This window comes from Centruroides vittatus, unplaced genomic scaffold (assembly GCF_030686945.1).
Source record: "Centruroides vittatus isolate TY-2023 unplaced genomic scaffold, ASM3068694v2 contig_459, whole genome shotgun sequence".
NCBI lineage: Eukaryota > Metazoa > Arthropoda > Arachnida > Scorpiones > Buthidae > Centruroides > Centruroides vittatus.
The window spans coordinates 2089568-2583114 of NW_027122255.1; the positions used below are offsets into that span (position 1 = coordinate 2089568).

The 493547-nt window shown below is 30.2% G+C and overlaps 7 protein-coding genes and 2 long non-coding RNA genes across 18 annotated transcripts; 5 read left to right on the plus strand and 4 right to left on the minus strand.

The window, feature by feature from the left end:
* The first annotated feature begins 8320 nt into the window (after positions 1-8320).
* Positions 8321-76505, plus strand: LOC136977455 (cyclin-D-binding Myb-like transcription factor 1). 3 transcript variants are annotated; one of them, XM_067272946.1, is made up of 16 exons: positions 8321-8477; positions 30215-30516; positions 34650-34790; positions 41595-41671; positions 41745-41835; positions 46874-46965; positions 48756-48946; positions 49030-49139; positions 54750-54978; positions 60156-60224; positions 61892-61974; positions 69601-69810; positions 70857-71101; positions 73785-74045; positions 76094-76199; positions 76282-76505. In XM_067272946.1, exons 2-16 carry the CDS (start codon positions 30237-30239, stop codon positions 76386-76388), a joined length of 2292 nt encoding a protein of 763 aa, XP_067129047.1. In that variant the 5' UTR covers positions 8321-8477; positions 30215-30236; the 3' UTR covers positions 76389-76505. The 3 variants fall into 3 exon arrangements, with proteins under 3 accessions (XP_067129047.1, XP_067129048.1, XP_067129049.1); XM_067272947.1 differs by having other exon boundaries at positions 46889-46965; XM_067272948.1 differs by having other exon boundaries at positions 30215-30474.
* A 7013-nt stretch (positions 76506-83518) lies between these two features.
* On the minus strand, positions 83519-139043 carry LOC136977454 (protein prickle-like). Of its 4 annotated transcripts, none has more exons than XM_067272942.1 (7): positions 138746-139043; positions 132218-132306; positions 100140-100344; positions 87597-87851; positions 85883-86086; positions 85478-85814; positions 83519-85252 (listed from the first exon to the last, which is right to left on the minus strand). In XM_067272942.1, the coding sequence occupies exons 1-7, from the start codon at positions 138845-138847 to the stop codon at positions 84345-84347; spliced, it is 2100 nt and encodes a 699-aa protein (XP_067129043.1). In that variant the 5' UTR covers positions 138848-139043; the 3' UTR covers positions 83519-84344. The 4 variants fall into 4 exon arrangements, with proteins under 4 accessions (XP_067129043.1, XP_067129045.1, XP_067129044.1 ...); XM_067272944.1 differs by lacking the exon at positions 138746-139043 and adding an exon at positions 137198-137513; XM_067272943.1 differs by lacking the exons at positions 132218-132306; positions 138746-139043 and adding an exon at positions 124886-124995.
* A 17313-nt stretch (positions 139044-156356) lies between these two features.
* LOC136977457 (PX domain-containing protein kinase-like protein) lies at positions 156357-204030 on the plus strand. Of its 2 annotated transcripts, XR_010881093.1 has the most exons (16): positions 156357-156472; positions 163713-163901; positions 164070-164166; positions 168228-168305; positions 172177-172250; positions 174568-174642; positions 176441-176545; positions 181701-181839; positions 186086-186210; positions 189362-189479; positions 189561-189639; positions 190062-190182; positions 190404-190490; positions 196578-196644; positions 200102-200181; positions 202363-202458. XR_010881093.1 is itself a non-coding variant. In XM_067272949.1 (15 exons), the coding sequence occupies exons 1-15, from the start codon at positions 156371-156373 to the stop codon at positions 202710-202712; spliced, it is 1806 nt and encodes a 601-aa protein (XP_067129050.1). In that variant the 5' UTR covers positions 156357-156370; the 3' UTR covers positions 202713-204030. The 2 variants fall into 2 exon arrangements, 1 of the variants encoding a protein (XP_067129050.1); XM_067272949.1 differs by lacking the exon at positions 200102-200181 and having other exon boundaries at positions 202363-204030.
* A 17000-nt stretch (positions 204031-221030) lies between these two features.
* On the plus strand, positions 221031-223421 carry Gk1 (Glycerol kinase 1). 2 transcript variants are annotated; one of them, XM_067272965.1, is made up of 2 exons: positions 221031-221114; positions 221460-223421. In XM_067272965.1, the coding sequence occupies exon 2, from the start codon at positions 221464-221466 to the stop codon at positions 223111-223113; it is 1650 nt and encodes a 549-aa protein (XP_067129066.1). In that variant the 5' UTR covers positions 221031-221114; positions 221460-221463; the 3' UTR covers positions 223114-223421. The 2 variants fall into 2 exon arrangements, with proteins under 2 accessions (XP_067129066.1, XP_067129065.1); XM_067272964.1 differs by having other exon boundaries at positions 221063-221130.
* Positions 223422-232596: 9175 nt separating this feature from the next.
* On the minus strand, positions 232597-273715 carry LOC136977471 (prion-like-(Q/N-rich) domain-bearing protein 25). Its single transcript, XM_067272966.1, has 9 exons — positions 273108-273715; positions 258922-259041; positions 249271-249411; positions 248824-248994; positions 244203-244349; positions 239824-239961; positions 237305-237413; positions 235204-235354; positions 232597-233307 (listed from the first exon to the last, which is right to left on the minus strand). Exons 1-9 carry the CDS (start codon positions 273421-273423, stop codon positions 232987-232989), a joined length of 1614 nt encoding a protein of 537 aa, XP_067129067.1. The 5' UTR covers positions 273424-273715; the 3' UTR covers positions 232597-232986.
* A 2964-nt stretch (positions 273716-276679) lies between these two features.
* Positions 276680-289191, plus strand: LOC136977474 (uncharacterized). The gene is made up of 2 exons (XR_010881096.1): positions 276680-276766; positions 288977-289191. It is a non-coding gene; the product is annotated as an uncharacterized lncRNA (long non-coding RNA).
* Positions 289192-291935: 2744 nt separating this feature from the next.
* On the minus strand, positions 291936-334450 carry LOC136977458 (uncharacterized). Of its 3 annotated transcripts, none has more exons than XM_067272951.1 (7): positions 334150-334450; positions 326521-326691; positions 320959-321105; positions 303089-303206; positions 299531-299681; positions 294713-295059; positions 291936-292165 (listed from the first exon to the last, which is right to left on the minus strand). In XM_067272951.1, exons 1-6 carry the CDS (start codon positions 334439-334441, stop codon positions 294715-294717), a joined length of 1224 nt encoding a protein of 407 aa, XP_067129052.1. In that variant the 5' UTR covers positions 334442-334450; the 3' UTR covers positions 291936-292165; positions 294713-294714. The 3 variants fall into 3 exon arrangements, with proteins under 3 accessions (XP_067129052.1, XP_067129051.1, XP_067129053.1); XM_067272950.1 differs by having other exon boundaries at positions 294694-295059; XM_067272952.1 differs by lacking the exon at positions 326521-326691 and having other exon boundaries at positions 294694-295059.
* An 11398-nt stretch (positions 334451-345848) lies between these two features.
* On the plus strand, positions 345849-372916 carry LOC136977473 (uncharacterized). Its single transcript, XR_010881095.1, has 3 exons — positions 345849-345919; positions 366317-366415; positions 372830-372916. It is a non-coding gene; the product is annotated as an uncharacterized lncRNA (long non-coding RNA).
* Positions 357610-445362, minus strand: LOC136977469 (sodium- and chloride-dependent GABA transporter 2-like). Its single transcript, XM_067272963.1, has 13 exons — positions 444998-445362; positions 413201-413332; positions 412720-412993; positions 398335-398467; positions 395370-395504; positions 394742-394845; positions 380184-380308; positions 365398-365510; positions 363816-363953; positions 360026-360128; positions 359224-359324; positions 358983-359153; positions 357610-358820 (listed from the first exon to the last, which is right to left on the minus strand). The coding sequence occupies exons 1-13, from the start codon at positions 445221-445223 to the stop codon at positions 358692-358694; spliced, it is 1884 nt and encodes a 627-aa protein (XP_067129064.1). The 5' UTR covers positions 445224-445362; the 3' UTR covers positions 357610-358691.
* Positions 445363-493547: the final 48185 nt, after the last annotated feature.

Here is a 493547-nt window from a genome sequence, read left to right on the forward strand (position 1 = left end):
AATAGATATAGGGAAAAAAGAGACAGCTATCGGTCTTACCTAAGTTACATTGAGTCGAGTGAAAAAATAACTGACTCAGTATTTTTAAAGAGTTACGATAAAGATCGTTACGAGTCAATCTGTAAGTCCAAGGTCCGTAGTGATAGGCAGAATTTCGTGAAACGTTGGCATAGCAATTAATTAGTGGCTTATTCTGACCTTATATTTGTACCTTTAAATGATCCAATAGAAATCAAATATATTATTGAGAACGAATGATTCTTTGTTTCTTTTTCCCTCATAATCTAGAAAATAAAGGTGTGAGCAGCTTCGTTCCGACTACACGCTGATATAGCATTACTTAACTAGTTTAATTTAAAATATATGTTCTTCATCTCAAATTAGTAGTGGCTTTCCGCTGTACAGTACTGTACATCATACTTTTTCTTTGACAATAGAGTCGTGCCGGTAATCTACACCTTTAAGAGGAAAATTTTTTAATTGAAATAACATGACTACCGGTTTGCATTGGAAGTTCTTATATAGAATCGGGGGATCTCCTGTCCTTAAGATTTCCATACCTGGTCTTGTCTTTTATTATCTAAGCCTGTTCTCGAGATTAAGGAAAGACAGACAGACGGACGACAGTAGGAATTTAAAGGTCTACAATTTTTTTCAAATTACAGCCCAATAAGATAAAATATTGAAATCGTGTCAAATTTGATCCTCCGAGTTTTTGCAAATATCCACGTTTTGAGGTCTCCTGAAAACTCACAAGGGGTTCAACAGTTCATCTCTGTACCTTCTTACTGTGAGGCCGGATGGCCGAGCGGTCAAGGTGGCAGCCTACCGCTCTGGGGGACCCGGGATCGAATCCGAGCGGGTCGAAAATTCCCCAGGAATTTTTCGGGGGGTGGTCCGTTCGGATATGTCGGGCCCCGTCCCTCACCACCCGGTCGCCCCATTGTGGGCCTGGCCGAACCCATAATGGGCCTACTAAAAGAGGCCCTCTTAGTGCCCACATGGCGGAAAGAGTTAAAAAAAAAAAACCTTCTTACTGTAATGATACCCTTAGAAAAACGTAGAGCTCAAAACAGATGATCATTATTTACCCGGCTGTTACATATAACAGAAGGAAAGTATGGCGAAGAAAAAATGCTGGAGATCAAAAAACGATTTCCAGATTTCTACATTTTTGCACTCGGACCATGAAACATTGAGAAATTCAAAAATAGGGGTTTTTTTTCTGAATGCTTGCATGTTTGTGTGTGGCACGATTTTGTTCACTCACGTTGGAGCTTAATAACTTGTGCCTTTTGTCGAAAATTTTTGATTTTGCAGGGAGGTTTGTGTATTAGGAAATTTATGTTTTTAAATTTTTGTGGTTAAAGGTTACGGGAGTGGGATGACATGTCATATCTCGAATGAGATCGGACTATTTATTTTGTTCATTATTAACATTTACAATTTTTCTGAAAATCAAGCTTTTTGCCATTTTATAATAATTATTAATATGAAAAGTTTTTTTTAAACAAAACAAAATAACAGATGACGCCACACACAATTTTAAATTGTTTTGCCTGGAAATTACACAACGCTACTGAATTTTTTTTTATTGTCAGGATAGTTTGGGATAGAGGATCTTAACGTTCTCAACAGACCTTCTATCTAACGTTAACATCACATCATAACAGAAGACTGGTAGGCAGCTCTCTGCAGAGATGCCCTCACCGGTGTTAGTTTTACGACAAACTGTTTACAAGAGACTTCAAAGAAATGTTCTTTTTGTCGGATGCCCAATATTTTGGATTGCATTGCACAAAACCATTTAAGATAATGTCAAAAAATCGACATTGAATGGATGGGGTAATGTTCTGTTCACTGACGATTCCGGGTACAGTCTACAGCAATCATGAGCAACCCGTGTTTCCTGGTCCGCAAGCGGTCCCCGGGGCTTTGGCAACGTAATTTATTGTCATTTACATTTTTTATTGTATTATTTATTCATTTATTGTTATTACAATTAACAATAGCAAAGTCAACCCTTTTTAGAGACTGTTCTCCGTCCATAAGCATGCAAATCGTCTAAACATTTTCATGCTTATGATGGAGAAGTCTTTAAAGAAAGATGACTCAGTCAGTTATATTCCGACGTTTGTGAATGGACGAATAGAAAAACCTTCCTTTTTTATATTGTTTAGTCTTTAAACTTTAAATTTTATAATATTTTTATACATATTGTTAGTTTGCTTATCATTAAAAATATGGTATATTGTTTTAGTACCTAGTACAATGATATCTACACTGGTACCCTGCAGCGCCGTAAAAACAAATTTACAGGGTCTGTCGAAAGTTTACGAAGACCCTAAATATAAACCGTAACATTTTGAGCGCCAAAAGTCAAGTGACTTGTACTTTGACGCTTTAATTCACATAAATTCAACTTCAAAATACAGCCACTTTCACTTCCTTGAGGCCTGCATGCAGAAGAGATTGCTCATCACCAGAGGCTGATCTACATAGGGACTAATAGGGCTTAAGCCCAAGTGTCAAAGGCCCATAAAAATTGAATTATCATCATAAATTTTTAATATTTTTTCATTAACAATAAACAAGAGGTTACTTTTTGGCTTGGATGTTGGAGAGATTAGACGTGTTGTGAAGACCTCCAGGTTGTTCTGGCATCGACTGGAGAACAAAGGAGAGGACAAGCCTAAGCTAGCATTCGAGAGGAATCCGAAATATATCCCGATATAGGAACCTCGAGAAGCTTATTGAGAGAATCGGATAGATGTCTACAATCAACAATTTTTACAATTCGGAAAGTTAATAATCTAGCAAGCACCACCATCACCCCAAGATCGTCGACACTTTGGGTACCCATTCTTTTCTATCATCATATATCCAATTATCCTAGGGTGCATATACTTTTCGTTTTGTATGGATCGATCTGTAAAATCGGATCAGTCCTTGTCACGTGATATAGATAGCTTCTGTCATGGCAGAAAGTATACAAGTAGGATCGAAGATGGCGGCAAACATTTGTTAGTTAATAATAGTCTCTGCTTGTTAGTTAACATATACTGAATTTTAAAAAATATACGTATAATATCATTGAAATTCTGTAATTGTTAACTAACAAGGATCAATTAATTGAATTAAAATAATCCATTTTATCCCTCGATATTAAAACCGAAGTTAGTACTAAACGACATAAGCTGTTATGAATTATCGTTTATTTGACAAAATTGTTTGCGCTCATCCATACGAATTTTTAAATCGTATTACTCTGTGAATAAAATTGTTTTCCACAAAATAAAATTTAAATAAAAATTTCACAAAATTAAAAAATAAAACTTGCAGAAATGATGAAAGTGCACGCTATACATTCTTGCTGTACAATCTAGCAAAATTGTCTCTAAATACTTATTTTTTCATCTCAGTTTATCGGATATTTTAATAATGATGTTTTTACTTGTCATTTATAAGTTTTAAACAAGTTTCCTTGTCAACAATTAAACGTGTTTCTTCGTTATTGACTTTAAGCTTAACTTCAACCATGGAAACCGCCATCTTTAATTTCTTTTATCCGATCCAAACGATCCTACCCTCCGCTCGGATTAGTTTGATCGCGATCCAGTTGATCTTAGATGGCGTTTGTATACGCAAATAGAGATTGATCGGATCGCAGTAGTTCCTTTGTATACACGATTTGAACGATCGAAGTGTTCTTGGATCAGTTTGATTCCAAAAGTATATGCACCCCTATTGTCTATTTTTTCTTCTCTCTTTTTTATTTGTATAAGTAGTTTTAAGTATTTAGTCGTAGTTCCTTATTTTTGTACCGCGGTGAATATTTTTTTGTCGGGAGGTTGCTCAACGATTCTATTCGAGTATCTGCAGGAATTATATGTAAAAAAGTTAATATGGGAAGAACGAGGAGTGTCGAAATTAGGGTTTCTCATTTCCCGGTCTTTTGCTTGTCCCGGGATTCTGGGATAAAAGTGAACTGTTTCCCGGGATCCCGGGAAATCCTGGGACAAAATTACAGTAGAGCATCGATTATCCGACCCCCGATTAACCGACTTATCTGTTAACCGACTGCGTTCTAGTCGGCAAATTCAAATGTCCGCTAGTGATGTGGCGCTACAATATTTGGTTATGTCTTGGCTACTTCAGTGGCGTGCCGTCATTGGAAGCGGTGGAAGCGCCGCATCCACCTTCCAATGACCTTCCCTTGTATTTTCTAAAATATAAATTTTCATATTTTAACGTACTTTGAATTAATTAAAATTAATATTTCATTATAACTGCATTATGTATCTTATTATAAATTTTTTTTACTATATGTGAAAAAAACGATAAGATTGCTATTGTATATTCGAATGTCTGTGGCGGAATGGAAGCGCTTCCAAGACAGCTTTCAAGGCGAGGATAACTGAATGGTGTAGAGCGGCCAGAGGGCATTGGCGCATGCGCTTTACAGAGCACCAACCTCAGCCGGTTTAGCTGGTGGAAACTACACACGTGTAACGCTTCCAACGATTCTATCCCTTAGCCACTTGGTAGGGAGCTATCTGACTAAGTGAATTGTTTAAGATTTAAAAAATAAAGAGTATTCAATGTTATTTTTATGTACATTTTTGTACATTTGTACATTATGTACGTTTTATTGCAAAGTTATATTTAATTACAGTATAATTAAAAGAAAATTATAATTATATTGACAGATTTTCAGACAAAATCTTTAGAATTTTTATCACTTTTAGATGTTTTTCATAATATTAAAATTATTAACAATTTTTCCGAGCGTGTTTTAATTCTTTAAATTAAGTAAATTTTATGGGAAATTTTTTGATTTATCTAAATTACGTAGCGAATCGCAGTATTTATATTCGTGTCCGGACTATATCGACAAGTAACTCTTAAACATAAAACATATTATAATTAATGTCGATCCGAACAAAGACGTACTAAAAGAATTATATGATTTAATATCATTAATATTTACGGTACCATTTACCGGTGGGTCTGCTGAGCGCAGTTTTTCGACCACGAAGCAAATTCATACATTGGCCAGGAACACTCGGTCGGAGGAAAAATTGTCGTCGCTAGCGTTGCTTTCGATAGAAAGAGAGCTTTCAAATGCGTTGATGGAGTCGACGACCAGCGACTTTTATGATAAAGTAATTAACGACTTTGCGGAAAAAATCGCCGAATAAAGTTAGTTTATAAAAAATTTTAAAAAGTTTTTCTATCATTGTTTGTATCGTATCAATTTGTATTATGTAGGCCTATGTATTATTTGTATTTTACAACTAAAATACATAAATTGTTTATTTTTGTAATTTCCAGTATTTGTTTAAAACTTTTATGGAAATGTCATGTACCGGACAGGTCTGACCCGTCACGAAAGACGCGAAAAAACGGTTAATTTAGAGAAAAATTTATTAGTTTAAAAAAACATAAAAAGTCGCTTGTAGTCGGACACCCATTGTTTATATCAAACTGCCAGGCAGAAACCATAAATCGCGGAAGGAATCGTTCTATGATCGGTGGAAGATCGAATTTATCTTCGATTTTGACTTTTCTCACTCTCCAGGTAAGAGTCTCGTTACGTTTAGTAACCATGGACCCACCACTAGGGAAGCGTGATTGAGGGAGAACGACCAATCAAAATGGATGAAAGAAAGAACGGAGATTGATATAATCTCCGACAATCGAGGACACCTGGCACTCGGTTAACGTTCCGAATAACCAAAACGCCGTGTGTCAACGCGCAAAAAAAAAAAAAAAAAAATTTCTCGTCTATTGTGCCAACCTGTAACCTGTGCCACTTCGGACTTAGACCGTGTCCCCGACTCCAACGGACAAAGTCTCCCCGTGCCTTACGGACTCGTCAACGCCACTGTCCCGGAGCCACCTTCGATCGACCATCAAAGAACCACATCGACGCTCAGGACGTCCGAACGGCCGATTGTCCTAAAGCAAACTATTTTGTACATAGTGTATGTTTATTTTATGTTAAAATAAACGGTTTTTGTCAGATACTTGTCATCTTTGTCTCTACAGCCACCACCTATGTACGAATGGACCCTAGATTATTACTGACGCGCAATTAACTGATTGCCCCTGGAAGTCGGCTTCTTACAGAAACACAGCTTCCCTATCATCAAATGTCACGGCACGCCACTGGGCTACTTTAATATTATTTTTGTTAAATTTTTGCATGTTTTAGCTGGCAGCACTGGCTCGACCGTGAAAGGGAGGCTAGTATTTAAACCAGGCCTAATACACTATACTAATAATGTATTTTTTCATACTTTTTGGTTATCCGACTTTTCAGTTATCCGACCAACCCCTGTCCCCAATTGAGTCGGATAATCGATGCTCTACTGTAATTATTTTTAACATATACAAATTATCATGAAATCAAATGATATAATTATTTTTCGTCGTTTAAAGTATTTTAAGACGCTCCGCAACCTCCAGAATCATATTAATAACGCTGTTAAGATATATATTAAAAATTTCCTTTGAACTACTAGAAATTTTCACAAATAGAAAAAATTTATTACAGTTTGCTGGAAACTGCATACAACAACAACAACAAAATGCTTTGAATTGAGTTTTAAAAAAATGAACTCAGATCAAACTTCTAACTTAGAAGGCAATTTTCGTTTTTAAATAAAATATAATACAAAATATTGTAAATTTTTATAAGATTTTAAAAAGCAAAGATGGTCAATACTCCGATCACTCAATCTAATTCTTATTTTAGTAATGAAAAGTCTTGCTACCGAGAGTGCCTTTACCGATTCGATTGATGTGATTGGAATCGTGTTTAATGCATTTAAGAGAAGACAAATATTATGTGTTTTCATCTGTATCCTGAAAGATTTCTAATTCGTTTTCGAGATTGTAGTATTTCTTTTGTTCTCTAGTATTCTTGATTTGTCTACCTCGGATGCATTAATAGAAAGATCATAGCCCAATAATTCGGCAGTTCGTTTGTCTTTAATAATCAGGTTATGAAGAAAAACTTCATACTTGCAGACTTTGTTCGTATCCTGGCCCAATTTGCACAACTTGGCGTTACGCAGTTATTGAAGCTACTGGGCATGGTTAAAAATTAAGACAACATGAACACAATTATTATAGATATTACTGGTAAAGAATTTTGAGAGTCCTGCCACAAATAAGCAACGTATTGATTATTGACCATTTGTGAAGTGCCATAACGAGTAAAAATTAAAAAAAAAAAACTAATAAGTAGGTTTAAAATTAATAAATACAAATGTATTCTGACAGTTTATGAGTTAATTATACTTTCTATTTGCAAAATTTCCCCAACATTAACACAAAATAAGAACAAAGTGAATTTTTAAGAAATTTGCGGGATTTCTCGGGATAAGAAAAGTTTTCCGGGATATTTCCCGGGTTAAAAAAACAACCGGGATCCCGTGATCCCGTTTGAGAAACCCTAGTCGGAATTATAAAAGAATCCTGTAAAGAAAATAAACACGGGTGACGAGAACATATATGTGTGTTATATTCTCTTGTTGAATCACTCACCATCTGCGTATCTTACAGCTGGTTCCCTGTGACAGATTCTGCACCTGAGGCGTATGCTCCATTTCGTCTCTGTTTTCAGAAACAAGTAGATGATTTATGAAAAAGAGACGCAATTAAATCTAAATATTTCAAATTGATATTAAAAAATTTACATACAATTCTTTACTTTCTAAACTTTTATTTTATGATAATTTTTTATGTTTTAGAGGTAGTTAGAAATCACTTTATTCATATTTATTATAGTATATTCACACATTTCTAAACAGAAGAAATATGTCTGCACAGTTTAGTATAGGATCAGGTCCTATAAAAGGTTTGAGTTACGCCGCTGGCCTTGCACATTGGGATTTTAGATTTAACATCTCCAATTTGAGAAGAATTAAAAAAATAAATAAAATAAAACAGCATATTGTATATAACACAATTTGTTTCCGTTTATTCCTTACTCCATTGTACCGTACTATGTTAGAGTGCGACTATGCAGACGGGAATTTAGTAGCGAGGGATATAGTTCTCGCAGAGAAAAATATGCACAAGCGAAAAGCGAGAAATCTCGCTGGCGTGAGCGAATTTCTGGTTCTCGCACATATCTGACAGGGTTTATATTTATCGCGTCTCTCCTCTTTCCGCCACATACTCTCGCTCGCTCGCGTCTGCATAGTCGCATCCTTACGTCTTGGAAGATGTTAGTTCAAAAAGTTTCAGCAAGGGGCGCTGGAAACAATAAAAAAAAAACATTTTAACAATCAATCTGTTCTAGTTGTAGGATGCTATTTTTAACACAAAGACATGGTCGTATTGGCAACACTGTACTCGAACTTTCTTGGTCGTAGATAGTGCTGGACGTGCGTATTGGCTTAAGCTAGAACTTCGTCTCCATCCTGGTTCTTCATCAAGCGCCCGGACGACAACAAACCGGCAAAGTATGAATTGAGAATAGACATATTTAGGATTTTGTAGCTTGTCCGTCATGATTTCGTCTTTAAACTTTATAAGTATAAATATAAACTTCGATAAAAGTATAAATCGGTTTATTTGGGTGGTGCTTAGCGCAGTCATGGCGACATTGCTAGATATATTATTTTCCCTAACAAAATATTTGGTATTAATTTAAAGAAATTTAAAATTATATACATATATATATATATATATATCAATGTAAGTCAACGTGGTATATTTAAAAGAAATTCAAGATGTCGAAATATATGATAAAAAAAATATACGCCATATAAAATCATTAAACATTGATTGATTTTTTTAAGATCAAAGCCAAGAGAAATATCTTAAGATTGAGAACATTTATAAGAACTCTTTTTGCTGCAAAATTTATAATTACTATTTTATTATAACTGAGATTCTTATTGTATAAGTTGTATAAATTCAATTTATTTTTTAAAAAGTTTTATTGAATTCTCAATATATATTAAATGATTATATAATCAATTAATATTATTGATTTTTAGAATAAATGTATTAAGCAATTTAGTAAGTTTTTATATGTGGAAAATATATAAAATATTGAATTTATTTTTAATGTTTAAAACAATATTATCTTTATAATATGCGTGATACTTGCTTAATATAATATACACTATACTTCTTTTATCTGTATTGTAAAGTAAGACAATATGAATAATATTGTCTTCAAGAAATCAAGAACATTAATAATATAATTAAACTATTTTTTGTAATATTAATTTGTTAAAAGTTTGTTTTTGATTTCTTGAAGATAAGCTGATGTTATCTTGTTTTAGAAATTTACAGTTATACAGCTTCAGAAATTACACAATATTTTGTTTAAATAATGACTTGGGTTCTGCCTTATACTTTTTGCCTGTGGGCACTAAGAGCCTTTAAACAAGTCTGTTGTTTGTTTGGTTGGACCCACGATGGGTGACCGGCTAGTGAGAGATGCCCCGCATTTCTTTATGCAGCGCTCGAGAAGTGCTTTACAGCAAACACACTGAAACTGGTTTCTAATTGGCCGACACTGCTTGTGACATGATTTCGCTACACTCGCTGCATAAAGAAATGCAGCCATGGAATCTGATGTATCCAAGATGGACCATTCCTGAAAAATTCCTGGGATTTTAACCTGTCCAGAATTATTGCTGGGTTACCCAGAGTGATAAATTGATAACAACTCAGCTGTTCGGTTGTCAACTTATGTAGGTTTATAATAATACTATTATTATTTTTATTTTAGCTTTGATATTTATATAATATGCAACTTTTATAATGAATGTTGAATTAAAAATCTTTTAATTTAAAGTAAATTAAAAATATCTTTAATTTAGAATAAAATAGCTGATCTAATTGTGTGTGTGTGTGTGTGTGCGCGCGCGCACGCACACGTATTTCTGAATATAAATTATTCACTATATTAAGAGTTTACTATATCTTAATACATATAATTATATATAAATCTTAAGTACTATATTGAATTTCATTTAAAAAGAATTGAGTTAATTCATAATTTACTTTTGTGAATATTGTAATTTATTTAATTAACAGCAACCAGTATTTGATAAGTTGTTTATTTTTTTATGCTTGGTGATAAATTTATATTTATTTGAAACAGTATATTATTTAGAAAAATTTAATTATGTTGCATACTTGTAATATTAAAGTTTTTGTTATAATAATATATAATAATAATTAAAAATTTTATATTTTTAACTAAATTTGTGTAATAAATAATACATTTTAATTTATATTATTTTCCTTATAGAATTCTACAACCAATAAAAACTTATTAAGTTAAAAAATGAAAATTTGATAGGAAATAACTAAATTAAGGTGATAAAGAACCATATTTAAAATAGTAATAATGATGATTATTGTTTTAGCAATATTCATCTTTAAATAAAATTTTAATAATTTATTGAAATTACACTGAGTTATTGGCTACTAAGTTATGTAACAAAATCCAATTTAATATTATTAACTTATTAAATAATTTAATAGCCAATGACCCATTATAATTTTAACAAAGTATTAAATTTTATTTATTAAATAATTGGATTATTAATGAAATCATATATACATTTAACCTTCTTTAATATCTATGTACTCATGACAAATAAAAATGAATAACGAACCTACTGGAACTGGTATAATAAAGAGAAAACAACACCTTTCTTAAATTCCAGCAAAAGTTTAACTATATAAGAACGTTTTCAACTGATTTCATCAGTCTTCTTCAGTTACTCGAACAAAAAAACAAAAAGAAGAAAGAACCAAATTCAAATTTACAAAACTTTAGTTAAACTTTTGCTTGGAATTTGCTTGGAAAAAGTTTAACTAAACGGAAACTTTTGCTGGAATTTAAGAAAGGTGTTGTTTTCTCTTTATCTATGTACTCATTTTAATTCTGTTTGAATAGATGTAATTTGGAAAAATAGTTTTAAAAATTAACTTACTCTTCACTATATGATGACTGCATTAAAGTACAGTGTGGCCACTGGCATGTACTGTACTTCCCAATAGCAGACAAACTTCTCAGTCTTGATGATGTCCACTATTTGGAGGTTACACTGTATTATGATTTTTATAAAGATACTGCAACAGTCTTTCTTGGTTAGACCACTGTTGCAGTCTTTCTTTGTTTGCACATAAAAAAGCGAATAAAGTTACCTGAATAAATGTTTGACTTTATGTATATGATGAAACATTATTTAATCATTACAGGTGTTGTACATGTTTTAGTATATTGGTTTAATTATTACACATATTGTACATAGTCAAAAATGCCAGAGAGGTCTTCATCATTTACTTTATTTTCTGTCTGACTTTCCTCAGTGCTATTTTGAGAAATAAGACTGAATGGTGAATGAGTGATTAATGAATAGTGAAAGAGGGGTATGTATTTCAAATGGTCATTAATATCCATAATTTTATTTGAATTTATAAATCTTGATTTAGAATATTTTGGGATGAGACTAACATTTTTTAGATCATATGTATATTTATCCATTCTCTTTTGTCCTTTAACAAGATTTACATAATTATTTGATTCAAAATCTGAATAAGAATATTTAACACAATATTTCCATGGATGTTCAACAGATAGCTTCAATACTGTAATGCAAATGAAAGCAACAAGCCTCTTATCCTCAGTGACTTATAATTAGTTATTTTGTCAAAAAAGGCTGTGCACTTACAAATATGGCTCATTTTTTATATTTTTGAGACTCAAAAGTTAACTATTACAATTAATGTTAGCCATCTTCGTTGTTATATGTGATCTTAGTACTATTTCTCTTGGGGTTTGGAGCAATGTTGCACTGTAGCAAAAGGGAAAAGATTACTGGTTCCAGAATAAAGTGTGGAAGGTGAATTGGTCTAACCCAGGCCTGGCCAACCCAAATTGTTTCGCAGGCCACTTTGATCACGTGTAACATTATGGTGGGCCACAATTTACGCAAACATGCTTTTAAAAAAGTAAAACAAATGCAAAATGAATAAGATTTTATTGTTATACCAAGAGTTCATACTCGTACTTGTGCATTATAGTGATGACACATGCAAATTTTCATTTATTTAATTGTTTTGATATACACATAACAGGAAACAAAAGTTTTAATAGATATATAATATCGCTTAGGGGGCCACACAATTTAACATGACGGGTTGCAGGTTGGCCAGGCCTCGTCTAACCCATTTCATAGGAAGATAGTTCAAATCAAAAGTAAAAGAACAGTATCAATATCTATATTTGCAAGTTGAAGAGGGTTAGATCACTGTTGCACTGACCCCCCCCTTAACTGTTCTAATCACAACTGTTAATTTTAAGTTCTATTTTTAATTTTGTTCTGTATAAATATTTAAATGTAAATTATTTTAAACTTAACTGTCATTTAAATTTTGCTCTATTCTGTAAATTGTTCTAAGTTTTTTGTTAAGAGCTGATGATGGACCAAATCAATCTGAAAATGTTAATTTGAAATAATCTATTGGTTTTCTCAACTTAGCAGTGTGTATTGAATTTTAAATAATTATTTTATTTAGAAGTGTTTCATTTAAAATTCTGATCACATTTAATAATTTGAATGTATTTTAACATTTTGAATTGGCAATAAAAATCAGTTTTCATTCTACGTAAAAACAAAATACTATATTTTTGAGTTTTGATAAAGTTTACTCATTATATATACATAAACAAGATTCCAGAAATACAAATGAATTTATTTGTATCCATAGTATATATCTTGTTTATTGTAATTACTTTTATAGATAATTTAAACAAGTCAGTGTTAAACTTTAGAAAATATATACATTGAAGAATACTAAAACATCACACATCTGACCAATTACCAGGAACTAAATGATCTTGCTTCACAGAGACAACCTTTTATTAGAGGCTATTCCTCTGCAAAATTATGCAAATACAATTTTTATAAATGCTCATTGGTGATAAGCCAATAATTAAAAAATATATATTGTTTTAATTGAAAATGACAGACTTTATTATACACTATAAAAAATATCTACAGTAAAACCTTATTATTTGAAACTAAAGGGACCAAAAAACTTGACTTCAGATTATTCAAACCAATATAATTGGAACTTTTTCAAATTAATTTTTTTTTATAATTCTCAAATAAAATTATGACATTATCTTATATAATTTCACCTGTTTGGTTACAAATACATTGATATTTTTTGAATCGTTACTCAATAATTTAAACTATTTTGAAAAAACCATCAGTTGGTGTGTAATGAATGTAAACAATGAAAATGTAATAAAACTATATACAAGACCTGAAATAATGTATGAAAGAAGCTTAAGTGCTTCAATAAGAATTACCTGCAAATTTCATCTAGAGGACCAATGACTAGTTCTATGAAGAATTCATCATCTTGTATTCAGATTACAAAAATCATGTGATCTGATAAAAACCAGCTCTATTAACAGTTACAGCTATGCACACATTTTATTGTGAATATGCATGTGTATTTTAATTAACTTTGGAATTATCAAAACAATAGCTTTTTGCAAAAAATGTCCAAAATAATTAAATGCCAAACAGATTTCTCCTACAAAAATAAAAAAATTCTCTTTTCATTGACAATGTGTACAATGTCTGAGTGACCTTGAAAGGAGGTTCAATAAATCCATGTGTAATTGGTAAAACCAAAAATGAAACTGCCACTTGGGCATGGAAATTTTCCTTATGAACACATATGATAGAAGATTTTAAATTAAATGGTATTTTTTGCGAGTCATTGGACCAGATAATGACTTCAAATTTCATTGTTTGCATATTTCAAATTATCTGAACTAAAATATATGCAAAATTCTATTCTCTTGGCTGGGGACTAGACTTGACTTTGAATTACATGATACTACGAATTATTCGATATTGAAATAAAGAGGTTTTACTGTACATTGAAGAATACTAAAACATCTTCATACATCCATCTTGTCCAAAACAAATATGTGAAGATATTTTAGTATTCTTTAATGTATATATTTTTTAAAGAGTATAATATTGTCTGCCATTTTAAATTGAAACTCAGTTTTAAATATATCATGATGACAAAACAAAAGTAATTTGTTTTCTAATTCTTAATACATTTTAGATATAATCACATAGAAATAGTTTTTCTTTTACATAACAAATGCAAGTCATTAAAATATAAGACTTGTGCAAAGAAAAAAATGTGGCACAGATTAAAAGATTACCTATTAAAAGATTATTACATGTAATAATAGTTCTAAGAAATAAAGTATAGTTTTATACATACACAAAAAATTTTGATGTAAATAGATAAACAGAAAAACAGCAATATTACCATTTATATTACATGCAAATATAATTATTAAAAGTGTTGTTCTACTACTTAAATATTGAGTACTTGTTTTGAAAAATTTTGTGGGAAAAGCCTCGTAAGATTTTATCATTTCCTAATGTTCTCGATTCAATTTTATAATCAAAAACAATTGTACTAAGTATAGAATACTAGAATTTTAGATAGAGGACAAAACTAATTAAAAATAAATTATCGTTATTATATATTTTCCTTATAAATATTTTTCAGATTTATTATTAATTTTAAATGTTATCTTTAATAAAAAAAATCAGAGTTAAATAATTAAGAGCAACAGTCTCTAACCTACAGCCTTGGGCCAAATGTGACTCCTGAAGCATATCTAGCCCACAGTTTGTTTTCATTGACTTGTTTATCATCAACATTTGAACTAGTTCAAAGTATATAAACTTTTGAAAAGTTGACTAGAATTAGTAGACTTTGCTGCAAATGATTTTTATAAAATTCTATTTAAAGAGAGAAGTTTGTTAAATTTTTACAAATCTCTGCCATAAGAGAATTTTAAATCTTCAGAGGTTTTCATATGGGATATTTTCATTGTTTTCTTCTACATACAGTATCTTTACAAACAAACCTTTTTGAAAATGAAATATATAAAATCAAAATATCAAAAATCACTGTTTAATATCTAAAAGAGATTTTAATATTGTTGCCACAAAATTTATTTCCATTTTGACAACGTTCTTTTGAAAATAGCAGTTGTAAATGTCACATTGAGTTATGTCTGTTATTCAGAAATAAAAAATCTTAATGTTTGACTACATCTTTCATATCTGGCCACCAGGTAAGTTTGCCACCTACCTGGCATTGGGCTGACTTGACCAGCAATTTTAAATCAAGGCTAGTAGTTGGCAGATAGTTGAAAATACAAACAAAATTATATTTGAATTGAAAAAAGCATTATATAAAATTATTTTTAAATATTCAGTAAGTTTAATAATTAAAAAGTCACTTTTTAATTATGAACGTCTTTGTTATAATTCATAAATGTTACAATGTATGTTAAGTTTTCAAACACGATTTTCATGATTCTAAGTAAAAACACGTGTTATCACTAAATCAGCTACTGTTTTGAGTTTTAAAAATTGCTTTATCTCAATTAGAAGGATCAACAATTGTTGAGAAATGGTCAACAATTTTCAATAAAGTGATGTTCTAATTTTAAAAATGTTCTAAAATTTTTGCTATTCCTTGTAGCAATGCATTTGTTGAATGGGTCTTTTGTATGATACACAATTTGTGGTCTAATGAATAAAGCTGTTTATCTTCAAATGGTTAAAGCAAAATTATACACAAAAATTAATTTAAATCTTAAATGCAGTGTGTTTTATGAAATCATAAAAAAAATATTGATGCTATTAAATCAAATACTAAATATGATTTTAAAGTCACTTGAAAAAATCTCTAAAATGTCAAATTGAATATGATTAGTTCTTCATTAAATTTTTGATCAAATTTTAAATTTTATTCTTCTCATCTATCACCCCTTTCCAATGATCATATCAGCTGGCAAAACCAGTTTCTAAAGATTGCAACCCTACCTCCAAACTTGTATTTTATATTAAATAATTATTCCAAATAACTAATTGGTAGAGATATATGAGGCTTATCAAACTGTTTTCATGGTCCTTTTTAGAAAAAGAGTGGCGATCCTTGCTTAACACTACTGGTCAATTTGACCAGAACAAGACTTTATAAACTTGTCAAATTTTAAACCTTCTTTACATGTAATTCTGTCTTTGTGACTTTTAGACCTAGAATGGATGTCTAAAACATTTTGACCAAATTCTTAATAATTAACAAGTATTATACATGTTTACTCAAAAGTGCCAATTATGATCATAATGACCAATATCAAAAATAATTTATTTTATAGCTATGATAGGGATTGAACAACCTTTGATATATGTGTCAATATTGATAAAGTTGAGTTTTGAAATAGTATAATGAGAATGACAAATAAAAAATGAACAACTTTTTCAGAATTAATATTTACAATTATTGCAAGATATTGATAAAGGGGAATTTAATGGTGAAGGAGGAGAAAATTTTCAGCAAGGAAGAAACGAATTAGTGAATTTCTCTAGTTTAATTTCAGATAACAACAGATCAATTTACCATCTCCTTGTCCTTCTCTGAGCTCGAGTTTTGACTATTTCTAATTAACTCTTTTAACATATAAACTTGGCGTTATAATTTATAGAGACAAAAAAAAATGGAGCTCAAATGAATAGTGGAAATTGCTAGGATGCACGTCTACATTAAAAACTTAATATATAAAATTGCATGTAGACGAAGAAACTAAGTTAGGGACCAGGGGAATAAAACTCCAATGAGGAACATTCTCCAGCACAACACCTCTCTCCATCATAAGGTTATAAACACAAATGCTGTATGCACTGTTTGTATCAGGAGATACCATCATATGTTGATGCAAAAATTGCATATAGGCATAAACACCATACATTCCAGCTACTTCAGAACAAGAAAGACCAAGCAGATATGGAAAGAGCACTGAGCATCTGAGCACTAAGGATAACAGATTTGGTATACATCAGGTCTACAAAGAGATATTTCAAACAGCACATCCTGGAACAGACTGATATAGAAGAGGCAAATTACTGCCCTTGCTATATATGCAAGTGATAATGAGATTAAACCAGAACTCCAACAATCTGCTCCAATATGAAAAACATACCATACAAATTAGCTCAGAAATTTAGAGTCACTAGAAATATTTAAGGCAGACCTCCAGGGCCTATCCATCAATTTTAAAGAAGAAAAACAGGTCTCAAGAGCATGGCAGGCAATATTCAACCAATCATTGTAAAAGGAAATGAATAAACTGTGAATAGATGCACCCTATTGGATATTTAGAAAAAATTTAAAGAGAAAATTGAATCTGAATTCCTAGGAGATTCTTCTACACATTATAATCCAGAGCACTATACCAGAAAGATTGAATTTTGAAAAAATCTACCTGAAGAAGGTCTTAGATATAAACCGAAAATGTTAGTAACAGATTTCTCACTTATTTGAATGACTACATAATGTTGGTAAATTTTATTTTGATTTGTCCCTACTTTAAATTTGGAAAAGATTTCATAAATTTTTGTTTTCTGTTCTGTTCAGAGCCAGTTATGCCATTAATAGTTTGTTCAGGGTGATCAGCTTCATTGTTTTTATTGATCATAGTTACTATGATCAATAAAATAATATACTTTAAATTTTTGAAATTTGATAGTGTCCTTCTGTTAAATGTATAAACTGTATTATATTTAAAATGAAAACAACAATAATCATAAATTCTACTGTTGAACTAATGATTATCCAATTTTAAGTTTTTGTAACATTCTACACATTTCAAGTTTGTATATGATGATCCTTTATTCTGTGTTTTTTAGATGGTTGGAGTTTTCACTTTAGCCTGAGGATGAATTTTTAATAAGGTTGAAAATATTTGCAATAAACAAAGTTTGTTGGAATTTAAGATATTTTTTTTATTAGTTATTTAATGCTCTAATTGATTGTTGTTTTAAGTTATTTTAATGTCGGATATGTTTGTTTTCTTGAAATTGAGTTAAAATTTGAAAGTGCTTGAATTTAAGTGTTTTGTTAATGTAATTCATGAAAACATGATTTTTAAAATTTTTACTTCATTCATCAAACATCACAAACATCTTGAGCAGATGGAAATATATAAGGCCACCTGCAAAAAAATGCTATTAATTTTTGTGATGTTGACTCCTTCCCTTCCCCACAGTTTGAAAGTATTTCTTTGAACTATAAATCTTACTATCCTCTTTCTCCTTTCTCTCATTTCACATCACCCTCCCTTCTGCACAAGTGTTTGGTTTGGCAATCCCCTATTTGTTTCAGCATTTGGTGATTAGTTTGCCTGGTGATGCCCATTCAGTTCAACAGGGGCAAGAACATTTGCAGTTGTTATAAATTTGCTGGTTTATAGGTTTAGTGTTTTTAATTAATTCTTTAAATTTTAAAAATGCTTGTTGACATAATATTTTAATTTTTATTATAAAAAAAAAAAATAGTGAGACCAACTAGATAAGAAAACATGTGTATTTTATTTTTAGGCTTCTGCTAAAATTAAATATAAATAGTAAATTGTTTTAGTCCAGAATTACAAGATACAGGATCATTACAAGATTATATCCAAAAATAAAAGATTATATTTATATGTTTGTGGAAGTTATCTTGATTTAATATCTGTGATTAGTTTCATTAAATAAAGTTTTGTTATTTTTTTTCTGTTAAAATATTATCATATTCTCCTAGCATATATGAGTCTAAAATCTAATAGATGTTCTTTGAGTGTAATTTAAAAAATTACAATGCTCAGTTTCAATAAGTGATATAATTTAGCAGATTTTAATTATTTATAAAACAAATAGGATTATTTAAATTGGTTCAACTATAATGGAATTGCAATGATAAGCAGTAGCTATTCTGACCTCATTTCACAGTATAAAGGAAACATGCTTTGAAGTGAAATTAAATATCACTTGAACTGTGATGACAAACAATAAGTAAAAAAAAAAATAATCAACAGATAGTGAGATTGTCATTCACTTGAAGAATCAGTTTAAAGTAAGTGATAACCTAAATCTGCTGAATTGGAGCTTTGGCTCAAAATGCTGAAATGTAATCGCATACAGGATTACATTACATTATAGATGGTGTTTTACCAAGTGAGATTCACTTTCCTTGATATAACATGTCTTAGTTCACAAGAAAGTCCAAAGTGGACAAAGATATAATATATATAAGCAATTAAGGACAGGAAGCATGTATTTAAATGTTCCTTCTATTATTTGAAAAAATAAGAGCAATATTTTTAACTTTCTTCAATACATAAAATGTTAATATGTTTAATGTTTTTGTTGATTTAGGTATGTGACATGATTAATTATAAAATAATAGTGTGCTGTTCTATGTTTGCAAAATTTTACTGACTTATAAAACAGTGTATTGTAACATATCTTTGTTCACTCATATTACTTATCTGGAAAATATAAATTACTCATATAATATAGAATTAATTTAAACTTGTTTTTGATAGTAACCATATTCATATATTCATTTGTCTTATAATTATGGAAATGATAATTTAATGTATTCTTGATATACTTAATTCTTGGGTAAGAATTTATGGGTATTATGAAAAAGTCAAACTTCCTTTAAAATGAACAACTTTTGGAATAATTATAGATCATAATTGAAAAGTTTTTAGATTCAAAGTTTCATAAACTGATATTTTTAATCTTACATTGAAAATAATTGAATGGTTTTATAGAAATAGAAAATATTACAGCTGTTTAAATATCATTCATTAAAAATTTAATTTATTCGTTTTAAGTTTAAAAAGTAATGTGAAATGGCAAGAACCTCTCTCCAGTTAACAAAGGCCCTGGATAGCATTACATCTGTAAAATATTAAACAAAATATAATAATAATTAGAAGAAAATATGTACAAAATATATAAATATAAAAATAGTATGACAATACAAGGTAAAAATACATTATTGAAGTGATTAATTTATTTTTCCATTTATTACAGGAAGTTAATTTTGTATTTATATTATTATGTCACACACACCTTATATCTCTGAGACCAATATTTATTGCTGTTTTTCATCGTTTGAATATAGAACCACCATAAAAACGTTCCAGAGAATTGAAAATACCTGACGATCTGTTGATCATGTTGAAAACGTTTGTTAAAGCAATAAATATTGGTCTCGGAGATATAAGGTGTGTGTTACATAGTATTAGTATATACACTAGTATATACATTTAGATTCTTTTTACATAGTTAAAAGAATCTGAATGTATATTGAAATTTATATTATCATTTTAAATATTATAATAATCTCTACTGATATTTCTATGTAAAATATAATATATAATAAAAATAATAACTAGTTAGATTAAATCATAGTTTGATGCTAAGAATCAATAATTACTAACAACTTTTAGAATTGGAATTTCTTCAATGCAGCTTTCAAATAAGAAGGGAAAATGTTCAAATAATTATTATTGGTGATAAGAATCATTTGAAAATATTTTTTAAAAGAATTTAATATGGATTTTTGAATTTGTTATGAAGAATATCAAACTTGTATTATCTATTAGATTACTGCTTAAATATAAAGGAAAAGTACAAAACTTTTAAATTCAATACGAAAGAAAATTATAAATTTTATTTATTTCTTCTTATTAGTATTATTATTATGCTATAAATTATGATAATAATTACTTATATTTTACAAGATTATTATTTATGTAGTCTAGTTATCAGATTTTGTCTACTTAGTACCAGATTGATAGTTATTTACTGTATTACTTCAAATTTAAGCCATAGTAGAAATTTAAAATTGAAAAAAAAAAAAAATGATTTTGTATATATGATTTACATCAATTGCAGGGTCTTTCTTTTTAGGCCCTGAGAATGATTTTCTGTCTTTTTTACACTGAAATAACTTTTCCTTCATTGCTCTTCAATAATGCACATTCTTTTCATCAATTGTAAATCTTTTACTGGCTCACAATTTCCAATTTTTTCAGCGCACAGTATAATTTTTCTTTTGAATTCAGCATCATATGTAGACCGTTTTTCCATTATTAGTGAGTATGGGTAATAAAAAAATTTTAAATTTGATTCTACACAGCTTATATCAAACAGCAACTGGATTAAATCAGAATGGTTAACCACTGAATAAACTGCTATCAATGATCATAATACTATATGATGTGTAGAGCATAAGGCAAAGACCCAATTGTTGGGGAGTGGGAGAATGGCAAAAATAAGAAGTTAAAATATTTGCTTCGAATTTAAGCTGCATCCTAATTTTGTCTTAAAAATTGGAATAAAAAATGTGGCTTAAATTCAAAGTAATAAGGTATTACTTAGATTAAATAATATGAAGAATATTGTCAATGCCAGAATTATAGTGCTAATAATTACTGGGGATAATAAAACAGCATTTAGGCCAGCTTTTGGGTTCTTTATTGTACTGCTAAGTCATGTCCATTAATCTTCATATCGATAATAGTCTAAGCTGGAACTACACAGTAAACAGAGACACTTAAAACACCTTATATACTTTTCCAGCAGTTAATTTTTAATAAAACTAATGTTTTCAACTTGATTAATAAGCCATCAGGTTTTGAAGTCTTTGTATTTTGAAGTTATGCTTTAACATGGATATCTGTGGCAGGGAGTTGCAGATCCCTCCCACAAGTAGCATAGTTTTCTACATAGATCATTTTCAATGAGTATGTCAAGCAACCAGATACTAACCTAAGATCACCTATGTGATTTCAAGTGACCATTATACAAGGTATTAGGTCAATTGGAAAGTCATTGCTATACCAAACAAAGTGGAAAAAATAAGAGAGCAAAATGAAGTAATAGATTGCTGAAATCAAAGAATGGATGAAGATAATTTGAAATTGTAAGCTTCTTAAAGATTGTTGGCTGGAATATTAAAAAAAGAACAGTGACAATAAAAAAATTTATTTCTCTTTGAAGTTTAAAACTATCATAAAAAACTATAGTATTTGCAAAAATTCTTGTATGCAGTGATAGGGTAAGAATTTAGGAAATAATTTTTTTAAATAGCTCAAAACATCAACTTTTATAAGTGTAATAAAACTGTGTTCCGAGTCTGTGTAAATTTCAAAATGTTCATAAAAATATCAGTTAAAATCAATGAAAAAAGATTAATAGTCTTGAGTTTTTAAGTCAGTAAATTGTTGAAAATGTGGCAAAAGTTTATGGTGACAATGGATCATCTGTGTGTACTGTCAGAAATTGATTTACTCAATTCCTGTCTGGAGGCTACAGTGTTAAAGATAAGCCACACTGGATTAAAGATGATGTGATGTTTTATAAGAAATGTTTTCAATACATTGAAGACATGTCTTATAAAACATCACAACTTCTTTAAGAAATAAAAAAATTTCTGCATTGTTTAATATTGTATTAAATAAGTATTGTGTTTGTAAAGGTAGCATTTGTAATGATGTTTGTGTTTGTGTAAGGTAATAAAAGATTTTTTATTTTACTTACTCTGCTCCTTTTTCATTGTAAATAGTTGGTCTCCTTTAAATTAAGGCTGATTGTAACCTCTTCAGATATATGTGTAATCTCCAGTAGATGACATTAAAAATTTAATGCTTTTTATATGGAAAAATCCTTTTCCAAAAATTATTGAAAATGGAACAGATAGAACCAAGCAGTTTTCTTTTCTTTTTGTTTTTGCATTAGAATCCTATTTTATTCTTCTATTATGTATAGTTTAGAATTTGAAAATTAAGGAATTTGATTTTCAAAATTCTAAACCATATATGTTAACAGAAGAGTTAAATAGGATTCTAACGTTAAAAACATCTATTTGGTTTTAATTTTATTCCATGTTTGAGAATTTTTTTTTAAGGATTTTCCCATAGAAAAACCCATAGATGGCATTAAAAATGTAATGCCATCTGCAGGAGATTATAATCTTTTTGATTATGCCTGCAGCCTTATAAGATGCTTTTTTGGAGTTTCATGTGCTTTTTAGCCTGTCAGTTAAAACTCCTGAGTTTTTATTTATATTTTAAGTTACTAAGGATACTTTTAATTTTAAATTTTAATATTTTGATTCTGGAAAACAATTTTTCTATAATTATTAATAATATTTATAAATAAAAAATTTAGAAATAGTTGTCTATTAATAATTTAGAAAATAATTTGAATGTTGACTCATTTTACAGTGATATTGGATTTAACAACTCCTCATGATATAATGATCAACAGAGGTCTTGATTATTCCCCCACAAGCATAATACTATTTTATTATCAATATAATCACTTTGTAAATGGTCATACTTTCATTATAGAAACCTTTCAGAAACATGAATCAATAATCTTTTGAGAAAAGAAATGAATCACTGACAGATATTCTGTTGATCTTTTTTAAGCCTAAATTTTGGCTTTTTTTTAGTAACTTACATTACATAAGTTACTGAGAAGGAACTTTTATTAATATAGACTTTATTACTGGATGTGGATATGCATTTCAGGTCTTAATGACCCTCTTCAGTCCTTATACAGATTTTATTACAATATATAATAGTTTTAAATTACATCACACATACGTGTTTACTGAGAATATTTACAAAAAATTTTTTACTTACATTGGTCGATTATTGAATACAAATTGATATTAAGGTTGTGCAATTAATTGGATATATTATTAAAACCTTTATAAAATAAAATTAAAGTAGATAAATAAAAATAAATTACACTTTACGCCAACTTTTGAATAATATATAATAACTACACGTAAGTGTTGTGGCGTTACCAATATCAACTTTTAGAGTATGAGAATGTTCGCTAGTACTTTCAGTAGCATAAAGTTACTATCATCAAGTGAATATTGAATACTACTGCTGTCGAATTTTAAGTTTTCGAACAATATTTGAAATTAAATATAGTACTTGGATGGAATATGAAATAAATTTAAATTAAAACGATGTACTAAAAATATAAATTGTTTTATAACTTTATGCTACTGAAAGTACTACCGAACATTCTCATACTCTAAAAGTTGATATTGGTAACGCCACAACACTTAAGTGTAGTTATTATATATACAAGAAAATATATTATATTTTGTTGCTAACTGTAGTTAGCAACAGAATATAATCTATTTTCTTGTCTTTTGTTAGATATTCTCATTGTAGTCAATTAAGACTGCTTTGTTCTAGTTCCAAAACATGACTGGATACGCTGATCTTTGAACTTTTCTAATAGGGAACAGATAATTGATCCTGTTTATATGTAGTTAGCAATGTGTGTTGGGAATGGCAGGTGGTAAGAACTCATTCAGTGAGACTATTTGTTGAATGAGTATTATCATGTGACATCTGCAAAAATTACAGTATGTGAATATGAATAATTGTTACATTTTCTTCCAAGACATGACAATAGATAGATTCCAATAATAATACTAATATATTATTATTTTTATGTATCCTATATGGCCTAAATATAGTACCTAGTACTCTGCTAGACCAAAATAAAGGTATGACTACAAAATGAAATTTTTATTTATGTGCTGTTTATTTTGTACTGTAAGACCCCTGCTTAACACTGATTTAAATTATTGAGGCATTTCATTGATTTGTATATAGTATGATTATTCATGAATACGAACCAATCAGAAGAAGATGGCAAAAAGATGTACTTTCTTTAAATCTATGTTTGTTTTGTGCAATTTTGGAAAAAATATAACATCATAGATGCCATAGGCAATATCGACTTCGCTTGACAAGAATTAACTGATAAATGCGTGAATGGACTGTGGAAGAAGTTATGGCTGAAGGTATTCAAGAATTCTCAATGAGAAGAGCCTATCACTGTATCGTTAGGTTGACCAAACTCAACCTAATCAATACAGCAGTATTAGGAGATGTAGACGAGCAGAATATTGAGGAGTTACTGCAGGTTTCTGGTGAAAGCCTTATCAACAACGACCTTCAAGAACTGGCAGAACAAGGAATTCATGTAGAACTGGAAAATAGAAATTCTGAAAATGAAGAACCCAAAAAAATTTCTGTACAGATTTCCTTAGTAAAAGTTTGGTAACGATAACTGAAATCATTGATCAAATTGTAGCAAATGATTCAGATTTTAAAAGGAGTGGAAAAGCAAAAGAGGCATTTTGGATGCGATCTTCTGCTACTGACATTTGCTTACGGAAAAAAGAAAGTGACAAATGAAACTTCAAGACTTTATTGCAAAAAAACAAGAATTTCAGAAAAGTCAGGACCTTCATCACAAAAAATGAACTTTACATTTCTGTGTGCATATGTTTACGTGTTATTTAACATATATTATTATACAAATTAATATAAAAATAACTTAAAATTAAAATAAAATTTGTTTATTTTTGGTTGCGTGTTTCCCTATCTCTATTTACTCTAGGTTAAAATGACCTTGTTTAACACTTTGTCGTGTAGGAACGCATCCCCCGCATTAAGCGGGGTCTTACTGTATTTATATTTAAGAATTTTCTGACTGTGTGACTTCCACTGGAGACAAACAAGTCATTTGTTCCCACTGCATCAGACTTCTAAGAGTGGACAAGTTGGAAATTTATGTTATCTGTCTCATTCAGTAGTACATGAAAGCCAAGGGATAGTGTAATTTTAAACAATAATCATTTTAGTGGGAGTATATCCCATTTCCTCCATTTGGAAAAGTTTCAGCAGATGTTTTTGTATGTGACATGTGTTTAGTAGGGTAGCTTGTATAGTGTGATAATATTTCTAGACTTTTGTATTTTATATGATACGATTCCTGGCATGATAACTATGCTATTCATCCTCCACAGTTACTTTATTTTGTGAAGGAGTTACTAATTTTTTTAGTGTATGAACTTTGTATATTGTGGAAATTTGGTATAACTATGTCTACAATGTATGTGATTTTGTTTTGTTTGTCAGTGAATGAGATGTCTGGTTTGTCTGTGATTATAGCATATTTTGTGTGTGTTGTTTTCTATGACTGTCTGAAGTGTGTATTTGTAGTATGGTTTCTGGATGTATAGTAGTTTTTGTTTGTGTGCAAGTTTTTGATGTATTACATTTGCTATTTGGTTATGTCGATGAAAGTAGTCTATACTAAAAGCTTGCACACAATATGGCATTTTCTTTAAGTGTCATCTGTGAGCGTTGTTTTTAAAATGTAATTTTGATATTTTTGTATTCATAACCTAGTCTTGGCAGTTATCTGTCCTTTTTGTCTCTGCAAAGAGCTATCCATAAGTGATGATAAACTGATCTTTTATATGTTTCAAGCAGTGACAGCATTGTACACAAAAATGCAAACATTTTCAGCCTTGTTCAGAGGCTAACATCAGGCTTCTGTAGAAGACTTTCTTCTTTTCTAGCTGAACTTTTTTGGAATTTGGAATGTTTTCTAAAACAAGATTTGAGATCAAAATTTTAAAACAAACTATTCATTTTTCATATATACTGTATTTTACGGACTATAAGACGCACTTTAATTTTTAAGCATTTTTTTTTTTTTTTTAAATACCTATAAGATGCTACGGACTATAAGACGAACCTGAATTTTAGAGGCAATTTTTCGAAGAAAAAAATGCGTCTTATAGTCCGTAAAATATGGTATATGTCACCAACCAATGTCACAATTATTAAATTGTTTTAAAAAGTTTTTAACACCTCACAATACTTTTGTAGAAAACATAAATTATAGCTAGGGCTGCCATACGTCCCATATATACGAGACTTACCATATTTCACTAATCAGTCCCGTATTACTTTTTGTCCCATATTACTTTTTGTCCCATTTTTGCTCTAAACTGTACATGAGGTGGCTGGCGAGTGGCAGTGCCTCGGAAATAGAACATACTATTGCAATTTCTTATTCTTTTGTCCCTGGGATTCTGGGAATCCCGGAATATAATTAATTATTTTTAAGATATAAAATAAATCTTAAAATCGAATGATAAATTTATTTTTCATTTTTAAGTAACTTAATATGTCCTGCAACCTTCAAAATAACAACATTAATAATACTGTATAAAAATTACTTTTGAATTATGTAGAAATTTTCACAAACAGAAAAAATTTATTACAGTCTGTTGGAAACTGCTTACAACAAAAATGCCTTTGAATTGAGTTGAAAATAAAGAAAAAAATGAACTTAGATCGAACTTCTAGGTTAGAAAGTAATTTTTGTTATTTAAATAAAACATAATACAAAATATTATTGTAAATTTTTATAATAAGATTTTAAAAAGCAAAGATGGTCAGTACTCCGATCACTCAATTTGATTCTTATTTTACTAAAGAAAAGTCCCGCTATCAAGAATGCTCTTTTTTATTCAATTGAGGTGGGTGAAATTGTCTTTAATGCATTTAAGAGAAGACAGAGGTTACTTGTTTTTTCATCTATAGTTTGGAAGATTTCTGCTTCGTTTTCAAGATGCGTTATAGTATTCCTGATTTGTCTACCTCGGCTGCTTTAATAGCTGCATCGAGCTTACAGCCTGATAATTTGGCAGTTCATTTGGCTTTAACAATCAGGTTTATAAAGAAAAACTTCACACTTGCATACTTTGTACTCATTTGTATCCTTGCTCAATTTGCACAACTTTGCATAATGCAGTTATTCAAGCTACTGGGCAAGGTTAAAAATTAAGACAGCATAAGCACAACTATTCCAGATATTACAGGTTCAGGCATGTAAAAAATTTTCAGAGTTCTGTTACAAATAGGCTACATATTGATTATTGACAATCTGTGATGTGCCATAATAAGCAAAAATTTAAAAAACGAATAAGCAGGCTTAAAATTAATAAATACAAATGTATTCTGACAGTTTGAGTTAATTATACTTTCTATTTACAAAATTTTCTCAACCTTAACACAAAATAAGAAAAAAGTAAACTTTTTAGAAATTTGCAGAATTTCCCAGGATGAGAAGAATTTCCTGGGTTAAAAAACAGCTGGGATCCCATTGGAGAAACCCTACATATTTACAAGTAAGAAACATCGATATTGGCAACACAGAGATTCTATTCAACCAGTTGGTATGTCTAAAGTCTATTTAGAGAAAAATAATATCATCCAAAACTATGAAGCAACTATGAAATTGAGTATGGAAGAGAAATAGCTGAAGTTTTTTTGCAGATACAAAGCATATTGATCAGAAGTCATCTAAATATATAAAATTACATGGACTGACTGACTGAGTGAATGATTCATCATCACCCAGAGCAAGCCACTGAACCTAATGAGGTGAAATTTGGTACACAGTTAAGGTATGTCATGAAAATGCACACTAAGAAGGGTTTTTTAAAAATTTCCCCGCAAGGGGAGATGGAGAGGATTAAGGCTTAACCTGAAGAATGGCTTCTACTGTACTATTTTAGATGCGATTCTTTGTTTTTAATTACGTTTAGTCTTCATTGAGTTTTGTATTTATTGAGTACTTAGGTGTATTAAATTAATAACATTTTTAGACATTGTTATAAATATTTTTATCTATTTTGATTTTTTAACTAAATGTTCAAACTGTTTTAAATTTGAATTTGTTATTGCATATTGGTTCGATTATAGAACGATTGTAAATGTTTGAAGCAGTAAAATGATTCTCAGTAATAAGGGGTATGTGTTATATAACAATTACTATGGTTGTTGAAGATTACTGTTGATAGTAAAAACTTAATTTCCAAATGTACAAATCATCCAAATCGTTTGCCCAAGCAATGCCAGGCTCATTTGCTAGTCTCTAATAAAGCTATGCGAATACGTATTTGCCATTCCAACCCACAATGCAGATGTGGAGAGAATATTTTCCCTAATGTCAACTCAATAGTCAGATGAAAGAAACGGGTTGTCAGTGGAGACAATTGAAGCAATTATGATTTGTCATTATAATTTTATAATGACAAATATAAAAAATATTTATAATTTATAATGACTTGTACCCAATTTTATAATTATGTGAAAGAAGAAAATCATATAATTAAGAAAGTAAAATCAATTTTAAAATATGACTGAGCTGAAAAGGATTAGCCTTGCATCTTTTTTATTATTCTACGTGTTCATTTTATTAGATTGCTTAAACTTTATTGATTTTTTATCAGAGTAAAATAAACCATTACTTTCCCACTTTTCATATTTTATTTATTTAGCACTTAAATAAACATATTGTATCAATGCTTGGCAATTATGGCAACCCTAATTATAGCTTAAAATAATAGAGTATTGTCTAGCATACAAATGGTTGTGTAACTATGATATTAAATTGTATCTTCATATGCTGGATTGAGTATTTTTGCTATTAATACTGATGATTTGCTATTACAGATCTGATGATGGCCCTTGAATGTGGCCAAAAATGTTTACATTTTCATTTACAATGCTGTCACTGTTGAAAACCTATGAAAGATCAGTTTGTCATCACTTATATAGTAACTCCAGCTTTAAGAATAATTTTATAAGATATCCATGAGTCAGCCAGCAGTTTGATATAATTCTGTTAACATGATCATGTTAGAGATTGTTACGGTGTCTACTATGGAGTGCCTTTTGAGCCCAAGACTGTCTGATCAAGTTTGTGCAATTTGCGATTAAGTCAGTGTTAAATAAGTTTAATGGTTGAAAAACTTTTATGTTGTCTATGTTCGTTGTGAAGATTTATGATGTCTGTAGCCTTGTCCTTTGTCCTTATCAGGAAGAGTCAGCCTTTCTATAGAAGCATTACGATTGTGTTTTGTTTTGATAATGTTGTTTTAGTTTTGTGAGTGTTTAATGTTTTTAGCTCTAAGTGAATATATTAATACTGGAATGACATACATGTTGATTGCTTTAAATGTGTGATTTGCATTAAGTTTTATCATTAGTATTCAATTTAATCTGCTGTTCTGTTCTTTTGTTGTCTTTATTTTTATTTGTGCATGCTCTTTGAGTTTGGTCTGTAGGGATCCAAAATATTTGTACATTTCACCTTCATCCATGTTATTATTATTATTATTAACAAATGCAGGACACTTGACATAGAAAAAGGAATCTTGAAGAAAAATGATTTTGTACTCAAATGTAGATGTCATTGAATTCAAGGATGAGTGCAAAGATCAACAAAAATGTTTTATTAAAGGTGTTATGAATTAATAAATAAATATATTTTTTATAAATGAATTAATTTTAGAAATGATAAAATAATAATTATTGATAGTAATTTTTGGATAAAAAATATAAATTGAACATTTTTGTCTTATTTAGGTTTGTGGGTGGACATAACTTTATGGATTTACCTGACGATGGTGTGGCAGTGCAAACAGATCTTCCTGTGGATAGTGAAGTTCCTGGATTAACTGATAGTGAAGATCCTATTGGACTAAATCTTTCTGAAGAAGAAATAAATTGTTCTAGAAATGAGAACAGCATCACTAATATACACTCTGATGAAGGGCTTTCAAATGACCCAGATGATCAATTGGACATGGGCATTTCCAAGAGAAAAAATATTCATGTATCAACAGGTATTCAAGTTCCATCTGAAATTGTTGTGATTGCAGGTGAAGGTAAAAAATATTTTGAATTGGGATGTTGTTTCTTAAATTTATATTATTTGAAAAACAATTTTTAAAATATTATTTGCCAAAATATCAGTTTCCAAATTATTCTTTAGAAAAAAACATTTTTGAATCATCTAGAACCAATACAATCATTCAAAAATAAATATTTAATATACATTAGTAAATTAGCTGCATTTTTCTGCCAATAATATTTAAATATGTGGAATTCTTTATTGACTATTTAATTAATTAAATTACTGCAGTACAATGAAACATCACTTACATTTAGTGAAAAATTGTATAATAATTAATTAAAATTGTGAAATTTTGACTTATGAATTTAAAATGACTTTAAAATGACTTATGAATTCCTAACAATTTAGTTTGGATCATTTAATAATAAAATTATTAATTTGATTTAAAATGGACTGGTTTTCTTAAAACTGATAGCAACACTCAAAATAGACTGTAAAATATACAGCTACTGTTTGCTATGTTATTTAATGGACCTTTCAACGAATTACTTGCATTTTAATACAAAATATACAAATTCTTATCTGAAAAATAATTAAATTATTAAAAAGTGTTTTTAGAACTTGTGTCTTATTTATTTAAAATATTCAAAGTAACATTATTCTATACTTAGAATACATTTGATCATGTAACTTCTAGAACAGAGTTATAAAGAATAAATAAATAATTATCAATGGGTTGATTTTCATGTCAAATACTGTATAGTAAAACAGAGAAAACAAAGATTGGCATTGTGTATGTTAAAAAAAAGTACATATAATGTCAATCTCAGTGATTTCTCCATTTTATTAAATAAATAATTTTTAAGCATTCTAAAATTTCACTCTTTTTTCATTAAAAATTCTTAAATGTAATACAGATTAACAACTTGTGTACAAACTTTTAAAATTAAATGGATTATAGGTTTAAAAATATTAAAACACTTAAATTATTAAAAATTTTCTTTGTAGGTCTATATTAAAATTTTGGATAAAGTTCAAATCTACATCTGGGTTTTATCCAAAACAAAATTTTTAAATAAAAAAGTTTTTACTTAATTTGAAACATATACATTTATTTTTTTCATTATCAGTCTAATTTGTGGTTTCATTTTAATGAAAGAAAGATGGTGATTGTAAGTCATATGTTAGTAATAATAATAGAGTATTTTAAAATTGTCTACAAAGGAGCCTGCTAATGAAAACAATGTGTTTCTAATCAATAAGAATTTTTATTAATAAATTCCAATTTTAGTAAAAATCTAGAGCTATGGATTTGGACTTGATTCAAATTCTTAACTTAGAGAAAATTTTTAAATTACTGGTTTAAAAATATTAAAACAAATTATTATCTAATTAGTAATAATAGTAATGTAAAATTTTATATACAAGGTAACTGTTAATCTTCATTATATTTTAAAAACTTTTTAAACATATGTCATTGAATTAAGTTAAAAAAATCTTAATTTAAAAAATAGATTTTTTTTTTAGTTTAATTCTAGAAGTTGAAAAAATCAAATATAATTTGAACATGAAGCCAAGTTTCTTCAAAACTGTCAAATGAAATAAAATTATAAATTTATTAAAGACTGTCTTTTGTTACTTTTATTTCAATTTTTTTACTGATGATTTGAATTTATTGATGAAATGAAAATTTAAATGGCTTTTATTTTATGGAAAAGAGATAAATAGTAAACTTATCTGTTTAACTCTTTCATGTTTAATTATCTGTTTGGATTAATTCAGTTTATCGAGTTATTTTTATTGCATGTGCTGAAAAAATATACTCCTATATAATCAAGTATTGCATGATATAAAATTTTAGAAAACTAAAGTGCCTGATAGTGGCCAAGTGGATAAAAACACTACTAGTTAGTCATGGGTTTGTGCCTCACCACCAAATTAGTCATGTGACATTTTCCATGTTTTCTTCACATGTCTAACACCTAAATATGGGCCAGTTTCCCATAGAAAGTCCCAAGAGGCACTCCCCTTTGACAGATGCCCAGATGTTGCATTGCCTTATCCAATCAATCTTACAATCCCCAAAAAACTTAAGCCTAAACAATAAAATGAAAATTTACTAACAAGTAGAATACTTTATTAATAATCATCATTAAATAATTAACTGCGCAACACATCGGGATGAATATAACAAGTGCTACTCACATGAACCAATTAACTGGTGCGAATACAATTAACATTTGATTGACAAATGTTTTCGTAACCCCTTCTGAGCTCTTTTTCAGGCTTCTTTTTAAATCAAAACAGGCTGGCAGAAATACTGAGAGATAAATAGGAAGAGGATAAGGAGAGGATTCCTCTCACTTTTAACCCCTATTTAAAATCGTTGTACACCACAATTGCCAAGAGATGTCAGGTCAATGTTACCTATAGGAGATGCCCCTCCATTTTCAACATATTATGTAATGGAAAAGACTCCGCTAACCCCAACAGACTTCTTGGCATTTATAGCATCCCTATCAGAGACAACAGATGGGATAGGGAAATGGTGTATGTTGTCTCCACTAAACGTTCAATAGGGTCAGGATATGGGAACGTAAATCTGATATACAACATAGGAGTACCACCACACTTTTCACCTACTGACGAACCTTTATATTACGGCAGACTTCCCCAGAGCTCAAATTATCCTTACCACCATGCACCCGGAACACCTCAAATGGTTGGAGGCGATCAAAATTTTTAAGGCTTGCTGCAGAACCACTTGCATTAATTTTAGGGATGAGATGTATCTTTTGAGAGCATGGCAGGCTTTACTAGACAATGATATTTAATTTTTAATCATATTTAAAGGGGAATGCATGTGAATATGGTATTTGAAATCACTTAACATTCAAATATAAAATCAAATTGTAATTGCCAGCCTGTTTTGAATTAAAAAGAAGCCTGAAGAAGAGCCCAGAAGGGATTATGAAAATGTTTGTCAATCAAATGTTAATTGTATTTGCACCAGTTGCAAGTTATTTTTATTCATTCAATACTTTAAGCAATTAGAGATCTTGTTTTTCTTTTAATCTATTGAAACAGATTAATTCTGCAGAAGTATTTGAAAATATTAATTAAAATACTTGTAAACAATACAGTAAATAATTAATAAGTAATTAGCATTCTGTAGTAGACAGTAACAGTGAAAAAACCTTTTATACTATGATGTATCATGTTTAAAATATTTAAGATTTAACATAGAATTGTCTCAAAAACACTTTAGTTTAATTTATGAATCATTTCCAAAACTTATAAATTCTATAAATTTAATAGAATGCATGTGCAGAATGTTCCAAGAAGAACAGAATTTTTGAATTTAAAACAGGCATCCGGTAATTCCGTTAGGAACGTGCAAAAAGATTTGACGTGTTCAAATTCTTAAATCTACAGTGCGAGCGGCGCATGCTTGGAATTGACACCGCGATGGCGATTCCATAAATTTATTTACGTAACATAAACATTAGAAACTAACAAGGAGACAGCCAGACATTTGGATCTCCAATATGAATGAAAGTTGATGAGCATGGAGCTCTAAACACAAATTTGTCATTGTTTAAAGCCAGAATAAAAATTTTCTTTAATGACATGCAAGAGTTAAATCTCAGAAACTTTGTTTTTGCTAAACAGATGTCATGATTTTTAATCTCATTTTATAAGCTTTTAAATGTGAGGAATAAGAATAGTAATAATAATGCTAATGATACAGCAAAATAATAAAATAACTATGTTACCTATTTTAAAAAAAACTAAAGTCATGAAGGATCAAATCCATACTTTGTTGGTCCAGCATCCTTATCTACTTGTCTACTGCCATTCTGAAGATAGAACTTCTAGACTTACAAGCTAACCACTCAGTTTTCAGAGGTCTGTTTTTTGGAAACACTTGAGAAGTGGGTCCTATTATTTGGGCAAGGAATTATTTGTGTTTGGGGCTAAATGCTCACCAATTTTCCTTCGAATTGGAGACTCAATTGTCTTCTTGTAAGACAAAAACTTTCAAAAATATAAATGTTAAACTAGATTTTGATAGATTTTAAATTATTTTAACACTTGTGACAGCTAAGATTTAATTTTTAATTTTCTAACATTTTTAAAAATAAATTAATGTATTTGTTCTAGGTACAATATCTTCTGAAGTAGTACATTTAGAAAATGATTCCAAGGTAGCAATGTCAGCAATAAATTCAGATACAGATGAACCACTTTCAAAACATCTTCATTTAGAGCAAGATGGTCCTACATTTATTTTAACTTTACCAGGTTTGTAATTTTTTTTTATCATGATGCTATTTTTTTAAAATAAAGAACTGTGCAATAAATTTTTAAATATTATTTCTGTTATACAGAGTATAAAAATTAATTATAATTTAAACTTATCTCATCTACTAGTACTTTATCAATCAACAGGACTTATTATACTGGATTTATGGATGCAGCAATTCGGTCTTACAGATCAGAAATGATATTGTTTATTTAAATCACCTGAACATACACTTTAATGTTGTTTCGGACCTGTTTGTCCCTCATCGGTAGACATTTAAAAGACATTTTCTATAATTAAAATAAATTTTGTTACAATCATAAATAAACATAAAATTCCCAACAATAAAACAATAAAATTCTTACAAATTCTGGGTTTTTAAACACATTCCTAATTCCAAGCATATTCAAAATCAATATTAATTAAATAATTCCATACATATTCCTGTTTTTTTAAAAACATAAATAATTAAATTAAATAAATTTTTTGGTTTAAAACTTACACCGAAACTTACATCATTGATTGTTCACATTCACTTAAACTTCACCGCAATCCGTTCCAATCCTTTTTTTTTACATCTCTCCCTCTCTTCTGTCAATGCTTCTTCTCCATGATTGGTGTATCTCTCTTCTGGTATTGTTATTTATTCTATCCGTTTGTTTAATTATATTGATGTGTTCATATAATTGTCTTTTATAATTATTTTCCTCTTTTTTCCTTATTTTCACGGTATTCTAAACAATTTTACAACCTTCTGAATTACAGTGTTCAGCCACCACTGAATTTGCATATTTTCCCCTAATTGCTCGAATATGTTCACTTAATCTTATTTTTAATTTTCATTTTGTTTCACCAATATACAAGTACAATTAAATGAATATACCCCACCTTTTTCTTCTGTTATGTCATATTTTTTTTCGTTTCTACAACATACTTTTTAGTTGAATTTATTTTTTCCAGTATTAAATTAATTCTGCTTCTTACTATTTTAATTCTTTCAAATAACTTTGGAACATACCTTAATTTAACAAGTTTTTTCTGAAGAAGAAGAAATAATTAAAATGTTTATTTTAAATGATTATCCAAAATACTTACTGAATAAATGGATAGGAAAATTAGAAAATGATAAACAATTAAAATTAATGGATAAAGAGAAAAAATTTGTTAAATTAAGGTATGTTTCAAAGTTATTTGAAATAATTAAAAAAATAGTAAGAAGCAGAATTAATTTAATAACTGATTATATATTAATAAGTGTTATGATTTTTATTTTTACACTGATTCCAAGAAAAAAAAGAGACATTTTTAATTTGAATTTAGAAGAATCAGAGGAGAATGCAATAGAAGAGAGAATGTTAGAGAGAAAAATAAAAACAGAAAGAAATGTTCTAATTTTATTTTGTGTTTAATAAATAGCTTACAATAATAAACCAAATAACATCTAAAGTATAAATTTTAGATACATGTTTTGTATATTTGCAAAAAAATTTCAAACAAAAAAAAAGTATTAGTTTTTAGATTTGGAGCTGAATTAGTAGTCTTTGGCATATTCGTCATTTGATGTAAAAAAATTATTTAAAATAGCTTGATCTGTTATCAAGATTATTTCAATCACATTACTTCAATATTATTTCTTGATAAAGTATGATGATGCATATAGACATATATGGTATTATCCAATATTAGATCAATAATGAAAACATTTTCAGGATCTTGAAAATTTTTAATGACTAATGAAATTTTAATTTTTACAATTATTATATTATAATCTGTGAAATTTAGTGTTGAGGTTCAAAGCTCGTTGTTTCCAGGTGGTGCTGTACAATCCCTTTGTTTAGACCTCTCTCTTTTCCCTTTCGGTTACACTAAGGACAGTGGTAGATTCAACTGTTTCATGTACATCTTATGCCTTTGTTTATAGTCTATATAATGGAGAAATTCCTTTTATGATATGGTATAGAAAACAAATGACTGTTTTGTACTTTAGACCTTTTGGATATAGGGCATACACTATGAATAAAATGATGAACAAAAGTAAATTTGAGCCTAAATCACAACCCTGTGTGCTAGTTGGTTACTCAATGGAAAATAAAGCTTATAGAGTGTGGCTTACCAAAGAAAGTACGTGTCACTCACAATATAAAATTCATAAATGAAGCCAAATTGAAAGGTTTTGAGAGTAATAAAGACACTGACCATGACAAGCCAGACATAAGAACATTAGAATATATCCTATCTGATGAGAATCAAAGAATGAACATTCAACTGAAGAAATGGAGCATATAGAGGCTGACAGCCAGAAATAGGAAGAAGTAACATGGCAACACACAATCAGAGATAGAGGAAGGCTAAAAATAATCAGATCAGGCAATAGAGAAAGACTGTGTAAAGAATATAATACGATGTCTGACCATTTGAAGGAAGAGCAATGTGAAATAGCTCCTATGCAAGAGGACAATATCATGGGAAGCACGAAAACAGCACACTATCACTCTCAAATGTAGAAGCTGAATATATGGCATTAATGGAATGGTCAAAAGAAGCTATATATAAATCTAGCGGTATAGCATCTTGCCAGAATTCTTTCCACAACCATGACTTATCAGTATTAGTTCTGTCATCCTTCATTGTTTTTGGAAATGTATCCATTGCTTATAATATGAATAAGTAAAAATGCTTTGTTTAATTTATAAAGGAATGAATAAGATGCCTGCAAGCGGCAGATTTCCTGTTTTCTCTTATTACGCCCTCTTGTGTTAATAAGAGAAAACAGGAAATCTGCCGCTTGCAGGCATCTTATTCATTCCTTTATAAATTAAACGAAGCTATATGCTTCTTAAGGATCTTTCATGAAATAGGGAAGGCATTATTGACTTCAATAACCCTAAATTGTGGTAGCCAGAGAGCACAATGTCTGGCAAAAAAAACCCTATACACAGACCAAACACATCAATGTAAGGCATCATTTTATTTGTCATATACTCGAAGTATGACCATTCAATACCTATCAACAAGTGAAATGTTGGCTGATATCTTTATGAAGACTTTGACCAGAGAAAAAGCACTGTTTTTATTGTCATGAAATTGGACTTTGTTTTTCAGGAATGACTATTTCAATTTGAGAGGAGGTGTTGAGATTCAAACCTTGTCATTGCCTGGTGATTCTGTACAACCCCTTTGTTTACACATATGTATGAGACCCCTTTTAGACCTACTCTTCTTTCTTCTTGGGTTACTCTAATGACAGTAATAGATCCAACTGTGTTTTATGTACCTCTTGTACCTTTGTTTGTAGTCTATATACCTTGAGCTAATAAAACATTTAGTTATATTATTATTCAAATTTTCAATAATTATTTTCAGTGATAAGTAATAAATAATAGCTTATTAATTTTTTTCACTTAATTTTATTTAATAATATATTGTTATCATATCTTAAAGTATTTAGCACAAAATATTAATATTATGCACTCTGTTTATGTGAGGATCTGGGTGCAATTTTACGTAAAATTAAGAAAAATCTTAAGCCTATTTCTCTGTTGCAATTGTAAGGAAAACATCACACAGGAAATGGATTGAATATTACCCGTACCATCAACAACTGGCTGAGAAATATAACATCTGAGTCTAAATGATATTTAACCCTTTCCCTGCCGTTTGCCACGCCCCCTTATTTTGTAAAACGGCCAAGGTCAAAATAGGTAAATCAGGCAATATTATTTTAAAAATTCACCAAAAATTAAATTATTATTTGATTCATATGAAAAAAATCACATATATTTATCAATATAGTTAGTTTTAAATACGACATTTTTCAATAAAGTTTGTTTGAAAAATTTATGAGAAAAAAAAAATAATATATGATAATTGACATTCAAACTTGAAAATTTGTTACTTTTTGTCAAAATTAACATTGTCTGGTTACTTTATTCTTATTGTCACTGAGCCAGAATGACGTAGAATATTGTTCTGTACAATTTGATATTACATTTATGCACGTACGTATGTTCGTTGTGAAATTATCGCACATTATATCAAACATTTGTTTGAAATCTGAACTTTATTCTGCTTTCATCTAATATAATTAACTAATATACTTCATTCATTTCATATCAAACAAGACTATATATTTTTGTAATAAACATATGATTACCAATACCAATAGATGTAACATTTGCTAATATTTTAGATTTAAAAAAAAATTAAAAATTAAAAATTAAAAAAAATATATAAAATATCAGAACTGAAGGTCATAACTTAAATATTTACGATATATTAACATATTATAGCTGAATAAACTTATTATAGCATAAATAAACTTATTATAGTAATATTATTGCATGAATATGCTAAAAATAAAATAAAAAATTATCAGAAAATGAAAAATTAAGAAAAAATAACTGACAATTAAAATTTTTTAAGTCGACAAAACACCACCTGGACAAAAATATGTAGAATGAACGATAAACAAGACGATGCCGTCAAGTGCTGACATCTGTTGTCGATAAATTTTATAAAAATCGATTGTTAACAGGGTAACGATCAATCGGTACCCTGGCCGTTTTGCTAAACGAATAGGGTAACGATAGATCGGTACCCTGGCCGGGAAAGGGTTAACACAGTGTTAAAGGAGGAGAAAGCCTATTGTTGACGTCTAAATAGACAGAAGCGTACCAAATACAGACATGACAGCAGCAACAGTAATCCTTCACCTCATACCTGCAGATTCGTCATCCAAACAGTCAATCACCTGACTATTTTTCTCAAGCTAAAGTGATAAAAGGGAGGTGAGAACTCAAGTCAAGGTTGGCTACATCTGGAGCCATATACTGGCGAATACCTCCAGCCACCCTGTTCCCAACGGACCTTCTAGGATGGCAATTACAATTCATGGAAGACAACAGCTTAAATTGCCTTATAAGAACAGAAAACTTTGTCCCTGGCTCAACCTCTACAAAAAAAAAAAAAAAAAAAAAAAACAGAGAACTTCATCTCTCTCTGAGGTATTTTTGTAAACTTTCTCTCAAGCACATAGCGGTTAGAATGCAAACGGAATGCATAAATATTTTGTCATGTCACCTTATATGTAAATTCCATATTTCTGCAGATGTATACCCCATATTTTTGTGTATTCTTAGATTTAGAAGTTTTTATTCGTTAACCTGTCTACCTGTCTTTGTTAAACCATGGACACCTAACGACGTGCTCATTGACTTTCCCACTTGAAAAATAGCCCTCCTACTCAACTTCGTTTACTATCTGCAAGTTAGGATGCAATTAACTTGATCCTGACATTGGCTGGATCTTGCAATCCCACCAACAATTTATCCTTAAAGCCATCCAGCGACCCAGAGATCGGGTATAGCCTACCCATGCAGTAGCCTCATGTTGTCATATTATTTTCTAATACCTTTTTTTACATAAACAGTACTACAGGTTATCACATGACTTTATTGAATAGTTGGATAAATTTTGTTTTAATGCTGGAAAAATAGTAATGGTATAATTCAGTTTTTTTTAAATGATCGCCCCAATGGCCCTGGCTTATCTCACATTTATATACAACTCCAGATATTATTATTATTATTTTTATATCAAATTGAAATTGATGCATGACATAATACGGTGGTACCTTGGAACTCTAATGCTCTAAAAGTCAAACAACTTGGAAACTAAACAGTTACTTCAATAAAATTTTGTTCCAAAAGTAGAACACAAACAAGGACAGCCATACTATACAATATGTGATATCTATACAGGTTGCATTGCAGCATTGTGCCAGATTGAGTTAATTTTATTTTTGGGTTACAAATGAAACAATGAATATCTTTTACTTTTCTAAATCCATTGATATGAGTTTGGGATACACATTGAATGAGTTCAACTGTGATACAGTTCATTATTATTATTATTATTTTCATCATTTTATGCATTAATTAGGACATTTATTTTGTGTTATTTTAGCTTAAATTATGGTTTTTTTTAGAATTAAAATGGGCATTTTTGGGGTTTGGGAACAGATTAATTTTACTTTATTCTTATGAGAAAAATTGCTTTGGAACTCAAATGCCCTCTAAAAAGAAATTGAATTCAAGTTATGAGTTAACACCATACTAAAGTTTTAAGATGCTTAGTCCAAATATACTGTACTTAAAACAATACATTTTCCTCGCCTCATGTTGTCATATTATTTTCTAATACTTTTTTTTACATAAACAGTACTACAGGTTATCAGATGACTTTATTGAATAGTTGGATAAATTTTGTTTTAATACTGGAAAAATAGTTGTGGTATAATTCAGTTTTTTTTAAATGAATAATTCATCATTATTATTAATCAGTTTGTTGATCTTTGCTATCTGCTATTTCTTTAACATTACCATTGTCATTTAGATGGTTGAGCATGATTTTTAATTTATCATTTAATATGATTACACATTTTACATATGTTTCAGACATTCAAGACGTTTTAAAAATAATCTAAAATGAGGATTTATTATTAAAATGTGGTGATAAAAGTTGGTATGGTTAATGTTTCCAGTTAGTTTTTGCAGAAAAATTTTTTCAGATGTATTTGAATTATCTAAAATTTACTTACTCCTATCATTTTTAGTTGATGGATGTTTTAATAATTAACAGTTACATGATAAAAATTAATGCAAAGGTTGCAGATATTAAAGAGAAAATTTAATGATTTTATGATTTAAAAGAATTTTAACACCTTTGGTTAAAAATTTTTCTTATATTCACTATATTACTAAATAGTAGTATAAAATTTATTATAATTGTATTTTAAATTTTAGAAGGAGTAGAAGGTTTGACAGCTGGAGTAGTAGAATTAGGCCAGAGAGCACTTTCTTCCAATTTGATGCCTACAGAGGTATATATTAATAATTTAGTATAAAGAAGTGCCATTATTTACTAAATATAATAAAAATTTAACTTTATTCTAGGTTTTTAATGGAGAAAATTCAATGAATGCTGGAGATATTAATCAAGCATGGTTTACAAGCCGTGAAGATAAAAATAGTCTTCATAATAGAGGTAAGCAGAATGTAGAAATTCAGAAATTAAAATTTTATTAAAATAAATTACATTTTCTGATTTATTTTTATTACTTAATTTTAAAATTAATTCATTTATCAAAAATTATTTAAAACACAAAAAGTGATAAGTGAAAATATCTTCATGTCATTATTCATTTTTTGCATGATGATGATCATATATTGATTTAATTATGGATTATATTAGATTTTGTATATTTTTTATTTTAACTGAGTTATTTGTTTGAATTTTATTATAACATTAGGTCTGGATTTATGAAAGTATCATATCACAACCTAGGATGAATGTTTGTCATAAGTTGCGTTATGACAAAATTTGGTATTCACAAAACTTGTTATGACCAAAATTGTAAATAGGCAGTGTTATATGGACTGTTTATTTTGAAAGTGGTGCAAGTCCATTTTTTCTTCTTTCGAGTTTAAACATTTGCATTTTAGTTGATTCAAAAATATAAATAAAGTGTACTAAGTTTGACAATGTTTCTATGACTTCAGAAATATGTAAGTTAATTGCATAAAGACTTCTATGTGAATTTAACTAAACTAATATACTCTTTCTGGGCCATAAATGGACTTACACCACTTTCATAATTATTGAACTGTAAAATTCATTAAATTTCTATTATGTAAAACTCAATTTCACTTGAAACACATTGTGTTTTATTCTGATTTTGTTTTTATATAATAACAAGAAATAAACTAGTGTTGTTTATTATGAATATTAAAAATATTTACTTATCGTTAAACTATTTTATAAGTTTATCATTATTATGAGCTTACCATTAGACACTGCTTTTCATTTATTTTCATTACATAGATTTTTTTGCATTCCATCAAATTGTACATTTGTTGGTAAAATTCATAGTTTTATTCTTCTGTTGTAAAGGGCTGTCCATAAATGATGTCCACACTGGAAGCGACTTGTCTTAAGAGAGGGTTAAACACTCCCTTAAGACAAGTCAGACAAGGGGGTTGAGCATTAGTGGACATCCATTTATTTCATTAAATTTTATACAGTTTATGCATTTTATTATATTTATTTCAAAGTTTCTTGTATGTTTCATTTCCGCTTATGGTATCTATCATTCATAAAGTGATGAACGTTTTAATGGGGGTTGCGTTATGTTGGACATCCAAACAGGGGAAGGGTTACAAAAACTTGGACAAACTGGGACAAGAGGGGGGAGTAAAAGCTCAAAGAAAATGCAGATGTAATTTATGGACAGCCCAAGTGCTTAATTACACTGCAGAAAATGGACTTACACCACTTTCATAATCTATGATTATGCAATGTCATTTACCAATGAATTTTTAATTGATCAATGCATATGGTTATTTTAAAATGCTAAGTGTGAATTGTTCATAAATAAACAAAACAATTTAGTTTACACTAAATTGTGTGTATATTATGTAATTTTTCAATTTTTTCCAAAACTAGACTTACACCACTTTCAAAATAAATGGTCCATATATGACAAAGGGTGGGTTGTCGTAAGTCAAAACAACTGAAGCTGATCACTGAATTATTAGCTTTCTCGATTGACTAATTACTCAGTTCATCAAAAAGTTATTGTTTACCATGTCTGTCACTCAAAGACATTTTGATACTATCATATGTAGAGGGAAATGATTTTTAGTTTAATTGAGGAACTGAAATCTCATTTGGAAAGATGTACACATCATGTATAGCATGCTATTCTCTTAATCATGTTAAAATTATAAATAGAATTCTTATAATCAATTGTATAGAAATTTTACTAGCCTTTTCTTTTTTTAAATGCTTTTGTAATCGTTCTTCATTTATGTCAAATTTCATCTAAGCACCTACATACATTAATAACACTATTCACTTCTTTGAAAATTAGGCCTAATCTCTAACAATTACCTTTTCTGTGAGAAGTAACAGTTGAATCTATTATCCTTTCTATTATTATTATTTTATTTATTTTTTTTAATGCCATCTATCAATGCCTGTATATTGGAAGTAGTGAAATGATGCTTTTTTTTTTCCTCTCTTTCATTTTACTGCTGAAACTCATGTCAGAGACAACTTGCACCATTTGAAAGTTTCCACACTACATTTCTATTGGATGAAACAGTATACTCTTGAAATCAGATCACTGATATTTTGTCATGAATAGTAAATCAGATTATGATTAGCTTCAGGATTTGCAGATACAAAATGTAATAAATTTGTCATATTTAACAATGTCATGAAGATATGACATAACTAACAAAACTTTTGTGAATCTGTCTACATTTCTAGTAATTGATTCTACCTGCACATTTTTACAATCTGATTCAATATACTTCCTGTTGAAGAATACTGTTAATCTGAACAACAATTTTATATATATGTATAATTTAACCATTTCTTGTATTTGTTATTACTTTCATTTCTGTTTCTCAATATATTTTTTCAAGATGTTATTTCCATTTTTATGAATACTTATGAAAACTTTGATTTATTGGAAAAATTTACATATCAATCATATTGATAGAATACTTTATCTAGGATATTAAATGCTGCTTTAAATGGATGATACAAAATTTTACTGTATAATTCAATAAAATTGCAAATTATACTAGTGTTTAAATGAAATTTTCGAAAAATTTAAAATTTTTAATAAAATAAGCTTAGAAATTCTTTTCATATTCAAATATTATGTTTCATTAGAATATTTTAAAATTATATTTGCATGTATAAATAAATGAATATTCAGAATTATTTTTTACATTGATATGGAGAAAATAATAATGGTTTAAAAAAATATATTAGATGTTTTCTAAAATGAAACAAGAAACATTTGCAAGCAGAACTGTGAATGCCATATGATTTTATCTTCTTCTTGTTTAAGTCCAAAATACTGCTTTATCAACTCATGCTTTAGAAAATTTATTTTAAAATTTTGTTGGATCTGTTATATTAACTTAAAAGAAATAAATTGACGAATAATGCTGGCAAATCTATCTTTTTCCTTGATATCCGATCTTTGCCTTTTTTACTTACCCAACTGTTATAACAGATGGAAAGTATGGAAATTCAGCAACAAACAACCCTCCAGATTTTTACATTTTTGGACTTAGGACACCTTAGAACATTGAGAAATGCAAAAAAATTTCGGGATAATTTTTGTATGTATGGATTTCTGAAATTTTGTTGAGAGGTTTGTTTATTAGGGGGATTGATGTTATTAAATTTTGGTAGTTAAAGGTCGATGGGGTGGGGAGATAATTGGGGTCGTGTGGATCGGACTTAATGGCAATTTTACTTGTTATTAGCATTTACAATTTTTTTTTATAAAACTCATTCCTACCCTTAAAATTAAGATTTTTGCTGTTTTATAATAGTTAAAAATATAAAGTATTTTAATAAAATATGATAACAGATATTTAATATTAATATAAAATATATAATCAGGAAGACTTCTGAATTTTCTAAACTTATGGTATATGTATGGAATGAGCAAATTCATTGAAGTAATTACTGAATACTGGATATCAAGCAAATGAAAAACAAAAGGAAGAATCATTCTGATGTGATTATATAAATTTGATTTAGTTAACTTGTGCATTGCTATTGGCTATTTTTTCCATTTAGTAAATATACAGTTACATTTTGTGAATCTATTTTAAGCATAAAACATTTTTTATATTGTCTTTTATAAAATTATACCAGAAATAGCATTTTAAAAATATCAATATAGAGACCATTTTGATAGAGGCTCCCTCTTAGCTTTTTAGCTTAAAAGCTATCTCTGTATGGGAATCTGTAATTATTTACTCTTCATTAGCAAGAAAAATATCCACAAATATAAATCAGCACACTACAAGTAGCTTTTAACAAATCTAATATGCTGACAATATACTGCACAGTAGCTTGTTCTTTATTTTTATGTCTTGTTCTTATATTTATCTTTTTACTGATGTCTGATGCAATTTAATCTAATAGTTGTTTTTTGACACAAAATTCTATCTATTCTTATATACATTTCATATATTTTTTATGATCATATTTGTTCAAAATGTTTAAATTTTCAAAGTACTTGGAAATACTGTTGTCTTTTAGACAACTTTCAAAAATTTTTTAATGGATTAATTGTAAAATAAAATAATAAATATTAAATATAAATGATAAATATTAGTCATAGCTATTAGTATTATAAAATTGTATACATATAAAAATGAATGTTGGTTTTATAAAACAAAATTTTTAAACAAGTTACACATACTATACATTTAATAAATTAAAAAAATAATTTAGATAATAAAAAATTGATTTGCTTTTAATAATTAACTTTGTATGATCTAGTTCAGGAATGGTGAACCTTTTTGAGTCTGCATGCACAGAATAATGCATACTTATCTTTAAAAATGTTTGTGTGATGATGTTTTAGATTTCAGATAACGAGTTTTTAAATAAATGAAAGGTTATGCTTTAATTACAGTAAATGTAAAGAACCCGACTAAAAAAAAGAATGATTAGGTAATAAACTGAAAGAACGATTGAAAAAATAGGTGATAAACTGAAATTGTATGATATGTCGTGCACCAGATCACATTTCTCAACATGTCACTAGTTTGCTACCCCTGATCTAGTTGATATTTATGTTGGAATGCAAAACATTAAATATCTATTAATTGATATTATTTTCTATATATGTTTATTTTATTATTTGAATAGATATAATATTTTTAAATTTTTGTTTAAATATTTTAGAATTTATGAAATATTGTTTTTCAAAATGTTCAAAAATAATTTTGAGTAAAAATATTCTGCATTTTATTTTAAATAATAAGAATTAAGATTTCTTAACAAATAATAATATATCTTTTATTAGAGTTAATAATTAATTCAATTACCTAATAGGAATACTTTAAGATATAAATTATTTAAGTTTTTAAGTATTTTTTTTAGTACTAAAACAAAGTAGATGTAGCCATTTTTGAGCCTTTATAATATACTACATCTTGAAGGTTTTATAACATTAGCATTGTTCTGTGTCTAATGTACCCAGAACCTTCCAATACAGGTCATATGTGGAAACAAGGAATGTGGTCCAAAGATGAAATAGAAGTACTGGAGAATAATATTAGACATTATTGTGAGGTTAGTCATAATATTTTTTTTATATAAATTTGTATGCTAATTGAATTTATATAAAATTGACTTATTTGATGTAGTCAATCATTTCTTCTATTCAGAGTTCACTTCAGTCATCTTGCAAATATTTCTTTACCAGTAATACCAAGTTTTGAAGTGATGCTTTTAATGATATATGTTCGCAAAAGCAATTGATAATATAAAGATTTGAATAAAATTTCATTCAATTGTTTAAAACTTAATTTTGTAATTAACTACAGAGTAATTATTAATAACATGTAATAAATTTTCCCATTTAAATTACATTAAGTATATAAATGAACTAAAGTAGGACTACGTTAAAGAGCAATCTGGTTTTTGTCTAATATTCAATTGAGTACTTCTTTCTTGTCTTTTGCTAGTAAATCAAAGCTAGAATAGAACTCTGTCAATATATTAAATATCTGTGTTCAAAGAGCTTTATAATGCAATAAAAATTTAAGTAATTTCATTGTTATGAATAATCTTTCTTATATAAAGACTCATTAATGACAGAAAGATCATCGTATTATATATTTTCTTATAGTGTGATGTTAGATCTAACACAAATATTGCATCACAGATCTATGAGCTAAAAGCTTTTAAGTTTTTAATACTTAACAGATTGTGTACTAATTAATTTAATCATTGTGTATCATTATTGTAATATCAAATATTTCTAAAATGAAACATTTTACTATTCAAATTGATAATTTGATTATAAACAAAATATGTAAACCTTTAGTAGTTTGATTAATATAAACAATATATTTAACTAATTCTTTGAAGATCAAGAATTTACTAAATTAGCATGTATATAATTTATGATAAATGGAAAGGGAATAAATTAGCATACAATGGAATTGCAATTATCCAACTAAACAGGTCTGACAGATAGTCAAATTAGCAAAAATGATAGTATTTCTGCTAATCTGACCACCTGTCCTATATAGAATTTTAATATCGAGATGAATAAAAGAAAATTTGAAACAAATTTTAAATTTAACGGAAGTCTGGTTTAAATGTGAAATTCAATTTTGTTAATAATTATTTAATTAAAAGAACTTTTTTCCACTTTGTTACTGAAATAAAATTTATAATAAAAGGAATAATTTGTTATATAGTATGTACTGTAATTATTAGTTTATTTTTTTCAATCATATTTTCTATGATTGGAAAAATAAACTAATAATTACTGTACATACTATATAACAAATCACTTTTGCAGTTGAGCAAACTTGAAATTATAACAGTGATGGTATACTGATATATAAAGTAACAGTGGAAATGAACAAAATAGTGTACATGCTCACAAAGCTCAATATAAAATATGCTATGTTGGATAAAGTAGAATTTTGGATTCCAAAAGTTTGGATAATTGAGACACTATTGTAATTGTTTCATTTTAAATATATGAAATAGAAAATATCAATAACTATTTAATGAGTTAAATATATTTTGTTAACAGATTTCAAAATAAGGTGGTGAATTTTATTAGATATTTGTTAAAAATAAATTTTTATTTAGTTATGTATTCTTAAAATAATTAAAACAAATTATTCACAATATTTTTAAAATATTTTGAAAATTATAATGATGAAGAAATCAGACAAATATGTAGGCAGTCTACATCATTTATTGATTAGTTTCAGAATTAATATTGAAATGTTAAATTGAAGAATTAAAAGTTTGTGGTTAAAACTTTTATTTATAGTTATAAATTTTAATATTACAATATAATTTTTAAAATAATAATATTATTTACCAATATTTTTTAGAAACATAATATTACTGATCCTGCTACAATAATTTTTGAAATGACAAAGGATGAGAGGAAAGACTTTTATCGATCAGTAGCTAAGGATTTAAATAGACCATTATTTTCTGTTTATCGTCGTGTGATAAGGATGTACGACAAAAAGAACCACGTTGGAAAATATACTCCAGAAGATTTAGAAAGATTAAAAAAGTATGTTCTATGAAACTTTATAAGTTTTGTAATGAAAACAGTATACTAAAAGCATCAGATTTGTAAATTTTATGCATAATTAGATTAAGATCAGTTTATGGAAATGATTGGCAAGCTATTGGAGCAGTTATGGGAAGAAGTGCTTCTTCTATTAAAGATCGTTGCCGATTGATGAAAGAAAATTGTAATCAAGGCAAGTCTGTTTTAAAATTTATAACTTTGTAAAATATTGAAATTATCTTGTTTAGTATTATTTAATTATAAGCATTATTGATATAATTTGGAAACATAATTGAATATAATTTTTTATTATACAGTAAGACCCTGCTTAACGCGGGGGATGCTTTCCTAGACAACAAAGCACTAAACGAGGTCATTTTAACATAGAGTAAATAGAGAAAGAGGAACATATGACCAAAAATAAACAAATTTTACTTTCATTTTAAGTTATTTTTATATTAATTTGTATAATAATATTTGTTAAATAACACATAAACACATGCACACAAAAATGTAAAGTTCATTTTTTGTGATGAAGGTCCTTACTTTTCTGAAATTCTTGTTTTTTTGCAATAAAGTCGTGAAGTTTCATTTGTCGCTTTTTTTTTCCGTAAGCAAATGTCAGTAGCAGAAAATCGCATCCAAAACGCCTCGTCTTGCTTTTCCACTCCTTTCAAAATCTGGATCATTCACTACAATTTAATCAATGATTTCGGTTATCGTTACCAAACTTTTACTAAGGAAATCTGTACAGAAATTTTTTTGGGTTCTTCATTTTCAGAATCTCTGTTTTCCAGTTCTACATAAATTCCTTGTTCTGCCAATTCTTGAAGGTCGTTGGTAAGGCTTTCACCAGAAACCTGCAGTAACTCCTCAGTATTCTGCTTGTCTACACCTCTTTGTATTGCTGTATCGATTAGGTTGGGTTTGGCCAACCTAATCATACAGAGATAGGCTATTCTTGTTGAGAATTCTTGAATACCTTCAGCCATAACTTCTTCCACACTCCATTCATGCATTTATCAGTTAATTCTTGTCAAACAAAGTCAATATTGCTCATGGCATCCATGATGATATATCTTTTCAAAAATTGCACCAAACAAACATAGATTTAAAGAAAGTACACCTTTTTGCCACCTTTTTCTGATTGGTTTGTGTTTGTAAATAATCGTGTTATATACCAATTAATGAAATGTCACAATAATTTAAATCAGTGTAAATTTTGAGCTTTTGTTAGGCTTGGAGCAGATCACATTATATCAGCGTTAAGTGAGGTAGCGTTAAGCACGGTCTTACTGTATTAAGCAATATCATTGCATAGAAAATTTGAATTAAATGAGTATATAGATAAAATGGGAAAATTTATAATTTATATTTTTGTATTTAAAGAAAGAAATATGGTTTTTCATTATACAGTTTTTAGAAAACAGCAACAAATTAAATTTGGTTGTTAGTTTTAGTTAATTTTGAAGAGAAATTATGAAATTGACTTAACCAGATTGTTTATGATACATGTGATAAAGCAAGCAAAAATATTTACAACTAAATAATAGATTTTTTTTAAATTTTAAAAAAATTCAAGAAAACAATACTGGGGTTGTAATTACATTTAAACATAATATATCCTAATAATTTGAATGCATTGTTTTGAAAATGTAGTTACAATTGTTTTATGATTAAATATCCAATAATATAGGAGCCTAATAAATATAATATGATGAAACCAGGGTTCCTACACATCTGGAAAGTCGGGGTTTTTCATTTGTGTTCGAAAAAAGTCATGAAAAGTCAGGAAGTTTGTTTCCTTGGCTGCCTTGTTGATTTTTTGCTCACAGTATGGTTGACCAAGTGTAGCTGTCTGTAGGCAACAAGAAGTAATGTGGTGCAATGCAACTTACAAAAAGGGGTGCAGAATATTTTCAGGCTGAAATTTTCTAAAAAAATACACACAATTTTCCCAAAAATTATTGCACACAAAGTAAACCATAATTTATGAATCAATTAATAATTATTATCATATAGTTTGAAAAATTCAAATTAAATAATACGTGTAATTAAATATGCCTACTATATAATTTGTCATGCAACACTAAACCCATAAGTTAACATAAAAATATTTCAGCATAAAAGAGTGTTTTAATTTAAGCACATATCTTTGTCATCGTCATCATAGGATAGCACAATTATAAACTTGATGGAATATGTTGATTAATAGAAATAAAATTGAAGTCAGTGCTGTGAATGATTATTTTCATTTATTAGCACAGACAAAATTAATGAACCTTTTGACATCTGAAAATGCAAAATTTATTTATGACAATGACTTCAGAATAAATTTTTATAAAGCTTACACTGGTAGTTGGTCTCAGGTTTGCATCCCACCAACAGGCTGGCCATATGGAGTTTTTCAGATTTTCTTCATAGATTTAACACCTAAATTGTGTCAGTTTCTTATTTAGATGTTAAATCTGGTGTTAGCACACAGTTTTCAGCTTTTTTCAAAGCCTAAGTGGCAATGTGATAGCCACACTCTAATACCAGGAGAGTGTTTTTTTTACTTTAACATTAGACACAACAGTTACAACATTAATGCTATCATTATTGTTAGCAATGCAATATATATTATACTAATAATGTTCACTTCAACTCACAAAAATAACACTTTCTCTTATAGTTGGCACTTGTACTCTGTGACAATGCCGAACAATAGATAAGACAGTTAACATATGCATTGAAAATTGAAAGTTAATAGGACTAGGAAATTTTTGATTAAAATCTAATTTTATGAAATAGTTCTTGCTTTTTATTTTCTTTAATAACAGAAATAATGAAACAGTTGAATTACAATATTAAATATTGTAATTACTTTGTAATTTTAAAATTAAAAACAAACTGTTTTTATTGAAATCCAAGCAAATAAATTTTTTAAAGTTTTAAAGTTTTTGCATATTCTACTCTTGGATTTGATTTGGCATCTAGGATTAGGCTGTTATATCCAGTTATTTTAATCATCATTCCAGTAATTCTACTCAATGTCAAATAACAAGCATTGGATCTTTCTTCAAGCCATTTTATCTCAATAAAGTGTATATTTGGAGCAACATAAAATTGTATTTTGTTTATTAATTTTTAAACATATCCAAACAAATTAAAACACAGTGAAATAACTAGGAGAAAATTTGGCTTTTGCTTTTGGATGGTATGACCATTAATTTTCTTTTTTTTGGTAAAGTTTGCTTAATACAAACTTCACTATCACCCGATCACCATCATTCCAATTATAACTAAAACAATTGAAAAGGCTTTTTATAAAAGATTTTCTAATTTTATAAATAAACATAATGTTGTAAATGGTAACCAGTATGGCTTTAAACAAGGTTTTCCTACAGTTGATGCACTAACACATCTCAAACAACATATTATTGATGGATTTGATAATTTAGATATAGTGGCAACAGTGTTCATTGACTTATCAAAAGCTTTTGACAGTAGGCATGAAAAACAAAAATTATATAAAGTTGGATTAAGAGGAGTGCCATTGGAATGGTTAACTTCTTATCTATTTAATCAAAACTACTATGTCAAAGTAAATAACTCAATATCTAAATCCTTCCAAACTAACAAAGGAGTTCTACAAGGATCTATATTAAGCCCTTTACTTTTTAACATTTATATAAATGACATGTTAAAGATTATCCCTGGAAACATCATAACATCATATTGTATGCAGATGACATCGTAATAACCTATGCAGACCAGAATCCCCAAGCAATTGAAGAGAACTTAAACTTAATATTAGTTAAACTAAGTATCTATGTGGAAAATCATAACTTAAGTATAAATGAGAACAAAACAAAATACATCTGCCTGGTAAATAGAAATAAACTAGTAAATTTAGACCAAATACAAGAATTAATAACAAGTTAATCAAAGGTGAATAGCATAAAATATCTAAGTATCTAAATAGATGACAATCTCTGGTGGCACAATTATATAAATACTATTGCATTGGGCCTATCTAAGTTTACTGGAATACTTTAAAAAAATAATGAGATACCTAAACTTTAAGACTGTATTATATCGTATATGTATGGAACCTAAATTAAGATACAGCATTTCTATATGGGGTACAGCTTCAGAATTTCTTTTGAACCAGCTTCAAGTCACACAGAACAATCACATCAGAGCATTACATAAACTACCTTATAATTCTATCATCACTTTATATTAAAACTAGGATAACATTGACAAAGTATGTGTATTATATAAAAAACAAGTTCTTCTAGATAGTTTTAAATTAATTAAACTGCAAGAAAGAATCTTTTATTAGTAACCAGCTACCAACCTTCTAAATACAACTACAGATGGAAAAATAACCTGCTACTGCCAATATCCAAACACTGTTTCAGCTGAACCATGCCAATCTACCAAATGATATACAATTGGAATGCTCTAAAAGAAGAATACAAACATTTGAAAATCCATAAGCAATTTAAAGATGCTATCAACAGCTGCAATTCTGTTCAATTTTGTATGTTGATTGTTTTATTATTATTATTATTTTTTTCTTGTATGTTTTTATGGTGTAGTTGTATTTTGTTTTGGAAAAAAAAGGCTTATGGCCACAATGTCTTAAATAAATAAATAATAATAATAACATAACTGGTAATTTACTTACCCAGCTAACAGACATTATTAAATTATTGATTACAACTTTTAAATTAATAAATAAATTCTGTACAAGACAATGCTACCGACTGACATTAATATCAATTTTCATAACAGTTTAATTGAATTTAATTTAAAATGGCCTATAAATAATTTCATTGCTTTATTTATTATTGTGAGAAGCCAAGGTTTGAGGCTATTGCTCTGAACTTGTTGATCGGTGTCAGCCTGGTAAAGGCCTCTCAAGAGTCACTAGATGGCTAATTTGCTAGGAGGGCTATTTGTCGAGTGGGGAGGTTGCGGGTAAGTTGACAGGGTGTTTGGTTCTCCGAATAAAGACAGGTACACAGGTTAACAAAACAACACATTTAATATAAAAACAAAGTGGATTACAATATACAGCTAAGTACTTATATGCTAATAAACCGAGAGAGAGAGAGTTTACATAAAATTTACTGAATACCTCCTAAACAGTTCACTGTCAACAGGTCCGGCTTATACAAAGGTTGGGAAAACGATCATGGATCTTCGCAGCAGAAACATGGGAGTTAATATTGGTGATGTAGGTATTGGAGGGTGGAATGTTGTCAAAATATGTCCATGTCAACACTCGAGTTAGTCCTTTTTATTGTTTCCAAGCGTGGGAGTCAAATCAGGTGATTTTGATTTAGGTGGTTTAAGGTTAGGATATGTCATTGCATCGGCCAGAACCAGCCATATTGTTGATACTTTCTTGCCAGGTGTTCTAACTCTTTTTACCATATAAGGCAACAAATTTGAAGTTCTTAGACGTCACCATCGAGATGTTGTGACTCTTCTTTCCTCATAATTTAATCAATTTGACATTTTTCTCATTAATAACCATATGTTTAGAATTGTTCTCGACACTTATTCAAAACATTGTTAAAAATTGTCGATTTGTAGTTATTTGATTGTCTTTATCTATCGGTTGGAGGTCAATGGAAAGGCCAGCTGGTGTGAAAAGAAAGTGGTTTTTTTTCCACTTCCTAAATTAACTGCATATTAATTTTTAATTTAATTAATTTAACTAATTAATTGCACTTGGGATCTCACATTATGTATAATTGAGTTATAGTTTATTTTCTATTTTTTATTAATTATAATACAATTTTAGGTAAATGGCTTCCTGCTGAGGAGAGGAGATTAGCAGAAGCTGTGTATGAATTAGCCAGTGCGATACCAGGTGAAAGAATTACATCTGGTCTCTCTTGGGCTGCCGTTGCTGAGCGAGTAGGTACTAGATCTGAGAAACAATGTCGAACAAAATGGCTTAACTATTTAAATTGGAAGGAAGCTGGTGGAACAGAATGGACTCGAGAAGATTACATTTCTTTAATTTGTAGGTATGTAAATATCACTCATTGTAAGCCATTTCAGTTTTCAAAGAAACATCTTTTTGACAGATCTGATTGAAATATATTTTTCATGAAATTATGTTTCACAAAAGTGAATGTTACATATGTAATATTTATAACAAAATGTCTTCCTCAATTTTTTTTGTCCTACAGGCACACTAGAAGAGCCATGTTGGTTTGGCCCACAACTGGCTGGTGAGGGACTAGGAATAAGCTCACTCCTTGCTTTTTTTTTTTTTTTTTTACTTATATTCAAGTTTGGGTTTCCCAGAGTGGTAGGCTGATGCCATAATTGCCTCAGCCATTTGGCCAACAACAAAATGACTTCAAAACTTGTATTTTTAAGATTCTTATTAAAGTTGTTTTTATTATTGATAGAACATTTTCATGTACTGAATATGAAATTTGTAAAACTGAAAAATTTGAAATATTTTTCAAAAAAGTCATAAATTGAGTATAAACCAAACACTAATAGATCTTTAAAGATCTTGTGATTTCATATATTTTATATTTATAATTTATAAAATCTACAGAATTATTATCCAAAAATTCTGGCTGTGTTTGGCTTATATTTAGATATACTTTTATCATTGTTTATTTTATATAAGGTTCTAAATTAAGTATAGGACTCCCAATTTATTAATGTTATTTAAATTCATAACATTTCTTAAAGATGTCAGATAATTTCTTTTAAAACTGACTATAAATGAATGAATTATGAATGTTTTTTACTATATATGTTTTTCAATAATTAGGTCTTTTAACCACTGAATAGAACACACTATCAGGAGTTAATGAGTGAGAAAATATTAATGTAATTATAAAATGTCTTATATCTTTAATCTGTATCCTCTTTGATGTAAATATTGATTTAAGTTGGGCTAAATTTATATTTTTGAAGAATTCATCTGTAGTAATAATAATCCTTAATTCTTAAATTATCTAAAAGGTATTTTTCCTTTTGAAACAATCTACTATTTAAATTTTAAAATAAATTTATTAATATGACAGATTTTTGAAATAATTTAGAATAAAATATCTTTTTAATATTAAAAAAATATAGATTATATTAGGATTTGTATTTTATTAATAAGTAGAAAAAACAATATTTTATAATTTGCTTGATCTAAGTAACTGTCAACATTCTATTCCAATTTCTTTTACATTACGTACAGGTAACCCCCGTATAACACGGCACTTCTATAGCACGGATTCACTCTAACACATTTTGAGAATTGGGTAAAACTCTCGTACAACATGAAATGTAATAAAAACTATTAAAAGTGAACTTTATCTAATTTGAAAATAGGGAAATCCCTGTACAACAGTTCAATAAATGTGATAAAGCTTTTAAGTGCGAAAGATACCTCATTTTGACATTTTTCATTCGAGCATGTACGTACTATCAGATTTTCCTGCATAATTTTTGTGAACTATTAGTACTTAAGCACAGTATGTAAATTTTCTTTTTCCACCTTCTGTCCATACACATGGTCTTTCTCGAAACTTGTTTCTGTATTGCCAGATCTCGACACTTCTGCTTTTGATGTTGCCAGATGTTTTTCCCTTATTCCATACTTGCTTTATTCAGTCACTGGTTTTTAGGCATTGAACCACGCCTCTGACCATTGGGACAATCCACACCTTTACAAGTATACTTTAAGACTTTAATTGTGTCTCATTTTTGGCTATGTAGATTAAAAATTTTCAGTTAATAGTGCTTAGTGATGATGAAGAAAACATTATTTAATTTATATTAATATGTATCACTTCTTAAGAAAATTTTAATAAAGATATTTATCTTATTTATGAAAATATAATAGCATGTTTTTTAATTTTTGGAACCTAACTTCCCTTTTTGTACTAGTTCTTTGTTTTGTATAACATGGATTTGCATAACACAGCAATTTTTTGGAACATAATTCCCGTGTTATATGGGGGTTACCTGTATCATATTTTCGGGATTATAGGCTGCACAGAAAAACCAAATACTTATAAAACATTTTGTTTGATAATTGCATGGAAGTTAGGCCACAGTGAAAATGTTTAAAGTAATCCTAAACTTCCAATAGATGAATAATAATAGTGAGCTTTGTACTACTGAAAAAGGTTTTATTTAGTATCATTATATGGAAAACAAATATAATGTAATGTACACACAGCATGGTTTATTGTCAAATGAAGTGGCTGGATTTTTTTGTTAGTCAACCCAGAATTATAAGTAGGGAAGTTTTCATTTCATCACAGGTCTTCATGGAATCCATGATCAGTACTGACTTTAGGGTAAAAAATGTATGCATGCTGTACTTTTGGTACAGTTTATTCAGCTACTGAAGCATTATGCCTTTCAACATCCAGCCTTTCTTATTCAAAGCAACCATTACACCCATAGCCATTTTTTCCTTCATAAGGAAAAAAATGGCTATGGATGTAATGGTGGAGTTTTTCTTTTCAGTATTATCATTGGCCTCAGTTTTCCTCCCATTACATTACATTATGAAAGATTACGGCCATATACAAAGTGTTTATTTGGGGAAGAAAGGCGAGATGAGGGGAAGGGAAGAAGGAGGGTGAAAAGAAAGGAAGGATCTCTCTGAGCAGTGTATGTCAGTTACTGCTCCTTTATGTTTAATGTTGGTATGCAGTTTCTAGGCTGCAAATCTGCCCTTGAAGTGTCTAAAAGAAAACTTGAGTTGTAGAATACACCAATATGTAGTGCAGCTACATAAATGCTAGACAGAGAAAAGTGAATGCCAAGTGGCTATTAATGAAGATTTAAAACTAATACATTATGAGTCATAGCTAGCAAGCTCTAAGAGACAAAATAAGCTAACTAATTGGATGAAGAAAGAAACAATGAGCAAACAGTTAACTTAAATCTATCTCATAACCAGCTTAAAACTAACTTAACACCATCTATTATTAACTTATAACTAACTTATTACTAACTTATTACAAATGAATACAGGCAAGATCAACTTAGACAGACTAGAGCAGACAATGATAAAAGACTGTCAGTGTAATTTCTAAACATGGGGTGATTCTTTGGATCTTCAAAGTAAATATCAAGGGCAAGCTGCATACAGGGGTAGTAGTCTTAAATGGGAAAGATTCTTTTATCTATATCAAATTTCCTTGTGTTGGCAAGCAGAGCTAGACTAAGGGGAATCTTACCTTCCTTAATAATTTTGGCAACATCTGAGTTGCTATAATCTCACCAGGGCAAGTTGATGAGGTTCTTTTTCCAAATGATTTTCTTAATTTCTAAATCTGTCAGGATCAAATTTGACTTTACCAATAAAACATTCATGGGTGCAGTCCTATATACCTTGAAGATGTGAAGAGCAGCAACAGCAACTCTGGACAGTAAAACTTGTTTTCATGTAGACAGAATCTCTGCTTTCATCATTACAGTTCAGTTTTGTGGCATGTTAAATGTCAAAGCACTTTGTTCATATTAAAAATTTGATTTTCCTTTACTCTACTTTTTCATTTGTTATTTGGAGAAATGCATGAAAGCTTTTCACTTTTTCTTTCTGCCATCCTGGCAACTGTTGTCCAATGGTGGTCCTTGAACAAATGGAAAATTTGTGATGTCTCACAAAACTTGAATACCAGGATGGTCCTCCCATGAAATCTGCAATATTCATGTCTTTTGCCATGTGTGATGCTTGCATCCTGATCAAAACAGTGGAAACTGGCAATCCATCCTCAAATCAAGCTTTTATCCAGTTAGCAAAATCTGTTATCCAGTTAGCTATTCTAAAGCTGGCAATTTTGCTGGATAGACATGAAGAGTTTTCTTTTATAAAGGTATCTTTTATATTCAGCTTTTATTTTAACTCACCAGCAAACATTTTTTTCATTTGCATTAAATTTCCATGTGGCTGGTCAAAAACCTATAGTCTCTGCATGAAAAATAACTTTTCTCTTGAACTCTGCCATGTAGTTAAATTGCCAATTTTTTTTTTTTTTTTTTTTGTGAAATTGCTTTGTAGAGTGGCATCTATTAAAGACCAGACATTATTCAGACGAGAAAAGAAGTGACCAATAAGAATTGGGTTAGATGTCAAGGTGAATAGGGCTTTAGCCCACCTGACTTCCCTGAAATTTGAGTTGTATCTAATTTTGACGTGTACAAACTTTGTGACCTGAGAATTGAAGGAACATTGGAAAACTCTAGAACAGTTGCTAATTAAATTCATTAGGTCCAGATGATGTAACTGACATATATTTGATGTCTTTCTCTCCCTCTTTCACGACCAGTAGTCATGGGGGGAGTAATTTACATGATTGTCTTAAAAGCTAAAAACTGTATTTCTCACACATGGGCCACAGTTTTACAAAGGAGTTTGCAGACTAATACATGAAATTGAACCCAAACTCAAATGCAGCCCAGGTGGCATGATTGACTTTAAGGCAATCAACAGCACTTAAATGTTTTATTGTTTGTTAGGCCACATTTATCTTATAACTTTGAAATTTGCAATTGGATTGCAATTTGAAAAGATTTTAAAGATTATAGACTTATAAATTTCCACTGTTGTCCATTTGTCTATTGGTCTGTCTTTCCTTAATCTTGAGAACAAAGTTAGGTAGATGAAAGACAAGCTCAGATAGGGAAACCTTAAAGGCAGGAGGCCCGATTAACTATATACAAACTTCCAATGCAAACCAGAAGCTATGTTATTTCAGTTTAAAGTAAAATGTTTTTTAATGTCATATTGTCGATTTTTAATGAAAAACTGTTTCTATCTTCATGTTGTGACTAAACTGACTCAAAATTATTTGTATGATCATGCTTATTTGAATAAGAATTTTTAGTTCTTATTTGAATAAGAAAAGTATGATGTACAGGGGCAAGTCACTAATTTGAGATGGAGAACATATATTTTAAATTAAAAATATGAATAAATTTTTGCAGCCCAGCATTGTGATGCTGTCACAATAAATAAATGTTCATTTTTCTTTGATAAGCCATGGCTTAATCTCCTGAAAATACTGTACTCATAATAATCTGATGATGATGATAATGTAATCATTTTTTATTTATCTAGTTTAAAATTTATAGAACATGTTATATTATTTAAAATTATTAGTTTTAAACATACAATATGAAATTATAAGCTAATATAAATATTTTAAATGTCAAACAATGTTTTCAGAGTATATGGATTAAATGTAAATGATGAGAATATGATTGATTGGGCTGAATTAGCTAAAGGATGGGCAAGGTATAAATTATATTTATTAAAATTGCATTCTTTTAATTTAAGATTTTAAATATAAATTTTTTAAATTAAAATATTTATAAATTATATATAGTTATTATATACAGTTTGGTCATAATTAAAGTTGTCCTATTCAGAGGAATCTGTAACTCCAACCATTTTGCACCAATGTTTCACTGACAACCAGGTGATTAGTTGTCAGTTTCTGACTATTTGGCCATACATTCTCTGGATCTGAATACATGTGATTTCTGGTTGTGGAGCCATTTAAAGAATATGTTTTATCATGGTAATGTTGCAGCATTGACAGACAAAGGACAGTACTGCATTACAGTGTGAAGCATTGTAGGGAAACAGTTGCAGTCAGCCATTGAACATACTGTGCATTATCTTCAAATTTTACACCTAAATAATTTGGAATACATTAAACAACATTACTGCATTGCTAAGCAATTTGTACAGCACATACTGATATGATCCCATATGAATGAATAAAGGCTTTTTCATTGTGTTCCTGTTGTTTTGTTTTTCAGCACCATTTAACCTGTAGTGAACAATTTTGGAACTAAAATTTTTTTGCAGAATCCTTTCCTGAGTTCTTTGAATTCTGCGTACACAAATTTTGGTATCAGTTGGCTTATTGGTTGGAGCTGGAGAGTCCTCTGAATACGACAACTTTAATTATGATTATCTAGTACTTTAAAAAATATATAAAATTAATATTTAATTAATGTTTATCTAATTGTTTATTTTAAAAATGTATCCAGTAATATATAAAAATAAATTCTTCTCTTTCTGAAAGTGAAAAATTAATTTTTATATTAATTCTATTATTGCATAAATTTTTTATGCTTGGATAAAAAATTTATCAAATCAAATTCAGCTTCCAAAATTTAATCTTTAATTTAATTTCATGAGTGACTTAAAACTATGAAAGTGAATTTTTAGTTGAATTTAACATTTGAACTCTGAAGCATTTGAAGTTAGAGTCGTTTGAAGTATGAGATACCACTGTAGTTCAAACTGTTTCTTCTTGTAATTTCAGTTTATGTACTGAACCTATGAGAAGTAAAACAGCACATTAATGAATTTTCAAGAACAGATTGGAAAAAACTATTATCTTGTAGCTAGTTATGATATGATCAGAATTGTGAGGAAATATATATATCCATTCAATATGTTTTTAGGACTATTCTAATCAGCCTGCTATATATACAAATTATAAATTTAATTTTTTATTTATAGATCAAAATAGTGATATTGAGTGTAGCTTTTCTAATGAACTTTTTCAGTTGAAATATTCTAAAAGAAATAAGATTCTTTCTAATCAATTTATTCTGCCAAATGGTTGAAAACAGAAAACATACTTTATTTTTTTGAAAGTAATTGTTATAATTTGTACCTTTGACAGTCATATATTTCTACTTGTTTGCTATATGTAATCAGTAAATATCTTTTTATTAGAAATAAATAATGAAACTCTTTTCTTTAAGAATGTGCATGTAAAAAATTTTATTTGGAAATATTAGAACTATTTTAGATTTATGGAAAAGTAGATTTTAGATTTTTTGAAATAGTAGAAATTCTCTGAATGAGAGAGATTTTATTTTAGAGAGTTTTTTTTTTTTTAAGTTTCTTTGATATACTAATATAATAAAATTTTATAACAGTGTTCGATCACCACAGTGGCTGAGAGGGAAATGGTGGAGTTTGAAACGACATGTACCCAATGCCATTACTCTCCCTTTCCGTGGTAAATATTTTTTATTCTTTTTATATTTTAATAAATAAATAAAAAATTATCACAATGGATTTATATATAAATCTGTTTTGTAAAGTATTCATATCACAAAACAAATGTTTATTCTGATACCTACATTTTGTTAATTTTATATTATTATTTATTTAACCCTTTCCATGCGGTTATACGCCTTTACGTGTATGTCATGTGACTTGCCGTTAATTCGTGATGCAGCATATGCCTTTCGGCGTAATTAATCAAAAAATTCAATTATTTTGCGTTATATTCGATTTTCCAGCGATCTTAGCTTTGATTCGCTATTCTGTAGGTCGATTGACTTTGTTTAAGCCAAAAAGTGTTTTGTGACCACCCCTGGGCCATAAATATTTCAGTAAAATAGACCCTCTCCCTGCCAAGTAATTAGAGACATAGTGTAAATAATGGCAATAACTTCTCCCCCGCTCTAGCTACAGAGCTGTGGTTTCTTTTATTTAAAAGAAGACAGATGAATCTAACTAACAAATGTACAAGTTTAGCAATTTTCTGTAAATTAATTATTTTTTTCTTTTGTTCGGAAGCTTCAAATTTTAATATTAGTTTAAATTTCTATTAAACTAAAAATTAAACAATCGTAAACTGTAATATGTTCTTAATCAAATGCAAAAAACAGATTAAACATAGCGCGATTTTAAAGCGAAATATCGCAATTTAAAAATTATCCAAAAACTGCAAAAAATGCGCCGCATGACGAATTCCACTCAATTATTTGCTGTAGATCGCCAGCATGGAAAGGGTTAAATTTGTTTTCATAAATAAAAAATTTAAAAATACAAGTTATTTTTTTTTAATAATAATAATTTATTTGACATATAATTAAATACAATATCAAAGGGGGAAAGAAGAAAACAGAAAATTCTTTTTAACTCAAACCATCTACTTTTTTTAACATCTTATTAAATTTTAACAAATCCAAAATATTGGAGTTAGAACTACCATGTAACATTCTTAAGTATTCCCCATCCATATCATTTTCACAATTGCTAAACATATGGAAGCACCAGTCACTATAACTACAGATCTTGTTGCAGATTATACACACCAAAGCACTTCTTGACATAAAACAATTTAACTGCAGTCTTGCAATCTGTTTTTCATCGCAATAGAGATTCCAACATCCCTTAAATAACCTGCCATGCCAAAATCAGGCTTAATCACATGAAATTAATGTAATAATCCAGAACTATTCAACACATTCTTCATCTCCTGTAGTTCCAGTTCTATACATCTCAATACTATGGACAGTATTCGTTCTTTCCATCTATCAATTTGTTTCTCGGTAACCCTATCGCCAAATCCCAGCCGCTCCAGACAGTTTTTGAAATCCAGCCACCATGAGTTACTCTCCACTTTTATCCATATTCTTTCCATACTGATTCTAGGTAGCCTATCCCTATGTAGTTCCAATATTCTTACATAATATTTCAGAACTGCTTTTATAAAAAAGATTTTCAGTGGTATCTGTCTAGTTTCCCATAAAACAGCCACATTCGATGCATGAAATCTGAGGCCCAACTTTTTCTTCAAAAATTCTCTATGAATTAACTCATATTGACATTAGCCAAACCCCAGACCTGAGCACCATAGGACATAATGGATTTAACTGTTGAATTAAATAACCTGAAATGTGGAGAATACGAGGTCAGCCCTGGGATATTAACAATTTTACATAATTTCACCAAAGTACCTTCAGCTTTCCTTGCAGTAATCTCAAAGTGGTCTTTCATATTAAGATTATATTTTAGCCAAAGGCCCAGGTACTTATATTTTTCAACTATTTCAATCTCTTGTTTATCCAAAAACCAATTAAACTTACTTGATCTTTTACTATCATTTTGAAAAACCATTATCTTAGTTTTTTTAATATTAATCTGCAAGTCCATCTCAGTTAAGAAACTCAGAAGACCATCAATTGTCAACTGTAATTCAAACAGGCTGTCAGCCACAATCACCACATCATCTGCATACAACAGACAGAATCTTGATATAAGTATTATTTTCTAACCATAAGCCATTAAATCTTGAAATCTCATTCAATCTATTTACCAAACAATCAATATATAAAGTAAACAGTAATGGACTCAGTGGGCTAACCCTGCCATACTCCTTTGTTACAGTAGAAGGATTCAGAAGAAGTACCATTAACCAGCAGAAATGCTGATGTATTCATGTACATCGATCTTAATAAATTCAATATTTTATAGCTTAACCTCAAAATAGCAAGCCTCCTCCATAATTTCAGATGATTCACTGAGTCAAATGCAGCCCAGAAATCCACAAAACAAGTATATACTTTTTGGTGGTTTTTGACTAGCCTTTTTTTTAATAAATTCCACAAAACAAAAATATGGTCGCTGTGGAATAACCTTGACAGAAACCTGCTTGCATCTCTGACAGAATAAGCTCACTCTGTCCAAAACAATAACATAGGATTGTTGAAAAGATTTTGCTATCAGTGTTTAACAATACGATTCCTCTGTAATTGCTTGTATTGTTTACATCTCCTGATTTAAAAATGGGAAATATTCTCTCCATTTTCCAGCTGTCAGGGTAAATTCCAGTTACCAGGACTTCATTAAAAATATCCAACAGCTTCTGTTGCAATTGCTTGTCTACCAGTTTCCAACATTCTGTCAGAATACCATCTGGGCCAGCTGCTTTACCTGACCTTGCCTCACTCAGAGCAATATCTAGTTCTTTGAGAGAAATATGCTTGTCAAGATAACTTACAAATATCATCTCCAAACAAATAATTTTCTTATTTAGGTTATCACTAGACAATAAACTTTTAAAGTGCATAAGCAATTCAGTTTTAATTTCCTCTTGAATACAGAATTTACTTATACCTTCTAATTTACGAATACATTCCCAAAGCATTTGACTTGACATACACTTTGAAAGCAGTTGATAAAACTGGTCAAATATTCCTGTTTCTTACTTTTACAAAGCACTCTGAAATTTTGCTTTGATAATAAATATTCTTCCAATATCCAATACTCTCCAAGTCTCCTCCATTTCCTGAGCTTATTTTTCACATTAACCTTTTGTTCTAAGCACTCATCATCGAACCACTCTGAATTATACCTGGAGAAGCATTTAACTCCTTTTTCTCTGTGTCTAAATTTCTCCATTATACCAAACACCATGACAATAAGTTCATTTAATTTGCTCATCCTATCATCGAATTGCCTGTCCCAACAAATACCCTTGTGTTTCACTGACAAATGCCTCCTGCCATTCATTCTTCCATCGTCTATTAAACTGGACCGGTTGTCTATGATAGCGCTTTTTTTCAACCCTTTGGCAGAAACTTTATGCAGCATCATATGATCAGATTCAATACAGTCATCTATACTCAAATACAATAATTTCTAGTGATGCCACGAATAATGATTTTGCCGAATACTGAATATTTGGCTATGCTCTCGGCTGAAGCACTGAATATTCGATAGCTGAATGTTCGGCAAAGTATGTGTACATTTTGCGGGTGACAAGTTACAACCTGTCTCATTGCGGTGCGACGCCGCGGGCGCATTTGTTTTATTTGCAAGTAGATTGTGTCACAACATGCATTATGTTCATTATTACATCAAATTGTGTTACTAATAATCCTTATGACTATTAGTAACACAATTTGAGCTTGCAACGCAAGTTGAGCTTGAAACATGGTTCAACTTTAATGAGAATGACAAATATCTGGTTGCCACTTTTCTTGATCTGCGTTTCAAAGCCAGTTTCCTGGATTAGTTCAAACGCAAAGAGCAAAACAAAAAGTTCTTTTAGAAGCTCTGAAAATTAGTTGTGATGAGTCTACTAGTACCGATGAGGATTCTTCTCCACTTCGTAAGAAAAGAAATAGCAGTGAAAATGATAAAATCATTGAAATACACGACAGTTTCTGGAACTGTTTTGAGGAAGTCGCTACAGAAAATATGCAAAATGATGAGGATGTGGAGAAGAAAAGTGCTATTGCAAATGAGATTGATTTTTATATGAAAACTGTTCACCTAGATCGGACGTCTCAGACCTTTACAAGTGGTGGTCAGCAAATGCAAAACAGTATCCAAGCCTGACAGAATTTGGTAAGATTTATCTATTGTCTCCCGGCAGTAGTGTATATAGTGAGAGGCTATTTTCAGAAGCAGGTATAGTTTATGAGGAAAAGTACAATCGTTTGCTATCAACAAATGCTGAAAAAATTGTTTTCATTCATCACAACTTACCACTGATAGATTTTAAGTATTAAATGTAATAATTTGTGATTAAAATAAATACATTTTTGAGTAATATGTGCATTTTTTTCCCATAATTTGGTATTCGGTATTCAGCCGAATGTTGCGTATTATTCGGCCGAATACCGAATATTAAAAAATAGCCAAATAGGCCAAATACTGAATAGTAGCCGAATATTCATGGCATCACTAGTTTATACACAAATAATCAATGTGAGATAAAAGTATATTTTTTTACCCAATTTTACCCATACAATTTTACCCAAATGTGAGATAAAAGTATATTTTTTCTGTACATCCTCCTTAACTTGACCATTCACAATCATCAAACCTTTTGCTTGACATACTTCCACTAACTTCATACCTATCTTATTGATACATTTGTCTTCTGAGCTCTGATAAACACTATAATCCAACAAGGGGAAAACACTACCTCCCCACTCCATTTCATTCAAAGTTCCAATTCTTCCATTAAAATCACTCAATAAATATATTTCTTCATTATGAAAAGAATCAAACAATGACTCAAGTAACTTATAACATTTAACGTAAACTTCTATTCTAATATAAACAAAAATAAACTTTATATTTTTCCAATGTACTTCAAGTAACCAATCTTTAAAGGGACAAACCACCACATCTTTCAATTCTTTATCAATCATTAGTACCAACCCCCCCTCTTTTTTGCTCTTTGTCAGATATACAAGTAGCATTAATCTTATAAAATTCATATGCATTACTTACATCTGTCGGAGGCTTTCTCAAATCCAATTCACTTAACCAGGTTTTCATTCAACAATAGATATGAAACTCTCTCACAATGTTCCAGTACTCCATTTCATATTCCTTCTTCCATCCGTTCATGTTCCAACTGAGAACTTTTAGTGAATCTTGCTTACTCCTAAAAAAGAATTACTGACACATCCATCCTCATCTTTATCCCTGCCAACCTTACGAGAGTTTTCATTTATCACCAATTTATCACCTTTGAAATATGCAATTTTCTCCTCCTTTTTGGCCTGTCTTAAATTGCCCATCTGTTCTTTTCTCTTCTCTCTACATTCAACAGAAAGGTCCTCCCTTATGCATACTGCCTTCCTCCAATCAGAAACATCCAATTTGGTACAATTATTCTTCCAACTACTCAATATTTCTCTTTTTGCTTCCATGGAAATGCAGGTAACCAAAACCATTGCATTATTTTCGGTATTTTTTGTAAGTCTAACACAGTCAAGAAGGACATTCGATAAACTGACAACTTCCCGAATTAACCTTGATACTGTATCTAAAAGATTTTCCCTGTTATTCCTTTCCACATTAAACAATACCAAATTTCTTTTCCTTAAATTACTTTCAAGTGTGTTAACTCTTTTGTTTAGAGTAGTGATAATTTGCATATTGTTAGTCATTTCCGCAGTCTTCAACGAATTCTAATTTATTAATTTTCTCCGTCAATATATTAATCTTATCGTTCATTTCCACAAAATTGTCTTTTACTAAACGCACTTCCGTCTCTATTTTTAATTCTATAGCATCCTTCATTTCACTCAACATACCTCTTATCTCTTCTAAAAATAATTCTTGATCCAAATTCTTTCTAGTGTCTCTCACTTTAACAGCACTTCCAGTGGTACAGGATCACAAACATTTACCTGGTGGTATTCTTGATAACAGCACTCTTCTTAAAAGCTACTTCTTTTTCTTTGGCACTATCCCGATTCACACCTACAACAGTTATTATTATTCTGCATTTTTATTTATTTGTTTTCCTTATTATTTTGAGTCTTATCAAAATAAATGTTAATTGCACATGTTTTTTAGACATTCTTCAATTGCTATAAATGTATTTAAAACAATAAATAATTGCAATTTTTAATAATATTTTGGATCAACTTCAGTTATGTTTCATAGAAATATTCACATTAAAAGGAATTAGTTAACATTTTGAATATATTTATTATGGAATCATATCATCTAGAAATCTTTGTGTATATAGAAATGTGATTTATCTATAAACTAAAGAATGAAATCAAAATTATATATGCAAAAGATGATAATATATGTACCTTTCTTCAAATAAAAATTTAAATATTTAATAGAACTTTTTAGTGTTGATGCCATAACATGATAGACTAACGTGTGACAGTTTCAAGTAATGTATATGGTATAACAACATTGAAGCTATTTTGCTTTATTATTTATATTTTAACAATTTCAAAGTACATAATATCAGTGAGTGAAAAAATGGAGTAATTTATCAACATCAATAACTACCATTCTTTTTGTTATTCTTGAAATAATACTTTCTAATAAAAATGTTATGGTTTAAAAGTTGGAACACAAACTTAGTATTTAAAAATAACATGCACTTTATATATCAAAATATTTAAGTAATCTCTTTTATAATTCATATATACTTCAAACATCATATTGATAAAGTAATAAAATCTCTCACAATATGCCGAGGAATCCTTCGGAGATTCTGTAAAACTATATCACATAAACTCATATTACACTCAGTTTTCTTTTCTAATTTTCAATAGTTGATTACTGTCTTCCAATCTGGTCTATGGCTGCTCCATCTCTGATTTCCAAACTTTTGCACAAACTTGATAAATCATATTTATTTTTAAATAAATTATGTAACTTTTCACAAACTCGTAATCCCACTGTTGCCCATATATGCATTAATCTTCCCAAATGTAAAGTTTTGGAAGATTGATGCATATACGGGGAACATATAAAATATTTTGAGTGTATCCTTTTGTTTTATAAATATTTTAATGGTTTATTAAGCCCTCACTTGTTTTATCTAAAAATACCTGTGATTCTTCTTGTGATTTTCCTCATCTGCATTTAACAATATCACACATCTATTTTTTATTGTATTACTGAAATTATAAAACCAGTAAAACATTTACTGCATGAAAGTCTCGTCCATTTTAAAAGAAAATGTAAAAATATTTTATATTTAAATTTTATTTTATTTTAAGTCTTTGCTAAAAGTACATACTAAATGTAGTATGTTCTTAACTATGTTATAAGATCTTTTTTTTTATTTTTTTTTAATCCTTTTATTATAATGTTGGTATGTAGTATTTGCTTGATCTTTACTGTCTTTATATATATATTGGATTATTATGTTTTTAATTTTATTGTCTTTGCTATATTTTTTTAATAAATTTTTAAAATTTTTCATACATTAATGCATTAACATATATTGCATTATTTCGTAAATCATGTTTTTTATTCTTTGTTAATTTGAGGAATATCTTTTGTTTGCTGACAGTTCCTAATTATATATTAAATAATTAAATAAATAAATATTCAAAGGTTTGTTTTCTTTCAGATATATGTGATTATTTGTATCAGCATTATGTTCAAAAAATTAGGTTAAAAGATGAATCCACTTCAACGTCGGAAAATGTTTCCAGTCTGCATTCTCATCCTCAGGCTCATTTAACAGGTCATACACCTACATCTATCTTATGCAGTCCAACAGATTCTATATCTAGTCCTTTAGAAATGGAAGGAGCTATTTCAACTGCTGCTATACGAGGTAAGATCATAAAATTTGATATAATAATTTTGATACAGGAATAAAAATTTGTTTGGGTTTTGCTAAAACAAATAATTACATTTCGAAACCAATATATATATATATTGTTTTTGAATTGTAATTATTAAATTATAATTTTGTAATGATGACAGAATTCATTATATATATATATATATATATATTATATATATATATTGGATGAAATGAACAAGGTTGTTCAAGGTTTTCATTTTTTTATCCATTATTTGATTAAAAAAAATCAAAACATGTTAGAATGTAAAGAAATTTATTTAATATTTTCAAATAATCACTCTGAACGTCATTCCATTTTCTTCAATGATTTGAATTCACAAAACACTTAGAAGCTGATTTTTCCAAGTTCTGTTTATTCAAAATCATTTTCCTTTTAAAGTTGTTTTCAACTTGGGTAAAGAAAAATTTAAGATGAATTAGTTTAGGAAAATGGATGATTGTGGAAGAATGAGTGTTCAAACTCTTGTTCTTCCACAATCATCCATTCATCCACAACCATAATGTCCACAATCTTCCACATTCATCCATTCATCCACAATCATAATGTTCAGTCAATAGAATTCATATTGTTTAAGACAAATGGTAAATAAATTTTGTTATCCTGGAAAAAAATTTGTTTTTCTAAATGTTTCTTGAAATGGTTGGAGAAAGTGTATCAAAGTTTGAGGTGATTATTTTGAAATATAAAATATAAAGAAATTTATTAAATAAGATGTTTTGATTTTTGATCTATCCTGGAACTCTCTGAACATACATTGTATTTTGTATTCTTAATTTTGATTTTATAGTTAATAGTAAGTCTGTTACAAAATTTTAGCAATTATGTAAAAGTTAATTTGAATAAATATTTCATTTACAGTTGAAAAATTTACTTTTACAGCTATTATATAGCATATTTTAAAAGTGAATAATTTGTTTTTAAATTTATTCTATGATTTTCATTGTACATTATTTTTATCATCATTTTAAATCCTGAATATTGATGATTTCATATAAACTTTTATTTTTTATAGAGTTAAACCATTCAAGTGTTACAACAAATTTAGTAACAACTACGGTTGTGGAAACTATTAATTCTCCAGCTACAACAATTTCATCAGTAGGAATGTCTCCCATGTTACAGACTCTGGAAGTATTGCCGCAAGGAATTCAACTAACACCAGCTAATCCACAAACCTTCCTACTCACTCATCCAACTCAGTCCATACCATTAACAGCTTCAATTTCACCAAATCAAATAATTATTCAAGCTGTTACAGTAAGTTATATGAAATATTTTAGATTAACAGCATACAATCATTTTCAAAAAAATTTTTTTTCCATTTACATCAAAAATATAAAGCCTTCAAAACACATTATTAAATGTACATGATAGCCAAGATGATAGAGGTAATTACTGTACAACACTGGAGCACTTATGTTTTTAATTCAGATTTTGTAGGATGGTATTACTGTGATATGTTGGATTTCATCTCTCAACACACATCTACTTCTATTATGAGATTGGCATGAAAAAGATGTTAATGTCCCAGGAAAGATTTTAAAAATAAATAAATTGTGCATAAAATATCTTTAATACTTATAGTTTTGTGAAATATGTGTTTTAGGATCAAAGATTAAAAATATTCAATGAGTGGAAAAAAATTACCATAATATTGTTGTGGCTTTACAGAAATAGCCATACCAAGAAATTTCTCATTCTGGCTGCTTATAAAGAGCCATGATGCATTCTGGCATATTAAAAAATGCATCGATTGATACAAAATTCATATTGTGACTGTTAAAAAGTGACCACAGTACATTCCACCATTATCAACATACCACAGTCATTTCCTGTTTATTCTGTAGTAACAAATAGAGTTCAGGATATATGGCTAAATAATTGTAATAATCAAGAACAACTGCCAAGCTAAGTTATTTTTCAAGAACTGTTAGAACAACAATTAAAATTACCATTGATATTTTTTGAATAATATTTGCACTTTCTGTTGATACAATACCTCTCACAATACAGCTTACAAGGCACTACTTGCTTTCAGATATTTTATTTGAGACTGACCAAAAAGATAGTGAACTTGAGGGTGCATCATGTATCTTAACGAGAAGTTGTCAGCAGTTGTTCATTCATTGCCAGCATAGAATCATTTGAATAGGTCTTCTTTGATGTCCAGACATGTTTGCTGATGTAACATCAAATCAAAACTGACAAATGACCAAGTTTACCTTGAATTGGCTCTTCCTTACTGGGTTAAGATGGCATGTGTAATAAAAATTCCTCATATTGCTTCTACAGCAATGCATTGTGGTACGTTAATAATGCTGGAAAACATTGTGATAATTTTTTTTAATAGCCCAAAAAACAAATTTTGCATCATGGCATTTTAAAAAATGCTAGAATGTGTCATGGCTCTTTATAAGCAGCTATAATGCACAATTTCTTGTTTCTGTAAAACAGCAATACATTATGATACTTTTTTAGCTCATTGAGCATTGTTGATCTTTGAACCTAATGTGAGAATAAGAGGGCACAAGGTCAGTATCCTAATTGCCACTTACACATCAAGTTGGTAAAATTCGTCCACTTTGTCTTTTGGATGGGTTTAAATTGAGTGGCGAGGGGGTTGAGCAAGTCGGCAGGTGTCCGGTTCCAGAGTGACAGGAGACAAGTTTAACGAAATAACAAAGCATTTATTGAATAACTAATTTTAGATTATAGGAGGCTATATAAGTTCTAAGGTTAAATGCGATTATGATCTATATTATTTACACAAAATTGGCGACTAATCTGTAAGCTATGTTGCGTTCTTAATCTATCAGAGAGAGAGTTTACAAAGTGCAGCTCCAAAATACCTCTAAGGATGAATATGAAGAGCAGTATGCGACGATCGGATGTGCATGAAAGCTGTAGGATTCCTCGATGTCTTCTCTTAGGACTGAACCTGGTCTGTAGTATGGAGGTCTGGGAGTCGAGGTGGCACTATCGTAAAATATAACTTCTAAATGTGATCGCCCCGAGCTTCCGGTAGCTCTTGCTTTTATATCATTGTTGTGGGAAAGGGGTCACGTGATCATCTGTTGTGGACGATGATGGTGCATTCTCGACAGCTAAGTGTCAACTTTCCCACTGACTTGTTATCACAATTGGTGACCTCCGATCTGATTCTCCGTTTTTTTTCTATTGAAGATGTTTACATGTCGAAAAAATGATTAATGTTAATTTTTACAATCCCTTTAAAAATTTGCAGTTTCACACTAACATAGGTATTAATGTTAAATAAAATATTTCATGAACAATTGTTACTATTTAGAGTTTAAAAAAATACTTTTAGAAATAAAGTTGTTACTATATGAATAGAATTTATCGAATATTTAATGCTGTAAAAGTAAATTCTGTTCAGTTTAATTTTGTTGGCATTAAATGCATCAGCTTTAAGAGAGAAATTTTAAAAAATAATATGATATAAGTGATGATAGTGGATTTTGGAAGTATGAAAATGATATCTGCACAGTTGTCTGTCAATACTGTTCTTTTTTAGATACTCATTTCCAATAAGAATATAAACTATAATTTAAAAAAATTATTTAAAAAATTTTTATAATAGTTTATTAAACATAATTTTCTTTTTACATAGATATGAAGTGTAATGATCTTTATGAATGTTTTAATTTTCCTATTGAAATATATTTTGACAAATATTACTAATACAGATAAAATAAATATTGTATTTTAAATTAATAATTATGAAAATTTATAGCTTTTGCAACTTATTGATTACAATATAAGAATAATATTACTTATTTTTAATTTAGGATTAAAATTATTTTCAAGCTTCTGTTAAGATACAATAAAATATTAAATATAGTGCAGATTTCCTCATTTGTAAAATCTGTTGGTCATAAAAAATATTAATGTTATAATTATTAATATATGATTGTTTCAGACTGAGAGTCTTCAAGGCAGAGATAATATGGCCATACAGATGAGTTCTCAGCCACAAATAATAATAAGTGCCACAGGGGGTGCTACAGCTCTAACATCACTTGCTCCAAATACAATTGCTGCAACTCATTCTGGTGTTTCTGGTGTTCTTACTCTAAATTCAGATCAAATGAGATCTGATGCGTCCACTCCTACAGTTAATAGTGGAGATTTTGGTGGAGATGACCAGGAATCTTTGATTGAAGAGACATTTCAAAATCAGGTAATCAAATGTTGATGCAAAATATTTATTATGGCACAATAACTTTCATTAATTTGAATTTTAAGAATTCAAATTAATGAAAATTTACCATGGGTATTTTATATTATTGTGTACTCTATTTTCATGGAATGACCTGCATGCTAAAACCCTGGGGTTACCAGCATGCTGGTTAAACTGTGACTAAAATATAAAATCATATTTAAATGAAACTAGTCCTTAATTAAATGTTACAGAAAACATTCTTCCCAGTACAATAAAATAATAAAATTGTAATTTGACCAACTTAAAATCAGGAAGTGTTTTCATTTACAAGACAGTAAACACAATTAATGACTTATTGACATTAATAGTAGTAGTAAGTTAATGTGGGCTACACTGATCATCTACCCTGACCTTAAAAATAATACCTTTCTGTCAAATTTCACACCAAGGTGATGTTAATCAGTGTAAGCTGAGATAGTTTACAGAGAGTTTCTTAAATTTAAAATGTTTATTTTTGTGTTTTTGAATCAAATGACAATAAAATACATGAAAAAAAGCACTTTTGGAGTTCCAAGAGTATTTTATGTTGTTAGAAAGTAGACAAAATAAAGAAATTAAGCATATAATCATAGTTTTTGATGTAATGCTGGCAGTTTTGCTGTTTTAGAATAAAAGCTTGTTTGTTTTTATGCACCCTTTAGAGAGGGATGCATATAATTTCACTTAAACTGGCATGCCGGCATTCCCCTCAGGATAAACCAGCATGCTGGTTTTTACCATACAGAAAAATCTGATTTCATAGTCTCTCCCAGAATGACCAGCATGCTGGTCATTTTGCAAAAATATGGTGTGTGTGTGTGTGTGTATATATGTACAAAGTCATTTGTAACTGATTTTATTTCTATAATATATCATTTGAAAGATTGTAATCACAATGTTTTTAATGTACTACGGATGTTTGATGTGTGTTACTTTTGTGATGCTGAAAACATCAAAGTGATAATTTCTCTCAGACTATATCCAGTTTAGACTGTTGGTACCAATTGTAGCTGTGGTAATTCTTGTGCATGATTCTGGTAAATCGTCTGGTGCAAAGACACACAATCTTTGAATGTATTCCACAAGGAAAATTTATCTTTGCAAACTTAAGCAATAGGATGACTTCTCAGGCCTTGTTGCCATTTTCAGATATCTGCTTTGTCTGTTGGACTTTGTGGAACTAAGTCTGTACTTCTTGTCTGTACCTGGTTGTACACAGTTTGAAAACATGTGGTAACTACTTTTTAAACAGTGTATTGTTGTTGGCTGTATTTCTAATCATTGTTTTGTATTTCATGAACAGGTCCTATCCCTTTTGTTGTTTTGTAATTGTATGACAAAATTAAGTTTGCAATACCTAAATGCATGTATTATTTAGTTTTGATAGATAAAAAATCAGATTTATGGTGTAAATCTTGAATGTGCAATAATAATCTAAGTATTAAATCCATCTCAGTTGAAATGCAGCACTGGTTCACATAGCTTAAAATATAAGATAATTACTAATATAAAAGTTGTCGTCTGTGTGTGAATTCCTTATAACGCCTGCAATTTTTGTCCAATTCAGATGAAATTTTGGTTATATTCATTAATTATCTTATAAACAAAATTATAAATCTAATTATGGAAAAAATAAAAAAGCAAATATGTCACTATTGATTGTGAATACCTTGAACACTTGTACATCTGCAGTGAAATATAATACATCTTGTTATGACAGAGGAATATAGATAAATTTTAATGTGACTTTATTCTTTATCTTTCACAAGAGTATAGCAGATAAGTGTCAATTTTCTCTTGTCAAAACAGTCTAAATCATTTCCAATTATGTCTAATCACAATCAGAATTTATCTTACAGCCATAAAAGGTTTGAATCAAAGCAAATTCAGTCTAATTTTTCATTTGTTCATCTCTGTGTATGAGTGATTTACAAATATTCGACAAAAAATTGTCTTTAGTCAAATATTTGGACAATTAATTTATTATAATAAATATTGACTGAATTGTTGTATTATTTGTTTTATAGAATATGGATGATTCAGAGGGTTTAGATGAAGGAGTTGAAGACTTAGGATCTGAGCAAATTTCTGATGACTGTAAACAGACAGTTTCTGCCCACTTAATCCTCTCAGGTACGAAAAATCAAATATGTATATCACGTAAATCTTAATTTTTATTTAATGTTGTAATTCATAAGTATTTCTATTATTATAGATCCAATGTTGCCTGCTAGCAATAGTCCAGATTTAATTGTTGTTGATATACAGAAATCTCAATCAGGAGATGATTGTTTAGAATCAGTATCAGGAAGTGATAATTAATGTTTTGTTGACAATTATGTACAGAAATTTCATCTCTATTCTTTCTATTAAAATATATTAAAATGGTTACCAGTTAAACAAGTAGTATTTTCAATAAATTATTTATATTACCCTAAATATTTAGTTTATGTAATTTCATGTTTTATTTATTTTATACAAAAATGAAATAGATTTCAGAACTAAAAAATATATATAAAATTATAGTACAAAGTTTTACAACAGTCTTTTTATTCAATATTAAAATGATCGTTTTTTTTTAAGGTGTTAACATATCCAAATTTTCGAGAGTTTAGATTTTATATATGTTGAAGGTTGGCATGGAATTTGAATCTGTATTAAATAATGCCGCAAAGAAAATAAGGATATGAACAGAAAAAAAAATAATAATAATAATTTAAAGCATAACTTGCTCAATGATGATAAAGGAAGAGATCAATGAATTATCTTAGACATTATAGTCATTCATATTTGCAGTTCTTTTAAATTGTACAATTGTCAATGCCATATTTATAGTCTTATTTATGTTCTGTAGTATAGATAAAAAACAAAAGATTACATGTTTTTAAGGACTATGTCTGAACAGTCATTTTAATTTATGGTACAAGTTTGTTTCATACACACAAAAGTCCATGAAAATATTTTGGTTCCCATTTTTGTATTGATATCTGAATAATATATGGAGAGTTTGTATTAAATTTAGTAATTACACAATGGTATAATAAATTAAATTTTCATTTATCAATAATTTAATTCTAATATAGTTAAAATATATTCAAATAACAGAAGTAAAGGATATAATAGTTTTTTAGAATGAGTTTTTGAAACTACAATCTAAAAACTATTAATTTCGTGGTTTATAAATTCAAATTCTGTAGGTAAATATTTAGGAACAATTTAGTTTTAAATCATTGGTTATGTCAAGTAAATAATTCTATTTAAACGAAAATTTTTTATCAAATGGATACATAAATTATATTAAAAAAAGAGCATTATTATACGGTATAAAAAATGATCTAAAATTTTGATAATCCAAAAATTCATTTTAAAAAATTATTATTGGACTCAGAATTAAAAAATAAACACAAATTAACTAGTATTTGATTTCTCATCCGTTCTGAATTGAAAGTATTCAAGAAAGGCTGAAGAGTTCATTTCTCTGAATTTGCATTTTGTGACACGTTGACGTGTTTTTGATATTTCTCTTGAAGTAAGAGGTCTGAAAGCACTTAAGAACTTGCATTTGTTTTTCCATTTTGGATCCAATAAAACAGTTCTTGGATTTTAAATAAATTTTATCTCTAATGGCTATTTTGGTAACTAGAACGGTTATCCTAATTCCATTTTAATTTTAAAAGCAAACATTTAAGGTAACACGTTACTGTCACAATTGAGAACGTGTCTTTTAGTCAGGACAATTTCAATTAACTGAACCGACTCTGTCATTTGAATTTTTAGTTTGTTTTCGTCGTATTTTATACGCATTTTTCACCGAATGCTCGCCTTCTGGTGTTCAAAAACAAAACTATTTTATCTGGTCGTTTCAATTATTCTTGTGTATTGTCAACAGTAAGGATGAATAGCAATAGAAACAGCAAAGCTCTATCTGTTGCGTTCCAAATTGCAATTTCAAAGCCATAAGGGAGCCCAATATAAGTTTTCGTCTATTTCCACATGAAAAACATGATTATTCGGAAATCAGAATTCGGAGAAGCTCATAAATATAAGAGAGTGGATTCGACTGTTAAGAATTGGCAAAAAAGTTTCCCGATTGTTTAGCTTTATATGAACAAGTTATGCTTTCAATTTTAAAGGATTTTTCTTTAAAAGTTTAAAATACCAGTAATTTTGTGTGGGACACAGAGCCGGATTTAAGAATTTCGAGGCTCTAAGCCAAACTGTGTGAGACCCCTTACCAACCCTTCACATTTTTAGAAGTCAATAATAATAAGAAAAGAATTAACATAAACATATAACTACTATTTATTTTGTGTATTATTTAAGATATATTTTGTTGGTTTGTAAAAAAAAATTTTATTACAAAATTTTACTTCAATTTTCTTTTGTAGAAATTTTTGAGGCTCTTGAAACTCGAGGTTATAACCAAAAAGGTAACATAGCTTAGTTGTAAATACGGCCCTGATGGGACAGATGTCAAAGCTAATGTTTTTTTTTTTTTTAACTCGGCGCACCAATGTATAGAACGATCTCGCTTATTTGTTTCTATAACACCACATGTAATGACATGTCTCACTAGCAATAATTGTTCTCCTATAAAATTTCTCAATAAACAACTACAAGCAGCAAGTCATTATATCGGACGGTAATATATGATTAATTTTACGTTGACTAGTTACAAGCGACCCAGATTAAGTAGCTATTTTGTAAAAAAATGCATCTTATAGTTCATGAAAAACACGAATGTTGTTCGTTCTTGTATTACAGGAAATTTGTGACCATCTTTTCCTCTGTATTGAGATATTAGAATGATAAAAAGGTATTATAAAAGTGCAGTTGACCTCACTGATAAGAGATGCTGGAGTGAATGTTTACTTAGAAAAAAATAATCTAAATGTTTATTTCCCGGAAGAACGACTCCAATAAGATACCGAAATCTCAAAAAATTAATATATTAATTTTTCTTTTAAGACACTTCAAAATTTAATTTGGACGTCTAAACGACGCGCGAACGAAATATTTTAAGCTAACTTGAATATTTTTGAAAAGTAATTTACTCGCGTTGTTTCAAAATCCATTTTCTTTTATCTTAATGTGAATTATTTTTTATATAAATCTTTTAAATACCTGTATAAATAAATTAAATAACCGAAAATAATTATATAATAAATTAAAAAATGTGTGTTACTGCAAGACAATACTGGAGTCGGATGGCCAAAGGCGGTCCAGGGCTCGATTCTTAGTAACAAGTTTATTCAATATTGAATCATCTAGATCAGTGATGGACAAAGTTTTCTGGGTGCAAGCCGCGAATGAACTTCGTAGGCTTTCGACGGGCTGCATACACTTTTTCTTATGCAAGCTTTTTTTCTTTACCTATTCTCCCTATGGGATTAGTGGGCTTCTGCAAAGCCAGTCGCGGATTCGGCCAGGTTCACAATGAAGCGGCCTAATGGCGAGGAACAGAGCACCATAAATTCCTGGGTTTTTTGGTCCTTCGGATTCGTTCTCGGATCCCCAGAGCGTTACCAATATATTTCATAACTACCAGTACAGTACACACTAAAATAATATATACTAGTGATACGCAAACAAACCAGTAATACGGCATAAAACTTCTCATCTTTTTACACTGGTTATTACGTTCAGTTTGAATGTTCTTTGTCACCTGTATCAGCCTAATTACGGTTGTGTAATGGCACGAGGCATAAAACAGGAAAATAAACACCCGAGACCGCAAATTAGGACCTAGCGTGCAGCGATTACATCATGACTGCTCTAGGATGAACCTTTAAAACTATATAAATTTTGAGCTATATTTTTAGAATATCTCGAAGAGTTCGCAAAAGATACAAATAGATTCTAGAAGCTTCACTTATTTTGTTCATTGTACAATATCTGTGACGTGGAATTTCACTTGTTTAGGAATCCGCTTAAGAAGAGGAAACGCCGTGTGATTTTAGTATATGGAATAGTTGTCCTAACATGTCGATAGAAAGATTTTGAAATCTTAGCGATCTTTTGACAAACACTTTCAAAATTACCATAGAACAATGAAAAATATCAAAATATACGAATTTTCCCCTTCTCTCTTTCGATACTACTGTCGACAATACTTAACGTCGTCTGTCAGTAAATTAAAAATAGAATTTTTGAAACAAAATTCGTTATTATAAAAAGCATCGTGATAATTCGTAACAATTTTCTATTTATTTTGTAAAATATTTATTAATTATTCATCTCGTTGATTCTTACGCAATATTTAAAATGCTTTTTCGTAGTTTTAAAAAGATGTTTGGTAACAAAATTGATATCATTTTTTAAATGATATAAAATTAACGGTTTAAATGCCTACACCGCGTTCCCATGAATTCTTTAAAAGTTTTTAAGGAGGAAGCGATTGCTTGCTCGGGATTAAAAAATTCATACGAAGATTGCACTTTTTGTTTTCAAAAACGACCCCCCAAAAAATGCATTAATTTCGAACGTTGAAAAACAACCGCATCATTTTCTTGGTATGAAAAGATGATACCGCGTCACGCGAACAATAAGCCGAAATAGAAGAAAGTTGCGTGGCCGACACGTCACTTTTTACTCGACCAATAACAGTTATTAACGTTGATAAATAATAATAATAACGGGAATTAATAACGAGGTGTACACAGTTACCGTTTAAGATACAATAAAAATGTGTGTCATCCAACAAAATGCGATTACCTCCCGTCTAGTCCCAGTTAAAATGGGGTGTGTTGGCACTGTTTCTTTAATAATAATTTTTTATTGTAAATTCAATCTTGCGGGTTTTCATAGATATGATGGATGACGAAATTTTACGTCAAGATGGCGTGAAAGACTCGTTTAATTACACGTTTTTCGGTCTTAAAGGCAGAATGGCGAATTTTTTATAATTTTTTTTTAATTTTAAGTTTATAACGTATTCGGCCAGGATAATATGTTAGTGAGAGACGAAAACAGGACGTATTTCAGTATATCACAAAAATTCCTGCTGATTCGACTCCTGAAAAATTGAAGTAGAAAATCCTTAAGAACGGCAAGGAGAAGAATCGATTCTTATTCAGTGAAAATCTGTTCTTAAATGGCGATAGGAAAGAATATGAATTATATAAAACACCTGCAAAGATTGAAATGCATAAGGTAAACACCAAGCCTTTCCAAACCAGGCCAAGAAGAATAATCGAACTTCGGTTTTCCGCAAATGGTCGCTTCTCGAATCTTGCCACGCTATCGTATTTGTTTTTGTCTTTATTTTTTAGCAAAAATATAAAGATCTAATAAAATTATAAAATTTATGATGGCGATAAAAATTTTGCAAATTATTTTTGTGACGAACGACATTTTGAATCTTCATATTGGCCACTGTTTATATTTAAATTAAGAAAACGTTACATTTTTATTAAATTCCTCTTTCTCGTGAAATGAATTTCATTTTTTTTTTTCTTTTAATATAATAAGGTACGGAGCCCGATATATCCAGTTCGATCCCCTCGTGAAAATTTCCGAGCAGAACCCGTTTCCCCCGCTGAAAAAGGCCGGTATTTTAACAATTCGGGCATCCGGCCGTCAGGAAGATAATGGGGAGAAATGGAGTTTTTGGCTCTCCATTATATTGTGAGTTCGGCAAGCACCACAGCGACTGGGGAGATCGGGAACGAGGTCCAAAGTATCCGGAATGTCTGCCTAAGCAAAATTTCAAGGTTTGCTCATCCGGATTCGATCTTGGAGTCCTAGAACGGTAGGTTGACGCCTTAAGGCTTGTTCGTGCTATAAGTATTTAGCACGTTGCCACAGTAACGAGTGTTTTCGGCCAGCCAATTTATGTGCCGGAAAGTATTGCCACAAAATCTATTTTTGCCGTGCTAAAGAGTATCGTAATCCAGCAACCAATAGAATAACAATGGAGAACGTTACCAGCACTACAACCAACGAGACGCGCTTATTGCAAATAGACAATTAATCTCCCAACAAATCGGAAACTTCGTTGTAGAGATGAGATTGTTAAAGAAAATGAAAGCCTCTATAATCGAAAACTATAGAAACATTGCGATAAAACAGTATGCAAGCAATGTTTCAGAAAATACTGTATAACAAAAGAAATGAAAATCGATGGTATTAATACTTTAAATAGAATTTTTCATTTTCTTTCGTATTTCTTTATTGTCTATACTATTTAAGTGCCCGACAGTTTATTAGAGTGTTGTAGGCAGCTAAATATTTCACTATCCAGGAACTTGTTCTGGGAAAATACGTATAGGGTGAATCAGTCTTTAATCGCTTCGACCGTCCGGGCGTCAAGGGGATGTTGATGACGAAGTTTGCGTAGCAGTTCGTTAGTTTCTAACGCGTAACGCAGCACAATAAGGCCGTGTGATCCGTCTCAATTTAGTCCGGCAGGAGAACTTGATCCTCGGCCAACACGACTGAAAGATCAGAAACGGTGTCCCGACTCATGATATGATAAATTACGTAATTTATCACGTAAAGTCTAAACAGCGATTGAAGTCGAACAATGACGCCGGATGTAGGATTATGTGTTCGTATTCGAAACAATTTCTGAATCCTTTTTCTCTGTAGGCACTAAATGGACTTTTCCATACCATAAGTTTGGCTAGATCCACTGGGGGAGCGACCGGGTGATGAGAGATGGGAACTAACTTGTCCGGAGCAGACCATCCGTGAAAAATTCTCGAGTTGCTTGCTTGAATTCGATCCCGGGTCCCCCAGAGCGGTAGGCTGACGTCTTTATCACTTCGGCCATCCGCTCAATAATTTTTGTCTTTTCATTAATTAGTTGTAATAATTGATTTTGTTTCACGAGAAATTCGCAAAATGAAGCAATTACATTAAGTTCTTGATTATTTCGTATGAAAATCATTGTTAAAAATTAGGCTATTATTGTTCTCTAAGTATAGAAAACATTTGATAAGACTTTTTTTAAAAAAAGTTGGAGGAAGATTTTTAATATTTTAACTAAACCTCTATGTATTATTAAACTTATCACTTAAATTATATCTGAACCCACGATCTTTGGTTATACTACAAACTTTCTAATCACTTGTCTTTAAACGGTGTTTTTAACTTTAACAAACAGTTAAGTACGTCGGGTGTTCACTTATTAATTTTAATAATAATTAACACTCTGTTGTGCATTAACTTCTCATTAGCTGACAATACACAAAGAAGAAAAATCCAGTAAAAAATGTTTTAGATTCAAGATTTTAGAATCCCAAATAAAACTAGTTACTTCTGATCACACATTGTTTATGCTGGGTGGGCCAAGACTCGAGTAACTGTGTTTAATTTCGCGTTCCTTAGATACTCGTGAATACGAATCTTAGAATGAATTTATAAAAGCTCTGTAATCTGTGTGAAGTTTCCAACTGGCTCTTGAGCCACGGGTGCCGCGTTAACTTTTTAATCAAGAGAAAAAGTCTAAATTCAGCATTTTAATCTCTTTTAATCATGCATTAGAAACATTTTTGTACAAAAAAAGAAAGAAAGTAACCAAGCTTGACAACTGTACAAATAAAAATCTATGAACAAATTTATAAACATTTTGTACAACATTGATTTTGTACAACAAAATTTTCACATTTTACCGTGAAAATCGGAGTAATAATAATATTATTAACTTGTACATTTAATCGTTATTTATTTTGCTTCACGTAAATCAAACTAGAGTCTTCTATACAAATCTTGTTCAATGTTGTAACAAGTGGGAATCAAATTATTAAAGATATATTTTATATATATATATATATATACAATATAATATGAAATATATATATATCAAAGTATATATAAAATATTTAAAATTTTACATCTCGTAAGAAATTCATAAGAAACTATGTCATTTAATAAATTAGTTTCAATTGAAAAACTATGGATGCATAGAGTAATGGACATTTCTTTTTTGAAATTCATTGGTAACAATAAATTTTGCAGCAAACTTCCTGCTGAATTTCATCAAAATTCCTTGGAATTTTGACTAAAATAGGAACAAATATTTTTTCATTTTGTATAAGATCAATATAAAGATTTCTTTCTGTACATACCGTTTCAAAAAATTATATTTGTATATATACTGCTCTTTCTTATAAACCATTTAAGCTCATGTTTTTGATTGATGGAATCAAAAATGCTAACAAAAATTAAAGACTTTGATTGATGACGATGACGATGGGAAGACGTTATCTGAAATAATAAAATGATTGGCAATCGATTCGATGACTTTTTGCAAGATTTTGTTTCATATTGCATAGTTTAAGAGATGATGCAATTTTTGTTGTGGTGTTTCTTGCGATGTCTTCCTGTTCCCAAACATGCTGGCATCGTTCGGGTTCTCTGTTTCGCTACTGCTAGGGCGTCGTTGCTGACGTATGATATTCTCACCCCTCCGTAAGCTCTTCGTGGTGGAAGCTGGTAAGGATAATCGTCGGAACTTGAGCTAGAACACGTGCTACATCGATCTTCATCAACTAGTCTACTTCCTTGATTCTTCAAGAACTTATCTACAACGGCATTTTCTAGTGCCGAGTCTCTCTCCGATGTTATCTCGTTTTCGGGTATGGTCGGTTGTCCACCGTAACTACGAGATCGTGGCAACCCCTGTTGGATACTTTGGTTCTTCTGTACACAGTTATTCGGGCTAGAATCTAGCGGAAGAGTGCCATCGCTCGGCGTACTCGAGGTGGTATCGCTATGTTCCGCTCTGCAACTGGTATGGCGCGATCTAGCACCGTTTACGTTCGGATGTCTGTACGCCTCGGATGAAGTCGGTGGTAATAATTCGCTTCCACCACGTGACGAGGGCGGCGTGGGTGGTGGGGTGCCGTTGGTCGAAGCTTCACGAGTCAGATCTGGCATGGAAAAGTGGGCACCGGACATTCGATGTTGGAGTTTCTGTTGACGATGCTGTATCTCTTGCACAACTTCCACGAATACTTGAGAATTGGCAATCAAGGTATCTAGAGTTAGATCGGAAAATGCGATTGGATCACGACTACGTCCAGACATCAAGACGGTCGTTTCTCCTGCTGTAGAATCGCGCGATCTATCCGATATACAGTCGGGATGAGGGAGAGAGGGAGTAGTTCTGTGACTCGATAGGGGACTCGGCGTTTCTGTCGTCTGAATGGCCGAATTTTGTTTACACGCATTCTTCTGTTCTCCTGAAAAGAGTTTAATATCCGATTTAACTCGTGTATTTACAGATTCTAAAATTACAAAAGCACCCTTCATTTGTGTTATATCTTTTTTGAATTAAAAAAAAATTAATGTTTTTGTAAAAATATTGTTAAAATAATTTTAACGATTAAATTAAATAAAACAAAAATTTAAATTTAAAATCTGCAAAACGGGAAAAAGAAACATTTTCTACCACCAGATGGCCGTACCTTTACTACATTGTAGAGAACAATAGATGAGACCGCGTCGAGGCAGGAAGGGACAACCTAATAGAGACACATGACACGAATGACATCGAAAACAGGATTCGGTCGCGTGCCAGTGTTGTCCTTCGTGGGTCATCTGTCCCTGATCGACACCGATCGGTTCTCCGCACGTGTCACAATATTCAGCGAACATGGCATCGAAGCAATGCAGACAGTAGGGACGACCTTCTTTCATAATGTATCTCTGTCCCCCTAACTGTCGATCGCACTCGAAACAACAGAAGTGCTTCATGTGCCACGCTCTCCCTTCCGCTTCGGTGCATTCGTCGGCAAAAATGATCTGCAACAAAAATTCCGATTAAGAATGTGAACACGTAAGCAATACCCCGTCAAAATTTTAATAAATACCTCGTCGCACGCTGCACATCTGGGTTTTAGACTTTCGGCGTGATGTCGGCCGCAATACAATTTCCCATTTTTGTAGAAATATATGAGATCGACGAGTAACTCTCCACACACGCAACAAACGAAGCATGCCGGGTGCCAAAAAGTATTCGGTCCCGATCTGGAGGCGAACACTCCAATGTCACCGGGTGCGCAACTCTCCCTACACTGAAACAATAACCAAGTTAGTGTTATTTGTAGCATCGGAATCTCCTATCGAATTATACAAGAGGGGAGTCACCGATCACCGACAACGAGTACCCTCCACCACTCCAACGGGTAACGGCTCTGTTGTCGACGTTAAAGGATGGTGGGGTCAACAGTACCCTAATGGCACTAAACATTGATTGTCTCTTGGGGTCATTGGAACGTGAAATTGGTCGACGCTTCCATCCACATCTTTGATGTAACCGGAGTTGTCCTCCTATCGGTTACTTTTATTTGCTCAATTAGATGGCAACCATACTTTTTACTCGGATGCGATATGTATAGAACTCAAGAAAAGTGAATTCGACCCTCGTAACATTCGACTTTTATCAAATGTAATTCATTATTTTCAAAAGTTTATCAATAGAAATGGAACATGAATCATTATTGGTGGGTTCTTGGCGAGTCGGGCGTCGACACGGCGCATTATATTTTTTTATGTATTTTTTTCTTGTTGTGAGATCGATATTAAATTAATTGAATCTAAGGATGCTAAATAACTATTTAAATTACTCCCGGGATAATTAAATATCCCGCTAAGGCAAAGGGTTGAGAAATAAAATACATTCCACTCCCTTTCGGATGATGCTTTCCATTACCCCTCTTTTTTTTACATATTCCGGTACCGAAATGGTGGCTGGCGATAGATAAAATGCAAATTCGACTAGAGAGGAAGAAAAAAAAAGTGGTTCCTAACGGCACGATTCCCATAACGTCATGTAACTGAATTAATGAGCGGGAACAACAGTTTGGGATTCAAACACCGACCACTTCCTCCGCTAATGAACTTGAATAAATAAAGTAAGGCCCGCCTCTGGTGGCCAGTAAAGAAAACACAAAACTCGAATGGAGGTAATTACCTAAGATGGAAAAGGCAAAGAAAATATCCCGAGCGAGTATTTATAGTGAAGAATTATATCCAATTGTCTCGAAAGAAAATAAATATGACGCATAAGGGCACCGTCGAGAAAATTTTATGCATAAAAATTGATTATTATTATTTTTTTGTTTAGTTTTTTCTTCCAGGAGTCGATATTTATCATTTACATTCGGCTTCATTACGTACAGCATATAAATAAGAGGGCATTTTTTAACTTTATCGATTTTGTGAGCTAGGAAAAAAAATTGTGGGCTTTTCGCCACATCGTTATTAACTCTGACAAATAAACTAAACACGTTTGTCATCGATACACGATTAATTCCAGCGAGGAAAACCTTATTTATTCATTTATATCGGTGGCCGAGTCGTATACTCCCGCTCTTCCTCGACATAAAGCTAACAGCGGCACTCATAATTGTAAAGATTAATAATATTGGCGAAAAGACGTAAAATTAAGCATCACCGCTATCACAACGCGTCAATAACAGCCGAAAATTATTAATGGATAGCTCATTCAAGGCTGGCAACATCATAAAAATGACAAATGGCAACACTTTTAGGTTAAAAAAAATTACTGTTGGCAACACTTACGTTTTCGCAAGTAGTAGCGGCTGGAGAGGAAGCGTTAAGCTGCCTGACGGTTCCTCTTCCTAGAGCTTCCCTTTTCCTTTGAGCGGAAAACAAACGAAGTTCTTTCTTCTCTTCCTCGCTTAAACTATTACAATATCGAACTTCGTTATCGTGTGGAGGTAACTGATGCAGAAGCTGTTTAATACGATACTTTTCGCCTACGCTATTGACGTAAGGTACTTTATCTTCGGGAAGTGCCGAGAAATAAAGATGAACCTATAAAAAACAAAACAAACTTGTGAATTTATGAAACGGGATTACAGATCTTTATAAAGTATATAAATTCAACTGTAGCGACTTAAATACATAAATTTACATCGTATTAGCATCTGTTGGGAATAAAGATTCTTGGCTGGAGACACGCAAACTTGATCAAAAAGTAATATTTAATTAAGTATTAATAAGTTTCCAGAAAAAGTAATTACTGCAAACTTTTTCCATTTGGAAAAACCTCCTGATCTCTACAGTAATATATCATTTGTTGACAGCCCGAGGACCCCGATGTCAGTCGTATCTGTTATGTAACCAATAACAATCACGATAATCTATCATCACAAAGCTATATCCGAACCTAACCTGGAAGTATGTAGCAGACATTCTATACTGATATATATTTTTCTTATTTTTCTTCAAATTGGAGACAATAAGAAGGACGCAAATATCGGAAGACATTTAATCTAGGACGGCGCCAACAGGGATGTGGTTGCTATGGAAACGGGGGTCGGATGCGTTAAACTTTCGGAAATGACCGCACCAGACGGCGCCACTCGTCTACGATGGAAGCGGCGACGCGACGAGAGTTTGTTTAATGCAAATGGGCATTACAAAAATATTCTTTTTATGAAGAATCAATTCCGAATTTGTTCGAGGTTTACGAGTAATTTGTATTTTTGAAAGGAAAAAAAAGAGTAATTATCTCGTAAAGCACGTCCTGATAAAGGAATTAGCAATAAAAGTGTGCAGCTTAAATGTAGTTCTCTCTCTCACTCGTTTGATTAATATCCATGTAAGTTTTCTTGTTGCAGACCGCGTGACAAATGATCCAACAAACAAACACTAAATAAAATTGGAGAGCGTAGGACTAAAACACCTCCAGGCTACTCTTCTTCTTTTTTCAGGCCGTTTGTTTTCTGCCGATGACGTCATAGCGGAATGGCTTGACATTCTTAAACATCTGACCAGTTTGAGCCAATTAAAAGCATAAATATGATACTACGTCACCGTCACGCAACCGTTCTTCTTCAGCTGGTAATGGCTACTTGATCAATTTCTTCATAATTTCATTTCGAAATCAATTTCTGCACTTGGGCATACTTGAAGATGTCAGATTTTTACTCGCTTATTCTCCGACCATCAGATTATCTGGCGCCATTAGATTTGATGTGTATTTTATAATATAATTCTTTTGTAAGGACGTTGAAAAAATTTAAACGTGAGTTGCTCTGAAAAGCTAAATTGTGGGGATGAGGTTAGTTCGAGAGTTGGGCTAGCCATCTACTGCGATTCCGCTTAATTAAGTGTGAAATGAGTAGGTAATGAAAACAAATGGGCTACACTACGATGATTCTATTGTATTCTCTTGTATACTACAAACTAGTGACAACCGTCATTTAATTCATGGTTTTCTGCTCCGAAAGTCACATTCAGATAAACGATTGAGTCACAATAAGTAATATACAGAGAAACACTAAGGTTTCCGAGTTTATATAGTCGTGTTTAATCGAGTTAAGTCGCAGAACTTACCCTCTGAATAAAAAATGAGTAGATGGATTTTGCTGAAGCAACGCGCGAAACAAAAACTTTTGCCTTCGGTAGACTCGGTGTGCACGAATGAAGATCATTACAATTAACATGATAAATCGTTTTAAAGAGAGCATAAAATCGAGATCGTCATCTTCATTAATTTTCCTTAATCACAGTTTATAGAAAATGGACGAATCGGTTATAGGAATCTCGTTAATTTGTTGTAAATGGTTGCGATTTCGGATTAAGGATCCAAATAAATGTACTTTCCGATAAGCGTGGGAGAGAAAGGAGCTTAAAGATTTGGCACTCCTCCCATTCTCATGTCAAGATAGAAAATAACCGGGTTGTTAGAAACGACTAGGTTTATTGTTCTCAATATTTGCATATCCAATCCGAAGAAAGGGTTTTTAAAGACAGCTCAATCTTTCAAAAAAGAATCACCTCTCTCTTTCTCTTTTTTAGCCTCAGAAGCGCAGTCATTGAAGGGCCTCTGGTCCTTTATTTAGGCCACCTGTTGATAGTGCCTTTCGTATGATAATGAGCGTCGGACGCATAGACAATGTACGCTTTCGGCGTCGTTGTTATTCCGAGCCAGTTCTTAATAGTTGCCATAAGCAATGGCACAAGGCGACGATCCGCATACCAATGTCTACAATTACAGACGATGGACCCTTTCAGTTAAACCTCAAAGCGAGAAAACTAAATCCGTTAATTACAAGCTAGGAGGGGCGCAAAGTGTCGGATCGATGGTAAATCACGATTTGGCCATTTTGCAAGTGATTCCAGCACGTTAAATAGACAACGATTTATGAATCTTCTATCGTTTCGTGCGGCCGAAGAATCTAATAAGGATAAATAACTAGATTAAACTTAATCGATTTGTTGATTTTACTTTCGAATGAATTAATTTGCTTGCATGTTTTCCGGAAAATCGATATATAACTACAAAACTGTAATAAATAAAGTAAGCAGGAACCACACTCAACAGGAACCATAGATCAAGAGAGGTAACGCTTTGCTCGGATGATTCGGTAAAATGTCCAATCACAATCGTGCCAGATAAGACCGCTTTCCTGCTCTAACACCGCTCACTTTCCATTTCTATTGTCTGTCAACAGGAAATTCCGTTTCAAATTGTTCCAGGGATATGTCTTCTGCCGGAAATTCCACAGGAGCACGGATGGCGCGTCACGTTCCGATAAGACCTTTCTTTGATTCCTTTAGAAATTTCGATTCTAAATTTCAGAATAGAAGTAAAGAAAACTTAAACCATTGTCAGATCTTTTCTTGAAGTTTTATTTCTGAAGTTCCGAGTTTTCCATTCCCGTCTGTCACGTTTTATTCACAACTTTTCGAAGAAATCTCCTCTCACATACTCCAAGATTTCGACAAAGAACTTTAAATCTCGTTCGTCTCGATCCGTCGGGAAAATTAATCTCGCTCTCTAATCTCCTCCTAATCTTAACAATATTTTTTTTTTTTAAGAATTCCATCAGTTCTGACATTTTTCTATTTTGCTAAAGCTTGTAATCATTACCGTAAAGCGCCTTTTCGTAATTATACCGTCCTCAATTTTTCGTGTTATATCCGAGACTAATCTAAATAAATTCGTGTCGTTCTTCGATATCTTTTCCTCCAACATACAAAATCCTATCATTAAGTACGTCATTTATTCGAATTAATTCGTACACTTTTTCCTTTTCTTTCTCTTCTGGCGAAGTGGATTCTTCTTGTCGAGTTCGATAAATAACAAATGGACTTACGGTGCGTCGTTACAGTTTAATAGTGTGGTCCCATTCGACTCTTAACACGGTGTCTAACATGGACCAACGTCCAGCTGGCGACAAATGCCCGGTCCAACTGGCAAACTCGGCCTTCTTTTCGATGATATATGGCCGTGCAGAGCAATCAAATAAATTGGCAACCAGCTGGTAAAATCTCTCCTAGTTCGCCTAACGACGGCAAGCCACTTTCTCTTTACCAATAAATCGTAGCGGGGGAGAAGATACATACCACACTTTCAATCATCTCCAATGACTTTTTCCCCCTTAAATAACTTTTGCTAATTTTTAAATCCGGATTCTTATAAAATTGGTGTACTCTGCAGTAAATCTAAGAGGACGGATGGTGACTTTATGCATTACGTTTTCACTTTGAGCAATTCGGAAATTTGCTTATTTCTCGTATACAGTGTCGCACTGCCATTTAAGTCCGAGCTTCACATTTACGAGGTCTTAAAAATATTTCTTACAATATGAATAATTCTGTTGCATTTCTTGTGTATTAAGAAAGAATTTTTATTATATAGTAGGCCTACGCTACATAATATACAATACGACTTTTCAATGCTGTTTTTTAATATGCTGTATGCTTTAATACCCCGTGTAATTCATATAAATGCCAACCTGAAGTTTTATACAAACGTTGATATTGTTTTTTCAACGATAAAAGTAAAATAAAAAGATACAAAAATTCTTTATGAAAAGCGGAAAAGTATAACAATAAAGTAAAATAATTAATATTTGAAACGATAGAAGGGAAGATCTGAATATTATATTTATCTAAAAATATATATATAATATGAGTGATGAAATCATATTCCGCGCTTCACTTGACATAGATGCATGCTTTCGTTATGAAAATTTAAAGTGTTGAGTATGACTTTATCAATTTTTAACATACGATGAAAAATGTTTTTTACATTTTTATTCATTCAACAATTTCTTGCCTTTAGATTTTAAATAAAAATTAACGTAATTTTTTTTTTATTAAAAAGCTAAATTGTTGAATGAATAAACGTGTAAGAGACATTTTTTAACAAGTGATATCAACGACAAGAATTTAAATTATACGAAAGGGAATTTCTCATTTGTTTTTTTAAATTGGTTGTGTAAAGAATGATCTTGGAATTGTTTTTCTGGTAAATTTTACTGTCTCGCTCGAGTTATAATTTACTCGGTAGTAAAAAAAATCAGCTATTAATTTGTAATTTTCAATGAATTTTATTCTTCTTTATCGTCTCTTAGTTTGTAAGGAAAAGAATCCAAGAGTGCATTCTTGCCGTTTTTTTTTCAATCGTTACCTTCGGTTTGGGCACTGCTAAACTTTCATTAACAGTTCCCACCCCCTTTCTATCGTATCTTCAATAAATTATATAAATATATAAAGATTACAGAATCAATCTAGAAGAGAGAATTTAAAGTTTTACAAATGCTTAACGTCCGATCATCGAGAACAGCAATAACAGTGAAAACAAAATGAGAAGCCATTTCGGTTTTTCTAGAATTTGTCATAAAAAAAAGCTTTCATTTTGTCTAAAAAATTTAGGACAATATACTGGATTCATTTAATCTTCGATCGATCATTAAATCGATCGATCCGTTCGAGAAAAAAACGATTTTATAAAAGAAAATGTTTTATAACGTAAGACAACATTTCTGTATTGTCAATTACTCTCGAGCTTTATATTAAAATAACAATGTTAAAAAATTATTTACCAATTAGAAATTATTTAAAAAACGTTATTATCTAATACGATTTTAGAAAGCACATGAATCAAGAGAGGAAACTGAAAGAAACGTGGCATATCTAAATCAAAGATATGACCGTGAAGAAAGGTTAATGCGCTAGAAGATACGGCACTCCTGTGTTTATGAAATTTAAGATTAATGGAAAAATAGACAACCAAATAAAGAAAGTTAACTAATCAAACGTTAAAATGTGATTAAACAGTACAAAATAGAGTAAGTTTATTTCTATAACATAAAAAAAACACACACACAAAATACTAGGTGTCTCGAGAAAACGTATATACATATACAGCCAAACCTCGAATTAACGCTACCATTTTTTTCCGCCTCTGAATCGAATATGGCGCTAAATCGAAGTACTTCAAACAATAAGAGTTTTATACGAAGTAATAAGGCAGACAGGCGAGTTTGGGGTTGGGAGATTGAAAATCGTGTAGTTTGATTATACGAATGCCGTTTTACAATGCAAAATCTAATTTAATAAACAAATTTAATAATTCACAGATACTGAGGGTTCTCAATTTAATATTTATGACGTAGATCTGTTCACGAGCGATTTTTAGGGTGGCATTAGGAAGACACTATATACCCAGCAAAACAAATTTGATTTATGTATGCGCACAAAAATCACAATTAAGCCTCCGTATATTAAATGCTCTTTCAAAGATTGGTTTTATGGGTATGCAGCATGAACATTCGCGCAGGGCCCCGTGCTTAGAGAGGCTAAGAGGGCCCCGCGCGGCTAATGCTCCACCTTCGGCGTATTGAAAAGGCTTGCACATTTATATTTGGCATTGGATCCCGCAAAATATGAAACCGATATTAAAAGTAAAGAGAATTTCATTCCTTCAAGTTACTCCTTAAAAGTACTAATTAACAGAAATAAATGAAATAATATATATTAATCTAGATACGCATCGTTACATTTTAAAGAGAATTGTTCAATAAATCAGATTTTATACAGAAAATATAAGTTGGAACATAAATTATTATGTGTGGGGAAGTACTTACAGGCCTTTTAGACCTTATCCTATGTTTGTAATGTTGTAATGTGTGTCGCTTTATTTGTTTGCTTTTATATAGAGAAAAAATCAAAACTAAAACATTCTACACAATTATATATTACTAGAAATGATTAATAACATTCATTATATTCATTTAATAATCTAAAATATATAATATTATTATTATTTAACTCATATTTTAGGGAGCAAACAATTATGTTCTAGTGAGGAAAAATGAATTTTTAATGAAAAATTTCATAAATTCTATACCGATAATTAGAATATTTGCTGTTTTCTCAAGTCGAAATTATACGAAAATTGACCTTCTAACGAATATCTGATAAGTTTTACACTTATTCTTGTAAATGGCTTTTTTCTAAATACTTTTCCTAGAAAAACGTTTGCTAACTTTATCTCCCTACTCGACTGTTAAAAAAATTATCTTTCTTCAACTACCAGAGGATAAAAGATATGGTCCTAGAATTAGAGAAAACTTTTCCTCGAATTTGTTTAAAAGCTGGTCTGTTTCCAATATTTAATATTGCCATAAATTTCGCAACACTGTCATAAAATTTAAATAGAATTTAATTTTATGTACTTTTCTCACTGTGTACATTTGGCTATAATTACAGTAAACAGCAGCTAGTTAAAGTTTTCCAACTCGTTTATATAAAATGATAACTTTTTTAAAAAAACTAGTTTAATAACTTTAAAAATAAAATGAATTTTCTTAATTTAAAATTAACTTCAATTTGTTTTTTACTTTAGAATGAATCTATACGTTTCTCAAGTAGGCTATACAAGTAGCCAATAGGAAGGTTAATTATAACTTTCATTTTGAATGAAAGCTTTATTAGAAATTAATTATAATTACGGTCGTAGCGTTATAATTAAATTTATAGCGCTTAATATTTAAAAAGCTAATCATTTTAGCGCTTTATAGTATAGTGTACTATGCACTATAAAGCAGCGTAGTGTAATAGTAGTATAGTGTAGTATTAGCACAGAATAATATAGTACAGTATAGTTTTATAGTTTCTATAAACTCCTAAGTTGACTTAATTCTGTCTTGAATTTATTTTAGCCTCGTTGACATGTCTATAGAGCAATGCTTTTGCCTGAACGAGTTCATTGTGGGTCAGAAATGTTCATAATGGATAAAGTTGAAGCTGAAAATACATTTCAATAAGCTTTACAGAAATAGTAAATTCAATAAAAACCTAAATTTCGTTATCCTGATTTTATTAGTTATCTACCGAGATGAAAAGCAAATACTAAAATTAAATCATATTCGGAGAAAACATTTTCCGTGTGACAAACAGGACGAACAAACGTGAATCAAAGTAAATGCATTGATTAAGTTTCCAATTTATTTTTATTTTAAATCGCTGAAATTTTCTCTCAGTGGCCTATATATAGAGAGAGATATTTATTCATATTAAATGTAAATAAGAGGTATCTACAACAGGCCCTAAGCTAAGTCGAAGGCCTCACGCTACTACGATACAGTTTAGGTCTTGTGCTTTTAAATTTATCTAAATTCTACCCTGCTCCACAAATTGAAGGATTTTAAAAGCAAAATCGAACTTACAGGTCAAAAACTCTTCAAACAGGACAGAATATTTAAGAACTAGAGCCTTAAATTAGCATCAAGCTGCGTACAGTACAACTACAAGCAGACTTTTTTTTTAGCAACACTCCTTAAAGTAGACTAAAAGTAAGTTCTACAGAAGATAGCAATGAACAGAATGCTGCAAATTTTATGTAATAAACATGTAATTTCGACAAAAGAATCGATAAAAATATTTCTTACAGAAATATTTATTGTGTAGAATGTAAATCACTAACAAGTATTGACAGAACCAGATGCAGATAATTGTGATAATTTCACTACATGAATATTCAATTAACTGTACGAGTATACTGTAGACTGTAGAACCTAATTAATGACTAATTAGTAAGATTTTTCTTAAAATACTTATTAAATATTTATTAATACAGCTTTCAGATCTAACCTTCCATAAATTAATCAAAGAATCTCGACCCCAAAAAATAAAAAGACACGAATTACTATTTAAAGAACATTTTTATGTTGTTTAAAGAATTTATATTATTAAATTTGTTATATTTCAATAATAAAAGGACAGAAATTGGAGTAATTTTGCAGGGAATCAATTTTATTGAATGACTTTGAAAGGCATAACTATATATCTATACATTGAATAGATATGGGGATTACATTTTAGTGAATGCCATAAAAGCTCTATTACCTCTTATCATATTAAGAAAATAAGATTTTAATACAGGAAAAATGTCTTTTATGTAGTAAACTATATAAATTGGCTTTAACTATAGTTAAGAAGGGTGAGGATTTAGAGAAGAAATAAGGTCACATAAAGCAGCTCCTTACATTCTTTCTCAAATGACAAGTACATAAAATACTCTGTTTAATAGCCTCTTATAAATACTACAGTTTTATATATTAAGGAGTTATTCATCAAGAATTACGGGCATAAAATATGAGAAAAATCATATATTTTGCATAGTTTTAAATACCTTTAATGACTATTGAATTAAATTTAAAATAATCCAAGGAAAACTTTACAAATTAATTAAAATTCAATACAATTTGACAATTAAGTTCGTGGTATCAGGCTCGAAAAGAGGGCTTATCAAATAACCTTTCCAGCAGTCATCCGACACCCTTCGATTTGGACCCGTTACAAACTTAATTACCAAATTGGCATTTAAAATAGAAGACCTCTATTTGGACATAGTATTGCAAATCGGGACCTTTCTATGTCTACAGGCTCTGTTTTTAGGTATAAAATACCCTAAAATTTAAGATTTTAAGTAAAAAAAAAAAAAAAAAAAAAATACGATACGAATACGATAGAAATGAAATACATTTTCTGATAAGTAGAAGGACAAAAATTCTATAGAAATCTGGTTTTACTTTGGATCAAAACGTCCGAAAATTTAAATGTTAATAAATGAATAATCGAGACGTAATTCAGGATTAAGTTTAGGATTCAAGTGGATAAATTCGGCATTGGAGAAAGTTAAATTTCGGATTCAGGCGAATTAATTCGAGATTTAAGAGAATAAATACAAGATGCAGGAAAGCTAAATTCGGGATTCAATAGATTAAACGATTGAAGAGAGTCACTTATTGTAACGCTAATGTAACACGAGAGACACGACGGAATATTTAAACGGTTGAGCAAATATGTAAACACACAAAAATAGGATCATAAATGCAAACACTTCAACAAAATGGCACCGATTAACCGTATATTACAAGCCAATAAAATGAAAGAAAAGAATTTATATATATATATAGTAGAGTTTCTCATCGATTTTTCTACAAAATTTTTTTAGTCATTCTGGACTTTTCCATCAATTACTACAGATGATAACGGAAATGATACTCAGAGCGCTAATATTAACCTGAAAATTACTTTGTACTTTATATATTGATAATTTTAGATTTAAAAAAATTACAGAGTTTTTAAAATACTTTCCTCCAAAAAAAAAAGGAAATTGATTTAAAAATCTATTATACATTTTAAAATTAATTTTCTATCCATAGTTGAGATCGATTAACCTCGATTGGGTTCTCTCCATACGAGTGCAATCATTAATATTTTAAATTATAATTTAATAGTAATTATTCAAGTAAAAAAGTCGTAAAATATAGAATAAAATTTAAATTTTTAACAGCAAACACTTAAGTAAAGGTCATAAACTTCGTGTAAGTGAGAACATTTTTTGAATTTCCAATAGACTTTATAGATTCATATTTGTGTTATTGATAATTCTAATTAAATCAAAATGTTAATTAAATTAATATATATAATTTTGTAATTAATTAATTAAATTAGAGACAAAACTATTTGAAATTAAGCAAATGAAACGTTTCGGTTATCGTCGATAACTCAATTGAAACTGGCAACACTTAAACTTATTTTCAAATTTTTACTTTCCAAGTTCAAATTTCATTTATAACTTTATTTATCGGTATTTTTAAAAATGTCTTTCAAGTTACATATTTTAGTTGTGCTCTAAATTGGAACAAGAATGAAAGAATCTTCGACATTCTCGAGATGGGCAATTTTGTGCCCATTTCTTATTAGAATCTCCAAAGATCTAATAAGGAATGGGCACAGAAAAGATATAAACCTTGAAAGAATTGCTTACTTTTCGACATATTAATCGAGTTTATAAATTTATACGTCATTTATAACAAACGTAAATGTCCAATTTTCGACCATAACCCATTGACGTTGCGTGCAATCAACTCCAAATACGGTTATACGGTATTTGTAGTTTAAGAGCCGACATATCGAGAAATTACAGAATACAATTTCATATATTGCCCCAAAGGATTTCACCGAATACTCGAAAAATGCAGGTGAATATTATACAAATCCGCCATTTTATAATTTTAAGAAAACGATGAAATTTGTATAATTTATCCATGAGTAAAACAATTAGTGTTAGTAAGATACTTCTGCCAGTAATCCTCGAATGACCTCTCCAATTAAGCAAACTAGCAATAAAGGCTAAGTGTGTGTGTATAGATATATAGGAGAGTCACATCGGTCACGTCCAGACTGTAATAGTACTAAATGACTCGCTCGACTAGCGTATCACTCAGATAAAACTTGAGCACACAAAACAATGCAACAATGCAATTTGTCGCCGATTTTGGCACGTTTCTCCCGCTTCCATTGCTCGAACACACTTTTTACCGCGTGGAAGAAGAGGTAAACAATCTCTCTCTTGGCTAAAGATAAGAGAAACCGTGACTTGGATAGAAATCGAAGCATTGACTTATCGAGCGATAAGACTATCGGACAACCAGGCGGAAATCAACGACCTAACTAGCTTCTGAATTGGTTTATTTATTTCAGATAGTGTCAGAATAGAGATTTTAGCTATGAATAATACAAGATTTTTACCTCGGGCATGTTTAAGGGCTAAATCGTATATACAATCTTTTCATATGGAAGCGTTAAATAGAGCGAAAAGATTCCCCACTTTCTGTTATCACTATCGGAATTTTCGTATTTCGTTTCGAATTACTAACTGGCAACACTTCTTACTTTCAAATCTTCAATTGCAGTTGGCAACACTTAATCCCATTTTCAAATTTTGAATTGTAGCTAACAAATAAAACTTAATTTTAAATATAATAAAAAGTGTTGCCAGGTATCTTGAATTTTTTAAATTATATTTTCCGTAGATTTATTGGGGAAAAAATAGAATAGGATAAATCTGAAGACGTATGAAAAAATCAGTTTATTCTGAACTGCAGAAGAGAATATTTTATTAAAAATATAATTTACTACATAAGATCCTGTACTTTTAGAGAGATATTTTTAAAAAAACGACACCGATTTCTTGATTCAGTGCCACGTTATCTTCATTAATTCACACTTAAATGGCAGAAGAAAGCCGAAAGAACGTCGACAAACGAGATCTTGTGTGACAGGTGGACAGAAATGGCTAACTTCCAATCATGATTTAATGCTTCCGTTAGACATTTTTATCTAGAAGAAACGTTTTAATTGTCCATCGCCGTGTAATTTGACGCTTTCCTATCTTCGAAGATTATTCCTAATCCCGTAATCCATTTCGTTGTCATAGAGACCAACAAAATCCCCGCGACGAAAGAAGAAAGGAAAGAAAAAAACTGCAGAAAGGACATGCGGGCGAAGAGATAAAAAGAAATCCTTATTTTGAAAATATATGTAAACTCCAACATATCCAGAATTTTAACAATTTTTTTTCTTTTTTTAAATTGCTTACAATAACAATAGAATAACAATTTATTCACAGGAAGATTCTAAAGAAAAACTATACGAAAGAATAAAAAATAACTGGACTATTAAGCTTAATTGAGCATTTCTAAAGGATGAAGATGAGCCGTTTCTGTATAATGTATCAGAATGGCTGCAGCGATAGGCGCGGGGTTTCTATGACTCTAGGGCAAGGAAGACCGGTCATCACAGCTATTGAAGTAGCTTCCAGATACTTCTTTTCTTTATGACAAATGGCAGATGGCCGCGCTACCGAAGCGAGCGGCAGTCGAAATCATTAAAGTTAGCTTCGTCATACTTGATTATTTTCTAATAAACACGCGAGCGAAGCGTGCAAAAATCGCTTCCTCTGCTAATTTGCATAACAATTTTTTTTTCTTTTTTTGGTCAAAATCTTACTTGTTCCGGTTTCAAACCGCTCGGTACCCAAGTGTATTCTTCTAGAGCGCACCCACTATCGTCGTCCGATTGTGATTGCCTCTGTTGTCCGTCTGCTGCTTGCAAAATCATCTTTGGATGGCTCCTATCCGTTTCCGATGCTGCTGTCGTGAGGGACATGTCGCCGTGCTCTTCGCGTGGACACTTACAATTCCTACAGATTTTCCTGGAAAAATTTAAAAGTTCTGTAAATAATTTAACTTATATAATATAAAATATCACAAATTACAAAACTGGTCATTTAAATTTTTATATATTTCCATTTTTCAATTGGAGTAAACAGGTTTCGTGCATCTTTTCTTTCTTATTTTTTAAATTGTAGTGAAAAGTTGAATAGAGTGGTTTTGGCAAACTTTACGGATTACATTTTGTACTTTTTCAGATAAAATCTTTCATCTTTTCACGCTTTAGTTATCTTTACTTGATATCCAATTTAACAAGCAATCATCAAACACCCAAAAAGAGTGCGTTGGATCGCCAAAAATTGTCGTTTTCGTATCATTTTAATGAATATTAGTAAAATTAGAAGAGTTTTTAATGATTTAACATACTTCTAGCTACCCGATACTCACTCCTTGATTAAAGTTAAAAGTAAAATAAGATCTATGTAAGCTTAATTGATTTATCACAGGTGAATGTTTATGAATTTGCATAAATCAAACTTCTGTCATTTTAATATAGAAGAGAAGTAATACCTGACTTATATTGTTAAGCGTAAAACGTTGATGAGCTAGGCCAAGTATATAGGGGAAGGGAAGATGGGGCAAGTAAGGGTAAATTATGGTAGCTAATAAACGGGAATGCATGACGCGGGTCTCAAAACTTCCATCAAATATCAATTTCGCTCCATTAAGTCTGAAGAATTTTAAAACATCTGGCATGGAAAAAAGAAGAAGAAGAAGCTGAAAGTGAAGAAAGAAAGAAGATATTTTGGTATTTATTATACTTCTCCCCGTTTTCCCAACCAGATTCTGTTACTAGAATGGAATATATTTAAAATAATCAACAGCAAATCATCAGAAAATTAAATTAACAAAAGGAAATTTAACAATTCTCCTCGTGAATTTTCCAAATTTAATTCCATTTTTTCTTTATTTAAAACAATAAATAAAAAAAAACCACGAACTAATTTTGAAGTGTATAAGTACTCGATGCAGTTTGAAGAGGCAAACACATGACTAATTTGGAAAATCGATATAATAACCCTCTAGAGGGTTGGATAAGGTTTATATATTTGTGACTAAAATTGGTGTTACGGAGAAATTCAGAAGGGAATAAGTTTAAAGAGATGTAACGGGATGATGAGTTTCATTCTTCCATTTTTCCCCTCCAATTATTACAAAGATGCAGAAGCAAAGATCTCGAATCTGTTTCCATCTATAACTCCCACATAGTGATTTTTGTCTATGGCCTTGAGGAACTAAGTAAATGTCTCTTAATAACAGACCACAAGTAGCGAGACGGAAAAATGAGCCATTTATCATCTTCCTCAGACGGTGATTTAAGGAGGATAAAAAAAGAAACAGAGAATAATCTTTCAATATTTTCTTTTGGAATTATAGGAGATATCCTTTACGAAATCTAATCGGTGATAGGTTTATTCAAAATTAATATCCTTTGTTTGATTTATATCAAATAAAATTAAATTACCGATGCTATATAATAATTTATCGTAAGGGTCTAATCGTGATAGACGTAAAGAGGAATTGTTTTATGATTAATGTCAATAAAATTCTCTTCTTTTCGCTCTCCTTCGCAATTCAAACAAAGTCGTGATACTAAAACCACTTTATTCTGACGAGGAAAATAAGTTTCTAGTTCAAAATTAAGGTGTTATACTTTACACAAGAATAAAAACATTATTTTAAAAAGATTTATAAAAATTTAGGTCGACAGAAAATATTCTTCCTTTATTTTTTGTATCGACATAACAATCTACACATTAACTCCATTTTTTTCTCTTTCTAGAGGATAAACAGGATTCAATACATTAACTCTAAAAATAATGTAAAAAAGAATGAAGGTAACGCGTATTTTTAAGCATAAGTCAATAAATAAATTTAAAAAAAACTTATTTTGAATTGTTTTCAAAACAATTTTTAACATTTTGCTTTAAAAAAGTAACGATTTTGCACATTTAAAAGCAGCAAATTAAGTAAACCTAGTAGTAGTCTACTATGTATTTTGACTGTTCTTCGACTTATTTTCCTATATTTATAGTTAATATAAAACAGGTTTAAGAATAGACCGTGTCATTTATTTTGATTAAGTAAGTATGTAATTAAATTCTCATTTTAATAGACTTAACAGAAAAAAAGAAGAAGAAGCACACTATAGATCAAGTCAAAATTCTGACTTAATTATAGTAGAAGATACTTCTAGGTCAACATATCATTAACAACTATAAGAGATTCCTACCGCAGTGTTAGCAAATTAAAAAATAATTATACTAAAATTGCTAAGTTTAATGTGTAGAATGACGAGTCATAATGAAAAAGATCACATAGATTTAACGCTATAAAAAATAAACAAGTAAATAAATAAAAATTCATTTGACAATAAACCAGTCCAAGAAAATATTAAATGTGTAGATGGCTAGACACACCCCTCACGGTAGAGTCAATTAAGTTAGAGTCATGTGGAATGACAATCGCTCTTACAAATGGTTGCTACCTGGTTATTATGCTTCGTGTCCACACCTGAATCTGTAGTTATTTGTTCACTCGGGATTTTTGCGTACTTGTTTTTAGTTTTTTTTTCAACTTTTATCTACATAAAAATCCGGTATGTGAGTATCCAAATCGACACGTTTTGCCACCTGACTCGTTCCGAATTCCTCAAAATCCTTCAAGTAATATAACTTCGCATAAATTATAACACGTAAGTAGAAGAAAAAAAGGCTCAATTACTTGACATTTAAAACACGTCTACTGTCCTTCTATCGGCCAATAGCCTTTTATATGTCGATAAGCATCACAAGAATACATTGAAAGTTTTCTCACTAACAAACAATCGTTATACAAAAGGCTCCTAACGAGCAATCTAAGAGAATATGGGGTATGAGACACGACAGTCGTATATTTTGAATGAAGTAGAAGAGTCCATTAATAATGGTGTTCCGGGGCCAGTCTGTGTAGTAGATAACGAGAGTATGGGGTTGGTTTTACATCTCGAGATATAACTAGAAGCATCAACATTGCTTTAACATTCACGTCTCGTCATTAATAACTCACAAGACTTTATATATTTTCGTCCTAACGTGCGATTATAATGTCACTTTATACGTCCCAGGCGATACGAGAACAATGTTTAGAACGTACAAATGATCTCGAATTTTATTTTAATTTATGAGTTTTTGACTTTAATTTAAACAACAGAGACTTTTAAAACGTTACCGATTTATATCAACCGGTCATTAGTGTGCGAGCTTTGTTAAATTCGTAATTCTTTTAACCTATATTTATTGAAGTTTGAGATCTTCCCATCGCTCCGATTATAACAGGCTCCGTTTGTCATCTTGGGGGTAATTTTCTTTGATTATGAAGAGAAGGCATTTTACAGGAAGTCTATCATTATTTGTCACTCCCAACCTGACAACGTATTCAGTAGAATAAAATGCTTCGGGCATCTTTTCTGTCAAGTCGGCAATGACATTGAAGAGTTAGAAATTACAATTTACACAATCCGGACTTATTACAATAGGTTATGTAGTTCATTGCCTGGTTTAGATCTGGAGGAAGGCATCTTCTACCTAAAAGTAACAAGACTTAGAAACGTAGGTTAGCTAATAAACGGATCTGCAATATGGAAGGACTTCACACGAGATAAATTGGAAAACAGGAAGAAAAAAATGTAATAAAAACTTACTCAACACAATTCATCTGTACGTTCTTTCTGCTGTAAGCCTGCCTGTACACTTTGTACTGATCTCCGTATATCCAACATACCTTCCACCATTGGCGAAACACTAGTACAGATTTTGCATTTGTCGCAGTAGTGATACCATTTGGTCTGGATGGCATTTTTGACATTAAACTTTTATAACTTCACATTCTAAAAATAATTCATATTGCGAACCGAATTTTCTTCTTCTCCTCCTCTGTCAGTAACGAAATTACCCTTTTGAGAAGAATCCCCCCGTTTATGACTTAGTCGCACTTATGTCACTGCTACTGTATATATACCAACTGACGTCTTACACACCCAAACACGTGTCCGACAAAACATTTCTTGTCAACTTTATCTTCATCTCCTGTTGTGGCGTGGGGCGAGAGCCACTAGCAAGTTCACTGATCTGGCAGATGTCGAGAAATATATCCTTTTAGTATCCGGATGAAACGACGTGTGAAGAACATTTCGGAAATATTAAGGAAGACGGAACGAAAAATCCATCACTTACAACGGTCGAAAACACAGACCGAAACATTACAAAACTAATTGAACAGATTGTCAGCATCTAATGAATCGCACACTTCACGCAGGAACTATTGTAAAGAAGAGAGTTCGACTATTTCTTCGCTGGTCCTACATCTACCTGCTTATTACCTGGTCTGGCTGGAGCAGTCTATCCAGAAGGTGGACCACAGGTGGAGAGGGTGGGACACGGAGGGGCCGAGCGGAACTTCCGCCGAATAAACGTGTCATTGTCATTACATCCTGTGGACAATGGCATCGTTGGTTTTTGGTATGGGAATAGATTCTTTACCATGGATACGGCTCCAGGCAACAGATGTTCCTCTGTTTACCTTTCCATTTTAATCCTGTTTACTATTTATATTCTCAAGAAAGGACCGCGAAAATAATTTATTTTCGCAACTTGTCATTTTTCGCGAATTGTCTCTCCCATTCTTTTATTAATATTGAAAGCATTTTTTTGAAAGATTCGACCCAACAATGAGCACATTTATCAAGTGAAAAATTTCTGAAGAACAACCTACCTGCCTAATCTTTTATAATAACCAGTTTCGATTCGCTTCGTCGTAAAAGATATCCTTTAAATTAAATTATCAAAACATTATGAAAAATCGAATCTTTAAATCTCTTCTTCCATTTAAATATGCGTATCCGCCATTAAAGAACTCGTTAGATATATAAAAATATGCTAATCGATTGTAAATATTCATTACTTTAACAAGATCTGTTAATTTTAAATTCAGTACATTTAATCTTCGAACAAGTTCCGATTTGTTACTTAAGAAACCGTAAAACCTTTACAGTAAATTAAAGAAAACTGAAAAAAAGAAGTTGCTCCTTTGCAGCTGGTTGCATAACGCCTCGAGCTTAGAACATAATTTATAAAATTAAAGATGTAAAATGGTTTTAAAGTCAAAGGTATCTAACATTTGCGATATTCTTTTAAGTATAAAAAGGGTTTAGAATTTCAAGAAGCATCCTAGTTTTCGTGTTGATGAGACAAATACCGCGGATTCGGAGGCCCTCAGCAGGGACGTCACGGGAGGGGCAGTAGACTCTTAGCTGCTGTAATTACAGAGTCCAACATTACGTCAACAGCATGCTCATAAACATCTCTTAGCAGAGGGGCAGTCGGACATTCCTGTCTTTCTCTGGTTCAGGTTTGCATTCCGATATCTTCCCCTACGAAGGTATTTGGAGGCCGACCAAGTTGTTGCGACGAATACCAAGATTGAACCCGCCTAACTCGGATGCCGCTGCCACTTGTTGATGATACCTACTCACTAAATCAACATTTTCAATCCGATTTTAAAGCGTTGAACAACTAATTTAGTGTATTATTCTCCCTTCTCGCAGTTCGTTCGTTCCTTCCACGCCCCGACGTCCTACCCGCTTTTTTGGAGAAGCAGCACGTTAAGCCCAACCTTCCCTGACAGGAAGGCAGCTTTTTTTTCTTCTTCTTCTTTCTAGGCCGGCGAGAAAGAATGTGCATTAGATGGAAAGAAGCGATTAACCTGACGGTTAAGGTGGAGTCTTTTTTTTGAGGTCTGAACGGGAGCTATTAAAAAATAACCGAGAGCGTTATCAAAAAATGTGCACAATCTGTTGACAAGATGACCCCAAACTGATATATCGATAAACAAGATGTACACGAGTCTACTTTAACAGATCTTTGCGATCAGATCGAATGATTTTGATTTAGGTGTGTCCGAATAAAATGCTTTTATTCATGATACACGTGTATGTATACACGATCAACCCCCACCGATAAGAGAGGAGATATTTTTCAAAGCTTCCAATAGAAAAGTATATATGTATATAGATAGATAAAAAAAAGAAAGTATATTTCGACAATCTCATCATATAGACAGTCATAAATTTTAAATCTTGTCCCGTACAATCCTCACCCAATTTCTAAGAACGGGAGGTACTGGTACGTGATTCGCATAATATGGATATTCACTACACCCTTTCTTAATAATTTGTCTTGTTCGACATCTATGTAAAAAGCTTCTTTCGTAAATTTCTGGAGGCAATTATAGTTGTTTCGTGTCAAAATCACCAGTTAAAAAAAAAAAAAAAAAAAACAGTTCCTTCGTTTTAATGCTATATGCCCTTCGTAACATAAATCGAATCGTTCCGAAAGTCGCGATTAAATAGGTCACGTTGATAAATAGGCATTTAAGAGAGGATACATCAATGGAAAAATAACGCGACCTACTTTATACAGTAGATTCGATCGAAAAATAAAGCAGAAAAATAATTTTACGAGGTTTTACTTGTAGAAAACACTATTTAATTCGCTTACAGCTCGACGGAACTGCAGCTTTATTGACTTAAAACATTCCTAGTCGAGCCACAAATTCGACTCTTGAACCGTGATAAACCGGAGACGGAGTATTTAAACTCGAATAACCGACGATTATTTCTTAAATGTGATTCCTAAAACCACTAATTGGAAGCATTAAAAAACTGTAGCTACATTAATTTATCGATCATTCGTTCTAAGAATCGGATAGCTTAGCCCGAAGCTTATTATCAATGCTCCTTTGTACGGAAGACATCTTAAAGGTAAGGATAAATTCGTATAAGACAATATATGCAAATAATTTCCACGAAAATAATGACGTTGTGTTGTTTTACACCTTATAAAGGTTAAGAACCCTGCAGAGAAGATATTAAAAAAAAATTAACACCGCAACACAAAGTCGCTGTACAGAAATAATGCATAAAAAAAAATAATTATTCAGGAGATGGCATCACGGAATTCAAAAATCGACTCCTGTCGCCATCTAGTAATAAAGATATGCAACTTTTGTTAATCTTTTCAACGTAAAATTTATATGTTTATGCATATAAAAAGAAGTCTCGATATAACGCGCGTAATTTATAGTTATAAAAGCATTAAGGCAACTCCAATTAATCACGCAACATAATACTAACCGAGTTTAGTGAGCAACAAAAGGGGGAGAAGAAGAAAATTATGAAACTTTAAATCGATCAAAATAACACGCTCATACATATAAATTACCGTATTTCCATCCACTCCATTACCTGAGAGTGGTGAGGATCGGTAATTTAATGGCAATAATTTACTCAAAATTGTATAACGCTCGGAACAATTAACGGTACATTACTATACAAGTGGTTCCCTACTGACTCACAACTACAAGTATCGATTGTAGAAAAGAGCTAAGTTAAATCTCTTACGTCAATATTACTCTCGCACAGTTCCCGACTGGTCGAGTTGACAGAAGGATTTAAATTTCTGTGACAAGAGCTGTACAAATAAAGCTTAACCGCAACTCGACTTTAATAATTTTCTAGACGAATCGAATATAGCTAATTCGCCTCCATCGAACGTTGGCTACAGTACTAATTAGGAAAATTCCGTTTTAAACACTGTCCTGTAAGAATTAGGGGAGGCGAAAAACGTACTTTTCAACTGGTAGCTCGCGAGCGACGTTCGATGTTGTAAGTGTGTGTGGAGTAATCGTTGTTGGGTCGAACCTCAGAAGGGAGATTTACGATGTTTACAATTGTTTTTATTGATTTATTTTTGTAAAAAGAATATTTTTTAAAGTTATTGTGACTTATTTTTCGACGTAAAACTGTAAAAAATGCTGTTTTCTAAGCGGTAGTTCGCGAGCGACTTCGAATATTGTAAAAGTGAGTCGGATAAAAGAGATTGAGAAGTAGTGTATTTATGTTGTTATTCAATGTCTAAAAGTGTTTTCAATTGTTTATATTGGTAAAAGAGGCCTTTTTTAATATCATTATACTTATTTTTCAAACCTAATTAAGAGTTTTTAACGAAAAAAAAAAACGCTTAAAGTGATGAGTTCAAATATCTTGCAGAATCCGATGCTCTTCCTCCCGATAAACACGAGGTTAAAGTTCATATTTTGGGGTGTCATTTGCTTACTAACAAATCTTCATTCAGTCACTTCACGAAGTTAAAACACAGTTTTATTTATACACGATCTCTCACATAAACTGTCCCGCTTTAGCTGTACAATTCCATAATTAACGACAGAAAAAAAGGGGGATAGAGAGCATTAAAAGTAAGAATTTTGATTGAAAATGTTACAAAGAAGAAAATATTAAAGCAGGGGGTTATTCATATCGCGATCTTAACAATAAATCTATTTCTGACAGCGGCTTGGCCTTAGACGTATTAAACATCGTTTTACAATGCAGGCGCCTATTAAGGGCACATTCCCGAAAATTCGAGAGTTGTATGGTCCCGTGTATATTTGAAATTTCTGCCACTAGGGGGCAGCGATAATCCTCCGTCACTCCTCCATTGGAGGGATGTCTATAAAGGAAGCATCGTACAGTTTCTCATTTGCATACCGTCATGATTTAAAAGCGACAGATATGAAAGGACAGCTGGACCTAATTGTAACATCGCCCCTTGAGGCCATAAACTGAACTGAGTCGTAATCAAACTACACACTACCGTAAGATGGCTGATATTAAGCCCTGGCTACGGATTTTAAACTCTCTCGCTCACTCTCTTGTTGCCATGGTGATAAGCAATAAGCTCGGATATGATTTAAGTCGATGGAAAAGTGGAGAGAGGGGGGACGAGAAAATATATAAAAAAATAATAAAGTAAATATATATATATATATATAGGGTATTATTATTGGTTAGATCCCGAGTTTAAGCAATGAAAATCAAATACATTACTCGCTAAGCGTGGCACTCGTCCAACAAGGTAGAGAGGTCAGTTCAGTAATGGAAAAAGGCAATTTATCGTTAAGACCCCGGTCATTTCATTACGTATAACAGTGGACAGGTCATTAGAAACGGGGTCGATAGAGTAGCGGGTGTAGAAACGCGCGTGTCAACGGGTGGTCCATCCCTCTAGATGATTATAGATAGACTATATGTGCAGAAAATGTTCGCTTCGGTAAGGAACGTCGGATGCTCAGTTTTTATCTACTTGTATGTCTGGATTCGAACGTCTGTATGTCGTACCTTACCGTTACACATCGGCACGTCTGTAGTGTGTGGAGATTGAGCGTGACAATGAGAAATCCGTCCCAAATATTTATATATATGTGGAGAAAATATTCGGATTCTGTACAAAGACGTCTGTACGTCCTCTCGTGAATTTCGACTATCCAGTATTTACATCAGTGCTATATACACATTACAGTGTAAAAATGAGCGTGCTAACGGAGATCCATACGTGAATATTTACAAATATACAGAAAAGATATTCGTCTACGTGGATTAGAACGTCTGTATAGTGAGTGTATCATAGTTTCTCTCGACTATATTACATATCAGTGTAAATACAGTGTAGAGATGCGCGTGTCACGGGTGGACCATCTCCTAATGCTTACAAATATATGGAGAAAATATTCGAGTAAACAGCGTTACATGCACGAGTTTATCCATTTTTATTAACTCAAACGTCTGTTTGTAGAATCCAAGTTCTTTCTCGGCTATAATATACATCAGCATGTGCCAACGGATGTTCTATCTTCAAATTTTACAAATATATGCAGAAAATATTCAAGCAATGTACGCGCATTTTCATGTATTCGAGTCTAGCTTGAATTCCCCTCGACTATATTACCCATTCTACAAACATTTCCGAATCCACAAAAACGTGTATATTCCTATTGGAAATTAGATGATTTTTGTGTAAGCGTAAAGATGCGGCAGCGTGACTTCATTTAAAGTTTAAATACGACTTCCGGAATTGATGGCATTTCCGTGACGTTGGGCGCATGCTCTCGATTCCGGATCCGCCTTTTCTATGTCCACCGTCACGTGACCGGCGAACCGGTTGGGACGGGATGCGGGAATCGAAGAATATTCTCCCCCAAATTCTATTGTTTCTCTTACTGCTCCGAGCCATCACGTGACTCGGCCAAAGCTTTTCCTAATCCGGTTGCCATAGTAACGAAAACAAGAAAAGTTTGGAGGTAAATGAGCTATTAGCAGGGGAGCTCCGATACGGCTTAGGGTGCGAGGAAAGAGGAGAGCGTGCCAAGTGTCTCAATCAGGAGGTGTGGACGTCAAGTGAATTGATTCTCTGCCAGAAAGTGTGACGTGAGATGCCTGAGGTATCTCCATTAGATTATCTGCCAACATCTTCACTTTCTCCACACTCTCGTGTTTCGAATATACACCTTCTTCTTCTTTCGCTTTCCATTTTATATTATTTATCAATCTTCGGGTGTTAGTCTGTCTTTTTTTTCCATTCGGAACGAACGTTTCCAACATTTAATTTAATTCTGCAAACTTAGAAGTGAGCCACGTTAACTTTTTCACGTGAAATCCAACCCCTACTTATTTATTAAATTAAGTTTAAATCCAAAACATTGTTCGCTTTTAGCAATTTATCTATGGAAGAATCTTTCTAACCACAAAAAGTCCAAATCTGATTACGAAATCACTTCAACTTTTTGATTTTCTTACAGATTTTTATACCTCAGCATAAAATAAAACAAAGTTGAATTGTTTATCAACCATTCGAAGCGAATTTTTAAATAAATTTAGCGATACGTAACGAATTCTTCGACGTCTTTCACCATCCCTGCCAACCTAGTCTATTTAATTTATAAGAAACTAAACGGACAGACAAACGGGACGATCAATGTACATATGGACGAGTGCACAAAATGGTTACAAAGTTACATCAGTCTAGCTATTTTAGTTTTGGAGAAAATTATCATTTTGAGTTCGGAAGGACCAAAGCGCGATACATAAGAAGAGCGATTCTACGAGAAACTTGGTAAATAGAGAAATATATACAGAACAATCCCCCAAAATTTCAACCGTTTATTTCATTTAATTGTTGAGAAATTTAGCGATAAATTGAATACAAAAGGCATTTTTTGTGTGTGTTATTTGCAATCGATAAAAAAATAAAAAGTTGAGTAGAATAAAGTAGTTTAAAAAGCAGGCAGTTGATCCCCCCGCTGGTAGCACGAGAATAAAAGAAGTACAAGATTAGATACAAGGCTGTAAAATTCAGAACAGTGTAAAGTTAGTGACCAATATCAAACTATGTCGACCGAAATCGATTCGGTGTCAGAAACAAATTCTGCAATTCCAATAGTTATAAAGTCCCATGGGCTATAAATGTCAAACTGATTTAAAGTTGTCCCACCGCAGAATGGGATGGTTTTTCTTTAACAAATCGATTCTTCCTCTATTTAGACCTTTTACTTTTATACTAAAGTGACATTCTGAAGAACGTCTCCAACATCTTTTCACTTGATTTCTTGTCTTTTATCCCTTCTCTTTGCCCATTTCCCTTTATGTGTTTACTTCGATTGCCTCTAAGTATAGAGCAGTTCTTTCCAAAAATGTCCCATTCTACTGAAATCGACCAAAATTCTAGACTATGGAAGAGCAAGATAAATGGAATTTCTACGCAATTCCGCGCACGTAAGAAAAGGAAAAAGAAAAAAATCATTGACGTTCGCCTGGCTTTCATATACTTGTTAGCAACATAATACAAGGGAATTTTGTCATATCTACTTCTACCCTCCGTAGCGGGGTGTCAGTAGACTAGGGGGAGATTAAGCGATCACAAACGTCACCTGCCAGCAGAGGGGGATGCAAGAAAGTTAATACTCGCTGTCAAGTGCACCAGGTGTCCGTGACGTTGCCCTCTGTCGGTAGTTTATGGTACTAACTGTAGACGAGGGATAACTTTCCCAAAATCCACGCGACAAACGGACAGACGTACATACTAAACTCTTATCTCCTACTCCTATATTTTACGTTCCACACTCATTAGAGAAGATATAAAAATTAATTAATAGCACGCCTGAAAATTTTATCGTCTCAAGAGTGTAATGAGTATGATTATCCGTAGAGAGGGGGAGGAAAAATTAAAATTTCTCCACCACCCCCACGCAGAAACACATTAAATGTGTAAGATATTATTTTTTTGAATACGATAAACAAGTGGGATTATTCAAAAAAATGCATTTTTCTCATCTCATTAAACAATATTTAATTATCTAGAATGGATTCCTCAAGAGGAAGATGGAGAAGAGGAAGAGCAAAGAGTGAGAGCGCGAGAGAGAGGAGAAGCAGCAATAACATATATTCTCAATTTTCTTTTCCACTTTATAACTCGAGTCATTCCACTCCATAAAGCCAAGCGTGTGTATGTGTGTCTGTGCGTGTGTGTAGTCGTACAAAATGTCCATTTGACACTACTCCTCCTAATCTCATACAAGATAAAATTTTCATATCGAGTACAAAATACTTTGCTGTTGTCGTTCGAGATGACGATATATGTAAATGACGTGTCAACTCCCCGAGTAAATAATGCAACATAACAGAATGAATCCTAGTCACAAATTAATTAAAGGGCTTCAACGTTTCGAGTGGGGAAGCAACGTTAATCTCTACACATTTGAAGCTTGCCTTAACGTTAAAGGGGGGAGAGGATTTTGTATTGTTATATATAACCATACAAATCTACCCCCTTTAACGAAATCGCTTATAAAATTAATAATAATTGTGTTGCTTAATTTAAGATTTTATGATAAATAACGCAACTTTATCTCCTATTTTCCTGTGAAAGTAGTTGCGAAAAGAGAAAAGTTTAAAGTAGAATTTATATCGAAACAAAACCTGAATATAGATATATATATATATAAAAGGTGGGAGAATAACTTCCATCTTATTTGAACCTGAAGTAATATAAGAGTATTTGATAGGTCCTCGTGTCCAATCCTGTTGCTCTATAATCGAACTGCTGAGACAAAGACACATTCTCCTGTTGATATTTTCTGGAAAACGAGGAGGGGTGGAGAGCGAAGAAGAAAAAAAGAATAACGTGCGAGAGATTATTCCCCCTGTCGCCTACTCCTCCATCTCCCATTCTCCTCTAGAACTGACTCTTTTTCTTCCATCCCCCATCTCCTTCCTACCCCGCTTTGAAGTCCAGAAATATATCCATATATCCTACAAACTTGGCGCCTGAATATTTACGACTTTCTTCCCTCCCCCGACAAGAACACCGGGGATTTTTCAACCCCGGAAAACCCCCGAAAGCCAGGAGGGAGGTTGGAAAATTGAAAGTTTATACCGAGTTTTACGATACCTCACGTCTTTTGGAATCCCGGCTCCTGCCAAGCTAGCTTACTTGCATTTCAGCCGCGCTATGCAGTGAAGACGAACACAGGAGCGACAGTGGCAGAGAAGATAAGTCCAACTTCCATATTTACGGTGTGTCATTAGAATAATGATGAGGAGGTTTTTTTCTGTCCCAACGATAAGAGTACTTAGATGACAGATTAGACTTTAGATTGAGAACGTGGAAAATCAGTAAAGTGGAGGATTACAACCGTTCCAAATTACCAACGAAATTAACGGTTGACAAACATAGAAGATATTATACCATGGGTAATGACTTGTTTCAAAACTCTAAAGTAAACATTTCGTCCACCTAAAACTAAAGAAATATCGATAGAAATTGATTTTATCTTCATCTTGACCACGTTTATCTCGGAAAATCCCCAAAAAGGGTGCAAAGATGAGAGAGAAACGAGACAGAATCCAGTCAACTTGAGATTTGGAAAACTTGATTAGAACATATTTTACACTTAAAAATCCTTAAAAATTTTTTTAAAATATACAAAAAACGTTAGTTTAAGTTTTAAAATGTAGGAATAAATCAGAAAAATGCATTTTATTCCATGAGAAATGTGGTAGAAGAGTGTTATAAATAACTGACATGTTGTATTTAGATATAAGAAAGGCTCTCCAAGTCTTGGGTTGTTCGTATAATTGAAAATAATTAATTGATGACTTACAGCTTCGAACAACTTATTTAATGAAAATTTAACACAGACAAACCTCATTAAGCTTTAAAATGCAGGAACAGATACTAAAACACGTGTTGTCCTCCGTGTTATAAAATCAGAAGTGTAGATCAGTCTTTCAGAATTTTGAGACAATTGAAAATAATTAACTAACGACTTACTGCTTGGAAAAACTTAAATTTTTAATCTAAGTGTAAAATTTAAGTATGTTTTAGTTATTTAGCCTTTAAAATATATGAAAAAACGCACGTTTAACTTTTAAAATGCAAGAAAAGATGCTTAGAATGCGCGTTATCTACGAGAAATGTTATAAAAAGAGGGATGAGAACTTGAAAATCTACAAGAAAAAAAATGTGCAGGTTGGAGGCTGTTGGGATAATTGAAAACAATTAACTAATGAAGTTTTTATAGAAGCAATTCGTTTTTAAGTGGCTTTTAAAGAGGCAATTGGCAGTTAGTAAGTGGAGGTAGTAAAAGCCCGGGGAGGTTTCTGTTTTGTCTGAAAGTCAAAGTGTTGACGCCCACTACCTGGTTAGCGTCAATCCAAATTGACTTTTACTGCATCGTAATAGCATAACAACGGATTAATAAATGGTTGCCTCTTATTAAAAAGCCACTGCGAATCGTCAGAAAACAGGAGAGATGTAACAGAATGATATGGCAAAACTTTCAACTTAAATATTGTCTTTTATATAAGAGTTAACTGCCAAGTAATGTAATTAGAAAGGATAACTATTTAAGAATTATATTTGAAAAATCCAAGATTCGTCTTTCAGATTATAAATTCTTTACATGGTTATATTTTCTCATGAAAATGGATAAAATTTCAATTTAATAACACTATAAATACAAAATTCTAATGATTAGCAATATAGGTACAAAAGGATAAATATCGCATAAAATTCGACTAAATTACGAGCAATCCCTCATCTTAATTCCTAGGAAAACAAGAGAAAATGAGGCATTCTTTCACGTGATACACAGATAACAAGAAAACAAGTGGAAAGAGCCGATCATAAATACTAATGAAAGTGATGTCCAGATGCAAGCAGTCACGAAGCGGACAAATGACACGAATGTGACATTGAAGTCAACGGAAATTGCGACAAGAATCAGTAGGGATGAAATCGTGCAGAATGACGACGTCAGAACACCATTAATTCTCTCAAATACAGCAAAACTTGCATTCTTGGAGTGTTATTGAATATATGGGATGAGTTAAGTTCGAGGGAAGGTTTATCTCTTTCTAGAACTCAAAGGGGAAAAAATCGTATTTAGACTTATGTTTATAATGAAGCGAAGCATCTTTACTCTTTTTTTAAGCTATCATCAAGTAATGCTACGAAAAAATAAGAATGCGAGTATGTGCTGAATGAGGTAAACAAGGAATAGAGATATACGAAAACAACGAAAATATACGAATTTGAAGGAGAAAACGTAAGAATTTACGCTGTAGTTACGTCTTTTTCTCTTATTTTAAGCTCTTTTTTCCATTTTCATATTTTTTTCTGTTAAAAAAAAATGTATAAAACGGGAAAATGAACGTAAAACAAGCTAAAAGATGCAATCCTAACACAATTTCTTACATTTCCACCTCCAAATAGGCATCTTATTTTTTACATATTTTCTCGTTTTCCTAACTTTTCTGCAAGTTATTTTCCTTCTTTAACATATATTCACTCCTATTGTTATATCTCTTCTTCTGTGTATGCATTATTCTGATCAGAGCGGAACCAGAAAATACTTTTAAAATAAGTAAAAAGACTTATAAAGATAGAAGAAAACAAAGAAAATATTTAAAAATTGGGCTGGAATTTACGTCTTTTTCCGCTATTTTCCCCATCCTCCGTTGAAAAAGACAAAAATGGAGAAGAAAAATGTATGTAAAAGGAGAAGAAAGTTATAACCATAGAGTAAAAATAGAAGAAAAATAACGTGTAAAAGCATTAGAAATGTGAAAAAATATATATAAAAATATAAAATGAGAGGAAAAATATGGGTGAACCTAACGTAAAAATATGGAAAGATACGAATCGTGCCTTAAAAACATTTTTTTAAAAAAATATTGTATTCTATCAAACTGATAAATATTGAGACATTAAAACACGAATCAATAATTTCAGCCTTTTAATTCTAAATTTTGCTATAGAAATTCTCCTTGAAGCAATGAATTTCAAATGACGAAGACATCCAACCCTCCTTCCAAACTTATCCTATAAAGGAACCCGAATAGGAACATTATAATTTAATAGGAAACGATGTCCTAATTACATTCCTAGCATAGATATTTATGAAAGGAGGGGGTGCATTTGTCGTGGAAGCAACGATCTCGTAATGTGACACATCCCCCGATTATGTATCCGCATTAGGCCAAAGTTGTGGGGTAAAGTCTGACTCGAGGGGTTTCTACTCTTCCACTAATGGAGTTCCTAGTCCTTTCGGGAAGTAAACAGGAGTGAGGTCCATTTCCGGTAACTGGACCGGAAGTTATGAGGAACGACGTGCCAGTTCGTAACCAGTCGACTGTATTGCACTTCCTGTTTGCTTCTTCCTTTCGAGTTCTCTTTTCGGGCAGAAAAGTTTCCACTTTAATTACTTTATTTAAAAAAACAAAATGAATTAATAAAGTTTTTGAAAATGATTTTTACGCTCAAATCAACTTTATTGGCGATAAAATAAAACTAAATAAAGAAATGTTTGTTCTAATTCTTGCGAGTTTCAAGATTTACAACTGAACTCCCGCTTTACGACTCAATTATTATTCCATTTTTTCCAGTTTAAACTAGAAATTTACACCAAAACCCCCCTCTTACGATAAGCTATTTCGAACTTAAACTAATGATTTACAATATATATACATTATCATATACTGTATAACCTAAAATAGACCATATTACGTGTAATTCAAGTATTCTAGAGAAGTTTCTGTAAAAATAAAATTATTTACGGGAAAAATAATAATTTTTATCACTTACGGTTTATTTTAATTCTCAAATTATTCTATTATTAATACAATAATCTAAGAATGAGATAAGGCGAAAAGTAGAATTACATCTATTCAGATGACGGAGATTAAAGCGCAGTAAGAGAACGTGGAATTAATAGCCTTTTACACGTGCAAACGTTAATATAACAAGAGAAATGCATCTGTGTGCTGTTACTCACATTATTATTACCTTTATATGTATTGACTCCTATATTTTCAGGGGCGATACAGCATAACAACACGCAATATCTGCCTTATCAACCACGAATCAATCACTTGGCGTAGATGGATCACCTGTCACTTAAGACACGTTATAAACATACTTAACGCTATCTTTTCTGATGCTAAAAGCGTTTCAAACGTAAATTTTCAATGTTTACGAGCGTTTCTTAAGGTTTTCTAACCTTTAAAATGTGTTAGAAAGTGGGAAAAGACGTTTAAAGAATGTCAACATCCAATGTTAACTAAATGGAGCACGTGGCAATAAACTCTTGTATAGTTTACCATTTAATCAGGATGAGGATAGTTATAATTAAAGTTTAATAACCCGCTTTGAGTTACCACAACAGCTATGAAATCTCATTAAAATGGAGAAAGCTTGGTTCAGTGTCAACCGTGTGGAGGACAATAAAGAGATGTTTGCCACCACTCAATTTACATATCGATAAGTTGCCTTAATAAAAGTTCTTCGTGTGGTTATTGCGTAGTTATTGGCATTAGTCTCAAAGGATAACATAAATACAAATAACATCTCTCAGTTAAATGAAATTAGATAAAGTTTCGAGAGGAATGACAATCTAAATCGACCATTTTAACCCTACAAATTACATATTTCCATTGGAAAACTTGGAAAATTGAATTCATAAAAAGTTAAAAATGTCTTCAAATTCTTTATTTTTCTGTTTTAAATAAAGCTTGTAAAACACTTTAAAAGGTCTAAAGTGCCATCAATTTCTCAAAAATTGTTTAATAATTGATAATTTTACTCAATTAATTGATGTCTAGGTAGGGCTCGAGAGAGGCGAAATGAGACTTGCCGATTACAAATCCTGGGGTCTTCTACGAGACAAAAATACACGAAAAATCAACAAAAAAAAACTTTTGTGCAACTTACCAAAAGCGAATTGCATTTGTATCACTTTCGTGTCATGTTTTTCACATAAAAGATTAAATTTTGGGAGCCCGTCTGCGCCCGGGAATCGGGCCAAATAGCTCCTCCCGCAATCTTTCTCTGGCTACAGCAGTATCTAAGTAATATCTAAATTACAAAACGTAAAACATACTGCATTTTGTCAGTAATTCTCGACATTTTTTATAACATTTTCATCAAATTTTTAAATCTTTCCGCCCTGTGGATAAAACCACGCTGAACACGTAAAATTTACTGGGTTTTCTTTACGTGTCTAATCTAACACCAAAAAATCGTAGAAAAATCCTTCCAGGAAGCATTTCCCCTTGGTAGATCGCCGGTGTATTGTTTTGCAGTAAAATATCTTTATTCTCTTACTTATCATAAATTCAACCAGGCCTACAACAAAGGAGGGCCAAGTTGTAGGAAGGCGGCTTCGAGATATCAAAGTCTCCTCAGAGAGCGAGGCCTAACGTGTAAAACGGAAGACCGGATATTTTCGGATTCCCAGCCAGCGAGGGCCCAACATAACCAAGGCCCTCCTGAGGGAAGTCTCGAGATAATCGGGTCGTATCCCTTATGAAAATTTCCGATTGACTCGGACTCGGACCCGGATTCTCCGGAGCGATGTACCGGAATTTTTCACCTCTGGCACAATCTGTATTTAATTTTTTAAAAAATCAAAAATTAAAACGCCCTTTTTCGCTAACGAAAATCTGAATTTAATTATAATGTAAAGTATATTTGCATTAATTCAATTCCATTACTTTGAATTTTAAGTTTAAGCGTTTCCGTTAAAATCAGATCTGTCATACTTTTCGTTTATAATACTTAAATCTTATTATTCTTCAATTAATCACCACCATTTTGCTCTTATCTTTTTGCAGATTATCTTAATTTAAATTGCAATTGTTATCGATTCAGAAAGGAAAGAATAGAAAGACGTTTCGGCCATTTTTACTCCCGAGACGCATTCGTTTTGTCAGAATAATATACACTTTCACGTCAAATTGACGTCATTATTATGTTTTCCCCATTGCAAAAATGTAAGCGTGACGTCAAATTGACGTAAACGTGAACAATAGACCTGTAGAGGACATCCATCGCAGTAAATTAGCGCAATTATTTGATAATTGCTAATAATTTATCTTAAAGAAATTTAATTAGAATTTTATGAAACTATTTCGATGTTTGTGAAGAACTATTTTAAAAGAATTTTTAGCGAGAAAAGGAACAATTATAAACAGTAACCCCACTTTATAAATTTCATCACCATCATCACGTGCGAAATATTTTATATTCTTTCGTGTAAATATGTGTAGAGAAGGCGCCGGGTGTCTAAATAATGCTTTATTTACTTTCTACGAAATAAATTATTAACTAAAAATATAAAATTTGGTGGAGAATACGAGCAACCCTATCTATCAAACGAGAAGATGCATCGAGATGATCCACCTTATAAAATAATTAAAGTGTCTGTAGTCCAATCAAAAGAACCACCGGAAGCTACAGACAGACAACGGGACACACAAAGCACTAATATAAACTATTAAAATTAAGTTAAATGTATGCATTTTACAACAATTCTGAACTAAAACATTGGGTATTTTCCATATTACAGCTTTGATCACTCTAATATGGAAAATACCCAATGTTTTGGCTTGGAAAGAATGCAAAAGTGTAGATGATGAGGAGGAATCGATTGTTCCTCATCTCTTAAGCGTTAAAAATCTAATATTATTAGCAATATTTAAACTTATTACTGCAAAATAGCATTTGGTATATTTCGTCTTCTTATCGGAAATGGCAACAGATGGTCACGATTCGTTTAGTTTTTTATATTTTTTTATATCGGACCAACCAATAAAATTCCATCCTGTCCTTCCTTCTCTTTTTTTTCTTCCCCTCGCATGGCAACATCTACAAGACGGAAGTCACGTTTTTCTCTATTTCCGGTCCGACTAACGGAATTACGAGCAACGTAATGGAATTCCCCACTAGCATTTCTTTATCGGTTTGACCAATCGCCGATCTCCTTCCACCCACGTCCATTTGGTCATCGAAGTAACAAAAGAGGGATGGAGAAGAATCATCGGGGAGGAAAACGGAAAAAATTTATAGTTTTATATATAAAAATTAAGAAGTATTTTGTATAGATTTCTTCGAGAAATGTGGAGAGAAGAGGAATATGGAATTTCTGTGGAGTGGTTCGGGAGTGAGAGTATTCGACTTTTGTTTCGAGGTGGGGGAGAAAAGGCAACATTTTGACAACGTCCTGTGACAAATGTCGGTGACAGATTCGCCATTCGACTCTGTCGAACGACGACCCGCCTTCGTTATTCCTCCACCGACGTCCCCCCGTTGCTAAGTAACGGTCAAGTGGTCACGTGACGGTCAGCTCTATGGATCAAGAGACGTGCTGAGGCTGCAGATTTCTCCGATGGCTCTTTCGTATTTACTAAGAATTGGAAATGTTTCTCGGTGAATAAAGAAAGGAAAAAAAATAGAATAAAATAAAAAATAAGTTATTACAAATTCTAATCACATAAAAATCGAGAAAACTGCGATAAAAAATGGTTATAAAGAAAGTTCTGGTACCGCTTTCTCCATACAAAAATCGTCTTTCTTGTTATAATTTACGATGAATTTTTGTCATTTTTATTGAAAATAATCTGAAAAACTGATAGGAATTTCCATTTTCTATACGTTTTACGACGGTTACAATCATAGAAATGAACGCAAACACGTGTAATGTGTACGAAGAATGGAATTTATCTTTATATATTTGACACGTAATTACGTTCGAAATTAATTTAAAAACTTAAAAATCTAAGTTATAACTTTTTAATTAATGCATAAATATACATAACAGTGTAAACATTTTATGCATATCGTCACCCAGAAAACGTGAAATAAGCTATACAACTTTTACAATTCGGTCTACTTTATTCGTCTGTCTGAACGCTCTACGCCTTAATAAATGCTAAAAGGCTTAGATATTTAGCAATAAAACACGATTTCAGTTATTAATAATATATATTGCCAATAAATATTTAATTAAAAATCAAATTCTGGATCAAATTTGATAGATCAATAAGAAGACGAAATATACCAAATGCTATTTTGCAGTAATAAGTTAAAATATTGCTAATAATATTAGATTTTTAACGCTTAAGAGATGAGGAACAATCGATTCCTCCTCATCATCTACACTTTTGCATTCTTTCCAAGCCAAAACATTGGGTATTTTCCATATTAGAGTGATCAAAGCTGTAATATGGAAAATACCCAATGTTTTGGTTCAGAAAATAATAAAGATAAAATTTAGCTTTTATCTTTATTATTATTAATCTTTAGCTCTTACCATCCTATACTTTTCTATAAGAAAACTTAGTTTTAAAAAAATTTGAAAATATGTAATGGTTATTTGTGGCGAAAGATGGCGCCACGCGAAAGCTTTTGGGCAGTCATAAAGAGACGTGTCGATTTTCTTTAGTAGAAGAGGAACGTCGCTCTCTTAATAAAACTGATCGAGAGAAAGATTAAGAGATTGCGTCCCCGACGTCCAGTTAGTTAACTGCCTTATCCTCCTACAGACTAACACAAAGCGATAAGTTGAATCTTTTATGACTCATTAAAGTCGTCTTTACGACACCGGACAGCACCGGAAGTCATCGGCACGTGACAGTCACGGTCACGGTACTTCCGGTCCCAGCGGGGCCCAATGTCCGTCGTAACGTAATGATGCTCCTACGATCCTTAATGACTAAAAGTTTACCTACGAAATTATATCCAAAGAGGGGGAAGGGGATAGAGAATACAGCAGGCGAGAAGAAGAGATTCTTCGCTTTGCAATGCGGGTCCATAACCTCTAAAGGCACGAAACCAATAGATTTTTCTATCTAACTTTTGCAGCAACGTGGAAAAGTGGTATAAATCAAACAAGAATTTAAATAACGTTGCATTTATACCGTTTAATCTTGTCCTTTTCCTTTTTTTAATAGAAACGGAGTTAAATTTACCGTTATGGATGGTCTAGATATGGAGAAAATACGGCAGTAGCTTATTTTTTCCAACATTAAACCATATTGGTGTTAAGTGAAGTATAGAAAAACCGCAACATAACTTCAAAGTGTTCATTCAATATGCCAAGTGCCTTCGACCATCTCTTGCGTGGGAGGAGGGGAAATGGTTTAATTTTTTCTGCTTCAAACCGCACAAAAGATGGCTAAATCGTTAATAGAGCACAAAATTTAATCATGCACTAGACCTAACTGTCCTGTGGCAAGGTAAATAATTATTATTAATCTAGTGAAGTGCATACAATAGATTGATTAGTTGCTCCCCTAACCTTTACCATCATCCAAAAGGGGTAACAACACATTCCGCTCTCTTCCTATGCATCCTTTAATATATATAACACGCCAAGCGTGTATCAATGTTATTGATGAAGCTACTCAGCTTCTGGCATCGTTAGCAACCTCTAAACTTGTCGTTGGAGACCGAAAACGTGATCCATCATTTGAAGATTTTTATTAAAAATACTGAGTTCCGGCGTGTTGCAACGAGTAAAATTTCGATTTTATTAATTGAATTTTAATAGAAATATGACAGGAATGATATCTCGTACAATAAAGAATCTTATCCTATACGGTTACACTACAAATTCCTTGTATAATAAGGAATTTTTCGACCCTTAGTTCCGTTAGGATAACTACAGGCAATGCGAAGAGATGAATATTTTTCGATGTGGGGAAAACATTTTTGTGCCATTTTCTTTCAGGAAGAATCAATGCTATCTTTTTGCCAGTCGATCGTTAATGTTCAGAAACGGGGGTCCTACTGATGGACATCCTTTTGTTTGTCTGTCACAGTCACTAGTTTTATATTTTTATCTAATTACTTTTTCGTATTATCTACGGGAAGAAGGGAGAAAACTCGGCAATTTTACTAAGTGTTGGAAGAGTCCATAACGCGGGGCGACGGTGACTAATTAGCAAAGACATGATAATTAGCTAGCTAATTTTCAAAGTGCATAGATAAGTCTTGTGTTTAGTCTTAATTACTTCATTAGGCGTCTGTATGGCTTCCGCTACTTTCTTGATTACTGCAGATATCCGAACGTTTTTCTCTATTTGCATATTGTTTTATATATATTTTTATATATTCGACTCGTAAATTACAGCGTTTTTATGGTTCTAAATATAGAAAAATGACAGACGAAGTGACAAATTTCTAGCTGAGTTTACACTTTATAAAACAAAGACGGAAAAGTTCCAAGCGAATGCATAACCCAAAGTTTTTGAAATTTTATTAATTCGAGAATGGGAGGGAACGTTATTGTAAGGATGTCGACCACAAAATTTCCACTTTTATTTCATATTTTTACGTCTGTTCGCTTCACTTAACATCTCGGGAGAAGAATCGTTAATCAACTCTGTCGGCACCATGTGATAGCAAAAGTGGTGCCAATGAGTACCACCATCAGAAAAATGCGAATTTGGCAAAAGTCCAGTTTGCCCTTAACATTTTAAATGGAGAAATGATATAAAAATTTAGTGCAAATTCTTAATTCCAATACCCCCATACGGCGAATGACCTACAACTTCTGTAGAGTCAAAGTAGTGAATTATAACTATTTCACACGCGAGTGGTACTGGAGGAATCATTTTTCATATACTGCCACACAACGGATATAAATTTATTTGTATTTTATAAATAGAGCTATTATCTGACTTATATTATAGAATATAATTCATAAATTCGGTTACGTGGACGTTACAATGAGTTTTCTTAAACTGGCCAACGTGGCAATTTTCCTTGGTTGAACGTCAATAGTTACTCTCTCTCACACACACACTCCCTCTCATTCTCTGCTGATACAATCTCTTGACTTTTGTATTCTGTGTGGATATTTTCTTAAATCCCACTGTAATAAGTCCAGATCTCCAACTCAATTACATGTAAATAGTATTGTAGATGGAAACCGTGTTGAGGATGGACCGAGATAAGAGAAAAAATATATATAAAAAAAATAAAATATGGTACATCTGCTTAGAAAGATGGGATCTGTAAATGGAATTCTGCTATGAAAGCGCGGATAAAATGAGATGGATCCTCAACTTTCCGGATAGAAGAACTAGGAAAGAACTGAATCCATTTGATGCCGAAAGAATCCATTGGAATTTAGGATCTCTTAATATCGCCATACACTCAACAAAGTCAGAATTTAAGTACGATCTTTTGTAATGTTTAACCGAATTTTGTACGCTTAAAAATGCTTCTAATACTATCAAAAACGTTCGTAAATCTGTTAGCGAGACAGTTTATCATTCTTAATTTAGTTTGGTGTCTTAAATTAGCTTACCTCCTATCGTTTATCCAGTCGAGATGGCAAATGAGAGGAAGGAGATAAATACAGCATACACATCCTGTTGACAACTTAACTGGACCACGTGTCATTGGTTAAAGGAGTGACCTTTAACATTACTTCCGACACTCATTAATTCGTTCGAGAGATCTATTACTAACAGTAATAACAAAATGACACGTTTCCTCGACAGTTTAAAAATAAAAAATTCAAACGTTATAAATAGCAAATTATAATTAATTCCTTTTTTCTTTAATTTAATCCCTAAATTAAGGTTCGAGAAATAAATTTAATATGTACACGAAAAAACTGTTTGGAAATTCAAAAAACAGTTGCTGTTGCGCTGAAAAAGTGAAAAATTTGTAAGTAAATTACAACGTTTCCTGTTGTTTTATCTCTCCCTTCCGAATTTCATAGCGATAATAGTGAATTAACAATAATTATATTATATTGAAACTACTTACTTCCTCATACAATCGCAGCTACTGGCAACTAACTTTACAGAAAGAAATAAAGGAATTTCCCTTCTTAGGCCTTACAAGTTCACATCAACATACAAACATAAAGAAATTTCGTATACGATTTAACAAAGAAAACAAAGAAATTTCGTATTTAAAATGCACCTCGACGAAGGAAAAAGTAAAAAAACAAGCTAAGCAATTTCTTCATAACAAATTTATGTTTTAAAATTGTTTAACATGAGCATCATCTTTCACGATTCGTGAAGATGAACCTGTTCAACCCGCAGGCAGTTTCATATACAATAATTACATCTTAGTTAAAATCGCTTCAAAATTCATCCGCTTATTTTCTATAATTCCGGTCAAAAATCGCAAAAAAACTCCTTAAATTCTCGATTGTATATCTAAACAGCTTGGCGGGAAATTCAATTTTCTTTAATTCCGACCATTATTGACCCGTCCTCCTTCGGCTAATAATGGAATTCCGTCGTCTTTCCCATCGTCCCTGGGGAGGTCAGAGGTCACGCGATGGTACGTCACGACTATCAAAAGCGGTGAAAGTTTCGGAGGGAGAAGAAGAGAAGTCAGGTCGGAGAGGGGAAGAAAAGAGGGTGACAAAACACACACGTGATGTATCTGACATGTTTTGTTCCGCTCTATACAACCCCTTAAGTGCGGTCGACTTTGATGTTAAATAAATTATCCCATTATGGCAATTTTTATCATTTTTGCAACTGCCAATTACGAAACGCATCGAAATACTCGACGATTCCTACTCACCTTATTAATGGTACCGAAGCATTCGTACTTAGAAATGATGCTGAATATTTAATAAACCTCTGTAAACAATCCAGCACAAATGGACCCAAAGCGTTAATTACTACCAACTAAAGTGGTAATGGACTACATCGCCTAGGTAACAGGACCAGTTGACATATTACCTGCGATTACAGACCCCGAACTGCAAATTATGCGTTGCGGGAAATTAAATAAAAGGTGTTGGAAACGTCACTCGCCTTCATTTACCGTCATTTGCATATAAGACGCTATTAACAATTCGCGCTCTACCTAGCCCTGGGAGGTTATACCAGGAAGCCGCCGGTCCATCACGTGTTTGATAACTGTAAACAGAGGAGACAGTTTAAGCAACCGGTGGTCTTCGGAGCACTTTTGAAGGGGTCAAAGAGAGCTGAAGATGGTTTGACACCATCCAACTGCCATATAAATTTTAAGATTCTAATAGCTGTGAAATGCCAGGTATGAGGCTATAGGGATTGAGAACTACTCAACTAAGAAACCAGAGAAAATGAGATAAATTTAAGACGTGATAGGTGAATTGCAAAGGACAATATGATGAGAATAACTGATTCAAGAAATCCGAACATTCTGATTTTTACATGATATAGTGCACAAGATACAAAGGGCAAATAACATGAAAACCATACCCTTCAATATTTGATTTTACAAGATGTGATCGATGAGATGCAAGAAGCAAAAGACTGAGGACCATTCAACTATAAAACTGGAGGAAATGATGTAAAATTTATGATTCTGGAGAATGTGATAGAAATAAAATGAGAATAAGATGGTTTAAGAGATCCAAAACTGTAATTTTTACACATAAGAATTAAAATTTTATCATTAAAAGGCAAAAAGATTACGAACCATTAATCTGATAAACCTGAAAGTTCTGTTTTTTGCGAGATGCAAAAAGCAATAAAACAAGAACCAATAACATAATAAGAAACCTTCAATATTTGATTTTTAGGTGGTGCGACAAATGAGATAGAACAGGCAACAGATTGATAATCACCGATCTAAGAAACCTAATTTTTTCCCCATTAGATCATTTAGAATTGTAATGATTTTAATAATCCGAGCGACACATATGAGTGCTAAAGAATTTGCTCAATTGATTAATGTTCAAATATTTTAAAATGTGGTTAGACAAGCTCGATCGTGCGAGCGTGTCGACCTTGATGCCATTCAAAACTGCAACCAGCAAAAAAAGGAAAAAAAGGGCCAACGGGGGTTACAAAGCTCCTACGGTGAGAGTTTCGTACGTACTTTTTTAACGGTTATTTCTATGCGCTTCTAGTTCGAATAGGTAATATATGGTGGAAAATCAGCATTATTATGGTCTCGCCATCACTTCACCGGTTATTGAGTGCAAATTGTTGGTGTGGAATACAAATCCGGTTCTTTTTTGGTTCAAGCCTCGTTTTTTGTATGAAAGAAAGGACAACGTTCCATTTCGTTCATTGTTCAAACGGCACCAGTTATTCGTCGCTGGCCAGTCGACAAAGAAACCAGTAGAAATTCGGGACAACAAAGAAATTGTACAGACAACGAATGGATATAATTCTTAATCTAAGCGGCAGATGGCGCGACGCACTAATTATTGCACAATTTAACACGTGTTTGGTATTCAACAAGAGTGCAATAGTCAGTTATCTTGTCCTTGTTTCTAACGGGAGCGCCGACTGTCGAGAAAGAGTAAGAGATTTGTGCAGCAAACAGAGTGTGGGGTGATTTATGCTGATGATGCCAAGCAACGACCCAAGTCGTTCACAAACGACACAGACCACAGCACGACACGAAACTCAATCGAAACCATTTTTTTCCTTCTTCTTCTTCTTACTCGATATTAGTCTCCCCCTTTCGACCGGGGAGCCAAACAATTAGATTTGTGCACGACCGAGACCCCCGATCGGATTTTCAGCTTAGTAATGGAGATGCGGTCTTTAAAGGAGATCTTAACTCTCTAAAACATTATTTTACTTTCTACTTTTATCATTTGACGGTGATAAATTTGTTATTTCCGAACCTGTATAAAGAATGTCATTCACGTACTCCAGAGAAATCTCATAGATAAGGGTATAACTCGTGTTAGGTTCTACTAATTCTAGTTTGGCACGCGATGTGACCTAACAGATCCGACCTAATTGTTAAGTCAGTTCGCAAGATACGAATACCTCTGTACGTTTACACTACAGGAATCTATTTGTTAACGTGTCGAGGCACCGTATCGACGTAACAGAGAGGTCAAAGTATAGGAATTTTGTGTGTGCAGGGGGTCGTGTTTTTTGAAAATGTAAGCTCACCTCCAGATTAACATTTCTCGAAACACCTGCAAAGTTGAAGAGTGACCGCGGGCGATCGAATAATTGGCTCTTCTATTGGGCCAGGTGAAAACAACAGAAAAACTCCCATTCAGAATTAATGAAGGCGAGTCCGTTATTTAGGAATAGAAAACGTTTCCTTTCGGCTAAACAAAGAGAGCTTTCTTGACCTTACACAAGAAATCCACAATCACGAAATATTTCGAATTAGGCGTGTTTAAATGGAATGGAAATCATTTTTAGTTGTGAGAGCGTTTAAGAAAGTCTCGTGGGAATAATCTCGACGCGCTTCGTGACATCTAAGGGTGTTGTCGTCTAACAGGACACTCGAAGACTACGGAGCGCAAAAGAGCCTCGAGTAAACCCGCTCTCCTTCGAGATTATTCCTTTTGAATTATTTCGGGGTGTATCCGTATACGCGCATCGTATACAAAATACGAAAACTTCGTAATTTCGAGGTCGTCCCGAGGACGGCAGAAACGCCGGAGTATGAATGCGATGCAAATGTTCTTTAAATGATTTCAATGGCTGCATTGTTCTAACCGATCTACAAAAGCTTTTCCATTCAATCAATTGAACGCTGCGGGGGGAAAGTGGAGCCAGTAAGTACGAAACCCGGAACAACGTAACTGACTTCTCATTTGTTTCATTTATTTCCCAAGGGAGGGCAGTGGCTCGCCGGTGATCCGGGCTGAATGCCAAAACCGTCCCATCGGGATGTCTTTGAATGTCGTTGATAGATGGAGCTGCCGTCCGACCACTTCCGGAAAGCGAAAGACACCCCCAGAGACTTCCACCGCCAAGAAAAAAAGCTAACTAACAAACTCCGAACAGGCTTTTTAAAAAGAAAAAAAAATACATCATGTATTGTACCTTGTTCACACTTCGCTAACTTCTGGAAACGCACTTGATCAAACGCCATCTTTTAAACTCTTGAGTAATAAACTTAAAATGTCTTCACAAAGAGTTAAAAACATTCTAAGCGAAAGTACATGGGTTCAGTTTTAACACAGACCCGGCATATATATTTTGTATTTGCGATTTATCCGATTTATCGCATTTAGAATGATAATTATTTTGTTTATTTGATGCTCAAGCAAGCAATTTAAGGTATTTATTAGTCTTTAAAATATCAAATCCCCAATTTAACAGATTATTTCGCTTATTGTTCATACAAGCCACAATTTAAAACGTTACTTTGTTTATTAAGAGCATTATGATTTTAAGATAATATTTTTGTTTAAATACTTTAAGTGCTTGAGCATTTAAAAATTTAAATACACAAGCACCCGAAGCAGAGCGCTGATGAGCAGCGTATCAAAGAAAATTCAACAGATAACAAAAAGATTCTGGATGACGTTTGATCTGTATACGGAGCAAGATAATACACAACCCACCCAAACCGGACATATCGGCCATTCCCCTAGGCAGGTGTGGTTTCTACTAGACAATAGGCACTCAACAAGGAAGTGATGCTTCCTCTACTCCGACTTAACACCGATTATCAAGACACAAACTACGACATTTGAACTATGACACGAATCTTCTTTTTACTCCTATCGCCGAATATAAAATAATTTAAATTAATTTTTCATTTTTTTATGCAGAAAATACCTTTCTTATACTTCCGGTCTTCGTTTCATTAACACACGCTCCACTGGATTTATATATATATATATATATACACACTTTTTTAATGAATATTTTGGGAAAGGGGGGAATGGAGACGTTTAATGCCTGGTGCTATTATTACTCATTCACTTAATCTAAAAAAAATTGACAATGGTAACTTGTGAAAAATGTTATCATGCGTTTAGCGATTATAAAAACATGGCGGAAACAAAGATTTTTATCATTATTTCAGTAAAAATGCATATTTAATTGTGCATTATATATTCGTGTGTGTGTGGGAGCGCGCAATTTTAAATAGCTAGCGTTAATCATTCCAATGTCTTAAAAAAATAAATAAATACATAAATATTTTAAACACTGTAAATAATCTAAAAAACAAAAATATTCTTAGAATTTTCAATAAAATTTTAAAATTCTTACAAAATAGAGTAATACGAGGCTTATATTTTTTTATGTCATTTTACTTAAACAATATACAAACACATAGACAAAATATAAATGATTTTTAGGAATGTAGTTCTGGTTTCATGTTTTTTTAATTAATATCATAGATCAAGATACTTTCAAGAGGTTGATGTACAATTTGTCTCGGCATTACTTTGCATCAATTCATCCCATTTATGTTTTTTAATATGTGTAATAATTGAATAAAGTCAATTGCTCGAAGCTAATTTGAGGTTAAATTAATCAATAAATAAACAAATTAATTCAAGTCAAATTATTAATATTACAAGTTAAATTATAGTAATCAGTTTGTTTTTTTCAATTTCAAGAAATCCGAAACTTTTTCGATCTCATCACTATGGCATTTAACGAAAGAAGAAACGCTTAAAACAATTTCCATAAGATTCGACGTAGACATACAGACAAACCGACGAACAAATTGCCAAAACGACAAGATTTTTTCAACCACAGAACAAGAAAATAACGCCAAAAAAAGCGGCACTTCAAATCACAATTTCGTAAAAGATAATTTACAAGATATCACAACTTTTTCATTCATATTGCAAGACGTGAATACTAAATTGTAATAAATCTTGGTAAAAAGGAGGTAGTAGTTTGTCGAAAAACTGGAATTATGATGAAGAATCAAGTCGAGTTTTGTATGAATTTTTATCAGTACGACTTAACTCTTTGTTAAAATAAAGGAGAAAAAACAGAACCGGACTACTATAATATAAACAATGCCCTTCTTTAACAAGCTCGATTCTTCGTAGTCACATGGTGAAATTCTCGTAAAATATTTAAACAAGTGAGGGTATATTTAAAAATGTTATCATCTCGGTACACAGAGATCCGCTATGATATTTGGTATCGCTTTGTATATCAACATTTGTGTCACGCATACTCCCGGTGATAGACGTTCTTTAACGTCAAGTGGCAAAGCCATAAACGTTTAACAGACATGGCAATCCTAGGCATTCAGATGTGATGTCTTTATACGTCTCTTTCTCTCTTTCACTCATACTATACTGACTTTTCCTTTAAAAAAAATAACAAACAGACTATCTATAACAATAAATTAATCTTCCTTCTAAAGAATATCGCCAAAAGCTTGTCATCAACTTGTTATTAAGCAACGAGTTTTATCAATTTAAAAAAGAGAAAAATCATTTGGGCAATGAAAGAAGGAAAAGAAAAAATAAATAAATAAAGAATAATATCAAAATTCAATTTTCATACAAGGAATATCGCAAAGCGGCAACTATTTTAATTAACGTTTGACAAAAACATTAGATGTCGACTAGATTAAGAACTGGCTCTCATACATTCTTCGGAGATAACAGACTTTTTTCTATGATTATTATTTTCAGATTCGACTCGTAAGATAATTTAAAATAGTTTAATCTAGTGGGGGAAAGGGGAGGAAAAAATACACATTTCTGCATTCTTTCCTATCCAAAAATCTTCCATTTTCGAAGGTCAGATTTTTATCTGTTTTTTTTTTACAATGACTAATCGTTCGCCCCTTCATCAGATGAAAATGAGGAAGAGAAGCACAGCAGCAGCAGCAGGAAGAGTAGTAGAAAGAGGAGGAGGGGGGGATAAAATGGTTCGTTCGGCTTTTTAGTATATATTTTGTGAAACAAATTACGAGATAATGCGGTACTTACCTCCAAAAATGGGGGACGTATCCGGGACACTGGTCTTGACACTTATAGCACGGTCTTTTGACTTCCATTTTTTCCGAGTTTTCACCATCCTGCGATAAGAGCAATGTAAGTAATTTAAAAACAAAACAAAATTAATTAAAGCTTTAATGAGATCATATTCTAAGAAATTATTAAATAGATTTTTATCATAAAGGAAGGGAAGTGAATCGTAACTAGTTACGCGCTGTTATAATTTGGGGGGGGTGATTTACCGACTGTGCATGTAACAGATACTTCAGGCGGAAACTTTATAAATAAACAATACTCAGAAGTTGAAAAAAGCCGCCATTGTGTGTCCACTATGATAAAGACGAAAAAAAGGGGTAATGACACGTTAACTCTGTGTAATTCGACCATTTTAACTATAATGTTTTAGTTAAAAATGGCCGAATTGTCATCATTAGTGACCAATTTTTTTCTTTACGTTATACAGATTTTGTACACGAGCGGTGGGACAATGCGAGAATCGGAGCGATTTGTGTCACACACGAAGGTCACGAAACGTCACGTTCGTGCGTGACCGGCCGTCACGCTCTTCGAAATAGTAAACGTTGGTCAAGCTTGTCGGCTTCGGTGATTACAGGATTCGTGTCGCGACTTTGTGGGCTTTACGAAACTCAACACGTGCGCTTCGTGACGATTAAACAGTTCGCTATCGGTTGTCCATCTTTAAAACAATAAACATACCCGACAATATGGTTTATTATGGAGTTTAATCACAATAAAATTAAGTTCTTCCACATATTAGACTTTTACTTTTTCTAGTAATTTGCAACCACTTAAAACGAGCGCTAGACTGTTTCGAATTAATATTTGGTAAGTTTATATAATGCTTTTGCACTTTAAAATGCTACATTAGACATACAAAGAATTTCACACTCTGGTGACTACCGACTTGGCTCTTTGTTTTCATACTCAAACAAGTATGCGTGAAATAAATAGGACTAAGTGTACATAAATCATTATTTTCTCCATTACACAATGCAGTAATACAAGCAATAAGGCCAATTGACTCCGTGTACCAAACCTCATTCGGATTTGAATCCGTTATCGTAAATGTAGGTGTATTGTCCATAATTAGGGTTAATGGACACCTGCTGGTCACGTGACGCGGTTGAGTGACCCTACGCGGTTCATCGCGCGACTTTGAAGAAAACGTAATCGGAAGATGAGCCTTTTTTGATCGCGTTCTAGGCAACAGGCTCAAAGGAACGTTCGAACGAGTTACCTAAAGTATAGGATACTCGACGATCACGATCGACCATCGTGACTAATTGCTATCACGTTCCATCGGATTGTTAGTTCAAAACAAACCATCGGTTCTTACTGATCTTTTTGGTAGGAGGCACGCAATACCCACGCAACTCCCGAGGGTATAACTTCGCTTTAAGTTACGGTAGTTCCGATAGGTAAGGACCCCCGTGGTCTAAACCCAAATAGTGCCCCAAGCGCGACACCCACGTGACGCTTCAGACAAAGATGACCGGGTGGATGTTTATAAATATGATGCACAAAACTATTAAATTAACCGTTCTTTTTCTTTTTTTTAATCACCTAAAGTCATGATCTTCTAACAACTAGAATTAAATCCAACCATCCCGATTGAAAATTCCCACTTAAAAAAAAATAAGCAAAAACATTGGCATTACAATCAGAACATGCATAGATAACTTCAATGTATCTATTTTTAATATTATGGAGATAAAAATTATCTCAAGTTTTTGCTCCCGAACTTACACGCAACGTTAAATTACTACAAACTGAACTGAAAACGGCGATTGAAGCTTGTGTAATTTTGTAATTCAACCCTCGATAGATCCAGCCATCTGTTCAAGATTCGGTTTCATTATCGAGAGGTAATACAAATATATATATACAAAAAAAAAAGGGGAGGGAAAAATATTAATACAAAATCTCTTTGACATCCAGAATTACATAGGAAGAAGACTTATTTATTTTTATTAGAAGCGTAACTATGTACCCCTTTAAAGCAATAAAAGATGTCGTGACATTAATTGTCTTATCAGTGTGTCATTCATGTAGTACGTACAAGGTTTTGTCACGAAATACCAGTATAATAAAATTCCGACCGAGTTTTACGTCCAATGCATTTCGGACATCAAATTAAAAAGCATAAAAATCGTATTACTTCCAGCGATAAATATGAAACAATGTTTTTAACACCGATAAGAACCGAATTAATATACAAAATCTAACCCCGTTTTATATTTATTCAACGATTTTTTTAGACTTTAAAGTACATAAATGTTTCCATTTATTATTCAGTTTTTTAAAATTAAAAAAATTATCTAATTAAAGCTGGCAACACTTTAAAACAAACGGTTTTTTGCCGCATTTTTAAACAAGTGTTGCCAGTTCTTGTTTAGTTTTTTTTATTTTAAAAATGTCTTTATAGTTGGGCAGTTATTGCCAATTTATTTTTTATAGGTTTAAGGCTTCAAATTAGGTTAAAATCTATATTTTTCATGTTTGGCTTTAATCATAAATCTCAAACTTTCGAAAATTAAAAAAAAAAAAAGAATTAACACTGTAGTGGAATATTTAAAAAAAAATTAAAATAAAAATCTGTCTTGGTTTGACAGATTCGATGGTTAAGAAAAGTCGAGTGGCGTCAACGAGTGAGTCATAACTTTTAAACCCACACGAAAAATAATTACAAATGGCGCATTGACTAGACGTCAATTTATTTTTTTATTTTATTTTTTATTTTTTCTCCTTTAAAAGACGGGACAATATTTCAATCATGAGAATGTAATAACAGCAATTGAAAAGTTCTAATTTTATTGAAGAGACACTCAACAGGTTGGATGACGTCAATCGATTTGGCACCATCTGTTAACATAGAAATCTGTCGTCGAACCAATTTCCAACGTCGTCAATTTATAGTCAAATCTATTTTGAGGTGTTATAAATCAAATCTTTTAATCGATTTTAATCATTTAACACCACTTTCCGTTGGCTCTAGAGAAATAGAGAGAGAAAGAGAGAGTGTTTTCCGACTTGCACAATCCGTATAAAACCCGCTTTTTAAATATTTTAAGGAGTAATTATCGTTAATTACGTTGCCAACCTCGTTGACCCGTAACAGGTGCGAGAACGAATCGGGTTTTAAAGAGTTTTTAAGATAATGCCAAGTAATTTTAAACATAACATCAACTCGTTCCATATAAAATACAATAGTTCACGTAAGAGCAACAACGTTTTTCGGTTTTCCGTGACCTAAAACAATTTACGAATTCATCACGATCAAATTAAAAACAAAAAATACATATCATCGTCGTTGTCATCATCTTAAAATAGATAACTTTAACAATATAAAGTTCCAAATTCTGATATAAATATCGTAAAATCTCCGATTTGACTTTCGGGGTTTCGGGTTCAATTTTAGTGACTATACACTTCCAGGTCACCAATTATCGAATAGATTTAAAGAAGGAAAAAAGGTCAATGAATTGAGCAATTTCCTCTTGTAACTTTTAATAGTTCATTCAAATCAATTTTTAATAATACAAACCTAAAGACCTACATTTTACTATGTAACAAATAAAGAAAAAAAGTTGAGTCTGACTCAACTGTCGAGTCAACGGTTAAATTCTTCCGTTTAAGTCGAGTAGATTTTAGTTGTGAAACGTTCTTTCAGTGTACTAGAGCAACAGGCGATGCTCAAAAGCCCTCGAGGGAAAAAATCCGATTCTCAATGATCGTTAATCTACTCCCAGTAGTACAGTAAAACGATCGTAAGGGCAACTCAATATACTGTATATATATATATATCAAGCCACTCACTCTTCTTACAGTTGATACAGTTGATGCGTTAACTACAATTCCTATTAATTTTCCACTAGATTTCAAAACTCCTCCCTTGCAAAAATTCTAGAAAAGCTGGATAATAAATGCAAATAAAATGGAGCCAAAACAGTCTGTTTTCGATATACTGTATATACATATAGTCGGGAAGCCTCATTGTCTCAACAGATTTTTCCTAGAACATCTACAAAACCGGTTTCTAATCTACGATAATAAAATTGCATTTCTGTTGTTGGTAAAAATCTTACAGGGACGTTAACACTCTCGGAAGAGAAACCCCATCGTGATTTCTATACGTTTAGAACCTTAGAAATAAACTAAAATCGAGTAAAATAATCCGAGTCATGTGCGCTACCATTTTATCTCCACTTAATCTAATACTTGGGGTGTAAATATTGCATTTATTAATGACTAAAATTAGAGAAAAATCAGTCGCGAATGTGAAATTCTTAGGTGACAGTTTGGTTTATGTTCACCTTAAAAAAAGATGGTTCTAAATGAAATTGACCAAATCCATTTTGTGTTAATTAAATACGGTACAAAAGAGAGTAATTATCTCAAAGAAGCCTTAATTAGAACATCGGAGAATCGAATTAGAATGGATTCCTAAGGGAACGGAGAAAGAATTTCTTATATAACCGATCTATACATCAAGTTAAAACCTGTAAGTGATGAAGAAAATTAAGGTTATTAGTAAACTAGATTCGAATCAATTTGTCCATCCTGGAAGACGTGTGTGACACCAAACAAATGCTAGACCTTTAATTAAGATGCTTGACAGATAAGCTAAACTTTTTCCGACAAGAACATGACCTAATTATTTTCTGAAGGGAAAGAGAATAAATATCTTTATATTATTTAATTCCAAATTTAGTTAGTTACTTTATGCCTTTTCGTATCTATTACTTAAAAGAAAAAAAAAGAAAGAAAAATGCTGTAGTTAGATGGAGTCACGCTTGCTGACTTTTTCCTAGTTTGAGGCAATGTGACAAATCGGTAATGTAACTTATAGCGTTTGATGTACCAAACTTTCCTCCATGTTTTTCGCTTTTTTTTTACAACTTTCTATAAAGTAAAATTGAAGAATTTATAAGAAAGAACTAAGTAACTCACCGCTCTTCTTAGGCCTTTGTAGAACTAACAGTAACAGCTTGTTAATCTCGTCAACGTTAGATTCTTCGCATCTGTTCTCATTCTTGCATCGATCGATCGGATTAATTTTTTTATAGTATTTTTTTCCGAGTTTCGATCGTTTTTCGCAGCGAGATCGTCTGTGACGAGGAAACGTCCCGCTCTTATACGTTCCGATGCACCGACTCGGACAGCAATGTCCGGATCGTTCCTCACTCGGCACCACACTCCGTAGTTCTGCACATTACCACAAGACGGCGCTAAACGTTGACGGATGACGTCAACGTTTAGCGTCACGCCCTTCGTAGCGCCGCCGTTCGGTACATTCGACAACTTTAGGAATGGTGTTGTGAATCCTCAAAGAACCAGAGAATGCTTCGAAAAATCCCTAACTTTTTGTTAATGTTTAAGCTATTTTAATCGCGCCGTTATTATCAATGTATTGTAGAAATACAAAAGTGTATACGGTGTTTTCTTTACGAGAATAACTTAAAGTTTACTAAAAGATACGCACGATCTATCTTAAACGATGCTAAATGTTAATACCCGATACGCCACTAGCTACCACCGTAATTTCTGTCAATTTAATATGCTTCAGACGACAGACATCCGGTCCTTTTTTGGGTAACTCTATTTATTTAAACAAGGTCATGTGACTGTATGGAGGTCGGTGATACCAAAGCCGAGCTCGTTAAGTTACTAACCCCGTGTCGATGAGGTGTCACCACTCTATTCCTTCATACAAGTATATGGAAAGTTTTCCTACTTCCCCCTTTCGATAACCTTCAAATGTTTAGCAATTAAATAATTAATTTCAAAGACATTTAATTCTTATAGTCTCTTGTGGCATTGAAGTAGTATATTTGTCAATTTATATAAGATGGTAACGTATACAAATTCAAGTTATTAATCGTAATTTTTTCTCAAAGCTACTCAATTTTTAATTTTTAAATAAATAATTCTTTTAAAAATGAATTAAGATAATTATTTAATATTTTTAATAATATTTTCAAGTAAAATGTCAAATTAAAGCTGGTTTTCTTTATATAAAATTGCCTATTTTTTAAATTAATTTAATTGAGAAACTCAGAAAATGAAAAAATATAAATAAATTTAGCAAATTTCATAATTTAAAAGAAAGAAAAAATATTATTTTAAAACGCTAAAGACTATGAAGGTTAAAGTGAAATTTTCTTAACAAATTTTCTCATCATATCTTTAATTTTTGCTAACGTTGGGCTTCATTTATTTTAACTTTTATAAAGTATCATTTTCCTCTCTATTATAATTAAATTATTATATTCAATTCTTAGAATTCTTAATACAGCTTTTCTTGTTAAATTCAAATTGCATTCTTCTTTTCAACAACCAGCTTAAAAATTGTAATTGTATGCCATGCAATTACGCCCCAAACCTTATATATAAGAATGTAAAAGTACATATAAAAATTCTGCAGTGTATATACGGTATTAGAACCCTGTAAAGCATGTATATATATATATATATATATAACTATAAAAAGTAACTTACCTTAATTTTTCTATTCCTTCTGTAGCTTTCTAACTTATTTCTTTCGGAATAATATTGTTCTAAGGATGCGAAATATCTCTGAACACCCTCTAGAGCAGTCATAATTTCAGACAAATCGAAACCAGACAAACAAATAGAGGACTCATCAAATGTTACGAGTTAAGACATTCCGACAGATCACCAAATATAACTCCCGTTGGACAACCTTTAAAAGATAGGCTTACGGGTCCCATTTCAAGAACGGAGAGAGCCTCGCTGTCGAGAGTTTGCTTTCTCTGTATCTCTCTCTCGCTCTGTCTCTCACTCGCAGTCTCCCACATCCCCTTCTGACGTCACTAAGAAAGTTTAGACGCATGCTCTGTTACTAGAGAGCCTAAAATGTCAACCATACATCGACCACGTTGGAAATTTTCATTTCGTTTCGACCAATGAAAATTGGTTATTTGGTGAAAATTAAAGCGTAAGCTGACGATTTATTACAAAACGTAAGCTTAGAATATATCAAAATATTTTATAACCACTCAAAATACGCTCTGAATAATTAAAAATTAATATTGTTTACGTATAAAATTAGTTTAAAAATTAAAATATCGTATACAATAGGCTCGCTTTTATGACTTGATTAAAAAATACTTTTCCTATCAATAATTGTTCCTAGTTTTTTTATTTTGATTATTCTCTATCACAGGGACTATTCCATCGTAAACTATTAGCTGTAAAATATAATTTGAAGATGATAACTAACAAAAATACATGGTAATTAAAAACATCATTTTATACAGTACAGTCACAATAGAAAATTTATATAAGTGTAAAGAGGGGTAGAGTGTTTCTAATAATATTCTGTACGTAAAATATATTTTAAAACATTATTAAGATTAGTATTATAAAAATAAAAATAAATAGAATAAAAAGTTATTAAACATTTTTGTTAATGTAACCCTTGGTGCCAAGATGACGGCTCGTCTCTGATTCCAGCAAGGAAACAGTGGGACGCAGGTTCTAACCTAACCTAAGCTATTCTAATAATTTGGTTGCTAATAATTATGGTAATTTATTAGAATAGGTTAGGTTAGGTTAGAACGTGAATCCCACTGTTTCCTTGCTGGAATCAGAGACGAGCCGCCATCTTGGCACCAAGGGTTATATTAACCGAAATTTTTTATGATTCATTTAAGCCAATTTTTTAAATAAAAATCTAAATTAAGTTTAAGACAATTTTAATTAGCTTATATTAAGAGGTCAAAAAAGATCCTGAGTTATCCAAGATCTTCAAAAAGAACATTAAAAATTGTAGGCTAACTATTTTTTAAAATAATAAAATTTGATAATAGCCGAAGGGATTTGTTTAAACACAGGAAATGCAACGAAATGAACAAATACCGTACTTTTAGGCCTCATATACGTGAGGCCTTAGCCAAATATCCTAACGGTTTTCCTACAAGAGAACTCGTGATAAGGCTCCTATCAAAGCGGGAAAACTATCCCTTTTGATAGGGGCCTTATCAGAGAGGGAGAGTTTACCCTGTGATAAAGACTAAACAAAATAAAAAGCTAGAAAACATTATTAATAATATTTCATGAAATATATTTTTTAATTAAAAAAATGTCTATTCAAAGCCGCATATTACAAAACTTTCGAAATTTCTGTAATGATTGATTGAGTTACGGTAATTAAATTTGTCCTCCAAATATACAATCAATCTTAATTTAATATCATTTGTTAAGTCTTTAACACATAAGTGCTTGCTAAATAAGATCAAAAGAAATATGAAATAATAATTATTGATTTTAAAAAAGTAATAAAAAGTTTAAAAGTTACATTTTTTAATTAAAAATTTAATTATTTTTAAGTTGTAGTAAGGATATATTGGCATATTTATAAAGAAGTTGAAATAAATACGGCTAGAACCTCATGCTACGAGGCTATAAATTAAGACCTCGAGTTTTTAAATTTATTATTATTTGATAGAGGTATATCTTGAGTCTAAAACAAGTTTAAATTCAACCTTGATAACGATAGAATATAACAGAAAGTGAAATTTGTGTCAACAATTTTAGAGCATCGACAGATTTAATCACGATAAACAGAATCAGATTTACACGCAAATTAACAAGCTGCAGCTTAGGACCTCAAGTTACAATGCGCTTGAGGTCTTAACCTTATAAATTATTATTATTTGATGAGAGGAGAGAACCTCTTTTATGCTATAACTTGGGAACGTATTGTGGGCCTTTCTAGTAATGGAAGAATATAGTGAGACGGGAAAATGAAATTCATGTCAACAGTTTTAGAACTATAGTAGACAATTTTCATTGGTAAAATTTCACTTTAGTTCTAGAAGATAGAAAAAGAATTGGTCTGTTTAGGATAACCGCATTCTCAGTGAATATTGATTGCCATGGCGAACAGTGGGTCATACAGCGATATGTTAGTCCTATTGAAGCACTCTTTTGCAATTAACCATGCTGCTGAATCATCGAGTATTGAACATCTATTAGACTAACATTTAGAAACACAATCGGATTTTTGTTTAATCGGGGTCTACCGACCATGATGACTTTACCAACTCTATAGAATATGCTTCTCTATAGAATTTATATTGAATGCTGTAATAAAATTCTTTGTAGGGGTAACAATTAATAAATATGTCAAAATTTAAAATTTTTAAAGATATATTTAGTTGACATTAATCATAGATACTGCTTTGGAATGTTTCAATGTATCATTTAATTATGTTTTACTTATTTAATTTACTATAATACTATATATTCATAAAGTATCGTAGCAAACTAGATAAATATAAATAGCAAAATTACAAAAATACTACAAAAATGAATTTTTATAAATTTTGTATTAAAAATTAGTTATATTAAATTTTTAAGTATTTTAAATAAAATTATATAATTAATTATATAAAAAAGTGCATAGAGTGTCATTAAATATCCATAATATTATCATTAAATTTAAAATTTTTATATGAATTCGAAATATTCATGATTAAATCGCATCCCTGTTTTCATTTAATGATTTTATTTTGAATTATTTATTTACTCTTTCAAGCAAATCTGTATTATACAATTTTATTCAGTTTAAATCATTTTATTTATTTATATAGGTTACAGTACAACACAGTGCATAGACCAACAACTAATAAAGATATGAGACTATTTTTTATGTATAGTAGTAGTTATTACTTGTTATTAAAGTATTTTACATTAAATGGCATCTATATATTAAAAGATAAAATGGTAAATTTGTTATTAGCCATAGAAAAGAAGAGAGAGAAGATGAAGAAGAAGAAGAAGAAGGAAAAGGAGAGAAAGAACAAGAATAAAAGGTGAAAAGCATGTCGTGAGTTCTGCTCATACTCGAGTTTCTATCGACTGGGATCCGAACTTCAAACTGTTGAATTTATGCGTTGTAAATGTAAGGTCTAACCTCTCTTATTCTTATTAATTTTACATTTCTAAATGAATTTGTTACTAAATAAATTTAGTTAGATAATAAAGAATTGTTTTCTTAAAAAACTTAATTAATCTTTAATTTTAAACGAAATCGTTTTATTACTTATTTAAATTAAGTAGATGTTTATTTTAATTTCATTAATTTTGATCAGTTTTAAGTAGACTCAAATATCCTACTATTAATTTAATTTCAGCCATTTTCTATGAAGGATGGTTATAATTAAATTGACTCATTTTAGAGCTAAAAATAGATAACGGATAATTGGATACCTCTCAAATTTCTCGAAAAATATTTAAATTGACGGAGTAAGAATGAATTGCCTGGAATTTTAATCTTTAAAAATGAAAAATTGATGCTTAAAGTAACTTTTCCGATCGTTTCAAGAATCGAAATGGAGATCTCTTCTCAATATTCGATCGATAAATGCAATTTAAAAATAAAAATGTATAAAAGAAAAAAAAATGTAAGAAAAGAATTAAAATTTCTATATATTAAACAATGTCTAAAATAAAATAATGCATTTAAATTCGGAAAATTTGAACAATTCTTTAAATTAAAGAAAACGAACCGTCTGCATCAATCATCATGTTTAAAGTTATACAGTGTATCAATTTGACAAGTGTAATTCTGATTTACTTATCATTCTTCGAACATATATAACTATATATATATATATACAAATTTTTAATAAAATAACATGGAATTCATTTGAAGTTATTTTATTAAAAAAATGAAGACGAAGGAAGAGGAGGAAAAAAGTAAGGCGTAGGAGAAAGAAGAAGGGGAGCTTTGATATAAAAATCCATTGTTCGCAAGAAGATGAAGGATGAGGAATAGTAGAAGGAGAAGGAAAAGGAGAAGAAGAAAGAGGAGAGAGGAAAGAACGAAGAGCAGGAAAAAAAGATAAAAGAGAGAAAAAGTAAGTTATGGAATAAAAATACAATGGATTTTTATATCAAAGCTCCCCTTCTTCCTTCTCCTACGCCTTACTTTCTTTCTCCTCTTCCTTCGTCTTCATTTTTTTTAAAAAAATAACTTCAAATGAATTCCATGTTATTTTATTAAAAATTTGTTTATATTAAATGATTAAATATCAGACGTTCGTACATTTTACTGGAAATTCTAAATATGTATAGGTCAACAGAAAAATATGTGTAGACTCGTAAGAAAGACAAACGAAATTTTATAGAGTAAACAATAAGATGCTCAAGCTTGCAATAAATTTTAATAAAAATTATTATATTATTCCATATTCAAATAATGTAAATAGTCATCTATTGACTAACGTTGCGTAAATTTTAAATGCAATATTTAATAGAATAGACCCTATAGCTGTAAATTTCTATTATGATTATGTAAGATACTGTATCTATTTATTTATTTATGCTGCTTTTACGTTGTGTTAAACGATAAAAATTGTATTATTTCTAGATACATAATCCCAATATATAACTCTCTTATAAAAATAGAACGGCACATTTTACGGTGATTCGCTTAACGATTATTATCCTAAATTTAACTAAGCGGAGTATTGTCTATATGCAGTCTATTATACTGTACGAGTGTATTGTTCTTATTGTTGCGGAACTATCTAACTATTCTTTTTATTCAATTTGTACCTTGTATTAATTGATAGGATTCATCAGTTCTGAGTCGTTCGTTATATGATTATTCAGACAGAAACAGACCATCTTTCTTCATCTGTCCATTTTTAGATTCTGAAGATGATATAGTTGTCTTTAGAATTGTAACACTCTTAGACCAGCCAAAAATTATACTATGACTATGAGTTTACGATGGTTATACGAATAACAACTGATAAAATCGCATGTTTATCGAAAATTTGTTGAAAATAATGCATTTTACAAATTATATGATGAAAAACTTTTCTACAATCTTAAGCATTACCAAATTCGACAATTTCATCGCATTGCTCTTATAGCATGAACCATTTGCATTGCACTTACAATGCGGTATTAGCGAGGTTGAGGCCGAAGTTTTAAAGGCGAAAACGTGTACGTCGGACGTTCGGCGCCGCTTTCCGGTAAGCCTAGAAGTTTGACAATGGCGTTTGGAATGTCGAGTATGATTCCACTGACTTTCCAGACGCCATTGCCAAACTTCTAGGCTTACAAGAAAGCGGCGCCGAACGTCCGACGTACACGTTTTCGCGTTTAAAACTTCGGCCTCAACTTCGCTAGTGATTATCTTCTGCACTTTTAGTTATACGTTTGAATAATTTTATTTGTTTATTACATACGGGCAACTTCGTAAAATGCAAGAATTTCTAGCGGTTTAGTAATTCGCAATTCCTTTTTTTCTTTTTTTTTCTTCTTTAGTTGCTTGAAATCGATATACGAATAATTCAGAAATAAGATCTATTTTTAATTTCTTTCTCAAAGTGATATCATCTAACAAATTCATTTTCTTTTTCTACTTATATTTTTCCAATATTATCTATCATAACTTTCTATTTGAAACTAAAGTTTTCTAGAAGTTCGGTGAATTTCATCTTTTTTCAGATCGCCGTTTAAATTGTTCAAATTTTAAAATAAATTTACAATCATCCGGCAGATATTAATATATCAAATAAAAACAGTCGAGAAAAAACAATATATGTATTTTAGATAGATATAAGACATATATCTGAAATACAATGACCATTCATTTTAATTACGATAATTTTGTCGACCTAGCCTGGATTATCTTTTCACTCACTTCTCTGAGAGTACTAAAATTACTTTTATTTTATTACATTTAACATAGTTTCGGCCAAACCCATAATATAGACATTAGAATATTTTTAATAAGAATTTAAGTTAGAAAATTTGCGTTGTTTTATTCGTGTTATCGTAAGTCAGCACAACTAAATATACAAGTCAACTGTAGATATTTCGACTTGAAAAGAATGTGATGACGTCAAATAGGAGAAAACTATTTTTACTCGTAAAAATAGGAATGTTCGTTGAGTCTCAGAGTTTTAAATAATTTTATTTATCCATTTCGAATTTGATAATTAAATTAATCGCACTTGTCTCTACGTAATGCTGTAGTATTAAAAATGTTAGCGTTGATAATTGATTTTGTTGTAATATCGTTACATATAATTAAGAAAACGTTGATAAAACATTATCGTTTTCTTATGAAGGAAAAATAATGCAAAAAATACAATTAATTATTGTTATACTATTAAAAAAGCTGCTAAAGCAAACTGTTAAACAATTTCATTTACGCTATATTCTTAAAATGATAATAAAATGTTCTGCAAACACACGCGATTATATCATCGGATGGCTTTCTAACGTGTACAAACAGTAACTAAAAATTTCTAGTGTTTGACAGTAGAATGGCCGAGGCAATAAAGGCCCAATCTGTTGCTGTAAAGATAGGATACTGGCTCAGGATCTTAGAAATCATCATGAATTGTGTGAGGCGATTGGATCATATCACTTTCAGTCGTTTATTTCATTGCAAATCTGGCAAACCCCATAATAGATTTTCAAAGAAAAAAAGGACCCTCTTAGTGCCGTAGGACGAAAAGAGTTTTATAAAGTGTTATATACGATAGATTACACTTATTGAAATCATTTTAAGACTCGTGATATTGATAAGTATAACTAGTCATAACATAATGCACACAGATTATGCGGGATACGTAAAAGAGACTAAAGTTAGTGAAAATTCTAGTTTTATTGATATTGACTCATTGAAATAATATATTAAATCAATTTGAAAAAGTATATAGCGTGAAGATTTACGTATTATGATTAATATTAATTAATGCTAATTCATTCAATGCTGTTTTTATGATGCTGCATTTTGTATATAAAATAATTAGCAATAATAACTACCACATAATTAATTAGAGGGGGAAAAATACTAGCAATTTAAAATACCGTCACAACAAATAACTATTAACATTTAACGTTTAAAACACTACTTAAGACTGATAACGATTGCTTGTTATGGCCCGTTGAAGCCGAGAGCGTGAAAGAAAACTTAAAATACTGTACTTATTTATCTAAAGATAAAGATGATGATGATAATAATAACAACAACAACTTAAACCTGATTGCAATAAACAGTTTTATATGTATTTTAATTTGTTTTAAGATATAAACTATTAATTCTGGTAGCATAGTACAGTACTACAGCTGGATCCACTACGTGCAGATTATGTACTGTACTGTACAGTTTACAGAACCATCTGAGAAGTTGAATCGTTTTTCAAAGCAGAGATTTCAATATCTTGAAATTTCTGCTGTGAATTAAATATATATATAGTCAAAACCATTGGCTTTTATTTAAATATTTTTAGAGCTTTTTATATTGCTGTCCCTACAAGACAAAATTTCCAGTAGATAATTATTATCATTTTAAACAATCATTAGAACGGTTACTAAGAATAATATATAGAATGCAAACGGAATAATGTCTATGAGTAAACTGGTCGAGATACGATATGATTAATTTGCATACAATGTATGTTTTATAAGCCGATCTCGAAAGTTTCCGAATAAAACTATATTTAGATACTTCAAGAAATAGATTTTATTAGCTTCATGTTTATTATTTTACTATTTTTATGTCATTGTTATGATTAACTGGAAATGCATTCCTCTTAAAGGAAAGTTATACTTAATAGATGGAAGAGTTTATTTGTAAATTCTCTGATGCATCAAGTGTGACTTTTCTTCACAAGAATATATATCCAAATAATCAGAACAACAATAGGTTCTTTGTCATCAAAGTTATGTATCTATGATATGCTTGGTTTGTAGCGCGGCGAGCATTCAATTTCAAAAAATTCTAACAAATTTATTTGGTGAAATCAAAATTTTTCAAATCCATCTATCATATGCTGAATAAAACTTACTATTAACATCAATGTAAAGGTATAATGAACATTTTAATATGATTATTTTAATTTACATACGCAGTATTTCATATTATATTATTACAGTGTGTCAGTAAATGAAAAAAATAATTCAAAAACAAGTAAAAATATGCACATTTTTATAGTTTAGAATAACCTAAAAGTCTGTCTTTTCAATTGGTTTGATTCTGTAATACGAGAGAATATGGTATTGTGGTATTGTATGTGTAATACACGCTAATTCAAGAAATTTTTGTTTTTTACTTTTTCCTCTTATAGACTAAGAAGCCTTTTTTTCGTGTCCATTATGGATTCAGCCATGACCGAAATGGGCGATTAGGAGATAAAGAACCAGTCTTCATACAAAAGTTAAATGGTTGGTTTACCATTGCGAATGAGCAAAATTGAACCCAATCTAGATGGTTATGTAAAAGAAGAAAAAGTTCTCATCAGTTTTATGGCATACTCACGATGGGACCAAATTGCCATGAAACTAGACGGTTTCTTTAGTGAATGAGCTCAAAATTCGATCAGAAAGTAAACGGAATAGGACTTTTATTAATTAAAAAAAAGGTGAAAAAAACAGATTCAAAACTGATATGTAAATACTGTATTTTTCTGTGCGTAGAACATGAGTTACATTATATCTGTATAACAATATCTTTTATGCTTTTAATAAAACTCATACTTTCGACTCAGACCGTGCTTCTCCATCTCTCACCAGCATCATCTGATCATTTTCTGCTGATGTCCCTTCGAAATGACAAATCTGTTGCCAGCCAAAGAGAATTAATGAAGTGGAGTTTTACGTTAACAAATTATTTGATGAGAATTAATTATTTGACTTCAGCTATTCAGAGCGAACTTTTGGATCAAGTATGTTTTGTACTAAACACTTTTATACATATCTCAGAATACATTTTCTAACTTAACCGGAAAAACTTCTAATTTTTATGAGATACACTTCTATGCAACACTACACATTAAATTTATTTATTACATTAAACCAAAAACTAGTATGTTATTATAATAATATAATGGTTTAAGTTTTGATTTTATTAATTGAGAGCTCAAACTATTAATGTATATAGGAGTTTGAATACATTAGTTTGTCAGTTTATTATATCTTTACTTTTCTGTGTATTTCTGATAGCTAAAATTTAAAATATTATTAAATATATAATATTAGATATAGATTAAAAAATTTAATTTAATTTTTTAAAATTTGAAATTTTACTTTATTTGGTTATTCTTTTGTTCAACAGAGGGCAGCACAATTATTAGACATTAAATATTTCACAAACATAATTATGTTTATATAACACTTAATAAAAACTTTAATTTTTGAAATTTATTTTTAAGCTAAATCATAAAATATTAAATATTTAAATTTGTTATAATGGGGGGAAAATAACTCCCTTACATCATCAAGGCAAAGGATCCTGCAATGATAAATTCATATGCGCACTCGTATTTATATTGTTTAATTATCTTTAATTTGTGAGTTTTCAATTCATAGTCTGAAGAACTTTCAGAATTTTTTAATGTTAATTTATTAGTTTATTGATATATCCCTTTCAAAACATTATTAATATTATACTAAATTATATTAATAAAAGAATTTGGCACATTGTTAGCATGAGACACCAACATACTATGCTTAGCATAAATAAGAAGCATTTTATCAAAATTCTCGGGATTGTAGTGAAGATTATAGTCTGGTGTGAAGAACGGAACTCGATATCTGTGAAACAAACTTTTATGATTCATGTTCTCTGTCACACATTAAGTTTTTTAAAACTGCTTCCGCTCTATAGGCACTAAAAGGGTCTTTTTTCTATCCCATCGGCCAGACTCACATTAGCGACGACCACATTGAGAAGGATAGGATCCGATATTTTCGAGATTAACATACGTGAAAAATTTCCGAGATTCCAGACGCGGGCTTGATCCAGGCTTCTCCAAAGCCTGGATCAAGCCTTAATGCCTTTGCCGCCTCGGCCATCCGGCTATCGTACATTAAGATTATATGGTAAAAGCCGGGTGGCCAAGCGGTCAAGGTGGCAGCCTACCGCTCTGGGGGACCCGGGATCGATCCGGACGTGTCGAAAAATTCCCCAGGAATTTTTCGGGGATGGTCCGTCCGGATATGTCGGGCCCCGTCCCTCACTACCAGGCCGCCCCATTGTGGGCTTGCTAAAAGAGGCCCTCTTAGTGCCCACAGGGCGGAAAGAGTTTAAAAAATATATATATGGTCGGCTGGATTTTTATTTATTATAAATTAGCCTATTCCGCAATGAGATTTATATTGTTACATTGAGAGCTAGGAAACGCTGTCAATTTGAAAAAAAACAACAACATGATACAGTCCGCGCGCGACAAGATAGCTTTTAGTCATATAAAGGCACTACAGTAGAGGGACAATCCAGTTTTTACAAGGTAGTTAATTAAGAGTTTTCGCTTGTTGAAAGATTTGAAATTTGTTTTGTTTTTGTTGATTTTTTTATTTTAAAAATTAATTCAATTCACGAAAGAGGGAAAACAAAACGAAGCTAGAAATATAACATTAAATGTAATAACGTTTGATAATGAAGCTAGAAATAAATTTTATAAATTTATAGTTGTCAAGTAAGTAACAAAACAAGCACTTATAATATGAACTTAAGTGAAAGAACTATTATACACTTAAGCCCATATCTTAAGCCTGATCCGCAGGAAAAAAAGATACAATTAATGTACCAAAGAGATAAGAAAAGAAACAGGCCTTTCTGTAGAAATGTTTTATCATTACCGGACTATCTTCTATTACTATTATAGGAGTACTATTCTATCACTATCCTCTCTTATAAAAAAAAAACAAATAAAATTAATATACAATAAAATCAAATTTCTATCGTGATGAAACATTAACAGAAATTTACGATAAATTAGATTTTAAATATAATTCATTTCGCAGGTAACTTCCCTGTAAAAAGTGTAATCTTCTAACCACTACTGCGACTTCATACTGCTTAAAGAACTGGAGACATTGCTACTAGAATGGGCAAAAAATTTCCGTTTAGACTACTTTTGATAGCGTTTCGGCGATGCAAATCAATTGGGCGATTTTAGTTTATGATTTGTAACTATGTAATCAGTCGTCTCAGCATACATCCATTGCCACAAAAATTAGGGCACCAAGAATTTGTCGTATCGCTGCGAAACTTGGCATGCAGGTAGTCCTAAATCTCAAGCAGATATGGAAATGATTAGAGTTATAGCATGATGCTATGAGGGTAATCCCAAAATAATGTCTCCTATTTTTTAAAAAATACAAAGAAATGTTTATTTTCAATAATGTTCATATCATTTTAAAGCTTGAACATTTATCTATTTTTCTACCTAATCGCCATTTCGGTCAATGCATTTTTGTAGGCGCTGTGGCAATTTTTGTATGCTCGTCTCATACCAGCTCGCCGCTACGTCTCGTGACCCATCTTACGCACGCTTTCTGATAATGCAACTTTTCCGTTAAAATCAAATGAATGGTGCTTCGGGAAAACCCCAAGAACCAAAATGCAGAGATCATCTAGAACAGCGATTCTCAACCTTCTTAGCTCCGCGACCCCCCAAATAGTAAATATAAATAAAATTAATATTTCGCAACCCCCACCCAAAGGAATAATAACAGTAAGCCTTACTATTACTAATTGAATTTTGACTGTAATTATAAATGTAAATTTTTAAAAATATTATATAATCACATTGCACTAATTTTATACATTCAGAAAATACCGACAATATAAAAAATGTAATACAACTATTCCTATAATTTTATGTCTCTGCGTTTATAGCGACGGGTATGAACATACATGTATGACGTGTACTGTACATACATGAGCAATTTATAAGTTCCAATTTGACGTGTATGTGCTCTTTGTAATTTGATAACATTCTTTAATAGGCCTACTAGCTGTGAGAGCGTGTTTGAACATGCATATGGATGCGTTTGAACAAGTCGTGCTGTCACTATTCAGCGAAACAGTTCTATTCAACTATAATTCAATTATGTTCTTGAAGAATTTCAAAGTTAACTTTTCTTTATTTTTCTGCTTAAAGTTATCCAGAAGTAGAAAACCTTTTTAATAGCCTTCAGATTATTTCAAAGTAATTTCATAAGGCAGCAAGTTACATAGCAGTTACCAGTGGCGTGCCGTCATTGGAAGCGGGGAAGTGCCGCATCCACCTTCCAATGACCTTCCCTTGTATTTTTTAAAATATAAATTTTCATATTTTAACGTACTTTGAATTAATTAAAATTAATATTTTATTATAACTGCATTATGTATCTTATTAAAAAATTCTATACTATATGCGAAAAAACGATAAGATCGCTATTGTATATTCGAATGTCAGTGGCGGAATGAAAGCGCTTACGAGACAGCAGTGGCGTGCCGTGACATTTGATGATAGGGAAGCTGTTTCTGTAAGAAGCCGACTTCCAGGGACAATCTGTTAATTGCGCGTCAGTAATGGCCTAGGGTCCATTCGTACATCGGTGGTGGCTGTAGAGACAAAGACCGTTTATTTTAACATAAAATAAACATATACTATGTACAAAATACTTTGCTTTAGGATAATCGGCCGTTCGGACGTCCTGAGCGTCGATATGGTTCTTCGATGGTCGATCGAAGGTGGCCCCGGGACACTGGCGTTGAAAAGTCTGTAAGGCACGGGGAGACTTCATCCGTTGGAGTCGGGGACACGGTCTAAGTCCGAACTGGAAAGGGTTACAGGTTGGCACAATAGACGAGAAACTGTTTTTTTTTTTCCTTTTTTTGCGCGTTGACACACGGCGTTTTGGTTATTCGGAACGTTAACCGAGTGCCAGGTGTCCTCGATTGTCAGAGAGTATATCAATCTCCGTTCTTTCTTTCATCCATTTTGATTGGTCGTTCTCTCTCAATCACGCTTTCTGAGTGGTTGGTCCCTGGTTACTAAGCGTAACGAGACTCTTACCTGGAGAGTGAGAAAAGTCAAAATCGAAGACGAATTCGCTCTTCCACCGATCATAGGACGACTTCCTACCGCGATTTATGGTTTCTGCCTGGCAGTTTGATATAAACAATGGGTGTCCGACTACAAACGACTTTTACCTATGTTTTTTTAAACTAATAAATTTTTCTCTAAATTAACCATTTTTTCGCGTCTTTCGTGACAGGTCAGACCTGTCCGGTACATGACTCCATACACATGTGTACACGTGTATGGTGAAAGCTATACACGTGTTACACGTGTGTAGCTTCCACCAGCTAAACCGGCTGAGGTTGGTACTCTGTAAAGCGCATGAGCCAATGCTTTCTGGCTGCTTTACACCATTCAGTTATTCTCGCCTTGAAAGCTGTCTCGCAGTGACGTGCCGTCATTGGAAACGGTGGAAGCGCCGCATCCCCCTTCCAATGACCTTCCCTTGTATTTTCTAAAATATAAATTTTCATATTTTAACGTACTTTAAATTAATTAAAATTAATTCATAATGAAGTTATAATATTTTATTATAACTTCATTGTGTATCTTATTAAAAAATTCTATACTATATGTGAAAAAAACGATAAGATTGCTATTGTATATTCGAATGTCAGTGGCGGAATGGAAGCACTTCCGAGACAGCTTTCAAGGCGAGAATAACTGAATGGTGTAAAGCAGCCAGAGGGCATTGGCTCATGCGCTTTATAGAGCACCAACCTCAACCGGTTTAGCTGGTGGAAGCTACACGCGTGTAACGCTTCCAACGATTCTATCCCTTAGCCGCTGGTAGGAAGCTATCTAAGTGAATTGTTTAAGATTTAAAAAGTAAAGAGTATTCAATGTTATTTTTACGTACGTTTTATTGCAAAGTTATATTTAATTACAGTATAATTAAAAGAAAATTATAATTATATTGACAGATTTTCAGACATAAAATCTTTAGAATTTTTATCACTTTTAGATGTTTTTCATAATATTAAAATTATTAACAATTTTTCCAAGCGTGTTTTAATTCTTTAAATTAAGTAAATTTTATGGGAAATTTTTTGATTTATCTAAATTACGTAGTGAATCGCGATATTTATATTCGTGTCCGGACTACATTGACAAGTAACTCTTAGATATAAAACATATTATAATTAATGTCGATCCGAACAAAGACGTACTAAAGAATTATATGATTTAATATCATTAATATTTACGGTACCATCTACCAGTGTGTCTGTTGAGCGCAGTTTTTTGACCACGGAGCGAATTCATACATTGGCCAGGAACACTCGGTCGGTCGGAGGAAAAATTGTCGTCGCTAGCGTTGCTTTCGATAGAAAAAGTGCTTTTAAATACGTTGATGAAGTCGACGACCAGCGACTTTTATGATAAAGTAATTAACTACTAACGACTTTGCGGAAAAAAATCGCCGAATAGAATTAGGTTATAAAAAATTAAAAAAACAAGTTTTTCTTTCATTGTTTGTATCATATCAATTTGTATTATGTATGTATTATTTGTATTTTAGAACTAAAATACATAAATTGTTTATTTTTGTCATTTCCCGTATTTGTTTAAAACTTTTACGGAAATGTCATGTACCGGACAGGTCTGACCTGTCACGAAAGACGCGAAAAAATGGTTAATTTAGAGAAAAATTTATTAGTTTAAAAAAACATAGGTAAAAGTCGTTTGTAGTCGGACACCCATTGTTTATATCAAACTGCCAGGCAAAAACCATAAATCGCGGTAAGAAGTCGTCCTATGATCGGTGGAAGATCGAATTCATCTTCGATTTTGACTTTTCTCACTCTCCAGGTAAGAGTCTCGTTACGCTTAGTAACCAGGGACCAACCACTCAGAAAGCGTGATTGAGAGAGAACGACCAATCAAAATGGATGAAAGAAAGAACGGAGATTGATATACTCTCTGACAATCGAGGACACCTGGCACTCGGTTAACGTTCCGAATAACCAAAACGCGGTGTGTCAACGCGCAAAAAAAGGAAAAAAAAAAAAAAAAAACAGTTTCTCGTCTATTGTGCCGACCTGTAACCCTTGCCAGTTCGGACTTAGACCGTGTCCCCGACTCCAACGGATGAAGTCTCCCCGTGCCTTACAGACTTTTCAACGCCAGTGTCCCGGGGCCACCTTCGATCGACCATCGAAGAACAATATCGACGCTCAGGACGTCCGAACGGCCGATTATCCTAAAGCAAAGTATTTTGTACATAGTATATGTTTATTTTATGTTAAAATAAACGGTCTTTGTCTCTACAGCCACCACCGATGTACGAATGGACCCTAGGCCATTACTGACGCGCAATTAACAGATTGTCCCTGGAAATCGGCTTCTTACAGAAACAGCTTCCCTATCATCAAATGTCACGGCACGCCACTGGCAGTTACGTACAGCAAAAACATAAGTAAACACAAAACATACATTCATTATATTATATTTCAAAAAATACCTACAGGACCATTCCGAATAAATTTGGCTTTTGAGACAAACCAAAGAACAGAACCAATGTCTTTAAATTTCTCCGAATATTATGACTCCTTTCTAGTATTCCTTCCAGTCTGATGCCTGTGGTAGTCGCTCTTCCGCCTTATCTGTCGGCACAGCCCAGATCTATATTGAAAAACTAATGAAACCATTTCATAACTTAAAATTTATAACAGAAGTTTAATTTTTAATACTGTATATTCAGATCCCACTAAAAGCCGCAAAAAGTTGTACATGGCCCTAAAACTACTAAGAGATACAACTTTTTTCAAAATCTCTGTATTGTCTTCAACACAATTTCTTGCAATATTATACATATTATGCATTCTTTCATATTTTTCCACTTGCAACATATTGCGTTTTCTCTTATTATTCCTTGTTTCTTGATTTCTCCGTCAATTCAATTTTTATAGTTTCAATTGATATTATTCTTATTTTTTAAAATTTTTTTCTTATCTTGTTGTACAATTAAGATAACTAAATATACAATAATTTTAGGTTCGGTCTAATTCATTCCTTCAATTACTCTAGTACGTAAGAAATGTATGAATATTAATATTATAAATAAACATTGTTTTAGATATTGTAAATATTAATTATTTTTATTATTTAGTTTTATAAATAAAATTAGTATAAAATTAAAAAATAAATACAATAAAAATGATAATTAATTGTAAAAAACATCGCAAGATGGCACTATGAGTATATATAATTTAAATCGAAAATTAAAGCTTTTATATAAAAGATAAAATATAAAAACATCAATAAATTTGAAATTAATATTTATTTTTCAGCATTTATTAGTAAAAATTAATTATTTAATAAATAATATTTCATTTACAATTATACACTTTATTCAGAAAATTAATTTTTTGACAAATCCTTGGCGAAATATACTAAGAAATGATTAATTCATTATTAATATTTTTCGAATTTTAACATATTTCTCTTCTTATAAATGAATGATTAAATTTATTTATATCCAAAGACGCTGTAATTACAATGTATTGTATATCTCGTATTACTTGCTCTTATGTTTATTTTTAGTTCAGAGCCATCTGTTGTTAAGAGATTTAATTATTTAATTTGATTAATAAAATTATTAAATTGTAATTACACAGTAAATATAATAAAATAAATTTAATTGACAACTTTTTAATTATTAAGATAATGAATATTGTATTAAATGAAAATAGTATAAAATATTTTATTAGTCGATTTTATTTATTTATGATATCCTGTTAGATTTTTTCCCTCTTTTTTTAAATTAGAAAATAAGTAAGTTAAAGTCTCCTAAAACAGAAAACCTCTGCCAATTATAAATATTTTAATTAAAGAAAAACAAAATAAGATGTTATCGTTTGTTTTTTCAAAAGTAAATTATTTTTAAATTTCTGAATATTTTAATAAATACTTTTAATTAGTCTACAGATTTTTTTTTATTTGTAAGAACTTTAAAGTATATAATAATAAAAATTTTTTAAAAATTATAAAAAATTTTTTAAAAATTATAAAAAATTTGTTAAATATAATAATATTTACGAAAATAAATTTTCACAAATTATATTTAAAATTGAACTAAAATAAAAATGCGTAATATTATTACATACAGTAATGTGCAATTAATTATTTTAATTTTTATAATTTGCAATTAATTTTTTTTATTACTTTTTACTTGAAGAAATAAAATTAAAAAATTTATTTATTTGTTGATTTATTTTTTACTCTTGCTTTTCTGTAGCAAAGGGGGCGTAGCATTTCAGTGATTGACGCCTTCAAGATGGCGGTGTTTGAGAAGAAGAAGGAGAGTAAACTGAATTTAGATGACACGCAATGTTTAACATGCACTATCGAAGCAGCTGAAAATATACAAGACTTTACGGTAAGCGATTTGTGCGTTATTTTCTAAAGTTTTGATACGAAATAATTAATGTGTTTCATGTAATTAAATTATAATGTAATCACAACAAGAAAATGCCTTTTACTTAATTGTGGTTTATTAAAATGATTAAGTATTAAATGGATAAAGTCTATTATTTTAATATTTCATTAAAGTGTATTTTAATTAAATTTAACTCTAATCTGTAAGAAAGATTTCTGTATCTTAATTAAAATTAATATCAATTCATTTGGATTTTAATTAATAAATTTAAAAGAAAATGCAAATATATAATTAAAATAATAATAATGAAATGAGTGATGATTGTACTATATTATACCTTTGATTGAAATTTTTATATTAAATTAATATAAAATTATCATTTTTATTTAAAAGTTAATAAAATTAAATAGCAGCAAAATAGTTGAAGCAGCTGAGCATGTGCCTGCCTGCTGAGTTCGGCTTGGATGCTTTTTGCAAGTGATTTGGCTCTATCACGTTGAGTCCTATCTCTCGTCACCCGATCTTGCCATTGTATGTCAAGTTGAAGTCATTGGCTGCGTTAAGAAGACTCAACAATTGTAACTGAGCAAATCGGTAGCTGTTATGCAGCAACCTGGATTTGCTGAATGATGAGTGATGTTGCTTTGGAACAAAAATCCTCATTGGTCAGTTTCGGGTAGTGATAGGTAGCATCTTTCATTTATGCCAAAACACCAAACGTGTTCTGAAAGAGCACTACTGTAGAATGCATTTGGCAGAAAAGTACTCAACAGCTCCGAAACTGTTAAGTCTGCTGAATGCAGCTATTATGGGCATAATAAAAAGTGTTTTTTAGGGAAAAGACTTTAAAAAAAACAAATAAATAATGCAGTTTTCTTCATAAGCACGATGATTTTAGCTTTTTATTACAATATCTGCTTTAGATTTTTGTTTACAGATTAGTATATATGTGTTTCTGATATTTATCATTCAGTTAGATCTATTCATTCCTATAAGCTTACTCTCTAACATTTTATATAAGGTATCGAAGCAAGTTTACCAAATAAAATAATCACATCATCTGCAATGATTACTGATCTGATCTATGCATTTTTAGTAATTATAATTGTCTTTTTTAAGAAATAGCTAAAAGTAATGAGAAAAATTTGAGTTTTTCTTAATATTTTCTTTATTCTTCAAAAGCTCAAATGAATATCGCTATACAACAGCAGGCAAATATTTCACAAAAAAGGCATTAAATAGTTTACTTGTTATTTAATTTTACCAGTATTAGAAGTATAAGTGTAAATATGTTATGAATTAGATAAGAAAATATCTGTGAAAACAGATGTATTTAATCTATATCACATATATAATTTATAATAATTTATTTACTGATAAAATAATATGAAGTAAATTCTGTGATTTTATATGATATGATTTGTTAGATTCAAGGCTTTCTTGAATTATTCTGGCTAAAGAATATATAAACTCTTTAATATAAGTATATTATATTATATAAGACCATTTATTTAAAAATTCTTTGTTTTATAAATATTGGTGAATTCTAAAAAAGAATTCAATGAATAATTTGTTTTTTTGAGACTTAAAAAAGTAGTAGTTTGTCTTTTTAATCAACATTACTTGAGTTAGTTTGATTGTGGTAAAATAAATTAGATTGGAAAACTGACTTAGACATTTTTATTTGTTTTGACTTAATTTACATAAATTTTCAATTGCAAACCAGCTAGAACACTCTCTACTTACAAATTGCTACAAAATATGCATTTCAGACTTATCCTTGATGTAGAATTTGCTTCTTTTCAATTTTCTTTTTTTTCACTTTTAGTAAGAAAGATGTGTTCTAGCTGTTTTACAAATGATAATTTATGTAAATTAAGTCAAAACAAAAAATATATATAGACCTACAAACTTAACCAATGTCCAGAAATATTTAGAGTGTTTGACAGTCAATGTTTTATTGCTATCTTACGTTCATATCAGTAATAAAAATCAAACTTACTTTGAAGGTGATTTTAAGCATTATTTTCTAATAAGAATGCATATCATAACAAATAACATAAAAATTTTAAAAGCTTTATGTAGTAAAGTGTTATAAATTTTTATCATACAAATAAATCATTTAATGACATGAAAGAATGGTTAAGATTGAATCAATGATCTGATGAGGAAGCAAAGCAGCCTGAAAAATGTTTATCAGAGTTAGTAGCTGACCTTTATAAAATAAGTTTGATAATTTTAATAATAGTACATCTAATAAATTTGTTTTATGAAGAAAAAATCTGCTATATAAAAGTATTTTAACTTATAGAAATATAATTTAAATTTAGGAACATAAAAATGAAATGTACAGGGTGATCATAATTAGAGAATAGGCATTTAGAATTCTGGAGAAAGAAGAATTAGGCAAATCTCAATCAAATTTGGTTTACATACTATTTACATTTTCAGGAAAAAATTTTACTTTAAAATTAAATCACTAGAGTGAAATTTGCTGCTGATATCTTTTTAATGTGCATATTATGTGTTTTTTTAATGAATTTTGAGTATAAAAGGAGTCCCAAATGTTCTTCACAGTTCTTTGGCAGGTCAACAGTCATGGTACACACTTTGCCTGATTAATATTCCTTTTCTATCAGTCCTTCTGTAATAAATTCTGCAATTTTCACTTCACTATAACCTCATTACAACTTCTTTCCCTCTTCTTCACTATTGTTTTACAACATTCAAGAGTAGGTGAGCTTGGAAACAACTAATGAGTTTCAAGCTTACTATCCTCAACAAGAGCCACAGTTTATAAGTTGTTTTAATTAATGCATTGTTTTTAATGTAAAGTTTTAAAATCATAAACATGATTTTAATAAAGCTAAAAAACTGTTGCATAATCCAAATTAATTCTAAACCAGAATGCATGCAAACATAATAATCAGTTCATATTTTTATTTTATGAAAATTTTAACATGTAACAGTTTTTAGCTTTATTAAAATCATAATTATAATTAAACCACTTAACATTAAAAACAATGTACTAATTAAATTAATCATAGTATTTTAATATAATTGAAAGCATTTGTATATTAGTGAAAGTTGCTAAAATATAAAAGTTGTTTGTATCATACATAAATTTAGACTAGCAAACTTAGTTATTAGCAATATACTTTGTTAGTCTTCTTTCTATTTTAGTTATTTAAAGCACTTGGAAGAGTTCCCTTGGAGGAATAAAAATTTGATTATGAACAGTGCATTTTAGGTTTTTATTGAATCTATGGTAGGTGTTTAATGATATAGTAGTAAATACTTAATCAAAAGTATGACCTTAATTATTTCTGAACTATAATAAGGAATGATGAAACATCATTTATGAAATATTACTATAAATAAAATATTGGATTTATTTAATACAGTAACAGACCAATTACTTGGAAATCTGAAATTATCAGAAAACAGACTAGTTTTGAATTTGATGGGCTGTAATATAGCTGTTGTTTGCTATGTAGCTGCTTTTTGTTTCCATGATATATGCATCACATGATCGTAATTCCGTTATGTTGTTTACTTTCCTTTCTTTAATTTTCAACCTAAATATTACACTATACACAGTATTTCTACATTTTAAGAGGCTTAATAATGATGAAACAGACTTTGCTTTAGAAGTGATTAATTTGTATACATTAAATACAATTTTGTTCTTAACTTTCCAGTGTTTAGTTTAAACTTTAAATATATTTTGCCTGTATCCAGAAAACAGGAAAATCCAGAAACTGGACTACCACCATTCCCAAGCTTGCCAGATAATTGGACTGTCATTGTATTTAAGAAATGATGCTGTAATTATGCACTAATATTGTAATTTCAATATTTAGGTCAATCATTTTGCAACAGTAGCTTTATTAATAAAAATATGTTGTTTAAAAGAATCATAAAAAATGTAAAAACATGTTTCTTTCATGACAGAATAGTTCCAAGCAATAAGAAGCATACTTATATCAAGTCTTTCTTTGCAGATTTTTGAAGGTGCTGGAGTTTTTGTTTACCTTGCTTATAGCTTTTGAAGTGATGTTGTAAAACTTGCATATTTGTAAAATACAAATACATTTTATTGTGACAGTTTTGACAGAAGTGAAGTGACAAAGAGAATAAAAACTCTGGCTCTTTCAAATACCTGCAAAGAAGAGTTTGATGTGATAGTTCCAGTTAATAAAATGAACAATTTCATCATTGAAGAAATGTGTTTATACCTAATTCTTTTTTTTTTCTTTTATAAAAAGAAAGAATGATGATCTTATTTAAAAGTTAAATTTGTGTTTTAAGAAAAATATGTTATATTTTAATATTTACATTTATAATGAAATACAGTAGCCCTTTGTTATATTGCACCTTGTTATAATGCTAATTTGAATATATTGGACTTTTTTTTGGTCTTCCAAATATCAAAGCACTTTTAACCAATAATTAAAAAAAAAAAAAAAAAAAGATTGCTACTGAATTTTGCAAAAATGGTTGAAAGAAATATTACCTTATTCTAGTCCAGTGTTTCTCAAACTTTTTGGACCGCGACCCCCCCTTCTGCACTTAAAAATTTCAAAGGACCCTCGAAGAATAAGTATGTGTCAAAAAACATCCCGGAGGGAGGGGGTTAGGCTCGTATTTAAATATTTATATTATTTTTATTATTTATATGTGCAATTTATTTAAGTAAAAACTATTTTGGGTATACTATAGATTACTCCCTATGGAATTTCATGTGTTTGGGTATATATCTGAACTCGGGACCGAGACGAGTTCAATGATACTCTACTTTTGGACCGGAGACGAAAAATAAAAAAGTTATCATACTTTTTTCTGGCGATCGCGCAATGATAGGGAGTCACATCGCTCTTCGCTAAGTCGGCCTCACTATTGCGATCGGGAGTCGCGTGGCTTGCCGTTAAAATTGCCTTTAGTAGACGTTTCCCCCCTTTTTTTACTTTGTTCAAGAACTACTGTGAATTGATCACTAGTTTAGCACATGGCGGTGTCTCCCGTACGAGAGGTCAGTCGGGCCGCCATGTTCGCTGCCATAAGTAACATTAACCGAAATGGCGATCGCGCGATGATTGGAAGTCGCATCGCTCTCTCTGCTCTCGTATCGCGTGTTTAACGCTCCGGGAAATGACCGTAGTCCGACATCACGGTTTGCAGACTTTACCGCAAGATGGCAATACTAGCAACTACGGTGCCGTCTGCATGAGAGCATTAAAAAGTATGGTAACTTAAAAAGTGTGATAACTTTTTTATTTTTCGTCTCTGGTCCAAAAATAGGGTACCGTTGAACTCGTCTTGGTCCCCTGAGTTCAAATATATAATCAAAGTCGTGAAATTCCATAGAGAGTAATCTGTAGTACACCCATTATTTTATATATTTTTTATTTCTATTTATTTCTAAACAGGAATCCATAGTAAATTTATAAAATATTTGAAAAAATTGATCTGGCATCAATTTTTCAGTGACTCCCCCCAAATATTTTTTGCGATCCCCACTTTGAGAATCACTGTTCTAGTCATTGATCTTGAAACTACCATCTTATAAAATACAACCTACAAAAAAGTAAGTCAGCATGGAGATTGAAAATAAATAAAACAGATGGATAGATACATTGGTTATATTGTGCCATCTCATATATTGCTCATTTGATTTGTCTCCTGTGTAATATTATGGGGAGCTACTGTATTATAACAAGTTTTTCATATTAAACTTTATACAATGATGTGAAAAAATATAATAGAACAAGATTTTTACCACTTGGTGCCAGATTATAAAATCACACGATATAGCAAAAATGCTTGTATTCAATAATGATTCTTATGAGGAGAATATGTTATCACTTAACTAAGATCCACTTTTTTAGTTAATTCTAGTGTTATAGATATTATGGACTTTTGTGAAGAAGTAAGCATCTTACTAGAAAATAAGAAAGGATATTATGCATATAAATAAAACTTTGTAAGTAATATCCAGTTCTGTAAAGATCATAATGGATTACTTGTAGGTTTGTATTTCGTCTCTCTTCAAGTTGAGAAAATGATTGAAATAGAAATGATACAAATTTGTAAGAAATAAAGATGACAATTAACTATATAATGAAGAAGTGCTATAACAGGAATTTCTTATAAAATAGATTTTTTATAACTTTTTATACCTTCTACAGAATATGCAAAAATTAAAATTATTTCAATCAATAATTATGCATTTTATTTCTTTGACATTAAGGCAAACTTCCATTTATATTTTGTATTAATTTATTGTTGCTAATTTAAAAATCAAATATTCTCACTAAGACCTTAAAAGTTCTCTTTATAAATATCATATCATTATATAATTTGTAAGTGAAATTTATAAAAAGAATTCCTAATAAAAGAATAAATACCTAAATTCTTATAACTGAGTATAGAAATTCTTAAACTTGTATAATTTAATATGTAAATATAATTGTATTATATTTATACATTTCTTATTCTTTACACATTAGAATATTAATATTTAATTGTAGAAATTACGATTAAAATTAATTATAAGTTTATCCAATTTTTTTAATTATAATTGCAAATGACATTTTTAAATATCAAATATTAATATAATGTTACAGTAGTATATAAGGTTTTAATTTACTTTGAACAGAATTAAGTTCATTATAAATTGAAACATGCAGACATTTCACTACTTAGATTTTTATTTTTTCCTGAAGTGTGTAAGTTTTTTCTTTTAATATTGTATTACTAAATATAAATTCTGAGGAATTGAATCATATTTAAAAATTACTTATTGATAAAAATAAATTAAACAGTTTTCATTAAAATATGCAAAACAAATATAAGTACTTGCCACGTGTTTTAAATCCTTTTATTTTTGAATATATTTTCATAACAAACTGGATTTTAAATGAGGGGAAATGACAATGATATTCCCTTTTTTCATGTAATATTTCTGTTGATATAGATGTATGCATGAATAATTAAGTATCTGAAATGGCCATTTTGTTGTTACAAATTTTTTAAATTTTACCAGATCAATAAGTAAATTTAGCTTAGGTTCAATAACGTGTGGCCTACATTACAAGAAGCATGTTTTTCTCTTTATCATGTTACTCAAATGTCACATGAAAGTACCTTAATGAAGAAATCAGAAAAACTGCTGGTGGTATTGCAATTATTTACCAAAAATTTGTTTTAAAAACTAATATAATTTTTTTTTTATTTATAGATTTATATTATTCGAGTGCAGAGAGGTCCTTTTGTAGATAATTCATGGCAAATATCTCGTCGATACAGTGACTTTGATGCACTAAATAATATGCTGCAAATATCGGGAATTGAATTACCTCTTCCTCCAAAAAGAGTATTTGGAAAACTGGGCAGAGAATTTGTAGCTGAAAGACAGCAAGGATTACAAGTAATGTTACATTGACGATATACTTGGATAGATTAATTATTATTTGTAATAAATATGTGATATTTTGTATTAATTTAGAAATGTTCTGTAATATTGTTGTTTTAGGAGCTTGTTAAAACTTATATAATTCATTTAAAATTCTTATGTTTTGTTTGTAATTTATTTCAGCAATATATGAATACAATTTTATCACATCCAATGCTAGCTTTATCATTACCAGTTAAAAGATTTTTAGACCCAGAAAATTATTCACAGAACTTCTTAGGTAATTTTTAAATTTTATTATGACTTTTAAAAAATGTCTATATAATATATAATTTACTTTAAAAATGCTGTTGATTAATAAAATGAAATTTAACTTGTGGAAATAATAGAGAATAATATATACTTTAATGGAGTATAAAACAATATAGAATATAAAAAGCCAATTTAAGTGCTTTTGGATTTTCATCTAAATTCAAGAATTTTTAGATGATGTCTTCTATTTCTGTGTCTCAAAGTATGTGTGTCATTGAAATACATATTTATTTGCATTTTAAATTTATTGTGTTTTTCTCTATTTTACACAAATAATAATAAAAATACTGTAATTAGTTATTTAGAATGACTTTATTTTTGTTAGGTCAAAGATCATCATTAATCATTTGCAAAAATTATTTTCTAGATTTGTCAAATATATTGGAACAGAGGCCAAACTTGGCTTTTTGAAAGTCTCATAATATTATTAGATTTGTCCAGTCATTTTATGTGTGTTTTATTATTTGTATAATGTATTATCTGTATATTCAGCTTATTTTTATGTTTTATTTTTTTCTGCATATTTGTTTTATACTTGATTTTTATTTATTTATTATAAATATAATTTGCTGAGTAATTAAATTTTAAAATCATTTCATAGTCATGCATGACTTGCAAATTTTTCTTAACAATAAAAACCACTTGGTGCTATATTAGTAGACAAAATGCATTTCAAACATAGCCTTTCTTCAGTTGTAAATTTATTGTGACATTTTCTATGCAAAGTATTTAAAACATTTAAAAAATTTAACCTTAAACTGACACAAGATATCAAAGCAAGCAAAAATATAATTTGCATATATACGGTTTTTTGTTACATGGTGTATAAATAGAAAAATATTATCATTCATTTTAGGTTTTAGTTAGTCAACATTTATTTGCTTTTGACTGTTTCACTGTTTAGACTCGGTGTAACATGATTTTTGTACTTTTTATTTTTTCTAAAATGTACAAAAATCATTAAATTAGTTAAAAATTGTAAAACAATAAAACAAGTTGTTTTTTTTTTTTTTAATAAAATTATTATTAAAATTCTCAATAATTAATGGATTTAGAAAATATTCGAAACTCTGAAAAATGATTTATTAATCAAATTTAAGTAAAAAAAAAACCTCAGTTAATGAAAATTTAAAGTTTCAAATGAATTTTAAGTAGCATGAGTATATAAGTTAATATATTTTGCAAATGTTATAGTAATGAATTATTTTATTATGGAAATATTGTATGTATATATATATATAAAAATGGATTCAACCTGAACTTGATTTTTGGAATATGAAGTCATTCATGTTCATGATATTCCTAATTTATTGTTAACTCTATAGATATATGAATTTAATATAGTTCTTAATGTTTTATCACTTCATAAATTTTTTGAACTGCAATTAAACATTTTACAAGCAAGAATAAATTTTGCATTTTTGATTTAATTTCAATTGCATAGTTTTAATATTTGTTTAATCAAATTAATAATAATATGTAATTAAAAATGAATTTGATTCAGTAGCATTTAGCTAAAAAAAATGCTAGGATATATTTTAAATAACTTTGTTGAAATAAAAAATTCTAGATTTTTTTTTTCTTAAATTTATTCAAAAGATTGTCTAGAATTTTTTGAAAATGAATGCCAAAATATCTATATTAAACTTTGGAGATACTGATGTATGACTATGTTCTAGGGATCTGAAAACTATGTTGTGTATTCTATCTATTTAAACAAAAACACAAAATCCAACAGAGTTGCATAACTTTTCTTGTTAAGCTTTAAAACTGTATGGCACCATATGTTATGAGATTTTTATTTAAAAACTTTTTATATTATTTATTATGAAATGGCAAAAAACTTAATTTTGAGGGTAGAGATGAGTTTTTTATAAAAATTTGCAAATCCTAATACAGTGGAACCTCGGTATACGTCTGCTTTAGAATATGTCCAATTCAGAATACGTCCTGTTTGGACGAAACGACTTTTGTTCGGTATATGACTTAATTCAATTATATGCGCCATCTATGAACAAGTAGCACTATCGGTGTACTAGACCAGACTAGACGTTTGCGGTGCCACTGTTTATAACTTTGTTAAATTTCTTCTGATTTTAATTTGTAAGTAAAATTATTATTTGTATTAATCATAAATTGCAAAAAGGCAAATGAAAAGCAACAGAAAACTAAAAAAATGACTAGAATCACAATGGAATGAAAAAAGAGATTGTTGAGAAATATGAAGGTGGCATGCGTGTTCGAGATTTAACTGTTGCATACCGTATTCCGAGAACGACGATATCGACAATCGTGAAAAATAAAGACATTATTAAATCTGCTAACGTTGCAAAAGGGGTTAAATCAATTTCTAAACAGATTATTAGTATTAAGGAGAATTTGATTTGATTTTGATTTAATGATTTAAATAATATAATACAATATACTGTAATAACTTTAAAAATCTATGATAAAATTTATTTTTTTATTAATATGCTCAGTGTTTAAATTATTCACAACCCCATTAATATATCATATAAAGAGGGCTTTTTTTTTTACATGAGAACAGATTAATTATTTTTACATTACTTCTTATGGGAAAGGTTGGTTTGGTATACGGCCTATTCGGTGTAAGTCCAAACATCAGGAACGGATTGAGGTTGTATACTGAGGTTTCACTGTAATGGATCTTATACTCTCACACTGCAACATCCACACATACTGAAAAACCCCAAAATTTTTTTACATTTTTTAACATTTGAAGGTCTCCTGAGTTTGAAAATGTAAATATCTTGGAGAGGGTTAATTTTTGACCAATTGCCATACTTTCCCTCTATTATAAGTAACAGCTGGAAAAGTACAAAAAATAGAGTAAATATATGTTAGAATAAATTAAGAAAATGAATAAAAGCAAATAGGTGAACTTAAGTCATAAAAATATATTGTATATAAAATCAGAATTTAGAAAGAATGAATGAAAATGTCAAATTAGTATAAATTGAAGTCAAATTTGTGAATATTTTTGTCATATGGTTGCTTGGATTTTTTATCTGTACTATTTTTGAAACTTACTACTATTGTAACTTTACGACATTAATATTTGATTAAAAATACAGTGAAATTCCATTAACTTTGTCATCTTCGAGACAACATGATACTGAATTATTGAATATGCTGTCTTATCAGATGGTGAAGGTTTTTTGTTTTTTGATTTCCTGGACACAATTTTACATATCTTTACATGTAAAACTGTATAAATACACCTTTTAATAATAATTAACATGTCATTTCCATTTTTCCAGGCTATTTCTGCCCTTAGTTGGCTTGAAACAAGAACACACTATTTTTACATTGTGCTTTGTACATTTGTATTGGATATAAATACAAATGTACTCTAATTATCAAAGTAATGTACTGTAGCTGTTGTATTGTACTCTGTAACAGTTATTGATTCCAAGAATGCTAAATATTTCTGCTTTTCATATCAAACCTGTTCACTAATATCTTTAAAAAGTTTTTAGAAGTTATGTACAAACTAACTGGTTTTACCTAGCACATCATCACATCATCTTGGTCTTCCTATGTTTCCACAATGCTTATATCAGAGGTTGTTGATGATGATGGTAAAGAACAATGCACCGATAACCCAACAAAAAATTTGGCATGTTGGCTTATTGGGTTTTCTGTCATACTGGATGACAGGTTAATGGAATTTCACCATACTCCAATTTCTTTAATATTTTATTTTAGTAAGAAGCAGTTTTAAATTTATTTATTTTAAAACATGAAGTAATAATTATTATTTTGAACATTTTCAAATAAAAAATAATTATATGCTCTGTATTCTCATACACAAATTTTGTATTTTATTCTGGATACCACATCATAAGTTCTCAAATACTGATGTAGAATATAAATTTTCAATTTGTAATTAATTAAACAAGTTTTAAAATAACAAATAGCTGTTTTATTTTAATTAATAAGTTAAGTAATGCATATAATTTATATTTTTGTATTATTTATATATAAATTCTTTATTTCTTAATTTAGAGATAGCTCTTCAACATGTTTCAATGGTTTTTCGGTCAGAATTGAGATGGGAAATAGTTGAACCTTTCCCAGATATAGGTATGTATAGATATTGACTGAAGTTAGTAAAATATTTTATTAATAGTTTTAAATATTAACATATTTTGGTTAATGTGAGCTTAGGTATACAAAATGGTGGCCGGAAGTGCCGCCATCTTGTTTGCACATGCAAATGTGCAAACAAGATGGCGACTGTCGAAAATAACCTAAACACGCTTAAATTTAATCGTTTTTAAAACGAAAAAATTATTAAAACGTAAATTTGCTACTTACTTTTCCCCCTCCTTTCGGTTACTTTTCCTAATCTTGGACCAGAAACGAAAAATAAAAATGTCATCATACTCCCTATAAATTCGTTCATGGACGATGTGAATTACGAGTTTCTATACATCAGTGGTTTGAACCAAATTTGCCTGTATTGTACATAAAATTTACTCCTCTTAAGAATTGCAGTCCGACGATTCACATCACTCGACCTTTCATCGACGATAGGCAGCGTCGCCATAGAGGTCGGCATCTGTGATCCACGGCCACGTAGCCTTCCCTGTGTCGTTCACATTGTATTTTGTGTCGGAAATCACTGTTACATATCCTTTGTTATTACAAATTTACCACGTTTAACGCACATTTGCACACTATAAATGCAGATTTAAATCACGTTTAAACACATATAGCTCACATTTGCACAGTTTTAAACAAGTTTAACACGTATTTAACACATTAACACACCTTTTACACACTTTTATGACATTTAACACGCATTAAACACATTAATGACACGTTTATCATGTTAATTACCATTCACAAACTTTCCTTCTCGATAACTTTTGTCTTCGAGTGAATTGTACACACTTTGAAAATTACACAAACACTAAAAAAAAAAATAAAACCCCGTACATAATCCGACTACATCACAGTCAAAATTCTAAATTCACGTTATTCCTCATGTATCCAGAACAAAATTTTTTGATGGATATTTGCATACGGATGCATCATTACTATCAGCGCCATCTACATTTCTTTTCTAAAAACACTTGCCATCGAGGCTACCGGAAGCGCCGCCATTTTGTATACCTAAGCTCACATTAACCCATATTTTTAATTACACTCAATTAAAATTTATGATGATGATGATACATGTATACATATATTTATTTATTTTCTATTTACAGTTGTACGGAGTATATAAAATAATTTCTTGTATAAATTATTCCATTATTATGATGATGTAATAAGTCAGTCAGTTATATATATTTAATTATTTTGCCTTTTTATGGTTACAATGTAATAAAGAATATGCATTAAAAATATTTCTTTAATGCATTTTTTCATTATATTTATAACTGGAAAAGCATCTATATTTCTATGATAAACTGTCTTCTAATCAGAATTTATTTAAGGTTCTAGCAAAATAAATATTATTTGAATAAAAACTATCATAAGGATAATACTTTTACTGCTTTGATTAAAATAAAGTGTAATATCAGATTCATTTTATAGATTGATGCTATTAAATTGTTTTTAATATTTTAAAAAGCTATAAATAGTAAAGCTTTGTTCTTGGATCTTGAAATTTGAAAAGTCAAACTTCAAAATTAACAAAAATATTTCCCAGGAAATGAGACAAGTTCCTAGGAATTTTTATTATATTAAATGTTTATATTTATAATTTGTTCTATTTTATTCATTTTACTTTAAGTAACTTATAAATAACAGGAAGCAAAAGTGAGTAAATTAAAATATATTAAAGAACCCTAAACTGTCAAGTTACAACTTCTTAGTTGTTGAGCCAGCAAAAGTTTTGCATGCCTTATATTAATTTTAAATCATTTTAGAACTTTTTTAATTCTTGACATCATTAAACAATCTAGTGAATTCATTATTTGGAAATATTTTGAAATTTTGAACAACTCTCATTTCCTTAAAAAACAAGTAATGATGTCCAATAATTTGCAATCATTTGAAAATTTGAAGGATATTTAGGCACTTAGTGATTTTGCTTATTAGAAGATGTCTTTAATATTTTCTAATTAAAAAATTAAATTTTAAAACAGGGAAGTTATAACTTAGGAAAAAAGTTTTTTCTATTTATAAAATAAAAAATATATTTTTAAAATTCTTTTGTCTCCCTAACTTTTTAAATGAATGATGTTAATTTTTTTATTTTCAAGCATTTCTATAATAAAACAGTTTATTTTGAGCATAGTTCATTTCTTCTAATCCATAAAATTATTGTATTAAACATTTTTTATAAATACTATCTATAATCTATTATTTTTGTAGAATTAATTTGATTTCCACATGATGATGAATTATTGTAGGATCTGGGTTTTAATCTATATTTTTACAATAATTAGATTAATACTTTATTAATGGTATTACATTAATTTTATTGTCATAATAGGGTAAGAGCTAACAAGCTGCTTGCTTACCTTCATGATTAAGTTATTCATTAGCTTCATTGTGGTTTGCAGACTTGATGATAATTAAATAAATCTAAACTTTTATAGAAAAATTTAGATTGTTATTTATTTACTATTATACATTATACCGTATATACTCATCATACATACACAGGGTGTCCACTTAACATCTGTCCAGCAAAAGAGATTTTCTATTACAGTAGTGAACCGAAAATCGGAATCAATTGGGGACTGGGGTTGTTCAGATTAGGAATTTGTTCTGATTACAGTTTATGTACGAAAAAATATATTAACCTGTCCGATGTTCAAATTTTTCTCCATTGCATGTCGCTTCCTGTTGAATTTTTCTGCGTTGCATGTCACTTCGTGTTGAATTTTCGTCGATTTTAAGCCTAACGAAAATTTTTATAATAATAATCGAGGCTATCGTATCGTTAAAAATTATTTCTGCATTTTGTACAAACAAAATAAATATATTGAAGAATATAAAAACATGAAAATTATACTTTAGAAGTAAATTTAGTATCAAAAACGTTCGATTCAGCACGACACAGTCCGACTGAAAATCGTGCCAATTACCGGCGATTCTGATTACCGGGGTGCTGATTTACAAGTCTCTACTGTATTGCTGAGTGTATCAATGTGGTGCATGCTTATTCCAGCACTAAAATAACCAAAATGAATTTAATTCAAGATGATTTAGCATAACATACAAAGAATCTGACTGCAAAGACATTACAGAAATGGATACAAAAAAGTGAATTTTCTTTTGTTAGAGAACATGTTCAAAATGATTGCCTTCAGTGGCAATACAAAGATGTAGCCAGTTTAGTGTGGCATTATGGATGGCGTGTAGCATTTCTTGTGTCATCATTTACAAGCCTGTCATGTGAAACTTTGTCAATATTGTGCATCACTGCTTGGTATGCATCATATACTGATGCTTTTAGGTGACCACATAAGAAAAATCCAGAGGGGTCAAGTCTGGGGAATGTGATGGTCAGTCATGGAGTACAGTTGGCCATGTTATCCTATCTAGCGATTGCCAAACCATTCTGTTAGCTGTGATGCATGTTTGTCCAGGAATGAGATAGCTCACTATTGTGCTGGTACCAAACCTGCTGCAGTTGCATTAATAGTAAGCCATTTGTCCACTGTCATGATTAGGATGTTCAGATATTGGTCAATATTCGAGGTATAGTCTATTCATGGAGCATTCTCTTTTGTAATTTTTTAAATGAAATAATCTTTTGTTCCTGGATAGATAGTTTTGGTTATTCTTAGCACTAGTACATTGCTGGAAAGATCTTTTATCCATGGATAGATGTTTAAGTGGACACCACCTATGTATTGTACATTAGCGTGTTTGTAGTTAATAGACAAAGACTGATTTTCATTTTTACAAAGTTTTACATATATAAATGAATATAAAAATGTTTTTTTTAATTATATTTTAAATTAATTTTGAAATATTTTGTTTATTTTAGGATGGAGATTAAGGAAAGAATATTTTCTTATTAAACCTAAAGCTGATGCAAAACAAAGGTTACTGTTATCTTGGGTATGATTTTATTAATTAAATTATTTTGCAACTGTTATTGTAATAAAAAAAAAATTACTTGTTAATTGCTGATTTAAGTTTTATAAATTTTCTTTTAAAAATACAGTATTTAAAAAATAAAATATTGAAATATTTATCAGCTATAACAATCTTACATCTTGTTTAAGTTAATTGAAAAAACTGCAGTGACTTTAAAAAAATAATTATATTTACTGATGATTGATATGTAATCTATCTATTATCTATTCAATAACTCAATAAGTGAACTCTTTACACCTAGTATAGACCTTTGAAACTTCATTTTACAAAAGAGATGGCATGTAGCACAAAAATTGTTCATAATTAACTATGTGAAAAACAAATAAATACAAAGTGAAAGTGCATTAACCAATGACTATCTGTATTAATTTAAAATGAATAAAATACATATTTATGTTATGATAAAATAAAAATAATTCATATTTATTTCTGAAATAATTCTATAAGTAAATAAATAGTTAAATTCTCAAAAATATTTATTAAAATTGCTTTACAGATTTGATAGCTTAATAAACTAAAGAAAAACAGCTACACAAAATGAGAATTTAAAAAAAGACTTATTTTATCAGAACTCTTGATTTTAATGTAGGATAATTTTAAATATATTGTCGTGTTTGTCATAAAAAATAGTTGGACAGCCAGTAATTTATAATATGAATACAATAGAGCATAGATTATCCAACCCCTGATCAACCGTCACATCGGTTAACTGATCGCGTTCTAGTCAGCAAATTCAAATGCTCGCTAGTGATGTGGCACTACAATATTTGGCTATGTCTTGGCTACTTTAATATTATTTTTGTTAACTTTTTGCATGTTTTAGCTGGCAACACTGGCTCGACCATGAAAGGGAAGCCAGTATTTAAACAAGGCTTAATTTTAATGAATGATGCTCTGCAATTGCTGCTTTTAAAACGAGTGTCAGCTGTGAAGCAAAAGAAAATTTTGGACTTCTTTTTCTAATGAATAAGCCTACTTTATGTAAAATATGAAACCCAAATATTTTTTTTTTGTTTTATATTTTTCAATATACAGTACAGTACTGTATTTTGTGCAAAATAAAGAAATAATTTTTAACAATACAATAGCGACAATTATTATTTTAAAAAAAAATTGTTAGGCTTAACACTGAAGAAAATTCAACGTAAAATAGGTTAATAGCAATATACTTATATACTAATTACATGGGATATACTAATAGACTAATATACTATACTAATAATGTATTCTTTCATACTTTTCGGTTATCCATTTTTTCAGTTATCCAACCAACCCAAGTCCCCAATTGAGTCGGATAATTGATGCTCTACTGTATATTTGTATCTTATATAATCTTATTCAACTATTTGCAACTTTTTTCTTGCATTGACCCCCCCCCCTCCATACAGAAAATATTTATTTCAGTTTCCTTAAAATTTTATTTCCAAGATTTTTGTAATTTATCAAGTAAATTATTAAATCAGTTGATGAATTTCCCAAGTGATTGTTGTTGTTCTTATTTTAAAATTATCTGAAAATTTTGGAAAAATACAATAATTATTTTACTTTTTATTTTGCCCCAATTGAACCCCAGGGGATCTATATCAACCCTGTTAGGAATCCCTGATCTTATGCTTATCACTGATTTTTTAATTATTATTATTATAAAAAATTTTAACAATTTGATAATTGATTTCTTAAATGTCATAAGGTAAGATCTCAAATCAAGATATTTCTCAATTCAAGATATTTTTATTACCTAAGTATTAAAAAATTTAGTTTAGTTTTTTCTTATATTTGACAAATATTTTTTGTATCATATTAAATATTAGTATATGAAAAACATTTGTCAAATATAAGAAAAAACTAAACTAAATTTTTTAATACTTAGGTAATAAAAATATCTTGATTTGAGATCTTATCTTATGACATTTAAGAAATCAATACACAAACACACTGGCTGCAGCAAGCTGGTTATTAATACTTCTGCTTTTAAATACTTGTAATATGTTTATCTGTTTGCAATATATTTTGGTTTAATATATGAAATATCAGTAGACAAGATAAATACAAGATGATAAAATTTTATATGCTAATATACTGTTGATATTTAAAATCATAGTTTTAATTGTTGATATTTCAAGAGAATATTAATTAAATATTTCATATTTTTGATATTTGTAAAATTATTTAATAATTTTAGCAGTAAATAAACTTGTTTTAACCAAGGAAATATTCTATGTATATAACTATATAACTTATCAGTGACAATTTATATTTCTTATTTTTATTTGATTAGCAACCCTTTGGAATAGATAAAAATCTTGAAGATAGAGATTTACAAAGTATTATGAAGCTTTTAAATACAGTTCAGGTTGTTATTTTTTCTTTTTCATTTTTTCATTGTTATTAATAATAGATAAATAAAATAAATATTTATCATTTATTACAAAATAATTTGTCACTAACACTTAAATATTTGTTTTATTATGATGATTAGATTTTGAAATAATTAAAAATACTTTCAGAATTCACATATCGTTTGATATGTTATTTACATCATATGATAAATTTTAAAGATTCTAAATACTAGAAAGAGCTATGTAAAGTCCATAAAAATGCTTATCCAATTTTATAGAAAGATTAAGAAGGCTTTTTATAAAATTTAAGATGAATAAGTAGAATTTAAAATTTATTTTATATACTAGTACTTTTTATATATTAACAGGACTTATTATACTGGAAAATATGGATGCAGATATTTAGTCTTACAGATCAAAAATAATGTTTTTTTATTTAGTTCACCTGTAAAAAACATTATTTTTGATCTGTAAGACTAAATATCTGCATCCATATTTTCCAGTATAATAAGTCCTGTTAATATATAAAAAGTACTAGTATATGAAATAAATTTTAAATTGATAGAAAGGGGACACAGGATAATAGAATACGTAGAATTGTTTTTGTTCATATTCAGCTGAGAAAGAAACACGAAACAAAACAACAACCAAGTTATTATATGATGATCTAATACAGGGGTCATCAAACTTTTTCACAGCAGGCCAGATAACTGAGAGAATGATGAGTGCAGGCCACACAACCATTTTGTTCAATATAATATACTGAATACACAAAAATAAATTAAACCAACATATTTATTTACCAATACACAAACACAATGGCTGCAGCAAGCTGGTAATTGCTTCTTTTAGAAACTTCATTGCAGGTACTCTCATAAAAAGTACTCTGATATCCAAAGTTGCAAAAAACTGTCAAATTTTTCATTTCCCTGATTTTCCTAAAATTTATATTACTGTCAAATGCAAAAATCAGATGGAACCAATTCTGGCATTTTTACTTACACTTATTTTAATTTTTTCTACATAATAAATTCATCTACAGTTTATGATATTTCCATATAAATAATTATATTTTAGTTCATTGATGGCACAATGCAACAGCAGACCCGAATGAACTGACCTCGCAGGCCGTAGTTTGGTGACCCCTGATCGAATATATTAATAATAAATATGTTTATAATCAGTATATTAAATTACTATTAATTATTCTGAAAAAGAATTTGTTACATTATACTTGTATGTATATAAATACAGTAAACTCCCGATTATCCAAGCTAATAGTGGGGAGAGGTGGCACGGATAATCATGAAACACAGATAATCTGAACTAAAATTATTTATTTCTGAAATACAACACATTATACATTTCTAAGGCAGACAATTATTTTAACATGTTTAATGCTCGTTATTATTAAGAAAATATGTGATTTTGGTTTGTTTGCAGGAATCTTTTAATGATTTTTTAATATTAATTCTAATTTTTCTAAGAGCTATTATGTCGTTATACTCAAATTCCCATTAGTCGATGTACTCCAACAAAGTGTCAACAGAATTCAGGGCCATGTTATAACTATTTAAAGAATACATACACGTATAATTATTTTTTTTAAAATTAAACTCGTACGGATAATTGGGAGTTTACTGTATATATGATGAAAAGTAACTTTTTGTTTTGATATTTATATAGTTATACAAGTATAACTTGTAATATTTTTAGTTAAATATTCTATTTTATTTATCTGTAATTGTTTGTCTAAAAATGTGCAAGTTATTGAATTATTCAGTAGTTAATTAAAATGTGTGTTATCTTCAGCATCCTCATATATGCCCTGTGATATTTGCTTGCATAAGTGAAAATGGTGGTCTAGTCATTCGCAATTATCAACAGAATGGTAGTCTGCGTGACATGTTATGTAAAGTAAGTTACTGTATTGCATTTTGTTTATTAATGTGATGGTTGCCAAATTAAATTAATTTTCAAAATTTAATTTGGAAGTCAATAGGATTTTGGATATATTTAAAGAAAATGTAATAATATAAATACAGTAGAGAGTTGTTAATCCAAATCAATTGGGGACTGGGGTTGTTTGGATTAGTGATTTGTTCGGATAACCGATTATGTATGAAAAAATATATTAACCTGTCCAATGTTTGAATTTTTCTCCACTGCATGTCGCTTCGTGTTGAATTTTTCTCTGTTGCATGTCTCTTCTTGTTGAATTTTTGTCGATTTTAAGCCTAACGAAAATTTTTATAATAATAATCGAGGCTATCGTATCGTTAAAAATTATTTCTTTATTTTGTACAAACAAAATAAATATATTGAAGAATATAAAAACATGAAAATTATACTTTAGAAGTAAATCTAGTATCAAAAACATTCGATTCAGCACGACACAGTCCGACTGAAAATCATTCGGATAACCGGTGATTCGGATTACTGGGGTTTGGATTAACAACACTACTGTAGTTTTAAAAAATTTTAATTTTTAAAATTTATTTTTTATCCTGTAGGATTGAAGTAGAAATAGTGATATTTTTTAAAAGTTTTATATAATAATTAATACTCAGTTCATTTACACTCTTTAGATATTATTAATTTATTTTGCTTTTTCTGCAAGTTGCAATATATGCTTGAGTAAATGAAAACTGGCTTGAAATATTTTAAATTCAAGGATTAAATATAATGACTCTGACAAAATCAGAAAATAAAAAGTTTAACAGTATTAACCCTTTGCCCCCCAACATCTTGTTTACGTTTATTTTGAGATCCCTCCTAAGGCAATATAGGTCAGTCAGATGATATTATTTTAAAAATTCACCAAAAATCAAATTATCATTATATGTATATGAAAAAAAATCACGTACATTTATTAATATCTTTAGTTTTAAATACAATATTTTTCAATACATTTTATTAGAAAAATTTATAAGAAAAAAAATAATATATATCAGAACTGACACACAAACTTGATAATTTGTAACATTTTGTGAAAATTAACATTGTCTAGTTACATAGTTGTTTGCTGGCACTGAGCCAGGAAGACATAGAATATCGTTTTGTACAATTCAATATAAAATTTATGCATGTATGTTTATTTGTTGTAAAATTATCACACATTATATCAAACATGTGTTTGAAATCAAAATTTTATTCTGCTATCAACTAATATAATGAACTAATATACTTTATTCACTTTATATCAAACGAAATTATATATTTTTGTAATAAACATATGATTACCAGTAGCAATACATGTAACATTTGCAGATATTTTCGATAAAAATAAAAAAATATATAAAATATCAAAACTGAAGACCACAACTTGAATATTTATAACATGTTGACTTATTATAGCTAAATAAACTTATTATAGCATAAATGAACTTATTATAGTAATATTATTGCATGAATATGCTAAAAATGAAATAATTAATTGTTTTCTGGTAATTTTTTAAGGAAAAAAAGCATTAATTAAAATTTTTTAAGCCAACAAAACACCACCTGGACAAAAACATGTAAAACAGACAATAGACAAGATAATGCCATTAAGTGCTGACATCTGTTGTTGACAAATTTTACAAAAATCGATAATTACCAAAGTAACGATGAATTGGTACCCTTAAAGTTTTGCTAAACAAGCCAGGGTAACGATCAATCGGTACCTTCGGGGGCAAAGAGTTAAGTGTTACTAAAAACAAAATAAATATTGTAAAATGCTATTCTCAGTTCAATATTGTAAATATTGAACTGAGAATAGCATTTTAGATCATCTGGTTAATGATATATTAAGACAAACGTGAAACTGTAACATGCACAAACTGCACATTTGATAAGATCAGTATAATTGTCAATACACTAATGCAGTGATTCCCAACCAGTGAGGTGTGCCTTCCAAGGGAGGTGTGAGTTTATGCATGCAATACTATTCAGTGTATTACTGATGGTGATAAAATGGACAAATACAATATAATAGCCCTCCACAAGCACATGATGTTTTTCCATTGCTTTCTTATTTGTTTTTTTCATTGCATAAGTAATGCTTGTTGGGACTGTCACCATATATTTTACTTAATCTAATAACTAAACAACCAATCATCTTGATATTTATAATGGACCACTATTTGAACAGAACTATGAGAAATGCAGAATCTACAGACCAAAGTGAACTTAATGGATTAAGAAAAGAAAAAGTGCAGGCGATGTTACACAAGTTTTATCAGGTTTGGATTTTCTTGTTTTTGTAGCAAATCCAGCATTCAACAGTCCCAATGTGTCATTTGTTTTCAAGTTCTCACCAATGACAGCCTTAAAAGATATCTCGAAATAGTGCACACAAGGATCATGAGATTTTGTTCAAAAAGGGATGAAAGTGAAACAACAGAAGACTATAATGTCAAAAGAAGCCAAGGTATCACAGGAAGCATTAAAAGCTTCTTATGTAGTGGCTATGAAAATTGCTAAATGTGAGAAATCACACAGTATTGCCAAGAATTTGTTGCTTCTGACAGCTTTAGAAATGTGTTGCATTATGAATGTAGAGGCAGTGTATTTCCACTGTCAAATAATAGTTTCAATGCAAATCAATGACTTGGCTATGGATTTGAAAATGCAGTTAATTCAACAAGTAAAGTCAAATATTTACATTGCAACTCGATGAATCAACTGATGTTTCATCACAGGCTTGGCTTATTTGTTATGTGAGATAAGGTGCAGAAGGAAATGTAAGAGAAGAGTTACTGTTTTGTAAAATGATCCCAACAACAACTTCAGGGGAAGATATATTTGCTTACTTAATGAATTTGTTTGTGCTGAAGGCTTGACTTAGATTGATTTGTATAGGTTTATGCACCGATGGCACTGCAGTTATTGCAGGGAAGAATAGTGGCCTTGTAACTAGAATAAAAGCCATAGCTCTTGCAGTAAAATGACCTGCACGTGGGACTGACAGTTAGAACCAAACATCGATTATTTTGTGCAATTCAAAATAAGCTCAAATTTCACATTGACGTTTACAGTTTGTGAAAATATGGAAAATATTTTTTTAATTTACATTATTATAACTTTACTCAGAAGGAATAAATTCTTGGTTGTATAGTATGTACAGATATTACCTATTTTGTGTGTGCAAAGTGCTGTATGTAGGTATATTTGTATTTTTAGTAGTACAATTGTATTCTTGCTTCATATTTTCAATCACTGTACTGATATTATTTAATTCGTAATAAAAACAAATAACTACTGAATACAGAGCAATAAACACTTATACGTATGCTGGGGGAAGCAACATTGCACGCGAGCCCTGATTGGAGAAGCATACTGTAGAAAAGATTGGAAACCACTGTATTAATATCATGATAGACTGTGTAAATTTAAGTTTTTAGAAAGGCATAATACCGTGTTCTATTATTACATGCCATATATAGTATTGATACTTTGCTGTGCAAACTTTTAATATTCTATTGGATTTTAATAATATGTAATGGCAGAAATGTTCATAAGAATTTTTACGAAGATAAGTTATTGAAGATTTTCATTTGCTGCTTGGTGTCTATTTATAGTCTGCATCCACATCACACATCCACATTGTATTACATATATAACATAAATACATATGTTGAAAGATATGTTAGTGTTTCAATAAAAGTGGTCTGGTCTTGTTACAGGGTTTCATTATATGTATATTTCACTTCTAGGCTACTAGCACCTTTTATATGTTTGGGGAATTGACTTATGTCAAGTATAAGTCCAAACCACAATTTTGAACTAAAAATTTTGAGTGAATTTGTAAGCCACATTGACTTATACTCTAATATATGTGGTAGAGTGAAAGTATTTTGATAATTAAAACCTTATTTTTAAACAAACTAATTAATAAGGCAAGACCTTGAAATATTTTAAATGTAGACAATTTGTGATAGTGTTTGCCTAATGTGGAAAATGGGAACGAGTTTGGGGAATTTTAATGATAGCCTTGCTACATTTTACCATAAAATGCCTGTGAATGCTGCTCATTGCCTTAGTTTTTAAACAAACCAAATAATTATCATTTTTAAATTTAGTGAAATCTGCACATTGTAATAATAATAATGTTAGTCGTAGAGAAACCGTGTTGTGCTAGATTGCTTATTCGAATTGTTAAACACAAGATCGTGTTATTAACTCAATCACTTGGCTTTTGACTCCACCTTTATCAACTAAATAAAGGTGGAGTCAAAAGCCAAGTGATTGAGTTAATATCACAATCTTGTGTTTAACAATTCGAATAAATAATAATGTTATCAGAATTAACATATAAGTTAAAATACAGTGTACCATTATATTTGTAAAATTTCACTTGTTGTAGTCAGAAGTTTCAGTTATAGTTATTTTTATAACATGCAATCACTAACAGTCTTAGTGCTTTAAACATTAGATATGTATTGTTTTAATCATTATTTGCCAATAGTTCAGTAGTGAATCATAAACAAATAATGATTAGAAACTGACATTTCATTCTTCAATTATATGCTAGCTATTAGACAGTACTGCAAAAAATAACAGACAAACAATACTTAATATATTATTATTAACTAATGATGATAAACACACTTAAAATTCCAGTACTGACATATTTATTTGGAGTTATGCATTGGAGTTTTAGTTTTGTGTGTCCAAAAAAAAAACACAAACAACACAACAAACATTACATTAAGTTCTTCATAGAAAGGTTGACTTTTCCTTGTAAAGAGGAGGATAAGATTTCATAAACATTTTAATCTTCACTACAAAGAAATACAGACACTACAAGAATTTTTCTATAGAAAACAAGAAACATCACAATTACACAAATCTGTAACTCTTGTAAACAAAAATAATACATTATTAAATTTTTACAACATTGACCTGGATATAACAGTGCACCAAATACACAGACACATCATTATGCAGTTTGCTCATAAAGCACTGTGTGTTGAAATTACAAAATATATTCTAATTGTGTAATATTTGTATTACAAATTAAAAGTTTTCCTATTACAAACATATTAATACACATATATTAAATTTGATATATATATATATTTTTTTCCAGACAAGACCAAAAGGTGTATTTTTGAAGAAGTATGCTAAGCCAAAAACTTATTCACCTCTTCCTCCTAAATTAATTCAAGTTTATGGTCGACAAGTTTTGCTAGCACTGAAATTTCTTCATGAAAAAGGCATTCCTCATGGTTTGTATAAGAAAACGTTTTTTAAAAATATATATAAATTAAAACAGGATGTTATTGCCTGTGTCACATTTACTTAAAATTAAAACAGAAGAAGAAAGTATTCAAATTTTTTAAACAAAATTAAATAATATAATTTAAACAAAGGAACACCATGGTTTTTATACAAAATCAATTTTTTAAATGAAAGTTTAAAAATTTGTGGATTTATTTTTCAAAGAAAATATTAAATTGCTATTTTTGAATCTATATTGTGAGGAACCAGGTATGATTAAGGACTGTATATTGAACAATTATCAGCAACGGTTTGGTGAAAACCGCTCACTGAGTCTTAGGATGGCTTAATTCTATGTTAAGGTCAAAGGTTGTAAAATCTCAATCATTGTCAGGGTCCCGACACCAGCTAGGATAGAATTTAATTTAATCTCACATCCTAACTCATGATAAAATAACTTAAAATACTTCTTAGAAAGGAGAGCTTAAAATTTAGCAAGTGGGGAGTGCATAGGTAAGTTGATAGGTATCCATTACACATTAAGTCAATGACAATTTAACAAAGAAACAACAAAATTTAATAATATAAAAAGGAAAAGAGATTACAAATAAAATATCTAAATATTTAATCTAGTTTAGCAAGTGTTATAATATACTGATCCCTAATATGAGAGAGAGTTTACAACAATATTATATTACCTCAATTACTTGTCTAACAACAATTCTGTCCTTTGGGCGGAAGTTACAATCCCATGGAATATGGCACAGATTTAATTAAGAGAGGATACTGGATGATATGCCCAGAGTTTGGCATGTATCCCTCTTTTATACCTCCACTCTCCTCCAATGGAGATTTGGCTAAATTGTCATCTGATCAGATATCATGATGAGTCTTTTAGTTTAGTCAGCCCCTTAGTCGTGGGAGATAAAGATCTCTCTCAAGAACTGGCTGTCAACACAGAAAACATTTGTTCCTTGTTTTCTTTGAATTTTGTTAACTTTTATAAAATATTTTATATTAACCTTTAGAATATTTTTGCTCAAAATATTCAGAATCTCACAATATTCTAAAATGTTTTGAAGCTTGTATTTTTCTGGAGATGAAGCTAAATATTTTTAAAACATTAATAATGAGGATAACTTCTTAAGAAGCAGCTGTAGTAATTTTTGTACAAAGAATAATATCTGAACTTATATTATTCTTACAATTAAATATAATTTGAACATATTAGTAAAATTTAATATAGCAAAACTTCTCAGTATTAGAACCCTATGTGAAATTATAAAATATATGTTTTTGAAGTGTTATAAAAAGTTGTTACCAAGTTTATGAAAAATATTTTAAAAATTCTTTTAGATGTTTACATAAAAACTAAGATATGAAAAATAGACAAATTTGGTTATTTTGTGAGCTCGCATTGTAAGTGATGCATCCTCAACTAATCACTTAGTTTTACGCAAATCCCTTTTAAAGTCTTGATTTTTTCTGTTCTCCAAGATTTCATTCGAGTTTTTCAAATGCTCATTTTAGCTGAGAAGTCATATACACTTAATTTTCCTTTTTTATTTAATTTATTAAACTGATTTTTCCTTCAATGTTAAATACTTAAATTTGATAATCTCTCAGAAATTTATAGAGTGTAATCTTTTGAGAAACAAAGTTTTATTGACAATTGTCAAACAGTTGAAAGTCATGTACTGGTGCCATGATATCAATTGATATTTTAATGGTCAATTTAAAGTTAAAAGGTTAAATTTTAAACAAGTAAAAGTTTAAAAATCTTGAAATTACATTGAGAAGATATCCTTTGTCTTTACCATTTTAAATTTTGATTCAAACTTTGAATTTTATTTATCTAATTTTGTTTTTATTTATTATTATATATTAATAATGTTTTAAGTATTTTTATATATTTACATATTTTATTGAAGTGTTAGCCAAATATTAAAGGCATATTATTAAGGCATTTATATTTTAAAATATTTTGGGCTTCAATCTTAGATCTGTTTGTTTGATTGGAATAGTGGACACTTTTACATTAATTTGATGTTATCATCTAATTTTGTTGTTGTAAAACTGAAGAGATGATGTCAAAGCGTACACTTTCTAGACAAAACAAGCAGGACTTTAGTTTTCATAACTAATGAGTAATTTGATAAATATCAAATCACTGTTTGTTTGTTACATTAATATTAAATGTTTGCACTCATTATTCAGAATTTCTTCTATTAGGAAACAAAATATTTATGAAAATAAATATAAATCTCATGAGACATGATTTATTTTCCATTATTAAGAGGTACTTATTAAGGACATTTTTACTTAATTTACTGAAAAGTTTGATTTAAATGAAAATATTTTTTTTTTTTGAGTGTTTTTAAATTGAGAATTTCATTTGGGATAATTACCAAACCTTGCTGAAAATATTCAAATGAATCTAATAGAATAAAATGTAACTAGATTTTGATTTACTTTTTGCAATTATTTTTTTTTATTAAAACAATAATTTTCATAAATTTTTAATTTCTGAAAAGTATACTTTCAATGAAGTTATTTTAAACTTAAAATTAATATGCTGTATTATTAAATGTACAAAGTGTCCAGGAAGTCCTGTTACCATATTTTTTTGTTCTTGTAAAGAAGATACCTAGACATATAAGTCAGAATACATCTTATACTTTACTTGTCCTGAACATTAGTTTGATTCTATTATGATTACGGCAGTCTGTCAAAAAGTGAATGGAAATGTTGTGTTGAAAGAGGATGATGATTACAATTCCTGCCTCCACCAGCACAAAGCAACTGTTCCTAAACAGATGAATTGGCCATGGATCCAAATCATTTCCAGCACCTCTCCTGTGGCCACTAAGAAGTTCCAATAGACAAACCTAAGTTGTTTGACATCATAAGGTTTGTGGGGCCTTGTTGAGAAAAGCCAGTCATCAACAGGACTGCCTTTAGGATGGCTGTTCTGGTAACACTGTTGCAGGTAGTGGTGTAATGGGACTTAGGAAAAAATACATATTGGGGCTTATAGCAAGTTAAATTTATGTAAATGTATATTATGTATACATTTGTGTAAAAATAATCAACTAATTTTAAGACAAAAATTGTTCAGACTACTAAAAATTTTTATAAAATTTAAAATTTAGTTCATAAATATTTCAAATATTGTTTTGTTTTTATTGACATTGTGTAAGGATCCTTACTTCCTCAAGTTTAGGGCAGTTTATTCCTTTTGCTCCTCTTTGGATGTCCTGGCTACCAGACATTAGAAGAGTTGAAGTATGCAGTAATAGAGCACTTTTTCTTCTCTTACCAAATTATCTCTACAAAACAACTTATTGAACTTTGTACTAATGTTCTGGACAAGTAAAGTATAAGTTATATATGTCTTGGTATCTCCTCTGAGAACAACAAATTAGTGGTGTAACTTTCTGGACACCCTTTATATTTAAATTTCTATTTATCATCATTGGAAAGAAAATTTCAATCTTTGTTTGTGATCTCATAAAGATTAAGATTTGCAATATACAAAATCACAATGTTTAATAAATAATATCTTGAAAAACTTGCATAGATTTGATTTTAGTAATTAACATACAATCTCTTTTTAACTGTATCAGTTTTATTTATTTTTATCATGCTAGTAATATAATAATTACTATTACATTGTTGTATAAATTTTCTAAAATTTAAAAATAATGATGTATATTGATTTTTAATAAAAAATTAATATTTTCAAACTGTATAAATATAAGTTAAAACATATTTTATAAATGCATCTGTTTGGAAATTTCTACAATAACCAAAACATTTTTAGAAATTTTAACTCCATTTGCACAGAAGGATTTTTTAAAAATTTTCCAATATATTTCGTTTAGTAGATAGATGATGATTTAAAATTTTATAAAGTTCTTTCTCATAATTTTGAATGTCAATCGTATGGAATATATATATAAAATATTTTCAGAGATTTTTCTATGTAAAAACTTGTAATGAATAAGTTTATATCTAATCTTATAATTGGTATTTAGTTTTAAATATTAACAATAAAGCACGATTTTCTGAAATTAATTTTTAGTTTTCAGTTACTAAAATTGCAATTTATAAAGATATTTAAAATTAATATATTATTAAGAAAAGAAAATATTAATTATATATCTTATTACTATTTTAATTATTTTATTACTCTCATCAATTTCTAAAGAACATTTATAAATCATTTAATTACAAATGTAATCTGTTTATTAGGCCATCTACATGCTGGAAATGTGTTTATTGAAGGTAATAACTGTCAAATCTCAGAAATAGAAAATCAGCTTTTGGGACAACCTGCTTATCTGCGTCCTTTATTTGTGCAACTTCGTAAAGTACAAGTATGTCTTTCAGTAGAAATTAACATAAGATTTTTAATCTTAATTATATTTATACTTAAAATACCAAATTGAATAAAGAGAAATTTTATATTTTAGTTGTTATTTATTTATTGTATATAATAGGCAATGTTGCTTGGACAAATAGATGCCTTTTTCTTTGGTAATTGTTTTATGTTGTTAAACAAGATTAAAACAGTATCTAAAGTTTACAATATTATAAAACCAGTAAAACATGTAAAATACAAAGTAAACAAAAAAAAAATAAAATGTATAAAAAGTAAAACTGTAGTACCAAAAGATTTATTAAGTGTTAACTCCTACTAAATATTGTTTTATAAAAATTTTTTACAGAATAATTTGCAACTTTTAAAATCAAGTGCAAATGATTTTCCACTTGTGTTAATTTTATTTTATATTCTTTAATTGAAGTAGTCACTAATTTAATTAGATTATTAATAACTTATTCAATAAAATAGAGCTTACAAGAATTTGCATAATGTTTTTGATTCAACTGAGTGAGGATGTGAATTGCAGATATAATCCAGTGTAATCAATTTATGAATTCTGTTAAGTTGAAAAGGCTATGAATACATTTTTTAATAGCTGTTTACATTACTGTGTGTGTGATTGTGTGAGAGCTGCTTAAGTCTAAGTGTACATATTATAAATCATCGATGTTGTAGTGAACTTTGTTTATCTGATTTAGTTGTATATAAATCATAAAATTAACCAATATAGATGTTTCTAGTTAATTTTATTTTATTTTGTATATTTTTTAAGAATAATTTAGGAATATAGTTAAAATTCAAATACACACACAATTTAGAAAAATTGTAAAAGAGAAAGAGAAAACACACTATGTCGGTGAAAGTCAGTTTTCTCTAAATAGAATAATAAAACACAATGTCTAACTTCAAATCTATGAAAATTTAGAGGCAGTCTTGTGTTTGAAGACATTTACAAAATATTGTAAATGTCTTCAATTCTTATAAAAGTAAGTTCTTTTTTTGATAATCTTGAGATATGCTGAACAGTTTAGTTGTTCTGCAATTGAATCACATTTGTATGTTGATTAATTATTTTAATGTAAAACATGTAAGGTAGTGCTCAATTTTACATAAGAATAATTAAATCAATATACAATTGTGATTTAATTGCAGAACATCTAAACTGTTCAGCATATCTCAAGATTATCATAAAAGAACTTATACATATATATGTATCATATAGATGAACTTCCAATTAACTGTTAGTACTTTCTCTTGTGATGATTAATTGCTCAAATAAGTTATATTTACACATAAGCTATACAAGATAAGCTTAGGATCTCACTCTGAAGATACAGTTCAAATCTCATACTTCACTTTCGTTACATAATATATTTAAGGATCACTTACACATTACACCCCATATGAATTAAATCTGGTCTATGATTAATTTAATATTAATAAAAATAAATTGATCAAGAAATCATAAAAATAATCAAGTAATTTTAAGTGTTTATTCACTTTTTTATTGACTGCACTTTTGTTTAATATCGTCTTTATGCTTATGCTGGAGAAAGCAAGTGCTGATTGTTGACTGTTATCAACTATGTTATATCTGTGCTAAACAAGTTCATTTTAAATAGAGATATCTGTAGATCATTTTGCCATTGAGTATGGTATGCTTTTTATCAGACAGTTCTCAGAACAGCCTCACAAATTTTGACTCTGGTTTAGTAACTGCTTTATGTAAACTAGTAGCATAGTGAAATGATGATATTCCATATTTTCATTTCTTGTTCATTTTTAAAATTGCAGTGTTATATATATGCATCATTCACACACACCATTTACAATGTCAAATTTCTTCTGATGGCAATCTTCTTAATTAATTATTATGTGAAAATTGTATTTTGTGTGTTCTAAAGAATATTTTTAAGTTGGGTTAAATCTTATGTGCTAGATGTGTCTGAAGATGACTTTAATTATGTTTATCCTGCATAACTTAATATATAAATTAACATTTCCCTACATGAATTTTCATATTAGCATTCATTCATTTATTCTAGTTTTATTAAATAAATTAGGTTTTAAGTCCATATTAGTTTAATAAAATAATATATTTAATTAAATTATTTTGAAATTTTTCAGTAAAGTTTTGATCTTTACTGTTATATTATGTTTTTAAGTTATGTTTGTGTGTATGTGATGAAGATGATAAAGATTAAATTAGAAGTCATGCTACTAATTATATTTTACAGTCTGCTTGATTTGCAGGCAATTTTTTTTTTAACTTCAGGTTAATTTTTTCTTACAGATGTTCGTAAATTATTTTGTAATTGAAATAATTTTAATCATTAAATTTCTTGTCGTATGATGGAACTACCTATTTTTTAATATAAAATTTTATAATATAATTAGTCCTCAATTAGTTCATAAATAATCCAAATTGTTACATGTATTACTTATATTGGTTTTTATGGGTTCCTTTTTGAGATTATCTATATTTTGATATTACTTTGGCAATTTTAGTAAAATAATTCTATTTGATGGCAGCACAAATATAAAATACCATAAATTATTGTTTATAAGTCATAATTCAAAACTCTGATTTAGGTTTACACTTGCCTTAACAGTTAATCTCCACAAATACAATAGATTAGAACTGAAATATGATACCCTATACACTATATTGGTCATATCTTGTATATCAAAGATTTTTCTAGACTTGAAGAGTCACTGCAATTTACAGCAGTTTTGGAAGAAAGAACTATCCAATGATACCAGTTAGACTGTCTCTTAATTTTGGACTTATTCTATTTTAGTCAATTTTTCAAAATTTATGGCTTATGGAAAATGTGAATCATGAACCATCACATTCATTTTTTTAAAACTAGAGTTTTCTCCTATAAAATATTTTGTATCAGAATTATAGCAAAAGAAATATTGGAAATTGTAATGCAAATCTTGTTATAAATTATAAAAATGATCATTTTACTATAGATATTTACATTCCTATTTGTATTTGTATATTGTTATATCTTTATAATACCATAAAAAATTAAATATCAATAAAATGATTACTTCAAATTAAATATGTTTTTTTTAACAATTTATAATATATTAAATTTTTCTGATATGTTGTTTAAGTTTTAATTTATTTTCAGACATTAGAAGTTATTGATGTATACTCCTTTGGTCATCTATTGTATGAAATGACATTTGGAATTCCATGTTTTACACCAACTTGTGATAACTTTCCATCATCTTGTCCTGCAGAACTTAGTAGGCATTAATTTTATATTCTAAGAGAATGAAAAATCTTTTTAAAATTTCTTAATGCTTATTATGGCTGTAATTTGTTAGGATCTGTATTAGAAGCAATACTTACAAAAGAAGCATGTAAAAATGGACTTCCTTCTGTTATGAATCTTTTATCTCATCCGTATGTACATATTTATTATTTTATAATAAAATATAATTGCTTAAATTTACTTTCCCAAATTGGTATTGTTTATGGCCTATAGTTTTATGCTTTGTTGAAAATATTTAGAATGTTTTAATCCCAAGTACTTTTAGGCCTTTTAGCTCATCATCAGGAGTAGAAATTTATTGAAAAAATAGACAATTCTGCATTCAAACATTAGGATTTTCAATATAATGACAGCTTTAGTTTACTTGATAAGCTGCCATTAAAGGAATAATATGAATTCTATAAATATTCTATTTCTCAAATATCAAATGATCAAATAAATTTAATAATGTATATCAAATTTTATTTTTGTCTTTATATTTTAATTTTTGAATGATTCTAATATTTAAATGGGAATTAAACATGAAACATGGAATAATGTTTTATCCCTTCAGATTCTTTTCAATTGCAACAAATGTTGAGAAAGGACATTTAAAAATATCATCACAATTAAAAGATAGTATAAAGCTATCTATTGAACAAATGCAGCAACAATTAAAAGAAGAGCAACGTGTGGTATGTAATATAAATTATTAATATATAATAAATTTTAATTCTTAATTTTTAGTTACAGAAGTAATGTTGAAAATTTAAATTATTGTAGATTGAAAAATTGGATATTTTTGAAGAATGATGATGATTTCAATACTTGTATTATTAACACTCAAATACTGATACTGTTAAAATATCCTAATATACTTTAATGATTATTAAAACTGTTTTATATTTATATATAGATTAGGCATAGTCAACGACTTTCAAAAGTACATGCACAGTTGAATTCAGAAGAAAATAAGAAAAAACGACAAGATGAGAGGCGAAAGGTGTTTATATTTATGAATTTATTTGTTTGCATTTTTATTTATAAATGAATAACAATGCTTAGTACAATACTATATAATGATGCATATTTTATATTATTATTTCTGGTTATATTTGATATTTGAAATATAACCTGAAATAATTTTATATAAATATATAAAAGTTTAATTCTTTTAAAAATAGGTATAAACCAGTGTCTATATTATTAAACTTGAATTTAATTTTAAAAAATCAAAGACTGGAATATAATTTAATAAATAAGTAAATAATTCAAAAATCTTTGTAATGAATATTTAAAAAAACACTTTTGAATGCGAATTCATTCATCTTTGTGTAATACAGGAAATACTAATACATATCAATAGCATTCATTTTAACTTCAAAATTATTCAACTATCAATACTATGTAGATGGTTAAATAACTTTTTATCTGATTAATAAATAACATTTTTATACAAATAAAAATACATAATCACTTAATTCTATTACAGCTTGGTAGTTAATCTAATTACAAAGACAATTATAAAAATTTTTAGTAAATTAGAATTTGAATCGGAAACATGAAGGAGCAAGTTACAGAATAGTAGCACAAGTACTTTTCTTTACAATTGTTTGCTTCTGTGTAAACTGGTAGTATTGTTTGTTAACCCACTCCATGCTGAAAACCTTTAGCATTAAGTAAATAGGTGGAATTTGTTATGTGGCACATTTTTGTGTTTTTTGGGTAATTTTTTAAATCACGATATTTTGTTTCAATATCGTGCTATATTCAATCTGTTTTTTGTGTTTGATTAAAAACCTATTACAGTTTACGATTGTTTAATTTTTAGTTTTATACATATTTAAAATAATAAGTTTACGAACAAAAGAAAAATAATTAATTTACAGAGAATTGCTGAACTTTGTACAGTACATCTATTACATAGAAACATGTGTCCTCTTTTAAACAAAACAAACTGCAGCTCTCTACCTAGAGCAGAGGAGAAGTTATTGCCATTATTCACACTATGTCTCTAATTACTTAGCTGGGTTGACTTTGCTCTTACTTTTGTAAAATAATTGAATGTATTCAAAATATATATATGGATTCATTTGACAAAAATTTTAAAGCCAATTAACAGCACAAACATCTTCCATAGGCTTACTATAGGAAGGTGGAGTTTCCCGGGAATACTTATCGCTAGATAGGAGAGAAAATATGTTTTTAAAACTAAGTATTGTCAAATTAGCTAATTTAATGTCTAAGTGCATTAAATTAGTTAGAGCTAAAAATTGATTTAAAAAGCAAATTTACTGTGATTGTTTACATTTTACTTTGAAGGTTGGAGGCAGGGCTTTTTGCAGCAATTTTTTTCTTTCTCAAGTCTGTGATTAGTTAAAGTAATGTCAACAAAGACAGAAGATACCCAATAAAACCTTAGAAGGAGTTTCCCTTTGATTGTTTTCAGCCAACACTATAGTTAACTGTGAAGATTTACTGTAGAATTGTAGGGAAATGTATTTACCGAAATATTTATGGCCCAGGGGCAGTAACAAAACACTTATTGGCTTAAACAAAGTCAATCGACCTACAGAAGAAAAAATCAAAGCTAAGATCACTGGAAAACTCTAATATAATGCAAATTAATCAAATTTTTTGATTAATTTTTTAATTTATACTGATTGGTGCATTTCGCATTACTGATGAATGGAGAAGTCACATGATATACATCGATCGGTAGCTAACCACATGGAAAAGGTTAATTAAATATACAAGGAGAGTTCAATATTAAAGGTACAGGTTAAAATTACACTAACATTTATAATGAAAGAAAATATTTAATACATTCCACAAAAACTACGTACTTTTGTTTATTTCTCAACTTAATTGTTGTAAATGTTGAGACATTTATCCCAGTATGACACTACTTTGAACATCCCTTCAGAGTACTGTTGCTCAAAGTAGTCCAGAATGGTGTCTTCCAATTCCTTGATTCACAAAATGTTTTCTTGCCAAAAATTTCTGTAAAGGTCTGAATAAATGAAAATCTGAGGGAGGCTAAATCTGGACTATACAGAGGATGTTGCAGGACCTCCCAATTCTGCTGTGCCCACCACGGTTTGATTTGATGGCGTATAGTCCAGATTTAGCTCCCTCAGATTTTCATTTCTTTGTATCTTTAAAGAAACTTTTGGTGAGGAAATGCTTTGTGATTAGGAGGAATTGGAAAACACCATTCTGGACTACTTCAAGCAACTTGACAAGCAACAGTACTCTGAAGGGATGTTCAAACTAGTGTTACACTGGGATAAATGTCTCAATGTTTACAGCGATTATGTTGAGAAATAAACAAAAGTATGTAGTTTCTGGGAATGTATTAAATATTTTCTTTAATTATAAATGTTAGTGTAATTTCAGCCTGTACCTTTAATATCAAACTCCCTTGTATTTATGATAAAAAATTTGTTTGTAATTGTTCAATTGTTTCTTTATTAATTTTATATTGTTGCAAAATAATAAAGAAATATGACTTACTTATCTCCAGAAGTCCTTTTAATTTATATTTAAAAATATTTATGATAAATATATATAAATAATAATATATTTAATGTTTTTGAAGCATCATGATCTCATTTTCAAATTTCAGTAACCATGGAATAAAGTTCAATATTATGCATTAAAAGTTTAATCTTAAGTTAAAGTATAAATTCAAACATTAAAAAGTCAATTTTAAAGTTTGTTCAATAATCAGTTGCATTTGAAAACAAAGCTGGGATGTTTGATAGACATAGTGCTTAAATTAAATAGATTTCTACGGTTAAGCTTTGTTTTTGTTATTTTTCAATAACTAAGGAGCCAAGTATATGTGAAATTTGTCACTTGTTTTAAACTAAGTTGGATATATATCATAAAAAAATAAATTAGAATTTTATATTATATAAAATATCATAAAACAGCTTTACTTCCACAAATTATTATAGGCTATAAAATTTTAGTATTACAAGTTGTAAACTATAAAAAATGAAGAAGAAATGAGTTACAGTTTTATGGAAATGAAATACAGTTTTAAGCTGGGCTATAGGAATAGATCCAGAATTATCCAAATGGGTTAATCCAAAAATTAAAATATTTGAATAATTAATAAGTACTTTTTAACATGTGCATGATGATTGTATTGTGATTGTCTAATAAACCGTATCTGCCAAAATAACTAATTTTAAAAACATTTTCGAGTTCAAACAAACAAATTTTAATTTTTTTTTGTGTCAATGACTAATTCTACTAATTGTATCTGCTACCATCCATAACATCAAAAGTAACTTGTTCTTGAATGTAAGTGACCTGAATGAAATTATTTTAAATTTAACAATCAATTACTTTTAAAACTTAATGGATTTGTTCTAAAAAAATTGAATTTGAACATGGATACCAAAGAAATGTATGTTTCAGTAATAAAAACGTTTTGAATAGAACTATTAATGTACTAGCAAATATTATATTTTTAACTGTGTTTCAGAAATTTGAAAAATTTAGTTACCTAGTTTTTGCTGTTTTCAGTTACATTAGAAATCTTACTTCAAAAATAATCAATTTTCTGATTTATTAAGGTTACTTTTATGTAAATTTTAATTTAGCTAATGCTTATTAATAACAGTTCTACTAATTTTTAAGTAATTTATAAACATAAAAAAAAGGAAGACCTGTTAAAGATAGAAAAGTAATATTAAAAAAAAGTTTTGATTAAACAATTTGTAATTTTTACAATTTTAAAAGTTTTAATTTTAGTTTTATTAATTTCATTTGTTCCAATTAAATGAAATTAAGCTGTACTGTATAGTGCATCACATATATATTATGTATTCATTTATTTATGTTAATATAAATACAAAAACTACAAATTTGTTTGGGACAAAGCTGATGTAATTTTGCAAATACGTTACATTTTAGAGAAATGATGAGTCAAACCTCATTGATATGATATTGTGTGACAAATTGTTCAATTTTACATTAAACAGTAATGTTAAGATAATGTTTCTCTGTAGGAGAAAACAAAAATGACCATGTTCTCATACTCTTGTTCATCACTGTCCATTGTCTACTAGTTAATACTTGTATGTTGCAGATTATCTAATAGTAGAAATTAGAGAATATTAATTAAAAGTTACTAATTCATTAAATGCTGAATAACTGTAGATAGAAGCAGTCCTCATTTTCATAGCACATTACACTCTCAAGAAGTGTGATGAAAAGCAGATCACTATTACTTATGAATATAATATTGAATAGAAGTTCTAAGATAACTGAGATAAAGTATAATGTTTTATCTACATAAGAGAAATTAAATATCTAATTTTCTCTTCTAATATGTTAATAGAGAAAATTAAATATTTAATTTTCTCTATTAACATATTAGCAATACAGGTAGATTATATTTATATTAATCTGTCAACAATATAATTTATTGAGACACTGTATTTCTAAATTTCTAAATATACAGTAGAGAGTCGAAAATCGGAATCAATTGGGGACTGGGGGTGTTCAGATTAGTCATTTGTTCCCATTACCGACTTTGTATGAAAAAATATATTAACCTGTCTGATGTTCAAATTTTTCTCTGTTGCATATCACTTCATGTTGAATTTTCGTCGATTTTAAGCCTAATGAAAATTTTTATAATAATAATCAAGGCTATCGTATCGTTAAAAATTATTTCTGCATTTTGTACAAACAAAATAAATGTATTGAAGAATATAAAAACATGAAAATTATACTTTAGAAGTAAATCTAGTATCAAAAACGTTTGATTCAGCATGACACAGTCCGACTGAAAATTGTTCCGATTACCGGCGTTCCGATTAATGACTCTCTACTGTAATTAAAAAATTGTGTATTTAGTTATCTAATTACTGTTTATGAATGAAACATGATTTAAGCAAAAAACTTAAATCATGTTTCATTCAAAAAAAAACTTAAATTGAAATTCAGAATAAAGTCAAAGTTTGACATTTCTGTTTTACATCACATGATTTTGATGTAACCAGTTTTTTGCTTATGCAGCCATTTGGTACATTCTAATCTGCATTTTCCCTGTGGAACTAACAAATCCAAATAATATCAGAGTCAAATAATATAAGCCTGCATTGTAAGTACAGTACATCAATTAAATATACCAATGAAACAATGTATTCAGTTGGATAGTTACATTTGAATCATAACAGAAAAAAATTCCAATGAGTTGCTTAACTTTCCTGGCAACACTTCTTTATCTTCCCACCCTGCAACCTTTAACCTACAAAATTTAACAGCATCAATCCCCTAATACACAAACTTCCATACAAAAATTCTGAAATTTTCAACAAAAAGCACAGGATTATGCTTCAAACATTGTGAACAAAATCATGCTCCCACCACACACACTAACAGCCATCCATCCATACATCCATACATCCATCCATCCATACATCCATCCATCCATCCATCCATACACACAAAAAACCCCAAATGTTTTTGCATTTCTCGAAGTTTCAAGATCCTGAGTCCAAAAATGTAGAAATCTTAGGGTGTCATTTTTTGACTGACTGCCATATTTTCCCTCTCTTGTATATAACAGAGCCAGGAAAGTTACTAGATGTTGAAACCTTAATGTGATAAATAAATGGGATCATAAAGACAAGCTTATGAGTGAAGTGACGAAATGCAGAGTAAAGAAGAGCTGGACTGTCTGTAATTGAAGATCAACTGTCAGATAGCTGATAAGATGATTTGTTTATTTTAAATTATTATTATTTTTAAAGTTTTAATTTTAATGTTATAATTAAATTCAAATTTAATTCCATTCACAGTTTGAATTTTGCATTAAATCAAAGTGAAATTTTTCATTAAAATGAATAATTATTTTTTGTTGTTACATTTCATTGTAAATATTAATATATTTAATTTTTAATATAATTTCTCTATTAAATCAATTAAATATATCTTTTATATTCAAGTATAAGATTTTTATAATATCAAACTTCAAAAGTAATTAATATTTTTCTGAAACATATTTTAATAAAGTACTTCTGTGATAATTAGATTTGAAGATTAAAATGTATAATCCTTATTACAGCAGCAAAAATTACAATTAGGTGTGTCTGCAACACAAAATGGCCCATCACCAAGTCCTACAACTCCTGGTATGTTTTTTGAAGAAATAAATAATATACAAATTTAAAATTAATTTATGATAATTTTATGTTAGTTTAATCAAGCCAACATTTCTACAAAATATACCTTAATTTTTCAAAATTGGATTACATGGAATTATCACATGTAGAATTTAGATCAATATCTAAAATTAAATCAAATACTTTATAATACAGTTAAATGATCAAATGATCTCTGACTAATGGATTTTTAATGTAAATCCTAATAATTCATCAGAAATATTTTGAAAATATCTTTTTCAAACAAAGCATTTGAATTTAAGAAAGTTGAAATTTATTAGATTCTTTTACAATTATTTATCAAATGTTTTAATTGTTTAAATAAAGGTTTTCAGTTTTATTCAAATAATTCAAAAATTTGATTTACAAAGATTAATTTTTAATCATGGAATGTTAATGTTTAGGAATTTAACAAGAAAATTTAAATTGGTAGATAGCATTAGCATTTGTAAATGTTAATTTTTAATTTCTGAAACAACTGCTCTTTAAGTTGTGATTTAATTCAAATATATTTTGATAAGTAGTTTGTTCAAAAATTAAAAGAATAAACTATATTATGCAATAAACATAAACATATGCTATAAAAATCTATTAAACAATAATTTTTGAAAGAATTGAAAAAAATTAATAAATTTTCAGTGTGTTTTGACTTCAAGACCATATCTTCAATGACCATTAAGTTATCATTTAGCTATTTCTTATCTCATTGAGCTGCAAATAAAAATTTAAAGTTTTAGAATCAAACAAAATTCCAAAGTTTAATTAACTGCTTTGAAAAATTTTGACCCAAAATAATTTTTGACTTTAACCATCAGCAGAAAAGAGAAATTTTCCTTTATAGGTTTTCAATATAAATTTATTTTTCTGAAAAAAATTACAAAATTTTGAATGCTTTTCAACAAGATGATATATTAATGGTAGAGAGACAATTCAATTGATATATTCAGTTCAGTATTGTGCATTGGTAAAAATTGTTTTCCCGACTGATAAATATTAAAATTTTAATAAGAATTTATAAGATTAGATGAGAAATAGCTTAGTAGTAACTTAATAGCTATTGAAGATATGGTCTTGAAGTCAAAAAACACTGAAAATTTCTATGTATCAATCAAGAAATTAATTTATACAGAAGAATTTTTAGATTTGTATGTTAACTGGTAAGTTGATAAGAATTTTAAGATTTGATAGGATCTCAAAGCAATTCTTAATAATTTATATTATTAAGAATTCTGTGATGCTACATTTATATTTTTTAAAATATTTATAAATTATATATACAATATTTATTCAATAAAGAGATAAATAATAAATACTTAAATATTCTAATATAAAAATTTTTAAACCAGTTTTTATAATTTAAATATGCATAATTATGTTTTAATTTATGATAAATATATAAATTTAATATAAAATAAATAAACTATTGATAACTTTTTAGAAGAGAAGCTTTTTAAATTTTATTTTCTATAAAAATAAGGTAGCTTTTGTTCTGTTTCTATGTTTAATTTAAGCTAAATAAATCTTTTTATTAAATACTCTAAGCCTAAAAGTATTTTTTTTACTCGTTGATATTTTAATTTTCACTACTTTATTTAACTTGTACTAATTCTCAAATTTATGGTTAAAATTATTTACAGTATTAAAATTCATGTTTTATACATTTATACTATTTTAAATAGTTGCATCAAAATTATATAAACTTATATTTGTGTTGACAGTCTAAAAAGTAAAGAACAGTAAAGTGAACAATTAAATTATTTTAAAGGCTCCTTAATGCAAACTTTCATGATGTAAACTAATTAAGTTTAGCCAATGCTCTTTTTCTAAAAGAAATTATCAGTACTCACTTGGTGATAACATATAGGATTGTTTTTACTAAGCAACTTCCAGTTCTATGTATTAGATATAATTTTTTAATGCATTTGTCCACATGGCATTTTGGCACACTGTGTGGCTAAAAATAATCCTGAGTATGCCTATAAATTATTGAGGAATTCAGGTTAGTTTATTTTGTTACCTATGTATAAATAAAATAGCATCTTAAGATAGAGGAAAAATTCAAATTAATTTATGTACGTCTCATACATTGCTAATTATAGAGAATTATTCTGTTTATATTATATTTGTGCCAAGAAGTTTTTATACAGTAATATACTAGTCTAATACTAAGTGTGATTCAAATTCAAATCCAGTCCATCAAGCATCCTTTACCATAGTGCCATAGTATCATTACTTATACTGATTCTATTATGGAACGAACCTACTAATATAAAAAATTGACTCATGTAACCCACAGAGCATCAGTGTATTGCATTAACATATTAAATAAAATATTTATCTTTCTAAATATCAACAATGTATTTAATTTTATAACACACATTTTGCAGTGGCGTGTCATCCATGTAAGCTGTGGAAGCATTGCTTTCTTTGTATTTTTTAAAATATAAATACATATTGTGCAATTATTTTCATATTTTAACATGCTTTGAATTACTTAAAATTATTATTTTATTATAACTGCATTATGTATCTTATTACAAATTTCTATACTACATGTGAAAAAAATGATAAGAATGCTATTGTATATTTGAATGTAAATTCATATATGCATATTCCCAATGGAAGCGCTGTATTGTCGAATACAGGATAGCTTCCACGATGAAAATATTTGAACTGTATGAAGCAGCCAAATTATATGCATTCACTTGTGCACTTTACAGAGCACCAACCTCATGCAGTTTAACTTGTGGATGCTATACACCAAAATATCGTATAACACTTCCAATGATTCTATCCAGGGCCGACACAGCTTCCCTATAATCAAATGTCACCACACGCCACTGACATTTTGACATTTTTTACTTGTTCTCATTACTGGTTATATATTAAAGGTGTTTAAACCATTTTTTAAAATTTATAAAGAATATTTCATTTTGGACACTGAACTATGTGATCAGAAATGAATGTGTAAAATCTAGTTTTGACATAAGATTGGGTTTTGACTAACATAAGTATTAATTGAAAATTTTTAGAAAAGATTCAAAACCACTTTTAAATTAAATTATATTTTGAATCAAAATTACTATAAAATAACAAACTGTGCAATTAACCGTCATTAATTTAACGAGACACATGAATGTATAATACTGTAATTTTACCATGATTTGCATTTTTATTAAAGTGTAAAGCTAATTAAAAAAATAAATTGCTTGCTCAGTTTCTTTTAGCAACATTTACTTAAATGTTTTTATAACTTACAATGGCTTGACTTCTTTTTGAACCAATCTTTGCATGCAGTTTCTTTTTGTTGATTACTTTAATGAATGCATACTGCACACATTGTACTTGTTTGTGCTTCTTGCTTCATTTCCGAATCTCTCAGAATTGTTGTTGTTGTTATAATACATATGTTGTTTCACTGTCTTAGGATCCACATCATGATGTTTGTGGCACATCAAAATTCTTCATTTCCAATGTGTGTTCATCCAGGACTTCACACCCATTTCTGTAGGTGCTCTTGCAATAAAAAAGAAAAAAGCTTTCTTATCTCTTTTTCTCTCTCACTATATGCATGTTTTTGTTAATTTTTTAAAAAATAGTTTTTGCAGTTTGTGCACTCTTGATTCTCATTCTGAATTTATTATTTGTTCTTTCAATGTAAAAGTTTTATATTAATAATAATTAATTCATTGAAAGAGATAATGAAATCATTGATAAATTGATGATAAATTTTCAATTTCAAACCTTTTCTCTCAACACCATCTTCCCAACTCAACCCTTATTTATCCCACATGCTTCAAGCTAGAATGTCATTCCCATTGCATACTCCTAATTATCAACATCGTCAGAGACATGCTGTAGACCAGAAATTTAGACAGTCATACAGCTAATACATGCCATGCAAAGGAATCAAATACAAAACTTCTAACTTTGCTTTGATTCTTTTGTGTGATATATCAATTTCAAGAATTTATGAAAGCATCTGAATATATAAATAAAATATTTTCTGTTATTTAAATTGATTGTCTTAAACGTGTTTTTAAAAAGAATATTAATCTAAATATATAAAATTACTTGTCTTGACTGACTGACTGATTCATCATTGCCTAGAGCAAACTGCTGAACCCAAAAGAGGTGAAATTTGGTACACGGTTAGGGTACGTCATGGAAATGCACGCTAAGAGCCGCCGCAAACTACAGGAAGCAAGAGCTAGCGTACTCTCGGTCGCGCTCCTAAGCCCCGCCTTTTTTCCCATGATGCTATGGGCCATTTTTGCTAGGTAAGCTACTCGAGCACGAAGCAGCCGCAAACTACACAACGTTTGCTCGCGTAACTAGTCCACATGACGTGGAATCCAGATGTGGATTGGCTATAGAACAAAGATTTTATTATAACCTATACTTGTCAGGTTCCGTTATAATAACTGACGGAACGAAAACTATCTGTCAGTTTTCGTTCCGAACTTTGAAACAGAATGGGAAAAATATGCCTATTAGTTAAGCTTAACTAGGCTTAAGCCTATTTATAAATAACTATTTTAATATACAACGTTTATACCATTTTATTTTCAATACTGAATGTATTAATCATGTAATTTACGTACATCGATAAAATTCTATTATTTCTTTTTCGACGTGTAGCATGTTTATGTAGTCATCCATTTTCCGCTGCTCTCTCTTGCTAGCGTAATGCTCTCGTTGTTGAATTCTGTGAACAGCGAGAGTACTCTCGTATCGCTGCTCTAGCAAAGGAAAAACCACGTGAGCAAGAAGAGAGGGGCGGAGCCTTTGACGTCATCGGTTGTGCTAGGGCACGTTTGCTAGCATTTTGCTCTCGCAAAGTGCTAGTTTGCGGCGGCTCTAAGAAGGATTTTTGGAAATTCCCTGCGGGGAAGAGGATTAAAGCTTAACCTGAAGAATGGCTTCTACTGAACTATTTTGGATGCGATTCTTTGTTTTTAACTACGTTTAGTCTTCATTTAGTTTTGAATTTATTGAGTACTTAGATCCATTAAATTGATAACATTTCAGACATTGTTATAAATATTTTTATATATTTTATGTTGTATATATTTAACTAAATGTTCGAACCATTTTAAATTGGAATTTGTTATCTCATATTGGTTCGATTATAGAACGATTGTAAACGTTCCAGAAAACTGATCAAATTGAAAACAATTCGTTTGATTCGCAGCAATTCTCATCATTCTCAGCGGTAAGTGTTATGTGACAATTACATATGGTTGTTGAAATACTGAATATAAATGGCGTTTGCTTGCAAAATCCCGGCGGGCAACAGCTAGTTTAGTATATAAAATTAGAAAAGTTTTTGAATGAATTTGCTACTTAATCTACTTTTTAATATATATATGTATATATTTCAATCAAATTTTTAATTTTAACACAAGTGTGATTTAAAAAAAAAGGAAGTGCAATTTCACAAAATATTTGTGTGTTGATTTCATTATCTCTTCATATAATATTTTACTAACAATTTTGATTCATAAGATAATTGTATGTATATCTATATTACGTGGGTCCTTTCTTTATTGCATGTGTTTTATTTTATTAAAGTAATTTTTTATTGTTAGTTCTAAGTTATAACTAATCAGTTTAAAATAAGTAGCAATATATTATTTAAAATAAAAATTAAGATAAATTGATCGATCTTAACATTTCGTGTTTTAGAGTCATTTCCGAAAAGTGCTTCGTCGCCGGCATTATCTTCTATGGTAGTTGGAAATGCAGCATCACAACCGCCGCCGCCGCCCCCACCACCACCACCGCCGCCACTCATTCCTCTCACTCCATCGTCATCACTGTCTTCACTTTCTACGGCTCCTTCGCCACCCCCACTACCCCCACCGATTCCTCCGCCTGCACCGAACACGAACGGTGGCATACCTCCACCCGCATCATCCTCGAGTCTTCCTAAACAGACATCCAACAGGAATGCGCTACTGAATTCCATCCAATCGTTCAATAAAGGAAAACTTAAAAAATCCACAGTTAACGATCGGAGCGCACCGAAAGTATAAAATGTCACATTCCAAACGTTAAAAAATGTATAGATCCTATAAAAATTGAAAATCACCGAAGTTAATAATCTTAGGTATGCAAATAAATTTCAAAAACGTGAACAATATACTATGCATTTACAAAGGATAAGGTTCACAAATTTTCTAGTTAATTTACCAAAGCGAGAAATGCAATTTAAATTATTTTATATAAATGTTATATAATATAATATATATATACACATATGTATCAAAGGAAAAAGGTAAATGTTATGTTTAAAAAATTATTATATTCTTATATTTAATTTTATTTACATCACTTATTTGTACGTTTATTTTGAATTTAAAAAAGTCCATTTCGCAGGCGTTAAATTTTTCAGATTTAAAAAAAAGCGTCGACGTCGTTTCTAGATAATTATTCTACTCCCGAATTCTTAGCATCGCCATCAAACTTATTTAAATGTAAAATTTAATTATCGTTCCACTGCTCCGAACACCTTTATCGACGAGAAATGTATAAATTATAATTTACACACGAATACAATATAAAAAGATACGGCAAACCAGGTTTTGTAATGTAAAAATACGAAAACAATTACGGAAATTAGATATTTATTCAGTTGCCAATCATTGTTAAATGATATAAATGTGCCATGGATAACGCTATTATTGTAATGCATTTTTATCGCATAAAATATTTTCGTTTAAATTATGAGGCAAAAATATATATATACATATAAATTAGATTTGTAAAACTATTGTTAACGTGTACAAAATATTTTAAAGATATGTTACTTAAAAAATACGGAATTATTAAAATTAAAAATTAATTTATTGTAAATAAGTGTGTAGTAATGGTTACTGAATGAACAATTCATGTAAGAGTTCAGTCTCTGAGACAGGTTACGTTCATTGATGAAATGTAAGTTAGGATTGCCACCTCTCCGGGTGTAGAATTGTATACAAAATTTATTAGAATTTTTCGGTTAATTTTTAAATTATTTTGGTTAAGAAACTTACTTTAATATATATAAAATACTTAACAATTAGTTAAACTGAAATTCGTGACATGCAATGTACCGGGCGATTCGGGAGGAATTGCAGTATCCTAGGAGAGATGAATGATTCTAAGCAAAACAGTTTGTATGAACCGTCTGTTACCGGATATTTCATGTAGAATGTACTATACGTAATGCAACATGAGGTAAAGGTTGCCATAAGTTCAAAACCAGAAACCGGGACATTGATAAAAATTGGTGGTTATCCAACATTAGGTAGGTAGCTACTCGGAAAAAAATGAATGAATAAAATTTATTTACTGTTATATTACATATTTCAACTAAGTTTTTGTTAGAAAATTTTTATTAAAACTTTTCAACCCACACAAACAATCCATTGATTTATTTGACGAACTATTCCTTTGTTTTGATATAAAAATTTTAGAAATGGAGAAGTTCCTTTCATTTTGTGTTTTATGCAAAATAGAGTATTTTACCCGAAGCTTCATAAATATTTTTCCCGACATAATGAACCGAAACCACTCATTCGTTTTGATTTACTCCAAGCTTTGTAAAATTCGATTCGTTCCTGAGACAAAATTCGTGCTTAATAAGACTAATTAACTTAGGATGACGTACTAAATAAACACTAATTTATAAAAATTTAAATAAGGCATGTATACTTGATTTTAAAATGGCAGACGGTGTATTTACAAAATAGACGTTTTGTTTCTTCTGTGTTTTCTATATTTTGTAAATATGCCGTCTGCCATTTTAAATAAAGTGTACAATTTTTATAAGTTTTTATGGCTTATCATCAGTGAATATTTTAAAACTTTAGCGTATTGTAGCAGAGTCGTGGCCTACAATAAAAAGTCATCTCTGCGAAGGAAGACTTAGTTCCTGGTTGTTAGAAAGGGCGGAAGTGAAGACGTTTTGTATCTTCTCTATTTTTAAAGGCATGTATAATAAATTGCATATTAAACTAACGAAAATTATGGAATGTTTTGAGTTTAATAAATTTTTAATCCCTATAAAATTACCATAGCTTTACCTGTTTTTGGAAATATTGCCCTATTTCATTACCCACAAAATGACAATAAAATCAGTCGTGTCACAACACTTAACTAAATCAATACTTAAACTCAAAAATTTAATTGGGTTTTTGGGTTTAACTAAACTTTGTTAATTATTAACCTATTAAATAAAATTAATACAGCAATTATCATAAGTTTTTTAAAATTTTGTACATAATTGTATGGAGTACGTCAGAAGAATTTGCATTGTTTTCGTTAATGGTTTCTTTAAAATTCGTTGTCATAAATAAAATTTGTTTTAATTAATTAATTAATACTTTTAATTTTTTCTGTACAAAATTACTTTTTCACCATTGACTTGTATGTTGAACCCTGATATTACGTACCTATTGATTAATACCATTAAGTAGAATTTAGACCTATAATGAGATAGTGTCGTAGATGACATTTAGCCTTTGGATTCAACCTTAAAAATCTGCATCAGAAATCACCGATATAACTCTTACTTTAGATAAACGAATTCGTGTTAAATACATCGTAGGTCTATATCTTTAAAATAGAAAGTATTTAGTTCAAGGTTGCTGTAATTAATAATATGTTGCAATCATAATTAGGCAATGATTCCTTATCACTCTATATCAGTGATTCTCAAAGTGGGGGTCGCGAAAAATATTTGGGGGTCGCTGAAAAATTGATGCCAGATCAATGTTTTTTCAAATATTTTATAAATTTACTATGGATTCATGTTTAGAAATAATAGAAATAAAAAATATGTAAATTAATTTTTACTATTACACATATAAATAATAAAAACAATATAAATATTAAAATACGAGCCTAAATATAATAATCATAAATTTGTGCTCTATTGGGGAATCACCTGAGTTCCACTCTCCGCCTAAACTATGATAGAACAGCGTTGTCATTTGGAACGGTGTTCGCTAGCAGCGTTGCGTCTGTAGGCAAGTCGAGTTAGAAATACAGTAGAGTGTCTATTATCCGAAAACCGATCAACCGAAAGCATTTCAGTAGGCTAATTCGAATTTCCGCTAGTGCTGTGGCGCTGCAATATTTGGCTATGTCTTGGGATACTCAGATATTATTTTAGTTGATATGCGTTTTTAACTGGCAGCACTGGCGCGACCATGAGAGGGTACATAAGGACGCGCCAGTATTTGAACGAGACTTTTTTCCCATCGTGAGTGGTAAGTTTTGCTTGTTTTTCTGAGGACTGTGTTGTGCTGAATCGGAACGTTTTGAGACGAGATTAACTTCTGAAATATAATGTTTTTTTGTTTTTATATTCTTCAATATATTTATTTTGTTTGTGAAAAATACAGTAAGGAAATAATTTTAAAAAAATTTCGTTAGTCTTAACATTGACAAGCGGCACGCAACGAAGAGAAATTTCAACATGGAATAGATTAATTAAACAAAAGAAATTAACTCCTCCTGAATTTAAATTAACCCCCTCCCTTCGGGATGTTTTTTTACACACACTCATTCTTCGGGGGTCCTTCGAAATTTTTAAGTGCAAAAGGGGGTCGTGGACCAAAAAGTTTGAGAAACACTGCTCTATATCATAAAAGAATACATCATTTGATGATAACATATCCACGCTGATTATAAATGTATTCGGATTGCCACATTAAAAAACTGAGACAGGACATAAAATAAAGGTCACAAGATTATATTTTCAATAATATAGAATTTATTTGTTATTTACATAATTATGTTGTGTATGAAATATATAATGCCAGTAAAGTTTATAAATAATGCCGATTAGGCATTATTTATAAACTTTACTGGCAGACAATATGAAAAAATGATATCCGACACCAGTGGCTTTCCGTCATTGGAAGCGGTGGAAGCGCTGCTTCCACCTTCCAATGACCTCCCTTTGTATTTTATAAAATATAAATTTTCATATTTTAACGTACTTTGAATTAATTAAAATTAATATTTTATTATAACTGCATTATGTATCTTATTACAAATTTCTATACTACATGTGAAAAAAACGATAAGATTGCTATTGTATATTCGAATAATTCGGTGGCGGAAGGAATGTCGAAACGGGGTCAGTTTCCAATCAGCCAGATTATATAGGCATTGGCACATGAGGTTTACAGAGCACCAACGTCACGGTTTAGTTGGTAGAAGCGACACACGCATAAAGCATCAATTTTTATATCCCGGACCGGTTCTGGGCTGTTAGCCGCCTGCCTGCTAGATATTCGGCCGCCCTCGCCCGATTATGTGAATCATGAGTAGACTAGATCAACGGCGGGCCAACTACGGCTCGCGAAAAGTTTCTATCTGGCCCGCGAGATTTTTAATAGTTAGTTATTTTTCCAATTCTTTGTAATTTTCGAAAATGACAAGAGAAATAAATGTAGTAATTAACTTTTTATTTATTTATTTCATATTTGCAGACTAAAAAAATTACGAGTCACAAGAAGGCGTCAATTAACTACTACGGCCCGCGGAAAAAACGTAAAATTTATTCTGACCCACGTTATAAAAAAGGTTGCCCACCCTAGACTAGATTTATAACTTAACCCAATAGGAGTTTACTGGCATGTTTTTATGATAGTTCTGTATAGTTGACAGGAGTTTTAAAAAATCCATTAAAATATTTGATATACAGTCAAACCTGTTTTTATGCGGTGGATAGGGACCGCATAAAAAAATCGCACGAAACTTTACGAGTGGCTATAAAAAATAGTTTTCGCAACACAAAAAAAAATATTTTTTATGCGGTCAATAGGGACCGCATAAAAAAAGTCTCACATAGAAAATAACTCAAAACCGTACGAAATAGAATTTATTGACAACAGATGTCAGCACTTGACTGCATCGTCTCGTCTATCGTCTGTTTTACATATTTTTGTCCAGGTGGTGTTTTTTTTTACTTAAAAAATAAATTATTTCATTTTTCGCATAGTCATGCAATAATATTACTATAATAAGTTCATTTATGCTATAATAAGTTTATTTAGCTATAATAAGTCAACGTGAGACATGACGAATCGCACGAGACTAGTCGCCAACTATACCGCACAAATAAAAAATCGCACAAAAAAAACCGCACAAATTAAAAATTCGCATTAAAAAAATCGCACAAAAAAGACCGCATAAAAACAGGTTTGACTGTATTTATTCTGCGTTTATTCTGCTCTCCCATCTTGCTTACGGATTTCAATCTTAAACCGGTGATATTACGATTATAGTATGTCCCATCCGTATGGGAATGCAGAAAAAACGTGTACAATTCTTGTATAATGTTAAAAAATTAACTGTTACTTTGGCAGCATCATTTACAACCGAATTTAATGAATGAGACGTACAAGGTACAAAAAAAAGCTCTAGAATTTATTTTCCTTAAATTTACGATTTATATATATCCGTTGTCATAAAAATTTGTCTTTCCACTGTTTTCCCAAGACTACAGATATTCAAGTACAAAGTAACGGGTTTCGACTTATTTCTACTTAAGAAGTGACTAAATAATTAAGAGATTAGGAAATTGGGACATAAATGAAAGAGCCAGAATTTTACTTAAACAAAAGCTAAACCGAACCAATCACTTGCTCAGTACGGTGGGGAACTGATTTCTGTGTACACCTGGTATTAAAACGAATTAAGCCTGGACTCCACATTACCTGAAAACAAACTCGGAAACAGAATTCAAACATAGAGTTTTCGTTTCTGTTTTGTTTTCGTTTTAACTTGACTCCATTAGCACGTTACGTGGAACTGCGCCATCTGTTGATCAGTGTGCTGGAACAAACCAAAAGAAACTTCAAAGAAATAAATCACACACTCTATGACTCCAATGCAAGGAACTTAAAGTTTATTTTAGTCCTTCCAATCACTACTCTGTCCCTTCGCTATAACAGACACTAAAACAAAAGAAACAACACACACAAAGAAAAAAAAAACAATCTGGCGACTCTATCGTCTACACGTCCTCTCTCTCTCTCTCTCTTTCTTCCGAAAAAGTCCCTCTTCTTCCGTTGAGCACGCGCGATCTCCCTCTCTTCCTCCTTGATCCGGGTTTTTTTTTTCGTTGTCATCGAAAACGCGGCCCATCCAAGGATCCTTTCTTTACCCTGCGGCCCACCCAAGGATCACGCAATAGAACACGTGATCTTTGGACCACATATCTCCCCTCCTCCCATTAACTTTTACAACAAGAAGCTTTTATGCTATGAGGGCTTGTCCCTCCTTTACACCGTGAACCACCCAAGGGGTTGGTTACGAACCGGTTAGGCAACAGAACACGTGGTCTTCAGACCACATCAGTTTTGTAATTGTCGTAGAGTCAAACATGGACGTCGCTACGGATTCTGCCTTGCTTTTTGTGCATTTATTAACAATTTTATTGTTAATAATCTTTGAATTATTTACATTTTTTGTCCTATTTTCTAACTTCTTTAATGAATAATTCCAAATCTATTTGTTTCCTCATCCTTTTCGCTATACTTTCTGCCATTACGACAATAAAACTACACGTGACGAATGCACGTGATTACGCGTCACAAATCCTCGCGTTTTTATTGGTTGCTACACGACAGAAGCGCGGAACGAAAACGGAAACATTAAATAATTTTTAACTCTGCTTTCAGTCTTGTTTCTGTCCAACTGAACGTTCCAAAACTGAAAGTTTCGTCAGTTTCACGATTACGTCGCGGATTCCGGCAATGTGGAGTCCAGGCTTTAGTTAGAAAACAAATGACTATTAAGTCTAACATAGTTAGATTTTTACAGCTATGGTGAGAAACGTCTAAAATTTACAACAGCCCTGTGGCGTCCTTTGAGATATACTAGTGATGCGACAAAACAGGCATTTGACATGACCAGTACCGGCACCCTCGGGATTTGGCACACACACACTACACACCTACTTGGACCGTCTCTGATTCCATCCATTAGCTACTCGTATCGAGCTATTTGACTAAGTGGATTGTTTTAAAATTTAAAAAGTAAAGAATATTTTATGTTAATTTTATGTACGTTTCTTTACGAAGCTACGTTTAATTATAATTTTTTTTAAAAGTATATTAATACAATTGAACAATATATTGTACTGTACAAGGGCATGAACAAGACTATTAATTTCAGGCACAGAGCATATAAATTAAATTAAATTAATTAAAAATGTGATTAAAAATTGCAGCCCGGCATTGTGATCACGTCACAGAGAGTAATATGGATTTTTATGATTTACAATTTACTTGCTATTACACGGAAGTATTCTGCTTTACTCAAGTTATGTTATTGATTTTCAAAACGTCTCCCGTTTCCACATTAGACAGGTTACCGATTTATAATAGTAATTTACACTGGAAATCACATTTATAGGTTTATTTAGGCAGGTTTTTGTTTTTTAGAAGATCCACTTTAGACAGGTTTTATTATATAAACATACGTAGACAACTATGAAGTACAGTACATTTATCGCATTTGTAAAGAATTCTTAATACATCAATTTATTCGTTTTCTATAGACTATTAAAACGTGCAGAATCCGTAATTAGTAGTTTAGTATAAATAAATTATCTAATTGGTTAAAGCTATGGATGAATTTGTTTGCAGAATTAAATAATTTAATCGCGAAGCTCCAATAAATGGGATTTTCGTAGATAAAACAAATAGAGGAACGTGGATTTATAAAATTCTAAAGCGTATAAATGTTTCAATCGGTGAAAGATCATACGCTATCTTCGTTCAACATAAAAGAATTCTTACTTTGCCTGTGTTTGATTCTATTGATTGATCTCTTGAGTAAGTACTTTATCTTGCACTTATTTTACAATAATTTTTTAATCGATTATAAAGGTATTGATTAAACTGGAGAAATTTAATTAATTTTTTAAATAGGATTTTATATTGCTGTTTATAAAATGAGGATTTTTAAAATGTTGTAACTGATTTGCTACAATATATAAAGTTATACTTAAGGCCTATATTATTAATTATTTCAGTTACTCAAGTAGCCGAAGGAAGAGGTGGTGATGGATCAGGCAGCGGTGGAGGTGGAGGTGGAATTTTGGGAAGTGGAAGTATAATTCCTGGCAGTGCAGGTGAACTTTCCAACCTTGGAGGTAGATTCCCTGGCGGTGCAGAGAGATTTCTCGGAAGTGGATTTGAACTTCATAGAGGTGCAGGTGAACTTTCCAACCTTGGAAGTAGATTCCCTGGCGGTGCAGGTAGATTTCCTGGCAGTGGAAGTTGAAATCGTGGGGTGCGTTCTTTTATTAATCTGCGTAACTAGCAAGCACTGTTTGTTTTAAAAGTTTCTGCGACACGCGTTCGCTTATTCTGGACGACAAAAACAAACACTGATAGTAGTAGTTTACTGTGGAAAGCAACATGGCTTCATCCATGGCTCAGACAGTTTTGTTTCCGTGTCCATTGGGTGATTTTATGAATGAAAATTTAGAAGTTGTGAAAGAGCAAGTTAGTGCATGCGGTGATGTAAGTGTCTTCTCGAATTTTTTTCGAATAATAGCCGGCATTCTAATTTTTTTCGTGGCTATTTTAAATGTTCTGTTGGCAAGATAATCCATTTTATGGTTAAATTTTACAACTGAAACCCTTCTTTTGCCTCTAAAAATGCATATTTTAAAATCGTAGATCCTTCTATCACGATAATATCGATAGTATAGGCGCCGCCATCTTTCTTTCTTTCACCGTTGTTTCTAAATGTTTACAAACAGCAGCGCACTCCGTAGTAACGGAGACTCAGAACGACCGCTAATAACGAACACACGCTTTGTTGCTTGTAATTTCAAAAGCGCCATGGTGACGACTTTTGGTACTAATTTATTCTTACGGAAATTCTTTCTGGATGTCCTGAAATGTTACAATACCAAATTCGGTTGCATTTGGACTGCTAAATATCTTTCTAGACAGCGTTGAATATAATGTTTCAATTACGATCTCCCAGTATATATAGGCCTATATATATAATACGGTTTATGAAATGGCGCAAACAACTGAAACTTTATTTAAAAAATAAGAATATCGAATACAGTCAAACCTGTTTTTATGCGCTCTTTTTATGTGCGATTTTTTTTATTTGTGCGATTTGTTTTGTGCGATTTTTTTTGTGCGGTATATGAAAATTTCAATCAAATTGGAACATAATTGACTCCTGTAAAATTTTTTATAACTCTATTGGATGTTTTCTATGACATCAGCAGGTTTTTTCATTTTTTATTCAGTAAAATTTTTTTCTCATACGTTTTTTTCGGTCCCCTCTTATTTTAATAGCATAAAAACCATAAATATTATGTTATATTTGAACAGATGCAGTAAGTTAGCTCCCCTCCAGCTTTAGACTGCAGGTGTGAAATTTCACGCCTTGTTAAATGAAATAACACTTCCTGCAGCTATATTTTTCAAATAAAATCATTATTTAACGATTATTTTTAACTTTTTAATGTTAGATTCGTATTTAAGTGGAAATAATTAATTAATATAAAAATTAAAATTCTTAGAGGATTTTTTTCCCCATTAGGTGTTGCAGAAAAAGGTCCAAGGAGTTAAAAAAGCAATTCCTAGTTATTTCGTACGGTTTCGAGTTATTTTCCACGTGAGACTTTTTTTATGCGGTCCCTATTCACCGCATAAAAAAAATTTTTAATTGTGTTGCGAAAACTTTTTTTATAGCCACTCGTGAAGTTTCGCGCGATTTTTTTATGCGTTTTCTTTTATGCGGTCCCTATCCCCCGAATAAAAACAGGTTTGACTGTATATTGCGATACTTAATAATTACTTATCTTTAGTTACATATTAAATGGTTATATTTTCTATATAAAATTTAAATTTACTGGGATAAGAAAAAAAAGCTTTGATTTATTTAATTTTCAATTTTTTTTTTTATAATTGGAAATATTTTAATATTAGTTTAAACAATTCAATGTTAAACGATTCTTTTGTGATGAATTATCACTTTAAATTACAGTAAGGAAGAGAAGAATAAAATATTGAAGTAGGAAATGTATGCATTTTTTTGCTTTATATCTTTTATTAAGTTTATTAATTATAATATCAATATGTTAATATTCACAAATTTTTTATATTATCGAATGTTTAAATATTCATAGAAAATACTTGTATCTTAATGCAAAGTATATGGGTACTTCCAGTCAGCAAGCAATTTGCTAACTTGAATTGAGTTAAGTTTCATCATGGTTTCGCTTCTCAACTGAATGGTCGTGTTTACTTAACAAAATGGCCAACAAAAGACAATAATCAATATTGAAAGTCGTGACAGATTGTCGATGTATCCTCACACATTTTATACAAGTTCAAGTTATTCCAGGGCACAACTAGCCCATGATAGCTCGTATTTAATTCTGCTGAAACAACGAAGGTACGAACCACTGACTATTTCCGGTTACAACAATTATAAAGTACAGTAAGGCACGTTTAACGCTGCTTCGATTAACGCTGATTCGATATAACGCGGTCTTCTCGAAGCCTGGAAAAAGTTCAAAATTTACGCCGATTCAAATTTTCGCGGCATTTCATTGGTTCGCGTTTAAAAATAATCAATCAGCAAAAGAATTCATCATAGCGCCGTACTTTCCGTACTTTCCTTAAATCTATGTTTGTTTTTGGCAATTTTGAAAAAAAAAGCAATATAACATCAGGATGCCATAGGCAATGTCTACTTCTCTTGTCAATAATTAACTGATAAATGCATGAACGGAGTGTGGAAGAAGTTAAGGCTGAAGGTATCCGAGAATTCTCAACAAGAAGAGCCTATCGCTGTATCGTTAGGTTGACCAAATTGTCAACCTAATCGATACAGCAGGACTAGGAGATGTAGCCGAGCAGGATATTGAGGAGTTACTGCATGTTTCTGGTGACAGCCTTACCAACGACGACCTTTAAGCACTGGCAGAACAAGGAATTCGTGTAGAACTGGAAACTAGTGATTTTTAAAACGAAGAACCAAAAGACTTTCTCTACAGATTTCCTTAGTAAAAGTTTAGTAACGATAACCGAAATCGTGGATCAAATTGTTGCGAATGATCCAGATTTTCAAAGAAGTGAAAAAACGAGGAGGCATTTTGGATACGATCTTCTGTTACCGACATTTGCTTAAGGAAAGAAAAAAGAAAACGACAAATGAAAGTACAGACTTTATCGCAAAAAACAAGAATTTGAAAAAAGCCAGGACCTTCGTCACAAAAAATAAACTTTATATTTCAGTGTGCATGTTTGTGTGTTATTTAACATATTTTTATACTAATTTGCATAATAATATAACTTAAAATGAAAGTTTCTTTTTGGTCGCTTGTTCTCCTTTCCCTATTTACTCTGTGTTAAAATAATCGTTGTGTGCAGATGGTATATAGTAGCAGTCTCCAACCGGTAGGTATTCCGTGGACCACTGATGGTCCGCGAGAAAATTTTGGTGATCCGTAGAGAAATTTGGACATCGATCAACTCAAGATTACGCGAAGTATTACGAAAGAAATGCAAAATTCTTGGTTGCTTTTTTTCATTCATTGGGGAATTTTTATTTGAATGTAAAATCAAACACAGAATGACTGTTATCAATAAATAATGTGAGTGCGATTGTGGTCCTTTGTGGAAAAGAGCCAAGAATCAATAAACTTATTTCAAACAAGCAGAAACAAACCTCACACTAATTTGTTATAAAGTGAATTTCATATTAATAAAGTATAATAAATCTTTTGTGATCATTATTTGTAGACGTTTGTACCGTTTAAAAAAATTCATTTAGTAATCCCCGGGATTCAATGTTGTGAATTTAGTGGCCAGTGAGTCAGAAAGATTGGCGACCGCTGGTATATAGTGTAATAAGTTCATCATATCTTTGTATTTGGGTGTTGAAATCGGTCTTTTGGTACAGTAGTATCAATTTAATATTATTAATAAAAAAATTTTTCAATTAAAATAACGCGACTTCCTGTTTGCATCGGAAGTTCGTACATACTTGGAGTCTCCTGCTGCCTCTAAATTTCCGTATCTGATCTCGTCTTTCATCTAACTCCGTTCTCAAGATAAGGAAAAGACAGGCGGAATTTTCTGATTGCAACTCAATAAGAGTCTAGTTTGCTTGTCCTATTATAATTACGTAGCTTAACAGTAAAGTAGAGGGTGTCAGTAAACTCAAACAGTAAACTTATCATCACAAAATTCCCCTAAAAACGGTATTGAACTTATGTAAATATTTGCTTTGTGCAATAATCATTTGACGAACTTTTTTTTTCGATTTTACAATCAGTCTTAACAGAAAACTGTCTAACGCATAGCTTAACACATCTAGAATGAAGTTTCTAATTCGTCATAAATGCAAAAATAAATCGTTCTCAAGAGGGATGTTTAGTCACTTAATAGATGTCTTGATCTTTCGTATCTTTCAGAACGTAACTCGCTCCGTAGTCTTTATCATGAATAAGCTTTAATCTGTAATATTCAGACACCTCAATTTAACAAAGGTTCAATCTTATTAATAGACTATATAGAGAACCACTCAAGTAAATCACAATATGATAGATAAAAGGGGATTACTAGACTTGATGTTTTTTTTTCTTTTTTTTGATTCGAAGGATCATCATAAACTCGAAATTTTTATTCGTCTTTATATAGACGCGAAACACGAGAATATTACATTTTCGAATATATATTACTGTTAACATGAATGTATATGCAAGGAATGATTTGCGATAATCCGTCTCTTCAGCCACAGAGAGGCGGAAAAATCACGAAATTCGGTCAAAAATCCAAACGTTTTACATTAAATTTCGAGGCGATGAAACAATAAAACTCTGACGATTTGTTGCGAGCGGTTGTTTATTGTTGATGAGAGCGGCCGAATTTTCAGTGAGCGAGATTTAAAGTAATTGATTTCAAGCGTTTTTCTGAGTTTTGCATCATTTGCAGTTATTGTATTGGTAAGTTCAGACTACGAACTTTCTAAATTTAAATATTCTTGAACATTGTTAAGCCGAATATCACAATTATTGGCTATGATTTTCCGACAAAGATCCACTTAGATAACAATTGATCGGTTTCGTCACAGAGACCACAAATGGAACTTTTCACTTATTTGAGAGATACTTTTCACTTTCTTTATTGTTAATATTTGATTAGCCAGATTTAATCGAATTGTTAGAGTTCTTAAAGCAAAATGGAAATACAGTAGAGCGTCGTTAATTGGAACGTCGGTAATTGAAATGGCCGGAAATTGGAACGATTTTCAGTCGGACTGTGTCGTGCTGAATCGAACGTTTTTGATACTAGATTTACTTCTAAAGTATAATTTTCATGTTTTTTATATTCTTCAATATATTTATTTTGTTTGTACAAATGAAGAAATAATTTTTAACGATACGATAGCCTCGATTATTATTATAAAAATTTTCGTTAGGCTTAAAATCGACGAAAATTCAACACGAAGCGACACGCAACGGAGAAAAATTCAACAGGAAGCGATACGCAAGGAAGAAAAATTTGAACATCCGACAGGTTAATATATTTTTTCGTACAAAGTCGGAAATTGGAACAAATAACTAATTGGAACAACCCCAGTCCCCAATTGACGCCAATTTTCGACGCTCTACTGTAAATAAATGCATTAAATTGTTAATTTTCGCTATGGTTTATATACACATTATATTTCATATGAAATTCACACCGCTATACTCTAAACTTTAAAGCGCCCTTCAGCTGCTTAACTAAATTACAAAGGTAAACAAAATTGGGGTTTCTATACTTGAAGTTTATTGTTTTTCCGGTTGTAACGGTCATGATAAAATCGAAATTTTTATTCATCTTTATACCAGAATATTATGTTTTTGCGTACATATTGACGTTAACATCAATGTACGAGTATATGCAGGGAAAATCACGCAATTCGGCCAAACTTTTAATATTAAATTTTGCGACAACGCAACAATAAAACTCTGTGTACTAACAAATTGTCAGAGTTTTATTGTTGCGAGCGGTCGTTGATTGTTACTGCGAACGGTTGGATTTTTAGTTCGTGCGATCAAAATTTTCTCGTTTCGAGTGTTTTTCTCAGATTCGTTTCGTTTACGTCGATTTTATCTGTAAGTATGGACTACGATGTTTCTAATTTTACGTATTTTTTGAACATTGTTAAGCCGAATATCACAATTAGTGCCAATGATTTTCCGACGAATCTTTATTTCCATAACAATTGATCGGTCTTGACAGAGACGACGAACGGGGTCTTTCCACTCATTTTCACTCTTCGTCAAGCCTAAATCCAATGGAATCTAGATTAATAAATACATTGCATTGGTATAGTTTATATACGCATCATGTTCCATATGAAATTTGCTCCTTTAAATGATTTTTATTAGAAATCTTACAATTTACATGAAATTAAATTAACAAAACGAATACGAGTTGTATTTTCATAATAGTCGTTTCTTTCTTTTGCAGAATGGATAATTTCAAGCAATTAAAGAAGTGGCGCACCTCGGCAGATGGTGTGGAGGAGGAAGGCTCTTCGTCGTCTTCCGTTCCGTTTCCGGTGATTCGGGTGCTCCCGAAAGATGTCGAGGAGAGCGGAGAGTGCGTCAAACGGGTGGTCGTCATTACTCCCGACGATAGCGCCTCGACTGTGGTCGACTACCTGGGACTGCGATACCCGGAAGTTGCAGAATGGACAGTGGAGTGTCCAGGGGAGTCCAAAGTGGTCGTGGAAACATCCGTCAAGCAGAAGAAACCTTGGTGGAAAAGGCTCTTCTTCTGCTGCATAAAGTGAACCCTCTCTCTTCCGAGGTCACTTCCACCCACGTTCCACTTTTCACCGGATATGACTCTGCCACCCGAATACGACTTTGTCACCCGGAAATGACGTTTCACCCGGCTACGACTTAATTTACTGGACTTGACATTTCATCCCGGATTGGGAGTTTTCGTTTTGAATTGACGGACAGACATTTCTGCACTGGTTGTTCAACTTCGATTAGATTAACGTCCACAGAACAACGACAGTCTGATGGTCGGCAAAGTGATAACCAAAACATAAAGCAATGTTTTTACCAGCTTAAAGACTCTGTTAACCGTCTATAAATGGACAAGGCAACTTATATTGTACGGACATTCGCACTGTGTTTAAACCGGTGTTCAACTGTTATTGTAGTCCGAACCAGAGTTATAATTACTTCAACAATTAAATTTGTAAATCGAATTGTCTGAAGTGTATATAAACTTTCATATTTAATAAATTTTAATATGAAATTTAATTTTAATGATTGGCTATTTATCAAAATAAATATTAAAACTGCACACTTTTAGATTCATTAAAACGTTTCTACTTTTATCAATATTTATTTCCATCCCTGTCATCGTTTCGGTTTACAATAACGTGACTATTTTTAATGTAGAAACGGGCAATAAAGTAATTAAAATGAGTACCATAGTTTTGCAATGAATTGGAAAATATCGGGAATTCACCAACAAAACTGCTCTCCCGCTTTTACAACGCCGAATTAGTGAATTCCGAAGGAAAAAGGCCGTTCTGCAGTATCGCAGTCACACAGCGCCAAATGGAAAATTCACTAACTGACTAAGCATGATTGCCGATTTCTTCGTCTTTTAAACGTTTGTAGTAAATGTGAATATCTCGTTCGAAAGATACTTGTTTTCTTAGGTAGCGTGCAAAATTTCGGGTTTTTCTGTAAGGGGGTTGCCGAAATATAAGCAGTTGAAAAGTGCAAAGATCTCCATGAAAGCTGTATCTTTTCTCTTCCTTATTCATTTGGCGGTGCAGATGCTCCTAGAGAAAAAACACCGTCGGCTCTAGAGAGGTCATATTTTAAACTTAAGACTTTATCGTTATCAGTGAGGTGCTGGCGAAACTTGTGGGTGGATAAATCAAACTTAGCGGGGTTCTATCTCTTTCTTTTATTGCTTTTTAAAATAAAATTAATCCGAACGAATGTTGTTCAGAATAACAAAAGTTCAAATTTATGCAAATTAAACGTTTTTGTAGCGATTACACTAACAGCATATTGTGGGTGGCCGTCGTGACGCCCAGTGCCCTCGGAATTGTTGGTCGTAGCTGCCTCGGGTTTGAAACTACAAACTCTAGGGATTTCGGAAGTTCGTAGCTTAGCAAAACCTTATAAAGTAAATCGTAAACGTTTGTAAATTAAAAGGTTTTCATAAGCGCTGTAATGTTATGCCCGATTTTAAATTAATGCCATTTCTATAACTCAGAAATCTCTATCATTCGGTAGAAATGAATGCCCGATAACAAAAACTTATGTACTGTACAACGTACAATGACATTCACCTTATGTTTGACTCATTTCACAACTTTTTAACCATGTTAAAACTAATTTTATATTTCCATTTTGTCTTGCACACATATCGCTATAAGCTATAATATGTTTTTTTATTGATATTTCGAAGACTTTAGATGTTTCAGAATACACAATGCTACTTCCTGCTCACCTCTGGATGCAACGGTTTCATCCCAGAGATACACGTAAATATTATTATCGTGGAAATTATGAAAATTCAGATTGAAAATACATACAACGCTTGTAATATGCAACTGAAGTAGTCTACTAAATGAAGTAGGCCACTTTCAAAATAAACGGTTCCTATGTGTATGTTTTTTTTTTTAACTCTTTTCGCCCTGTGGGCACTAAGAGGGCCTCCTTTAGTAGGCCCATAATGGGTTCGGCCAGGCCCACAATGGGGCGACCGGGTGGTGAGGGACGGGGCCCGACATATCCGAACGGACCACTCCCCGAAAAATTCCTGGGGATTATTCGACACGTTCGGATTCGATCCCGGGTCTCCCAGAGCGGTAGGCTGCCACTTTGACTGCTCGGCCATCCGGCCCTCCTATGTGTATGTTAACTCGTTTATTTAGATCGAATTGCCTCCATACTGTAAGAGAACACTAGACCAAGGACAATTCTAGTGTGGTGAATATGGCCTTGCTTTTACAGTAACACATTTTCGGGTGTCTCCTTACTCAGAGCCGTAACTAGGCAGGTGCAACAGGTGCACCCGCACAGGGCCCACTTAAAAGGGGGCCAAAACTGCTGTTCACAAGAAATTATATTTTTAAATTTTAAAGTTTTCCGCCTTTCTACAGCGCAGTTTGGCGATTACATTTTGCCTTACTTAGACCCTAGATGTCTGCTCGCCAGTGTTCCCAATCGTGGCGACTTTTAGAGGGACGTAGTGACGTTGCAGCAACCGCAGACAAATCAGCCAAAAGTAGCGACTTTTGAAATTTTTTTTATTTATTTTTTGAGAAATTTAAATTTATGTTTATAGTTTTCAAATTTACAGATTTTTCTCTATAGCACTCTCTGGCAACGACTAATATTATTACGATATACAAAACCGTATTTTTAGATTTTTCTACAGGTGTAGAGCTAGAAATCTGTAAAGGTAACATTTTGTAACAAAAATAAATCTGTCCGGGGATTTTTTTAATTGCTAAATTGATGTAATTAATGAATTTGCTGAAATAAAAGCCAGAAAAGTTCAATTAAAATAAATCTTATAAAAAATCTATTGTAATGTATTTGTTTTATTTTCCCAAACCAAATAAATTAAGGGGCCTAAATCCAAATTCTTACACAGGGCACAGAAATGGCTAGTTACGGCACTGTCCTTACCAATAGACTATTTTCTTTTTCTTTTCTCGTAAAATACGGTTGGTTTTCGAAATTGCAAGATTGGGCTACAAGTACAAAATTCAGATATTTCTGGGGCTCTAAGTTACCACGTTTTGGGCCGCTTTAAAAATAACTGAGCTGCATTTCGACGAATTCTGCTTTACATTTTATAAACCTAGGTTTTAGGCGAATCTAGGTTTTTCGGGGCCTAGGGCTTATTGAAGTCCAATGGGGACCCATTTTTTGTTAGATTTAGAATTATTACAATAAAACAAATAGTACTATAAATTATCATTATCATTATATTATTAATATCAACTATTTTTTACTACACGATAAATGTTTATATAAAAAATTACATGTGTATTATTATTAAAAAAATAATAATAATACACTTATAATTTTCTAAATGTTTAATTTTAATGAATTCATTAATAATAAATAAATTCTTTTTTTGAGGAGCTTAATATCGTTCATTATAAATACCTACCATTTCGACTTATTATAAAATATATTAATTTAGAGTTGTTTGTCCTTTTTGTGAGTGTATTATTTTAGATATTTACAAATATTTTGAATAATTTTACAAATATACAGACAATGACAGCGCCCCTAGCGGCTATTATTTAAACTTCTATTATAAGAAAAAATAAATGAGTGGGCAGGTCTCAGCTGATATGTATGTAGGAGGCAGCACTTTCCGTGGTTTGGAGGACACGTGGTCTGGAGGACGAAAGGTAAGATTTGTTCTGTAAAGGAAATTTTACTAATTATTTAATATTTAAGGTTCTCGCTGAAATTTTAATATCTTTGTTAAATCTGTACAAAAGTTATTGAATCGATATTGTTATTAAAACAACTGATTTAATTTAAAATATGTTCAGAATGAACTGTGACCTTTGATTCTAGGTATAAAAACGCTAACGATTGCATAAATATATTCAGAGATAGAAGAAAGCGGAAGAAAGTAGTTAATTTATATTTTTAATAAAACTAAATGTACGTATTTCTATTTAGATGTTAAAATTTATTAGCTATAAAATAACTATTTATTTATTTTTTTCAGAACAATGCCAAGTAATTATGGACCACTTGTTGGAGCTATTGATCAAGGCACTGGCAGCACAAGGTTTTTTGTTTTTGCATCTAAATCTGCGCAGATCATCACTTATCATCAGGTTGAACTCCGACAACTTTTACCGGAAGAGGGTTGGGTGGAACAAGATCCGTTAGAAATACTGTCGTCCGTAAATATATGTATAGAAAAAGCATTCGAAAATTTAAAAAATTTAAATGTTTCCCCTACCGACATTAAAGCGATCGGTGTCACAAATCAACGAGAAACTACTATAGTTTGGGACAAGAGGACCGGCTTGCCACTTTACAATGCTATAGTGTGGCTGGATATTCGCAATTCGGGTACCGTTACGGATCTTATTAATAAAACGCCTGGTAACAATAAAGAATATTTGAAGGGAAGGTGTGGTTTACCACTTTCGACTTATTTCAGTGCTGTGAAGCTTCGCTGGTTATTAGATAACAACGATGTTGTAAATCAGACAATTAGTGATGGAAATTGTTTATTTGGTACTGTTGACTCTTGGTTAATATGGAATTTGACTGGTGGCGTTAACGGAGGTATTCATATCACCGATATCACAAATGCTAGTCGCACAATGCTAATGAATATTGAAAATTTGAAATGGGATCCATTTTTGTGTAAATTTTTTAACATTCCATTAGAAATTCTTCCAAAAATTTGTAGTTCGTCTGAAGTATATGGTACGATAGCTAGTGGTCCTGCCGAAGGAATACCAATTTCCGGTTGCTTGGGGGATCAGAGTGCTGCATTGTTGGGTCAGATGTGTTTTGACGTCGGCCAGGCAAAGTGTACTTATGGTACGGGATGTTTCCTATTACGTAATACTGGAAGACAACCTGTTTTTTCTGACCATGGTATGTTAACGACAATTGCATTTAAACTTGGTGAAGAGGCTCAAACTTATTATGCCCTAGAAGGATCGATAGCTATTGGAGGAGCTGGAGTTAGGTGGCTTCGTGATAACTTTAATATTATTGAAAGTTCAGAAGAAATAGAAAATTTAGCCAATAGTGTTGAAAGCTCTCACGGTGTATATATAGTTCCTGCTTTTTCGGGATTATATGCACCTTACTGGCAGCCAGATGCAAGAGGAATTATTTGTGGCCTTACACAATTTAGCACAAAAGCTCATCTTGCAAGGGCAATGCTTGAAGCTGTATGTTTTCAGATAAAAGATATTTTAGAAGCTATGAATAAAGATAGTGGAATTACATTAACAGAATTACAAGTTGATGGTGGAATGACGGTCAATGATTTATTAATGCAACTTCAAGCAGACATACTTGGAATTCCCATTGTGCGGCCGTCGATGCCCGAAACTTCAGCATTAGGTGTAGCGATGGCTGCCGGTACAGCAAAAGGTGTGGAGGTATGGTCTTTAAGAAAGGAAGAACTTGTTAATATTACTACAGATACCTTTCTTCCTACCATCACCAATATAGAAAGAGAAAAGAAATACTTCAAATGGAAAAAAGCTATTGAACGTAGTCTTCGTTGGGAAGACAACTCGACAGAATTTGTTGGAACGGAAGATCGTATGATAAAAATTTTACCTGGTGGAATTTTTATATTTTCATCTGTTATATTTTTAATTTTAGCAAAAGCATTTGAAAAATAGATTTATACAGACAATATTACATTATCACAACCTGAAATTGCTCAGAATAGGTTAAGTTCTTATATCACTTTTATTTGAGATGTCAAGAGGTAGCAATAAAACTATTGTGATAAGTATTTTAGGTAATTCCATAATTTACATATACATAATAATACTAATTTAGAAATTTATTGGAATTTAGATTGTTTTTGTTGTTAATAAAAGATAGTTCTATGGAAATTGTGATATGCTGAAAATCTATTTTATTGTTGAAATATTGTTTATCTGTACAAATTTATAAAGATAAATTAAAAAATTAATTGTGTAAAGATGATTTATTATTTTATAATTTTAGTTGTCATCAATTCAAATAGATCTGTTTTTAAATTAATGCCCATCTTTTGACTTTAATTTTTGGTTTAAGTGCTAGTACTCAAATGATAGTTTACAGCATAAATGTAGTTTTAAAGTTGGATCAAATCTTCAGTGTCAGATGACTAAGTTAATCTGAACTTTCCTTAATGCTGGCATATTGAGCTGTTCTGGATGTTCAGATGTTATTTTGAACTTGTATCTACATGCTCCTAAAAATGGAGAACAAGCATTCAACATCAGTAGGAAGTCATCAGAGCAAATTTAAGCCAGTTTCTGAGTATGAGTGATTTCAGAAGGGAAACTTTAGGAGTCAAAGCTTTATTAGATAAAATGTTTTTCAGGACCTCTCCATTCCATCAGAATGACATTCAAAAAACAAATTCAAATACAAATGTCTGGTATTTTCCATTGAACATTTTAGGAAGTTGAATCTTTGACAGTTTTTAAAAAAATACAAGGATTGATCAAATGAAACCCATTTGAGTAAATTTATTAAGACAAACCAAACAGTCTATCTGATGGTATGGCATAATTAAACAAAGTAATATATGAGGAAGCTGGAATGCACTTTATTCGTTAAAAAAGTCATTGTAGGCATTCAGACAGGCACTCCACTGCTTGGGAGACGATAGACATTGTCTGCAAAGAACAATTAGCGGTCCTTGAACCATTGGGTGACTGCTTCCTTGACTTATGCATCAGAGTTTGAAGCATTGTCCCTTAAGAGCTTTTTTTAAAGGTCTGGACAAATGAAGGTCACATGGTGACAGAATGGGGCCTATAGGAACAATAGTACAGAATCTCCCAACCTTTTTGTACTAAAACATCCTGAACAGTGTTCGCATATGGTCGAGCATTGTCATGCAACAAAATCACACCACACGATAGCATGTCTAGTTACTTTATTCAGTTCAGGCCTGGCCAACCGAAATTGTTTTGCGGGCCACTTTGATCACACGTAACATTACAGTGGGCGACAATTTAGGCAAACATGCTTTTAAAAAAGTAAAACAAATAAAAATGAATAAGATTTTATTGTTATACTAAGAGTTCATACTCACACTTGCGCATTATAACAATGACACATGCAAATTTTCATTTATTTAATTGTTTTGGTATACATATAACGGGAAACAAAGGTTTTAATAGATATATAATATCGCTTAGCAGGCCACACAATTTAACGTGACAAGCCGCGGGTTGGCCAGGCCTGATTTAGCTTGTCCAATGTTTCATTTTAGTAGCTGGCATTGATGCTCACGAGGGTCTTTAACATCCACCAACAAGGGCCCACAATGTCAAAAAATGCAATCATCATAACCTGCAGCTGGAAAGCCTATGACTTGAATATTTTGTGTGTTGGTGATCCAAGTGTTTCCATTGTATGCCCGCTTGTCTACTGGTTGGCTCAAAGTGGTGGCACCATGTTTTGACCTTGGATGGATTCTGAATAACCCTGGCCATGCTTTCATTACTCTATACCAAAAGAAAATTGTACAAGACAACTGATCTTGCTTGTTCATTGGTATATGTTTATTGTGCCACATGTGACTTCATTTCTGTCCCCTTGCACCATACCATGTGGCACGGCATGAACTGGTTTCATTTGATCAATCCTAATAGTTGTTTCAATCCAAAATTGTTCTAAGTGTAAAGTTAATGGTTAACATGTAAACATCAAGTTTTTAAACTAAAGGAATAATAGTGATAATGGCAATAAAAGAAAAACATGAAGTAACTATAAAATAAAATGAGGAAAAGTTGAAGTTATGTGCTGTTCTCCACTGGGTAGCCTACAGATGTCTTTAACTGTCTCATAAGTAAGATTTATCTTTAAAATTCTAATCGGTTGTTTGTGAGCCTTTTGCAGACTCCATACCTGAAACCAATCAAATTGGAAACAGACAACACTATGGAGCATTAGTACACTAAGACCCCGCTTAACACAAGATGTGTTCCTAGATGACAAAGTGCTAAGTGAAACAGCGTTAAACAAGGTAATTTTAACATAGAGTAAATAGGGATAGGTGAACATGCAACCAAAAATAAGCAGATTTTACTTTAATTTTAGGTTATTTTTATATTAATTTTCATAATAATACATGTTAAATAACACATTAACATGTGCACACAGAAACGTAAAGTTCATTTTTTGTCATAAAGGTCCTGGCTCTTCTGATATTTGCATCCAAAACACCTCGTTTTTCTTTTGCACTCCTTTCAAAATCTGGATTGTTCGCTACAGTTTGATCAACGATTTCGGTTATCGTTACCAAGGAAATCTGTAGAGAAATTCTTTGGGTTTTTCGTTTTCAGAATCTCTATTTTCCAGTTCTACACCTTTTTGCCACCTTTTGCTGATTGGTTCGTGTTCGTAAATAATCGTATTATGAAATGCCACAAAAATTAAAATCAGCGTAAATTTTCAGCTTTTTTTAGGCTTCGAGCAGACCATGTTATATCAAATCAGCATTAAGTGGGGTCTTACTGTATTCAATTAAATCAAATCTAGTAGTTTCTAGCTTCTTAATACTGCTAACTAAAAATGAGATAAATGTTTTAAATATATAAATTCAATGATTAAAATTGGTATAAATAAATGTTTTTATTTATACCAATTTACTTCAGGAACTGCAAATGCTTCTTTTGTATTTGCAATATGCAATGATGTCTCCTCAGTCAGTACATCAATAATTTACAATTATAATGCAAAACTTGATAATCTTTTCATACTCTCTTAATTTTAGAAGAATAACTAAAGTCCTACCTCCTCAATTTTATTAAAATTATCAGAATAAAGAAAGCACTGAAGCTTTCAGCCATGTAAAAGGTGGAGATCTCATAAGGATAACTTGTAGTGGAAGTGGAACTATATAAGATCTATAAGAATCTGTAAGATCTATATAAAAAAAAGGACTGAAGATAGTCATCAGAACTTGAAATGCATATTCTCCAAATACAGCAATAAAGGCAATATCAATTAAAGATCCCTGTATTATTTAAGTTACTAAAAAAACCAAAATTTAGGCTTAGGCTTTAGGTAAATTCACAGAAATAGTAACGAAACAATCAATTACAGTAAATGTGTTAATGGAATTTCAAATTTCTATGTCAGTAATATAGAACTAAAATATGTTAATGAAATTTAAAGTTTTTTACAATCACTCTCTTTCAATTACTATAGAGAGTGCACTTTCAGGTATGAAGTGATATTAACTCTCTTTGATCTTAATTTTATATACTAAATTGAAATCCTTAATCAAATTATCTTCTTACTTGCAGTCAAAATGCTGTTCAACAGATTCGGAATGATCCTCTTGTTTTGTGTTCAAAATTCCATTATATAGCATGAATAAAATGATTCCCATTCTAACTAAAACAATTTTCAAAAAAATTTATTATAAAGAAAATTCATTAAGTTCACTATTAATTTTTGTTATTAAATATTCAACATGAATTCTTTAAATCTTTTATTGTTATAGTAACATAATACAATCTTTGTCAGAATAGTGTATATTGATATTCCCCTGCTTAACACCATAATCCATTCATGAAAATCAGACATTCAATAAGAAAACATTAATTGGAAATCTATTTTCCATTATTTTAAATAGAAAAAATTAGTATTATAATGTCAACCCAAAACCTGCAAAAATTTCCAAAATGTAATTAAAACACAATATGATATCTACATATAAACTATCATATTAGAATATAAAATGCTTAATACATTGTTTTCTGATCATCATACAGTTAATATAGTTTTTAACAAACAGTTGCTTTGGGTATGTTACCTGGTAAAGCAGCTATAATATAGCCAAACAAGCAAACCAATGACATTGTCTGTTTCAAATGAAATGGGGCAATATAAATTAAAGCTGCTTTACTAGGCAATATGCATGCCGTATTGCATAAATTAAGTTGATGATATGACAGAATATAATACACCAGCAATAAAGAAATTTGTTTAACAAAAAGCAGATAATATACAATAAAAAACAAGAAATTGCAATATAGTCTCAACAATGTCTCTGAAACTTCTGTAATTGGAGAATTGTTCAGTAGGGACTTCACAATGTGTTTAAGCTACAGTGGAACCTCAGCATAGGACCTTAATCAGTTCCTGATGTTTGGACTTATACCAAATCAACCTTTCCCATAAGAAGTAATATAAAATGATTAATCCGTTCTCATATAAAAAAACCCCTCTTTGATATGGTGTATTAATGGGGTTGTAAAATAATTTAAACACTGAGCACATTAATAAAAAAATAAATTTTATTATAGATTTTTAAAGTTATTACAGTATATTGTATTATATTATTTAAATCATTAAATCAATATCCAAAGCAAAAGCAATTTCTCAACGTGATCTAACATCTTTGATCTCTGTTTAGAAATTGATTTAACCCCTTTTGCAACGTTAGCAGATCTAATAATGCCTTTATTTTTCACGATTGTCAATATCATCGTTCTCGGAATATGATATGCAACAGTTAAATCTCGAACACGCATGCCACCTTCATATTTCTCGACAATTTCTTTTTTTTTCAGTTTCCATTGTGAATCTAGTCATTTTTTTAGTTTTCTGTTGCTTCTCATTTGCCTTTTTGCAATTCATGATTAATAAAAATAATAAAATTTTACTTACAAATTAAAATCAGAAGAAATTTAACAAAGTTATAAACCGTGGCGCCGCGAACGTCTAGTCTGGTCTAGTACACCGATAGTGCTACTTGTTCATAGATGGCGCTATAATTGAATTAAGTCGTATAGGGCGCGTTTTTTTATGCAGCGAAAGTGTAGCGAAATGACGTCACGAGCAGTGTTGGCCATTTAGAAACGGGTTCCAGAGGAATAGCTGTACAGCACTTCTCGAGTGCTGCATAAAAAAACGCGCCCACACTGAACAAAAGTCATATACCAAGCAAAATTTGTTTTGCCCAAACAGGACGTATTCTGAATTGGACGTATTCTAAAGCAGACATATACCGAGGTTCCACTGTATTTGATATATAGGTGGTGTTGATATAACAATATAGCTTTTCCAGCACCAGCTATATATCAGATGAATATTCCATTTCTTGACACTTGAGGGTGCTTTTCAAAATATCTATGTAATATTTTAACCAATTGTATTTTGAATATAACTTGAGATGGAATACCATCAAATTATATTCAACATCAGCCAAAAAAATGTATTAACAGATACATACATTTTATGAAGCTTGGATATTAAAAACCAGATGATGATCTATAGGGAAAACATTAAGCGGAGAATGCATGATATTTTTACACTCTTTTCATTATAAAAATGTAGAAATGCCATACAACATGCATCTGAAATAATTGAAACATGAATTTTATAAATAAGCAATCGTGCAATGCCAATTTTTTTTTCATTTTCTAAAAAAAATTTTTCTGTATAAGGTTTTGTTAGAAAATATCCAGTAAGAAAGTAGCAGGACATTTATCAATCTTCTTGTTATTTTGATTTAAATTTAAAAATTTATACAGAATGAATCACCTTTAGATCTGAAATGAAAGTTAAGACTTATACTTTTATACAGAGAATATTTTACTTTGAAGTAATTGGATAATTACAATTCCTAAATTTTTTAGAGTAATGATGTCAAGCATTTTGAAATAAACAGAAAGAGTAAATTGTGTATTCAAAACAAAAGATGAACAGAATAAATAAATATGTAAATGTTACTGCTCTGGATCACAATAAGAGTAACCAGGTGGTGAGACAAACCGACGTATCCATGAAAACTCCTCGGATTGTTTTCCCAGATTTGATCCCAGGTCACTCAGAGCAATAGGCTGACACCTTAACCATTTTATCCATCTAGCCTTTTACATATTTTATTTATTCTGCTCATTTTTTACTTTAAGTACTTTATTGTTTTCAGCATTCAATAATGAGGACACAACATAAAACATTTCTTTAAAACTTTTTATTTATGAAAAAATATACTGTTTGGAATGTTCCTATTATTGAAATTACCCAAATTCATGTTTTTTAAAACATGATATAAATATAAAATATGTTATATATACATAATATCAGATTTTCATAAATTTTCCATCAGATTACATCATACATTAAATATCCATATAAAATACAAAATATTTGATATAAAAATACAATTTTTTTAATAAAAATATTCATTTCTGAATAATTGAAACAAATCACTTTGTTTATATACAAATATATACATTGTATATCAGTCAAAACATTATTTTTGATTTATACTTTAGCCATAATTTCTTATTGAATTTGTATCTTTTTTTAACATAGTGACACTTCTGTAAATGTATTATATTTAATTATCTAAATATTGATTTACAAGCTTAATTTTTTTTTCTTAATTTAAAAATATATATTGTCCTGTGAGTGCCCTCAGAGTACAAAATATACATTTAAACTGAAATAAATTATTTTCTATGAAAACCAATTATTACATTTATTTTAAACCTTATTAATGTATTGAAATACATTTAGAAGGATTTAAATATTTTAATCCATCTATAATCAAAATATAATAGCAAGCTTCACTTAAATTATTTACATTTAAAAATTATGAATAATTTTAAGGAAATCAGTTCATCAAACTGTGATTCGTCAAACAATGTAATATGAATAATGAATATGTACTGTTCACTGCATAAATGTTTGCAAATAATTCTAAGCAATTAGCATGAGCGGAAGTTGTGCAGTCAATGTTGGTTCTACCTATTATCAAAGTGGTTTGAAATGGACTGTTTTGTTCTGCAATGCATCAGGTGAAGAAAATGAACAACAGGTGTATCTTTTAGGGTTCTAAGCCAACAATACTAATTGCTGCTCACTATTATAGCCTTGAATGAGTCACTCTTGTGATGTGACACGCACATAGCTAAAGCTTTTTATTGCAAGATTGATATGCAATGGCCGTAATTTCACAAACTATGATTTTCTTTTATTTATGTATTTTTTCTTTCTCAGGTTTCCTATGTTTATTCTTTTGAAATTATATCAGATAAATGGAAGAAATAAACTTATCAAATGTCGTTTCCCTGTAAATTTTTTGTAATTTACAGGGATTGCAATAATCAAATTAAGTTTAATCATTTCATTTATAAAACATACGAAGTATAGTATATGGATGAGATAGAAATGAGCAGTGAAGTTCTGTGAATTTCAGCAGTTTCTCCAATAAATATTTTTACAAAACAACAAAATTTTCATTACAATTACTAAATTTTAATTCATAAAAATAATATATTTCTAAAATGTGTCGATTGAAAAAGTCATAAAAAATATTTTCATAAATGAAGCAGAAATAAATCAGTAATAAGAAAGCTATTAAGATTAGTTTAGGCATCATGGAACTCAACTAATATGGTAAAAGATGTGGGAAATTACGTGTGTATAATTCTTGAGAGTGTTACACATAATAAATGCGATTTAACACAATAGCAATTCAAAATGAATAAATACCATTCCTTATATTCTCTGCTCTTTCTTCATCTCGACAAAAAATTCAATTCCAATTCATTTCAAATGAATGTTTGTGTTGGCTTGGAACAACAAAAACCTGTCGTGCAACTCAGCAAAAAAATTTATATACAGGTAGGCCTCCTACAATGTGGTAGATACGTTCCTTGAAAATACCACATTGTGGGAAATCATGTTATAGGAGACACCAACTTAATACAAAAAACTAGGATTCAGTTCTAAAAAGAGAAAAACTGCATTTTATGGTGTAACATTTTCATCATTTTTTAAGTTTTTGTGCATAAAAAGCTTAAATAAAATTCAACATCATATAAAAACTAAAAAGATTATGATTTCAAGTCAAAATCAAAAAGAACAATGTTGTGCTCACAAATTCAGTCCTCATCGTCACTTATTATAGTTGTTCGAGAATGTTTGACTGGCCTTATTTCAAGATCTGAGTTTGTTTCATCAAGTTCCACTGCACTTCTGTGATCTATTGCAATTTTTCTGTTATGTGAAAGATAGTTCGTTTCTAAATACTGTAAACCGCGTTGTAAGAAAATTTCCACGTTTTTCCAACTGCGTTGGAGCGAAAATGTGTTGTAAAGGTACCGCATTGTAGGAAGCCTATCTGTATACATATATAAATTACTTTTGATAATACAAAGTGTGCAACTTTAAAACTTTGTTCATTCAGTAACAGTGTTATTCAGGCAGTGTGATAAATGCAATTATTTGATAAAATTAATATTCTTAAAACAAAAAATTGTGGTAGAGTATATATATTAATTTTTGAATGAAGAGAATTGATTCTTGTTAACTGCGTGACAATTAAATTAAATATAATACTCAAACTTAATAGTAGCTTCTCCAAAATCATGTCTATTAAAAATTACATATATAAATCTCGTTTTGTCTTCAGTAATCTAAAGAAATGTATAACTTATAGCAGTGTTTTCCAATCTGTGGGGCACAAGACTATTGCAAGGAGGGTGCACAGCTTTTACCAAATTATCATTTTTTAATACAAACAAACAAAAAAAAAGTCAAATCAACATTGAAGAAATGAATCACAGAAACAGTTATGCCTAATTCATAACCCTTGTCAGAACAACTCTGGTACAAATGCTAAAAATCTATATACATACACTCTTGCTAAAATATCTCAACAAGAGTCGAGACCTGATGAACAATATATTTTATTTAATAAGGCATATTGTTTTGTAGGCCATTAAATAAATTATAAGAACAGTATTTATGAAATTAGACTATTATGAAAATTGAGGAATGCAACAATATTTTTCTGAGAAAAAAAGGGGTTGAGGTACAGAACGTTCGAAAACCATTGACATAGAATTTAGATTGAAATTTCAAATTTGTAATTGATTATAGGCTAAAATAGACTTTGCCATTGTTAAATATTCTCTAGTGTCTTAATAAATTAGGTTTTGGAATTTAATTCTATGAAAAAAGTTTTCAAGGCTTTTATGCTCTTTTACAAAGAATGATATATTGTCAAGTTGTTTGGACGTTTGACAGATCTACTATATAAAACCAATGATCTGTTGCAGAAAAAATACTGATAAAAAATATATTCATTTATGCATCCTTGTAAGACACGAGTCTCACATGTATAATTCAATTAATCAATTGTACAAGTTTAAATAATATATATTTAATAATTATCCTTATAAAATTTTTAAAAAAATCAATGAGCAGAAACTACTGTCATATATTAATAATGCATACACATTTAATATATAAATTTTTGAAAATTATTATTATGAACATGTTAATTTCAGAAAAAATTAATTAAAATTAAATACATTTTTAATTGATTTGAAAACTTCAAAGAAAAAAACATTTATAAAATGAATGAAGTTAAAAAAAATTATTGCTAAAGTATATTATAGTAAACCTTGAAATTTACAAATATAATCATTGGTACAACAAATAACCAAACTTGCATCAAGTAAGTACTTTTATGATATTTTATATACTTTTTGATTGTTTTGATTATTTTCAGAGTTTGTTTACGTTTGCTGCTGCATAGTGGTTTCGTCAGAGGGACTATCGACCGAAATAGTAATGGATGGAACGTTTAAGTGAAGATTAGGCCTAGGTTTAGAACTTAAACATTCTTCATATTTTGGTGGAGGAGTGGAGGCAATTTCAATGTTGTTGGCATCATTACTCGCAGCTAAATTATCATAAGCATGAAATGAATTGCTACGATTGTGACCACTCTCTAAATAAGGTATATTCAGATGAGGTTCAGAACTATGCCTCTGTAATCCTTCTGTGATTGGAAATAATTTTGATATGTCCGTATATTTTGGAGGTGGTGTGGTTGGCTAAAATGAATAAACAAACATTAGAACAGTCTTAAAACAGTAAAAATTTGCAATGAATAGCAATCAATAATAAACTTTAAATATAGAAAAACTTTATTTCTAAATCACTGATTATTTTTGATATCAAAGAGTTATATGTTACCTGAATAAAATTTAATATAACTATAAATGAATTAATAATTTTGGTTAAAGAACTTAAGCATATATCCAATAAAAAATCCAATTTACAGCAATGTCTGAGGTACTGGATTTTTTAAAATTTTGAGGATTTACATTCTGCATAACTGTGTTATTGCATAGTTCGTCAAAATTCACATCTATACTTAATTTATCTCTAATACTTTATTATTTATTGCAAGATTACATATTTAAAAGAATAAGAATTTTCTCTATCAATTTTATCATAATTTTCAGAATGTATTGGAACAGATATATTTCCAGTTAAATGAAAACTTCTGAAAATATTCCTAAACTGTGACTTTACTAGATCTATATAACCAACAAATAAAATATTTTGTTAGATCAATTTATTATACACAGAATATCTCATGAAAGCTATTTGTAAAGAAATTTCAGCATCAACCATATACTTTGGTTTATACCCCTAATTATATATTCAGTGAAACCTGCATTTAACAGAAAAAATATCCAATCCAAGCAAAGTTATACAACTGTCAATGTTATTTTTACCTTTATTAAGTGCATATGAGTTTCTGCAAACAACGAACAAAAATTTCCTACCCTTTCTATTCTGCAAAATCTCTGTTAAGCAGACAGTACAATAGATTACTAATTTCATACAAATATCACGCTTATCTTCAATGCTATTATTTCATAGAATCTCTGTGCCTTTAAACTTGTCAGATGAAGTTTTCACAGTTTCATGTTTAGGTAGTACTCTGATACTTTTCTTATTAAACATTGATAAATTGATGTGACATTTCTCTCTTGCATTGTCAATGAGTAGTATTAAAAAACCAGTGAATTTTGAAGAAAACAAAAACAGAATGAATCAAAATAAGAATGAGTCAGATATTACAAAAATCATGCTTGGGAATCCAAAAACGTGTAATTGGTAATTTTGTCTGCTTAGCTTGCAATGGTTATAGTTTTGAATTTTACTTCTGCAAGATCTTTTCTTCTTCTAGATTTCTCTAAATTACTTAATTATCAATTTCTAGTTATTAAATTTAATTAATTATCATGTAAAAACAACCCTATAATTGGAAGTTCTTTGGCTATTTCGGAATTCTGTCCTCATATATTCTTTTCAATTTAATATTTGATTGATAGTTGATATTTGATTTAATAATTGATAAACAAAATTGTTTATCAATTATTTAAAAACTGTCAGTTGTAAAATAAATAATAGTTTTTAATGAAAACCTATCTTAATGAGACAAAGTTTCTGATATCAAGTGTCTTCACTAAAGCCAGGTTCTACTACATATATACATATATACAAGATTTTTTAAGAAAAATTTCAAATGCAACAAAATATATTGATGATACCAGAATTCCTCTGTAGAGTAATTAAAAAATATTTTATACTTCTATCAACTCTTTACTCATTTAGATTAATGTATTTCATACTAAAATGATTATTTTTGTTTTATTTATAAATTCAAAACTTTGAAAAAATGTACCCAGAATATTTTGTCTTTTGTTAATGAATTTTAGTAAATACCAAGGAATTAGATAAGAACAATGATTAATTAATGAGAAAAGATGTCATTTTATTGACCACTTTTTTAATGTAAAATCATTAAATCTGTTTTCATTAATTTATTACAAAGAACATATATTAGATATATTATTTTTTAAAAATGTTTGATATTTCTACAAATTTTCAAATATTCTAAATTTTGTTTACAATTTCAAATATATTTTACTTACAATTTCTGCTAAGATAATTTCTTCATATGATGGAGGTTTATCAGCAACAATTATTCCATCTTCTGTAAGAGATGTCATCCTTTGCAACTGACTATTTGATCTATGTTGACCTCCAGGAAGAGTGGATCTGTTATCATCTCCACAGAATGATCTAAATTCAATTTAAAATGAAATTTAATTTATTCTTTATATTTGAAAATATACATAAATTTTCTACAAATGAATGTAATATACATAACATTATAATTAGTTGTTCTTTAAAAAATAATTTTCAACAAATAATCTACATACACCGGTGTAATATAAAAAAAATCTTCTTAAAAAACCTTATAACCGGCGAGGGTATGCTCAAACCTTGTAAGCAAACGTTTTCGGATCCCTCTCTGGGTCCATCTTTTTTTAAAATAATTTTCATTACCTTATAGATAATAGCATGATAATGCTTGAGACTATTGTATTATTAATTCCTCATTTAAAATAAATACAAGATGCATCTGAAAAGTTCGGTGAATGTTCCCATAGTTGAATAACCATGCTGGTTAGGATGTTGCGTTCATGCAGACGTAGTGAGAGACTTGCCAACTAGTGCCCCCTAGCATCGAAATCACAACAGTTAAACAGAAGTGCATGCAGCAAACAATGCAATGCAGTCAGTGTGAGAAGGAGTGTCACTGCAAAATGGAGCAACGCATGAACATTACGGCACTTCCTTGCTACACAACAGGTGACAGTTCTTCAACACTCTTCCATATTCTCCAGATCTGGCACCTGCAGATTTCTTCTTGTTCCCCGCCTGAAAGGCCTACGCTTTTCTGACATTGTGCAGATCAAACAACAACATGTGACAACGGTGCTTCGTGCAATACCGAAAGAAGTGTTTGCTCACAGCTTCTAGCAGCTGTACAACCGATGTCAAATGTGTTGAGTTGCTAATGGCGATTACTTTGAATGCCAGTAAAAGTATTTTGTTTGTATCTCTTGTTTCTTTTATTTTAGGAGACCATTCATTAAACTTTTCAGACACACCTTGTACAATAAATTTGTTTTTATTATACACATATCTATATGTATAAAATTTTTAATTTGTTAGATTTTATTTTTTTTAATTTGTTAAATTTAGCATGTCACAAATATCTTTTCAAATGCTTTCAAATAGAATGTTTGTAAATTTCATATAATTTTTAGATAATTAGTATTATATTTTTCAATTGGGATCTAATCTGACCTAATTCAACTAATTAAGCTGAGGCCTACTCCCATGTAATGTACATACATGTAAAATGTTAGCATTTTCTCAAATGACCAGCCAAATTTTAATATTTTACAGTATTTTATGTAGTCTTGACTAATAATGAAATTATCTGGAAAGATGGCTAAAATTATTAGAGAGATGGGTGATTGCATATTATAAAAAATACAAATTTACAAGCAGTTGGCAATTCAGCAGTGAGTCAATGTTAACGACATTGATAACAAATGAGTGCTAAGATACCATAACTCACTGTTTATTCCTATATATATATAGATGAATGAATGAATAAATAAAAGTACAAAAATTAATAAAATTCATTTACATTAAAATTCAAATAAAGATCCTATGAGGATTGAAATTTATTCATTAAACTCTTATTGATTGCAAAAAGATTAGATTTCTATTCTATTACAACATAGTAACCAGTCTTATCTTCAACTTATACGATTTCTTAGAATACATGACCATGACACTTTGATTTACTACTGACAACTCCATCTCTTAAGTGCTACTCTGAACATACGTGATAGCAAAAATTTATTTTATCAGAATTTTCTTTTCAAATGCAGAAGCTGTTTGACTTTAATGATCTTTTGAAACAAATACATTTGTTAAAAATACATCACATTCAGCACTAGTTGACTTGCATAGAAACTTTTGAAATGTGTAAGCTAAGAACTTATGTTACTTGCTAAAGAAAAATAAGTACAGTATCTGTAATTCTATTTATGCTGTTCACAATTGATATTACTATTAACAATAATTCTTTATAAGTATTTTTAATTATTATTATATGCAATTTATATATATTACTTAAAAGTATAATTAAATGATAAAAGTAAAACTTACTTTTTTACAATACATACAACGAAGATGCTCACTATTCCAATCATAAAACAAGCAGCTGCAATCATAGCTGTACGATATACTTGCTGAGCTTTACTACGTTCAAATTCCTCTAAATTCAATAAGTGAAAAATTTAATGATATTTTTACCTAATTTTCAACGTTTTTTTGTGAAATAAATGTAATTATACTAAATATTAAAATAAATTAAAACTGTAGAATTTATGAATTTTATAAAACAAAAAAAATGATCAAGTTTTATTCAATTACAAATTGAAAATAATTTTTAAAATAACTATAATGTAATATAGTAAAAATACATTAATACTGAAGAAATATTTCAATTAAAATCAACAATTAAAACTTTCAAAAATCAGCTATCAGTCTATATATCCATATGCATTATCATAATTCTTTAAAAATCAGATTTATATTATAATTTTTTAATTTTCCTAATTTAAAATATCTAAAATTTTTAAATTTTAAAGGATAATTTTATTTATTTTTATTATACAATCATAGTATTTAAAACAATTACTAATGTAGAATTAAATGCAAAAACTGCAAAACTTAATCAAAAGGTACACTGGTACACCTTTTTCTCATTGTGGACTCTTCCTGCATAGATGTTAAAACTACAGTTCAAGCTCCAGACCTTTTTACTTGCTGAAGAGACAGAGCCTGATATTATTTGAATTGTACACTAATTGTTTAATCTCATTTAGGTTAGGTGTTTTTCATTCTATTCCATCCATATTATTTTGTCAAAAATCAGGCTCTATCTCAAGTAATATTTTCTCTAGTAGTAATTTTTTTTAAATCCTAAAGTTTTAAAGTTCTTTAATATTATCATAAATCATTTTATTTTTAGCTATAAATCTTTTAATTGTTAGTACTCAATCTCCTGGTTTTTCGCAATGTCCTATTAATTTTTATCATTGTTATGTCTTATTTCAAATGATTCATTTATGTTGTCAAAATATAAGATCAATTAAAAATTACCTTATATCACTAAATTCCTTTTTAAATGACTTTTATATTTTCCCATGATATCTCAAATATAATAAACATCTTGGGCTTTGATTACTTTTCCACTTTTAGATGTTCCCAAAAAGGTGGCAGTATAATGGTTATCTTCTCTAATCAATTAAAAGTTCAAAAACTTTATGAATACCAAGATGCCATACTAGCAATTAAAGTGAATCATTTTCGATGCATAATTGTAACTGTTTATGCTCCACACTCCAAGAGTATCAATATCTTCATTAATATGGAATGCTTTCTATCCACCCTCCAAATACCAAGACACTTTGATGTTAACTTTAACTTAACAAATGTCAACTGGGCCTTAGCTCCATCATAATCATAAATAGATAACTCCGAGTAATTCTTTTTAAACAATATTTATTATTACTTTAACTGTAATTAACATGTAAACTTTCCAACCTGAGACAGTGCCTTTCTCAACTTAGTGTTCGCATATCAATCTCAAATCTCTAATTTTCCTATTACCAGTTTTAAATCTGACCATTATGCAATTCAAATTATTCTTAACAAAATTCACACCTTCATCCCATATAACATTCATACTATTTCAATTCCTAATTGGTCAGCAGTTAAATGGTCTTCATTGTCTAAATATTAATTAAATCAGATATTAACTCTCATAGTTTGGACATTATAATTTTTTTGTAAAGATAAAATTACTACAAAACATGACATTTTCAAAATAAAGATTTATTCTATTGATGGAATTATAATTAATGGATACTGCTAAAACTATTGTCTTAAGCTATATTGAGTATTCTGATAGTAGTTTTCTTCTAAAAATCAATGAACTGAAAACATCAAGAATCTTTTATAATCTTTTATTTTGAAATTATTCACATACTATTAATACTAGGGATATGGATTTGATATGCAAATTTTTTCTCTCATCACCTTTTTGTAGCATGAATACTGAATTCTTATTTACATACAAACTGTAAAGAGACACATACGTAAAGAAAAAGGAGGATAGTTTGTAAAGATAATATAATTTTAAGACTTCATTTAAGTAATAATAATAATGCAATTGAGTGACCTCAATTTGTATTATAACTGAATTTTATGAGTAATTTTAAAGTATTCACTTTATAATTCCTCATAAACAGAAGTATATATAATTGAAAATGAATTGTAAGAGTACTTTACAATTCATTTTCAATTATATACACTTCTAGAAGCATAAGAATACTTATTTTACACAATAAAAATGCTTTAATTTTCTTTGATCCTGCTTTTTTTTTGTTATAAAATGTCTTCATTCTTTTTTACTTATCACTTATTTATTTTTTAAATTATTAACAAAATAATTTTAAAAATTTTATAACAATCTTACATTTAGAATTATGTTTCAATTACATTTTAAAATCAAAATTTTTTAATTGTTTAAAAGAATAGCAAAAAATAATAGTTTTAATTTAATTTTTTTCACCTTAAAGTATGTTTCATAAACATTAAATAATTTTATTTCAATTTACCTTGCCTAATGCATTCTTCATTTAAATTATAGTAACCGAGGCGACAAACACACAAATTATTATTACGAGAACACACTGCTTTATTACTGACACCAAAACACTGTTCATCTTGTTCACAAGAATCATACATTCTTGATGCTGTTATAAAAAAAAAAAAAAAATTATAAATATACTACATATCTTTTATATTTGAAAATTTTTGAGAATTTTATTTTATTGTAAAATAAAACAAAGAAGCCAATTCAATTCAATTTTCAATTAATTATTATTCACAATTAATATAATAGAAGAATATATAAAAAGTTTAATATAAATAGGAATAAATTCAAAATAAGGTGTTCAAAATTAAAGCAACAAACACAAAACCAGTGTAAAATCAGCACCATGAAATGTGAGAGTAGCTGAAACTTAGGTCATACATAAATCAGCAAAGTGCCATCCTATCATACATGTGTCATGCAAGTGACACACTAGCAACACACCTGTGTGATAAAACGTAATGAACCATATATACAGGGTGGGCCAGTGAAAACGAAACGGCAGAGTGTTCGTGTTCGTCCAAGCAAAGCGCTCGGACAGGTCGATTTTACTCTCGAGGGGACATCTTTTGCAATAAAGTTTTTGCGATTCTGAATACAACAGACAACAAAAAATTTTAAAAACTCATTTATTTTGTATTAACTAAACAAACATTTATTTCGAAAAAAATGTTTGTTTAGTTAATATTCAGAATCGCAAAAACTTTATTGCAAAAGATGTCCCCTCGAGAGTAAAATCGACCTGTCCGAGCGCTTTGCTTGGACGAACACGAACACTCTGCCGTTTCGTTTTCGCTGGCCCACCCTGTATATATGTATACAGCTAAATTGTTTCTGACAATCAATCATGCTAGAACTACTAACAGTGAAAAAAGTGTTCCTGATACACTAGTGGCTTATCAGGAAAGAAGGCATTTGAATGATTCATTACAATACAGGGCCATTCATTTATACATCTTTGCCATGTACAGTACATTTGTGTGTATTGCTTTAATTTTGGACATAATATATTACAGTATATATTTATTCAAATATAGATTTAATGAAGATAAACTGTAGCCCAAATTATATGTAGATCAAACAGATGGAACTTATACCATTTTTAACCTATAATTTAATTCAACTACAAAAAACTCTGTGTTAAAGATAGAAGCTACCATCAACTTATTATAAATTTAATAATTAGAATTAAGAGATATTTCAGAAATATCTGAATAAATGAGCAACTCAAACCAGGACTTAAACCTACAACATTGACAATCCAGAAAGATATCATCAGTTATGCTATCTGGACCAGTTGTGAAGGTTCTTAGTAGATATTCAAGTGGCATGAACATACTAAAGGTGCCATAAGTATGCACAAACTTGTTCAGTGAATAAAATTTCACTGAACAGCAATGCAATTTATATAGCATGAACCAAATAATTCCAGATTAAGACCTCTGATTTTGTCTCCATATATACATATATGACATGTAAAAGTGCACCAATTTCATTTATTTTTAAAGAAATTAAACAATTATTAGAGTATTAAAATTCATAGCCAAATGATCATCTTAAATACTCAGGCTATAAATCTACTAATTTTAATAATTAATACTAAGTAATTTGCTACTAGAGGTAGACATTAGGTGCCATCTCTTATCTAAATTAATAATTATACTTTAAATAATTTATTAAATAATTTAGAATCATCTGGAAAAGAACTAATCCAGGGCAGAGTTTGTGGGTTGAGAAAAAAAATGTAGGCCAATGTTATTTAAAATTCACTTTCTTGAGAAAACTAACTTGACAACAGTCAAGCATATCTTCATTATGGTAAATCTGTGGCCAAGTGTTACTTGAAACACATTGACTGTATAGTTTATGCAATTCAGAGAATCTGTGAGAGAATTAGATATGAATTTTACCTCAAAAATGAATATCTGAGATCCCAGACAGAAATCAAATTTTATGTTAATGATGAGTATCCAGTGGGATAGTTAAACTCTCACCTTTCAAAATTAAAACGAAGTGAGAGTTAAAGTCTCACTAAAACAATAAAAGTTCTTTCCAAACAAAAAGAAAACAAAAGGCTGAAATTACAAGGGAGAATTTCAAAGTTTGGAGGAATTTTAGCCAATCCAGATCAGGTTAAGTGTCCATAATGACCTCTCCTGCACTCAACCGGCCATCACAAACCCTGGCGATATTTAAATTATTTAATTAATTGTAATTATTAAATTTATTAAGAGATGGTGCCTAACATCTACCTCTAATGCCAAATTGTCTATTAATTATTATTATTATAGCCATTTCTCACCCGATTATATTCGGCTTTGGTTGGTGGATAGCTTTACATGTATCGGGTGTAGTAAAGATGTTTGATTATTTATATACACCTTGCCAGGGTTTGCGATGGCCGGTTGAGTGCCTTGGGTTGCACGTTGTGGACGATGAATTCATCCCCAGCCGGCGTTGTAATAACCGTCGATGGTTATAGCTTATATATGCTGGAAGAGGAGATTGAGCCGAAGGTCCGGGTAATGTAACTGGTAACGTGTCTGCACGGATAGCAGAAGTTGCGGGTTTGAGTCCCGTTTCGGGCCGATTCTTTTCTTCCAATAATACTAAATTGTTATTTAATTAATTGTAATTATTAAATTTATTAAGAGATGGTGCCTAACGTCTACCTCTAATGCCAAATTGTCTATTAATTATTAATATTATAGCCATTTCTCGGCCGATTATATTCGGCTTTGGTTGGTGGATAATATAGAAAATTTTGTACAAATATTTTTTATATTTCATTAAATGGGAAAAAGTGAATGGTAAGCCTGTCTCAGTGTGTAAATCACATCCACACTTGACTGTCTCAACCATGTGTGGTGTGATTTACTCAACCATCCCGACAATCGCACACAGTCAGCAAGCCTTACATATCTAACAAATTTGAAGATCTTAGTGAAGTGTTCTGCATGAATACAGATATATCAAAAATTAACCAATCTTTCATTGCCTCCAATGCCAATAGTGACATGTTGGGGATCACGGACTTTCCACTGTGAAAACTTTTGATAAATTTCAACTTTTCTGAATGCTTAGCATTCAGAAAAGTTGAAATTTATAGCTAGCATGATCTCCAGAGTAAACTGTTCTCAGTTTATACTTACAAGTTCCTAGTGAAAGCTGTGACTAAACTTGAAGAGCAAGGTCTAAAAAAAGGGAAAGCAATGGAATATTGTTAATGAAGTTAATGAACAACTTGAAAGGATTTGCAAAAGCTGCTGACAAATCTTAGCAAAAATCCTGATCTCGTGGAAACTGCTACATAAAGTGAGCTCCTATATAGACTACTCACCAAATTATCTCCTCTCATATCAGTAGATGTAGGAAGATACTTTTCATTATATAAGATTTTTGGAAGAAAAGAAAATGCATTTTATTATGCAATCAATTAAGAAACAATTTCATTCACTACAGGTTTCTCACATAGGTTTAGCAATCTGCTAAAAATAATGGCTGAAAAATTTTTTTCACTTATGTTTAATTTAAATCTCTTAATACTGTACAATTTCAATACAAATCTCATAGTATACAAATTACTGCATTATTTAAACAAATGTTAAATAATTAAATAAACATGCACCTTTTCTAGCACCCTTTTCTATTTTTTTGGCACCTTCTTTCCAACTTTTTTTAGCAATTTTTTACACCAAAATTCCTCTCCTTACTAATTAGTTTGTCAAGGACATTAACAGTCTCACTTTAATATAGGATTTTATTAAGATAAGCTTTTATTTCTGTTAATATCAGAAAATTTATTTAAAATAAATAAATAAAGCTAAGTTTAATGTATATGATGTGAAGTCATAATGTAGTAAAAACTGAAGAATCATTAAATTCTTTGAATATATAAGTTGAGAGTAATGGTGATGTGTTTGCAACACCATAAGAGTTATTACAGGTCTAATAAAAATACTAAATTTTAAAATAAAATACAAAAGAATATTTTAAACGTTATGTTGAGCTAAGATTCTATCATGTAAAATAAATTTTTTCTGCATTTTTTAATATTAGCCAAAATTGAGTACTGTGTAAATTGTAGGTTGGCATAATGCAAAAACATTTATTAAAAATATTCAGTAAATACTTCATATGCCAGATGCACAGATTCTTTTAAACAAATGATAACACATTCATTTAAAAGCTTTTGCAATATAAGTGCTTTATATGTTACTAAAATTACTGTTGGTACTTTAATTTTAATTCTGTACATTGCTATCAATTTTAAAATTACTATTGTTTTTACATTACAACTTTTTCTTAAAGAGAAAATAATAAATATTATCATTATTTTACCTTTTCTGTAACATTTCCCTCTTTCCTGTTCAGTTGGCTTTATATATATATAATTTATACTACAATCACAGAAACCACCTCGACAAATCATATTTCTGTCAGTTGCTTGACATTCTTCATTAGTCTCACACTTATCACGGTAAGATGCTATTGAAATGATTGAAATTCATTAAAACAATATTGACACAAATCTTATTAATTAAAATAAACTAATTTTTAATAAGTTATTGATAGTTTTGTTTCCAAAACATAAAAAACATAATTGATTTCAAACAAATACCTTAGTAATAGATAGAGCCAGTAATAAGGAAGAAATTAACAATGAAATAAAATAAGTAAACTTTAAATTAGCACCAAAGTACGAAAAAAATCTCTACTAAATTAAAACGTCTAAATTCCCCAAAAGATCAGCAATCAATATCCGAAACTAAAAACATTGTATATCAGATTCCTTGTACTTGCAGTAATAAAAAATATTACATAGGCGAAACCAAGAGGAAAATGAAAGTCAGTTTAAAAAAACATATTGCAGACCTTAAATATAATAGAATTAACTCTGCTTTTCACAACCACTGTACGTTAAATGACTGCAACATAGCTAAGAATAACGTAAAAATCCTTTGTAGAGAAAAAGAAACATATAATCACAAATTTAAAGAAAGTATAGAGATTCTTAAAAACAAAAAATGCATAAATAAAAATTTAAGTATAAAAATAAATGAAAATTGGCTTGAAATATTGTAAATCAAATTTATTAAAAAAGAATTTCTAAACATTGAATTTTTAACTCAACTAAGTAATAATTGGTCACGAGGTGGCGTATCCACCATGTAAGAATATGGAAATTAGTACAGTTCTGCGCAATAAAATTGAAATGTAATATAAAAAAGACAAAACAGCATTTGAAAACCTGTTTGTGTGATAAAACTTCTTGGATGTTGATACAAAAGAATAACCAGAAAATAATATAAAGGGAATATGTACTAGTGACTAGTCTATTAAATTTACCAAGAAAGTACACCGTTTTCGTAAGCTGCCTCAATCCTAGAGAACTAGTTATAATTAAATAAATTAAAGTGAAAAAGAAAACAACAAGGTAGGTTACATTTATAATTCAAGAATTGTCAACGAATTTAATTCAATAGCCTTGTAATCTTAGTTTTATTGGTTTTCGGAATGGGAAGAATCGACGAGTCCATACTACTTCACGGAAAATAGATGTCAGTGTGTAAGGGATCCCTTTGAGTGTGCGGTACGAAATACTATAAAACACATGAAGGTATGTCTCATATACCTATAAAGAATTTTGTTGATTAACACGGAAACTAATAAAAATTTTATTAAATAACTAGAAAATGATTAAAACTGACCATCCGTTACATGAAAATGTGAAAAAATTTTTATGGAGATTTTTTATAAAGAATTTAAGGAAAGGGTATTTAAGATTTTGGAAATTAGTGATCTCAAGGTATGTTCAGTACAACTGTAAAAAAATTTTATATATGTATATTAGTATTTGTAATTCGTATGTATTATGCAATTTTAGTTGGCTGAGGAGGGGCCTTACAAAAGCCCGAAACATATAAAAAAGAACAGGTACATGTATCAACTAAATAGAATAAACTTAAGGTGAAGATTGCCAAGTGTTTGTGTGTTTGCACTATATAGTGTTTAAGAGACCATAAAATACGTTATTAATTCTGTATTCTGTATCTTACAGATACAATACTGAAATATTAAATAAAATACAGGGTGGGCCAGCGAAAACGAAACGGCAGAGTGTTCGTGTTCGTCCAAGCAAAGCGCTCGGACAGGTCGATTTTACTCTCGAGGGGACATCTTTTGCAATAAAGTTTTTGCGATTCTGAATATTAACTAAACAATCATTTTTTTCGAAATAAATGCTTTTTTAGTTAATACAAAATAAATGAGTTTTTAAAATTTTTTGTTGTCTGTTGTATTCAAAATCGCAAAAACTTTATTGCAAAAGATGTCCCCTCGAGAGTAAAATCGACCTGTCCGAGCGCTTTGCTTGGATGAACACGAACACTCTGCCGTTTCGTTTTCGCTGGCCCACCCTGTATAATAAATTATATTTTTAATTAATCAGAACTATATCAGAACTACAAATATCAAAGCTCAACAACAGTCTCTACTCCTATCTAAGGCTGTTCAAATGCTACCATATTGCAATTACCCTATCTCTGATCATCAACCTTGTAAACAAGGTTATCCCCAGGGTACATTTGGTGTCGTCTGTTTCCTCCATGGATAGCCATGCAGATATTAATATCTACACAGATAGGTCCAAAAGCCCCCTTCATGTCTGCTCAAGTATGTGTATCTTCCTCCAAACTGACATATTTTGCCCAAAATATCTTAGAAGATACAGATACCCCCACATATCAAGCTGAAGAAGATGCTGTCTACCAAGGTGTTCAGTGAGCCACTTCACTACCAAACAAAACTCTATCTATCAACATTTATAGTGATTCTTAGTCTGTCCTAAAAGCTCTATTAAATCCCAATTGCAATAGCAATAAAATCACATATATCCAGCACCATATTAAAAACCTTGTAAATAAGATAACTTTTATGTTTGTTTGTGGCCATACTGGCATACTAGGAAATGAAAAAGCCAACTTTGAGGCTAAGTCAGCTGCAAAGGACTTGGATTACACTCACATCCCTCTCTCGTGTAGCAGTCTTAAAAATTATATTTATGACAATGTGCTATGCAAAAGTGGAATCAACAGTAGTTGAGCAGTAAAACTGGTAGAATAAGAAGACTTTTTTTTCCTAGTATTGAATGCAGGTTCTCATCACCACTTAGAGATTTAACGTTTGCTACTGCTCAAACTATTTACTGAGCATGTATAACCGGGCAGAAACTGCCTCTTGCTTTTGCTCTACAAAAAACCTAGACACTCGTCGACCATATGATCTATCATTGTCCAATTTACGATCAAGATAGATTTATTCTGAAATTAGAAATCTTTACGCTTGGTTTCAGGTGGCCATGTCCACTCGACATGCTTGTTCAGAAGCCACTGTTTGATGCTTTTTACAATTATGTTCAAAAAATATGGAAGATAAGATTATTTATAATTTCTAATTTCTAGTTTTACATTTTAGTTTTCACTAAAAACTCAATACTAATTTTATGTTTACTTTGTATTATGTATTTTAGTTTATGTATTCTTAGTGTTATACACCCATAGGAGTGGTGAACTTATTCAAATAAAAAAAAAAAACGAGAGAGAAACAACTACACGGCCTTTCTCCCATAAAAAATGTGTAGAGAATGAGTCTGCTAGCGTTATTATTCTATCACATCACACGAGACAATGAGCATTCTTAATAGAAACTGCCAAATTAAAGCCAAATACAAAACTCCACCACTCGACGAGATCAAAAAATAAAAATAAGAATATTACGTAAGACGAGATCTATTACCCCCTACCCCTGAGTAAGAAATCGCAAAAATCCTTGACCCCCACCCACCTCAAAATACCTTACGTAATTTATGGACGGCCTCTTGTGCTTTTGCAACATCCATTTTTTAATATCTAAAGCATATAATTTCTTATACTCCATCACAATAAAAAGTATGGCAATTTTTTCAAGTAATATAGCTTATCATTTGCTCATTTTTTCCTAATAAAATAAGTAATTATTTATTGTGACATTGTCACAATGCTGGGCTTGCAATTTTCATCACAATTCTCTCAAATTTAGCAGTGTCATGCCCCTGTACATCATACTTTCCTGTTAACAATGAAGTCATACTGGTCATCTATCTATGTTTAAGAGAAAATTTTTGAATTGAAATAATGTGACTTCTGGTCCAAACCAGAAGTTCATATATAGTTAATCAGGGTCTCCTGCCCCTAAACTTTCCATATCTGGTCTCAACTTTCATCTATCTAACTTCTATCTAACTCCATTCTCAAGATTAAGGAAGGACAGATAGATAGACAAATGCCAGTGGAAATTTATAGGTTTACAATTTTTGAAAATTGCAGAAAAAAATTAAAAGCATTACAAAAAGGATTACAGCAAATTTTCTCCAAAAAAATATTTCTTCCTTTATAGTAACTTGGTCTTCCATCTTATTCTGTTTAAACTGAAGAGTTGGGTATTGCATTGTCCTTCTATCCTGTTATATCTTTCTGGGCAATCTCACAGTTGAGAAATGTTAGCTATATTTTCTAAAATTTTGCTACAACTCTTAGTAAAATTAGCTAAAGTGCTTCAGAAAATTTTTACCAGCTTAAACTCTCTGTATGTATACACACACACACACACACACACACACACACACACACAGTGTGTGTATGTGTGTGAATAAGTTCAAACAAAATGCAATTTTTTTTTAATTTATTAATATTTTATGATTTAATTTAAAGAAAAAGGTACTGAACATTCTCTTGTGTTATAATTGCTACAATTATTAATTATTATTCAGAAATATAATAACTGGGATGATAAACAATTCTAAAGTGTACAAAAAAAATTTCAGATTCATCAACAATAATACATCTGAAATATTTATAAAAATAAGATAGATTCATAAAATAAATACTACTGTAACTGTACATCAATATTTTAAATGACATACCTATTTCGTAACACTTTCCAAGAATCCAATGAGATTTCCAATGCAGTCTAAATTGATATAAATTTATATATATGTTTTTGTTATCACAGTCACATTTATTATCAATGCATCTCATTTTAGTTTCATTTCTTAAGCAATCAAAATCATCTTCGCAAATCATTCCTTTCGTCACTAATAAAAAATATTACGTTAATATTAATTATGAAAGTTTATTAAAAATTCATATAGGCCTAGGTTAATTAATTAGAAAAACTCATTTTTTCAATTTTATAAATCATATATCTTTAACTCAAAAAAAGTATATAATAATTAATAAAATTATTTCTAAATTTCATTTTTTTTATTTTAATTAGTTGAAACAATATTTTATATTTAATATAATACCTTAACTATTATATTTTAAGGAGATAAACTTTTCTTTATAATATTCAAATAGATAATTGTTACCATTTTTATTCAGACAGGTAACTTTATTTTCTTTTATATATATTTCATACTTTTCTTGGCATCTACACTTTCCTGAAGAGCATTCACTATTCTTAACTTGGCATTCCTCAGAAGATAAGCAAGGTTTGAAAAGTGATTTACCTAATAAAATAATAATAATAACAAATATTAATAATTTTTATATCAATTGCTTATTTTCTAATAAATAATAGTTTCTAACAAAAAAAAAAAAATTGATTACTGTATAAACAAAGTGAAATATTTTCCTCTTAATCTTGAAGACAAGGCAAAATAATTTTGCAAATATTTTATAAATTAATAAATAATCTTACTCAATCTGACCTTTAATGCTAGAAAGTGTGGAGGAAAGAAAAAAGTTGATCCAGAATCAATGAATGAATTCTGACAATGAAAGATAATGTCAATTATCAAATGCATTACTAACTCATTAGTATAGCTACAGAACATAAAATGTAGGCAAAATTAAAGTTCATTTCTTCTGATTTTACCCATATTTTATGTTCCTTGATAGAAGATGATTCAAAGTTATGATAAAATAGTTTTTATTGAGTATTATAAACACAAAATTCTACAAAAAGAAAAAAGGAGAAAAAATCTTAATAAACAAAACATTGAATACCTTTAAGCTTAAAAATGGCTCACCTTCAGAAACTTTTCAGTTTATATTTCAGTTTCCTTGTAATAAAAATTTTAAAAAGTTCTTGACGAAAAGCCATTTTTAAACTTGAATTCAAACATTTCATTTAAGATTTCTTTCTCTATTAAAGCAGTTTTTTTCCTTTTGTTTTTAAATTGAGTTGTTATTTTTTATTTATAATTTAAATACACTATAATAAAAATTACTTAAAATTAATTGTTAACATGCAAATTTTTAAATGCAAACATTTATAAAAATTCAAATTTTAATTTACTTACTTTATACAAGATGATAAAGAAATTTCTCAACACTCAAAGAACACAAAGAGATAAATACTAAGACTTTTTATGGTTAAAAAGAAAAACAACAAAGAATACAGATTCTACACCTTTTCAATTTCAATTTCAGAAGAAGTAAATTTTGTTATATTTAATTACAACAAAACTTAATTCTCAGGACTGGCATTTGAAGTAAAGTTAACTATGCAATTACATTTCAAAAAATTATCATTGCTTAAAATTGATGTTAATTTAAGTATCTAAAAATAAGTTACTTTTTCTGAAATCAAACTTACATTAAATAGATCACACTGACTTTATGACTTCAGCAATCAAAGTTGAGAAACACTCGGAAACATTGAAAATGTTTCCGAGTGTTTCTCGGAATTGAAGTTGAGAAACGCGTTTCTCAATCTTCAATTTGTCAACTTTCTCAATTTGTTTCTCAACTTGCGTTTCTCGAAACATTGAAGTTGAGAAACACTCGGAAACATTGAAAATGTTTCCGAGTGTTTCTCAACTTCAAACAAACAAACAAAGTTGAGAAACACTCGAAAACATTTTCAATGTTTCCGAGTGTTTCTCAACTTTGATTGCTGAAGTCATAAAGTCAGTGTGATCTATTTAATGTAAGTTTGATTTCAGAAAAAGTAACTTATTTTTAGATACTTAAATTAACATCAATTTTAAGCAATGATAATTTTAAGCAATGATACTTAAATTAACATCAATTTTAAGCAATGATAATGATATGAAGTTGAGAAACACTCGGAAACATTTTCAATGTTTCCGAGTGTTTCTCAACTTCAAACAAATATATATTTTACAATTTTATTGTAAAATGTATATTTTAAAACTATCTTTCAACATTAATGGTTTTTAAAAGATTTACACACTGGAAGAAAAGTCTAACTCTTACTCCAATTTAAAGAGGTATGTTGGAATTCGAACTTGATAAAATGTCAAATGAAAATACAAAGAAAAATTTGGTTATCTTGAACTTTCCATCTAAAACTTTGGATGTGTTAGAAGAATTTAAAAAATTTATTAACAATGTTTTAGATCTTAACAATACAATAATTGAGGGTCTTGTACTGTTTAAAAATAAATATAACAAGCAAATTATAAAAGTCATAATGGAATCGGTTAAAGACAGAAACATAATCCTTAAAAAATTCTGGGCAGCGAGACCGAAAATGGAAGACGAGATGAGAAAAATAATAATAACATCAGATCTATGTTTAAGGTCCAGAATCAGAAGGAAACAGTTAATAAATAAGATTAAGACAGAAAAAACAGAAAAGAATGGAATTTTAATAAGAGATGACTATTACATAAAAGATAATCTAATGTATACCCTTGATACTAACACAAGAGAGATTATACAATTGAATTATTTTTTGGGAATAAACATAAATCAAGCTTCGAAACAGCAATGATCAACTTCAATTTGAAGCAGGACATTGACAAAAGTAAGATCAATGTACTAAACAACAATGGTGAAAATAATAATAATGAAGTTGACCTAGTATTGGTAAACAGAATAACTAAAGATAATGAGAAGATACTGTCGGAAAAAGACGGTTATGACCTGTTAGTAAGTTTTTGGAATGTTCAGGGTTTGAGAGGAAAGCTTCAGAATTATTTGGTGAGAGAGTTCTTAGATTCTAACGATATAATTGGAATCACAGAAACTTGGATGTTAAACTTAAGTGCAGCGGAAAAAATATTCTCTCACAAAATCACAGTATCATAAATAGTTATGCTATTTATTAATCAGCTATGCCTCACACTATCACAGTATTATAAATAGCTATGCTCAACGTAAGAGTAAATTTGGTCATCCTGCACGAGGGATCTCGATGCTAATTAAGAAAAGTTTGGGGGATATACTCTACCAATATAGTTCAGAGTACTTTGTTGTTGCAATTATCAATGTTGAGAGTAATATTAAATTAAGATGGAACTCCTTATATCTGGGGCTAATAGTGATGTATCTGCCACCAGCATTGGATAAGAGAAGTGTTTTACGTGTAATTCATAACCATACAGAAAGATGGTCCTTTTTGGCCCCAGCAATGGATAATTGGTGGAGATTTTAACGCTCGAATTGGAGAAAACACTGACACCGAATTTTCTCAGATTTTTGACAATATTAGTAGCAGAAGAACATCCAAGGATAAACTTCTAAATAAGGATGGTAAAGTACTTCTAGATTTTGTACAAAGTAGTCAATTATTAATTTTGAACGGCAGACTAAAGGGAGATATTCCGGCGGAATTTACTTTTGTCTCCCCTAATGGTAAATCGACGGTCGACTACGTTATTTGCTCTGAATGCATGATAGATTACTGTGAGTCTCTGTCAGTCCTGGAGATCGATTTATCGGATCACTTTCCGACCCAATTGGTGTTGAAATACTACAAAGATTTGAGAAGAGAGAAAAGAATCGAAAAAGAACCTCATACATTGAGTACTTACTATAAATTGTCTTACAATAAACAGAAATTGTTAAATGAGTTCCAAAATATAATTGAAGATATGTTAATTTTAGAGGAAGATAACCAGCCAATTACTAATTATCTGAGACTTACAAAAAAATTAGAAGAATACAGATTTGGGAAATGCTTAAATCTCTATAAGCAAATATATAAATGTGAATGGTATGACAATACATGTTATATCCAAAAAATTAAAAAACAAAAAAGTTTAAAAGTTTTTAGAAAAACTAATTCAAAAGAATCCTTAACGAAATACTTACAAAATAAAAGAACATATATAAATTTAATTAAAGCAAAAAAGAACAAATATTTTTCTAATATTAGCAAGATACTAACAGAATCAAGAGATACCAGAGTTTTTTGGTCAATAATTAACGGATTTCGTAAAAAGAAAACAGACTATAGTGCATATACAAGGATAGAATACGATAAGTGGATTAAATATTTTCAAGAATTTTCCGAAAACTATTTGTTAATCGTTGATCAAACTCAAATGGAATATAAGTTATCACTAGTAACGAATCATTCAGAATTATTTAAGGTGGAGGAAGTTCAGAATCGGATTAAAAAACTAAAAGTCAAATCAACACCAGGACCAGATATGATACCCAATTCGCTTATTAAATTATTTCCTCTGGAGCTCATCACTTATCTGACCAAACAATTCAACGAATTCTATAATCAAGGTATAATTCCAGATAAATGGAACGAATTAATTTTCACAATGATATATAAAAAAGGCAAAAGAGTTGAACCTTCAAACTACAGACCTATTGCATTGTTATCGAACTTTCGGAAAATATTTACATCAATTCTAGCGGACAAATTTAATACCTGGACAGCCACAAATAACTATAGGAACACTACGCAATTTGCCTTTGTGGATAGAGGAGGGAATCAAATTGCACTATTCGTTTTACTGGCTTTACTTCAAATACAACTAATCAAGAAAAGACATAAAGTCTTTGCTCTTTTCTTGGATCTAGAAAAAGCGTATGATTCGATTAGCATAAATGATCTGGAGAAAAAATTGATAAAACACAAAGCAGACGACCACTTGATTAAAGTGATAGGTTTGATGTTTGGGAGATATGAGACGATCATTAAACAAGATAATAAGGTTTGGCCACCATTCATAACTTATAGAGGTTTATTACAGGGAGACCCTCTATCGCCGTACCTTTTTAACTTTTATCTATTTGACTTAAACAAATTGTGAGGACCACCACCGCCCTCCAAAAACATCTATATATATATATACATTGTAAACTTATTTGTAACTTTTGTTTATTTACTTTATATCCTTTTTATTATGTATTCACATGAACCTTAATTGTATCATGGATAACAACCGAAGATGGTAAGAGGAAATCTTCCTATTCTACCAATCTAGGGACCCCCCCCTTTTTTATATCAAGTAAGTAGAATAAAACGGTTTATCATTCAAAATATCACAACATGCCAGAGAAAAGATGAAAAGCAACCAAATAAACATTGCATTCGACAATGTCTACATGAAGAACTTAGTCAAAGCAATCAACAAACAATGACTAAGAGCAAAGATGAATCATGACAACTCAAAGATGACTATGAAAGCCTGATGCCATCACAAAATAAGAAGACACTAACTCAAAGATGACTCTATGATAGTCAGAACAATCAACAAACAATGACTAAGAGCAAAGATGAGTCATGACAACTCAAAGATGACTATGAAAGCTTGATATCATCACAGAATAAGAAGACTCAGAGATGACTCTATGAAAGCTCAACGTCATAAGAAAAACACTGCCAATGAATCATCACCGGATGATGAACTTTCTTAGGCTGAAAAGGTTTAAAAAGCAGAGCTCCAGTCAGAGAAAGTCAGTCAGAGAAAGCCAGCCAGGACAGGAGAGTCGAGAAAGAAGGGCAGTCAGAGAAAGCCAGCAGAGAAGGGCAGTCGAGAAAGAAGGCAGTCAGAGAAAGCCAGCCAGGACAGGAGAGTCGAGAAAGAAGGGCAGTCAGAGAAAGCCAGCAGAGAAGGAGAGTCAGAGAAAGCCAGCAGAGAAGGACAGTCGAGAAAGAAGGCAGTCAGAGTGAGGACACGGTCCCGTTAGAAGGACAGCTAGCAGGAAACAGCGAAATAGCCAGCAATTGTGGATACAGTTCCAACCCGAGAAAGAGTGACTTAAGAGAAGACAACTCAAAACGAGCAAGAACCAGACGAAGTGCAGTGAACACCGGAAACCTCCGCAGTCTTGGCCGTCAAGTCAACGTCACAAGAGAAGACATCTTGTTATCTGGTATGTTGTGAGTCGCGAAATACCCCCCTATTAGGTACCCCCCTCGTTGAATAGAAAAGAATAGGCAAATTTCCAAAAAATCGGTTTTTATAACTCTGTTCTAAACTTTCGTTTATGTTAATAAATGTCCTTAAATTGGTTAAATCTGACTCTGCATTCTTCCTCCTGAGAGACTCATTCCTGGACTTCAGAGTGACTCTTACCCTCGCGCCTTAATCATCTTTTTTATCTCAAACGGTGGTGTGTCCGACAAAACACACCTGGTGGCAGGACTCTACCTAGAAAAGTACGTAATAAACCTTTTACGGCCCGATCCCCACAAAATGTTTTCTAAGAGACGAAGACGGCATCCAAATAGATAATCAAATCATTCATTCAATCTCATATGCAGATGACATTGTATTAGTTGCTCCAACGGCTGCTTCACTTCGTAGGAAAATTCAACAAATAACTGAATATTTGGAAAATTTAAAAGTTAAAATAAATCCCAAAAAATCAGTTATAATGATTTTTCGTAACGGTAGTAACTTACCCAAAAAGCATATGTGTTTTTATATCAAGAAAGAAGAAGTGAAAATTGTCAATGAAGTCAAATTCTTGGGAATAACATTCACGCCTAATTTATCATTTGATAAACAATATAAAAGTTCAATAACAAAGGCAAAAAATTTAATAAATAATCTGATAGTGTTATTCTGTAAAGCTAAGATCAGGAATCTGAAAACTCATTTTCAACTATTTAATTCAATTATCATTAACTCGATGTGCTACGCATCTCCTATCTGGTCTGCAGGTAAATTCAATGAATTCGAAAAAATACAAAATATTTTTATCCGCAAAATTTTCCAATTAGAATATAATATACCAGGCTGCGCTCTAAGAATGGAACTAAGTAGATTTAAACTAAACACTATATTAATAAAAAGGTACATAAAATTTTTACAAAAAATTAAAAACGCTGATGACCTAACTACAAAATTATTGAATGTGTTATATCATAAATCCAAGACCACAGATTTAAAACGAAATTGGATAGTTAGTCTCTCGAGGATATTTAACACATACGGATTTTCCATGAGTCTATTTATGGATCAGCCATACATCAGTGAGCAACATAATAAACTATTAATACAAAGAGTGATGGAAAACTCTATTGTCCAAGATATTGACGACATACAGAATCGAAATAATACAAGCTGGTATAAAATAATTTTAAATTATCCATCAAATAATAGCTATATGTTGACGAATCTCTCATTTAATGTTAAAAAATTTTTTATACAGCTAAGACTAAATAAAAACTGGATAAATTTAAACAATAAATTCTTGGACTATTCTCATACCAAATGCCCAAGTTGTAGTAAGACATTATCTAAATTTCATATTCTCTGTGAAAACTGCAGCAAAACCTGTAACATTCAACAATCAGACATTGGTCGACTAACTGACTGCTCTAATGAAACGGAGATGTACAAGTTTCTTGATACAGCAAACATCAATACTATCTTTAAATTATATAATTATACGAAGCAACTCACGAATAATCATTGTAGTGTTAATTACTAACTAATGTACTACACATTTGATAACTAACGTTTATTATATATAGGAAAATTCTAATGTGGGTGGTCAATTATCCCGTATAAGTTAATCACGTCCTTGTAACAGGCGAAGGCCTTATACGATTAATAAACTTTGATTGATTGATTGATTAATGGTTTTTAAATTGAGAAAAACAACAAACTTGTTAAGATAAATTATGTATTCTTTGCTACTTTTGTTAACTTTAAAATTATCACCACCTATGTTAACAATAAGAATAGGGACATTTAACATTTAAATTCAAAATTATATTTGGTGTTTTAAAAGCACACTGTAGTAATTACACAAGAAAATGTATAATTATTTATTGGTCACCTATCTGACTATATACTTCAGAATATAATATGGAATACACCCAAACTGATAAGTTGAAAGTGGTTGCAGTTGGAAGTTTCTTTGATTACATTATTGTGCTAAAGGCTTAATTTCAGAGAAAATGCTTACATTTGATCCTATTCATGAAAAGTTTGACCTTTTATAAAGATGGTGTCATTAGAGATGGTTGCAATTGAAGGTTTTAAATGTAAGTACATAACTTTTTAAAAAATTTCACAACTGAACAAAAATTCTTTTGAACTGTTTCTTTTTTAAACATATAAAAATTTTAAAATTTTAACTGAACTTATTTTATGTTCAATTTTTCTCATATTAATTCATCCAATTATCAACTATTTTAATATTTTTAAATTTCTTAGTAAAAAAAAAGCATTCAAAACCTTTCAGAAATAAATGGGAATAAGGAATAAGGGCCATAAATATAATTTAAATTATAAATATTTACCATATTTTTTCAATTCTAAGACAAAATTAGATTTCAAAATCATGGTCTAAGATTATTTTTATGGAAGAAACATTTAAGATAACAAAACTTGATAAAGTTGACTAAGCAAAAAGTTACAGACAAAATAAAAGTGCTATGTACAGGTAATTTTTGGCAGTGCCATTTTCATGTTTTTCTGCATACACAATAACTTCTTTTTTAATGCTGCATTATAATTTATATTTTCAAGAGAGTTGGCATTAATATTCAATATTTATAGAAGACATGATTCTTATTTATCAAATAACACAGAGGTACTGTTTTCTTCTGGATTTAAGCTATATATGCATTTTGAGCATAGGTCTTTTTAATCCTTCACTTCACTTCAGTATACAGCTAAACCAGATGATTTTTTATGTATACATTAAAAAAAAAAAATACAAATATTAATAAGAAATTACACAAAAAAATCATTTATACTAATTGAGAATGGAAAGTGTAATTTTCATGTAAAAACATTTGAAACACTATATATCTGTTCATAACTCTAATATTATTTTTCCTCCTCAGATCAAGTAACAGTGCCATTTGTCCCATAATTTCTTGTTAATTGATTTTTGTATTTTTAAAAAAAATATATATATAGATTAAGAAAATCAGATAATAATAATATATTGTTATCTGATTTAGTTATACACTGAGGAGAAATAAGCATTAAAAATGGCCTAAGATGCATATATAGCCTAAATAAAGATTCCAGAAGGAAACTGCTGTGTGTTGTTAGACAAATAGGAATAGCATCTTCATTTTATAAAAACTGCAATGTAACATTCCCATGAAGACATTTACAACCAGGGTGCCATAACAACACATCAGGTTATTGTTATACATAGTGCTGAGCAGTGCCATAACATTTCTTACGTAATATTACTAAAAGAACAATAATTCTACATTGATAAAGTAGAGGTGCCTCAAGAAAAAAATTATCAAGTTGCACTGCCACTATTAAAAAAAGCAGCCTAAAAAGAAAGGTTGGGTCATCAAATGTTTGTATTCTGAAACACTAGAAGTAAATAAATGATGGTTCCTAGTGTGGATGGACTGTCTTCAAATTAATTTTCATAAAATTGTCATACAACGAAATTGTACAATTAAAAAAGAAAAAACTGTTTTAGACATTTAAAAGGTGTTTAAATCAAATGCTCATTATGAGCAATGCCACTTTAAACTGATGTGACTGTTGAACAGTATGGCCAAATATGCCTATTATGAAGTATAATGCATAATATATTCAAAATAACTGCTGATTTTTGTTCTAGACTGTACATATATATTTTAATATGAATGATGTCCCTATATCTATTTTAGGCAGGCAGTAATAAGTAAAAAGTAGAGAAAAATATGGTAATTAGAATCAAGAAAATATGGTATTTATAAATGTTGATGGAAATTTTTGCTAAGTATCATAAACATAAAAATTTTGATGTTAATTTTACTCTAATAAATTTCCTGGACATTGAAGTTTAAACTCTTTCAAATCAAGATTAAAAATTAAAGTAAAACTTACCCTTCAAACAAAATTTACTCTTTAATACATATCCAGTTTTGCATTGACAAGTGTTATTGATGCAAATAGCTGGATGATCACAAATAACTGGATGCTTACAAATATCTCCTTCCTTCAACACTAAATTATTAAAATTATATTTTAATAACTTTGAAAATAATTCTAATTTAATGTAATTCATTATTTAATAAACAAAGAAAAAATATTTTTACACAGATAAAAATAACTTTTATATGCAACATTTAAAAAAATACTATAAATTTAAAAAAGGAAATCTTTTAAAAGTAAAAGCGACATTTCACAGTTACAAGAATTTATCAGAACATTAGTATTTTTTTTTTTTTAAAGTATTCTTGACCAGTCTTTGCAGGCTTTATGACCATTCTGATAGCTAAAACTTCTAAAAATTTTTGAAGACTTCAATTATATCAAAATTTGATTAAATTAATTTAAAAATCACACACACACATTGAAATAAACCAAAATAAAATGTTTTTTAAACGTTCAGATTGATTACATAATTCAAATATATAGCATCAAAATTTATGTAATGTTCAAGATATAATTTCAAAATATGTAAAATACTTAAAAATATCCAAATAAATAATAAATTAATTTCATGTAAATTATCCTCCATAACTTAAATTATCCTTAATGCAAGTTTCTGTCGGTGGAGTCTAGTTCAAAAATGGCGTGCCATGCTTTTGATAGTGTGTTCGTTTCCTTGAAGTTAATAGCAACTCCCTTTTAAACTGCTCGGTAGATCTCAAGCAATTTGAGGTATTTGAGTTATGCCTTATCCAACACTTTGTGTAACAATTTAGTGTTCTGTAGTTCAATGTGAACTTCCTAGTTACCTGCATATGTCACTAACGCCATAGTAGTCAGCTTTTTTCTTATGGAATATTCATGTTCTTTCATCCTCATGGCAAGACCTCTTGCTGTTGCTCCAATGTATGTTAATAAGCGGTTAACTCGGTCGTTGTGAAGAGGTACTGCATAAACCCATGGAGAGTATGAGTCATCTATATGGTTTTTATTATTTCTGATGAGAGAGAAGATTGTTGGAGAGTGTCAATATGCTACATGCACTTTAGTGGTCCTTGCAATTTCTCTATATATATATTAGAAAGTGTTTCATTGTATGTGATAACCTTCACTCATTCATCTTGTAGAATAGTTCTCTGCCTCTTATTTATATCCTGTTTTATGAGATGTTTGACCAAAGAGGATGGGATATCCATGTTTCTAGGGCCTTGATCCACAACAATTCATTTTTTTTTCCTTTGCTCCAAACAATATGTGTGGGCCCTTTTTACCAAAGATCGAAAAGCGGCGACTTTGTAACCATAAGGGTCATGTGAATGGTTAGGTATAAATAAAGGTGTATATGACTCCTTACAGAAAACACTGGTGGATAGATGACCATGCTTCATAGTGATGTTGATATCCAAAAAATGTACAGTTGTACGACTCTCTTGTTTAACTATCAATGACAGGCCATTGGGGTTATTGTTAAAATACTTACATGTCGAGTCAAGGTTAGGTACAGTACTTTGTTCCATATTATGAGAATGTCATCAATGTACCTGAAATACAATGCTATGTCCTCTTGAAATTTAGGTAATATGGCATTATCGTATTTTCTGACCACTAATTCACAGAGCTTTCCTGATATTGGGCTATCCATAGATACACCCCTCGTATGTAGGTAGCTGACCTCTTCATATTCGAAGAAGGACGAGTGTACCATCAAGTGCGTTAGATCTAACACATCAGGTAGATATCTATAAGTGCTCTCCAACTTCATCAGAAGAAGATCTTTCAGCTTGCAGAAACTAGGTTCCAGTTTTATAGATGGGAACAATGTTTGATGGTCACATACTGTAAAATACACCACCGATGACTTATTAAGATCTCTTAATTTTTGAAGTACTTGTTCTGGATTGGTGACAGTGTATGTGTGCTCCTTTATATTGCTAGTGATGTATTTGTTAAGTAGTCTCTCCATTTTAATAGTGGGAGAAGTAGTTTTATCCACAAATTAATTTATTATTTATTTGGATATTTTAAAATATTTTACATATTTTGAAATTATATCCCGAACATTACATAAATTTTGATGCTATGTATTCAAATTATGTAATCAATCCGAACTTTTAAAAAACATTTTATTTTACTGGCCATTTGTTCAATATCGTTGAGACCTGAGAATGTCTATTTCACATAGACAAAAACGTTTGTAAGAATTTTTCTTTTTTTGTGACATGAACTGGTAATGGTTTGGTGAGTGGTATATTTATAAATAATTTGAATTTCTTGTGGTGAAATTTTACTAATACATAGTGGCATTCTTAAAATATACAACCTAAAGAACATTGGTTCACTTATAAAGATTTCAATAAAGACTTATAAAGAGAAAGGTTTGTGACTTGTTTGTATTCTTCCTCAATACAGTTTCCAGACACTAATCAGATCTATTAACATTCATGTTTTTATCCATTAGAATCATGTAAAAAGTTTATAACAAAAGTTTTTACAACTTGCTGAATTTGAAGCAAACATTCAAGCATAAATTATAGCCATTTATGAAAATAAATTCAAATATCTTACAATAAACTTATAAAATATGCTTAGCATAATTGACTGTAGAAAGAGCTGGTCTTGTCACTTTCAGACTTCTACAGCATCTCCAAGTACACTTCTAAAGACATTATTTTGTGCTCTAAAAGTCATGATAGCACTAAAACACAAAACAGACTAAAACAATTAAATTAAAAAAAACAAAGAACTTTAAAATATGAATGAATGAAAATATGAAAAAATAGATGAATTTGAAACAAGGATCGAATAACATCAATAATATCAGAAAGACACAGTATAGTCAGCACAACTATAGTTGGCATTTGGGTTTGTCTATATGTGTGTCTTTACAGGAAAATAGAATTGTTTATGAATGCACATATAAGTCCTTGGGTTTCACTTTGTCAATTAAAAATTCTTGATTACAAATTAACAAATAAAAAGACATTGTCCTATAAATCTCCCCTATAACACACAAAAAATGAACCATTCCTAAAGCCAACTCTAGTTGTTCCAATTATACTCTAAATCAGGGGTGAGCAACCTTTTTAATCAACGGGCCAATTTAAATTTTAAAATTTTTTGGCAGGCCGCACATAAAGTAATACTTATTAATAATTTACAAAACTTTATTTATAATAAACATTAGAATAAAAAAATATAAAATTTTAAAAAAAGTAAAGATTTCATATACAAATTTTAATGCAAAATAAAAACAAACAAGAAAAGAACAGAAAAACAAATTTACTTGAAATTTTTAATGAGAAATTTGGCACTGTTTTTTCGATACAAGCTGATCAATATCAGCCGGAATTGATGAGGTAGCTTTCGTATGCAGCTTTCTAATCGTTAGAAAGCTACACGTATGCAGCTTTCTAATCGTGCATCACTCAGTCTTGATCAGTGGTCATTTTTGATTAATTTCATGGTTGAAAATAATTGTTCGCAAACATACGTACTTCCGAACAGAGACATCATTTGCTTTGCATTTTTCGTCAAAAGCGGAAATTTCTCAGGGCTCACATAAGATTTATAAAAATTTTCGATGTTTACTGAGAAAAATACATTTTTTAAATCGGTATTATTCTGCATGTCAATCACTTCAATTTGAAAGTCTTCGGGCACTGTATCCACATTGATATTAAATGGCAAGGAAAACATTTTCATGGAAACCGCCGTCTTCTCAGCTTTGAACATTTGAAATCGTAATTGAAATTCGTTGATTAAAATGTCTATATATTGTGCATATTTTTGAGAAGTAGTAACGTTTTCTTTTTCTAAATGTGGAAAGTGAGACACATTATTCTGCAAAAGATGCTGTTTCCACAATTTTAATTTGCGCTCAAAACCCTGAATTTTATCATACAAATTGTGAATAAACTGTCCTTTGCCTTGAAGTTCCACATTAAGATGCTGAGATGCTGAGTCATGTCGATAAGAAACCCAAAATCGCACATTCATTCTTCATTACCAAAATGAGGAAAGTCATATCCCTTCATATCAAAGAACAATTGTATTTCGCTTTTTAAGTTGTATATTCTTTTTAGCATTGCACCTCTACTAAGCCAACGCACTTCGGTATTAAAAACCATGTCGCCATATTCAGTTTCTAAATCTTTCAGGAATTCTTTAAATTCAGTGATTTAACGCACGCGACTTTATAAAATTGATTAGTTTAATTATTGGTACTGTGACATTTGGCAAACTCAATCTTTTCGCACACAAATTTTCCTGGTGAATTATGCAGTGGTTAACAAATATTTCTCTTCCTGTGACCTTCTTAATGTCTTGAAATAGCCTTCCCGATACTCCTACCTCCATGCTTGACATTGCTCATGCTCCATCTGTCGATATACCAATAATCTTTTCTAATAAAATTTAAAAATTTTCCAACACAGACTTTAGTTCATCGTACAGGTCTTTGCCGGTTGTAGTCCCTTGCATTGGAATCAGTGAACACAATTCTTCAGTAATATTAAATTTGCTGTCAATATCACATATAAATATAGCCAGTTGTGCTGTATTGCTAATATCGCAACTCTCATCAAGTGCCAAAGAACAGTATTCGAATTTTGCAATGCATTCACGAAGCATTGTTGCTATGTTCTCGGACAAGTCTTCAATTCTCCTTGCAATGGTGAATCTTGATAAACTAATGTTTGAAATAATATTAATCCACAAAGGGTTTCATTTTTTTTGCCAGTATTTGACTGACAACAAAACTCGCCTTTACTGCCGTATTTGATAAAATAGCTTGATTTTTAAAAATAGCCTGTTGATTTCCCAAGTTTTTCTCCATTTGATTAAACTTATCTATCCAGAGTTGCCCTGTTAAGTTTTTATATTGTTGTTCATGTTTTGTATTGTAATGCCTTTTTATGTTATATTCTTTTAATGTCGACACAGTCTCTGAGCATATTAAGCATACAGCTTTATCTTCGACGAAAGTGAAAAAATAATCAAATTTCCACTTTTCTTGGAAATGCCTGTGCTCATCCGCAACCTTCCATTTTTTTGTTTGCTTTTCCGACATGCTATTATGGATTAAAAATTTGAAAGTTAAAAAAATTTGTAGGAAAACTTAATTTTGAATAAAAAAAACTCTAATATTACCTTTTTGACAATAATATTGCACTCGCGCCTTTCAAGAAACACAAGAATTGCTAAAATTGCTAGTTAACAGCTTACCAGTCTGACTGATTGTGTGACAGAAGCAAACACAAACAAGCACAGACGCGGCGTGTTCGTATTGCATGTTTGAACAAGTCGCCGACAAGTGAGTAACTCGTCACAAAAAATTGTTTCAGTTTAGTATGTACTACCATTTTATTATAATTAATTTTATAACAATATATTGATGGGAGAAAGTCGATAAAATAATTTCAATTTTAGAAATGCTTGGCGGGCCGCATAAACATGTTTAACGGGCCGTGTTGCTCATCCCTGCTCTAAATATAGATATCAGAGAGATAAGACACTTAAGATCAATGGCACTGAAATGAATAAGATGATCCACAATTAATGTACCAGGGCCACAAATGATTTCCATAGTACTGGAGATCCATGTTTAGGTTAATACTAGTTGGATGAAGCAGCATTAAGTTACATTAGTACAATAAAAAAATCTAATGTAAAATTTAAAGTACAGGTAACGCCCATATAACATGGGACTTCTATAGCACGGATTTGCTCTAACACAGTTTAAGAATTGGGAACATCCCCATATAACACGGTGCTTTTATAGCATGGGTTCATTCTAACATGGTTCTAGAATTAAATAAAACCCTCAGACAACATGAAATGTAATAAAAACTGTTACTAGTTTTGATGATACTCATGCTGAGATCATCATATAGGATAAATAATCCTCTGGTAAAATAATAAATAAGTATTTTACCCATGAAAAAAATTTACTTTATAAAGCTGAAAAACCGGATTCTATCAATGTATGCCAAAAAGGGCCACTAGGGACACCACTAGCAAGTATTTAAATTAATTTAAATTAACAATATAAATTACAGTATTTTATATTTTTACAGTATAATATTCAGTATATTGTTATTTTTATTTGTAATTTTGTATTTGCCTTTCAACTTGTGAATAATAAGTCAGATTTAAAGAAGGATTTAACAGCATGCTTTTTAATTCTTGGAACCTAACCTCCCTTTTCACACTAGTTCTTTGTTTTGTATAACACGGATTCGCATAACACGGCAATTTTTTGGAACGTAACACCCGTGTTATACGGGATTACCTGTATATAGAGCTATGGTTTAATTAGTAGTATTGTTTAAAGTAGAATCTTGGCTAATAACAAAAAAACAGCACTCCAAGCTTTAGAAATAATGACATTATGTTGGTTGCTTGCTAAACTGAGACTAAATCAATGCTTAATAACTAAACACATAAATGACAATAAGATCAAAAATAGAGATTTCATCCAATATGATCATAAACTTACTAGCCTGACCAACTGAAAATTAACTTATTCTTCAAATATCACACTTATACAAATCTTGAATATAATGTATGTACAAGTCGAAAGGCCTACAAGTCGAATGCAGGCATTGGGGCATACTAAATTACAAATAAAAATAATAATATACTGAGTATTACACTGTAAAATTATAAAATAATTTCTATTGTAAATTTAAATTAATTTAAATAATAGCTAGGAGTGCCCCAGTGGCCATTTTTGGCATACTGTCACAGAAAGACAGGGACTGCCCATTTTTTCAGCTTTATATAGTAGATATCAGCAGGGACAAATCTATGTTAATATGTGAAGAATACAGGCTGTATAAATTTGACAGGATCTGAAGCACATATTTCATAGTCCCATTCAGGTAATGCACAGCTCCTGGCCAAGATTCATGAAACAACCTGTACTAATTATTATTTTTTATTATCTTTCAATAATTAAAAGCAAAAAATACTTTAAAAAATAATTTCTACTTATTGTATCCAAGAGAGTTAATATTTAAGAGAATTCACAATACTGTCTTTCAAACAATTCAAGTAACAAATTTTCAAAATGAAAATATTCAGACATACTTAGATTAGAATTTTATTAGAAATCTTCTAAAAAAAGAGATGCTAGAAATGTTATTAATTGTAAGAATTCACAGTTAATGACAGCAGTGAATAAGCGATGGATGGTCAGAGAGGTACTGTACACTGCACTACTGTATTTTCCTAATTGTAGTATTGTGGTTTTTTTTTCAACTTTGCTTTAGTCATCATATCGGATAACTCAACACATTTTCACTTCCCCTTGGGGTGTCGACTTATGCGGACTCAACTGTAATTATTAAATTCAATAAGAGATGGCACTTAATGCCTACCTCTCTAGTGTCAAATTATTTGATATTTAATAATTATTAGTAGTGGTAATTGTGCTTGACTGATTGCTGCATCATTTTTGATCAATTGCAGGTAATATAGCTCATATAAAATGAAAAAAATTTGTAATTTTAATAGGAATATTAAATCCATATTTTTCACAGAGAAATCTTTTAACTACAGACATTTTCTCACTTAGCAACCTACCTGTTTGACAACCATTCAGACTAGGGTTTCTCATTTCCCGGTCTTTTGCTTGTCCCGGGATAAAAGTGAACTGTTTCCCGGGATCCCGGGACAAAATTAATTATTTTATAAGATATACAAAATGTCACGAAATCAAATGATATAATTATTTTTAGTTTTTTAAAGTAATTTAATACGTTCTGCATCCTCCAAAATCATATTAATAATGCTGTATAAGATATGTATTAAAAATTACCTTTGAATTACGTAGAAATTTTCACAAATAGAAAAAATTTATTAAAGTTTGCTGGAAACTGCATACAGCAACGACAAAAATGTCTTTGAATTGAGTTGAAAATTAAAAAAAAATGAACTTAGATCAAACTTCTAACTTAGAAGGTAATTTTTGATTTTTTAAATAAAATATAATACAAAATATTGTAAATTTTTATAAGATTTTAAAAAGCAAAGCTGGTCGATACTCCAATCACTCAATCTGATTCTTATTTTAGTAATGAAAAGTCTTGCTACCTGAGAATGCCTTTACCGATTCAATTGATGTGATTGGAATCGTGTTTAATGCATTTAAGAGAAGACAAATATTATGTGTTTTCATCTGTATCCTGAAAGATTTCTAGTTTGTTTTCGAGATTGTAGTACTTCTTTTGTTCTCTAGTATTCTTGATTTGTCTACCTCGGCTGCATTAATAGAAACATCATAGCCCAATAATTCAGCAGTTCGTTTGTCTTTAATAATCAGGTTATGAAGAAAAACTTCATACTTGCAGACTTCGTACTCATTTGTATCCTTGCCCAATTTGCACAACTTGGCGTTACGCAGTTATTGAAGCTACTAAGCATGGTTAAAAATTAAAACAGCATAAGCACAATTATTCCAGATATTACTGGTAAAGAATTTTGAGAGTTCTACCACAAATAAGCTACATATTGATTATTGACCATTTGTGACCTGCCATAACAAACAAAAGTTAAAAAAAAACTAATAAGTAGGTTTAAAATTAATAAATACAAATGTATTCTGACAGTTTATGAGTTAATTATACTTTCTATTTGCAAAATTTCCTCAACCTTAACATAAAATAAGAAAAAAATGAATTTTTAAAAATTTTGCGGGATTTCCCGAGGTAAGAAAAATTTCCCAGGATATTTCCTAGGTTGAAAAAACGAATAATAATATAATAATAATAATAATAATAATCGTAATCCCGTTTGAGAAACCCTAATTCAGACCTATAACCAGCTCTCAAGTGCAGAGAATCCCCTTTGTCTGAGTCAAAAATTCCCTTTTTTAATCCTAGTCTCATTCCTGCATTTGGTCAATACTCACTAAATAAAGCATTTGCAATCTCCAATATTACCTATTTTGTTTATAAATTTGTATTTTATGTGCACCCCATAGTACAAGATGCCTGCAAAAAGAAAGAGCATGATTTCACCTGGAGAAAGCAAAAGGATTGAAGGAAGGCTATTGACCTTAAGATAAAAATGATTATTATAAATAACTATGAAGCTGGTAAAAAAAACTTAGTGATAGCATGTATTTGGAGCTGGTACATTTGGCTGTTTTAGTGATCTTGAAGGATAAAGATAGTGTGAAAGAGGCAAAGCACCAACAGAATTTAAAGCTACTGTATAATAATTAGGCAGCAAAGGCCTCATTCATGAAATGGAGAAATTATGAGGGATGTTCGGAAAGTTCGCGGCCTTGCCTATATGCGGCGCTGCGATCAATTTAATTTTTGGCAGGAATTATTCAGCCATCTTTGCTAAAGATACGATACCAATTTCCGCTTGATTTGTCATAAAGTTTTGCCACGACAGCTTAGCGGATAATCAGTGTGCAAGTGCTTTGTCAAAAATGGAGAAGACAGAGACTCGTGCGGTCATAAAATACCTGACGAAAAAAGGGATGACCCCATCTCAAATCAAAGCTGACATGGATGAAGTTTTAGGAGAGTCTGCTCCTTCGTACACCACTGTGAAAAAATGGACAGCTCTTTTTAAATCTAGCACCGAGAGTGTGGAAGATGACCTCGCAACGGACGGCCGTCAACTGCTGTCACTAAAGAAAATATCGACAAAGTTCACGATTTGGTGTTAGCAGATTGCTGTTTGAAAACGCGTGAGATAGCTGAGACAACAGGCATATCTGTCGACCAAGTGCACCACATCTTAACCGAAAATTTGGATATGACGAAGGTCTCAGCAAGGTGGATGCCGCGTCTGCTGACCGCCGAGCAAAAACGTGTTCGCACTTTGATGTCAAAGGAGTGTTTGGACTTCTACCAGAAAAATCCACAGGATTTCTTGCATTGGTTTGTGACTACTGACGAAAGGTGGATCCACTACTACACTCCTGAAACAAAAGAACAGTCGAAGCAATGGAAACACCACAGTTCGCCACCACCAAAGAAGGCAAAGACAGTTCCATCAGTGGGGAAAGTGATGGCCTCGGTTTTTTGGGATGCTAAAGGCATCATCTTTATTGACTACCTAGAAAGAGGAAAGACAATCAATGCTGTCTATTACTGTGAACTTTTGGAAAAACTGAAGAAAGAAATCGAAGAAAAGAGGCCACACTTGAAGAAGAAAAAGGTTCTGTTCCACCACAATAATGCACCTGCACATTCCGCCAGAATCACCGAACAAAAGATAAACGAACTTCGCTTCCAATTAGTTCCATATCCACCGTACTCACCCGATTTGGCCCCCTGTGACTTCCACCTTTTCCAAACTTAAAAAAATTCTTGGCTGGAAAGTGATTCCACTCAAATGACGAAGTCATCTCTGAAGTGAATGAGTATTTTGCACACCTTGACAAATCGACCTATTGTGATGCATAAAAAAGCTAGAACATTGCTGGAACAAGTGCATTGCTAATAAAGGAGACTATATTAAAAAATAAAAAAGTTTTAACATTATTTTGTTTGTTATTCTATTTGAGGCCGCGAACTTTCCGAATAGCCCTCGTATATCTGGCAATCTGGTTTGATGACCAGATACAAAAGATCCAGCAATGAGTTACTTAACTTTCTTGACAACATTTGGTGGCACCATCTGTTATCATATTTTATTTTAAAAACTTTTCATATTTTTAACTATTATAAAATGGGAAAAAGCCTAATTTTGAGGGTAGGGATAGGTTTTATAAAAAATTGTAAATGTTAACAAGCAATTATTTGTTGTGACATCGTCACAGTGCTGAGCTGCAATTTTTAATCATATTTTTAATTTATTTAATTTAAAATATATGCTCTCTGTAAGGAGTCAATATCTGATCGTTATTTTATGTTTTTGGGCATTACTCTTAGTTACAGTTATTTTATTTTTGGGGTCTTTTTTTAAGGACAAACTCCTAAACTCTTGTGCAAAAATTCAAAAAGAAAAAAGCATGGATGTTAATTTGCATCAGTGACTGATCCAGTGACACGAACAAATGTAAATAAGGCAGTGCAGAGCTACACATAGAACCAGATAAAAAGATGCTCCATCTATTCAGTCAGGTGATGTAGCTTATGACAGCGATCAGCATAAGAAATGTCTACTTTGATTATTCTTTTTGTGGGTGGAGATCTGAATTGATTTATTGAATTGAATTTATTTTAGAAATTGTTTTATTGTACCATAAACAATTCAGTTCAGTATAAAATGAGGGTGCTAAAGATAAACAAACATTATAATTTCTGTGATGAAAAAAATACAATTTTTTTATGGTGAAAATAAATGGTGTCATTTAATTTATAACTTAGTGTCTTCACTAAAAAAAGATAACCTGGAATGTTAATTACTGTGAAATACAGCTGCATTTTGCAGAATAATTTCATTAGGGTGGATTATTAAGTTTTCACAAAACAAAAATGTGGAGTATATCATTAGTGCTTTTGACTTGAAAGTTAATCATTTCCGACTATAAATTGAGCTAGGTCTGGTTTATACCAATCAAATCTTTTATACACATAATAATCATATGGAATCACTGAATAAATTACAGCACAAATACAATAATCTAATATAACGATAATAAATTCCTCTTAAATGGTAATCAATTTTAATTATATCACATTAAAATTTCTACAATTTATTAATTTTGCAAATGGTATAAAATCCATTTGCAATCAACAAAAACACTATTTTACTTTGGGCAATGTTTATGCAATTTTATTGTGTGATTATTTTTATGTCTAAGATCTTAAAAACATAATAAAAACTGTATTAGAAGTTGAGAATACTTCTCAATTGATTAAAATGCAAAATCTTAAATATCTCAAAAGAAGAAAATTTGAAGTTATACTACTCAAAAAACAGACTTTTATTATTATATTATTATTGTTATTATTATTGCATTAGTTTAATAAATTTGCCTGAAATATCAAAGATTATGTCTGGAATACTGATATACTTTTCAAAACAGTTTAAACAAAATGAGGAAAATGAAGAAATCACTGTTAATATTTAGTGTGATGAAAAAATGTGGATGATCACTGAGGTTTTCCATTCAATGTCAAGCCTTGTCTTTGTTCAAATGATCATACAAAAACCTTCCATCTGTTTTGAAGCTAGAGTAGACTCTATCATCTGACCCTCTTATCCCTTTTCCAGCAGGTTGATGTCAGATGTATGTTCAACTATGAGGGTTTTCTATCATATTGCCATCAGATTGTGTGAGGATGTCATCTTATGTAAATAAATCAACAATTTATAGGTTTGTTTACTTCTACAGCTTCTCCAGCATCTGATACATGGTTGTCCACATGTCAAATTACAATGTTTTTATTTTTTATAAAATTATTTTTTTGGAGAAATGCTATCTCTGACAATGTGCCATCCCAAAGATATGCTTAACTTGTTAGTTCCTAGAGCTAGACTTTCTCACTTACTTGCAGAAATTTGTAAAGAATGTGAATAGAAATTCTTTTTGTAATTTAGTAGAACAAAGTTATAAAAATTATTTAAATACATACAAACCTGTTTTTATGCGGGGGATAGGGACCGCATTAAAAAAAACGCATTAAAAAAAATCTCACGAAACTTCACGAATGGCTGTAAATAATAGTTTTCGCAACACAATTAAGAAAATAATTTTTTTATGCGGTCAACAGGGACCGCATAAAAAAAGTCTCACATAGAAAATAACTCAAAACCGTACGAAATAGAATTTATTGACAACAGATGTCAGCACTTGACTGCATCGTCTGGTCTATCGTCTGTTTTACATATTTTTGTCCAGGTGGTGTTTTGTTGACTTAAAAAGTAAATTATTTCATTTTTCGCATATTCATGCAATAATATTACTATAATAAGTGCATTTATGCTATAATAAGTTTATTTAGCTATAATAAGTCAACGTAAGACATGACGAATCGCACGAGACTAGTCGCCAACTATACCGCACAAATTAAAAATTCGCATTAAAAAAATCGCACAAATAAAAATCGCACATAAAAGGAGCGCATAAAAACAGGTTTGACTGTACATACAAAATAAAAATTTTTAAACAGTTTTTTGTCTTAAGACAGAATTATGATGCATCTTTTCAATATTAATTAATCTAAGTAATTTGTATCAAAATCATTAATATGGTTTAATACAGAAAAACTGAGTATAAATTATTTTCTCTTAAGCTACTTTATTTTTATCTCAAACTTGAATTCAATTTTCTGAAACTGTCTCATAAAATATGAATTTTCATAGTAAACAATTAATAAAATTGAAAACATTTTTTGGCTAATATAAATTCATAAGAACATATAGGAGCAGTGATAAGTTAAGGATCATAAGAATCTTAAATGAAATGAATTTGTGTCTTGAAGAAGAATCTTTGAAGATCTTCAAGATCCATAACATCATTCTATCATACATCCTAAATTTAAATACAGTAAAATCTGCTTATTATATTTATTTTGGGATTTGACTATACTGATGACAATAACTAATTGATAATATTAAGCAGACTAACTAAATAAAACTACAATTAGTTGAAATTCTAGTTTTATTGATTCTGTGATTTTGCTTCTTAGAATAATTAAAAAATATGTAATATGAACATTTATGAATCAATTATTTATCTAGAATCAGCAATTTAAACTGTTTTATTGTGAGCAAGCGATTAAAAATAATAACATTTAACTTTTAAAGCCATGCAGAAAATACACAATAATTATCAATATTAAAAGACTGATAACGATTGTGCATCTTCGGCACATTGTCAAAGCAGACAGAGTGAAAAGATAGGCATTTTTCATCTATTTACCTGAAGATATTGCTGATGATAATCAATATCTAATAACAATAAGTAAAGTTCTTTAAGTGTATTTTAATGTTTTGTGCATGATAATTCTGATAATATTAGATAACTGATATCAATAACTGTATATTTATTACTGAACACATCACTGTATGGGAAGTATGTGGATGAAAATTCAGCATAGAAAGGAGTTTTGTATATTTTCTGCTGTTTTAAATAGTTTAAAGTTGAAAAATTTATTTTAATAATCTTAAACTAAGTAATTGATAGATTAAATTGAAAAATTTTGTTTATAGAGTTTAAAACTTACCAGAATTTGAGGTAGACGTAACATCTGACGAAGTAGGAAATACTTGAGAAAATTGTAAATTATTAATTTTCGGCAAAGATGAATTATTTGTTACGACAAAATCCACTGTATCACCAACAGGATAACGTGAGTTTAAATTATTTGAAGCATTATCCACTCGAGAAGAATTTAAATTATTTGAAAGAGGCGGTTGAAACTCTATACAAGATGATGTACTTATGATGATAAAATATAAAATTAATAAATAGTTTAAAACAATTAATTCTCTTGTCAAATTAACAAAAGAATTAATGAGTAACATATTAAAGATTTTCATTCTTTACTAGAAAAATAAATTCACAATAATTATGATATGTTTAAAGAGGAATTTCCAGGGAAAATGTTGCACATTAATAAGTATTCCAACATGACAACTTTCAAATGCGAAGGAATCGATTTAAGAAAAGAAATATCATTTCTTTTTCCTAATTCTCGAATACATTTTCATCTGTTTCACGTTGAAAACAATTTTAGATCACAAAATATTGAAATTTAAACTCTGAAAACAAGAAATTGAGCACTTCAAACAGGAAGAAAAAAAAACAAACACCATCAAACACACACAGAACCACGTGAGAACTATTGTAATGATGTCACGAAGTGACGTGCAAACGTATAACGATTTTATTGGTTATTAAGTAAAGACGTCAATCGACGAGGTCAAAGTGATATTTTTCGAAATTCCACGTGACGCCAATGCTTATTTTTTCATAGAAAAACCGGTTTTGTATCCTTTGTGATAAAATGTTTTCTTAGCAAAAATATAAAATACAGAGAGTTTAAATTTGATTTGGATTCATGTCTTCGTCTCTTTTTTTACTAATACTACGTCAGATTTAACATTAAGGATATAAATATTTAAATTATAATTTCAAAAATTTTCATTAAAAATTAATTATTGTGCAAGAAATATAAATAATATTGCCTATGGATATTGCAATATGTTGCAACTTGACGTTTGGAATTTTTAATTTGTTAAGTTCCATACCTTCAAATTGGTCTTCCGTGAATTATTGAAATTCATGGAAGAGCAATTTTAAAATAATAATAGAATAACTTCTATTTTTAATTTTCTATTTTCATAACAAACATTTAAATAACAATAATAAGGCATACATCTGTGAGATTTTTAGTTATTCTGTTTTTGTTAATCATTTATTTAAATCGTAATTTATTGAATTTAATTTAATATGGATGATTTATATGTCCTTTTTCACATTCAGTTTTGTATTTTTGGAAATTATACATTAATAATGGAAATAGAACTAATTTTCAGCATCTTCGAGACAAATATTTAAGCTTTTATATAGTACATTGAGCGTATAAAACCTTCTTCGTGATTAAAAACCTGGTAAAACTTGATCACACCTATTGATCGTTCCTATCTTGATCGATTCCCGGGGCCTTTTTATGAACTTTTGAGGCCCCCAACCCAGTTTATGTAGAAGCATTATACAGATACAGGTTTACGGCAAAATATTAATAATGAGTAGTGAGATGTGACCCCCTAAGTCGCTTAGTCTCCAGCCGTGGTCGGGTATGTCTATCGTAATGCGGCTCAGTCCCTTTAATGATTTTTTGCTTTGTAAAACATTTAAGAGAAGTCTTTCTTTAAAAAGAGAAGAAAATATGCAGTCAAACAGAAAATCAAATTCCATTCTTCACTGTAATTAAGGGAATGTTTATGTTTCTGTAAGGCTTTCTGTGATATATTTAGCTCTATATTTTGAATGGAATCAAATTAAAATAAAAATAATTTTTCATTAAATATATTTTTAAAATATTAAATGTTCGTTATTCGATTATATTTTTCTCAAAGAAAGACATTTTTTAGTAGCAACTTATTAAATGTAAATGTTGCAGATTAAGTCGTTCATCTCGATTAAGATGGGAATGTTTAAATTGCGCCGTCGCAATAAACCTTGGCCTCTTTTCCCGCTCAAATTATCCTCGTAGAATGGATTTATTTAACAGGAAAAGTGGCCAGAAATAGGTGACTTATATAATTTACAATGCGTATCAAATATTCGATGTAAGAAAACAAATGTTGAGCATATTATATTACATACAAATTGAGATAAATTAAATAATTTATACAGATGATTGTTTAATTAGAACTGATAATTGATTATGTTTAATATGCTTTTTGATTATCAATTAAAATTATGTATAAGCATTTTTGAATTAAATCAAATAAGACTTGTAATAAAATTCCTGCGGGTCTATTTAACTACTCATAATACTATTATTTTAGGATTGCGAGAAATTTATTCTGTAACAAGATTTTTTTTGTATTCTACAAATGAAAGAACGCCATCAAAAAATGTTTCGAAAATTTTAATATCAAAATTTCATTTTTTTCCTTAAAAACTACAATTTCTGATAATCAAAAATGTAATTATTAAAAATCAATCGGCAATTTATTAATTGTAATTTTTATTTAATAATGAATTATCACTTCATTAAATTATCATAATCATAAAAATTTGAAGTTGTTGTAAAGAACGAGTTCTGCAATGAGAGATCCAGGCTCACTCTTTTTCTTTTCGCTTTCCCTACCTTTCTCTTTCCTCTTACTTTAATAATTTCTGGAGTGGCAGAATAAAAGACCTATTTTGTGTAACGACACCCTGGTTGAAAACTACTGAAGAAATGGATTGATAGAACCATATCGTAAAATGGATTGGTGAAAAAAGGTAGCGCAATTTACATTTAGGCCAAATACCACGGAGGAGTGCCTTCTGAGAAGACTTTCTATGGGAAACTTGTCCCTATTTAGGTGTTAAACATACGAAAAAATACTCGGAAAACTATGTTGCTGGGGTTGGGTTAAAATTCTTCAAATACTTAATATTATTTGGCGATCGAGTGAGGTCCCTTACCAGCAACTTCACCCAACTTTCAAATATTATTTTTTTTATAAAATTTTAAGCCATTTAGTTGTTAAAAAGCTGTGTATAGTAGACAGATTTTTATCTCATTATCTTAAATTATGCATAGACAGTCTACGCATAATTTAATTTAAAATAATATATCCTGTCTTTAAAAATGACTCCGTACCAGCATAAAAAGGCAGTGGCGTAGCGAGGAGGTGCAAGGGGTGTATCATGCACCGGGCGCCACTCGCAGAGGGGCGCCCAAATGGTCTCCAAGACAAACTATACAGGGTGGGCCAACGAAAACGAAACGGCAGAGTGTTCGTGTTCGTCCAAGCAAATCGCTCGGACAGGTCGATTTTATTCTTGAGGGGACATCTTTTGCAATAAAGTTTTTGCGATTCTGAATACAACAGACAACAAAAATTTTAAAAACTCATTTATTTTGTATTAACTAAACAAACATTTATTTCGAAAAAAATGTTTGTTTAGTTAATATTCAGATTCGCAAAAACTTTATTGCATAAGATGTCCCCTCGAGAATAAAATCGACCTGTCAGAGCGATTTGCTTGGACGAACACGAACACTCTGCCGTTTCGTTTTCGTTGGCCCACCCTGTATGTGTTTCTGGAGGGGGGAGGGGGGAGGGGGCGCCAATAAAGTGTCGGGCGCCAGTTATGCCCCAGGCACCAGTTATGTTCGCTACGCCACTGTAAAAAGGTTGGCAATTAAATAAATTTAAAGTAAGTTTATTAAAAAATAATATTTTTATTTAGGATTTAATCTCACTTAAAAATCCCGCTCATTTTTCCTCTCAGAAAAAAAATTTTTTGAACCATTGTAGTTTCAATGGATCTAGTTGAAAGTTTATCTGCCATATTTTCATCTAATCATGGTACCTCGAAACTAATGGGGATGGGAGATTTAATGGGGTCCCGAAATTTAATAATTATTCTTTGAAAACATTTGTTTTCATTACATTATTATTATTATTATTATTATTATTATTATTATTATTCTTTCTGTCTGTTGATAAAAACTGTTTACTTTTATTTCCTGTATTTTTACTTTCGTTGAGCAATAAATTAAAATATACTTATGACATAGTAAAATTATTGGTTAATCATACTCGACAAAATCACAACGCAAATTGTGACATATGAAAATGAAATATTTTAATCATAAGATATATTGTTAATAATTTAAAATGCGACTAATACTTATTTATTCTCATAAATGAGAGAGAATGGTAATCTACAATTATAAATATCTATGGTATTTGAAATTGCACATACATCTTTAACCTTTAATTAAAAATTATTACTATATGTGAATATTTTTCTGTGTGGGCAAGTTTTGGTATGGGTAATTTTCCGTGTGTGCATTTTTCTTGTGAGCATATACGACAGTGGAGGTTTCGGTGTGCAATTTTCGTGTGGGCTTTTTTCATAGAACCGGTTATAAAATGCGTTGCTGGGTTTTAGATTTTTGACTGAGCAAATGATTTGGACTGACTCTGAAAATAATACGAAAGCATCTCTAAAGATACAATTAATCATAAATGATACGAAAAAATTTTTAAATTGTAAATTTTCCTTTTAGTTTGGTTTTATTCGTATACAGCAACGCAACATAATGGACGATTTGTCGAGAGGAGATGCTTCCTGGGAGGTCTTTTATGGGAAACTGGCTCCATTTTAGGTGTTACTAACGTGAAGAAAACTCCGTGTGACCAGCCGGTTGGAGAGGCACGAACTCCTGACCAACTACCAGTGTTCAATGGTATTATCCACTCAGTCATTGTAGACCCCCATTGATACCAGTAGGATTCGAAACACCAATCTCACGACTATGAAACTGGCAAGGCCCTTATCGAGCCACCGGCCACTCTCATTCGGTCACTGGTGGTTCTCTATGACAGTGATTCTCAAAGTGGGGGTCGTGAAAAATATTTGGGGGGTCGCTGAAAAATATTTGGGGGGTCGCTGAAAAATTGATGCCAGATCAATTTTTTCAAATATTTTATAAATTTACTATGGATTCATGTTTAGAAATAATAGAAATAAAAAATATATAAAATAATTTTTACTTAAATAAATTGCACATATAAATAATAAAAATAATATAAATATTTAAATACGAGCCTGACCCCCTCCCTCCGGGATGTTTTTCGACACATACTTATTCTTCGGGAGTCCTTTGAATATTTTTAAGTGCAGAAGGGGGGTCGCGGTCCAAAAAGTTTGAGAAACACTGCTCTATGATATTAAGCTTGTGAGAAATAGGGCAACTCTTTCAACGACGGTTCTCTGAAAATAAGTTAGGCCACAGAAATGAGAATTTACTACATGTATATATATATAGTAGATACATTAGGCCTAAAAATACAGTATAGGCTATGTCGCTATGTCCAGATAGCAGGCTCATTTGATCTGGGCCAAATGATGAAACTCTAAAGTACTCTAAACAATTCTCAGAACATTTTCCTACTAATTAATCTTATTTCTTATTATTTTCTATTCTTTATAATGAATATATATTAAACAGGTTGTAGAATATTAAGACATACATTTTATGATTTATTTTAAATCTATATACAATATAGCCTACTCTATAAATTTGTCTGTTCGTGCGTTATTTATTTCGATTGTAAATTCATATTCTAGACCATGATTCACTTATCTTAATGAATAAACTCAATCCTTAACCTTCACGTAAAAGAGAAGTTATCCTTGAAGGAAACCCATCAATAACAAACGAATTAATACCATTCGTATCATTTAAATTTTATTTTTACAGTATTTTAAGTGTTCTTTTGATTAATAACTAATAGTTATTTTATTATCCTACTTGCCATCTCATTCAAATACATGTAGAGTAGAGATATGTAAGAAAAAGAAGAGATAAAAAGAATTTAGTTGTAATCGTGTGTCAATATTTCTAACTTTCCGGCTTTTATACGACGATTATGCTGCGAAAGATAAGTTAAATTTCTTTAATTTTGTATAAATAATTAAAAAATAAATCAATTAATAGTGCATTAGACAATTCTGCCAGCATAAAATATAATAAATTCAATCATATTTGTCTATGAAATTTGCATATTATTTATAATTATATCGCATTTCTTTCATAAATATCATTAAATGTTCAAATCTGATGCAATGCTGATAATTTACATATTCGTGGACATAGCATCCACCCATACAAGTATAATTTAAAAATAGAATTTCCTATGATTATTTATGTTTTTCCCTATACAAAGATTCTTTCTTTATTCGAATTAAATTATTTTGAGAACGCAAGCTTTTAATCTAATTTAATTTTCTATATAATTTTTAGATAAGAATAATAAAAGTTTTTCTATCCCCGATTGTAATTTTAATAAATTTATAAACTTTATTATAATTAAGATAAAAAAATTAATACTTTCACAAGAAATGATTAACGTTAATTCCTGACGGATTCGAAAAATCGACATTAAAATTAAATTAAATATTTATTTTTCGGTTTAATATTTAAATCAATGTCTCTTCTACTTCGAGATCCATTCTGGCGATCGCACGAAGGGTTATTGTTAACAATTTCCATAGGAGCTGCGAACTATTCTTTGCAAAACTTTAGTTAATAGTAATTAAACGTTTTCATTTGAATATAACTTTTTCTGCATCTTTCTTAATTAATATGGTTAGAAAAACAATACTGGACAAATTTTAAATAAATTATTCAATAATTAATACTGAATTACATAAATCAAAATATTTTTAAATATTTACTTATTTTCTAAAAACGTAAAACGTTTTAAAAATTAGACATTAATAACAATGATTATTTTTTCATTATTTCCTTTCGTCCATTTGAAAATCGTGAGACAATGTCATTGAATAATCCGAATGTAATTATTGAAAACGTAATTGTGACGTATATCCGGTAAAAATTTTAACTAGAAATGGCAAATCGATCATACGTAAGCAATGACGTAGAACTTCATACTAAGTAATTACTAATTTCTGGAATATGCGACTCACAAAATGTACCGATTTTGATATACTTTCATATTATGCTTAAATTCTTATACTACCAATCGAGGATCCCTAAAATTAAGGGTCGTGATCGACTGCCGGTAACATTTTAGGGTATAATTATTGTGCTTATATCTCAAAATATTAGTATTGATGATTGTATTTGGATATACACGTATTGCGTATAATTGGCTCCTTACTCTTACCTGCACTATAACAGAATACAATTATTAAGGCTTACAATTCTTATGAATTACGAGCCGTTAAATAGGAGAGCATGATCAGCATCCGTTTCCTTATTTCAGGGGTTTATGTTCAATAAAGGAATTACCAATATATAGGTAATTGTATCCTGTTATAGTAAGAGCAAGATAAGGAGTTGTAATCATGTTTATATCTAAAAATACAGTAAAATGTCGAATTAACAGAAAATTTCCGGTTCGTTTGTCATATGTGAAAATTAATACCTTGTTAATCTTAAAATGTTTTTATATGCAATTAAATTAATAGATTATTGTTATTATTATTTTTTCAAATCCAAGAGTCATCAGTCTTAACTTCACGTCACAATGGGAATGTCTCGATATATCGTCATCCAAAGACAAATAAATAGAAAATATTTTTGTGTTTTTTTCAAATTTAAATGTTGTTTTATTTTAAGAATATTATTTATTTGTTTACTTAAATACAACTAAAGTCTATTCTCCAAAAATGTTTATTTATTTCGATTTAGATCGTATACTAGTTTATTGCAATACCGGAACTATGGTGAGGGCATAAACGCTAATACATATAGAAAAGTTTTCCGTGAGATTAAATTCCGCATACATACTTCATTTTAATTACACAAACGTATCTATATAAATAAAAACACACAAACTATTTTATATCGGTTTTTTTAATACACGCATTCCGAAAACCTACTTTATTATATAACAGACTATCGGCTTTAACGGACATCCCCCTTGCCGAATTAGTCCGTTAAATAGATATTTTACTGCATTAGAATTTATTACAATATTTTTGGATATAATTCCTTAGTCTTATTTTCACTATAATAGAATAGAATGAGCCCATCATAAGCCTAAAATTTAGAGATTTGTGATCGCTTATCACTAGCTTGTGAACAGTAACTAATAGAGATTATAAACACAAATCACTTGTGTTATAATTGCTATATTGGTGATCCCTATATTTTTGCAAGTTAAGGATAAGAACAGTGACGCATTATCCTACGGGCAAAAAGGGAAATTGCCTTGGACCCCAAACCAATCTTTTATAAACTCATTACTGTACAAAGAATATCAAAATTTAAATTTGGGCCGTATCTAGGCAGCAGGGCCGGATTTACATAAGGACATTTGGGGCCTGTGCCCAGGGCCCCCACAAAACTATGTTTAAACAATGTTACTGCGACAGGCTAGTGTGGCCTAATCATGAGGGCCACAGGCAAAGAAAACCAAACCAGGGAAAAAACCTATGAAACATCGGAAAATTTCGGGAAAAAATTTTACATGGGTATTTTTCAATTAAATTAAAATAATTCGTTTTACACAATAAAATATACATGTATGTTTACAATAACCTTATTTTTAAATGAAATTTACAACTTCCTAGTTGAAATCTAGTTGAAAGTACAGTGTTTTGTGTAAATTTTCTAAATCATCAAGTTTGCCTAATCTTAAAGGGGGGCCCCACCGAATTTGTGTCCAGGGCCCCCGGATTGGTAAATCCGGCCCTGCTAGGCAGGGAGCATCGGCGCAGCTCAGAGGTCGCGTTATAAAACGAACGAGAATATCTGGGGGATTCCATCCAAAATTCCCCGAACAAAAACGTTTAGAAGTCAACACTACATGAGGCTCCCTAATTCAAATGTGCTTGGGGACTCATGAATCTATAACGTGCTACTGGATAAAACAATATAAGGAATTATATCTAATAGGTTTATATTTAAAAAATGCATTATTAAAATATACTACTATTTTAAAATATAAAGACATCGTTATAAACATTCTACAGGGATGATAATCTTTACACATTGACATATATGTAGCCCCGATGCCTAAAAAAATTTTACAATTTCTAACTAATTAAATTAATTTTTACCGTAATAATGAATCAATTTTTCCATTTTTCTAAAACTCATTCAAAAAATATTCGATAATTAAAAACCGGTTATTGACAACTTTCATATTTAAAATAACCTTTAAAACTAATACACCTGTATCCAATTAAAAATAAAAATAAAGTAAAATACAATTTACATTTCAAACAATTAATAAAATACGAATTAACAAAAATATTTTTAATAAAATAAAAATAAAACAACGTTTTTAGATACAGTATTTAAAATATCAGATAAAAGAATAACTACAAAATAACACAATACAAATATATGTAAGTTATATACAATATTTAATTTCAAACTCGAATAGTTGTGACCTCTTCTCTTAATTGTTTATAGAATTTATCAATGTTAATATTAACATAATTGCTATAATAACAATAGCGTGACATTGTTCCTATCGCCTACTGTCATATAGCCCATTGCTACTTGTCAATTATTAAATTTAAATTTAAAAATAAAATAATAGTAATCTCCTTACACAAGAAAATTATATTACTATACAATACTGATTAAAATAACAATTATTATTTTCCATTGAAAAAGGTTTTATTCATAAAATTTAAGTTATTTGAATGCATAACAATATACTTCACTGCTTTTTAACTGTTGTAAAAATTATATAATCTACTTTAACATTTTATGATTCAGCTGAAAAACCGGTGAGAAGTGAAATTGGGTTCAGATCCTTTAGCCTAATTAAAAGTAGAGCCTCACTCTCTCCAGAAGCCATAAAAATATAAAAATAAAATTAATAAAATGGATTTTTTTAAATAAAAAGTTTCATTAAAGGAAATTTTAATTTATATTATTTTAGTATTTGATTTTACTTACAGAATTTTAAATTTTGAAGCTTCTTTCAAGAAGGTGTGGCGGTAGACTCGTTTCGCTCGTATCCTACCCCGAGCCAAGTGAGTTTACTGTCGCATTCTTTGTTTAATTCGGAATTTGAATTTGATTTTTTTAATAATATTTAATAATTACACAGTTAAATTATTTGAAAATTATTGATAAATCTAGATTTTGTATTAAAATTAAGCTAAATGACATTCAATTTTAGATATATATTTTCTATTATGAATTTCTCTTTCATTAAAAAAATTCATTAATAAAATAATAAAATATTGAATATATAAAATTAATAAAGATAAAAGTTAAAAGAATAAATAAATGTTAGCTTTATTTTAATGATTTTTTATGGAGAAGCCAAGGACATGCGAAACTCGTTTTGACTTATTCCTATTAACGTATATACAAGGATTACTTGCTTGATATACGTTATTTTATGGTTAGTAAGTACAAATGACTAATTTATAAATTTTTAAAACAATATTTAAAATTCCTTAAAACTTTGGAAAAATTAAATAATAATAATCACAATTGAAAAATAGTTTAATTTATAATGAAGTGATATACTTTTGTTTTTTATCACAAAGTTTTATTAATTAAAATATAAAATTCATGTATAAAAAGTCCACAGACTTTTGCGAAAATACTCATCACAGAAGGTTTTATTAAGCATAGGAACTACAAAATCTGGAAAAAAAATGTGTTAAACCGGAGTCATATGTCAAAGATAGCAACTCTGGTCTAACTAACTAAAGCAGGTAAAATAAGGTTGGATCAGTCACAAATAAGGGACTTCAATAGTAGCAAAGACCATTTTTGCCGCTCCTAGAAATGTATTCGATGCGCCCGTATTACTTTCCCGGCTCTGTTATACAAAACAGCGGGGAAAGTATGGCGATCGGTCAGAAAATGACCTCCCCATGATTTTACATTTTTGGATTCGGGAGACCTTAAAACGTCGAGAAATTTAAGATAATTCCGGGGTTTTTCTGTATGTATGGATGTTAGTATGTGTGGAGCACGATTTTGTTCACCCTGTTTGAAGTTTAATAACTCCTGTGCTTTTTGTCGAAATATTCTGAAATTTTGCAGGGAGGTTTAATGTATTAGGGGATTGATGTTATTAAATTTTAGTTGTTAAAGATCGAGGGATGGGGAGATAAAGGGGATCGTGTGTTATATCTCGAGTAAGGTCAGTCTTAATTAATTAATGACGGTTTTACTCGTTATTAGTATTTACAATTATTATTATTTTTTTTATAAAACCCATCCCTAACTTCAAAATTAAGCTTTCTACCATTTCATAATAGTTAAATAATATAAAATGTTTTTAATAATAAAATATTATAACAGATGGCGCCACAAATGCAGTTTTAAATGTTTCCGGGGAAAATTAAGCAACTCGTTGGCGGATTTTTTTTAAAGATTAATCCAGAAAAATACAATTTATTTATTTTGAATAGGAAACACGATAATTTTAAAAATTTTAATTATAATTTTTGTTTATATGCGCCCCAAGTAAATACTTTGCTGGTACCTATAGTTGACCTCGCAGTAGCGTAACTAGATAATTAGGAAGAAATCCAGATTCGAATATCTCGCCTTATCTTTGTAAATAAATAAATGTCAAAGTCAAATAAGTATAGAAAAAATTTAGATGCGACAAACATACTTGTATACATATACAATTTCTGAGAGTTTATTCTTTATGCCGCGGCACTAGTGACTAACTAGATCCATAGAGGTAAAGGAGTGATTGAAAATTTAAACGTTTACACAAAAAACAGTGACTCAATAGTGTGACTTGATTAGCGAATACTGAATTTTACATTAAGCAGGGGTCGCGCTGCACTGCGCCAAAATCGCCACTAGGATTTTATCTCCACTTTAATAAAAATATCTCCATTTTTATTAACGTGGCGATAAAATCATAGTCCGCTTGTTTAGACATCAGGCTTGAGATCGAATCACAAATCACACTCTAGCAGAAAAAACAACAAAATATCGAGCTTCCGTACAATGGAAGACCCGTGGACCACATATCTAGCGATTTAAAGATGTCACACGGCAAGTTCGGGAAGAAAAGTAGGAAGTGACGTCGAGAACCGAAGGCAGTTTTGTGCAATGCTGTTGCAGCGTTTCCAGATTGTGATTTTTAATTGACAGAAATTTTGGGGATTTTTTTTTCCACTTTGATCCTCTTTCAGTAGACTAAAACAAAAATTTTGACAGGACCGAACCTGTGAAATACTGTTCAAACGTTATGATCAAATGTGTTATTTAGAATTATTTATTAAAAATTATTCAAGCATGATCCCTATTGCTAACAAGGGGATGGCCAGACGTTTCGGTCTTCGATTCGAACGAAACTTGGTGAGCACGTAACCCTAAACCTTTGACGGCCGGATGGCCGAGCGGTCAAGGTGGCAGCCTACCGCTCTGGGGGACCCGGGATCGAATCCGAACGGGTCGAAAATCCCCAGGAATTTTTCGGGGGTGGTCCGTTCGGATATGTCGGGCCCCGTCCCTCACCACCCGGTCACCCCATTGTGGGCCTGGCCGAACCCATAATGGGCCTTCTAAAAGAGGCCCTCTTAGTGCCCACAGGGCGGAAAGAGTTAAAAAAAAAAAAAAAAAAAACCCTAAACACAAACAGCTCCTCGTCCAAATAATAGGACCCACTTCTCAAGCGTTTCCAAAAATTGAGTCTCCGAAAATATAGTGTTTAGCACATGTCTTTTGGAAGTTTAAATTCCCAGAATGGCGATAACCGAGTGATTAAATAAAACTTTTATTTCTTCACATTTATTTTTACATATTATACATTCTATGTCCTCTCAAGCGAATAAGCTTCAGACGTTACTGCACAAGTACTATGAAAATGACAAGTACTATAAAAAAGACAGTCCGTAAGTTCAGTACAGATGAAACTGAAGAGGGATATCGCGATAGCGGTATCCGGAATGCATATAGCCTATATAAGTGGAAATAAAAGGGTGGTTTACAAAGGTCTGTTGTCGTCCTTTTGGGTATTAAGGGGGCATTTCTTTGTTTTAACATTATTTTAAGCGTCTTTTGGTAGTCACAGAAATCCGGCAACAAATTACATCACATTTTTTAGGTGCATATTTAATTTTATTTCATATTTAATGCATATTCATACGCGGGATGAAACAAACATGCGACAATAGGTGACACAAAGATTTGAGAATTATGATGCACAAAACACGTATTAAAAGAATGTCTTATGTAGGAAGTGCGCAATCAAGTCAATTATAAATAAAATTACATATTCAATATAATTTTATAACTTTCTTTGCAATCTAATTGATGCAGATGTTAGTAGCATTATCAGTTTGGCGTTTGGTGTGAGGGTATAGAAAATACGAACGAGTCGACACGGAGAACTTTAGTGATTTCTTCGATGGAACAAATTGATAACAAGCGTGCTTGATAGAGCAGACACTTAGAAGGGAGAATCCATTTATCTCAATAGGGACTAGACAAAGACAACTATCCAAATTAACAAGATAACTCTTTAATTTTTTTTTTTTTTTTTTTTTTTTTTTTGGAACATACAATGCATCCAGGGAAACACACAGGAACGTATGGAGCCCGACGATCCAATCTACCGAATAGCGTTAACACACAATTCTCCTTACAAATATGTTACAGAATTCCCCTAACGCGCAGACATCGTACCGACAATGAGTTTAAAGTGTACCTCTTCTTTTACTTCTCATCGGACAGGAAACAGTTCTAAAACGAAATCTTTCCGCTGACCTGGTTGCACAGTCTTTACTTTCTCGCTTCCCGACTAATTAATTCCACACGCACTTTCACACACCAGCACTACTTCGCTTCTCCATCTTCGTCCTCTCTCTGTTTCTGTTTTAACTTCTCCCCGAGACACACCCTCTAACAAATCTCCCACCCTCGGTTACACATCCAGATTTCCACAACTCCTCTCCACCGAGTGGGACCCACCACGTGGCGAAGGGGGGCAGGAAAAGACGTAAGGCACACTGGAAAGCAAAAGTTACATGTTAAACTGTCACTTACAAGGAGAGGGCCAGACGTTCGGGTCTCCGATTCGAACGAAACGTAGCCCTAAATACAAACAGCTCCTTGTCCAAATAATAGGACCCACTTTTCAAAGGTTTCCAAAAAATGGGCCTCTGAAAATTTAGTGTTTAGCTTATAAGTCTGAAAGTATCATATTCAAGAGTAGCGATAGTCGAGTGATTAAGACGCTAAGTACTAGAGTTAACTGATGTAGGTTCGATTCTTCGAAACTTTAGATTAGTGTTTTATGTGTAACAATATTATTCCTCACGTTTAAAGTTTATTTAAAAAAAAAACAGTAAAAATTGTAACGTCATTTCCTGTTTACGGAAAACGAATATCTGTAGTTTTAACTCTCGCGTTATTAAATAAAATTTTCTTCACGTTTATTTTTAGATATGGTGGTATTGTGACATTTGACGTATAACAAATATTAATATGAGCGCCTGAGGAAATTGTCCATAATATTAACAATTAAAAAACTAACAAGCTACGCTATTTTCATAGCAGTTGTTTTTTTCATAGTACTTGTGCAGTAATTTCCGAACTTTCAGACGGGACCGAAAATCATATAATTTTCGGTCCCGTCTGAAAGTTCGGAATCGGGGCATCCGGCCGTTAAGTTTTCCATCTATCTAACTTTATTCTCGAGATTAACGAACAGTCATAATGTATAGGTCTACAATTTTAAAACTGTAGCCAAATAATAATGATGATGATAGTACGATGCACTTCATTGTCGTGACTTTTCTAACATTATTCGCCCTGTGGGTATTAAGAGAACATTTTTTTTTTTTTAATCAAGCCTTTTGTGGATTTGGCCATTCCCCGCAATGGGCAGTCAGATATGAGGAAGAGGGACCAACATATTCGGACGGACCACTTCCCCGAAAAATTATTGGTTATTTTTACCCGCCCGGATTCTTTCCAGGGTGAGTGATACATTTACTGCTTAGTCACCTGATGGTCTCATTGGCACGACTGCTAACAGAAACTGACGGAAAATCGAGTGACGGATAAAAGAAATTTTACTTTATTTGGTTTTTAAACATTATACTGTATTACTATTTTCGTTTATTAAAGATAGAAGCTGATACAAATCTAGTAAATATAATAATGTAATTATTAATTAAAATGCCTAAATTATCAGAAATTATATCACCGTTAAGCTAATTTGGATGATTCTACATTCAGAATTATGAGAATTTGTATGGTCTTTCACAAAATTTGGATCATGATCCAAATTATTTAAATGTGAGAACATGATCTTAAGAATACATTCCTGAAGAGAACTTGCCAAAAATTTAAAATTGCATTATACTTGATAGCGAAAAATAACTTGATTTAATTAATATTCTTGTCTACCAAAGAGTAAATATTTATAAGTGCAGTTTTTAAACAAGTTCTTGAAAGATCTTGCATTTCCTCCAGACATTTTATCCCATTCTAAAATCACTGAAAAGTTTAGATGTTTGCTTAACTTATTTTAAGATTTTCCGTTATGTTAAGGAGAAAAACTTTAATGGCGAGTTTTATTTTACAAATAGTAAAAAACAGGCAAAGAAAAAAGATTGAGTTATTTATATGGTTAATATACGACTGATAGACTATTCTTTTAATTTTTTAGTTCTTAGCAATGTGTTAAAACTTTTAAAATAATATTTAAATATTTATCCTATTAAATTTGTAATAAGTTGTTCTTAAGTACTTTTTCATGTATATAATTGATTAAAATTAATTAATTAAATGTATCATAATCATGATTAAGATATCTAATTGATGCTTCTGCAAATAGAATACAATAATGCTTCTATGATAGTTATAAAATGAAAGTATAACTTAAAAAGCGTGGTTTATATTTTACATAAAATAGTTTTTTTTTTTTCGTTTAGACTCTTTCTTCCCCGTTGGCATTAAAAGAACTTTTTTCATGTCCGTTGGGCTAAGCAACAATATGGCGACCGAGTGGCGTGGGAAGAACCACTACTCGAAAAATTCCCGGAGATTTCAACTAGTCCGGATTCAATCTATGAGTTCTCCAGAGCGGTAGACTGAAGCCTTGACCACAACTGCCGTGCGATCGGCAATAAAATGGAATTAAAATGCGTGACAGTTCCCATTATTCTGCTAAGAACATGTAAAACATCGTGTCTAAATTAAGTAATTGAATATTGAAAACAAGTTTTACACACGTGCAACATAAATTATCGATAGCTAAATAACCTGCTGATACGTCAGTAGGATGATTTGTAATTATTCCGTGAACCGAAACAATTAATTTTTTAGACAGAAATATGAATGAATACGTTTTATTTGTAGGTTTTTATGATAGAGTTGTTAATGTTATATTTAGGTTATTTCGAGTTTCTAGCATCATTTGGATACGAGGAATATAAATGTCATTTTCGGTTATAAAAATTCTGACACATCGGAGAGATTCCGATCTATGAAATAATTATCGTATTTCTTGTTTATTGATATAAATTTGGGCTTAAGAAAGAGTTTAATTCTATTTTTACTTCTGTTCGACTCGAACCGTTTGATACAAATCCAGTTAAAGTTGCTTGACAACTTGAGTCAATAAACATCATTATCCTATTACTACATGAAAATGAATCAATTTATTCGCACTTTTGATTCAAATTATGGATTATTTAAAAAAGAAATTTACGGTATTAACTGATAACTTGAAAATTTTTTATTTGTATTCAACGTTTATTTCCAAATAACATTTGTGTTACAACTTGCATTTTTCCGAAACAGGAATTGAATGATAAACAGATGTTTACACTGAAGGTAATATAGATAATTTTTTTCAATTTGACCTATGTTAATGCTTATAAATATTTATAAATGAATTTATGAATAATAATGGAAAACTGTATATATAGTAATATATAGTATAAGCATGTTTATATATTACTGGTTTATATTCTATATTATAGTGTTAAAACCGTACGCACGTTAGAAATTATCTATATGTTTCTCTACTCTTCGCATACATTTTATATTTTTCCAGTTTTCTTTTATGTGAAATTAAAAATCATTAAAACTATGATCGCAGGGTCGGCACCGCGTCACCATGCCACGTCAGGATGTCGGAATCGACATACGATCGCGATAGCGATCTCGTTCTCGCGCGAGCGATCACGGTCGGATCCGGAACGAGAGACAACGCGTTTAAATGAAATGCACCAACAACAGATTTAACAATATCAAAATTTCCGTTTATTTAACTAGATATATAAATTTATACAAATAAAGTTAAATTTTTATAGCAGCGTTTCTCAACCTAGGGGTCGCAGGCCGGATGGCCGAGCGGTAAAGGTGGCAGCCTACCGCTCTGGGGGACCCGGGATCGAATCCGAACGGGTCGAATAATCCCCAGGAATTTTTCGGGGGGTGGTCCGTTCGGATATGTCGGGCCCCGTCCCTCACCACCCGGTCGCCCCATTGTGGGCCTGGCCGAACCCATAATGGGCCTACTAAAAGAGGCCCTCTTAGTGCCCACAGGGCGGAAAGAGTTAATTAAAAAAAAAAAAAACCTAGGGGTCGCGGTGATATTAAAGCGGTTCGCGAAACAAGTCTGTGAAGGAAGCAGTGCGTCCATTCCGCCCTTGGTATAAGACGATCTCTTAATATTTTTATTAATCCACTGTTCTTTCCTGTTATCGCCTTTGCACCATCACTACATACTGCAATACATTTTGTCCAATCTATGCTAGTACAGTAAGTCCTCTACTTACGAACTTAATCCGTTCGTAGCGGTCGTTCGCAAGTCGAAAAGACGATGTTTGGCGCAAAAACTCAAATACAACGTTGTTTTTACAATTATGTAATGTTTAGGCTACTTGAATAACGTTGAATTAAGATTGTTAAAGGAAAGTATAAATTCAAATCAATCACATGTACTGTACAGTACAGTACATTATTTATTAAAATTACTCATTTAAAACAACTACAACTCATTCTCATAAAATAGTGGAAATAATCTCAATTTCTATTTTAGTACAGTTGAGTCCACTTAAGAGAGTATCCTTGAAATCACTGCATCATGCTCTTATTGAATACTCTCTTCTATCTGAAGTAACAAGACCGCCCAGGGTTCATGGTATTCAAATCTCTCCATGTCTTAGGAGCTCTATATAACTTTTACCATTTCCAATGTGTTATAATTTATCATCACATAATTTTACTGTCTTTATTGGCTTCTGATTTTATATCATCAATTTTATCACTCTATCAATTAATCAGCTAATACAATTGTTAATATTTGATACCCTCTAAGTTTTGCTGCCCAGAAGTCTTCAGGGACTTCAATATTGATGCAATAAAAAAACAGTTTTTGAAAACTTGTTTATTTATGAAAAAATACAATTGTTTGTTTGGAATGTGTTTGTTATTAAAATTATCCAAATTTATCATGTTTTAAAAAACATGTTTCTTATACATACATCAAATTTTTACATATTTTCCATTGATCAATCTTACATTAAATATTTTTATAAAATACAAAAATATCTGATATAACAATTCATTTTTAAATAATTATGTCAAGTTCAATCTTTTTATACAAACTGTACAACACTCAAAATTTTATATTTTAATTAACCATTATTTACTATTAAATTTGTACTGTACTTATTTGATTAACATAGGGCTACTAATTGATAACAACTTTATAATTATCAGAAGTACTCATTTACAATATATTAAACATTTTAAAATAATTATTTCAGTTTTAAAATATACACAATGTGGTTATATGATATGATTGATTTACATAAATCAATCATATGTTAATAATTTAAACTTTATTAAACCCATCTGCATGGAAAAATAATGAAAATTTCATTAAAGTTATTCATACTAAAAAAAATATAAATAATTTTAACTGAATTAGTTAAGATGTATCACTACGTATGACTAATGAGTAGTTTTCACTTCTTCAGATTCATAGCATAATTACTGAAGATTCATACTTCATATCAAGTAAACCCTGTCTTTAAGACTGATATACATTTTGTATCAGTGGCATGCCGTCCATGGAAAGTGAGGAAACGCTGGTTCCCTTGTATTTTCTAAAATATAAATACATATTGTGCGATTACTTTAATATTTTAATGTACTTTGAGTTAATTCAAATTAATATTTTATTATAACCACATTATGTATCTTATTACAAATTTCTATACTACATGTGGAAAAAAAAATGATAAGCGTGCTATTGTATATTTGAATATAAATTTGTATATGCGTATTCTCAATGGAAGTGCTGTATTGCAACTATGGGACAGCTTCCATGGCAAAAATATTTGAATTGTGTAAAGAGCCAGATTATATGCATTCACGCATGCAGTTTATAGCTCGTGGATGCTACACACCAAAATATCGTATAATGCTTCCAACGATTCTATCTAGTTCTCATTCTTGAGCTTCCCTATCATCAAATGTCACTGCATGCCACTGTTTTCTATTATGACTACATGAAATTCTATATTTAAGTACTACAGTTTTTGATTGGGCATTATGGTGTTATGTTAAATTTAAAATAAATTTTCAGAAACAAAATTTCAATTCATAACAGGTTATGAGAAATAAATTTGCTTAACAATAGCTTCAATATTGCCAATCTCTATTTTTATGACCAAGGTCATAAAACTAAATCAGAATAGGATCTACTATATTGAAAATAGATATCTGATAAAATTATATATAAAATAGACTTAATCTAAAAGTTTAGTAAGACTTTCAAGATTTATTAAGACTATTTAAGATGAGAACAGAACAGAATTTTACAACTTATTTATAACAGAATTATTTAATGTTAAAAGAAAACATTTGGCTAAAATTACCCAGTTTTTCTTTCATCATCAATTATTTTCTGCTTATTAGTTGAAGTGTATCATTAAAAAGTATTCAATATTTCATTTTGAAAATGTTCTTTGTTAAAAATATAAAAATACTTTAATTGTAAATTAATTAATTTAGATATATTTCTAAAAACTTCTTAAAAATGACCTTTCTTGACATTAGAAATCATTCAAAACAAATGAAATTTATATAAATGATCTAGAGAAATACATAACTAAGTAATTTAGGTTGGGATTTTAAATTTCAAAATGGATCACAACTGATTATACTTCCCATCAGTAAATATTCCCTGATGTCTGTATTAAATCTTCTACTTACAATTATATTTTTGGATTTGATAACATTTCAACAAATGACGATAGATCTACAAAATGGTATAACTTAATAATTATTAGGTAAAATTTATATTCTGTTTAGCAAAATGCTTGAGAAATATATCTTCAATTTTATATAGATACTCATTATCATTAAATAAAATGATGATAATGAGTATCTATATAAAATATATAGTCTAATTAATATAGATTAAGCTGTTGAACAGATTTAAATTATCTTTGTAAAATTAAATTTAAAAAAATGAATATTAATCAATGGACAGTGATCATTTTCATGCAGTGATGGCTTGTAGCTATCTAATTTGGGAATATTTAGTAACAACTACTACTTTACCTAAACTTTATGAAGATATATACAATATATTGCATTTCAGGACTGGATGGTCAAGCAGCTAAGGTGGCAGCCTACTGCTCTGGGGCCTTGGAATCAATTCTGGGTAGGTTGAAAAACCACAGGAATTTTTTAGGGGTGTCTGTCCAGATATGTCAAAGCTTTGTTCCTCATCAGCCAGCTGTCCCATTGTGGGTCTGACCAAATTCGTAATGGGCTTGTTAGAAAAGGTTTTCTTAGTGCCCACAGCCCAAAAAGTTGAAAATAAATAAATATATTGGATTCATAAAATATATGTTTTTTAAATTTATTTTACTTAAATTAATTCAAGATTTGAAATTTTTGTCTTTTTTATATTACAGTTTACAGGTTAGTGTCTCTCTTTCTCAGAGAACTATAGTGTATGCACCTCCACTTTGATCCGGTAATTATCCTGCCATGCAGCCACACTGCAACAACACTGATAAACAGTGCAATGCCATCTCAAGCATTTTCATCATATCATGTAAGACAGAAACCAAATGTGCAGGACTGTTCTCTGAGTGGGAGATGGCACTGCACTGTTTAAAAGTGCTGTGAAAGAAGGGCATGTAGCATGCAACCATCTTAATAGAATTGTTTTTACTTTCCATACTGCCTTGATCAATGCTGGTTTCATTAAAAAACATTTTAATTGTGTATAATGATTTATATAAATACTATAGAATAAAAATCAAGCTATTATTTTGCCATTTTATTTTTCTTTGAGGATGCTGCAGTTCTACAGTACTTATCACAAGTCACCACTGTTTTCATGTATTAATTAGAACTATAAACTAAATAAAAAAAAATACTGTATTATAGTGTCATGTATACATGTACTACATATCTAAATACATATTGTATTAACTTAGTTTTCAGAAAACATTAATTATAAACCCAAATAACTTTGATTTATTTTAATACAAATATTTGAAACTTGAATTGTGTACAAAACAAATAATAATTAATATTAAAGAAATTAAAGCATATAACTGAATTTATATTAGTTCACAATATAAATTTAGTTATATACTTTTTACATACTTACAAAAATTTGCACCAAGTACCTTTAAGACAGTTTTTGATTGTTTTCAAAGATTGTTTCTGTTTGATTCTGCACATCAGCTTTGTCACTAGGATCAATGACTGAAATAGCAATAGATGGAATATTTAAATGAAAATCAAGCATGGGTCTAGGATTCAGACATTCTTTATATCTTGGTGGAGGTGAGACAGTAATTTCGACATTATTGGCATCATCACTTGTTAAATTATTGCAAGCATGAAATAAATTACTGTGATTATGGCTACTCTCTGAATAATCTACATTTAGTACAGAATCTTGCCTCTGGAATCCTTCTGTGCTTGGAAATAACATTGGGATTTCTGTATATTTTGGCGGTGGTGGCGTTAGCTAAAAAAACAAAAACATAAATAATAAAATTTGTAATGACCAAGAAAAAACATTGATCTGAAAATAAAATTTTCATAACATAATTGAACCTGTATCTCAAATCTCATGGAAATGAGAAAAAATCTGAGATAGATAGGTTGAGATATACAGGTTTATACACCATAAACAGTACAGGAAATCCTCGTTAGTTCAAAATTCAAGGGATGAAATAATGGTGAGTTTGAATTACTGTACCGAGTTTCAAATTATCTGAGATTTACATATTTTTATACAATATGCCAAATATCACGTGACTGATGTAATTTATTAAGGAAATGGAATATGGCTACTAATACAGAATGCTATTTTCATTAATTAATAATAAATAATAAAAATAAACTAAGTAAGCAGCATGTGTGTAGTGAGAACCTCACAGGTTGCCAGATAGGTTTTATAAAAAATAAAGCAGAATTCCTCAAAATGTAACTCAAATTATTTTTAAAGTGACCTGAAAAATAGTAACTCATCCAAATGTAGTAGCCTGGAGCCCTACAACTATCTTAATCTGCTACTGGTAGCCCAATCTTGCAATCCCGAAATCCAGCCATATTTTATGAGATAAGAGAAAAAAGGTAGTCCATTTGTAAGGTGATACCTGAAAATCTCTTTACTATGAAAGCAAAGCCATATTGACCAGATTAGAGTTTTGCTTGGTCTATTGTTCTCTTATAGCATGGAGGCACTTTGATCTAAATGAACAAGTTAACATATACATATTACAGCTCAAACAGAATTTTCACTTCAAATTTCAAAGTAATCGTATTTCAAACAAATGGAAATCCTTAAGAAGTAAGTCTTTATATCTCCAGCTGGGACAAAAGTATGGTTATGAACTAACAGGATTTCAAACTACCTGAGTTCAAATGAACAAAGATTACCTGTAATAGGTTTGATTGGATGTATGGTATTTTATTAATATAATAAGTACAGTACATAGCTGTATTAGGTATAAATAAAACATTTCTGACATTCCTTAAAAGAAATAGTTTGTCAATAGTTCATGATGCCTGACTTTCTTCAACCAATAAGATACAGTGTTAATTTCAACTGGGTACTGTATTGCATGAGATGTTTCTCAACTACAATTTATGAACATGAAAATTTACACATTTCTCTCAATTTTCAGCATTCACTATTTAAAAAACGAATATTTTCCACTACATTCAGGGGCTTGCATCAGGTTAAGCAGAGTCTATATACAATTTATGCTATCAAAATGCAGTCAATGAGCTTTGAATTTGTATTTGACACTTCAGTCCATAATTTGAAATTTAGAGGTTTTGGAAGAAAAATTATTTGAGATAAACATGGAAAATATATTGAATTTAAACTGAAAATGCAGGGAAAAATATAAATTTCAAGGTAAAGAAGTTTTGAGAAAAACATGTTTGAGATAGGTAGATTCAACTGTATTTCAGTCTTATTTAATATTTTATTGTTCACAATAAAGTGCTACAGTCACTAATAATTTTGGAATGAAAATAGCTAGCTGTGAAAGTAAGGTGTTGGCATAGTAAAGTGACATGTACTATATATAAGATGAAACCAAATGGCAACATTCCTAGCAGTAAAATTTGGAAGTTAGCACTCCTATCTTAGAAACTATGGGAGGCATAGAAGAAAAGAAAATTACAGAACATTACTAAATTAACAGGAAATGACATTTAAAAGAAATGAAAGGTGCAAATAGAAGGTTGTAAACTACATGTGATGCTATTATTTGCATATGAACAGTATAATCTCTCTTGTGCAGTGCTGTGACTGATGGCTGTTACAGGACACCACTCATACAGAAAAAAGCTCAGGAGTGGCAATATGCAAACAATTATCAATCATGAAATTGTCCTTTAAAGAGTGGAGTTTCAATAAAAGATCATGACAATCTACATAAATGAAGAGTATTATGAGATGGAACTGACATACAATGAATGCAGATGAAACACTAAGGAAGCTGTACATTGCTATACAGCTTCCTTATTTTCCTACTGCCCCCACATCCAACTTTCTCAGGCTGTTAAACAGTTAAGAATGACTAACAGTTTTGCAACTTGTCTTCAAAGGGCTGACCTAGCAGCATGAATATGCATGTGCAGCCTATTATGCTCTAGCATACATTATATTGCTCAGTTTGGTATGTGGCTTATCATCATCCCATGTGTGAGAAATTTCATATTAGCATAGTACTCACTTCTGCCATCCATCACCAGTGCAAGCATTGATTCCAGAGATTGGGATCAGTGCAAGCGCTAATGCTTACACTGACCAATTCCTGGGCATCCAATTTTGCAATGATCACTAGAGCAGTAGTTCCCAAATAGGGAATCACAGCATATTCTATTTTTAATATGATAAGTGAAAATGCTTAAATTTGATTGGTGTAAATTTAGCATAATCTGTATTGCATCTATGTGTGTATGTAATAATGAACTTATATATAACTATTAGTCTAAGTCACCCTCAGAGGAAAATATTTAACACTCCAGGACCTTATTTTTATTGAGAAAATGTTTATTAGATAGTCACAAACATTTTCAACTTGTTCTACAAGCCAGCCTATTTGAATTAATATTTGTTTTTATTTGAAATAATTTAATATATTTATATATTAAATTAATTCAAATAACAGTAAATATGTAGACCTACTTTTCTTAAATATGTTAATAATTTTTGTGTTATGTTATTGTTTTATCCAAAAATATAGACCAATAAATTATTAAGAAAAACTCAGCAGAATTAGAAACTTGAACCCACTACAAAAACAATAAAACCAAAATAATGCAGAAAAGTACATTGGGGGCCATCCTTAAACCCAGTTAGAAAGAGGGTGAGGGGCAAACTGACAAACATACTTCGACAAATAGGTGGATAAGTGTTCACCTACATGTCTCCTGTTTTTTGACATTTTGTTTTTTGTAATGCATTCTTTAATTGATTGCATACTATCAGAAAACTGAAAATATTACAAATCACAAATATCACAATTTTGGAAAGATTATCAGTACCACCTTTTATACTCTTTTCCCTTGAAAAGAGGAAAGATATAAGGATTTGGTAAGGGTATCTGATGGTACACAAAAAGGGGAAGGGGCCAAAAACTTCCCAAATTTAGAGCATGTTGTTTATGGATGGTGCCTTGCTAACATGCATAGCATGTTAAAAAATAATTAAATTATTCAAGGAGATGATAACTAAGAAAAAAGAAAATATGCAAAAGAATTTCTAAAATATGGATTTTCTTATAAAGAAAAGAATGATGAGTATTGACCATTTGTAGTGAAACTATAGTAAACCAGAGATTAAAGCAAATTGTTCAATGTATAATAACTTGAAAAATCTATTTAGATTTTTTGAAAGAAATCCAATCAACCATCTCAAAACTTGACACTTGATTTAGCAAGCTTTGTAATAAAATTCAAGACCAAAATGAAAATGGCTGAATTAATGTTTTAATTTAATTTGTCTTTTATTACTTTACATTATTATCTTCTCAAGGAAAAGGTTCAAAATGTTAAATAAAAATAAATTTTATCAAATAAATTCTTTTGTGTACAGATCCAATGTTAGGGTTGCAAAATTTTTTAAATGTTCTAATAGATCAGAAAAAGTCTGAAAAATACTACTTTAAAAGAAAATTTAGCCTTTTTATCAAAAGGCTGAATTTTCTTGGGCTGATAAGATGTAGTTTACACATGCTAGAGTACTTAACACCCAAAACATTGGATAGTTACAAATTCGTTATTTATATATGTAATAAGACATGCGATTTCTATTAATCCAGCAATACTTGCTGAGGCATTTGGAAAGACTGACTTGTTAATATTCTGTTATATGAAGGACTATTGAATGATGATACTTAAACCTGTTACAAAGTACATTAACTAACTGGTTAGATGTTTTCATGTATGCCCATTGACCATTGTGATTCCAACACAATAGTACTCCAGCACATCATCCAGCAGCAACACAGCATTTTCTGTATGAATTTTTGTGGTCAAGATAATCAGTTAGGTGGTCATGTAGAGTGGCCTCATGATCACATGACCTAATTCCATAGATCTTTTCCTTTGTTATTATCTGAAAGAAAGTTTACACAGTGAAACTGATAAGTCTCCAAGACCTATCATGTCAAATAGTTACTGCATATGAAATCATGACACCCAAAATGCTGGTAAAATGTGCAACAGAAGTTCTTTCCTTCATACAAATATATATTGCAGATACATAGACATATTGCACATGCTATATGTTAAACTGGAGGTTATATAAGTACTACGAAAGTAGTACTTATATAACCTCCTAGTCTCATCTAGTAATACATGGTTACTTACCATCTACCTCAGTTCCATAGCTCTAGCTATCTTTATTCAAATGTTATTTGGTGACTTAAAAATATTCAAGGTGTACAGTAAAGTTCTAAAATAATAATTCTTACAATTTCTGTCAGCATAATTTCTTCATAAGATGGAGGTTTATCAGCAATGATTACTTCGTCTTCTTTAAAAGATTCCATCCTTTGTAAATGATTGTTGGATCTATGTTGATCTCCTGGAAGAGTTGATCTGTTGTTTTCACTACAAATTGACCTAAATTCAATTTAAAATGAAGTTTTATTTACTATTAATTTTAAAAGCTTGAAAATGATGATGATAATATATTTATAAAAAATTTAAAATCTTTAAAAAATTATCATCTTATGAAAACAAATCCAAAAGGATTATATTTTAAAATTCTAAGGTTATAATTTATTTTAAATAAAATATCACTTTTTTTATGTTCTGTAGTATAATTTAATAATTTAAAATGTTTGTGTATGCACACACACCTATATATATATGCATAAAATGAAATGCATTTTTCTATTTAAATAATCATATATATATATGATTATTTAAATAGAAATGCAAATCATCCTATGTATATATTGTAGAATGATTTAAATAAAAATTGCATATTAAATATATAAGGTATCTGTAATTAAAGTATACCATTATTTCACCATTCTGGATATAAAATTGTTAGAAGTAAACATATAAAATTTTGTACACACATTTATCTCAATATGGAGAAACTAGAGTTTCAAAAACAGTTACAATTTTTACTGCTAGAGTGTCTATAATGGCACGACTGTTGCAGTAGCAGCACCACATAACAGCATCACTATGAAAACATGCTACAAACTTTTGTCATCTCTAAAGTACAGCTGAGAGGATGTTTGAGTAATGCTTATGCAAGATGGTGAAAGACCCTACTCTGCAATCATTGTGGGACATAGACACCAAACATGTTAGACAGTATAACATGAAATGTGATCAGTCGGTCTTTTCCAATGCCAAGTCCTACTTGTTAACCTGATCTCAAACCTTGTAACTTCTGTTATGGGCCTATTTGAAAAGCAAAATTTATATAAGTGGAGTTGCAGACTTATCAGAACTAAAGAAGTACACTGAAAAGAAAGTGAGCCTCATTAATCTTGAAATGTTGCTCTTAACTGTTACTAAAGTGATAACCCAATAGTGATACATGACTGAGAGTGCATAAACATTTGAAAGCATGTTGAACATTTTCTTTGATGCTGATGTGACAGTGAGGCCTATTTGTAGGATGTGCCATAAGTTCTCAATCTAATGAGAAAGGGCAAAGAAGAAAAACAAATAATGGTTATTTTTTATTATAATTGTCCTTGATTACAATGCACTTATAACAACATTTAAAAAAACAATTTAATCCCTTTTTAAAACTATTCTGAAGATTTTTGTTTAAAATCGTCCATTACTGCTATTTGCAGCTCCTCATTGTCAAAATGTCTTCCTCAAAGAGCTTTTTTAAAATTCGAAAACAAAAGATAGTCTGACAGGGCCAGATCTGGGTTGTAAGTCAGGTAATTGAGCTGCTCAAAGTCACAGTCTCAAATGGCAGCTTGAGCAAGTGCTACAGTGTGGATGGCTACATTATCACACAAGTGCACTCTTCTTTTTAATTTTCCTCAATGTTTCTCACATATCTTTGCACACAACTGATGTAAAAACATTGAATATTATTTTGCATTTACAGTACTCTTTCTTTCTTTAAAGTCCACCGTCAATATGCCTCTTAATCCCAAAAAATAGTAGCCATATCTTCTTGGTTGATGGCAACACTTAAGGTATTTTTGGGGTTCCCTCCCACAATCTTTGCCACCCCTTTGATTCCATTTTGAAAAAGGGCCATAATAAAGGAATATAGTTTCATCATATGTAACAATAGATTAAAAAAAAATCAACTCTTTCTTCTTCATAAAGGTCCAAAGTCAATAAATTCACTGTCAAGGCGTTCGTGTGAAATGAGATATGGTGGTGTCAGTTCTGACGAGGCAGCAAAGAGGTGCCGACCCTCTGGTCACAACAGTAATTAATAGGTTTATTCTCTGTAGACATCCAGTAATGTTTACATTTTTCATAATTCATAAATTAGCTAACAGCAAATGCATTCAATAAATTAATATTGTTATAAAGTAAATTATATTAGTTGCATTATGTTTATCATTACTATTGAAAGGATTAAAATAAACATATTAAATTTTTTTAAAAAACAGATAATGCTTGTTAATAATGTTTATTTATGCTTTGATTTGGTGACAAATTATTGTGAAGTACATAATAATAGTGCAAAAATGTATTAAATATAAAATTAAAGTGTTAATTAAAAAATACTTTAAATAAACATGCTTAATTTTTATATGATCAATTTAATTACAGAAATTAATATACCATATTTACTTGCATATAAGACAAGGTTTTTATTCATTTTTCACTGCTTAAAAACCTAGGTTGTCCTACATGTGCAAGCAAAGGATTCTTTGCATTTTTGAAATAATTTTTGTAAATTGTGTATTTGCATTTTTTACCAGATGCTTACCCTCTTGTATTTAAAAACAAAAGTATTTTATCTGGGTCGTTTGAATTGTTCTTGTGTATTGTCAGGAGTAAAGATGAATAGCAATAGGAAGAGCAAAGCTTTTGAATTGAATTGAATTCCAAAATCACATGGGAACCTGATATTAAATTTTAATCTATTCCCACGTAAAAACATGATTATTCGGAAATCAGAATTCGGAAAACTCATAAACGTATTCAATGAAAAATGGATTCAACTGTTAAGAATTGACAAAAAATATTCCTGATTGTCCAATTTTACATGAACAAATTATTTTGTTGACTTTTAAAAATTTTTCCTTAAAGTTTAAAAGTAATTTTTGCAAGACAATGTGAGCATTTACATGCATTTGTTATTTTATTTGTGATTAAACAAAATAAAATTAGAATTGTATTAATAAATCTAATTTTCTTTATTTTGATCTTTAAAGTCACACCTTGTCTTATATACGAGTAAATATGGTATTTCTATAGAAAACTGAATAAATACTAGACTTGGCTAATTTATTGTTGTGTGTTTTATTAAATTTTCTCATTTGGCAATTGATCTTGGCCTAAATTCAATGGATACAGTTTTTACTCTGTTTTAATCACATACCAACAGTCACACTTGTTTATGTTAAAGAAAAATGGGATTAAACTAGCACTTGAGTGAATCAATGAGAATGAAAGATATTTGAAAGGGGTCATTTTCAAAAAATGATTATTTTGTTGATATTTAATTAATGGCAAACATGTTTATCTCATTTAGTACAATTTTGAATATAGTTAATTTATACTAAAAAGTGCAATGCATGTTTTAATACAACAGATGATCACAATGCAATAGAGTTATTACCAAGATAATTTACTGAAAATTTTTAATGGCTGTTTGGTATCTTATGTAGATTATGTTGCCCACAACTCATTTTGTATACAGGCCTGTGCACAGGATACTTAAATGGGTGAGATTACATAGTAACTTATTCATCTTATTCACAAATGATATTAAATAACAACTCTTTTTTAAATATTATCATTTGAAATTTGCAATGTTTTTTATTCGAACTTTTAAAGAAATAATTAAAAGAAAAACTTACTTTTTTACAAAACTAATAATAAAGATGATCACTACTCCCATCATAAAACAAGTAGTTGTTATCATAGCTGTACGATATACATGCTGAGTTTTACTAAGTTGAAATTTCTCTAAATTCTCTAAATAATAAATAACAACAAATTTAATAACATGATTTATTTGATAAATAAATTTTGAAAAGTAAATAAAGCAATTATACTAGATTTAAAAAATTTATCTATTTAAATCAAAGCTTCAAATGAAGCTTAATCATTTCTATTTTATAAATATTTATAAATTCTATAAATACAAATTAAAATTAATTTGTAAATAATAATAGAATACAATCCTCATACCGGTACTCCAATATCCAATATCACTTCCTAAGCCTTTTAAATTTCCGGTACTCCATACGACAATTAACAACTAATTAACTAACGTTTTCGATCGCCTCCGCGATCTTCGTCAGGTTTTATCGACGGTTTTGAAATAGAATGCAAAAAGAATTATTTCAAAATTCAAACGATCGAACCTCTCCCGCGTGCAATAATTGCGAATGATCTAACATGCAATTAATCTCCCTGATACCATCATAAAAATGTCTCTGTCCATCCATACAGGAATACTACACTATCCTGAGATGCTACCATTGCGGGTGCATTTCGGATACATACCGCCACGCATATGATAATACGTTGCCATCCTTGAAATTAATACATTTCCCCGATTTTGACGCCTTGTAAATCTCAAGGGTCTCCAAGGCCCTGATGCGGTCCGTGTCGAATGACGTTTTAACGAGGCTGGTTTTATCAAAATCTGCCTTTATCTCGGGGTCGGTGGCGTACATCGACAGAGCGGTGGTGTGTCTTTTTTTGGCAACGTCATATTTGTGTTCCGAGATCCTTCTTTGAACGGACCTCTTGGTAGATCCGATGTATATTAGGTCCCTTTGGGACCTGTGATCCCTTATCGGGACACTATATACCCCTGGTGCTCTTAGAAAATCCGGTTTGTCTTTGGCGTTCCTGAGTAGCGAATAGATCGATTGGGTTCTTGAGTACGCCAACTTGGTGCCCTTCTTCCGCGCTATTTCCTTGTATAGGTCCTGCATACCTCTGTTGTACTGGACCACCGTGCGCCGGTTCGGCCCCGAATTGGAGCTATCCCGTGCCACCGAAGCGCTAAGTGCCGTGTTTGTATTACGGAAGTTACGCGCTAATCTACGGACGAGGCCACGTTTATATCCATGGCTAGCGGCTATGTCTTCTATGTGTCCCAGCTCTGTGAGCGTGTCCTCCCATTTAGAATTATGAGTGTACGCCCTCCTAACTAACGCCCTGAACGCCGCAATCTTATATCGATACGGGTCTTCAGACCCAGCAGGTATGTACATAGGTAGGTAGTCGGGCTTGTAATACACCCGCGTTTCAATACTGTTTACCTTGAGTTGAATGGCGACGTCTAAAAAGTGCACATCGGTGCCTGATAGTTGATCTAGTTTAAGCGTTAGCCCATACGGGTTGTCATTAACACTGCGCAGAAAATCATGGACGTTCGGCTTGTTCTTCCATATGACCATCACGTCATCCACATACCTACGATATAAAATAATATCGTGTGTAAACCTGTGAATGACATCTCTCTCTAACTGCCGTAAAACCAACTCACACAGGTCGCCCGAAATTGGGCTCCCCATGGGGACCCCCCTTTTCTGTAAATACGTGGCGTTGTCGAACCTAAACAGCGAATTGTAGCACACCAGGTGTGCGAGCTCAAGTACGTGTTTGCGGTGTGCTGGTAGGCTATACTTGGTTAGTAGGACGTCCCTAAGGGTGCAAAAGCAAGGTTGGAGTTTGATAGATGGATATAGAGCCTGAAAATCCAATACCGTGACGTGAGTGTTCTCTGTAACCTGTGTACGCTTCAATTCATCGACCAACTCTCTGGAGTTCTTCACTGTTAAGGGATAATCTTGGAGATGTCCGGCCAATATGCGGTGCAACTCGGTTTCTAGCAACTTCGTAGGGGCTCTAGCCTTATCCAAAATAGGTCTGAGCGCAGGCATAGGCTTGTGCGTTTTCGCGAAAGCGAAAAGCCTGGGTGTATCCGGCGACGCCACCACCGCCCTGTTTAATCCCTGCGCCTTTGCCAAGGGTGTGCCCGTGAATCGCACAACCCGTGCATGCAACCTGTCTACGTAGTTATCCGCGACCTGCTCACTGTCCGTATCCACGATGTATTGCATCAACATAGCTTTATATGTCTCTTCCTTGAGTAGAACGAGTGCTCTGTTCTTATCCGTCCTTAGCAGAATGATACGCTCCTCCGCAAGCCATTTCTTGGTTCTTCTTATATGCATCCATATGCTGTCTTTTCTACAGCTTCTGTTACAACTTATTCTCATGGCAGCCTTCCATCTGTAATGTTCCTTGAAAACCTCATCCATTCCGCAGACCATTCTTTCAATGTCCAGCATTACTGTCTCCAGCAAGGGTTTATATGAGCCCGGAGTATACATCTGGCCGTGCGCTACCGTTTCGATTAAGTAATGCGGAGGAACTATGCTGTCCCAGCAGACCAGAGGGGTGGGGGGTACATTTTTCTTGATGGGTTTTTGCTTACTCATTATCCACTGCAATTTCTTCTTGTATCTCCACGCCAAATTGGGACACATAGAAGACATAGTCGCTAGCCATGGATATAAACGTGGCCTCGTCCGTAGATTAGCGCGTAACTTCCGTAATACAAACACGGCACTTAGCGCTTCGGTGGCACGGGATAGCTCCAATTCGGGGCCGAACCGGCGCACGGTGGTCCAGTACAACAGAGGTATGCAGGACCTATACAAGGAAATAGCGCGGAAGAAGGGCACCAAGTTGGCGTACTCAAGAACCCAATCGATCTATTCGCTACTCAGGAACGCCAAAGACAAACCGGATTTTCTAAGAGCACCAGGGGTATATAGTGTCCCGATAAGGGATCACAGGTCCCAAAGGGACCTAATATACATCGGATCTACCAAGAGGTCCGTTCAAAGAAGGATCTCGGAACACAAATATGACGTTGCCAAAAAAAGACACACCACCGCTCTGTCGATGTACGCCACCGACCCCGAGATAAAGGCAGAGTTTGATAAAACCAGCCTTGTTAAAACGTCATTCGACACGGACCGCATCAGGGCCTTGGAGACCCTTGAGATTTACAAGGCGTCAAAATCGGGGAAATGTATTAATTTCAAGGATGGCAACGTATTATCATATGCGTGGCGGTATGTATCCGAAATGCACCCGCAATGGTAGCATCTCAGGATAGTGTAGTATTCCTGTATGGATGGACAGAGACATTTTTATGATGGTATCAGGGAGATTAATTGCATGTTAGATCATTCGCAATTATTGCACGCAGGAGAGGTTCGATCGTTTGAATTTTGAAATAATTCTTTTTGCATTCTATTTCAAAACCGTCGATAAAACCTGACGAAGATCGCGGAGGCGATCGAAAACGTTAGTTAATTAGTTGTTAATTGTCGTATGGAGTACCGGAAATTTAAAAGGCTTAGGAAGTGATATTGGATTAAATAATAATAATAATAATAATAATAATAACTCTCTCGTGGTCACCACCTGGTCGTGGTGGGAGAGCCCAGTAATTTTACTGATCCATAGGGCAATGCAGGCTGGAGCATAAGCTCCTGGTAGGGACACCCATGCCAGTAAGGTCTATGGGGAGAAATGAAGCTAAGAGTGACCACACCCACATTCTGTGGAGATATTCATCATGGTAATAACTAGATCAAAGTGTGATACCGGCTCGGACGTCGCCCGGGTTAACAAGGTCCGCGTTCGTGGGTTAGGCAGAGGCTCACGTTCGAAAAATAGGCCACAGTCTCCCTTGGTTACCGGTGGCGAAAGCAGCACCGGCCCAAGCATGGCTACTGCAATGCCCTCAACAGATGTGAGGAACCAACCCAGCCTTGGTGTTTCTGTGGTAATGCATCCACAGACCACAAAGGCTGGAAAACCACGCCAACGGATGAAATGGACAGTAGAAATGAACGAGTTTATCATCCGTACTTATTACACCATCACAAAACTCGAAACAAACATGACAGCATACAGACAACAACTACACCATAGATTCACACAACAGTATCCTCATCTCACTGTCACCGAACAAAGGGTTGTTGATCAAAAAAGAACAATTATACACAACAACCTTATTCCACAAACAACACTTGAACTTATCAAACAACAGGTTGCTGATCAAATACATCAACAGACAGAAACATCTAACATTAATGAAGATCATGTAACCTGTCAGGATAATCCAGCAACAAGCATTGATAATAACACACATACAACAATTACCACTAATGATACTACAGACACTTCCTCATCCATCACTGATAACATAGACATGGATTTAGTTAATACGCTCTCACTTATATTTCAGGAAACACTCACTAAATATACAGGCACAGATCCCACACAAAGACCACGAATACCAAAAATCAACACGTCGAAGGAAGTAGGAAAAACACTAAATTATGTAAACACTCACTTACTACCACACTACATTCATTCAATTTCTACACTCGCAGACATTCATACATTAGTTTATGCTGGGGCAGTCACAGTAGTGACACACCATGGACTGAAAATACAATCACAGACAAATACACAGAAAACACAATTCTATCACAAGCCTGCCTGGCAGAGAAGAATAGAAACACAAATAAATGACATTAGACAGCAATTAGGCAGGCTGACACAATACACTAAAAACAACATAACACCCAAATTAAGGAAACAGCTCAAAAACATTTTTAAGAAAATAAAAACGCATACAAAACATGAACATCACAACACACACATTACAGAATACATTGATACACTAAAACAAAAACTTGCTGCCAAAGCACGTAGACTCAAACGATACAAAACATGTACACTACGAAAACAACAAAATAAATTATTTACAAACAATGAAAAACTCTTTTACAGACAAATTAATAACAAAGCAAACACTGATACACAGCACAGTGGCACACCAACAGAAGAAGAACTCACAACATATTGGTCTTCTCTTTGGTCCAGTGCTGTCACGCACAATGCTGAAGCAGGCTGGATTGAGGAGGAGAACAAAAACTTACACAACATACCAACTATGCCCTGTGTTGAAATAAGCATACATGATTTCCAATACACTGTTAACAGAACACACAACTGGAAGACACCTGGTGTAGACAACATTCACAATTTCTGGTACAAAAAGTTTACATCACTGCACCAGGAGCTAGCTAAACACCTAACACACATCATCATCAATCCACAAGACATGCCAAATTTTCTTACTCAGGGCATCACCTACATGAAACCTAAAAACAACAATACCACAGACCCCACACAATACAGACCAATTACATGTCTTCCAACACTCTACAAATTATTGACATCCTGTATCGCAAACAAAATATACAAACATGTTGAAGAACACGACATTCTAACAGAACAACAAAAAGGTTGCCGTAGAAACCACAGGGGATGCAAAGAACAGTTACTCATAGATTCAGTCATTCTACGGCAAGCACACAGACAACACAGAAACATACACATGGCATATATAGACTACAGAAAAGCATTCGACAGTGTTCCACACAGTTGGCTGCTACATATTCTACACATGTACAAAATACATCCATCACTCATTGCATTCTTCCAAAACACTATGCAGCACTGGAGAACAACACTACATCTCAGGGTTCATAACACTTCCATACAAACAAACCAAATCTTTATTAGGCGAGGAATTTTTCAAGGAGATTCCTTGAGTCCTCTCTGGTTCTGCCTAGCCTTGAATCCATTATCCAACATGTTAAACAACACACAATATGGCTACAATATCAGGCATGAAAAAACAACACAGTATACACTGTCACATCTCATGTACATGGATGACATAAAACTTTATGCATCCACACAAAAACAACTTCATCAACTCCTACAAATCACACATTCATACACCAAGGACATACAAATGGAATTTGGCCTAGATAAATGCAAAACACTTCACATAGAAAAAGGAATCCTGAAGAAAGAAGATTTTGCGCTTGGAAATGGAGACATAATTGAATCCATGGAAGAGGGCAAGTTCTACAAGTATTTAGGATTCCAACAGGCCAAACTAACAGAACATACACAAATAAAGCAAAGATTAATTAAAGAATACCAAAGTAGGTTAAATGCTATTCTCAGAACACAATTAAATGCAAAACACACAGTTAAAGCAATAAACACATATGTCATCCCAGTACTCACATATTCTTTTGGAGTTATACATTGGACTCACACTGATCTTGAGCAACTCCAAAGGAAAACAAGAACAACACTTACTAAGCATAAACAACATCATCCTAAATCCGCCACAGAAAGATTAACCCTTCCACGTAAAGATGGCGGACGTGGCCTGATTGACATAGTTAACCTTCACTACAAACAAATACAGTCACTGCGAGAGTTTTTCTACAAAAAACAAGAAACATCACAATTACATAAAGCAGTAACTCTAGCAGACTCGAATAACACACCATTAAACTTACACTCTCATAATATGGACACAACACAACATATAAAAAGCATAGACACCATTAAGCAATCGTGGGCTCGAAAGGCACTCCATGGCAGGCATCCTTATGATCTGGCCCAGGATTTTGTTGACAAAACTGCGTCAAACAGCTGGTTAGCTCGGGGATGCCTCTTTGGGGAGACGGAAGGATTCATGATTGCCATACAGGATCAGGTCATAAATACTAAAAACTACAGAAAACACATACTCAAAGATGCAACACTCACAAACGACACATGCAGAAAATGTCACATCATGCCAGAAACTATACAACACATCACCTCTGGTTGCAAGCTCTTGGCACAGACAGATTATTTACACAGACATAATCAAGTAGCAAATATAATACACCAAGAGCTTGCAAAGAAACACAAATTAGTAGACATCCACGAACCATACTACAAATACATTCCACAGACAGTATTGGAAAACAACACGCACAAAATGTACTACGACAGAGCCATAATCACAGATAAAACAATTTACCACAACAGACCAGACATCACACTCATTGACAAACACAATAAAATCACATACATTATAGACATATCCATTCCAAACACTCACAATATACAAAACGCATGCACTGAAAAAATTAGCAAGTACACAGAACTCGCCCAGGAAATAAGGCATCTGTGGAGGATGGATAGGGTGCTTATTGTACCTGTTGTTCTCTCCTCTACAGGTGTCATACCACACACACTACACAAAAGCCTGGGCACATTAGAATTGAATAGAAACACATACATCACACTACAGAAGGCCACTATATTGAATACATGTCATATTGTGAGAAAATTCCTGAATACAGACACACACACTGATACACTTCTTTAATTTCTGTTTTGGTTACTATGCCTTGACTTTGGTCCGGCATAGTACACAGCCACCGGTGTTAACCGAGTATATCTCACTTAACCCAACATAATAATAATATTGTACATTAAAAAATTAATACTTAACAATTGTTTCATTTGAAATTAATAGATTTTAATATAGCTATGAAAATTACACTTTTAATAATTTATTTAGAGAAAAGAATTAAATTATCTATATTAAATTAAATACAAACTGTCTGACCTTTCTATATTTTAAAGAATGGTTTCAATAGAACCTTATTTTATAAATTAATTATTTTGAAAAAACTACAAAAGTTTATCAAAGACATGATTAATAATTTCTTACAACTCTGATGGAATTAAGAGAGTTGAGATTAGAGTCAAGTCAGTCACAAATATGAACTTTATAAAAGCAATAAAAATATATGAATAAAACCAGTAAAATTTTAAAAAATCAGATTTTTATTTTTTATCATCACTTATCAAATGCTTTTACAAGAAATCCTTGTTAGTTCGTAACTGCACTTCTGTCTCAGTCAGGGATATAGAGGTTTACATGTTAAGGAATTCAGTTATTCTGAAATACAGCTACTTTGAAATTCAAAGGGAAAATTCTGTCCAAACATTTCAGCCACATTATTAGATAAATCAGAGAATAACTATCATAATTTTGAATTATATTATTTTAAAAAGATTGAAGAACTGCAAAAGTATGATCTACTACATTATGACAATTCCAAAGTAATGATTTACTCTACTAATGTAAATGAAATTATAATTAATAGATACCATTAGAACTACTTTATTGTCATAAGCTACATTAGTATATTGACATCAATTTTATTCCAAACTTCAGCAAATTCCTTTATAATTCATTATTTAAAAATTATTCACACACATTAATATCACTAGCAATGGAATGATAAAGCAATGGCGTTAATTAAAGTGCAATTAGATGTACATAAAATTAACGTATAAAATAAACATAAGAATAATAAGTTTTATAGGGGGGCGTGGCTCGACAGTGGGAGGTGTTGGTGACTTTTGCGTTGTGGTTCAACAAGTGTTAAGAAACTACTGTATTTCTCTAATCTTATTAACCCAAAATTACTAAAACTGTATAGAAATCATCGTTCTCGAAGAAATACTAACAATTAATAAATATGCAGCGTTCACCAGTTAAACGAGGTAGACCTCCGCTTAACAGAACCAAACCGGAAAGTAAAAAGTCTCAACCAGGTGCATCCAACTCCAAACTTATAACGGATTTTAATCTATTAATGGACAAAGAATCACAAGAACCAGCCTTAGAAATCAACAACCAGCATATGGATACAACTCCACAAAGACTACAGAATTCACCAGGTGAGTCCAATATAATCCATCCATCATCTTCGACAAATTCAAATGACACTCTAACAACAGATCTATGGTACAAAATTTCGGAACTTATTAATACTTCTAATAATAAACTATCTACCCAAATGGAATCTATAAAAGAAGATTTGAATTTAATCCATGAAACTATACGTGAGAATAAAATACAATTTCAAAGAATGGACAGTCAAATTGAAAATCTAAAACTACAAATCGACAATTTAAAATCAGGAAAGGAACTGATACAGTATAAAATGGACACCCTGATCAACGACCATCACTATAATAATATAATAATATATAATTATCCCACGTCAAATAGTATCTCCAAATCAGAAATTCTTAAATTTATTAACTCTTCATTAAACCTGCACAAAGTACTCCAGGAAGATATTCTTGATATAACTCAATTAACCAAATCAACGAATCCTGTTATCAGATTATCACTCAGTAATAAACAGACCCGTGATCAGATTTTTAATTCCTTCATATCAAAGAAACAACAAAAATTATTGGAAAACTGGGGAAACATCCAAATCGCACCAGACCTTACTAAGGACTCACGTAAAAGAAGAAAAAACTTATTACCGATTTATTTCGAATTAAGAAAACAAAATCATTCAGTCAAACTACGTAACGATATTCTACAAATAGACCGAGATAGAATAACTTTTAATATCGATACGGGAAAACTGGTTTATGTGGATACTTTTCTACCTTTTTCTACCTTACCAGAATCAGCAAGTTGATATACATTACAAAATAAATCTCATCAGGAAAAAGTTAACAAAAATATACACCCAACTACTGTCATCAATTGGAATAGTCAAGGCTTAAAGAATAAAATAACATCACTAAATCTTCTCCAATTAAAATATGACCCTGATATAATTGGAATAACTGAAACATGGATTACACTGGATCTGTTTTATAATTCTACTTTCTTCAATAACTATACAACAATTACAGTCCCAGCATATAAACCTTCTGGACCTGGTCGCCCAAGTGGTGGATTGTGTATCTTATTAAAAAAACATTGCTGTAAAATACAACAAACCAAAAAATCTGACAACTATATATTACTCCTACTTTCAATGAATAAACCAATATTAGGCAACAAAGATTATCGACAAATAATAGTAATGGTCACCTATATTCCACCCAACTGTCTGACAAAACTCAATGAAATTTTTAAAATAATCGAACAGTGGCAACATTTAACTCCATATATCCTTTTACTGGGAGATTTTAATGCAAGAATCGCTGAAATGACAGATTCATATTATAATGGTCCTAATTACCAAATACAAAATATCAGACGATCCAAAGATAATACTACTAATAAACTAGGAATAAACTTAATAAAAATAATAAAAGACCATAAACTGTACATTTTAAACGGACGTCTCAAACCTGATTATCCAGCCGAATTTACTTGTATTGAACATAATGGCAAATCCACCATAGACTTAACAATATGTTCTGAATACATGTTAGATTGTTGTCTAGATTTCGCCATAACTACGCAAGACACATCGGACCACTTTCCAACCATATCAAAATTCCTATTGTCCTCAGAAAATTCATCAATTAAGGAGTGCAATAAACAAACGAGAATCTACTATAAAATGTCGAAATATTCCAATGAAATAGAAAATAGATTCAACAATATTCCAGAAATAACCAATTTGAATTCTGATATAATATATAACCAAATAATTCAGATAATGAACGATTATATCTCAAATTAAAAACGATAAAAGAACCATTCAAAACAAATTTAAAAAACCATGGTTTGACAAAGATTGCTACAAGATGAAAAAGATGAAGCAAACAAGTTTAAAAACATTCCGTGAAAACTCAAATAATTTAAATTTCAATAACTACAGAAAGCTCAAGCAAACTTACAATAATCTAATTAAAGCAAAAAAGAAAAATTATTTTTCTAAACTTGAAACAACACTACTAAAAAACAGCAATGATAGCAAAACTTTCTGGACTCTAATACAAAAATTTCGATTTAAATTTGACTTATGTGACAATAACTCAATGATAAGTTTCGAAGCCTGGAAAAAATTTTATCAACGCTTTCCTGTTACCCAAACTATACCTAATTTAATGTCTAACTACAACTCCAACAACGAATGTCTTAATTCTAAATTTACAATCAAGGAACTCGATGATATCATAAATAAAACTCGCATTAATACATCACCAGGAAATGATCACATTCCAACTAAGTTCCTAAAAACATTGTCAAATCAAGCAAGAATGAAACTGCTACAACTCTTCAATTCTATGTACAAAACAACTAATTACCCGGACTCCTGGAATTCAGTAATTTTATCAATGATACATAAAAAAGGTGATAAAATTTCTCCAACTAATTATAGACCAATAGCATTACTGTCAACACTAAGAAAATGCTTTACATCTTTATTAGCTACAAAATTCCAATACTGGACTAAAATAACTGACCTCGAAGCAAAATTTCAATACGCCTTCTTCAAAAATAAAGGAACAGAATCTGCTATTTTCCTACTATCATCCATAATACAACTTCATCTGAGAAAAAAGCAAAGAAAAATATATGTTGCATTCATTGATATCCAAAAAGCATTCGACTCTGTTTTTGTTCCGCTACTGGTATATAAATTAAAAATTAACGGAGCAGGTAATCAATTTGCAAACACAATATCTAAGCTATTCTCAACCTATAACGCAAAAATTAAACAGGGCAAAGCCATCTCACCATCGCTAACATTAACACGTGGAATACTCCAAGGTGACCCTCTTTCGCCATACCTATTCAATTTTTATTTACTCGAAATTGATCACATATTTCAGAATTGCTCAGATGGAATAGAACTTGGTGACAGGACCTTTCATTATGTGTTATTTGCTGATGACCTTGCAATCTTCGCTCCGACAAAAATATCACTACAAAGAAAAATTAATCGCTTAAATTCTTACCTCAACTCAATCCAACTAACAATTAATCCTACCAAAACGAAAGTCGTTATATTCCGTAAGAATAGTAAAATCTCCAAAAAAGAAACAACGATATATCTAGACAAGCAACCTCTGCAAATGGTAAATGAAGTCAATTTCCTAGGTGTTATATTCGATTGGAATCATACATTTCAAAGCACATATTTCGTATTTGAACAATAAGGTAAAACTGGCTATAGATAATCTGCTAAACTTATATTCTAACTTAAAAACCTCCGATTTATCTATTCATATGAAACTGTATAACGCAATCATTAACCCAATCATATATTACGCATCCCCAATATGGGGTCTCGATTATATATATAAATTAGAAAAATTTCACATCTACTTTCTTCGCAAACTTTTTCACTTAGAAAGAACTGTCCCAGGCTACGCAATTCGCCACGAAACTAACCGTATCTGCTCTTATCCATTGTTCTTAAAACGTATCATTAAATTCTACTATCGTTTAAAATTCAAATCTGACAGTAATATTACCTTTCTGCACCACGAAATAATCAAAGGCAGTAAAAAATCAACTACAATACAACTCTGGCAAACTAAACTAAATAAAATACTAAATTCTTTTGGAGTATCAGATCTTCTATTCAAAGATAATATTCAGGACTGGAAATTTGGATATACTATGTTAATGGAATCAGCTATCGCTCAATCTATAAATATGGATCAAAATAGCCTAAATCACAATACCTATCATCCCTGGTACTTAAAAATTTTACAAATACCTTCTGTACAACCTTATATGATAAAATCAATTAACTTCAACGTGAAAAGGCTAATTTCACAATTACGTCTAAATAAATATTCCCTTTATATCAATAATTTCTATATTGACCTGTCAAACAATCATTGCCCATGGTGCAAATTCGATAACTTCTCAATTGAACACTTACTTCAGAAATGTCAAAATCTCTCTAATGTACGTGATTCTTTCAACATTCCTCGAATACTCCAAAGTGATTCATCCCAAGATTATAGAAATTCTCTCAATAACCTAAATAAAAATGATCTCTATTCTCTGTATAATTATTTCATTAAGATTACAAAAATGTTGTAAATCTATGCCAGTATGTCAAAATATATCAACATTATCACCATTATTGTATAATTATATTACTGTGTTTGTTAAAATAACTGTTTTTATTTATGTTAATAACGAAATAATATAAAACCAATGTATAAAGACTGTTAAATTTTAATAACCTAGTTAATGTTTTAATAATACGAAAATTTACAAGTCAATTTTGTACAACCCCCTGCAACAGGGATAATCCCCTTTTTGTGAATAAAGATTATTATTATTATTATAAAACTTTTTTCTTTTTGAAATACAAGAATAATAAGTTTTATATTGAATCAATATTTGAAAGTATAAAAACAAGAATTAAGGAACATACAGAAAGGCTTGATAGATTAAAACTAAAAACATCTTTGACTCTAAATTCAATTCAATCTAATAATAAAATTGTGTGTGATAAGCTTAAAATCAAGCATATGTACAGAGATTGTGATCCAATAACATTCCCATATTAACTACATATTTATGATAAAAGTTTAAAGTGTGATGAAAAATAGTGAAGATATGGGAGATCTGTCATTAATATGGAAGAAATTAATCAAGGAATGGAATAAGAAATATAATTATCTTTATGTTAATGTTTAATAATAGTAATATGTTAAAAGTCTAAAGCAAGAATGAAAATAATTTAGTGATCATCAAGTTTTAATGTGGATATTATACATTATCTTTATTAACAATGTACAAATATTTGTAAGAAAATTTAGCTGTAAAAAAACCTGAAATATGTGTTTTGATTTCTGCTAAATTGTTAATAAAATTTCTATTAGTTTTAAGGATATTTCTATTCTATAATATTTTAAATGTATATTATTTTATTTTGGAAGCTGTTATTTCTAAAATTATTTAATTTTATATAGTTATAAATGTATTTGGATTATGATTTTATTTCATATTAAATATTAAGAATAATCATTCATTAAAAACTTAAAACAGTTTTTGGGAGTTATTTCATTAGAACAAAAGATGAAATAATTGTATAACCAAAAAGTAATCATGATTTTAAAGGATAATTTTTAAGTTTCAAAATATTTTTCTTCTTCTTCTTCTTCAGGTGTCTTCTCCTGTCAGGAGGTTGACAACTATTTCACGCCACCATGATCTATCTTGTGCTTCTCTTGAGCACTCTTAATACGTTAAGTATGTCCAATTCCTGATATTGTTGAACCAGTTCATTCTTGGCCTACCCCTACCTCTGTCCTTCAATCATTCCCAATTAGTAATAGTTTTTGTAGGCTTTGGTGTTGCAGTACATGCCCCAGATAATTCACTTTTCTTTTCCTTACTACTTCTAGTAAGGTTACTTTTCTGATTTGCAATTGCCAGGATATCTTTATTTGTTCTTCTTGCCTTCCAAGAAATTCTCAGCATTCTTCGAATCATCCACATTTCAAATGCCTTTAATTTCTTAAATAATATTTTTGCAGGTATAAAATTGTATAATATGTGATGTAATCAGCATCTCCAAAACTATTATGATTACAGAATGAAGTTTGAGTGCTTGGGATTTAGTATTCACTTCATTTTTTTTAATCAAAAATTGCTTTATTTGAGTATGTTATCAAAAATAAGAGTTTAACTTTCTTAATTTATATTGATATTATTAAGTTGCCTGCAGTGATATGGAAAATCTTTTGAAAGAAATCACATATGCAAGGGCATCACTAGGGGGTGCCCCCCTAGAAATTCGAAAAAATTATTTAAATGCTAAGTTTTAATTAAAATAATCTTCTTAGGCTTCTTGTAAGTTAAAAAAATGTTTTAATTAAGATATTTCTTTTCCAGTACATAGTAAATGATTAAAACTTTATGAATCATTTTTATTTTACCTACATACAATTCATATCCTCTATCAAATTTACATCATCTTGCCCCCCCTGGCCTATTGGCTGGTGTCGTCCTTGCACATATGTATAAATTATGAAATAATTTGAGAGCCACTACTTCACAAAACCAATGAACCAGCAATAGAAAAGAACTACTCACTTTGAAAAGTGAATGTTTTAGTCCATTTTCAAAAGGACACCCTCAGGCAGGTGTTTTAAAATTCAAATTACATATTTTTGGAACAGATCTTAAACTTTATGTAGTCATTGAAGACTGGTGGAATATTTGTACATAGCAACTTGTGTGGAATGTGCTCCTGTTAAAGTTATATATATTTTCCACAGGTTTGGGATTGTGTTATACAGTCAAACCTGTTTTTATGCGGGGGATAGGGACCGCATTAAAAAAAAATCTCACGAAACTTCACGAATGGCTGTAAATAATAGTTTTCGCAACACAATTAAAAAAATAATTTTTTTATGCGGTCAACAGGGACTACATAAAAAAAGTCTCACATAGAAAATAACTCAAAACCGTACGAAATAGAATTTATTGACAACAGATGTCAGCACTTGACTGCATTGTCTGGTCTATCGTCTGTTTTACATATTTTTGTCTAGGTGGTGCTTTTGTTGACTTAAAAAGTAAATTATTTCATTTTTCGCATATTCATGCAATAATATTACTATAATAAGTGCATTTATGCTATAATAAGTTTATTTAGCTATAATAAGTCAACGTGAGACATGACGAATCACACGAGACTAGTCGCCAACCTATACCGCACAAATTAAAAATTCGCATTAAAAAAAAATCGCACAAATAAAAATCGCACATAAAAAGAGCGCATAAAAACAGGTTTGACTGTATATAAATTTAACAGAAGCACATTCCATCAATCAGAGTCTATCAACTATCCTGCAATCGTCGACAACTATGTTAAGTTTACGATCTGTTCCAAAAACATGTGATTTGAATTTTAGAACACCATCCTGAGGATGTCCTTTTAAAAATGGACAAAAACATTCGCTTCTCAAAGTGAGTAGTTCTTTTCTATTGCTGGTTCATTGGTTTTGTGAAGTGGGGGATCTTGGATTAATATTAACCAGTAGTGGGGTGTTGTTTTTATGATATAATTTTTCTTATTGAAAATTCAGTAACACAAAACATATGCATGTAATTTTAAGCACGTGACCAATACATTTATTTAAAAGTATTCTCAATATGTATATGCTTTATGTTACAGTACACTTGCTTCATAGTGATCTTCAGGAGACTTTTCAAAAACAGATATTACATTGAACTTTCACAATATTTTCCAATTTCGACATAAAGATGCTGATTATATAATACAATTTCTTGCCTACATAAAAGTTTTAGAGTATTTTTTAAAAAAAATTATATTAATTAAAGTAATATTACAGAAAAATATTACTACATAAATTTGTTTTTAATATTTAATTAATCAAATAAAAAAAATGATAAATAACTAAAGTCTACATATGTATATACACTTTATCATCATCATGTTATGGAAGAAATAGCAGTTTTTTATATTTACACATTATAATATTTCTCTTTTTATTCATTACCAAAAATATACTCATTTACACATTTTTTTTTAAATGTACGATAAATGTAATTGATTCAAAATTGTTCTAAAAGGGTGCACTAATGAAATTGACTTTTACAAAGTTAACTATTAAATAAAATCCATCTTAAGAAACGAAGCAATAACAAATATGTCTACTCTAATAACCTTAAATAGCTTCGCAAAGTATAGTTATTCACAAACGTTTTCGGTCCCTTAGGACCTTCTTCCGGTGGGATCTGAGTAGAGAGTGACCCTACGTCTTAAACTCCCGTTACGGATGCATTCCAACCCCCACTCCAGATGTGTACTATAAACAAACATTGTTGCGCATGTGTCGGCAGCTATAATGCCGGGTCGTACATCGCTTGCCATGCCTTCGAAAGTTGCTTTTCATCTTTAAAGTTGATAGAGAGGCCCAGGCAATCTGCTTTAAAGATCTCTAGCACCTCCAAATACTTAAGGTGGTGTACCTGCCTGGTTCTCCGTATCATTACGGATTACAGATCACGGCATTACGCCCAGGCTGCAGCAAGCGACCTTAATACGGAGAACCAGGCAGGTACACCACCTTAAGTATTTGGAGGTGCTAGAGATCTTTAAAGCAGATTGCCTGGGCCTCTCTATCAACTTTAAAGATGAAAAGCAACTTTCGAAGGCATGGCAAGCAATGCACGACCCGGCGTTATAGCCGCTGACGCATGCGCAACGATGTTTGTTTATAGTACACATCTGGAGTGGGGGTTGGAATGCATCCGTAACGAGAGTTTAAGACGCAGGGTCACTCTACTCAGATCCCATCTGAAGAAGGTCCTAAGGGACCGAAAACGTTTGTGAATAACTATACTTTGCGAAGCTATTTAAGGTTATTAGAGTAGACATATTAACTATTAAAATTAACAAGACATGGAGATGTTATAAGTATAATGCTATTTTATCATCAATATAGGAAATTGGCTGGGACTTTCACCATCAAAATTTCACTGTGATTTGCTTAATTAAAAATGACTATAAAATGAATTAACTGAATTTTGTACTTTGAATCACTAGTTTGAAATTATTGCTATATACATCACAAATTTTTAAGAATAAAAATAATAAGAATTGATCTCAAAGAAAAAAAAAATATATACATATACAGGGTGGGCCAACGAAAATGAAACGGCAGAGTGTTCATGTTCGTCCAAGCAAATCGCTCTGACAGGTCGATTTTATTCTCGAGGGGATATCTTATGCAATAAAGTTTTTGCGAATCTGAATATTAACTAAACAAACATTTTTTTTTTCAAAATAAATGTTTGTTTAGTTAATACAAAATAAATGAGTTTTTAAAATTTTTGTTGTCTGTTGTATTCAGAATCGCAAAAACTTTATTGCAAAAGATGTCCCCTCGAGAATAAAATCGACCTGTCCGAGCGATTTGCTTGGACGAACACGAACACTCTGCTGTTTCGTTTTCGTTGGCCCACCCTGTATATATTATTATTATATATTTAATATAAATACATATATATATATATATATATAATTACAAATTTTACCTTTTCTGTAGCATATTCCTCTTCCCTCTTTGCTTGATTTCACATATATATAGTTCATATTACAGGTACATAAATTATGATGACATATCATATTTCTATCAGTTGCTTGACACTGAGCATTAGTTTCACACTTATCACTGTATGATACTATAGAAGTAATTGAAATGCATTAAAATAACTTTGATACAAATATATCTTACTTAAAATAAATTTAGTTTTTTTATAATTTCCTGATTGTTTTCTATCAAAATAAGGAAAATATAATCAACTCAAAATAATAGTCAATACAAATAATAATAATAATAATAATTATTCATGAATACAGACACACACACACTGATACACTTCTTTAATTTTTGTTTTGGTTACTATGCCTTGACTTTGGTCTGGCATAGTACACAGCCACTAGTGTTAACTGAGTATATCTCACATAACCTAACATAATAATAATAATCATCATCATATATGTTGCACAGATAAAATATAAACAGCTGGTTTATTCATTGTTGTACAACTGAATACTGAAGTACATAGAAATGCTAAGTTAATGATAACACCAAGAAGTTCATTGAAAAAGTAATAAGACTATGAAAAATCCAGTAACTACTGTGTTTCCCCAAAAATAAAACTGAGTCTTATATTAATTTATGCTCCAAAAGATGCATTAGATCTTATTTTCAGGGGATGTCTCATCCAAAGGTGATCGCTTGGGTATTTACAAATACTTAAAATAAATGATAATTAAATTATAATTAAGTATTAATGTCAATAATAATATTTATTTATACATTATTATTATTATTATTTTATAATTTAATATGTCCATTGTAGATTGCAACAGATGTATTAAATACGACCATCTGGCTGACAATCTTAACTGGGGTTTATTTTAGGGCTTATATTACGAGCATCCTAAAAAGTCATGCTAGGGATTATTTTCCAGTTAGGTCTCATTTTTGGGAAAATATGGTATTAACAATTTAATAAACCGAATATTAATTTGGTTTAATATTAATAAACTATGTTAGTGGATTGCTTATGTATATACGGGGTGAAGCATAACAGAGTCCCACATTTATGAGATTAATTTTGAGAAAACAGTACAATAATATGGAAAAAATTTTTATTTATTCAAAGTACACGTAATAAGATTTTTTTTGGTCAGGTTTTAAAAATGATGATGTCCAAATGTTGGCCTTCATAGGCAATGCACATTTGGAGCCGTTCCTTGAAGTTTTCTTCAACTCTCACTAGCATATCTGGAGGAGGAATTTTGGCAATTTCCTCATGAATGGCCTCTTAGTTCTTGTAGGGTTCAAGGGCAATGTTTAAAAACCTCTGCTTTGAGGTAGTCCCATAACAAAAAGTCATAGGGGCTCAAATCAGGGGAGTGAGGAGCCATTCAACGGCTTCTCATAAAGAGATTAGTTGACTGGGGAACATCTCTGTCAAAATGGCACGAGAACGACGCAACAAGTTGAATGGGCTGTGGCTCCATCCTGTTGAAACCAAAAGCCACTTGCAGTGCCTTAACTAGGCAGGTGCAACAGGTGCACTTGCACAGGGCCCACTTTGAAGAGGGGCACAAAATGAATGTATTTATTGTATTATTTTCCCAAACCTAATTAATTAAGGGGTCTAAATGCAAATTCTTGCACAGGGCTAGTTACAGCACTGACCACTTGTATTGTATTCTTCAATTTTGGAGTGCAAAAATTTCTCCAGCATGTCGCAGTATCAGTTGGAAGTTACAGTAACAGTGACACCATCCCCTTCAAAAAAAGAAGGCCCCACAATGCCTACAGAGGGCAAAGCACACCAAATGGTGACTTTCAGATTGTGAAGAGGTTATTGGTGGAGTTCTCAGGGGTTTCCAGCAGCCCAATAACGAAAATTCTGCTTGTTCACTGTTTCAGACAGATGAAAATGTGCTTTGTCGCTACTTCCATTGGATGGCATCATTTTTAAAACATAACAAAAAAAAAAACCTTATTACATGTACTTTGAATAAATAAAAAGATTTTTCTATATTACTGTACCATTTTTTTTTCAAAATTAACCTCATATATGTGGGACTCCTTTATGCCCCACCCTGTATATATATGAATGAGGATGTTTGTTTGTTTGCTATACACTTCTAGGCCATTCAATCGATTGTTACAAAACTCAGCAGTTACATTTACATACTTCTAGCTTAGATAATGTCATATATCCATCTCAAAATATCTATTGAATTTCTATAAATCAATTAATTTCTATCTACATTTGATTTGCTCATTTAAACATACACAATCTATTGGCAAAAAATTTAACAAAATAATAAACTAAATATAATTCTTATAAAAAAGGATATATATCTTTTAAAAATTATATATTATCTTCACTTAATTACTTGACAATGATATAGCACAAAAATAGACACACTATATCATTACTGCGAGAGTTAGCATATAGCACCTGCCTGCGTAGAATTAAGTGTTACTCTGTGAAAAGTTTATAAGTATTTAATTTTCCACATTAACAACTTGGGTTTTTTCATTTCTGAACAGTATTTTCTTAATTCTAATAAGCACCCTCCAGTAGCAGAGTGCATAAAACCACCAAACTCTGGTAATTCGTTAGTCAGCTGTAGGTTTGAGCATGGCCAACAAGCTGGTCATGTGGAGTTTTCTGGGTTTTTTTCATGTTACTAACACCAAAATAGGGTCCAGCTTCTCATAAAAGTCTTTCTGGGATGCATCCCCTCGGCAGATCACTCACATGTCATGTTCCTGTAACCAAATAAACCAAACTAATTCTAACGAGAGATTATTTATTGTGTCATTGTAACAATGCCAGACTGCAACTTTTTGTCACAATGTTCTCAATTCTTTTAGTGGTGGTTTTGTCCTGTACATCATACTTTTCCTGTTAGTAATAGAGCCATGCGGTATCTAACTCCATTCAGGGGGAAATTTTGAATCAAAGTAATGTGACTTCTATTTTAAACCAAAAGTTCATATATAGTTAATCTGGGCCACCTGCCACATCTGGTCTCAACTTTCATCTATCTAACTCCTTTCTCGAGATTAAAGGACAGACAGCAGGGGACGACAGTGGGAATTTATAGGTCTACAATTTTTTTCAAATTGTAGCTCAATAATTTTTCTACAAATGCAATATTTACGAGAAAATACTTCCCACACAGTTTATACAATCTGTTGCCAAAATTTAAACACTTTATTATCACATAAAAGGAATTACAGTAGAGCATCGACTATCCGACTTAATTGGAGACTGGGGTTGGTCGGATAACCGAAAAGTATGAAAAAATACATTATTAGTATAGTGTATTAGGCCTGGTTTAAATACTAGCCTCCCTTTCATAGTCGAGCCAGTGCTGCCAGCTAAAACATGCAAAAATTTAACAAAAATATTATTAAAGTAGCCAAGACATAACCAAATATTGTAGCGCCACATCACTAGCAGACATTTGAATTTGCCGACTAGAACGCGGTCGGTTAACCGATAAGTTGGTTAATCGGGGGTCGGATAAGCGATGCTCTACTGTATTCTAGCATTTTTACAAAATTTTTATATTTAAACACTCCACAACACTTCCTTCTTCTTATCGGACCAATGAAATTATGCCATTTCATACCAACCAAGTATCATGATAAACATGAGAATAACAGGCTGAAATAACCAAACTTTTTATATGGTTTTTGTTTTAATGTGTGCTGTATTTTCTAACTCTTGTATTATATCATATTATATTATAGTATTTGATTTATATAACTACAAAGGTTATCTTATGTAATGGTTTATCACACCAAGTGATCAATACTGTGAGAAACCAGACTTAATGAAAATTTGGAGAGAAAATTCATTTTTCATCTTTTAAAAGTTTTTTCAATTTTATTACCGGAGGATGATCACATCTCTCTCCCTGGAGTCGTTTCCTTTCCCAGGGAACTCATCAAATGTTCATTGGAAACTAATAGAAAAAAATTCATGATTGGTAAAAAAGGATAACCTGATTCACGTTATCCTTTCACAAACGTAAAAAAGGGCCCCGAAAAAAAGAGGAGAGTATCGTTGTCGTCCAGGCTATCAAGGATTTCATACTGTTTTTTTTTTTACACCTTTGAACTCCCCAGATTATTATATCCAGTTTGCCAGTTATCCATTATTATGTCCGACTGCCATCAAGAAAAAAAGGAAAAATTAACACCTCCCCACCGCTCCAACTGAAAGTCAGCTATCCCAAAAATCTGCACATCTAAGTGCATCAAAGGCAGATATACCAACTCGTGGTTTCTTGCAAACTCTCTCTCTTGACCGTTATACAATAGCATAGAGCTATGTAGTCCTTTTTGTTGAATTAAATCGGTTATTTTAGTTGTTAATCTTGTATCTGAGTGATTCACTTCTGATCCGTCTCGCGACCCTCCTCTATCCCGAATCTGATTGTCTGCACACATGACCATTCGTACGAATTCCGAATTTGCAGCCATTAAGGTTTCTGTGTCTATCCTGATGAGGCACTAAAGAGGCGCCGACCCTCTGGTCACAATACTATAATAAACATAAGGGTTAGAAGTATTATTAGAAAAAATAATCTAATATTCTTAATCTTTGCTGTTATTTTTTGCCCAAGTAATGCTGGGCTCATCTGCTAGTGTATATATAGTTTTGAAGGAGATGGTAAAGGCACTGTAATCCATTGCTACACTCTTGATTGTAATGGAACAAAGAACCTGAGACAGAGAGAAGAGAATGCATTTTGTCTGAAAAGTTAGATTTATAAAAGTAAGTATGATGGCCAGATAACAGATGACTAAGGCATCAGCCTGATGCTCAGGGGAATCAAGGATCAAATCCAGACAAGCAACTGGAATTTTTTCATCAGAGATCCCTGACACATTCAGGTGTTAAGTCCCTTATCACCTGGCTATTCTCATTGTGGACCAGGTCAAAGCAATGAAAAATACAGCAACAATTAAAATTTTGGTGATGCCCTCTGTTATAAAAAGTTTTTAATAAAATATGATATTTTTAATTATTATAAAATGGCAAAAAGCTTAATTTTGAGGATAGGGATGAGTTTTATAAAAAAGTTGTAAATGCTAATAACAAGTAAAATCATCATTATGACCCTACTGAATACACATGACCCCCATTATCTCCCCACCCCCTTGACCTTTAACCACCAAAATTTAATAGCATCAATCCCTCTAATAAACAAACCTCCCTGCAAAATTTCAGAAATTTTTGACAAAAAAGCACAGCAGTTATTAAGCTTCAAACAAAATGAACAAAATCATGCCCCACACACACACACTCATACATACATACAGAAATTACTTCTAAATTTTTTTTTTGCATTTCGCAATGTTTTAAGGTGTCCTGAGTCCAAAAATGTAAAAATCTTGGAGAGTCATTTTTTCGACCAATTGCCATACTTTTCCTCTGTTATATATAATGGCCAGGAAAGTAAGACGAAAGGTTTTCTTAGTGCCCACAAAGAGCAGGGAAAAAAGTACAATTGTAATTATAAAATCAATATTTTTAATGTCATACCTATTTTATAACATTTTCCAACAGTCCAATAAAATTTTTGATGATATATCCAATGAAATCTGTCTACATATACATGCTTATCATCACAGTCACATTTATTATTGATACACATCATTTTTGTAAAATGTCTCTTGCAATCAAAATCATCATCACAAACACTTCCTTTATTCCCTATTAATTTAAAAATATGATAATATTAGTTACAAAGGTTTAATTAATTTACATGGATTTTTATTAATTTAATTAGAAAAACATTAATTCATTAAATTTCACATCTTATTTCTTTTGTACAAAAACAAAAAAATTTAATGTAGTAATTATTAATTAATAAAATTATTCCAAAATTTTGTTTCTTTACTTTAATTATAACTAATCTAATATTTTGTTCTACTCTAAAAAAAATTTGTTATTGTTGATTCTAATTATTAAAACAATAGGAAAAAAAATATATATATTATCTTAATATTGCTATTTTGTAACATTTTTTTATAAATATAATTGTGCAAGTAGGAACTAAAACCTAAAACACCTTGACCTAAGCTATTTATGAAGAATATAAGTCTAAAATTATGTGTTAAAATAAAGAAATCCATTAAAAACCACACAATTAACATTTTCTAAGACAGTCTCATTCAGGTTGTCCATTAAAGTGAATAGTTTCTTTCTTTTCTTTTCTTTTCAAATTAAACAAATTCAGCTAATTTTCAATTTAAAAAAAAAATGTACCACTTGACAAATAATCTAAAGTGAAGTTTTGATCTCAAAAACATTTATCTTATGTTTTCAATGAACTTTTTTTTGTAAGTAAATTTAGATCTAAATTTATTGTTCAGTCTTTACATAAAAATTACTTAAATGAAGCAGTGCATAGCAAACATAACTGGTGCTCGACACTTTATTGGCACCCCCCTCCCCCTCCAGAAACACATATAGTTTGTCTTAGAGACCATTTGGGTGCTCCTCTGCAAGTGGCACCTGGTGCATGATACACCCCCTTGCACTCCCTCGCTACACCACTGAAATAAAGTCAATAAAGTAATTCAATAATTATTGAATTATTGAAAAAAATCTTTGAGGCCATTCAAGTATTATGTAATGCTGAATAGTGGAATGATGGTAAGGTCTTAGCATTATGAAGTGTTAAAGGAGAATGGGAGAGTTTGACCTTGCATTATGTAACACCAAAAATGTTTTGAAAGATGTAAAAGTGTTTGGTAAACAGTATAGTGATTCATGTGATAATTAAATGTGTTATGGTACCATTTTATGAGTTTAGTAAGCTCACCATTGTTGATTATTAATTAATATATACATTGAGCTTTGACAAAAGAATTGTAATCATTCCTGTTTCATCTGCCATAATTGAACCCACTTCATACTTGATTCTATTTGGAATAAAACTTACAAATTTAAAAAGTAAGGGGAGAGAGATTTTATGTACTGATGCCACAGTCTTGATCTTATAATAAACATGTAGCCCAAAAAGCAGTCTAATTCCTAAGAAATTTTCATTCTGAGAAAAGCAATTTGAATTACATCTTTTAAATTACCTCTAGATTGGTAGATTTATATATTTTTTCATTTGTTTATCTGCCATAGAAAGATAATATTTTGAAAAGAACATTATTTTTAATATTAGTAAATAGATGAAGGATTATAATGTTTTCTATATAACATAAGTTCATTCTTTAATGAAATTAGAATAAATCTAATAGATTTTTTTAAAATGACAAGCTCGAAACTCCGTAAACAGTTATTAATTTTAAATGCTCACAGTTAGTGATAATAGTAGACCCAAGGCATTATATAATAAGCTATGTAATTCACTGTTGTTATTTTCATTAGATCTATTATTTCTAGAGACGATTAATCAGAATCGGGAATCAGAGATTTTCCGAGTATCGGAATCGAATCTCGTCACAATTTCTGATTCTTGAAAACGATTCTTCCACATTTTATAAGAAAATTAATTATTTGTTTCACTCGAAGATTAAAAATGTTTTAAATTATGATATTAACAATTAAATATTAGTTTATTGGAAACTTTCATGTCAACAAAGCAGAGAGTACATGACGCCCTCCCCCTCGAGGTGACATCTGTCACGGCAGACACTAAACCATGGTTTAGTGTCTATCTAGGTAATCTAGTAACTAGGTTTACAGTCCACCATAGTAACTGTTCCCATTTTAGGGGAGATAGGATGACTAGTGTGACATCCAATTGGCTTGACTGGGAATTTGTATTATAGAGGGTGTAACAGAAAGATGTGTAAAAGATTTGAGGGGTTATAGAGGAGTTAATTTCAAATTGAAAGCTCTAGGGCCATTTTTTAGTTTCAAGCATTCATTTTGAGTTATAAGCGATTTTTTAAAATGTGATGTCACTTCCTGTTTAGCGATGTACAGGAAGTGACATCACATTTTATCGTTTTCGTTTTCAAGAATCAGAAATTGATATGAAAATATTTGTTGATAATTGCAGGCCTCGCATAAAGAACATGAATTGAAAAATTCATTTGATTTACAATTTTAAAACTTCAAAACAACTTTTAAACAGTTTTTAAAAACATTATTTTCAATTTTGATTGATTTGGTTTTAATATTAATTAATTTGATTTTATTTTCGGTTTCAGTATAAAGGCCAGAGTTTTAATTATTATTTTATTCCATTTTGTCTGCATTTTTTGAATCCTTAATTCCCTTTTTTAAATTAATTGCAAGTCTTTTTTTCTGTTGTGATGTGACTATAGAAATTGTTTGTGTTGTTTCGCACAAAAGATAATCAAATTTAAATTTATTTTAATTTTTTAGTAATTTCATTAATTTTTGTTTCATGAATTTGCCTGCTTTTTAAAAATTTTAATTATAAGTGAGTTAACATTGAACTATCGGGCTATCGAGTTTCAAACGGAGGCAAAAATGTTTAAGTGTTAGCAAAACAGTTTAAAATGTAAACAAAATTATATTTTAATTGAAACAATATTACATAAAATTGTTTTCAATATTTAGTTTGTTTACTTATAATGATAAAACAACTTTCTCATTATAATTATACAAGTTTTTATGATGATTTACAGATGTGATGTAATATGTTAAGTTTTTAAAGGATATTTTCATGATTCTGAGAAAAATATTTGTTTGCACTGTTTAATGCCTTTTAGAGTTTTAAAAATTGATTTTTTAAGATGAGTTGCTCTAGATTAGATTCCCAAACCTTTTTGAACCACCGCCCTCTTAGTTCCATAAAAGTTATACCCAATGCAACCTAACCCATTTCCTTTGTTTGAAGAGACTTGAAAATATAAGGAAAACGTTTTTCTTTACACACTTTGTGTCCTTACAAAACATTGTTCTCAACACCTGGAAACCATTAAACGCAATGTTTCTTCTTACCGATTTCAATAATAAAGGAAAAGGTTTTTTTTAAAAAAATTAAGCTATTGGCTTTTTTTCAGTAACATATCACACAGGGGGCAGTTATTGATATAGGTTTTATTGATGGAGAAAATGCATTTTGGATCTTAATAACCCCCCTCCAGTCCTTATTCTTTACAAAAGAAATGCTAGAGAAATATTACACCGCAGATAATAATACAGATAATATTTTTTTAAAATCTGTATTATTATCTTGCTGTAATATTTATCTATCATTTCTTTTGTAAAGAATAAGAATTGAAAAGGAGTCATTATGACCCAAAATGCATTTCTTCCATCAATAAAGCCTATATCAATAACTGTTCCCTGTGTGATATGTTACTGAAAAAAGCAAATAGCTTTAATTTTTTTTAAAAATCTGCAAAAACCAGTAACTGAACATTTAATTAAGGGAAAGATTATAGTTGTATATTCTGAAACCAAAGAGAAAGGTTGTCAGTGAACCCAACCTTCACCTATGGTCACCATTCAGTATCCTACCTCCAGCATCCCCTGCCGCCTACTTGCCTCTTTCTCCCCCAGGTTTACTTACTCCCACAGGGGAGTTGTGCCCATCTTGGGAACCACTGATCTTAATATTCGTGGCTTAAGTGAATGAATTCAAAAATTGGTTATCTTGTGACAATGATATTTGTTTGGTTCATTTGCCAGACCTCATTTAGTACTAAATACAAGGAGTTAAATCATTTACAAGACAGGTCCATTGCAAGAAATGCATATTATCATTTATCTTCCCCTAAATATAAATATAAAAATGATGATTGATAATTAAATTGTTTAAAATAGAAATACTGTGTACACTACATATTTTGTGGCATTGACCTTTTTAAGGATATTCAGCCATTTCAAAAAGTTTTTCCAATGCTAAAGTCCTGTGCACAAGTAAAAATCTAGGAATCTTATTCAATTTGCCCTCTGCTCAAATGAACACATTTACTGCATTCAGATACTGAATTTATATTTTTATCCTTATTTTGTATGCAAATGTGGATAAGTTTTCAGTGTTCCTTTTGTCAACAATTCTTTACAGATTATCTGTTACAAATTTAAAAACAGATAATCCATAATACATATATAGATTTTTTTGTAAAAATTTTTACACTTGTGGAATTTCAACACAACAAAATTCAACATCCAAATGCTATGTGTTCCAGACGAGTATAGGATGAATTAAATAAAACTCCTATTTGTTATGCACAAAACATGTCAAACATTAGAACATTTTTGAAGTGGCTAAGTAGCCAAAAAAAATAGGTCATCATAAAGATTTTTTTGTACAATATATTCCTGTTGTCAACAATTTTTTATGCATTATCTTTATTTTTTTAATATATATTTATATTTTAAAAAATGTTTATGCCTGTGGAATTTCAATTTTTAATATATTACCAATTCTGTTTTTACACAGTAGATATGTTCTTATAAAATCCATGTAAAAACCTGTGTAAAAAAAATACTGTACATATGGAAAAATGGAACATCTTAAAAAAAAGTAAAAATAAAATGAAAAACTGATTAATATAATAGAATGTGCTTAAAGAAAATATTTCAATTTTAGCTAATAAATCAGAAGAGGAACAATTTTCATTTACTTATCAGCAAAATTTAATAAATTTGTATTATTCAAGCAAATTTTATTGTATTTTTCATTTGACTTTTTCAATTAAATACTAAAATGCCTATAGCTTATACACCAAATGCCATACAGAAACTATTCTGCATTGATAGAAATCAAAACAAATATATCAATACAAACAAGTCATCAAACTTCAAAAAAATTTTTTCAGATTGCTTCAATTGCAGAATAAAGTTGAAATAAAAGACTGTCAGTATATATGTTTGAATAAATTTTTTAAAATTTACTTGTGTGTGTGGTGTGTGTTGCATCATTAAATGCAATTTCTAAGAATTTCTTTTTTACAAGCAATTTTCCACAAAAGGAAGTAAATATTTTTTCTTAGAATTAAAATCAAATGTGGAATTTTAAAAAGGCAAATTTGTTGAAATGTGTTAGATCAAAACAAATTATCTAAAAAGAATCCATGTAAAAACAGAATTGGATGTATTTAAATTCCCAAAACCAGTTATTTTATTGCTTAAAATAAAATTATTATATTTTATTTCATAATCATTTTGTAATTTTACTTCCTTAATGAATACCTTATTGACACAAAATTAATTATTATAAAATATAGATTATTTATACATATTTATTTAATTAATATAAACATACTTCAACAAATTTCTATATATTTCAATAAAATTTTTATTAAAATAATAAAATCAAAGCAACTTAGTTCCAGGAGTCATGAATTTTCTTTACTATTGACTATTATTTAATGATTAATGTAACAGTGTCACCATCATTAAATATGATGGAGTGTAAAAGGTAAAATTGCAGTTGAGTAAGGGGTTTAGACCCTTCCAAATTTTAGGTTTCCTTAAATGACCAAAAAGATCAAGTAAACCATATCTGTAATTGTAACCCTTGGTGAGATATTCACATCCAAAATTTCCTTGCTAAACATATGATAGGTGTCATGCTGCAGTCAGAGCAAAGGCATTTTTTGTGTCATATGAGCTTTTAGCTGTCTCTAGTAAAGTGAAAAACAGTCAATTTTTAGCATTGTTTTGAGAAATAGTTCTGGATTTTTTCACTTAAATTTTACCCCATTTTTGAAGGTCTTCAAAATTCCAGATAGGCTGATTTCAGGAGGCTATATCTTGCAAAGGGGTTACATGTAAACCATTAGTTCTTTTGCCTTATTTACTCCTATGGGCATGGTCTACAGCACTAATAGTGTTCCAACCATCTCATTCAGAACTGCATTCGTACCATGTAGAATAATTATTTAAAATTTAAAAAAAATTATTAAAAATATAAATAGTAAAATATTTATTAACGCTAGAAATATGAAACTTTATAAAGTTATACTTAAATAACACAATATATTAACATTATTTAAAATTTTTGTTTATTTAAATAATTAATTTTGTTTTTAAAATGTGAATATTCTATTAATGAAATAAATTATTTATTTAGGACTTGCAAGACATTTATTGAAAATGGAGTGTAAGGAAATAATTGTGGAAAAAACAGTTTAGAAAAACGACAATTCTAATAATCTAATTCAATTCAAGCATATTGGGTCAAAATAAGCATAACACAGAAAACTAAACAGTAATTTAAAGTGTAAATTATGTTTCTCTTTAATTTATATCAGATCCTCATCTAATTTTCTCAAAGATCAATCCGTACGATTTAAAATATGACAAGTGTATTTTATCCAAATAACTTTTATATTAATATAATTAATTTTTAATTATTTAATGTTATAAAAATTCACAAGTTCCTTAAACATAAAAAAAATGAAATTTAACTAAACTGTATCAATTTAATTTTTGCTTTTGAATAATTTATTTACTTAAATTCAATTATAGTATCAAAATTCAATTCATTTTAATTAAGTCAGCAAAATACTGTGCAAGATTTGCAAGGTTTTAATACAAATATCTAAATAACAGATTTTATTTATCGAATTACTCTATTATTTTGATACATTAATCACAATTATTGTAAAAATATAAATTACATTATTTTGAAATTCATATAATAGATACGAAAAATACAAATAGGCAGATGATTTTATAATACAGGAAGAAAAACATTACGAATAAGAATTCTTGATTTAGACACCCACAACTGCCATAAATAATCGGGCTATAATTTAGAATTATTAATTAAAAATTACAAATAAATTTGACACTTGTAATTTGTAATTCTTAATTAATATTTCCAAATTATAGCCCCATTATTTACAGCAGTTGTGGATGTCTATTTGCTATGCATTGGGTTTCAGTTGGCATTTATATTTGTAAATTCTTGATTTATGCTTAGAATCGAAGCATAAACTGCAAAATTGTATAAATTACTTCAAATGTAAAGAAATTGGATAATTTTTCTCTAATAAATTAAAGTCCAAACAAATAGCAAACATGTTTTTGTGAAAAATGCATTTAAAGGCAAAAAATAAAATTGGAATTATAGTTTTGTTCTAATACATTAGTATTTTTATTTATTCAAATTAGAAAGTAACTCTTGTTTATTTTTATATTATCCATTATTTAAACAGTTCAAAGAATATTATAAATTATTTAAGTTGCTTATAAATAAAGTTTTAATATTTAACTTACCAAAATTTGTGGAAATACCACCATCACTTGAAGTAGGTCCTTCAGATATATGTGAATTATTCATTTTTGATAAAGATGAATTAACTGTCATAACTAAGTACACGGTATTAATTATAGGAAAACTTGAATTTAATTTACGTGAAGCATTATCTGCTTGAGAAGACGAGTTGAAATTATTTAAAAGAGGCGATTGAAATTCCATACATAACGATGTACTTATGGTGGTAAAATATAAAATTAATAAATAGTTTAAAACAAATAATTCTTTTGGAAAATTAATAAACGAATTCATTCTTTACTATAAAAAATATAAATTCGTAATTATTACGAATTTATTTTTATAATTTTTTTACAAGGAAAATGTTGTTAATCCAAAATGATAATTTCTTTGAATTTGAAAGTTAATTTTTAAAAAATTCATTTGTTTTTCCTAATTTATCAATACATTTTCATCCGTTTTACGTTAAAAACAGTATTAGATGCAATAAATTTAAATTTAAACTACGAAAAAAGAAATTGACAACTTCGAGTGTTCAAAACACAGGCACAACTACCATACACACACATAACCACGTGATAACAACTACAATGATGTCATAACGTGACGTAATAAACATACAGAGATTTTATTGGTTATTAAGTGGTCATCGACGAAGTCGTTTTTCGTGATGCAATTTCTTTTTCTTTTAAATAAAAAACCTGGGTATTTTATATTTTATGATCAAATATTTCCTCTACAAAATAATAATAATAATAAAAAGACATAATTAGGGAAATTTGTTCTAAATTTATGTATTCTTTTATTTTATACCATTTTTATATCACGTAATTAAAGGTATAAATTTTAATTAAAATTCAAAAATATTTCAATTAAAAATTAATTAATATATAAGATTGCATATCTATAATTTCTCGTGAATCATTGATATAATTAACATTTGAATTTTCTATTTTGTTAAGTTCTGTATTATCGTTCTTTCAAATTATTGTCCCATAGAATTCATGCAAGAGCAATTTAAAACAAAACAAATTAATACAACTATTATCAAATTAGAATAGTTTCTATTTTCAATTCATTTCCATATGAAATATTTACACAGTAAATATACAATCAGCCTTTCGTATTCGCCGATTCAACCAACCGTAAAATAAATATATTTGGAAAAAATCCAGAAAGTTTCATACAGCAAAACTTCAATTTGCTTTTATTTTATAACAGAATAATGAGTCATCTTTCATTTCGAACGAACTCATCACATACATGACCCTTTTTCTGCTAGCGCCGTCCAGTCACTGCTAAGAACGTGCCGATAGTGCCGATACCGTATCGATATTTTCCTTCGATACTGAGTACTTTTTTATTCGATACTCTTCTTCGGGAATCGGATTCGGTATTGTAACATTTTTCACAGACAGGTAAAGTCATACCGAAACCAAATTTTGCAGTCTAATCTGAAACTTAAAGTTTAGTCAAGCACTACAGACAGAAAGCGAAACAAACTTTGTCGGTGTGTGCGTGTGCGTGTGCGTGTGCGTGTGCGTGTGCGCGTGTTTATCATCGTGACGAATTCATAAATATCAAGAATATATCGAAAAAAAGTAAGCTACGGACATATTACAGTATTTTCTCCGAGTTGATAGCAAAACGGCTAAATGTAAAGTGCGCTTTAAAGGAAAAGTATGATGTACACGGATAAGCCACTGGTAATTTCAGGCGGAGAGCACATATTTTACCGTAAATTAATTTAAAATACAATTAAAAATTGCAGTTTACAGTTTTCGCCCATCTCTCTTCAGTCTATAAACAATAAAATTGTTTTCTAGCATACAGTTAATAATTTTGCTTTTTAAACAAAGATGTAAAATACGAAAATAACTTAACAAAAGTACAATCCGCCACAGAGTTTACACCGATATTTTGGGCCTGTCGCGATCGCGTAACATTGTTCTTTTATTTTTATATATGACGTCATCTATTAACATTCTGCTATTCAAATTAGTTAAGATATAATTATTTTTAATCGCTACATGTTCTACAAATTTCTGTAGATATACATGGTGTTGTAGAAATAAAATTTTAATATTATTTTTACTGCATTGCGATTCGGTATTTTTGAATTTAAACTCCAACGGATCACCGGTGTTCTCTTCCGCACTTAATATTCCGTTAATTAATTAACTCATCTGCCCGTGTTTCTCTGTAATCCGAGTACGGGCCACCGTGTAATTTCTTTACAAGATAATCTTCTAAGTAGAATTGCGAAAATGTACTAACGGTCTACATTTCACTATAATACAACACCTTAATTTTGCTGAGAATTAGATATTTTAATCACAAACGCTTTCAACCTGATTAACAGGCCATCTTCAGGTCTAAAAAACGATAATGGAACAGAAACGTTCCATGTATAGAATATAAATATTTAAATCAAAATTTTTAGAACAAAAATTTAAAAAATATACAATAGAGACGGAATAAAATATAAAATTAAAATATACAAGAGAATAAATAAAAATAAACTAAAAAATATAATATACATAATAAATCTTCCCATAACTGATTCTAGCATGAGTTTTCAGTGAATTTTTTAATCATGTATTTCCACGCCGACGACAGGCTCTCAGCATCTCTCGCATTCAAACACCCTTCCCGTAGCCTACTCTTATATATTTCAATCTTCTCCGCTGTCATTGATAAAGTGGGGGAAGATACTGGTTTTATAATCGTTGCCTCGTCCCATTTTACTATCGAACCTTGGACTTGCGACATTTGTGACAAAACCGTGGTATTGGATCCTTTTTTTACGTTATACCGATGTTCTTTTAGCCTTACCCCTAAGCTCCTGTTGGTGACGCCGATGTAGTCTTTCTTAACATCTAGTTGGATGTTTTCATAAGGAACTTTATAGACCCCTGGTTTCTCTTCTGTCTTTATTCTATCCTTATCATTTCTCAATATCTTATATAAATTTGGGGCTCTTTTTAAAATCATTCTTGCTTGTTTCTTATTAGCCACTTCTTTCATAATACTGTTCAAATTACCGTTATACGTAAACTTCAAGCGTCTATTGTGATCCGTATTTAATCCTTGTTTCTCATTGTTCTTTTCATATTTTTTGAGTAACCCTACTATGGTGCTTTTCTTGTAGCCTAGGGCCTGAGCTACTTGCAATATTCTTTCAATTTCTTTATTTCTGTCACCGATTCTATCACAATACAAATAGGCTCTTCTTATCAAAGTTTGAAACGCAGCCATTTTATATCGATATGGATCCATGGACTGTGCTGGTATATATAGCGGGGTGTGAGTAGGTTTAACATATACGCTTGTGGACAAATGATCTCCCATGAACTTTATATTAATGTCTAAGAAGTGCACACTCACGGAACTTTTTTGCTCTAACTTTAATCTAAGACCATCTTTGTTATTATTGATTTTATTCAAAAATTCATGTATCCTGCCACTGTTTCTCCATAATATAAAAACGTCATCCACATATCTGATGAAATGTATGATATCTTCCTTAAAATTTTGTAGAGCTTCTCTTTCCAACCTTCTAACCACCAACTCGCAAAGAATTCCAGAGAGGGGACTTCCCATCGGAACCCCTCTTTTCTGCCTGTAAATTCGACCACAAAATGTAAAACAAGATTGATAACATACCAGGCTAGCGAGTTCTTCTAGGTCTTGGGTGTAACTAAGCAACTGAGGGTTGTTGTTGTACATGAAATCCAATAATGCCTTCACACATGACTCAATCCTTACTGAAGGATACATACTTTCATAATCTAAAATGGTCGCAATTTCGTCCTCCATTAACGAAATATTTTGCATTTCTTTCACTACGACAAGAGGATCTTTTGCCACCAGTCTATCATCTTCTATCTGTGAGGATAAATATTCATGTAGCCTTTTCTCTAAGATAAAGGTGGGCGCCCTACATTTCTCTACTACTGGTCTTAATTCATTTCCAGTTTTGTGCGTCTTAGCAAACGCAAACAATCTTGGAGCTCCTGAATTTGGGTTGCGACATTTCTTTAGAAAAGGCAAAACGGCCGCGAGACTTGAGCGTTCCATCTTTTTGACCCTTCTGTCCAGAGATCCAATCATTTTGTCGTCAACCACTTCACATTCAGTCTTCCTGATGTAAGTATGTAATTCCCTGCTATATGTATGCCTCTTCATGACAACCAAATGTTTAGTTTTGTCCGCTTTGGTCAACACTAGATCATTCGTTCTTAACCACTCCTTCGTAAGCCATATGTCTCTCTTGCTAATATTAGTTGCTTTTTTCTTTGGGCGGTTACTGATGACAGTCTTCCATCTAAAGAATTCTTTATCTAAAGGATCCATGCCAACAATCCCTCTCTCCATCTCCTGTATGGAGGTTTCCCAACTATTCCCCACATCTGGGACAAAGTTAGGTCCTTTTTCAAGCACTTCTTTGATTTTCTTTGGTATTTCTATCCGGTCCCATACTTAATGTATTAGTTCGTTTAGAAGATACCGTGTACAAAGATGATCCGAATAAACTAACTCATATCAACAATAGGGTTGTGGATTTGGCGGAAGCAGTCAGGAAGAATTCCACTAAACATTATGTGAAAAAATTGAAATGGATTATTGGTAAACAAGTAAAAAGATTGAATAAAGGGAACCCTAATACATTCCAAGTATGGGATCGGATAGAAATACCAAAGAAAATCAAAGAAGTGCTTGAAAAAGGACCTAACTTTGTCCCAGATGTGGGGAATAGTTGGGAAACCTCCATACAGGAGATGGAGAGAGGGATTGTTGGCATGGATCCTTTAGATAAAGAATTCTTTAGATGGAAGACTGTCATCAGTAACCGCCCAAAGAAAAAAGCAACTAATATTAGCAAGAGAGACATATGGCTTACGAAGGAGTGGTTAAGAACGAATGATCTAGTGTTGACCAAAGCGGACAAAACTAAACATTTGGTTGTCATGAAGAGGCATACATATAGCAGGGAATTACATACTTACATCAGGAAGACTGAATGTGAAGTGGTTGACGACAAAATGATTGGATCTCTGGACAGAAGGGTCAAAAAGATGGAACGCTCAAGTCTCGCGGCCGTTTTGCCTTTTCTAAAGAAATGTCGCAACCCAAATTCAGGAGCTCCAAGATTGTTTGCGTTTGCTAAGACGCACAAAACTGGAAATGAATTAAGACCAGTAGTAGAGAAATGTAGGGCGCCCACCTTTATCTTAGAGAAAAGGCTACATGAATATTTATCCTCACAGATAGAAGATGATAGACTGGTGGCAAAAGATCCTCTTGTCGTAGTGAAAGAAATGCAAAATATTTCGTTAATGGAGGACGAAATTGCGACCATTTTAGATTATGAAAGTATGTATCCTTCAGTAAGGATTGAGTCATGTGTGAAGGCATTATTGGATTTCATGTACAACAACAACCCTCAGTTGCTTAGTTACACCCAAGACCTAGAAGAACTCGCTAGCCTGGTATGTTATCAATCTTGTTTTACATTTTGTGGTCGAATTTACAGGCAGAAAAGAGGGGTTCCGATGGGAAGTCCCCTCTCTGGAATTCTTTGCGAGTTGGTAGTTAGAAGGTTGGAAAGAGAAGCTCTACAAAATTTTAAGGAAGATATCATACATTTCATCAGATATGTGGATGACGTTTTTATATTATGGAGAAACAGTGGCAGGATACATGAATTTTTGAATAAAATCAATAATAACAAAGATGGTCTTAGATTAAAGTTAGAGCAAAAAAGTTCCGTGAGTGTGCACTTCTTAGACATTAATATAAAGTTCATGGGAGATCATTTGTCCACAAGCGTATATGTTAAACCTACTCACACCCCGCTATATATACCAGCACAGTCCATGGATCCATATCGATATAAAATGGCTGCGTTTCAAACTTTGATAAGAAGAGCCTATTTGTATTGTGATAGAATCGGTGACAGAAATAAAGAAATTGAAAGAATATTGCAAGTAGCTCAGGCCCTAGGCTACAAGAAAAGCACCATAGTAGGGTTACTCAAAAAATATGAAAAGAACAATGAGAAACAAGGATTAAATACGGATCACAATAGACGCTTGAAGTTTACGTATAACGGTAATTTGAACAGTATTATGAAAGAAGTGGCTAATAAGAAACAAGCAAGAATGATTTTAAAAAGAGCCCCAAATTTATATAAGATATTGAGAAATGATAAGGATAGAATAAAGACAGAAGAGAAACCAGGGGTCTATAAAGTTCCTTATGAAAACATCCAACTAGATGTTAAGAAAGACTACATCGGCGTCACCAACAGGAGCTTAGGGGTAAGGCTAAAAGAACATCGGTATAACGTAAAAAAAGGATCCAATACCACGGTTTTGTCACAAATGTCGCAAGTCCAAGGTTCGATAGTAAAATGGGACGAGGCAACGATTATAAAACCAGTATCTTCCCCCACTTTATCAATGACAGCGGAGAAGATTGAAATATATAAGAGTAGGCTACGGGAAGGGTGTTTGAATGCGAGAGATGCTGAGAGCCTGTCGTCGGCGTGGAAATACATGATTAAAAAATTCACTGAAAACTCATGCTAGAATCAGTTATGGGAAGATTTATTATGTATATTATATTTTTTAGTTTATTTTTATTTATTCTCTTGTATATTTTAATTTTATATTTTATTCCGTCTCTATTGTATATTTTTTAAATTTTTGTTCTAAAAATTTTGATTTAAATATTTATATTCTATACATGGAACGTTTCTGTTCCATTATCGTTTTTTAGACCTGAAGATGGCCTGTTAATCAGGTTGAAAGCGTTTGTGATTAAAATATCTAATTCTCAGCAAAATTAAGGTGTTGTATTATAGTGGTTTACTTGCTGAGCACTTTTACTGTTATGGTCTACATTTCCTCCCACCGCCCTTCGGGTTTATGAGTTTTGAATGTAATTTCTAATATATGCGTTCTACTCTTTGATAGAATTTCAGTTGTGGAACACTCTTCTAGTTCTATAAAATCGTCATTCTTTCCCATTCGTTAGCAACTGAACTAAGTTATTCTGCTTTATCCGCCAGAAGAACAATTGTATTATTGTGTTGTAGGCTTAGAGAAACATTTTCAACTCCTTCCTGTCGACCAACTGCCGAAATTTAAATTCGAAGAAACGCGTAATATTTTTTGTAATAAATAATATATTTTGAGACTTGAATATTTGAAATGTATCTAAAATAAAATCAATATAAAATAGTTTTTCTTTCGTATTCAAATTTCCGTTTTCCGCAGGAAATTCTTCTCCAAATTGCCGCGGGCCAAGTCTAAATGCAGCCTGTCAAATCTTTGGCGACTTGTCGCTGATTTCTGGTGTTTACGATTAGAATAATTTCCATGCGTTTCTTCTTAAGACCGCTCTTGCGCAAGAAAAAGTAATGCGGAAAAAGAATACAGAAAAGTAATTCTATAGTGGTTCTGTGCGAAATATACATCGTGTCCTCGTCAGATCCGGAAAAGAATTTACGCAATCGGATATTATTGTAATGACGTCACGGCCGAGATGGGGGAAAACGTTATTGTAGCATTTAGTTGGCATGTCTGCGTGTCGATGGATGGAATCTCTTCTATAGACGATTGCATAAAATTCCGATTGCTCTTTTACTTCAAATACTATATTCTTTCGAAACTCTTTATTATGCAGTGGTGATGACGTAAATCTATACTTGATTGCTATCGGTGCAAGAAAGTCCTTTTCCCTATTGCGTAAAAGGAAAGTTAGACACGATTTTCTGCACTGGTTTTGTGGTACGGAAAGGGAAAATTTCTCTAAATACGTTTTCCGCAATTTTTTCCTTAAGGGGCTTTACTCAAAACCATTATCTGCCTATAAAGAAATAAACAAAAATCGACACAAATCTTACGGTTCGAAGATTTAGTAGACACTCTGATAACACAGTGCGATTTAAAATCCGTCCGCACTGGACTTGGAAACGACAGGCGCTTCCAGGAACGAAATAATGACTTGACGCGTCCAAAGATACAAAGTAAATCATGACGTCGGCAAATCAGCCCAGCCACTTAGGGGCGAAGACCCTTTACCATCGCACTATATAATCCATACCTAGCTAACGTGGGAGAGAGAGAGAGAGAGAGAGAGAGATTGCCTATTCAGAATACAACTAAAATGCGCGGTTAGTAGAATCGCAATTGCCGAAACACAGTCTAAAAGAAACAGGGGATAGAAAAATCAATATATAAGTTATATTAACATAACGAAAACTTTTATAAACCATAGGAAAGTTTAAAATATCCTAAAACTGTTTGAGAAGCGAAGCAACTAAAGAATTAACCAGGCATTTTGCTTTTCAAATAGCTTTATAGACTTTCCATATTTCCACCGAAATATTACAAGACATTTTTCATTAAAATGCTACCATTAAAGAAAATGCAGTCTTGTAATATTTCGGTGTAAATGATAATTGAATTAGAAATGCCTTGTGTGTTATGCGAAAAATGTATATACGAATTTCGGGGCTACACTGCTATATAAAGGAATTTATATAAGATTTCAGTACTTAGATGTGACGAATAGAGTAAGGTTCGAGAGAATTAAGTGGACGATAATCATTTTTGCATAATTTGGCCACGTAAAATGAAAAAATACACACATTTATGTCGAATGGAAAATTTAATACGGTTATCTTTTATTGTCGTTAAGCAATTGTTATCGTTGTTACGAAATACATTGTCGTTTGCATTGTTGAAGGCTAAATGACGAATTTTACAATAAAAATGGGGATTTCACGGGGGTTGGAAAGGGATTACATAGTTGTAAAGCAGAAAAATTGATTGGGAAGTGCAGGAAGCGTGCGATTGTGTGTGTGTGTAAGAATAAATGAATGGACGCGCGTGAAACGGACTGGAGCAAGGTCCGGTGCAGCGTTCATATTTATATTATTTCTATTTTTGGTTTTTTGGTGATCCAAGGGGGTTCTTCCAACGGGACGTGGGCCCCAGGGCCGCCGATAAAGCGAAAATCCCACAGGGGGCCCGTAGGGCAGCTTAAGAACGAAATAAGACTGGAGAGCGGCCCAGCTACAAAAAGGGGCCTGCAGGGCGGAACCGGAATCCGTATCTTAATCCGGATGTAATCGACCAACTGCAAGATCAGCGCAGGGCGCCGGATCGGCCCAACAAGCAGGCAGTTGTCCCGGGGAACCCCCCGGCTGAGCAAAGGAGCTCGGATGCCTGTTGCATTACAGATTGTAAGCAACTGGCAATAATAAGTCTATTGTTGGCGCGCGGAATTGTTAATGAATTTAATAAAAGCCAAACAATTTTTCGCGCTTATTCCTGGTGTTTCACAAGTCTAAACCATTTATTTACAAAACTGCTTCTCAAATTTTAAAAGTTTTATTCGAATTTCCATCTGAAACGGGCTGCATTTGAAAAAATTGTACTGTACACCTATGAATTTCCACTGTCGCCGCCGTCTGTCCGGCTGTCTTCCTTTGTAATCCGGAACAGCAGCGCTAGATAGATAAGTCGTGAGCAGATGTGGAAACTATAGGGTCGGAAGGCCCCGATTAAATATATACGAACTTCCGATGCAAACCGAAAGTCGCGTTATTTCAATTCAAACGTTTTCACTCAAAGGTGTTAGATAGACGTTAAAACAATTAAGTCTAGTGGAAGTACAAGCAATTTATCCAAACACCTCTTTTTTTTTTTGTAACTCTTTCCGCCCTGTGGGCACTAAGAGGGCCTTTTTTAGTAGGCCCATTATGGGTTCGGCTAGGCCCACAATGGGGCGACCGGGTGGTGAGGGACGGGGCCCGACATATCCGAACGGACCACCCCCCGAATAGGACGTATTACGAAATCAACCTTTCCCATAAGTAATGTAAAAATGATTAATCCGTTTTCATGTAAAAAAACCCTCTTGATATGGTATATTAATGGGGTTGTAAAATAATTTAAACACTGTTTGAGCACATTTATAAAAACATAAATTTTATTATAGATTTTTAAGTAATTTCAATACGTAAACGAATAGAATATACAAGAACCACAACCTTGTACGCAGTTTCTATTGAGATAGATTCCGTTATAAAATTCAAGTTGGAACAATTTTATTATAAATATATTTGTTGCAGTTTGTTATTAAAAAAATATATATATATAATAATTGAAACGAATAAGGGAAATCGATTTATTGACACAAAAAAAGAAAAAGAAAGAGCTCTCTAGCAATCGCATGGGCTCAAGAATACCGGCACATTTCATCGTAACGCAAGACGGTGTAAAGCTGAATGGTAGTGACTACCATTCAGCTTTACACCTTTATTCCGCTCGTCAAATAGTCCGTGTTTTACTTCTTATATTCTGATGAAAATCGTATTAATTTCTGTTGTACATAATTTAATGTTCATGGATAGGAAGCTGCAAAGAGATTTATTCTAGTTTGTATTTCAATACAAAAGGCTGTAATGTTGGTGCCAAGATCTTTTATCCAGGCCCATTATGAGACGGGCTGGGGTAAGGAAGGATGCATTCAATATATCGAGTACAGACCTCCCCTGAAAAAATTTCTGAGGTTGCTGATCCAGGCATGAGCAGCAATACATGATATTTGCCCCTTTGTCTGCCTGTACCATATACAAAACCAGGGCCCGCTCTAGGGGCGGGCAACCCGGACATTTGTCCGTGGCGCCATTTTGACTGTAAGTGTGAGAAAAATATTGGTGTGTTAAATACTCAATTAATAGAAAATTTCACGTATCGATTTTTTTCGTTCTCTAAAAATTTACAGTGCGTATCGTATTTATATTGTTTATGTCTAAAAGCTAAAAATATTTACACTATTATTGAAAAATTAACGCAGAATTTGTAAAGGACGATGCTTGAACTTGTTTGAACATACATATACTTTCTCTGAACAGAATCGCATTAGCACGCAAGCAGAGCGCTGCTTCAGCTTGTGTTTGAACATGCATAGACTCGCTTATACTTACCTCTAATTATAAAAGAACGGTTTCATTACACAATAGCATTATTCTTCTATCCTGAGGAAACCGTGTTTTGTATTTTCTTTTCTTTTCTTTTCTTTCGAAGACACAATGTAGTGACGTAAACTTAAACACTGGGCGAATAAAAAGGATGAAAAATTCGCCCAGTGTTTAAGTTTACGTCACTACATTGTGTCTTCGAAAGAAAAGAAAAGAAAAGCATTATTCTTGCTATTACGTCGGTAGTGATAACAAGTGGAAGTTCATAAAATTTACTTAAGTGCGATTTCTTAATTTTTAAAGGTAAGTACATCTATAATTAATTGAGTATTTAACACATCGATATTTTTCTCACACAGCCAAAATAGCGCCCCTAAACTTTGGCGCCTCGGACAAATGTCCAGGTTGCCCGCCTTTAGAGCGGGCCCTGATCTTATTAATGTTACATATTTTTTTATAATGTTGATATTAAATACTATTGCTTTATAAAAATTATATCTATCGTTTTAAAAGGAGCCATCGTAGACTACTTTCGGTAGACGGCAGCCACAGTGAGGGTACGAGAGAAGTTGCTCCTCCAGAGATTCGCTTTCTTCTTTAATTTAAAATGAAAGGCTTCTTCCAATTGATGTTTCTCTAATTTAAGTAATTTGTAGGAAGAAGAGGATTAGAAAACACAATGTAATTCCTTTTTTCTTTTCAGTTTGCGGTCTCAAGACGAAATCCGGAAATGATACCTTCGACGTTCAGAATTTGCAGTTCGGTCGTGGCCGGTGAGTTTTTCGTTACGTTAATTTATTTTTAACCATTTCACTCTCTTACCGAAAAACATTTTATTTGCTGTATCCACGCGTTTATACGTCATCTGGGGCAGACACTGAACGTGCCTATTTTCCACCAGAGGAACCGAGTTGGTGGAAACTCCTGCTCGGGATGGACTTCGAATTTCTTAATCCTTTTGGGTCCTCTATAGAACATCCACAAAAGATGTTTTTAATGTTTTTCATGGGTACTGAAATAGCCTTTTTTGTGCCATCGAGAGTTAAGCAAGGCTCATAACAAGATAGAGATCTACATTTCCCTCTCTTTGTACGCGCAAATTTCTAGGTGCAACAAGCCAAAGTTTTTATCTAATTCTTTTCTCAGGCGGCCATTTATAACACCAAATATAGCCGAACCTGCGGATTCTACTGCAGGGATGCTCTAGTATCGACATGTCATCACCGCTGCTCGCTGCATAATGGAAAGGCTAGGTAAAATGTGAGCATGGGCATTTATAGATAATGCTTTCATATAATTTTTAATTTCAACTATTGGTAAGTTACCTTATCATGTAATAGTCATAAGGACTTGAAATTATAAATGTTTAAATTTAATAAATAATGATAAAAATGTAGATGTAGATTATTTTAACTTCTATTAAATTGGCTTTCCTGTCAGCTAATTTGGTATTGTATTTTTTTAATTCCTCCTTTTAATTGAACCATTGTTAACCTTCCTAAATAATGTTTTTGTTTTTCCATTATTTTAAAGTAAGCTATCCTTCGAACTTGTTTAGAACCACATTGATATGTGTGACACCTATGTCACATTAACTTAACACAATAGGGGAAAAAAGTGATAGTCTATATGAGTAGTAAGGTGACCAACTTTTTTACAATGAAAAGGACAGAAATAAATTGAACGAAAAAATATTGTAAATAAAAGAAACATTTTATTCATTGCAACAATAATACACTATAATAATCTCTACTGCATGTGTATGTGCCGTGTTATGTTTTGGTAAGAAGTAAACAAAGCTACTTGCATGCAGCGCACTCCCTGTGCAGAGCACAAGTGTCTTGCTGCACTGTACCAAGCCTTGATGAACCGTCATGTCAAATACAAACACATCACATCACATTACATGCAATGGATCAACTCGGCATCAATCGAATATGGAGATTTACAGATTAGTCTTCAAATATCAAAAAGGACATGTAGGAGGACACTTTTTCGAGGGAGGACAGAACTTACAAAAGGAGGACAGTTGGTCACTTAATGAGTAGTAGACTATACTATAGGGTAGATGTACCAGTTTTGGCCAGTGTACCAGTTCTGGCCAGAAAACAAATTTAACTTAAAAATATAATCACCACATATTCAAATCTGTCCAATGAAACAAACTTTTATTGTTAACTGTTCACACAGTTCACAAATGAAACAAACTTTTATTGTTAACTGTGTGAACAGTTAACAATAAAAGTTTGTTTCATTGGACAGATTTGAATATGTGGTGATTATAGTTTTAAGTTAAATTCGTTTTCTGGCCAGAACTGATACTACACTGGCCAAAACTGGTACATCTACCCTATAATGGGTGGAGAACTTTTTAGTCTGCCTGCCATATAGGCCTAGCCTAGTTATACATATTTCTTTAAAAATATTTAGGTGTAAAGGCCAGCGATGGGAGAGAAAGAAAGTTACGGGCGGTCGAGCGATCAGACTGACTTGTGGGAATGGACTGACATCACTGAGACAGGTTACCATCTAAAACCGTTTAATAAACATAAAAATGGAGCTTACAAAAATGCTTTTAATTCGGCGTAACACCAATCCAATGGGCGGATCAGTCCGTGTAACAGTTCAATAGTCCCGTCGATCGTTTAAACTTCCGATGAAGGTGAGGAGGGTGGTGTCGGCCCCGGGGCACACTGCACGACTTGTTGTGACGCTTTCGGCGGCGGGATGTACCTGGTCGCAACTCGTCGGGAGCGGAGGTCGGAGACCAGGTCGAAGCGACGATCCAGACTTCGTTGTTAAACTTTATCCGGAACCCAGTAGCGGAGCACCCTGCACCGAAGACCAAGAACTCCGAATGTCCTTGAAACGACGATTTTATCATCTTTCTCTCCCAAATCGCCTCTTCATTGGTCTCTCATTGTCACCTGGTGCCAATTCGAAACCCGATGGAGGGCGCGGGAGAGGTCATCGTCGCGACAGAACTTGATTCCTCTCTCGTCGCGTGTTTCTCGAATTCGTTCTTTTCCTTTGTTTTAAATACACAGAAAAAAACTTCCATTAAACAATGGAAAGCTCCAATTTCGTCCCTTTTTAGTCGAACCCCGTTCGGGTCCTCACAGGGCACCCCCCTTTCGTTTAAAATGTCGCCACCGGATGCGACATTTTAACCACTGGCTTTTGGCCTCGCGAGCGGATACCGTTTTGAACTTCACTGGGCATCCGACATTGAACTGATAGCTCTCGCGTGGCTATCGAGTTGTAGGAGGTGTCGCGTAACATTGAATAAAAGTTCGGTTTCCTATTGAAACAGCATTTTTTTTCTCTAACCGGAACTCCCGATTTTTTTTTTTTTTTTTTTTTGTTTTTAAACATTTCTGTTTTTCTCTGTAGATTGAGCGATTTATATAAATCTTAAAATCCGATTCTAAATCTCCTAAAAAGCCAAAAAGAGGCAAATACCGACTGCATTCGTGTTCCTGTCCAATTCTGCCGTTTAGGACCACGAACAGTGATTCAAGAGATGATTTGCTCATCTTCAATCTGTGCTTCTTCATATTTTTTTTTTTTTTTCTAACTCTTTCGCCCTGTGGGCACAAGAGCTCTCTTCTTAGAAAGCCCATTATGCGTTCGAGCAGGCCCACATTGGGGCGACCGGGTGGTGAGGGACGGGGCCCGACATATCCGAACGGACCAGCCCCGAAAAATTCCTGGGGATTATTCGACCCGTTCGGATTCGATCCCGGGTCCCCCAGAGCGGTAGGCTGCCACCTTGACCGCTCGGCCATCCGGCCGTTCGATTTGTCTCATCTGTCACAACAAGAAGCTGAGCGCAAAAGCTGTTCCTTGTGCTTCCGGTATGCTTTCGTACCGGCGTACGTGCAAACCATGTTCGGAAGTCACAAACATCTCTCTGCAGCTACGTCTCTAGCTCCCCTTTTCTTTTTATGTCCGTCTTCTGATTTCGGCGACATTGTCCTGTCATCGACTTTTTTTCGATGCAGAACATCACAATTCCAAATCACCGTCAGAGACAATTGTATTTTTCGTTGTTTCTGTCTAAAGGAGCTTTTGTAGATAACCATGAAGCAATGACGACAATTTCGGTTTTCCTCCTATTATCGTTCATCATCTCCCCTCGTTGTTTTCTGTGCGTCAGAATTTTTTTCTGTGGCAGATGTGATCATCAAGCACATGCATTTTGGGGGAAATTTTTTTTTTCTTTAAATTGGATTATATGAACCACTCAATCTTTGACAAATTCATCAGTGTTCCGTTCGTGACAATTTTTTTTTTTTTTTTTTTTTTTTGACAATTCTTGGTTTTCCGACAATTTGGAATTTGAAAAACGCGTTTCGTCATTGAACTTTCAGGATCTACAATGAGTATTTTACACAGATGTAAATTCGTTTGCGACAATTCTGTTCACCCGGGCGATTGTTTTTCACATTTTTTTTTTTTTTGTTTTTGGTATGGTGGCCTCTTCCCTACGGAGAGCTCACCATTTACATCGCGTAAATAGGCCGATAGGCGTAGGCGGCGGCAGGCGCTCGCGACCCTGAATTTGTGACGTTGACGCGCCCCCTTCTCCTTCGCTTCTGCGGAGAGGTTCCACCGTTTGCCCGTGCCTATGGGTTCGTGGCAACACCCAAGGATACTCGTCCGCGGGTCCTTGACTCCGCAAAGCGTATCGGTGTGTCGGTTGTGCCACGGTGGTTGGCTGACTACTCTCTATCGCTGCCGCGGGCTCTGTCTGATCTGGCTGTATTGACGTTAGGATAAATTCATCCCAGGGGTCTACTGTTTCGGAAGCTTGTGGTTCCGAAGCCGAAGTCTCGCCTTGAATCGTTTCTGACCTTTGTTCGCTGGTGCATAAAGACGCAAATTCCATTCTCGCGATAGCAGGTTTCAGACGATTTGCGTGAACGTGTAACTTCTTACCCGTTTGGATATGTTGGACAACAAAGTCCACAGGACTAGTCTCCGCTATAATCCTATACGGTCCCTGCCATCTAGGTGCCAGTTTCTTTTTCAACCCAGTAGGGACTACTACTTCCGTCACAAAGACTCGGTCTCCAACTAAAAACTTATGGGGTTTATTTTTGCGCTGCTGGTATTCCTTCCTGTCCAGCGCGGCCTTTTCCGCGTGCTCTTGAGCTAATTGGTGAGCCAAAGCCAACCTCAACCTTAGCTCGCTCGCATAGTTCTCACTAACATCATAGCTTGGTCTGCTAGGTTCAGTGACCACGTCGAACGGATAAACCGGATCTCTCCCATATACTAAATAGAATGGGGTTTCATTCGTGCTGGAATGCACGGCGGTGTTGTATGCGAAAAGCGCAAACGGGACCATCTCGTCCCAGTTGCGTTGGTCTGTATCGGTGTAGTGTGTCAATATATCTACTAACGTTTTATTCAAACGCTCTACCATTCCATTGCATTGGGGGTGGTAGGCGGTAGTAAGCAATCTTTCTATTCGCAAAAGCTCACAAACCTCGCGCATCATTCTCGAGGTGAAATTTGCGCCTCTATCGGTTAGTAGCTGTTTCGGAACCGAATGTCTTAGGATTATGTGCGTAACAAACGCCTTAGCGACTGTCCTGGCTGTGACGTCGGGCAACGGCACTGCCTCGGCCCAACGTGAGAAATGATCCACGAAAACCAGTAGATATCTATTGCCGTTATGGGTAGTGGGAAAGGGACCTTGAATATCAAGAGCCGTCCTCTCGAATACCTTAGTAATACGGGGAAAAATTTGCAAGGGTGCCTGATGCCCGTGCTGCGGTCTCTTTCGCATACTACATTCCTGACATGATTGACAATAGTGAGCTATGTCCTTGTTCATGTCGGTCCAGTAGAATTGAGTGTGCAATTTTTTTTTTAGTTTCTTCGCCCCCAGGTGTCCTGAACTAGGGATGTCGTGGAACATCTTCAAGACATATTCGACCATGTTCCTGGGTATAACCAATCTGTCCCATATTTCATTTCTGTCAGGGTTAGACTTCCTATGATACAACGTCTGTTCCGTATCTAAGTAGAACTCACTACTCTCGGGACTCGGACTCTGTTCTGGTGACGTGGAAAGGTCGGTTAATTTCCGTCTAATCTCTATGCAAAAGGGATCTTTTTGCTGTTGTTCTCTGATCTGGGCCTTGCTGAATATTGGGAGTAACTCGTCAATGGAGGAAATCGGCACCCTACTCAATGCATCGGCATTGGTGTGCGCCTTTCCTGGACGATGAACTATTTCAAACTGGTACTCCTGCAGAGCCAGATTCCATCTGCTCAACCTTGAGCTCTCATCCTTCACGTTGATAAGCCATTTTAGAGGCCGGTGATCGGTTATAATTTTAAACTTCCGACCATACAAATATGGCCTAAAATACTTTATGGCCCAGATGACGGCTAGACATTCCTTCTCCGTCGTGCTGTAGTTTCGCTCGGCTTTCTTGAGCAAGCGGCTCGCGTAAGCCACTGGTAGGTCGCCGCTTTCGTCCTCCTGCGACAACACAGCGCCTATTGCTACATTGGATGCGTCTGTTGCTATAATGAAGGGTCGACTAAAGTCAGGCGATCGCAGAAGCGGAGCAGAGGTCAACGCTTTCTTCAATCTCTCAAAAGCTGACTCCTGTTCCTCTTGCCATTGGAATTTCGTTTCTTTCTTCAAAAGCTCGGAGAGAGGCCTTGACATTTTCGCGTATTGGGCTATATGTCTTCGATAGTATCCAGTCAATCCCAAAAATGCCCGGACATCTCGCTCATTTCTCGGCCGTGGGAAGTCTCGAACAGATTCTATTTTTCCCGAATCCGGTCGGATTCCCGCTTCGGAGACCTCATGTCCCAAAAATTTTATCTGTCTCTTTAAAAAGTGACATTTCCTAGGCTTAAGTTTTAATCCCGCTACGGCTAATCTTTGGAAGACTAGTTCTAACCTCTCTAGATGAGAGTGGAAGTCGGGACTAAACACAAGGATGTCATCCATATATACTAAGCATATTTTGTTCTTCAGCCCACTTAATATCAAATCGGCGCACCTTTGGAATGTGGCCGCTGCGTTGCATAAACCCATCGCGAGGCGATTAAAGTGGTAATGCCCCGATGGAGTACTGAACCCCGTTTTCTCTTTTGAATCCGGGCTCAGCGGCAGTTGCCAATAGCCACTCAACGTGTCCATAGTAGAATAATATTTGGTCTTGCCCAATAAGCTCAATGATTCCTGAATCAATGGCAAGGGGTATGGATCTACCTTCGTCACTTTATTTAATTGCCTATAATCTACCACAAATCGATAGCTCGAATCAGCTTTCTTGACTAATAAAGCTGGCGATGACCATGGGGAGCTGGAGGGTTCAACTACCCCACTCTCCATCATGTCTTCAATTAATTTGTCCATAACTTCTCGCTGCGCATAGGGAATGCGATATGGAGCCCGATAGAGTGGAGGACTATCGCCCGTATCTATCTTATGCTCGGCAAAATTGCAATAGCCCAAGTCAAAATCATCCCTCGCAAATACCTGTCTGTATTTATACAATAGGTCCAGCAGAGGGGTCAGTTTGTCCTTCCCTATTTCGCTTAAATCGAATAAATTTGCTACTTGAGCTCTAGTTAACTCCTTTCCCTTAGGACGTAATGCATTATTTCGTTCGCCCATTTCCTTTGTTTCTTCCTCCGCCTTAAAAAAGGTGCCTACTTTACTTCCTCTATTTAATTTAATAGGTTGAGTTGCAACATTCATAATTCTAATCGGTATTTTACCGCGGTGTTGTGTTTTCACTAAGATCCCTGCTATAAACGTTTCTTCTCGGTCTAAGGTGCAAGGTTCTACTACTCCTACCTGGTTAACGACTTCTCCTCTCACATTTCCTTCCACAATGACTTCCGATCGCGGAGGAATTACGCAATCGTTTAACAACACGACGTCTTTCGGAGCGTCATCTTCCCTTTTGTTTTTTCTAACCGCTGAACTTTGGTTTAGAGTTTCTAAATTGTTTCTCTGTTTGCTTATCCGCACGCGGCTACCTTTTCTTTGTCTTTTATATTTGTTACATTTATTAAACTTGTTCCTAACTTCGCCAACATAGTCTAATCGTGTCACATTTTCCTCGACCCTAACATGTGGCTTCTTCTCTTTCTGTCTATTATCCCTTGTTTCTAATCTTCGCGGATTACTAACTTTGTTGTGAAAACTCGCTAATCCCCAAAAGGTTATCTCATCTCCCGTTGGGAATATTAGCTTCGCATTTTTAATGGATATGGTTATATCATATTTCTCAATTATATCCCTTCCTAAAATTCCCTCATTTGGCTCGGTTATTTTAGGGTCTACCACGTAACAGTCGTGCGAAAACGCTAGGTTGCCAATTTTAAATTTTATGTTATATTTTCCCATTGTTTCTATTTCATGCCCTGTTACGCTTATTAACTCTACCGCGCTCGTTTCCGCTTTCTGCACTTTGCTCAAATCAGGAAAGAGAGTTTTAGATACTAATGTAACGGCTGCGCCCGTATCTATCGTTAGTCGCGTTCTTTTACTTTCTATTTCGCAGACCAAGGTACACGGCGGTAATTCCAGCGGAGAATCCTCACTCTTTGATCTCCCGACTCCCGCTAATGGGATTGTATTGCGCGCTTCCTCCTGTAAACGTTCCCAGTCGCGTGGTTGATCTCTAACTTTAACCGTGATAACTCTATCGCCGCGATTCCCTTTTGAACTATCTCGCCTTCCTTCCCTCTGATAATCGGCTTGTTCGCCGCTTCCTTCTGAACTTGGCAAGGCTAGGCATTTGCTGGCGGTCGCCCCAAACGGTGTTCGCGGCGTCGCGTAACTCCCTTCCGGCCAATCCTGATCGTACCGCGCCGGAAAATAAGGCGTTTGTTCCCAATTTTGCCCTTCATTTTGCCCAAACTGCCTATAATGGGCCTGATAAAAAGGAGCACGACCCGTATATTGTAAATACAATGGGTTTGGAAAGGGTGCTATCGGGGTTTGTTTCCTAGACACCGACTGATCGCACTGGTTAAATTCCGGCCATACCTGATATGAATGGACAAAAGGCAAGGGTTTTTCCCGGTCTACTTGTCCCGTTAGTGGAAAAGGGTTCGGTCCGCGGTATTGCCACAACGGCCTTGGATAGAAATTCGCGGGAGAGGGCCTAAATGATCGCCCACCCGGGGGTCTAGAAAAGTTCGGAGGCCGTGGTTGGCGTTGCCCGCTCGAATAATTCTGCGCTTTTCCCCTTCCAAAATTGGGTGTAGTAGCGGATTGGGGTGTTTGCCTAAATTGCGTGTACGCCTCCTTACGAGGATTATTTATTGGTTCTTTTGAAATGCGCTTCTCAAATTTTTTTCCTAAATCTTCGAGTTGCCTCGAAATTTGCTCGATTTTCGCATCCAGCGCGGGTTCTTGGTTTACGTTTTTGTTCTCCCTTTCTAGTGCGTGATCGTCCTGCGTTTCCTCTACGCCCGCAACCAAATTCCTATTTTTCCCCGTTAGCTGTTCGATCGTTTCCTCCCTAATCGCTATCCTTAATGCTTCTGCGAATGTGGGAGGGTCTTGTGCCATAACATTTCTTTTATGCTTCTCGTTTAGTCCGTACAAAAATTGGACGCGAAGCTTTTCATCTAGCTCCCGCTGCAGACATTGTCTTATGGTGGCGCGCTCCTGCTCTGTCGTTCCCGTGTGTTGGATGGTCGTCGCGCTGGCTAGAGTTTGCAACCTAACCGCAAATTCTTGCACCTTTTCTTCCCGTCTCTGGACGCAAGCGTGAAATTTTTGCACGCGAATCGAATACGGTTCTTGGTCAAACCTCTGCACCATTAATCGTCGAAACTCGTCGTACGCGATAACGCTTTTCATCTGCATGTCCCTCCATGCAAAATCTCTGGCTACGCCCGCTAGTTTGCATTTCGCGATACCTAATTTCTGTCTCGCGGTCCATCCCGCTAAGCTGGCTACCTCTTCCAACGTATCAAAAAAGTCGGAGATGCGCCCGCTTTCCCCGGAAAAGGTTGGGATCATCCCACCAAACGCCGCGATTGAGCCTCCGCCTACTTCCCGCGTTTGCGATGGGGCAGATGGAACACCTGTCTCAGTAGCCATGTTCTGACCCACGTTTCTCTCTCACCCCGTAAATTTTGTGTCGGCTTCCTCGGGATTCTGGCGGACGGTACTGCTACCTTTCCCCACCAGCGTGACTTGGGCCGAAAGATCCCACTTTACTGACACCAGTGTAAAGGCCAGCCGATGGGAGAGAAAGAAAGTTACGGCGGTCGAGCGGTCAGACTGACTTGTGGGAATGGACTGACATCACTGAGACAGGTTACCATCTAAAACCGTTTAATAAACATAAAAATGGAGCTTACAAAAATGCTTTTAATTCGGCGTAACACCAATCCAACGGGCGGATCAGTCCGTGTAACAGTTCAATAGTCCCGTCGATCGTTTAAACTTCCGATGAAGGTGAGGAGGGTGGTGTCGGCCCCGGGGCACACTGCACGACTTGTTGTGACGCTTTCGGCGGCGGGATGTACCTGGTCGCAACTCGTCGGGAGCGGAGGTCGGAGACCAGGTCGAAGCGACGATCCAGACTTCGTTGTTAAACTTTATCCGGAACCCAGTAGCGGAGCACCCTGCACCGAAGACCAAGAACTCCGAATGTCCTTGAAACGACGATTTTATAATCTTTCTCCCCCAAATCGCCTCTTCATTGGTCTCTCATTGTCACCTGGTGCCAATTCGAAACCCGATGGAGGGCGCGGGAGAGGTCATCGTCGCGACAGAACTTGATTCCTCTCTCGTCGCGTGTTTCTCGAATTCGTTCTTTTCCTTTGTTTTAAATACACAGAAAAAACTTCCATTAAACAATGGAAAGCTCCAATTTCGTCCCTTTTTAGTCGAACCCCGTTAGGGTCCTCACATAGGCATGCCAAAGTTTTAAACTTAAAATAACAATATTTATAGAAATGTAACTAATATGCCTTAATTAGAATAAATATAGAGGGGTCTGTTGAAAAAAGGGTGGTGGCTGATAAACCGAAAGAATAATTGAAAAAAGATGATAAACTAAAATCATATGATATGTTACATGTCAGATGATTTTTTTGTGACATGCCACTTTGGGCATGCGTGCCTTGTTGGAATCAACGATCGCGATGTTTTGTAGACGTTCTGACGTAATAAAAGGTTGGTGGCGTTGTTGACCCCTCGGGGAAAGTGACCTCATTTCACTCTTCCCTTTCCAGCGCTGACCTTCCGTGAGTTAAGACCGTGTGTAATCTTTGTGCATTCTTTGTTCTTTTGTTACATAACCGGTTACGCTAGTCCAACTGCCTTTTTACCAATCTTTCCGATAAGCGCCAAGTCTAACATGCCTTAGGCTTGCCACCCCTGCTTTAAAAGGTTTATCTTGTAGGCTACACTCTAAGATATTTACTTAACATATTTGTTGGAGCATATTATTGTTAAGCTGCATATACCTGGAGTTTAAATCACAGTTTTCTATTATTTATATCCTGTTTTGTATAATATAACATTACTGCCATTTACCGTATTTTACGGACTATAAGACGCACCTTAATTTTTAAGCAATTTAAAAAAAAAAAAAAATATCTATAACACGCTACGGACTATAAGATGCACCTGAATTTTGGAGGCAATTTTTCAAAGAAAAAAGTGCGTCTTATAGTTCGTAAAATACGGTAGGTAATATTTATTAGATTGTAAAAATCATTTGATAAATCCAATGTTACTAAATACAGCAAATTACGTACTTTGCTTACTTTTCAACATTAATGTCATGATTTGTCACTTAACGATTTGCTAATGCACAGCAAAATAGAGGGATTGCTATTGGCACTGTCTGCTTTATTTTTTAATTTATAGACAGCGATTACCCAAAATTTCTGTTTGACAGTGAACTAGAAAATTTCAGACCAGATGGTTAAAGTTGACATTAGTAAAAGACATTTTTTTTATATTTGGATGTATCTATTTAATTTATTTTTATATTTTACTAATGATATAATGTAACACAAACACATACATACTAACTGTATAAATTGATTCAATGTAAATATCCAAATATGGAAAAAAAATGTATTTCACTAATGTCAACTTCAACTATCCTTTCCTGGTCTGGAATTTTCCAGTTCATTGTCAAACAGAAATTTAATATGTATATATGAAATTTCTGTTGAAGTATATTCAAAACTTTTTATAATAAATGTAATAAAATTAATAAATATAAAACATTGTATTGTTTTGAAGCAAAATATACAAAATTTCCAAATGTTTTCAGATCTATAGACACATCTTAAGAAAAAAAAATCTAAAACTAAATGTTTTGACTTTTGTATGATTTTGTTGTAATAAAGTGAAAGTTTTATATTTATTCAATGTTAAAAAATAACGCAGTTTCACTTATTTTAGTGTAATAAAATCGATAAATAAAACAGACAAAACTTTAAATTATCCCAATTTTATTATACTAAGTATCCTTGTTGTTTATTGAAATACAAATCAATGGTTATCTTCTAACAGTTAAGTGAATGAAAATCATTTTTTAGATTATCTTCAACTTTTTAAAATTCTAAATACAGAATTTTTCATTGTAAAAGCTAAAATTTTACATTTTAGTTAATTTCGGTTTTAATTATTTTTTATATATAAGTATATGTATTGGTATCAATTATATTTATAACTTAAGATTATTAAAATATTCATGCAAAAATTTTATAATTTAACAATTAAAATTTCAAATTAATCCTTTGATAAATATGGACTATAATAATTGTTAAAATTTTCTCCGAGTTTAAACCATTTACAATAATTTTACTTTGTTTAAAACACAATTTTAAATTACTATCAAAATTCTTTAGATTTCATTATTGTACAAATTAACTTCTACAGCACATTTTAATAACTATTATAATCTCATATTATAACACAATTCATTCAGTTTTCTGAAGAAATATTTTTACTACAAAGAATATCTTGTACAGTTTAAAACATCAACGGACTAAAATATTGGCACAGTCTAAATTGATTGATGATCGTTTGGAAGGTTTTAAAATAATATAAAAGTGGATAAATCTCAATAATGGTATTTTGCAAAACTAAGCTGTTACCAAATAGCCAAAATACCAACAGAAATACATATTTTACTTGCATTCTTTTTACATGGTCCCTATCGCAAAAAAATTTTATATGATTGAAATTATACATACAAAGCTTTATACATTACATGGTGAGCAGTGAAGGTGGATACAGCTATTATTCGAAGCACCAATCGAATATGTTCTCGAAGCAGTTTACGAAATTTTGAGAACATTAATGGAAGAGGAAAATAAATTTTCAATCTATGTGGTCCCATACAATACAAATCAATGAAAAATTTACACATGCTTTATGATAAAATTATACTGCAAAATTGATTTTAAAATATTTAGTACCTGAAAAACATCTAAAAATATTACTGATGAAAAAGGGATAATGGGATACATGCACTGGACTAATCTTTTTAAATTTATAATACTGTGTTATTCTCATACAATTGTACTTGAATCAATACCATTACAATTTAATGCAGATTGTTTTAATAGTGCTGAAGATACTTGTTCAGTAGTAGGAAGTAATCTTGGTGGTATACATGGAGTAGTCAAAACTTTCCATCTCTAAAAATATAAAATTTTATTTCTTAAATTAAGAACAATTTATTAATATTTGACACCATTATTACCATGACCACCTAAAATCTCATTTAACTTTTTACAATAACAATTACTAAATTGTTTGTCTTTATCACATTTAGTATTTAAAAATTTTATATATCTTACCTGACTAAGGGTTCCTGGTGTAACTAACAATTTGTATAAAAAATAGACAGGGAGACACATCATGGAAGCAAGAGCCATTGCCCATCCAATTCCAGTGGCCCACAATGGATATTCATAAACTTTATTATAAGTTACTGGTTTAAATGTGATTAAACTGAAGAGAAATATGCCCTAAACATAGAAATAATCTTATTAAATTCAAATAATTAAGTTCAGTATATAATAATTTCCTTATACTTACACCTGTAACTGTTGGAGTGATGTAAGTCCAACAAATCCGTAGCCAGGGTCCAATTCTAAATCCAAGCATATCAGCGATATTGTCATAAAATCTTTCTACACCTAAAACAAAAATATTTATAATTAAAATAATATTCTAAACAATCAGTATAAATTAATATTTATTATTGTATAAATAATTATTATTTTAACATAAATAATGAAGAGTTCATTGAGGATTTCATTGTCTAAAACTATTTAGTTTGTCTCATTAATGACTGAAATTTTTATGTTCATACTTCAGCCATTACTTCTTTTAATAAAAAAAAAATATTACTTTGGCATAACCTAAATGATACAGTTTGCTACAATAAATTGTAGCAAACTGTATCATTTAGGTTATGCCAAAGTAATATTTTTTTTTTTTTATTGTAGTTTGTAGCAAACTACAATGTACAGTACCTTCCCTTTCTACAGAAGTAGTACTGAAAGATTGCAAAAATCCATTTTTCCCAAATAAATGCAAAGCCTTCAATGTAGGATAATTCATTGTTCATTCACTATTGAAACAAATAAATTTTTTATCATTTAACTTAAAAAAAAGGTTCTTTGGAATAAAAAAAAAGATTAATATATTTGTTTTTTATAATTTTATAACATACATAGTTTCATATCAACTTTTTGAACTATATCTTCTTGTAAATTTCCCTCTTTTTTAAAATTATAACAATAGAATTGACATATTTAGCTAAGAATTGACAATTATATAATTGCTTTATGTTATCTGAATATTATCATAACATTTAAAATTAATATCAATTTACCATAAACCCAAGCTATAGCTCCACATTCGAAGAAACAAAACCAAAGCAAAGTCATACCACTCGCTGAGTAATAGTCAAATAATTGAAAAACATAAATTCCACCCTAGAAAATAAATATTATTTATTTAAAAAAATTAATGCATTAACAAGTTATCAGTTAATATAATTTACAAAACTATAATCATTTTTAACATTTTAAACTGATATTTAAAACACAAGAAGATTTTCAAAATGTAATAATAAGTATTTCCCTTAAATGAAAGAAAGAATGTTTTATTCTGATTTCATTTAAAATAATGAACTCCATACATTCCAAAAACTGAAAGTCATTTTTATTTTAATAATAAATAATGGATTGTTGTTTTTTAATAGATGTAATATATTACTAATAAAATAATAACAACAAAAGTCTGCTTTATTAGAATTTATATACATTAAACAATAGCTTCTCTAGTACTTTTGAATAACTTATCTGGACTTGAAGATGACTGCTAAAAGCAATTGAAAATTTTCATTTTCTCCATCATTGTGTTTCATGAGCTGGATTTTTGGTTGTGTGTTTTGATTATTATCTAGTATTTAGTGCATTTATTACTTTAATAGTCAATAAATTGAAGAAAGTATTTTTATTTCATATGCTAAGATGTTCATGCAATTAATTATACCTCTCTATAGCTGAAATTATAATATTTTATAATTAAGACTATCAAATTGATTGTAATATATATATGTTGTATTTATTTATTTCAAAATTTATATTCAATAATTGGATGATTTACTTTATTTTAATGGAAACAAATTTAATTCCTAAATTCGTTTATTAATATATCTTTAAATGGAAATTTATTACAGGAATAAAATATTTAAAAATGTGATTTTTGCCATTTTAAAACATTTTAAATCTTAAATTACAGTCAAACCTGTTTTTATGCGGGGGATAGGGGCCGCATTAAAAAAATCTCACGAAACTTCACGAATGGCTGTAAAAAATAGTTTTCGCGATACAATTAAAAAATATTTTTTTTTATGCGGTCAACGGGGACCGCATAAAAAAAGTCTCACATAGAAAATAACTCAAAACCATACGAAATAGAATTTATTGACAACAGATGTCAGCACTTGACTGCATCGTCTGGTCTATCGTCTGTTTTACATATTTTTGTCCAGGTGGTGTTTTGTTGACTTAAAAAGTAAATTATTTCATTTTTCGCATATTCAAGCAATAATATTACTATAATAAGTGCATTTATGCTATAATAAGTTTATTTAGCTATAATAAGTCAACGTAAGACATGACGAATCGCACGAGACTAGTCGCCAACTATACCGCACAAATTAAAAATTCGCATTAAAAAAATCGCACAAATAAAAAGAGCGCATAAAAACAGGTTTGACTGTACCTTGTATTGAAAAAAAAAATGAATTATTGAACATAATATATATTTTTATTTTTGTAATTTTAATTACAAAATGGATAATAAATTTAAATCCTAATTTATATTTTTATAGATATTTTGTAGAAGTCGGTAATCTATATAAATAAAAATTAAATGTTCATTTGTTCAAAGTCTTAAATTTCCGAAAGTTCTTCACTGATTGCTTTGAAATTTTGACACAAGCACGTGCGTATTCAAATGCAATGTTTTTATATACCTACTATTATATAATGTCACATGAAATTCCCCATGGGGGAGAGTGACAGGATTAAGGCTTACCATGAATAATTTGGCTTCTATTATACTAAGGTTAAAAAGTAGCGGATTTGAACTGTTTGTAGCCCAAACAATAAAACCGAATTATTTTGCAACTATGCACTTTTACTAATGAAATAAGTTTGTAATATATATATATATATATATATATATATATATATATATATGGACATTCGGTGTATCTGCATCAATTTTCTCTAAATCAAAGCGAGTCATTCGCAGGCGCGGCGATTCATTTTTTGAACTTTGAAACTTAGCGACTGCGACTTTTGTTTTCAGTTTTAAGGCCTCTCTGTTTACACTGTATCAAGAACTGTTGTATCTGTTAGACTAGTTTAGAGACTCGGAGAGATTAGTAAAAACTAGTTAGACTCGCGTAACTGGTTATACAACAAAGAATACACAAAGATTACATGGTCTTGACTCACGAAAGGTCAGTGTTAGAAAGGGGAGTGTGAGACGAGGTCACCGTCCCCGAAGGATTAACAATGGAAGTGTTAAGAAAAAGCGACAGCGACGTGCAATATTTACAGGCGCAGATGCGTTTTTGCAGGAAATCGAACATATTTTCAGACCCATCTAAAAATTCTCTAATTAGCCTGGAAACAGGGAAACCTAATTCTTGCATTCTGTGAAAAAAAGATGAGATTGGCAATATTGTAATAATCTTAATCTTCGCTGTCGTTACTTTTTGCCCGAGCAATGCCAGGCTTATCTGCTAGTATATATATAAACATCTTAAAGTCCAATGTTATTAATCAAATCCAAACAATCACTGTAATGAATAATATTAATAATAGCCCAATTCATTAAGGTGATTGTTTGAATTTGAAGTCAGTAATGTCAAAATTATTTGAAAAACAACTTAATTTATTTATGGTTTAAAATAATTGAAATATTTTCATCTTTCTATTTCATTTGAATTTTTACTTTCCCGACTGTTACATATAACAGAGGAAAGTATGGCAATTGGTCAAAAAATGACCCCCAAAAGATATTTATATTTTTTGACTCGTCACCTTGAAATGTCAAGAAATGCAAAACATTCAGGGTTTTTTTCTGTTTGTATGGATGCTTGGGGGCACAATTTTGTTCATCCTCTTTGAAGCTTAATAATTCACGTGCTTTTTGTCAAAAATTTCTGAAATTTTGTATGGTGGTTTGTTTATTAGGAGATTGATGCTATTAAATTTTGGTGGTTGAGGGGTGAGAAGATATAGGGGGTTATGTGTATCTCCAGTAGGGTCAGACTTAATGATGATTTTACTTGTTATTAGCATTTAAATTTTTTATAAACCCATCGGTATCCTCAAAATAAAGCTTTTTGCCATTTTATAATAGTTAAAAATATTAAAAGTTTTTTAATAAAACATAACAGATGGTGCCACCAAATGTTGCCAGGAAAGTTAGGCAACTCACTGCTGAATATTTTTATCATAAATTTAAAAATTATTTTATTATTTGAAACTGAAAAGTTTCCAAGACATTATAGTCTTTAATCAGCCTAAAAATTTATTATAAAAAGAACTAAAAAGTCTCATCATCAATTTATCACTGATGTTTCCTACTGACAAATTAATTTCAAATGTATTTGATTAGTAAAAATTTATATCTTTTTAAATAAGTTAACAAGAGTTTGTTTATATGACTCAATATCATTAAGTATATTGTCTGAAATAAAACATTAATCATTCTTGAACTTATGAGGAAAATATAGTAGTTAATTTGTTATACATGTTGAAAGATTTCTCCCTTTTCTCTGAGGAATAGTAGTTTTGAGAGTTGTTGCATTGATTATTTGTGGTATTTATGAATTAACTAGTTAGAAAACCAGGTAAATAATTGTGATAAATTTGTGTATAGTACATTAGACACAGCATTTTTTATTTAAAAAAATAAAATTTATATTAATTTTTCATTTTAATATTTTGATGAAACACTAAACATAAAATACAGAAATATTACAATATATTAATTATGAGTTTTTCTGAAAACAATTTGAAAGTTAAAATAATTTCAATATAATTTTGAAAATTACAATGATATAAAAATAACTTATAATAATAAATATTTCTTACATTTGTAACCATTGATAATCCAATTAAATATGAAATAGTACAGGTGATTGCAATAAAATATTCTCTACGATAACCTTTCCTTAAAATATGAGGAAACATATCTACAATAGCTGTTACATAGCCTTCAATAGCCACAAACTAGAAACAGAATACAAAGAAATAAAATTAATATGATGAATATCTTCAAATCTTTGAATGTCTGAAGCAAATTAATGGAATAATTTATTTCTTTGTTACTAAAAGTTTGCACAAATAGTAATTAGATTAGAAAAAGTTCCTAATCTAATATCATCTTATGCAAATTTCAACTAATAAAAATAATAATACATTCAACATAATTTTCTTCAAAATTTTAATTTATTAGTTATTAGAAAAAAATTATATATATTGAAACTATTTGAAATGTATACACTGTATTTCCTGTAATAATTACCCACATAAATATTCTTGTAATAATCTCATGTCTAACTTGTATTGTTATTAACTTATACTAGTAATAACCAATTATACACAATACATCAGTATATTAGGAGTGTTTGATATTGTATCAAATACAATATTTTCCAATATTGAAGTTAAAAAAATGAATACTGGCTAATGATTATTATTATTGACTAATGATATTGGAAATTATCAAAAGTAAGATGATTTCAGTATATTCAAATAATTTTTTATATATTTGTCATGATATTCCAATTTACAAAGTTTCACATTAGTTAATTTAATTTTACTTCTTTTGGAATCATGCATTTTTCCTCTTTATAATGGCAATATGTTTTTACTCCCAATAATTCACTCATAAAAAAACTGCCCAGTGGGCAGTTATTACAGGAAATATGGTATTTGATATTCTTAAGAAATCATTTTAAAACAAATTATATTGTTTAATAATTTAGCAATTGATTTAACGTTTCAAACAAATGCTTTAATTAAAAACTATTTAAAACAATTTATAAAATACTTGATACTATATACTTCATAATTTTTAGTTAATTTTTGTTTTTTGAAATAATCTTAATCATAAACTAATCTTCACAACTCTATTTGATGCTGAGTACAGAATAAAGCTTTATGACTTATTGCAGAAGACTACATTAAGTTTCTTTTTATTAATCATTTTAATGATTAATAAAAAAAAGCTGATCTTTATTGAAAGTGATCAGTTTTGCTGGTTTACATGATTAATTCTTTTGTTACAGATGACATTGTTCTGCACTTATAACATTTGTTTCTTTAAGTATAAAAATAAACATTGCTATAATAAATTATTATTTTATCAATAAATACTAAATAAAAATTTGGCCTATGTAGTTTATGAATAATTTTTTCAAATAGAATCAATCATCATCATCTTCAAACTTTTATAAATAAAAGAAATTGTTTCTATAAATAAATTGCTTGGTAACTTAATTTAGCAGTGCTCTCTTTCATTTTATGAAATTTAATTTATACAGTCTATTTGATAAACTAAAAATAGAATAACTAGAAAAATTATGTAAATAAAATTAAACTTTTGTTACTTTTATGAATAAAAATAATAATAGGCCTACTGTTTGGAATTTAATAACTAATATTTACTTACTTGACTATCAAGTCCAAGAATTAATATCATAAAAAAGAAAAGAACTGCCCATAGGGGTGATAAAGGCATTTGTGTTACTGCTTTTGGATATGCTATAAAAGCTAATCCTGGACCTAAATATAATTAAAACACTTTATGAAATAAATTCAGTAATGATAATTTTTTTATATTTTTATATAAAATATTTCATTAATAAATATTAAAACATTATCAAATGTTATTTAAGTAAAAAATTTCTTTTACTTAATGAATTCAATTATAAAATTATATAAAAAAATTTAAATTTAAATTCAAAACTACATGATTTCTGAATTACTTAGAATAAATTACAACATAGCCTTTATAATTGATAACTGAATTTAGTTTTTAATCTTAAAAGTTCTTTTGATAAAAGAGAAAAGTATTTACAATATTTTTTTGAACTTACAATAATAATAGTAATAGTTAAACAAATGCTATAAACATTTATAAAATTCATTCAAGAAAGCATTTTATTAAATGCTTGAAACAATGACATAAATAACAAGCCCACAAAGTCTGCAGTGTGGGTGGACCCCCAGCCAACTGGGGCCCTGATGCCAGATCCAGCAAAACTTCTTGCAGGATTCTTGGAATGGGCTCCAGCAAAATTCTTGTGAGCAGATGTCTGACTTCTTAGTTATGCCACTGGCTCAAAAACATTTTCAATTATTTAAAAATATATCATAATTATAATTTTTATTATATCCTACTCCAAATCATAATAGTTCTGTACCGTACATATCTTTTGCTATTATAACTGCACTAGATATTATATTACTGTAATATATTCTTTATATAAATTCATCATCAATTTGCATTTAGATGTTATAACAATTTTCTTTATGTAAGATATAAATTATGAGTAATATTTTATTTAATATAATGTAAAATATCACAGAAACTGATATGGATAAAGTATGAAAAAGGGGAAGGTGGGAATAGAAATGATTCAAGTAGAGAAGAAGAGAAAAAGATTTTTTGCAAAATGATCAAAGAGGTAAGAAAAAGATAAGATAACAAATGAAAATATCCAATTTATATATATCTATATATTGAACAATAAAATATTTTCATATTTAATTATCAAATATAATGGCTATATCTGTTTAATAAAATGAAATAATAAATGTGATTTCTTTAATAATTTTAAATAAACTACTGTATTTTTGATAATGAAGAAACTATTTTATATTATTAAAAATACAATGTGTTTTTAAGTACTATTTATTTAACATTTATATGGGGCTCCAATACTATATATAGTAGTTGAATAAGCCTATTTTATTACATTAGGATGACTGACACCAGTCAGGTTTTAGCAAACTCATATCACATATGTGGGTTTTTTACCTCCTGTGAGTATTTGACCATTACAGGAAGGAGGAGGCAGAAGATTAACTTTTTATTTTTTTCTTCTGAACAAGGTTTTAAGTTAGCTTGAGGTTTTTGTACAAATTGCATTATTTTGGCATGATGTTTGTTCTAAGTACAGCAACCAGATATTTTTATTCAGAGAGAGAGAGAGAGAGAGAGATCCAGGAACTGGTAAATCAAGATGCCTCCAAATATAGATTATTTAATAGCACAAACTATGGATTGGATTTTAATATTGATGGATTAATCAATTAATACCAGAGTTCTTCAGAGTCCCCCCCCAAAAAAAAATGTTTTGGACGCACGTTCAGCAGAATTTGGGCAATCATTAAGATCCTGCAGCAGAAATAACTTTTATCAACTTCTCTCTGTATTCGAACTAGGTGAGATTTCTTTTATGTTCATTTCTGTCAAGAAATGACTCTGCAAATAATGAAAAGACTTGATCTAATTAGTGAGAGTATATCTCATCTTGATCAGTCTCTTAAACTTAAACTCTCTGGATTTATAGTATTTATAGGAAACAGCAAGGATAGAGATGACTCATCTGTCTTGAGGCTTGGTTGTGACTCAAATTTTTCAAAGATTTTCCCTTTGGATATGTCCTGCAAATGAATCATTCAAATATAATGCCACAATTTTAAGTCCTTTTTGACTAGGCTCCCTACTTGTCACATTTTGTCACTAAGTTTTAGACACTCCCTATGCTGATGTTACGCTTGATCTGTTACCCCTGGTATTAGAATCAAGCAATTCTGTAAAAAGGATCTACAGTACATTAATTTATTCATATTTACTGCCAATGTAAAACTGATTTTAAAAATAGGCCAATAAAAAAAACAATGAAATTCACTGTTTACCATAGGAGTCTGATGACATTGTATAAGTAATTCCTAGAGTAAAGATAATCATCAGTATATCATTATTTGTATTTGTAAAGGTTAAACTGTTGCCATTATCCTTTCATATACACTGCATCCAACAAAATATTACTTCCAAATTCTACTAAAGTGCAACAATTTAAATAAGCAGGAACTTACTGTGTGATAAATGATCAAAATACTTCTACATAATGATTTTGGTAAAAAAAAAAGTATTTCAAATAGAAAAATTTTTGAAATTTTGGATCATCATCTTTCTATTAACACTCCCCATCCCTGTCACAACTAGTTGAATATAATGTATTTTTTTTTATAACAGCATATTGAAATTTTCTTCTATCAAGCCCATTTTTATAGATAATTTTTCTATAGAAATAATGTAATTTATGAACTTTAATTATAGACTATATCCAACCTAACAGTATAATTGTTTTTAGTTACATCTTAATCTTCATTAAAAAAATGACTAGAATCAGGGGCAATCTGATCTATTGAAGAATCAAAGAAATTTTCAGTGGGCTAGTATATTAGTTGACATTAAAAACGTATTTCTAACAAGATAGAGTAAAAATTACAAAAGAAAATCAACAACTTATCACTAAATAGAAACAAAACATATTGAATATATTTAAAATGTATATAAAATGGACAAATAAAGTATTGTATATAAAATATAATCTGAATGATTGTTTTATATAATATTTTATTTAAAAAAATCTCTTCAGCAGCTCAAAAACTTTCAATTTGCTTGAATAAAATATATATCTCAATATGTAATCAGTTCAAACACTGTTATTTTCTACGCTACACCAATTATCACATCCACAGACTCCAAAAATACTAGCCAATCAACCAATTTATTTCATCCTGATGGATTTTGGATATTACATTTCCCTCCACAGTAAGTTTTCTTTCATATAAGCTAAATAAGACACAAACACTTTTTTGATACTATCACACAATTTTTCCACTGTTTTGACTACTTTCATATTAAAAACATATTTTTAACATGAAAGTAGTCAAAATGGTGATTAATGTTTAGATTATGGTGAACCGGTTAAATTATAAATAAAAGAATAAATCATGTCCTTATTATTACAAGATACCTACATACTTATAGGAAGAGAGAAATTATCTATCAGAAACAATTTTTATAGTTTTTTTTTTTTTTAATAAATTATATTGCTTTTTTATTTGAATTTATTCATAAGGTGCTCCACAAAAGTATAGAACCGCTGCAAATTTACAATACAAAGGTTAGGAATTACACATGTGATGTAGCTATCTTTATTATATTGTTCAGGATTTATGAAAACAATTTGTTGAAACTCAGTTTGCTATATTGCAGCAAACAGCAGAAATTGTAAAAAAACTGATTTTAAGCACCACAAAAGTATAGAATCAACTAGTAAATGAATGCAAAAAGACTTAAATTACTAAATTAGACTATTTTGTTGTATATATTTGCACATGTCCTTTACTGATAACATTGAAAATGCAATTTGGTATGCTATCAACAAGGTTTTTTGTGATTGATGCCTCAAGGGTGCAAAGCAGTGACAATTGCTTGTTTTAAGAGTTCAATGTTGGCATATTGATGATTTTGGTCATAAATTCTGTCAACCAAGATCTCCAAACGTTTTCTATAGGGTTGCAATCAGGAGAATGAACTAGCCAATTCATTTATTTTAAAACCACTGTTTTGTATCTTGTGATCCATGGATAGATTGCATTGTCCTATTGGAAAATAAAAGGAATTCTTCTGAATCTATGTTTGTATGGCAGCAATTTGTTCTGCAGAACTTGTTGATAGTCAGTATGGTTCATGCAACAGGTAATGAATGCCAAATCCAATTTTCTCAATGTAGAAAAAGTACCCCAAACCATAACACTCCCACCACTGAAGTTCCTTTGCAAAAAGTATTTGAGCTGTTTTTGCAAATCACGTCAATAGAACACAAAACCATCTGGCCCATCCAAATAATCTTTTCAGACAAAAAAATTTAATCTATATGACAAAATGGTTGTTATTTCTTGTGCTAGCATGATAGGTCTAAACAAAACAAAAAACTTACCTTATTCCATTGGTGGCCATATTTTCCCTAGCAAAATTGCATCAGGCAGCTTTGTGCTCAGGCTTAGGAGCAGGAGCTCTCTCATTCAAGACTGAACAATGTTGTTGTTGCTGTGTAAAACCCTTCGAATGGTTTCATGATGTACTTAAATATCCAAATCATCTCAAATTTTGTGTGGACGCTGTGGAATTAGAAGCTTCATTAATAATTCATCTGCAGTCTTGCAGGGTAAACTTTGAAGGACATCCACTTCTACACTTTGGTCCATAATTTGCAGGATTTGACAAATAATACTGAATGACCTTTTTCAAATGCTAGATGCTGTTTGCTACTGCCTGACGACTTAAACTAGTACTTCTCAAAGCTACAATTTAACCTTTCTTAACGTCTGTTAAATGGGACCCACGAGGTATGATGAAAAAAATACTTTCACATTTCAAACTTGCTAGAAAGATGGGAGTTCTATACTTATGTGACAGTATGTAAATTGACTTCTTTGCTATTTTGCAGTCAGCTATGAGTTAGATTTTTTTACGTGTAATTCAGCACCAACCTAGAAATAGTTTCCTAAAATTATGTTTTTATATCTATTAGTGCATTATTTTGACCTTAAAAGACCAATTTTTTGAGTGGTTCTATATATTTGTGGAGCACCTTTATTAAAGTGAATATAAATCCAGTCTCAATTTACTGTATATGGTTTTCATTCATAAATATTTGTACTTTATCATCATCTAATTGATGTTTTTGGCTGCATTTTATATATTCGTACTTTATATTGATATTTAGCAATAACAACATTTTTCCTACTTATCAATTGCATATAATATCATATACTGTAAGTCTATGAAAGTTAATAAAATAAATTTTTTCTGTTTTATTATCAGCAATCAAAACCATTATAATTATTCACAAATATATTTTGAAAATTATATTGTATATAAAATATGTTTCTTCATTATGAAGGCATATTTAAATATATTAAAATATATAATTTTTTAAATTTAACATTTAACACAATCACTTACTTTTTAAATAATAAAATATTTTTATATAAAAAAAATATCAAGAAAATATTAAATATAAAACTGACTTGTCATAAAATTCTTTTATTTTATTAATATTTTAAAAATTAGACAATAAATTACTAAAATTGTCTATTAAAATGTCTATTAAAGAATTATTAAAAATTATATCTGAAAGAAAAATGTAATTTATTAATTTATTGCATGCTCTTACAGAAAAATTTTAACATAAGCAATTGATATACTTTATATTTCTGTAAAAATAATCATTATAAATGTATTACATTTATATATATTGTTAGTAAACACATTTATTATAATATTTAAAAAAAATTCTGTGACCAAATCACACTTGGAAATAAAAACAAGCACACACACACTCTACACCTCACCTTTATTTGGTTTTTGGCTCTAATATCAACATCTCAAACTCTAGCACAAAAATTAAAATTCCAGTGAGAGTTATTTATCTTTAACATTAAACATGCATGCAAAGTTCATATGATCTTTAATCAGTTTATTTGATATTTAAATAAACTGAATAAAATTAAATAACTTTTTTACAATATAAAATTAAATTTTAAAATATTTTTATATTTTTGAATAAAATTTCTTTGAAATTATAATCTAGGATGTGAATTAATTAACTCATCAAATATTACTATTATTATTAGATCATTTTATAATGAACTCTTCTAAATTATAATTACCTGATTAATTATAAGTAATTTTTTTTATAAATGTACTGTACACTCATTTAATTTAGTAGATGTATTTATAATTTAATTAATTTTTTATTGAATCTTTTTAATATCACAAATCAAAACACATTATTTGAATGCCCTTTCAAAACTATTTAGAATATATTTATTTATAAATTTTAAACACATTTTTATACACTACTTATATGATTTTTCTCATTTGTAGAATCAAACTTTAAGTTTTGCAAAACAAGCAAATGACAAATGAAGAAATTTTCATTATTAGTATTTAATATTTTGAAATTAATATAAAATTTTAAAAATTATGATGATATAAAATAGATCTGTTATTTAAGATGATATGTATTAGTAAATTCTCATTCTAAACATACTTGTTAAGAAAATTTTTCAAATGTAAACCCAATTCAAACTACTTTTCTTGAAGTGAAAACTAGAAAACGCAAGCATTTTCTGGCCTTGCATCCATCATCAGAAGTCAACAAGAAAGATTCTTTTGTTGATTCCTGATGATGGAATTAATATACTTGAAATGAAATATACTTTGCATCAAAGTTTTTTGTTTCTTTTTTCTTAGTCATTAGAGTTGTCTCATCTTAAACTAACATTAGAAATCCTAATTTATGCTGTCCATTCAGATATATAACTATAACATTCCAAACATAATCATCAGGCATATGTTCACACTGTCTTTCAGATACAGGTAGTTTTGTACTAAGAATGCAATCAGACTTTCAGCCCTTTACTATTGCACAATGTTTGACTATTTATCTTTTGAAGATTCATGTATAGTAGTGTTACTATTAGACAAAGATGACAAGAAAGTAAAATGTCATCATTGTTATTGTGTTCATAAAATGATAAAGGAAAGGTAGATTCATGGAGAATACTGGATCCTCTTCAGAGAACTGGTGGATGATGATGAAAAGTTTTTCCAGTACTTTAGAATGCATCAGTATGATTTTGATGTTCTCTTGGAATAAACAGAAATTTTCTTTAGAAAACAGGATAAGACTGTTGCACCTCTGATTAGATTGGCCACTGCAAGCCAAAAGCTGTCTGAATGTAATTCATAGTATCTTACTGTCTCTGTTCATGCTTGTACTAATCTGTTGAGAGCTTCAGATATGTACTGTACATTTCAGACAAAACATTCTAGCAAAGAATGTCAGAAGCTTCTTGTCTGAACAAAGCTGCTCTATAATGTATAAACACTAGCATTTAAAACCATTTGACAATCTTTGTCTGTTCAGAAATGGAATGTTATTGTTATGTATCTGAATGAACAGTATAACTAGACCTTTATGAGAGTTACGTTAGATTGTTTTTCATTTCAGATCACTATGTGTATGTGTTTTGAAACATTTAGACTACACAGGAGATATGTAAGGCAATAACTGCATCAAATCTTTATATTTGTTGGATGTAATGGGCTTAGCATTTTTTCTTAAAAATATATATATATATATATATATATTATTTTTTTTTTTTAAATATAAACTTGTAGATGTATTGTAATTCCATAGCTTATCCAGTGTTTACTTAAACTATATGAAATGGACTTGCACCATTTTCACAATAAATGATTAAGCGAGTTTGTTTAAGAATGAATTTTCAATAAATCAAAGCATATGGATATTTTAAAATATAAATTGTATTATTGGATAAATAAAATGTTTACACCAAATTATATCTGAATTATTACTTTCTTGAATTTTTTTCAAACTTATGGTCTTATACCACTTTGACAATAAACAGTTCAATTCATTCTATTACAACAGGTTAATAACTATACATTCTGACAATGTAATTGATGTTTGCAATAATTCTATCAGCAACAATATAGCTGCAAAAATTTCATGCTTATAGTACAGTACTGTACATCCATATACAATGTTATATTGATAGAATGATATAGACTGACGATGAAGGATTTAAAGCTGGAAATGTTCACTAACAACTAATTTTCTTTCTAGATTTTTACAGTATTTTTGATTATTATAATGATATAATAAACAAATACAAGTATATTATGGTGATTTTCATGCTATTTATAGTAAAATATATTGATCCATTTGATTAGTCTTTTGGGATAAAATTTTTTCCTATACTATTCTTTCCAAATGGATAAGTCAATAAAAATTTTTCATAAAGTTTTATTAAATAAACCAGCTTTACATAACATAGCAATTAACTCTAATAACAAATAATTTTATCATCATCCCTTATATAATGTTGAAAAAGATAACATTCAAACAATATTAAATAATTTTGAATGAACATCTGCTATTAAAAATGATATTCATTCAAAATATAATTTAAATTATTAAAATTATCAAAATTTCCATTACAAAAATAATAATTCAATATCATTCCTATTATGCATAATTAAAATATTTTCAAATTAATTATGAATTATAATTTAAAGTTATTTAAATTTTAAAGCAATGATAATTTAAAAAAATTTGATACTGTCTTCAAAATATACTTTTTCATTTATATTTTGATTACTTTGAATTTAATTGTTTTTTAAATGAAATTTATAACAAAATACATTAAAAGATTGCTATTCTTTTTATGAAATTTAATGTATATTTGATATAACGAGAAGAATTCACAAAATTTTTATATAGAAATTTATTCATTATCAAGAAACCAATAAAAAATGTTAGTTTTGTATTTACTATTTGAGAACAACTGAAATTTTACAGAAAAAATAAAAATTCACATCCTAGTTATTATAATAAAATAAAAAAAAAATGGAAAAATAAAAATAATTCAATGACATATTTTTAAAATATTAAAAATTTTGATAAAATAATTAAATAAAATATATTTATAAATTAAATGTGATTATAATCCTAAAATACCATAAAAATTAATTAAATGTTTAAAATATTAATACTAATTATTTAACTGAAATCTATGACAAATTTTTAACTTGAGATTATTATATCAAAATTTTTTTATATATGCAAAAGACTTACAATAACGAAATCTGTTTAAAACCTTTTAATAAATCATATTATTGTTTAATAATTTAGAGAAATATTAAAAAATATTGAAATCATTTCAACTAGATTAATATAAACTAAACTATCTATGAAAGTATTTGAATTTTTTAAGTCTAAAGTATGTATGATATTTGTTAATTTACTATTAAAAATCTTTCATATAATTAGTATAATATTCTTTAGAATCAGACTTTGCTAATAATAAAGAACATCATAAAAAAAACTAAATGTAAAACTAATTATTTTTATTTATTTATATAATTTATCTTTCAAAATATAATTAAAACAAAAGAATGATTATAAGAGAATAATTGCAAATTAATTTTCTTTCTTTTAATCCAAATAATAAAATAAATTTTTATGAGCTTTCTTAGCATCTACAGATGGAGAAAAGTATTTTAAAAAATAAAAAAATTCTTATAAAATAAAATAATTCATACATAATTCAAAATTCATTGTCAAATGAGTTAATTTTAGATGAACTATTTATAAATTAAATCCTGGCAGGTTATAGAAAAATATATGTTCAAGTAATATTAAAATATACGTAGAAATATATTATTATATTTGTTTTATTCAAATTATACTTATAATCATTAATTTTTAATGCTGTTAAAATATTTATTTTCATGATGATTCTTACAATTATACAAGCACATTCAATAGAAAACTGGAAAGCACCATTAAAAGTCAGGAGGATGAATAGTGGTCAGGAGCGGATCTAGGTTTTTCGGGGCCTACGACATATTGAAGTCCAATAGGGCCCCATTTTTTGTTAATACAGGTATATCTTGCCTTACGTTAGTAATTGGTTCCAGGAGAGGTGACATAAGTCGAATTTACTTGTGTAGTTACGACATAAGTCAAAACTATGGTGGAAAATGCCAATAATGAGCACTTAAAGACCACTAAATAAGATGACAACACAGAACACAGATGTTTTCATGTTTCGTTCTCTAGGATTTATGATGATTATATTAACAATTACTGTAAATGTACATATTTTAATATGATTTTATGTGCTTTTAACACTTTTCTAGTGATATTACAACTTCAATATTTGTGGCGGACGGATGTAAAGTCGAATAAAATAACTTAAACTTGATTTTTATTTTTCCATATACTTTTTTGACAAACAACATAACTTGAAATGACATAACTCCAGGTATACCTGTACAAATAATACTGTAAATTATCATTATTATTATTATATTATTAATATTAACTATTTTTTACTATACAATAAGTGCTCATTGTTAATGAAAAAGTATTAAAAATTTATGATGATAATTCAATTTTTGTGGGCCCTTGACACTTGGGGCCCAGGACTTAAGCCCTATTAGTCCCTATGTAGATCACCCCTGGCAGTAGGGTAGTAATTTTGACATATGAAACTTCCAAATCAGACACAACAGTAACTGTGACTAGCAACGTTGTTGATGCATGAGAACAAAGGATAATGGAGCGATAAAATGGAAATGCCTCTACAGTACAGATATCCCTTGCTTAACATGAGATTTGATTAACGCACAAAATTAATTGTGGCAATCTCTTTTTATACATGGCAAAAGTTTTAATTAACATGGCTTTAATAGCTATCTTTACTTAACATAGATATGTTTTTTCTTGGCAAATAAGATATTAGTGAATTTGCTATTTTCGTTTATTAAAATAAAAAATATTTGTTATTAACCAAAAATTTGTTCTAGTGGGTGGTGATTGTTTGGCTGAGTACCAAGGTACCACTACATTTGATTAAAGCAATTTTGATATATGTGGTAGCATTGAGAGATTAATTAACTACATTAATCAAGGAATACCTATAGTGCATGATGCAAGAGTGGTGTAGTGTTTGATTTTTGACAAATTGACATCCATTGGCACCTGCAGATACTGTAAGGAGATGACTACATGAGCCACATACAAGTGTACAAATAGAGTTCAAAACAGCTACAATTCTGTGGAACATTCCATGGCATTCACTGCATTTCCAGCCAAGAGAATCTTCCACAGAACTGTAGCTTTGGAACTCTACTTGTACTGTACACATGTGTGCAAATCATGTAATCATCCCATTACTGTACCTGCATCTGCCAATGGCCATTGATTGATTTATGTCAAAAACTGGCAAAACTACACCACTCTTCCTTCATACACCGCTGCCATTTTATTGGCCTGTTGTCTTATCTTCTTGCATATCAACAATGTTGCCAGTTGCAGTTACTGTTGCCTCTCATTTGGAAATTTTGAGTGTCAAAAATACTACACTATTGCTCATCTTCCTGCCTTAATGGCTCTTTTCCAGTTTTCTATTGAATGTATCTGATAAATTGTTTATGCACATTATAAATGTGTATATTTAATAATAATACTATATATGCTAATAAAATACGTACATGCAAATAAAATACTGATAAATTGCATTTGATTTTTACTAGGATATCATTTTATAGTTTAATGAAATAAATAACTGCATAAAAAGTAGAAGGTTTAAAATATTTTTTTTATTCAAAACTGAACCTCCATATTTACTCATTCTGAAAAATAAAATATCTAGAATAATAAAATATTAATTAAACATTGATTTTATTGAACAAAAATATAACATTTGTAATTATATATGTTAGTGAATAAATAAACACAAAAATATGAATATAAGAACAAAACCATTTTGATGTCACTTTCGATTTGAGATTCATTTGTATTATGCATATCATCTTTAGACAACTGAATGAGGAGGCCATTTAGAATAAGTCTTTTGAGACAAAGATAAATATCATGCTTAAAAAGCAATAGATAAAAAATCTAAATAATATCATTGATGAATTCATACTGCTAAAAACTTTTTGTGCATAATTTGTAAAAATAAAATAAAAAATAAAAAAATAAGAATCCTAATATCATTCTGCAAATTGAATATAAATTATTAAATAGCTGGAAAATAATACAGAGAATATTAATTGCTAATTAAGCTCTTGATCATGCTTGCTGGGAATTGATACTCCCTGGTGATTCATTTTATGTAATCTAGTTCCTTTATTCTGTTCACTATGTAGGAGGAGTGTGTGAAAGTCATTGTGACTAAAGCTGTGAAGACAGTGATTTTGAAGATGTATGGCTCCCAGGATTTAGAAGGGATTAACAGCAAGCAGTATATAGATTTTCTTGGTGGAGATGTAGCCATCTTGCAGTGTTAAGAGAACAGTGATAGGTAACTTAACAAATATCAAAATTAAAAATATCAGTTATCCAGATATCCTTTCAGACACTTTAAATTAACAATCAGAAAACATAAACAAGAATAATGATTTCATTGATGTATAACCAAGATTAAACTGAGAAATGGAGATATCATTTTTTTAATCTTTATTCTCACAAATATATAAAATAAATTCTTTTTGTAAGGACTAGATTGTATGTATGTATATCAGTAATATAAAAGCTATCATTTATATATTTTAAAAATGTATGAAAATGAAAAATTTCACTAACAAAATATCTTCTACATCACATCATAGTATATTTCTGTTGACCATATGCTCTTCTTCAAATATAAATACAGTTGAGTCCAGTTAATAGACTATTAGATAAGGGAGCAGCTCACTTAAGAAAGCATTCTTCCATGTTTCTGATTTTCTTCAATGTTTTATATTACTGGAACTCTTGTTAACGGAGCACTGGATAGTACAGCAGGCTGTACTATCCAGTGCTCTGTCTCCAGTACTAAATGAGTGTCATGATGGCACCTGAATTTTTAGAGCAGCAGTGCTCCAGAGATAGCACTAATCTAAGAAAGATTTATGGTAAGGTACAGTACATCACTGTCCAGATCATAGTGGCTCTTTACATTACGGTTTTTGTTGCGATTTCATGCTATTGATCAATTTTCTAATAAATAGACAGTCGTAAAATTTCTTAAAAATCATAATGAACAATTTTATCAACGTACATATGAGAAAAAATTATATATTAGAGGCTGTCCATAAATTACATAATGCAGATACGAGTGGGTGAGTATGCAGATAATCATTATGATGTATTACAAGAGATGGAGACATTTATAAAAATGTTACATACTGATGGATCTCAAATCTTGGGTGACAGAATAATTCATTTTTGTTTCTGAAGTGTTGCATGGAAAAATCATACTGTTTATGTAACTATTTTGTACATTATACATGTAATTACTATAATAATGTAGTGTTCAATACCCTCTGCTGTCCTTAATACAATTGAGGGAATTTATTGAGGCTATGTCATTACATAATTTTGGGGTGTGTGTGACAGACAGTACAGATCACAAGTATGCCTTCATCTTGAGAGGACAAGACAAAAAGTAGTTAGTTTTAGTTTTATTTTATTCTTATATGGCAACATGACACATGAATGATTTATTGAGGAAGATGCCTCTCAGAAGGTCTTTTATGGGAAACTGGCTCCTATTTAGGTGTTACTGATGTGAAGAAAACCTGGAAAACTCCACATTACCAGCCCAATGGTGAGGTGCAAATCCACAAACAGCTAACAGGGTTCAGTGGTTTTAACCATTCGGCCATTGGTGGGCAAAAGTGGTTAGTGATCAGATTTTAGAGGTCACACCACAGTACTATGTTTACACACATGTTAAATGGTCATCTTAGCATGATGATGATGTCTTAACATGGGTGAAAACCTGCTTTTGTAGAATTTTATAGTTCCTATTGAATATTGGTTTTATGTGTAGTGTTTAATTATGTGTACCCAGTTAGCGTCATTGAATTTATATAACACTTTACTACACATAAAGTGTTTAATTTACTATACATAAAGATTAATTTTCAAAGAGTCTGGACATATCATTTTTTTTCTATTTCTGACTTTATTTGCATAATCCTGATTTCAAAACAAGAGTTATAAGTATTAAGCTGGAAGATAGCAGATGTATTGCTAAAATAAACAATAATATTTATAATAATAATGATTGAAAAATTAGAACAAGAAATAAAAACAAATTCTGCATTCTGTTATTAGAACATAAATATCAAAACTGAATAAAAAAATAATTCCATCTATTATTGAAAGTATCCTAACTTACAGATGCAAAAAATGGATAATAATGATGAGAACAGAATATAAAATAAAATGTGCTGATATAGATGTTTGAGGATGCTGCCAAAAGACAAAGCTAAATAGAATTAGCAATGAACAAATCTTATATTTGATAAAAATAAAAAGAAACAATGGAACAGAGAATGATAAATGAATAATATGGTATATACACATATGAAGAGTGAAGCAAAATAGATGATCAAGAATATGAGAATGAGAATCACCAAGAAAAGAAGAGGAAACTTGAGAACAAATGGATAAATGAGATAAAGTAATAAATGAGAAAAATGCTTTAGATATATATATTGGAAGGATATTGAAAATTGGTGAAGAATACTATTTATATGCAAGTAATCTATTTGACAGAAAAAATCTTAACAATAATGATTTGCTTAATCATTGTGTAATGAAAATATTTTTCCACTAAAATCTTATTATATTCTCATTTAAATATTTAAACTATTCATATTTTTATGTTTATTCCTTAACATTAAGTAACAGCAAACATTCATAGAAAAAATATACTTTTTATTACTAAATAGTCATAATAATACCTATTATAATTATAAGAACAATTACAATAACTTACCAGATTCTGCTACTTCTCCTACAGGCACTCCAAGTTCATTTGCCATAAAACCAAGAACAGAAAAGATAGCAAAGCCAGCATATAAACTTGTTCCACTATTCAAACTGGCTATGATGATGCATTGTCTGAAGAAGCAGGATTTTGTTATTTAACTTGAATATAAAAAATATTTAAAAACTCAAAAAAATTAATAGCAATATATTTTTTCTAGGAAAAGTTTGTGAAGTATTCTGAATTTGGTTTAAATTATTTGATTTTAATATGTTGTGTTTATGTATTTTAGCAGTAATAAGATTTTTAAAATGTTAATGTTGTTTGTTTTAAACCTTAAAACTTTACGTATGTAGAATTTTAATAACAACTTTGATCTTCCGATAATTTTTATAATAATTAACAGAAAAATATTGATAGAAAAATACAATTTTTCTATCAATTATTCATTACTTAATATAGTCAATTATTGCATTAGTTATTCTGATATTAAAGATGACCAAGTTGATTCATCAGGAGTGTTTTCCAAAGGTGATTGTAAATCAAACAATTCACAAAGATACCAATATAAAACATAACCAACCTTGTTTCCTTGTCATCAGATGGCTGATTAATAATTTTTCTTAAAATACTTACTGCAACATTCGTTCTTTCATCTTTCATATAAATTGTCTGTCCATTTCTCATTACACCACTGTTCAGAGATTTATTATTATGAACTTATTTGAAAAATTTGACCGAAAAAATCATCTGAACAAATCACTTTAGTTTCTGATATTTCATTCTGTATTTTCTATATGATATAATATATATTCCTTTGATTTTCTTTAAATTTGATACATTTTATAGATTTATATATTTGTTGCCATCTCCAATAGAATAGTGAATCTGCCTTCATGTTCTTATATTCAAGTATACAAATAATTTTCCTCTTGTTTAAATGATTTTCCTCATACAAATTGAGAAATGACTATTTCCCAAATGAATCATAATTTTTCATATTTTGATATATTTGATACTTTCAAAAATATATCAATATTAAAACAGAATATTTTTTTACAATTTATCATCATTCACATATACATCTTGGAAAAATGAAAAAAAATATTCTCCCAATATTTTCTAGAAATAATTAAATTTAATAATTAAAAAAATATTGGGTATTTTAAAAATAATATTAGAATAGACCTCTGAAAACTAATTAATTCAATTAACTGAATTACTGAACAGCAGTTAATGAAGAAACAATTTGCAAATTTCTTCAAGTCTTTAAAAAAAAGGATTCAGAGCATTCAAAGGATTTTATTTTATTAATATAAGAATTCTTTGAAAGATTAAGGGTCATAGCTCTGATTATAGATATTTTTAAATCAAATAATAATTTTTTGTTTTTATAAAAAAGTAAACATTTACTTACACAATGAAAACGAATCATTTAAAATAACTTTATAATGTAACCATACATTTTCCAAGATATATAAATAAATAATGTTTAAATTATGCATAAGACAAAATTCTGAAGATAACTACTAGACAATAATCCTTCATTAAATACTTTGTCAATATTAAAAATTTTCATATGTAGATCAACAGTATCCAAAGATCTCTTAGTAATGTAATATACCAAAAATATATACATATACATATAGATTTTTTTAAATATTTTGGGTTTCACCAAATATATTTCTGATAAAAAGATAAGATTATTTCAAATTTATGCATAAATTTTCTTTATTAAAAATTTAAGTATTTTAAATGAATTATTATGTACATTTTTGTGTGATTTAATACATTTATTAACAATATAAATTTCTTTAATAAATATTAATGATCTCTGATCTTTAAAAATAATTCTATTTTGATTTGGATCTATCCATTCAATTAGTATAAACAGTCATTTTCATACAGCAACTAATGACAGATGCTTAACATTTATTACTAATCATATAATTTTCACTCATGTGACAAAATATATATAGAAAATAGAATTAATGCTTACTTGATGTTTGATTTTTTCCTTTCTTATTTAATTTTGTTGATTATAATTTATCTTCAATTTGCACACATATAAATACACTTTGAATAGTTATAAAGTATTTGTAAAATTTGAAAAGTATTTCATTCTTTAGTTTCTTGAAAAAATAGAAAACATATATTAGTTTCATTATTAAAATTCAGTAGCATGTTCTTGTATATGAAGATTATATTATATTTGAAACAGAATAACCATACCATTTTTTAGTTTATTTAACAGTAATCTTAAAATTAATTAAATTATTGAAAAAAATCAAAGATTTCTGAAATATTGAATTTGTATAATTATATATTTTAAAATAATTTTCTGTAGACAAAATATTGTTCAGAAAAATCAGTTTTAAACTATATTTAAAGTTATTTTTATTATAAATAAAAAAATTATGCTCTTTTCATGAATTTGATTTTTTGAACTTAGTATCTAATAAATATTTTCATTTGTCGTCGTCAAAATTAGAAAATATGTAAAATTTTCATATATACTAAGATATAACTTTGGATACTTTTGATTTCATATTATAAAAATTTTTACAAATTCTTATAATCATATTTTCTTTTTGAAATAACAACTTCCATTTTTTAAACATTTCTAATGTTTAATTTTCACAAACTATAACAAACTATAAACAACATGCATACATAAATTAATAAACTGCACAGTACTTGAACATAAATATTTTTAAGACATTTAGTTTGCAGATTAAATTAAAAATACTACACAAAACATTTTTATATACTGTGCTTTTATTTGATTGAATTAAAATTAAATTCTGATGAATGGAATAATAAATGGCTTTTGATATTTTAACTTTTTGATTTACACAGAGTTTAAAAATAGCCATAAATTTAATAATTATACAAAATCTAAAGTTGAATATTACATTTTCATTATTAAATTGTTCCAAAACTTATTTCATAAAATCATCAGTAATAACATGAATTGACGAAATACAAAATATTTAATAATTGTAACCGAATAAATATTAAAATAAAGTAGTTTTGAAATTAATAACTGAAGATAAATCTTCCACAAGAGAAATGAAATAACTGATGATAAATCTTTATCAGTATCAAATCTTGTATTTTTCTTCCTTTCAACTTTATTCTTTAAACAGCAATGTATAACAAACAAACGGGTTACTAAGTTGTGATAAAAATTAAACCTTTTTACCAGCAATAGGAGTTTAGTGAACAGTACTTTCGATCCTTTATTCTTTAAAGTTTATCAATTTTCTGAGAGAAATGTTCTTCAAACTTCAATCAGTAAATCTTCAGTAATTGTTAATATCAGTTTTTATAAAAAATATTCATTTTTCCATCTTCTAAATCAACTATTTCAGTCTTCATTTAATAAACTTATTCTTTCTTTATCATCATCATCTTCATTATTCATAAATACTTTCTTGTTTGTTAATTACTTTATTTTTCTTTATATTCATCTAATATACTAACATTTCTTCTTATCTTTTTATTTTTAATGTTTGCAAATATATATTTTGAAAAATACTTGAATGCATGTTAATTTCTAATAAAAAAATTTCATCTGCCAAAACCATTGAGTAACTTCACTGAGATGGCATATTTATATTAGAAGAGTTGAAATTATATTGCCAAATATATTCACTTTTCTGATAAAAATTTACAATTTTCACATTCTTCAATACATATTCCATAAATTGATATGCATACATATTTTTCCTTGTATCTTTCATTATTAAATACTGGATACTTCATTATTTGAAACAACATTCTGATCCTTATCTGTCATTTTCACAATATTCTTTTGTCTTGAAAATAGCATTATTGAATGCATCTCACCAAATCATTTACATAATGTTGACAGTTTTTCCAAAATTATGATGAATTTATTCTTGAAATCCACAAGTGAATATTCAATTTTCATTTTTCCACATATTCATAACTCAATAAATTTAACCATCTGAATTAAACAACAAAGCCCCATATTCCCTGATGATGCATTATACGTAAAAATTAACTTGATTTTTTCTTTAAAAAACATATTTCTTTCCACTAATTGATTAAGAAGATTTTTAAGCAAATTCAGCATCAGAAGATAGATTTGAGCAGAATACAAAGATTAAGACAGCAAAAAAAGAAGCAGAGCATGTTGGTAATATGGAAAAAATTTAATATTAAATATGTGCTTTCATTAATATCGCTTTAAAATATATTTAAAAATAATCTATATTAACAATAATTTTTGTTGTATCATCAAAATTAGTTTTGAGATGCTTCACTGAATTTAAAAAATTTATATGTCTGTGGATTTTACAAGGTGACTTATGATCAAAATGTGATAATTACCTGTACAGAACAAGATTAGGAAACAAATTAAAACAATTGGGCCGTATGAACATTACCTTGTATGTTATATGATGTTACAGGAACCACTTGGACATTCTAAAGTTGACCTTCTGTTTTCTTCTTTCAAGAAGCATCTTATCCATTATCAGACAGGCCAGCTAATGTTGAATGGAGAGGATAGATTTGAAGCAAGCAGCTTTTCAGAAGATAATAGAATCTAGGAATAGAACATCAACGAGATTTCGCCTGCAGCGATCAAACACGTCAGCCTGGATGTGGCTCACTTCGGGGGATTTCATCTTGCAATGCTATGTTGTCAGCCAACTGAAGTGTGCTTGACAAGTTGCATTTTCTAATTAACATTATTTCCTAACACTGTATTTAGTCGAGGAGAAACTAATTGCCACTTGGTTTCTTCTAAATCAGGTAAATGGAAAATACTTTTAAAGAGGTGCTGGGCTGCCTAACTAAGGTTGACGTTCTCACATCATGTAGTATGTTAAGTCACTCTGCCAAATGACTAAACAACCGCTTTACAACTGTTGATGGCTGGGATACACTTCTTTCTTCAAATAGATGAACTTGATTGGAAAAGCTTGAAGACTTGAATGTATCCATTTAAAAATGACTTGATGAAGATGTTTTGCTTGATAGAGATCTTCACTTGGGGGATAGCCATGTTTCCTAGCCCTTGCAGATACCTTCTTTAAACAAAATTCTTCTCTCCAATTACTCCACTGAAATGATCTTCTAAGTTATCAAATACATTTACTGTTGAATCTTTTTATTCCATCTCTCCATAACACTTCTTTCTTTTCTTCTGTAAAAATGTCTTCATTACATAAAATACAACTGGTCTTTGTAGAAATGCTGGTGATAAGTAGCAACAATTTTATATAGGTGTGCTGCAAGGACTGAGGAAAACAATTGCCATTAAAATCACAGCTTCTGGCCATTTCCCAAGTGAAAAAGTAGATAATGCTTTTACCTAGCGCATATGCATTTTACCACCAAGTGGGGCACTTAAAGCATATATTTTCAAGAATAAGTTACAATAAACAGAATATTTTTTCAATTGTTAGAGCATATATTACCATTTAAAAAAAAAAAATCAAATCATTAAAGCCATAAGAAAATGAAGAAAATTGAAATTTAAGCTAAATTTGAAATGAGTGGTGCAATGCATGATCTGCAGAGAACTATTTTTTGCTGCAACCAGGTAACTCCAACTATCAGGTCATCTGATTCCCCATGAGATAATGTATTGTGAGCCTGCTACCAAGAGATGACGATGTTCTACACAGTGAAGCTGACTGTTCTAGAGATGATTCGCTGAGGCATTCTCATTCAAGCCTAGAAAAGGCTTTGTAAACTGATGGGGGAAAGAAAAGAATGCTAGTATTCTACTGACAGGAAAAATAATTTAGAATTTGTCTTTATAACCAAATTTTTTAAATAAAAAATATCTTCCCCAACCTTTCATTTCTGTAACAGAGTTGACCATTAAAAATATTAATAATAAATTATATGTAAAAGACTGGTTACAAATATAAAATATATTCAACCACTTTCTGAAAGACTTTGGAATATCAGAGAAAAGATTTTTAATTAACAGCACATTAGTCAGTTAGTGATTAAAGAAAATATTTTAGTTTAAAACTTATAACATGAAATGAAATAATATGGTATTTAAGTAAGTTGAAATGATTGAAAGAATATAAAAATAATGATTTTTTCAAATAATATAAGATTAATAAAAGACTTAATGTAAGTTTAATATGCTGAAACATATATTATTTACATAATAAACAATATACCTGTATACAGAAATTTGTGAAAATGATACTTGATTGATAAAATTTGATTTTATTTTTATTTAAATAAAGATAATATATTATTTATAATTTTATTTTTTATAAGCAGATTACTTATTATAAAAAATAGATCATTTTTAAAATAAATCCTGATAATTTTATTTGTATAAAAAGATATTATAAAGTCATTTTTAGTACTAAATTATAAATTGTCAATTATATTTCAAATAAAATTTTAATCTGTTCTTAATTGCCAATAGAAAATTCATTTTCATCACTAACTTGCAAATTATTCATGTATTTAAATAACTTGTTTTTCAAATATTCAAATACAATTTCAGAAGTATTTCTTAGATTTCAAAGTTTTTTATTATAAGCCTAGAAGAGTTTCAACCAAAATTCTGATTGATTTTTTGGAGATATCAATATTGGTAAACAAGCTATTTTTTCTTAAATGAAATTTTTCTCAAAAAATTATATAATTCATTTAACAATACATATCAAAATGCTGTTAAAATTCATTATTGTAAGTAGGAATGATTTTTAAAATCCATTTCTTGTTTTAATTCATGCCATTTTATAATTCTAAATTTTAAAATATTTACATTTCAATTTTGTAGAAATGAAATTTAAAATTAGATACTTTTATCAGTTGTTTCTTATTATTAAATAGATGGAAGTATCACAACTTTAACTTATTCAGTGATTTTAATACTTTTACATAATATATATTTCTAAAAATGACTGAATATAAACTGATTATATTTCATTGCACAGTGATAACTTAATGTAACCTATATAAAGACTACACACAAAGATTTTATTTATTTTCATTTTATTGATTTTGGAGCAATTATTTTTCAAAATTATATAAGAAAATGTACTACAATCAAATTCTTGTACTACATTACATAAGTGATTTTTATGTTTTGTTTATATTTCAATATCTATAAAAATTCACATAAAACTTATTATTACCTCATTAGACAATACTGATCACTTATAAGATGACCTTTTGACATCATTTTAATAAAATATAACAATAACTTTCTGTCAAAATCAATTTAATATATTGGATTTCTTTTAAACATTAAGACACTTATAGAAGATGAAGGTTTTAATAAAACTTAATATAATAACAACTTAACAAAAGTGTTGAAACTGAATCATCATTTACTCTTTTTTTCTTTTAGCTAAAGCTTTTCTTTCCAAAATAAATTTATTATTACAATGATATCTAACTTTCAGAATTCTGTAATCAAATTTTTAAAACAGTTTTACTGATAATTGAAGTTGGAATGAAAGTAATATATTCTAACAGATCAATTTACCAAAAAATCCATTTACTCTTGTTTATTGAATTTAATCTGAATATTTTTCAAAAACTTCAAAGAAAACCTAACACACTATGATAAGATATTATTGTTTATAATACAATATCAAATATGTAATTTGCACAGCTGCTGTTATGCTTAATAAAAATAAATTTTATTTGATTCAATACATCACCAACTGCTGTAAATAATCGGGCCGTGTATTAGCTTAATGTTATCGGCTTAATGTTATCGGGTTTAGTTTGATGTTTATTTTTATTTGATTCTTTAAATGTTTTCTTTACATTTCAAAAGTAGATTATTATTTGAAATTTTCTTAGATTTCATGTAGATTAATATATTGATTATAAAGAGAAATTTTTCACAAACACTAATAGAATATCATTCATTACTTATGTTAAAGTATGAAGATTTTCTCTAAGACCATTATTGTGTTCATTTCACAGATGACAATGTAATAATTAATTAAATTGTTCAATATTATTAATAAAAATTATGATTATAGATTAATTTTCATAATGTTTAAAGAATAAATCTTAAGTATCTTGTTGAGGATTGAAGAATTCAAAAATTATTATTTTGAGTTTGAAAACATACCTGCTTATATGCTAGGAATAATATTTTTGATATATATAATAAATGTATTTTGAAACTTCAGATAGACCATCAATCAATACTTAAAATTAATCTATAAATAGTTAAAAAGTTTCATTCTTAACAAAATGAAGAATTTTTGCAGTAAAGTTAGGCACTATTAAAATATGAAAAATGATCTTTAATTAATTTAACAAATAGTTAACAGTTTATGAGATAACCAATGATTCAAGCAATTAGTCAGTGATTACTGTTTTTAATTCAGTTTTATTTGGTATTTGCATTTTCAATACCAAATGAAAGCAATAGTTATAGTTGTAATGGTAATCAATTCTGCAATATTAATTTCCATTTGCTTGGATTACTACATTATCATTTTAGATAATGTGAAAAATAAAAATTATCATCAACAACTTCTTTAAGAAAATTCCTTTAACTAGCAATTAAAAGCATTCTGATCAATAGTAAAATGTTTCTGAATGGTCTATTGATACTTCCAATGATTCAGTCTTCCATAGCAACTTCATTCTTATTCAAAGCATTGAATAAGAATTATTTTTAGTTGCAAATTACTTCTACTGGATATCAGTGATAATATAGTATATAGAAATGAAAATAGTGAAACACATAAAATGATAATTTATCCATAACAAATAGATATGAAAAGGAAATTATAAAAACAACCATTCCCTGGTGAAAAAACCATAAAACATTATCATCACAATCTTCATATCATTAATAGAATCATATGTTCAAAATTTAGATATTTTTCTTCTGTTCAAAATGTTTACATAACATTTATATGAATTTCATATGTAATGTTAATATTGTATACATTTTTCACTTAGTCTTCATTTATAATATTATTTTAATATTTATTATCTTGAAGTATCTCATAATATATTTTATTTGATTAATAAGAAAAATTCTATTGACTTTTCACACTAAATAAATTTCAATGAAATAAATATTTTCAAATTTGAAATTATTTAACATTTTGTTGCTGCAAATAGTGTAAATTTTTTTTATCAGTTATTTACTCACTTTTTCAATTTTTTTTTTCAATTTACTTACAAAAGTAATTTTAGAAAAATACTGAACATTTTAAGTATAATTATAAACTTAAATACATTATGAATTATTTGTAAGAAAAATACTTGATTCTAAATTCTGCTTTTTCCATGCTTATCATCTTTTGTTCTATTAAATGGTAATATAATCATTTATATATCAGTTGTAGTCCATAAATTGCTACAGTTTGTATGAAAAAATATTTTTATATTTCATTCATAAATTGATAAATATAAACAAATGTAAATATAATAATAAAAAAAATTAAATTTTTTAGGTTTTATTAATATTTATGAATTCTGAAGCAAAAAAATCTATATTTTACCAATACTTAAGAGTTTCTAAACTTTAAGAATAACTTAGAAAGAGATGACGATATTGATGATAATATAGTATAATAATAATAATAGGAAAAATTATTAGAATAGGAATTTTCATCACAATTAAAATTTTTCTAAATTAAAAAGTCAGACTTAATGTAGCTCACAAAAATATTAAATTTATATTCAACTTTTAATATTTTACATTGGTAATATCTTTATATATATGCATTTGAATCTAATAATGATTTAATTTAATTATTTTTCATCTCAAAAAATTCATTTATTTCATTCAGTCATAACTATAGTTTAGATATAGATTATTCATTTGTAGCTCAATAATAAATCAAATTTTACAACAGAAATATTTATTATTTATTACTTTTCATTTTCCATAAATATTACATATGAATAATATATTTTCTCTGCTATATTTTTGCTTCTATTAAATGATTATTTTCAAATTTTGCATTGTTTCATCTTATTACATTTATATTCTATATTGTTGAAATATGTGTAAATTCATCAGTTTGCATCAATTGCAACTGCAGTTTTCCTCAATAATGTATCAAGCCCTTTTGGCTATATATTCAGCACTTATGCTAGTGATTAGCTAATCACCAAAAGATGAAGTGTAACTACAAGACATTTCATCTTTTGTACATTTACAATTATGACCACAATGTAATGAAATATTATGAAAAGTATCTTCAATCACTTTTCTGTATCTTCTGTTGATTCTTTCATAACTGGGTTATGAAATTCTTTACAGTTTTTATGCTGTAGAAGAAGCATTATATTTTTGAAGGATATATGAATTATTACAAAACAAAAAAATTGTCATATCAAAGAATTACTTAGTTTAGTTAATTAATTTTCAGTTAAATTATTGGTATTCATAGTCCAAGACATAATTATCAAATAATCTAGACTATTACATAAAAATTAATTTTATATGTTATCTCTTGTTCAAGACTTCATTCTTGGCAATCATACAAATCATATATTTCAGGTACAAATATACCTTGACTTAAATTCATTCAACATATGACTATTTAAAGTTCTGACAGTTGTCCTATAAAGCATTCACAGTAGTCAAATGCAAAGCAGATACAGTTGAAAGAAAACAAAGTAACTAAACTGCCAGTCTTATTACTGAACATAACTTCATGTTCTCTATAATACACTTCATAATAGCTATAATAAACAGCTTTATTAAACATAATGTACTGGTACATTCTAATTAAAGTTTCCTTAGCATAAAAATGATACTTCTGTAGAGATTATGTGAATTGTGACCTTTCACCATCTGGCACTGTGTTTTCATTTTCATATACTAAGTAAGACTCATAATCAAATGGATTTATGATCAGATTGTTGAAACAGAGACCATTATAAGTTAAAGCAAATCTCTATTTGTTAAATCATACACTGAACTCATCTTACACACTTTTTCAACAATTAATTTTAATTATAAAATGTGGTAGTTCCAACTTTGACTATTATGGTTAAATCATACAGAAAAGTATGTAGTACAATTTGTCAGGCTGTACCATAAATTCCCTAATATTTATGAATCTATACAATATTCTTTTCATTTAAAAGACAAAACTGTACTAATTGCAGTTGACAGTCTTTTAGCTTGTCTACTTCCATTCTTCAATAGAAATTTAGTGTAAGAAGTTCAATGCATACACACATTTGATTCTTGCTTAGACTTTCAATTCTTTTCAATTTTTAATAAGGAAAAGCAGCAAAATATTTTCCATCATTATGTGAAACTTTTTTATGAAATGAGTCAAATAAGTTTCTTTTGTGTTTTGGGCAATGCATTATATCTTTGACCAACAACGATTTAAGTCACTTTCAGATTCTTAGTTCTAACTTTCATTTAATATTCCACTTCATTGCCTAGATGCTACGTTGAGTTTAAACTGAAACACTCCAATCATTTCAAGTTACATATACATTCCATATACATTCATTTCCAAAAACTAAAACATCTAATAGCATCTATATTAACTTATTGCAAGAAACACAAATTACATCAAAGAACTACTACATCATAGAACATATGGAATTATTCAAACTAACTTGATAATTATGTGAGTTGGTTGCAATGATGTAAAACAACAAATAAAAGTGTGATTATCTCTTTCAAATTTATTCAGTTCATCTCCATGCATTAATAATATCAGGCATATCTTTTCTTTATACAACAAATTTAGATGATCTAGTATTGATGAATAATTATTTCACTGTAACAACAAAGGGAATCTGAACAGTTTTTGAAGGCTACTGTATGCCAATAATAAAATGCTTATTAGTATTATATCACAGTCTGTTAATTCAAGAAATATTCACTTCATACATCTGATATGTAAAATTTCTTGCATTAAAAAAATAATGCAATGTGAATAACGTAAATAGTATTTAAGTTCTCAAATTTTATAAATTAAAAGTTTACTGCTTTAAAAATTTACTGTTGAACAGAACTAGGCTTCAACAATTTTTATAGATGAGTGCAATATCAAATACAATGAAATGTGTTTGAGTGAGTACAAATTAGATAATTTAAATATTTTTTTCTTATTAACATCTATTTTTGCATGTTCAGTCATTAAACAAATTTATGGACTAATTTTAGAAACACATTTTTAAATTCATTAATTATATAGCAACTAAAATCTAAACTTCTCTTTATGCTGGAGTTAATATAAGAGTTTACTATTTATAAATATAAGCAAATATTATTTAAAAAATTAAATTGCAAAACAAATTTTTATAGATTATTGACAAACAGATATGCATCTCACTTTAAATTTTTAATTTATAATATTTCTTTCTAGCTTTTGTATATTTTTTTAATATTTTAGAATTTTTAAAAATAATTCTGTTAATTATTTTGCTAGAACATATATATGTAATTCATAAAACTTTAAATTCATTTTATTCAATTCATTATCAATATTTGGATTCACATAAGAATTATAATTATTTTTTTATTTAATAAAACTTTTTGAAATGAAATTCAACAATTATATCTTTATCTGTTTAACTTATACCATTTATTTTGCATCAAGATAACATATTAAAAAAGCTGCAATCTTCTGATTTCAGTTTTAAAATGTATTCAAGTCATACAGTTTTGATAATTGTATATTAATATTAATATTGATAACAGAATATATAAATGTAAAAATTATTCACATATTCATTGAAAATTATTACATTTTATCCACATTTTTTTTTTTAATCTTAAAAATTCTGATAAATTTTATTTTATCTTCTTATTTTATCCTTAATGAAATGAATATCCAACAATCATTTAACTTGTGAAAAATATGTTAAAATCGTCAGCATTTCCACTTTATAAATGATAATTTGACTAGTTTTAAAGCATCCAGATTGATTCATAAAATAACAGATTATAAAAGAAACCAAAACATCAATTCATAAATATATGTAATCATATGTATATAGATATACATGAAATATAGCTTTTAAGTTGGCAATGAAAAATCTTATTTTTGCATTCATATTCATATTCTATCATCAAAGGATCTTTTTGCTCTCATATTCTGTTCCATATGTATATTTAATTATTAAAAATAATTAAGATCTTGTGAGTCTTGTAGAGACTACATTTTAGTATTAATTAAAATTAATATATAAAGAAAAAGAAAAGGAAAAAAATGAATTAAGCACAAGTTTATGCAAAACCAGATTTTTTTTTTCATTCAAACAATTCATGCTAAGAAATTAATTTCAAAAAATAAATGATTAACTTAATATGCAGGTTTATTCAACTTATAGCATATTTCTAAAGCAATAACATTTGTAACCAATTTTTTACATTAGTCAACCCTATTGACAGGTCTAAAAGGGGTACAGATCACAAATATACTGCACATAATTTGCATCCCTTGTGTTCTTGAAGGAATGTCATTGGATTGTTATTTTATTGCAGAAAAATTGATTTTTTTTCTTATTTTTTCTTGATTTTAAGAAATTCATAGAAACTTTTAATTTAATACACATTTAATAAACTTATATACAAATTTGTTCAAACATTTAACATAAAATATACTTTTCCACTTATTATGAAATATTGTAATCCATGAAAGTATAACTGATTTGTATATTAACTGATACTAATACTGTGTGTTTGACTTCTTTCAATTACTGAATATCTTTATGGAGTATTTTGAACTCATACAATGTAATAATTCATAATTAAACTTGTATTGGTAATATTTTAATATATTTTTTTCCTTTGAGAAATTTCTTCTGAATATATGTAGTTTTCAATACATTAATATTCTTTATAAAATATATAAGTTTGTATATATAAATATATATACATACAGTATATTGTAATCATATGTTATGATTATTTCACAAATTTTATGCTTAATTTTTTTTTAAATTAAAAATTCCATGTATGATATTCAGTATTTTTCTGAAACTATTTTTCATTTTATTTTATTTAATAACATTCTTGATACAAGCTCACAAGGGTGCAATATGTGAAACATTTTATTTTAAGGTACTTAGCCTATCATTCCATTAAAAACCTTCAGGGTTTTCCCTATCCCAAATAAAAATTATTTCCCACCACCAATTTTATTAATATCAAAAATAAAGTTATATATTTATATATTTATACTTTTAACTCTCTTAAATCTGTAGTAAATACAAACTTAACAAAACTGTTTTATAAGGAAAACCCTGCATGGTGTAAATTTTGCAATTAGCTTCTGTGTTCATCTCATTTTTCATTAAATAATTTTATTTATATATCATTATCATTATTATTTTTTGAAGATCTAAACATTTCTTATATTTTCATGGAATGAACCATAATGAAGCCTGAGATTTTATAAGGCTAATAATTTGTATTCTGCAATTAAATAATCATTATAAAGCCTCAAACCACAACTGCCTGCAGAATACACAGACAGCTTCGACTGCTACCAACTTGGTAGTAGGTGGTTAAGATTTCACCTGAGAAATAAATGTGAGAAAAGAAAGCTAGGTGATTTTATTTCACCCAATGCATAAAAATAACTTACTTGTAAAAGTTGTTGTGATAATCATTATAGCTACCCAAGGCAGTCATACAGCCCAAGGCAATGGCATAAGAGAAAAATATTTGTGTTCCAGCATCTATCCATACCTATAAAAGAATTAATAAATTTTAATAAATATGATAAAACAATTCAAATTTAATTACTTTACTTTAAAACAGCTGTATAAAACACCATAAAATAGGTAATAATACTTAACATAGACTGATCTTTCTTCAACATTTCAAAAGAAATTTATTATTTCAATTTCTTTCTGTACTTTTTCCAGACCATTTTTGCACAGAATTAACTTTAAAAAAGTGACTAAATGCACCAAATCAATGATCAATTTTTAAAGTTAAGTCAATCATCATTAAGAATGATTGCCGTAAAAAATAAAAATAAAATTTTTCATTATTTAAATTTATTTATTGTTGTATTGCTGATAAATTCTATATTCAATTAATTATTAAAATCTATTAACTTTTTAAATCTTCTATCATTATTATTGAACTGACTATAAATAAGTTTATATGTTTACAAACTTGTATCTCCTTTACTAATACCCAAGAATATTGCAATCATTGATAATTTATCTTATTTATATACAGGTAGATTTTAAAAGAAATTTTACCTGCCCATCAGTAAGGCGAGAGAAATCTGGTTTTAAATAAAATATTATTCCTTCTTTAGCTCCAGGTAAAGTTAATCCACGAACTAATAATATACTCAACATCACATAAGGGAAAGTAGCAGTGAAATATACAACCTAAAATAAATAAATAATACATTTATGAAACATTTGGTTAATATTTGTTGTTACAGTTATAAAAATAACAATCCTAAAAATAATCAATAAATACATTTAAATTACATATATCATAAAATTATTTGTCATTATTTTTATGTTCTTTAAATCAATACAATTTCAAATAGGTCTTTCTTGAAAAACATAAGCTGATGAAATAGTAAAATATTATAATACGCTAAGAATAGAGTAAATTATTAACAAGAAAAACAATATTTAATAAATTTATATTTTATTCTTTATATTTGTACATATTTGATGAAAAGATGAATTTTAGAATTCACTATATTAGATCAGAGGAAATTCAAGGAAAAGAATACTTACAATAAATTTTGTTTAAAATGGAAGAACAACAGTAGGCAAGATCAGAGGAAAATTAGAATAATAGATTGAAAAGGAAGAATAAAACTCAGAGAATGCATGAAATAAATTATATAACTTTAATAATTTTAAAGACCAAAAGAAACTAAATAAATGAAATATTCTCAACACCTAAAAAAAAATATGTGATTTTTTAATTACTAATGTGGGAATAATCAACAATAAATAAAGATTCAAACTTTATTTTAATGAGATTGAAATATGAAACAAAAAATAAATTACAAAAACTACCAAAAAAAAAAATATTTGAAAATGCTGAATTATAGAGTAAAGTATATAAAGACCATGTCATTAGCACAATCCAATTTCAACAAATTTGAATTCAGAGATAGGTAAGAGTTATAGGAGCAATCACTTGTTTGCAGTCTATAAATTACTAATTATAATGTTACTATCTTCCATATCCAATTGATCAAACTTAGCAAATGAGGTTTTAAATTAAACCTTGACTGCTAGATGTTCAAAAAATCTCAAAAAATTTGAATATATTTCAATTTGATTAAATTATTAACAATTTTTGATTTGCTTTAAAGACCCCATGAAGTATTGATATTACACACTAGACTTTTCATATCCACTTTATTCCCCTATGTGAGTGTTTTTCAATCTTTTTTATCTTATGGCACACTTAAACCTACAAATAAATTTCTGTGGAAAAAAATCACGTGATTTAAAGTTGTGTTTGTTAACATTCTATTGCCATATTACTTGCCACTTAACCTAATTATTTTGTCTATATTCTTTGTGAATTAAATAAAATAGTACTGTTGTTTGTTAACTATTGTTGTAACCTGCTGTTATTTTATTTAAATTAATAATTTTCATTTTTATAAGAAAAGAAATTAATCTTAATTTGCATTTAAAAGTGACATGATAATTGCCAATGTCTTGCTATTTTATAAGTTAAAATAATTTGAACTAAATATAGATAATTATAGATACATTTCTGATATAAAGAAAAATTCATTTTAAATGAAATAACCTGGTGTTATGCACATATAATTTTGCTTGTGAATATATATTTTTTACTACGTTATGTATACGTTTATTTATTATAACAATGAAAAACTCATATGGTCAATTTGAAGAGGTTTTAATTTTGACATGTACACTTATTGTTCTTTGGGCTTCTTTCAAAAATAATTTATTTAATAACCTTCAAAAATTTTTATGGCCCACCTACAATCATCTCACAGCACACTGGTTGAAAAACTGCTTTACAATCTTTAAACCAATTGTGCCAATACATGTTTCGGGCTGATACACATTCTTTACAATGATTTCTATTTTATTGCTGACATACATAAAACTAAATCAAAATCTATGGTTATTTATTTTCTGGTTATACATAAAAGCATGGAGGTAGATGAAAGAGTCAAACAAAACAAAGGGGAAATGGAAAATGTTCATGAATCAACTAAATCTGCCTTCTCATAATTCATTTAAGCAGTGGCATAGCTATGGGTGGGCAGAGGGGCTTTCAGATATGCTCTGGCAACACTTTTTGACATTAAAAAAATTTTAAACACTTTTATTAATCAGAAGAGTAAAATTATCCACTATTCCAAAAGTTAACATTTACAAAAATTATATGACTCATTGAAAAATGTTATCTAAATAGATTTGATGTGTATTATGTATTTCCCAAAGGAAGGGCAGCAATTGACAGACTACCCTGGGCAACTCAAACTGTAGCTATAGCACTGCATTTAAACATAGTGAAAAAATATTCAGAAGAAAATTTTACTGATTATAATACAATTTATAAGATTTAGAAATGATAGAAAAGAAAGCTGAGAGTAATCGTATCTAAAATAACTATGGGCCTCTTTGTGTAAATTTGTTTAGGTTGTTTATTGCATGAATAGTTACAATAGTGCATATTTGTAAATGATTGTAAAAAATTTTATAGAAAATAACTTTATCTTTGAAGTACTGTATTTGTTTTATTATTGTACAGTACTGTACTATATGTCCTACTAGGAAGTATTCAGAAATTTTGAAGCAAGGTTGTTTACATCTTTTCAGCTAAGTCTCCTACTGTATTTCAAGGAAGAAGTGAAAGTAATTTGAATGATAAATATACTGTATTTACTGATTATTTAATAAAGTGATAAAATTAATGATCTAAGAATGGAAACCAATAAAAATTATGTGACAATAAATTTGCAAATTTTATTAATTTACGAAAACAACTTTTTGAATTAAAGTATATTAAATGCAAGATCATCAAAAAAATTTTAATAAAATATCACTAAAATTGATATAACATAAAATAAAAATATAATTTGATGATTGTATTAATTTTTAAATAATAATAATAATAATAATAATAATATGTAATGTAGCAATTTTAAAAATCAATAAAAATAAATAGTACTAAAAGAATATAATAAACATTCAAAATTACCTTTCCAGTCCAACGAACACCTTTCCATATACAAAAATAGCAGAGAACCCAAGCAATTAATAAAGCTATAGCTAATTCCCATCTTATATCTCCAGCCTCATCAACACCTTGAGATATTTGAAGGACTTTACGTCTGTAAAGTAATCAAATAAAATTTTAACAAACAAATTCTAAACAGAAATATTACCAAGATAGATTCAGGATACTGTTTTAAAATTAGCATATTTGAAATTTTAAATTTAATTATTATTATAAAATAAAATGAACTTTAAGACAAAAAAAAAAAAAAAAAGAAAGATGTATCAAACAAGAAATTCCAATAATCACTTAGAATGTAAAGTATAATTAAAAATATTAAGAAACAAATTTAAGTTTAGTTCTAAAACTAATATTGAGATATATCATATTTTAGCTAACATAAAAAAAATATCTACTTTGAAAATAATGGCTACAGTATATTATTCATACTTATTATTATATCTATATTTGTTCTTAGTTCATTAATTTATTAAAAGGTATCCAAATTGCAATTTTTCAATTATACAGAAATAATTTATTCTTCTTTGATATACTAATTATTATTTTAATCTACAAGCTTTTTATTGACTTCTAAATTCTATAAGTATTGTAAAAAAAATTTTTTATTTTATATATTTATTTAAATAATTAGAAAACACATTATCTCTTTTGTTTTAAATCTAAAACATTATGTATTTATTGATTCTTTTATATGCTAGCCATTATAATTTTCATCTAACAATAAATATACTGTAAATAATAAAGCAAGGGTTTGCAATCAAGCATTAGAAAACTTTATAACTAAGGATTATTGATATTGGTGTTTTTCATGCATCTGTCAATTTCAGAGAGAATAAAACTAGGCATTTATAATTTAAGTAAAACAAAATCAAAGTAAAATTTAATTTCCTACTAGGAATACTATAATTACATATTTTTATTTTGTTAGTATATAAACTTGTTACATTTTGTACTTTGTTTTCTTGCAAAATAAATATGCTTTCTTACTTTAAAAGAACTTTATATTGACTTCAAACTTTAACTAATGAGAAAATATTTTATTAATTAAAACTAACTTCTATCTATCTAATTCTGTTTTGTGTTATTATCTTCAATACAATCATGAGCAGTATATAGTTTAAGGATAGCAATGTGTTATTAATATGTTCATTAGATTATTTTTGTCAAAATATAAAATTTTTAAAATACATTTTAAATTATTTTTTCAGCTCTTGATTATTTTTTCTTTAAGAATTCATTTGAATACCAGAAATTCAGAACAATTCATTAAAGTAGTAGTTGTGTCTTAAGTATAAATAATTTTTTATTTATTATAATATCCGTTTAGATGTTTATCAACTTTTAAGGAATAAAGTATTTCTTTATGATTTAAATTTCTGCAATTCAATAAGATTCATAATTTGAAAAGAACATGTTGATTAAATTAAAAATAAATTTTTTAAATTTATTGCTTCTAAATCAGTAGTTCTCAACTGGTTTGTTCTCTCACAGAAGTGCCACAAAATTTAAAAAATATAATTTAAAAATGCTAACTGTTTCTCCACTTTTTTTATTATTATTTGTATAGTTTTGATATAAAAAAATGCAAATCTTCAATGCCATTTTTATTTATATATAGATATACATCTTGTCAATGTGTCACCAAAAATTGTGCGTGCACTATATCTCAAAATTGTTGAGAATCACTGTCTTAAACATTACTTTAAGCAGCATATATAATTGATCGATTTATAGATAATTTAAAATATGAAAATTTCTCAAGAGAAAAACTTTGAACATATAGTAGGAAAGAATTTTGAATTAATGTCCTCATTCGAAGTTTTGATAAACATTTGAACAAACTAACTTATTAATAATATACTATTCTATTCCAGAGAATAAAACTAAATCTACCAATAGGAATAATTCCGTAATTATTGATAGAAGAATAGTAAAAATACAGATAAATTTTAAAACTGCTGAAGATTTAATAAAATTTTTAAATGAAATTATAATGTTCTGTTGCAATTCTCAAACTGTTTGGTTTGAAAAACAATTTCAATTTTAAAAATATATTAAAGAACTTTTCACATAAGTCATATAGTATGATTTAATATGCATGGTCCTATGATATGACATTATTATAAATACTGCATTATCATTTAGTATACCTTACTTCATTTAGAAATCTCTACAAAATATCTAGCAAGGTTAAAATAAACAGTTAAGGTATTTGGGAAAAGACAAACATTTCCGATCATAAGAAAATGGTAGACTAAAATCGTTTGAACTAGGCATGGATGACACGAAGACAGAGCAAGGGTAGGCACCACCCTAACCTAAAATGTTCTTGCCCACCATCCTGAAATTATTTATTCAAGTCTAACTGACCATTACAGGAGATTTCTTTAAATATGAATTGATTATTTGCCAAGTAATTGGGAAGTTTTTTCTTTTTGATAATTTTTAGAGCTTTCAGCTATAATGCAAAATTTATTAATGCAGATTTTTTTATAAGCATATTTTTTCAATTTTAAGAGCATTTATTACATAATAATTTTTTATAATACTATGATAAATTGTACAGAACTATTTTACCCAAATATTAACTATTTCAATAGTTTTTTTAGACTTAATTATATAATATAAACAAACAAGAAACCATTTGTTTTAAAATAATGTTGGCTTACTTTATTATGTATAATAAATAATACTCATCATAAATGTTATGTTTCAAATAAAATTAAATTTTTCACTTAGAAAAAAACAAAACTTTATAAAAGTAAAATAATTATAATATTAACCATTTATTTTAGTACTGTATTATTAGCTAAAACTTAACTGCAGCCTAATTGTGTTAGACTCATGCTACATATTATACATTGCTACATCAACAGAGATACAGCTATATTAATTTAAACTTATACTTACATATGCATGCGTGCATGTATATGATTTTTTACTAATTTAAGTATATAAATTAATATATACAAACATAAATATATATAAATATATAGGCAGTATTATTGTAAAAGATTTACTAAACATATACCGAATATACAGTAGCTTAGTGTAGCACATGCAAGGGTTCCCAACAATAAAAATTTGGGGTTCAACAATAAAATCTGTTGAGTCTAGTGATGTATGAATGTGCCAATGCAGATTTGGGATGTGAGGTGTAATTGTTCTAGTTTCATCCTAGAATATACATTGCTAAAGTTATTTACAAACAGTGGGGACTGATTTATCAATGACAAAACAAAACAAATTGAAATCATGATATAATGTTTGACAATGGAAACCATAAAAACAGTAAAACATAAACTAAAGCTAGAAAATCATTTAAAAAATCATAATCTTCAAAAAGATCCAACATATGAATAAAAATACAATCATTAAATCTGTATATATATTTTAAATTGTTTTTAAAAACATTGTTTTCATTTTCAATTAATTTTATTTCAATTTTAGTTAATTAAATTTGATTATATTTAATTGTAGTTTTATTACAATTAAATATAATCAAACTTAATTATCTAAAATTGAAATCAAAATTATGGTTTTGGTTTTAGTGTATCTGCTTTAATTCATTGATATCTGCAGGGTTCCAACATTTTTTATTAAGGTGAAAAGGATTCCATTATAAAAGTAAGTGGGAACCTCTGGTGTATATCATTGCTAGCACGTAGCATGTAAATCTAGCTATACGGAGATACAGTAATAAAGTACAGTATCCCATTTGTCAGTTTTAATTTACATGCTACACATTAAATTATATCATAGTGTTTATCCTACAATTTTTATTGTATTATTGGTATATTTATTTTCTAAAATAACACAATTTTTGGGATTCTTATTTATCATTGGGATAAAAATAAATCTCACAGTTTAATATTAGATTTATTTTGAGTTCATAATTATTAAGATTATATTACATACATATCCCCCTTTCCTTAAAGAATTATTTACATACAAACAGAAGTAGTTTTTCTACATTAAGAAATAATTTTTTATAAATAGGAATAAATTTGCTCAATTGCTAAATTTTTTAATTTTGTATGTTAGACATGGAAAATATAACATGGAATTGAGTCAATATTTTGATTATATAACTTTAAATGTATTATATTTCTTTTATAAATAATTATTACCTTCCATTTTCAAACGGTAAAGTGAAGTAAACAAATTTCCTAGTTTATAATCATTGAAAAGAATGTAACACGTGATATCCTATTACAAAAATAAATATAAAAATTAATCTCCTAAGATGCAGTAAATCTATACTATTCAAATTAGAATTTGACTTCTCTTATCTTCTATATTCTAATATCTGACACTTAAAAATTTGGCTAAGAAGTCATATGAGAGAATATAAAATCTTTGGACTCTGCTACACATGTACAGGAACATGGAGCTTGACCGTAAAACAGCATTATTTGCAGAACAGGGAACAACTGACTAGACTCTGTAATATAATATTACGATATACTTTGTTATTTTTTAGGACCATATTTATATATTTACATTTTTCAGAATTTTTGGGTGAATTGTATCCTGTAATAGCTAATTATAAAACTGTATTGTATATTATTATTTACGAGTTACAAAACATATACGAAGAACTAACCATGACGTCATACGAAGGTCCTCTCAGATGTGTTGGCCACTCGGTCGCCCCACTATGGGCATGGCCGAAGACACAATGTGTTTGGATTAAAAAAGGCTCTCTTAGTGCCCACAGGACGGAATAGTTATTTTAATGCTAATTCTAAATAAATTTATATTAGATATTGTACTGTACAATATCTAATATAGTATTTGCACTGTATCATTTAACCTAATAACGTTTCAGGTTTCGATTAGCCTATACGTTTCTCATATTCGTTATCCGTTAAAATTATCGTCAAGTCTAGAGAGATATTTGTAATATTTTTTAATGTAGCCTATAACAAAATTTGTTTAGAGAAGGACATATATACATTCAATAATTCTAAAATACAATTAATTTTTAACTATCAGGCGTAATTGAGAAAGTGAGTTCTAATTTGATTTTTTCTATTGTTAAAATTACACATTGCCAAATACTATACATTAGTTTCATGTATTGAAAATATATATATATAGGGTCAAACCGGATGAGATGCCTACAGGTTGTTTATTCACACAATACAAGTCAGTAGAACATGATGATGAGTACGTTCTTATCTTTCATTTTTCGAATGGTTATTTTTTCGTTTAAAATGAGTTTCTATTTATTATCGCTCTATATGCTTTTTTATGACATTTACATTTATGTGAAAGGCTGTGAAATTCGAATATATTTATGTAATATTTCTTTTTCACGTGTAAGTAGGGTCAGTTAGCTGTGTTATAATCGAAGCCTGATAATTTCAGTCTAAAATATAGATATAGACATCTCTCCCGTACGGATTGGATGAGATGCTCAGTGAATTTAAGAGAGATGCATTCTTTTTCTGAAATATTATATTATGAACTTAATTAAATTTATTAATTTTTGATTGCTACTAATTACAAAAGAAAACAAACTGGTCCCAATACAGGAAAATGAGCTGAACAGGACTTCGTTCTTCCACCTGAAATTCGAATATATTTATGTAATATTTCTTTTTCACGTGTAAGTAGGGTCAGTTAGCTGTGTTATAATCGAAGCCTGATAATTTCAGTCTAAAATATAGATATAAACATCTCTCCCGTACGGATTGGATGAGATGCTCAGTGAATTTAAGAGAGATGCATTCTTTTTCTGAAATATTATATTATGAACTTAATTAAATTTATTAATTTTTGATTGCTACTAATTACAAAAGAAAACAAACTGGTCCCAATACAGGAAAATGAGCTGAACAGGACTTCGTTCTTCCACCTGAAACAGTACTCACTAATCGTCTAAATTACTATCAAGCAAGCAAAGAATTTAACATTCCGTGTCGTACTATTGGCAGAAGAGTTAAAGATACTAATTTACCAATGCGAGCTCTTGGAACAAGTCAAATTCAATGTTAAGTATTCAAAATGAAAAACAAAGGTTTTTTTTAATCATAAAATTATGTTACAAAAATCGAGACAAATAGGCCTAAAGCAGATTGGATTCGATGATCAATATACAAAAAAAATTGAGGTACGAAACATGCACAGTGTATATTACAGAGTATTGTGTGTGTAGGAAATACGAAATGTGCAAAATGTTAATTAAGTTAAATGTTAAATCTCTCCCGAAGGTACGGGAGAAATGCCCAAAACGGATAAGTATCATTTCTTTGCTACCATTCTGTTAGGTCGCGCTTTTATTTAACTTTGTTTACTTTTATTAAAAGAAAACCCTAGGTTATATCTGCGTTATATATTTATTTCTTCTGGAACCCAAAGTTAAGCGAGTTATATGCGTTTATAAAAATTATAGGCATCTCATTCGGTTTTACCCTATAAACGAGCAATTAATTATTGTGACATTGTCACAATGCCAGGCTGCAATTTTTAATTATATCATTTTAATTTATTTAATTTACAATATATGCTCTCCACCTCAAATTAGTAGCGTTGAACCTGTGCATCATACTTTTCCTGTTAGCAATGGGGCCATGCCAGTCATCTATCTAATACCTTTCAGGGAACAATTTTTGGATTGTAATAACGTATCTTCCGGTTTGCATCGGAAGTATATATATCTTGTCTCTAATCCTGCCATATTCTTGTCTCGGCTTTCATCTAGCTAACTCCGTTCTTGAGATTAAGGAAAATCAGACAGAATACAGACTACAGTGGGTATTTATAGGTCTACAATTTTTCAAATTGCAGCCCAATTATAACCTATTGGTAATAGAGAGAATATGAAGATGATTATATGATTTCCGAATTTATTATGTTTAACTTTTACATGTACGGTACCTGATTTTAATAATTCAATTTAAATAATTAATTATTTAGAAATTTTAAGTACTGTACATAAGAATATATTAATCTATATATTAATCGAGATAAATTTTAAAAATTATTTGAAGAACGGTTAAAATCGGTTCGGAACAACTATTTATTGGTATCCGTGATCCAGTTAGATTACTGGAAGCCACTGAATCACAAATAATATGCAGCTGTTTCAAATCGGTTTTAACTGTTCTTAAAATGTCGTTAATTAACTAAGTTTTAAGCTATCCTACTAGTACACCCAAACCAAATAACTAATTCAGCGTATTCATTTGATATTCAGTTTATCTACTTATACTGTAACGCTACAGATAATTTGAACGTATTCTTAATTAAAGTAATAACGTTTTCAATCAGTTCTTAAAGTTGTTTTAAATTAATTTAAAAGTAAACTTATTCTCATACTTAAACGTAGTTTTCTCGAATTAAAAATGAATAGAAAGGAATATTAGCAAGTGTGTTGATCAAATTAATAATCGAATTAACTATGTTCTCTGTGTTTAACCTTTAAGTTTTGTTAAATTTATAATTTGTAAGTGAGCTTATATTATTACTTGACGTAAATATACAGTACTACGTTACGTATGATAATAGTTTTCAATGATTAAACTTATATCTTAATTATTTCTCTGATATTTATGTACTAAATGTAATACTATCGTTTTTAATTCTATTACTGTTTCTATTCATATCATTAATTATATTTTGCATGAAATTTTCAATTATCTAATATCATCATAAATTATTTAACTGTACGAAGAATAATATTCCCTTTCATATGATAAATTGTATCAAAGTTCAATTTGATATTTTATTTTTTTATTTTTTTTAAATTTATGTATAGATATATATATTTAATATATAGAAACAGCAAAGGCGATATAATTAGTTTTGAAATTTAATTCTGAAAAGGAAAAAAATCGAACTTTAACAACAAACGCTTATATTTATCGCTTTATATTCGCAGATACATTGAATATAAAATGAATTAACTCCCCGTTTATGATTTCTGACTGAGAATGTTTAATAATTTATTATATCAACTTATTAAAAATGCACAAATAACGTAAAATTTGGTTAATGTTACCTTAGGTGCCAATATGGCGGCTCGTCTCTGATTCCAGCAAGGAAATAGTGGGACACACGTTCTAATCTAACCTAACCTATTATAATAAATTACCATAATTATTAGCAACCAAATTATTAGAATAGGTTAGGTTAGGTTATGTTAGAACGTGCGTCCCACTGTTTCCTTGCTGGAATCGGAGAAGCACCTAAAGTAACATTAACCTAAAATTTAAATGTAATAAACGCATTAATCGTACATTCGACTTTCAAATCAATTATATTCATCTTTAAATAAAGATCACAGATGATCAATGAAAAATATTCCAATTTGATCTATCAATAATATCTACAATTTCCACACATTATAGATTCAGATAATGAATGAACAAAATTCGTAATCTAATAAAAATAAAAATTCTAGTAGTGTCGTTGAATATTAAATATTAAAAGTGGAATTACTTTTTTATGAGTGAAAGAAACCGAAATAAGTAAATAAATAGTACGAGCATAAAAATCTATTTAAATAAAATCTAAAACTGGCATGCTAAGTTCAGAAAAATTTAAACTATATATGACAGAATTCTCAACGGCTCATTTTCATTGTTCTTCTAGAAGTGTTGTTCAATCTTTTTTATCTCATGGCATACTTGAACCTATAATTAAATTTCCGCGGAAGAAAATCACGTGATTTAAAGTTGTGTTTGTAAACATTCTATCGCCATATTACTTGCCACTTAACCTAATTTTTTTTGTCTATATTCTTTGTGAATTAAATAAAATAGTATTGTTGTTCCTTAAACAGCAGTAGGTTACAATAATAGTTATTTAAATTAATAGTTTTCATTTACGGAAGAAAAGCAATTAACATTAAGTCTTGACTTGCATTTAAAAGTGGCATGATAATTGCGTTTAGAAATCTGCCCAATGTTCCGTTATTTCTGAGTTAATTTGAACTAAATAGGGACAATTATAAATACATTTTCGATTAAAAAAAAATTCATTTTAAATGAAATAACCCAGTGTTATGCACATATAATTTTGCTTACGAATATATATATATATATATATATATATTTCACTACATTTTGTATACGTTTATTTATTATAACAATGAAAAACTCGTATAATTAATTTAAAGAGGTTTTATAATTTTGGCATGTAAATTTATTGTTATTTCGGTTTCTTTCGAAAATAATTTATTTAGTAACTTTTAAAAATTTTCGCAGCAAACACTGGTTGAAAATAACTGATCTAGAAAAACACTCAGAAATTTCTGTCAAACTGTTGCTATATTTTAACCAGGTACTGTATTAAATGTCTTCTTATAAAGATTAAGTCCTAGTTAAGATTAAGTTCCCAATTAAGGATTAAAGCTCTACGAAAAATAGTTCAATAAATTTAAAGTTATTCGAGTCACTAAAACACTGAGTCACCAGGAACATAATTAAAATTATGTTTCCGTATAATACCAGAATATACATGTAATTAAAATATACAGAAACGTAAACATTACGTGTCTGTATATTTTAATCACATGTTTTCTGTGATTAAAGTGAGGTACTGTGTCCCCTATCTAGTTAAAAACAATCTCTGCTTAATGATGATGCAGTATATAAAGTTTAAGTATAATAATAAATTTAAAAACTATGTAAAAAGCTTACAAGCCTATTTGCTGTAAGATAAAACTATAAAACCGTTCAGAATGATTTTGAAAATATTTGTTACGATGAACTGTAAGTAACAATATTTAAAATTCTTTTGATTTAACTAATTCAGACGTAAATTGTTTTATTTACGTCTGAAAAAAGCAAGTATAGTATGACCCCGATTTATCTTTTTCTTGAAAACTTCTCATAAGTATGAACATTGTTTCTTATGGTGAAAATTTGTCTCTCGTTCCGACATAATTAAGTCACCCTACGCATCTCAACTAGATAACATTAAAGTAATGCGAAACCCGCAATTATTTTAAATAAAGTAAATAAAATGAAAGTGCTGATTAGGTTATTTACCAATAATAGGAGATAATAAAAATGAGAGATGCGAATACGACCTAAGAGAAATAAATAAAAATAAATAGAAAGTTATCAGACATTTCTTTATTGAGTGGTAAGAAAACGATCGTTAAGACAGTAAGCAAAAACAAGTAAAATAAAACTGAACTTTAGTTAATTAATGAAATTATAATCATTGATAGAAAAGAAAATTGTTTAGTAAAGCGAACTGATTGTTAAGAGTCTTCGTCGAAGGTGAGTGATGACATCTGTTGTTCTGTAACCGAAAATATTACGTGAATGAAGCAACGAAAACAGAGCTAGAACCTACGAGTCATTTGTTCGGATCGCGCGGAAATTTCAATCTCGTCGCACTGACAGTTGAAATATTTTGTTCTCGTAAATAGGGAAGAAATATAAAAGAAAACAGCTCATTCTACAATTCTCGTAGATCGAGAACTCGTAAAATAAAGGCCACGTTGTAGTCATACAGATTACTGTATTCCTAGTTAGATGTTTTGAGCTTTTTATCAGCAATTTACAATTTTGAAACTTTGATAAATGTTTTGAGACTTTAAACAATTGAATAATTCCTAAATACCATGAAACACAATCGACTTATTAATTTACTATTTACTATACATAATATTAATTAAAGGCAATAAACAGTTTAGAAAAATATTCATCAATATGGCCATGAAATTTTTAATTTTAATTTTTTAAATTAAGAGACTGTTTTGATTAGTTCCGATTAGGGGGAACTTTGTCAGTGACCTATAAAATGTTTTATTAAAGTTTAAAAGGTTTTTAGAGCTGTGTGTATATATACATACACACAGATTCCTCTCTCTATATAATTAAAAACAAATTAAAATTTGTTACACATAGTTCTGTGATACACACACAACATTCATATAGTACCAAACCGATTAATCGGCTATGTGATTGAAGACAAGTTAGTTATAAATGCAAATGCAATTGTGATGAAAGTTAAAGTAACATGATTACCTTCATCACTCGTTCACTGCACAGTTAATCGAATCCTTTCGAGATTAATCTAGACACATCCGCACAATGCAATGTCAGGCATTCGTAATTGGAGAAAAGTAACAAACATTTGGCTCAAAACTGTTCTCTATTAATTGCTTCCCTATTATGTCCATTCTGAATACAGCAAACTTAATTGTTTCGTACCTTCATTTTTTAAACCTCAGAAGCAAACGTATTAAAAAATTTCTCAATTGTAACATAATAAAGTTTTGTTTTTATGTTAATTATTAAATCTTGTAAAAAATATGCTTATTAAAAAATTCTTTTGCAGCTCTATACAAAACAAAGATTTTTCAAAGACGTTATGGTTCTTTCCTTATCTTCCAACCATGTTTTTAATCTTTCAGCTATCACAAAAATAATTTTAAACTAATTTGCATACGCTATAAAGCGGAAAATTATTACAAAATAGTATGTTTTCTTCATATATGTATAAATAAGACTTACAAATATAATATTGTGCGTAATTTTGTTAATTTTTTCAGTATGACACTGCTTAATCTAACAGTTAGTTGACGCGTTCTTAATTCTACATCCCGATTATACCTACAGAGAAACATAATTTAACTGGTGTGCTTTGCCTATCTATCTTGTATTTTGAGGATTATGTTTCTCCTTAAGCTCTCAAAAAAATACAAAAGAAAATCATCTTTGGATACTTTGAAATGACGCTTACGCAACTGAACTTTATTTTCTAAGAATCTCGAATGAATTATTGATTAAAAAACAAATTTTAAAATTATCTGTATGCGTTTATCACAAGTTTTATGACGAGTAAGAAGAAAAAAGTTATGTAAAAATCACTCATTTCACCAATAATTTAGGAGTAGAAAATGGAATTATTCACAGTTTAAAATAACGCTTTAAATTGCAAAATATTCTAGTTTTAAATTTCTGTGATAATAATGCTATATGATTAAGACTTAACTATTCGGTCTTGAATGATTTTATTTATTTATTTATTTATTCGTAAGGATAATTTACTAGCTAGTGAAAAGAAAAAGTATAAGTTATATTATAAACTCATGAAAGAAGCTAAAGACATAAGAAGAAAAACACTAAATGCAAAATGGCTGTATACAGATTTTAAGAATTCCTAACCATAGTCTTACTTGATTTGTCACATTATGGAACTCTTCTAATGTTGACTAAACGTTTTAAATATCTATGGAAATATTTAAATCACGATAAACTAAGAAACTAGAAATAATATCATTTGTTATAAGTTACAACCACTCGATTCAGTTACAGTATATTTTTTAGACCATCGTGTAAGATAAATTCCATGTAACATGCCTGAACAGCTAAGTTATTGAAAAAAATAAAATGAAGATAGTTTATTTAAATCAGCGAAATCATGTAATGAATCTATTTGAAAAAAATCAATTAGAAATACTATTAGTAGCCTACGTTACAAGAGATTATATTAATTATATGACGTAGACTACACTAATATTTTTTCATTCGAGAATTTTTAAAATATGCAATAAAGGCATGATTCTATCTTATTATTGCCTACCAGCGCAACCTAGACTAGCGGAAATTGGAGGAACACGAAGGAAATGACACAAAAATTAAACACGCTTCATCAGTGATTTTTACGGAAAATCTTAAAATCCGTTTTCGCGACCACATTACAAACGATGAAATTTACAAAGCTGGGGATCAAAAAGATTGAAAGACATAACAAGATACAGGATGTGCTCATCTATCATCTATTATGTACATCCTAACTATTACAATAGATACCACTAGGTGGAAAAAGAAAGACTAAACAAAACTTGGAGAAGCATATTCAAAGATAACCTCTAAAAAAATTAAGTTGAAAGATATATGTTCTATCGCAAAAGACTTTAGGAAACGGAAAACTCTTGCTGCCCAATATGCACAGTCGCACGGTACGACCTAACACTTAATACATTGACACTAGTAAATTTAGTTAAAATATTCTGACTTTTTGTTGTCTAAACACTATATAAATAAATAAATAAATAACTAATATAAATATGAATTGAACAAACATTACGAATACAATGAATAAACATTCAAATACAAAGAAGAAAACGAAACATTTTAAAAAATGTTCATTAATTTCCAACATATGTTTATCTCCTTCACCAAATAATTTTGACCAGCTTTAGGAGATTAAAAATAAATTATAGGCATATATATATATATATTTTTTTTTTCTGTAAAAGTTTACGAGAAGCAAGGGTTTGGTGAATATAAAATGGAAACACTTCGGGAGTTTTAAAATTATTACAAGACATTTTAACATGCGACTGGTTATAAAATATGCAGTTGGAAAAAATATCAAATTGAAAGTCTTTATATTATAGAAAAAGTTTTACGAAGCGTTCATTTTGACAAAAATATTTTTATTGTTTGTTATAGATAAAAATATGATATTTAAAAGATTTTTTCTTCATGTGATCCTTAATATTTTTCTTGGTCTTACAGGATTTTCATAGGACCAAATAAAGAGACGTAAAAATGAAAATCGCTTTCATATCCTTAACCAAGCGATTTTATTGTAGCTTATATTCTTCTAAAATCGAATAATTCTGGCATTAAGTTAAAATTCAATATTTTTTAAAATTTAAAGTAAGCTATAATATTAATTTTTTAATAAATTGATATTAATATTAAACTTAAGAAAATGAAAAGTAGAATGCCAAAACAAAAATTTCTAACATATAAATTACAATCTACAGCGAAAAAAGGATAGAAAAATTTCTCGGTTTAATATATCGATCAGATAAAGATTGACGTCAATGCTACTGTTTCCGAAAGGCAATATAGATTTTGTATGGAAAGCTTCACGCAAAGCTCTGTTCAAGGTGACATTGGCGGTATTTGATTGATCGTTTGACTAAAGAATCGAAGATTGACTTAAGTGGAATTCGCTACTGTCATTTCCTATTATCAGAAAATGAATAATTAATACAAAATTCAGATACAAACGACTTTTCTTCATACATTCTCATTTTAAAATCTGTTCAAATATTTTTTCTTTTTATATGATTGGTCAATGATTTAATCGTATAGCTTCCAATAATTACAAAATTATTAACTGGAATGTGTTTTTAAATTTGTATTTCCCTTAAAATTTAATTCTAAGTACGTTAAAACGAATTAGCGGTTACTATGAGGATTTATCGAATGCAAAATTATTACGTGCAAAGTTAATAGCATCATTAAATTAAAAAAATAATAATAATCGAAATGTTGTTATTGTCGGAGTATCACTCAGACATAAGTATCGATATTTGCATCTGTTCATGCCAGACACAAAATATCAAACGATCCTTACTCCCAAAATTCGGCAACGGCATCCACTTTTCTACTGGTGCTACTTTCTACAGTGGTAACGGTGATGTTGACGGCCATATTGGTGAAATTGGCATCGGTTATGTTACGAGTTTCCTCGACGCGCAAACAGTGTTCGGTGTTCCAGTGGTTACCGCAAGTTGACCACGGAAGGACATCAGTGAAAGAGTAAAACAAGTAGAGTAATCCCCAACTCAAGATGACGATGTAGTATATATTGAGGAAGAAACAGATGATGGTTGTTCCGAAACCAATGCCTGAAAAAGAAGATAAACTGTAAAATACATAACATTCTTGTATTGTCACATATAGTACCCTAGGACCATATTTGATTACATATCGAACCTGCATACATATTCTGTAGAAATGTAAGCACTTTCGTTCTGTAATTTAGCAAACTGGACAATTCATATTTAATAAAAGATCTTACTCCTTTTTAGTCTCGTTCTGTAGAACGACTTTACCTTTGAAAATAGGACAGATGTTCCAAACAGTTATCCCCCCTTGACTCGTATACTGTCCTAATGCAATCTCAAGCATGAAAACGGGAGCTCCACCAGCTAAAAGGCAAATGCCGTAAGGTATGAGAAATGCTCCTGAAAGAGAAAAACAAATAAATAAAATGTTATTACATAAAATTTGTAACGTTCTTATAAAAAATCAATTTAATTTTATGGTAAATCACTAATTATAATTTTAGTTCATATTAAACAATAAAGTCATTTGTTATAAATTTCTATTGTTTACTTTCAATTACGTTAAACATTATTAATTTATGCTATTTTTCTAATTGCTCCGAACTTCTATTTAAACTAAAACATTCATCGATTAACTATTTTTTAAAATAACTCAAAGTAATTGCAGATAAACAGAATTGAAGACAATGCATTCAATTTGTTTCAAAACAACAACGATAAAGAGCATTAAGAAAATTAAAGTTTTAAAAAAATTAACTTTACATTAGAACTATAAAATGAAAATTTTCCAATTACATTCTCCTAAGTACATAATTAATTTAAACATATAATTTTTTCTTATTTAATTTCTGACAGTTCTGACGAAATTTCGCAGCTTCTATATAAATTGTCGCGACAGATTGGTTTTTGAATAATTTCATATAAACGTTAAAAACCATTCAATTAAATTAAAGTGTACGCTGTTTAATACCAGGATGTTGGAACTACACCAAAGAATATAACGATGTAGAAGGGATTCGTCTTTGGTGTTTTGCCAAACCAAATAAGGAAGCAATGAAGCATAAGCAAGCAAGCAGTAAGTGTAACGTTGGTCGATAAAAGGGTCGATAAGTGTGTGTCCTTTCGTGAGATGACAATTAGATCACTCCCGGATCTGAAGGTCGATCGACAAACAAAATTCAATACTACAAACATGCACAGAGACAGTGACGAAAATTCAGTAAATTATCGAAAAGATGCCTAGCAAGACTTGAGAAGTCAGCAGGAAAGATACTTTCTAAGGATACCGGTTAGGCGTATATTATAAATTAATGCTTAATATTTGAATTTATTTATTTATTTTTACCTATATTGTATTACTGAATATCGAAATTTATGATCACATGCCAGTAATAAAATAAATATAATGTGATAGGCACGACAATATAAATCCGAGTTACAAACAAAACATGTTTGTCTGCATTCTAGTTTATAAATATACAGTACCTTTAAAAGTTATCGAATAGTAATAAAAACAGTTCTTGTTATTATTAACTGTAAATTTAAATAGTTAATAGTAAAGACGTTCATTATTTTTAAACGTATTTCTTTGTAACTTGACGTCAAGTCATCAGTTTTATTAAAGGAGAGATGGACACAACTAAATTAACTCAAGCGAGAGCAGGTGAAACATTTATAGTAAGTAGCATCTCATTGCCAAATTGTATTTATTCATCACGACCTCATTTCTCCTAGTATTGTCACATGACTAACTGCGCCAATATCCTCTAAAATGCAGCATACTTGCACCAGTACAGGATATTTAAGATAGGAAAGGAGTTTAAAATTTCGGATAAAATTGTTACTGTGTTTGAAATGAAATACTGTATAAACATTCTACAAATAAGATCGAAGACTTTGTAATTGGTAATTAACGTATCGTAGTTAATTCTGATATCAACGTATATCCATCTTAAATTTCATGTTGCACTATTCTGGACATTTTCAACGAAAACCATAGTTTAATTTTAAAAATTTCTAACTTTTCCTCACGAATTGATGTTTAATAGAGTTAAATTCAAAGTGTTTAAATATCAATCAAACCTAGAAGCCTAAACAGAGTTCAGCAACACATTTGATTTTGGTGTAGAACCAGCGCCGGATTAAGCCTCTAGCGGGCCCTAGACAAAATTTAAATTGGGGCCCCATTTAAATAAGTTGCTTCTAAACAAATCTTATATAATGTGACATTAGCGTAGCTAGCATGGGTGACACCCGGTGCGGATATCGTGGTGTCACCCCAAGTCACACCGTAGTGTCACCCTTTTTAACTCTTTTATAAAACACTATTGAATTGTAATATCTTCGCACTCGAGCAACTTGAACGCTATATCGAATATGCGATGTCGCGACGTATAAGTTTAGATTTAGAAAACAAATCATACCCATCCATACATCAGTACTACCACGAGAGCCGGCCCTAGGAATATTTCTAGGTGGTGCGAGAGATCTCGTGGCGTACATCACTTCTGACGCACGGGTGGCTGTTGACCTTTTTTTTTTTTTTTTTTCTTTTAGGTAATGGCTAGTCGAGCGGAGCTTGGTGGGAATTCTTAAATACAGCCTTTTCTGTCCTGTCGAATTTCTTAAATAATTTTAAACTCGTTTTGAAACAGAGAAATCTTCTGCACTGAAGCCGGGCCCCTCCGAATTACGGGCCCTAGACATTTGTCTACTTTGCCTATTCGATAATCCGGCCCTGTGTAGAACAGTGATTCTCAAAGTGGGGGTCGTGAAAAATATTTGCGGGGTCGCTGAAAAACTGATGCCAGATCAATTTTTTCAAATATTTTATAAATTTACTATGGATTCATGTTTAGAAATAATAGAAATAAAAAATATATAAAATAATTTTTACTTAAATAAATTGCACGTATAAATAATAAAAATAATATAAATACTTAAATACGAGCCTAACCCCCTCCCTCCGGGATGTTTTTCGACACATACTTATTCTTCGGGGTCCTTTGAAATTTTTAAGTGCAGAAGGGGGGTCGCGGTCCAAAAAGTTTGAGAAACACTGGTCTAGAACACACAAGAGCGCCAAAATTTATAACTTTTATGTAAAAAAAACACATAAAAGTATTTTAGAAACTTATTTGAGACTGGTATGAACACTATCTTTTTTTCTCTAAGCTCTGATGTCAATAATAATCAAATTTTTAAAGGATCAAAATTTTGAAAAGCTAAAATTCATATCTACATTGTGTATTAAAAAAATTAAAATTTCATTTTAAATGTTCAAAATTACAATTATATTTCTAAATAGAAAAATAACTTACATAATTTGCAATTAAAATTGAATTAAATTATTAATAGTTTAATTTATTTTTTAATTAATTAAATACAAAAGCATTTTTGTATTAATTTAATTCTGTTCTGGAAAGTAATTTAAATTTTTGACATTAAAGCAATAAAACGAATTATTTTTTCCTCTTTGTAAATTCACCAATAAGTAAGAAGTCTAACTCAATAGGACTTATATCTTATAAGGAAGGGTTTTCTCGTGTCAGTCCTACATTTAAAAATATATTTATCATTCGATATAGGGGAAAAATAAGAATACCCATATTTTTCCTTTTTCTGTCAGGTCAGCCAATCGCAAGAAATAGGGTTCTAAAATGTTCTAATTCATATAAATATAGCAGTGGCCATATTGTGGCCAGACTGGAAATACCGAGGGATTGATTCTGCTCGATGTTTTTGCTTTTTATGGTTTAATGTAAATGTAAGGAAAAATGCAATATTTTTAAGACTAATTGTTTACAATGAGCAATGAAATGAAGGCATTTCTATCGATCTTCTAATGAACACTTTGTTTCGGGAAATGTAAAATTTACATGGATAATATTAGAAAAACTTGTAATGTTCTCTTCTGTCACATATTCTGTCTTCTGCCATGCATACATTAACATGTGTTTAAAAATAGAAGTACATAATTGGGTATACGTAAATGCCCGAGTCCGGCCACAACTCTCTCTCTAAATATATACATATATTAAAACATTTTAGACCCCTATTTCTCGCGAACAGTAATGATAAATTAATAATTATACTTTATTGACTCATTAAGCACGATAAACAATATTATGAAAAAATAGCAAGCGAAAAATGATCTTTGTTTACATTTTCATTCTTAGATTTAAACTCAATTAAATCTTAAGTTAAATCACTAATCCTATGTAGTGAGCTGCATTTTACCATGTAAGTTATGTGTATACCGTATATATAGACCTATTCATAACAATGTATATATATTTATTGATATGAATAGGCCTGTTATATATAAATATTCATAAGATAATGACATTTAAAAATATATATTTCAATTGTTTAATCATATAGTGCATTTCAATCTAAAATTTCAGTTAATTTTATTGATAAATTTATTACACACAAATGCTTATAATTATTTGGAATAACTGTAGTTCTAAAATATTAATTCCTCAATTTTTGTGTCTACCGTAATATTTATACGTTTGTCTGAATTCTATCATAGTTTGTAAATAAATTTTCAAAATATTCTAAAAAATGTTCACGAGAACCTTACTTTATTTAAGAACTTGTTACATCAAGGAGGAGCGCATAAAAACTAGAAGACGATAAACGTTTTTCAGATACTGTATGTGAAAAACGATTGTCAATCTGTGTTATTGTGTTACAATAAATATCTTCAAAAGCTGCCGAGTACTTAATTAAAGCGATTCTTATTATTGAATGCTCATTAACTTCAAAAGTTACTCTTTCTCTACTGTGAAACTTCTCTTTGTAACTTAATATGACGTCGTCGTAAAACGTCAAGTCATTAAAACAGAATAGTGATTTTGTATCTAAGAATATGCCAGATCGGAACAAACGAACATACGTCATTATATTTCAATACATTAAAGCATACTGTTTTGTCTCGATTTAAATTCATATAAATTTACTCGCCAGTCTTAATATTTCTAAAAACTTATTTCGAACTGAATCTCCAATTAAACGACTGATCTATGTTCCAAATACTTAATAGTGTTTTGTTGCTAACAATTTTGTAAGCTAAAAATTATGCGAGAAAATCAATACCTTTCCGTGTAGTTGTTTTGCTTACGAAATTTTTCAAATTATTACTTTTTATTTGAGAAAAGTATGGATCTATCTATTTTGATCTAGATCTGTACTGAAAAAATAAATAAAACGTAATATTTATGATATTTAATATCTAATATTTAAATTCTTTACGCTGCTTTTTTCCAATTAAAAGATTCTTTTTCATTATTTCAATTTTTGCACAAAATAATTTCAGTTAACATTAAATCATAATGAAGTTACAGGCCCAAGGACGTAATGAACTACCTCTACTTGATATTGATCGTTTCTGATAATCGAAAAATAATTTATTCTGTTACATAAATAACTATATATAAGCAACTCTATGGTAACCGAGACAGTCCAATACACTAGGGAACTAAAACGTCCATTTGATTTTTATGTAATTCGGATTTACAGCATTTTCAAGAGGTTCGTCACAATCATCATCAGACATCACAGGTATCAAGCATAATAATGCTAATACATAAATATGTTATTTTTACGTTAACATTATTGTGCTCACCAGACGAGGATATTTCATAAAAATTTACTGGGAATATACGCCCAGATTCGGCCATAAGCAGCAGTCTTTACCGCCTCGTCCAACCGACTGGCTACTTCTGAAAATCAGTAGAAGCAACAAAACGAAGAAATGCTAATAAGATACGCAGATAAAAATAACAACTGATCTGAAGAAAAAACAATAAAAACAGAATAAAAAACACTAAAATATAATAAAGAAATTAGTTTAAGTTTACAAAAATATAAACAAGATGAATGGAATTAATAATAATGCGAATGATGAAAATACACTCACAAACATATTCATAAAAGAAAATTAGAATTTTATAATTATCATCCAAAACAAAGAAAAATAAAATATAAAATCACGATGACGCTATATAAATATCAAAATAATTTTAAAATTTATTTACAACAGTAATATTAAACCAGTACAGTAGAGCGTCGATAAGTGGAACGTCGGTAAGTGGAACGTCGGTAAGTGGAATGGTCGGAAAGTGGAACGATTTTTAGTCGGACTGTGTCGTGCTGAATCGAATGTTTTTGATACTAAATTTACTTCTAAAGTATAATTTTCATGTTTTTTATATTCTTTAATATATTTATTTTGTTTGTACAAAATGCAGAAATAATTTTTAACGATACGATAGCCTCGATGATTATTATAAAAATTTTCGTTAGGCTTAAAATCGACGAAAATTCAACAGGAAGCAACACGCAACGGAGAAAAATTTGAACATCGGACAGTTTAATGTATTTTTTCGTACAAAGTCGGAAACTGGAACAAATCATTAACTGGAAGGACCCCAGTCCCCAATTGGTTCCACTTATCGACGCTCTACTGTATATACAGTAGCTTTTTGAAAGTTTTCCTTACCATACTCCATCGCGAAGTATATTAACTAACTATTTCGAAATAAAAGTAAATATTGTTGCTAAATACAAATGTAAAAATCATTTGCAGAAAATAAATCAATAAATTAGTTCTATAATATTGTATATTTAACCTTCCGTATGACACATTATTTTAACAAATACTGCAACTACGGTATATAAGAATTTGCTTTATTGCTACAAAACGCAACCAAATAGTTTCAAAAGTCGTTTTGTGATTCAGTTATGTCTAAAATATTAATTATATTCAAGAATGGATTGCGATCATAAAGGCTAATAAGTCACTGATATGAAATCTATTCAATAATAATGATCATTTTCAATGACCTTGATTTCATTTTGAAGTCGAGCCAAAGACAACTTTTTAATGGTTAAAGATTCGGAAAATATTCAAATTACAAAGTTTCAGAGTGAATCCGATTATGCGTAAAAGTATTCCATTTCAAATATTCGAACGAAAATTGCCGAAAAACGAGCGTCAGTTTTCATTTGGAGCAAGCATATTGAGATGACGCGTAGCAAAACGCTGTTACTACGCTTCTCGCATAATGTTGTAATGTTATTTTTCATCGTTCAGAATTAGTAAGTGGCGATTATTTTTAAATGATAATTATCTTTTAGGATATTTTAGCTTCTATCATTTCCTTTCACTGTCGAGCAGAAACAGGAAGTGCGATGTACGACTTTAGGAAGCAGTTCGTCACGATGTATTATCCGCGCAGGTGTTATATCTATACTTATCATTTAAAAATATAGTGATTTTTCGGTAATAAACGTTCTCGTAAACGAAAACTGCCAAAAAATTAATTGTTTAAAAAGAGATTTGGTTCATATTTAAGTCTGGAATGCATGGCCTGGATGTCAGATCTACACATAACTACTTCGCTTGAAATTTTTATAATTTTTTTAATTGGTTGAATGAAATTTCTAAAACCTTTCTGTTTCTAAGAATTTAAATATCTGTGTTTACGTAAAAATGAGTTGCTATGAAAAATTGCTTTTGAGATGACCCAAGTCATGCATTATTGAGTTAAGCTTAGTGAGCGCCATTTTGCTTAGCGTTTTAACTACTTTTGTTGGGTGGATAACACAGACCAGCTCTGTAGTACCTATAATGTAGCCAGAAATATCATAAACGACTAATGGTTGTATTAGAAGTATATATGGCTATGTAAATATCACTAGCATCAATTTCCTCCTTAGTAATTTATAGATAAAAACCACAAAGAAACGCAAACTTAACTTAAAAAGAAACATTTTTTTGAAAAATGTTCATTTAAATTAATCAAAGAAGAGTTGAAAAATGTAGCAGATAACAAACTTTTATATAAAGCAATAGCAAAAACGCAAGGAAATTTTCAGGAATGGCAATAAAAAATACAGGAAATAAAAGGTGAAGACAGAAGACAGAAAAACGAAATATAATTGAAAAATGCAAGATATCCATCTGCTTACAACATTGCAATTATTTTTGTAACAGTTGTTCCAAAGAAACACAACAGGAATAGTAGTTAAGTTTCTCAAGTCATAAACCTTCTAGGATTGTTTGAGTATATTTATATTTGCTAAATGTTTTACATTAATAAGAAAAAATAAAGTTATTGTTTTCATCTATAACTATTGAATTCTTATTAAATTAAAGCCTACAAATAAAAATAAAATTAAAGTAACACAATTACAATGAAGTACTAAAATAAATATCTGGTTTACAGACCCAGGACATGCATTCAGGTCATTGAAGCCATGCCTTACAGGATGAACTGAATTTACAGCTTTAAATCTTTACATACAACGTATTTAAATTTTCTCTTATCTTTAATGAGTAAAAGTTATTGATTGTTTAACCTTAAATCAGGCCAAGGTTATCGGGACGATCATTGTTTAATTCGGCACCATCGATTTTAACAGAATCGTCAGACATTCCATTTTTGAATTTGCATTTCTTTAGAAGTTATTTTATTTCAAATAATCCTTTCGAATTCAATAACTTATTATGATATAAATAGTGAAATAACATTAGTTACAAAAGTTACAAGTGTTTCATCAAAATGACGTATTTTAATAGTTTATTTAATTTAGTACTTAAAAAAAAATTTGAATAAATTTTTAATATCTGAATGTAAGAATGTCTAAATTTAAGAATAACTTTCTGAGCGACCTGTTTATTCTTTCCTGTTTCTCATTACATTTTTGTTTCCTGATCATCCCCGTTTCTCATTTATCCCGGAATAACACTTCACTAAATTAGATTTTTAATTGATTAATCAATGTCGATATCCATATATATTTGGTATGAAAGGAATTACAGAATCATATTAAAATGCATTTTTTTTTTATTTTTTTTGGTTTATCCATACTGCACTTAAATAGTATGACTTTTAATCCATGCTGGTAACAAAACTTGTTTTCGACAAGTTGCGGTTTTAGCAAAAACCGAAAAACGGTTTCAAACAGAGAATGAAAGCGGTATCATTATTACAATATAATTTCGTTTACTTGCATGTTTTGACTTTTAGTTGGAAGTAAAGTATGCTTGAATTTAAGATGTATTGCCAGAAAATATCAGTGCAACATTACAATTTGTATACTGCATCAATTTACCATCCTTGACTTTTTTAAAACAATGCTACTTATCACTCACGTTTAAATTGTAGAATTAAAACTAACATGAAAACCAGTGAGAATTAATCTTAAAACGATAGTTTTCAAATGCTATTTGTTAAATAACTAGATTCTAGTGTTACGAACTTCGAAGAAACATCGACTCCATTTTGGAAAGAAAAAACATTCGTGAATCTTGGTTCATATTGATAATATTCACTTGTAATACTTTACTAATATTAATTATTATGAATAACAATAAATATTAAAATTTTATTAATATTAATGAAATACAGTAATAATACATTAATTCCACTGAATTCAAAGTGTTTTCGAAACTGGTTTGGTATCTAACGCTAAAGACACAGGAGTCTTTATTTTTTTTATTTTTTGACGAATTGGCATCAGACTCAGCAACTAGTACAATATTAATGATAGGAAAAAGCTTTTTTTTTTTTTTTTTTTTTTTTTTAACGATTCGGCACCGTATTTATCTAGTGTGTCGAAGCGTTTCTCATTATTGTTTGCTTCTTAGATACTTTATCATTCAAAATATTTAACAGTTCATAAAATGAATTTTTTGACATTTTAAGTAAAAAATTTTGCATCCTTAGTTTTTATTTCACTACATATAGTGGAAAATAAGCTTGTTATTTTACATTCTGTAATAACAGATGTTCCCACATTCGTCGATTTTTTCAGCTGTTTTATAATAATTGTAAATTCATCCGAATCCATTTTGTCTAAATACCGATAAACACTAGTGCCGAAATTATACTTCATCTACATCGAATTACAACCGCTTCGTGTGTACAACGGATCAGCTAATCGATTTGTCCAAAAATGCCTTGGATTTAGGACTATTATTAAGAATATTAGGCTAAGAACAGATCCTTAGCCTAATATTTAAAAACTGGATTTTACTGAAACTGGTTTCGTCGAAAACTGGTTAACCGGAAAACCATTTTGAAAATTTCCTGTTTTTTCCAGCATTACTTAACAAAATTCGGTTTAATAAAATTCAGTTTAACAAGTGAGTGGAATTACTGTTAAACTGATCCTAGTGGAAATAAAATAAGCATAATAGCGAGGTTACGGCTTTAGTTTTCGTCGCGAAAACGTGTACGTCGGACGTTCAGCGCCGCCTTCCTGTAAGCCTAGAAGTTTGACAATGGCGTTTGGAACGTCATGCTCAACGTTAAAATAATATAATATAATAAATTATTATGTTATTACATAACATGTAGAGTAATAATTCACTGTAAAATTGTGTATTTTCATAGTAAATTAATAAAATAAAATAATATAATAAATTAATATGTTATTACATAACATGCAGAGTAATAATTCACTGTAAAACTGTATATTTTTAGAGTAAATTAATGTTATGTAATAACATATTAATTTACTATTAAAATATTCAATTTTACAGTGAATTATTACTCTGTATAATAAAGGCTATTGTTATGCAAGATTTTAATGTAAAAATAAAATACTAATTGCAGCATTATTGCATATCGATTAATTTTAATACAAATCAAAACTTTTTAATTCTTCCTGTATTGAAATAACAAAAATGGTGTACAGTATATAGAAAACATTTTTAACGTGTCTGAGTTAATTTAATGTAACATGAAAAATCTGAAACAAATTTCATGAAAATAAAAAAATATAGCTCACAAACCTAAAAATTCGTGACGTTCACGTAAGTAGTTATTAGCGAGGTTGAGGCCGAAGTTTTCAACGCGAAAACGTGTACGTCGGACGTTCAGCGCCGCTTTCCTGTAAGCCTAGACGTTTGACAATGACCTTTGGAACGTCAGTGGAATCATGCTCGACATTCCAAACGCCATTGTCAAACGTCTAGGCTTACAGGAAAGCGGCGCTGAACGTCCGACGTACACGTTTTCGCGTTGAAAACTTCGGCCTCAACCTCGCTATTTTAATACATTGTGCCGTCAAATAATTCTAACTTAATATAGGATTATACTGTAATCTGAAGTCAATTCCATCGCACAATGCTTAAACTACGATATCTAGGCTTCTATTATAGTCCATATAATTTAAGAAGCTGTATGTTTCATAGTATACAACCTACTGTTTCAAACCTTATACTGCAACATACATTTAAATAATATAAATCATACTGTAAAGTTTAAGCAGTGACCGGTACATCTGTCCTATTAATCACGATATCAATCATGCATTCAAGGATTGATCGATTTTCATGTGAAGCAAACGGCTAAAGTTGTCAACAGAAAAAGAAAATTTCTTTTCCATTTTTAAACTCTTTGCGCCCTTCATTCACTAAAAAGACCTATTACTTTCCCGGCTGTTATATATGACAGAGGGAAAGTATGGCGACCGGTCAAAATATGACCTCCCAAGATTTTTACATTATTGAACTCAGAACACCTTAAAACGCCGAGAGAAAAAAATGGGAGTTTCTTCTGTATGTATGAATGTTTGTGTGTGTGTTTGTGTGTTTGTGTGTGTGTGTGTGTGTGGGGGGCACAATTTTGTTCACTCTATTCGAAACTTAATAACTCCTGTGCTTTTTTGTCGAAAATTTCTGAAAGTTTGCAGGGAGCTTTTTTATTAGGGGAATTGATGCTATTAAATTTTGGTGGTTAATAGTCAAGGGATGAGGAAATAAAAAGGGTCTAATTTAATGACGATTTTACTCGTTATTAGCATTTATATTTTTTTATAAAATCCATCCCTACCCTCAAAATTAAGTTCTTTTGCCATTTTATAATAATTAAAAATATAAAAAATGTTATTTTTAATAAAATATGATAATAGATGGTGTCACCAAATATTTCCGGGAAAGTTAAGCAACTCGAGTTTTTTCCATACCCACGTCCAGAATGAGGAGTGTTGGTGAGAAACGGGGCCGACATATACGGGATGAGAATTTTTTATACACCCAGGGTAAGCAAAAACACTGTCACCTCGCGTTGAGACCAGTCAAAACTTGCCATTATTATGCGTCGATATTATTATATGCTTAAATTTGCATATATAAACGATTATTACATTGCATAGATAAGTTTTCTTTATTTTACATAGTGAACTGGTTCTAGAAATGCTTTCTATCGCTACCAAAACAAATCGTTTTTCTCTAAAAAGTAAAATTAAATTTTGCGTAAGTAACGCGCATATTAATAAATATTCATAAAATTTAATACTGTATTTGACTTACAGACTAAAATTGATTTTCATTATAATTAATAAAATTTTTCATTTATTTTATATATCTATTTATTTATATTTAAAGTATATAACATTCATTATCTAAAATAACATTCATTATCTAAAATAACATTCATATACTAAGTATTTTGTTATGGCATTTGAATTCGCACTTTTCAACGAAAATTTTATTAATTCTCTTGGTCACAGGTAGAATTAGTATAATATACATATATTTATTACAATTTTTTTATTAATTAAAATTTTAAATATTTCTCAATATATTTATACATCGAATAAAGTTTAAAATTCTCTATTAATAAAAATAATATAATAATCATCCAAACAATTTCATCCGATATTAAAATAAATCAAATACACAAATGTACTCGTAGGTCTGAAACATTAAATCCAAATTTCACGTTGGATTCGAATACGGTAGTGTGTCCTTTTACGGGGTACCCTCCATTCTAACTATGGCAGAATCAATAAATTTATTGCTGATTATGCTTGTAAGCCACTGGCCTTTAACGGTGATATGCTAACTATAAACATTCAAGTACAGTAGAGCGTCGAAAAGTGGAACGTCGGTAAGTGGAATGACCGGAAAGTGGAACTATTTTCAGTCGGACTGTGTCGTGCTGAATCGAATGTTTTTGATACTAAATTTACTTCTAAAGTATAATTTTCATGTTTTTTATATTCTTTAATATATTTATTTTGTTTGTACAAAATGCAGAAATAATTTTTAACGATACGATAGCCTCGATGATTATTATAAAAATTTTCGTTAGGCTTAAAATCGACGAAAATTCAACACGAAGCAACACGCAACGGAGAAAAATTTGAACATCGGACAGTTTAATGTATTTTTTCGTACAAAGTCGGAAACTGGAACAAATCATTAACTGGAAGGACCCCAGTCCCCAATTGGTTCCACTTATCGACGCTCTACTGTATCTATATGATAAGTAGGCCTATCTTTCTCTAAATCTTGGTAGTATAGAAATAAGCGTGGTTTGGTCTTGCGTCGTTGCTAACCTTCGAGGCAGTTGTATCAAATAGGAAAAATTACCCATCTAACGGCAAGTAAATTAAAGTAATCATGTTAAATATTGAATAAACCGTAAAGGCAATGTTAAGGCTTATAACTTTAACGAAGTTTCCCGAACTTTATCGAGTGTTTAGGCCAGAATAATTTAAATTAGAGGTCTCCATATATTATGTCATTACTAATCTCTGCGAAAGAGCGTAATGCTGATGCTGGTGGATGGCAGGGAGAGGAGGCAAACTGCACGAAGATGTCATATTACTAATTTACTTTTATTTTCGTAACTGTCATTCTTTGGACGATTTAACAAAAGAACTGCAAAACCTTGAGTTTGACATTAAAACGAACACACGTATTTGTAGCTGATCATGGGCATCTGCAGAGGGAAACGAGTGTACCATTTGTCCCCAGAATCAAGTAAAAATTTTCACAAATTATAGTCGTAAAAGTGATTGAGATATGTAACCTTACATCTTTCATTATGGGACGATTTGTCTGTCCTTTTGTACTGATGTAATACTGTGTTCTTATAATCTACTCGTAAAAAAACAAAAAACTTAATTAAATATTTGCCCTCATGGAAAATTTTCTGTGGACACCCATGCGGCTGATGCCACGTTTCCCCCTCACAACCAAAGGAATGTCATTAGACCACTGTGCCAGTTTGCTTGAAATGAGTGAGTTTTGCGCAGAAGCTTCTCTGCACAAAACTTAATTTTATCAAGCCTTTCGTAGAGCCACAATAACACAACTCAAAAAATTGGTATGTTTTTTAGGGCCTCTTAATGTTATTTTTTAAAATATTTTTTTATCTTTTGGTCATAGGATGACAAGGCGAGAATGTCAATAGGACTAAAATGTTCTTATGATACAATATAAGGAAGTATTTTCAGTCTTTCTTAATTAATCTATTCAGTCGCACTTACAAAGAAGATCCACAGGTAATAACTGTTATTATCTATAAAAAACGATATACAGATTTCTTAGGAAAGTCGGCCACTGATGGCTAAGTGGATAAAACCACTGAACACTGGTTATTGGTGGTGGTTCGCGCCTTGCCAACGGGCTGACTACGTGAAGTTTTCCGGGTTTTCTTTACGTTAGTAACATCTAATGAAAAGCCAATTTACTATAAAAGACCTCCCGGAAGGCACTCCCCTCGGCATATCGCCCCTGTGTCGCGTTACCATACACCAATAAACCAAACTTTAGGAAAATCCACACACACCTTACAATTTTTAAACCATCTGTCGTGGCACTACGGAAATAATTGGCACCTATGAAAAAGTAACCATGCTCAGTCCCGTAAACGTGATTTTAGTGTCCCTAGTGGATAAGTATGGAACTAAAGGAAACTAACTCAGAAACCACATGATAGGCATAAAGTCCAATTACAAAATGAAAGACATTACTTAATTAATGACTATAAAATGATATTTGTTTCAGCAGAAGCACTTAAGGGAAAGAGCATAAAAGACTAAGAAAGCATCAGCGGTAAACCGATTTCCGGCGACTAGTCCTCGACAGCAACAGAAAAATGATAACGAAATGGAATTTTAAGAATTCTTTAATCGCCTTTAGTAAAGTAGATGTTGTGTTTGATCCTCTGCTCCTAACCCTTTTCTAATACGGAGCATCTTACTCCATTTTAGACAAACAGGGTTGTAGTACAGGATACTTTATAAGCTTTAATTTATAAAGTATCTCGTATTACAACTCCATTGGGTTTAAATCTAAGAATCACTTAACAGTCATCGTTTACACTATGTTTACAGCGAATACAATTTACTTTGAAGGTTTTATATGATTTTGACTTACTATTTATACTATACTTAAAATGTATTATTAAACTAAAACCGTTCCATAGTTGGGCGTCTTCTCTTGATAATAATACAACCTGAAATTTTAATATAACTACATTGATACCCGAAAAAAATAAATAAATAAAGATCTAAAACTTCATTTGTAAATTAATACAGTATAAGTACATATATACCGTATAACTACGAATATCATAACTCGTAATATTAATATAAACATTAAAATATGATTTACTATGATAAAATATAAATCTTAATGAAATTGATAAATCAACTTTGACTTATAAGTCAGTCTACAAAACTCTTAAATTGATTATTATTTAACATTAAATAAATATAAATAAGATATTTTTTGTAATTTTTCAGAAAAAGTTTTTCTCTAGAGAAAAAGTTTTTCTCTATTTTGTTTCTTTTTTAAATTTTATTACTAAAACCATATTATTTACCCTAAAAACCGAAATCATAACTTTACATAAAATACAAGTAACCCATGATATATGCATATATGCGGCTTTGATCAGTGCGGATTTTGGTTAATGCGGGTCTGTTCTGAGGGATATTTAACGTAAACTTGATAGAGTTTAAATCGAACAACGCTAAAGCTATTTCCTCCCCACTCATCGTTAGTTAGTAGGAAAATGTGAATATTGGTTCTCCTAGTGCAATTCGGATAGTTCAATTCCTATTTCCACATTTAGTGTAACTTTTTCAAACATTTCTGTTTTAATTCTTTATTTTTTACAGAAAATTCTAGGAAGAAAAAGAACTGCAGGCGACTCTTGAGAAATATTTGCTTGATTTTTACTTTCCCGACTTTGTTATATATAACAGAGGAAAAGCATTGCGATCGATAAAAAATTACCCCCCCCCCAGATTTTTACATTTTTGAACTTAGGACACCTTGAAACGTCGAGAAATGCAAAAATATTCGGGGGGGGGTTTCTGTATGTATGGATGTTTGTGTACGGAGGAAACGATTTTGTTCACCCTCTTTGAAGTTTAATAACCCTGTGCTATTTGTCGAAAATTTTTGATCTTTTGCGGGGTAGTTTCTGTATTAGGGAGATTGATTCTATTAAATTTTGGTGGTTAAAGGTCGAGGGGGTGGGGAAATAAAGGAGGTCGTGTGTCATATATCTCGAATAGCAATGACGATTTTACTTGTTATTCGCATTTACAATTTTTTTTTTTTTTTTATTATAAAACTTATTCCTACCCTCAAAATTAAGCTTTTTGCTATTTTATAATAATTAAAAAGTAAAAAAAGTTTTAAATAAAATATCATAACAGATGGCGCTACACGCAGTTTTAAACGTTGCCGGGAAAGTTAAGGCATGTCCAGGAATAGATCGACTACTACTTTTGGTCGAATTATGTTAAACTCCCAGTAATAAAAAGTCTCTCTATTTATTTGACTAGCAGGATGGAGGCATTCCAATAGAGAGATTACTTAATACAAAGTTACCAGCGAGCACAAAATATGTTTTTAGGGTTTTCGAGATTCTGACCTCCTGTTTGCGAAATTTGACTGGTTGGCCGATCACCGTCTTCTATTCGTTTTTGAATGATACGTTAAAATTAGCATTGGGGGGGAATTGGTTGTCTTAAATTACCTTCTCGTGTAGGCGAAATCAACGACTATTCTCTGTTAAAAAAATATGAATTCCTATCTACTTGACCGATGAGATTCCTCCATTCCCTACCATCCAAGCATTGCAATAAACATGGTAGGTTAAAATAACCAAATCCTTAATATGGTTTTCATTTTAATGTTTGCTGTTCTTACCTTTTGTCTGGGCAGCTCCGGGTAAGTTATAATTGCTAGTTCTTTAATAAACGTGTCTTCATTGGACTGCAATTTGAAAAACTTGTAGACCTAAATTTCCATTGTCGTTTGTCCGTCTTTCCTTAATCTCGAGAAAAGAGTTAGACAGATGAAAGAAGAGTCCGGATATGAAAGCCTTACGGGTAGGAGGCCCCGATTAACTATATATGAACTTCCGATGCAAATCGGAAGTCACGTTATTTCAATTCAAAACTTTTCTCGAGAAAGGAGTTAGCTAGATGACTGGCACGACTCTATTGTTAAAGGAAAAATATGATGTACAGAGGCAAGTCACTACTAATTTGAGGTGGAGAGCATATATTTTAAATTAAAAATATGATTAAAAATTTCAGCTCGGCATTGTGACCGTGTCACAATAAATAATTGCTCATTACATTTATATTCGCTTGAGCAGAGGAAAATTTTAAAAACCTAAGTTCTTTATTAAAAGTTTAGGAACTTAATAACTTTTAATGTTTGTAAGTTTTTTTATAATGAAAACTTTGGAATGAGCTACGATTTTGGTATATTGAAATTAAATTTAATACTACATCTAAATGTAGTACTCGTACAAAAATATAGTACTTTAAGAGTTATATCGAAATTGATTAAATTTCTTACAGTAATGTAAGAAATTTAATCAATTACAGTAAATACATTAACATTTTTTATTACAGAAAACCATTGTTATTTAAAAATCAATTGAAAAATTATCGTAAGATACCACTTTTACAAATTATATATAACATTAAAAAAACAAGTTTAATACTGGCTGAAGTTGTAAGAAATTAAGGTTATACAGTCTGATTGCAAGATTGACTTGGTTTTGTAATGCGTGAAGTCAGTATAAAAGTGCCATAGAGCCGACCTAATTTACTCTATTATGGGAGGGCCTGATTTGCATTGGTCTCAGTTAGTACGATGACAAAAGATGCTGCTATTTGAATAACGTATAATTCGAATCCTAATTCCTTGTGCCAGGAAGATCCTTACTACATGACTACTTGGCTAACAATAGTAGAATACATACATTTATACAGTACATCAACGTACTTATTTTAATTGAAAATAACGAACATTAATAAATAAACGTAACAACAGATCAACATCAGTCGCTACATTTATGTATTGAAATTTGCAGATAACACGAGTAAATTTTGATTTTTATATATAACAGTCAGTAATTTTATTAATAAAATTTACTAACAGTTGGTGATCTACAAAACAATTAGTTGCTGAAAAGTCAGGCTGCATCCAAGAGAAAAGTGAAAACTAACATTACTTGTTTTTCTTGTATTTGTTTGCTTACAAATAACTATTTTTAAGCATGAAGTATCTAATCAAATGAAAATAGTAGTGTGTTCAATTCACGTCACAATCGGGTTCAGGATCTAATGTAATCTGATACACTATTCAGTCACTTAATATGATTATGACAAATATATATTATATGTAGAAACCATTAACTGAAATATAACTTAATGAATTAATAGTAGTTTAATAGTTTGTTGAAAACTGTTGAAAAATTCAAATACAATTATACTTCCAGGCTAATAATCGAGTTTCTCAAAAATAATTAATGATTAAGCAAATGATGAATTGTGCTATCATTTTGGTTGATTTACTAGACCTAATCTTTCTAACACGCTTACTTAAACTTGTTTTTTTTCGAATATTAAAATTAATTTATCTATCTTTACGAAGGAAAGAAACAATTTGTGGCTCACACATAAGAATATAAACATCGGATGCTTCAGAAAAAAGGAGAAAAATCATTCGGAAAATGTGCATTAACTAATGCAAAAATATTAAAATACCGTAAAAAATATCCTTTAGAAATGATATAATTTAAAAAATTGCTTTATGCAAGTTTACATATTTTCACGTAAAAGAATACAGATTCATCGGCAACGATCCGTTCAAAGCGCATACATTAAGTGATCGAAAAAACGATTTAAAAAGTATGGATGCCCAATGAATAATAATATCTTATTCTAATATTATCTTATTATTAATGAATCTTATTGTAAATTCATTCATTCAATTTTAATTATAATTTTTATTAATTGAATCATGACATTCTTTATTAAAAATTATATTATAATTATTATTACTCTTCATTGTTCTCCAGAGGCCCTTTTAGCTGAGCGCTCCATCCAACTAAATAATCTGATAAATTGACATGTCAAAATAATGATTCATATAAAATGTAATGTTCTGTTCCCAACTAAAAAAAAAAAAAAAAAAAAAAAAATAATGTAGAAACAAAAATCAGAAATATTTCCCGTCTCATAGAAAGGATGTAGAAAATCGAATTTCAAAAATATTTTAAATTTTGCTGTTGTAAACAAAAACGAGAAGTCAATAACCAACAGAAAACGAGAACGATTGTATTGCTCAATATGATAGATATAAATAAAAAAATGTTGTTGCTTACAAGGAATCGTAAACATGCGACTATATTAGAAAGGATTTTGATTTCTACCAATATTTAACTTACAAAAAGATGCACAAAAGGTTAGGAATCATAAATCCGTCATACGTAAAAAAGTACAAAGGTGATATATAACCCGAGAATACACTCAGATAACTCGGTCCTCGATTTACGACTACTAGCACTTACGATGACAAAAACAAGTATAATAAAAAATTTTTTTAAATCTAAACAACCGATTGTACTCGCTAATGGCATAGTGCAATTATTAAATGTTACATGTAATATTTTAATGGGTGCAATAAACACGTTATGCAATACATAGCAATAACTAGTAGATTAATTCATGTTTCCTTATAATTTGGATTCGCATCGCTTCGAAAAACCGAAAACGGAAATATCTGCAGAGCTGCTGGCTCCATTCTAATTTTATAATAATGTAAAAAGACATTATTTATAAATAAAATAAATAAAAATTAACAATAAAAATAAAATTAATTTCATACAAAGATTAAAATACTCCTACAGCATGATTTTTAGTCTCTTTAAACCTGGTTAACTACCTACGTTTCCATGAATATTAATAAAAATACTAATTAAGTAAACATTAAATGTCGGTTTGAAGTTCAATACACCTAAACACATTGTTGCATTACATTATGATGCGTAAGCACAGTAACTGATTATAGCCTAATATGTAAGTTTATGCACGCATTTGAAACTACAGTAGAGCGTCGAAAAGTGGAACGTCGGTAAGTGGAATGGCCGGAAAGTGGAACGATTTTTAGTCGGACTGTGTCGTGCTGAATCGAATGTTTTTGATACTAAATTTACTTCTAAAGTATAATTTTCATGTTTTTTATATTCTTTAATATATTTATTTTGTTTGTACAAAATGCAGAAATAATTTTTAACGATACGATAGCCTCGATGATTATTATAAAAATTTTCGTTAGGCTTAAAATCGACGAAAATTCAACACGAAGCGACACGCAACGGAGAAAAATTCAACAGGAAGCGATACGCAACGGAGAAAAATTTGAACATCGGACAGGTTAATGTATTTTTTTCGTTCAAAGTCGGAAACTGGAACAAATCATTAACTGGAAGGACCCCAGTCCCCAATTGGTTCCACTTATCGACGCTCTACTGTATACCCAATTAACATCATTATTTTACAACGGAATTTAGTCCTAAATTTGGAACTACATGCAATTGTACACGCTCTACTGTATACCCAATTAACATCATTATTTTACAACGGAATTTCGTCCTAAATTTGGAACTACATGCAATTTGCTATTATCTATACTAATTTCATTTGTAATTCTAACGTAATTTCAATGGTACAAAAGTAGACGGTATTCTAGACATTCCACATTTTCAGAAAACAGAATTTTGTATTTACTAAACTATGCTTTAAAGTTAAGCCGGAAAACAACATTAGCCTATTTAGTTATTTTAAGAAAAAGTTAATAAACATGTGAATGAAGATATCAAATCTATGAATATGAAGAATAAAAAAACAATTTGTGTGAGGAAAGTATAGAGCAGTATAAAAACATAAAATATAAACTTAAAGTGACCATTCCAAATATTTTGAAGTGGGATTAGGCCAAAATGGAAGATAGAAAACAGGAAAAAACAAGGAAAGAATATAAAAAAAACCTCTGACTTTTTTTTATATCCTTTCTTCCCCGTGGGCACTAAGAAACCCTTTTTATCAAACCTACCGTGGATTCGGCCCAATACTATTTTCAGCATTTTTCTTACGCTCAACTTCTGATAATTGCATATTTCGAAAAAATGTTTTAGATAATAGTTTATTTTTTATGGAATCATAATATCCAATAAAAAATATGAGTTCCCATTTAAGAAAATGAAGTTGACCACCAATTTTCACCAATTATAGTGCATCTATGATGAAACCGAAACTCCTCAGCTTGTGCCTTCTTGAAGTATAACATGTTTAGTTCAATGATATTTCTGTAGGATGCGTATTTTTTCGAGTTATTCCATGGATCGATTAAAATGGACCACCCAGTATGTGTGTGTTGTGTGTGTGTGTGTGTGTGTGTGTGTGTGTGTGTGTGTGTGTGTGTACTGTAAAGAGAGGAGGGTTGTATTTACAAATAACAGTGTTTTGTAAAATTTAGCTTTTGTTTTTCTTTTGGTCCATCCACTACTTCTTTATTCTAACCGGTTAGTAAAAAATTTATGGAGAGAACACTGCTATTATTAATGTTTTATAACGAATCGATTCACACTACTTTATGATTAATAAGTACTGTATGAGTCACGACTACTAACGGCTAAGCAGGCATTGATAAATTGCTACAGAACTAACAATGAATTACGCTGCATGTAGAAGTAACGAGCTGTTAAAGTAAAATCTATTATTAGAGGCATAATATATTGTTAGTTGTAATTCTAACAGTTTTTCTTCACGCTTGTAAATTTATGGATTGCGAACTTGATTTTAAAATGTACTCAGAATTAATCAATAGATTTTCATATATATTATCGACATATAAAGTGACTTATTATCTTAAATTTCCTACGAAGTGTAATCTGAGTAAGTCGGATGAAAGATCATACAATAAGAGATTTGCAAACTTCGGCAAAGAATTCGGATACGGAATGATCCTCACATGGTGTGGATTAGTTTGAATCTGGATCCCTCACGACATAAAAAGTTTCTGATATTAATTTCTACCTAAAAGCGGTAAGTATCATGAAAAAATATTTTGTATTAAGCTATTTTCTCAAATATATATTCTACCGGTTACATGCACACTTACAAAAATATAAAATAAAGTAAAAAATAAATAGAAAACGTGACATAAAACAAATGAATGAAAACGGATATATAAACACTTGGACCGATTACGTAAAGTCACTTTCATCACTTTTATTACAAAATTTATGTTTCGTTGAGTATTTTTCGACAATAATTATATCTTAGGAAAGCAAGAACTTTTCATTAACTTATAGAAAGTGTTAAAAGGAGAAAAAATTAACTGCTTAAAAGTCTATTATATATCAAATGTATATTTTTACAATGCTTTATTATTAGTAATATATTAATAGTAATATACCTCAGCACATTTCAATACTTTTTTGATATAGTTCCAGATCCGATTAAAATATCTAAATTTTTCTTAATCAAATTACATAATAGCATTAGATAAGTAATTAAAAGAAACAATAATTTTCATTTAAGTTTCTCTTACATTTGTCATTTCTTTCATAAGTGCATTTTTAAAAAATAAATGTTTTTTGATTTGTATTATAATTTTTCTGCTTATCATTTGTTCAATAGCTGAGAAATTTGCTTTTGTTAAAAAATTCCATTGACAAAGTAATTTATGAAATTATTGTGTTTATGTTTTCTTGTAAAAGTACTAAATAAATTTATTTTGGATTTTTGAAATTATTCTTATATCAACGTTAATGCTTCAATTTATGGTTTGAGTCAGTATATACATATTTGCATATTTTACATCAATTGAAATTAAGAGTTTGTATAATATTTAAGATTTTTCATTAAAAATTTAATAAATTCTTACAGTTATTTGAAATTATATACTTGATTAATTTTCTTGTGATTTAATTAACTCTGATTTCCACAAAAACAATCGTAAGAAATGAGAACCTATTTATTTCCAAAAACAAATGAACTAAACCATAAAAAATTTTTTATATAAAAAGAAATCTGATACGTTTCCAAATTTCGATCCTTTTCATTAATAAGTTAACAATTTTACATATGTAATAAAATATTAGAAAATTGGAATTTCAAAATACATTTGTATATTTAAAAATTTCATGAATGTTCTTGTATTTTGATAAAATATAATATTACAATGTGATAAGTTTATATGTTCATATTTGATAATTTCAGAATACTGTGTATATTATGAATGTCTCTTAATAAAATTAGAAAAAAAATTGTGAAATTATCGTGAAATTTACAAAAGCGTTACGTTGAAAATTTCGTAATAAATTTGTGTATAAAAAAACTACTTTTAACTGAACTGAACAAAAAATATAAATCGATATAAAAAACCAGAAAACCAAAGTACCCTGATTGACACAATATTGTTTACTGTTAATAATTTTACTGTTGAAATCTTGATGCATTTCAATTAGATACGGGCGAATATCACTTTTCTCTAATTCGAGTACAGTATTAACCAGATGTCAAATATTCGAGTACTTAGTGAACTTAACTACCTTATTAAACTTATTCATCAGTTAATAATTTACAAAACAATTTACTAAATTTTAAGAAATGAAACTTCAGACTTTTAATTTTGACTTTAAGTTTCAAAGTAGATTTAATCTTATCTCAACTATAATAGATTAACAAATAATTCTTCTTGTTCTCACCTACTGCAGATATTTATTTAAGAAAAAAGAATTAGAAAACGTTCAGGATGTAGTCTACTTCTTTACTTATCACAAATTAAATCAGAGGTGATGAAGAGTGTTGTTTGTACGCAGTGGCGGATAAAACAGGATACCATTGATACAAATAAAATTAAAATTTATTTGTTCTAACTTCAAAAATTTGTTTTTGAAAACATTTATGGTACATATGGTTTATCGGACTATCCATAATATAATCTTCGTACGCGTGTTAACAAAAAAGTACTGTACTTATTAATTATTTAAATATTTTTAATTCTTGAGTTAGCTCTTTTTGAGTACTTCTATTGACCTTCTACTGTGGCTGTAAATATAGCGCTTGTCTTATCATTTCAATGTTTGTCTCTACTTTTTGCCAGGATAGTGCCGTGTACCAGTATATAGGCTAGTTAATAAAAAAATATATTTTTATATAATATTGTTAATGTTTCGTGATGTAATAATTTTCCTGTCACTTACTCATACGTTGTTTATTGCAATTTTTATACTTAAATTTTTCATAAGGTGAAAGGTAGTCTATATGGAAAAATTTTAATATAATTGTATTATATATATATAATATATCATATTATACATATCCACAAACAGTATATTTTCAAACTTATTTAAATATTTACATTTTTGTAATTTAGATAGTCCTGACATCCTCAGCATATCTTATGCAGATATTTAGTTACGAAACTCAATATCAAATGTACAGTATTGTATATCGTTTTTACACATTTAATACTTAAAATTAGAATGTATTGCTTTATATTTCCTTTATGTTTAATTCTTTCTGCCATGCAAAAACTAAGAAGGCTCCTTTTTCATGCCTATCATGAATTCGTGCAGGCTTAGAATGGGGTGCCGATTAGTGAGGGTACGGGACGCGATATATTCAAACAAGTTCATATAGAGTGGTAAGATAATGTATTAATCACCTCGACCATTCGTGAGTGAAGCATGAACCAAGTTATGGTTCACTGTATAGTAGTAGGATGCAATTCCAATTCTGTGATACACAATGACTTCCTGGAAGACGAAAATAAAACAAAAAGCATAGCAATGGGTTAAATATAAAACATATTAACAACACAACAAAATGCTCATTACGAACTAATTTGATAAATGTTGATTCACAGTAACAGAAATGTTCAAAATAGTCATATTCTTTCGGTAATGTTAACTATTCTGTATGAAAACAGTTAAACTTTAAGTTATCAAATAGGTTTTAGGTATAATTCTTGCGCTTTTTTGTCCATGTATATGTTTATATAATTATTAAATCGGCTATGAAACCAATATATTTGGATTTAACCATTTATTTAAAGTATTCTAAAACAATAGTAGGTTATAGCCTACTATAACTTTTTAACCTATTGAATGTCTAAACTTGGATATAATATACATTTGCATTTTAAAATGTAATTCTAAATTCTGTTTCTCTGTGGAATTTATGGTTTGATTCATTTAAGTTTAACCACGTTTTTAAACGTGTTGAGAAAAATTTGTAACTTTTTTTTATTATATTTGTTTGTGGAGCATCACTTATAAATAACATTAATTTCTATACCATATAGCAGCTTCGATTAACATAAATCAAATATAAATATCTTTAGTATCTTTGTTTAGAACAGTGGCAACCAAACTATGGTCCCCGAGCAAAATCCGGCCTGCGAATTAATTTGGAACATCACTTATAAATAACAGAAAAAGACCTACTTGTATATTTCAAATATACAAAATGTTTGTGGCCTTCCCACTTACGACTTATTTGCAATTTGCCCCCCCATCAAAAAGTTTCGGCACCACTGGTTTAGAAGATGCCGAAATAGTTTTACAATTCCTATAAAACTAGATATTAATTTACATAAACTATCTACACAGAAAATCTAATTAATGTTGTTATTAAATATGACTGCCAGATATTTTACCTTATCATTAAATTGAATCTCTATATAATTTATTTTATAATATATTTAACTGAATGCCTATCAAAATAACAAATACGTTATTTCGATTAGCATAAGTTTTCCCGTATGTTTTCTTAATATATAATGCTTTATGTTAACTAATTTATGTATATTCGGATAATAGTTTATCATATGTAAGAACTGACTTTCTATAATATGTGGTAAAATATTCACTTACTGTACGTAAAGTCGATGTTTTTTTCATTTATTCCGTTATAATCATTAGTAAATAACAATTATTTTTTTCAACTTTTTTAATATTTCATTTTTATCGATAATTTAATTGAACTTATTCATACTATTATATCAATAGTATTCTGTTAATTGGATATTTTTGCTTACTATTGTAAATATTTGTAGTATTTCTTTTGTCTTTACCTCAGGAATACGCGTAGAAATAACTTCATACGAAATATTCATTACATTTTATTTAATAATTTAGGACTTATTTTTAATTCTGAATAAATTAATTTTTCATCGTCCACGAAACCAACAGCAACATGGTGACCGAGCAGTTTCGATCATGTGACGTGACAACAGTTAAAAAAATCACTATAAAATTTTCAATAATTAAAGTTCCTTAGTCCAAGATATCTGTAAAAATTATTTATAGAATTCAGTCAAAATATGTAATTAAAAAGAAAAAAAAACTTGAATGAGAAAAGACTTCTTCAGAATAGAAAGGTCAAGATTCAAACTTAGAAATAGAAATGCTAAAACTTCAAACTTAGACTCTGAATAAACTGAACTTTTTTACGATGAATGCGCATAATAAACAAAATTCAAAGCAGTTGATATAACGTTCTAGACGATTCCAATAAACAGGTCTGTAACATTCTAGAAAAATAAATCTCTTACACATTGTTACTTTAATTTAAAAAAAAAAAAATACATAGAAAATATTCTAATTAATAAATTAATTATTCGAATATTCCTTCAAAAATAAACTAATTACACACTCCTCATATTTATAATTTCTAATAAATCGATTTTATGCTGGTATATTGAGTAGGTAACATTGTTAATAAAAAAAAACAAAATATAAGCCTTAGTAGGCCTATATAATACACATATCCATGGAAAATTAATATAAATTTGAACATATTTAATATTAATTTAAGTTAATATTGACTGACTCATAAGTAGATGGGAGCAGAAAAAATAAGATATAGGCCTAAGTTGGAAATAGATAACGAATTGAAACAAGTACAAAGTAATGAAATGACTGCTTTGTCCAGAAACTTTTAGTTTTGATTTTGTTCCAAATTTTCTGCGGAGAAAAAATTATCTAGACCTAAATTTCGTCAATAAAACGGCATTAAAGATGAACTATATACCTTCTATGCCTAATTGTCTATTGTTAACAATTGTGAGAAGAATCTAGCCATCATTTTAAAAAATCACTAAACTTATACATTTATATCTTTTCATACTTTGACGAAATTATGTTCAAATATAAAACTAGGAAGAAAATTTTGAGTGGTAAAAAGCGAGGGTGGAAATCTATAAATAATTCTTGAATGTGATTACGCTGGTATTCGCTGACTACATATAAACGCATTTAGTGCCAACTTTCTTTTTTTCCTTTAATGATTCCTATCTAAAGCGAAATTATTGCTAGAAATTCTAAAAATAAAATCAAATATGTCGTCCTACCTGCCTAGGTATTTCTGTGTAAGTTAATACAAATGTTTTAAGTGCATAGTTTAATCCTATCGACTTGCAGATTCATCATAATGTCAACTAGCATAAAATTCTAACCTTTGCGCTACTAAACTATTTAGATTTGTAGATACAGACCTACATTTAAATCTATAATTAGATAAAATTCTGACTTGAAAGAATGAACATTCATAGATCGGCTAGAAGACTTAATTCTTGAAGAGGTTTTTGCTTTAATTAACTGAAACTTTAATTAAAAATGTCAATATCGTAATTACATCAATATTATAATTAACGACATTCCTATCAGTTGAGACATGTCTGAAGTGAAATTTTAAAAATTAAAAAATAAAAATTTGATAAGACAGGAAACGGGAAAATATTAGTTTAATACAGAATTCAAGGGCAATTTTTGTTCATTACGTTATACAATTTGAATGAAATAATATTTGATTACTGTTAAAGGAAAAATTTATTTTCAATTTTAATTAAAATAGACTAGCTTTTAATTCTATGAAAAGAAGAAAGAAAAATAATAATAAAATACACTTAAAATATAATAATAATCAGAGATCATAAATAACGAGAAATTTCATATTACATAAATAAAGTTTCCTTTTTTTAAACTTGTTTAGAAGAAATGAGAAGTGACTATTGGAGCTTATCCAATTTGATGTAATTATTTTTAAGATTTTTTTTACAATCACAATTTAATATATTAATATCATATTCTTGTTTTAATAAATTACATTCGTATTATAATTATAATAAATTAATGTTTCGCATGATTATTTCATTCGAATGAGTTTCTGATGTAAACACTCGGAAAACAGAAATAAAATAGATACGACTATCTCAATTTCTTCATTAACACAGAAGTTTAACGAACTGGAATTACTTGTTATCTAGATTGTCGTTAAACAGGGAAATGGTTCAGATTAAAATACACAAATCTAGACTTTATCGTGTTTTCACTTCGATGAGATAATACTTTTCCGTATAGATATGGCATTTAATTTTAAAAAAGTTTGTGTGGATATTTCCGATTTGGTTGAAATTTACCTCTTCAGATTTCTCACGCCACAGGTCAGATCGAGTAAACATCTTCCGCTTATAACGTCCGACCCGTGACCCGTTCGACACTGTGACATCCAGCCCATCACAAAAGAGGAGGATGTGACGCAAATGAACAGAGAAATGCTTTCCGTTCTGTGATGTAATGACGCACTTACCCTTTTTCATAATTGTCAACAAGAGAGTATTAGAGCATTTGCCAAGTTCTAATGCCAGTAGCTTCCATAATTATCCACAATTCGCTTATTACGTTAGAAATTATTGTATGCTTTTAATTAAATTGAAATTAAGAACCTTAAAATTAAAATGAAATTAAAATAATAAAAATTAATTAAAATCAAGAATCTTAAATGTTATCAAACTATATTATAAATACAGTTTGATAACATTTGAGGAAAAAAAAATCAAAGAGAAAAGATATTTATTGACAGACATGTTACTCGACTTAATATCCTTTCATTAAAACACTCTTGCTTCAAGAAATATTTATTATATTGATTGTTTAAACTTAAATAACTTCAAAGATCAAGTGCAAGGCCGTCTGTAGTTGGTTGCAATCTAAACTACGTAGGTAAGAATTTTCTTTTATTTATTTAAATTTCGAAACGTTTTGAATTCCTCGGTAAGTTCATATAATTACAAAACGTATTGTAAAATTAGTAAAAATAATTTGTATGTGATTCCTAGAGAAATAAACAAAACATTCTTTCAGAAAAAATGACCGATATTTGTTTATATTTGCAAACGAAGCGGCTCGGTTAAACAAAACAATTCGATTTGAACCAATCACATTATACAAACGAAAAATTATCTGGAAAATTTTATTTTATTTATTTAAATTCATATTTTATACGTTTGAATATGAATTTAAATAAATAAAATTGTTAGCACAGATGTTTCGTATGGGCTAACTACTTTTATATGAATCAAAGACGATTTTGAATGAAAATTTTTTCAGTAAATTAATAAAAAGAGTTTCAAGTTTTTCATTGAGTGTTATCCAGAAAATTTCTAGAAACGACGCGTCATGACAACGCAAACTTTGCAATAAAATAGAGTTATCGCATATCCTTTACTGCCAAGTTAGGCAGGTGCCACTGATTAAACGTGGATAAGGGAAAGTTATTTTAAAGTGTTTACACTTATAATTAAATGACATACATTTTCATTACGACGGTAATCGGTGTGGCAACCGAAAGATCGGATTCTGTTTCGATTCCAGCTTAGTAAATATTACTATGGATTTAGTGTTTCATGAAAATAAAATGTGAAGAGAGTGTATGGATAAGAGCCAAACTTTTGATGCGCGAAACTTTCGTATAAGTTGCGGTTTTAAGAGGAAGTGCAATCTCCTGAAATATGTCAAAGACAAATATAAATAAAGCGGAGATGTTAACATTCCACTTCTCTATTTGTGAAACTCAGATAAAATACTCGAATAACCGAATAAATTTTTTAAGTTGACGTTTACTATCTTTCCAGCCATTAATAACAGGCAAAATTTCTCCTCCTCCAATCGACTAGTAATAGAGGATATTTATAACATTTATCTAATTATTTTTGTATATATTTTCAAATTAGTTCGAAAAATATACAAATGATTAAAAAAAAAGAGAGAGAAGAAAAAGCGTAAAAAGAAACCAACTTTTTGTTTTCATATGATTCGTAGTTTAAATTACAATCGCAAAAAAATTTAATTTTTAATTAAAAAAAACATTTTTATGATCAAAAATTCGAATTAAAAATTATATTTTAGATATTAAAACAGGAAAATTGCTGAATATTAATTAACCGTGTTTGGCAGTCGATATGAATTATTTAACTGTATGAATAAACATTCTGCTGAAAAAATTAAATTGAATATTGTAAATAAAAATGCAATTCATTATGACAATCATTTTTTTACATAATTTAAATTATTTCTATTAAAATCATTCCAATATATTATTTTAAATCTATTTATTTAAAATAATATTTGCACGACAACCAACGAAACAAAATTTTTATTTATTTATTTCGAACTCACTACATAGCTTAAAATTCTATTAATGTAAATAATACACGCTTCATAATGCGGCAGACATTATTATAAAATTATCTATATAAATTTTATTTCGAAAAACATATTTATATAATAATTCTTTATTGTTTCCGGCATCGCCTTATTTAGTTAATACACTAGGTATATCGCATTAACATTCGCATAAACTAGAACGTGGTCGACATCTGGCGACGGAAACGAATCTTAAAAAAAGAAAAAAAAATTAAATTTCTGAGTTGAGTTAAAAATCTTTAATGCTTTCATATATATATTTTTTCCCCCTGCTTTTTCTCCTTTCTTTCTATCGATCAATTGAAATGTGTTGTATAGATTTCATGTTATAGACAGAATAGTTGATTATGAATAAGAAAATGAATAGAATACTCAAATTTCCTAATAAAAAAAATCCATTACTAAAAGTAATTAAAACATAATTACATATGGCTACTATATAATATGTAAAATTAAGATAACGATCAAAGAAAAAAAATATATTCCTTACGAAACATATTATATAAACAGATCAATGTTGCTATAAAAAAAACAAGATAAAAAACTAGCTAAAAAAAATTTCTTCGTACAGGTAACTACTTACCGTTAAATGACATAGAACAGAGAGACAAAGAAATTACAATAGAGTGATTACAAAACAATTATCAATCACTGCGTGACATTAATTATTAATTTAAATATAATTTTTATTGTTTTTTTTTAAATTCTAAGATAAAATTCATTATATTATAATATATATATATATATATATTAAAATTTATAATAAACACGTTACGCACTCTGATATTTTCGAATAAAATAAATAGAAACAATGTTTTTAATGACCTGCTATTATTTATAATTAATTATATTAATAAATACGCAAAAAATAATTCCAGAAAACACTTAAAATTTCATTTCGATTTAAAGGAATTTTCCGTTTGGCACTAGCGATTTAAAAATACTTCAATTTTCTTTAAAAAGATCTGTTTTTTGACAACGAAAATAAAAGTAGATGCAGCAGAGGGAGGATGTCATCCTCAACAGAGGAGTTGATGCGATTGGTTAAAGAGGCGTCACGTGATATCAGCGGCGCATTACACAAAAAAAATGAAATGCGTTAAGAAGCATAATGTTAATTACAACTAAATTATTTTTTTTAGAATATAAAGAATATTTCAGAAAATTAAAGAAAACAGCCGAAAATATAGTTAAAATTTCGGGAAATTGTGTTTTAGTGTCTCGAGAATTTCGAGACTGCGCGAGAAGATAGAAATATCGATCGATGACAAGGATTTGTCTTTCTGGAAAACCCGGGAGTAATTATTATTGATTTAATCGATTAGGAATTTTTACGGACGATTTTTTTCACCTCGAATCGAAGAGAAAAGTTAATATTTTAAATTAAATCAGAGATAAAAGTAAAAGTGATATTTCAGAATATAAAACCGGTTCTCACCTCCTCCATTTTTATAGCAGAGATAAGGAAACCTCCAAACGTTACCCAAACCGATGCAGAATCCCATACAGGATAATATAAATTCCAGCTTGTTACCCCATTTTTCTCTTTCACGAAATTTTTCTTTCTTTCTCTGTACAATGACTTCATCCTGAACATTGATCTCTGTACATTGTCCATTCGTCAGCCGTTTTAATTGCATATCTTTCTCCTCTTCGTTCGACATTATTATCCTTGAATTTTCCTTTTCGTCAAGCTGTACAGTGGAGATTCTATAATTAGATGCGGTTTTATCTTTGCCAAAATGGCGGCTGCAAAAATATATAACCTTTGCAGCGTGACGTCTGCTCTGAACTGAGAGGGCGTGGTGGTCGACTTCTATATATTTCAAAATATAACCAATAGCGAATCGTTTCTTTACATCTGACGTCACGATTTAACCAATCGTATGTGCTTTATTATAGATGATGTAATCGAAAGACCAATAGAAAGAAATGACTTCGGTGACATCATTTTTAATGTCATTGGATGTGGCTCTCCTTGTAAAGATGAGGAATAAATCCTGAATCTCCACTTGTCATCTCTTATCCACAGTAAAAGCGAATAAAAGAAAATATTTTATTTAAATAAACCACGCGCATCTGATTTTTTTCTTAAAAAACACTTAATCGGATTATTTCGATTAAATAATGTCGAAAATATCAAATGCTTAATTTAAAATGTCGCCTTAGTTCCTCAATCTAGTCAGATGTAATTCTTTCTTTCGGTGAAGCGGTTACCAGGGTAACGTAAAATCTGATGTTATCGTACCTGTAAGTCTTCAGAGATTTCGAATTACAATAAAAATAATTTATCTGAGAACAAGAGAGCATAAATTATTACTTCTTCAATTAATTAATGAATGAATATTGGCAGAAACACTCATTCTACTTGTGCAATCAATGTACAGCATTTATCGACCGTCTGAAACCTTGCCCTAGCGGAAGATTCTCGAATTAAAACCGAGATTGATGATTCTGTGTCAATTTTGAATGATATTCTTTCATATTTAGAAGTATATGTCCCCCCTTAATTTTTGTTAAATATATGTTAATAATTTACTTTAAAAATAATAACGATAATAATTTTTTATTAACTTCCGATAATATTATGTAACAAATCGAATTAATTTCACAATTGTTTTATTAACGTGAATCTCTTCTATTTATAATTTAAACAACAAATGTGAATTAAAATTGCATTTTAAAATGTTATTTTATATTATTACATGCCTATTTTTTGTGTGTTTAAAACTCAGGCTTTATAATTATAATGGATGCATTCAATGTCAGCTGCACTCTTCATTCCTTTTGTATTTTATTATGAAACTGGTTTTTTATAACAAAATTTTTCCACGGATCGAATATATTTTTGTATATTTAAATTATTTCTTTGAAAAATTATTATTAAAAGAATAAATTTACCTCAAAGCTATAGTTTGACGACGATAATTAAAATGAAAATTAAATAAATCAAAACTAGACTAGGCTATATAATACATTCCACGAAGAATTGGAAATGTGCCCAGTTTAAACATTATCTAACAAATACGTGTATGCATTTAAAATAATAATAATAATAATTTTATGTTTTCAAATCAATAAAAATAAATAAATAATTTTTGTCAATATTTTATCTATTGATTAAAACCGTACATGTAATTGGTGTTAAATGTCTGAAAAGACAACTGCATAATGTAATCTTCTTTTAATCAGATGTATCGATTGCTTTGTTTCTTCATGATCTGTTTTTTAATATATAAGAAAGTAATAACTGTAGTGATTTATAAATTATACTTTTAACTTTGGCATTCGCAGCTTTTTTTTTTTTTTTTTAAAAAAAAAAAGCAGATGATCGTGAGACTATGCTCTGTTGTCCTAAAGGTCATCGAAGGGTCGACAGTCCTCCTTGTCCAATCAAGTAGCTCCTACTTCTGCAGTCTCGTACATGATTTATAGTCAGGTTTAAGGAGAACATCGACAGGTTATAGCAAACAAGCTTCTGACCTAACACACCAAGTTTGACGTCATTGAAGAAGATCGATAGCGACATACCGAACTTTTTTTTTATTTATAAGTATATAATATTAAATTAATTATTAAATTTTTTCGATTTTAAATACGTGTTTTTTTAACTATGAAAGTAAACTATGCAAGCTATTTCCAGCACGAGACTGCGAGGTTTTGTACATCTACGTTCCAGTAATTGAACGTGTGGAGCATAGGATTCGATCCTGACCTTTCTCGTTGCTATGGCTACTGGAGTACGGAATTGTCCCATAATGCTTGGCGTTTCCCCCGCAATCCATCTTCGTCTATTGTATTAATGTAGTCTTGTTGCAGGAAAAAAGAACACGAAATAGGACTATTCAGGTAATCTGATGTCGGGAATTCTTCTGAACAGAAAAATATTTCAAAAATCCACATCCTTAAAGAGATCATAGAAGCTTATTTTACTCTCCTATCTTCGCATGAGCAACATATAATTCTAAGATTAAAGAAATGTATTTTGTATTTTACATAAAATATGTCAAATTTACAGAATATAGAATCGAGTTCAAAAATATAGGTTATAATAATTTCTGTACTATGGAATATCAAAATTTATTCTAAAATTATTTATCTAAATAACAAGGTTAGAATAGGATTTTCATACAATTAGCTTAAGCGCATTATATTAATATATTCCTGCTATTTACATATTTTAATTATCATAAATTGAATCATACGATTATATTATAACTGTATAAATTACTATGCATAAGCAATTCGGATTCATAAGCAATTTGCTAATTCAATATTTTAGAACTATTTGCATAACAATGTTTTGAGTTTTTCACCGTTAGATTTTTTTAAAAATAAAATTGAAAAATTCAAATAAAACGTAGAATTTCCAAAGTAAACAAACCTTTCAAAGAAAGCAGATTTTTCTTTTTTTTAAGTTTGGATACCAAAATAACTTGTTTGTCGCAGACAATTTTTTATCGCTCAGCATCGACACTGTTCTCTTAAATCACCGATGATTTCTGTTTACAACAAACTTCAGTGCCGTTCAATTGCCAAGAGCACGGTGTCAATGAATGATACTTCAGAAAGTATTAAATATATTTACATTCCTGTAAATAACTATATTACTGTAAATATGTATATGATACAATAATTCATTTGTAAAGGTGTGAACTTTTCTTAATAATAACTTACGAACTGCAATTAAATGTATTCGGCATTTTGTAATTTTATGCCAACACAAATTAAAAATTACAGAAAATTATATAAGTTACTAACATAAAACAATGGGAATTATATTAGTAAAAATTAATGCACTAATAATAATATTTCTAGTAAAAGAAAGCTTAATATATAATGTTTCTATCAAATTAATTTCTTTTTACTTCAAATATCTTAATTTTCCTTCGTAAAAAAATACATTTTATATCCTATATTTAATTAAAATTAATATAAAATTTTAATTTAACATTTATTTATTGTTTGTTCGTTAACTCCCTTTAATAATATTGAACTTAATAACTGGTTACCAAATTAATTTTAAAAAATCATCCGTAAATTTTCATTAATTCTGAAACATTTCGGAATTAACTAATTCATTGTAGATATAACTGACATGGAATCAAATTACTTAATTTATTAAATCAATAAAATGCACGAATCGGTTGATGATAAATGCAACACTAAATTCTATTTAAATGAAACATTTATTATAAAATTTTTGATAAAGAATGATGCGGTAAGAAAAGGCGGGTAAATTCATCTACTTAAATACGATAAATCGAATTTACAAATAAAAATGCATTTAAAGACAAAAGAAAATAAAATATTTTTTATATATTAACCTAAATTTCATTCTATTGAAATTTTTTTTTTATTGTTTTTCGCATAAAAATAAATTCTGTTTCAAAAATAGAAAAAAAAGTACCTTAAAGCCGACACGTGCAGCAGTAATAAAATTCTGCACTTGGAATTACTATAAGAAAATAAAAAATATTACAATATCTTAGAACAGCATACATCATTAAAGAACAATTTCATCATATGTTGCATGTGATAACGTGAAATGTTGCGTATTAATAAGTTGTAAAGCCATCTCTGACATTGGTCAATTTTCACTAATTGGCAGAATGCATTTGCCATTTTTTGATTTGTAACATAAATTTTTAAATAAAATTGTCTTTCAATAATGCAGACTTTTGCTGTGATATTGTAATAACATTTTTTACTATTTTTACTGTCATTCTACGTGCAGAATCTGATTACTATTACACGTTGGCTTTGAGGTGAGTCGACTTTTTTTTGCAACAGTATATTTTTAACCGTTTCGAAAAGAATCAAACTCTTGGCAAAGACTCAAAAACTTTGAATAAATTAGTAACATTCTGTCAGAATGTCTGATTATTGACCCTCTTCTACTAAATTTCATTAAATATAGTAAAAGGAATTCAAAACTTATTCAGATATTTAAGCACGATTATACTCACATAATTGGTTTTTTCACATTGTTTCTATAGAAAATGATAAAAATCTTTAATAAAATGCAAGTAGTATATGTCATAGAAATATATACATATTCATGGGCGTCCGCAGAAAATTTTCCAGTGGGAGACAAAGCTTGGGGAGAAATAATTATATTAATAAATTTTTATTTAATTTTAGGGAGTGTTTTACAAGTAGAATAGTGTTAGCATACAGTATTGCATCAATACAAAAAGACAGACAAAACGTCCCCTGGTCGAGAGTGTAAAGTTGTACAGTATATCTCAACCACTTTTGTCATTATATGTGAAATTTTTTCTCGATTCAGGGAGGCAAGTGTCCCGTTTGACCCCTCTGCGGATGTCTCCGTACTGTACTGTGCATATTTATCACTGTATCGTATGTAGAAAGAAAGCGTGAGCTCTCCACATGAAAAACGCACAAATGATCCAAACTGTAATGTGAAAGCTCATCGAGATTATTTTTTTGCATAGATATAAATTATTTTAAGATTTCTGTTGATTGCTTAAGAAGTTACTTAATCAAAGTGTTACGAGATTTTACTCGATAAAATTCTTTATCGGATATGTTAATCTAAATAAATTTATTTGTAACAAAAATAAATATTTTGCGTTGATTTATGTTTATTTAAATAATTAAATAAATAGTAGCGATGCAAATCTGCAAATAAGATACGATAATATTTGTTTACAATGAAAACGAAATTTTTACAGTTTTAGTCGAAATTATATTTAAATTTTTTATTAGTTGATATAATTATCTTTCTTAAACTCTAAACCTTCAATGCAATATGCAAGTGTTTATTATAAACCATTAAAAATTATCGATTCGAATAACATTTTTAATAATTTAATTTGTTAATACCGACTTAATAAAGTCTGTTAAAAAAAAACTTAGAGCATGTACAGTACAGTCCAGTACAATAAATAAATTGATTTCTAAATCGATATCGGGTCCTTGAAATTTTATAGGATAGGTTACACGAGGACCACAAAATCAGTTTTTACGCATAAAACATGTCATGAAAGCGATATAAATTAAAATTGATATGATAAGTGAAAAAAAACTCCCTCCGTAGTTACCTGGTTAATTTTATTAAAATATTTTTATACTTTTAGAAGAAATAATACAAAATTTGTGACTTATTTTTGAGTCTAATATCACCTTCCTCAGGTCCTGATGACTAATATATTTCGACCTTTATTCTATTTATAGATAACTAAATTTTTAATAATATTAATAATTTAATATTACTGAATAGCTGCAATACAGCTAATAAATCATTGAACAATAAAAAAAAGTTTTATTTTTGTATATTAAATTTTTAATTTATGATTTCTTATGTTAACTGAATTTATATCGTATTTTTATTAAAATTTTATATTTATTATTTATTTATTTGTTTTATTTATAATACTGTAACCTATATTACATATAAAATGTTATAACTTAATACATAATAATTTTAAAAAATAGATTCGAGAAAGTGTATTTTTCAGAATTTCGTATTAGCTTCTATCTTTTTCTAAATATGGCTGACGATTAAATTTACCATCGATCAATACTTTTGATTTAAAAGAAAAATAAAATATTTTGCTGCCGATAGACATAATAACAAAATTCGATTTTGTTTTCTAATTATAAGATCCTAAACTGAAATTAATTTAATATCGTTTATATTAAAAATATATTTACAACTATTTTTAAAAAGTGACGAAATTTAGTAAATATTGTTGGAAAATTATTTTTATAAAATTTATTCTAAGCAAAAATGATCGCTCTGAACTTTAATCTATATTATGCATGTCTGGAAAGATACCATCAATATTTGACGTTAATAGAAATGCCATTAAATATTTAAGACGTGAATGTGATTGGTATTTTAATGTTATTAACTTGAAATATAGCAAGTTTTCATTACTACTTCAAAATTTATGAGTATGTTCATCTTTATGAGTATCTTTATAACAGTAACAAAAATAATGCAAAGTATTATAAATACACAAAGCAAAAATTGTTTCGGATTATATTTTTAGCTTATGGAAATATGTATGATAAAGCATTATTTAAATGTGTTTATTGATCCACACATTTTACTTGTTCACTTGAGAAAATTTTACATTAAATAATGCTTCGTCATACTACGTTAATTAAAACAATTTTTATTCAAAAAAGTTTCAAAATATTTGTATTGCTTTTATTACCGTTATATGCGTATATGTAATATATCCACATAACAGTAAAAAAATACAATAAATGTAATATAATATATATATATATATATATGATTTATTCATCAAAAAACGAAAATGAATTTCTCTCCGACATTGCAAATTTACTTAATGCTTTTCTGTATATTTTCCACGTCATTACAAAACTGTTATTTACCTACTTTTGCGTGTATAAACAGTTCTTTATAAGATTTCAACTATGTCACTTGCTTGCATTGGTAGGCCTTGAAATGATGTTTTGCTAAAGGTCATGAATTGCATTGACTTTTACGACAACTAGACTCGGCGCGTGATCATACTGCCCCGGGGTTTCTAACGCAACTACTCGATCGTGAAATTATTGACCACGTCTATCACGCTATGTAGAATCTGTTAGTTGCATCGCTTAATCTCTCTCGTTACTGATTCGCATGAGTGAAATACGAATGTTTTGAAATTCTTTCGCTTTTAATTTATAATATAAAATCATATATAGAAAATAAATATTTAATATTTTATTTATCAATTTTTTTAAAAAGTTACCATAAATTAAATATTCGTATATTTAAATATCATTAATTAACATTAAGTATTTGAAAAAAAGTGATATCGCATATTTATCTAACCAGTGAAGAATCTGTTTATATTATAACTAATGTTATTTGTTATTCAATTACTGATTTATATAATTTGATTATTATTATTATTATTATTATTATCATTATTATTATTCTAAACGGATATATTGTAATTAAATATTAGATAACTAAAAGAAATATCGATATCTGAAATTTAAAAATGAAAATTTCCATACAATCGAGCGCTAAAAAGAAACGTTAATAATTTTTATTATTTTCAAATTTATAAATTTGTAATTATGTTTTTATTTGAACGATAATATAGATCAAAAAACTTTAATAGGTTTAAGAGACAGTAGACAAAATAAAAATATGAAAAATTGTTTTGGAAAATATGATCTGTTTATATTTAAGTTAAGATATACTTAAAACGAGGTGAGTTTAGTCAATAATTGTTTTATCATTCATTCGATTTTTCAATTGAAATCAAATTGTATAATGTTATTTGCTTATAGGATAATCTTTATGCAATTTGTCTGGACCGAGTGGCCCAGTTTGATGTCCTGTTTCCTTGCGTTAGATACAAGAAAGGAAACTATTGACGTATTTAACACCGTACTTTTATTAAGGCCATTTAAACCTTACAACTTCCCTTTTGATAGAAACAATTCCCTTGGACGGAATCGAATAAAAAACAGCATCCTGTGCACTGATGCGATGCGGATCAAACATCTAATGAATAACATTCGAAAAATGTTTCGTATAAAAGAAAACAGAACTTCACCTACATTACCCACATTTACTGACATAAAAGTTAATGAAATATCAAAAAATACATTATTTTAACATTAAACCAAATATTTGTTATGCATATAATATAAAATCTATATCTAAATAGATTTTATTCTGCTTACAGACGTATAAAATCTATACATTTTATATGTACAGATTTTATATGTATATATACGAGTATTATATGCGTAACGAAAAAAAAAAATCTGTAATAAATAGTAGAAACTATAAATTTTATGAAAGTATACGTAACAATAATCTCTTTTTAGTTAAAAATTTTCGAAAAATAAAATTTATTAATTTTTCGTTCAAAATTTATTATTTCACTGGAAGGATTCGAATTAAAAAAAAAAAAACCCTTTTACCCCAAACTTTCTTACATTTTTCTTAACTTTCACTTAATGTTAATATTTTTTCATGTTTTGATATTAATTATTACTTTGGAAGAATATTCGATTGCGGTAGCTATGTTATAATAAGAATATCTAATAATTTATTAATAATTTAATAATTTATATAAAATCTAACTCAATTACACCAAGGGTTACACAAGTTGAAAAATAATCTATATTTACTGCATTATTTACTTTAAAAATTTATAATTGTAGCAAAATCGATTTGAACTCTTAAAGTTCTCGTGCTATGAAATGCAAAAATAAATAAATAAAATAAATACCCCAAAAAAACCTAGAAACCGTTGATAATTTTATTAATTTATTTATTCGGTATTAAAAAGGCTCATTCTTTTATAATTTATATCATTTTATATGCTCTAATTATTATCGTGAAACTTATTATAGACGACTGAACAATTAATTGCCGAACTGATAAACTATATTTTTAATTAATGTATTAATATTTAATATATAACTTTATAACAGCTTTATCAATTGAACGCATTTCGTAAACAAATTAAAAGAAATTACAACAAAGAAATGAGGAAACGAACAAATTGATACATCGCAGTTGCCTCAATATCATAAATAAAACAATAATTAACTTTCATAAATTATATAATCAACAGTTTTCTTTTTGTATGTGACAAGATAATTACGATTTCATAACTGTAGTAATATATTTTAATGCTCTTATTCAACCATTTCCTTGCATCGATTAATTTCAACTGGTATGACTTTCGTAACGTCCTTTCAATGATGTTCCGAATCATTTTATATAGCCCAAAATCAATAAAGAATCCTTTTGTAAACGAGCGAATATAGTGTAGAAGTGTTTGATGATATGACAATATAGATTTTTATTCTTAAATTATAAAGAAACTTATTGATCTCTTCTTTTCTTACATTTCATTAAAGCTACGCTATAACTAAATATTTTATATTGATACTTCTACGTTTATAACTGTTGCATTAATTTACTAGAATAAATATTAACATAGATTACTTCATATGGAATAAAAATCATCTTATAATGAAGACTTATAATAAATGATGTATTGTATTGTATTGTAATTCTATCCAGGTTATAATAAATGATATATTATAGATTAAAATCTCAGACACGAAGAAAAAAGTCACTGAAAAAATATGATACATGAAGAGAATTTTTATTTCGAGGAGATATTTATCGAGTTGTAGAGTGACCTTTAACCTATGTCAGTTGATCTGTGAGAGGTGAAGGAGGTGAGATTGGATTTGCTTTGACAAACGCTTAGAAGTTGTGCAATTTTTCTTGAAAGCTTATGCAATCCTACATTTTATCAATTTTGTAGTTTAACTCACTACACACACATATATATATTATATATATTTACTTTAATGGATTAAACTGATCCATAAAATTATTGTTATTATTACAATATTTGAATATTTGTCTCAATTACATTTATGAAGTTTAACAGAATAATAGTTTTAAATCGAAAAGAATATTAGCCACGATACATTACTAATTATTCCAATAAATATTCCAAATAGACAATTTCGATAAAATTCGTTTAATTAAAAGAATATTGAAAGGAGAAACATGAAAGCCAGATTATTAAAAAATAAACACATTTTATCTACAATAAATTTATTAATACGATAAATTTAAAAGAATAATAGGATGCTCTGTGCATTCAAGCAGCCCTACTTTTATAATCAAAACTGATCTGGTGTGAAGTTCACAAACTTGATATATATATTGAAACTTTGGTATAGCCTAGATTATAGACCTATTTGGCATTTTTATCAGTGACCAGAATTATCATTAATTTTATACAAATATTATTATAAAACTTTATTTTCTAGAAAAATAAATACCGATTTAATACTATTAACCCAATTTTAATTATTTATTCAAAACTAAAAAATTCAATATAAGTATTGTATTTTCTAAAATATTCTTCCTAAATTAGTGCTATTTTTTCACCCAAAACTGCCTGTTGAAGTCTGTTCTTAATTCTGTAAAATTTATTTTAAAATAAATAATTGACTTCAGGATTTAAAATTTGATGTTATTAAAAATAGAAAATTAAACTTTGATTATTTCAGGAACAGAAGAACATGTAATGGTTTTTAATTTAATAATTTGTCCTCTCCAAGAATGTTAATAAGATGAAATCATTAAAATTGTTAAATTATCAAACAAATCGTTAAAATGCATATAAATACTTGTTAAATAACTTGAAAATTTCTAGACATAATTTCATTTATTTAGATAAAATATATTCCTATTTATGATATATTTATTTGTACACTTATTTTATGAAATGTCTTAAAAACCTTTACACAGTATTATATATATATATATATAGGCTATATTTAATGGCTTATGCAGGCACCATCATGCAAGGAATATAGCATCGGAAATAAGTTTGTACGCATAATTTTTCCTCCTAGATATGAAAAGCCTTGTAGACAAGAATTTCGATTTAGGGAAGCTAAATACCTTGTCTATCTCTCTGCCTGAATACTCTTTTGTATATATTTGTTTGTATTTCAGAGAAAATTAACATTATGAAATATTTTGTTGCTGGTATTCATTATTATTTCTGAATTACTTTCTTAATAATTTTAAACTCGAAATTTTACTAGATTCTAATTTAATGTTTTTTGAAGTCGTTACAAAGTTAGTTTTTACATTAAATCAATATTTCGACATTTTATTTTTAGAAATCATTTCATATTTTTAATCTATAAAGTCTAGCCAAATGACATCGATAATGACTTATTTTTTATTTTATAGATTTAATATATTAAGAGAGAAACATATAATTATTTAATTGAAAAATCGCAAATATTAATTAAAAATAATATTCTGTAAAAAATACTCTACACTTTTACGTATAGGATAAAATCATCTAAGAGAACGTACTTTTGCGATTTTGTCTTATTAACACTCTATTACGAGAATAAATTTGAATTTGATACTATCAATTGATTCCTTAAATTGTTCTTAATGAAATAATGCATCGTAAACACAAAAAGAAATGTTTTGAAAAGACTAGGAGATAAAAAAAAAAACACCCTTACAAAGTGCGTATTCTTAGAAGTAGGGTAGATAAGAGTATGCAGTATGAGATATAAGAATACGCACCTTCTATAAATTATTCCTAAGTTGTAAGTTGTAACTGTACTTGTACATTGGTTTTTATGATGCTGTTATGTGGTAATAGGGAAAATTGTTTTCAGATATATTATTTTTACTTCTTTTAACTTTTAAAATAACGTGTGCTTAATAGCAATCTGATTCTTTCAAATTTTCTAATTACTAAATAAGAAAATTTGAAAGAATTCTCAGAGAATCAGGATAATGAATTCATTATCCTGATGAAATAATTGATTGATATTTCATGAAACAAAAAAAAATTTGGTGTGGACAAGATTTGGTTTATACAGGAATGATAAATTAATAAATAATTATTGAAAAGGCGAGTTTTATTAATTTTGATTGATTTATTGATTAATTATTGATTTTAATTAAAGCAAATGTTTTATATTAAAAGAAAAATTCTTCATTTGAACTGGTATAGAAGCAAATAATAACAAAATAGCTTGACATTGTAATTTGTAGAATTTGGTGTAAAGTCAAACATGTTTAAGATTGAAATATTCTCAAGCGCATTTTTAATAGAAAACAAATTTCTGAACAATTCGATTGTATAATTTATAAACAAGTTTATAAAGAAGTTCAACAAACTTTTTTTATAAATTATACAATTATACTATCCGGATTGCTGTTTTCTGCTTCAGTAATCCTCTTTTTTTTCAAAAACTTCGAAACTTTCTTTCGTGAAAAATGGTTTTCTATCGCTTTTTCTCTTAAAAACTCCCAGTTTTATAGCTGAAGAAATAAAATAAACACAAATTTAATACTTTTTTCAATTATCTCTAAGAGTATGTTTCAACTCTTAAATACGTCTGTCTTAATTCAGAAAAAGTCATACTCGGCAGCATACTCCACGCATGCGACAATCCCGTCAAAACTTATCCGTCAAAACGTAACAAAAATCATCACTTCCCATTTTAAAAAGATGAGAGTTCATTGTTTCGAAATGCAAAATATTTCGGAAAAAGGTTGAAAATTTTACTTAGCTATTAAAATTGCAAGATTTAACTTAAAGACTCACAGTTTAAGGAAACGCAACCTTTCTCTACAAGCTTTGTATAACACCAACCAAACAAATAATTAGTATTGTCAGCATCGAGAAAATTAAAATTCCTACTCTTAAATGACTTATGTAACCTTACCCTATAATACTTGAATGTTAAATATTTATTTGTAAATCATATAACTATAATTAAGATCTGCAAGCCATATTAATTTGATAGAATTTAAATAATTAATTCTATCAAATTAAAATAATTAGATCATAAAATGAAAATAGTTCATATAATCATCTAAGAGTTCATATTCTATCGTCTAAAATAGTTCAAATTATATAAAAATACCCAAATATTATTATCAGGGTGGATCAATAAAAAACCAGCCAAAAGCAATAGCATGGAATACGCTTAGTGACTGGCTATTTATTGATCCACCCATATAAAATATTTTTATACATAAATGATCATAAATTCATTTTATTTTTAATCTAATATAACGCCAAACTATAATATTTTTGTCCAAACGTTAATAAATGAGCAGAATATTTTTAAAATAATAAAATTGATTTCTGTCTTTTTTAAATGATATCGAACAAGGACAATCTATGTAATATCTATTTTTGATGTCACATTTAAAAATATAATTTTGCTTAATATCTATAATGCGTAAAGAGTTAATATTAATAATAGTAAAAGAAATTAGAAGAATAATTTGTAAAATTTACTAATTAAATGTTGTTTTGTGCGCGCAATTATAATAAACTGTTTTCGTTTTTCAAAAACAATCTTTTATAATAGCACATCGAACAGTTTTCTTTTGCACATATTGTAGTTTTAATTTGTATTTTTATTCAGAGTTTTCAAGGTCAATTTGTTATTTAATATTTTTTCTTATCATTTATTAACTAATTATTTATTGTTTATTGAAAAAGTAAAATATACTATTTAACATTATTCTAGTTTTTTCTAAATTCTGAAATTAAATTTCGGTTAGCTTCGATCGTGCATACACATGTCAGAAGTGAGCAAAACACGAGTTTTTGTTAATGCAAGTAGGACACTGTTTTATTTATAAAAATAAATAATCATTTTTAATATATGTAATCATTTAAGTTTCTTCAGATAACCGAAAAGTTTGACCAGAAGTTCTGAAAATAAAAGAAAAAAAAATTTTTTCGACCAGACTACTGCAAAAACTCAGTCCGACCTTGTGAGCTTATTAAATAATGGAAGAATAATAAAATTCTTTACAACAGTTAATTAATAATAATAGCATTACGTAGGTACGAAGGAAACCAATCTGTTAATCAGTCTCAGGCCCAAATGTTTCCTTCTGTGTCTTGAACTTTTCTGGCTTTTATAGCTTCAAAAGTTTTGATAAGTTTATTTACATCAATATTTTTCTGCAATGTCCCTTTCTACAGAAAAGCTGCCATATCTGTTAAACGCTCTTTTGCCATGTTTGGTCGCAGATAATTCTTTGTTTCATGACCTTCAGAAAAGTTCTGTCCCGCTAATGCAATGAAAGCAGGATAGCGAAATTCTTCTGGCTATAATTAAGTTGGAGAAAACGTTTACTGTACATATTTGTTTCGGATAATAAGAGATAACGTCGATAGGTTTAGCAGGAACGGAAAACATATTTGCTACTATCTTAATCTCGTCTTGAAATTCAAAAATTTGATACCTATTTGATCAATTTAGATTCTGTTAGTCAAAGCATTTTCTAAATCGGAACATTCTGGACAATTCCTGGGTCTTATTATCATTGTAATAATTGTAGAAAATAAGTAAAATCTAAATGTGTGATAGTGAAATTGCAACGTGGTCCAAAATAACATTGAAGAACACAGCGGGATTGGGAAGTAGCTGTTCTTGATTCTCAATTGGTTCGTCAGCGGCTTTATAACAAAAATGTCTTAATGTTTTTTTTTTCATCCTCAAACTGATGGATTTTTTATGATCAAACTTTTCTGTTACGTCCATTTCGTGGGGCATGGGGCACCTCTTTTCGTACGGCACTCAGTCTGTCATAACGTTATCTTTGTATTCTATTTTTTGGATTAAATTTTGAAATCGTCGATTAATTTTTTCTTATTAGTTTTCTTGAACTGAAGATCTTGGCTGACCGTATTTACACGGAACGGAAAGTCAAGTTCAGCATCCGCTTTGCATGATTTTCTGCTTTGTAGCAGAAATCAACATCAAATGTTATGTTGATAACAATTTCAACTACTGAAAATATTACCAAGTTTATATTTTAAGCATTTGAGGCTTTCGATACAGCATTTGTACGGCGTTACAATCTTTGTTAACTTTTTCTACTATTATTTTTTTACTCTCACTTGTCAATAGTTCAGTAATCTCATTTTTAATAGTTTTCCATAAATAGGCCTAATGGTTCCTAATTTCTTTATTTTTGCGATTCCGTCCGTAATTTTGAATAACAGGATAAAAAACGTACAGCATCTGTACAGTTTCCAGAAAATTCCCTTCACTTTCTAGATTGTCAAGTAATTCCGTGTAACCACGAGAAAGACTTTGCGATGAAAATGATACGAATCAAAAACATTCTTCCAGTACTCAGTTTCAGTTTGATTATATCTATATAAATAATCTGTCAGCGCCAAGAGCTTGCAACCAGAAGTGATGTGTTCTATAGTCTCAATAAATGACAAATGCAGAAAATTTCACATCATATCTGGCATGATAATAAATGATACATGGAGAAAATATCATATTATTATTGTTAAATTTATTTAATGACTAAAACATTGTTTTCTTGTAAAAATGTGAAAATATGAATAAAATAACAAAACAAAATCATAAAAATATTCCATAAAATGTTTCCTGTTGTTTAAATTGAAGTGAAATAATGAGGAGTAAGAAGTATAAGCAATACATAAAACGTCTAATAATCACAATACACAATACATTGTTTCTGGATCTCATTATCTATGGTCTCGATTTTGCTCAAACGCAACTGAAGTTCTATCCACTCTGGTATGCAATTTTATGCATTACTGAGCATTCGTGCTTTTGCAGATCAACGCTTAGATTTTTCCAATATCTATATCTATTTTCTGAGTCTTGTATTTTTCTGAGTGGAAAATAACTTTCAGGCAAAGCGAAATGCTGCGTACTTACGTAATACATTGCGAATAAACTAGCCATTTCCTATTACATATATTACCATTTGAAAGCTTTCCAAAATAATAAAACTTGGAATGTTTTCTTTTTTCTCATCATAAGGAAAACAATGTTTTGAACTCTCTCTGGCCAATTTTCACAATTTCTATCTATTGAGTTGATAACTTAACATAGAAGGTCATAAAAGGTCATCCAGCATCTCTAAAAATCTCATACGTAATAGTAAAAGGATTACAACTTCGTTCATCACAGTTTATGATTCGTTCGCTTTGCTAATGACTCTGATTCAGACTGGAAGTTAAGTTGTAAAGTTCCTGCCTATGAAACTTTGATAATACACTCAAGCAACTCAGATTATGCACTAGTTGTTGTAGCTGTAGACAGCGATGAATTTGTTAATTTGTTTCCCGAATTTTCTACTAAATGTACGGAATAAACTGATTTGTGTATTATATTTTATTTTATCTCTAATTATATATACAATAATTCGTTCTTAAATGTTTAAGAGGTTTATATTTTTAAAAATTATGATTTTAGTATTATCTGCATGCAGTGTTTGAAAATGAATGAACTTTGATCCACAAATAGATCAAAGTTCATCTAATTTTCAATCTCGTGAGAATTTACTATGGTTGTACAGAAAAATCTTGTGTTAAAATTACGAAACTATTAATTTTATTGTGAAAAATATTCCATTCTATGATTTTATGGTATGTAAAATATACTTTAAGTGTAAAATAAATAAATCAATAATATAAATGTAAGAAAAGGAATATTTATATTTCGAGGCCCATAAACAAAATTGGAGGCCCAGGACAGGTGTCTAACAGCCCTTGCCTACAACCACCTAAGTAGATCTTATTCATATTTTTATATAAGGTTTCCTGGAAGTTAAAATCAGTAAATTTGCAATAATACTTCCTTAAACCATAACTACAGTTTAAGGAAGTTAGTGATTTACGGTTACTTAACTATAATAATTTTGATACGTTAGAATTTAGTTTTTGAACAGTTTATGTAAAGATATTAAAACTATTTTAATTTTTTACTAATTATCTTTGTGTGTTAAAGTTGTTCGCAGTCAACGTTGACCAGCGAACTTTCTGTAGGTCTACATATTTTTACCCCGTTTTAGATAATTTATCGTAACTCTGAAAATATTCTCACATTGTAGCAATTACTTTTGCTGGAATCTTACTTTGATGTATCATAATCATTTAGACGTTTTATATTTTGCTTATACTTCTTACTCATCATTATTTCACTTCAATTTAAACAATAGGAAAAATTATATGGAATATTTTTATGATTTCGTAATGTTATTTTTACAAGGAAAACAATATTTTAGTAATTAAATAAATATAGTAATAATAGTAATAATAATAATAATAAACGAAAATGATACGTGCAGAAAATGTCACATCATGCCAAAAACTATAGAACACATCACTTCCAGTTGCAAGCTCTTGGCACAGACAGATTATTTACATAGACATAATCAAGTAGCAAATATAATACACCAATAGTTTGCAAACAAATACAAATTATTCGACATCGACGAATCATATACAAATACATCCCCAGACAGAATTGGAAAACTACGACAGAGCAATAATCACAGATAAAACAATTTACAACAGACCAGACATCACACTCATTGACAAACACAGTAAAATCACATACATTATAGACATATCCATTCCAAACATTCACAACGTACAAAACACATTCACTGAAAAAATCAGCAAGTAAACAGAACTCGTCTAGGAAATAAGGCATCTGTGGAGAATGGAAATGGTGCTTATTGTATCCCCATTCTCTCCTCTACAGATGTCATACATCTGTAGAGGAGGTATATTACACAAAAGCCTGGGAACATTACAATTGGATAAAAACACATACATCACACTACAGAAGGCCACTATATTGAATACATGTCATATGGTTAGAAAATTCCTGAATACAAACACACACACTGACACACTTATTTAAATTTTGTCTTGTTTTGGTCACTATGCTTTGACTCTGGTCCGGTATAGTACACAACAACCATTGCCAACCGAGTATAACTCAGTAAACCCAATATAATAATAATAATAATAATAATATAAAACTTCATTTTAAATTTGTAATTCGTGAAAACTTGAATTTTTCAGCCGCGTCATCTTGAAATAAGCATTTTAAAGATATTACTTATCTTATAAAATAGTTTTAATTAATTTGTTTTCATAATTTCCAAAAATCAGTTTTCTAGCCATAAATTTTATAAAATTTTAAATATAAATTTGATAAAAACAATCCGTATAAAATTTCGGCAACAGGAACACATTAAAATTTTAATGGGCCGATCTTTTTCTTTATACTACTCAGCATTTCATTGTCTCAATATTTTAGAAGTCCCGCATATAACAATTAATTAACAGTTTTATTTTTTCTCCCGCCACTCGATTAGTACACATTCAATATATTTTTAAAATTTATATTTAAAATTTTTAAAAATTAGAGCTATGAAACTTTAATTTTTGAAAATTATAAAATCATACTCTTTCTTCAGGAAACATTCAATTTCGATATGTATACGGAGAAAATAACCTTGAATGTATGAATGCACACATTCATACATTCAAGGTTATTTTTTCCTTGCATCAATTTGATGAATGCATCGAGAGTCTTCCACTCGAGTGGAAGACTCTCGATGCATTCATCAAATGAGATTTCTATTGATATTTGGTGTGTGCAAGATATCTTAAACCTTGGAAGAATTATGGAATCGGCTAAGTGGCCTAGAAAAGAAGATTGGTGTCGTGAAAGTTTTGATGTGTGCCTGTTATCAACAATGTCATATAAATTGTTTTTCATTTTCATCGTCTTAGTAATAGTATTTGTCAGCAAAAACCAACAGAAGTAAGAACAAGGTAAAGATGGAAAAAAGTTACATTGTTCGATTTTAATAAGGCATTTTTAAAAAATATTTTTACTTTCTCGGCTGTTATATGTAACAGAGGGAAAGTGTGGCGATCGGTCAAAAATAACCCCTAAGATTTTTGCATTTTTCGACTCAGGACACCTTGAAACGTCGAGAAATACAAAAAATTTCGGAAGTTTTTTCTGTGTGTATAATATAAATGTTAATGTATATAGCACAGTTTTGTTTACCCTGTTTAACGCTCAATAACTCCTGTGCTTTTTCTCGAAAATTTCTGAAATTTTGCAGGGAGAAATTTGTTTATAGGAGGATTAATGCTATTAAATTTTGGTGATTAAAGGTTCAGGGGAGATAAAGGGAATCGTGTGTATCTCCAGTAGGATCAGACTTAATGACGATTTTATTGGTTATTAGCATTTATAATTTTTTATAAAACCCACCCTACTTCAAAATTAAGTTTTTGCTGTTTTATAATAGCTAAAAATATAAAAAGTTTTTAAATAAAATATCGTAATAAATGGCGAAACCAAATATTGAGACGAAAATTAAGTAACTCGTTGCAAGATTTTTTTTTTAGTTATCATCGATTCATATTTAGAACACATCTAAGAAGCTTAAAATTAAAATTTAATTTAAAAGAATTCTACTACATGAATGTTTGATCTTGAAGATGGCTATTAAGATAGCCGAAAACGTTTGATAAATAAAAAAAAAAAAAAAATGTTGCTGAAGTAGGCTAGAACTATTTAAATTTAATAAACCAGAATAGTCGATCTTTACATGATATATTTTCTACTTTTAAGATGCAAGACACATTATTATTCATTAAAATGTTAATATAGAAATGTTCTTCAAGATCCTAAGAGGTAAGATAAACCAGAAAAAGGTTCGTTTCCATTCTATAATTGTACCGTAGCCTAGGTATGGATATTACTAATGCGATTTAAATTCATATTCAAATATTAAAATTGAATATTATGATTAATTAATATATTCTCAACTAGATAGTCCTCATTCGAGTGAAGGACATTCACTAAGAGGGAAACTCTATTATATTTCTGAAGATTAATCACGTTAGTAATTCAACATCATTAACAAAACTCATTTTTTACAATTGAAATCTTGGCAGACTTTTAATCAGGAAACTGTTGTATGATTCTATACGGAAAAAACAATAAAAGATCTGCAGACTTAGTATACTTCAATTTAAAAACTATTATTTCATGACTTTTCACTTTATTAAATTATAATTACATTCGAAAACCATATCTGAAGGAAATTACGGAAACTATCATCTTTATATTAAAACAATGATGTAATCTAGAATTTTAATCACAATATTGTAACTTAATTTTAACATTTAGGTAAAAAATAAAATTTATATGTATAAAATCGCTAAAATCTCATATAAAGTAACTAGTATCGGGCAGAAATATAAGTAAAGTGTAATTTCGCCTTTTATAAATTACTACAAAACTACGTTCAGTAGTATGATTTTGAATATAGATGTCATAACTTATTGAGATCATAGGTTGTCAAGTCCATTGTTAAGTCCAAGCCAATCCTATAAAAATGTAGTTAAGAATACATTATTCATTCTTACCATAAATTTTTGAATTTTACTATGGCTGTTCGATTATCATTATATTTTTACAGGTTTTTTAATCTGAATATTTGACTATTTCAAATAAGAATTTCAAAGAAAAACACTACTCAAACAATTAGCAACTGGTAATAACTATCGATTTTTTATGCAAATATAACAATTAGCTTGATAAATTTTAAAAATTAGCTGAAGAGAAATAAGAAAATCTGAAATCCGTAAAACTGACAAATTAATAAATATCGAAATTATAAAGATTCTACAAACTTTGAAGATGTACAGTACATTACATGAAATAATTAAACGCATTTCTTATAATACGAATATAAAAATTTTATTATTGGGCTAATCCAAATAAATGATAAACAATAAACTTAATATGAATTGATTCAATTTTTATTTTAAATGTTTTCTTTATATTAATAAAAAATTAATGAATTAACACAATAAAATGTTTTTTGTATATATAATAACCGTTATTAGTAATATTGTTCAGATTATTCAATTTTATTTAATCCGTTAGTGTTATATGTCAGCTATTTCCCAAAGTGATTTCTCAATAAGACGATAAATGCAATAAATGTAAATAATATTTAAAAGATAAAGATACAGAAATAATATAACGATAACGATTAATTTACGTTAGAGCCATTTGAAGATAAAGTTATATTGTACGCACCACACAAGACCTAACAAAAGCGTTATTCAACGCGGTTTTGCAATTTTGTAAATTATTTGAATAAAATATGAACGTTACATACAAAACAGGCAAGAAGTTATAAAAACATATTAAATCTTCTAGTATTTAAACATTTATATTTAATTTTACAACGTTAACTTCAGGAAATCTAATGAGAAATTAAGTAGACTTTTTTAATTTTAAAATGTTCAGTAATTAACAGAAAATTTTGAATTAATTACATTTTGTAGTTTTATTAATTGCAAATTAAAGAGAATGCATTAAATAGTCATTTAATACTTTAGTTATACCTTAAAATATTTTATTTGCTGAAAATTCAAAAGCAACTGAGAATACCTACATTCGTAGTTCATCTTTAATTAAATTTGTGTTTGAAGGCCAAACCAATTTCTAAATAAACACTCACTGCAAATTAATGTGTCAGAATATCAGGCTTCCAGAGAATGTTCTTTGAAATTATATTGTACAGTCGGTCGGTTGGTTATTTGATGGGATGTGGCAACATAATACTTGGCGATCTGACAAGGAAAGATATCTACCGGGAGGAATTTTTTCTATGGAAAACTGATCCTATTTAGTTGTTAAACATTAGGCATACGAAGAAAACATTGAAAATTCTGTGTCCAGCTCGTTAGTGAACCCTTGGCAACTACAAATATTCCTGTAATACAGTCATTTACACTAATATTGCTCAACAATTTCGCAACGGTTCAGTATGAAATTTTGAATATTGCTGAAAAATATTGCTATAAATGGCTTTAAAATATAAAGAAAATTACGATTTTATATTATCATCACACGTTTAAAGTTGTCGTTTAAATATTTAATCTTGGTAATATACCGAGTAAGACAAAAATCATATCTGCATATTTATAATGCTAGTCTTATACAATAGCGAGGTTGAGGCCGAAGTTTTCAACGCGAAAACGTGTACGTCGGACGTTCAGCGCCGCTTTCCTGTAAGCCTAGAAGTTTGACAATGGCGTTTGGAAAGTCAGTGGAATCATGGTCGACGTTCCAAACGCCATTTTAGGTTTACAGGAAAGCGGCGCTGAACGTCCGACGTACACGTTTTCGCGTTTAAAACTTCGGCCTCAACCTCACTAATAAATCGTTATCATTAAATATTTATTAATAATAAAAAGGTTTGATATAGCAATCAAAACTTTAAAAAAATCGAATAAAAATCAGAAAAATAAAACAATTTGAAATAGCTTACATATCCATCCTGTTATTCATTTGTTTGTTATAATAATAGTAGATTGTTGATAAATATATGCATTTTATATTTATTTATCAATAATCTATTGTAATTTATATAAAATATACATTTATTAATTACATAATAAACGAAATTTTATATAAATTTATATAAAATTTTATTATGTAGATTTTAATTTTAAAATGAAATGGATTTCTTTTATACTGATAAATTTAAATAATAAAACATTTTCTAAATATTTGTAAACAATAAATAAATAAAAATAAGAGGAAATTAACGCAAGAAAATGAGAAAAAAAGGAAATTATCATATAAGTAAAATTATTATTACTAGTATATTCGAAGAAATTTAAGGGAAAACAAACATTCATAACGTATCTCTATTTTTAGACACTATTGAAATCGGTGTTTTTCGAAATTCTGATAAAAATTCAAACCGTAACCAAATACCATTTTGATAACAGAAAGATTAATAATGCAAAATTGTTTAAAAATAAATTTTGTAAAAAATTTAGAAGTGCTATACATTTTACTTTTTCGACTCTGTTATATAATATAACAAAGGGAAAGTATGGCAATAGGTCAAAAAATTATCTCCTCCCTAGATTTTTATATTTTTGGACCCAGGGCACCTTGAATTGTTGAGAAATGCAAAAGAATTCGGGTATTTTTTCTGTATGCATGGGTGTTATGTGTGTGTGTGGGGAGGACACGATTTTGTTCACCCTCTTTGAAGCTTAATACCTCCTGTGGTTTTTGTCGAAAATTTCTGAAATTGTGTAAGGAGGTTTGTTTATTTGGGGATTGATACTATTGAATTTCGGTGGTTAAAGGTCGAGAGGGTGGGGAGATAAAGGAGGTCGTATGTCATATCACGAGTAGCAATGACAACTTTAGTTGTTATTAGCATTTACAAATTTTTATAAAACTCTTCCCTATCCTCAAAATTAAGCTTTTTAAAATTTTATAATAGTTAAAAATATAAAAATTTTTAAAAATAAAATAGTATAATAGGTGGCGTCATACGCGCAGTTTTAAATGGTGCCGGGAAACTTAGGCAACTCGTTGCTGGATTTTTTAAAATACGAGGTACCGAGTTGCTCCTTTAAACATTGACATTCGAAGTTTATGCCATAAAAGCCAATTTTTAGAAAACGAAAATCTCATACAGGTTGATAGAATGGGTCATATCAATGCAATACTTTTAATATAGAACAATGTTAATAGATAGCTTTATAAAAAATATTTTGTCTATATTAATATTTTTCACAACTGTGAAGAATTAAACCAGGTATTCTACTGATAGAAGGTTTCTGAAAATGTTTCAAATTCAATAAATTTATATAATATAGTATTTATTTTGTAAATAATTAAAACAATATAACGTGATAAATTCTTTACAAATGAAGAAAAACATCTGTGTTCGTTTTATTGTTACCTATTAAAATAACTATATTCTTCAGCAATTTTTTAACGAACCTACATTAAATAGTTATGTTAACAATATTTTTTAAATTAAAAAGCAAGATCTTTATTATATTTTAACATTTCTATCTTTCATTTCAAAACTTTTATATAATACAAATAGCCATAACGACTATATATACACAAATGATATGATTTATTAATAAGAGTATTAGTTATGGAAGTTATGCAAGCTTCATTAGTCAGTTCTGTAATATTATATCATACATAACTAATCATTTATTTAAATTCGTTAAAGCTATCAGACCTATTTTATGTACTGCATCTTTTCATCTCCCTTACACTTTAAAAATGGCTTCAAAAAGTACAGAAGTTTTACATTTTATCTATGTAAATAGATATAATCATCTAAAAATCTTATCTTTTGCAACTTAAAAGAAAAAAATTCTAGTTGACATGTCTGTCTGACAATTACGTCTAAAAGAATAAAAATACTTTGTTTATATTCAGTATTATCTATTAGTATTTAGTCGCAGATGCGAGGTTATATTTTGTTACAGATTAAATTGAGATCTAAACAAATAATCATTGATACTTTTAGTGAAAAAATTCAAATTATATCTGCCTCCATTGAACACTTATTTTACGTATTTCTATGTTTTCTTTACTAACACGAAGAGAAAATACACTGGAGAGCAAAAGTTAAGTTACAAGTAGTGTTTGCCTCATAACTTTTGAAATAAAGCACCAAAATGTTTTGAAAATGTAGACATATATGCAAATTTACATGACGAATAAGAAAATAGCAAAATATCTTGTCAATATGCAAATTACGTACGTTTAATTCAACTTTTAGTGATTCGCTGGTTAGAACACTCCTTTGACTTTAAATAAAGTTTGATTACAGAAAAACAGCAAACTGCTTTTTTTAATTAAGGCATATTCATTAACATTCTAATGGCTTCTAGGCATCATTTAGATGATTCTTTAAGATAACATGCTGTTGGATGGATGGAAATGGGGTTTAGTCAAACTGATGCAGCAAGGCACCTAAAAGTTTCAAGAATGGCAGTTTTACGACTCTGGAAACAGTTTACAGTTAGAGGGGATATCTCCTGAATTCCCGTGGAAGGACATCCAAGAGTTACCACACCACAAGATGACCAATTTTTGAAAGTAACTGCCAAACGCAATAGAGGACTAACGCAGGATGCTTGCTTCTGAGCTTGAATCAGTCACAGGAAAAAGAATTTCTGTCAGAACTGTATCCAGAAGGCTTGCTGCTGTTGGTCTTTATGCAAGACGCTCGGTCGTGTGTATTCCATTGTCACCGTTCCACAAAAAGCGCGCTTGAATTGGAGTCGTCAAAATCAAGACTGGATAGACCACAACTGGAGCAAAGTTCTCTTTACAGATGAATCCTGCTTTAGCCTACAAATGATTCTCGACGATGCTTTATCTGGAGAGAGGCTGGAACACGATATATGCCATCAAACATAAGAAAAAAAGACAACTTCAGTGGAGGTGGTGTGATGGTCTGGGCAGGCATCTCTCTCACTGGGCACACCAAGCTCCGTGTCTTTGAAGGAGGTTCCTTAACAGATCAGAGGTATTGCAATGAGATCCTCGAGCATTATATTCATCCAATGGCTCACACAAAAGACACAGATTTCGTTTTAATAGATGATAATGCTTGTCCCCACAGAGCGAACTTGGTGACTCAGTGTCTTCAAGACGTTGAAATCCAAAGCATGGACTGGCCATCCATGTCTCCAGATTTGAGCCCGATAGAGCATGCTTGAAATGCTTTTGGAAGACGGGTGGAAAGTCTCTGTCCCCCACCCAGAAACCTTGATGAGCTCAGGACCGCTCTCAAAAGAGAATGGACTTTAATTCCTAATGAATTGATCAATAATCTTGTAAAGAGTATGAGAAGCAGGTGTCTAGCTTGTATTGCTGTAAGGAGTGGTCACACGCCCTATTGAGTGAATAAATTTGTTAGTTTAATAAAGTTTCCATTTTATTTTAAAGTAAGAATAAAAAAAAAAACACTTGTAACTTAACTTTTGCCCTCCAGTGTATTTCACGTTACATTGCAGTATTAATGTCCAAGTATTTTATTACTATTATATAGTTTACTTCACAAATGCTAAGGAATTATATTTTATAGATTTTAAATTTTTTTCGGTACACAAATTCCTTCGCTTTTTAAAATGTGCTTTTGCGCTTTCATGAAAAATTTGTTAAGTTTTTTCATTTAATTGAATAGAATCGTCTATTTTTTCAGATAAATTTTAACCTAACTTTAGATGCTGTATACATTGTAAACGATTAACAAAAACCCTCAAAAACGTATAAATTGTACTGACGAAAAATTCAGATATAAAATTAATTGTGGATTTTATAACTGATACACAAAAATCTCATATTTCTAGAAGAGATATTTGTACTTCGGGACTGCGCCCTAGGTTAAAAAGCACTGTTGTAGATAAATCCATGGTAAAAATGTACAGTACAGGTATTCTATTGCGCATCTGACGGAACTTCCCACTCAATTCGATAAGGTCACATTCGGAGTATGGTGCTGTTCGCTTCGTTGTAAATTTACGAAACAAATTCATTTTTCTGGTATATTTAGTCATAAAAGAATATAAAAAAAAATAAAATTACTTTATAAATTACTTTTTTTAGTTTTATTTTTCTTATATTCTTATCACTATATATGTTTTTTTAACTTATATTTTACAGAATTTAATGATTATTAGCTTCAATACGATGTAAACTAATCAATACGTGTTCCGTCAAATTAGTCATTACGATATTTAGATCATACATTAATGTGATTTAATATCGTAAAATATTTATATGTCTAACTACTCGTACTGCATGTAATTTTACGAAATTAATTTTATAAACTCTTTTGACAGGAAAATTATATAGCTAATAATATGATAATAAAAATTGTTTTTTTAATACTAGATACTATATATTTTAAAACAAGTGAAAAGTTAAGATTTAAAAACACATTAATTATGGTATTAACTTTAACGCCCATTGAAATTTAAAAAGTTATTATTTAAAAATTATAAGCAGTAATTCCACAAATGAAAAAAAAAACAATTTGCATTGAATTAAAATGTAAAACATTTAAGTTTTAAAAAATTAATAAAAACAAAAATTAATATTTTTTAGTAAATACATATTTATTCAGCAATTCAACTAATTATATATAAATGTAGGACTGAATATTAGAAAGTAAAAGAATTAAATTGTAACTTTTTCAATAAATAAAATATTTGAATTGACTTCATAGAATTACAAGAGTTAATAAATATAAAACAGAAAATATACAGTAATATTACTTTCAATTGTGACTATCAATTTACAAAGCATTAAGGGTCAAAACTCGGCATTTTCCTTTGTTTTTTTAAAATAAATATTTCTTCTTTGAAACCGTGTTTTGTTGATTGTTGGACTATGAACCCAAAGTTGAGTCTTAATTAAACTAAATAAAGATGGAAATAAAGCCAAGTGTTTAATTAAAATAAATATATTAACAGAATTATTCAACAAAATCAGTTAATGAAATTTATTATATTTTAAGTTTAAATACAATAAAAATTATATTAATAAACAGTTTAAACGAATGAAATTTAATATGTTCTACGTTAAAAATGTCATCTCGACGACAAGCGTTAATTCATTTTTTGGCCAATTTTTTAGAAAGCTAAAATAGCCAATCTAATTCCTGTTCCTTTAGGTATTTCGAATAATTAAAATCTATAAACAGCATAGTTGAGGCATATTTTTTCAAACATACTGTACAGTACGTTTAAAACAAATTCAAAGTTAATAACCCTTATGCCAAATTCTATCACTATACTCTACCCACATTATGAGCAAGATTGTAAGAAATAAAGCCAAACGATAAACCTACCTTTATATTTCTGCCATGGACAAATCTATTTTGAACGAACTCTCACTAGCTATAGTAGTTATTGCTTTAAAACTTATTTTAAAAATAATTTTCAACTAAATAAATGTGGAGTCAAAAGCCAAGTGATTGAGTTAATAACACGATCTTGTGTTTAACAATTCGAATAAATCACAATCTAGCACAACACGGTTTCTCTACGACTGACTTTAAAAATAATCATAGTAAAACACTAAACATTTAAACATTATAAAACATCGAAAAATTTAAAATAATTCCAAGAAAGCAGAAATTAATCCAAATAAATTAATCATCGCTGAAGACTAATAAACATTATAAATGTATTAAATAGCTTCAAAATTTCGGCAGACTCATTTAATAATGTTTTTAAAAGATCTGGACGTTTTATAAATTGTCTTTTTTTTATTTCGGTGAATTGGTTGATGTGATATGATAATGCAACACTTTGGAGGTCTATCTAGGAGAGTTGCTTCCTGGGAGGATTTTTAAATAAGAAACTGGTCTCTATTTAGGTGTTAAGCTGCATTCAGACAAACAGGCTATTACAAATCAAAACCACGATATTTTGAACGTCAATAAGCACAAAAAACATACGTAATAAATATTCGAATAAAAAGATTTTAAATTGTCTATTGCCGTAGTAACCACAATCACGTTATATTCAGGGTCGACACCAGAGTATCTGACGCCCTAGACAAAGAAAATTCAGGTGTCGCCGGAGCCTACATTGTCTATATATATTTAAATATATTATCATACTCACACAAATACACACAAACTCACACACGTGGATATTTATAAGGGGCTGTCCATAAATTACGTAAGGGCGATTTCGGCCATTCTAGACCCCCACCCACCCCTGTGTAAGGAACCGTAATATTTTCTTTGATCTCCCCTCCATTTCCCTATCTTATGTAATATTTAAGCATGATTTTATAAATTTTAACAAAAAAAATTTTTTTATGAAACCCTAAAAACCTTAGGTCCAAAATATATAATTATTAATTAGTTAACCAATATGTACTGTTATTTATTAAACACTTTATGTAAACAAATTTTCAAATATAAAAATTTAATGAATTCGAATGAACAATTTATTTTAAGAACTTTATTTTTTAATTATTAACAATCCTTTTATTATTATCATCATTGATCAACGTCATAAAATTCATTTTCATATTAATTTTAATTTTTACAATGGGACGCAAAAAACTTTGACCAGATCGACTAGCTAGTGCACGTGTAAACAGAAACGTCATACAAAATAAAACAAGAGAGAATAGAGAGAAACCACATTCCGTTGCCATATTTACATCTTGGCTAAGGCCGAGAAAATAAACTACACTCTGCTAAAATGTGCTAGATGCACCTGGGGACTAAATCATAAAGCTTGTAAAACTCTATATAATGGGGCAATACAACCAATGCTATTTTACGCGGCCTCTGGCTGGGATCATGTAACTAGTAAATTACTCTAATAAAAAAAGTAAAGTAAAAAAAGTAAGTAAATAGCATCATTACGAACATTTTAAAAAATTGTTATTAATTAACACTGATTAACACTTTCTCTCTCAAAGCATGTCGAAGTGAGCAGGATCTTTTAAAAACTGGAACCACTTACAGTTTTAAATTTAATCTAAATCTACATCCATTACAACAGCCAAATGCATCGTCAAAGTTTCGTGCTTCCGTAGGAAACGATCTAAATCCAAATTTTCCTTTTCTTCGTCCATTTTCATCACTATTTTAGTTTGCGGTTTCTATATAACTATTTTTAATTCTTTCATCCATATAAGTCCAAATATCGGAGATCCATTTTCTTTAAATACAAAAAACTTGATCGAATTTTATTTTTTCCAAAATTTCCCTTATTTCCACCATTTCCATTTCATTTTTTATCTCCGGATAGAAACACCCTGCGGGAATCTATAGTTTTAACGGAACTTTTAAAGGAACGATAACTCTTCTACTGTGAAATTCAGTCAAGCAATGATGCAAGTCGTATGTATAAGCTATATATGACGATTCCACAAAAATTTGAACCAATAACGATTGGACCTTTTAGAATTATAAAGTTGTGAAATGTATATCGTATATTATATCGTACAACCCCGTAAACGAAACAGATTTTGACATATAAGTTATCACATTTCTAGATTGCGAAGAAATTACCTTTCTTAATTTATTAAAAGAGAGAAATGTAATATAACCAGGACCGGTTTTATCATTAGGCTAACCTAGGCGATCGCGTAGGTTCGCCTAATGGTAAGCCTCATGAACAAAGAAAAGATAGATCTAAGAAGAGTTAGAGCGGTTGCAAGGGATCAAAATTATATCACCAATCAAGACTTCAGAAAGGGGAGCGCTGATTGGGGCAGTGCCAAAAGCAAATGGTAATGCTCGAATATGTGATGATTATTGAACGGATCACAATGAATCCGCACTTAATTCTAGACTGGCATCCACTTCCTCGAATGGAAGATTTCCCGTATAAACTGAAGAAAATCCAAAAGTTTACGAAATTGAATTTATCGGGAGTTTATGCTCAGGTTGAATTGGGCGAGGGTTAAAAAAACATTAACAATTTTGACTCATAAGTATCTATTTCAATATAATTGTTTTTATGACATTGGCGTCTAGGTTACCTAGACGCCAATGTCATAAAAATGGGAAATGTTGATTTGAGGAATTGTAGTAGTAGTAATTTTTTAGATGATATCGTGTTAACAGGAGTAAATAGTAAACACTAAACATCATTTACAACTCAGTTGGATTGTTTAAAAGCCTAGCAGTTAAAATTAAAACAACGAAACACTATTTTTTTCTAGATCATAAATTGTATGCTCAGGGATTGCCCGTGTCTGAAGATAAACTTAAAGATGTGTTAAAAGCACCCTTGCTTTTAACACATGCGAACGAGTTAAAATCATTTCTCGGATTGATCAGTTATTAAGCAAAATTTTTATCCAATTTGTCTCACATTTTGGCATCTTTATATCAACTCTTAAGAAAGGATAAAAAGAATACACCATGGTCCTTGTCTAACAAACACATAACAATTATTAAAAGAATATTATGGCATCTGACACCCTTTAATGCATTATGATCCAGATTATTTTTCAAATTAGCATTTTTTTTGTCTTACCAGTTGTACACTAGTCATATCTGTGATAACGGAATAGAACGATCTATCGCATATGATTCAAAATCGTTACCAAAACATGAACAATCATAATCGCAACTAGATCACGAATTTGGTTTTTGTAGTTAAGTATTTTAGTAGTACGTGTAATCACTGTCCTCCAACAGATATATTTGGTATTTCAATACTTGCTGCAGAAGAATACAGAGATGAATGGTATTATTAAGTGCAGCACGTGATTTTGAAATAAAGTTTTATTTCAAAATCACATGTACTTAACTTTTAACTTTATATAATCATACTAAAGATTCAATACTGGTACTTGCTTAGTACTGAATCTTTTTCTCTTCCTTTCTTAATCTCTTGTGAAGTAAAGCATGTAATTGTGTACACTATTTCTTCATCTGTTTTATCTTTTGTTTTTTGACGATTGGTAGTCTTGATAATCCATCAGCGTGCTTATTTCCTTCTCCTTTAACATGAGAAATTTGTGGTATTAAAAGAGATGAACTAAAACTTTATTTCCAGAGCTATGAACTATGATATGAACTATGAATGGATAAACGTTGCATAATGTAGGGCCGTGGAGTGATGATACCACCCAGATGTTGACGACAATTTTTAGATGAAAAATTGCCTAGTAGTCATTTTGGAGTTGTTAAAATGAAAATGCCAGCTCGTTCGCATTTTTGATGACCTAGTTTAGACCAACAAATTGAAAAAAAATTAACTAAAAGTTGTAACGATTGTTGTGAAATGAAAGAGGATCCAGCAAAGGGACAGTTATGTGAATGGCCGTAACCAGAGGGTCCTGGTAGGATACATTGTAATTTTGCAGGATTATTTAACTGTCATAGATGCATATTCAAAATGGCTTGAAGTAAAACTCATGAAGCAAATTAAATCTAGAGAAACAATAACGGCTTTAAGAAAATATTTACAAAATAGTCACTGATAATGGACCGGCATTTACATCAGCGGAATTTAAAGAATCTACTCGAAGAAACGGAATATTGCACATCTTAACTTCACCTTATCAAGCTTTATCAAACAAGTTGGCACAAGTGTTAAAACATTTTAATTAAAAATTTTGAATAAGACCTTATCAGAGCATCATGCTCTTCAAACTTTCCTTTTGGATTATACAACTTGCCCACATACAGGATATATCCACAGTAATTTCGCCACCGGGTAGAAGGAAATTGGTACACGACTTGATCACACAGTATGGGAAACAGTTTGGGTAAAGTATCTGCAAAAGTCCTGGTAAAAGGACACATTTAGAAGAGATGTGATCCAATTGTATATTTAGTCAAAATGGAAGATGGAAGAATTTAAAAACGACTTCAAGATCAGCATTGAACAATTATTCAACTTTGTTCTTGCAGATAGGACAAGTACCAAGACAAAATAAATAGAAAGAAATATTAATAGAAGCTTGTGAATCCTTAATTATAATTGAACACTTGGAATCAGCTGTGTAATCTAATATAAATATGGGGAAACTCCAAAGGTGACTAAGGACAGAAAGAATAGGACACCTAAAAATGAAAATTCTCTAAGATCAACCCAACATGTTCCTCTTAGAGTTTCTCTACATTCTCGAGGATCACATATCACTGATTTTTCGCCGTACAATGAAAAAATGTAGACCTAGAAAAGAAAGATTTAGACCTAGATTGTTAAATTTATAAACTTGATTAATTTTTATGTCAATTAAGTTGTTGTTCATGTTTTGTAAGCTTAAATACATGGAAAGAGCGTTGTAGAATCTGGTAAAAGGAATTTGTGTAAGACGTTACCTCAAGACAGCACGAGAATGTCCCTCAAGGATGGCTGAAATAATTTATTCGACTATATAAAGAGTTGGATTTATTAATGATTGTTGTGTGACTTCCCACATAGTACATTATAATATTATACTTTTGTCGTTGATTCAACGTATTTTACTTTGAACTAGAATAAAATTTAAATTTTAAACAAATAGTAAAGAAAGACATATAAATAGGCTTTAATCATTATATATTGTTTCCTACAGTACTTACAACGTGGAAAGATGCTTGTATTTGGTTAATCTTTAGCGGATTTGATCACTTGCCAACGACAACCTATTGCCTGTAATTTCGCAGTTGGCCACACTATACACACAGGGTCTCTAGCATGCGACAGTAAGTTTCGCGCAACAGATGTCTCTTACGCTTCGTCTAAATCGGGTTTAACAATCATTGTCACGTTTTATAGAAAAACAGCTAGCATCCCCTTTTGACACTTTAGTGCAACTGTAGAAAATGTTAAATGTAATGTAAAAGAAAGAAAATATTTTAAAATATGGAGTAGAAATGGTATTATAAAGTTCATTTCAATCAATATGTTTAAATTTTTTTCGGGAGTATTAGAATTATACATCTACGTATTATATTTAAAATTGGTTTATCTTTTAAAAAAGTAGAATCAAAAATGTACAAAATTTAGATCAGATTTTATTATTAAAATATAAAAACGCTTACACTTACTGACAAAATGGGCGTTATGAACGAATTTCTATTAGTAATTTCAAAATCAATTATATTCTCAATTCTATAGTTCTGCAGTTTCTTGCAGTATCTTAATGATGGTGCGACAGTGGCGCTACAGTACGGGAAAATAAATGAACCTTCTCTGGAAACTTGTGGGTAGTATATAGCAAACTCAATGTAACATTGAACAAATTAAGTTTCGCAACTACATATACAGTAGTTTATAGCGCACTACAAGTTTACGTGTATGTTTGAATTATTCAATGCTGCATCGTTATAGCGCTAAATATTATAGCAGCCGATGTGCCTTTAGAGTGGCAGGTATATGCTTTAACGGGTTCAGTCATTCGACTTTTAATTTTTGATTTCTTCCGCCCTATGAACCCTAAAAACGGTTTTTTCAATCCCAATAATTGATTCGGATAGGGAATATAATGGAAAACCTAGTGATAAGGGATGGGGCCCCGACATATCGAGGACAATTCATCCATGAAATATTATTACGGTTGATTGTCCCGAATTCGATTTAGAGTCTTCCAGAGTGGTAGATTGAAACCGTCTCGGCCATCCGACTATCAAACTAAAATTGGATAATTAACATGTCAACTTTTTATGCCTGTAGGATTACTATAAAGGTTCATAAATAAATTATAATGCATTGCAAGTTGATTTTTATAGCGAATTAATCATCCTCGCGTTATTGCGTATTGACTCCAGTGGCGTAGCGTAGTGGGAGCGGCAGGAGCGGCCCGCCCCGGGCGGCACTTTTAGGGAGCGGCAAAATTTTACAATAAATAATAATATCTTGTAAAAATTTGAACCATTTCATTTCATATTTTTGTCCCGCCTACGATTCGGACCGATTGAAATGAGCACGAGATTTTTCATTACTTTACCTAAATAAGGGGTAGCGAAATTTTCCTCCGCCCCGGGCGCTGACACCCACGCTACGCCACTGATTGACTCAGTTTAAATTACAATCGAAAATCATAATATATCAAATTTGACGTAAGTAGAGAACTTATTAAATATACTTTATGAAACATTTATTGAGTTTTATAACACGTTATTACTGATACAGTTGGTTAGAACAATTTTATGAATTGTCCAAAAGAAAAGCTAATCAAATTGGCTGAGAAAAATATTCAGAATCAAAACTAAGTCGAAAAACTTTACTGTTGGAAGAAATTTTAAATTTAATTTAAATTAACAATTTCTTATGATAACAAAAATACCTCGGTAGAAATTTTTTAAAAGATATAAAATTTTATAACGATTTAAAGAATTATATGAATAAAGTATCAATAGAAAAAAAATTATATGAAATAAATTTTAAAAATTAATATTAATTGGAAAACAAACTATCATTGGGGTTTCCATTCTATCCTAATTTCATAAATATCGTATGGATTATATTCTCGTTATATTAAAGATTTCACAAGATATATTAAAAACTGAAATAATATAGTATGCAAGTTAAATACAAATATTACTTTACCTACCATTATCTAAAACTTGGCTGACTTTATGTGATTTTTATGTAATTTTCGAAATTTTGAAATGTTTCACACAAAAAAGGCGTATCAAACGACAATATAGTACGAATAGCTGAGATAGAATCACGTGATATAAGTCCTTAATGCTTATTGTATAATTTTCGAAAAGCAGATGATAAAGTCGAACATGTTGAATTTTATCATCTGCTTTCGAATATTAACCAATGACCACTAAGAACTTAAATTATTGTTTCAGCTGTTTATACGATATACTATACGACAGTTGCCATTTTTTAATATACAGTACCTTGCCAAATTATTAGACCCATGGAAAAAATTGATAATTTCTTAGTTTTTCAAGTAATAAATCAAAAATAATGCTATTGTTTATAGAAATATTAAAAAATGATTTTTTTGCATATAAAAATATTAATATAATAAAACTTAAAAAATGAAAATTAGTATTTTGTATAACCACCCTTAACAGCCAGTAGTGCTTCTACATGATAAAAAAAAAATAGTTTTTATACATTTTTTAATTTTTGTTCTCATCAATATGCTATAGTGCCATACCTGAATAAGAACCTCTATCACAGCGGTTCTCAACTCCTTTAGGAGTCGAACGACCTTTTCACAGGAGTTGCCTAAGACCATCGGAAAACAGACATTTCCGATGGTCTTAGGAACCGAGATACCGCTCCTCTATCCGTTTCCAGGCGGGTCCGCCCACATACGAGTACCCGGAATGATGACATCATCGCGCCAACCTCATCACATACACTCCATACAAATACAGGTGTATGTGACAGGGTTGGCACCACAATGTACTTATGCAGTTCAGTTACACATATGTAGAGAGTAGCTACTGTGTTGAAATCAGCAGTATTAAAGATAAAACGACACTTCATGAATTATAATTACTGGGTAAATGTAAAATCATCAACTACTGCAATATATATATATTGCATCGCTGTACGGAAGTAGACTTGTTGAGGAAGATGATCTTCATTGTGCTCTTGCAAAAATTACCCCAGAATTTCTGATCTGGTGAGAAAGAAGCAATCTCAACCATCATACTGACGTTGGCTTTTACGTAAAAGCATACTGTCGCAAAAATAGCAATTGTAGTGTACTGTTGTTATATTAAGACTGGTTAATGTTACCTTATAATCCAAGATGGCGGCCCATCCGGTCGCCATTTTGAATTAGTCTAGAGACTGCGCGGTAAGCAATATTTTGATCGGAGATCATGTGATTCCCAAACCGTAATAAACTACCATAGTAAAATAAATAAAAATTTACTCACATTAACGCTTCTTTTTTGGTTCGAACATACATTTTTTCTCTGATTTTGTCAATTCTTCAGCAATTGTTGCAGATCTTTTCTTCCCTGAGCTTGTCGATTCTGCTACACTTGTAGACGTTTTTTTCTTTGTCTTTGTATTCGAATTGGTTGTTGCCTTTTCCTTTTTCTTCTCTGTTTTCTGTGTTTCCTTATTTTTAAAATTTGACACTGGTGCAGAAGGAACAAATTCTAGTTCAAGCCATTTTGGTGATTTTCCAGTCCTTGGATATATCATAGCCAATTGTTTTGCAAAAATTTGGAATCTTTCTCCAAATTTTCTTTATATATAAACAAACAAATGTATGAGTCAGATAGTGCCAAATGAAATACATTCCAGTTGCCGTACATTCCAGACAAAGAGAGTGCCAAATGAACGACAAAGACTATCACAATATATTAATATATTGCCAAATTTGCTTTTAAATGTTCGGTTAATGTTACCTATGGTAGCGAACATGGCGGCTCGTCTCTGAAACAATGGAAACGCACCTTCTAACGTAACCTAACCTATTCTAATAAATTACCTTTATTCTAATAATTTGGTTGGCAATAATTATGGTAATTTATTAGAATAGGTTAGGTTAAGTTAGAACGTGCGTCTCCACTGTTTCAGAGACGAGCCGCCATGTTCGCTACAAAAAATTTTGATGATATTTAAATAAAATTCTCAAATACTATCGTTTAAGAAAAATATATTTACCTGTTTAACTTTTTTGGAAAAAAATATTGTAAAAAAAATCAAATATTCCACTACACATACAACAGAACACTGTCAGAATCGTCTAACTACTGGTTAATTTGCATATTTTCACGATAAACTTCCATCTACAATGTTAAATCTTACAAATTTTCATATTCGTTCACAATCACATTTTACATCACGTTGAACATACTTTCATATTTCGTCACACTATTATCAGATAGCTTTCTCTATCATCAGTACTGCGCGTGTCTCTGTTTCGAGATTACCGGATGCGCCTCCATCTTGGAACTTAAGGTAACATTAACCTTAAGAGTGTTACCCATGCTACACCATGCTTCAAGACAAAATTTCATTTATTTGTAATTAGAAATAAATATTTCACAATATATAATTACATGTGTTTTTGTGATTGATCACTATGCTTTAATTATGTTCAATTTGTAACAATGAAAATCCTTCATATTAGATATTTACATTACGATTCATAACAGTAGCAAAATTCGTTATTAAGTAGCAACGAAAATAATTTTATGGTTCGGGGTCACCACAACATGAGGAACTGTTTTAAAGGGTCGCGGCGGTAGGAAGGTTGAGAACCATCGCTCTATCAGTTCTCTTTTTGTAGTAGAAATTTGATTTTTTCTTACATGTACAACGTTGCCATATAAAAACTATTAGAAGTATTTGTGATATAATACAGAATAAGAATAAAATAAAAAATACTCGTTCCATAAACAATATTATTAAAAAAAAAAAGAAGAAAATAGTACAAAAAGTATGATTTTAATTAATGGAACTAATATTTTGGCAAGGTCCTGTAAACACCGTGTTCTATAAATGAGAAAATGAATAGATAATTTATTAAATTCCGATGAACAGTAGCAGAAAAGTTGACAAAATTTTGCTTCTTTTAACATTAATTATTAATTCTAACGTAATATTAAAGTGGATATTGTAAGCTTTCCTAAACAAATAAATTTTATATTCAAGATAGTATTTCTGAATTCCTAAAGTCAGTGTTTTACAACCGATAGTCTACCGGACTTAATTTTGCAGTTTCTTAAATCTTGATTTAATACAAAGCGTAATCTGTCGACATCTGTCGCGCGAAACTGTCGATCGCGCTTCCATCTAGCGACATACCTACGACATACGCGCGATCATGTAGAGAATGAAGAAAAAAACATTGAAGTTTTACGGCCGTAAACACGTCCGTAAATCGGCTCAAAGTATTACTGTGTTCGGCGTGTACAATATGACAAGCCTCTAGCTGCAGTATGCACATTGGCTGCGACTAACTGTAGCGCTCTAGAGGATCATTTTTGCAATTGTCACGTTTTTGTTTTTTGTAAACTGGAATGCAACCTCCAGTTTACAAAAAAAACAAAACAAAAACCAGATGTTCGTTTAAGAAAAGTTGAAATGATCAACTTTTCTTTGGTAAAACGATCGTTTTTAGAGAAAAAACTGATTGTAAAATTTAAGATATATGCGATAAAAAATTTTCATTTTCGTATAGTTTGAGAAGACACGACAATGCAGCAAACAGAAATAAATGCTCCTATAAAAGATATTTTCCTTAGAAAAAGAGAGCAATGTTACAGGTAAAAAATCGAGAATTCGCTGTCCTGAAAACAACTAACAAAACGTTTATTATTATTGATTTTTAATCACTTATTAAGAACTCATCTTATTTTCGAACAGGAATAATAACTGAATTTAAAGAAATATCAATTTAGCTCTGAAAATGCTGAGTAATTTTCAATTAAATGTATTTTTTATTCATTTAAAATTAACGTATTTATTAATATTTACAAATTCAAATATATTTCTTAAAAGAAATAGTGATTTTTAATGCTTACTCTGCAGAATTTGTACACTGGAAAGAAAAGTTGGGAAATGTTAATTTGTATATATTTTAAATAGTTTTGCTAAATTTCTTAAGGATGGTCAGATAAAGAAATGTTATAATTGTCATCGATCTTATCAATAGCGAAACTGGGAAAAATATAAGAGCTCCAAAAGGAGTATCATGAAATTTTAAAACCAAATGTAAAACCCTGAAACTACATTTATTGTTCAAACCTATATTTTGTAAAATATAAATAGAACATTGCTTTTAAATAAACATTTATATTATTTATTAAAATTAAAAAAATGAATATTGCAAATTATGTATATAATTTTACTTCATAATATGTGTAAACTTTTGACTTTTTAGTGAAGTATGTTACGAATTCCTACATAATGTATTAGTGTCAAATGACCGAAAAAGTCGGAATGCACTGCTATACACTAATCTCTCATCTCTAGTTTTTTAAATTTTATACTGTTTTTTATTTTTCGTCCTCATTCCAGCTCACTGAAACAATGTTAAATTTTCTTAAATATAATGCGTTTTTAACTTTGCATTTTTCATGCTTTTACACCTTTTCAATTGGTTGTCAGAAAAACAAAGTACTGATTACCATAGATATTATTGTATTGTATTAATTATTTTATTGTGTTATTGTACTGATTGCTCTGTTTTATAATAAATGTATTTAATAAATTTATGTTTCTTTAGTAATAATGTAACATTTTCAGAATTAAATAGTCAAAATTTCAAATTAACTTACATTTGTTTTGATACAGTAAATGGATTTTTTTGGATCATATATTAAAATAACTTTAGAATTACGAATTGCTAGAAAAATTATTTTCTATCAATTTATCATTAATTCAACAAATTAAAATTAGACTAAACTTTTATCTTTCATATATTTATTTATGAAAGATACATTTTTATATTAAAATATTTTTCTTAATTTTTAACACTTTGAACTACAGTTTATTAAAGTTTGATAGACAACTGTTTGACTAACTTTTAAATTTACCATTGTATAGTATGTCTTGTACAATAATTTAGCAATTCGATTCCTATATTTATATTATTATTTTGAAAGAATTTTTTAAAATAAACAAAACCCACTTGATATATATTCTAGTAATTGTATATTTAATATGTTTAATTACAAGTTTAATTGAAGTAAAGGAAGACAAATACATCTCGGTAAACAAAGCATAGTGAAGATTTTTATCATCGCATTTCTTTCAAATTGTATTAAAATGGTTTAAGTAAAAATATGAAACTGGTAAAAAATTGATTTTATATAATCAGTTTTGATTGATTATATAACATTGTTTATTATTTACATTATATATTACAAATATTATTATATAATCAATTAAAATTGATTATATAATAATATTTCAAGTTTTTATCTTATATAAAAAATGTATAAGATTTTTATGTAATAATTTTATAAGATTTTACTTTTTTTATAAGTTTAAATATGCATTAATATAGCATAAACTTTGATTTGAATAAAACAAACTATAGCTTCTTTCCTAATTTTTTGTGTTAACACATGTTAGTTCGTCTTATGTCTTACTGATTATGATCTCACTCGACACATTTTGTTACGGGAGATACGGTCGGTCACAACTAGGGAATTCGATTCCGGTCTTTATTTTTAATCCCGGAATTTCGGGATTATACTTAGTCGATCCCGGGATCCTGGGATTATTTCGGGATTATTTATTCGGAATTAGTAGCGTTTGCGCCAACAAACGCTACTAAAATCCGCTGGCAAAACAAGATGGCTGACACATTGACATGTAAAACGCACTGAGCACTAGGCGGGAAGATCTCATCCCGCATTCTTAAGTCTACAGTTACATAACATACCTGACACGTGTGACATAGCTGTGGACTGTACATTAATGCTAGATAACATTAACACATCTGACACGTGTTACAATTTTGTTTAATCGACTACAGAGTGTATTCGATCCTTAGAAGCTTTAAATTTTAATATAGATGAGTTTTCGAGCATATTATTTATGTTCATTATTCAATTTAAATTGGATGCAACAACCAGAGGCTGGTGGGAACTCACTTAAGGGTGATGATATTCCTCCATTGAATGACTTATTAGAATTTTTGAAGGGTCATGTTAGAACTCTACAGCCAACCAAAAGTGCTCTCGACTGCGCCAGAAAATCGATTGGCGCCGCAAAAATTCAAAAATGCAAAAATGAAGTATATTACCAGGTAACCCAGGGAGAACTGTTTGCCTATCATTTTAGTTCAAAATACAAGAAGTTTTGTATTGAAATGATAGGCAAGCAATTCTGTTAAGAGCACTGGCACTGAACGTTTCGCTTCATGCAGTCTATTTTGCAACTTTTTTAAAATAATGTCAATCCCGAAAATCTCGGGATCAGGAAAACTTAATCCCGAAAATTTCGGGACTAAAAAGTGGTCGGAATCCAAGAACAAATCCTCTAGTAATGTGCCAAATTAATACTGTAAAATTATGAGATAGAATTATGAATAAAACAAAACATAGGAGGACTTAAAATTTGATATTCTCCCACTGAGAGAAGTGCTATTATTATTAGTAGTAGTAATTAAATATTCTGTAATGTGCATAAGTATGTAGCCTAAAAAAACATCATTGTTTGCATTAATTATAAATTCATTACTCACATGACATACGCAACTATAATATTGTCTGGATAACATTATTTTGGAAAGAACACTTAAGATAGTTATAGAGAAAAGACAGGGTTCGAGACTAAAATCTCCTTTCATTCACAGCCAGGTGGAGGGGACGTAACGTTTGCTAGGGAAACTAAGTGATATTTTTTTTTCTTAATAAGCGGAACTTTAAAATTCGATATATATTTGAAATCAGAACACAAACTCTAAAATCAGTATGTCTGGTTACGTTAGTTGTTTTAGAGCTACTTTAAGTCTTGAGGAAAGCCATAAAAGCTAAAAATTTATATGCACATAAATTTTGGTCGTTTTATCGATTATATGCAATTTCTAAACAAATTACAACATACTATCAGTACATAATTGCAGTATAATTCTTTATATGAAATATTTTTCAACATTAAATAGTAACATATTTAACACTCTTCCGTCCCATTAGAACATAAGGGCAGATAGGACCAAATCTCAAGATGTAATTTTTATAATAAATAAAATGTCAAGTAGTATGTACAGCACCCATCCAGATCTGTCTCCGATAGAACAATATACTAATATTAGAAACGTCAATGTTGAAAAACTGGTACAATACTATAGTACAATGCTATTGAGGTTCGATGTCATTCAGCCTCTCTATTTATGATTTCATTTGCATTAATTTCCATTAAAGTGATATTTGAGATGGAAGATAAAATAACGTTAGCAGAAAACAGATTATTACAAAAACTAGTTAAATATATAAGAAAATACCAAATCGAATAATAAGTACAAATAATTTAATTTTAATACCATCAGATTTCAAGTATATAAATTACGAAAGTGAACAATTCAAATATACATTTATTAGCTTCCCAGGAAAACGTTTTTATACAAATATGAAAATTGTCAAATACAGGGTTAGTCCAGTAAGTGTCAAAACTGATTCTTTCCTGCCAATGGGAAGGAGTGGAGGGCGGTCTCTATGGTTGGATAGATGATGGGGGATATCACGTAAGCTACGAGACTCGACCCAATTGTTTCCGGTCTTTGGAGTGCATAGATCGCGCCTGAAGTGAAAATGTGTTTAGTGCTCATGTTGAGAGTTGAGATGCAGCAAACCATCGAGCAGCGTTTTGCCATCAAATTTTGCATTAAATTGAACAAATCCGCTACGGAGACTTTTGTTTCGGGTCTTCCGCGTCCAAAGAGAGATCGCCGATTCCTTCGCGAGTCACACGTCACTAATTGTGAGAGAGACACTGGCCAAACACAACCTGTCAACTAGGGTTTCTCAAACGGATCTCGAGATCTCTGCTGTTTTTTTAACCCGGGAAATATCACGGGAAATTCTTCTCATCCCGGGAAATCCCGCAAACTTTTTAAAAGTTCACTTTTTTTTTGTGTTAAGGTTTTGCAAATAGAAAGTATAATTAACTCATAAACTGTCAGAATACATTTGTATTTATTAATTCTAAGCATACTTATTCGTTTTTTAAATTTTTGCTTGTTATGAATCTCACTGAGTGTCAATAATCAATATGTATTTGTGGCAGGACTCTGAAAATTCTTTACTTGTCAGAACCTGTAATATCTTAAATAATTGCGCCGATGCTATCTTAATTTTAACAATTCCCAGTAGCTTCAATAACTGCATTACGCCATGTTGTGCAAATTGGGCAAGGATAAAAACGAATACGAGGTCTGCAAGTATAAAGTTTTTCCTCATAAATCTGATTATTTAAGCCAAAGGAACTGCCGAATTATCGGTCTATAAGCTCGATGCTGCTATTAAACCTGCCGAGGCAGACAAATCAAGAATAGTTGAGAGAAAAAGAAGCACTGCAACGCATCTCGAAAATGAACTAGAAATCTTCCAGGCTACAGGTGAAAAAACACTAACATTTGTCTTCTCTTAAATGCATTAAAGACGATTCCACCCACATCCATTGAATTGGAAAGGGCAATTTCAGTAATGGGACTTTTCATTATTAAAATAATAAACAGATTGAGTGATCGGAGTATTGACCATCTTTGGTTTTCAAAATCTTATAAAAATTTACAATAATATTTTGTTTGATACCAATGAAACCGTGTTGTGATTTATGTTGCTTTATGCTGACACAATGAAGTGACTTCTTTTAAACACTTGGCAGGTTATTCATCTTTATTCAGTTAGTGTCAGCATAAAGCAATAATATTTTGTATTATGTTTTATTTAAAAAACGAAAATTACTTTCTAACTTAGAAGTTTGATCTAATTTCATTTTTTCTTTAAATTTTCAACTTAAAGGCATTTTTTTCTTTTTTTTATAAACAGTTTCCAACGAACTTTAATAAATTTTTTCTATTTGTGAAAATTTCTACGTAATTCAAAGGTAATTTTAATATATATTTCACACAGCGTTATAAATATTATGATTTTTGATGTTGCAGAACGTATTAAATTACTTTTAAAAATGAAAAATAATTATATCATTCGATTTCAAGATATTTTTTATATTTTAAAAATAATTAATTATATCCCGGAATTTTCCGGGAAACAGGTCACTTTTTTCCCGGAATCCCGGGACAAACGAATAACCGGGAAATGAGAAACTCTAGTGTCAACACTGCTCCAACCACTCTGCAGTCCAGATTTGGCTCCCCCTACGTCTTTTTATTCCCTCGGATGAAAAGGAACCTGAAAGGACACAATTGTGGCAGTCCAAGCGGACCAATTCGACGGAGTACCTGAACAGCTTTGCGGTTGCCGACTTCCTGGGGGCGCATGAAGAGTGGAAAAAGCACTGGCAGCGGTGTATTGATGCAGTAGGGTCACATCATACAGATTATTAATTCACTGTACATATATTTTCAATAAATTTCTTTTTGTTACTTCAGTCCCGATACTTATTGGACAAACCCTATACAATAGTATGCAATAGAAGCTAACTTTTATTTGGGATAGACAGAATCCGTCAATGTTTTTGCTTCTTTATATTTTTAAGTGACGAATACCTTTTCCGTTACTTTTGAGTTAATCAGATTTAAGACAGTTATAATATATAAAACTGTTAGGCTTGATGCTTGTTTCTAAACCAAACATTAAATTGGACGTAAGGTATTTTTCACTTCATATTTCTTTTTCCATTCCTTAAAATCACTAAATAGATTAAATGTCTGAATATAATTAGATATAGTAATATCATGTATCTCGCTGAAGCCTGACAATATTTCTTCTATTTTTATGCTATTTACCTGAACACAAACTACATTTAAATATATTTAATAAATATATAAAAATATAAATACGACTATACAAAGATAAAACTTTGCTTTTGTCTTTCCTTTTTGCGGAGAACTTTTATTAATTTTTTACATTTAAATAATTTAAAATCTTTATCATTCCTGTTTTAGTCCTTTATATGCTTTAATATGTCTATTTAAACGTTGCTTATGATTATATTTCAAATTACACATTCCATTTTATACGGTGGACAATCCACTGTATATTATAGAATACTCTGTCACCGTCAACCGAAAACGAAACTGAAAATTCAGTTCCTGCCATTGGCACTGTTTGTCGTAGCGGCATAATTTAGAACTAATTCTCGCTCTGGGGCTTGACTCGCCACGTCAAACTCGCAGTCCCCTGTCCGCTAACGGCCCAGTCAATGTTTTTGTGCAGCCCTTTTAAACTATAATTATCTTGTATACATTTTTATTACAATGAAATATCACATGTATTGTTAAATACATGAATATGATGTATAACACCTTATTCACAACAGTTAATAGGATAATTAAAACAGTTGTTAAATACTTTTTAACGAAGCTTCAAATGTAATACATATACTATATACAGTGGTACCTTGGTACTCGAACATAATCCGTTCCAGAAAGAGGTTCGAGTACCAATATGTTCGAACTCCAAATGATTTTTTCCCATTACAAATAATGTAAAATAGATTAATGCGTTCCAATCCCCAGTTGATTCGCTAGTATTTTTTTTTATTGTTTCTTTATTCTTTAAAATAGTCGATATCGTCGACTTAGCCATAGAATATTTGACAGCAAGATCCGAAACACGCACTCCATTTTCGTGTTTAGCAATGATTTCTTTTTTCAGTTCGATTGTTGTTCTCACTGTTTTCCTTTTCACTTGACCACTTTCACTTTTATTCTTCTTGGGACCCATGTTTAAGGGCTAATAAATCAAAAGAAAAGGATGCTAATTCAAAAAAATATAGCACAGCGTAAGTTACAGTGCATGCCAAACAATGACTGTCTCGTAAAGACCAACAACTGCCGTATTATCGGGCTAGCAAATGGCTATAGTAATATTAATAATTTAAGATAATTTGGTACTAAAGTTAGGCGTTAAGCGCCATCTCTTGCTAAATTTAATAATTGGAATTTTAATTAAATAATTTAAATAAATTTAGGCCTAACTGGACTGTCTCGTAACTGACGCCGCCGCAGTCGGCGTCGGCGTCGACTTGGCGGGCTTTCCCGTTCGAGTACCAAAATTTTGTTCGGAAACAGGGGCATTATTTTTCGAAATTTTTGGTCGAGTACCGATTTGTTCGGGCTCCGAAACGTTCGAGTACCGAGGTATGACTGTACGTATGTACAGTACATATGTATATATATTTATTTAGTATGTTTACAACAACAAAAGTTTTAAATTTGTGTTTTGGTATAACGAAATATTTTCTTAACTTTGTTCTAGCCTATATGTGAAATGTCGAACAATAGACACATTCTTAAGTTACAACGGTCTTCTGTGTTTCCAATAAATGACAAGAGATATTATTGTTATTTTCAAAGACTTTAAGCCTAATAAAATTAAAATTATACATTTACATATGCATATAGATTTAAAATTCTAAATCATTCCGTGTTTAGATTGTTAACGGGTTTAATTATCTTACTGTGTATGTTATTTGAGTATAGTTAGCTACCAAGGGGCGCTTTATATAACGGTTATGTGAGCCGCGTTTCTTTATGTAGCGAGAGTGTAGCGAAAATCAGGTCACGAGCATCACGTCGCTGCATCATAGTTTAGAAACGCTTTCCACTCGAGCTAAACATGGATGCCGTAATCTATCCTTTAATTCCAGCCGAAAGTAGTGCTTAGTTAAAGAACTACATTATTTAAATAGAGAGATATAAAGAATTGAGCATTTCTCTTTCCGAAAATGGGAACAAAGTAAAGAGATAGGAGATAGATAATTATATTTAAAATATAATACTTTCTTATTCTTTACATCCGTGGTTCTCAACGTTTTTGAAGTCGGGGAATATTAAACTTTGACATTTTTTTTACCGCGGGACACTTACAATATACCAGTTTTAAAGCAGGGGTGGCAAATCTTTTTGAAATCAAAAACGCACTCGGTCTAGTATATGACGTCACTGGCTATTGCTTTTAGTTATATTCCCGTACAAAAATTATTTTGCATTGTATTGATTTTTCTTTTGCAACAATTTTTAATTGTATATTTGATTTTTTCGAGGAACACTTGAAGGGGCTTCACGGAGCACCCGTGTTCCGCGGACCATGCATGGATCGAGAACCACGTCTTTAGATAACTTTCAGAGTCATTTTAGAAAATCTAATCCTTAATCTTTCCATAATATTTTTATTAACAGTCACTTCGACATTTTTATTTTCACAGCATAATATCGTATTATACACACAAGCGTCAATTCGCTTTACACGTGTAGCGGACGTAAAAGCTGATTTATCTTTGCTGCAGTGATTCCTTGCACAGTGGCGTAGCGTAGTGGGGGCGGCAGGAGCGGCCCGCCCCGGGCGGCACTTTTAGGGGGTGGCATTTTTCACAATAAATAATAATAATATCTTGTAAAAATTTGAATTATTTCATTTCATATTTTTGTCGCACCTACGATTCGGACCGATTGAAATGAGCACGGAATTTTTCATTACCTATTCTGTGACGAAAAATGGGGAATCCCCTTTCTTTAAATGAATGTATAATAATGACATTTTGCTCGTTGTAGCGACTGACAACACCGTCTGTACTGACTTGTAGGGATTCCCCGTATTTTATTTAAGGGGCGGCGAAATTTTCCTCCGCCCCGGACGGCTGACACCCACGCTTCGCCACTGTCTTGCAGCAAATGTTTAGAAACGGTTCGCTACATTATAGCGCTTCATTTAGAAATGCTTTGATGTATAGCGATCAAGCAGCGTTGTATAAAGAAACGTGACCTTTGTGAAATGTTAACAAATAACCCAATACAAACTGAACCAAATAAACGGTGAGTAATTTTATTTTATGTAATTGAGTAAAATTCAATTTTTAATTATTATTTTTTTCTATTAGGCCATTTATTTCCATTATATCTGAAAAGAACAAAGGAAAATTTGAAGACGAAAACAGTTTCAAAGTGAATGAGAAAATTTGTATTTTTTCGTTCAGATGAAAGACAAAGCTATATGTTTAATTTGTCGTGACGCTATTTCAATATTAAAGTCATACAATTTGAAAAGACAATATGAACAAAAACGTGATAAGTTTAAAAAATATATATACTAGCGATGAACGAGAAGTGAAATTACAAATCCTTAAGGCAAGTCACTCTTCAGAACAAAATGTATTTCATAAACAAACAGTTCAATCAAACGCCGTCGTGAATAACAACATGCAAATATCACATATTATTGGGGGGAAAATGAAACCGTTTTCGGATGATGAATACATTAAAGAATGCATTATCGCTGCTGCCGAAGAAATTGTTCCAGATTTTCAGTCAAAACAGCCTGTCACATTGAACTATAGCGCGAAGAATTGATAACATTTCAAATGAAATTTGTTCAACGCTAAACATGGTTTCTAAGAAGTTTGTGTTTTTCTCACTGGTTTTGGATGAAACAACAGATATTAGGAATACGGCTCAACTTTTTTATTCGAGGCGTGGATAGTGAAATGAATGTGACTGAAGAATTTCTCGATGTTATGAGGTTGAAAGACACAATTATCGGAAAAAATTTACAATAAGCTGTTATAAAATGTTGCATGACCATGAATTGAAGACCGCCGGATGGCCGAGCAGTCAAGCTGGTGGTCAGTCCGGATATGTCGACCCCTCTTTTAGCAAAATGGGTTTGCTAAAAGAGGCCCTCTTAGTGCCCACAAGACGGAAAGAGTTTAAAAAAAAAAGACCAC

Excerpts from the sequence above, each read along its gene's own strand:
- LOC136977471 (XM_067272966.1), bottom strand. The coding sequence starts at position 273,423 with ATGAAAATCTTTAATATGTTACTCATTAATTCTTTTGTTAATTTGACA. Across the intron at positions 239,962-244,202 it reads AGGGAAATGTTACAGAAAAG|CATCAAGAATGTATGATTCT; the intron begins GTAAAATAATGA and ends TTTTTATAACAG. Across the intron at positions 237,414-239,823 it reads TGAAGAATGCATTAGGCAAG|AGGAATTTGAACGTAGTAAA; the intron begins GTAAATTGAAAT and ends TATTGAATTTAG.
- LOC136977457 (XM_067272949.1), top strand. The coding sequence starts at position 156,371 with ATGGCGGTGTTTGAGAAGAAGAAGGAGAGTAAACTGAATTTAGATGAC. Across the intron at positions 181,840-186,085 it reads TGAAAAAGGCATTCCTCATG|GCCATCTACATGCTGGAAAT; the intron begins GTTTGTATAAGA and ends TCTGTTTATTAG. Across the intron at positions 189,480-189,560 it reads ATCTTGTCCTGCAGAACTTA|GATCTGTATTAGAAGCAATA; the intron begins GTAGGCATTAAT and ends GTAATTTGTTAG.
- Gk1 (XM_067272965.1), top strand. The coding sequence starts at position 221,464 with ATGCCAAGTAATTATGGACCACTTGTTGGAGCTATTGATCAAGGCACT.
- LOC136977458 (XM_067272951.1), bottom strand. The coding sequence starts at position 334,441 with ATGAATTCGTTTATTAATTTTCCAAAAGAATTATTTGTTTTAAACTAT. Across the intron at positions 326,692-334,149 it reads TGGTATTTCCACAAATTTTG|GGAATAAAGGAAGTGTTTGT; the intron begins GTAAGTTAAATA and ends TTAAATTAATAG. Across the intron at positions 295,060-299,530 it reads AAATTATGCTGACAGAAATT|CTAACGCCACCACCGCCAAA; the intron begins GTAAGAATTATT and ends TTGTTTTTTTAG.
- LOC136977455 (XM_067272946.1), top strand. The coding sequence starts at position 30,237 with ATGGATTTACCTGACGATGGTGTGGCAGTGCAAACAGATCTTCCTGTG. Across the intron at positions 71,102-73,784 it reads TAATTATTCAAGCTGTTACA|ACTGAGAGTCTTCAAGGCAG; the intron begins GTAAGTTATATG and ends TGATTGTTTCAG. Across the intron at positions 74,046-76,093 it reads AAGAGACATTTCAAAATCAG|AATATGGATGATTCAGAGGG; the intron begins GTAATCAAATGT and ends TTTGTTTTATAG.
- LOC136977469 (XM_067272963.1), bottom strand. The coding sequence starts at position 445,223 with ATGTCGAACGAAGAGGAGAAAGATATGCAATTAAAACGGCTGACGAAT. Across the intron at positions 380,309-394,741 it reads TATCACAACAACTTTTACAA|ACAATGCATCATCATAGCCA; the intron begins GTAAGTTATTTT and ends CTGCTTCTTCAG. Across the intron at positions 365,511-380,183 it reads AGGAGAAGTAGCAGAATCTG|GTCCAGGATTAGCTTTTATA; the intron begins GTAAGTTATTGT and ends AATTATATTTAG.
- LOC136977454 (XM_067272942.1), bottom strand. The coding sequence starts at position 138,847 with ATGACTGCTCTAGAGGGTGTTCAGAGATATTTCGCATCCTTAGAACAA. Across the intron at positions 87,852-100,139 it reads GCGGTTTGAAACCGGAACAA|GTTCATCTTTATTTCTCGGC; the intron begins GTAAGATTTTGA and ends TGTTTTTTATAG. Across the intron at positions 86,087-87,596 it reads CCGCTACTACTTGCGAAAAC|TGTAGGGAGAGTTGCGCACC; the intron begins GTAAGTGTTGCC and ends TTATTGTTTCAG.